Genomic DNA, 576,716 nt, shown 5'->3' on the forward strand with positions numbered 1-576,716 from the left:
ATCAGATCACCATGGACTAAGGCTGGTAGCCCATATACACATGAAAGCTGAACAGTGCTTTACTCAACAATAGCATGGTCAAAGAAGAAATAAAGAAAAAATTAAGGATTTTCTAGAATATAATAAACAGGCACAACATACCAAAACATATGGGATGCAATGAAAGCAGTACTAAGAGAAAAACTTATAGCTCTGAGTGCCTCCAAAAAGAAACTGGAGAGGGCATACACTAGCAACTTGACAGCACAGTGAAATTTCTACAACAAAAAGAAGCAGATACACCCAAGAAGAGTAGATGGCAAGATATAATCAAACTCAGAGCAGAAATTAATCAAATAGAAACAAAAAGAACCATTCAAAGAATCAACAAAACCAAGAGCTGGTTCTTTGAGAAAATTAACAAGATTGATAAGCCCTTAGCCAGAATAATTAGAGGGCAAAGAAGAAAGAGTATGCAAATTAACAAAATCAGAAAGGAAAGTGGAGACATAACAACTGAAACTGAGGAAATTCAATAAATCATCAGATCCTACTACAAAAGCCTATACTCAACAAAACTGGAAAATCTGGAGGAAATGGATAAATTCCTAGACAGATACCAGATACCAAAGTTAAACCAGCACCAAATAAACTATCTAAATAATACCATAACACCTAAAGAAATATAAGCAGTCATCAAAAGCTTCCCAACCAAAAAAAAAAAAAAAGGCCAGAACCAGATGGGTTCTGTGTAGAATTTTATCAGGCATTTATTGATGATCTAATACCAATACTCTCCAAACTATTCCACAAAATAGAGTCAGATGGAACACTACCTAACTCATTCTTTGAAACCATAATAACCCTCATTCCTAAACCATACAAAGAGCCTACAATGAAAGAGAACTTCAGACCAATCTCACTTATGAACATTGATGCAAAAATACTCAAAAAATTCTTACAAACCTAATCCAAGAACATATTAAAATGATCATTCACCATGATCAAGTAAGCTTTATCCCTGGAATGCTGGGATGGTTTAATATACAGAAATCCATCAACATAATCCACCATATAAACAAACTCAAAGAAAAAAACCACATGGTCATCTCACTAGATGCTGCGAAAGCATTTGACAAAATTCAACACCCCTTCATGTTAAATGTCTTGCAAAGAATAGGAATCCAAGGACCATACATAAACATAATAAAAGCAATATACAGCAAACCAATAGCCAACATCAAATTTAAGGGTGAGAAACTTGAAACAATCCCACTAAAATCAGGAACTAGACACGGCTGCCCACTCTCTCCCTATCTATTCAACATAGTACTGGAAGTCCTGGCTGGAGCAATTAGACAGCAAAAGGAAATCAAAGGGATACAAATCAGAAATAAAGAAGTAAAAATATCACTATTTGCAGATGACATGATAGTATATGTAAGTGACCCCAAGAATTCCACCAGAGAACTTTTACAGCTGATAAACAAGTTCAGCAATGTGGTTGGATATGAAATTAACTGAAACAAATCAGTAGCCTTCCTCTACTCAAAGGATAAACATGAGGAGAAAAAATTCAGGGAAAAGACCTTCACAATAGTCACAAACAATATGAAATACCTTGGTGTGACTCTAACTAAGCAAGTGAAGTACCTGTATGACAAGAACTTCAAATCTCTGAAGAAAGAAATTTAAGAAGATCTCAGAAGATGGAAAGATCTCCCATGCTCATGGATGGGAAGAATCAACATTGTAAAAATGTCCATCTTACCAAAAACAATCTACAGATTCAGTACAATCACCATCAAAATTCCAACTCAATTCTTCATAGAGCTGGAAAGAGCAATTTGAAAACTCATCAGGAATAACAAAAAACCTAGAATATCAAAATCCATCTTCAACAATAAGAGAACATCTGCGGGAATCACCATCCCTGACCTCAAGCTATATTACAAGACATATGTGTTAAAAACCACATGGTACTGGTACAGAGGTAGGCATGTTGATCAACGGAACAGAATAGAAGATCCAGAAATGAACCTTCACACATATGGTCACTTGATTTTTGACAAAGAAACTGTAAACATTCAATGGAAAAAGAACAGCCTCTTGAACAAATGGTGTTGGTTCAACTGGCACTTAGTATGCAGAAGAATGAAACTAGACCCTCTCTTATCTCCTTGTATAAAGCTCAAGTGCAAGTTGTTCAAAGATCTTCACATTAACCCAGGTACACTGAAACTATTAGAAGAGAAAGTAGGGAAAACCTTAGAACACAGGGGGAAATTTCCTGAACAGAACACCAATGACTTGTGCTTAAGACCAAGGATCGAAAAATGGAACTCAAGGAGATTGCAAAGTTTCTGTAAGGCTAAGGACACCATCAAAAAAAAAAAAAAAAAAAAAAAAAAAAAAAAAAAAAAAAAACCAAAAACAAAATGGCAGCCAACAGATTGGAAAAAGATCGTTACAATCCCCACTTCTGGTTGAGGTCTATTATCCAATAGATACAAAGAACTCAAGAAGTTAGATGCCAGAGAATCAAACAATCCTATTAAAAAATGGGGTACAGAGCTAAACAAATAAACAAACAAAAACTCCATTAAAGAATATCGAATGGCTAAGAAGTATCTAAGGAAGTGCTCAATGTCTCTAGTCATCAGGGAAATGCAAATCAAAAGAACCCTGAGATTCCACCTCACACCAGTCAGAATGGCTAAGATCAAAAACTCAGATGACAGCACATGCTGCCTAGGATGCAGAGAAAGAGGAACACTCCTCCACTGTTGGTGGCGTTGTTAGCTGGTACAACCACTCTGGAAATCAGTCTGGCAGTTCCTCAAAAAATTGAACATAGTCCTACATGAAGACCCAGTTATTCCACTTCTGGGCATATACCCCAGAGATGCTCCAACGTACAATAAGGGCACATGTACCACAATGTTCATAGCAGCCCTATTTATAATAGCCAGAAGCTGGAAAGAACCCAGATGTCCTTCAGTAGATGAATGGATACAAAAATTGTGGTATATTTACCCAATGGAGTACTACTCAGCTATTAGAAACACTGACTTTATGTAATTCCCAGGAAAATGGATGCATCTATAGAATATCATCCTGAGTGAAGTAACCCAGTCATGAAAGAACAGACATAATATGTAGTCACTGATAATTGGATAGTAGCTCTAGAAATCTCTGAGTACCCCAGAAACAACTCACAGGCCATATGAACCTCAAGAAAAACAAATGCCAAAAAGTGAAAGCCTCAGTTCTCCTTAGGGGGAAAAAAGTGTATAGCACCCTCTCAGAGTGTGGTACACCTGGACCTTAAATCATTAATAATTCAAGAGCTAGGAATGTAGCCTTGTGGCAATTTTTGGTATTAAAAAATCATTATGTTTAATCTACATCACCAAGAAAACACTGACAGTTTCCATGTTACATTCTGTTCTACATGTACTTTATGCTTATGGTAATTAGTAAGATTTCAATGCATACTATCAAACCTCTAAAAGAATTTTTTGCTGACAAAAATATATTCATATATTATTATGCCAAATGCTTTTAAAAATCTGTACATGTATCTCTCTTTTTAAAATAAAGTTGTATGGGAAAAAACCAGGGGGTACCTAAGTTTTCAAAACCTTAAGATCCTGCATAATTTACCAAAAAAAAAAAAAAAAAAAATACTAAAAAGGGGGGGAATGGCTTATTCTTAAAATTGGTAGTCCAATTGTTAGCTGTGTGTGGCCCAAATATAAAGAAGTCTAAAGAAAAAAAAATCTCAGATTCACAGCTTCCATTGTACATGATTTATTTTTTTAGCTTTTATATTTTAGAACATTTCTTCATAACTTTTATGAAGTTTTTTTTATTTTGTAAGTTAAGTCTTAAGTACTTTTGTAAAGAATAGATTAAACAGAGAAAAATAGAATTTGGAAAAGTAAGATTATATAAGTTTATCAACAGCTTTACAAGTCAGAAAGCATTAAATGTTTAAATGGAGAACTTAATGAATCTATTATAGAAGTTTTAATTCATGGATTTTTGCTTATAAGGGGCTCAATAGCTGAAAATATGATTTTAGCTCTTCTAGTAATACAAATAATAATTTATCAATTTGTAGCTAATTTGTAATAGATTTGCTGAATATATCTTAGGTATAAATTTATAATTTCTTATACATAGGTTAAGATATAATCCTTTTACAGAGTTTCTGTATTAGAATGGGGAAGAATGAGACAAACATGACTTTAAAAAAGACGTTTACAAAATAAAGATATTCACAATAATGTATCCAAGAGAATACAGAATGTAGAAATCCAGAAGAGGCAGTTTATTAAATACATTCAGAGCCTCTTGGCCATTAGGAGTTCCTTCTGTTGGTGCTAAAAATGGTGTAAGTCCTGAACAGGAGAAAAAGCATCATGACTATTGTCCTGAGGAATGACCAAAAGAGAGACTTCATGACTTACAAATATTAGTGCCACTGCGTAGAGGCTGCAGGACCACAGGCTACTGACTAAATCTGTATGTGCAACTTTTTCCTTATTTAACTGTCTCAGATTAGTGAGCAAATAAAGAGAAGGTGCTCAGGACAATATCTAATAACTAAAAATACTCAAAAGGTGGATGCTGTTTTATAAATAGAAGCAAGTTGGGCTGAAGCCCTGCAGATCAGAGGAAATGACTCATGGCTGAGCTTTGACCAGAGGGAGAATGTTGACAACTGGCTTTCATGTGGTAGTCCTAGTAAGGCACACAGACGGGAACTCTACAACCTGGAACCCCCCCACTTCCCCAACTCAGACTCTCCTGTCTGAAAGTGTAGCCATTAGTTACATGTGACTAAGAACTCCAAGAAAACTCTAAATGGCAGAGGACCGTGTAACCGTGTGACTGTGTAAGACCACTTATGATTTATGAAGTAACCCAAACTTAAAAATTTAATCGCACAGTTTGTGCTACCACATCTCAACTGCTCAATAGCTGCCAGTGGTTGATGCCCACTATGCTGGACAGCACGAATGTAAAATCATTCTACAAAGTTGTCTTCAAAGGCCATTGTCTTACAAGGCAAACTCCTAACTTAAATCTAAAAAGATTCTCATTCGAATTAATTTTCCTCTAGTCTTTTTTAAAATTCATTTTACTGAGATCAAGACTGAAACTATTAGCCAAAATTCCAAACAACTATAAGGTGTTTATTGTATTATCTGTCACCATTCATAGCAGAGCGTGTGAGTGCATTTGGAGAATTTCAGTGAAGGAGGTTGTCTGTCCTTGCTTTCCTTGATAGACTTCTGAATTCTATCAGCAGCTTCAACGTCTCGGTATTTTTTTTCTGATCTGGTTATTAACGTGTAATTTATATTCTCCTCTCCCTCCTTCTTCTCCTCCCCATCACCTCTTTCTCTGAAATGGAGACTGGGAGAAGTGTGACATCCCTAAAGTGATCATTATTGTGGCAGCAGCTGGCTCTTAACAGGCTTGGTTTTGTGACAGGGGGGACAGGATCTGTGTCTGTGGTTGCAGTCTCCTCATTTTATTTCTAATAGATCACAGGTCTGAGGAGAAAGCGGGGTAACGTGCTGTCAGGCCTGCAGGACAGGGTATTAGGATATGCTGAGAAACATCTCACAGTAGCATGTGCAGCCAGTGCTTTTCCCATCAGTAGTTAACCACTCAGCCCACGTGCCTCCTTCTGTTCCATGACCCACATTTCATCCATGGTCTGCTGTTTTTCTCCTGCAGTGTCATTTCCTGAGCAGAACTTGGAGCTTACAAGTCCCCCAGCAGCAGGCTCTCTGTTCTGACCTCCCTGAACAGACAGTTTCACCTGCTGTGCTAGTTTTTTCTGCTACCTGGTCAATCTGGTAAGGTTTTAGCAGGAGATACCTGGGTACCCTTAAAGAAAACATATGGGGGTGTGTGATGACTTTGGCCTGCTGCGGCTTTAGAATTGAGATTGTAAGGGAGAGGTGCAAATCTTCTGTTCATAAATAACCAAATCCGTGGGCATTTTACAAAGCACTCTGTGTAGTGCAAAGAGAATTTATGGGCCACATTTCACCCTTGGCACGCTTTCCGAATGAATTGTTCAAAGCAAAGTTATATTAGGACAAATAGAAATGACGACTCACACCAGATGTGGATTTTTAGTTAATATTTATGCAACACCCAAAGGGAAGATGGGATTGCACAATAAACTAAAAATGTCTTAGGAAAATAAGGAAATCTTTACCCCGAGGAACTGGCACCACAAAGGTATGAATTATACAACAAAGGCCTGGGAATGCAGAACAAATGTAGGCTAGGTCTGGTTGACTATAAAATGGAATTCATTGAGGAAGTGGTAAGGTAGCAGATGTATGCGACCTACTCAGGAAAATAAGGGCTTAGCACTTAAGGTTTTTTCTTTCTTTCTTTCTTTCTTTCTTTCTTTCTTTCTTTCTTTCTTTTTTTTTTTTTTTTTTTTTTTTTTTGCCAAACTTGTGTCTAAGGTAGAAAGCTTAAGCTAACCAGCCTAATTTCCTTCAACTGTGGATGGCTGCAGTAGCTTTAAATAAACGATGTATAAATTCAGAGCTGAGGCGGCAGCAGCCTCCCTCACATCGGACAAATGCACCTCAATAAGCTAAAAGGAGTTCTGTGGTCATACATGATCTCTAGGAGTAGTGGTGACATATTTATTCTGAGTTTCTCTCTGTAATTGTTTAAAAAGGTTAAAAAAAAAATACAAGCACTGATTGTTTCTCGGGCCTTGGAGAGCCATCCACAAAAGCCCATGGCTTCATTCACAGGAAGAATATAGACCCATGTTAAGGTATAATGGAATTTTTGTTAAAACCAATTGATTTTTTTTTCAAACACCGCAGGATGTCCAGTCTGCTGTCTATTAAGAATCTCAAGATGTAGCATTTTATGGCATGTCTCCGTTCCTGAGGCAATTCAAAGGGGCTGTGTGGTGGGAGAGGAAGCCACACTTAGGTTTTTAAAACTACTGGAGCTTTGGAATGGAGAAATGTTCACAAGATTTTAGCACTCTGAACCCAAAGTTCTCTAGCACTTTTATGCCAATAAGTCTTAGGAAAGAAGCTGTCCTTGTGTGACTTCCTACATGGGTCCTTCTGAGGAAGTGACGCACTCAAGAAATGTCACCCACCTTCCCTCCTGCTCGGGCATCTTTAATGTAGACAACAATTTAGTTTCTTCTTCCTGATGACTATTTTTGGGTTTTCAAATGTTCTATAAATTCACTTAAATACTCTTATTATTCATTTGTTTAACCCTTTTAAAAAGTTTCTTTTCCATGTTCAGATGCTATAGGCTCTGGGCACTATGTAGATAAGGTTACAAGTTTCATGAAGCTTCCGTTCAACAGGTAAGTTAATAGACTGATGTGTGCTTATGTCCAGGCAGTGGTGGTACAGACCTTTACTACCAATGCTCTGAAGGCCGAGTCAGGTGGATTTCTGAGTCTGAGGTCAGCCTAATCTACAGAGTGAATTCACTGAGAGTCCGAGCTTACACAGAGAAACCCTGCCTCCAAAAAAAAAAAAAAAAAAAAAAAAAAAAAAACCCTGAAACCTCACAAACAAACAAAGATACTGATGTGTACTAAGGAAGGAAGCAATAAAGAATGATGGGAAAGAGATGTGAGGTGTGTGTGTGTGTGTGTGTGTGTGTGTGTGTGTGTGTACTTTATAAAGCACATGAAGGAACTTTTGAAGCAATACCATTTGAAAGATACTTGATAGTGGAAAGTAACCAAAAAGTGAGTGCCTGGGGGGAGAGAAAAGTTCTAGGAAGAGAGAAAAGAAGGTTCCAAAGAAGGCATACATGGATGAACACATTACAAGGAGGGGGAGGGCCAAATGAGTCAGAATAAGAGAGTTTTATTCTATGTGCACTCCACATGCTTAGGCGTAATGGTTGTACTTAAGTGGCTTGTCTGGTGCCTCAAATAAGTGCTTGGAGCTGGGGCTGTAGGTGTAGAAGCAAGACCATTTACAAGGCTGGTAGACTAGTTTGTGCAGGAGATAATGACTTCCATGGGATTCAAGCACTGTGGATGTGATGGGTGTACTTCGGTGATCGCTTGGGCTAAGAATGGAACAGTGTGGGTGTGATGGTATGTATTTTAGAAGGGGATGACTAGGTCTTAGTTAAAAAGTAAAAGATGACGTCAGAAACCATAGCAGCTAACTTGCTGAACTTACCAGCTCTGTAAATGCTTGATTTACATGGTAAGTCATCTAACCCAAGTAGTATTTATAAAAATGAGGCATAAAGAATGTGATTGGCTCTAGCTTAGGCAAATAACAAACAGCTGAGTTGATACTGGAACTTAGGAATATAACTTAAGTATGTATTCCTCCCTCGGGGTCCCAGGGTCCAATATCAATATATAAGCCCAGGAGAGGGTCAGAAAAAATCCAGAGGGATCAACTGATATGATTTTTTAAAGCTTAAAAAATACATATATAGGGGGACATGCAAAAACAGGAATCACAGACTTTAACATATTATTTGCGAACTTCCTACATCCACATACTGTTCTGATCAAATCAAAATTTGCCTGTTGGAGGTAGAATACACATTTGTCAGTGTCTAAAGGATTTTTTTTTGTAGAGTCAGACATCATCTTTTTACTGCAGGCACTCAAACTTTTCAGATCGCTGCCACATACCCAGGGAGTCCACTTTCTTTAATATCTTTGAAGAGCTTGCTGGTTTAGGTGCTGCTCTTCCAATGAGGGACAAGTCAGACCTGCAAGGATGTGTTTTCTATGCCCTGTATCTTCCCCACAGCAGGGGGCGCTGCAGTAGTGTTCATCATAGTCCAAGTGAGCGACCAGTCCCCCCCAGAAAGGGACCAGGCAGGAAGGGGGTGTGGCAGACGGCTCTTGGATCTCTTTGGTCATGCAACTTTAGTACCCAGCGCTCCTTTTGCCCAGACCATTCTTCCGCACTGTATTTCATCATGTTGGATGCCTTCCATCCAGTCCTGCATCCGGGCGGAAAGGAAAGGGAATTAGCCTTCCGCTTTGCTGGGTTTAAGGATGCCTCTGTAGAGGGTTTCCAGAGCGTGGTCTCTTCTATGTTCTCAGAATCAGCTTGACGGTCGGTCCTGAACCACGAAAGACACATCTCCGAGGAGCACGCGTGTGTTTCTTACTTTCTTAGCCTCGCCTCTTTCATTTCCTGGATCCTTTTTCATAACCTCACTGCGGGACACGCGTCTTTCTCTGACTTAATGTCGATGGTGACGGTGTGGCCTCGGAGTAGAACTCTATCCTCCTAAACGCTGCTCCTCCCCCCCCCAGCCCTCCTCCCCCGCGCTCTTCAACAGGCCCTTCCATCCCAATTCAGCTCACGCACGGAGCGCGCGCGGGGCAATAGATCCTTATTGTCAGTCGAGCCTGCCAACGCTCTGCAAACCTGTTCTACCTCTCCGTGTCCCCAGAAGTCTCTTCAGCTGACCAGACCTTTGCCTGACAGCTCTTGGCACCAGCCGCTTGGCTTGCCATCTAGAGCGTGCAGGGCGCCTCCAGGCACCACTGGACGAGCCATCGACTCCTCTGGTTTGCCCTTCTCCTCCATCTCCCAGAGCCCAGAGCGCACTCGAGCTATCGTTTATGGGCAATCTTCCAAAAGTCATCTTTGTCCTGGGGGGCTTTCCGGAGTAAGAAACGAAGGCGGAGGAAGAGGAGGAAGGGAATTGGGCTGGAGGACGAGGCTGGAGCAGCTAGGAGAATGGGTGGGGCCTCCAGCCAGTGGGGGTAGACAGGGAGGAGTCTGAGGGGAGGATCTGGGTGGAGAAAGGGGCCGGGCTAGCTTGGGATGGTGGGCTGGCCACGCAGGCGCGTGGGGCCGTGGCGAGAACCCCACGCGGGAGCTTTTGGAGTCCCCCAGTCGCCGCTTCTCACTTCACTGGAGAGGGGTCCGGGAGGGAACCAATAAAGAGTGAATGTGCCGCAGCCGCGGTGGCAGCCGAGTTGCTGCGAACGATCCGGGAGTCGAGAGCCCGGGAGGCGGCAAGGGGAGGCGGTTCGCCTGGTCCCTCCCACCCGCCCCTTTCTCTCTGTCTCTCTGTCTCTCTCTCCTTTCCTCCCGCTGGTCCCAGATCCTCGCTCTGTCCGGCCCCTTCGTCCCCTGTCTCGCACTCTTCTGTCTCCCGCAGTCCTTTACCTAGGGCGTCCCAAAGTGCCATGGGTTAGGGTGGGGACCGCGAGCCGCGGGAAAGGACTGAGCCCCGATTCTCCGCCGGGGGGCGTGAAGCCGATCGCCGCTTGCCTGTCGCGGTTGTCGGGCATGGGGAGAGCGGTGTGAGCCCCGCAATCCCGGGAGCACGCAGGAACAGCGGAGCCCGGCGCCCCGAGGAGCGGGGGATCGGAAGAAGGAGCGAGCGGAGGGAGGACGAGGAGGCGGGCGGGGGAAAAGTGCAGCCAGGAGGAGAAGGCGGCGGAAGGTGGGGATTGATGCTTCTGTTTTTTGTTGCCGCTGCTGCGCTCGCGCTGAGAGCCAAGCCGGAGGGAAGGCGGTGGAGAGATGATTGCAGAGTTGGTCAGCAGCGCTCTGGGGCTCGCCTTGTATCTCAACACCCTGAGTGCGGATTTCTGCTACGATGACAGGTAAGTGGGTGAGAGAAAGGGGCGATGGCTGCGGAGCGACGGCGGTGGGGTGGGGGCTCCTCGGTGGCTCTGGCGCTGCTCGCTGTCAGGTTGAAGTGCGTCTTGGGGGGCGGGAGGGTGGCATAGGTTTGTGCACCTGAAGGTTTAGGCGACGCGGAAACCGAAACACCTAAAGCAAACATCCCGGACGTAGGCGCGCTGGGCGGGCCGAATGAGTTTCCGCTCCTACTTTGCAGCAGGTTCTTGCTTGCTTCTTGCTGGTTGGCAGGCGCTTAAGTTTCTTAGCGGAAATCCAGGCAATTTGGGAAACTGTTTAATGAACCCACGTTAAACAAATATCCACCCCCCACCCAATCCAATAACTATCCCAGGTATACCTTGGTGCAAAAAGCATATTAAGCGATTTTACATGTGGGCTGGAAGGAAGTCACTCTCCACCCCTTAGAAGATCTTCCCTGTGTTGTTTCCTTTTATTGATAGGGCACTGATTTCTCGGAGTTAATTGCACGTAGGAGAGTTGCCGAAATAGAGGAAAGAGCGTGCGTACTCTGTATCAACTTTCTCTTTGACATGTATGATAGTAAACTTTGAGCTGCATCTTGCTCTTGGTTTTATATTTCTCTCTCTCCTAACCTCGCTCACTCATCCTGGGGAAGTCCTTTATAAAAAACGTGTGCTTTCAGTTCTCTTTGGGAGAAGCACAACTAATTGCAGAAGATGCCCCTGGAGACTGAAGTTGTCTTCTGTATTTGGGTTAGTTTGTGTGGCTAATGAGACCCGGATTGTGTTGTCAAAGAAACTGCATTGATTCTTGGAAACTACCACCCTTGTGCTGATGTCTCTACCTATTTTTAAAATGTTGTTAGTGTTTAGAAACTGGCGAAAAGCTCCAATAGCCATTAGCGAAAATTCCAATTGGTGCCTTTCCGGTGACTTAATCTGATTACAATTAAAACAGATGCATAATTAAAATATATTAGGGAGAACAGCATGCCTGGCTAAACTTATTAACCGTCCTGGGGAGTTTCATGCTCCATTGAAATTAAACCATCCAAAAAGTGAACACAGATTTACTTTGACAGCCTTTCAGCAGCCTCTCTGGGCTTAGGGGAGTGGATGGATCCCCAGGGTTAGGGCTAGGCAGCTAGTGAATTCAGCAAAGTGGTTGACACCAGCAAGAGAAGTGAGGGTGTGCTCTTTGCTCATCAGCCATATTCTCTATACTCTGTTCCGTCCACTGTCATGCTATGAGTCAGTGTATGTCTTAAATCTGGGGGTCTTGGTCCCCACCCTAATGTTTGCTATGAGATTCCCTGGTAGTGCTTGCAAAACCACCCCCTATACACCCATGATGTGCTTCTGTGTTGTGCCCAGCGGAGGCTGGCTGGTAGTCTCTGGCAGACAAACTTTTATTCAACTTTTATACCGTGGACTGACTTCAGCTGCTCTAAGAAGTGGTCTGAGAGCGAGGCAGGCTGTGCTGCATGCTTTTTTTTCTCCAGATTTCTGTGATGTTGCACCTGCTATTTTAAGAGCCCCGGTGGAGAAAGCTTTGTTGAGCTTTCACTAAAACGAGTTCAGGGATGAGTCAGGGCAGTGGCTGGCTGACTCTTCTGGGGTGATCTGGAAGAGGGAGCGTATGAAGGACCAGTATGAGAATGCAGGCATCTCTTGACTGCTATTCATAACTGCTGTCCGGTTCTTTAAAAGAATATATACAAAGGGGACCTCTTCCTTTAAAAATGGGGATGAAAACTTTAGGAATGTGCATGTGCAGTTTCCTATAGGACTTCTGCTCACCCTGAAGTGTTTGGAATGTGAGCCTGGGAGATGTTTGAGCCCGTGATACATGAGCTGCCTGTGATGGCTGGAATTTGTTATAGGTTCCTCCCCTTGTAACAGGTCACACTGAGTACTAACAACCCCTGTCTTCGATTTTTTTGTCTGTATAGGTGAATTTCATATGATAATTTTCTTGTGTCATTGATAGCAGGTCCCGTATGATATCTAGACATGTATTGATAGATTGTTAAGGGCCTAAAGTATGAATTACACTTTACTATGCACTAAAAATTATTTTCTGTTGACTTCTGGCAAAACTTTATATGCAACCACATTGTCTGACAAACCCTAAGGATAGCAAACTTTGTTCCTGTGTTCCCTAGAAACCATAAGGTGCATATTTATGCTGCACTGAGCTTATTTGTCCTGTGCTCAGCCTGAGAATGTGAGCCATTGCTCTGTCACCGTGGTTCACTGCCAACTGTGGCTTTGCAAATGCACTTTCTACCTAAGTTCCGTAACTCGGTGGTGTGTGAAGAGGAAAGCAAGGAGGGCGAGCTAAGAGGAAACTCCAGCGTGATATGTTTGTTTCCACTACTCCATTTCAGATTGCAAAGGTTTACATGGAGAGTGTCGCTTAAATGACATCTGTGCCTAGTAATGACCCCCAGAAATTTCTGTGGCATACAGTTCTGGAACCAAAGCCACTGAAAGCAGAAAGAACCATACATAAGGGAGAGATGGCTCTTAATGCATGACTTGCTTAGCTAAATTAGAACCTTGCATTGTAGGCTGAAGAGTCTGGCCTTTACTTTAGGAGGCTTTCATTATTGTTGCAGTGTGAATGTCATTGCTTATGTACTTCTCAAAATTACCATTTCTTTTAAGCACGATGATCAGTTCCCTTATCAATTGATATATATATGTATATATATATATATATATATATATATATATATACACATATATATAAAATTCATTTTTATATTTTATATAGCTTGTTGGAAGTTAAGTGGTAGCATACAGCTTTCTTGAAGCAAAATCAGTTACTTGTGGTAAACACTTAATGTCTTGCAAGTGTTATGGTGTAAAACTAAGAATATGTATATGGTGTGTTGAAATGAATGACTCAACGTCAGAGCTCACAGCATCTGATGAAAGAGCATTCATGCCTTCAGCCTGTTCTCCTTCCTCTCACCCTTAGTGGAAGGTAATGACTACTTAATCTCAAGTTGTGGTACCAATATGAAACGCTTGACACATCTTAAGTTCTGAGCGATGTGATACCTTAAGTGATCCTCTTTACTATCTGCAGAAACTTGATGCTCATGAGCATGTAAAATGCAGACAAATACCTTTTGTGACCCCCGCCCCCTGTGCTCTCTTATGCACTTACTGAGGCTGACCTTGCATCAGCACACACTGTCCTCTAAATGTTGCCAAAAGTTTCTCAGAGCTGAGGGAAGTCAGCTTGGTGCAAAGATAAACTGTAAATGCCTTGGAGTCTCGTAGGATTGCATATGTATGGTTTAGTGGGTGATGTGCCCATTTATGAGATATAGACAGGGGAACAATGTGCAGACGTGCCACTAGTTTGCAGATTTATTTTGCTCTCCCTCTCCTCTCTCCCCCCTCCTCTTTCTCTCTCTCTCTCTCTCTCTCTCTCTCTCTCTCTCTCTCTCTCTCTCTGTGTGTGTGTGTGTGTGTGTGTGTGTGCGCGCGCGCACAAACAGGAGGGGAGCATACATGTGAAGACCTGACGTGACTTGAGGTATCTTCCCTGTTCTTTCTCTACACTTTATGTTGAGTCAGCGTCTCCCACTAAACTTGGGGATAACCAAGCCCCACCAGGCCAACTAGATAGCTTGGGGATATTCTGGCTTTACCTCTCCACTGATGTTACGAGTATGACCATACTGTTTGGCTTTTGCATGTGCTCTGGGGATAGGAACACTGGTCTTCATGTTTCTGTGGCAAGTGCTCCATCCACTGAGCCATTGCTACAGCCCTGCAATTTTCTATTCTCAAACCCAGAATGATCCTACACATTATTTGTGGATATCTCAGTGATTTTATTGAGAACTTTGAAAAGAAAGCCCTTTCTTCTCCTTCTTCTGTTCCTACCCTCTTCAGAGTCCACAGGCAGGGTCTACTTTGTAGTACCTCAGGCTGACCCTGAACTCCTGATCTTCTTGCCTCAGCCTTGTGAGTGCGCCTTGTTCACTACATCTGGCCATCCTCTCAGCAGAACTCTTAACACACTCCTCGTTCAGTTTTTCATGTGACTGTAACACAGCAGTAAAGATTTTGTTCGTAATGATTTTGATCGACAGTGTTCAAATGAAGGAAAAGATCTGTTGCCAACCAATCCACTAAAAGCCATCGCTCGGGATAAATGCCTGTGACCACGGAACAGCTGTTTATCATAGGCTAAGAGTACTTTAGCTCTCAACAGGCATCTTCCCCATGCTAGGAGAGGGCAGATTAATCATTTTTCAGAAGCCTGTCTTTATATCTGCTAGCATTTGGGTATTCTGTCTGTTTGGGTTTTAAGGCTGTTGCTAGTGTGGTGTTGGATATGAAATGACAAAATAATTATCTGGGACATGATTGACTATGATATTAACTTCTCTCTAAAGGATGATTTCAGTAGATTTTCTCTGGATCAATCCGAATGGATTATGTTTTAAATTCCACTGTATTTAACCTCTGAAACTATGTGTATGGTAGTTGATGCCTTTATTTGCAGAACTTAAGAGGCAAAGGCAGGAAGGTTTCTGTGAGCTCCAGGCCAGCCTAGTGTTCCAGATTAGCCAGGGCTACGTAGTGAGATACCTATGTCAAAACAGAGCATTATACTCTATGTTGAAAATACTATAATGAAGCCTATTTTTTATGTTAAACATCATTTTGCATATTAACTTAAAATAAAGGAATAAATGCATATGACAAACATAATAAGCACAGGAAAATTTTACTTTTTTATGAATCACGAGTTGTGTATAAATCTCAGGTCATTATTACCAGAAATTAGACACGAGTAGTGTTTTACCTTTTATTTCCATCCCCCCATGTAATTATAATAGCCTGATAAAATGCAATTGGAAACAATTTGTAGTTTATGAACTATTTTACGTAACATTTTATTATCTTGCTAAGCTTTGGTTGATCCATCAAACTTATTTGGAAATGGTTCATTTTGTTCTTTTGAACAAGTCCATTTCTTTCTGGCAAATTAAAATTACAACTAGGTAAAGCCAAAATGGATTGCTTTGCTGCACCTCCATTGAGCCTGTCATGTGGCGTTTATCCTAGCAGATGACCCCAGTACAAGGGCTCAGAGGACATACACAAATGCCGTAGGGGAAAATGCTTGCCAACCATCTGTCTCTTCGTTTTGATTTTTTGACACACACATACATACTCTGACACAGACACAATTATCAGTTTACATAGTCTTTCCAAGAGCTGTTGTTTTACATCTACTTAGGTTTTTAGAGTTAATGTGTCTCCGAGGTAACACTGAATTCTCTGCTGCTGTAATTCCAAAACAGACATACCCTTTGGATTCAAGCATACACTAGAAGCACACCTATTTTCCTAATGTCTGTTGCTGCTCGGTGAACCGAAAGCATTTGTTCAAGGTCCAGCTGTTTATACCACAGGCCAGGAGGGAATTATCTCCAAATCAGGCACCTTCATAATATTAGAAGAGGGCAGAGTTGACCCATAAGGCATTTAGAAAAATCCCTGGCTGACCTACTGATGTCTCTATAACCGTATCATTTTAATATGAGTTATCATTAGTGCTTAAAGCTTTCTGGGATTTTTTGAGGGGAGAAGGTAAGCAACTTTAATAAGTGATGTTACATATTCACTTGAATGGGGTTCTTAAAATGTGACAAGTGTTAAAGCTTTGACGAAAAGAATACGTGGGTAAATGAGTATAAAGACATCTCTTGTATAAATAGTTGTACCTATTCAGAAGTTTAGCTATAACGATAATAAATAAATAAGTAAACAAATAGAAAATTAAGGGATGACACCATCATGATTGATTGTCCAATAAAGACATGGTATTTGGGGGCCAGTACAGGTGTAGTTAGGCTTAGTAGTGGATGACTCCTTTGAAGATTTGTCTTGTATGTGCTTTTAGGCATAGACTGTGACATTCTGTGAGTCACTAGTTACGGATGTGTCTAGACAGCAGCTGCTTTTATTGGAGGTACATATACAAAGCATCCACAGCAGCTGCTCAACTTGGCAAGCATGCCAGCACTTGAGCAGGTAAAGATTTTGAATCTGTGAGGTCTTCTACGGAAATGTTGCTAGGTTGACCTAAAGTAGATAGACTTTAACTCCAGTTTGCTTTTTTGTAGACGTTTAATGCCATGTTCATAGTTAAAAATCTTTACTAGTATTGACTAGTTAATACTTGATTAAGAGACAGGGTCTAGCTTTGTAGCCTTGGATAGCCTCAAAATTGTGATCTTTCTCCCTTCTGGTTCTTGTATGCAGGCTGTACAGATCACTGTGCCCAGGAAACATTTTAGCATCCGTGTTGGTATAAAATCCAGGATGTTGTACCGAACTCTTCAGGTTAACTAGAGTTGCCTCATTTCACCACTGGGCTAAAAGACTGTTGTCTCAGAGATTTGGGATGTCTTTCCCAGGCTATTAATATAAGAAAGAGTGCTGTGACATTCAAGCCAAGCACTCTTCCTCCTTCCTGGCTTTCTAGTCACTTTCCTATTTCTGAGGTACACACCCCAAGTTTCTAGAAAAAAAAGCTTAAATACTTATTTTAGTCTTTTTTTTTTCCCTTGAAATTTTAGGATTACTTTTTAATGCTTACCACTATGATTTTTTAAAAAATTTACAAATAAATGGGAAACAAAGGAACCTGGCTATATAGGCCTAGTGTGAACAAGGCAGGAATGTGGAGAGGAACTGTGAAAATTAACAGTTAAGTTGCAGTCATGTTGTTTAGAGAAACTTGCTTTGTTTAAGGATATTTTCTAAATGTAGATTGTTTGTACAAGCAGAAATCATTACCTCAAAGACGACATGTCCAGAAAGTTTGCGTGGGACAGAGATGAGAGCTGAAACTTTTAATTTTGACTCTAGCTTCCATTTCATTGTGAGTTCCATCTGATTGGATTCATGTTTTGCTTCTTTGATGATGGAACAGGTACCACTTTGCTTGAGGATAGAATCTCAGTGCTGGGCAAAGGAAATGCTATTTGCTTATAATTTGCCATCAGCTTTTGTTTCTTGCCTCACCTGCTAGGCCACTTTGTGGTATCTGTGTGAGGTGGGGTAGGAGGCATAGACTGCTCTCAAGGCTAAATTCACCATTTGTCAAATGAAACACAGCCTTGCCTATATTCTGGTGCCTCTGTGCTACGTGGTGTGATCAGATCTCTGCTTTTGATTTTTGATGTCTAATCTCCCTTTCTGGGGAGATTATCACAATACATTTTCAACTATTCTTAGAGGCATCAAGTTTATAAAAATGGGATCAATGTAGGTCCATGTCCTAGTTCACTCTCATTTGCTAATGGTAAAACATCTGACCAAAAGCAACTTGGAGAGGAAAGGGTTTATTTGTCTTCTACTTGCATGTCACACTCCATGTCACACTGAAGGAAATCAGGACAGGAATTCAAGGCAGGAACCTGGAGACAGGAACTTCTGCAGAAGACATGGAAGAGCGCTGCTTACAGACAAGAAGCTCTTGATGGCTTGCTTAACCTACTCTTACAGGACCCAGGACCACCAGTCTATGGGTAACAGTACCTACAGTGGGCTGGATCCTCCCACATCGATTTTTAATCAAGAAAATTGCCTCCTACAGACTTACTTACAGGCCAGTCTGATGGAGGTATTGTCTCAATGGATGTTCTCTCTTCTCACATAATCCTAGCAAAAAGAATCAATATAATTTTCAATCTTGCTTTATGCCGGTAGAAAACATTAAAAATATTTCCTTGAAGTTGGGTAGAGGGCTGGTTCCATGGATAGAAGCACTTAGTACCCAAGCCTGAAGACCTAAATTTGCATCTTCCAGAATCATGGAAAAAACAGATGCATAAATGTCAGTAAATTTTCTTGAATTCTTAGTGAAGGACCACTTCCCTGAGGAAATGGGAGGCAGAAATAACAAAATCCCCAGGAGTTTGAAGGCCAGCAAATTTAACAGAACAACAAAGAGACCTTCAAGCAATGAGGGAAGATAAAGGCTGACCATCTAGAGAGGGAGAGTGGTTGTTTTGCAACTCCTATGGGTGTGCTAGGACATACATAGGTCACAGTCATACACATACAAATGTGCGATCTCTCTCTCTCTCTCTCTCTCTCTCTCTCTCTCTCTCTCTCTCTCACACACACACACACACACACACACACACACATACACACACACGTTCTTTGGATAAAGAAATGATGGCGGTTTGAAATGCCAAATTTTCAAAGTTGTATCGGTAAATGTACTTATTCTCTCCTAATTGTTACTCCAAGGTGATTTCTGGTTGATTTCCTTAGAGGTTTAGAAGTAGAGAAGTTTGACTGCTCAAGGTAGGATTTCTCTCCTGGTGTCATTTATGAGTCTTTTAACTTCAGAGGGTATGTTATTTGCTGAAGAGTGGCCACTGGGGCACAATATGACTCTTGACATTTTTAACAGTGTTACATGATGGGACTGTAGCCTTCTTTCAACATTGTTTAAAAATCCAGCCGGAAGAATAGCAGCCCATAGAACCCTGCATGCCTGAAATTCTTTAGGTATTCATTTTAAATGCAATTCACAACTTTATTTCTTACCTTTTTTTCCCTTTAAGGATGACTAAGTCAAGGGAGTCTTAAAGCTGTATCTTCAGAAATGTTTTCTTTTTGCCTTTGCTCCTAAGTATTTTATAAGGAAGCTTGAGTGGATTCAATCCACAGCTCCTGGCTTTTTTTGTTTTTGGTTTTTTGTTTGTTTTTTTGTTTTTTCCTCTATCATGACATGTTTCTGTAAAGGACATTGCCATAAGCATGTTGTTACCGTAATTATAAATGCAGTGCCAGAGAGAGGCAGATGCAGGAAGAGACTTTGAGTACGGTCAGAATGTTACCTTTGTTCATTTCCAGCTCCTTCCACAGTGAGACAAACCATGCCTATTCCTCTTTCTTAGCTGTCAGTGCAGGCTGCTTTAGGTAGGTTTCTCTGGAGGAAGTAAGGAAGTGAGGGCCCTTGCAGATTGTACCCTCTGCAAGGGGTGCCCTTGGTGGCAGCTCTGGAGATTCCTCTTGCAGGCTTGGTGGGTTCTGTCAACCTGGGGAGGTCACCGTCATTAGGGAACCATCTGGGAGAAAGGCTTGGCTGCTTCAGGTAGTACTGGCTACAGCTGCAAGAACCTGGATTGGCTCCTTTGGATTTTCTCATTGTTCTCTAAACTGCTCTTTGGCTACCCTGTCTTCAGGCTTCCGCACATATATACTGAGCCCACGGCTTGTGATTGTAAAAGGTATCTGAAGGCAAAAGACCTGGATCCAAATATCTTTTCTAAATTGTTTCTTTTGGGGCTTGCTAATTACCTACAGGACTGCCCCAAAGCCTCCGAAGAGAGCTCATTTTGACAAAGCAGGCTCCTAATGGCAACTTTTTCAACTACAAATTTGCAGAAGAAAATTTCTCAGATGATGAAGAAGTTTAATCGGGAAAAAAGACATTTTTATTTGCAGAAATGGGCCCTCTGAGGGAGGCGATTATTTATAGCTGATGTGAAAAGCGGGTATGCCTCGATTTATTTGGTAAATTGCATTTAAAATAGGAAGGTGTTCTTGCTACTCTGTTCGAAGAAAAACACTGGCACTGCATTATCACTGAATTTGTGTTAATGAAATAAAGTTTTATATACCTTTTAGGCTATTCTTTTTAGTGTGTATATGTGTGTGTGTGTGTGTATGTGTGTGTGTGTGTGTGTGTGTGTGTGTGTGTGTGTGTGTTTCCTGGAAGTACATGAATTTGAGGTTTGATACCATGTGCTAAAATTTACATTTTTACTCAAGACTCTTTTTCTCTTAAAAGTAATTTTAATTTTTGTCTTAAAAGTCTTTTTCTTTAATGGATTTTGCTTTATGTTGAAGTTGAAATGTCACTGTTTTACAGTGTCTTATGTGTCATCTATAAAAATAAGACTAGCGCCTTGTATCAACCAACTTTTGGGGGCTCTTTTTAAATGTGTTTGTAGTGTGATGTTGTGAAAGCCTGTGGTTTTTTAGGCCTGGTTTTCTTTTGCAGCTCTCTTCTCTGTATCTACGGTGACAGTTGCCTCTGTAGTAGTTGGTGCCTTTGTACTTGGTGCCTTTGAAATCCAACTTAAAATCCTCCTGTCTCAGCCTCTTTAGTGCTGCAAATAACAGGCATGAGCCATTATTATAATTAGATGAATCTCCCTGTGTCTGTCCTATGGAGACACTAGGGTGGCCACTTGTTGCATATCCTTCTACCTGTGTGTATTCTGGTCTTTGTACAGGTCAGTGATCAGAGATGGCGTCCAGGAGTTAGTACAGTATGAAATCTCTCTGGAGAGGACCCTCAGCTCTGATTTTCCTTGGTTTCAGCTGCAGTAGGTTCTCTAGGTTTTAGGATCACACTTTGGGTTCCCAAACCTTTGGCTTTTAGAAATATCATTTAGGTATGATTGCAGATGAGGTCAGTGTCTTTAAAAATGCTCGGGAAGGCTGCCCAAATTCCTGGGTCTCTCTTGTGTCTGTAAGAGATTAACCAATTTTTTTCACTTATGTTCTGCTTCCTTCCTGCTTGTACACTCAATCAAGACTAATTTGATCTCATGGTATGAGTTTAAGTTCCTCTTTGGAATTTGAAAAGACAAAGCCCGGCGAGGCTTAGAAGAAGATGGTCTCCACTGAAGCACCCATCACCATCCACACAGAAAACCACCTTTGTAACATGACTCTAGATTCAGATATCAAAATCTAAGTTTGAAAGATACACACTGCCTTGATGCAGTAGATCTGGTCCTGATGCGGCTCAGTGAGCCCAGGGACTCGAAGCATTTAGGAGGCCAGAGAGAGCTTTGCTGGCAATAATCTAGCATGTTAGAATTTTCCTTCTAGAAGCATCATTCTGTTAGAGTTGCAGATAACAGGCTTCTCTATAAATATGGAGAGAGCTGTTCTTAGTTTGGGACATGTGTGTGTGTGTGTGTGTGTGTGTGTGTAGACATCAGGATGGCCATACATTTCTCAGGAGGCTCATTTTCTGATGCACAGGCTACCCCTGTGTCTGAAATGCATCCAGTGCTCTCAGTGCTTTGCTGGAATGTCCCCCTCCCCCCCCAATGTCAAGAGGAACTGAACTTATACTATCCAGATGGAGAAAGAGGGCAAAGGTAACTTCCACCGAAGAATAGTCTTCACCACTCAAGAGTTTTAATCTGAGCCATCGTATACAGCAAAGCTAGTGAGAGAGTAACAACACTCACTATCCTTGTCTCCAGAATGAAGACATATTATAGGCACATGAAGCAAATGAGACCCCAAGGTTAATGTTGGTGTTCCCTCAGTTATACTGCGCTCATGGCTTGAGGAGGTCTTGATGCCCAAACTGGGTTTCTAGAGCCAAAATGCATTTTAACAAAATGTAGCTTTCACTGCATAGAAACTTTATAGACTTTACTAATGCAGCAGAGCATACAAAGAGCTGGGATTATGAGAAGTAGGAGGGTGGGAGGGGGTGAGGGTTCTTACAGTAAGATGAAATTTTCCATCTGGTGTAGAGACAGGGCTCAGTGGTGTGGTCCTTGTGTGCTATGCACCATTCAAATGAGAATAAGGTAATTTGGGACTTGGGTTTTAAATGACTATATTTAATTTAGTCCACTCTAGCTTTTGGGCATCTTAAAAGATTTCTGGAGTGGGTCAAATAGAATCTTTTAAAGGAAGCCATTCCAAAATGAGCTCCATTTTCCTTTTAGTTCCATGTCATTATTGAGTATTTTAGGGTATTGGCAACAAATATTGGATGAAGAAAAAAAGAGTCTTAGACTTTTGCTCTTATGAACTTGGTACTTTAATTGGCCAGGAAGTGAAAATTATAACTTCACATGCAGCAGGGATCAAATGAGGTAGAATGAGGAATGTTTTCTGTGGCTTTTGGAAAACTGCATCCTTATGGATTTAGATGGGGAGTGTGCTGAAGCAGGAGGTGGGATGATTCAAAGGACCACTTTCATTGTTTTCTCCTCTTCTCTACGGTTTTCTCTTGCATCTGATAGCTGCTGGCTTAGTTAGGGTTTTACTACTGTGAACAGACACCATGACCAAGACAACTCTTAGAAGGACATTTCATTGAGGCTGCCTTACAAGTTTAGAGATTCAGTCCATTATCGTCAAGGCTGGAAACATGGCAGCATCCAGGCAGGCATGGTGCAGGGGGAGCTGAGTTGTCTACTTCTTCATCTGAAGGCTGCTAGCATAATACTGGCTTCCAGGAAGCCAGGATAAGGGTCTTAAAGCCCACACCCACAGTGACTCACCTACTCCAGTAGGGTCACATCTTCTAATAGTGCGACTCCCTGGGCCAAGCATATACAAACCCTCACAGGTGCCCTCTTGCTGTTGAAGCTTTCATGGCAGATCCTCTGTGCCCCCGAATCCCACTGCTAGTCTGTCTACACTTGTGGTCTGAATCCCCAATATTTTCGCATCAACATTTATTGCAGCTTCTGTTTCTTTCCTCTGGCTTGTCCAGTGTTTCTGATCTCCGTGAAGCAAGAGACTCCTTTGTATAGATGCCTGCTGAGTCTATGGGGCTCCTTGCTTCTAGAGGGTAAACTAACTGAGTATAGTGACTTAGATATAAAGACCCATTTCAGTTCTTGGCATGGTTACTCTGCCTTGGCACTAATGGGCTTCTTTTGATTGGCATTCCTTTCACTTTTGGTGTACATATGTGTTTGTAGCAGTCCCAATGGACTGGTAAAGAGAAAAGACCTATGACTTGTATGACAGGAAGGTGGCATTTTCGGCACTGATGTGTTCGCGTTTGTTAATTACTAGAAAATTTCATGTGAATGTGTTGAAGGCATGTGCGGGGTGACACCACATCATAACCAAGCCAGGAAGCATGTGTTTATATCCATGAAGTACATCCCTCTGTCAGAGCTCCCAAAGTTCAAGACAGATGAATAAAAACTTTAAGATCTTATTTGTCAGGAAATCCAAAGATCTGATCCCAGAAGGACTGTTGTTTAGGGTTGAAATTTCAATTATGAAACAAAACTCTCAGTTCTGTACAACAGTAATAACTAACACGCAGAATTCCTGGGTGAATTCAATGAGATATATTATGCAAAGAGGCATGTAAAAAGCACGGTTTATGGGTTTATGAGATTATTTATCAAGTATTTCTGTCAGTCAAAAGTTTTCATTAATTACATTGCTAATAGCTTAAAATACTCGATAATATCCCAATGAACTGAGGAAGATTTAGAGGATCCTTTTTTTTTTTTTTAAAAAAAAAAATCAATGGGCTACTAGTTGCGGTGCACAGCTGTCATTCTAACATGTGGAAAGCTGGTGGGGGAAGACTGGGAATCCAAAGCCAGCCTGTGTTACACAGCAAGAAAACCTCACACTCCAATTTACTTCTAGTTGATATTCAACTTCATATTTCTAGTAGACACGTGATACTCGATGGAGTCCAGTGAAGCACATGAGTAATAATTTTATGTTATTTTATAAAAATATACTTTAAGGATTGGTTTAATTTGAATTACTTCTGTGCAGGTATGTGCATTTGAGTGTAGGTGCCCATGGAGGAGAAGGCAGAGGCAGGGGTCCCCCTGGAAGAGATACAGGCTGTTGAGATCTGTTGGAAGTACTTGCAGCAGCCACAAGCAATCTCTATGTGAGACCTTCATTTGCCCTAACCAGTGAGACATTGGCCTAAGCCCTTGAAGTTAAATTTTGCCATTGGCTTTTAAACTGGGAAAAGCGATGTAGAAACTAAACTATTAGAGACACAGGTAATCCTTTATGCCTGAAGATTTGACCAGTATGTGGCTTAATTAATCACATTAATTAAAAATCAGTGTGCAATCACTAGACATCTTTCATGTCCTTAAACATAATTGGCTTCCTCTTCAATTGGATAATATGGTTTGTAAGAAGTTATGGGACATCATGATTCCTTTAGCATCTTATGGGATGTTTATGCTCCATGATGTTTAGGTTCTACAATTACTCAAAACACAGGCTTATTTTCAGTTGTATTGGGAACGGTGATAAAGGAATGGCTGCCCTAGGTCCAGTGGTGATTTTCTGTTCCTTTTGGCTTTCAGTGAGGAGAACAAAATACAAAGCTGTTTGAAACTTTCTGACTTTTCTTTGTTTTTTGCTAGTTTCCACCCTCACTGAGAGGTATAGCAGTGAGAGTTCATCTGTTTGCAAGTAGTTTCTGTGTCTACGAATCTATCTCTGTAGCTGTCAAATCCCATGTGTACTTGTTTGCTTGCCACTGTTTACTAAGAGACCTTGTTCCTCCGAAACACAGACACTTCTTACTTTCTTCTCTCCTTCCTACTTACATGGTAGGCAGAAAAGATGCTCCTCCCAAGATCAGGCATGCTAGGTATGTTGAGAATGACAAGGTGCTGCTCTGCCAAATTGGAATAGCCTTTCTCTTTAAATTCTAGGTGTGGCTTTCATACACTGGCTTCAATCTGATCTTAAAATAAGCCACCTTTCAGCAAAATGGTGTTGAGCTCACTTGTCAAAGAAATGTTTGTTTATTGGCAATTGCATTGGGGCATTTAATATTTTGAGTTGAAAATGTCCTTATTACACACATATAATGCTAAATAAGGTACTTTATTTTAACTTTATTTTTCAATTAAAGTTCTCTCCCTCTCTTTGTGTGCTGTGTCTGCATGGGCACATCTGGTCTATGGTATGTGTGTGGGGGTTGGAGGACAGCTAGTGGGCATTGCTTCTCTCCACCATGTGGTTTTCAGGGAATGAATTGAAGGCGTCAGGCATGGCAGTAAGAGCCCCCACCCCCTGAGCAATCTTGCAAACTCTAAATAGACACTTTCAGACAACAGTCCACATCAACAGTGGATGCTTTGCTTGGGTCATAATCTCATTCACATTTAGGGTGTTATGTTACTCTCAGCTGGAATGTTTGCTTTGTTCCTGTTGATGCCTAAATTGTAACAGCAAGTGGCAAAGTTCTAGAAATGCCAGCAGTTTGGGTTCTTTTTGGCCAGAAGCCTAGTTCTCCATAGCGCACATCTGGTGTCTGAAACATTTTGAGAATGTTCAGGTGAAAACTTACCTGGTATTTCACTAAGTCAAAATACAATGGCTTAAAAGTTAGTCAGACTGTTAAGTTATTAAGGCCGGCCTTCAGTGGCTTGTAAAATGCCTCTCAGTTCTGTGGAATTAACTTGTTGCTTCGACCAACCAGCCGTTCAAGACCTTAGTAAACTTGCTCCTGCAGTCGATTTTGAGAACCAAGCAAAGAATGGTGGCATCTTTCTCCAGGGGTTCAGTGGGATGGGAATGTGTGGTTGCTTACAGAGGGTAGGTAGGTCAAAAATAGAATCCCCATGGATGAACTTCTGCAGAACGGAGTGTTGTTGGCATGTGGACCCTGTCACCAACTGCTCAGGATACCCTACTTAGCATTTATGAGACAGAGGAGGGACTTTTCCTTCATGGGATTCAAGATAGAGAGTGTAAAGGAAGATGGGGAGCTTGCATTGATGCCTTTGTGAATTGGAACCAGATGGTAAATCCGCAGCACCAAGTGAAATCAAGACTCTTTATTATCTTGGAAATTTCAGCTGTTTGTGGAATCACCTCTTTGCTGTGGTAGTAAAGAGTTGTGATGTGTTTTTTGAGCACCTGTTGGATTGTTGGATAGTGTCCTTAGAGAAATGATACTTTGTGTTTTCTGCTTTCCCTGTGTATATTATGTATACTGCAGACAAAGTAACAGGTTTCCTAATGGCATATTTATACCTGTTAACCTGGTTGATCCACCCTGCTTTCACCTGCCACTAGTCTCCCATGTTCTCTTCCCTGTTCCCTCACCTGGTCCTGCTGTGCTTTTCTTCATATTACATGTGTCTATAATCATACACCTTTCATATTACATGTTCTAGCATCATCTACCTTGACTCCCTTTTCAAGGAAAAAATTCAACTTTGTATGTGTGATTGCCTGCATATATGTATATGTGCCATGTGCACGCTTGGTGCCTAAGGGTCATATACCTAGAACTGGAGATACAGGTTGCTGTGAGCTTCCATATGGGGCTGGGAGCCAAAGCTGGATCCTTTGTAAGAATAGCGAATTCTATTTCCTATTCACTGGTCTCTAGGATCCAGACCTCATTTCTTTAAAGCCTTGGTTTTTCTCTCTCGTGGGAGCTTTTCTGGTCTCCAGATCTCTTACCATGCTCGAGGATTGGTGTAAAGGCTAGCCTTATAACTGTCCACTTCTTCCACCTTGTTTACTTGGAATTTGAGTTCTGAGAATGAATTAGTTAATTTCATGTGTAAGGGAGGAAAGTTTACTTATCAGTTAGTAAGTAGCCCACGACTAAATTGAATGTTAAATCAAATACACAGCACATTTAGGATGGTATTTAGAAAATAAAAGATTAAATAACATAATCTTAAGTCTACATTTTGATGTCTATTTTCCTGTTGTCATTTATAAAAACTGGTTGAAACACTTTGAAATTATATGTTAAAATAGAATAAATATTTTTCACACATCTTATTTGGAGATAAATTTTTTTGTGTGTATGCTTTTAAGTTATTTGCATGTGTGTGTGTGTGTGTGTGTGTGTGTGTATGTGTGTGTGTGTGTGTGTGTGTGTGTGTGTGTGTGTTCCTAAGGGATTTGTTCAGAAAGTGGTTGTGGTGGCAAACACCGGTATTCATAGCCTTCTGGTGTTAGAGGTTAGAGTTCATGGCCAGCTTTACCTTTATAGTGAGTTTCAAACTGGTTTGGACTATATAAGAATGTCCCAGAACTTAAAACAATATTTTTTTCTCGGAGTAGGGTGAAATTTGTAGAAACTAACAAGGCTATCTCTGTAATTTTTTAAAATATAAAACTATAGCTATTAAAATGATCGTTCATCAGATCTTTAGTGAGTGGAAATAAGTGTTTTTGTTGCTGTGTTTTGTTTCATTTGACTCTTTGCTTTTTTTGGTAAAGGATTATTGTACATAGCTCACTGTTACTTCTCAACCCATTTCTATCCTCTGGCAATACTGGTATCAGAAAAAGAGGAATGAAAAATAAGGGGGTAACAGAAATGATAAGGGGATAATCGCCTGTGTATTAATACTGATCATTGACTTACTGTTTCGGTGTCTCAGTGCTGTCTATAGAGTGGATACTTAAAGCAGGACCAAATGAAGCTGTTGTCATAGCAATTGGTGGGGCAGTAAGGATATGTTTATCATTTTAAGTAGTTTGATTTTGCAGGTGATAGTGGAAAATATGATAATCCTATTCAAAGTTTGGGAGAGATGTTTGATTTTCAGTTTATTTGTAATTCAAGAAATTGGAATAAATAGGCACTGGCCTCTGATTTCTCTGATAAATCATCCTTATCTAAAATTTCCCTGTCACCCAAGAAAACAGCAATGTGGGATGCTTTTCATTCCTGTCACTCCTTGTTCCTAGAACAAGGGACCATCTTATTTATGCTGAATAATCTGGTGGGAAGAAAACAAATTAGTAAGTCTAAGATGGTCATGCTTATGATTCTTAGTGAGCTCATGTTAGAGAATACTTGACCCTTCCTGGAGAAAGAGGACACTTGTGACAGGCTTCTGTTTAGACTGATTCTTGAACTTAAATAAACCTCATAAGGCTGAGAGTAGAGGAAGAATATTTGGAAGGTGGCATACATCTGCCAGAGAATATGACTCTGGGGATAGAGGGGTAGATGTGATCTCTAGGTGACTACATGTGAGCAAGGTCACCTGAGGTCTTGTACTGTGTGCTGAAATCTGAAGATTTCTCTGCAGTAAGATTAAATAAATCTGAAACATAAAATTATAACTATACCTATTGGAGAATTATATTGACTACATAGTATTCTATTGAAAGTTTTGTATTTCCCAATGGTGATGAACATTAAAACAAGGTCAGAACAGGGGTAGAAAGAAAGTTAGCTCCATTAGAGATGCACAGTTTGGAGAGAAAAAAAAAAACCACTCTCCTAGCTCTCCTTCTTGGGCAACTGGGTAGAACAGGAAACATTTGGGGAATGCTGCCTTTGGTGGGGGAGATGGAAACATTTGACTCCTCACTGAGGGGAAAGCTGAGATGGGAGACATAAGTATTCTGTAAGTGCTTTGGTGCTTTACATGTTTGTATTGCAATGATAGTTTGTCAGTACACCTTTATTTTGGCAAGCATGCTCGTTGAAGGCTGGGAAGTCCAAGAATGTTTTTCACTGTGTACTTATGTATCAGAAAGCACAAAGCAGCACGTAGAAGTGTTTGCTTTGTTTTAGATAAGGTCTTTGTGCATGGCACAGACTGGCATCAAACCCTCTGTGTAGTTCAGGCTGGTCTCAAACTTCTACCCAGTTCTCTTGCTTCTATCTTAGGGGTGCTGGGACTACAGCTTTTATCTATATCCTGCCAGTTTTTAACCCGTCCATGCCTCCTCTCGATCCCCTCAGCTGCTAAGGATTGGACTCTTGTTCTTGCGATGGCTAAGCAATGCTCTACCACTGAACTACCTTCTGAGACTTCTTACTAGGTCACTGATCTCATTAAGGAGGGATCTCTCTCCTGATCTATCACTCTCCCACAGCCCTTCTTCCAGCCAGCATTGTGGACATTAGGATTTAACATTAATTGGAGAGAGGATGTGACCATTTATTGTGCAGCAGGGCTATAAGCCCAGTTCAGAACACATGGTGTCGCCTGCATAGAAGCCTCTAAGCAGTCCCAAGCGCTGCACTCCTTTCTGTATCCTGATCTAGTGATTGTAGTCATTGTGGTGATAACTGAAACTTTATCACCAGTTCTCTCAGGACTATCCATCATCTAAGAAACACTGTTGTTTTCAAGGAGTGATGGGCATGGTCTTTCTAATCTTACGTTGTAGTGCCTCTGCCTACCTCTTTGTAGTCTGGCATAAGAATGGAGAGTTGGGGCAAGTTGCCTTATTTGAAAAGATACTGAGAAGGGTTGTCACAGGCAATAGTGGCTTTGACAGAGAGAAGGGCTAAGTGTTCTTGGGAGAAGACCACTCAGGCTCAGAAAAGCTCTAAAGCCCACCCCCTTCTATTCACACTATCCTTGACATTATTAAGAACACTTACAGGGGACAGCTAGGACACAGATGTTGCCTTCAGGCTCCTATAGTGGTGGTTAAACATATGAAACAGAGTATGTGTGCCACGCGCCCACGCTTCCCGCCGATAGGAACAGGCATGCAACAACCGGATTCTTCTGCGGACAACCTTTATTGTACAGCACTCTGAGCAGGGGACTTCTTGAGCAGGAAACTTCTCTCTGAGCCGGGGACTCCCTACCGGGGTCTACTGTATAGGCGACCTCTCATGTGCAGTCTCCCACGTGCAATCTCTCTGCCCAGTCTCTCTCCACGTGGGATCTCTCCGCAATCTCTCTTATCGGGTCTCTCTCCACGTGGGATCTCTCCGCAATCTCTCCTATCGGGTCTCTCTCCACGTGGGATCTCTCTGCCATCTCTCCACGTGGTGTCTCCCGCAATCTCACCACTATCTCCCTCTCCACGTGGGGGAGAAATGCACTGCTATATATACCTAGGAGACTCGTGTCTCTACCTGATTGGTGCGCCCTCCAGTAACTCAATAGTATGCCCCGAGAGCGGGCTATGACCTATGTGGCGCATGCGCATTAAGTCTCTTGGCTGGGCAACAGCTCTGTTTGCTGAGTTCTCGACGGGAAGCCGGCGCCATGTTTGGGTGTGGCACAAATGGCTCCCTACAGTATGTGTATTGGTATGTAGGTGTGTATCTTGGATTATAATCTAAATTGGGATGAACGCCCCATGAACCTACCTTGTCATTGCCCCTCAAAACAGCCTTTCTCATTCTCCCCTTATGTATTAGCTGTGTCTACCTTCTGTAATGGCAGAGTTTAGTGATTGCAACAGAAACTTTGGAACTTAGGAAATGTAAAATATTTACTATCTGCCGCTTGATGGGAGCAGTTTGCCAGTCCCTGCTTTTAATGGAAATAGTCTGAAAACTCTTCTGGCAGATGTTCTGATGGGAGCACATCTGGTCCCCTGTGCCTTTCCTGTCTAGCGGAGAAAACAGGTCAGTGGTAATTCTTAGGAACTGAAGATCAACGTCAGACATATATTTTACCAACTCCTCTTCCCCTCACTCTCTGAAAATTGTTACAGAATTTATTGACTATGGTGCCCAAGTGACCAGGATGGCAGTGGGCGATTGACTGTCTGCAAGTCTTCCATCCACATTTCTACAGTCTCTGTGGTTTTGACTCTGTGAAAGCTTTAATCTGGTATATTTGGGATTGTGGCTGTCATGCAATTGTAGGTCTCTGCATACTGGTTTCCTCAGCTTGTCAGTGGTCCCGGCCCTTAGTCTGGGCCTACAGGAAATGCCCCTTGTTGCCTCGAGCAGACCCCACAGCCTCTAGGATGCTTGCATGGCTGTTGGTTAAAGTGTCCCCTTTCCCCAGCAAGGCTGCCTTTCCAAACAGCGGCTTCCCAGCTGTCTGCTGCTTTGTTGAGTTGTTCTGGGCTGCTTTTCAGTGTCCTGCATGACCTCCCCGTGGGCATCTCCTTGTCTCGCTTTTGCTCCGCTCTGAGCAGCTCTTTTGTATTCTCCTGCCATCCGCTCTCTCCTGTGGTCAGTCTATCGGCCCGATTTTCTCTGATTGAGGTTTCGATACTTACAAAGTGACTCTAGGTCACTGCTTAGTTGACAGCCTCCTCTTGGTGTTTTTTGGTTACCTAAGAAGCACCCTTGAAAAAACTCAATACTGTACAATGAGAACCTCTCCCAAACCCTCGCATTGGACAGGGAATAGGCCGTGTTTTTTTGTTTCTTGTCGTTCTAATCTATACTGAACCTTCCATACTCTCATTTTTCACGTGGTTACAGTTTGCATATGATTGTCCTCAAGTAGAAAGTCAGCATCAGACAAGACTCATATCTGATTCTTGTGTTTTTCCAGGAGTGTTGTTAACTTTCGTAGCTAGAAAGAGAAGGTCTGAGAAACAGCAGCAGCTGGCCTTGTAAAATCCATAGCTCAAAGGTAGGTTTGCAGATAAAACATGGCTTAATGCTTACTGACTGGAAAATGCTTCCAGAGGTAGGATCTCCAATGTTGAGTTTTCAAAGTCAGTGATTCTTAAATATATAGGCTGAAATGCTAAGACCTGACGAGGAAATGCAATGCAGTTAGGTAATAAATAATGCTGAACAATAAAACTACCACAAAACCTCATTGGCTCAATTTTTTTTAATGGGAGTTCATTAAAAATCTTAATTTATAAGATGTAGTAAATGATTTCTATAAACGCATTATAGCTAAGCAGCGAGGTTTTGATGTAGAGGTAGTGAATTCAGTTTGAAACCTGAAGCTAGAGGAGACACTATGAACCAACATACATTGTGATACTTATTTAGAGGCTGTCATATTATTTTCAGTGTGTGACAGTCAACCCCGGCATTAAATTTCCTGGGCCGATACATAGTATTTTCATGCGTTTATAAGCAGTTCTGTGCTAACCACTGTCAAAGGAAAAAAAACTCAACGCATGAATCCCACAGAGGCTGTAAACTCAGTTCTGGTGTTTTGAGACCTCTGTATCTCTCTAGTTACTCAGTGTGCTGAGTGAGCTGTTGATGTTGCTGGAAGCCGGTGATGCGAATGTCTCCGGGAAGCATTTATATTATGGAGGGCTTGATATCAGCAAGCTGCTTTAAGGGAGCAGTAGGAAAGCGTGCCCTGTTGAGACTGTAGCCATAAACCCAGTGTTTATACTGCTGCCCATTCGTAGGTTTTGCTTGGTACTCTTGGTTTTATGTGAGAAGTGGGGAAAGCGTTTCCATCTTCAGGGGATTCAAGTCTGAACTCAGAACTGCTGTGGGCTTTTTGATCACAGTGACCCCTTTGAGCTCTCCTCAGAAAAACATGCCTTCCAGCACAGGTTCCGGACACCTGACCATCCCTCTGATAAGGACTCTGGCTTTGACCTTGAGGTCCTGCTACTTCTCTTCAGCTTAGGTGAGGATGAGTGGAGTACACAGGCGTAGACTTGGGTGGCTTCCTCTCTGACATGTTGGTTCCTCTTTTAGGTAGCCCAGGGGGTCTACTTGTAGTCATTTCTAGTTTTTAGTTCTTGCCTGAATCGGGATCTGAATGAATTATAATAACCATGAGCATGATACATTAAAAATGCACTAAAAAGTAGTAGGTTGTAATTTTTTAGAGCCAAAGAAAAATGAGAAAAATAAAAATGAAGAGAAAATTGACGGCTTTTGTCTCCTGGCCTCTGATATTTTGAGGGTTAGGAGTTTTGTGAGAATAAGTAGGGTCAGACATTGAGTATTACAGAAAGAACGAATTTAGACTTGTAAAAGTTTTAGAGGTTGATAAAGCTTTGTGGAAATACCACTTACAATACTGAACAGATCTATCAAAAAAATTACTTAAAAACTGGAGTCCTGTTATGTCTTACTGTTTACTGTGTAGAAAATACCATTTCAAGTCCTTTTCATGATTTACTTTCCCTAGTTCTCTTAACCAAGTAAGTTAATCTTAATTCCTCTTTATGACTAAGGAAACAGAATTCTGTGAGGTTATACGATTAACATCACTGAACCAAGAGTGAACCCAGGCTGGCCTGTTTCTGGAGCTAAGGCTTGGTATGGGACTGAGGAGCTTTTAGGATCTCTGGGTTGTAATGTTCCTTTCTTCCATGTAGTAACTATGTGAGGGTGTGCATTTATTCAGGCAAATATTCATTTACTATAGCCCAGCTCGTTTCTGCAGGGTGCGCAGAAATGAATCTGTGTGAGCTCTTGCTTTCAAAGCAGCTTTTTTTTTTTTTTTTTTTTTTTTTTTTGATGTGTGTGTCACAGATCCTTTTGGCCATCTGGTGAAATCTGATCTTCTACCGTAGGAAAACAATATTTTAAATACACAAAACAAAATGCAAAGAAATAAATATATTGAAATACATTTATCAAATGATTGAAATCAAAGACACTCTGTAGTACTCTGTTTTCATTAAGTATGTAAAAGCAGAATAAAGTATTGTTTATTAATATAGGATAAAGTATTAAAGTATTCAGTATTCATATTGAAGTATTCATAAGCATACATAATGTTTTCCCTAGCACCATAGCATCTGTCTTGTGATGGCAGTACCTCTATGTTTTGTTTTTGTTTTTAAGATGGTGGCAGAATCTTCCCTATGGTTTGTTACCTTCATTTGCAGTTGAAGAAAATGTTGACTGATAAAAAGAAGATACCCATATCCTTCCTATCCAAATACCTTGGATTCTAAATTCCTTGAATTCTAGTGGCAACCAGGATGAGGACCCCTGGGGAAACTGAGAATGCATTTATTAAAAAGCAGTGCAAAACATTATGATGTCTTGAACATACCAGTAGATTCCTTGGGCTATCACCACTGTAACTTTGAAAAGTTGGACTGAGGTCAGCAGATATCTGAGAAAGGTACAGAAAGTTCAGAAGCTACCAATTTTATTAGAGCCTCAAAGGTTAGAGGCACCAGTTCCAGGATTACCTAGGCTGGACGTTGGGATTCTGTTTGTTTTGTGTTGAGTTTGAGTAACTACTTGTATTAATTCAAGAGTCCTTGCCTTTGAGTATATCATACAGGTCAGAAAGTGACACCGGTAGACTTGATTTTTGTGAATATGAAGTTTGTGCAAGAAACTGTGTGAACGCCTGGTCTTGTTTGTCATGAGCAGGGAGTTTCGAGTAAATATCCCTGATGGGTTTGTAGAGAAAATGTCGGAAGCTGCTGATTTGGGGACTGGTAATTTCTCCTTCCACCTTAATTGTTTCTGTTAACTAGGCTTGACCTTTAAAGCACAATGAAATGGGTTTCCTTTCCCTGGTTTTGAATGAAGTGCAAGAACAATATGAAAACAGGTGGAAAACCTGAAAAGCAACACACGACTGATTGTTAGTAATCGTGGAAAGAGTTCTGAAGAGGAAATGCCACTTTGTCTCCAGCGAGGACAGTGTGAAGATCCCACTGCGGATCTAGAATCACTAGACCACTAGGGTTGTAGCTCAGTGACAGAGCACATAGCTTGTCCAGCACCTAGGTTTAATCCTTAGCGTTACAACACCAAACCAAAGAAATTCTACCCAGTGACTGTCACCCACGAAGGGAATAGAAGGGTTCACAGTTTTATTAAAACTGAATCCTAGAAGAAAGTTTTTTTGCACACACTTGAATCCCCATCCTTTGTGTCCCGTTATCCTTTGTCCTCTAACAGACCTCTGTCTGCTCCTCTTCCTTGTCATCTTTCATTTCTTTCTGCTCAACTCCTTCTCCCTCCTCTAATTTCTACACCATGCCTTTCTTCCCTTCATCACTCTCTACCACTGATAGCTGATGCTGAAGTTAGCTTCAGGGTAGGGACGGGGTCTAGGGGAGTTACATCACTGTTGATGGTACTTTGAGGCATGTTTTTGTACATTATCTCAGTCTGCCAAAATTGGGAAGAGATGCCTACCTTAAATGGTCCAGGACATTTCACGATCGGAGTGACACTTGTGCTAAGACCTGGAAAGGGTTAAGGCAGCCGTAGGAATACTGTGAGCTACCCAGCTTGGCAAGAAGATTTAGGAAATTGCAAGTTATTCAGGATGACCAGAGAGAAGGGTATGTTTTAGGCAGTAGACAGTGGTAGAAATATACCGAAGTAGGCATAAATCAGTTTGTGTTGGGCTCCTGATGAGCCAAGAAGCTGAACTGAATGTGACGAGGAACTCTTAAAGGAGAGGTGGATGAAGGGGCTGAAGCTTTTTGCTTTACCCTAATTTAAGTGTAAGATTGTTTTGCCTGCATGTGTGTATTCATGGCAGCCACGTGCACGCAGTGCCTGAGGAGGCCAGAAAAGGATATCAACTCCTTTGTTGTGTAGGTGCTGAGAACCGAACCCAGGTTTTAGCAAGTTTAGCTAGTACTCTAAAGCTCTTTATGGAAACATGTTAGGGGAGTAGTGTAGAGAGGACAGATATATAATTCATTTTGGGATGCGTCCTACTTGAAACTCTGTTGTCGCGAGACCATAGTAGAGTTACAACACACGGGCGGGCAGACACTCTGAGTGCCCGATGTTATCGGTGCATTTACACAGCATCTGCATGTGAGTCTGAGATAGCACCGTGTTGCCTTGCTTCTGACATACATCGCCTTTCTTGCAGTGCCTTGAGATGGACGGTTCTGTACTGGGAGGAGACAGAGGAGACTAGAGAGGAGGTAATACTCCCTAGTCTTACAGAATGGGAGTAAAATGACATTCACAGCATCCCAGGGGGCAGGAACGGATAGGATGATTGAGTCCCCTGGGATGTTTGCTGCATTGTGGAGTTTCTCACCTCTGCTCTGTGTGCCCACCCACTGAAACTCTTCCAGCTGCTCAGCGCTGAAATTCTTCATCATGGTGTGAACCTGCTTACCCGACAGATGTCTTCTATGTTTGCTGGTATTACCTGTGGGAATAACAGATGAGGGGTAATTTGTGAATCGTGTACACTGAGAGGCTTATCTTAGACGTCTAAATCGAACAACTAAAGAGGCTCTTTTAAGACACTGGTAACCATCAGAGAATGAGAAGCAGGAAATGAGCTGCACAGAATACTTGAAAAAAGTCTTCCAAGTACCCCAGTCAATTAGCTAGAGGGCATTCACCTAGGAGATCATTTAACTGTCAACATGTCAGCCATTCGATTGCCTTCTCAGTTTTTAACACATCCTAAATTGTCTATTATTAAGAGGGGGGAAAAAAACCAAACTAAACAAACAGGAAAAGAACAACAAAAAAAGGTAGCTGAACTCTTTAAAAAAGTTAAGACACTTTATTACCTGATTCATATTACCTGTTTACTTCCATTTTTTTCTTCCCTGCTGTGTGTGTATGTGTGTCTGTTCCTGCGTGGCACATGCACGTATGTGCACTTTTGTGAGAATGTATGAAACCACGCACCTGAGTATGGAGACCAGAGGTTGACTTCTTTCTCTGTTCCTCACCAGCCTGAACCTGGAGCGCTTGTTTTTTATCAGTCTGCCTGGAGGCAATCCAAGGTGCCCTCTGCTCCCCGTGGTTTTGGGGTTTTAGGCATGTGCGTCTATTTCTGGCCTCTACATGAGTGAGTGCCATGGATCCAAACTCAAGTACATAAGTGTGTATGGCAAACACATTATGCCCTGAGCCATCTCCCTGGGTCCTCCATTTTTCTTAATAATAATAAATAATAATGAAATAATAATAATAAATAATAAAAAGTTGTTTTATAGGATTTGGTAAAGTGGGCTCATAGTCCTTCCTGCATGGTTCCACTCAGCAGGAGCAAAAGTAGTTGTCCCTTCATTGCCAGTTTTATAGATGGGACAACTTAAGGAACACAGAAATTAGTTGGCATATGCCAAGGACGCATACAGCTCTTGTTGAGTGTGCTATCCTGTTTCATTTAATCCAGTTATGGAAAACTAAAGCACTGGCCTTCGTGTTCTGTGCTGCAGGACATTGTGCATTACAAAACTATGCAAGATGCAAACTGATGTGGCCTAGATGTGGAGGTACCTGAATTCTGTGCAACTCAAAGCAGGCTAATAAGAGCAAACAGCATCCTTGTAAGGCCAGGCCAGGGTTTTTATTCCCAGATTTTATGCAGGTTGCTAATGAAGCTTCGGGTTAGTTGACTGGTGGTCACATACCTATGAAATTATTTGATCTGATCCTGGTTGGGAAACTTTTATAATACAGGGAAAGTCAAGAGTTGAGTTCGTCTGTGGTCATCCGAATTCAGAAAGTGTGGGATTTCTATTTGTAAGAAGGATGGTAAGTGAGGACCTGCTTTGTGACGACTGGGCATAGAGCATCACGTAATCGAATTCATGGAATAGTTCTAAGGATGTCTGTCCCTTCTTGATCCATAACTCACCTCCTCTCTGCCTGCTTTACTTTCTAAAGGTTTGGATTTTCACAGGAAAATGTAAGCTTCAATTAACTTAAAGGATTTACTGAAGATGGGAGAAAGTTTATCATGATCATCACAGTAATGAAATACCCACATAAACAGAATAGGTATACAGTCTTAGGAAGTGTGTAGAGCTGTAAGCCCATGAGTGCTGTGGGTTCTGGAGTTCTGTCCTGTTGACTATACTTAGGGAGAAGAGCTTTCTCTTCTAGCAAGTGTATTCATGACCCTCATTGTAACTATTCTGAAAATGTAATCCATTTCTATAGACCTGAATTCATTATGTTTTCATAAGCCAGAGTCATAAAATGTAGAAATAGATAAATAAGGGAAGGGTAAAACATCTTGGCTTTATAGATGGTAAAGTCTTGGGACATAACCTGTCTAGTGAACAAGGGCAAAAACCACTTAATATAATCATCACTGCTTTGGGCAACTGCTTCTCCCTCTTCATGCCCAGATCACTCATGCGTTCTATCCCAGCCTGAGGATCCTTGGCTTTTCAAAAGAAAGGAATTTCAGGATCAATCAGTGTGAAACAGAGTTGGAGTTTATTAAAAGACATTTTTTTTTTTTTTTGTCATAGATTCTAAGCACGGGAACTGGTGGGACTGCTCCAGAGAAGATTAAGACATACCGATGTGCCACCATGAACTCCTCAAGGGAGTGCTCTCATTGTCTTTACAGTAGCCATATGTACAGTGTTTGTTGGTTTCTGAAGTGACATCTTAAATGGTTGCTAAGCAACTCTTTATTTTTCTGTAAATGAGATCATAGGGTGGTTCCTGGTGTGCTTTGAATGGAATTACAGTCGATAAAGTAAAAGTGTGGGTCACAAGGGTTGTTAAGATATTTTTATTAGAAACAGAAGCTTAGACTTGTTTCTTCTATTCCCTGATATTATTAAGGAATGACTTTAGGTCCTGTTTGAAGATAATATGTAAATAAAAATGAGGCCATGACTACTCCTAGGTATGCTTGAGAAGAAAGTTTTATGGTAGGTATGAGGGAGAGAACAGCCAGAGCTATCCAGAAGGTCCAGACTGAACTCTGATAAGAGAGGAGAGAGATAGAGAGAGGGAAGAAGGCGGTAAGGGAACCAAGAGACCAATAGTATTCAAGTTATATAGGGATCATAGGTTGAGAGGAAGGGAAGCCCCGCCCCTGGGTTTAGAGGTTTAGGGTGGGGCGGTTTAGGATAGGGTGTGGGAGGAGAAGTGCTGACTGGCACCAAGGTACAGAGTGCAACTTGTCCCCAGTTTCTTGGAGACCTAACTATATGATCAGGCCTTGATCACAGTTCATTACTCTTTTAATAGTCTTCTGTATATAGGAGTATTGTCTCTACGTCAGCAACTTTCATAGCTAATGTTAATTGTGATCATTCCATTAAAAAAAAAAAACATGTTATTGATTCTATGTGAGGGGATCTGCATGTAGGCATGTGCAATCGAGTGTAGGTACCTGTCACGTACATGCCCATTGAAGCCAGAGATATATGATCTTCCAATGTGCTAGAGTTAAAGGTGGTGGCGAACGGGTCAAAATGGGTGCTGGGAATTAAACTCAGGGTTTCTGAAAGATCTGCAAACGTCTTAGAACACTGAGCCCTTCCCGTTGGACCTGAGATGGCAGTTTGAGTCTCAGCTGGGTATTGGCTACATCTCGACCTCTTCCCGTCCTGTAGTCCTGAGCTCTTTCTTTTTCTTCATTCTGCTTCACTTGTGTATTCAAGTGGTACTGCAGACCCGTGGATAGACTTGTCTTTTGTGGACTGTTTAGGTAGAAATCTTTAATGGGTGGTCTTTCAAATTGGTCTCTTTCCCATAGGAAAAAATGTTAAGGTTTAATTGTACAGCTTGTATCCACACTTACATTTATCTTCGTGACCAAATACAATTCCTTTGCATAGGCTTTCCATAGTTTATCTGTTGTTCCTGGCAAGCATTTAGAGAGCGTTTTGTGGCTTAGGCACTTGTGGGAAATTCCTTCAGAGTAATGGTACAAAATATTGTTGAACTCTTTTCAACTTTTGGAGGGTGTATGCCCCGCAGTGGAATTTCTGATCTTTTGGTGACTTAATAGCCATTGGCACATGTTATCGAAATGGTCTTGTTACTGGGGTTCTAGGCCAGAGGACAGACTCTGGGGCATCCCATCAAATTAATTTCAGGGGAAACTCATCTCCAAAACCGAACAGAAAATGCAATGAATCAAAAGCATGAGGTTTTAAGTTTTGTTTTATGTGTCCGATCTAATACCCAGTGGCTAGACAGAAGGGGGGTGGGCACCAAGATTTATTTGGATATAGAAAACTCGTAACAAGATGATTTAATAAGTGTCTCACCTCTGCTGTGTTTTGGCTGAAAGTGTATCCGGAAAGGAAGCAAGAATAGAACTAATTGCTCATCAGGCGGGGAGGAACAAATATAAGTGGTTTGGATACACATTTAAATTAGATTACATTTACTGAGAGGTTTTCTAAATGCAGTTAATTTGAAAGGACACACAAGTCATTGGGTTTAATCTGCATCTTCTCAGTAGCTGTAATCCCTCTGCCTCCTGTTTCTGGTAAATAAAAGTCACTCTTCAGGAGAACATTTTACCTCCTTGTTCTCAGGCTGGTCTTTGGTGGTGGCTGTTAGGTGAGTTGAAAAGTACATGCTACCTGGTCACAAGTAAGAGAAGAAAAACCATATGTAAGAAACCTTTTCTCCCTTGAGATAGCTTAGTCCAGGCTGTCCTAGATCTGTATAACAGAGGATAACCTTGAACTTCTTATGATCCTGATTTCATTTTTCAAGAGCTTGGCTTATGTACCCTTTGCAGTTAAATCCAGGACTTCCTGCACATTGGGAAACTCTACCAACTGAGGTATATCTTTAGTCTGAGCAATTTTTTGATAGATCAGAAAACATGGGCATTTGTACTAGAAAGACTAAAAAGTTCAAAATGTGTATATTTTTCTCATACTTTCAAGAGAAGTTTTAAACATTTCTGTTGTTTCCTCTGGATTTATGAAACTATATTTTGATCGCTTTTTTAAAATTCTTTTTTTAATTGAACAACTTTTATTTTAAAAAACAAAGATAAATGTACAGGTTTTAAAAGCATTTTTTCATAAAAGTATATGAATACATTTTTGTCAATACTTGATTTTTTTAAAGGTTTGATAGTATGCATTAAAATCTTACTAGTTACAATGAGCATAAAGTACATGTAAAACAAGATGTAACCTGGAAATAGTCAAAGTTTCCTTGGTGTGTAAGGATTAAACATAATGATTTTTCATTTTTTTTTTTTTTTTGGACTTTGTTTTTCTTGAACTTCATATAGTCTGTGAGTTGTTTCTGGGGTGTTCTGAGCTTTCTAGGGTTAGTATCCAATTATCAGTGACTGCATGTTATGTCTGTTCTTTTGTGACTGGGTTACCTCACTCAGGATGATATTCTCTAGATGTATCCATTTTCTTAAGAATTTCATAAAGTCATTGTTTCTGATAGCTGAGTAGTAAGTACTCCAATGTGTAAATATACCACAAGTTTTGTATCCATTCATCTACTGAAGGACATCTGGGTTCTTTATAACTTCTACCTATTTTAAATAGAGCTGCTATAAACATTGTGGTGCATGTGTCTTTGTTGTATGTTGGAGCTTCTCTGGGGTTTATGCCCAGAAGTGGAATAACTGGGTCTTTGGGTAGTACTATGTCCAATTTTTTGAGGAATCACCAGACTGATTTCCAGAGTGGTTGTACCAGTTTACAACCTCACCAACAGTGGAGAAGTGTTCTTCTTTCTCTGCATCCTCACCAGCATCTACTGTCATCTGAATTTTTGATCTTAGCCATTCTGACTGGTGTGAGGTAGAATCTCAGGATTCTTTTGGTTTGCATTTCCCTGATGACCAAGGATGTCGAGCACTTCTTTAGATGCTTCTCAGCCATTCCATATTCCTCAATTGAGAACGTTTTGTTTAGCTCTGTACCCCATTTTTTAATGGGGTTGTTTGATTCTCTGGTGTCTAATTTCTTGAATTCTTTGTCTACCTTGGATATTAGGCCTCTATCAGATGTGGGGTTGGTAAAGATCTTTTCCCAATCTGTTAGCTGCTGTTTTGTTTTCTTGGCAGTGTCCTTAGCCTTACTGAAACTTTGCAATCTCATTAAGTCCCATTTGTTGATATTTGACCTTAGGCTACTCGCAGGGCAGTCTCACCAGGCCTGTGTCCCTGGATCTCCACTGTTCCTAGTGGGAAATGGCCTGAGCATTTGGTTCGCACACCCGGGCCCTCCAGGTAGAAACCGAGTCCCTATGGCAAAGTTCCTGCTTCCCTGAACCAATTGAAGGGGCTGTGCTTTCCATACCCAGACCTCTCAGCACCCTGGCTACTTGCAGGGCAGTCTCACCAGGCCCGTGTCCCTGGATCTCTGCTGTTTCCTGTGGTAAATGGCCTGAGCATTTGGTCTTGATCGCTTTCAATATTAAAATTTATGAGGACTTTTACTATAGCTTCCTGCTGAATACATTAAGTCTGGACGACCTGTCAATATTGGGGATGTAAGACTTAGAAAGAAGTCATGTTTGTTGAAGGGGCAGACCTTTAGAAGGTGGGGCTGAACCTGAAATCTTCTGTGAGGGGCAGAGAGGGCTTACTTGCAGCCTCCAGAGTGCTGGGATTCGTAAGGAAAGATTCTCCAGCCATTTTAAATGGGGCATTTCTTCAGAATTGAGAGCATTGGCTAAAGGGAGGGAGGGGACTGAAGACCTGTAGAAGGATGAGGAAGAGAAGAGCAGGAGGAGAAGGACAGGAAAGAACAGCTGCAAAGCAGTGGCCTGTGACAGGCATGGGTGATGCCTACATCATGACATGGGTCCCTAGTCAATAAACCATCCTTTATTGCAGTCCCCCACAGCGGTGGAGTCAGGGGAAAACTGGGTGATTTAACAAACTCCTTCAAAAAGCATTCCTAGTGGGCTGTACGGACCAAAGATACAAATAAGGAGTCAAGTAAGCACACGGTTGTAGCCTTTACGGAATAGCTCATGCTTTCTCTATCTCTGTCTAGGAGGCCAGCACTTGTCATTAGAATACAAGGAGCAGTAGGCCAGCCCACTACACTGGTGTGCGCCTGTCTTTATGAGATGTCATGTGTCTTCCCGAGTGCTTTTATTTCCAGGCATGGCCTTGCCTCATCACAACTATGCTGTAAAAATAAGGCAAGTGTGCCCTCCTAGAAATGAGGAGCTAGAAGTCTGGAGATGGTGATCCACCCAGATCTGCCTTTTGGTTATTTGAGAGATCAAGATGTGAATGTGGCTTCCTGATGTCCACCGTGCTTTTTCTCATATATTCTGGCTGTTAGTCTGCTGGGTTGCTGCTGGGATAACTGGGAGGCCCTTTCCTTTTGTGTGCTCTTCAAACTGTTCAGCAGCTACCCGACTCCTGCCATTATGACGACTCTTCTGATGAATTATGCAGTGGCTTTTGACTTAAGACAGGAAAATCAAAGGACTTGGACTTAAGCAGCATTCTCACATGGAAACATATTACTTCTTGTATGCTTTTCCCCTGAAATTGTTCTGTAAGACTGATTTGAATGCTGGTGTGGAAGCTCAAGTGATTCTGCTGCTTAAGGAATATATGATTTGCTAAGCCATGGAATAGACCAATAGTTTTAAAGAAAAAAAATTAGCTTCAAAGGGATCCAAAAATATGCCTGTTTCCTACCACATTTCTTTAGGAGTGTCAGCTAAATCCACTCTTTAAAAAACAAAACAAAACAAAACAAAACAAAACAGAAAAACCTCAGTGGATTTTGACCAGCAGCAGCCTGGGACATCCTGTGACTGCCATTGAATTTGTACTCCCTTAACTCATGTGTTCCACCTTAACTCATGTGTTCCACCTTAACTCCTATGTTCAGTTGTTCATGATCTGATTGATGTGAAGGAAGGAACAGACCTGCCAACAAAAAAAAATTAAGTGATAGTTATTATATATTGGTTCATATAATTTGGTGATGGAGAGGTTGGAGGCTAGACCATTTGTCATTTTTTCCTTGTTCTGCTTACCGGGGCTGTTCTAGCAACAGCTTGAAGAATAGCAAGTTTCTATTTATTTCAGTTTGGTACTCTACTGCTTTTTGAGGAGCCCTCCTAGTCTTGGCCGTGGAAAGAATTTTGACAATTAAAATGTAATGTGGCTGTTCCTGCATTACCAGACCAAAACACAGTCTAGAAGACCAGTTCTCGGTTTCTGAGAACTTACCTTGTCGGTGTTTTACTGTTGGACGGCTGGGATGTGTGCGTTTCTAGCTTAAGAACCCTATTAGGTCAGCTACATGCTTTTCTTTACAACTGAGTGGCCCTGGAAAAGTGACTTTATTTCTCTGCATTTTGGTTTTCTCACCATTAAAATGAGATAACAAAGAACATCCGCCTTTTCTGTAAAGATTAACAATGATATGTATAGAGACTGCTTTGGGTGTACAAAGTCTTCTTCGGGTCACGTTTGAGCACAGGGCACCGAGACCAAGCAAGCACACTGGGATTTCAGAAATGACTATTGGTTCATTTTGGATTCTTAGGTTTGGGTGTTCCAGCACGCATCAAGAAGCCATCACTGGGGTTGGAGAGATGGCTCTGTCCTTAGAGGTCTTTCTTGCTGCTTTGTGGAACCTGGCTCCTACCCCCAGCCCCACATGGTGGCTCACAACCTGTGTCATTTTCTTCCTCCTCCTTTTCCTCCTATCATGGGCTCTGACACATTCTTCTGTCTTCTGTGAACACATTCAGTTCTACATCCATGTGGACAAATACTCACATAACTTACCATAAAAATGAAATTAAAAAGAGTCCTCATACTCTTACGATTCTGTTGTGCCAAAGACCCATCTGAAAATTTCATCTAAAGTAGAAGCAAATTTAAAATAGGGCAGAACAATTATGCCACGTATTATAACCCAAGAAAATAAAGTTGTTGTGTGGGAAATTGGAAGAAGATGGATAATTAATTTTCAGGTTTCTATTCCTTCCATGATCCACCCTTGGCTATTTCACTTGTGGCAGTGGTAATGTGTGTCGATTGTTGAATGATATTATTTCAGATTTTGTTTCTTGCAGGAAGCAGAATCAATGCTTATTTCTCTTGGTAGAATAACGAGTGACATCGTGACCTTTTGACACTCTGAGTAGAGAGGGCACCTCTCTGCTGGTGTGTTGGAGATGAGCAGTGTAAACCAGAGACCATCAGGGACGTGGGTAGGGAGGTGATTGTTGGCTGACCGTCCAGTTTCTGAGAGCGCTTCCTATTCATAACTCAAAATTTAAGAGTGCTCTTTTCCACCTGCAAAAGAGCAAGGAGTTATAAACTTGATTTATAAGAAGAGGGTTTTCTTTTAGCAATGTTAGTAAAGTTCATACAAAAATTATTTACCCATCAGCAGAGAATAGTTTTGGATATTTTTCAGGTATCCAGGTTTGGACAAAGCATTAGTGGTTTGTGTCCAGGTTTTGGACAAAGTGTGTGTGTGTGTGTGTGTGTGTGTGTGTGTGTGTGTGTGTGTGTGTGTGTGTGTGCTTATCATCTATCATGTACCATCTATGTATCAGTCTATCTTTGTATCTATGTATCAAGAGGTATAGCTTTAGACATACATGTTTCCTTTTCTAAAGACTTGCTAATACATATAAACAAACCAGCCATTCTGTTTTCTAGAAAACAATAGTCTACTAGTAGACTTAGTTTACTGTTTTTTTGGTATAGTTTTTAATACCTCTATTAGTTTCTAGTTAACATGCACCTGTTTGCACCGAGCGTGCCTTTTCTGCATTTTCAATAGAGTCATTTACTTTAGAAAGCTAAAGATAGAATTTGTGGACCACATTTTGGAGATGAATGGTTCGAAAGCTTTTTCTTTCCATTAGTACTTACGTATGGTGAGAAAGAAGGATGTTCTGATTTTGCTGTTAGTTGCAGTTGGCTCCCAGTGTTGTATTGTGTGTTCCTTAGGTGTGAAAGCACAGAAGCACTGTGCATGGCCAATGGTGATAAGATAGATGGGAATACATTTGTGCCATGCTTTTCTAACAGAGGGCCATCCTCAATGTCTATGTATTTACCAGGCTTCGGCTGAGGGTATTTACATACACCTTCCTGTCATAGACTGCCTAGTGACCCTGGAAGGAAACTTCTTTTATTATCCCATTGATAGACAAGGAGGCTGGAAGTTGGACTTGTAAAGTAATTTGCCAAAACTTAAAAGGGTAGAAAGAGCTCTGGACAGAATTGGAGGCCGAGTTGTATACTCTTTACAAAATATTGCTGCATGTATGCATTTAGTGTGCAAGTGTGTGCTTGTGCATGGGCATGCATAAATGTATGTGCCTCTATCACAAATGAAGGAATGGGTTCTCCCCTTCCATCATGTGGGTTCTGGGCATGCAACTCAGGTAGTCAGTCTTAGTGGCAAGTGCCTTTACCTGTCATTTTATACACACACACACACACACACACACACACACCCTGCCCCAGAGGACACTTAATGACAAATTTTGTGGTGCCTTTGAAAAATCCCCTTTTCTTTCTCCCCAAGCTACAGTTGCTTGGCCGTTTAAATAAGGAAGACCAGACTTTTGTTCTCCTTCATTCTATAGCACAGATCTTCCCTACTGACGTTGGAAACACACTTTCAGAAATGAGGACGGACTTATGACATTGACCCTTCCCTCCACTGCAGTTATGAATATTAACCATAGGAAACAGAAGAATAAACAACAATTCTCATCATCAGCCATAACAGGATTCTGATGCAATCTTTTTCCTTTTCTTGGTTTTTGTTTTGTTTTGATGTATGTGTCTGTGTGCTGTGCACATGTGTTTGTAGACACACACCAGAGGCTTGTGTCTAGTGACTTTCTCAGTTCTGCTCTGCCTTGTATTTTGAGACACGATCTCTAATTAAACCTGGAGCCTGTCATTTGCCTAGACTGGCTGGCTAGCAAACCTCCTCAATCCTCCAGTCTCTGCCTCCTGGGTGCTGGGATTATAGGTGTGGCTTCTCCTGCAGGTCTAGGAGTCAGAAAGTCCCTGTACTTTCACAACAAGCATTTTCTGGTTGAGCCACCACCCAGCCCAGGACATGACATCACTCCTAACCACTTGCTTTCTTCTTGCTCTACTTTGGATTTTCTCTGAGATCTGTTATTAGTGTGCCCGAATCTTTACCAAATGTTTTTTTTTTTTTTTTGGGGGGGGGGGGAGCTGGGATCATTCTCAAGAACAGGGAACTCATAGCTTAAAACAAAAGAAAACCTTTTTGTGAGTCTTGTCTTTACTTGGTAACTTTAGGGGTGGAGGAAGAGATGCCGGAATGAGACAGCCCCACTTGCTATTGTGAGCTCCTGGAGAAAGTGGTGGGGTTTGAGAAACAGAGTACTTACTGGCTGGTTGAAGTTTAAAGCTAAGTTCGTTCATGTCCTGTCTGTTTTCATGCCCTTCCTTGTTGGTTTGTGTAGGGGACTGTTGGCAGTTGTATCTTTTTCACACTCTCAAGGAATAGTTTTGAGAAGTTAAATCATGGGTGTCAAGTTCCTCATGAATGGCGAATGGCGGCGGGATCACAGTCAAGGGCACTGCCTCTTTGTTCCCCCTGGGCTTCGATGAGGGCAAGAGTCTCCAGCATTTGCAGCACACCAGTAGTAGAATAGCTGGGAATGCCACATCCCGCCCCTGCTCCAATCTCTTTCCACACCTTTTCTGGCTACATGCCTAGCTCTCCTCTGACCCTCTGATTGTGAGAACTTTGCTCCTAGAGAAGAGCTTCTGCCAGCGGCAGAAGGCAGAGAAATACACCCTTGTGTGTCTCCTGTGGTGTGAGTTCTCATCAGAGACTCCCATTCACGTGAAACTGGAATCCTTGACTTCACCACAGAAAGGATTTCATGATGAGACCGTGTGGAGTTTACCGAAAAGAAACCTTAGTGTTGATTTAAGCATGAGATTAATAGAAAGTGAAAGTGAAGTCCTTAGGAAAAGGATTTTATGTACCCAAGCATGGGGCAGGGGCTTTTCAAAGCTTAGATCCATGTGAGCGTCTTTACCATCGCTATGTGTGTGTGGTTTTGGTGGCTTCTGAGGTTACACATCAAAGGGTTACTGGGGAACTTAAATAGGATCTTAGGGTAGTTCCCTAGGTTAGGATATTGGTTAGGGTTACAGCTGAAAGATAAAAAGACATGGCTCACAAGAATTGCAGGAGGAAGTCAAGACTTGTTTTTAATAGAAACAAAGTTTTTAGCCATATTTATGAGATTTCTAGGAAACTGCAGTTCACACCTAGGGAAAGAAGCCATTGTAGAATGTCACGTGCAGTCAGGCTGTAAGCAAGGTTTGCTGCCATTTTAGTAGCCTTACCTGAAAACACTTCGATATAAAAGCAATGCTGTCTCTATGTAAGCAAACTACACAGCAAGTGGTATTGGTCTTTGGCTTGAATTTCATTTTTAATGTTTATTTATTTTTGAGACAGTGTCTCATCTAGCCCAGGTTGGCCTCAAAATAAGTGTAGCAGAGGATAGCCATGAATTTCTGATCCCCCTGTTTCTGTCTCAAGTACTGGGGTTAAGGATACCAGGGACTAAACCCAGAGTCTCCGGAATACTAGACAGATCCTTTACCAACTGCATGATATGCTGGTGAGAAACCAGGTACATTTCACAGTGAGGGACTTCTTTTTCTTGTCATGTCTCCCTATTTTTTGCATTCTATCCAGCCTGCTTCAGCCTAGTTTTATTTAATTTTTTTTGTACCTCCAAAACCTGATGAACAATAGAAATCGTATTACTCCAGATCAGTTCTGTATTATTTTGAGTTTACTCTACTAAGCATTTTTAACGAGTTTTGTTTTTTTTATTTGCACTAGTCTTCCTAAAGAGAAATGTCAAAAGTATAGAGATGAAAGCCGGCGGACATTGGCTCAGTTAATCATCTCCCAGGGCTTTTCCTCTGCCGTGGATATTTTCTTGGCGTGAACAAGTATGGCCTTGGGAGTGCATAGCCTTGAGCCCCTGGTTGTGCCCCTATTTTCTTTGACTAGAACGGGAGGTGTGCACAAGTCTTCTGTTTGTGTCTGTACCGGAAAACACCGACTTCCATGGGAGCAGATTTGAGAGCTTTGTGAGCAGTGGTAGCCTTCTGTAAAGTGACAACCTGGCCATGTTTTGTGCAGTCACACAGTGGACGCACAGTCTTTAGTAAAGGCACCGGTTTGAGAGAAAAGTGGGGAAGTCATCTTAGCAGGACACAGAGTGACATGAGAAAAATAGGTTTGATGGAGCCATTTTGGAAAGAAAGTGGCTGCACATGGTACCTTTAGCCTGTTTTAAACCTTACCACTGAGGATTTTTAATTTTGCAGTTGTCAAGAGGCATCTAGTAAGAAAATCTGGGATGAAATGTTCTAGGGAGATAAAGTGAAAAATAGATATATATAGATATCTAAGAGATCTCTTCACGTCTATAAGTTGTTTTGATGAATACGTTTACACATGGAGAATGAATCCATTCAGAGTGGCTAGAAGCAGTTTCTGGTAGCTTCTGGAGAAGCAGACATCCTCAATAAGGTAATCACTTTAAGTGCATCTGTAGTTCTGTGACATGCACATGTGTTTGTAATTACAGTTGGAGAATTTAGAATCAAGCGCCAGACTCATGGGTGTTTATTCATTCAACAAATGAAAAGAAAAATCTAATATTGACTGCCGCCCTCACAAAGGTTCATTGTCCCGGTGTGTAGAACACGCTATTTGGTGATTGTCACAGCCTAACTTTGTTGTGTTGATGTGCACACAACCTTATGCAGGGCCACTTCGGAGGCTTATCACTGAACTGAGGGAATGTTGCCACGTAGGTTGCCTACTTGGGGCTCCAGAGTGTCTGGCTGGGTGGTGGTAGAATTTGGCATGTATGAGTTCAGGGTTTGTTCTCAACTTTTAAAGAAAGAAAATTATATGTTATTGAGTGCAGCAATATTTTCAGCGCACAGAAATAACATGCTGTCATGATATAATTTATGAGAAGTATTTAGTAGGCTATGTACAAATTTTAGAACAGTGGGATTTTTTTTTGGCTAGAATCTTAAAAAACAAAACTGAAGGTCTCAGATGCTCAAATTGAAGCATGTGCTTTTTTCTTAATTTCTTCACATATCAATTTATTCAAAGTTTTAGGTCTTTCACTAAAGCTTTATTGTTGTCAAAGAAAGTCAGCATTGTGTGTTTGTGTCTGTGTGTGTGCGCGTGCACACGCAACTTTTATATAACCAGAACTCTGCCTTAGATACTGTGCTTCCTCTGTGCACTGCAATTAAATGGCTGGAAATTATGAATTGGTAAACCAAGTCAGTGTGTAGCTGCCAGGGTTCTGTTTTACAAGGAAAGGTCTGGGTAATGAATGACTGCATAACTGGCCGTCTTTCTTGGATCATGCTGATATATGCAAAGCCAATATACAGGCAATTCTGATTACTAGGAGGTGTGTCCAATTTGTAAGTCCTGGGGGTGTTCTCTTCCCTTTATCGACTCATTCTCATGTTAAATGGGAGTGATGCTTAGCCTAAGTTGGAAGGTGCGAGAGAGATGGAAATTTTTTAGATTGATATTTTTGCAACCTAAACATCAAACATTCTACTGGTGTTAAATTTCAGAGTTAGGTATTTATATATTTAAAAATTATTCAGAATATTTTACTCAGAGTAATCTCAGGTTGTCTTTGTGTAAGTCGTGGGAGTTCTGCGATTCTGAGTTGTGTGTTACTGTCTGTTTTTATACAAATTCTTAGAATACATCTCTCAGTGGAGTTATTTCATCCTCTGGTTATTGTTTTATGGAAGGATAGGGTTAGTTCATGTCTTAGTTCTCGTTATCTTTAATGCTCAGTAAATAACTAGACACAGTAGCCATAGTCAGACCAATGAGAATTCATTTAGATTTTGATTGTGGTGTGGAATTATGCTTTGGCTGGTGACTTAGTCCACATGCTTAAGTCTTGCATAGTTGTAATTTGGAATATTCTAGCAGCTACCTTAAGCCCTTTGAGCCTGATCCCACACTATGATAGAACATGGTTTCTCTGGGCTGTCATCCAGATAGGGTTAATTGCTTTAAAAGGACCTTGTTTTAAAGTTCTTAAACATGAATATTAACATGGGACATTATTGTGGCTTCTTAGAGGGTTAAATTTACATAATTACAACAATTACAGGCCCTGACTAATATGTAAGATATCTTTGAAAAGGGTTTTGATTTTCATTGTTCTTCAAGAACATCTCTTCATTTTCTTCAGAATACATTTAATTTGGGCAGCACCTCCTCTATTCAGTGTGTATTTGTAAATACGGATGGGAAAACAGACTGAATAATAGGGACGGTGCAATTAGGAAAGGATGAATGTTGGACAAAATTCAGGGGATTTAAACCTGATGAACCATAAATAACAAACTCATTGTAGTGAGGTCAGGGTAGGTGATACGTTTAAAGAAAGGAAAATAGCTTTATATTTTACTGTATAACAACAGGCATTGACTCCCTAATAAAGAACCAAGGCGTGTCAGTGTCTTTGGTTCAAAGATTAAGAAAGTCATGTTAGTGCTTTTCACTCACAAAGTTGAGGGCTATAGGGGAAGCTGTCTCTCTGTCTCAGTCTCTCTCTCTCTCTCTCTCTCTCTCTCTCTCTCTCTCTCTCTCTTTCTGTGTGTGTGTATTCTTAACCACTGAGCCATTTCTGTAGCCTCTGTAATTTTTTTTTCTATATTCTGGTATGTATTTGAGGGAACATGATTAAAAGACCAGTTCCACACTAGGTAAATAAAATATTTATTTATTTTATGTATGTATGTGTATGTATGTATGAGTGTGTATGTGTGTATAAGACTGAACATACATGTGTGTCTGAGTGTCTGTGTGTACTCCAATTTGGTGGTGAAGGGTACCCTGATTCTCATTTGAGATAAATAGAAGCGCTGGGACTCTAAGGAATGGCAGGAGGTTCCTAGTCTCCCAGGAGATCATCCCCCTCCCCACTACAACTCCCCTGTAGCCCCCTGTAGCAGGGCTTGACTCAGTTAGGTCATGCCCCAAGCCCCTCCTCTATAGCTGACAATGTGACCACAGACTTGTAGGCTCAAGACAGAAGCAGAACCAAACCCCCAAATATGTAGATGAGCTACTCCCAAGGCCTCAGGCCAAGCCAATATGAAGCACCTGTTGTCAGACTCTGAACCATCTCAAATCTGCATATATAAGGCCTGTCCAAAATTAAAGGTGTGTAGAAATTATTCAGTCCTCTGAGAGCTTCTGTCATAAGCTGCAGTACCTCTGCTTGGAAAGAGATCTGCTCTCCTGAAATTGCTGCAGGGAGCTTTCCTGTACCCTTGCCACCTAGCTAGTCCCCCGCTGTCTTGGGCCAGCCAGGCATCTCACAGGCAGCAGAGGAAATAGAGACAGTACAGCACCAGCAGAGGAGGCTGCAGAAGGGGTGTTCTTTCCCCTCCCCTGCTAGAGTCCTTCTCCCCTTTGACTGAACCTATGAGGCAGAAGCCATTCGCCCTCTGACCAAAGAGCCCCATGTGGGGCTTCCAGCAGACAGCCCCACATCTGTGTGTGTGAAAGAGCCTGGGGTGTGTGTGTGTGGGAGAATGTGTGTGTGTGTCTGTGTGGTGGTGTGTGCGTGTGACTGACATCCCCCTAAAGTGAATGGGATGTTCTTGGAAGGTACATTGGTTTAGTTATTCAGATAGGTTCGCCCCATGTAGCCTTGGCTTGCCTTGGACTTGCAGTCTTGCCTCAGACTCTGGTATGTTCCTGCACATCAGCTTTACGTGGACATGGTGCATTTGTACTTTTTGAGGTTTTTGTTTGCATGTTTTATATTTTTATAATTTAAAAATCATGCTTTTAATTGTTGTACAGAAATGGGGATAATAGAAACTTGTTGATGTTGGAAATATTTTGTCTTTTTTTAAGATATGGTAGAACTATTCTGTACTTAACATGCTGTCATTCTTTTCAAAAATGAGATTATGTATGTGTGTGTTTACCTACTTTTCCTACTTACCTAGCAATTTATTTATTTAATTCAGCATTCATGCCTGCACGCCAGAGGAGGGCATCAGATCCCATTATAGATAATGGGTGGGTGCTGGAAATTTACCTTAGGACCCCTGAGAAAACTCTAGCCCTCCCCCCAAATTAAGTATATATGTTGGTAAATATTTTACATACCTAGAGTGGAACTAGTCTTTGAAAGATGTGCTTTCAAATGTGTACCAGAAGAAGAAGGAAGAAAAGGAGGAGGAGGAGAAGGAGGAGGAGGAGGAGGAGCTGCAGAGATGGCTCAGTGGTTAAAAGTGCTTATAGTTCTTCTAGAGAACCAGAGTTTGTTTTCCAGAACCTAAGTGAGGTGGCTTACAGCTGTCTTTTACATTTCTGTCAGATCTAATTCCCTCTTTTGGCATCTGAGAGCACCCCATATGTGTAACACACACAGCCGACATACATAAAGTGAATCTAAAGACATAAAAGCACCATGCAGGCCCACAGATATATACTGAGGCCCATGTTGGGTTCAAGTCATTTCCATTTCATCATTTCCGTCAGTAGCTTAAGGTTTTGCTCAAGAGCTGATGTCTGAATTCATTTAGAACAGGTTATGTGGGAAATCCCGAGGCTGTGGTGATGAGATAAAAATGAATAAGTATTTGTCATCTCATGACATAATGAACTTTCGCTCAGATGGTTGTAAGTCCTTTTGCTGCTGTTCTAAGGAGTCCTGTGTGTCAAATCATGGTTCTCCTTGGTTCTTTGCCAAGGTTCTGAGAAGGCCAGAGTAGAGGTATCTTGTAGATTCTTGATTTGACCAAATATTTTGTGGTTGTTGGTGAGATCCAGTTACTTGTGATTATAAGTCTGAGGTTCTGTTATGAAAGGGGACTGGACTCCTTTTGCTGAGGACCTTAGGTTAGTGTCAACTTGCTATGCTGTTAGAGACTTGGCTTCCTTAGTTATACAAGCGGTGAGACTTGGGGATGATAAGAATGAGAGATAGATAAAGATGGTCTCAGTACAGCTACCCAGAGATAACTTGTGGTATAAAGAGAGAAAATCTGACTTTCATTATAAAACGACTCTTACAGAAATATTGACAGCACTTAACATATACAACCTGTCTCTTCACCAGATAGCAACAGACATCTATTGAATCTTACCCGGCTGTGCTAGGGCTAAGGTGGGAGGAGGAAAAGGTTGTCTTAACTTTAGAAGTTTGAGGGATAAGGCTTGTAGTACATGCTATTATAATTTCAAAGGAAATTAGTGCAAAAACCTATAGCAACCGAAACTATCTAAGTACATCTGTAGTGCCTCCTACTGAGGCACGGTAGTCACTGGGCAAAGGTGGAAGTCAGTGCTCTTTGGTCAGTGTTTTGCCTTAATTTTGATATTTTTGAAGTATTGATTCATTATGCTGCTGTCTGACTTTTAAATTTTGCACTCAAAGTAACTGTCTCTCTGACCTTACCCCAATTTTGCCTTGACCTTCCTTTTCGTATGCAGGGCATCTCAGCATGGGAGCATACAGCTTAGGGAACTGTGTAGAGCATGCTCTCCAAGCTGGACCTCACTAGGCTGTTGTTTTGAATTAATCTAAACGTGGCTTTAGGTTCCTGGGATCCTTCTAGTTTTTAATTCCTTTGCTTATTAAAATGATTTTCAACAATTGTCTAGATGATTACTTTCTAAAGCCATCTTGTTTAAGCAATAAAATTCCTTTTTATTTTGAAGCTGCTTTCACAATGTTCCAGTCTTAATAAAATTCTGTTAAGAGTGTTCACATAATAGTCATTCCATAGGTTTGGTGTTTGGTTTAATTCCCTTTTGATTTTGGGGGCTTTATAATAATTTCTTTCCCTGGCTATTGCCTTCCATTATACAGGAGTTCTTGGTAAGTGGTTAGGGCAATTGCAACATAATATCAGAACGACTTCTTTTTTCACTTCAAATCTTTACTACATTATGTTTTGCTTCCACTGCCTTGTCAAAAAGAGCCAGAAATTTCTATGATCTGGGCAGTTTTCCTGTGATGGATATTTAGTGCCATGATTGCTATATTATTGCAGCATTTCTGAGAAGTACCAATCAAGACTGCAACTCACCACCTTGAATACATTCCAAACAATAGACGTGACCTAAGAATAGACAGTGAGAAAAGGAAAATACGGAGAAAGTCTTTCTCGTTAACCTGAAGTGAAAGGAAACTCCCAACTTTAAGAAGAGTCCCCTTTGTCAAGCATTTGGGACATAGTAAGAAGCTATTCTTTTGTTTTTCTTTATGAACTAATAAATGCTCCCCTCTATTTAAAAGCTTATATTCATATGATTTCTGATATTCTAAAGTCATATAAAATACCAACTAAAGTCTAGGTAGAATTTATAACTATTTAAAGTAAGACATCCACCAAGATGGTAGTATTAACTAACAGGAGGGAAAGGTAGTTCTATGTAGAAATTGTACCCAAGGAGCACAGGCGTTTAAATAACAAATGATGTTAGCTGTTTTCTCAATACAATTTTAGCCAGAATGATGAAATGATTCTTATTATCAGTTCCTCTGAGAAGCACACATCACAATGATGTTGTGATTTATTTAGACAATAGGTAAAGTCTGACAGTAAAATAGTGTCCAAATTTCTTCCCAAATTATGTTCAGATAGACATGCCTCTCCAACTCCTTTATGTCTGGTCCACAGTGACATTACCAGATGACTAAAGGTCACAATTAAAACTGTGATGTGCGGTTCTGAATAGAAATGACTTTGAGCCTAAACTCTAAGCTTTTTCACTGTGAGTACAAAACTCAGCAGTTTTGTTTACTGCTTTGAAGCAGCAGCCCTGTGGGAACTTTTAATAGCCACCCATTAGTAATGTATGTATTTGGAATAGCAAGCAGCTCTGTGTACCTCGGGAAATGAGCAGAAATTAGATGCCACTGAAAGCAACCCAATAGGCTTATAGCTGGGTTTGTTTATATACGTAATGCAAATAACTTAGGACATATGAATGGCCACATAGTTGGAAGTACTCTCTCCACAGGTTTGTCTGTTTACAGAGACATGTGAGCTCCAGTCAGGTCTGTGAAGCTAAAGTTTATGTATACTAAGCCACAAACACTCTACTGATATATGCTTTTTGAAGGGAGAATATTTTCTCCTTTTAGTGCCCAAATCCCAGTTCCCAAAGGGAGACGTTTCCTTGATGTTCCTCTAAGGACCACGTTGGAAAGAAAACATCTTGGGCACTAATATGTAAGAGTAAGAAGAGGAGTAGGCAGGAAACCCATTGCTATAGAAAACAAACTTTAGACTATCTTATTTCCCATTCTCTCGGTGACACTGGGTTGCTATGGCATTTTTATTTTTATCTTCCTTAGAAATTTCTAATTGTTCAAGCTGAGCAAATTGGTGCAAGTACGTTATTTCGTCTCGTATAATCCGCTAGGATATTGTTTTTATTCTGTTTATTTGCAAGTTTGGAGAGGACAAATTGCAGAGATTATTGGAAAACCAGCCCATATTATCTAATCTTTGAACAGAACAATTTATTTTCTGTTCAAGAAAGGGGTGTGTTTCCTATAGCCCAGGTTGGCCTTTAGCGTCTTGAACTTGTAGTGGAGAATCACCTGGAATTGCTAATCTTCCTGCTTCTATTTCTGAGCACTGTTTCACAGGCTTGCTGCTCTGTGCCAGGTCTTAAGTGCCATGCCTCCAAACCAAGGCTGTGTACACGCTTGGCAGGCACTCTGCTTACGGACCCATATCTGAAACCACAGCTGTAATTTCTCCCAAAGCTCTGTGTCATGGTTCACGTCTGTAAACCCAGCAAATCAGAGGCTGAGGCAGAAGAATCTGCTCCAGTTTCAGACTAGTCTCAGCAAAATATAGGCCATCATAAGTTGCAAAGTGAGAATCTTACAAAGGCAAACTCCCATCAACAATGCCCCCACCAAGGAAAAGCAACAACAACAACAACAACAACAACAGCAACAGCAACAATAACAAACATGGATCTCTTAGTGATGAGTTGTTAAAGTGAATTCACAGTTACTAATTTTTACTCTTTTTTGTTAGCTACTTGTTCGTACTTTACTTCCTTCAAGTTAGTTTGTTAGGGCCTTTCTTGGGCTTTGTATGCAAGAGGAATCACCTGGGCTGGTGAGATGGCTGAGTGGATAATGGCCATGCTGTCCCTGGGACCCATGTGGTGGGACAAGAGAACTGACCCCACCCCTGTCCCCAGCAATCCTCTCACATCCACATCCCTCTCTCTCTCTCTCTCTCTCTCTCTCTCTCTCTCTCTCTCTCTCTCTCTCTCTCACTCTCTCTCACACACACACACACACACACACACACACACACACACACACACACACACACCATACAGAACTAAATAATATATGGTTAAAAAAATATGTTGCCATTTAATTACTGTGATCTCTTCCTAAATGATGGACCCATTTGTACTATGTGGATGAATTAAATCTTAATTGGCCCTCAAGTCCCATGGGGCACAGGCTTGGTCCTGAACATGGCACTTTGGCTGGTGGTAGAACCTTGGAGAGGCAGGGCTTCTGTATGGGAGGGAACCTTCAGACACCTTCGTGCTTGAACTTGAAGGGAGAAGACCCTTTGTCTTTCTCTCTTTTGCTTCCTGTCCATCACACCCACTGTTTGGTTCTGGAGGCCCTTCCTGAAATAGATTGGCTTCCTTGCTGAAGGCTTCATAACTCTATAGCCATAAACTGGTGATTTTTAATCTTTCTAACACTGCAACCCTTTAATACAGTTCCTCATGTTGTAGGAACCCCTGACCGCAAAATTATTTTTGTCGGGATTTCATAACTGTAATTTTGTTTCCGTTATGAATAGTCAGTTTTCTGATGGTGTTAGGTGATTCCCACAAAAGAGCCCTTAAGGCCTGCAGAGAGTCGTGACCCACAGGTTGAGAAACACTGCTACAGACCATAGTGGATATTCCAAACTGTTAACATTTATTCCCTCCCTCCTCTTCTTTCCCTTACCCCTCTACTCTCTCCCACCTCTCCCTGTCTTTTCTTCTTTTCTTAATCTGGCTGGATGTATTCACCAATCTTCTTTCCTCAACCTTTGGGGTGAATACATTTCTTTCTTAAGAAGACACTGGCCAGGGCTGAGGAGATACCTTAGTCTTTAAGGTGCCTGAATCATAAGCGTGGAAACCCCACCACCCACTGCAAAACTGGACTCCTGTCTGCAACTCAAGCTGAGGAGGCAGAGACAGGTGCTTCTCGGATGCTCAGTGGCCATCTAGCCTAGCCAAACTGATGAACTCCAGGTTCATAGAGAAACCTGGTGTCACAAAAAACAGACATACAAACAAACACAAAACTTAAAAACAAACAAACAAACAAAAAGCAACCATGGAAAATTAGCTTCCACAAATCTCTGGCTCTCATTTTTAATGTAATGGGAATTCTAAATTTTTAGACGCATCATGTGTAGATTTTGAGGCTATTGTATCAAACCAGAGTCAACTCTGATTAGTTAATGTCACCATGGCTATTTTTGTTAGTGACTAAAAGTATCAAAGCAACAGAAGAACTGTTCTAATTAATTTTACAAAATGATGCAAATGCTGATGTTGGATTATCGGTTGCTGTTTGCATGAGCAACATGGAATGCCTAGTATTGTAAGCGGGCCTGAATGTCACATTGTCCAGGAAGTTGGGAAGGGCCCATTTGTCAGCTGGGTTTGTCAGCTGAGATTCTCAGGTTTCTCTGTGAGTCAGAGGCTAGATGATTTTGTTCTCAGAAATCGGATGCACATTGGAGAGGATGAGTAATTGACCAGTATGATGTCTCTCCTTGCTTTCTGATGGCTGCAAAACCAGGGGAAGGTCTGGAACAAGGTGGGCCCCGAGGGCAGATGTCCAGAGTTACACAGAGCTTATCTTTATCAGGATCTGAAGGAGGGCTTCTTATCAGGTCCTGCCTTTTTCAGCGCTAGGTCTGTGTTTAGGTAATGGGATGATTTTTCCCTCTTGTGTTAGTCACTGATAGTCTTAAAATTATTCCTTTATTTTTGTTGAACTTAATCCTGTTTTAAAAGATGGGGAGACAAGTTTTATCAAGGTTGGTCTGGAAGCCAGGAAGGTGAAATGACTGAATAAAACATGAAAGAGCTGTCTGTTAGGAGCTGCTGGGACATAATTAAGGCCAAGGTTATCCACCTTTATCTAAGTAGAAAATGCAGATAGGAATGCTGGAAGGCTGACTCAGAAAAAAAAAAAAAAAAAAAAAAACCTTCAAGGAAAACAAAGAGGTATATTCTAGCTTCCACTTTATAAAACCAGCAGAACCAGTATTGCTGTTTACTGCCTCAGGAGCCCTAGTTTCGTAGACTTGCACGAGTGTAATTGATTGTCATAAAAGAGTAATGCGGTGGTTTTGCAAGCTGTGTTCCAGGAAGCAACATACTCGAACACCGAGATTGTGGCTGAAATCACGGTACAAATTTATGCTGGCCTTCCCTCGGTTATGTATTCAGCAGGGCAAGTTTATGGTCTGTTCGTGAAGATTCTAGCAGTTTCTAAAACTTCTGACCCTAGAGAGGCACACAGTGTCACTCAGTTGAGTGTCTGCTATGGCGTAGCCAGGGATAGATGTCCACTTATTCCTGCTTGTTGCAGAGTGTTAGCGAATGATGGATGTTTTCTGTCTAATCACCATCCCCCCCCCCCCCAGTAGTTACTGACACAGACCAAAGAGACTTTGGGGGTTTCTGAAGGGGAAGAATATGTAAAAGGCTCACATGGAAGACCCTCTTGGCAGTGTTTTATATCATGACTATAATCTGGCTTTGCATACTTAGGACCTAGCAGATGTTTGGAGTGGATTCATTCTCTTACAGCTCTGCCCAATTTTATATGAACCTTCCCTTTGGGAAATCTCAAACTAGGTTTGTTTTTCCTCCTAACATTTTCTCCTCGTCTGTTTGTTGGGTTACCTGTGCAGTGGGCTTCTCCTGAAGAATCCAGACTGGGTCCACACATGCTTTTCCCAGACCAAGCTTGCTAATCACAATGACACAGTCCGAGTCCCGGCCCCATCTTGAGAGGAGACCAAAAGGTGTTTCTCAGAGAGCTAGTGTGTCTGTTGCCACAAATGTGCCTAGCATGCCTCAGATTAGAGACACTAGGAAGGTAACATTCAGGCTCCAGGACAACCTAAGATCTTTATCTGGCTCTAATAGGTGAGCTACTAATTCCCCGCTGGGGACCTGTTAGCTAACACTTGTCACATGCTTTTATAATGGTCTCTCTAATTTGCAATCAGTTACTATCTCCTCCCTGTGGCCATAGATCAGATAATGTCTAGTCAGTTACACATGTCTTAAATATAATAGTTGCCTATTCGTGTTTTCTCCTAAGAAGGCTGTCATAGGAGCAATGTTTTATGCTTTCTTTTTACCTTTTTAATTTGATGATTTGTCTAGATTACTCAGAGCTGCAGAGAAAGTCAGCAAACGATTGTTAGCTGCTCTAATCTTCCTTAACACTTACATAGTAGAGAACGAGACTTAGGACAGGCAAGGAGACTGTGTCCTTAAGTATAAAGTGGAGGCGACAGAGTTTGCTTCCTGTTGGCATTCTAATGTCATGTCACATGTGTTGGGAGACATAGGGAATAAGCCAGTCGTTGTCAACCTTTCTAATGCTGTGACCCTTTAATACAGCCCCTCATCTTGCAGCGACTCCCCCACCATAAAATTATTTTGTTGCTACTTCATAATGTTAATTTTGGTATTTATATGAATCATTAATGTAAACACCTGTTTAATCGACGGTCCTGGGTAACTCCCATGAAATGGACGTTTGACCCCCAAAGATATTGTGACTTGCCTGGTGAGAGTCTTCAGTGTAAGTGGAAGGTGGTCCTTTGGTTCCCATGGAAAGTATTCTACTTTTATTTGCCGCTACTGCTGTTAATGAGATTAGGTCAAGCAGTCACAGAGATAAGCTGGAACATCTCTTGTTGTCTGTTGCAGACATATGAGCAAAGCTGCATGTTTGGATCCCATAAACATGTTTTTTTTTTTTTCCCAATCTCAGACTCCTTCATGCAGGATAACAGGCATGTGACCTCGTGTCAGATGCTACTTTTAGCATAGCCCTACCAAGCATCTAAAAATGTCCAGGTCCACAGCATGCCATCCAGAGTGGTCTCATGAATCTACTGTGCCCAAGGATGTTTGTCAGTATCCCTCATTTGGGGGTCTGCTCTATAGGCAACCTTTTGCCATGTGTGCACAGCCTTGGGGACCCCTTGAACCTTAAAAGCTCTCTTGAACCCTGACCTTCATGAGTCTGTGTTCTGCATTCTGATCCAGAACTTTTACGGAAGACATAAGTTCCATGTACTTCTTGAGGCAACCCCTTGTAGAGCATGTATGCTCTCTTGTGTCTTCAGTGTAGATGGGGGTGCCAGATAACAGAGTAAAGGGGGCCTAAGTTGGAAAAATTCTAAGCATACTGTGTCTTATTACACACACATACATACACACTCACACACACACACACTTTATTATATGGTACCACTATATGGTAGTTAGCAACAAGAAATGTTCAACTAGGAAGGAATGAGAATTTAAAAGCAGTTGTAGAAAGTTGACATTCTAGCTTTTTTCTGTACATTCTTCATTCTCTGGGTCCATTCTGCTTTTATTGCTGCCCCTTTACCATCTCTTCTCTGGATCACATGACTACTGCTCAGCTTTTACCTGTGATAGTTGGTCACCATTGCTTCCGATGTAGGCAGTTAATTTTTTTCTTCTTTTGTTAAAGCTTTATTATTTTTTATGCATATGAGAACATTATCTGTATGTATACTTGCATACCAGAAGAGGGCATCAGATCCTATTCTAGATGTATGTGGTTGCTGGGAATTGAACTCAGGACCTCTGGAAGAGAAGCCAGTATTCTTAACCACTGAGTCGCCTCTCGAGCCCCAGCAGTTAGTTCTTTAATTCAAATCTTGTTTTATCCCTTTTGCCATTTTTATAATCAGATTCTTGCTTTTGTGGCTGTGTGGTTTTCGATGTGTCCTTTTCTCATTCTCAGATCCTTCTTGGCAACTCTCACAGTTATCTTGGGTATTAAATGAAAGAGCAGATTTATCACATTAATTGCCAGGCAGTTGATAACCGATAGGAAATGGCTGTAATTAAATTTTCTTTTATATGAGTCTCCTTGTCAATAGAGGAGATAATGTTATGTTCCTAAACATTTCATGGCTAATTTTGATTTTTTTTTCAAATTGGGCTTTTAGGCTTCATCTTTTGCTCTCTTCCCTTTTCTTTGTTAACATCTTTTATTTAAAAGAACTAAGTTAATTAATTAATCTTTATATTTGAAACAGGTCTTTCTCTGTAGCCCAACTGGGGCTCAGTGTTTATTCCTGGACGTCTTCAAATTCATGTCTGTTTTTCTGCTTCCGCCTTCATGTTCTCGGATTACTGGGGTGGACCAACATATCTAGCTCCCTTGCTAGAGTTTATACCTTAAGTATTGCTTAGAACCCAGCATGAACCCAGTCTACTTAACAAGTGCCTTCTAATAGCTTAATTTTTTGATACCCTAAACAGGACACATTGTGACTTCTGAACTTCAGGTATCTATGTACATCTTCCTGACAGTTTTTCTTCTTTTCTATTTTCTGTTCCCCCTTCTACCATGCACGAGGCTCACTGGACCAGTTGTCATTCAGATATGGAACACGACCGCTGTTGGCTTGTGACAGCTATACATACAGCACCATGACTTTCCAAAGGCAGTGGACACCAAATATGCCTAGTATTTCTATGCTTGACATGCTAGCATACATTATGGAAACCTTTTGGAATTTAAACCTCTAGTACTGTCCTTAAAAAGAAAATGCATGAGGTGTTGTTTGAGTCTGAAATATTTTAGCCAGTAAGTAACAGGAAACCCGACTCTGGAGACCTAACAAATAAGGACTTATTTTCCACACATAATGAGGAGTCTGGTGGCCAGCAGCCTGGCACTGTTCAGCCAGAACTAGAGAGCAGGGCCTCTTTCCTCCCACAGTGTCCTAAGGGTATGCTTGCTACCAGTAGCAACCCCCACAAATACCAAACACAGGTTAAGTTGCTGATTTTCTTATAGAATCCTCATTTTGAAAATGTCGTCTGCTATAAACCTGCCAGAAAAGCATCTGCTTAGGGTAATGGCGTTCCTAGCTTAACTTCTAGGAGAAGCTTCTAGTTTTTGAGGTTAATTCGAAAGCCTACTGGCTTTCCTTTGTGGTCAAGGGGTATGTAGAAAATTAAAGTTGGATCCAAGAACTGTTCAGAACTTAAACACTTGTTTCATTGCTGGAAGAAGTAAAAAAGAAAGAAAGAAAAAGAAAAAACTGGGTACTAGTTAGTATCTTGAGAGACACTCTAAGGATTTGTTTCGCCTTCTTTTACCTAGGTTCCCTTCAGCTTTTTGTTGGCTTTTCTTTTCTTTCCTTAAGTAGATTGCAGGCAACCCCAAATTAAAGCCCTTCATACTATGAGTCACATGGCTGGCGCATCGCTTTACATGGTTTGTTTGGAGATGGGTAGACAATATTTTACAGTCAACCTTTTGTAGTGACTGAAAAGGCACCTTGTCACATAGAAGTCTGAAGTTACAAGGACAAAGTCAAGTGAGAGCAGCTGAACCCCTCACAGGTACTGATCCTTTTAATGGTCTTTGAGTCATGTTGACTGAGAAGACATGGAACATCCTAAGTGAAGTTCCATTGTCTGAGGGAGTTGTAAAGACCATTGTTGTGACCTGTGTGCAGATAATTTCAAGCCCTCTTGAGGCTGCTCCTCAGACGCTTGAAATGCTTATTAGCAGTAAACACTTTGTGTTAGCATACAGGCCTAGAGAAAACATGACTTAACCCCTTGGTAATGGACAACAGGGTAATAGTGGAAGATGAGAATTAATTATCTTTATGCAAATTTAACATCACTGTGCAATAGAACTGGGTTATTTATGCTTTGGGAAAGATACCAATTTGGTTTTATGATGCCACAGAGCCGGTAAATAGCTGTTAAAGATTACGTTATTCGAATTGCTATTAATTTGGCGACTTGTTCAGAGTGCATTTGTAACATATTTCTACCCCTTTTTTGAATTAAAAAAAAAAAAAAAAACTACTGCAAAAATGCTTAAGCCTTCCGTGAAGTAGAGGGAACAGCTTCTTTTGTCATGTTCTTTACATCTGTGCACTTGATACTCTTAAAGGTACAGATCCTAAATCATAGTGCCTATTCATTGGCCCTGGCTGTAGAAAGCACTGTATTACTATATAAATGAAAGTGTTGTGTTTAAGAATTTCTATGTCTGAGCCTATGCTTACTTTAGATTGTGTGTTTGTGTATGTGTGCGTGGGAGGAGAAAGAGAGAGAGAGAGAGAGAGAGAGAGAGAGAGACAGAGAGAGAGACAGAGACAGAGAGACAGAGAGACAGAGACAGAGCGAGACAGAGAGAGAGAAGGAGGAGGAAGAAGAGGACACTAGGGAGCTTTGTATAGCTCTGAGAAAAAGTAATAACTGAGAACTGTATATAGATTTAGAAGTTCTTGCCAGGTGGTGCATACCTTAATCACAGCATTTGACACAGTATTGAGAAAAGAGGGTCTCTGGGCACCCGCCTGGTCAGCAGAGCTAGTTCTAGGACAGCCAGGGCTATACAAAGAAACCCCATGTAGAGAAACACACAGACAAAGAAAAATTCCTCCCCCTCCTTTGCTTACTTATTTATATTTTGATTTGTACTTTTTATGTGTAATTTAAAAATAGGTTTTGTATTTAAACTTGTCCATCAGCCTGATAAAGCACGTGCCTCCAGATGACTGCATTTTTTTACATCTCTCTTGAGTGTCAAGGCTCCAATAGTATGTGTTTAATTACACACACATTTGTGCATACATCCTACTTGATCACATGTGTGTATGATAAACTTACAAAATAAGTCTGCTTGTGAGTTTTGTGAGGGGGCACGTATCCACACACTCACATACAGATGTGCATTATTCAGAATACCAATAGTGCTTTCCTTCCGAAGGATCCTGGTGTCTGTTTTCACAGACGTGAGTCAAGTCCCAAGTCATTTGACTTCAAATTATGGACATTACCCAAATAGCCTTCACCTTAGTGGTGGGTGAGTCTTTTCAACCTTCCTTCACAGTGGAGGGAGAGGGAGTCAGTGTGGTTCAAAGCCCAAGAGACACTCTGCTCACCTCGATGTTGCTAGAGATAGAGGGGTTCAAGTGATGGGGAACGTATGGCTTCTCAAGCCTGAAACGAGATTCTTCTCATTGTCAGACTTAGAGGAGCAAGACAGTGAAACTTGTTCCGTAATGGGAATTAGCAGGGAGGTGATTCTCACCCTGAGCTGCCAGCAGGAGCTCAGTTCAGCCTTCAGTTTTATGAGCCCCTAATAGATAACCCAGTGCCTGTCTAACCCCAGGAGCTGTGAGCTAAGCACCCAGCTATTTGGTCTGTTTCCTCTGGAGCTATTTGCTACATCACAATAGGAAACAAACACACATATACAGAACAGCAGTTTCCTCTAGATCAGCTAATGGGGAATACATTAAAATGTACTGTTTGCACACTCAAAGAACATATTAGGTAAAAGCAACATAACTGTAGACGCGCTATAATGTTACCGTGTGCGAGAAGTCAAGAGAGGTTCAAATTGCACTGAAGATGTCGCATTGCAGTCTTGTCTCCTGATGTAAGGGTTAATGTTTTCTCAGTTGGGTCTCATTACATGAAGTGCATAATGAGTGTTAGTTTTATGTTGGGGAAATGCTAAACAATAGCAATGTTTGTGTCATAATGGCAACAAAGAAAGGAACAAGAAGATAAAAAGTGCCTTTACAAGAGTATTGGTTTTTACTTAAAAACTTTGAAGCATGGGATGTTTAGTGTGTGCTGCTGTGAGATGTTGGGCAGAATATAAAGCATTAATATATTCTGGAGCTGCCATTCATATTAAACCACTACCGAATTCTTCCGGTGATTCTACTGATATTTTTTTTCCACAATGGATTGAACACAATGAATTGCTAAGCATTGTACTAGTGAGCTACAGTCTCATGTGTGGCTAATATTTGTGATATCAGTAAGTAGCTCTCTCTCTCTCTCCCTGTGTGTGAGTGTGTGTGTGTGTGTGTGTGTGTGTGTGTGTGTATGTGTGTGTGTATGTGTGTGTGTGTGTGTGTGTGTGTGTTAAAGTTATGCATGTCTGTGGAGATCTAAAGTTGACATTGTTTTCCACTTTCTTCTTTTGATGTGATATCTATTAATGAACTCAGAACTCACCAATATGCAGGTCTGACTAGCCAGTTTGCACAGGAAATTCTGTTTCTGCTTTTTAGGCTGGGCTTATGGTGGGACACTCACTTAGAGTGTACATGGATTCTGGGACCCTGCTCCGTATGCTCTCTTGCTTGAATATCAAATACATTAGCTGCTATGCTATCTCACTAGCCCCCTCTATTATATTTTAATAAAGAATTTGACTGAATCTTACCAATTCAACAGACCATGTGGCCAGCACGCCCCAGAGATTCTCTCTCACCAGCCACCAGCACTGAGACTAGAGTACATATAGCACCAGCTTTTTATATAGATTCTGGACATCAAGTCCCTTATGGTGCCATCTCTACTGCCATTTAAGTGGCTTATTTAATATATATGCATACACACATACTCATACATCTATTTCTATCTATCTGTCTATCTATCTATCTATCTATCTATCTATCTATCTATCATCTATCCATCCATCCATCCATCCATCCATCCATCCATCCATCCATCCATCACTTTCTTCTTAATGTCGTTAGTATTAGCAAGCATTTGGCCCCTGAAGATGAGATTGCTACTGTTTGAAAGAAGCCTTTGTATAATGAATGGCAAATCAAATTTGGTGGTCTGTCTAAATAATACAGTAAAATTCATTTTGTGTTATATCCAAGAAAGTTGGTCTGCTTATAATAAAAAGAAAATACCATTATCAAATGTTACAAAATTCAATCTACTTTACCATAATTTTTTTTAAAAAAAGCTCAGAAGTCATTGAAAATAAAGTCATGGTTAGAGAGTTAGCAACATACAACATAAGCTCTTCTGCTGGGACATTTGAAGGGGACCAACATCAGACTTGACCGATTAGTTACCACTTACATTAAATAGAGCGACTAATACCATTCATTGCATTGATGTTACAAAGAATTTGAATAAATGAATATAGAGAATGAAAAAAAGTTAATACAAGTCTCCTGTTTTCTCGAGTCCAGTACAGTTTGTATAAACCATAGTTTCGATTGTTTTCGTTTTTCAGTCTGAGATGTTTTATTTAGACAGGTGGTGGTTGTATATAACTTTAATCCCAGCATTTGGGAGGTACAGGTAGGCAGGTCTCTTTGAGTTAGAGGCCAGCCTGGCCTACAGGGCTAGTTATAGGTCAGCTAGGGCTACACAGAGAAACCCTGTCTTAAAACAACCACAGTAAACAAACAAACAAACAAATCAGTTTTATTTTGTGTTTGCGTAATGTTATATTCAGATTTGATGAATAAGGACAGTTTCTTAATTTACGTGACCCCAGAATTCGAATTCCTCAATGGAAGTCACTAATTGCACAGTGAATCTGTTGAGCCCTGGCTGGCAGTCCAGGATGCTAACCACTGGAGGAGGCAGAGTGGGTGCTTCGCACTGATAGTAACCTCTTTTCCTCCCCTGGGGACATCTGTCACCACACCATCACTCCGGCTTCCCGTGGATGTTCCAGCCTCTTTTAATGTGGCCTGCTTCTGCTTTAGAAAGAAACATTGGGCATTTGCATTCACACGGCAAGAAGACGAAACCTGTGGCCTCCCAGACTTGCATTCTGCAAGGACACACGGGCAACTTCTTCCTTTTAGAATTATTCTAGTATAATCTATAAGCGTATGGCCACTCTTATGTCTAAACATTGGTCCGAGGTCCCCCTCACAGATTTCAGGTTTAGTTTAGTGTTGGGTAGAGCTTAACTCCTGACTGCCAGGTCCAGGCTTGGCTCAATGCTCCCATCTCTTTGTTCCTATTGTTCCTACTCGAAGCAGATAAAAGCCATAGCAAGCCTCGTATTTCCAGAAAGGGGTTCCCGGTTGTGCTCATAGATATAAACTTGATTTTGAGACCATTTTTTAAAAAGATAGGCACAGAAGCAGATCACAGAGGAGAACATGCAGGAGTCAGTTTCCCATTTGTGAGGTGGTTCGTTGTTCCTGACTGTCCAGTGCTTACCCACATGCAGTTTAACAAGTTATAATGTCTCTGTTTTTAAAAGAAGAAAACCGTGCAAGTTAAAAAACCATTGTTTCAAATAAGGAATGACTGACTTAAAATACTTTTTAATAGTGCTTCTAATGGCCTCTGACATCTTTTCTTTGTGCTCTTGAAAGGTGACCTGAAATAGAATAGGACTTGCCTTTTCTTTTTCAAAGGCAAATTCTTTCACTTTCTTCTTCCCACCCACCACCTGCAGCTAAAAGAGATTAGAGAAATAATCAGGATGTTAATTATATTTTAATAATAGCTAATAGATACGGGATTTTTTTTCTTTAACCTAAGGCTAAGTGCTTTGTGTGAACTAGCTTGTTGAATTTTAGAATTCCGAGAGATAATAATAGCTATCATCAGTCTTACGAGATAAAAATAACTTATCAATCCTGTGACTTTGTGGCTATTGTCTACGTTTGTTTCAAGCCTTACAAAAGTACTTTATATATGTGTGTGTTTTTTTTAACCTGTTTCTTACTCATTATCAAAATGATGCTTCAAATATAATTACTATGTGGACTGTGAATTTGATCTATTTCTTTGGGGTTCCAGCTTAGCACCGCAGATAATAAGGTGCTTTTGGGTCAGAGGAAATGGCTTGGGAGTTAAAAGCACCTCCTCCTTTGTATGACTCAGGAAAACCTGTTAAAAGCAGCTGCAGGGAATCTGGTACCCTCTTCTAGCCCCCATGGATGCCTGAACATACATAGGAACATGTACACAAATACACATACATTTAAAAAGTTGTAATGCTCGAGGATGGTAGATACTTAGGGAATCATTCAATGAAGAGATTCTTGTTCTTTTCTAAAAAAAAAAGAACTCTTTCTTTCTCTCTCTCTTTGCTAAACAGAGAGAAGGACACTACTTAGAAGGGATAGAAGCAGAATTTGCCACTGAGCAGATATGTCTTCAGAGCCTACAGTCTGTGTGCTCTGAGAGCCAATTTTCTAGAAGTTCATAAGACAGTGTTAACTTCTAAGGATAAGGCTAACTTCTTAGCTTTGGAGAACAATACCCACTTAAAGTTGTCTTAGAAAATTCAAAACTTTGCAACGTATGTACCTGTGTGTGTGTGTGTGTGTGTGTGTGTGCATGCACATGCACACTACTAGCACTCGTGTGCCTATGGGATATGTATTTTGTGTGCCTATGTGGTACGTATTTTGTCAGAGTACAATGTGAGGGAGTCAGTCATTCTTGCCTTTCCACTGTCTGGGTTCTTATCTTCCTCACCATCTTGCTGACCCATGGAAATTAATGTTAAACCTGGGATATAAACTTCATATCATCACAAAGCCATGTAGATACTGGAGAGTATCTTGTATCCAAAAGTCTGAATACAAATAATTAAGGTTCTGCTTTAAATCATAGCGATGAGCTTCCTAAATCATGGTATTTTGAAGTGGTTTCAACAATATCCCAAGGCTTCCCCATCTTTCTCTTGGTCCCTGCCTTCACTGAGCCTTGAGTTCTCACAGGAGGGGCTCACCTTCCAGATTGCATCAGGTGTTACTTAGGTCAGTTTGTCCTACTGTCCCGGAGGACCGCTGTAGCAGGGGCTTCTCTCTCGCTCTCTGGCTGCTTTTAAGTCATTTTGTGTGAGTGCTGCTTTCTTGAGCCACGTAGTTCTTACCTTGTGAGTCCTAAGGAACGTTGCTCTTGTTTGCAGTAAAGAAGCATTCAGGCAGATCTGTACGATGTGCAAATGGTTCTAGGCTGTTTCTCTTCTCTGTTTATCACTCTTGCCTTCTTAATCCCAGGAGCCTAATCATTCCGCAGAGATCAATGGCACAACATTTACTTTTATAGCAATGTACAGGAGCCAGTGACTTATTCCACAGTTTTTACATTGTTTTGGCAGCCAACTTGTAGAATGTAAAATGACACCATTTTAAATTTTATTTTAGGCATATGGGTGTTTTTCTTGAAGGCATAGCACATGCACCGCTAATGTGTACCCACAAAACCCAGAAAAATGTATTGGAACCCCTGGACATTGGGGTTCCACATATGAGTGATCCCTTAAGTGAGTGCTGAGAGGTAAAGCTGCCTTACAGAGCAGAGCAGTATTCTCTAGAGCTTAGCCATTTCTCCAGCCCCCAAATGGAGTTTAGAAAGAAAGAGACTGACTGTGTATAAACATTGTGTAAGCGGTGTGTTCATTGATGGTTTTACTGTGTGCAGGGCTGGAGTTCAAGAGCACACATGGTGTACTCGCAAGGTTATAGTAACGACTGTTTTAAGTTGTATTTCTAACATTTTACATATTAGATGATTTAGTAATTTTAACTGAGGAATATATAAGGGAAGTCACTTTCATTTGCTAAGTTGGGAAGAATCCATAAAAAAACAAAACAAAACCAACAAACCCCTCCAAATTATGCAAGCCTGTTTCTTTCAAGGAAGGTATAAAAACTTTATATGTGACTTGTGCATTTTATGTCTTTCACATAAGATAGCCACGGGCATCAAATCTCTGGGAAGCTCAATTGATGGATGCATAAAGCTCTTTAAATTTTCAGAGATCTGAGATGCTTTCTAGGTTTTTGATGGGAAAGCTAATTAATTTTAAATGCCAGCCTCTGTCTTAGGGTGATGAAAGTGGTTAACCCTCCTCAGGCTGTCTAGGTGAAAGGAACTGTACTCTCCTAATAGGAAATATTGATGGGTGAGGACACTGGATGCATTCTCTAGGGAGCATGGGTGGGTCATGTTTTGTCAGACCTTGGGACACTCTGGGATCTTACAGCAATAGGAAACAAATAAAGATGTCACCAGAACGGAGGGGCTGAGGGTTATGCCCACGTGTCCACCTGCTTCTCTGGGAGATGCTGCAAATGACTGGCCTCTGCTAACATTTCTATGACTCTGCCTTTTGTTTCTCAGAAATGTGTTGACAGATGAAGAAGTAAAGACATTCTTCTCCAACAGTGAGAGCAACGGCATTGTTTTAAGTTTGCTCCCTTCTTCATGGCTCCTAGACCAAATATTCCATTATTGATTTTTTTCTAGTAGTGTAATTCAGTGAGGGAAATAAAAGACACAAAAGCAGGGGTGGGGGAAGGACACGAAGAAAAACCTAAGGGTTATTATTTTTTCTTTTGCAGCTTAGACACTTGCGTTAATAAGCCCTTAGTTAAAATAATAGAGGTGCTATGCTAGTTTATGTGAAGGTGAGGATTCCACAAGTTAAACATTTTGATTATACTAGAGGCACTTGCTATGAAAAAGTACTCTCCAGTAAGTGTGACCAGGCCACTGCCGACATTTGGGTTATAAGGACTCCCTCCTTGACCTGGCTTGGTAATTGGCACTCTGGGTTTGAGTTTCTGAAAAAGCACACTGGAGCTGGGCTCATTTCCTTGTGAACAGCAGTGTTTGAGAGCAGCCGAACGAGGTGTGGAAAGCCATCTCAGCAAAAGGTATCATGCAAGGCATAATTATTTTCCAAATGTCTGTGAGCGGCACTCCCCAATCAGAGCTCCCCGGAGTAGAGATTACAATCAGAGTTCATCTGGACACCATTGTGTTTGCAGTGCCTGCCCATGTTCCAACTGGCAGTCAAGTGGCAGGAGAAAACCTTTCAAATTCATCGGTGTCTAAAGTCAGTGTAATCTGAGTTCTGGTTATTGAGAAAGTTACTCAACAGGAGGTGGGTAGGGGGCCTACAGCCTTTAGTATATGTTTTATTGCTTGATTGTTTGACTGTTGAATCTTTAAAAGTGTAGAGCAGCTGCAACTGGTTGTGATGGGCGTTTGTTACATGGGTCTCCCTCAGCAGCAGATCTCCAGATCCTTCTCCTTTTTCTTTTCCCTCTGGTATTTCTTTGCCCATTGTAAATGAGGCAGCCTGGGATTGACTGTGGCTGTCTTGTTCTGGTCTCTGGTAAGATGAAGTCCTGTGAGCCTTGCTGTACAGATATTTTTGCACATCAGATTAGGTGTGGGAGCCGTTGTGTTCTGTCTTATGTTTGAGTTGAGGTTCTGTCTCTTGTGACTGAAACAGGCTTCAGTGGCACCCCTAAACGGTTCATGTCCGATTTCCCTCTAGCTTAGAGCATCACTGCTTTCCAGTAAGGGGAACTGGACTAAAGACAGAAAGGCACTTGGCAGTCTGACTGCTGTGTATATTTTAGGAAAGGGCTGGAAGAGCCCAGGAGCAGTCAATGTGTCAGCTTGAGGGTCTCACCTTTCTGATTCGACCTTGCAGCTTTGGCAGGGAATCCTCCTTCCAGATTTGGACACAGCATGAGACACAGGAATACACAGACCTCCTGTCTGCATTTGAATAATGAGCATCAGCACAGGGTCCTGAACAGTGACAGGATATAAACAAAGCCAACAGCCAGAGACCCTGGAGGAGGCTTGGCTTTGAGGGAGATAATAGCGCTGATGAGGAATCTGTTGAATTTGGTAGCGTCTGTGCCCTTGGATAGCATTTCTTGTGGCCTAGCAGCATCCTCTTGCTCTGGTGGGTGCTTTCCACATAGCAGATGTAATAGCCCCACTGGCTATATGCACAGATGGGCAACGTACCCATCCCTACAGCGAAGCGGCTTCACCCAAATGGCTTTATCTGAACCTCGTTCCTTTAGGCCATTCCCTTTCTGCAGAAGGACTTCGGAACCAGTGTCCCAGGGGCAATAATAAAAAATACCACTGTTTCGGGAGGATTTTAAACTTTATTTGTGTTTTAGTTCAGGTTGCTGTCCTAGAAGAAAACTCCGATTTCCCCGGGATAAAAGGAAAATGTGAAGGACAAAAGAAAAACACCCAACCCAAATATTTTTTTTTTTCCCAGTTCTGACATGCTTTTCAGTGTGTGGCCAGCCCTAGCTTTCTTTACTGGATAGGCTCTTATGGAGATGTAAGTTGGTGTAGTTGTAGAACTTTGACAGGGAATGTACTGGGGACAAAAGAGAGCCTCCTGCAGCATCCTGGGGTCCAGGGCAGTAAAGCATTGCTCTGTCTGTCCTTGTCATGCTTTGTTAGGGAAGTTCAAAGCCAAAGTAAGCATTGCACGATGCATGCCCCTTTGTTTTCTTCTGTAATTTTCTTTGTAATAAAACTATTGTTAAGCATACAGACATTTCATTAAACACATTTGAATATCTACTGGACAGTTCCCTTCTCTCTCTCCTCCTTGCTTCCTTATTTCTTTTCACTTTTGTCTTCCCACACACTTACAGTGTAGCATGGGTGACCTCCAGTGTCCAGTGGCTCTCCTTCCTTTGCTTACTATGCGCTGGGAATGTAGACCTGAGCCACGTTTTCTGGCTGGTACTGTGTTTTTGTTTGTTTGTTTTTGTTTTTTTCTTGTAAACTCTTGCTCATTTCTGTAGCCACACTGAGCAGTATTGTTATGGTTTGTATTTGCTTGGCCCAGGGAGGGGCCTTATTGTAATGTGTGACCCTATTGGAGGAGGTGTGGCCTTGTTTGAATAGGTATGTCACTGCAGGTGTGGGCTTTAAGATAAGACCCTCATCCTTTCAGACCTGCCTGAAAGCCAGTATTCTGCTAGTAGCCTTCAGATGAAGATGTAGAACTCTCAGCTCCTCCTGTACTACGCCTACCCAGATGTTGCCCTGCTCCCTCCTTGATGATACTGGACTGAACCTCTGAACCTGTAATCCAGCCCCAATTACATGCTGTCCTTGTAAGACTTGCCTTGGTCATGGTGTCTGTTCACAGCAGTGAAACCCTAAGACAAGTATATATTCTTTCTTTGCTTGGACACTTCACTGAAGAGTGAACTAGGGCTCTATGTATGCTGTGAAATAGACAACAGACTTTAAGAATCAAGTTTGTGTAGCAATTACTGTAACCAAGCACCAGTTACAAGGTTTTTAATAATTTTATTTATTTATTTATTTATTTATGTTGTTGTTGTGTTTTGGTTTTTGAAAAAGGGGGCATATATCGTTGCCTTCGATTTCTTCTTCTCACTCCTCCTTTCTTTCTATTCCGTGGCACCAGTGACTTGACTCTGTGGCATCTAATGTTCCTAATTCCTTTGATATTTTCTCATGAACAATTGAAAGCCATATATGAACAGAAACCAGTGCGTGCACTTCACATCTCAGAGGAAACACCATGGAGCCCGTGAATGTGGCTCAAGAGAAGCATAGTCAGCATCAAAGCTGCCGACAAAGTGGTCTTGTGTGGCAAGATTCTTGGTACCACCATTGGGAACTCTAGGATTGTTCTGCATGTTGACAGGGTCCATCGGGCTGCCCATGACTTCTGAAACATGCTTGAGATGGGACAGGTTCTATGTTTTATTGTGGAGGCTGACATCAACAGCTGGTGCAGAGTGCTGGGGGAGCAGACTCTGAAGGGACATCCCCGGATGCAGAGTGAAGACTGAAGGAGCTACTCATGTACCTGAAGGAGGAGGTCATTACCCTCGGTGGGTGATCTGGTTACCATAGAGAGGGATTCTCTTCCTGGCATTGCTCTAGCCAAGATCCCCAAAGACATGGGATGCCAATGGGAGCCTATGGCAGAGAAGGACAGAAAGAATAACAGATTATTTCACCACATAGACCGGGTTGCTGAACGGAGAAAACCCTGACCATAGTGAATAGCTTCAGAAAAGCAGGTGGGAGGTCAGATTTACAATCAGTGCTCAAGGGTTTGAGCTCAAGCTGCAGTTGTAGCTCACACTGAAAGCTGCCCTGGAAGTCACAGTGACAGACACCAAGACACCCTATGGAGCCCAGCAGGTGCAGATGGAGTTTGGGATTGAGCACTACTGTGGCCCTGCTGACACAGTGGTGGGAACCAGGAAGGAGTACCAGCAACAGATTTTGGACACAGAGCTGGGGCTGGAGCACATTACCACCTACTGTTGGCTGATTGAAGTCCAGGTCTGGTACTACAACCATCTGCTTGTCCCCAAGGACCTCTGAGTCAGTGTCCTAGCTCTTGTCCTCCTACGTGTAACTCCCCAAAGAGTTGTAAGCCTCAGGAAAAGAACCTTGAGCCTGGCTCTTCCTCTGATCTGCCAATAAGGTGGAAAGTTACAAGTCTCATCTGGTATTCCAGGGCTGTAATTATAGATATTTGACAAACTGAAGCAGAGGGATGGAAGTCCAAGGCTTACCTATGTCATAGAGGGATTCAAGACTAGTCCTGACAACGTTATAAGCCTGTGTCAAAAACAGAAGAAAGAAAGAAACAAGAGAGAAAGAGAAGACAGAAAGGCACACAAACAGACAAAAACAAAGAAATAAAAAGAAAGAAAAGAAAGGGAACAAACAAAAAATCAAGAATATACAGCTTAAGGTATTTGGCTTAGTGGTAGAGGTCTTGCCCAGTGCACGTGTGGCCCTGGGTTGACTCCCTAGTACTGCTATGGGTGGTGGGGAAGGTAACACAAACAAAAACCCGGGGGGGGGGAGCTATTTAAGGGTATATGTAACATTAATATCCATTACATAAATCCTGCATTTCTGTGACAGCAATGAAGAACTTTCTGGACTTTTATGTTTATCTTTCTTGTCTTTTCAAAATGTGCCTTTTTAAAATCATAAGTGCATGCATATATTTAGATTTATGTAGTTTTAAGCTTTGTAGGAATAAAGTTGAGCTCTCTAAAATCTTCTGCCATTTACTTAAAGAAACTCAATATAATGTTTTAAATATTCATTCTGCCCATATTACATAGTTCTGTCTTGTTTACTCTGCTGTGCCATTTTCTGCAATAATACAATTCAGTGTTATGAGTTGACACAAAGCCTCAGGGAGTCCATTGTAAATGCTCATTGAGGTAAAATGTTAAAGACCAACCTGGCTTTAACCTGTAGCTATGTTTGTTGAGTGGATCTAGGATGAAAATATGAATTATGGCTGATGCAAAATTGGTCAAAAGAATGCACATTCCATAAATGTAAGATTTGTATAGATGGCTTCTTAGTCAGTTGTGGTGAAGAGCCATCAGGACCTTGGCAACATGTAGTAGATAACATTTAATTATGAAGCTTACAGCTGCAGAGAGTTAGTCATGGTGGAGAGTGGTAGATGGGAAGTTATGCTGAAAGAGTAGCTGTGAGCTCACATCTATCCATTAATTACATGTTATATGCAGATAGAAGTGTGGATAGATGGATGGCCTGCTAGATAGGTAGGCGCATAGATAGGCAGGCAGGCAGCCAGATAAATACTCTGACTTGGTTTGCCTGGGCCTTTGGAACCTCAAAGCCCACCCCTATTGACACCTATTCTAGCAGATCAACACCTCCTAATCCTTCTTGAACCATCTTCCAACTGGGAACCACATATTCTAATAGATGAGCCTGTTGGGAGGTGTGTTCTTATCCAAACCACCACAAATGGTCCATAACTGTCCTTTGCTGCTCTGCAGATGAAGCTGTGTAATGATTATTCTCTGTTCAAATGACAAGTGAAAAAAGCTTCTAGCAAGAAGCACAGTTAACTGCTGAGCTAACTCTCCAGCCCTCCTTTGATTCTTGATTGACATATTCCCAAGAATGATGATTATTTTGTGTGTGTGTGTGTGTGTGTGTGTGTGTGTGTGTGAAGAGGGCACACTGTAACAGAGAGATCTTGAGTTTTAATAGCTCTCCTGTTAGAACATCACAAAAGCAGCGAGTTACAGTTCTAGCCTTCCGTAAACCATTTGCATTTTCAACTTTCAGAAATAATTTAAAAGTTTCTAGTGCTAGTCCCTTCTTTATGAATATCTGGGAATGTGAGAAGTTAAAGATAATTGACATGTTGTTCTTATACTTTGGTTAAGAGTAGTATCCAGCACACCTCTATAGATGGCAGCCCAAAGGCTAGTCTGTAAATTGTAACTACATTACAAACACTCATCAAGTTGCAACTTGAATGAATTAGTGCCCCTGGCTTAGAAACTGAAGTTGAGATTTAAAATGATAAGGATCATGTTTGAAATTGAATTTTTGATTTTTGTAACTAATACTGTTGCTTTTACCTAAGTAGCTATAGGGTTAGAATGATGAAACATATAATTGGGGCATAAACAATTTACATATGGAAAATAGCCAGAACTGCTTTTGGTGTTTTCTTTTCAATGATATGGTCAGAATATTAAAGAATCTCTCCTTGTATCTAGGCATATCCTCATGCCCAACATCTTTCTAGCAAGACTAGTCAATTAGCCATGTGTTTTTAGATACAGTGTCCAAGCATCAAAAAAAAGGTGTACCTATTTTTAGTCTTTTATACCCCAATTGATTATCTTCTTACAATTATATATTTTTTCAATGGATTGTATTCAGTGGATTCTTAGCTTTGGAGAATATTCACTTGTCTTGTAAAATTTTGCTCTCCGGAACCTTTTCTTGTAGCAGAGTCTTCAGTTTCTTTTGAAAATAGTGTCCCATTGATACTAGAGGCTGAGAGCCTTCCTGATATGAAATGGGCACCTTAGATTGAGGGCATAGTAGGTGAGCCATGAGGAGTATACTGCTGATTGTTGTTTTGGTTCTTGCTCCTTACCAGCTGTGCCATCTCTGGCAAGTCTGGTAATGTTTGAGTCTGGCTTCTTTTACTTCTGGAAGAGTGAAAGACCTTTCGCCTTTTATTGCGTTACAATAAAGGTTATCGTTGATGCTGATGTCAGCTGCTTAAAGTTCTTATTGTCCCACCTGGTAGGTAAAGGTGCTAAGGAATTGTGATTCTGATGCTCACTTGTGGTCAGGTGGTGGAAGGTGAAGAGCTGGCAGGGTTGGGATAGAGATAGCTCATGGGGAGACACATGCCATCCAAAGCCATGGCTATCCAAGTGTTCAGACTCCATGCAACATTAGCTTGGATGCCTGTCCACCAAGCATGCCATTCTGTGAGCCTTTCCCATCCACATAGATTCACAGAAAGCTCACATTTTTCTTAGCCACTGCTGATGATGGATGATAAATTTCTGCCTCCTGCTCAGGTCTTGATCCCCATTACACATTGCTGGTTTCCTGCCTGTGATCTTTCTTTTTCTTTCCCTGGGACTCTGCTCAGCTGAACTGACCTCTTTATTGGGAAGAGTCCCATTGATGTTCCTGCTGTTTACCCAGACTTAATGAAGGTCTGGTGTAAGCTAGAGGTTTGCAGTGCAACTCAGTAACAGCTTAAAGCTGACCTTCAGCCAGCTCAGTGCTCAGCCGCGGTATCTATCACTACTCTGGGAAATGTTCATTGATTGCATCTGCTCTACTCTCAGGGTGCAGCCCTCTGCCACATGGTTGGCCATTCTATATCCCCAGCCTGACTCAAGCATCCATCCCCTTTTACTCCAGGGCTCTTTAAATGTTTATCACCAAGCCTTCTCGGCTCCTCATGCACAACACAGGTTTTTACCACCGAACTCTCTGCGAGGAATGCCATGGCCACTTAGACAATAACTTAAGGCATTATTTTCTTGGACGATGGTATACAAGATCATTCATTGCACAAATTGCGCACTCCTGTTTGCCCAACCATTTTCAAAATAGAGGCAAGAGGAGTAGTCAGGAAGAGGATTCCAAGTTCCAGGCCTGCTGAGCTGTTAGTGACTTCAAGGTCAGATTAGACAATTTCCCAGGATCTTTTAACCCTCTCCTCTCCCCCTCTCCCCAAAAGAAAAAACATCTGAAAATGTAGCTCTGTGATATTGTACTTTCTTAGGATATGCTAAGCCCTGGGTGTTTACCCTAGCCCTGGAAAAATCAATACATAAAATACAGAAAATGAACACATTCTAGAATTTCTACCTTGGGAAAACTAGAGTAATCTAGTTTACAGGGTGTGTGTGTGTGTGTAAATATTTTAATGTAATTATATCATTTTCTCCTGTCAGGGAAATTCACATGGTGATAAGGGGCCAAGGTGTATGTCTTCTGATACTCTGACCATTTTCCCCTTTTATTAGGCTAGACTTAGAATAGCCATCCTACCCACATGAGATATGGGCTGAAATGATGTAACCGTGGGAAGTTAGATATCTGCAACCTTGTTTGCTGTTGATCTTGTTTCCGCCAAGGAGCAGGAAATGAAGTGAATCACTGGGCAGATTCCCCTTCTTGGGTCCTGGAAGAGTCATCACAATGGGAAGATTTAGTCAACACCATCTTTTGTTGATGAAAAACAGGAAACTGGAAGAGGGTACATAACCTCACTGATTGGGTGTCTGTGGTCCCAGATAAGAGTCTGTATTGTGGCGTGTACCCTGAAGGGAGGAGCAGAGGGCCAGGGATTTTTTTACCGGTAATGCTGGAAGCGGGCGGGGCTTTAAGGATCAGCCTGGAAAACCTAGCTATAGAGGAAATGTCTATGCCGTTTCAGGCAGAGCAGAGATGGCATTAATTCTAAATTAATAATAAGATAGGCCAGCTGAGACAGGACAGGAACTGGAGTTTTTTTTTTTTTTTTTTCTGTTCTTTTTGTTTTGGGCTTAAGATTTTTGTAATATTTTCTAAACCACCCCATACAAACCGTATATGATGAGAGCTGAGTAATATTAAACTTGAACATTTATCATCATCATCATCATCATCATCATCATCATCATCATCATCATTATCATCATCATCTGTGTGTGTGGGTGTGTATGTGTGTGTGTGTGTGTGTGTGTGTGTGTGTGTGTATTTACACAAGTGCCACAGCATGTGGAGGTAAGAGGACAACTTTGTGGAGTCTGTTCATTCCCTTATCTTACATGGGCTTCAGCAATCAAACTCTGATTCCCAGACTTGCATAGCCAACACCTTTACCTGCTGAACCATCTTGCTATCCTTGAACACTTTTAGATATGTTACAGATCTTTATAACAAAACAAAAGTATAGGAAAGTGGGTAGTGATTTGGTGGGTGGATCAAGGATTAGTAGGGATAATGAGGAGTTTAGAGAGGGTGGACTGAATAAAGCAAGAATGTATTATATACACACATACAATTGCAAAAGAATAAGTTAATAAAAATAATTGGCTACCCCATTCTCCTGATACTTCTACCATAGAGGTAGTCCTCAAAGAAGTCAGCTCTGTGCTAGTGAACTACACTCTAAACCTTATTTCTTTGTCTAGTACTCCTTTTGGAGACAGTCTCATGCATTCCAGGCTGACCTGTTATTGGCTATATAGATGAGTTTGACCACGAACCTCTGATTCTCCATCCACCACTTGCTTCGTGGGCTTGTAGTTTTGTGCTACTAACATTCTGAATGCTAAGTAAACACTCTGCTAAGTGAATCACATCCTCAGCACCCCAATCTTTATCTCTCCTCTTTATAGCTCTCCCCTCCCCCTGCCCGGACTCCTAGGACAGGGTCTTTCTATGTAATAATCCGGGTTGAGAGATTCTTTAGCTTCTGCCTCTCATGTGCTAGGATTCAAGATTGGCATCCCCACAGAGGTGAGCACTCTCTTTTAGTAAGTAGATGATCTCTTTTCTGTTGTGCCATTTCCTTCGCTTCTTGGTGTGAATGTGTTTGTGGAGGAGGAGTCTTGGAGGAGAGGAAGGGGTATGGCAGGGACAATAAAACAGTGACTGACTCAGGGTTATGACAGTGTCTCTGTTGAAGGAATCAACAGCATATCTGGGGAAAAGAGAAACGACCAACAACCAACTTGCTGCGTAATTCGGACCAAACTTTTAAATATTTAAATTTAAATAAATACACATTTGTTGAATGATAGCAGTAGAAAGGTGCTCAATTGACCAGGCACAACAAGCACACAGTTTGTCCTTTGAACAGTTTAATTGCTTACTCTCCTTAAATAATAGTCCTTCCTTGGATGAGTTTTGTGGTATTCACCTATAATCCCAATACTTGGGAGGCAGAGGCGGGAGAAATGAGTTCAAAGCCAGCCTGAGTTACCACAGGAGGGGTGAATTCAGGTCAGCCTGGACTAAATATAAGTCCTTGACTAAACCTAAAACAGAACAAAACAAAATGAGCAAGCAAGAAACAAGCAAGCAAGCAAGCAAATACACAAAACAAACCCCCCTAATAGTTCGTCAAAATTTGTGGGAAAGTGAGATGAATTTGTGTGTTCAGTGTCCTGCTTTCTATCAGACAGTCTCTACTTCAAAGAAATGTAGGAATAGCTGGCTGGCTGCCTGTGTCCTCACGTTGGTGTAAAGAATGATGCTAATGATTTTCCTGTACCTAAATGGATTTTACACAAGCAAACAGAATGAACATAATACAGCATGATGTATTAATACCTTGTGGAATCTTTTTGTGAGATTTTGGGGGCTTTTGCAGCTGAATTCATGAATGAAATGAGGTTTTGGTTTTCTTTTCTCAGGCAATGTTTTCTGAATTATGTTAGCATCATAAAATGATTTGGGATGCTTTTATGTTCTCTGAAACATTTTATGTGACAGAATATCTGTCCCTTGGGATTTCATGAATTTATCTATGGAACCATGTTGGCCCACTTCTCTTCAGAAAGAATTTCATTGACAGCTCTTTATTGCTTTTGTGGTAGTTGGTCTGTTCAGTTTAGTTTTTTTCTCTAACTCATTCACTTCTTTTTATTTTCTTTTTTAAAAGACTCATTCATGTCATTGAATGTTGATTTATTAAGGTATACTTCCATCCCCTGTTCAGTGAATAATGTTTGATCACTTCAAAAATCTTTATTATTTTGTTTGTTTATGTCCTATTTTTCTTTGATATATCTGAGCTGAATATATTTTATCTAATTCCCAGAAGCTTTTTATTAGCGCAGGTACTAGAATCACTAGAGAGCTTGGCATAGTCCTTTGTCTCAAACAGTGACAGTTGAGTCACTATGCTCTTATTATCGTGTGTTTGTGTGTGTGTGTGTGTGTGTGTGTGTGTGTGTGTGTGAGCATGCACATGCATGTGCATGTGCAGGACTGTGTGTCATAATATTTGTGTGTGTTTGTGCCAGGATATATAATATATGTATGCAAAGTTTATGCACAAGAGGAGACTTCAGTCTTAGCCTTCTACTATGTTCTAGAAATAGGCCAATTTGTTGTCTGCTGATGTACCAGGCTAGCAGGTGACAAGCTTCCTGGATTCTGTCCTCAATCTCTCCCTAGGAGCACTGTGGTTTCTATAGGTTTGGGAGAGCTGAACAGAATGACATTAAAAAAAAAAAAAATAATTCCAGCACTTGGGAGGCACAGTCATTTGGTTCTTGAGTTGGAGACCAGCCTGTCTACAGAGTGAGTTTTAGGGTGGCCAGAACTACATAATGAGACCCTGTCTCAAACAAACAAACGAATGCACGAACAAACAAAAATAAGATTTCCCAAATAAAAACCAACCAGCCAAGCAAACAAAAATACATGGGTTTAGGGGATTTGAACTCAGATCCTCACACAGGGAAACTGCTTTATTCATGTAGCTATCTTCCCTACCTCCTGTTTCTCTTTTTGTCAATCATTGCCTCTATATGTGAATACATAAGAATAAATACTGCTTTACTGCTTTCATGTTTTTATTGTTGAGAATGTCACTTCTGTGCATGATGAAATACAGTCATATCAACCCTCCTCTTCAACTTCCCCCTTTCCCACCAACACTTTCTTCACCCCATGTCTCCTCTTATTCTTTTATTTATTTACGTTTCTGTACCTCAGTAGATCCATCTGGTGCTGCCAATATGTATGTCAGGGTGGGGCATGTAGGGTTGGCACCCTTCCCTGGAATGTGGGAAATCAAATGGTGGCCACACCCTTGAGAAAGAATGATATGTCTTTTTCCTTCACTACAGGTATCACTAAGGGGAGGGACCTGGAGAGCACCCCACTAATCTATGCTGGGAGTTTGCCTGGTTTGATTTTGCGCAGTTCCTGTGTGGATAAACACAGCTATTGTGACTTTATGGTTGTGATAGCAATGCCATCTTCAGAAGCCAGCACTCCTCCCCACCTGTAGGCTCTCACTGGGACTCATCTGTTCAGGTGATGGGTGGCAAGTCACAGTTGATAGAAATGTCTTTTTTTTTTTTTTTTTTTTTTTTTTTAGGGATGAGCAGTCTTATAGAACTACTGCTTTTCCATATGACTTTGAGAAAGCCTTTGCAAACCTGATGTTGTTAGGCTTAATTGTACAATGTATGTGGTTATGCTGTTCTTTCATTACAGTGTTGTTTCTTTGATTTCTGGCAAGTTTGAATCCAGATTAATATTTGTGAGCTCTGTAGCTTTCAAACAATGTTTCCCCCTTGATACTTTTAGCACTCTTAAAAATTCTTACACTGCAAAGCTGTTTTTGCCTGTCCCTGGGTGTGTCTTTCTACCCTCCGGTTAGCAGTAGGCAAGTAAGTCCAAGTAAGGGTTCTTCCATTCTATTTCTTCTGTGCTTGCCTAAGCCATCTGTAGCCTGGTTTCTACCTAACACTCCATCTCCTGTGTCTTCTCCCGTTTGTCTTGCCGTTCTTCCATAGAGAGATTAATTTCCTAGTGGTCTGTTCTGCTGTGTCTCCTTATGATTTTCAGGCTCAGCATCCTAAGTGAGCTGCACTCTGTGCTCACCAGTTCTTCAGACATCACCCTACAGCTGGTCCTCTCTCTCCGCATTTCTTTGAAAGACTTCATTTCTCCTGCTAGGCTTTCCTGAGATGTGCTGAAAATACAAGAGTGAGGTTAAGCTTTCTTTTTGATTTAATTTCCTCTTACCATTTACCCCCCTTTGTTACCTAAGCCTGTCAGGCAATACTTCTTAGGCTCTTAAGAAGCTGGGACTTGTGGAAAGTGCCCACATGCCCAAATCATTTTTTGTAAAAAAACAGATTGTTCTTTGCTGAGTGTCTTCATGTATATGTTTATATATGTATGTCTGTGTCTGTCTGTGTTTCTGTCTATGTATATATGTGTCTATGTCTATGTCTGTGTCTGTATCTGTGTGTGTCTATGTCTCTGTGTATGTCTGTGTATGCATTATGTATATGTGCATATGTTGTCTATGTCTGTGTGTATTTGTGAGTATGTGTGTGTGTCTGTATCTGTGTTTGTGTAAGTGTGCATTTGTGTCTATGACTAGGTGTATGTATGTAAGCATATGTATGTATGACATGTCTGTGTGTTTGTATGTGCATGTTTTTGTGTATGTATGTGTGTATATCCATGTCTGTGTGTATGTATGCATATGTCAGTGTTTCTGTATGTGTATGTTATAAAGGTTTTAACATATCTTTTTTCATTCATGCTGGCATGAGTAAAGATCTGAGATCTTCTGATTTAGAGTTTGCTGTCCTGAGAACGTCTATGGTTTCCCCAGTTCAGAGCTGGAGTTAGAGCACGGGTTGAGAATTATCAACATTTTAGGCTGAAAATTCCGAAAGTGTAAGAGGAGGCCGAATTGTGGAAGACTCACGTGTACAAAGTGTGGCAGAAGAACTCTAAGTCTGCTGTTCGCTCCTGGTGTCTGTGCTGCTGACTTCACACCCTGCGCTCTGTGGTTTCCCTCTGACCTGAACACCTGGTCTCTGCTGTTGCTGCATTAAACACAGGAAAAGGCCCTGCAACACTTTTGGTTTTCAGTGTGTGGACAGAGGTGTGTGATCATGAGCCTTTCAGCACAGCTGTTCCGAGTTAGGCTAAATCGTGTGTGTCTCATCTCCCCCGGCCTGTCCACACTTCCAGCTCTCAAGCCTGCAAAACCAAGCTACATTAGTGGAATTGTGCCAAGCCTTCTATATGTACTTCTCACAGTGCTGGATAGTTTTCTGAGGGTGTGCCGGCATCTTTGAGGACCTTAACGTCCTTTTTAATTAGGTTCCATATATAATATATCCATGAAAAAGTCCTCAGTCTGGGCATGTTGGTATGCATCTGTAGAACTTTCAGTGTTGGTAAAGACTATCCTATGCCTATATACATACTGGTCATTAAAGATAGCATTTGGAGAAACTGTTGTCAAGTGAGGTAGATATTTGAGGTGTGTGTGGGGGAATAAGAATGTAGGAAATCACACGTTGCTTTATGATAACACCATTTTGATCACAGCATACATCTGGTCCCTTGAGCATTCCAGAGGGCAAAAAGAACTTAGGTATCATGACCAAGTCATTTCCAGCTGACAGCTAGCAGGCTTCCCCTTTTCTACAAAGTTGCTTTCATAGCAACTTGTGATAGAGGATTATGTGCAGTCTGAACTGCTGTGCAATTATGATCATGACTTAGGGGTTGACTCTACTTAAGGCAGCATCTTCCCTACGTGTGTAGGGCATACAAATCAGAAGGCATATAGAAACTCTTACTATTTTTTTTCATGACTGAGGTTTTTGGTTGTTTTTATTTTTTGTTTTTGTTTTGCTTTTTTGTTTTGTTTATGTAGCATCTTTCAAAATCTGAAGAATCAGTGGATCTCTCTTTCTAAGGCACTACACATAGGGCTTAGTTTGTGTATGGATGTGAGTCACACTAGCATTTAAGTACCCTTGAGTAATTTATCATTATACCCTTAATAAAAGGCATAGCTGCAAGTTAAACTGAGACTTTTTCTTGCGTTTGCCTAGGAAATCATAAACCCTCCAGTCTGTGAAATTTAGTGTCCCATTTAATATTATTATGATGACAATAAATACTTTGGCAATTAAATTTCTTAAACATGAATCTGATGAATTGACTTTCTTCTGGTGGCTCCTGGCCTATTGTTTATAGGGATGTCTTGGAGGCCTTCGATTTTCAAATGTTTTAGTCTATTGTAGAAAATCATAAGTATGTATCTACTTCAGTAGGATTTTTTTCATTTGCACAGAGGGTTTGTAATTTTTTTTCCAGTAGGTTCTAGCTTTGTGTTAATCTGTATAAGCTTTGTGCTAATCTATAAAGTCTTTGTAGGCACAACCACTGACTTCACCGGTGCTCCCCTGAGGTAATTTTGTCTTTCTTTCTGAAAGAAAAGCCATCAGAAAGATTGACTTGCCTTTGCACTTAATGTACCTGAGTTCATTACTATACTGTTCTATCATAGTCCTATCCTTCTTGACTATATCCTGTTAACTGTTTGCTGAACAATTGCACCATTATTATAATTGTTATTATTATCATCATATTACTGTTCTGTATTAGAGAGATTACCAAATGTCTTGGTCATCAAATGTGACTAATTAGCTATTCTATATAGTCACCAAATAGATCCACTGGAGTAGATAGAGGTCAGAAGTGAATGGTTTGAGGTTGTGGAGCTGTCTCAGCAGTGAAGGGCACTTCCTGCCAAGTCTGCTGACCTGAGTTCTGTATACAGTAAGAGGATGACTGCTCCAAGGTATGATTGCATGTAAGGAGTTGTTGAAATTAAAGATCTCCTGTCTCGTTAGAGAGCCACAGACAACTAGGCTGGTGGCATTAACTCCTCAGCTGTGGGAAGTGGACTTACTTTATAGATCGACACGCTTGAGATCAGAGATTCCCTCAACTGTGCAGAGCTGTTTGATCTAGTATGTTAGCCTTGAGCCTGAAGAGTTAATCCAACTTAAAAATCAACAATCTAAGAAATACAGTCCTCGCAGTCAACAAATGTCAGGAGTTTGGTAGCTGTTCTAAGCTCTGGCAGAATCCAAAGCATTTCAGGAAAAAGTCCTCTTGACTGGAGTAGCTAGCATCATGGCAGGAGGTAAGACAATCCTGACATCTGGGAGGTGAGCATTGTGTACTTAGTTACCTCTGCATGCGTCTTCTCCCACTGAGAATAAGTGCAGTTCATATTCCTATTTGAACCCAAAGCTAAACAGAATGATGTGTTTTGTCAGGACAACTCTGGCATCTTACAAGTATTTCTAGTCTTTGCCAAGTGTTCATGAGCCCTCTACCTGTTGGTACAGACTGGGAAACAATGTTGAGAAAGGGGAGCTAGCTGAAGAGTGTAAAGAAAAACAAAACAAAACAAAACAAAACAGGTTTATTAGGAATTAGTTAAAAACTCTTTCCATGTTTGTTTACCTACCCACCCTCCCTTGTTTCCTCCTTCCTCTGTCCCTCCCTTCCTCCCTCACTCCCTCCCTTCTTTTCTCCTTTCTTCTGGCCCTCCCTCCTTCTACCCCTCCCTTCCTTCTTTGATTCTACCATCTCTCCTTCTATCCCACCTTCCTCCCGCCATCCCTTCCTCATCTCCCCTTCCCTCCCTTTCCCCTTCCCTTCCTCCTTCTTTCCTTCTCTCCCTCTTCTCTCCTTACCTTGTCCTCCTTTTCTCTTCCCTTTCTAGTCTTTTTTCCTTTCTTTCTTTGAGACGAGATCTCATATATACCAAGTGGCTTTAGTTCCCAATGCTCCTGTTTCCCCGTGTGCTCTTCTGCCCAGGTCTTTATGTGTGCTATACATACTCTCTTGCCATTTAGCTTTGAGTACCTTATAGTTTTTAATTTAAAAATCTGAAAGGCAGTGGTGTATATATGTGTAAGTATAGTTTTGTGTTTGAAAGTGTGTGTGCATAGTCTGTAGTTTTTCTCCTAATAATTTATGTACTGTGTTGTTGTTTCAGTGGGAAAATTGAGCTCAAGTGAAAATTTATAGTTTGCATGGCTGCCTCTGAACTTTCTCCTGCCTCTCTTCTCCTCACAGTTATTCCTGGGTTAGTTATATTGGTTGTCACCAGGGACAGCCAGCTTCTATGTCTTTCTGGCAGCTTTAGAGTCTTGTTTCAAATTATATATAGGCAGCAGCTTGGCAGTGATTTGTTACTGTTCAACCCAATGTTATTTTGATTGTGTTGTAGTTCGTGATAAAATATCTGTTGATTTGTGATAAATAATTAATATCTTTAGGACTGTTGGAGTTTTCTAGGTAGTGGCTTTATTTCTTGAGAATGAAAGTCCACTTGTCTAACCTGTAATTTATCCTCTGTAGAAAGAGCAAGGATAGTTTTTTTTTTTTTTTTTTTTTTTTTTTTTTTTTTTTTTTTTTTTTTTTCAGCTGGGATATTAATGCTTAAGCCCTAAAGTGGCCCCAAGAGAGCACCCCATTTTCTTAAAGCAGAGGTAATTTTTCTCCCCTGACAGAGATGAGAATTCTAGCAAAATATTTTCCAAGTCAGGATAAGAAGTATCCACCCCCCTTTTTTGGTATAGAATTTATAAATGGATGATTTCAAATGTCAGATACTAGTTAAAATTGCTGTCCCTCTGCCAATTGTTACGAATAGCCTTCTTGGCTAAGATTGTTTTCATGTCTCTTATTCTGAGGCATGAAGGACAATGAAGAGCTATGAAGAATGGTAAATGAAATTCTGTCAGTTTAGATATCAGTGGTTAAACAGAAAATCAACAAAACAAACAAACAAACAAAACAACCCAGGCATAAAGCAAAATGGCTCCAGTATGCTGTAAGTTAATTTTCCAGAAGTTCATTTCTTGTGGGTGAGTTCTGGTCTGGGCTTAGGAGACCCTAAAGGGCAGATGTTCATCTCATGCCTTAGATGGCTGTCCTGCCTTCCAGGATTTCAGCTGGAAGCATGACCAAGTGAGGGAGTGGTGACCCTAATTTTCCTTCCAAAGCAGGACCCTGAAAAGCATGTTTACAGCTTCCACAGCCTCTCACTGGCTAGATAGTGATCACGTGACCCTCAGAACTGCCTGGATCACTGAAAAACAGCCTTTGAAGGTTCATGCCTTCAGCCAGCACAGTGTTCTGAGGAATAAAGGGGAGGGCCTGCCAGGAGCAACTTTCTTTCCGCTGTGTCAAGTACTTGGTGTCCGTTCAATTCACAGCGCATTGTGAATCTTTCCACCGGTCACATTGGCACCAAAATGATACTAGAAAACCAGAATTTATTTCCCTATTAATAGAAATAAAAGCAAGCCATAAAGAAAAAATAATAATAAAGCCGGAGCTCCCTGTGTGAAATAAATGAAACAAGAATCCCATTGACAAGAACCTATAATGAAATCCAATGCGGAGGATGTTGTGTGAGGACCAGTACACGAAACAAGTGTTCAAAGATGTGTAAAGCAGTTTCAGCTGCTTTGAGGCCTCAGGAAGTACAGAGAGTTCTAAAGAACTAATCACGCTCACTGACATTTTTCATAATTTCAAAAAGAAGAAGATACTCTTCCTAGAGAGGAAAAATGCTCTGCTCAAGGCTAGCTTTAGTCTCCAGCATCAAGAAAAGCCAGTGATACATAAAGATGCTCACACTTCTTCCGCTCGCGCAGTAGCAGGGTGGATGAGAAGTAAACGTGCCAGCGAGGCTCTAATGAAAGGAGTCGGAATTCAGCCCTCAGCCCGTTTCCAGTTATTCCTGTTTTGATTTTTTCTCTGTCAGATTTTCTTTGCTCTCTAGTTGAGGGTTTGGCCGATTTTCTCCCCCCTCTCCTCCTCCTTTTGAGAGGAAATATAATTTAGGAAATAAAATTGGAGCTTGGTTGTCTGTGTGCGGACATAAAACCAGATTTCTGATTGGTAAAGAGCAGCTCTGAAACTGTAGGGCATCCATTGCGCCTAGTGCTGTGAAGATTAATGCAGGTACTGATGAGCGTATCTTGGCCTTTTCACGCTGGCTGTTGGTGTTTTAGTTCTTATTGTTGTTTTGTTATTTTCTTTGTTTTGGTTTGGGTTTTGTGTCTTTTGTTTGTTTGTTTGAGACAGGTTCTCAGCCTCTAGCTTGGAGCCTCCTGATAATTCTCCTGCTTCAGTTCCCAGAGGATTGGGGTTTCAGATGTGAACCAGTGCCAACCAGCTGGCTTATATACCTGTTTTTAGTTCAGGTTACTTTTGAAGCTGCAGAGAGAAAGGCCTTGCTGACTTGTAAAGCCTTCCTGGTGGGTCTTGGTTTTACCAGATAAGATACTGTGTTGTTACTTTTCTCCTGGGAATCGTAGCTAAGCATCTTGCCTCCTTTCTGGGTGTTGGACGGATTTTAAGCCACCCGGATCTCTTTCTGTTTTGCATGCTGCAGGAAATTGAGTTTGGAGAATAAAATTGGCTGATAAATATTTATTAAATTAAATAAGATTTCAAAAGTGTATTTTTAATTGTCAGAAGTGCCAGCAAATTTACTGTGAAATACGGATGCCTCATTCAGATTATATAACCCCAGGAGATGTCCCATTTATAGGTTTAATTGTGGTTGGTGCCAGTTGGGCTTGTACAGAATGGGGTCCCTGGTCACAGCTTTGAAATGTTATGGGAGTTGTATGATAGAGTTAGCATGACTTTATGGTTTGCACTTGAGAGTAGAAGAGGACATAATTTCTACACCAGAACCGCATGAATGGATCTGCCTGCCTTGGGAAAGTGGGCATGATGGTTCAATCCAATGAAATCAGTAGCCAACTGGTTGATTATTGGAATCAGTTTTATATATCTTCCTCTTTAGACACTCCTGCTGATATTTTCGGCAAGGCACTGAAATGAAGATGAAAATCACATATCCTGAGACCAAATGCTTTTTCCTATTGGGTGTGCTTACTAAAATAAATCTCTGGAGGATACATTTTTGTCTTGGTGAGCCATCTTTACAGAAGACTGAAAATGGCCCCCACTTGTTTTAATTTATTTTATTTTTGATGTAGAGTCTTGCTGTATAGCCCAGGCTGGCCTTGAACTGTTGAACACCTCTCACTTTATTTAGCCACTTGGGTGCAAAGATTTGTTCATTCATATGTTTCTAAGCCCTGAGACACCACATACTGCATTTGATCGAGTGTCACAATGACTTGTCCAAAATTGTATACAGAATGTGTATTGAAAATTCTTTTCATCTTTTTCTTGCCTTCTTTGCGGACTAATTATAGCAAACTTCATATTCTTTTACTTCGCATGCCTTGCTGTGGCTTGCTTCTCTGTGTTCAGTGGCGTTGTTTCCCAGCCCTGTGCTGACTTTCCCACGTCTGCGGGTCCCCACCTTCACTGGCTGCCATTTGCTTTTGCTGTCCTCTCAGCCTCACAGCCTGTTCTGCCCTGGCTGTTCTGATGCTCCCATTGCCTCCAAGTGTCTGCCCAAACTCCCTTTCCCTTTGTGCTCTGTGCATAGCAGTAAGCAGTCATGAGTTCTGATGATCATGCGTGGGACTGACCATTAGTGCTAGTTATATAAACATAGGATTGCAATTTAGTTTCAGCGAATAGGGCAGAAAAACCATTCCTCTTTCAGTATATGTGAATCACGATTGCTGGTGGGAGATTACCTCCTCATTGGAAAATTGTAAAAAAAAAGTATCTAGTTCTATCATCATATCACTTTTGGTGAAGTTTTTACTAGACTTTTCTGCTAATGTGAAGCAGTTGCATTCCTCCAGTCTTCCACAGAACTTAATGGCAGCTATCTTTTTGTACATCTTTAAGCACCAGCCTTGCAATGGTCTGCGATGTCTGCTTAAGTCAATCTAAATATCGAGCGCTTTGTTTCCCTCAGGATCTTTTCCCTTCTTCATCTTGCTGAAGGTCACTCTGGACGGTTTCTTTTATTGCGCTTGTCTGTCAATTAAGAATTCTGCACTGGCTGACACTCAACGGTTGAACTGTTTTCTGATCAAGCAGTGCAGCAGAGGCGGACATTCAAACCAGGGTCTCATATATGCAGAGCCAAACGAATCCTAATCTCCCAGCAGAATAGAAAGTGTAAATAGGTTGAAAATGGTGACCATGCTGGATGGTGATGGGAGGAATCAAGGCAGGAAAAGTCGAGGGCCAGATACCCATCCAATAGATGAAAGAGAAATGATGAAGTGTTTACGTAAGCGCTGGCAGTTTTTATGTAGGATAAATTAAATATTATATATTAAATAGATAGTTGTAATGCAGTTACTCATGTAAGATAGCAAAAAAAAGTTTCATATGAGAAGATTTTCAGTGTAACTAACTTACATTTAGTATGGAAACTTGGATATTCCAGGAACAGCTGTCCATTTTAAGACCTATCAGCATGCGTTTATAATTAGTATCTGTGCTTTTGGAATATCATAAACTAGCAAGAGCAGATCGACCCGAAAATGAGACGTTAGATGGGATCATCCCGCAATGTTATTCATGGTTGTTGTCTTCTTATATATCATAGTTGGGCACTGATGAGACTCCTTAGTGAAATGTTACTTTAAGACATGTGCGAAGTCTTTAAGGATGATTATTTTGTAGCTTCTTTTCAGGACCACTTATCTATAAATATTTAGATTACAGACACACTGTTTTACTTCTAATTATCTGTTCTTAATCTTTTCCCTGCCCTTTAGCCCTTCTTTACCTACTATATGACTGAGTTTAATCTAAGCTTCATTTGGGGATCTACTTGGGAAATATTTCTATTTAGCATTTAATACAAAACTGCTGCTTGATGGCTTCCCTGAAGTCTTAACTAGTCTCTTATTTCTTCTCATTATTAACTGGGTTTAATTCAATGCTGCAATATCTAACAATAAATAGTTTTTCTAGATTCACCATCTAAAAACGGTTTTTCCAGCTTCAAATGCACAATGATAATATATTTAATGCCCTTTCTTTCTTTTTCTTTCTTTCTTCTTTCTTTCTTTCTTTCTTTCTTTCTTTCTTTCTTTCTTTCTTTCTTCCTTCCTTTCTTCCTTCCTTCCTTCCTTTCTTCCTTTCTTTCTTTCTTTTCTTTTTCTTTTGCCTTTTCCTTTTCTGTGAGAAACATGGAGTACATAGCGTCGTGTTAATTTCTTTGGAATATTTGTCTACTATGTTGCCATGTTATAGAAGTAAGGACTCTTGTGTGCAGGTTACCCTGGGCAAAGATGGACTACTAACAGAAGTGGCATGTGTGCCTTGCGATATGATACACCCAAAGCTTAATATCAGAAAAGAGAAATTAGGAGTCAGCGTTTATACTTCATTCAGAGTAACAGAAAAAAAATAGGGAATGTTTAAGTTACTATTTGTTCTGAAATATGAATTAAAAAGATATTGTTTACCTCTGAGAAGTTTGAATTAACACTTTCACTTTTGTGGTAAAAATGAATTTGTATTCTCAGAGACAAGTTGTAAAGAAAATTTATATCATAAATTGGAACCTCATGTTTAAGTAATAATGTTCTGTCTTATTTTCCTTTTTTACTGTTTACCTCCCAACAGGCTGAATATTTTTAGATGTTGGAAGGTAGAGTTAGGATTCCCAGGTGCATACAGTGTTGGCTCAGGTTGCAGTCTACAGTGTGGAAAGTTTAATTGGCTTGTATCTTAGATTTTTACTACAAAGACACTTTCTATTTTAGAAGAGAAAACTAGGATAATGAAAGTTAGATTTTATTTTGGAGTACTTCAAACTGCCTTTTATTTTTGACTTTATCTCGGAAATATTGCCTTTGCAGTTTTATATATTTAGGGTTAAATAACTTGACTATAATAGAGTCCTTCAGAAAAGGTGAAAAATTTCCCAGTTTTGACATGAAGAAATGTGGTATTAAAAACAAACAAACAAACAAACAGCAAAAACAGGACACGCAGCTGGGTATTAAAATTCTGAAAATACTCTCTCAAATATTTTCCAAATCAATTTTGTTCAATTATCTTGCCCGGTGACGAAGGCAGGAATTTTACTGCTGGACGAAAGGAAAAGCTCACAGTCCCCACGCCTGATTTTGAGAAAAGAGCCCTTTGTCACATGTGAATAGAGTATGTGTGTGCAGTTCGCTCTTTTATTATTTTCTCAATGGAAAAAATGAACAAGTTGGCAGTTGGCTGTACAGATTTTTTTTTTGTCGGTGAGATCCTGGGATGTGGTGGGAGAAAGCTCCTGCCCATCCTGACACAGATGCTGATTGTACTCTCTCATTCCTTTTGGTTGCCACTGAGATGTTCTTACCCAGTTTTATTTGTTGCTTTTCTGGGACAAAAGTGATTACTAATTGCATATCTTGTTGCTCTGAAGAAGTGGGCTATTTGGTCTGTCTTTCTTTCATTCTGTCTGTCTGTCTGAGAGGAGAATGCAAGGGAGATTGAGGGGCTTAGCCCTGCAGCTCATCCCTCCAAGCTGAGAGACTGCTGCTCTAATTTGCATGGGTACCTTGGGCATTGTACTTCTGGGCTTTGGCAGCTTGACCCCCCTCCTCTGTGTAGTGATCCTCTGTCTTCTTGCTGTTCATTCCTGGGTCCTGTTTCATGCTAATTAGTCCTTCATCCAGTTGCTGTTTACAACTGTGTGCTTAAGGAAACGGGGCCTCTCTCCAAAGACCACATTGGTGGTCTAAAGCAGAACTGGTAAGATTGAAGACCTCCCAGGCCCCAGGGAAAGGCCTCTCAACGTTTCCTTTTCTATTTAGAAATATGTAACAATCACACCATTCGCATAAATAAATAAACATTGAAGAGCTGAGTTTTTGACCCGGATGCTGTTTGAGGATGGTTGGATGCTCTTTGGAATTACTTTAGCTCTTAACTTTGGAATCCAAAAGAAACAGCTCATCTCTGGCGTGCTTCTCTCTGTGAATAAAGATAGTGGATGCTAAAATAGGCAAGGCAGGTTAAATGGCTCCAAGTTTAGAAATAATTTATGTAGCCCTTATTTTCTGTTCGAATGAACACATTGAACAATAATAACAATAACATTCTGTGGACCTCATGCATAATAATAGTAGATTTTCTATTTTCTTTAATCTCCCTATAATTCTATCAACATTTTGGTTGAAAGCCTTGCTAGCCTTCCTGATTGAGGGGTGGGGGTGCGTAATGCTGGATCAGGAGTATTTTACTGATCTTCTTAACTCCCACCATTCTAATTTGATGTTAGCTAAAGCTAGTAGAGGGGCAAGAATTTATTTATGATCATTCCAGAGAACTGCTCATGAAGCTGCATTTTACAGTGACACCTTTAGGGGCTCAGTGCAGAACATAGTCCCTGCACCATAAAGTCTCCCAAAGGGGGGCCCTCAGAAGCTAGTTTCCCTTTGTTGATACCAGTCTTAAGTCTTCATAGACAAGTAGATAGTGGACCAGCTATTTGTCAAGTGAGCATCACACAGCTTTGGATCTTGAATGATTTCTAAGTAGCCTTATTTTAAATGTTGATGTGTGGAACATTTATTGTAGAGAAGTTAGCAGAAATGTTATGCATTCTTTTTACATAATGGCTCATGGAGTTTGTGCAAGGGAAATGCCTTCATTTTTTTTTTTTTCTTTCATGGGCATAATAAATCTTATGGTGATAGGCTATTTTGCTTGGTAAATTTGTTTATGGAATTTCTTTAACATGGACAATGGAGGACATTAGAATTTTTGATTACAAGCATTTCAATTAAGATCAAATGAGTTTTGGAACTGAATTCATTGCAACAACTTTCTGGTTTTGGGGATGGGACTTACAGATACCAGAAAGCAAGTGAGATCGGCTAGTTAATAAATGTCTGTAAAGCAATATACAGTATTAGATTAACTAGGTTTTGCTGTTTCTTTTGTAACTCTTTCCACAAGAAGTTGGTTATGTGGACACATGTAGGGACCTGTGCTTGTTGGCTATGTGCAGAGAGACAAAGGCAGATAAATGGAGTCAGATGCATAGATGGTTCTCAGTGGTTTGGAAAGTTCTTTGTCCCCACTTATTTTTCCCTACTTCTCATCTTTCTTTCAAACATGAACACAAAGGAGCTGGACGGAGGCAAACTTGTTACTGCTGATTAGAAACTAGCATGTTTAGAGCCCAGCTCTAGGGTTAAGCTCTTATTTCCATTGGTGGGTTAATAATTTTTCTTAATATCTGAATGCCTGTCCTTCGAAGGAGGGGTTTTAGGATCTCATCGAAGACTTTCGATATGTGAGAATAGTTAAGTAGAAATCTTAGAGGAAAGAGCTCACTACCAAATTGTCGTCAAGTGTAGAACTTACCTTTTTCCCCTACCCACCTGCAAGATTCTCAAGGTGATGACACTTGTTCCAGGGCCTCACTGATACTAAATTTGTACCATTTTAGTAGATGATGCTCAGAACACAAGGAGTAATTTTTGTTTTCAGGTTTAAGCTTATGCTGGAAAGGACATGGAGGGGAAATGGCACAGTTTAAGGCATCCTCCAGCCTCAGATGACCCTCTCCAATGCTGACTGCACTAAGCGGATACTATACCTCCATCCCTCTGCTGTGTCACCTGGCTGTGATAACTGAGATGTTGCTAATGGTGCTCTACAGTTTACAGAGCAGGCTGCCCAGGAATGATGTAAATTCCGGAGGATGCCAAACTGTAGTAGTAGCTTTTTCTTTAATACTACAAAAATGAAAACAAAAGCAATAATACATTAAACAACTCCACCTCAGTTGACTAGCTTGCATCACTCTTACTCTTTTAGGTGTGGAAACTCCCTGTAAAGACTGTAGGCTGGGATGAGTCACAGGAAGACCTCTGTTCTTTGAAAGTGGTAAAGGTACATGAAGTTGACAGTGTTTACAGTGGAGTACAGTGCTAGGTAGCATGCGCTCTCTCTTCCCAGGGTTTGCTAACATTGCTTTTTGACACTGTAGGAAGTTAACAGAGGGATGCCATTTGATTCTGCATCATAGCCTCATACTTTATTGCTAGAGTCTAAAGGAAGCAGGACTCTGTGCTTTCCTGTGGGCATTTAATACAAGGCCACCTCTAGCTGCAGGCCAGGGCTGAATTGTCTTAGCTTCCGACTAGAAGTCTGGAAGTGGATAGGAAATGTTCAGTTGTTAGTGTTTGATCAGAGTAATTCTTTGCTTCAGTTTTTGGTGCTTTGGTTTTTAGTTTTCCAGCCTCTATTCAGTGAGAGTTAACAACATATGAACTTCCTGGATGGAGAGAATCTGCCTTGTTCCTTGATTTTGCCTGGAGGCTTTCTGAGCATCATTGATTCTCTCTGTTGATTTTTATTTTTATATTCTCTTCCAGCTGTTTGGGGAGTGCATTCAGAAAATAACCTAGGTTGTAATTTTTCTGTCTTTTTCTCTTTTTATTTTCACCTTGAGCAAATAGTTGGGAATAATAAGAATGTATAACTGAGGGCTCTTACTTGGCACTGAGGGGAAGAAGTTTGTTCTATCTCTTTGTAGCTTTGTCTTCTTTTACGAAGCAGCAATTTGAGAGATTCTTAGGCTTTCATATCAATAAAGAGAACTGAGTTTTGTTTTTGAGGCTGTCTTTAGGGCCTGCAGAGGATTTTTTCCTGAGTATCAAAACATTAGTGGAGGCAGATTTTGAGGAGAGAATTCTAGTTTGTTTTGATTTCATCAGAGTTGCAGGATGCTCCACGAAGACTTTCTTAATCATCTATTTAGTCCTGAGCTTTCCCTTGGGACCAGTTACATTATTTAACCTGTTCTATTGGTTGCATTGGCCTCCATGTTTTGAAACAGGAATAGCTTAAGGAAACTCATTGTTTATATTGACTGATATCATTTCCTACATGGTTTTTGATTCGAAGGTATAATTGTCAACAGTCACAAGCAACAGAAAACTGTACTTATTTACTCTGGCAGGTAGAAGTTCATTCCCACATACATAAAAATTTTTATAAGGTAATACATGTGGTTTTGTATATAAGTGCATATGCATGTGCATATACACACATGTTATACGTATGTCTAGCCATTTCTGACTGTTGTACTGCATAAGTAAAGCAGAGTTTTCATAACATGTCAGTAGTACAGAAGTATAAGGCATTTAAGGCACTGACTCATCATTTGAGCCCAGAAAATGAGCTAAGCCAGGGATAAAAAGCCCTGGCTCTGCTACCTTCCTTCCTTGTCTGTTTCCTCTTGGATTATCCGTCTTTCTATATGCAGCAACATGCCAATTTGTGTGTAACTGTGTGATCCCTTTCACAAAGGCAAATTATTTTCCTAAATCTGTGCTCACCTTGGATTTTAGAAAGAGCGAACCTTTATATGACACGCCATTTCCCAGATGAGGGGAAGCTGCCTCTTAGCACAACATGGAATAATCCAGTTCATTATATTATAATAATCTTTTTATGCTCACATAGTAATCGGGTGCTGTATTCATTTTTTTCAGTTTCTACTTAGACCATTTCCTCTGGCTGATATTTCTTACAGAAAAATAGATCTGCTGGCTTTACTTTGTTTATGAAATAGTTGTGATGAATTAGTCTTAAATGTATAAGCAGACTTTCCTTTACTGGGAGATTTTAATTTGGTGCATTGTGTAGCACATCTCTTTGTTTCCATCAGTGTCTATGTCTGGAGTTATTGAGCAGAAAGTCTTAAGCCCCTGAAAACTGAGGTTTGGTTTTATTTATTTTTTTCTTTTCTTTTCTTTTTTTTTTCTTTCTTTCTTTCTCCCCCTCTATCTTTTCTTCTTTTCTTTCTTTCTGCTTTTATTATTTTTTTTAATTGGAGTCCCCCTAATGCCTTGTAATGGAAACAGCCCCAGCACCATTCTGTTAAAGAAGTTGTTTTATTTTCTTTGTGAGACCATTCTTACTCCCCATTTATGCTATAGTTGATTTATGTATAACACTTTGAAATGAATCTCTCTCATGCATGCCCTTTTCTTATTACAAGGTAGAGAAAATGGAAAGTGCCTAATGCACCATATTTGTCCTCATCAGACTGCAGGAGACAGGATAGCAATGCAGTTTGCTTTCTTTATTCACATTTTTGTGTGTGCTCAATGAGCTTGAGAAGGAAGTTTCTTTTAACAAACATCATGCTTAATTGAAGTGTTGTGCTGTACATTTTACTTATTCCTAGTAGCAACTGGTAAAAATGTTTCCTTAACTTTATATTTACTATGTTCTCAGGTGGTTCCTGTTAGTCTCTGTAGTTGGGTTTTGGTTTTTTCTCCTTGAGCTAGTTTTGGGTGTCTTGGGTAGGTTGCAATAAGTGAGGAATATTGTTTATAAACAGTCCTTATACATATTTTCTAAATTTGTATTTCATTTGATGTATTAGAACTTATTTGCTGTTTCAGCTGCTTCTGATTTGGAGAAGGGGGGAGTTTGGGAACTGTGGGTGATGATGTTTAGGCTACCTTCTTCCAGGGTTTGAATACCACAGAAACCATTTATATGTAAATGAACTTATAGGATCCCCTGTAGTGTTATGACTTGGGAAACATTCTTAGACTGTGGCTTCACTTAGATTTCTTAAAAATTATCCTTTACAATTATCTCTGACCGAATTTATGTGATCCTGTCAGCATAAATTTGTGTTTCTGTAATTCTTGTCCCTGCTTAGGAACATTTATCCAGCAGTTCAATAGCCGTAGCGTAACAGTAGGCTATGTATTATTTTTTGTCTCGTTTCCTTTGATAATGTTTTCCTATCTTAGGGATGATATGGTTTCCAAAACTGTACTTTGACAAAAGGTGGGGACAGACTTTTCACTTTTTAATCTTTGAAGTAATTTTTTATGAAAACTCTGTTCTGAATTTTCTTAAAGAAAGTTAGAGTTGCTATATCTTCAATGTGAACTGATATCTATATTCTTCAATGTAACATTTTGAGATACATCTGTTGAGTAAATGACTTTTATTGGTGGGGTACGGTTGGTGTTTATAGCAACATTCTTTGATTCCAAGAATTGCAAAACAGAACTTATGACACTATTACTACTACTACTACTACTACTACTACTACTACTACTACTACTACTACTACTACTGTTGTTGCTGTTAAATAAGAGAAATATTGTTATTTTTGTGAATTCAACGGGAATGCTAAAAAATCATATAAACACTTTTATCTATACATAATTGTAAGCAAAACTGATGTTAACCTTCCTTAATTTATTGAATATTTATTTATGCATGGCTTTCCATTTTTACTGCCATATTTGGTAGGCTAGGATCTCCAGTAAGAGCATAGTGGGGTGGTTTAGCAGGTGTATTGTCAGTTTGAGGATTGTAACCATGTTTCTCCCAAATGCCTTTCTTTTCTGAATTATTTTGCATATTTGCACTTTTAATCTGTTTGGCTGTGATCCACCATCTTTATAATCTCATTAGCTGCCATCCACCTTTCTTATAATCTGGGTAGTTGCATTCTTGCTAAGTTGAAGGAAAAAAATAATCACTGGATTACTTGCTTCCCTTTCTCTCCCTCATGGACTTCTTGAGCCCTTTTAATGTTCAAGAATTAGTATCTAGTCCTTTATGCTGGTGCTTCAGCATCACTGGAAACCATATAATTACATCCCCACCATCTTATTGGAGTTGCTAGAAACACTCCCCTGCTCCTCAGGTCTCATCCTTTTCTGCAACACTTTCCAAAGTACTGAAATTCTCAACTGCTTTTCTTCACTTTCGGAACCAAGAAGTTTCCAACTGACTTTAAGGAAAGTCTGTCCCAGATTTATGTCAGCAGCTGTTTCTAACTCATGTAAGTATGTTCTTTCGAGGTGTTAAAGCATCTCTCTCACCAAATGATTTACTTGAACCTCCAGAGTCATTCCTTCTGCTTTTGTTGAAACCACTGTGACTTGCTCACACTTATCTGTTCTTTTGTCTTTCTGACCACTGCCAGAATTCAGCAGAACCTGCATCTGTGTTCACAGGTTCTAATCCTTTTCTGGTGATGCACTTTGGGATGATCCCGATTGCTTGGCAGAGCATGTCACAGTGGTCAGGAAAATATATCAAATGGAAACTAAGTGCACACAGGACCAGAGAGGATTTAATGTGATGAATTAGGCACACGAACTCTGAGCAGATCCTTTCAGTAAAATTTCCTTTCCATGGAATATGAGAAACATTCACTTGAAATGCCATCCGTGATAGGTACAAGTACCAACTCTTTGATGGGATAAGTAACAACATGGATTTTTGATCATCTGGACATTGAAACCTGGTCTGTTTCTTAATAGTATCCACAGAATCCTGATGGAAGGGCATGTGATTCCTTATTCTGTTTGTCATGTAATTTTGAGTCTTTTATGAGATGTGATGGGAAGAGAGAGGATGAGTTTGTTAAGGCTAGAGAGATGGCTCAGCATTTAAGAATGCCTGTTACTCTTCCAGAGCACCCAAACCTAGTTTCTAGTAAGCATGTTGGATGGCTTAAAACAAGTTGTACCTCCAAGTTTAGGAGTTCAAAACTCTCCTGACTAGCTACAGCCTGAAAGTGTCTGTCTTCACGCTCTATATTTCCAGTTCCTGGGGTGTTATTTCACATTTCCAGGTATGTTTTGTTTACTTGTTTTGTTTACTTCTGGCCTGCACCCAGAGATTTTGCTGCCCTAGCCTCCAAAATGCTGAGGTTGCAGTTGCACAACACCATAGCCAACCAAAACATTCCCCTGAATAATTCTATTTCAAACTTCAGTATTTCATAATTTCTTTTTCATTTTCTTCATTTCCTTTTTGTTTTGTTTTTGCAACGGGGTGTCATGTAGCTCAGTCTGGCCTCATACTGACTACATGAATGAGGATAACCTTGAACTCTAAATCTTGCTACCTCTTGGTGTGGGGATTGTGTCAGGCGTTCATTATGCCTAGCTTCAGAAGTCACTGCATTACCACCATCATCATCACTGAATAACTGTTAGTAATGCAGATCCTCAGGTACTTCCTTAGACCACGAACATAAGCATTCTGTGTTGGATGAAGCCTGAAAACAACTGCTCTATGTAATGGAATGGATCTTGGACTCATAAGGCCTCAAAATAGTATTTAATGTCCATAAAATACTTTATATTTTAAAAAGTTTTATTTACAGCTCATTCACTGTTTATCCAGAATAAGAGAACAGTTGACTTAGATTTTTATTTTTTAATTAAAAAAATACATTGGTTGTACATTTTGGTACAGTTTTACTTTGAAACTAGCAAGTTTTTAGCAAGCGCTATTAAATTAATGTTGATTAAATTTTCCAATGACACAATATAAATGCAATTTATCCCTAATATTTTATGTGTGGAAGAATGTGCTTTTCGACTAAGTGACTCAATTAGTGTTGCTATGTCAGATGTCACTTGACTTAACATTAAAAGTATTAGTTGTAAGAAGGAATTAATGAGAGTATTTGAAGAATTTTCCAATGTCTTTTTCCTGTGGTGGTTAGAGAAGACTTAGGGGATAGTGATATGCTGGGGTGGGAGATCATGGGGGAGGGGCTCAAGTTGGAACACTGGAGCTCATTCCCATCTTTCAAACCCTAATGCTCTTTTGTTTAGAATAGATTTATTACACTGTCTTTCTCTACAATTCACTGCACTGTTTGACGGCACAGTCAGAACGAACAAAAGAGATATATGACCCTTGAACCAATTAGCATAGCTTACAATGTTCTTAATAGGTTTATCTACTGTATATGAGACTTGGGAAAACGACTTAACTTTTATACTCCTTCAATCCCTGGGGGAAGTCTTTCGATGTCAGATCCTTTGTTACCCACAAAGTAAACCTCACTTGTTTGATTTTCAGCTTTGAGCTAGAAAACGTTCTTTACTGTCCGATGGCTTCAGGGTTGGCTGTCATTCTTGAGACTGTTTGCATATGTGTATGGGTTTTGTGGATGTGTGTGAAGAGACACATGTGACTTGATCCCAGGGTCCTGCATTTCCTCAGCTGGTGTGTGGGACCAAACACAGGCTTACAATTCAGCTAGTGTGAATTCCTGGGGCGTGCTCCTTTTTTTCCTAGACTCCCTGTAGCCTTGATCTTTTTCATTTCCTTTTTTTAATGTGTCACTGAAATTTGGTTCCTTGTTTGTTCTTGAAATATATAAATGATGCATATTTCTCCCATAGTCCTCTCACATCATATAATAGAACAACAACAACAACAAGATGGTTTATGTTGGGGAAAATAAACTAAGATATACTGTTAGTAACATTTCAAACCACAGGCAAGCCCTTCTTTATATGTCTACAGAATGTTCATTTCACATTTAAGTGGAATGAACATCTTGATTCTTTTGTAGTTTTATATTATATGGTTTTATTTCATGTTTGGTCCAAAGAGTTTCTTATATTATGATGCTTTGAGGTTTGTGTGCATGCCCACGCATGTGCCTGTGTACCTTCTATTCACATGTTCAGTGATCTTCCTCCACTTGAGTTTATTTTTTTTAAACCAATATTTACTTATATGTTTTTACTCTAGTTTGTGACATTGGATTTAACCAAAAAAGAATGTAACCATTTTCTCCCGGATAGAATTTCAGAGATTAGCACATGAAGGAGTGCTATTCCCAGTGGTGACTGATTTTAGAAATACTATTTAATTGCCCTAAATCACAGTCTTTGCCACCTCTAGAAAAAAAGAGAAGAGTCATGTAATCCCTATGAATATCTACCTATTCAAAGCCTCTGGTAACACTTTCTGGATTATAGGAAGCATTCAAATAAAGGTTGGAGAGGTGCTACTAGAACATTCTGGGAATATACAAAAGATGCGCAGAATCCCAACGATCATGGGACAGTTTCTCAGGACTCACTTGAATCAGAGAGGCTACATGTATTTTATTGTGGGGCAGACTCTTTAATGCATGGTACCTACCATTGGTAGACAACTCTACCTCCTGATGGTTTGACCTTTATTTAGCCTAGTGGTTTTTTTTTTTTTTTTTTATGAGAGGTAGAGACCTGTTTGCTTTAAATGATGGTTTGATGGTTGCTGAGGGTGCTGAGATTTACCTGCATTGCCTCAAAACTCAGAATAATAATATTATATATAAAATGATGATATTATTATTATTATCAATACTAGAATGATGATATTAGGAGTAGAACCTTGAGACATCAGGCCAAGAGGGCTTCTGCATAAATGGATTTCTGCTCTTAGCTTGATGGCGTTACTTTGGATCCTTGACTTTGGAGTCTATAACAGAGATGAAATATTTTTATTTTCTTTATAAATCACAACACAGACAAAGATAACAGGCTTATTGCTAGAGATCTTGATACAGTTATTTTCCCTGCCTGTCTTTTTTCATGCTGTAGATTTATATATTATCAACAGTTTTGACCTTTAAGAGGCAGTATGTGACTGAAAACACAAGAATTGATTTGGGCAGTAGACACAGATTGGTGCAGACACATAGCAGGCAGAAGTGTGTACCAGGGATGGACACAAAAGGCTGGCTATGGCATCATGGCTAGGGATGGATTTTAATAACATGAAGTTCAGGGGTATTATTGGAAAGAGGCTGTGACTGTAGCCAAAGACCTGGCCAGATTAATTCAACCCTCTATTTCAGCAAAAGTGTTGAGAACTCCAGGGGGCTTGGGGTGGGGAGACAAAGCTGGTTACTAAGGTATCTGGAAACAAGTCTGAAGAATGATTTTATTTGCTGTAAGAAAGAAAAAGTTTTATAATAGAGCCCAGCACCAGCTGAAGGCTCTCATGGTAAAATTGTGCCCTTTTGCTTCTAGTTTTGGATGTGAAAAAAAGTTTCAGAAGAAACTAATGGCATTTCTCCAGTATATGTAGTAGTCAGTTATTTCTTGTCTCTTAATGTATATTTTAACCAATTCTATAGCTTTCCTTATTTGAGGGGAAAGAAAGCTAATATCATCCTATTCTACAGTTTAATTAAAAAGTTGCTCTAAAAACCACTTTGTTAGAGTGGTTAGTTTATGGGAAAGTCAAATTTCGATAAGTGTATTTAGTACCGATGCTCTCCATGAGTTACATGCTCAGTTCTGTGTGTTGTTCTGAATATAGAATTAGGAAGAATTCTGTTTCTCCTAAGAAAAATAATATTTCAAAGGAGCGATCTCTACAAGCATTGGAGAATGACTTTAGAAATGCATGGTGTAGGTTTTAGAAGCCACTTTAGTGCACAGTTAGCTGAGAGGGATTTTTTTTAAGTGACAAATAATAAATATTGTTTTCTTTTTCAGCATGTGGCTACTCTGTTTTAGCTTTGTTGCTTATCCTTCCCTTATTTTGATAGTGCAGCATAGTTTAATAAATCAGTACTTTAACAATGTGGCCTTTTCATGTGTTAGAGCCCCATTGATGGCGAGGAATTAGGTTGAGACCTCACAGTCCTCTGGAGCCATTTCACATCCTGGGTATTATTGTAGTCCCTTGACTGAACAGTGTTTTAAGAAAATCAGCTGGGGCTGTGTTCAGATCCTGCTGTGTTTACTAGGTGATTGATCTCAGAGAATTTAACGTTGCTGTTTGTTAAATGTTGAACACTACATGGAGCAAAGAACTCACTGGAAGAAAGTTCCCTTCTCTTGGATAGTGTGTTTTTAAAGTACCAAGTACAATGGCTGGTATTTACTACATATGTATGTATAAATGTAGTTGAATACATTTAATTTCATACCTGCATTAACATTTGCTATCCTTGGTATAGATAAATGCTTGTATTAACCAATATTTATTTTTCCAGGGATTTTTCTTTCTGCGAAATAAAACAAAAACAAAAACAAACAAAATGTCTGAGCATATATGTGGAAACATGTCCTGAAGTATTCTGCCTGTACTTGGGCTTCTCTGGCTCATTCCCAGGTGCTTTATCCTCCATGGATGCCTCAAAATCATTAGCACATGCCTAAGTGTGCAAAAGCACATTAAACCCGAAGGACTTGTCACAGGCAGTTACAGTTGAAGTGGGCATGGACAAGCTTTTAACCACTGGCACATGGTGCCATTTAGAAAATACCCAGTATGAGCAGACTCCACTTCATGTCATACCTGGGTTTTCCAGGACAAAAGTTTAACAAAATGAGGCAAGGAGTTCACTATCGTAAGGAAAGAAGCACATAAAATATGTGAAAACCACTGGGTTTGTTTGCTCAAGGGACTATTTCTGAGTCACCCTCCTGCATTCCTATGGAGAAGGCCCTGTCTGCAGGTGGTGTTTGGGACAACCAGTTCTTTTGGTATCCACTAAGAGTTTAGAGAGGCATTAAGGGGGTCATTCTGGTATATGATCTTCAGCCATTATAAACCTATGTTTAAGTCTTGATGGTCCAGGCTTCAGACCATGTTGTGAGAAGGTCTCCGTAAAGCAAGGCCAGACATTGAACATAAGGATTATCCTTCACAGCTAATATCCACTTATCAGTAAGTACATAACATGTTTGTCTCTCTATGTCTGGGCTGGAATCATAGACCTTGGGGAGGAAAAAGTGTAGGAGGCAAAGAGACCAAGGGCACTGAAAGAACACAAGACCTACAGAATCAACCAAGCACGGATTATTGAGGCTCACAGAGGCTGGGGTGACAATCCGGAGCCTGTATGGGTGTGGCCCAGCTGCTCTGCATATCTGGTTGTTTAGTTTGGCCATCTTATGGAACTCCTAATGGTAGGAGTGGGGGCTGTCGCTGATGCTTTTGCCTGTTCATGTGCCCCTTTTCTTCCTACTGGGTTGCTTCCCCCAATATGAGAGGGCATATGCCTAGTTTTTCAGGAAGAGAAGAGTGTAGGAGTGCAACTGGGAGCAAGAGGGAGGCTTGGGGGAGGAGTATAAGAGATTGGGTACAGAGGGGATCCTCAGACCTTCCATGATCAGGGTTAGTATTTCTGTCAGAAGACTTACTCTAGTAGTCTCTTAGAATCTTCGCTGAAACTTCTTGGTTCTGTGCAGATGTAGATTAGGAAGGGTCGGATGTATTCTCAGTTTGTCTAGTCAAGTGTTAAGGGCAAGTTACAACTTCTGAGCTGTAGATTATAGCCCTGGGCAAGTCATTTATTAGTAAGCCCTTGTGTCCTCAATTGTAAAATGAGGGTATGGAAGTTTCTATTTTATGATTAATGAAAGTCTACCAAAAGCATCTTGTGAATCGAGGTAATTAAATCAAAAGATAGCCTTTAAGGACATCACAGTGGCTAAGTTGGTTTTGCTGCAATAAGTTCAACAACTTGAGTTGTATCTCCAAACCCACTTAAAGGAGGAAGGAGAGAACCAACTTCCTAAAATTGTCTCCAAACTTCACACATATGCCTTGTCTCATGGATACCCCCCACAATCACATCTCACATGTATAGATAAATAAAACAACTTAAAGTATGAAGACAGGTCTGTCTATTTGAGGTAAGGTTGGATGGTGCTTCATGCTATCATTTATGCCAGGATGAGAAACAATTATCTTTAGTTTCTTTTTATTTAGTGCCAACTATACATTCATATATATCTAGTATTTATAACCCACTGTTGATATTGTTCACAGCATGATTTCTCCTGTTTTCCAAACGTTCTTCACTTTCAATAGCAATGCGGGCATTCTGTAAGTGATCAGGCTTTTTATTTATGCCACTGAAAAACATGTTGATGAAACATTTCCCACTCAGCCTAGACATTATTGTGGAGCTGTGTGCGGTTCCTAGGATTTTTATGATGCTTATTGTCAAGTGACTAGAACCAAATTTCTCATAAAAATGACTACGTGGAGCCTCCTTTGTGGTATCATGATATGATATGTGGATTTTTCAGAAGCGTCATTTTTCTTTAAGTATCATAATATATCTTGGTTTCTGTGTGAAACAAGTTCAAGGCCGACAAACAGAAACAAAGTCATTTAAGAAGCATCTATGACAATGTCCCTTAGTATCTCCATTTTCCATGTTATGTGTGTTCTACAGTAAATCAATTCATAAATAACACACTGTTCTTATCTGCCTTTGCATTAGCTTACACTGCTTACTGGCTCAATCATAATTGTTAATCAATATTTTTGAGATGGTTTATGTAGAAAGAACCATGCCAACATTATAGTGGAATTTTGGCAATTCGTATAAAATACTATTGAAATTGTAATTGTTAGGTATAATAGATTACTCTAAAACTTTATTCAAAGTGCCTTATGTTTCAGAGTCCTTGCTTTTAATACAAATAATTCAGTTTTTTTTTTTTAATGTGTAAACTCTCCCCACATCCCTGCATCCACCAAGTCTTGGTGGTGCTTGGCAAACACTGCTGTTGCTCACATCTAGAATCATTACCCTGATCCTGGTTTTTATTCTCAACAATTGTTCTGCTTGTTTTTCCCTGAGCATATTTGCTCTGTGATGCTATCAGCCATGCTGGACCTGGGCCCACATGCATGACCTCACTCGAACTTGATTACTCCTTTAAAAACACTCTAATCAATTAAGGACACATTTTCCGATACTATTGATGGTTTGATCTTTTTTTAAGGGGAAATCATTTGACTAATAACATGCATTATGAACCCTTTAGGGTGGCTTATTGTGGTATATTACCTGTACCACTGAGGCCTCTTGGGGAGACCTAACTCTCATCCAACTGCCACTAGTTATTCTTATTTATAGGGCAGGAGTCCCAAGTCACTACTCTGGCTTTTCTTGCCCCTATTAGAATAAGTCAGATAAGTAGTAATTAAGCATAATTTAATATAATACAGGCCTGCAGATACAAAGTGTACCATGTAGGGATTTGAACTCGGGAGTCTGGCTCAGTTTCCTTTCTTGTTTCTAGTAACCTCACGACCCTGGTCAAGGTACTCACATCTTATACATGTTCTCTGATTCATTGAACAGCCACAGTCCTGCTTTCTAGAGAGAGCTGCTTGTGAGATAAATAAGATAATACTCTCAAAGCCCTAAAGACAGCATCTGGCCTTTTTGTCTGAGTCACTAAACGAGTTAGCAAGACAGTAAAGAAAAAGATACGTGCCCCATGGCATGCTGATGCAAGCATCTCCAGAGTCATCTGGCTCCTTACCTTACAAAATATTTCTTTCATCCATGTCTACTACAGTTTTGGTTTTGCAACACTCACTACTCTGCTTTTTTCCTCTGTCTGAATAGTTGGTCTCAGTACTTGGCACCCAGCTGGACATCAGAGCCTTTCTTCTCATTCCAGCTGTCTCGGTGATTGTGCTTTCATTTTTATCATCAAAGTAGATTATTTGAGGAAAGGGGGTGGGTAAATATAAGAATCCTTTCAGGCTCCTAAAAATAATAAATGCAAGCTAACAACCCCCAATCAATGGAATTTGACCAGTTTTAGTATGCTCAAACGTGGGAACTTGGAAATGTATCATTTAATCTCATTGATGAAATAATAAAAATTTCCAAGCCATAACTTTCTTCTCTTCTCAGGGTGTAAGGAGAAAACAGGGGTTTCTAGGTTGGTTTTTTTTTTTTTAACTGGTAGAGCAGAATTCTGCTCAACCACATTTTTGTTAGCATTTATTTGGGAATGTGGTACATATTTATGCATGGCTTAGTACTTTTCCTGTTGGCTGTAGATCATCATTAAAAGACAGAAATGGTGATAAATCAAAAATATACACAGGTATCTTCAGAAGACATGTGAGTACATGTTTGGATACAAGTCTGTATTTCTGTAACTTTTATGGATTTGTTTATCAGCTATATTAAAGTTCTCCTAAAAGGGAAGCAATTGTTTAGACAACTTTAACATGTTAGTATCATAGTATTTTAAGGATCTGTAAGTGTGCTGTTATTAATTAGAATTTCCAGTGAAAGACTGAGGAAGCGTTTAGTGGCATGGGGTATGGGGCATGAATTAATAGGCTAAAGGCATGTGAAGCATAATTCATTTTTATATGTTCACATGTAATAATAATAATAATAATAATAATAACAACAATAATAACAACAACAATAACTGTCCTTCTTAATGGCTGAAGCTGATTGACAATAGTGCATAGGTCAGGACTCATCAGTGAAATCATGGCATATCCCACAATGAGTTGCCTGGTTTGATGAATAAGGTTTAGATACAATGTTGAAATGGCAGAGTGAGAACCAGTTATAGGAGATTGGGAATGGTAAGCCAAGGGGCTTTGTCTTGTCATAGAACACTAGGAACAACTGCCTCATGTTGTGTTTTAAGAGTAGTCTAGACGTGCAGGGTGCCTAGGGCAAGTGATCTGGGTACCTCGAGAGCCTTTAAGGAGCTTTCTGTCATTTCTCACCAGAGCCTGACTTGTTACTGAAGACTGGAGTGCAGAGATAATGGTAGGATGTTTGAGTCATCCTAACACAATGCACAGTAGCCTGTCAAAGGAAATCAAAGGTCACCATAGTGTCTCAACCCAGGATGTCTGCAAAGACTGGACACTTAAGCAATCCAAAAGTGTAGAAAGATGTTACAGTTCACATAGGTTGGCTTGGGATGGTGAGTGTGGCATTATGGTATCCATGGACACAGTGTGGCAACATGGTATCCATGGAAATGTGAGAGAGACTTGGTAAGAAAGATAAGCTCCTGTCCCTTGAACACTGACAGGATGAATGAGTTCTGTGGGGGAGGATGCTGTTGGATGCAAACAATACCTTGAGAAACTCGCTCTAAGAAGTGGAAACCAAAGAGAAACAAGTGGTAGAGGATATGCAACCTCACAGAACAGTGGTGGAGAGAGTACTAAGAACACACAGTGTGCACCACCTGGTCTCATAAGATGGAGGAAGGATATGATCACATTTAGAAGTGTTGTTCTAAAGCAATCTAGATCAAAAGCATTTTGTTGGCTTTTTTTTTTCTGCTGTATTTGAGCATTTTTTGGAATTTCTTAAAAGGAGTAACCAGGATATGCCCTTTTTGTTACTTGAACTATTTTGGAAAAATGACTCTATGTTTGTAATGAGAGGTTTGAACTGAAGCTTTCAGAGGTCAACAACAAAATGTCCACATCCTCCTCAAGCAAGCAAGCAAGCAAGCAAGCAAGCAAGCAAGCAAGCAAGCAAGCAAGCAAGCAAAGAAACAAACAAACAAGACAAAACAATAAAAGAAAAACCCAGTTGTAAGCTAAAGATAATCCCAGACAAAAGAAGTTAATTATCTTGGGCTAGCTCTGGACTGTTTGCTATTCTTTGCCTTTTCAATGTGCTAACAGAACACTAGCTTCTTCTAACCCAAGACTTCAGAATGAAATCCATTAACACCACAAACCTACAGTAGAATTTCCCAGCTTTTGCTCTCTAGCAATGCAGAGGAAAATGCCTTAATACCTGATGGGGGAGGGGGAGAGGTCTGTGATACCTGTTCCTTACTACCTGCCCCCATGTTCTGGGTTTCCAAGTGAAATACATACACACATGCACTCGTGCATACATAAAAGCATGCACCCTTATACTTTAATATGCTTAAACAACTCAATGGTTGGGCCACTTCTTAACCTCCTAAAACACGTTCCCCTCTAATATTTCCAACTCACCACTTACTAAAATCTGTATTTCATCTTCAGGATCCCCAACTCTTCTATGCTGCCTATGCTGGCTCTTCTGAACCTCCCAGGCCTGGCTGCTACTCTTTCTGTCATGGTGGCTCTATCTCACCCTTTCTCCCCAGGTCCCCTTCCCTTAAATTCCACCTTGTTCTCTTTGCCCAGCCATTGGCCACCCACAACTTTATTTACCAGTCAAAACCAACTGTGGACAGTAGAGCAGAGTAATGGGATATGGCTGTCTGTAAGCTCTCCTTCAGTACATGGATCATGGATATGTTGTATTTGTTCTTTAAAAACTCACATTTCATAGCTTCTCCTACAGAATCATGTTCAGCTCAGGAGGCCTCCTGGATATTGGCTTGCTCAATTTGTTAATTGTTAAGGAATTGTTAATGTAGCCCTTCCAATTCTAAATAACTAATGGAAAATTCAGAAATATTCTGGAAACAGATGTGCCACACCTCGCACATGTTTTCTTCTGGGGGGCTGGCATATAAGGAAGTTTGTGCTCACTGCCAGATGAATTTTCTCTTAATAAAAGGATTCACTCAGGGTTCCTTTAATTAGGTAGCTTACCCAGTGTGCTTAAGTGTTTGTTTCCAGACCATTAACTTCTTGACAGAAGACTGGAGAGGCATAGAGATTATTAGATCATGGTATTACAAACAATCCTCTGAATTTTATTGTTCATAATGGAGCGGAGGGGGGAAAGACTAATTTAGTTTTATTCACCATCAATTGTTGGGAAAAGGCCATGGGATATTCATATAAGGTGAGAATATTGCCACTATGGGAAAGCAAATTCACCATATTTCAGTTACATATAAGACAAGTAGATGCATACAATGGGGGGGGGGAATCCATTATTGATTGGCTGCTTTTATGGTTGACACAAAGCAGAGTTCCTGAATCTGTTCCTGAATCCTAGGAAATTCCATCTCCAAATGTGAAGCGAAATTAAGTGTGAGACAGAATTTACCATCACAGAGATTACTAGTAAGCATGACATTATTATTTTAAGACAATAAAAGTTAATGGTTCTCAACCTTTGGGTTGTGACTAGTTTTGGGTCATAATAGCAAATATCCTGTATATCAGATATTTACATTATAATTCATAACAGCAAAACTACAGTCACTGAATAGCAATGAGATAATTTCATGGTTGGGTGTCACCACATGTGGAATGGTGTTGAAGGGTTGCAGTGTTAGGGAGGTTGATGTCATATTCTTTAATATTCGTACAGTATAGTTGATGATTTCTCCTGGAAGACCAACTTCAGTTGGGATTTAAGATGGAAAACATAATACTACATGAAAGATTAATTACAAGTATGTGAAAATAAACTGAAACTTAATTAAAATGAATGGATAATTGAAAGAAGAATTATTCAGTTCATATTTATAGCTACCTGCAAATTATTTGGTCTTTTATAAAGTATCTTTTTAAAATCTTTAAGTCTTCTTTGAGACTGTTTACTACTGGCTTGTATAGACTTTAATTGGTTGCAGAAATTGGCATCTCTAGATTTATTTTTTTGAAAAAAAAACTGTTTATAGTTATATCTCCAGGGGGGATAAAAAGCAATAGAGAATACTAATAAAAGTTGAGCCAAAATTTCATTAAGATTCCAGATACTTCCCAGTAGAATTTATTAACTAGATTATCTAGAAACAACATGAAGTTCTTGGAAAAGTTTCAGAAGTGGAAAAAGCAGGGTGATATTGTTAGTTCACAGTACATCATTTTAAAAACTGTTTTCCAGAAAACTGTTTTTGTTTGCTTGAGAAATACTTGACAGTATAATTTTATTTCTCTATATAAGGAGATGATATGTTAACGGCAGATAACTTGCTTAATGCTTTGTAGTTTAAAACTACCCTTTTATGTTTGTAATCTTACTCAATCTTTAAAATAAGCATTTAGTAACAATAATTATTGCTGTCAGTTTGTAGACAGGGAAGTGAGGTAGAGCATTCAAAAAGTTAGTCAGTAGGCATAATAGACCTTTACTCCTTCATTTTGTTCATTCATTTTTCAGGGACTTATTGATTATCTTTAGATGCTGGAAGGTCCCCTATTAGGAACTCAACCCAAACCTGTACTTATATCATTTAATTTCTCTCAGCATGTTTCCCTTGGTGTTTGATTCTCTTAAGCGTAATGCAAAATTTTCCGATTCAGTACAACAAGCCCTTAAATAAACCTCAACTGAGTTTAACAACAGGATTTATTTATATAGTGAGTCCACTTTACTTCACATTCTTCTTATAACAGTTTTATACAGTGTGTATCTTCCTCACCTGCAGTTTCATTACTTGCTCCCGACCAGCTGTGTTCTGAATACTGCATGGAAAATCCCAGATGTAAATGATAAGCAATTTTATATTTAATATATTGTAAATTATATACCATTCTGAGTGGCATGATCAAAATGTTAAGCCATCCCAAATCTCTCAGCCCTTAGGTAAATCATTCATTTGTCTGTCTCATGTAGTCACACTGTGCGCTCCTCACTCTTAAATTATTATTAGTAGTTTTTCTTTCCTTCTTTTTTCTTTTCTTTCTTTTTCTTTTTCTGGTCAGATCCACTGTGGGAGTGTAGTACTACTTATAGCCATGGAAACCGATGTTACTGGATAGTCTCAGGGCACGAAAGTAGTGACCACAGGGATTGGAATAGATGAGAGTTATTTCAGCAGTGGTTATAACTTTCCTAATGCGGAGACTCTTTGATACAATTCCTTATGTCCTGGTGACCCCAGCCATGAACTTATTTTTGTTGCTACCTCCAAACTGCATTTTGCATCTGTTATGAATTGCAGTGTCTATATTTGTGTTTTAGTTTGAAAAGGGTTGTGACTCATGGGTTGAGAGCTGCTGTATCTGTTAGTATTTTGTCTGCCCCACAGTTACCTAGCAACAGCCAGGTATGCTCCGCCCACGATTATCTGGCACTATAAAAGGGGCTGCTTGCCCCTCCTCTCTCTCTTGCTCCTTTGCCTCTCTTGCCCTCATGTTCTCTCACCCCTTTGTCCCTTCTCTCCCCATTCCCTCTCCCCTTCCTCTCCAAGTGCTCATGCCAGCTTCTTCTCTACTCCCTTCTTCTTCTTCTTCTTCTTCTTCTTCTTCTTCTTCTTCTTCTTCTTCTCTCCCCTCCCCTTCCTCCCCCCTCTCTCTTTCTGCCCCTACTACCCTTTTAACTCCCCTCCCATGCCCTGAATAAACTATTCTATACTATACCATCATGTGACTGTTCTCTCAGGGGAAAGAGATGCCCAATATGGGTCCTCCAGAGGCACCCCCTTCTCCCACACCTCACCACACCTCCATAGAACGTATCCCAACTCTCCACTCACTATCTTTTTCATAACATCATTAAAGCAGCCCCTTTATTTAAAAGGATGACTTTATTATTGGTATGTATGTTTGTATGTATGTATGTATGTATGTATGTATGCATAGAGCAGAATGAATGCAGTCTGATGCATTCTGTGGTTTTGGGTGTCCCGTGAGGGTGTAGAATACATGTAGTGGATAACATAGGCTAACCTTAGGTCTTTTGTCATCAGCCTATTGTTTAAAGTGTAATTTTGAAGAAGCAATTTTTTTTCTTTGCTATATCAAGTTAAAATTAGGCAATTTAATGAGGCCTATGGAGTGAGGAGAAAGAAGCAACTCTTTACCTCCAGGTCCTGGGTGAAACAAAAAATTCAAAAATACTTTGTAAAATTTATTCTCATTGCTTTTATTTATGTGTATGTATGTGGGTATGTGCATGCCTTTTTTTTTTTTTTTTTTTTGGTCTGCAGAGGCCACAGGAAGAAGAGTTTTGGGTGGCAATGAACCATCTGATGTGCTTGCAGTGAAGAAGGATACATGCTCTACACCAATGAACCATCTCTCTAGCCCTCAAAAAATAATTTAAACATGCATGTGTTTAGTGACAATGATGCATACAATTCACATAGTATGGAAACAAAGACGTGACAGCTGGTCACATGTAATTTGTGTGGGAACAAGGTAGACATTTCAAACCTGGGCTCAGTGAATTTTTGTCTTTTGACTTAATGTTTTGCTTGGGATTTTAGGAACCTCAAGAAGACTGAGCAAAGCACAGACCCGACCTTCCCTGTGAAGTTTACCTGGTTGGGCAGAGATCAGAGGCATCTGCATTATGAGGGGGAGAAAGTGAGTGAGATTCAGGCTGTGTAGGGGAGGGGCTAAATAGTCCTCCATGTGCAGAATTGGCAAGTTAAAGGGAAGCTTCCCTCCATAGCAGTAGTTCTCCACCTTCCTAATGCTGAGAAGCTTTAATCCATTCCTGGAGGTGTGGTGACTCCTCAGTCATAAAACTATTTTCACTGTTACATTGTAACTGTAATTTTGCTATTGTGATGAATCTTAATGAGAGTGTGTGTTTTCTGATGGTTTTAGGAGACTCCTGTAAAGGGGCTTTTGAGCCTGCAAAGGGGTCCTCTCCCCACAGAATGAGAATTGCTCACAGAGCATCAGGAAGCTTCTGTGAAGAGATGGTCTTTCGATGCTGTGAAATATTTGAAAAAGTGTAGAAAAAATTCGGGCTTGTAAAAATAGTTTCTGTAGTTCTCAATAGATTAAGGGGTGCTCATACTGCTTGGAGACAGTCTACCAAACCCCAAATCAATAATTGCAGTTTGTTCTATTTTTGTGACAAGAAGTTGGCTTTGAGGTTCTTTGCCAAGTCTAGGCAGAAACTCCAGCCTGACAAGGTAGCAGCGTTAGTAGGATTGTAAAGTGCAGAGTTGCAAACACAGACTCTTTAAGTGCCTAGGTGTGCGGACCAGAGGATTCTGGATTCATGTTTGCTAAGTTAGAGAGTCTTATTGTCTTAAGTACTTAAGAGAGGCTTATTACCCTGAGCTTAGAGTGTTAATCCCCCCAAATCCCTAAACTTCCTGTGTCAGGACCTTCAGCTATTCTATACCCTACTCATATTGCTCTATTTGATTGTCTGAGACTGGGTTTTTGTGCAGCCTGGCTATCCTAGTCTTCATCTGTAGACCAGGCTTGCTTAGAACTCACAGACATCCTCCTGCCTCTGCCAACCATGCCCTTAGATCAAAGGCATGTACTACCATCTCCCGGTTTACCTTGAACTCTAGTAGTAACCACATCTGTGTTGTGTATGCACTTGGCTCCTCCCTTTGCTTCTTCTGAGCCTTATGTCTTCTCTACTCCCTCAGCATCCTTCATCCCTTATGTTCTCAATACTTCCCGCATCCTTCTCAGTCTTGGCTTCTTGCAGTTTCTGCTTTTGCTTTCTGAAGCTCTTCAGTCATGCTCCAGGGTTACACGTCAGAGCTCTGGGTATCTACCCGGTTTCCTCTTACAGTTCTGAATGTCTGGTGACCCTGGGAAATTCTTAACTGCTTTCCTGCCTCTGCTGCTACTTGATGCTGCTATGTCTGGAAGCTGAGACTCTACATGCAAGTACTGCAGCCCCCTTTCCCCATAATGAAGAGCAGAAGTAGGTAAAAGACAGTTTGGGAGACTCTTGATACTAATGTCCTGTACCTGGCATGAATTATGAAGCTTCACTTTTAGCCCAGAGAGTGTAGAAATAGCCAGATTTTGTTTTTAAACTGGAAGAGGGGTGTGTCTTGCCTGCAAATGGATTGTAATGTTTCATAACTCTTTTTTCATAATTTACCTTCACATGTGCACAGCTTCTGGTTCTACCTGCTACAGACCTTGCTTTTGCACTAGTCATGAGATTTATACCAGCACCAATCATGAAGTGTTGTTCAGTTAGCAAGGCACACGGGATAGCTTCAGAGTAGATAGGGTCTCCAGGGGTTTACTGAGCTCAACCTGAGGATGCAAACCTGTGATTCAACTATCAGAGGTGAACTCTGTGAAACACGATGGTGAAGCCTACCTCTGAGTACAGCATTAGGTCAGGACCAACCTGAGTAAGTTTTCTGAGACTGTTTTAGATATTGAGAAGAGATGCTGATGATTAAGGTCTCTAGGTAGTTAATGAGAAAGAAGACTGAAGTATGACCACTTAATTATGGATAACATTTTCATAAAAGTCAACACTTTTCCCTCTGCTGCAAAGAGGCTTATATGGATCACTGTCAAATGTTCGTTCCAGTTTTATTTTCTTTGTAGTGGGAGAGATTTCCATTTGACTTGTATGCAGAAATATTGGTCTTATGACTTCACATTGCAGCCTTTTTTTTGTAAACATGGAGACCAATTATAATTTACATGAATAAGATGATTACAAAAGAAAGCCAACATTTTACAAACAGGATATTGATTCCCCAGTTGACTTTGTAATATTCACTTTTGTAGCTTCTAACAGGATTTTTAATGAAATTGGAACTTACTGTTCTTCATTTATTTCACAGGATTTATTTATTGTCCACTTATTTTGTGTTAGGCCTTTTCTGACTATACTCATTGTTTGAGTTAATGTGATTTTTAGTATTATATTTTATATTTTGTAAGAATCCATTGGATTAATTGTTCCTTAGATAGAGTTCCTAATGTTTCATTTTGTATTTAACCCACGAGGTTACAAATATGTAGCTGTAAAAATCTATATTGTCATGAGGAATATTTTAAGGAAAGTACTTTAAGGTTTGTTATCTTTAATGAAATGACATATTAAGCTTTACATATTCTTCATTACTTTAGATAATCAACATATAGTTGTTTACAAGAACTTAGAGTAGCATGTGATAAGAACCTATGGATTATTGAATCTTTTATGATATAAAAGGAACACCAGATATAGGTGATTAGACTGTGCTTTTGAAACTCATTTGGTCCTTTCTGTGTCATGTTGTGCTTTCTACAACATCTTAACATGGAATTTTAGAAAAACAATGAAAATGCTAGTGTTTTGTTTTTTTTCTTTGTTGGTTTCTACTTCTTTATACTCATTGAAACACTGATAAAATTGTATCAGTCTAATGCTGTCAGTGAGTGTGATTTTAACTGCTTCTCTATGTAATAGTGATTATGTAGAGAGATTGATTCATGAATCATTAAGTTTCTTGGGAGTTAAAAAAGATCATAGAGTAAGTAAGGAACTTGTTTTAAAGCAACAGCTGAATTGGGAATTGGTACAGAGTACAACCTTTCCTTTTAACAGATGGCTTTGACAAAGAGCTGACTTCTGAACAGACAGGTATTTAAGGTGACATTGAATCAATCGAAATGTAGATTGAAGTTCAACCAAGTAGAGTTTTATTAACTCAGTCTATTGAACATTTTTCATCCCTGTGGAATAGTGATATCAGAGACTTATGACAGAATTATTTTGTTTTTTTACATATGATAAAAGGTTGGCTCCATAGGCTTATTGAAATCTGAGTGAGATGAGAGTAACTCTGACTGGATGGCTCTTTTCCTTAACTTCTTTTTTCTTGTCTTGCTTTCCTTTTATCTTCTGTATTTCTTTTGTGAAGTTCTTGAAACTCTAAAGAAAAATATTAAGAATTATCTTTTCTTGAGCAGGTAATGTGGCAGATCCAAAGCTTTATTTTAAAATATTAAAGTCAAATCTTCAAAATTTTGGTAAAATGACTTGTACCATCTATTTCTAGAATAGAGTGTTTGATTCTTTTTGGGTGTTTCTGTCTCTATGTCTCTGTCTCTGCCTGTGTCTCTGTCTCTCTATCTCTCCTTCTGCCTCTCTCTCTTTTGTTTTGATACAGGGTTCATCTGTGTAGCTCTGGCTGTCTGACTGTGTTGGAACTGACTCTGTAGACCAGGATGGCTTTGAACCCAGAGATCCTCCTGCCTCTGCTTCTGCCTCCTAAATTCTGGGATTTAAAGACATAAAGGGGTGTACCACCAGGACCAGCTGGCTTGATTTTGTTACTAGATTTTGTTAAGTTCAGATTTTAATCATTTTGTACTTAGATTAAAAGAAAAAAAATCAGGTTAATGTACTCACTTATTCCCCAATCTTGGCGTAATAGTACCACACCAAGTTGACTTTTTTTTCTATTTATATGTATAACCTCAGCCATATAATCCTTGTGACAGGATTTATATTTCAAGTTTCCCTTACCTCTCTGGAAGATGCAATCTAGTTTCTGCTTGAGTGCTTATGTTTGTGGGGACTCAGCACTGTGTAAAGGCAGCTTGTACTTGCAGCCCACTTTAGGGGCTCATTTTGTCATGTTGAGTCTCAGTGGCCTCTTCTTCAACCTTTCCTCCTGAACCCACAGAGAAGTCTGCTGCTCTCTCTCCAGAGTGGCAGGCCTCTCTGCTGGTCAAGGCAAAGGTCCTATTTCCATCAAAAAATTCCCTTTTGGGTAAATACTCTCTTGATTTTCTTTCTAAGTCTCAAGCCATTTAAGACACCTTCTGGAGGTGTGTCATTTAATTAATGTTGCATGTAGAATATGACTGAGAGCCACTGTGAGGCTCCTGCCTCCTTTTGATGTGTAAACTGAATTTCTATGATATCTCAAGGCACGCCGGTGGCCAATTTACACTGCTGGGCATGGGACATTTCTTTTAAGATTTTGTTGCTAGGATCTTTTATATATATAGTCATGTTTTACCATAGTTTTAAGATTTACTTTAATTTAAATCGGCCTGTGGATAGCCTGTCAATGGACAGATCAACTTACAGCTTCCTTAAAGATTTATTGAGTTCATGTTTGGCAGAACCTGCACCCTCATGGACAATGAGGATAGCACCCATTATTCATGTTTAGCACCAGAGCTTGTATTTCGTGTTGCCTCCATCATCATCAGAGAAGATAAGGAAGAAGATGAACATTGTGTCCCATTCTAGGGGATTGTGATGTACTGCTCTTGAGGCGCTCATGGTGATGGGTAAAGGGCTCTGTGTTTACAGAGACTGATTTATTCACTGTCAGGAGAGCTTAGTCTGTCATTGGAAGCTGGATGATGTATTTGCAAAGTCTGTTTTATTATGAACTCACTGAGGATATAACAAGACAAAAAGTTAAAGCACGGAAGAAGTTTGTTTTCAGCATAGAAGATATGGCTTTTGAAGAAGATCTTTCTAGAGGAGAAACCGTCACTGTGGAGCTGTTGCTGGAGGTAAATACATCCAGACTGAACACTGTTGTTTGTCTACAGAAGCCTGAGGAAGAGCAGATGCAGCCTGGAGCGCTTCGAAGTGAACGTGTCATCACAGAATGAGCATGTAGTATTGGCAGGCAGCATAAAAATCACGAGCAGCTTTGGAATAGACATCATCTGTATCAGTCTTATTTCTCAGGGTCATCTCGCAGTGATACTTAGGGAAGATCCTGAGAAAGGAAGGTAGGAATCAGGAGGGACACATATGGGGGATACTTCAACGATATCAATCTGAAAAGCACAAGAAGAAGAATTCCTGGGTATCAGAAATGAGGGTAAAGGACAGATACAAACCACAGTGCTTTGTGAATTACTTCACTCTTAAACTGGAGCGAATATTGGTGTAAGGAAGAGTTGTCACTGAACACGATCCTGCTTACAGAAATAGATGCCCCTTGTCTCTGAAAGATGGAGAGTTGGGCTTTCAGGATGTTGCATTCGAAATCCTGGAGCTCTGAAGAAAGTTGTGGGCAGAAGGCTTACATTTGAATATTAGTTACATAGATTAGAGGTCTGACGTACATACGGAAACAAGCAATCGTGGCTAGCGGAGAAGGGACAGAGTGAGGGCTCACAGGAGGAGGGACAGGTCACTGGTGTTGCAACTTTCAGGCTGAGTGATCTCTAGTGGCATTTTCTGAATGTGCTGTGTGATAGACTTTGGTGGACTATTCTCTGAAGAATGTTGGAAACAATTTTAATTGAAACTCTTTTGTCTTTCCTGACTTACTACCCTATATACTGTACCATGCCACACCACACACCAAACCACACCACACCACACCGCGCCGTACCGCACCACATCACACCACACCACACCACACCGCACCAGCCCCATGAGTTATTGTCAAACACTTGGTTATTCAGACCAGATTCTGACTTTATTATCGCTGCCCAAGTTTTAGGTTTACTTTAGACTGATCAGTCACACTTCTGACTTTTCTTTCAGATCCATGTAGCTTAAAATCATCACAGATCACGGCCAGTACTCTGACCACTCTACAGCTTAACTGTTTCCACTTCTCACTGAATGCTTTTAAAGGCCCTGTTTAGTTATTTTATTTTGTTTTACCCAGGTTTCCATATGCTTCACTAGCAGGTTCTGACTCTATAAAGTAGTTGAAAATTGTATTTAGTGGTAATTACAAAACATAGCTCAACTTACTGTACTTGGTGGTGATTTATTTGTGAGTCTTGTGTGGTCTTTACAGTCTTCAAAACCCATAGACTAAAATGATTTTGGCACCATATCAGGCTTATTAGCGTTTAAGTTATTAGTGGCTTATTACATTTGGAGGTATTCACAGACATTCTTCTGCTTTTAAATGCCACATTTTTAATTTAATTTAGAAAAATTTACAGAAACAAACAAGAATTCCCCTGGGGCTCGATCTGACCTTACATTTAACATTTACAGAATAAATACAGCTCTTCTGACATTTAGGGTCAAGGATTGAATTCTCTATTATCTTTGACTTTTAATGGGATCATGCCGTTCAGTCCCATTGTGGTTTATTCATGGAAATCTCCACCTCACAATTTATTGATGTTGGCATCTGCCCTGCTCAAGATAAATACATTTTTGCTTACTCTGTTCTTGGAAGAAGCAGAAGTGGACATTTGTAGGCCAAAACATTTAATTAACTGCACAGTGAAGGTGTGACCCAGCAAATCTGAAATGTCTACAATGCTTGAGATTGACATGTGGAATCAATTTGAAGGATAATACTGTCCATCCCCAAGAGAGAGTAGCAGCATTATTACCTTCTTTTATCCAGGCCGATTCTGAGCAGGTGCATGGGCTGAGGTTGTTGTAGCCAAAATTTAGTATCTTCTTCCTTTTTCCTCTGATGGAGAAACACAAATTTATTTAGCTTAACATTTTTGCATACATGAGCTGACCGAAGTTATGTATGTACTCACATAAGGAAGCAAAGGGCTGACAGAGGAAATATAATTCAGATGGCTTTATAGGAAACCATTTTATTTTCTAAATGGATGTCGTTTGCTTACACATTTTTGTTGAGTTAAACACGATATTTTTTCTCATTTTTTTTGGTCTATAAAGTGTATACGCTTCAGGTTGTCAGTCTAAATTTATTCAAAAGGACCAATATAGCAGGAGCTAAAGTGCATTTAACAAAGTTAACCTCCATCAGTACTGACTTCATTTCAAATTCAGAGGCACCCATTTAATATGCATTTGCATCTATGAGCTTTTCACTTGCATCAGGGGTTACTTTATATTTGTTCCAATTTTTTGAGTACCTCAAAGATTTTGGGTAACCACCCTCCAAAATACATAGATGGTGCCCTTGTGTCATTGACTTCACTGTCGTCCTCTTCCTCTTCTTTTTTCTTCCTCCTCCTCCTCCTCTTCATCTTTCTCTTTCTCTTCTTTCTCTTCCTCTTCTCTTTCTCCCTTCCCTGTTTATCTTCCTGTCCCTCTTTCTCAGTGTCTTTCTTCCTTCCTTCTTTCCTTTCTTCTTTCTTCTCTCCCCCCCCTCTCTCTAATGCTATGTCCCCTGAATCACTGAATGAATTTGCATTAACATACAGCATGTCTCTAGAATTTTCCTGAGTTTGTAAGGATCATTGCTTGGAACTTGCAACATTATGCTATTTTTATTTCGAGAGGAGGAAAGGACTTAGTTTGCGTGTACTGATGTTTAAAAATGGGAAGGGGAAAGGGCCATAGCTTTCTCACTGTTGTTTCCAATTGTAATATTTTGTATATATGGAGAGAATTTGAGTAGATGCTCCATTGGAAGGAAGGTGGAATTCATTGTGTCTAGGAAAGATCAGACTTTTCTTTTGCTTATTCCAACCCACAGTTTAAAAATCACTCAGGTTGACTGTTGAACTGGATACACCACTGCCAATAAACCCAAGAACAAAACTCAACACAATCCACATGCTTTTATTTTGATTTATTAAAATTAACAATTAAATGATGCTTATTATTGGAAACTGAGATTATGTATTGGGCCATAAAATGAATTCAGCAAGTGGATATCGCAGAGATTGTTTTCTGTCCACAAAACACTTACATTAGAAAACCATATGTATGTTTTACTATTATTCTTGTAATAATACTTTGTGGCTCTCAAGTTTTCCAAGAGAGGAAGGGTTAAGAGTCAACAATGCTGGTGAGTCTGCTAATAGATATCTGAAAGGATGGGGCCCCATTAGTAAAGAATCCTTAATTCATGTAACAGATAACACTCATTTGGTTTTGTAGTGTTCCAGTATTTGACATTCCAAATCTTTCCATTATGAAAGATTATATAGTTTTAGCATCTCTTTTTATAACCTAAATCTTCTGAAATATAAGTTAGTACCTTTTCTACAATGCATGAAAAAGTTGGCTCTTATTGTAGCCATTGAACCTCCTTATTTTTCTACAGTCACAGAATGGCTAAGGGAAAGGAAAAGAAATAAAATTGGTTAATTGGTATTTGATTATCTGATATGACGGTATCATAATTTGTGTCAGTTACCAGCATAATATGCCTGCATGAATCAACGGTTTTCTTGTGCTTTTAACCACTGAATTTCTATGTAATGGACCACCCTTTCAGGTCTTAGGCTTACAATCAGACCACATTTCTTTTTTTTTGGGGGGGGGGGGAGGGAGGTTGCAGCAAAACTTTATTGATGGTATTCAAGAGATTAGGGAGGGCTCTCTAAGTGGGTCTGGGATGGAAATTGTGAGGGAGATGCTCAGTGTTGGGGGCTGAGTTGGGACAGGCACTCCTCAGCAACTGAGGGACTCTGTCTTGCTCTCAGTGTCCTTGCTGGGTGGTGGGTGGTCCAGGGTTTCTTACATTTTGGAAGTCAGGTAGGCCATGAGGTCCACCATCCTATTGCTGGAGCCGTATTCACTGTCATGCCAGGAAATGAGCTTCACAAAGTTGTCATTGAGAACAATGCTAGTTTCAGCATCAAAGATGGACAAGTGGGAGTTGCTGTTGAATATGCAGAAGAAAACTTCCTCAGTGTAGCCCAGGATGCCCTTTAGTGGGCCCTCAGCTGACTGTTTCACCACCTTTTTGATGTCATCATACTTGGCAGTTTTCTTCAGGCAGCAAGTCAGATTCACAACAGATATATTGGGTGTAGGAACAAGGAAGGACATGCCAGTGAGCTTCCTGCTTAGCTCTAGGATGACCTTGCCCACAACCTTTGTAGTACCAGTAGATGCAGGGATGGTGTTCTGGGATGCCCCATGGCCATCATACCACAGCTTTCCAGAGAGGCCATCCCGTCTTCTGAATGGCAGTGATGGCATGAACTGTGGTCATGAGCCCTTCCATGATGCAAAAGTTTTCATAGATGACCTTAGCCAGGGGGGCTAAGCAGTTGGTGGTACAGGATGTATTGCTGACAATCTTGAGTGAGTTGTCAGATTTCTCGTGGTTAACACCCATCATAAACATGGGGGCATCAGCAGAAGGGGCGGAGATGATGACCCTTTTGGCCCCACCCTTCAAGTGGGCCCCAACCTTCTCTCTGGTGGTGAAGATGCCAGTAGACTCCCTGACATACTCAGCACCAGCATCACCCAATTTGATGTAAGCAGGATCTTGCTCCTGGAAGATGGTGATGGGCTTCCCATTAATGATAAGCTTCCCATTCTCAGCCTTGACTGTGCCATTGAATTTGTCATGGGTAGAGTCATACGGAAACATGTAGACCATGTTGTTGAGGCCAATGAAGGGGTCATTGATTGCAACAATCTCCACTTTGCCAGATACAGAGCTGAAGGCAGCCCTGGTAACCAGGTGCTCAGTACGGCCAAATCTGTTCACTCTGACCTTCACCATCTCCTCCATAGGACAAGGCTGGCACTGCATGAGAAGATGTGGTTGTCTCTGGAACAGGGAGGAGCATGAGAGCCAGAACACATTTCTGAAACTCTCTTGAAGTCAGGTTCAGCACCAGGATACTTAGCAGGAGACCATGGTCAGAAAAATATGGAGGACCTTCTTTAGTTTTGTTGTTCCATTGAGTTTTGAGACAGTATTTCACTATGTAGCCCAAGCTGACCTGGATTTTCTGACTCTCCCTTGCAGCCTTTCCAGGGTTGAGATTGTAGGTATGCACTACTTTTTGCCAAGGGGACTTTTGAACGAAAATTTCTTGTATTTCATTTATTTGTGTGTGTGTGTGTGTGTGTGTGTGTGTGTGTGTGTGTGTGTGCGCGTGTGTATGTGTTTATATGTATACATTTAAAAATTTTGCAGTGTAGTAGTCTTCATTCATTAATTTTAATTGACACATCATTGTTCATATTGATAGTATGTGATATTTCCATCCATGTGGTGTACATTATGTGATGTTCCAGTAGGGCACACCTGCATACTCAGGCACATCATTAATTTGATATGAAGCCATTAGAAATCTCTTTTTCTAATTGCTCAGTGGGAAAGGAGATTGCAGTCCAGCCGGATGCCCTGAGTTTAGTCATAGGAGTACATGGTGGAAGTCAGGAACTGACCCTGCCAAGGTGCCCTGTGGCCTTTATTTACCTTCTGTGCTGTGCTCTCTGTCTCTGTCTCTGTCTCTGTCTCTCTCTCTCTCTCCCTCTTTCTCTCTCCCTCTCTCTCTCTCTGTGTATGTGTGTATGTATGTATGTGTGTGTGTGTGTGTGTGTGTGTGTGTGTGTACAAGAGTGCATACACAAATAATTAAATGATACACAAGTATTTAAAAAATTTCTTCCCCTATATTAAGTACATGATACATTACAGTTATCATTGCTTTCCTACTTTTAGTTAGCATTCAAGACAGATCTTATTTCTTCTCCCTGACAGCCTTTTTTCAATAAAGAATTTTTTCTTTATTATCTGCAATACCACTTTCGACATGTTATTTTATTTAGTTGATCTTCTTGTTCTGTTTTCTTCAGGAGTCCAGACCCTAGTTCAGCAGTTCTGTTGGGTATAGTTGTGTGTCTGTCCCTCAGCTCAACAGTTGAGAATGGATTAGGGTATATCCTGTAATATGTGGAGCAACAGAAGACCATTTGTTGTCTTAAAAATCCATTGCTCTTGGCAAGGGATATCAGAGTCCTTCAGAGTGTATGTCCTCTGAATCCTGTTCTTCAGTGTTACTGAATAGGCCATTTGTGTCTATAGTCATTAAACTTTGTTCCTTTCCTCAGAGAGAGGGCACAGTGAGACCATAATAGAAGTCATCAGCTCTCCAGTTACACCAGACTGAAGACTTTTTTGCCCTTACTTCCGAGGGAATCAAATTGTTGATTAGATGATGCCAGTAACTTAGCCATTTTAACTGTGGGCAGTGTTCTTTGCCTGTGTTCATTGTCTCACTGGTATGCTCAAGCGTGATGGCTCACACCATTTGTTCTCGAATGTCTGTGTTGACCTTTCTGATAATGGGGAAAAAATTTAGGGCTCAGCTTTCTATTTACTCCACTGATGGTGGCATTTCTTGGAACCCATCAGACACCCAGTTTTTTTTGTTTGTTTGTTTGTTTGTTTTTTGTTTTTTTTTTCATTCCACGTTAAGAGAGAAAAGAATCTGGAGCTTTCTTTCATTTTTAAGATGGCGGCCAAGTATCTTATTTTCTCTGCACATCTTGCTGCATAAGCACAGTGCCATTGGAGCATGCGCCGAATTTTCTGAGGATCTCTTCATTCAGCATCTGCATCTCGTCTATTCTTTCATGAAAACACCGTCATACTTCTTAGAAATGTAATCTTAACCTTTCTACTTCTCAGCCCTGTAAACAATCTGTATGGCGTCACTGACTTTTAAAATACTTTCATGCCAGCAGGCACAAACACCGCTATCCAAAATACTTCCAGTTGATGTACCTTATATTTTTTCAAAAGCTTCTTTTTAGGATAGCATACTGATTGTTTTTCTCAAGGTAATTTTTCTTTCACATTAATTCTTTCCTGTGGATAACTCAACCGTAATGTAAAGTAATATTTTGCCTGACTGTCTCCATCTAATTGGCTGAGTGAGAGTGATTTAGATATTTATTGAATGAAAGAGGTTTATTACAGGGCTTTCTAGGTCACTGGGAGCAGTGAGAGTTATTTGGGTGAAGTGACTGTTAATTCCATGTGTAACTGTATTAGAGCAAAGACTTCTCCATGAATACTTCAAAATTTTTTTGAGTTTCTAGAAATGACATGTCTAGGAGTGCCAACCATTAGCTTCTTAGCGAGATATGAAATAAATACCTTACTGTTCCTTACTGTGAGATATTTATTAAACACATAGTATTTATTACTTTCTAGCATTCTCAATAACCATTGATTTACTGTTTCTGAGCCTTATAGAATTTTATGATAGTGTGACGTTTATTTTGAAAGAAATTCATTTGAATCTCCTTGATGCTAAGCTAATTATGAATTCTTTTAATGTTAAAATGTTAGGCTGTTCACTTGATGGGTAATTATGCAGCCTTAAGGCTCACCCAAAATCCAAAAATATGCAGTAGACAACTTTTAGCTCAGTAGTAAGGGAATAGGTTAGGTCTACAACACTGAACAGAAAAAAAAAAAAAAAAAAGAAACCCCCCCCCCCCAAAAAAAAACAGTTCTCTTGGATGTAATTTTGTAATTTAATAGAAGGTAAATGTTAAGTCCAACTATTTTTGAGGATTAGGATAATGAAAATTCTAGAGGGTTTAAGTAATATTTTACTTAGCCTTAGCCTTAAGAATATCATTTATAGGTGAAAAAAATTGAAAATTCAACAAATTGAGAAGTTTTAATTTTCTGTTTATTTGTTTGATAATGTATGAATTCAATAAGTTGTCTGCTGCACCCATACATTGCAGTAAGTATGTGGAAATTAAAAGTACAGATATAGGGACAAGGGGCATGGTTGTAGCTCAGTAGTTTATATGCTTGCTTGCAAAGTATGGCCAGAACTCCAGTTTTTCTCACTAAAACTGGGGCAGAAAAGGGAAGACAGGCAGCCAGGGTGGGGGTTTGCTTTGTGCCTGTCAAACTTCTGTAAAATTCCATCAACATATTCTCTAATACAGCGGGATATTCCTCAGTGCTACAAAGGGATGAGTCTTCAAGCCATGAAGAGCCATGGAGTTGCTATACGTGTGTGCAGCTGGATGGAACACTTCCAGTCTGACAGAGCTCCCAAATGGTTCCATCTACCTAATGGAATATAGAAGGCAAAGAATCAGAAGCAGCAAAAGACCATTCTTCATCAGTTTGCAGGACGAATATGGGAGGAAGTGAGAAAAAAAATAGATTTGAAGGGCAGAATAATTGCTTAATGTGTTAGTGTAATACAAGATTCATTAGACATTCCCCCAAACCCAAGGGTTGCACCCCCAAGAGTTCTCCAAGAGTAAACTCTAAGGTTAAACATGGACCTCAGGCTCATCAGTTGTACCAAGAGTGCCACCATGGTGCGGAACACTTCAGTGGCATGTAATATACATATGGGTGTGTGGGTGGCAGATGAGAACTCACAGTGCTTTCTAAGTTTATCTATGATCCCAAAGATGCTCTAAAAATGCTCTTTTATAAAAATCCACCTTTTCATTGTAGCCCAATTTTTTCCCTCTTTTGAAGGCAGGTTCTCTTCAAAGATCATGAAGACTTTATGAAACCAGAATGAAACTCAGCGGTGATTGTAATAATTACAGTAGGCAATAAGGTATTCCATTTGTATACACACTTAACCGTATGAATCTGATATGCTGAATGCCCTTTGGTCGACCTGATTTTCTTGGTGACATATATCTCCTTTTAAATATTCAGGAACAAATGGAGAATTTGACAGCCATACTAAAAGGAGGTGCCACATTTTTGAAATGTCTTTATGCAAATACTTTCCCATGTGCCATAATGGCCTTGTCCTTATAACATCTGGGCACATAGCAGTATATGACATTCATCTACCATGTGGTGATCTGGCCCTGGTCAAACACATTCCTTTTGTACAGCCTGGGTGACTTCACAGTCTTGAGGCAGGTGTTGAAGAGAATGCTGGAAAAGACAAAAAAATAAGAGTGTAGAAGACATTCGAAAATGTCTCTTTTAAAATGGTGTCTTAGAAAGGACATGGAGGCACAGCTGTCTAAGGGATTTCAGTGTTTCTTAGTGCCTTTTTTCTTAGTTCCTATATATTTAGTTTTTATTTATTTTATTTTACTTTTGAGACAGCATCATATTACATTCCAGTCCCTGGGCCCGAAGTCTCTAATATAGACAAGGCTAGCCTCTAACTCAGAGCTATCTGCCTACCTCTGCCTTTCAAGTGCTGGCATTAAAGGTGAGCCACCCCACAGTAGGTCTTCTTCAGTATTCTTTGTGGGATAGAAATTATCTTGTGGTGTTTCTAAGAGAAGATTAGAATATCAATTTTAAAAATTCACTTAATGATTGGGTTGTGCATGCAAGGGTGCTTGCACATGTGTGTGTGTGTGTGTGTGTGTGTGTGTGTGTGTGTGTGCGTGTATGTGTGTGTGTGTTTAAAATTAGGCTACCAGGTGTTACTTTTTGCTGCTCATATGAGTAGCATGAGTCTCTCATTTTCTGATTTACTAAGTATAATTTACTATGATATGAAAAACAAATCAAAGTTGGCAACCTTAAATTTTTTATAAGTGCGAACGGATAATTATTACCACAGCTACTTTCATTTAATAGACGGCAGGTACAAATCTATAGTGGGAAAATGTACAAATATCATGTGATTCTGATCCTTCGATGGTCCTTATTTTTGGTTGGGTGTATGATGGTTGTTACACACCTTTCATCTTGGCAGTCTGCCTGGTCTATCAATCGGGTTTCTGGGCAGCTAGGGCTACACAGAGAAACCCTGTTTCAGGAAAAATATCTAATGAATTGGCATCATTATCTTCAAAGGCAAACCCAGGTAGCTCTGTGGCTAATATTGGGATCGGTAGAGCTGGTCTTGTGCTCTGGCCCTAAATCTGTTGTTGTTGTTTCTTATTGCCTCATTGTCTTATTGTCTGTACTCTGCTCATGACTGCTCCTTCCTGCCAACAGAAACTTACATATGATTATGAAGAACTAGTCCTGCTGATGACTCTCTCTTAAAATTGGTACTTTGGCTAGGTCTTGTGGTTTATATTATATTACATGATCTTGAAATACAAGGAGAAGATAATGATAATTTATTTAACAGTGTCTAGAGTTGTCTTTGAATGTGAAGATGGTTTGTGGCCAGAGTGGAACAGAGTGGAATCCTGATGCACTGTGAAAAATTTGTGCTATTATTGATTTTACCAAGGTGCTTCAGGATCATCTTATTGTTTTGCTGATCAACATATCAAGCACGTATCAGACACTCAATGAAAAATGTATTAAATGAGTCAAATTGAATGCTATTCAGGCTAGTGGCATGAAAATTAAATTGTATCACACATATCCATGATTGCAAAATAAGGTATAACCTCAGAACTGTATCTAAGGAAGAGTGTAGAATCAATGACCCAGAACTTAGTAAGAATGCCTGCCTGTAAATATTTAGGAAAATTAAGTGACTGGGAAAAATGGCCGTATACTAGAAATAAATAAGTTAGAAATAAACATATATTATATATAAATTCTATATGTGACCTGATTTGTAATGACTTGAACTGGCCATTTGCTATTGTTCTTTTTTTTTTTTTTTTTTTCTTTTTTTCCCCCTGGAGCTTAGGACTTAACCTAGGATGCATTTAAGCTTTCTAGTTAAGTGAGGGAGAAACAAGTTATCTGTGGGATTATTTTTTAGGAAATTAATCTATTAAAAACAGATTTATGGGGCTGGGAAGATACCTCAGCAGGTTAGAATGTATGCTTTACTAACCAGAGAGCCAAGTTTGACTCTCTGGTACTCATGTAAACACCCAGGCATGGCTCCAGTCATGCAGCTGACCCATTCTCTTAAGGTAAGCTTTTTTTTTTTTTTTTTTTTTTTTGCTAGTCTTATAATTAATATTATAATACATTGGATTAATTTATATTATATTGTACTTTGAAGAGAAGTGTAGCCGCAGCACTGAGTCACTGTGGAGTTGGATGAGGCTTTCAGGAACTGACTTCCCAGGCTTCCCAGCCAAAGCAATGAGTTCCTGTTTGGTGAGACTGTGCCTAAGGTCCACCAGACAGAGCAACAGAGAAAGTTGCTTGGAATATTGTCTGGTCTGCTATGTCATCATTATTATGTCATGATTATGTCCCCTCAAAGTGAAAAGTGTAAAAAGAGGTTTAGAAACAAACAAGCAAATAAACCCCAGACATCTAGGCCGTCCAGAAGTGTGTGGACTTTGTGTTTTTGTGATTTAGCCTGCACTTTGACAGCATAGGCAGGAACCTGAGAGTGCTTCTTTAAATTAATTCCAAGTTGACATCAGAAGGAGTTTTATTTGAAAAAAGGAAATTGAGCTATAAATACCAGCAGATTCTGAAAAGATTTATATTGGGACAAAACCAGTTGGAAAAGTGAGAGGGGATGTTCACAGCTCTTCCCCCCTTGCTGAACCCAAACTCAAGGAGGGGGGCTGCTGGATGTAGTCAGCCATGGGGGGGGGGGGGGCTGCAGAGCCAAGACACAGGAGCGAACATTGAGGCCTTTTGTAAAGTAACTTTGATTTTCCATTCAACTGAGCCTTTCCCCTTTCAAGGCTGCTTTGCCTCATTCATGGGGCTTTCTTCTTTGCTACTTGTGGACTTTAGAGATAATTGCTTCCTTTCCTAATCCGTTCTCCTCAGGACAGTCAGTCTGCTATTTCCCCAGCATGGCAGGATAAAGGAAAAACTGAGGAATCATCCCGAATGTGTATATTTACACATATTGCACAGTATAATTATTCAAATAATCAGCAGGGCACTGTGGGGTACAACGTGGAGAGGCACAGGAGTTCACTTAAGAGGAAACATTTTTGTTATTGGAGGCTTCATAATTTATTTTATTTTTAATTTAATGTAACTTCTTGATCTGTATATTTACTAACAGTGACATACACACACAGATACAGGGAACATACACATATGCACACACACGATCTACATGCACACACACATACAGGACACGCTTATACATGTCATCCTTGTTTGCTGGAATTTTCCAGGTTTTTCCAGTTTTAGCACGCAGACGAGCAAAATGATAATGAATTGAAATTTTGATCATAGTTTCAAAACACTTGTTTTCCAGTGGCAACTATAGCCTGTTGAGGATCGAAGAAGGTCTCCCTGCACTGAGCAAAGCTTACTTGTTTCAGGCTCATTTTCATTTCAGCTTCAAAAGAAATGTTTAAATTTAGGGATGGTCTCCTAAATCTTCATTGATTCTATTCTCACCAAGCAGAAGAGGCTGGCCTATAAAGGCTTCCTCACTGTGGGTTGGGCTTTGACCTCAGTCCTGCAGGTCTCGCATTCATCCAGGTGAAGCCTTTATTCTTACAGAGATTTGGGATGAAAAGGAGGATTTGAATAGAAATGGCCGAGCAAGCCCAGTGCCACACTTTTTATACATCCGAACCCAAGGGGTGCTTTGCTCATGTGCCAGTAAAGGCGCCACTAGATATGTAGAGAGTCCTTTGCTTTCAGAGTTTCTGCTGTGTTTTCTTTTTATTCTGTACTTCTGAAGATTTTGCTTGTACTTTACAAACTTTTAGAGTCCAAAGCATGTGTTTTTTTTTTTTAATGGTGTGCTTAAAGAAAGATATTTTTAATTTTGCATTCCATTTCGAATCATTTACTCACATAAAAGGACTTGCAGAGATGGAGAGCTTCAATTATGTTCATATGTAATTATGCGGCAACATTTGCTTCAAATCATTGCACATCTTTGGTGGGGGTAGAAAGTATTTCTTAATTACTGACTGGACTGATTTCTCTTTCCCCTTTGGTTGAATGTACGTGGCCTTCCTGATGAGCTATTTGAAATTCTCTGACACATCCATGTAACATACACACTTGCTGACTGGCGATTGCAATGCTTCTGTGATGTCAGGATATTGAAAAGCTTTGAACCCTTTGTCTATGAATTGCGCTCCTTCCTATTTGTGAGGCATACATATCTGAATATTCGTCATATTTTTTTTCTAAAAGTTTAGCAATTTGTTCAGCACATTACACCTAAAATTTATGTGTCTGTTGTAAACCCGAGAACATTGTAGGAAACTCAAATTTCCTTTCACTGATGTGAAGGTTAGAGATGGGAGGTGCTTCTTGTTTTGCATATGGGAAGGCTAAATGTTACTGACATTACACTCGAATTCCGATCCCTGTGATCTGTGATCATACATAGTTAGAATAAAGCTTTAAGCCAGGATCTAAATATAAGTTAGAAGGGGAAAGGCAGTGGTAAGAGACATAAAAACACTCCAAGGCTTGAGAAATCACCGTGACCATTTGCAGTAGCTGCGGTAGTCTGGTTTTGCTTTGTGTAGAGTTAAAGCTTAACGGTGTAATCCTTCTTCCTTTCCTTTCTCACATTAACACAGTAAGAGGAAGGAAAGCCACATTAGCCAAGCACATACCTCCTATGAAACAGTTGGAATTATAGCCACAAAAAGGAAACGGACTGAGTTCATGCGGTAGTATGGAGCCAAGCTGGGCTAGCACATGGTCTTGTTAGCATTCAAGGCAGTTACTGTTCTTTGCACCTAGGACTGTTTTCTTTTGAGAGTGGGTGTAGTTTGACACTTTACAGTCTTGGCTCTTGGGAGGCAAAAGCCAGGTATTGAAGCAAAAGGATCACAGAGTTGGAGAAATTTGAGGCCAGCCTAGGCTTCACCTCAGGTTCCATGCTCACCTGGGGTACACAGTGAAAGTTGTGTTAAGTATATATCCCTTTCCTCTGTGCATACATGCCACACACACACACACACACACACACACACATACACACACACAATTATTATTGACTTTTAAATATAAGAAGGAAGCATCACTGTAATTTCTGTGAAATTCAAAGACTACAATTTAATTTCAGCATAAATGACATTTTATTTTAGATTCATATATTATGGCAAAATAGCTAGAATTTTGGGATAGATGGCAGTCCATCTTATGATCAGCATCAACCAGTAAACTGCTCAATACAGTGCAGGGACAGGCATCTCAAGCACTTACAGCTCTATGGCTTTGAACAGCTTAAGGGTGAAAGAGTTTTTACATATAGACAGATATTTAGCATTTACTATAAGGAATAGGCTTTGCTAGGCTGAAGAGAGGAAAATTAGTATTATTACAAAACATTTTTGTTCTTCAAATGCTTCTAGTCTTAAAATTCAATTGTTATTTTACACACACACACACACACACACACAAACACATTTTTGCTTGTGTGTCTGTGTACTACATGTGTAGTGTCCACGGATGTCATAAGAGAGAGACTATTGGGTCCCTTGGAGCTGGAGTTATTGAAGATTGTGAGCTGCCACCTATGTGCTATGTTCTGGACATTGGGCCAGTGTCTTCTCAAAGAATAGGCATTGCTCTTACTGGCTAAGTCAGCTATATAGTTCTAAGTGCCTGTGATTTAACTGCTATACAGTCTTACTACTCTTTTACTGCTTAGACCACATGCACCATTCCCAAATGGTTGTTAAATGAGTAAATGATGGGTAGGTAACAATGTAGATGTTAAGATGATATATTAAGCCACTATAAATAACTGAAGCCTCTTAGTTTCAGGATCAATATGTGCATAATATAGTGGTAGAATAAAAACAGAAATATTATGATTCATTGAAATAACCATAGTATTTGGAAAACTATTTAAAATTAAGAAACTATGCAGCATAATAAGACCATGTAATAATATAAATACTTTGAATAAAAGTACATTTAGTTCACATACACGAGTATCTACTTGTGTTTTTCTACATGGTGAATGTAAGAACGAGTGTGCTAAGTACACTTAATTAATACATTCGTTAATTAATTTCCCAATCACATTATGGTTGTACTAAGCATCTTCAGTTTGTGTGCTTTGTTAACCCACAAAGATCAGAAGGGTGGTTGAGAACAAAAGTTTTTCCAGGCTTTCCCTAATATTTACCATGAGATCCAACTTAGTTCTTGTGCATGAGTCATTTCCACACATCCCCTGGAAGTCACTTGTCCCGACCATTTCATGACAGATTTAAAGAAAGATATCTTTCTATTATAGTCTGCTAATAGCCAATCTGGGATTACCTGCTACTGTGTGGTGTGGATTTTGGCTTTAGAATACCTTTTTTTTGTTTTTATTTAAAAGCATATCCATGCCATGAAAAGTGTGTGTGTGTGTGTGTGTGTGTGTGTGTGTGTGTGTGTGTGTGTGTGATTATTTAATTGTATTTCACCAAGAAGCACAAAATTAATGCAAGTTCTTTGATAAAATGTTGTAGCAATGAATGTGTGATTAATTATCCTTGGCAAATGTTTTCCCTCCAACTAATTCAAAAGTAATATCCCAGCCATTTAAGACATATATATATATATATATATATATATATATATATATATATATATATATATATATATATATAATGATGTTCATATTCAATATTTGCTCTTCAGTTACTTAAATATGAAAATACTTCATATGTTCATATTTGCAAAGATTTAGGGTAGTGCCTGACAAATACAATGTTACAGTATAAATGTGTTTCAGTAGTGAATAAATATGAGACTTATACTAGATAATAATGAAGACTAAGCTCTTTTACTCCTCAGGGAAAGGAAATATGAGAAAAATTTAAACACTTTTCTTATATTGTGAATTATCAAAATGTCATTTGTACATTAAATCATTTATCTTTTAAGATGTAGATGCCTTGAGTTTTGGTCTTCCTAAGAGCAGATTAACTCAACTGCTGCCTTTTGGAAGATAGAACATACATAAAACTCGGGGCAAATGCGGGCTGTAAGCATCTCAGCACAAAGAGCTGCTCAGACTGAAGACTGCGTCAGGGCATTGATAAGTTTGCTTAACTGTGGCGATTGTCCTAATGTCATATTCATGTTCCTAGAGGTAGAAAAGTCCAAATGTGCTCTGTATTCTACTTCCTCGGTAGCGTTTCAAGCTTGTCATTAGTATTTCAAACCGTGTTCTGTGTGCTGATTGGTATTATCCGAAGTGTTCTCAGTTACTTGTATTTGAGAAGTATCTGCTCGGGAAGAACTTCTGTGAAATTTGCTTTGCGATCTTTTCATTATTTTTAGAGAGTTCTCTAAATATATGACATGTTCCAGGCTCTCTCCCAGGGTGCAGAAAAGGAGCAAAGAACTGACAGTATGATCTTACAGTGGCAAGGCAGGGGTGGTGCCATTAAGTGGTTAGAGCTGAGCAAGGCTCCACAGAAGTAAACTGGGGGCAGTTTATCTACTCAGAAATGGCCAGAGGGCTTCTGAAGCCAACTAGAAGGTGAACGTTGAAGAATGAGAGGGTGCCGGCATGGTAAGGGAGGATAGATTGAAATGGGAGGAATCACTTTATATAATTTTACAAAGAAATATACCAAGGGAGGTCAGGACAACCCAACCTTGAGGTCGAGGATCAAAGTTCTGCAAGTAGAGGTTTGGTACTAAAGGAGAAGTTGTTTTAGAAGTGGCCATCGAGATGAGCAGAGGCTGCATAATGCAGAATTGCATCGACAGTACTAAAGGTTTTTTTTTGTGTCCCAAGGGCAATGGCGTTGACTTAAAAACACTTAAAAGAATGGAGCTAGAAGGAGGGGCTTGCTCATGTGTGGAGAAAGCAAACTCTGAACAGTTTTATTTTATTATTTAATTTTTTTGCTTCAAAAGGTCTCATTTGATTCATAAATGATCATGACATACTTGAGAGATCAGAAATGATGTTTCCACGTGTTTATATTGTCTCAGGTTGAATTCTACTGTTTTGATACTTGCATCTTTGTGCCTCTGCCCAACAGCAGCCTTAACGTATTTATTGATCTAGTATCTCCTTGGCTTTCTGTGTAATATCTGCATTGTAAGTGTATTACCATAAGACTTACTGGCATACATAGCATTTTGTCCTTTACTCTAATAATAGTTTATTAGTGACAGTGACACTAAGACACAAATGACTGGATGTGATTTTATAAAAACTGAGTATTGTGGTTGCCTTGGTAAGCTTTCATCTTTCTGTGGCATCTGACCGTGCCACAAACGTCTCTGAGGCTATGTCGTTTAGTGACTCCTCCCTCAGCATTAGCTTTTATGCTAAAGGCAACTGGGAAGCATCTTGTAATTTTATGCGGTAGAATACCTGGAACACGGAGATCCTGGAAAAGGCTCAGCTCAGCATCCGTGTGTAGAGACATGGATCGGGGAATTTTCAGGTCTTGAACTCCCTGACGATGTCATTCGTGGAAAAGATGTTTGGATACGGATGAGTCTCGATGATTTTCAACAGTACAAACGACTGTGTCTTTTGTGATATGTTTCAGCAAGTTAGCATGCAGTTTATGTGGAAAAGATTTAACTAGTAGGCATGCGCATACATGGTATAGCAGAAATCATAACACTTTCACAATCATGGTACCTTCTTCAAGGAAGGCATGGTTAGGTGGCTTAGATAAAGCGTATTTACTATATCATTTATTTTTCAGATAATTTGAGACGAAAGCATATTGGGAATAAATAATGCCCAAGTGGAACACTTTGTCAGTCATAGATGGTGCCTATTCTAAGTGAAGACAAACAAATGTTTAAAAAGAATATGCATTGCTTGGGAACTTGATATAAAACCACAGCCAATTAAAAGTAGTTCTAATAAAGAAAAGTGAAGTGGATTTGTCTCTAATCCTAGCACTTGAGAGGCTAAGATACCATGAATTCACAGTAAAATGAAAAGGTGATGTATTTATTATGTATTATCAAGAAGGTTATAGGAAAGCATCCTCGGGTTGGGTTTACAATTTGAATCCACTGCCAGGGATTCACATGTCAATTCCTGTCCGTAAGCAGTTTCTCTCGTTTATAAACTTGTCATGTCAAATTCTTACTGTCCTGGCAAATTTTCGGTCAGCTTGGCAGAAGCTAGAGTCATCGGAAAGGAGGAAACCTCAATTAAGAAAATGACTCTAGCTGAGCCACCAACCAGAGTAGACACAGGGTGGTCCGATGCCTCCAGCATATATGGATCAGATGTGCTGCTCTCTCTCCATGGCTGCCTTGTCTGGCCTCAGTGGGAGAGAATGCTCCTAATCCTGCAGAGACTTGATGTGCCAGGGTTGTGAGATACAGGGGAGGAGCCCCACCCTTTCAGAGGGGAAGGGGAGGGAGGATGGGTAAGTACTCTGGAAAGGGAGGGACTGGGTGGGAGAGCAGCAATTGGGATGTAAATAAATATCTATATTTTTAAATGCCAGCAAAAACAAGAGGAAGAATATAAAAAGAAAAAGAAGGAAAGAGCAGCTGCAAGCATGCTGCTGAGGAGAGGACATGGGAATCCAGATTATCAGGCTCAGGAAGCACCTTGCCAGCAGACCAGGGTTAAAGCAGAACCTTCTGAAAAGGGGAATGCATAGACAAAATGGCCAGTCCAGCACATTGGTCGATTTGGTGTATATCATATTCCCCCAAAATTGTTTTTTCTATTTCTATAAGCAAAATTTTCAGAGGCTTTGTCATAAACTCTTGAAAAAAAAAAAGCTGATTCGTGGTTGATGAACGAGGGTCCAGCCCATTGTGAGTGGTGCTATCCCTGGGCTGGTGGTCTTGGGTTCTCTAAGAAAGGAGGCCGAGCAAGTCATGACAAGGAAGCCACTACACAGCACCTTCCATGGCCTGTGCATCAGCTGTTGCCTCCAGGTTCTTTCCCTGGTTGACTTCCTGTCCTGACTTCCTTCCATGATGAACAGTGATGTAGAACTGTAAGCCAAACAAACCCCTTCCTCCCCAAGTTGTTTGGTCACAGCATTTCATCACCACAAAGGAAACTATAAGAGGACAGTCACTAAAGGTGGCAATCAGGCTGGTGCTGTGCCTTATCAAGGAGAAGGTATTTTTTTTCACAGACTTGCATTGCATATCTTGGGCAAGTGATTACCCTCATTCTGTGCACTAAACATCACCTGGTAGATTGTAGTAGGTCATACACATTGTTGAAGGCCAGCCCTTACTAGCATGGTCTAATAGGCTTGTAATGGCTGAGATTTGAGCTTACTTTTAAATCTTATTTTAGTCCAGAACCCTTACAGATGCTGTTTATCTCGAAATGATAATTAATGGATAGTCAAATGTGCCTTCTCTCTCTCCTTTCTAGTGAAGATGTTTTCAAAGTGAGTTGCTTTGAAAGCAGATCTAATGGATCAATGGTCTCCGTTACATAGTTTAGATGGTAGATGCTCAAACAGGTTGTGACTTTGCTGTGGAAAATATCAGCTCTTTCTTTTTTTGCTTTGGTACCTGTTCTGTGTTCATGAGCATCTCTTTTCAATGATCATGAAATGCTATCACTAGCACTGTGGCTTATTTGAAAGGCCATACTATGGGTTATACTTGGAACACTGAAAGGTGAAACTGAAAGGTAAGCTAAGAGTTTGAAAGTACACATGTCATCGCTCTTGGCATCTTAGTATTATGTCTGCTTTATACTCACTGCAAGGTCCTTCGTTGTGCCCTGTTAGGATGTGCTTATATAGATTTTCTTAACTGCAGAAAAGCAAAATGCTGACACTTTGAAGTAACCTGAAGACCTGGGTGAAATTTTCTTGAATACTGGATGTGAATAACCATATTTTTAAATAGAATACCCTAGTATCTTTGATTACTTTCTTATGCCAGATCTTTTTTAAAGTTCCCAAATATGACAGGTCAAGCCAAGTGGTTATATGGTAAAAATTTTTTCCTTGCTTCAGAATCAACCCCTTTTACCCAACGTATACATCATGGACAGATACTTTGTACAATTCTGTTTTGTGTTTTAGATGTCATTGCTCTTTTTAATTATGTCTTCAGTTCTTTTATAAGAACTTATTCTATCAATTTTTAGGCTTAGTAAACAGTATCTACTTTGGACTATTTCATTATTTATATTGTAACTTATTTCCTTAGTGAAAAACTTTTAGTTTTATCTTATATAAGAATTCCTTTTTCATTATGGCCTGGGGTGTATGCCCTATAATCCCAACACAATTTCCTTTGAAAAAACAGCAGTGAAATTTTATTAAACTCTTAATAATTTATAATGCCTAGCCAAAGAAAATAAAAAATGATTACTGAAAGGCACAAGTCTTCACGACAAATAAATTGTGTGCCGGTGGCAGCCACTAATTCGAAGCAGCTTGTGAATTTGGGCAGAAAGTTTTTAAATTATCTGAATTATAGTTCTAACTTAATTTGTCATCCAAGGAAATAAAATGAGTTCTTTAAAAACAGCAAAATGGGCTGACAGAACATGGCACCAATCCTGGGAGCAGGCTTTAGTTCAGATGAGTTCCCACTTCTTCGTTGCTCCTGCCTGCCCGTCCCCCTTCCACCCCTCCATGCAAAATAATGTCTGGATTGTGCTTAAGGAAGATGCCAACCAAGACATGTAGTCCTATTTAGACATCATCCAAGATGGCTTCTTGTTCAGCCTGACTCTAGTTAGGCAAGAGTCTTTGTCTCAGTGGAGACATTCTCCCTATGCATTTTTCATCTTTTCCAAGATATCAATAAACTTTATGGAGTAGAACATATAAAGTTAACATATTTTCTGAAGTGTTTTAAAGGACAAAGTTGTTTATTTTTTTAAGGTAGCAAGATGGAAAAAGTTTAGTATGACCGCAGCATAATAAACCAATAAAGCCAGCTGGACAAACATTTACCCACTAAAGTAGGTGCTAAAGCCAGGCGAGAACCCATCTATGCATCTTGAACATGTGCTAAGAGCTTTGTTGCTGTTTCTGGAAGATTATTTGCAAGATTAGTACTGAGTTGACAAAGCAGTGTCAACTGGAGAGGGGCCAAGCAGAGCCTCCATGTTTTACATTTTCAGTAGTTGCGGCTCTTACCGATCTGTTTGTCGAGGCCTGTTTTTGAGGACACTGTAGAACAAAAACAACTAGTTACATCTCTTTTTTCCTCCCCTCTTAAAATGCTCCTTCATTCAATTCAGTTGAGGTCTTCAAACAAAATGTGTGGTGAATTATTGCCAAATAAATCTGTAAGGAGAATGAAAATCCCAAACAAATACGCCAGATATACAGCTGCTAATCTGTCAGCTAATTGGAATATTGACAAATTCAATAATGCATTCAAGATTTTTCTGCTCAACTTTTATGAAATCTTAATGTTGACCAGAGCTGTATCTTGACACTTAAGGCTGTTATCCATTAAATACATAATTGGTTTCCAAAACGTGAAGCCAGTATAACCAAGTAGGGAGCATGGGGAAGGGATTTTCACTGTCTGCTCTTACACAAAACAAACATAACAACAGCTCAGAGCTGTTCGAACAGAATAATCCACAGGGCCTTTTAAAAGCAGTGTCTCAAAGCTTATGAGATTCGGGAAAGATATTAACAAAAATTAAGTTCTACCTTTAAGCAGTGGTTAGATGTTGGTACTTTTAGTGGGCATACACACACACACACACACACACACACACACACACACACACACACCTTTTAGTGTTTTAAGGAATATTACAATCAGTATGTGCACTGGGTGCTTTTTCTCATTGTTGTGACCCCGAGTTTCTCTGAAGGAACTTAATGTCTTACTTAGGCTTGGAGTTGAAATATAATGCAGTCCTTGAAGGTTGGAAGGTATGTTGGGGGCAGGGTAAGATGCTAGGTCCCGCTGAGTCTGTAGTCAGGGCCAGAGACCTATGAACTCTGTGTCCATCTGCGATTTGGTCAAGGCCTCCTGCCAGTGGGATGGTGCTGCAGTGATTACAATGGGCCTTTCCTTTCACTTGTGGGAACTTCCACACAGACCAGACCTGCCTAGAGGCATCTCTTAGATGGTTTCCAATTAAATCAAGACAACAGTAAAGATTATTCATTACATTGTATCTGATTATCTATCTGTATTAATGCTGAGAACAAAGTAAAATATGTAAAAAGATCAAAATGAGAGAATTTAAAGTAGAATATTAAATAATATGTACTATAATTCTGCCAGTCTTTCTTTTGTTTCAGAATGGCTTGGCTCCAACTCCCAGAAATCTTCCTGCCTCTGCTTCCAGAGTGCTGAAATTAAAGGCATGTACCATCACACAGGGCATATAGCTCCACCTTGCACATAAGAGCAATACAAATCATAGTGGATATGTTGAGTGATTGGTGGTGGGTTGCTATCTGTCTTAGAAGTACTGTCCTTTAGAGACACAGAAAGGTTGCATCTGAAGATTTGGAGTGCCCCTAATATTTTCTTAGTGGATCTCTCTTAACTCTCACTCTCGGATTTTGAACTTCCCAGACACTGAGTTCAGAAATCCTGCTGTACCATTAGATAAAACTCTGTGTTCTTGTACCTGGTTCAGTATCTTTGAGTTATTTCAAGATTTCAGCCTTCCCAGCAACTGCAGAAAACATTGGAGTTTCCTTTGGTCTGGTGCATTTTCATTAATTTGAAGAAAACAACCTTTTCCTGAACTATTTCTTCCCGAGTAGATGAGTATTCTTAAGTATGCCTCAAACTGACTCATCAAGGTGTCTCTTATTTGGTAGCCTTTGAATATTTCTAGTTTCAAGGTTTTTAAAATAAGCACTTTTTAAAACTTATGGGACTGTGAATAATTAGTCATTTTGAAATTGAGGATGATGTTTTATTTCATAGAAATACCGTGGAGTGGATGAGGAATTTATATTTCTCTTTTACTCCGTCTGTTACATGATTTGTAAAGCATGCATTTGTACCATCATTTTCATAATATATAACAAGTCAGTAATAATATTGATATTGTTGACGACTACAGTAGATGCCTAGCAACGCTTAGAAAAAGTCTGGAGGTTAGTTATATCCTGATCACTGTAAGTTTCTGATCATTTGTTCCAAATGTTTTACTGGAGTCTGAGTTTGCACTTGACTGGTGGTGGAGTTGGCTGCGTTGCTGAATCATTGCTATTTCATTTCTCTTACTTTCTTCTAGTGGCTTTCAGTGGCTGTGATGCTACCAGATCTGTTCTCACTCTGTAACTGTTGAGTTTGGACCCAGTTTTATGATTGACTGTAGTTCTACAAACTCAACTTTCTTGTGTTTGTCACTTTTATTGTGTTATGATTTACTTAAACACTACAATTTGCTAACCTAGTCATGCCCACCCCCTTCTTTGGCACTCATCAATGTATACTTTTAAAAACTAGCCATCCTCTGCAAGTTCACCATCTCCTCCAAATACATAGGTGAATCATGCTCACCTTGGCAATGATTACTCATGGGTAGCAGTTCTGTTGTGGTACCAGGTATTTAGATTGCTCCACTAGTATGAGCAGTATAGTTGATAAACAGCTACCCATCTCTCCAGCTGACTTTTCTGAACCAAGCACAAGCCTATAAAACTCGGTTCCCATTCTCTGTATGTTTCAAATATCAGTGCTGGGTCTATCACTATGTGAGAAACGGGGTTTGTGTGTCTCACACTGCACATCATATTCGTTTGTTTTTGTTTGTTTTATTTTATTTGGTAATATAGGAGTTGAATTGTGGAAGAAAGATGGAGAATTTGATGTTATTTTAATGGGATGTTCTGAAAGTTGTTATTTAAAAAGCTGTATGGTTTTCGGTCAATAGTAAAGTCAATACATGCATAGTGCTCAGTGGCCAAAGTCCCTTCCGCCCCACAGCTTTCCGGCATGCTGAACTAATTTAACATCATTTAGATGTTTTAGTCAGTACCAATAGTTGCAAAAGAAATGGACCAAAGGGATTTGAGCGAAGCTTGAGTTCCTTTATTATGCAGTGTTTTACTTATAGATTAGCCTTAAGTCATCTTTTTTTAGGAATCATGAATTATGAATGAAAATGGTAAATGCCCTGTCCTATTTAGAGACACTGTTACCCCAGAAACAGCTCTGTGACAACCAGTCTAGTAATGGGATTTCCCCACCTCTGCTGTGTTCTCTGCAGTCTTGTCAGAGACTTCTCCCTTTTTGTCTGTGAAATTATGGCGGGAAATATTAGTGAGATCCCAGGATGTGTGTGTGTGTGTGTGTGTGTGTGTGTACACATGGTTATAGATATCTATATATCTATACATATATCTATGTATAAATAGATACATATGTGTATCCAGCATATGTATCTATATATCTATATATATGTATCTATATATAGATATATATGCATATATCTTCTAGGTGTACACACACACACACACACACACACATATACTGTAAAGACTAGAAAGGTCTACACCCCCACTAGTATATGCTTCTTCCTCAATTTTCTACCTATAATCTATTTTGGATACAGAAGTGATTTCAGTACCTAGTCTGGCTGGCTCAAACAGTGCAGACTTTATTGTGGTGACTGAATTGGTGTCATGTCATCACCAGCCCCATGACAACTGTGGCTTTGTTTGTCTGGTGCAGAATTACTCTCCCACAATCCTTTCCTTCCTCAAAATCATAATCAGTGTGAAAACAGCCTCTGTCCCCAAATAGTCATCTGCGGATTTAATGTTGATAATGAAACCCTTGTTTTGCTGGAAACTTAGGCTTTTGTTGAGTGTGCTTCCTACCAAGATGATCATTTTCAGCATGTGGAGCCCATTAGGCCATGCTGGAGCTGGCTTCACAGTTAAATTTGCTAGCACTGCATCTGTTCCTATCCTGATGCTAACACCTGGATCAGTTTAGAAGTTGTGTAGAAGTTTAAGAGACGGTGTAGTTAATTTCTAAAACAACTGTTGGTCTTTAGATGTGTGAACCCCATGGTCGTTCACATTCCAGATGAACTCAGTACCATTTATACCTGCGTGTGCTTTCTGGATGTGAAATAATAATAAAAAGAAAAAAAAAAAAAAAAAACCACGTGTCTCCTTCACGGTCTTTATTTTCACTTAAACTCTTCTGCAGGGTGACATTGTGGAGGTTGTTACTGTTACTTTTATTTCCCTTTTGGGTGACAAGGAAGATGCTTTTATATTCAACTTCTATAACCTTTAGCAAATATTCACTGAGATGCATAGCTGATGGATGACTTTTGGAAGTTTTTAAGTGGACAGTCATTAAAAATTAAATAAAGGCTATTCAGTTACTAAGATTACATGCCTTATCTCTGTGGCTAGCTAAAAGCCTGGTGCCAGTTTACTGGAGCTTTGAAACAAATGACCTTTACCAATGACCTTTTGCCTTTTAAAGACAGCAGAGTTTGGAGTTCCTGTTTATAGTGCTATGTACCCTTGGGGAGTTGTACAGTATTAGTCTCATTAGAAACATTGAATATCACCTCAGGATACCCTCAGAGATTAATATTAGTTTTTCCATGGTAAAAAATAAAATCACCATGGTAGAACCTATGCCATTGCCCTTTAGGACAAAGATCTTTTTTTTTTTTTTTAAGGTCTTAGTCCAACCCATCATGGGTATAGTTCAGATGTTTAGGTTTAGCTCACATGAAGAATGTAAAGAGATCCCTAACAAATATTATTTTGATCTGCAGCTTTTACAAATACAAATGCTGCAAATACAGCAGAGTTTTAATGTATATTGTCTTCCTTTCAAATGTACTGTCTCTGAAAGTAAGTGTCTTCTGTGATTTGAAATGCCTGAACTAATTATTTTTCTGTTTTATACAAAGAAATTACAAGGCTTGAATTTATGGCGAAGAAAACCAGAGTTTATAGAGCACAATATCATGTTTCACTGAAGATGATGATCTTAGTCTAAAAGATAGCACAGTAACTGCCATTCTTAAAGGCTCCCCAGAATATCCTAATTAGAATATGACATACAAATGCTGTGACTTTCTCTTTTTCTTTTGTGCCTTTTTGATCACCTCACTTAACTTTTTATTCCTCTATCCTGACAGAGGTAGACTACTGTAGATATTGTTTCTGGTCTCTTAGATTAGCTAATGGGTTCAAATTGTGATTAATCCAAAGGCAATTTGGCAAAGGTTCAGTAGGAGAAAAAATACCAACGGTGTCGGGTGAGTGTGCTAAGAGTTTTCTGTAAATGTTATCAGTGAACAAATGGAGTCTGTAGATGTACTGGCATTTCCGAGAAGTGGTACCCTTTTTGTTCAAGGCAGGATCCCACAATGAAGCAGAGTCTGGCCTTGAACTTGTAATCCTCATTTCTCAGCTGCTACACTATTGGAATATGTGGGCATGACACCATGTCCAGTTTAAAAACAAACAATAAAACCAAAAAAAGTATTCTTGTATGGCTGTGAAGAAGGTAAGGATAATATATATATATAGTGCAGGACGGTCATTTAGAAAATGTGTATGTTTGGGTGGTTTGCCTACATGCACGTCAGTGTACTAAATGTATCCTGGTCCCTGTGGAAGTCAGAAGAAGGCAGTAGATCCCCGGGAGCTGGTGTCACAGAAGGTTGTGAGCTGCCATGTGGGCAAAGGTCTTCTGGAAGAGCAGCCAAGCTTCTTTAACTGCTTATCCATCTCGCCAGCCCCAAGATGTCATTTATTAAGTGTCCACTGTGTATCAGACATCAGGCTTTGGAGCTCACCTGGTTATCTTATTTAACCTTCATCAGCAGTGGTTTCTAGATGAGAAAGAGGAATCACAGCGAGCAAGTCCAAGAGGAATGATTTCAATCAAGATTTGGCTAACTCTGCACGTCTAAGGATGTGCGTTTTTAACACGGTGCATGAATAATATTAGAAGTTGCATCAGATAAAAGATGAAGGTAGTTTCCTTTTTATGGATTGGAGTGAAAAATTAGATGCGTTAGGGTTAGGCTCCTTTGATTGAATACTATCTTTCATTCTTGTACTTAGTTTCTGCTTGTTCATTTCATGCCTTGTGCACTTATTTAATTAGCACGGTTACTTGTATGTTGAGAAAGTTTTATTGGCAGTGGTGGTGGTGGGGTGATAGAAATTGTGCTCACTGACTGCAATAGTGGTCAAGTTTGAGTAGGGATAATCTCCAGCCTAGCTTGGAGAGGCCATCTTGGTTATTGGCTTAGGGGTCAAAATGAAGGGTTAAAAAACATGGTTCTCCTTAATGCAGCTGTTCAATGGATGTTAACTAAAGCACACAGTGTACCATGTTTCTCACTCTGCTGTTCTTAAAGGTGCATGTTCATGATCCTGACTGTTAGTAACATGAGATCTCAAGGAGCTAGCTGATTATTTTTCCCACAGCGTTTAGCACATGTACATTGAGCGCCTACGATGTGATTTATTTAAAAGGCTACAAACAGAAAAAAAAGCATCAGAGCTTCTTGGAATTTAATTTATCCCTTGATTATTAAACTGTCACTGAGGACCGACATCCCAGATCAGAAAATACTACATATTGGAATGGCAGTAAATTTTAATGGTGAAGTTAATATCTCTTTCTGTCTTCATTTTTTTTTTTTTTTTTTTTTTTTTTTTGCATGAAATATCTCTTGCCTTGCATGACAAATTAGAGAGTTGCTGGCGGTTTGTGGACCAAATGTTTGGGTACTTTGTGTAGGCTCATCTCTGCTGGTTTAAAATGAGAGTGTTTTCCTCTCCGCCTGTTTCTCATCAGGGTTCATATAGTCTTGCGTCCAAAAAGACTCTCTGATTTAGCTGTGAGGCTGATTTTATTGTAGGCATGTCTGTGTATTCTGTCATCACAGGCAATCCTGGTGAAACTGCCCATGTTGTGCATGTGTGTTGTGGCAGTATGTTCAAGGCTGATCTTTCTCAGATGCACGTGTGAGTGTGCGCAACTCTTTTATAGCCGACAAGAGATACAGGCAGCCAGACTTTCGGCCAGAGTATGTTTTCTATTAGAGTCTGTAAGACGAAATTACGGGTTAGCTTGGCGCTCTCGTGAGGCTGCCTCTCGCACCCGTCACTGGAAGACAGCTAACACCTTCCTTTGACTCACGTTTTCCAAGATTCCTTAGTGTTAAAAGATGAATTTCTTTTTGAAATGCAGAAATTAAAAGAATATGGCACAAGGCATTTTTATAGCTTTATTGAGTCTTGAGGGCAGATATATGGATTCCAGACAGCACGCAATAATAGACCAGGGCTTTACTTTCAAATGGCCTTACCAACACTTCCTGCTGGGGATTTACATCCATGAGGAAGAATGGGCTGCTTTGAGAGTTGGATGGAGTGGGTTGGAGAGCTGAGCTCATGTTCTTTCTGTGACTCTTCTAATTAACCTACTCCTCCTGCTCAAGTCTCCTGTTTCGGAGCCTTATTGGGAGGATAATGGAATAATGCATGGATGCCCTCTGTGGATTTAGTTAATCTTAGGTGAATATGACACACCTTTGGCATTTTACTCTTTCTGTCTGGCTAGCATTTGGACCCTTGGGGTATTTTGGTCCCATCAGTAGGACTGAGATTCTCCTCTTCCTCCTTGGTAAGAACCTAGTCAGTTCCGACATAACTAAATATAAAATATTTCTTATATCCCTGTTTCTCTTCACAGAGAAGGTCAGCCTTTGAGGAAAGACAGGGTTGTAAGGACAGTATCCCGAGAAATAAAGCCTGACTGGAAACAAATGTAAAGACACTGAGCAGGCTGTTTGTCCCGTGGGCGACATGTCCTTCCACTACAAAATCACCCAGACCTTTAGCATACACAATAGAAACATATTTTCCTACAGCTTCCGATGCTAGAAACCAAGATGGAGGTGGCAGCAGCTTTGCCTTCTCTGGCAGTGTTTGTCTTTATCATTTACAAGGCTTATTTCTCAAAATGCTCTCCCACAGTTTTTCCTCTGGGCACTTCATGCATCCTGAGTGTCTCTGCAGGTGTCCAATGTTTTTTGTAATGTGGACACCAATCAGACTGTGTCAGAAACAACTTCTGAGGTCTCATTTTAACTTAATAACCATTTTTAAGGTCCTAATCTCCGATTGTGTCACTCCCTGAGGTATTGAGAGTCTCCTGTACTTAGGGGACATGGGGAAACCTCCCCATATTTGGCAGAGCAGTAGAAAAGCGGGGCCTCTCCTGGAATCCGGAGGCAGCTCTAGTCTTTGCAGAAAAAAGTCTCAGGCAAGCCTCTTCAGCCCTCACGTCCAAGGCTGTCTGTCTTCACTGACACAGAGCCACAGTGGGTGCTGCAGGCTTGAACATCAGCACGTTCTGTCAGGTGTAAAGTGATATGAACACAACAGGATGCCGTACGTGCAGTGCCTGGGAGACCACATTGGCCACATTTGGGAAACTTAAAATATAAGATGTGAAGGCTCATTGCAGACACTTGGCTGAATCGGCTTCTTGGCTGTTGCCGTGCTTTTGGCTGAAGAAGAAGTGAGGGTAAGCAGAGGTGACTGGGTTAAGACCCCCCCTCCCAGAAAAGACAGGAAGAAAGCATGAAGATAAGCAGTACATCTGGATAATTTAACACAAACAGCTTCCCGTAGGTGACAAGGCCTTTTAAAAGGCTGTTTTGTTTTTCCCTTTAGTAACTGTTCTTCGTTTTCATGATCTGGCTAGGTCTAGGGTGGGAGTCTCTTGATCCTGACCCTAGCCAGTAGGCATTTTTTCTTTTTACCTGGGCTGTGGGAAACAGAAACTCGTCTCAAGGATGTGACTTTTTAAGAGAAAACAATATTATCCTTGGCAGGTTGGGACATTCGCCATCATCTTCATGTATCTATTCTGAAAATGGTACTGTAATATGTACAAATTAAGGACTATAAGAGACATGGCTTGTTCTCCACTGTCCAAGCATGCTTTTTCAGAGCGTAGTTGGATGCCTAAAACCTTGTGTACAAAGACAGTCTTCTGGTCTTCTTCATGAGCTCATGGAACAAGACTGTGCTCATAAGAGAGACACTGGAATCTGTTGATTACACTTACATTCTCTCTTAGAGTCCAGTAACTATTAATTAGGTAGTTAAATAGGCCCCTACACTCCCCACAGCCCCACCATCCTCTTTTGGAGATAGAATATCATTTGTGGCCTCTCGCTTGTGCTATCTTTGCCTCCGCAGGCAGAACAGTGGAATTAAACTTGTGCTATCATGCACAGCTAGACAACTATTAAGTTTGAAAAATGACAAGTGTTGAGTCACACTCATTCCTTTTTAAATTTTCGCAGCGTATTACACATACTCCAAAGTCATTTGTAATAGAAACATGCTATGATTTGTAAAACCAGAGAAACAAACTCTAAAATATGTATCACTATTGCTGCCACGTCACCTATAAACCTAGCTACTTGGGAAGATGAAATGGGGTGGTAATGAGTTCAAGCCCAGCCTGGGCTGCAGAGGGGCAGTCCAGGTTGGACTTAAGACTTGTGATGTGTTTCCGGAAGCTTTTCACATGCTGAGCTTACAGGTGGGTACCACATGCTTGGCCTCTCCTACTTTATGCATATGAAACTGTACTGACGAATTCACAATGGCTATAAACTTGTATACTGAAATAATTCTTTTACTTGATTTAATGATGAGGGCATTCCAAAGTGCCTCCTTAAAGCAGTTAACAGGTTCAGGAAAATTACCAGGGTAGATTTTAAGCTTTTAGTTGTGGAGGAATCAGTTCAGAATACTGGAAAAAAGACACTGGTCTCTTGATAAGTTTGATACTGTCTCTTGATACATTAGGAAAGTGTAATGTGTATTTATAGTGACCAAGTAAATGAATAGGAAATATTTTTAATCATACAGGTTTCAAAGCAGTAGAAAAATTTCAAGATATTTAGGAGATAGCACTTGAGCTGAGGATTCTTTTAATCAGTGGAATTGAACTTCTCGAGTATAATATTCCTGATATCTTCCTGCTGCTAGCCTTTGCTTTAATCTTGCTAAATGGTTTCCATGTAAATATCAGTTAGAAACATCCTCAGGTAACTACAGTTTCAACTTCAATGATCAGCTTTCTGTTGCAGGAATTAATACTTTCCAGGGATAGTTAGAGCTAAAACCTTTTAGAGACCTATTGTGGAAAATTTGAGCTGGCCACATTATTTTATCTGGAGAACTCAGGATTCTTCAGCAGTGTTTAGGAGAGAGTCTTCTCCCTATGAGAAGACAGGGTGCAGATGAAGCAGTTTTGGGGTGAGGACAGAGCTGCCTTAGCTCTGGGAGGGTAATTTCCGATAATTTGGGTTTAGATTCAGTCACAGCCTGAACCATCTTTAAATGGATTTCCTTTTCTAGTTTGGGAGGATTGTGTGGTGGGGTAGGAGTGGATTGCTATTTGCTTTCAGCTCATGAATGCTCTTTAATTGCTTATGGGGAAAAGCTCTCAAAGGAATGGAGGAAGAATTTGCTAAAAACATGCTCCTTTGGTTGCAAGATCTACCTTTGTGGTCAACAAGCATGTGCTTTGAGCCTTTCCCACTCCAGCCTTTCACGTTTAACTGTGAAACAGGCGCTTTCTCACTTCATGTGACCTTTCTCCCAGACAGCGAGATGGTGAGAATTTATTAAGTGGTAGTCGCTTATGAAGTTATCATTTCTGACCTTGACAGGTTTACAGTCTAGTTGGGGGAGATCAAGAAGCAAAGCAGCAAGCAGTTCCCGGTCTAATGATAAAAGGCAGCTTGACTCCACTGCCTCTCATTGTCCCGGACCTTAAGACATCCCTGCCCCAGCAGTGAAGGTGCTTCTCCTAAAATGTCCTTTCTCTGTCTGACTCTGAAATACATCACTTATCCTCAAACTGAGACAAGATCAAGATGTTATAGTATTTTTCCTCATTCCCCTGCCCTATTAGCCAAGTATTTGCATATTAACTGGGGCTTTCTAACTATAATGGCTTATCCCTAAAGAGGGACTTTAATGAAGGGATTATAGGTTAAGTGGCAAATGAGTGTCAAAGACATTTAGGTAAGCCAATTAACCTGATGGTTTTTCACAGTTAATTATCATTGTGTGAGCGGGGGTTGGTGCTCAGAGTGAGTGAACTACTTTTAGATGAAAGTGATAATTCCCTACATACTTAAAACAATTTAGAAATTTTCTAAAGGGGTGAATGGAGCTTCCCATATTAGTCATCTCTAATTAGAATGTAGTTTGTCAGACGTGTCTTGGGTACCCACTGTGTGTTACCTCTCCAAAAGTGAATGCGTTGGTTTCTGTTTCTGAAGAGTTGGCAGTATGTTGGGGGAGCTAAGGATGTTTCAAGAGGGAGAGTTAAGCACAAGAGGGAGGGGTCACTGGGGAGGGTGTCACCCTGAGAGGTCATGGCAGTTCCTTCTGCCATCCAGCTCTTCCCTCTGACATGACTGTAGACTTGCATTCCCCTTGCGAGTTTCTGATCTTCTGAAATGCTATGTTTTTTTTTTATTTTTTTATTTTTTTATTTTTATGTTCTACCTTAGCTCGGAGTATTTTTATTAGAAGAGTATTTATAACGCTCTGCATTGAAATTCCTCATACATTTATGTGCTTCCTCTGTGAGGTTGAATATTACTCAAAGTGTGGGATTTTTGACTATTTTGCAGTGTTCTATCTGTTTTGCTCTTTGCAGTACCTACCTTGTAAACAAGTAGATGAATATCAAGCAGGTGAGTACTTTCAACAGAATCAGTCTTTTTTAATTGGTTGATGGTCTTATGGGGAATTGAAAAGGGAATATGAAACACACTCATGTGCCACTCTCAACACACACACACACACACACACACACACACACTCCTACTTGTGCCTTCTGAAACACATCTTCTATACCATTCCATTTGAGATCCTTGGTTCTTGTCCTAAGAAGTCACTATTCTTAATGGGAATGCATTAGTACCCAAAGCCAAATGCAAATGCAGTGAGCCCCAGTAACCAGGAAATCCTCTTCATGTACTTTCCAGATTAGCATGCTGTGGTGGAAAGATGAGATGATTGGAGGAAAATGGTCCATGTGGCTCAGGAAAGAAGAAATGGTTTGAGCCAAGAAAGGATGCTGGTATTGATTGACACTGGGATGTCTATGTAGACAGAGTAAGAGTTTGTCCTAGGAGGTTGTAAATGTAAACCTATTAGGGTGTTTTTTTTTTTTTTTTCTTTTTTATGAAAAGGAAAAGGGCATGATAAGGGATTTTTAGAGAGTGAAGGTAGAGTTCATGTTATATTTCTGGAACATTTTTAGCCTATAGCATACATAATGGATCAAAGTGAGATGGCAGACAGCAGGCATAGCTATTGAGTTCCCTTTAGCAATATTTATTGCATACCTAGGATATATTGGTCACTGAGAGAAAAGGTCATAATTTCTTTCCTGAGGGGACCTATTACCTAATGAAGGGAGGATCCAAATGGCTAAGCAATTCTAGTAAGTGTCTTGAACAGCACAAGCAAGAGATAGTGGCAGCCTGAATAAGGATTTTAGAAAAGGGAGAAAAGGGGGATTCAAGGGGTTTTTGGATGTGCTGGAAAGCCTCAAAATATCCCTAAACAATTTTAAGAAGGAGATGTAGAGGCAAAGAAGGAAGGTCCCTTATGTGCAAGCTCCAGTTAAGTGATGATGTGACACTAGCATTCAATATGGGGACTGTGTAGGTGGAGAGGGTTTGTCAGAAAAGCGTGTGTGTATGCAGTCTTAGCAAATATAAGGAACAGAAAGAGCAAGTGCACTGTTGTATGGGAGGTGTGTAATGAATGCTATGGAATGTAGCACTGCTGATTGCATGCGTTAAACTAACCTCTCTTAGAGGAAGCTGCATCTGTTGCTTTAGGCACAGCTGGATTCAACTATACCAAAAAGTGTCCCTTTTCCTGTTCGCTCTGGTGTCTGATAACATAAGCTGGCCTTATTCTCAGACAGATCCTATCTCTAAACAACGCCTGGATTTCATCTCATTCTCAAACTGTGATGGCCTTTCCTAGCAGATGATTGGCACTGTCTTGACTCTTGATTGCATGGCTTTTTGTTCATTCGGTTGTGTGGCTAGGGATGGAGATGAAGGGCTGTCGTACACCAGCAGACAGAATTCCAAGACTTTTCCTCTGGTTCTGAGGGCAGCCTTGTTCTGATCTGTAAGAACTGAGAGTAAGTAGGAGCTGCTTTCTAAAAGCAATTAACAAGGCACCTAGGTCTGCAAAACCAGCAAGTGTTGCTGTTATCCATTAAAGTGACATTGCTTGGTGTGCTCCTTGCCAGGGCCTTGCTGAAAGGATGGTTCTTCTTCGAAAAGTGCCCATCAGGAAGTAAAGGTACTTTGTATTAGTAGAGAAGTCAGGATTCCATTACTAATCCTTCCACGTAGGTGTGGGTAGGAAGCAGGAGAAGGGGCTTGGGGGGCAAACACCTGATGGTCGGGGTTTGATCCCTGAGACTACGGTAGCATGTATCTCTAATGCCAGTTTTCATCCGGGAAATGGGAGCAAAGACAGGAGACTCCCGTGGAAGCTTGCTGCCAACTGACTTGGCATATGCATAGGCAAAGCTCCCCCAACCAAGTAATAATAAGAGAGACCCTGTCTCAGAAACAAGGTACCTAGTGGAAGGCAACTTCCTAAAATTGCTCTCTGACCCCTATACTATTATTGTATTTGTGGCTACACAATCTACTCAGGACAATTTCATTAGAATGTTATGGTGTGTTTGCGTAGGCCAGAGTCTAACATTTGGGAGGCAGGTTCTTGTCTTCCACAATGGGATTCTGGGATCCCATTCTGGTAGTCAAGTTTATGCATCAAACACTTTTCTTTGTTTTTTACCTGCTGAGGCATCTCTTACCAACTTACAGCCTTAAAGGAGCTTAAATAATCACCACGTTGATCCTCACAGTCTGACAAGTATAAACTCTAGTAAGGGTTGAAAGACATATTATTTATTTGCAGAGATGCTAGTAACAACAGTTCAGGGTTAGTTTTAGGGTGGTCACCATGACAACAGCTTATACAGAGTACATATATATGCACCTGTGTCAAGAGGACATGCTTTTACACATACACTCTGGGGTACATGTACACTTGTCATTCACATGTATGTCATGTAGCATGCTGTGTTGTACACAGGAGTGTACTTTGGGTTTATTTCTCATGGGGATCTGACAAGGCAATTCACAGTTATCTTTAGCTTACCAAGGTATGGAGAGGCAAAGGTACATTCTGCTACTCTCTCAGTCAATGTGTGTCCTGTTGGATCCAGAATACGTTCCATCTCCCCATTCCTCTCCCTTCTCCCACTCTTGCCTGTCCATCCTGGGACCACGGGTGCTATGCATATGGTCTGTCACTAAGATGCATCCTGAGAAATCTTTTCTTAGGCCTTGTATCACATGGCCTTGTTTCAGCATAAGTTCGTATGTTCGCATATTGCTGGAACATGGTTAGTTAACAAAAGGCATTCTTTTTTTTTCTTCCTTCTCTTATACAACAGATTTTTAACCTATTGCAAAGTTGTTGTTTTTCCCCTCTCCCTGCTTTGAGGCTTAGCCTTTCCTTACATTTCACCGGGGCAGTGGCAGAGCATTCGACTTCTGTTAGGCTGTGGCATCATTCCGCTCCGGAGGACTAATGGGCATCACTTGTGAAGGCCCTTGCCACAGAAAAGGTCAGCAGCTGGGAGGTGTGAACCTGTACTCAGCAGCAGGGGAGGTGCCTGGGACACACCATCCGTCAACTTTACAGCACTGCTGGCCTTAGTCAACATTAAAAAAAAAAAATCCCAAGGCAGCAAAAAAGAGTTACAAATTAACAAATCCGGAAACAGATTGAGACCCCTGTGTGAACTGGAGAGATTGCATCTTTTTGCTTCAAAAGAATTCTGTCTGCAAGTGCTTCTCTTCCCTCTAGGTTAATCTGACGCCCCAGCGCCCCACCCTCTACTTTGCTCAGATAAAAAAATTTTCGTGTTCCTTAGTATCATTCTGGGTTTTCTGATACCAGCTCCTGCAGGCGACCTCAGGAATTAGACCAGCATGCAACTCTGCTTGGTGTTAAGGTGTTTCATTAGCTGTGAAACAGCAGACTTCGTTTTCACATTTTCTATTTTGGACTAGGAGGAGAAAATGCAAATGGATCAAACTCTATTTTGCTTAGTGTCAGATGGCTCCTTCTCCTCCTGAAGAGCATTCAGATTCTATTAGGGCCCCTTTGTTCTGTCTTCCCCAAGGCAGTGCAGTGCTCAGTGGGGTCATAATGTAGTCCTTATCATTGACTCTCGGGGGTGACATGACTTACATACTAAAGCCCAATGCACTTCTGTAATAGTCTGTGATCTTTTGTCGTACCTTTCATTGGGTAAAGAAAAGTCCTGCTTAGGATGATAGCACACAGTAAAGAACTTCATCATGCAGGTGTGTCTTTCAATCTAGTGTGTTCTACAGAGGAGAGGTATGTCCTGGTACCTCTGTTTTGCTTTACTAACATTGTTTCCCCTTTACTTTCTTCTCATTGAAGAGTATAGCGTTGTTGCTGTGGTTCAGCATCCTACCCCCGCCCCCCTCAGTGAAAGTCTAGGACTTCCTAATCTTTTTCCTCGTCCTGAAATCCTCCTTTTGTGAGGGGCAGATGCAGTTTATTCCTGCTTGCTGCAGGTTGCCAGGACCTTTATCAGGTTAAGAAATCCCAGATGCCTTGAGCAGATTTGTCAACTTCCTTCATTCTTCTTCTTTTTTTTCTCCTCAGAAAGCTTTTACAGAGTTGCTCAAACATCATAGAATAATTGGGTCAGGGAAGACCCTTTTTTCCATCCTTCTTGGACCATCCATTGCAAGGGTGAAGCATTATCTTAAATAATGTATTTCGTTACTTTTCTTGCTGTATTAATAACACCCCCCCCCCCGTCCCAAGAGGCTTTGTTCTGAGCTCAGAGGCTCTCAAAGGGACAAGCCAGTGGTCCTGCTCTGATTCTAGAGATGGACACGTCATTGTTGAAGTTAATGTCTAGCATAAGCAAGTCAAGCTTCATTCTGAATTACTTGAAATCTGCTCTCTCTGACAACACTGTTTGGCAGTATGTCAGTTTTTCATATTTCTTTTAAATTTTAATTATAACCCATCAAGTCTTAAGCAATTACTTCTGGGTTAGAGTCTTGATGAATGTCATAGCAGGGTGTTTTAATTTAATGGATCCAGAAAAAACATCTGTTTCTAATATTTTAAAAGCCAATTTATATGGAAATTCATTTAATATACAGTCGATACACGGAGACTTGAAAAATCAAAATGGAAAATCAAACAACTGTGATGTCGTCGGTCTTCCATTAACAAAGAGTTTCGCTGTGTCTGGGCTCAGTTGCTGCTACTAGTTAACACTCCCAGAATCATGGTTTAGGAGAACCAGCAACGTAGTCTTAAAGAAACAGGATAGTTAGCTTAGAACCAGAACCTACAAGGACAGCAGGCCATTGTCCTCTGACCATGCTCGCTGGTTGTATGTAACTTCTGTTCTGGACTGTGGTGTCCATTGTTACTCAGTGGTAGTTCATGTGTAAGGTGCCAGGAGACGGGAGGTTTAACTTCTGCCTTTAAGATGCTTTTTGGAAGGCAGCATCCATGGTCTGGTCAAGGCTCCAGCACATATATAACAGAGGTCTGCCTGGTCTGGCATCAATGGGAGAAGGTGTGCCTAATCCTCAAGAGTCTTGCGACCCTAGGGAGTGGGGAGGCCTGGTAGGGGTGGAGAATACCCTCTCAGAGGCAAAGGGGAGGAGTGGGATGAGAACTGTGAGGAACTGGGGGGGGGGCGGCGATGCTGGAATGTAAATGAATAAAATTTTTAAAAAAGATAAGTTCTGGAAGTGATTGATGAAAGTTCGTCACATGACCTTATTTAACATTAAAGGAAATATGAGAGAGAACCACATTCGAAGCTCAAAACATTCTATTAAGATGAATGAGAAAAGGCACATATATCGGGGGAACATGAATTTTTTCCTATTGTATACTATTAAGGCAAAATTTTAACAGATCAGGTTTTTAACAGATCAGCATGGTGATGTATATCTACTCTCCAGTAGATAATTACCAATAATTGATAGCGGCTGTCAATTCTAAAATTCACATGTACCTGATTAAGAATTCACTGGTTTACTAGTCTTTATGATGGAGTTTTGGTTGTTGTTGTTTTTGTTTTCTTAAAAACTTTACTTTGATTCTTCTAAAATGTCCAAATAATCACAGTACGGGACTAATTGAGAATTTTCCAGTTCTTTATAGTCCTCCTGTCCTTTAACTCAGGGGTCTCTAGTATCTGCTGAGAGGGTAGGTGCTTCAGGAGTACAAAATAATCTCGATGTTACCTTTTTGACCAGGAATTATAATAGCACAGAGGAAAAATTTTCTGAACAGAATCAATTACCTGCTATCTTCCCCATAGGAATTCTGTCCTTTTAGGGCTATTGGTTATTTAATACAATCTTCAAAAATTTAATCAATTAATATTTTTATCACATTCAGATTCTTTCCAATAACCACCCAACTTCATGTTTTTTCTCTCTTAGCATGAATAAAGCAAAGATGAAAATATAACAAAGACACACACACACACACACAGAGGAAGGGTGATGAGGTATCTTGTGTAACATACTTACATAGCTACTCCTGAGCACAAGGCCTGCCCTGGATTCTGGTTGACAGGAACAGTGCATATTCCTCTGAATAAAACTCAACTTTTCCTCTCCCAGCAGCAGAGTTGAAAATTACTTCTCGACTGTGTCTTTGTTTCTCTCGCTAGAATTCTGTCCAGCTTGACCTAGTCTAAGGTTATTGGGATCATTAACAGTGAGAATCAGGTGAGGGATGTATCTTTCGGATCAGGCCTTAAATCCATGGAAAATGTGGTCAGTTACTTCCAAAACTTTCTTCAGACACAGTACCAGTGGTGACATTGTAACTGGGTGACATTGATGGTGATTATGTTTCCCCTTCACTAACATGGGAAGTACATTCCAGCACTATGAATGCTGGTCAGTAGGGGCAAAGCTTCTAGTTGAGCACTGGTTCTTTTTCTTCATGTTTGAAGCTATTAAGTATGCAGTATCTTCAGCAACTGTGTTTGACCATCGGGTTGTAGAGGCTCAACAATAGGTTTGACCTTAACCTTCTCTGCCCTGACTCTCTATTCCTCTCTCCACTTATCCCTCCTATTCTCATTTCCTGATTTCCCTTTGTAACCTTATATTCTGTTTTTCCATTCTTAGAAGATGCCCTTCTCCTTCATGGTTCTTTATCATATACCTGCCACAGTCTAATATTTGTCGTGACAGTACATTAGAAGTTTCATCCCTGTCATTCTGAACAAGGATTGCTCAAGCCTTCCATTGATGAGATAATAACATGTTCTTTTAAGTAGCCGTTAAAGCAAAGATAATGACTAACAATTATATACATATATATATATATATATATATCTGCTTAAGTGACTGCTATATATATATATCTATATCTATATATCTATATATCTATATCTATATCTATATCTATATCTATATCTATATCTATATATAGATATATATATATATCTGCTTAAGTGTCCCCAGTGGTGTATGTATTTCATTTTGGGAAACTCAGAACTGTAAAAATAATACAAACTATGATACTCTTACTGTTATGTTACTATTCCAAGCATGCATGCCTTTGAACCGGTGGTCAGTTTATCTTTCTTCAACTGAGAGATGATGATAGATATCAGATAATCACAATGTTTGGTCAGTGTTGTTGCAAAGTTTAAGTAAGAATCTGTAGCCAAATGAACCAGCATTTATTATGACAGACAGCAAGTATTCAGTAAACTGTTGGTCCTTCTTTCTTGGCATTTACATGGAAGTATGAAACATACAGTCCTGGAAATAGGTTCGAGTCAGGTGACAGTGCAGTATCGTAAGGATTTTTACAGGCGACATCAGGGCCTGTGAAAGTGCAGAAACCGGAATGGCTGTACTGTAAACAATGGCGAGACTGGAGGAGGTGGAGAGCCAGCTCACCTCATCCTTCTGACTCTCTTTGCCATCCATCGACCAGCAGCATGGACACCCTTGGTGACCATTTTAGTGGATGGCATCTCTGCTTTATCCGTCCTCCTCCATCAGAGCCATCTTCCACCCTGATACTCAGGTGATGTGTGGCTATGAGGAGCACTCTCTAAGGGCCTGGTATTTATCTATTAGGAGGTGCTGATGTTGGACCTCTACGGATGCATCCATAGAGGAGCAGTACCCAGACCATCTTGGAAATGCAGTCTCATGAAGCTGCCAATCAGGAGCCTAAAGGCTTTTCCGCAGCTTTAGCAAGGATTAAGGGGATGTTCTGGGTTCAACCTCTGGGTACCGGGAATTCTACCATAAAGTGTATAATGGCGCATCTTGAGGAAAACAGTATCCCATCAACATCTGTTTCCTTTTGTCGTTGTTTTAGTTTTACTTCATTTTAAATTTATTTTGTTTTTCAGCCGTGCTATCAAGACTAATCAGGACCTGCTTCCCGAAACCCCCTGGACACACATTTTCTACAATGATTTCTGGGGGACTCTTCTAACCCACAGTGGTAGCCACAAGTCCTACCGGCCTCTCTGCACTCTTTCTTTTCGACTGAATCATGCCATCGGAGGGCTGAATCCCTGGAGCTATCACCTTGTCAATGTCCTGTTGCATGCGGCTGTCACCGGCCTCTTCACGCGCTTCTCCAAGGCCCTACTCGGGGACGGTTACTGGACTTTCATGGCCGGCTTGATGTTTGCTTCACACCCCATTCACACGGAGGCAGTGGCGGGCATCGTGGGACGGGCAGATGTGGGCGCCAGTGTCTTTTTCCTCCTGTCCCTGCTCTGCTACATTAAGCACTGTTCCACAAGAGGCTACTCAGCCAGAACTTGGGGCTGGTTCCTGGGGACTGGATTGTGCGCCGGATGCAGCATGCTGTGGAAGGAGCAAGGAGTGACTGTCCTCGCAGTGTCAGCCGTTTATGACGTCTTTGTCTTCCACAGGCTGAAAATGAAGCAGATCCTACCTACCCTTTACAAAGTAAGTGACGTTTACTTCTGTAGCCTTGTGTTATTGAACACTGTATTATTGAGTCCTCTATGTGCTTGATCCTTTGCTACCACAAAAAAAAAAAAAAAAAAAAAAAAAAAAAGATGATTTGTTCTTCAAGCAGAATTTAAAACGAGTGGTCCCTTTTTGTCTTCCCTTAAGTAGAGCACACATTTTGACCTTTTCTCTACCACACAGGCTTTCCATCGCTGCTTATTTCATTTCTGAACTTACATCTCCAATTCTTTAGCTGCTAGGAGACTAATTTTGCCTTGCAAAGTCGAACACATATTGATTGTATTCAGTTCTTTTTTTTTTTTCTTTTTTTTTTTTTTTACCTTTTTGCCAAATTCAGTATAATCCGGGATTTCACTGTGATGCTTATTTGTAAAATAACACAGCTGCTGATCATGGCTAGATGCTGGTGTCTGTGGAGGGGAAGCCCTGTGGTGTTTGTTAGTAAGACTGTTCCTGACTTTTGAAAACATCCCTCTCAGTGGTATTGGGAAGTCAGATGTTTAAACAGTAACTTCTGGCTACCTTTCCTTTGTTTTCCATGTATAAGAATAGAAGAGGCAAAACACAGAGTGGTTATTATAATTCTACCCTCAGGCCAATTAAGACCTTGACTTCCAGGTGGATTGTTTGTATTCTCTTAGTGATTTCAAATATAATATTGGTCCAGGTTTGTGGATTAATTTGGGGATCACCGTAGACTTTAAGAGACCAAGCATTTATTCCGTAGAGTGTGTGTAAAGAGGTACATAAATACGTGTATCTATCAAACATTCACTCATACTGAACTATAAATAAATGTATTTACTAACAGTTCTTCAGCATGAGGTAACTTGCCATTTATTCAAGCTAACAGAACATGCGGAGGAATGATGTCAATGTGCTAGTTTATTTTTGTACAAATGTTAAGCCTCGAATAAATATTAAGCACAATAGAACACAGAAAATCTTCAGTGTTTTTCAGGTTTGTTTGATAAGTTGAGTTCATTGTCAATGTTAAGAACTCTATAAAAATACCTAGCACAGAATGACAGAAATAGATTTAATGCCAGGCTACACATTGTTAGAAACTCTTGTAACACCATGCCAAAATTCTCACAACAGTTTGATAAAATAAAATTCCACTCAGCAATGTCAACAACAGTTTTTAAAGTCAAATATTGTATCTCAGTGCTGTTCAAGGGTTTACTGAGGTATCTGTGTGCTGAAGAATGTAGGAAAATTTTCATAGTTTTCTTTGTAATATTGCTGAATGAGTCATAAAGCTTTGTACATATAGTGAACATACCGGAGTTAAAACAGTAGTATCAGGTTTGACCTGACACATCTCAGGCATTATTTCTTTGGACGGGATGGAATGTGTGTGTTATATACTTAGAAAAGGTTCCAGTGAAATCATAAGGTCTAGTACAGGAGAGCTGTGTCAGAAGTACCTTTTTCTCCCTGTATAAATTGGAATTTTGATTACTGTGAATCCAGAGATTTTTCCCTCCTGCTAAGCCTGTAGCAACCCTCACACTGAGGGTCAGGAGCCACAGCCTAAGACACTATGTGCAGCCCATAAGGAACAGTTTTAGGGGCAGGGCACCTTGAGAAACCGCCTGCCTTTCTATCTCTTAACCCAGAACTGACCTTTGGTTTGGTTGTAGAGGAAAAGATTAAATATGTCCTGTTATGATGTAGAAATGTCATTGTTTTGGGTAGGCTCACACATGTTTTTTTTCTTTTGGATCTAAGAGAGGTCATTTATAAAATTGATTGCGTGGGGGCCTCTAGCTCTCTGCATATATGTAGCAGACATGCAGCTTGGTCTTCATGCAGGTTCCTCCGGCTCCTGGAGCTGTGTTTTATCCTGACTCTGTTGCCTGCCTATAGATCCTGTTCCCCTAACTGGGTTGTCTTGTCTGACCTCAGTTATACATAATATATATATATATATATATATATATATATATAGTAGCTATACATAGTCCTGTGGCGACTTGTGGTGCCAGAGTTGATATGAGGGGGTGGGGCTATGGGGCAGGTATTTGGAGGAGGGACCATGTGAGAAGGAATTGGGAGAATGGGCTGGAGATATAAAGTCAATAAATAAATCAATTAATGGGATAAGAGAGGAAGGAAGCAGAAGGAAAGAAGGAAGGAAGAAGGAAAGAGTTAGGATGGGAAAGGAAGGACAGAGGAAGGAAAAGCAAAAACAAAAAAAAAAAAAAGAAAATTGATTGTTTCAGCTAAGAGTCTTCCTGTGTTACCTAGTCAGGCCTTGAGTGAGCTCGGCTGAGCCTCCACCTTAGCCACTGGAGCAGCTGGGACTAGAAAACTGCTCAATCACACCCAGCAAACTGTGGGTTATGGTTGTGGAAGATCACAAAGAAGCTGACAGATTTTTGTTCTTTTGCCTAGTTTTATCCTCTCCCAAGTTCCCCATTGCTTAGAATTGAGTTGTAAGAAAAACATGAATGGGAATAAAATCTAAAACAATTATTTACCATCACTATTATTTAAGATTTTAATTTTACATATGTATCTGAATGGGCACCCATACTTTAAGGTTGCAGAAGCCAGTAGAGGGTATAGGAAACCCGAAAGTTGGTGTTACAGACCTAACTGGGGTGTGAGTTTGGCCCTCCTGATTTAGCAGCAAATGCCTTTAACCTCTGAGCCGTCTCCTCAGCCCTGTTCTGGCCTATTATCTGTTATCTAAAACATTACATTTGGTAAGCCGTGGGTGTGGTCACTGCTTCTGTGTGCCTAGAAGAGAAGATGATCTTCTCACTCAGAAGTAAAGAATTAAGGCTTAATGAAGTCCCTTTGTGATTTCATTTACAGGCTGTCACTTTAAAGAAAATTCTGCAGAGTTTAATGCTAGAAAACAACATATGGTTGACAATTTCAAATCCCTTTTAATTATTACAAATCTACCCATATGATGTCCTCAACAATAACAAACCTCATTCTGCCATTCCAAAAGAACAAGGTATTTCCTGATCCTTGTCCTTATGGGGACACAGGTTCTGCAGCTTTTGGACCTCCTGTTGATAGCCTCTGAGGCACTGAGGTTTTTTCTTATGCACGATTTCCATTTCTCTAGCTCATTATTTTAGTATTTTAATTCAGGACTCCCTTTTAAGATGCTTGAAGCTCTCTTCAGAGAAATTTTCAGTTTTCCTAGCATATTTTCAGGGGCAGGGTTATTTGCTGTTGAAGTACTTACTTTAAGAATATTCTAGACAATAATTGTGAAGTACATGGAAAATTATTTGTTTATGAATCATTAAAATTCACCCCCCCACACACACAAACACACAGGGGGGTTGCAGACAGACAGACAGACCTACACAGAGCTCCTACCTCAAAGGCACAGTAGAGAGTCTATTCTGAAGCCAACTCTGTGCCCTGTGAACACAGATTTTAAGTTACCTCGGATTCAGCTTTTTAATGTGAAAGCAGTTTCTTGAAGTGTAACCACTGACAAAATAAGGAAATCCACAAATCAACTTTAACACTTTGCTAATAGATTGATGGAGACACCAGAGGTGAGTTACAGCTTGAAAGGCTACTTCATCCTGTGGGCTTCAGATAGTGCTTGATGACATTCTTAGGCTTTGGGTAGGTGGGAATTAGTGGTCTTTTAAACAGATTCCAAACGATTTTCTTCTATTACACAGCCGATGTTAATTTCTATAGAAGGTGGTCGATTCAGGAGGCTAAAGCTAACCAGAGCTAAGGTAATCAGTGTCTAGACTCCCCATTGTCCAACACTCCACCTCACTGCAGTCTTGTGGTTGATCCCTGCTGGCAGACATGGTTTATTCCAGGACTCCTCCCTGATGATACTTCCCAGGACTGTTGGCAAGCATCTCTTCTAGGCCAGCCACCCGCAGTGGGAGTAGCAGAGGCAACTTGTCCCTTTATCTGCTCACACTATTTTATCTTAGTTCTCTCTGTTTAGACTCTTTCTGTCATTATTAGCTTTTCAGCCAGTGACCTTGGGATAATGGATTCTTTATGGTTACAAGGAAGAAGAAAAATAATTTTATCCTGCCCGAGTATTTTCAGCAGAGGTGAAGGTCACTGTTAATCTCAACGATGGCAGAAGCAATAACACAGGCCCAAATTATCATGGCCAAATTAATTAAAGCAAACAATTAATTAAAGCAAGCTTTTTGATTTGTGGGGGGTGGGAGGCTACCTCCCCTGAAGGTGAGGTTTGAGTGATCAGCGTTGGATGTGAGGAAGACAAGGTTTTTATAGTACAAGGTAAGGGGTTTGGTGGATAAAATAGGTGAGTTTACCGGAGCTGAGCATTACGATTTAGTCCTATCTGGTCTCTGGAAACAAAGGCATGGTGAGAGGTAGGCATACCAAGGCAGGCATAACAGGGTAGTCATAACCTGATAGTCATAGGAGGTTATAGAATGTTTTGAAACAGAGACACAGTTGCCATCCTAGAACAGGTAAATACAGAGTTCCAGGAGGAGTATAGCTCAGCCTTTGAGACACAGAGTGTTAATAGTGAGCTGGGATAGAAGTAGTTTCTCTTTACTACAGGATGGCTTTTAAGTGTAAAATGGAGGCAGGCTGGTTCTTCTGTCACCCAGAAAATGATTGGGCCACTGGGATCAGCATACAAAGCTTCAGGACTGTCCGGTGGTCTTTTCACTGTCGCAAAGGCAGAGGGTGAACAATGCCGTGCAAAGTCAGGCGATGGCACAGTAAAGGGGACACGATACAGAATCTTTGCTCACGGGGATGAGTGGCCTTGGGCTTGCTCCTGGTCAGCTTCTTTCTCCAGTTGGTGAAGCAGCTTCAGTTCCGCCGAGGAGTTGTGACAACCGTTGAGGTGTTCAGTGGAAGCTGGATGTGCATCTGATACCTCAGCTGCAGAGAAATGAGAAACATTGGTAGAGATTGTCAATGTCTATCTTATCCTTAAGGCTCCGGCTGTGGTGAGATGGTATGTGGCGTTAGCAGTCCTCCTGAGCTGGAGTATACAGATAAAAGTACGCACTTCCGGCTAGCGTCTTCTGAAGGAGCTTTGCAATAGATGTGAGCTATGCCCATAGACTGCCTAAGGCGGCTATGGAAAATTATATTCTTGAGACACATAGATTTCTACTTGACTGGGAAGAGCATCTTTTGAAGGAAGGGACTGAAAAAAGATGACAGGCCTGCTCATTCTCTGACATGGAGAGAGAGTGGTGCCCTCAACAGAAATCATGTTCTAGAACCATGCAATCAAGAGAGTAAAAGAAATCACCAAAAAAAATGTTGTTTTTTAATTTTATATTGAACACATACCTTAACTCTCCCAGAATGCATACAGCCCATGGGCCACACTATATGACTGTGAGATCCTTTTCATCCAGAAGAATAATCATTTTTAATATTATACCAATCAACTCTGCATCAAAGTCATGTACTTGGTCCCATGACATACACAACTGCACTGTTAAAGCATCAAACACAACTACACGGTCGATTCTGTACTACAAATTAGAGAAATAGCCAAATACCAAATCTGCAAAGGGCTGTCTTTTTTATCATTCACTTCCACATCCTTTTCTGTCCCCCAGACTCAAATGTCCTAGCAGGTAACTTCAATGTCACATTCTACAACTGTTATTTTTCCATACCTTTGTTATTTTGTTCTGGCAAAAAAACAAGAAACAATATCAGGGTTTCTGTTTGGTAGATCTTAACTGTATTTTATTTATTTATTTTTATTTATTTATAGAAGAAAGGAATCTTCAATCTTTTCTGTGCCATCTAATGTTACATTTAACACACACACACACACACACACACACACACACACACACACACACACAAATTTAAAAGCAAATGTTAGGCCTTGGAAAAGGCTCAGTTATTAATGTGCTGAGGGTGTGCATTCAACCTACAGAATACCTGCTTACGAAGCTGGGCATGGTAGCACCTACTTACAATCCTAGTGCAGGCTGGGAAGGATAAGTGGACTCTTGTGGTCACCCAGCCTCATTTACCTGGCAAGCTCTGGGATGGGGAGAGAACCTTTCTTAAGAGTTGCGTAGAGGATTCCTGAAGAATGCCACTTGAGGTTGTCTTTTGGCCTCAGTGTGCACATACGTGCAGACACAACCACCACATAACAATTCCTAGTGAGTAAGATAAGAATGCTGTTTGGGTCAATGAGAAATCTTTGAGCTAGCTGAGTTTGGTCAGTTTGACTTCAAAACAAGCAAGATTCTTGACCATATTGCATATGTGTGGTTTTGCAGTTTTGCAAAGCATATATCACATATACCTGTGCAAGTGCTTGGCATATAGTAGATATTTAGTGTTTTACAAATACCTAATATTTCCACCTGCCAGGCACTGTTCTTACTGCACTAAAAATGTTAACGCATTTAAATTATTTAACAAATGCTTACTGAAAGAGCTAATGGGATTTATGAAATAATATGGTTGAATACTGACAAACTATAATTTATTCAGTAGTTAGAAACAGTTGTCAGAAGTTATTAAATATAAAACCTCCAGAAATATATATGAACAAAAATCATTCTTATTTGTCAGCTGTGGGGTCCTAGTTTGCAAAGCTGCTATTTTATTTCTGTCTTCTTGTGCAATATCGGGCACATAGTAGATACTCAGATAATTATGGAATTCATATGCAAGCCTTACCTTTTAAAGCATTTGCTGAGATGGTAAGTTGAGTTTGAGTTATGCACACACTTTTACAAAGTGAGGATTCCGTGCCTATATTAGTAGGTCTGGAATAAGCCATGCATGCTGGGAAAAATTTTTTTTGACCTCTCACTATTTTGTGTTACTGTTACTTATTTAGAATTATGTGATCAAGAGTAAAGTGAAAGTGGCCTTGAAGTATGCTTAAACTAAGCATGCAAAGAAATACTAGATTTTTTATCTGTCCACTATTTTCTTTAAAGCTTCCCATAACTCTAAGAGGTTAATAAACACAACAAAAGCAACCTTTTCCTTATCTGTATCAATACTTACTTGCTCAGGGCTGATTTAGCATCTGTGAAGTGTTTTAATGTGGAAACATCTTTTGTGTCATCATTAGCTCCCTCCTCACTAAGTTACAGGTGGAAAACATAAAAAGCAAGACATAAAAGGGGGCATGGAATCAAGCCTTTATGTAGGAATTCTAATAATAGTCCAAGACAGATTGGGAATATGTAACCAATTCAGTTACTTTTCAAAGAATTTCTTAAAACCTGTTGGGCTGGCTAATTTTATGTCAGCTTGACACGTGCTAGCATCATCTGCATAAGACAGGGCTTTAGGCAAGCCTGCAGAGCATTAAGCATTTTAATTAGTCCTGGTTGAGTAAAGGCCCACTGTGGGTGAGGTCATTCCTAGGAAGATGGTCCTGGGAAAGTGGACTGAGCAAGCCCTGATGAGCAAGCCAGAAAGCAGCACTCCTTCAAGGCCTTTGCATCAGGTCATACCCTCCAGGTTACTGCTTTGAGTTCCTGTACTGGCTTCCTTCAGTGATGGACTGAAGTGTAGAAGTTTAAGTGGAATAAATTCTTTCTTCCACAACTTGCTTTATTTAGTATAGTGCTCCATCAAAGCAATCCGGAGACACATGGCTAGTTTTGTTTTGCCATAGTTGTTTCCAAAATGAGCATTATCTTTGAAATTAAATTTGTGTTTTCATTTCCCATAAATACGGGAACAAAAGCTAAGCTATTATGTGGGAAAACAGAAAGTACCGACATTTGAAAAGTGAGTCATTTTTAGATGTCTTTTGTATTAATGCCAGTGAGCATGCATATTACAGAGGTTGTCCGTGCTGTGTAAAGTTTACCTTTGTCTTAGTTATAGCCTAAGCTTCAGATCTATGTTGAGAGTAAATCTAATTAATGACCGTCCTTGCCAGGCTTTTCACATTTATCATGTGAAAGATCCCTAAAGGTGAGAGTTAACATTCCATCAAAGGATCTGGGTTCAGCACCCCCTGATTGCTACCTCCATTCTATGCTGTCCTGCACCGTGTCATTTTGTGTTTAGAAGAGTGCAAACCCAGAGGTGCAGAACCTGTAGGCATTTGCACGCTGGGTCTCTCTGTGCTTTTGTATCTACACTAGGTTGTGATTTTTGTTGGGACCCTCATCTCACTTGTACTGAATGAAATGGGATGTTGTGGTTGTGTTTGATTTTTTTTTTTTTTTTCAACCAACATCTGTGAACTCGAAGTACTACTCCAAATAGTACTTTCTTTCGCTTGGCTCTGTGAGAATCAAGATATAGCACAATACCTGAGTCTAGCCACAGTGCTTCATAGTCTTATTGAAGAGGTAGGGCTATTTGTCACATACTTACAGATGATTTTGGATTTGATCCCAGTATACTTGTTGTGTTTAATATTCATGACCCACGGTACTCTAAAATCCTAACAGCTGCCAGCATTGCTAACCAGATAATACTACAAATAAAGTCAAGGTTCAGAAACAGTTTACAATTCAGAAAGTCAAAGATTAAGAAGGCATTTCATTCCTGCAGAGGGAGGTGGGGTGGGGTTCCTTTGCTGACCTGACTTAAAATGATTTTGTATTCCAGATGCCACTTAGAGTAAGGTTGAGAGTCATTTCTATTCGGGAAGAGACTACTTTTGCAACCTTCTCTAATGCCTCCATTAAGTTTTAATTCTGGGGACAAGAATATGTGCAGAAATTACTTGCAAAGGAGAACTTCATCTGTGTGCCTGGCAGGATGGTTGATGATGTGGGAATACAAAGATGCCACTAGAGAGTCTGCATTCAAGGACTTGGAAGGGGAGGAATGTGTAGCAAGAAGCAGTGTATATAAATGTCAGCTGAAATTCAGGCTAAAAAGTGGTGGTGGTGTATATAAGACATTGGAAGTGCTCAGGGAAGACACCAGAGGCCATTGCTTGCTAACCAAAGACAAGGCAAACAAACAAATAAACCATAGCAACAACAAAACAACTCCCAGAAAAGAAATACTTGAACAGGCAAACATGGAGTAGTTAGAAGTAAGCTTTTCAGGTTGAAGAAGAGAGCCAGAGGGGAGGGCTCAGTGTACAGAGGGAAACTCACTAGGGGAGCAGTGAGCATTGATTTGGGACATAGAATCCATGGTATCTCCAAAGGAAGATGAGTGAGGAGAGTTTAATCCCTAGTGTGTGTGAAGGTATGAGGCATTTTAACACGTGCTGTGGTTCCCCAGCACTTCATGATTCCTGCATGAATGTGAACTTTGGTTCTCAACAGGGTTCTAGGATGAAAAACTTCCATTCTGCCTGTGGGCTGTGTTTTTTTTTTTTTTTTTTGTTTTTTGTTTTTTTTTTTTTTTTTTTTTTTTTTTTTTTTTTTCTAAACGCAAGGAAGGGTTTCTTTCCAATGAGGCTCAGAATTAGACTCAGGAGTTGAGGTTTCCATTTATTCCGAGAGTGTCCCACAATAGCATATACCTCATTCTTCAGCATTATAAAGGCATTTAATTTCTGACCACTACCATTAGTTTACTTTTCACTGAGCCGTATTTGGCATATTGTTCTATAGTCCTAATGAGAAAAACAGTGCATCTTTAAGGACTTTTTCCTAGGTCTGTTCTTCCAGCCTTCCCAAACATTTCAGATATGCTTATGAATGACCACGGGGCACAAATTCCCTCTTTGTTTTGGACTCTTTCAAACAGGAAGACAGAAAGAAAAAAAAGAAACATTAAAAGCATCCCTTTTACATTACAGAATAAATACTCTCAGCGCTGAATTTCAACCAGTTAAGTCTGCAGTGAAAATGACACCCAAATTGGATCTTGTGATGAATAAATAATGAACCTCATTGAAATCCTCTTAGCTGCTCTCCTAACACTGTCTGGGATGCATATTACATCATTCAGCTCAGTTTTCCATAACCTGCTGCCTCAGAGGGATCAAGCTGACTGACAGTGGTATCTTGGTGCTCAGGGTATTTCGTATGCAGGACTGTCACTTTCACAGAACAAAATGGGCTCCACCAAAACTTGAAATCCATTGTCCTAGTAAATGCCTGGAACAGTAAGAATGCTGATTTAATGTTGATTTCTCAAGTAACATTTGAGCTATGGAGAGCCGGAGTCATGCATATAATTATTAAAAACATATGATGGGAAGGAGCTGATAAAACTATTCTATCAAATGTATTAATAGGTGCACTCAGTGTGGAGTGTGAGAGAATGGAGAGAGTCACAGCTTTAATTTTTTTCTTTAGGCTTCTGGTTTTGTCCCTATTAATCAGAGTATCCTTTCCAAAGAAAGATACTGAGAAATCAAATGGGAACGACACCACCTTGTAGTGCCAACACATGTGACGGTACGGTGGCTGGAAGGTCAGTCTGCCCTTGCTCTCCATGTGTCTTTGCAATGTTGCAGTGCCCAGATGGCTCCCGTATGCTCTGCTGCTCAGATTATAACTCTTGCATCAAGTAAAATAGCATGAATTCAGAATTCAATTCGAGTTTCTCCAGTAATTATAGCCTTGATTAGTGAATTCGGGGCTTTCCTTCCAAAGGACATCTCCCCGCCCCTCCTCTGTGTGTTTATTCATTTCACATCAAGATGACTAGGTGCAGCTATTGTCATGATCATCTCTGATATAATAGAGAATCTTTGACACTTATGTTTTGTTACATGGTTTTCATTTTCATATAATTAATTCTCCCAAAAAAAAAATGGCAAAGAGAACATGAAGAAAACAAAGAACATTAAAAAAAAAAATGTTAACAATGAGTTGGTTTTCAGGAAAGAAACAGAAAAACATCCAACATGTTCTTTAATCTGTGGCTTCACAGAATGCACACACCAGGTAGAGATTTAGGGAGACCTGTGCTCCATGCAGTATCAATCCTAAAGGTTCTGTTTCTGCTTGGCTGCTGTAGTGCATGACTGTAATCCTAACTCTTGGAAGGATCACTGGAAATGTGAAGCCAGATTGGGCTCCATAGACAGACATTGTCTCAAAAAAGCCTCAAGGGAAAGAAAACACAATACGCCCCAAATAAACTTTTGTCTGCTTAAGAAGTTTCCTAAGTCTGAAATTGCTGATTTTGTTAGTTAGTATTAACACCCGAGCTGTTTGAGAGCTGTTTCTTGGTTTTTACTGTATAGCTACCTGGACATATGTCCATTGTATATGTGTTAGGATGGTATTTGTTGGGCCATATGTATGAATGCTTTGGGTTCACTTCCATAGGTCTGTGAAATGAGAAGTTCCAAATTATTAGGAACACTTACTTTTCTTATTCTGAAGAGACAGGCAAAAATCTCCCAGTTTATTTGTTCATCCTGTGCAATTTCTTTTCATGACAGAATATGGTAAGGGTCAACCTTTAGCTCTGTTTTGGAACGGTGTGTAAACTTTATGAGGTTGTGTCTGATTGTGGAAGGAGAGACAGTGGATAGCCAGGCTCCTGCTTCTGTTTAGAAGTTTGATTTGGTTTTCTGACACATGATCTCATGACCTTAGCACCTCCAATACCTTATGTCAGTGAAGCTGGCTCCTGATCTTCATGCCCCCGTCTACCTCCTGAGTTTGAGACTTGCACTGTCACTCGGAGCTCTGGCTACGATGCAGCTGTCCTTTCCTACAGAGCCAGCCTGCCATGCCTTTCCCCTGAGAGGCCTAGTTTCAGACGCTCAGTCTCTGTTCTAGTGCTGTGAAGAGAAAGCATTTAGTTGGTGGTCTGCTTATGGTTTTGGAAGGTTAGTCCATTATCATCTTGGTGGGGTGCAGGGCAGCATGCAGACAGGGTTGGCACTGAAGGAGTAGCTAAGAGCTATAGACAGCAGGCAGAGAGAAGGGGAGAGGTAGGGAGAGAAGGAGAGGGAGAGGAAGAAGAGGGAGAGGGAGAAAGACCCTAGGCTAGGTGTGAGCTTAGGAGAGCTCCCCTACTGACATACTTCCTCCAAGGAGGTCATACCTAATCTTTCTCAAATAATTTCACTTTCTGGTGAACATTTGAATATATGAGCCCAGGGGGGGCTGTTTTATTCAAACCACTATGTCCTCTGATATGGGAAGCAAAGCACTTGCATCTCTAGAGGTTCTTCTGTCAGTTACTGTCAGAAGTAAGGAAGAATAGGGATGGGAGGTAGCTCAGCACGGAAGTGTGCCCCACCCGAGGAGACAGGCCTGGATTTGAATCTCAGGCATCTATGTAAAAGGTGGGCAACTGCCAACCTACTGCTGGGGAGCAGAGAGGTCGTTTCAGGTGCTTGCTAGCCATCCAGTCTTGCTCAGTTCATTCCAGGCTCAGTAGAACATGCTTTCTCAGAATAAGGTGATGGTCAAGGATGAGCGATAGAGGAAGACATCCAGTGTTACCTTCTGTCTTCCCCAAGTCCACGTATAACTGAGGGAGCACACACTCACACAACATCAACAAGGTACACATGAGCACACTTGCACATCGGCAACGGATACAGCACATGCCATCCTTTCCCCCAGAATCTATGTGTTTGTGAGTATTTTGTCTGCTGTTTCCTGGAGCAGATAATCAGAAGGTTTGGGCCACTTTTTGAGGCACATTTGGATAGTTAATGGGATGAACAATGAACTCTCTGTAAACTAAAATGGAATGCATGCTGTCCTCTTTAATCACGGTTCATAACTGAATGGGAAAGAAAATCACCTTTCAAAGGTCATTCTGAACAACATAATCTGAATTTTTTTTTTTTTTTTTATTTGAACATAAGCACACTGGCCAGGTTGGGTGCTGAAATTCTCCCCATTGATGGCTTGTCCTTATCCACACTTTGGTAGCCTGATTTTTTCCCTTCAGGCTCAGGAGGGTGCTGTTGCTTATGTATCTGAAAAGGAGCCAGGCTTTCCTGCTCCTCACCCCCACCATCCTGTTTCCGCTATATTTCCTTTTACCAGGCTAACAGGAAGGAAGATTGGTTTGCTAGCTGCAGGAGCTTGTGGTCTTCACGTCTCGTTCTTTTGAGGGAAAGAGTTGGTGTTATCACCTCAAGGTGAATGCTAATCTCTTTTTCTGCTGTTATTCTTCCCCAACCTGCCTGGAAGCATGGTCGCAGCTGACTCCAGACGTCCTATTATAACAAACCTTTTCACGGAAGCTTTGAAGCTACATTTTTGGTGCTGTCCTGCTGGCCTTTATTGGATTTCCCTGCCTCACAAGGGAAGGCTTGGAAGGCAAAAACTTTCCTCTATAGGGCTTGGTATTTTCTACCTGGTCAGAAAATTCTCGAAATACGTAGAGAACCTTAAAATGTTATGCTATTCAGATGAAACTCCTTTGGCAAAAACTTAAATTTTAGTAACCTTGGCTTATCGCCACAAATCTGTTCACAAACCTAAAGGTTTCGGGAAATCCATTATTTAAAATTTGTATTTAATCAAGGTGACAGATGTAGGTGGTATAGGGATGACTGTGTTGGATGCAGGTGGTGTAGGGATGACTGTGTGTTGGATGCAGGTGGTGTAGGGATGAGTGTGTTGGATGCAGGTGGTGTAGGGATGACTGTGTGTTGGATGCAGGTGGTGTAGGAGTGACTTGTGTGTTGGATGCAGTTGGTGTAGGGATGACTATGTGTTGGATGCAGGTGGTGTAGGGATGACTGTGTATTTTAGAAAAGACTTCAATGTGCATCATGAGTTTCCTTTGGCTATATCAAACTTGAAATGTCACCAGCCATTTGAGGTAAACTGTTTTAAACTAAGGACTACAGCATAAAACTTTATGGTATTGAATAAGAAAACCTGATCTGTCTAATTTTCGTTTGTTTTTCAAAGGTTGGTAGGAGCCCAGGAGGGCTTGATGAAAACCTCAAACCTCTCAGGTATTTCAATGAGTGATTGTGTTCAGAACCACTATGGAATCCACTCAGTATTATTAAATTTAATGTCATTTGCATTAAATGCAATAGGAGGTTTGACAATAGGAGAGGATCATCAAAACTCATCCCTCTACCTATCACCCCCTCCATTGACAGACTTTGGTCCATGGTTTTGTGGCAGAAGAGTATCTTGGTGTATCAGGGCTAAAGAGTGCCTCACCCATCCTACCTACACCCAGGTGATCTCAAGCAAGAGGTTTATTTAGGAGTGGGAGGAAAAAGGCTGCCTCTGAGCAGGGGCAAGAAGGAGGGAAGAGGAGGGGAGGAAAGGAATGGGAGGGAGGGAGGGAGAGAGAGAGAGAGGTTGTGGTGTGTGTGTGTGTGTGTGTGTGTGTGAGAGAGAGAGAGAGAGAGAGAGAGAGAGAGAGAGAGAGAGAGAGAGAGAGAGAGAGAGAGAGAGAGAGAGAGAGTGCTTTATAATGGTATGGTGCAAGGGTCTGAAGATTGCTGAAGGAAGACCTCAGACCCAAATAGGATGCAAAGATAAGGGGTGTTCATTCTGCAGGAACAACCGGCATGCAGAAGTCAACCACTCTTCAAAATGGCGACCCCAGACAAAAGTGTGCAGGCCTTGCAGGGAACCAAGGGAACTCTCTAGGAGGATTAGGTAATCTAAAATTTCATTGGAGGGTGCTAGAGGGGCACAAGTGGTCAGTGGTTTGTATTCTTATATCACGAACATTTATAGGATGAGATAGGACAGCCCAACATAGCTAGCTCATTCTGAGATAAGATATTTCCCCATTTTTTGTGGTTATCCCTAGGCTGTTCTTTGGAAGGGATTGTTATGGCCTTGTTTATGTATTTTTTTGTGGTCTGTTCCTGGTTACAGCCTTCTTCTCAAAATCAGGCCTGGGAGATAAATGGCATTTATGTTGTCCTTCCAATGGGACTCCTGGGGACAGTGGAAATGTGTCCTCTTTGCCTGCTGGTGATGAAGTGGATGCTGTTGCTGAATTGTTGAAGGCACTGGAGCGGGGTTGGAAAATGGGTACCTGGTTCATGAATGTGGCTGGTTCCTAAAAGTTGGAACTTGGGTAGCTAAGTTTAGAGACAGCCAGTTGTTACCTTTCCCATTCAGGTCCAGTACTTTGGACACTATTTTCTGTTATTTTAATAAGAACCTATTTTTAAATATATTTCAAACCAACCAGCAGGGCCGTAGCTGGTCTGGAGATGAGTCAGCCAATCTTTGCTTAGCTACCACTTCAGTTCACCACCAGTTCTGCCATTAAGGTGAAAAAGAAAAACATAAAACAAAATAAAACAAAACTTTCTTGTAGGTTCCTTTGCAGTATTGGTAACTCTGGAACTCCATGGTTCCTTTTGAAGTTGAGGGGCTACTTATGACTCATCTTCCTTTGTTTCTTGTGATGGTTTGCATTTGCTCGGCCCAGGGAGTGGCACTATTATGAGATGTGGCCCTGTTGGTGTAGGTGTGTTCTTGTGGGTGTGGGCTTTAAGACCCTTTAAGATCCTGGTTGCCTGGAAGCTAATATTCTGCTAGCAGCCTTCAGATGAAGATGTAGAATTCTCAGCAAGTCTTGCCCCATATCTGCCCAGATGCTGCAATGTTTCTGCCTTGATGATAATGGACATCTGAACCTGTAACCCAGCCTCAATTAAATGTTCTTTATAAGAGTTGCATTGGTCTTGGTATCTGTTCACAACAGTAAAACCTTAACTAAGGCACTTCTTTTGGCATTCTCTTTATTCCTTCCCACACTAGCTGCTCAAGGAGGTTCAGATTCTTCTTCTTCACCCTGGTGTTTCAGCTTGATTGAACCCACTTGAAAATAGTGTATGTACTTAATAGCTGTCATGGGCTTAACACAAAGATTAAAATGAGCAGCATGCTTTTCATTCTAATTTGCTTTGCTTTGTCATTTGAATTGGTTTACCCCACAATATAGGTCCCTCCTTCATGATGAGACTGAGGTTCATACTGGTCTATAAATAACTGTTGGATAGCAGACTATCTCCTCTTTATCCTTTTCAGATCTCCGGGTCACCACTACACAAATTCACAAGAAAGATACGTAAAGTATGCTCAATATACAATATGAGTCTCTCAGATTGCATCTTGTAACTTATAACTGCAGGGCTATGGGGAGGGGGTGTTAAAATGCCACCTCTTGACTCTTAAAGGTATATAGTTTCTTTGATCATCTTATGTGACTTACACTCTTTATATCTGTAAATCAGAAGACTGGCCCCAAACAAATGTTTCTAGAGGTAAAATAGCAAGAAAGATGAATGTGTGGATGTTCCAACTGGAATATGGTCTTGGCTGAGGGGAGAAAGTGCTGAATTTAAGTTGTCAAAGCAGCAGTCTGAAGTTTCTGCATATTGGACAGGATAATTTGTAGTCTTCAGTTCCCTTGCGCTCTGCTGTATAATCTTCTCCACAGAGGCACTAACTTCTAGATTGTTTAGAAAGGAAGGGAAATAAGCCCTCTGAATTCATTAGGTTTCATTTGCACGTGCGCCAAGCCCAATGCAATATTGAAAATGCCATCAGGCTCCTTGTGTGCCAGGGAGGTGACTTCTGTGCCACATGGTATTAGAGTATAGATTAGTCACCAAATGCACAGAGAAGGCTACAGATATGAACCTTATTGATGCAAGTTTTTTTTTTCTCAAATTCACTTGCACAGTGAGGAGGAGTTCAATGAAAAATTTCACCCTCCACAAACCCACAGGCCCTATATTGCACTATTTTTGCATAATATCAGTGAAAATGGAGCATGGAAATGGGAGCCTGAAAAAATTATTAAGCAATGGAATCAATGTCATTTACCTATAGTTCCTTTAAATATGAATAACCAATTATTCAACATTAGTAACAGATAGTTTTATAGGTGCTAAACTGTAAGGTAGTTAGTATTTTATCCCAGGACTTAACTCAGTAGACAATAACTGTATGCATGGCTACAGTATTTTTTATTTAGTCTATACTAAGTGCTATCAGAATCTCATATAAAGTGCTGGAGAAACATATATAGTCTCATTAGAAAAGAGCCTTTATGGCATCAAAGCATGTGTGTATGTGTGTGTGTGTGTGTGTGTGTGTGTGTGTGTGTGTGTGTGTGTGTGTAGGAGTGGGTAGGAGTGGGCAGACATGTTTTTCTGTGTAACCCTAGCTCAACTTGAATTCACTATGTATCCCAGTCTGGCTTCAAATTCTCAATGACCCTTAGGATTTTCTTTACTTTCCAGTTGCTGGGGTTAAATCCTGTCATATCACTCCTGACTTTCTTTTTAAATTAAGACTTACTTGGTTTCAAGTCAGGTTCTATTTTTTTCTCCCCTGATATTTCATCTGACAGATTTATCACACACTTCTAAAGTGTGTGTGGTGTGTGCATATATGTGCACATATATGTGGGAATCCATGTACATGGGTGCGTGATCCCATGTGGAAACCAGAGATCAACTTCTAAATGATTGTTCCCATTCCCTCCACCTTATTTTATTGTTTTTTGAGACATGGTTTCTCACTGAATTTGGAGTTTGTAGTCTGGGCTAGACTGGGATAACCTACTCACCTCTGTGGGATGGCAATCTCTCATCCCTCACACAGAATTGTAGCAGAATTGAGAGGCAAAGAATGTGTATGCCCTGGACTGTCCTGTCTGGTGTGGCTCCTAAAGGACACTGTTTATAAAAAAGATTTACTTTAATTTTAAACTAATGTAATTTAGTTTAATTGTGTACACGGGTGCTTCTGTCTGAGTGGGTGTGTGAGTTATAGGCAGGTGTGATCTGTCTGAACCCAGCTTTTCTGCAGTAGCTGTTTGTGTTTTCTTCCTTCCCTCCTTCCTTCCTCCCTTCCTTTCTTCATTTCCTTTTTTCTTTTATTGAAAATGTATTTTTCTCACATAATATGTCATACTATATTGTAGTGTTATGGCTTCCTCTCCACCTACTCCTCCAAGCTCCTCCCACCTCCCCTCCCATCCAGATCCACCCCCATTCCCTGTCCCTCTCTTCTTAGAAAACAAGCATTTTTGTATGGGATAATAAAATGAAATAAAAGATAAGTCAGAACTAATACAATGGAATTGGACAAAACAAACTGAAGGAGGAGAGCCCAAGAGAAAGCACAAGAGTCAGAGTGCCATGTGATGTCACTCAGGAATCTTATCAAAACCATTAAACTGGAAGCCATCATGTATATTCAGAGCCCTGCAAAGGGGGTAGGGGACAGAAAGAATCAAAGAAACATAGATAGAAAATTAAATTAAAACAATATAAGGAAATGTACTGGTTGGTTTTGAGTCAACTTGACACAAGCTGGAGTTATCACAGAGAAAGGAGCCTTCCTTGAGGAAATGTCTCCATGAGATCCAGCTGTAAGACATTTTTCCAACTAGTGATCATGAGTGGAGAGGCCCAGCCCATTGTGGGTGGTGCCATCTATCTCTGGGCTGGTAGACCTGGGTTCTGTAAGAAAACAAGCTGAGTCAGTCAGGGGAGGCAAATCAGTAAGCAACATCCCTCCATGGGCTCTGCATCAGCTTCTGCTTCCTGACCTGCTTGAGTTCCAGTCCTGACTTCCTTTGGTGATGAACAGCAATGTGGAAGTGTAAGCTGAATAAAACTTTTCCTCCCCAACGTGCTTCTTGGTCATGATGTTTTCTCCAGGAATACAAACCCTGACTAAGACAGACCATTTTAAGAAATTGAAAAAGAGGAGCCCTCTTTGTAGAGCATTGTAGGACAAAGAGCCCACAGAGCTGCTACTAAGTTCTCCTGGCCATCTGCAACTGGGCATGACCCTTACCTTAGAATCAGTGTTTCCTAGTGACATCCCATGGAAAGAAACTCAAGTTTTATTCAAAGGAGTTGTCAACTGAAGATTCCTTCCATGTTAGGAATGAGGGCATTGGGAATAATCTTTCAGCTTTAGGATCCCAACACACCTAGTGTGTGCTACACCAGTGTCTTCATGTGTGTGTAGATCATATTAATCTAGAGGGTCTTGTTTTCTTCACATATGTGTAGATTGTATTGATTTAGAGGGTCTTGTTTTCTTCACATATGTGTAGATTGTATTGATTTAGAGGGTCTTGTTTTCTTCACATGTGTGTAGATTGTATTGATTTAGAGGGTCTTGTTTTCTTCACATGTGTGTAGATTGTATTGATTTAGAGGGTCTTGTTTTCTTCACATATGTGTAGATTGTATTGATTTAGAGGGTCTTGTTTTCTTGGTGTCTTCCATTCCCCGGCAGTATGTGTTCTTAACTGCCAGCCATGTCTCCTGCTTATGCAAAAATTACTTACATACCTAAGCTTTTCTGTATAACTATATTAATAGCACGTCATATTTCCTGATTTCACATATAAAACTCATGGGGCTAGGTATGACTTTCTTTTTTAAACTATTATTCACGTGCCATAATAAAGTGTATATAAACTCTGAGTTCTGCAACTTTATGGTAAGATACATTTAATTTTCCCATGCAAAAATATGCTGGTGTTTACAGTAAATGGAATTAAAACTACAAATTGTCTCATGTCAGGCCTTTTTGTTTGTTTTTGTTAGTTTTGTGGGAGTATAGTTCATAGTATCATCAAATTGGTTCAATTAGACAACCCAGTGACCTACTGGATTTGAGAGTATTTCTGAGGCTCTGAGCGATTGCCATGGCCTTAAACCTGAAGATGCAATTAAGGGTAGGAAATTTGGACTTGTAGTTATCATTGTTTCAAAGATGTAGGGTTTTGTGTTTGTTCTTGTTTGACTTTTAAAATCTAACAAGGCCTATTGGGAAAAGTCTTGACCTCAAACCGTGTGGGTCAGTAAACCTGGTTACAGTCTCAGTGAAATGCGGCTGTGCTCACTGATGCCTTTGATATGTTTGTGGGTCTTATGCACTGTTTAACAAATGGTAATGGAGTTTGGGTAATCAGCGGATCCTTTGGGGGCTTGTGTATGGGTCAGGATGCTTGGATCCTTAATTTGTTTTTACAAAACAATGATAAATTGTAGGCTCCCACATAAATACAATTTTCCCTGAGCAGGAGTCCTGTGTCGGTGTTGGATTGCTTTCCTGGCTGTGTGTTTGGTGCATGTGGCCCCCTTGGTTTTCCACAGAGTGTGAGCGGCTTACAGTGTAAACATGAAAAGAACAGCTCCTGCTTTTTCTTGTATATTTGGTATACATGTATTGGTGTGGTCGGCAGCCATTAGGCTGAACTTCAAACACCAAACTGGCTTTTTTTTAAAGTTGCGACTTGGTGTTGGGTTGTTAAGTTTAAAAAAAAAAAAGGTGTTGGAAATTCTGGGATAAAACTAATTTGTATTTTATCATCTGTTTGTCAAAAAAAAAAAGCGTATTTTAAATAAACTAAACTGAACACAATAGGTTAGAATGTAGACTCTTTCTTATGCCTCTAAAGAAATGGCCACCCTAAGATATGGCCAGGATAACTGCCTGGACATAAATGCACCTCTGAACAACTTTAAAGGAGCAATAACATCAAGTTAATTATGGGAGAATGATTCTATAAAACTTTAATATGCCATTAAGACATTAGCTGATTTACATCAGATTTGTATAAAGGTCATTGGAACCGGCACCTCTGCATCCAGCTGGTTTCTTTTTTCTTTTTCTTTTTTTTCTAGATTAATTATGATAAGGCCTCTGAAAAACGTTCGACACTTGAGAGAAGTTGTGATTTCAGAAATAAAAGGGCCATGCTGGGAAAAGTATGGCCATATGGCCTAATGATGTGAACCCCGCGGTTCTAACTGGAAGCCCTGCCTCTCATGCAGGCTTCGCCTTCGCCTAGCTGTGTAATTTTCGACAGGTCATTTAACCTCTCCAGGAGAGTATTTTCCTAATAGGAATATGCCTGAGGAGGCCTCAAAGACAAGTCATATCAGTCTGGCTTTTTTTTTTTTTAAGTCACAGTTTTAAATAATTTGAGCAGGTTTCTTTTGTATGATAGTAATCTTGTTTGTCTTTGAAATAAACAGACTGGAAAGATATATTTCTCATGCAGATATTACATTCCACTTCTCCAGGGATAAAAAGTTCAGATTCTAAAGTAGTCCAATTATGTTTCCTTGTTTGCCCATCCTGCAACTGCCTTAAGACAATCCCCTGCATCCTAGGTTAGCTTCAAGCTTGATGTGTCGACAGCGAAGGATGAGCATGAACTTCTCATCCTTCGGTCCTTTCTAGCACTGGGCATTGTTGGAGTATCCTCTCTAAGACAAGTAAGCCTGTACAAAGAAAACACAGCTCAATTAATATGAATACATGCTGCCTGCCTAGATCAGGCAGATCTACCGCTACACTACTCTGTTCCCCAGCTATGATATCTCTTATAAGTTGAGGTTTCTCCACGCCATTCCCTCCAGTTCCGTTTTCCTTCCATCTCTTCTTCCTCTGTCTCCTCTCTTCCTCTGATCTCTCCTCTTCTCCTGCCTTCTTTCTCAAAGTTTTCAGCTCCACCTTCCCCTCCTCTGCCCAATCACCGGGTTCTAGCCTTTATTTTACAAATTAAAATCGGGAGAAGGTTCCATAAGTCACCTGAGTATGTGATTCACTCCTCCTCCTAGGCAGCCCTTCTTGGGGAATGGGAATTAACATCAAAATACAAACAGCACCAGGGCAATCCTCAACAGGGCATGTGCCCCTGACTTGACTCATCCTGTGCCCAGGATCAAACCCAGGGCTTTGAGTGTATTAAGTACTTTACCAGTTCAGCAATATTTACAGCCCTATAATAAAGTTTTGTGAATGAATATGAAAAGAAGAGGTGGTGTGTTTCAGAGTAATACATTTGTGTTTACGAGGATATTCCCCTGAGTCCCTTTTATCATGTGAGGTTCCTTCCCACTGTCTTCAGTAGAGTTGACACTTGACTGGTTGTCTAAACTGTAGTCTCTTAGAAGATAATCTCCCTCTCTGATTCTTGATAAATCTACCATTTTTACATTAGGTGTGCTATTTTAACTCATGGAATCAGAAGTTGACTTAATTCTCCTCTTTTCAAGTAAAGCAATATGTCTCTCTTAAATAGTAAAATTAATTTGCCGTTTTCTGTTCAAATCTATTAAAAATACTCAAGGTAAAAATATTAGCAGCATCAGACTCACCATAAGTACTGGCGAGTCCCCGTTCTGTGCTCCGATAGCCGGGGCTGAGGCTGGTGGCGGTGCTTAGGAATGGGCATGGCCCTGTTCTAGGCTATAGTTCACAGACACCTGATCTTTCTAGCAAGTTATCTACAGAGCTGATAACTTGACATGTGGTTGTCATTAGAAAGTTTACTAGACACTGCACTCTGCCGAGGAATTCAGTTCTGTGATATGAATCATCCCATTCCGCACAAGCTGCGTGTGTGCCTCAAAGGATATTGACATTCTTTTTTTTTTTTTTTTAATTATATGTGGGTCTTTAATGCATTTGTGGAGAGGTGTTCTTAGTTTTACGTTTTAAGTAAATTGTTTTTAATTTTTTTTAAATTAAAATTCTAAAAGTTTCTCTTTTTTTGCTTTAACATTTTAGGAGACTGACATTTCAAACACTGTTATTAGAGAAGCTAACCCTAAGCCACAAAACCTTGATTTTCTTACTTCAGTTTTCGTGGAGTTCTTAGGGTATCATACTTTATAATTGCCATCTCCTGTATTTTTGAAAAGGAGTTAACTTTGAACTGATCACAGACTTCATCTGGAAGCTGTGAATTTTTTAACTATAATCATAGTAAACATCATTAACAATTTCCCATTTTAAGAAGCTCAAGTGAACAGAAGCTCCATTCCAGGTCTAGCTAGCTCCCTGGAAAAGTTCAAGGCAGCGGTGAAACTGAACTTAACGATGAAGCTTATCTTAATCTATAAAGTATGTATACTTTTATTTTTCCCATCTTTCTTATTTATTTTCACCTTAAATTACATATATATACACATATATCATATGTATGTTTATATATTATATATATTAAACATCCAAAGAAGAGAGCTTTATTCATACATTTGATGTAAATATTGTACACATTTGATACTATTTTTAAGTTCTTGACTAGTATTGTCTCTTTTAACACCACTTTCTCAGGTAGATATGACACGCTGATCCTTGATTTTCTCTTAAGTCTCAGCGACAGGCACATTGGCAGCTATGACTCATTTCAGCTCAGCCACAGCCGAACCTCTAATGGGTTTCATTCATTCTGTTATGATCTCTTTATGTACCTTGTCATTTCTCTTTGAAAATGGAGTGTATCTTGTCTTCTAAAACAAGTATTGGGGCAGCTGTCATTAGAGGTTTTGGAACTTTGATATTAAGCTTTGAATTGAAAATGAAAGAATCAAATCTACAAATCTCAACATGAAGTTGGCAGTGCCCGGATTTAGGTTTGGTTTTGAAGTGTGCCAACAGAAGGCTGGAGGCTTGTAGGCTTGGCTCCAAGCTATGGTGTATTAGTCAGGGTTCTAGAGTCACAGAACTTTTGGGTAGTTTCTTTATAGCAAGGAATTTGTTGGTGACTTACAGTCTGTAGTCAAATTCCCTAACAATGGTCGGCAGCAGCTCTGAAATCCAAGGATCTAGCAGATGCTCAGTCCCACAAGGCAAGCAGGCTAAGAGAGCTAGCCTTCCTTCTCCCAATGTCCTTACGTAGGTCTCCAACTGAAGGTGTGTTTCAGATTAAAGGTGTGTGCTACCACACCTGGATCTGGGACTTGCTTTATCCCAGATGACCTTGAGCTCAGCAATCTCAGTGTCCTGAGATTCATAGCCTCTATGCCTCAAGATCAGGATCATAGGTGAGCCTCCCAATTCTGGATTGTGGCTCATTCCAGATACAGTCAAGTTGACAACCAGAAATAGCCACTACATAGTGGTATGATGGTGGCTTAATTGAGTATGTCACCTTTAACTTCATCATGAGTCAGTGTAAACCCAAATGGACGATGACATGGAGCCATGCCACAGGAGGCAGGTTGCAGGGACGTGCCTTGGAGTGGGTACTTTGTTCAAACCTCTCCACTCTCCTGTTCGTCTGCTTCCTGGGTGTCATGCGATGGGCAGCTCTGCTCTGCACTATCCTCTCCATGCTGTTGACATCAGGCCTATGTTAGAGTGAAATGTAAATACTGAATATCTTAATTTGGAGCCTATCAAGTCACATTCAAATTCTTATTGTGCTGTCCTGATGAGAGTTGCTAAATTCATTCTTTATGCATGATTTTTCAGTTATCTCAAAATTTCGTTTCTGCTCTTATGAATTAAGATATATTTTTTTTCCTATTTGGTTCAGACAGCTAGCCAAGTAAGGCAACCAGACACCCATACATCTAATAAAAAGTACCTGGGAATCTGAGTTTCTCATCTTTGTATGTCAATGTCCTCATGGAATATGGAGTAATTGTACGATCAAATAAGTTAATATGTAGAAATCCTTGTGGTCCTGGTGCACAAGTGCCCCATACTGTGAGGCATTTTATTTTAATTTAAGATGACAACTCTGCACTTCAGCTCTATTTTAAATATACTGGCAGAAATGGTATAGATTTAGCTGAAAATCATGCTAATATTTTAGGGAATGTAAATTTTCTTAGGGAAAATGAAACAAATAGAAATATTGTGATTGCATTAGCAGCAAGGGTTCATAGACTATATATTCTTCAGTTATTGAGTGGACAGGGATGTTGCTCATTGCACATAGAATTGTTTAGCACATACAAAATCCCAACTGCAGAAAACAAAATAAATTAAGCACTAAAATACAAAATATATGTATTATTGCTTGCCAAATTTCAACAGTATATTCTTCTAATTGTTTTTCTTTGTCAAACTATAAAGCAAATAATTTTTTTTCAGCCAGATTCCTAGCTTGAATTTGCAACAAAAACATTTAGTTTTGTTATTTACTTCCTAAAGCAGTAAATAGGTTGGGGGTGGATTTTTAAACAGAGATCTGTATAAATGATGTTTAAAAAGTAAATGTTTTTTTCTTCTGAACATCCCCCTTGTCAAGTCCTGGAGATGTATTCTCAGATTGCAGAGTTGTGTTCAAGTTCAGTACTTGCTTCTTTTGAGCTGTAGTCCCATTTGATACTTCTGGGCTGAGTCAGACTTGCAATGTAACTCCAGCTAAGTTTGAACTTAAGATGCTCTTCTTGAGCCTTCCACATGCTTCAGTCACAGGTATATATTCCTGTGATGCCTCTCAGGGAGGGTCCTCTTATTTAGTGCTGCAGTCTTACCTGCCAGTCTGCCACAGACTGCAGCCTACCTCCTAAACAGTCCTGGGAGGGAAATGGGTACGTGGAGGTCATGTTATAGGAACAATAGGATTCTGATTCTAAGTTGGGGATTCTAAGGATTCAGTCTTGTTTTGCTATCTCATTTTTTTTCTTTCCATCTTTTCTTTCTTCTTTTCGAGTTTTTATCATTTGCATCCTTCAATCCTTAAGATATTTGCTATAGAGTTCTATCCTCCATAATGTTTATAGGCATTGTTACCATTATCAGAGCACCTGTGTCCTCTTGCAAGAGGCTCTCACAGTGGAACTATAGACTTTTCCTTTAAGAAAAAAGAAATGGTAGGTGAGGATTAATAAACCTTTACCTGAAAATCTAGCCATGTCTGCTTATGTAATTCTGCCCTATCTACATATACTCCTTTGTTCTTGAGGGATAAATCTATCTCTGCACCCATCAGGAAGTTGTTACCCATGCCAAGGTGAGACTTTTTAATTATGAACCTGAATGGGGTCTCACTCATGTTCCTGTAAGTACCCCTCTCCTAGTGCTTTGCTTAGAAGGTACAATAAATTTAATTGTTCCCCAAGTTGCACCTTTGGTAGAATCATTACCTTGGTCTGTTCTTGATCTGTCTTGAGGGAGCAGGTGTCTGTTTATGTCTCCCTGGGGAAATTAATAAAGCAAAAAGCAACACTGTTCTCTTCGTCTGTGATTAGACATAGCTCTTAGGTTTAGCAAGTTAGTATAGCATCAAAGTTTCTGTATATTTAAAAGGTATTAGAAATCATCCAAAGAGTACACATGGAGGGACCCATGTCTCCAGCCACACATGTATCAGATGATCACATTGTCTGGCATCAATAGGAGGAGCCCTTGGTCCTGTGAAGACTAGTTTCCCCAGTATAGGGGAATGCCATGGGAGGGAGACTGCAGGGAGTGGGTGGGTAGGTAGGGGAACACTTTCATAAAAACAGGGGGGAATAGGATAGGGGGGCTCTGGAGGGAAAACAGGGAAAAGGCAAAACATTTGAAATGTTAAAAAAAATCCAATAAAAGAAAAAAGAAATTTCATTTATGAGGGGTAAAATTTATCCAATGAAGGCACTTTTAATTTTTTTTTCTATTTTAAATCCCAAGTTAATACAGTATCCACTAAAGGGAAAGTAATAAACTGTTAAAGAAATTGGTGTAAAATATATGCTAAGGAAACAGAGCTGTAGACTCACACATCACTCATGGTCACTTTGAAAATCCTAGTGTGGAGAAGCCTGTTCCTACAAACACCCTTGGCAGCAGCAGATAAGTCACCTGGGGTTGGCTGTAATGCACAGTCGGTACTAAACCTCACGTGTACAGTTCCTCTACACACATCCTTAAATGCAACGCTCTTTCCACTTTCAGGAAGTTTTCCTTGTGTTGTTTTCCTGGCTTTCCATTGTGTCTTGTTGGTGACAGTAAATTTATTTAATTTCATTAATCCCCCACAATTTTCCATGTAAAAGATCCATGCTTATCGTTGATCTTAAATTGTAACACTTTGTTTTCTTACTAAGTCAAAAGCTTTTACCTCTTTGAAGCAATCCTTTTATTGTTTTTCTTTGGTGTGATAAAAAGAACAATAGGCATCACTACTGTTGGAATATATTAACTACAATGAAATTAACTTAAAACACAGATACAAATGTTAGGAAATATTCTTTTTTTAAATTAGCTATTTTATTTATTTATATTTTAAATGTTATCCCCTTTCCCAGTATCCCCTCTGCAAACCCCCTATCCCATCCCCCCTCCCCCGGCTTCTGTGAGGGTGCTCTACCGTTCACTCACCAACTCCTTTCTCACCTCCCTATCATTCCTCTACACTGGAGCATAAAGCCTTCACAGGACCAAGGACATGTATTGATGTCAGATAAGGCTCCTTCAGCTCCTTCAGTCGGTCCTTGAACTCCTCCTTGGTGTCCCTGTGATCAGACCGATGGTTGGCTTTGAGTATCCCCATCTCTATTAGTCAGACTTTGGCAGAGCCTCTCAGGAGACAGCCATATCAGGCACCTGGCAGCATGCACTTCTTGGCATCAGCAAAAGTTTCTGGGGCTGTTCTCTGCATGTGGGATGAATCACCAGAACTCCAGAGGCTATTCTCTAAGACCAAGAATAGACAAATGGGACCTCATAAAATTGAAAAGCTTCTGTAATGCAAAGGACAGTGTTATTAAGACAAAACTGCAACCAACAGATTGGGAAAAGATCTTTACCAATCCTACATCTGACAGTGGACTTTGTATATTGAAAATATACAAAGAGTTCAAGAAGTTAGACTCCAGAGAACCAAATAACCCTATTAAAATGGGGTACAGAGCTAAACAATGAATTCTAAGGAATATCAAATGGCTGAGAAGCACCAAAAAAAAAAAAAAAAAAAAAAAAAAAAAAAAAAAAAAAGCTCAACATCCTTAGTCATTAGGGAAATACAAATCAAAATCAAAACAACCCTAACATTCTACCTCATACCAGTCAGAATGGCTAAGATCAAAAAACTAAGGTGACAGCAGATGCTGGCATGGATGTGGAGAAAGAGGAACACTCCTCCACTATTGGTGGGGTTGTAAGCTGGTACAACCACTCTTAATATCAGTCTAGTGGTTCCTCAGAAATTTGGACATAGCACCAACTGAAGACCCAGCTATACCACTCCTGGGCATATATCTGAAAGTTGGTCTAATATTTAATAAGGACACATGCTCTACTATGTTAATATTTACAATATCCATAAATTAGAAACAATCCAGATGCCTCTCAACAGAGGAATGGATACAGGAAATATTCTAATAACCTTATTCAATAATGAATGACTGTGGGTTAGTAGTTACAACTTATACCATACAAATGTATTTGTTATGCTTTTAATTTAATTTTTTGGGGGGGGGGCAGTTGAGTCACAGCCATAGGAAAAAAATCTAGAATAATTACTCTATATTGTTTTGTGTAGATACATAGACCACAGAGGCTGAATCAGGATCTGTGAGCATCATCTTTGGATTCTGAAAGACCTAACATTGTTCTCAGTCCCTGTCTGAACCGTTTCCTTCACTGTTCTTATTCAGTTGTTAATTCAGGCATCTGTGTGTACTCATCTAATGTTAGGTGAATAAATCTATGGCATGGTTCTTGCCTAGCTACGACACACAGTATAAATCCATGATTGAAGCCAAGTTCTTACTTACAGCACTGTTATTCTTGTGGGTGCAGTGAGATTTGTTTCCCTGAGAAAGTGATAATAAGATTATATACTTAACGTCACTTTGGGCCTTATCACAACTTCAGGCTTAAACTTTACAGTATCTGGAATCCTGCACTTGAATGGTACAAGGCTATAATACCGGAGGGCTGGGACGAAGCAGGGATGAGTGTAGATCGGAGAAGCGAGGTTTGCTTTGGAGACAGCTATGAGTGGTAAGGAGGGTTGGCAGTTTTAGATCTAATTATGTGAATCAGGTTGTTACCTAGAATGGTGACACAGAACTACTAAAGATATTTTGAAGTTCTGAATAACTAAGAAAATAAGACTCGAAGGGACTCCAATATTATAGAGTCAACATGAACCTTTATGTCAGACAATACTCCCTTCAAGATGGAGAAGGAAAATGTGGTCTGAGGAGCTGGTGCTCGGAGAAAACAGAAGCAGTGAGGTTAATGAATGCACTTCATGTTTTGATGCTTAAAGCAGACACCCCTGGACTTAGAATGGAAGGGTATGGTTTTGAACTTAATGGTTGTATCATTACTTCTGTCGTTATGAATGTTTTATCTACATCATATATGGCTGTTCGCCTCCTGTGGGCCCGCTCCCTGTGGAGGTCAGAAGGCTGCATCAGAACTTACAGGTGTGAGCCGCTGGCGTGTGTGCTTGAGTCAAACTGGGCCCTCTGCAAGAGCAGCCACTGTTCTTAACCACTGAGCCATCTCTCCAGCTCTAGTTTTGAAGTCTTTATTTCATCCAATTAGCTGTGTGGTACAGCGTGTAACACACACTGAACGTAGAGAAACTTGAGTGTTTTTCTGCCTTTTTAATGAGAGAGTCATTCACAAAGTTGACAAATATAAGGATTTATAAGCAAAACAGAACGAACAAAGACCTGCTTAGATATTAGCTATATAAAGATATGGTGTAAAATATTTACTATTTTTTTTTCATAATTAGTGTTGCTATTACTAATAGGTAATTGCTGTGACATCCCACAGTGTGAAACAATTGCAGAATGGAATGTTTTCTCGGCATGCCTGTCCCCACTAGATGCCAGGACCTCATCTGGGAGGTGTAAAATGACTTAACAGGTGTTTGAATTCATTAGTCAATTATGTACAATTCTTCCTTTCTTCATAATATTTAGTCTCTCCCAGAACAATATAATAGAAGCTTAATTTGTATTCCCTTTACACTCCCAATTGGATGGCCTGCAGTTGGTCCCATTGCTGAAAGTGTAGGTTGATTTCAAACATGGTTTAAAAGAGAACAGAAAGAGTGGATTTTAAAATAGTGTAAAAATCCCGGCATGTTTAGTTACTACCTAATAGCCACCATGTGAACGGGTGCAAGAATTAAGTTCCCTGCTGATCCTGTTTGGGCTGAGAGCAGTCTATCTAGTTATTAATGATCCCGATTAGAGTTTAGAGCACAGTGTTAAGGTTTGTTCCTCTTCGACTTGATCTCCACATGCACGACTCGAATAAGAAAAACTTGTTTGTATTTCTGAATATTGTAGAACCGAAGTCACCGAACAAAGCACAGAACCTGGCAACAGAGGGTTTTCACCAAGAGTGTAGTTTAGTAAATAGGTTCCAGTAAGGTCTTAAAAAACGGGTTTCTTCCACACGCCTTCCTTTGCCTCAGTCCAGACTAACTATATGTCAGTCATGTACCTGGCAACACATCACGCTTGTCTCCCAGCAGGGTTCTAGGGGCTATGAGCCAGTCAAACAGTGATTGACAGTTCAGGCAGAGGGCGTCCACCAAACCACAACTGTTAAAGCACGCAGAATTCCCATTAGACGAATGTGTTCTGGACGTAGTCCAATGATAATAATCTATTAAAACAAGTTGTCCAATCGTATGAGCTAACTTGAAAGGAGAAGTGGATGCAGGGTGATTTGCAAAATGTTTGCATGTGTAAGTTCAGTGTATTTAATTTTAAATAATTAGGCCAGGGCAGTGATTAGTGCTAATTGGAGCAGTGTCAGGCTGAAAAAATTATCTAAATATGTTTTGAACATTAACCCGACTTAGTCAGTAAATCTCATTTACTTAGTCATTTAATTTGGGGGGGGTGCTTTTAATTTATAATATTAAAAAATGTAAAGGTATACATCTTAGGGAAGAAATACTAAGTTTTAACTCAGTCTGAAATCACTTGAAATCTAGTACTTTAATGATAGCTACGAAGACATGATTAAAAAGAAAGATTAATAGCTAGTGTTTTAATGGCCCTAAAAATAGGTATTTAATAAGTACATAATTCTTCTTTTAGTTAATCTGAAGGAATGAAGCTTCCGGATTGCACTGAAGTCTCAGTCCAATAGTGCTCAAAGCGCACCAACCATCATTGGCATTTCTCGGATTTCAAGTTTTCTGTCTCCAAATCTTCCTGGGAAGTTGCCTATGAACTTCCTGAACATTGAAATTTCCATTTTAGAACTTTTCAAATGAGTGTGTGATCAAAATAGAATCTCACGTAGGAAACAGCGAAGGGGAGGAATTGGGTGTCCAGCAGTACCAGGAAGAGGAGCAGGCTCCAAGGCTGCATTGCCAAGTTGCCTCTGGCCAAACAATAAAATACATTCTTGGAGATTCTATCAGAATGGAACGTGAATGCCAAATGTTTTGTGTTTTTTATTTGTTTCTAAACATCTGGCTCATTGCCACGTGGCAGCTCTAGTGATATTTCCTACCGTAGCCGTACAACGACTTTATAAACTGAGAGATTGTAATGTGTAGCTTACCTTCCAAGGTTGTTTGGCTAATGAGAGACGACATTGAAACCACTGTTTGTGCATTGTGGATTTGATCCAGTTTATTCATAATATATGTTTTATCATTTATGATATCTATCCTCGTCTTTGAAAGACTTATCTCCAGAATAACAAGATGCCTTGGCCTGGGAGATACTCGCCCTTTCGTGCAAATTATGCCTTAGTCTTTTTTCATATTATTCATGCCTTGACTTAGGTTTTGCTTTTCAGGCAAAGTGACCACCCAAGGGCCCAAGTCCACATATTAGTCATTGCTGCTTCGAATCCATTTTCAGTATCAGAGGGAACCAACCAAAGGGTCTGCCCCTCCTACACCTTTTAAAAACTAGATTCTTGTCACCAATAACTTCTCTGTTCTGCCAATGTACTTAAAGATTTGCATTTTTCCATTTGTGTTGTTCAGCTAGGGATGGGTGTAATAGACCCTCCTTGCTTGGTTTCCTGCATCACCTGTGACTTCCTGTTCTTCCCAAGTCTTCTGGGTACCACTGATGGTGATAGTGTTTCATCAAGTGTCACGGCGTTGGGCAGCAACCTCTCAGTAGCCGGAGTTGCTGTCTCCTGGGAGGATGATAAACAGATGCTTTCCCGTGTGAAACCCTTCTTTTGGAAACTCACATTGCCTCAGTTGCCCCATGCAGAATTCTCATGCTACTTTATAGACTTACACTTTGAGAATAAAGAAGGGATTTACATAAGATGCTTAAGATGCGTCCAAATGAAAGGCCTTCGCTCTTATTTGTAAGAGAGACCAAAGTCACTTGCCCATTAGATATTGAATTACTCTGTATTTAGCAGAAGACAAAATGTACTCACTGTATCATCAGGAGAACAAAGGAAACAGGGAGTATGCTCTTAAGAAGGCTGCTCAGGTAGATGGGCACATTGGGTAGTATTTGTATGTATAAAATCTCCCTTTGCATATGTTGTCTTTTGTGTTTTTATAGGAAAACTCCCACACTCATTAAGGAGCTGTCTATTCTGATATCTTTGAGAGAAGAGGGCTGTGTGGCAGCCTCCCCACTGAGTTAAGTCTCATTATAATTTGTCTCTTTATGTTTGCAAAATGCTAGGCTCCCATGCTTAGCTCATTAATGAGACTGGGACACATCTCATAATGGGGGTAGTTTGTGGCTCTAAAGCCACACAGAGTCTTAAAAAAATGTTGCAGTTTAATTTATTTGTGCAGGAAATGGATTTGCAAGGGATCCCCCCACCCCAGTTGAGAGGAGATAGAAGTTCCTTTCCCAAATTCAATTAATTGTGAGCTCTTTTGATTGTATTATTAATGCCTTAGTTATATGTTAAAGATATGGAAAGGAATTTAACACAAACCAAAATGTTTGCTACTTTTAAAATGTGTTTTTTTTTTTCTTTTAGTTTGAAACATCCTTTTCTGTTAACATTGTTTCTTAGGTGACAGAGGGTATTTTCTTCATATATTTTCTTCATAAAGGCTGGATTGTTTGGGAGCTAACCTGATTTGACCACAGCTCACTGCTTGGTGGGAAGTCTTAAATCTCTTATTTGAAGCTAAACAAGATTACTCAAGAGGCTGACATTCAGAAGCTTGCTATTCGTACAGTGGGTTAGGGGCCATGGCACACCCGCACAGTTCCACTAATTGAACTCTTTGGGTACTTCAGTTGCAAATAGTTAGCTGTTGAAGGGCCTTGCCATGGGCACGCAAGAAATTGCTAACCGCTTGATTTCCCCACGTTAGCCTAATGAGGAAGAATGGGTCACCATGCCAACGAAAACACCATAGCAATGGGGTTGGAAGCATCTTTCCCTTGATATGTGCCTCTGATTTAGGGTCCTGTAAATACAAATGAGGGTCCGAACAAGTTGAAATATGATTTAAAATCAGTGTCACCTTGTAGGATAAATATAAGCAGCCATGCTTAGTGAGATTGAATCCCACTTAGTCCATTTAGGAAGATGTAAAAATGTTAGTGCAATGTTAATTTATAACTACTTGTTTTCCTTTTCTGTCAGCTTTTAGATACTGCTTTAACAAAAGCCTACCTATGTAATTTTATCGGGTTTTGAGGAGTTTTAGCTTTTACAACATTTAAAAAACAAGCATTTTTACAGTAGGCACATGTTTATAAAAATATCTACAAGCTAATGCTCAGTACATTATTGTTTATTCTATTTTCACCACCTTGCATTCAGACATATATAACATAATACTAACAAGAGTCTATAATTTATATAAGTTCCATTCCTTCCCCTGCCCATTTTAAACTTAGCATCCCATGGCGGATGCCACATGTCACGCAACAGAAAACATTACATTTATTTGCTATAGCCTCTTGGTCTTGGTCATGACTATTTTTGAGCCTTTTGATAACTTTGCTTTAAGATTCCTGGTTAGTTCCTGTGTAGACTTCGCCTTCACTTTCACTTTGTCCTTTTAAAATCAAATCAGACTGCTTTGAATTTTGAGAGGGAAAAGACTGATTTATAAAATGACTGTCGTCACATGATATCAAGAATAAAGGCTTCCAGCATGACATCACCATTCAAGTTGACTTTGATCATCTGGGAGAGGCTGCTTTTTATGTTTCTCAACAGGCAAGCGCTATCTGTCCAATACTCCTACCTTCATACTGGTCTGGGAAGGAAGTCATAATACATAGGCCGAATTTAGGTTCTGGGTAAGAGTTATTCATCTCTTTGTAGGTATAATCTGCATATAAATTATTCAGCATTCTTTTACAAAAGCAGATTGATGATAAATGAATTATATAGACTGGTGATATTTTATACTTGGTATTAAGTTATAACCTGATACTATTTTGCTTTTAGCTGCTGTTGTTTCACATTGCTCCAGCTGGCTTCCTTCATACCTCTGACACCACTGTTACTCTATGTGAGTGTAGAACACAGATTGCTCCCAGCTTGTCTTGAATTTTTCCTTTCTAGCTCCAGACTCAGTCCACATTTCCAAAAAGCTCTGATTCCTTTTTTTTTATTAGAAATTTTTATTAGAAGGAAAGATCTGGTTTCAAGGTAAAAATTACTTAGCATGTGAATAAGCAAAGGTTTTTTAATGAGAATTCAAGTAAAAATATTAAACATGCATGATGCTCTGGGATCCTCTTTGGTTTCTTCTCTCCACAACTTTTTCATTCTAAATCAAATCATCACAGTCACACATGCAACTGGAGGCGTGGTGTCTCTCCACATGTGCTCAATGGCTCCAGTTGTCTATGTAGCAGAAGATAGCATTGTCTGGCATCGATGGAAAAAGAGGCCTTTGGACCAGTGAAGGTGCATTTTCCCAGTGTAGGGGAATGCCAAGGTGCTGAGGTGGAGATGGTGGTTGGAAGAAGGAACACCTTCATGGAGGCAGTGGGAGGGAGAGGGGGGAAGGAAGAGGGGAGAGGAAGGGAATAACATTTGTAATGTAAATACAGAGAATATTCAATAAAAATTAAGTTAAAAGAATGATCATAGTTACCATGAGTGTCACTTGTAGAAGTAGTGATTATAAGGATTCCGATAGGCTAATAGTTTGGTTATAATTGAAATAGGAAAAACGACTGGGGGGATGGCTCAGTGGGTAGAGTGCTTGGTATGAGAGCTCGAGAACTTGACCTTGAATTTCTAGTTCCAAAATCTGGGCATGGTGGCAAACACCTATAATCTTCAGAGAAGCAAGGAGGAGGATCCCAGAGACCTTACTAGCCAATCAGTAATTTCCAAGTTAGCAATCTACTGTCTCAAAATAAGTGTGGTACAAGGGAGTATGCCACAGGATATCCAACCTGGACCACGCTATGTATACATACTGGTATTTGTGGTCTTACACACACACACACACACACACACACACACACACACACCATTAACAATTAATTTTCCTAAGTCAAATATGTATAATATTAAACATTACTTAGAAAATGTTGTCCTGTTAAATCAGATACCTGATATATGCTTTTGATTCTAGACTCTTATGACCACTGTCTCCTTTTTGATAACTTTTGGTGAGCTACAATCTGTGAAAGTTGCCACTGGTGAATTTTATTCTCTAAATGATTTACCAGAAGCTCTTTGTTTATCCAGTGTACTAATGACTTGTGTTGGTTGTTGGATTTAATGGGAACCATTATTCATGTCATAGAACCAGAGTAAATAAATTGTACTTTAGTATAGAAAAGTTTTTATCACACCAATCTTCGAATTCTTTCATCACAAGGACTAGGACTTTTCTTTGAGTTTCTTTATATCTTTAAAAAAAAAAAAAAAAAAGACATAAAATTCTTTCATCTTATCTGTTATTCCGAGTGGAGGAAAAAGATTCCTAATCTTTCATCAAAGCTATTTACTAGGGAAACACATTTTTCTTTTAAAGTGCAACAGATCACCTTCACAGACTTGATCGTGTGTGTGTGTGTGTGTGTGTGTGTGTGTGTGTGTGTATTTACATTAACCACAAAAATATGTTCTAGATGGGAATAATTCCTGATTGAGTTGTGAGTTTATATTTATGTTGTAGGGTGGAGATCCAGTGAGGATCATCTGTGGCAGGAGGAGAGCTAAGAGAAATTCTGTATTATTGGCAAAAGAAAGCTTTGTCTTCAGTGATAAATGATGGATATGAAATCAATGGTTTGTTATGTCTGCAGATTCTCTCCTCTGTCAGAACTTTCAGGAACTGATTTTTATCTACTTTATCCTTAGAACCATTGTCATTGCCAAGGGCTTAATTTGGAATTAAATGAGCCTTATGCTTAAGTAATTTATTCTCATTAGTTTGCCAAAAATGAGTCTCAGGATGGGTGTAATGCTCCAAGGCAGAATGTTTACATTTTTGTTTCATTGAGATTTACATATTTCTTTTCATTTTCACTTAAGTCCCTGAAATTCTGAGATCAGACAACTAGATTGAGTGTGCATTCATCAAGAGAGGTTTCCAGTGAACTACAGAGAATTGTGTTTGATGGATTACTGTATATATGTTAGTCACGCTTTGCTTTTCTCTTGTTTGTTTGTTTTTGGTTTTCTTTTGCTTTTTTTTTTTTTTCTTTTCTTTTTTTTTTTTTGTCAAAGAGGATCATGGGGGTTAACAGGATACCACATGTCTCCAGAAAGGTACCAGCACCAATTACCATGCCAGGATCTCCTTGTTAGCTTTCCCTTGTGCTTCCAGAGATAGATGGTCATTTTGATGCTTTGAGATAAATTCCACATATTTATTTATTAAGGGATGGCTTTACTCTTTAATTCATTTAGTGTGTCCATAAAATGAAAAAAAGTTTGTCAATTATAAACTTCATATTCACGCTTTATTTCCACTGTGTGTCTTTTCTTTTTCTTTATTTTTGTAACTGAGTTGTTCTGAAAAATCCTTCTACAACATTCACGTTACAGGTATGGAAACTGGAGTGATTTTCCTTGTCAGTTTAAAGAAAGCGTTTTCCAAAGGATCAAGGGCTCTTTTGAACTTATTAAGAATTAGGCAGAGGGAGGGGAGGCTTCTGGGTGGGAGAGTGGAGTGGGAGGGATAACAGGGAGGGAGGATTGCCAGGTATAGGGAGAGTCTTAAAAGGAGTCTGGAGGATCAGGAATAGGGTAAGTAGCAGTAGGGGGTGGGAACATGGAGAACCAATAGAAAGTCCCAGAAACCAGGAATATAAGATGCTCCCAGGACCCTATGGGGATGACATTAGTGGAAATACCCAACAAAAAGGACATAAAACTTGAGGAGACCACCTCTAGTAGATAGACATGGCCCCTGGTGGAGGGATGGAGCCACACACCCATTTCAAAACTTAATCCAGAATTTTCTCTGTCTAAAGGAAGTGCAGGGACAAGAAAACAGAGCAGAAATGAAAGGTAAGGCCATCCAGAGACCCAAAGACCACCCTACCTTGGGATCCATCCCACTCACAGACACCAAACCCTGACACTATTCCTGATGCCCAGAGGTACTTACAGACAAGAGCCTGGTATGGCTGTCCTCTGAGAGGCTTTGCCCTCACCTGAATGCAGATACCCCCAGCCAACCATCACAGTGAGCCCAGGGACCCCAAATGGAACAGTTAGAGGAAGGGCTGAAACTGCTGAAGGAGATTGCAGCCCTATAAGAAGAAAGAATCAATTAACCAGACCCCTCAGATCTCCTAGAACTAAACTACCAACCATAGTGCACTCAGGGGCTACTCAGTGGCTCCCTCTATGTATGTAGCAGAGGATTGCCCCATCTGGCATCAATGGGAGGCTTGATGCCCCAGAGAAGGGGGATGCTAGAGGGGTGAGGTTGGAGTGGGTGGGTGAGGGAGCACCCTCTTAGAGTCAAAGGGGAGGGGGTTGTGTAGGGGAGGCTGGGAAGGGGGATAACATTTGAAATGTAAACAAATAAATTGATAATTAAAAAAAAAAGAACATAGTTTCCATGCTGTGGATCTATGTCGTTTTGTGAGCAAATGAAGTGAGTTAACTACCTGAAGAAAGCCTTAGGCGGCACAGGCTGTGTCTGATTCGGTTTCCTGTAAAAATGCATTGGTTTCCCGTGTTTACTTAGATCTTACAGTGCATTCGTATCAAGAAGAAATGTTGCTTGTAGAACTTAGGAATCTGATTTACATGGAGATGGGGGAAAGTGGGTGTAGAGGGCTGGAGATAGACACAGACAGACACACAGACAGGCACACAGACAGTAAGTATGGCTACCCAGAGCTGTAAAGCAACATTTCATTTTCTTTTTAAAACTTACATATTTTCATTTTTTAAATTAATTTTAAAATTTACATTCTATATGTTGCCTCCCCTCCTGGTCTCTCCTCCCACAGTTCTTCATCCCATTCCTCCTCCCCTTTGCCTCTCAGAGGGTACTCCTGCTCTGGGGCCTCAAATCTCTACAGGATTAGGTCCAACCCCTCCAACTGAGGCCAGGCAAGTCAGTTCTCTGGGGATGCAACATTTCTGTGTTTTTAGATAGTCAAGATTTTAGATATGGTGCCTTAATGTTATGTTGATATTGTCTTTTTTTTTTTTTTTATGAACCTTTCCCGGGGGAAGAGGAACATTGCTGGTGAGGATGCAGCTTAGAAAAATTTAAAATGTTCAAATAAAGACAAGTAAGGAATGAGTTTTAAAAGCTTGGGGGCCAATATTAATCATTCATCTCAATACCTACAAATCGCAGGCTCTGGTACTCGTAGGTATTTCAGTTTGAGTATACAGATGTAGTCTAGTGACAATTGTGTGTCCAAACCTTTGTGTCCGTTGTGTTTATTTAATGTTCCTGTCAACTAAAGGGAGTTTCTACCAAAAATCATGGTAACCATGACAACGTCATCATAGATACTAGGAGAACATGGAAAATTAGAGTAGGTCATGGTGGTCGTGTCTTTGATCCCTGCTAATGGGAGGCAGAAGGAGGCAGATCTATGCCAGGGTGAGGCTTACCTGGTCTAGTGCGAAGCCAATCGGGAGTACCTGATCCTGTGACCCCAAAATTAAAAAAAAGAAAATATCTTTAATGGAGAATGAGTGTAAATTATAAAATATACAGTAACTATACTAAATAAAGTACTAAAGTTTAGAACCTAGCACATAATACATCGGCTTCAAGAGTCAGAATGTAGATTGTTGTCATTGTTTGAATATTTCTCAAGAGGCAAGTTTTGAATCCAGTAAACATAAGCGCAGGCATCTGGTTCGCATGTCAAGACAACTCTCAGGTTTGGTTTTGTTTTCCCGCTCAAACTTGGTGTTACCACATCGGTTTCCATTGCAGAGCTCTTCTCTACAGCCCTGTTCCAGAGTCAGGCCAGGCGTCCATCAGCTGATGAGAAGTGTCAGGCGCATTCACTTAGAACTTTGACTCGGTCCTGAAGAGTAAGGAAAGCATACCATTGTCGGGGAAATGGGTGCAATTGGAGACAATCGATAATAAAATAATTTGGACTCAGGCAAATTTTTGGAAGTTCCTTTTTCTGTTTCCTGTGCTTACTTTATGCACTCTGCATATTTTGCTCCATGTATGTCACTAACTGTGCTGCTGAAAGCCGTCTTCTTTGTTTCATTACTGTGGAGTAATTTATATACCGATTATGTGTGCAAGTACGTTGCACATAATTTTTCCCTTATTTGCCACATGGCTTCCAGTCATAGGGGCCAACGAAACTTTATGGCTATGCTGGTCTGTTGCTTTATGAGTTTTTGCATTATGGCCTTTGTGATTAAGCCTGTGCATTGATAATTGGCTGTATATTAGCTGCATTGTAGTAAACACAGATGACCAACTATTCATGATTCAAGTGGTTAATTTTTCTATATGTTTTCAAACTTTCCACCAGTACAGTACCTCTTTACCCACCCTATTTGATTACTCTTCTAAAGTAATTTCAATGGCATTTTATCCAAATTTTTTGTTTTTAACTTTATAGGAAGTATACATTTTCTTTGTTATTTCTCCTTCTCCCTCTCCTTCTTCTCCTCCTTTTCTTCTTTATCTGTTGTTGTGTGAAAGCTTCTGTGAAGCCCTTGCTGGTAGTTTCTTAAGTAATGATTGATTATCTTTTAGTATTGTCTCACATCCTTTGTATCTTCTTTATTAAGAATTCAATTTATCTGAGAGCCTGGGTGCATGGCTTACATTTCTTTAGAATTAGAAAAATCTGGTGTAAATATTAGCATAGTAAAGGTCCAAATCTCAGCATTTTCGTTGTCCAGATAACACTGTGCAGTTATGTTATGGAAGGTGTGCAGTTTTGGATGGAGCAATGATCAGTTTAAGTTGCACTGTTATCACTGAGATATTCTACCTAGGTCAGAGCACTCATTCTTTTATTTCTGTCTTGAAAAAAAAAAAAACAATTGTTTTTTAGTTCTATATAGATTTTTTAATTATTTTATTGGATATTCTCTGTATTTACATTTCAAATGTTATACCCTTCCCCCCTCTCATCCTCCTCCCCTTCCACTTGCTTCCATGAAGGTGCTCCCTCTCCCAACCACCTTTTTTCCACCTTAGTGCCTTGGCATTCCACTACACTGGGAAAATGAGCCTTCCCTGGACCAAAGGCCTCTTTTTCCATTGATGCCAGACAATGCTATTCTCTGCTGCATGTGCAACTGGAGACATGGGTCTCTCTGTGTGTGCTCAATGGTTGGAGTTTTAGTTCCTGGGAGTTCTGGAAGGCTTGCTTGGTTGATAATGTTGTTCTTCCCATGGGGTTGCAGACCCTTTCAGCTCCTTCAGTCCTTTCTCTAGCTCTTTCACTGGGGTCCCCATGTTCAGTCTGATGGTTAGCTGCAAGCATCCTCAAAAGTATCTGTATGACTTTGGCAGAAATAAAAACAATCATTTATGGTTGTAGGTATGGGTGTTTAGCTTGCATGAAGCTTTGTACCATGTGCCTGCAGTACCCATGGCAGCCACAGGAGGACACTGGTTCCTTTGAAATTGGAGTTTCTGAAGATGGTTAGCTGCAGTGTGGGTGCTTGGGATCAAACCTGGGTCCTCTGGAAGGGTGGCCAGTGTTCTGCCCAGAGTCTCCTCTTTATTGCCAGGTCATTTGTGTTTTTAAAAGCCATAGTCCTCCCAAAGTTGTCTGCAGAAGTTGGTATTTGAAAGCCTGTCCTCCTTATGACCTTTGCATATAGCACACCCAGAATTGTACCTCCCCCCCCCCGCCCCCCGTTGGCAGGCTTGCTCATGTGTTGAATGAACTGGTTATGTTTCAGCTACTAAGGGCCTTCTTTTCTAATGGGCCTTCTTTTCTAATGTTCCCTTTTGGTCACTGAACTCTGACCATGTTTAAGGTTGTCATATGTGTAAATTCAGCTTCTCTGTGTGTGTGTTTGCTGGATCTGGCTTTCAAGTCTTGGATGTCACCTCACTGGAATGCTCATTCTCGTCCATCTCAGAAACAACAGTGCTGGGTAGTTTGGTGCACCAGACGAAGAGGCATGATAATAATAATAATAGTAATAAATAATAATAATAATAATAACAATAATAATAATAGTAATACTAATAATTATTAATAATAGTAATAATATAATAAAATACCCACGCAGCTGTTATGTAGCCTCTTAGCTGAGACTGGAGGGTTTTAAGTTGTTAGGGAACCTGAACAACACTGGGAGCATTGCCTATGGAGAAAAAACTATATCAGTACTTGATTTGAAGAAATTTTCTCAACTTGAATGTATACATGGATCAGATTATAGGTTTTAAGTTAGAAATTAAAAGTCTCAAAGACCTTAAAAGGAAAATGAAAAAAAAGATTCCAAGTACTGGGGACCGGCTTAGCAAGGAGCCTTGGTTTTATTAGTATCACCCTCTTTATCACTTTTTATAGCATTCATTGAGAGTGCATTCAGATGTGTGAACAGATCTAGACAATAGACTCAGTGTCCTTTTAATAATGCCACTTCCCATTGTGTTAGGGTGAATGTTTCGGGAACATGGGGCTCTGATATCTTAATCAAGCACACACATATACCTACATACATACACACATACACACACACACACACACACAAGTGCACACACACAGCCTCCTCTCTCTTTCTCTTTATCTCTCTCACATACACACAAACACACACACATACACACACACACACACATACACTGACTCTTTTGGAAATAGCTTGTTAGATGTCACTACATGCTTTGTGTTTATTTATCTATCTATTTATTTATTTATTTATTCATTTAAAATTTAAATCAAATTATTGTAAAATACGATGTATTAACATATTATAAATATATCATTTTAAAGATTTGTTTATTCATGGGTATATGGCTGTTTGTCTGTATGTACATCTGCTCGTTAGAAGAGGACATTGGATACCATGGGACTACAGTTATACACAGTCATGAACTGCCGTGTGGGTGCTGGGAATTGAACTCAGAACCTCTGAAAGAGCAGCTAGTGGCCCTAATCACTGAGCTCTAGCTGTGTTATATTTATTCTTAATTAATAATGATGATTTGACTTAAGGGCATGTGCTTGCTCAGCAAACAAGATTCTGCTCAGCTATATCCCCACCCTTGATGCATCACGAACAGAACCTGCTTCTGTCTGGCTGACCTTGAACTAATGACCTTCCAGTCCCAGCCTTCGTATTGCTGACACTGGAGTGTCAATTATCGTCCAGCTGTGTTTTACTCTAGTTAATGAAGTTAATCAAAAAATTCTTATGAACACAGATGTCTTATTTTTTTTTTTTTTTGTCTTCCCAATTCGTCTTTCTCTTAAGATAAGGAGATCCTTTATGTAATATTAATACATTTGGTTATTAGACATTGTGTGTTATTACTGTCAGTGAGCAAGGAGATTGGAGACAGAGTCACGGAAATGGTCATGGATGCGGCCAAAGTTCCCCACGCCTCAGACCTGAGCAGATATACAGTTCTCTGTTTCCTCTATGACATCTAAAGTTGTAATATAAAAGGAGACAGTCATCAGGTGACTGCTGTTTCCCATGCAGTGCCAAGTCCCATAGAACTTGTCTTTCCTTTTGACCTGACACTGGGAAGGAAATAATTGAATTTATTTCTTAATGGACAGAACTTGGATGCTTTGGTCACTGATGTTTAAGAAAGGATCTGGACAAGGGAGAGACGTTTATCGAAGGTTATATTCAAACAAGGACTCTAGTCACATTTTTTTTTTAAGATAAAAGTTTCCCTGAGCATATTTGAAAACAGATGCAAATGAAGTCGTGGTGTGAGTGCTCCTTTGAAAGTGTTTGGGTGAGAATGTGAAATGCTTTCCTGTTGCAGCGTTCACAATGACTCTGACTCTCCTCCCTCTCTTTTGCTTTCAGAGGAAGAACCTGTCTCTTTTTCTCAGCATTAGCTTGTTAACATTCTGGGGGACCAGCCTTTTGGGTGCCCGGCTATACTGGATGGGCAACAAACCACCAAGCTTTTCCAACTCCGACAACCCCGCGGCTGACTCGGACAGCCTTTTGGCTCGCACGCTTACCTTCTTCTATTTACCTACCAAGAACCTCTGGCTATTGCTCTGCCCGGACACCCTGAGCTTTGATTGGTCCATGGATGCCGTGCCTCTTCTCAAAACAGTTTGTGATTGGAGAAATCTACACACTGTGGCCTTCTATTCTGGACTTCTCCTCCTTGCCTACTGCGGTTTGAAGAACCCAAGTTTGGAAGGAGAGTGCAACGGGAAAGCTGTGTCAAATGGCAAGCAGAATGCAAATGGCCATAGCTGCCACTCAGACGGGGAGTACCGGAACTCAGAAATTAAGCCCAGCTTTGCATCCAAAGTAGAGAATGGAATTAAGAATTGTGTATCCCAGAGGACTCAGCTCCCGTCCACTGAGAACATTGTTATCCTTTCCTTATCTTTGTTGATAATACCTTTTATTCCTGCTACGAACCTATTTTTCTATGTCGGCTTTGTAATCGCAGAGCGAGTCTTATATATTCCCAGTATGGGTTTCTGCCTTCTGATCACAGTGGGCGCCAGAGCCCTTTATGTCAAAGTACAAAAGAGGTTTCTCAAGAGCTTGGTTTTTTACGCTACAGCAACATTAATTGTCTTCTACGGACTCAAGACTGTGATCAGGAACGGAGACTGGCAGGATGAGGAGATGCTGTATAGGTCAGGGATCAAAGTAAACCCAGCCAAAGGTAACGCATCATTTCATCGTTTTGCCGGGATGCTTTACACTTGCAGCCTTCTTTAGAGCATCGTTTCGTGCCTTAAAGCACAGCGTTACAGATGAGGTCCTTTTCCACGAGGCCACTATCTTCCATTCTTATTTTTGTAGAGACACATTCTGTAATCAGTTGAGATACATTCGGCGTTCCGTGATCGCAATAGGAAACTCCATTCCTTGTGCTCCCGATTATGTCTCCACAGAAGGGTTAGAACTTGTGTTGGCCGGAAATAATGACTGTCATGGGAATTTAGGAGGATGCTTCCTGTCTGCATTTTAAAAGAGGAATAATATTTATCTCCTCGGTTAGAGAATGAAAGTCAGTTTATCTCATTTAAATAATATACTCTAGGCATTGTTGGTCAAGCTTGGGCTGAGGAAATATCACAAGACTTGGAGGTGAGCTGCCTCCAAGTCTCACTATTTTGATTTAGGCATAGGTGTCATCAGTGGAAGTTGTGCAAAGGCTTAATGTGCTCATGAACACCATTAGTTAAAGTAGTTAGTGCATTCCTAATTTAAGGTAACTTAAGGAGAAAAAAACCCTTTTTATACTATTAAAAATGAACAGGTACTGTATCTTTTGCTTTGAGTGTGTTGCTTTGAGTGTAGAAAAAGATTGTTTTAACTAATCTGTAAATGGATAGACACAGTAAAATCTAGTTTTTGTTAAAACGCAAAATTATTAACCAAAAGACTGTTATCATAGTTTAGACAATTTAGATATTTGGTGGAAATGAGAAAATAAGGAAATAAGGTTTGTTTTTAGTGCGGATATACGTCACAGTACACTACCTCATAGTAAAGCCCCCTGGAGCTCTACACCAGTGAGATCTGTCTCATATGAGCTGAACCCCAATCCTCTGGAAGAGCAACAAGTGCTCTTAACTGCTTGGCTGTCTCTTCAGCCTGGATCGCAGGGGTTTTTAATGGGAATCAAAGGAAGAGTTGAGATTGTTCATCCTGTGAAATTCTTTAGTTCTTTTTGACCAAGAAAAGAAAAGAAAAGAAAAAAGAATCACTATCATGTAGCTGTTTTAAATAATGGATGTTACCCAACCCCAAGACTTGTTGAAATGGTTGCAGTCAAACCCAAGACTCATGAAGATGATTGCAGTTTTTAGCGAATGGTTTTTCAGATAGTTTTCCTTTGGTGGTCCATACAAATTTAGAACAAGTCTATGATGCCAGTCTGTTTTCTTGTCATTTCAAACTGAAGCATGTAAGGAATTAAAACTAAGTCTTCTGGTCTGCTATTTGAATCACCATATTGGTTGAGGGATTTATTAACATTTCTGGCTAAGTTTCCCACTAAGCTGTTGGTACAGAGGGCTCAGATAAGAGGTGCTCCGGGAAGATAGAAGCTGTTATTTTTTCATGTGGCAATCTCAATATGTGCAGCTTGGGGCTGATAAGGTGGCGCCATGACGTCATAGGATCCCTGCTTCTCGTTTGTTCCCTTGCCGTCCTGATGGGTCACCCTGGCCACATGGTCCATGATGGCTCATTATCACGTCAGCACTTTGGTTGACAGAACAGGAGAGAGGAGGGGTAGATGTGGGTGTACCCGTTGCTCTAAGTCATTGTGAAGAAATTATATATACTGTGTTTACCCAGAGATTGTTAGCTACATCTCTCTGTGAGGAAGACTGGGAAGTATTATCTTTGGAAGGCAAACCATCCAGCCAAATGTCATTACTCTGAAAGACACCGATGACCATATTCTGAGGCCAAGGTCAAAGTAGCCATCTCTGACACACATGAGGTAGAAGCATGTGTAACCACATAGGTTGTTTTCAGCAGTAACCATTTGATGGTTGACAGCTATGATGTTGAACCCAGTGCTTTGGTAGTATAGTTAAAAACGCACGGTCATTTCTCCAGCACTGGAATAAGCTACTTCATAAGCAGCTTGCCTGTGCTTTCTTCACAGCACTTGACATGTGCTCTAAGCATCTTAACGTAGGAGTAGGAGAATGATTGCCCAGCTAACCATAACTAGTGAGAATACATTGAGACGTGGTCTTTTGAGGTCCAGCCGGCAGCCTTATCCTCCAAGGCTCATCATTTTACTGGATGGCCATCCGTTTTCCCAGTTGCTGACTGTGAAGCCAAGCGTTGCCTGTGCCTCCGCTCTTCTGTTGTCAGCTCACGCCCATTCCTTCTGTGATTCCTTCATCCTGTGTCTTCTGTAGTCTCTCCAGCACCTAGCCATGTTGTACCGCCTCCACTGTTATGCCCATAAGCACAGTTGCCATGAGACTTCAGGAGACCAGTGGTTCTCAACCTCCCTAATGCTACAACTACTTAACGTAGGTCCTCATATTGTGGGGACCCGCCCAAACCTGTAGAATTATTTTTGTTGCTACTTCATAACAGGAATTTTAGTGCTGTTATGAGTTGTAATGTAAACATCTGATATGTGACCCCGTGTGGTTGAGGCCCACAAGTTAAGATCTATTGAGCTAGGGTATTATTAAAAGATTCCTACCTGACTCTTCCCCTTTGTTAATTTGCTTTTTCATCATGCCTTATTTTTTTTTTTTTTATTTTATGTTGGGCAACATGTATTTTATGACACAATTGGAGAGTTCTCTATGGTGCATTTTGTTCATTGAGATTGTAGTTTTATATCATTATCTATATCTACATCTATATCTATCTGTCTGTCTGTCTATAATGGTCTTAGACCCCCAGAGGTGTCAAATTTCTCTAGTGTCTTTGCATTTTGTCTCACTGTCTTTGGTCTCCCTAAAGACTCAGGCTCTATTTTGGTGTATATTAATATTTTACTATAATCTAATGCTATACTGGGTCCTTTTATACATGTTGGAAGGTTTTATGCTATCTTAGGATGGAGTCTCAGCTTTTATAACTACCATCACTTCTTTCTTCTCTTCTTTTGTTCCACTTCCTGTCGAGACAGGGACATTGGAAGTGACTCAAGCCAGATGTTCTGTAGCATCTTTCCTTTCTACTAGGAAGCAGACCTTTGTACAGAGGGTGCTGTGCATAAGTTCCTGATCTAGTCTTCTCCTTTGCTTTAGTTAGGGTTTCTATTGCGGTGATAAAGTCCATGACCAAAAGCAACCAGGAGATGAAAGAGTGTATTTCATCTCACAAATCCCTGTCACAGTCTATCACTGAGGGACTCCTGGCAGGAACTCAAGCAGGGCAGAGACCTGGAGGTAGGAGCTGATACAGAGGCCATGGAGAGATGCTGTTTACTGCCTCGCTCCCCAGTGGTTTCCTCAGCCAGCTTTCTTATCTACCCAGGACTCTGTGCCCAGGGCTGGTACTGCTCACAATGGGCCAGGACTACCTACATCAGTCTCTGATTAAGAAAATGAACCGAAGGCTTGCCACCGGGCATTTTCTCTACTGAGGTCCCTCTTCCCAAATGATTCCAGGTTGTGTCAGGTTAACACAGCACACCTTTCTATTATATTATCTGAGACAGGAGAGTGAGATCTAAGCCAACGGAGCAGAATTGCTAGGCACCTCCTTGATAGTTTTCTAACCCTCAAGACTTTCACTCCTGGGAAGCTCACCTCTGCTGCTCCCCCTGACTTTGCCTATTTCTGCAAATTACCTGGTAGTGGGAAGCTTTCTGTTGAGAGCTAACTGATGACTCTCAGTTTGCATCCGTTTTCCTGCTGTCAGGGCAAGGGAGACCATTTTGGTTTCTTTACTGTCTGAGCTGACATGCTGATTTGACTATTATAGCTTGCACTTAATCACCATCCCAAGTGACCCTATGGAAAAGTGTCAGAACACACTTGGCATTCCATACGCCACTGTTTTCTCTACTCATTTCTCATTTCTTTTCGAGCAAAACCACGGCATCCCGGAGAAGGTGCTTCTGTGTCTCAGCTTTGCCTTCCCATGCTCCTATCCAGCCCGGCAATCTAGTCGGATGTCTTCTGTTTGCCCGTAAACCCTGGCCACCGTGTCTCTGTCATTGCTTCTGTGTGGAATGTGTTTTCTTAGATAGTCTCAGCATGCTGCCCTGCATCTTCCTCCGGGTCTCAGATGAAGGTACCACTGTCAGTCAGATGCTCTATGTGGATGGATCAACCCTGCTGACGATGACATCCGAGCTTCTTCGTGCGGCATCCCCTGTCTTCCTTCTACTCTTCCTGTTTCTCTTCGCACTCATGATGATGTTGCTTACTGTCTGACTGTATGGTCTGCATACACTATAAGATGGGATGGAAGAAACTTGGGGCTTTTCCACGTAACAATTCAACATAGTAGGAGAAGAATGTCGAGTCAGTGAAGTGCTTGTTGCATATGTGTGAGGACATGAGTGTCATTCCCAGAACCCATGTCAAAGCAGCTAAGCATGGTAACTTATTACATGTGTAATCCCTGTAATACTCGGGACACAGACATGAAGATCCCTGGAACATGCTTGCCAAAGATTCTAGCCTAATCAGTAAGTTTCCTGTTAATGAGTGATTCTGTCCTGAAGAATGTAGCTAAGGCTCCTGAGGATGATATATGAACTTGAGCTCAATCTTCCAGAGCCTGTTTATACACATGAATGTACTCATTCCCACGTAGGCACGCACGCGCACACACACACACATACACACACACACATACACACACACACACACACACACACACACACACACGGCAAAAATACCATATATACAACTGACCATGACTACTAGTGAGAGCTTTTAGTAAGGATACTTGAACAGTAAACATAACAGTCATTTCCCATCTTGAGTTTTATATTCAGTCAAGAGGTAGCGTGCATAAGCAGGAGAGAGGGAAATGGATAAACCAGATACTGAGAGGGATACTTTATAAAATGATTGATCAGAAGGGGAATGTAGGTCATTTGTTTTGCAGGACTGTTGCCTGTGACATGGGCTCCCATTTTGAAACAGACAAAAGTCTTTCAATCCTGGTTTCTTGCTGATTTTTCCCCCTATTTGTAAAATGCCATAATTCTGACTCTGGTTACTTCCTCGGTAATTATGAGACAGAGACAAATCTTATGCAAAAAAAAAAAAAAAAGCCTCCTGACAATTTGTCACATTACTTAAGTCTAGCAAAAGATTAGAAACCCTTGAAAGCCAGCATTTCGGAATCATTTCTGAGACTCCACATGGAGACTGTTTCCCCGTCTTCCTTTGAAAGCTTTTGAAAATTTGCGAGTACTTCAGTCTGGCATGTATTCCTACAGAATTTGATTTGAAGCCTCGTGAACATTATGCATTAAAACGTCTGCCTTTATCATGGATCCTGCAGACAGCTGCCAGTCATTAGCTGACTGGATGCAAATGCTGAGGGGTGATACCTCTCACAGTGACTGTGTGGCTAATTTATGCTTAAAACTGCATGGCGTAGACAAGATGCTGATTGAGGGACTTAAAACTCCAAGTCCAGTCCCAGTCTGCGGTGGATAATATCAGGAAACTCACAGACACTGTCTATCAGCGATTTTACGATGATTTTGCATTCCTGTGCTAAGCAGGGCACTTCTCTATGACTGTCGCTGTAATGGACAAAACACGGTGGACATGAAAGATTTGTTTCTTACCTAATGCAGTACATTGGGTACCAGCTGATACATACTTGCTTGCAGAAAGCATTTTTTAATTCATCACGAAGCAGGTAAAGGCAGGATTTCTCCACCTCTAGCCTCCGGCTGTTTCTGATGCTCATTGTCCCCTCACCTGTGTGTCACTTGGCAAAATGGGCATCTGTCACCTTGGATTCCAGGGCTGTAGAGTGTCTCTCCTTTTGCCCAGGTCATGGTCATTCGCTCTTGTGGGTCTGGCCTCTGGAAGCCTGGCCTTTGTTTCCTCTCTAGCGTGTATAGTGTCACCTGCGTCATAAGTGAGCAGTGTGGCGGTAACTTAATTAATATGTCACTGACTTTTGAAATGATGTTTCTGTGACCTCCTGGCTCTAAGAGCTTTTCCTTCTGGGGAGACCATCCAGCATCTCATCTCATCACCTCTGTTCAAATCCCAACTATTTCCCAACTTCCCGTTCACCGGGCGATCATCACAGGTTAAGCATTATCCCAAGTGTGAATATTGAAAACCTTGAAATGAAGGAAAGCGTATTTGCAATCCCGTCTGATGGAACACCAAATGCGCACAAAAACACATGACGTTTTAAATTTCCCTATTAAACAGTTCTCTGCGATGGACAGTGTAACTTAGCTTGCAGAATGCTCGCTGGCATGCACAAAGACTCGCATCAGAAACCCAGCACCACAGAAACCGTGCCTTGTTTCTCAGGCCTGTGCTCACCACACTTGGGGTGGGGAAGCTGGAGTATCTAACTTCAGGGTCATAATTAGGACCAGAGCTTTAGGCTAACTTTAGTGAACTGGGATTTCTGACTGTTTCAATGAAGGTTCTTAAAACTATGAGCAATTATGCAGTTCATCGTAAGCTGAGGAAACTTTCACAAGCTGAAGCTGGTTCTTGGTTCCCTTTTGCTTATGTAAACATGTGAATCTAGCTATAAAGATAGCCAAACAGTGGATCTCATATTTATAACTCTGGTCATACAGGAATTCTGAATTTGTGCTTCCCAAAATAAATGACATCCCCCACCCCAGTACCTACTTAGAAAGCTATAGATAAGAAACCTGTTCTCAGTTCTGCATTGTTTTACAAGTTTTCTTCCTTCTTAGGTTACTGTAAAAGTGACTGGTTTCAACATCATAGGGTTTCAAATTACAAAACAAATATACACATTTCTTTCACATTCCTGTCTCAAAAGCTTTTGACATTTTATTATTAGCTACATGTCCTGTATTGGATTTCTGGATAGCTCCCTATCTGAACCAAGAGTCTTTGTGTAGTACAGGCTAGCCTGGGAAACATTTGTGTGTGTGTGTGTGTGTGTGTGTGTGTGTGTGTGTGTGTGTGTGTACTTGTACATATATACTAAGAATAATGTTTTGTTAAAATAATATCTGAAAGTTTACCTGAACTCTAAGTCTCTATGTGAAAGTTGACATTTATGAGATTTTCTTTTAAGTTCCAAGTGAGACTCCTCTGTAACTATGGCACAGCATAATTAAACAGCCAGATTTATAAACGTGGAAGAGAGTTCTATTTCTCCAGTAAGTTATCATGGCACGTCAAAGGAAAAGTGAAAAGTTTTCAAAAGAGGTTCGTATTATATAAAATATTAAACTTATCAATAATGTAAAGATGAAAAAGTACACTGTTGTATTTCAAGGCTGACTGGGGGAATAAAATTTTTATTATTTATTATTTATTTATTTTATGTATATGAGTACACTGTAGCTGTCTTCAGACACACCAGGACCCTTTACAGATGGTTGTAAGATACCATGTGGTTGCTGAGAATTGAACTCAGGACCTCTGGAAGAGCAGTCAGTGCTCTAAAATGCTTCTAAAACAGTGATGATGATGATGATGAGGATGACGATACAAATAAAGAATATCAGGAGTAAGAAGAAGAAATGAAATAGCACTGTCATCTAATTGACCGGAATAGGTCAGACTATTAGTAAAGGTCCTTTAAAAATACTTGATTCTTGAGAAAAGAGTAAGCATTTTTGTATTGAATTTAAGCACTCACAGAACATCAAAGGCTTATGCCTTTCATGCCTTTAAAAACGAAAAAGTACATAGACAGAGGCATGAAACTGTGAGTTAAAGACCAGCCTGATATATAAATAAATACACATTCTATGTGTGTCTATATAGTTAGGTTTATATATAAAATATAGTAATATGTGTATATGTATATATCCTGTGTATATATATGTGTATATATATATATATATATATATATATATATATATATATATATATATATGTATGTATGTATATATGGAGAGAGAATGTTTTAGGGAAACCAGTGCTGCAGAGTGAGACCCTGTTTTAATAAAATAAAACAAACAAGAGAAAAAGACCAGCGTTTTTGTTCCTCGCTTAGCTCTGTCAACTGTAGATACTGTTTTTTGGAAAACATAACGAGCTATAACAAGATGAGGTGCACATAACCCTAAGGTGTTTTATAGATCAACTTATTGCTTACAACTGGCTCTGTATTTCAGATTATTTACAACCAAATTTTAGTATGTTTCTGGACTTTTAAGTTCCTTCAGTCCTGAAGTTACCGTTACCTTAGGCTATAACCATTTATTTTCTGAAGAAACAGACCATTTAGCTTCTGGTTAGAATAACCCTGAAATATGTTCTTTAAAGATAATATTTGTAGGAAATAAACGTACGTGTGCTTTGTAGGTTAATGGATAGTACCAAGTGCCCATTTGAAAGCTGAGGAAAGGGTCATGCCCCAGTGCGTTTGGGGGTTGAGTCTCTCTGCACATGTCTGCTTCTCTTCTCTTCTCAATCTTCCTCTGTGCTAGAGCTTCAGATGAGTTGGAAGTAAAAGTTATGCATGAAGGCACTTTGCTTTCAGATTCCTGTCTCAAAGGCCTCCACACTTCACTGTTAGATATGTATATTTCATCGTTTTCTCCCTGGAATTGTTCCCCTTTTTGGAATGGAGAGTCTTTGTGTAGCACAGGCTAGCCTGAAACTTAGTATATAGCCTAGGCTTCTCACCTTTTTGTCCCTGTTTCCACCAAATGCTGGACATACATAGTGTGACCTATACTGCTAAACTTGTAGATGATTGTGTATGTGTGTGTGTGTATGTGTGTGTGTGTGCATGTGTGTTACTAAAAAGTGAACCTAGGGATTTCAGTTTGTGTTCAACAACAGAGAGAATAACCTATCCATCTTTCTTTCTGAGACAGTCTTAAATTCGGATGTAGGTGTTAAACTCTCCATCTTCCTGCCTCAGTTTCCCAGGTGGCTGGATTACAGGTACCCTGAGCACCTCTTATTTGCAAGTACATTGTCATTGTTTGAAGCCAGGGTTTCAGTCTGTAGTCTAGACTGGCCTGGAACTCTCTGTGTAGCCCAGGCTGCATAAACTCCAAATAGCAATCATCCCGCCTCAGTGTTCAAGCCCGATGGAGTGTTGGAACTGAACGTATGATGAGCCGCCACAATTGACTTTGTAGATCTCAGTCATCACTAGATTTTTTTTTATGTCTAGTTTTAAGATTTTTTTTTGTTTTCTAAAATAGTCTCCCCATCCAATCCCCTTACTTGATTGTCACTGAGAGATGCGTGCAGGTGAAGGACTTCTCACACCTCACCTCTCACACCTCACCTCTCACACCTCACCTCTCACACCTCACCTCTCACACCTCACCTCTCACACCTCACCTCTCACACCTCACCTCTCTTCCCCAGAGTTTTCCTGCCTTTCTGGATTGATTCCCAGTGTCCTGCAATGCGCAGACCTTATAATCGCCTCAAGCACTGACCGCTTACTAAGTGCAATAAGTTTCTTTAAAATTTTATTGGATATTCTATGTATTTACATTTCGAACGGTATCCTCTTTGCTGCCCCCCTCATTTCCCCTCCCCCTCCCAACCACCCCCTCCCACCTCACCACCCTGGCATTCTCTACACTGGGGCATTGAGCCTTCACAGGACCAAGGGCTTCTTCTTCTATTGGTGCCAGACAAGGCCGTCCTGTGCTACGGAATGCATCTGGAGCCAGTGTCCCTCCATGTGTGCTCTTTGGTTAGTGGTTTAGTCCCTGGGAGCTCTGGGAGTTCTGGTTGTTTGATATTGTTGTACTTCCCATGGGGTTGCAAAGCCTTTCAGCTTCTTCAGTCTTTTCTCTAACTCCTCCATTGGGGTCCTCTAGTTGGAGAGATGACTCAGCCGTTAAAGGCTAGTCTCACAACCAAAAATATGTGGCTTTTTTTTTTAACCATAATAGTGATTTAGGAATATTAGATTTTCAATCCAAAGTAAAGAAAGTTATTAAGTGGATAAGTTGTGGATTCTATTATGTGTTTATTTGTTATTTCTTCCTGCTCGCTGAGATAATATACCAGAGAAAAGCAACTAAAGAAAGGAAGGGTTGACTTTCACTCAGTGTGAGGCTGAATTCATCCATTCATTGCTGTGGGGAAGGCTTGAGGCCCTTGGCCACATCCTATCCACCGATGGAGAGAAAGGTGAACACCGACGCTCATTTTTTTTTTAATTCGTTCCAAAAACCAGTTTTATAACAAGGTATAGACTATGTTTAAGACAGAATTTCCCACCTTGCTTTACTTGGTGTACACACTTGCCCACAGAAATGCCCAGCATTTTGTTTCTAAGGTGATTCTAAATGCTGGCAATCGGTATGCGCCATCAACATGTGCAAAATTAAATTGCAAATATTCACCTCGTATAAAGTATGAGCAGGCAGATATTTTCCTGTTTTCCTATAAGCTTACAGATAATGTAACACACAAAACACATTTTCAGCAGGACAAATACCATCTGCTTTTGGAAACAACAGTTTTAGCCTTTTACATATATGGAAACCTCTTTTGATTACGGGTTTTAAAGAAAATACCACAAAGTCTAAAGAAATGATGGAAAACTATAAAATGCTCAAATTATATAATTATTTTAAAAGGTCAGATGTAGAGAAATATTTTGGTGTAATTCTATAAGAAGGTGGCAGAAGAAAATATGCAATTTTTTTGCTTATTTTGATAATGGGCAAGAAATTCTTTTTTATATGTATAAATCATTGTCAAATTCATTTGTAATTTTCAAAATAAGACCACTATCAAAGAGTATCTAGAATATAGACATAGACTATATACTTACAAACATAAAGTGTTTAACAAATTACAAATATTAAAAGTTTTACTTAGAGGTTTCTTAAAGAATAAAATTTATCAACTAGGAATCCATGTCCAGATTTATAAAGTAAGTGTTAATCACACATAGTCAAATGTGCATGCATATGAGCGTACACACACACACACACACACACACACACACACACACACACACACACACACTCACACACACACACACACACTTATTAACAGAAGAGACGGACAGGCACGTTTTTTGACAATAGTAGGACTTATGTAGGTTCTAATTTGTAGGTACATCTGCTGTCACTCCGATAATCCATTTGACTATCACAGATAACATAATTAATGCCAATAATACTAACCACTGTGGCCTGTAATTGCCTTCTTTACTGGCATTCGAGGTGTGCACTTTAGTTAGAAATCCTTCATCTAGCATTTTTAAAGTAGAGAGAAATAGCCGCTTCAGAGGTTCAGCATATCGGCCAAGTTACATTCTCTGGACACAGTAGTCACTTTCTAAAAGGGGACTATCAGTAAACCTCCAGCAAAGAGCATGCGGTCTAAAATAGATAAGCTTTGGTAATTTCCATGATTAAAAATACTGCCTGTGCTTTAGATTTATTTTTCTATTTTCCTATTTGTTCATTAATGGTTTGAATTATGTTCTTTCTTATTGGTAAGACTAAATGATATTGTCCTTAACATATTCATGTAAATATTGAAAATTTAGAACAGTACTTAATATACTTATATTCTCATTGCACAAGCCTATAATTACTTCTTTCACAGAAGCACATGTATTCTGCACTTTTCCCATTGCCAGTCACCGTGATATGTTGACATTTTCCTGTGATCTTGACATTCTGTTATTTCAAAAGAACATTATAGATGTCTAAAGTCTCTCTGTTTTTATTGTAGCATTGTGGTTCTCAGACACTTTAGGGGAAGCTGATACAACTATTCAGCCCTTACTGAACCAATTTAGTATAACATAAAGAGATTCCATACATGCCATTCTAATGTATGCTCCCCACGGGTTTTATTTTCTTCTTCTGACAGTATTATTGACAACAAGGGTTTACTTATATTGTTTGAGGAGAGAGTTAATGCTGACTGCTCCCAAATTCTTCCATGTCTTTCTATTAGAAAATTCAAATGTATTGTCCATTCTTTTTAATCTCCCATACCTGTTGCTGACTAATGAGAAACTCTTGGTAGCTCAGATCACAATTAGTGATTAGGCATACAAAAATGAATGAGGCATCACTGAGAAATTCCATGCAAATGAGAAATTAATGGGTGGGAGCAAATGCGGGAAAAACCATGTTTCACGTATCATGCCTCTTATTGACCAGTTCTCTTGGCTTCGGTTAAAAGGATGGCTCACAGTTAATGTTTAAAATATTGTAGAACTTGTTGATGATCTTAGATGGTACAATAATGTTAAAACAAAGGATGCTATATGTGAGTAGCAAAATGTATATTTGGATATTGGGGTATTGCAACATAAATAACACCTTTCCATTTTATTACTGTTTTAAATAAGCATATATTTAGTCTGAGTTCTGCGTGATCTGTTCACATTTAGAGTAGCAAGGGTAAAACTTACATTTACATAATAAAATTACTGTAAATAAATTTTATAATTCCATCCAGATATATGGACTATGTATTTTGGTATCAGTGAATCATAGTTAATTATGCGTATCTCATTCATTTCATATGTGAAGAGGACATTAGCTGCCAGTCATCTTTACATTGTCACTAATTAATTGTAGTTAACCAAGGCATAGTCAGTTTCAGAAAAATAAAGTCTTGGTGGATGAAAGGATTGCTTTTGTCCCCAGAGCCTTATGAAGCAATGATCAGATGACCGGTAAAAAGATCAGTTTACAAATGTTGACCTTCTTTGTTGTTTCTTCTGATAGCAGGAACAAAATTTACAAAACTACAGATCACGTTTTTCTTCATCTTCATGTTCATGCAGTTTCCTTGCTCTGGCTTTTTCCCATGTTCCACTGCAGTTGAGATTAGAAAGTTCAATACAGTTAACCATTATATTTGGCACTGATCTCTGTTCGGGTTACAATCTGGGCAACAGTGTTTGCAGAACGTGTCTGACCTGTAAACATTCTACGACATCTGTGTCCTTCCTAAGGCTTCCCAGTGTCTCCTCAAGAAAGTGTATGTTATTATTCTAAAGAAATATCAGATACATACAAAATTCTGCCTGAAAATGGTGTCTAATCTGAATAAAAGGAGTTCTTACCCATATACTTAGAGACGAGTCCATTCCTTATTTTATTTTGCACTGGATAATGTGCAACAAAATACTGGGACAATGTCAACTTACAGTCTCTCTTGGGAAGCAAAAAGGCTTTTTGATTCTACACAACTCATTCAAAACCGGAAAACAAACTTTAGGATTTTTTCTTTTAACAGACTTAAATATTTTAATTTTTGAAGATTCTTCTATATTAGATTTTTAGGTAGGATATAAAGATATAGTTTAAACTCATAAGATAAAAATAAACTTTAGCTCAGGGCAACATCCCTTACACAATTTAGCTCAGGCTATTGCTTTTTTTTTGGGGGGGGGGTGAAATGAAAATGCTGGTAAACCCAGAGGCTGCTCACTCTGTTATGGACAACCTACAGGTTAAATAGGTAAAGATCGAACATTAATGTTAAGAGACATTTATGGTTTTTGCACATTTTTAAAACTGCAGTGTATGTTAAATCATGAGATTTATGATAACAATTCAACACTAAATCAATATATAGAACACAAAAATCTTCAAATTTCAATACATAGCAATTACTTTTAATAGAAGATCATCTACTTGGGTGAGTTTTTTGAAACAGCAGAGATAGAAGACAGCAGTCGCTTCAGTTTGAGTTAACGCTGTAGACTTACAAATACTTGAAGACCTGAGTGCTAACTTTGGGATGTTGGAGGTATTTATGGCTGCAGTTGATCAGGGTTTCAAGAAGGACCTCACATTTGATTTTCTTAGCAGACTAATTGTTCCTCAGCTAATATATTCTTTCAGTGAACAGAAAATAAATTGTGACAGATTGTGGGCTGAGTACAAGAGGAGCTTTCATTGTGAATTAAGTTCAACTTTCTCTTCAGTGGATATATTTGACTGTCCTGTGAAGGGTCTTTGGGATGTGAGAACAAATCCTTCATTTCTTCAGTTTTAACTTTCTATTCATTTTGACTTTACTGATCTGTTCCTTTCTCTTTTTTACCTGAAGGTTTTCCAGCACTATGTAGAAGCACCTAGTAACCTTCGCTTAATATACTCAAGATGCCCTAATCCTTGAGTGTGCTTTAGAGTAATTAAACAGTATTTATTAAATTCCACCACATGTAAGGAATGTTCACATTGTCAGTGGGAGGACACATAGACAATGCTTTAAACAATAACTATTTGTTGACTTATATTAAATAAATTCTATTTTCAATACATGACCTAAAAAATAACTCATGTATATGTATCAGGATATCTTTGAATGGGCCCCAACACTGTAATCATAAACTTCTTTAAGACATAAACTTTTGAGAGATGACTTCGCTTTTTCTAACTCCATAAGGTGGATCTCCAGTATGGACGTTGTAGATGGCAGTGTTCTTTCATAACATCAAATGGTTGAGCATGCCTGAAAGTCAGTATTCTTTTGCTGTGTTTATATTTATAAACCTCTTTCTCTCTGTCCAACTTGTTACCTTCCCTTTGCAGTCTTGTAGGAGACTAGTTAATTTCTAAGAATGCCCTCTATAAATGGCTTAGAAGTTCTTCTATTGCATTTTATATGTTCTTTTTTTACTTTATATACTTTAATAAATAAATCCTCGTCATTTTGAGGATTTTGTATCCTCTTCATCTTCCTTCTCATCTTCTTCTTCTTGACCTTCCTCCAGTGCCTTTTGAGTTGGATTTGGGGAATTTTTGAGGGGAGTCCTATTTTATTGAATAGGCAGTATTTTTATTCTTCTGTTCATTTTACATCCTAAAATGGCATTGATTGATTTAGTGTTTTGATGCAGGGTATTGTGCAGCCCAGACTGACATTAAATTCAGGGCCGAGTAACCATGGACCTCCGATCCTCTTGTCTCTGTCTCGCAGCTGCTAGGCAGAGCCATGCCCATTATCATCCCCGGTGCCCTTTGAAACATAACTTTTGAAATTTCTTGGTATTTATCTTTCTATTTGGGAAATCTGATGGAACAATCTAGTTTCAACTTTCTCATCTCTGATTGTTAGAATAAGTTTTAAGAGTTGCTTAATGATAGATGCTAAAATATTAATTGGAAGCACATAGAATTCTTGCTTAACTTATAGAGAGAGAATTGTCAGTTCTGTGAGTAATGATGACTTATTTAATATGGTCCAATTTCTCAAGTAGTTGAAAGAACAGAATAAGCTCTATTGAGTAATTAATTCTCTGTCCTTCTCATACTGAAGTAAATCAGTGAGCATATAAATTTTAATTTTTAGTGCTTCATCTTAATGTATTTTACTTTTAACCATAATACATGTATTTGTGTACTTCTGCTGAAATGTAAATGGTTTTTCAATTCAAGTATGACTTTCTTCCACTTTTAGCTTTATCACTGAAACTTGAAAAATGTACGTTATCATGAAAATACCCATTACCTAGTTTAATAATTTTTAAGGACATATTTTCTGAGGTAATTTTATATTTTTGTAAGTTGCTTTTAAATTTGCTTACTATCATCTTTTGCTATCATCTATGGGAAAAGCTAATCACAGTTTTGTTTAAAGGGGTAGGAGCACTGAGAGCAGATTTCACACCCAAAATCCATGACAATTTTACTCTTATGTCTGGTATCTTCTCTTCATGAATGCATTTTGACTGACAGAGAGGAACAGAGATGTAGGGAGAAAGGATTCTGAGAGGGAATTGTGTGCAATTGAACACCATGATAACCTCTGTGCCATTAGTTCAGTTGGAGGCAAGGACAGCTGGAGTTAAGTTGGTCCTGTCCCTTCTCTTCTTGCACTTGGGGAGAACATTATGTTTTGCTGAGCCCAGGATCTTGGGCTCTGTGATACAAGAGGGTCTGTTACTTCAGAAGCTGGAATGGAAGGTCCTCTAAGAGAATGAGCTCCCCCAAGACTAAACACAAGGATCATTTTAACTTTTGTCCAATTCTTCCATTTAGCCAGGAAGGGGGCCGTTTGGCTTTTTGTGGATTTTACAGTGGTTCTTGGCTTTTGTTTGTTCTTTGCTTGGTCACATCTCTGGTGTGGTTCTTTGCTCTGTTGGAAGCACAGTCTTTGACAATCTGTCTGAGGCTGGGACTCTGTGGGGCTACATCTGGTATTACCCACTGGACTTCTCCTGGAGGTCAGAGGAGTTCTGGGTGTCCTGTGTTCTTTCCTTACCTCCTTTCGTTCCTTCTTTCTTTAGTGTGTGACATGGTTAAGAGAGTTTTATAATGTGTATTGAATCGGGCAGTTTTCTCTTTTGCTCTTTCCAGATACAGTAGGCAATGTCCTAATTGTGAGATTTACATTTCATCAAAAAGATAGAACTCTTCACATTGCAGCTTTTCCCTGTTACCTCCATGGCCATTTTAAAATTCCAGTTTCTTTTCCCCCTTTGAAACAACCATCTCTTCTGCCCCCATCTTGCTGGGGACCCTCCATGTTTTGTCATTGGGTTTCCAAAGTTGCTCTCCGTGTTGTCTCTTATTTATTTATTTATTTTTTTCTGTTTTGTTTTGAGATGGCATCTCACTGGCCCTGATCTCACTTTATAGCAGATGAAAACCCTGCTTCAATGGTGACAGCCTCTGCTTCTCCTTCATTCCTCTCTTCCCTACTGGGATTACAGATGCCTGATTTATGTGATGCTGAGAATCCACCCTAGGGCTTCCTGCTTGTGGGCAAGTCTACTAGTGAATGACCCATGACTCTGTAGGCCCGTCTTGCTCTTGTTCTGTTTCACTGAGAGTCTGACTGGGAGAGGACAGTGGTGTTCGTCTTACTGTATTAATTGTCACAAAACTGCCTCTCTGAAATCCTGCCCTGAAAATTTGAATGAAATATACTCCAGATTGCATGCCATAAATTAGTGACCCTGTACATGGAGTCCTGTTCATGTCTGTGACTTGATCTTGTTTTCTTTGCATCCATTCACCTAACTGCACTATTTGCAGTTGGAAAATATCAACTTGCTTATCATTCTGTTTTCTCTACTGGTATCTCTCCTCTTTCCAGTTCATGGCTCCTTATACAATAGCTGTTAGCATGCTCTGATTTCCCTATATTTTTATATTAGACTGACATAATTTCATTTATTCTGTTGTTATTTATGGTACTTACCACTATTTAAATAGGATGGATTACATATATTTGTTTGTCTGTCTACATAAATGTGTGCTTGTGATCACTGTTGGGGTCACACTCATGCCACTGATGCATGTGTGGAAGTCAGAGATTAACTTGAAGAAGTCAATTCTCTCTTGTCTTACCACATGGGTTCCAGGGATCAAACTTAGGTGATCAGATTTGGAAGCAAACACCTTTAGCCACTGAGCCTTTTGCTGGCCCTGCAATAGTTTGTTTATATCACTGTTCTATTTAAGACCTATCCTCCTTATATATTCTCTGTAGCTTAGCACCATTCGTGGGTAAGTAAGAGTTTGACATGTTTGGTTTTCTTTGTTGTAACAAACACTGGGCTAATTCTAAAGTTTAGATGTCTGACTTCCAGCATTAGAGATTTCCATCCAGGCATGACTGAAGCATGCTTCAAATCTGAGGCAGGACAGAAGGCCATGGGGGGAGCATGTGGCAGAATTATAGAGCCCACATTATGTTGGAAAGGAAACAGAGAGACAGTGGAAGGGACCAGAGTCTCACAATACTTAACTGACTCTTTCTGAAGAACTCAGTTTTCTAACAAGGTCCCTCCCTCCACATTTTGACCATCTCCCTACAGACTGTTCTGTTCAAAGTTTATGTCTTTCCTTAGGTCAGAGCACTCATCTCATTATCTCTGGAAACCTTGACAGACATAATCAGAAATGTGTCATAGTAACATCCTGGGCATGTTTCAATATAATCAGACTGACCGTCTGTATTAACTCTTATCTTGAACTATTGTTTTCCATGCCTTAGTAATGTTGTTGACAGAAAAGAGAATTTACCAGTATCCGATTGCGTTCACTGTTGAGTAAATGAACACACAACCAAATGTGTAAACATATGTTCTTGCTATTGTCCAGAGGGGACACATGTTAGCTATGGTTTAATTAAGACATAAAACTTAACAAAAGGACATTTATTTTTATGGACATATGTGTTAAAATATTTACTTTCAGTATGTCCTGGCTGTAGTTTTCTTTAGCATCTTGGAAGTGGAACGTGGTTGCTTTTTCATTGTGTAAGCTCATGTGTGCATGTATCCTGAAGAGCAAATTCAGTGTAAGTCTGTTTTACTAATTCTTTTTTTTTTTTTAGATGCATCCATTTTCTTAAGACTTTCTCTTCTTTTTGAACAACATTATTTTAAAAAACCAAGATAAATGAACAAATTTTAAGCATTTTTCTATAAAAGTATACGAATACATTTTCGTCAGTGCTTGATTTTTTTTAACTTTTTTTCTCTTTTTAACTATTTTAAAAACAAAGATAAAAGAAAAAATTTTAAACATTTTTGCATAAATGTATACAAATACATTTTTGTCACTGCTTGGCTTTTTTCTTTCTTTTTTTTAAGGTTTAATACTCTGCATTAAGGTTTTACTAGTTACAATGAGCAAAAAGTACATGTAAAACAGGATGTAACCCGGAATTAGTCAACGTTTTCTTGGTGTGGAAGGATTGAGCATAATGGGTTGTTTTTTTGTTTGTTTGTTTGTTTGTTTGTTTGTTTTCTTTTTTTCTTGAACTTCACACAGTCTGTGAGTTGTTTCTGGGGCAGTGCAAGCCTCTGGGGTTAGCATCCCACTATCAGTGACTGCATATTATGTCTGTTCTTTTGTGACTGGGTTATCTCACTCAGGATGATATTCTCTAGATGCAACCATTTTCTTAAGAATTTGGTTAAGTCATTGTTTCTGATAGCTGAGTAGTACTCCATTGTGTAAATATACCATAATTTTTGTATCCATTCATCTACTGAAGGACATCTGGGTTCTTTCCAGCTTCTGACTATTATAAATAGGGCTGCTATGAACATTGTGGTGCATGCTGTTTTGCTAATTCTTGATCGAGGCAGAACTTTGGCAGGGATTAAGTAAATTGGCTTGAAAACAAAACTGCTAGAAGTTCCACCGGGCCTTGCTGTATTAATGTGAGGATTAGGGACTTTAAGCAAAGAAGTTGTATTATCACTTATTAAATATGACTATGACTTACTGCTTTCCTGTTCTTAGTTCCTACTATCAAATGCATAGTTTACTTGAAAATACTTTTAGTGTTTTGATTTTTTAAATCGAATGTTAAAATTTTCTGTGAACTCACATGCCGTGGAGCAGTTCACACTGGATGGATGTTGTCTTGTAGCTAAAGGTGAACCTAGTAGGAGAACACTAATTAGAGGATAGGGCAGGCTTAGGTTAATCAGTGTGGGATGAGAATCTTTGCTTTAGTATTAACCTGGCACATCTTTAGTGCTTCCTCACCCACGGAATAGCTGTACACAAGAGGCCTGTGTTAAGAGAGTTTACGAGATGGCACATGTCAAGCATGAAGCCAGACATGTGGTGCTATTTGTTGGGAGATAATTATGAGTTCAGTGTCTTTGTTTTGCCATGGAAGCATTTGCAATATGACAGATCAGTTTTCTCTGTAGATAGTAAAAGAATACAAGGCACATTATGTTTATTAACTAAGGTTAGCTAAAGTGTATTAAGTTATAGAAACACAGGATTTTGGACAGTCAAAGATCTTCCATGTTTATTAATGCATAAAAATGGATAGTTAATTGATTCTTTGATTCTTTGGGTCTTCCAATATCATCACTACTCACCAGAGTTAATATTTCTCAGTGTATAGGCCTTCTCATCCTCACCTTTCTGCATATTGAAAAATTTACTTTCAGAATTAGTACCCTACATTTTTAACAGATCTTATGTAAATTAACTGTGTTCAGAAGCATATTCTACTCACTAGTTCTGACTCATATCAGGGCTCTTTGTAGCTTTGACCATGTTTACTTGTCTTCTGCTTTTTCTCCTCAAGTATTCCATGACATCCATCAGTCCTTCCATAGTTGGATGAGATCTTGGTTTATTTTAGATGATTTCTTACTGCTTCCAGTCCAGTATATATACAATGATTTCAGACTACAAAGACCCCTACGGAAACTTGAAAGACCATGTAGTCTTTGTAGGAGACCTTAAGATAACATTGTTCTTGGCATTGTGATAAAGTGTATGTGCGCATCAGCTTTGAGCTATAATGATGGCTTTAATTATTTTAGACTTTGAATGTATTTAATCTCTTGGCTTGATGAAATGTTAGAGTATAAAGGAAATAAATTTTGCCCATAAAATGTTTTATGAAGGTCTTTTTTTTTTTTTTTTTTTTTTTTTTTTTTTTTTTTTTTTTTTGCCCCATGGTATTTCCTGATAGATTATTATGTCATATGTAATTGAATTGACACTCAGCTTGAATACTTCTTTTTCTTCTTGCCAGCATGGGGTAACCTTGGAAATGTTCTGAAGAGTCAGAGTAAAATTTCTGAAGCTGAAAGCGCCTATAGAAATGCTCTGTACTACCGCAGCAACATGGCTGACATGCTGTATAATTTGTGAGTATGCTTTGCTTCCTCTGGTTAGATTCATGTTTGAAACCTGCTGTGAGAGAGACTATTGAGTTAGCTAATAAGAATGGAGATGCTGCCTATTTTCTTTTATACTTTTTTTCTTTCTTTCTTTCTTTCTTTCTTTTCTTTCTTTCTTTCTTTCTTTCTTTCTTTTCTTCTCCTCCTCCTTCTTCTTTTTCTTCCCCACCTCTTTGCTCAACCTCCTCCGCAGTCTCTCTCTCTACCTCCTCCCTCTCACCCCCCCCCCGTCTCTGTCTGTCTGTCTCTCTCTGCCCCCCTCTCAATTAGGCCTCTGAGATTAGTAGTTGAGTGGAATTTGTATTTTCTTTCCTTGAGGCTACATCATCTATATTCATGTGTATTGATATATGTTTAAATTATTTTGAAATAATATGCCATATAACAAAAAATTGGCAGAAGTGCTTTAACATAAAAATATGTAAACTTGGATATACTCAATATATTCAGACTTGGGTAAATTTAAAATTTTAAAAATAAGTCTTTAATGTGACATATAAACAACACATTGAATATTAAACAATGCAGTTTTCCTTCATTAAGACTTTGTGTCAAAGCATATGGAGAATATATACTCAGCCTGAGAGATACCAAAGAGATTGTCATTGTTAGGTAGAATTTTCCCTTGATGGTCTAGGTTGACCAGGTCTTCAAAGGTACTTGTGATTTCATCAAAGTTTCAATAATAGTGTAATTTAAAATATCCCTTAGCATTCAGTGTGGAAAAAAGAAACTCAAGATCTAAATTGAATGGAAGATTCCAGGAGACATTGTGGGTCTGAATTGGTAAATGAAAGCTAAACATGAATCTTTTCCTTTGCCTTTTACATTTAGGAATTTTCTTTTCTTACATGTAATAGCTAGCTAAAACACCAAAGAGTATCTGGTTTACTAAGTTCTTTAGTGGAATCTTTTAGGGTTGGTAGGATGCAGAGAAAGTTATAACCAGATACTTGGTGTATTTGAAGCTATTCTCTGTTCTCAGAGGGATGCTAAGGCATATAGAAGATAGATCTCAGGTTTAATGGATGTAATCTCTCAACTCCTCTCACTCTTGCTACAAAAGAATATCAATGTCACATCTGTTCTTTTTCTCTTTCCTGCCTCCCATAATTCTCTATTGTTGCTTTGTCTGCATTCATCCTCAAGAGTTTCTCTGAATTCACATAAAGCCATATGCTTTCATGGATCAAATTCTAGGCAGAGTGGGTAGGATTGAGTAACACCTATTAAGGCTCTTTCAGAGTTGCTGTAGATTCATAAGGGATCAGTTACTTTTAAGAAAGTGAGCACTCTTAGAATCTGATGCTTACTTCTTATGGTTTATGACTATTATATAATCAAAAACTCATAAGCTTGAATTTTTGTATATATTTATGTTCTTGTTATTGAAATCTTTTGAGTATATTCGTCCAAATATTTATATAAAATGTTATTAAAGATAAATACAAATAGAAAAGGTGGTAGGCATTTAAAGTATAACAGAAGCTCTGTAGAATGCTGTGTTTAGATGTTTAGGTTGTGCTCAACTTCCAAAATTCTAAAACCTTGACTTTAGTAGTGGAGTATAAATCTGTTGTCATCTGCCAAGAGAGTATCAGAGGAGAATTTTTGTATGGAATCCTATGAGGTGTGAAACTCTTTTTTTTTCTTTTTGCCAAGAATTTCTTCCCATACAATACAACTTTTATGATTCCTGCTTATCTTGGTCTTATGTTTTATGCATCCACAAATACTACTACTTTTTCTTCTTTCTTTTCTTCTTCTTCTTCTTCTTCTTCTTCTTCTTCTTCTTCTTCTTCTTCTTCTTCTTCTTCTTCTCCTCCTCCTCCTCCTCCTCCTCCTCCTCCTCCTCCTCCTCCTCCTCCTCCTCCTCCTTCTTCTTCTTCTTCTCCTCCTCCTCCTCCTCCTCCTCTTCCTCCTCCTCCTTCCTCCTCCTCCTCTTCCTCCTCCTCCTCCTCTTCCTTATTTAAATTAAACAGCTTTATTTTAAAAAAACAGAGATAAATGTGCAGATTGTAAAAGCATTTTTGCATAAACTATATGAATATATTTTTGTCAGTACTTGATTTTTTAAAAGTTTTGATAGTATGCATTGAAAACGTACTAGTTACAATGAGTATAAAGTACATATAAAACAAAACATAACTTGGAAATAGTTGAAGTTTTATTGGTGTGTAAAGATTAAATACCAAGGATTGCTACAAGGCTGCATTCTTGCTCTTGAATTATTAATTATTTAAGGTTTAGGTGTACCATACTCTGAGAGGGTGTTATGCCTCTCAGGCTTCCAGGACCCAGGCTTCCATATTTTGGCCTTCTTTTTGAGCTTCATATGGTCTGAGAGTTGTTTCTTGTGTATTCAGACTTTTCTGGGGCTAGTATCCAATTATCAGTGACTGCATGGTATATCTGTTCTCTTGTGACTGAGTTACCTCACTCAGGATGATAGTCTCTAGTTCCATCCATTTGCCAAGGAATTTCATAAAGTCATTGTTTCTAATAGTTGAGTAGTACACTATTATATAAATGTACCACAATTTCTTTTTATTCCTCTGTAGAAGGACATCTGAGTTCTTTCCAGCTTCTGGCTATTATAAATAAGACTGCTATGAATATGTTGGAGCATGTGTCCCATATATGCCCAGAAGTGGAAAAACTGGGTCTTCAGATAGTACTGTGTCAAATTTTCTGAAGAACTGCCAGACTGATTCCCAGAGTGGTTGTACCAGCTTACAACCCCACCAACAATGGAGGAGTGTTCCTCTTTCTCGGCATCTTTGCCATCATCTGCTGTCATCTGAGTTTTTGATCTTATCCATTCTGACTGGTATGAGGTGGAATCTCAGGGTTGTTTTGATTTGCATTTCCCTGATGACTACATATGTTGAACATTTCTTTTGGTGCTTCTTGGCCATTGGATATTCTTCAGTTGAGAATTCTTTGGTTAGCTCTGTTGCCCATTTTTAATACAGTTATTGATTCTCTGGAGTTTAACTTCTTGAGTACTTTGCATATATTGGATATTAGTCCTCTGTCTGATGTAGGATTGGCAAAAATCTTTTCCCATTCTGTTGGTTACTGTTTTGTCTTCACAACAGTGTCCTTTGATTTACAGAAACTTTGCAATTTTATGAGGTCTCATTTGTCTATTCTTGATAATCAATTGTCATAATCAATTGGTGTTATGTCAGAAAATTTCCCTAGTGCCCATGTGATGGAGGCTTTTCCTCACTTTCTCTTTTATCAGTGTATCTGGTTTTCAGTGAAGATCCTTGATCCACTTGGATTTGAGCTTTCTACAGGGTGATAAGAATGGACCAATTTGTTCTTTTACATGCTGATGTCCAATTAGACCAGCACCATTTATTGAAAATGCAGTCTTTTGTCCACTGCATGGTTTTAGCTCCTTTGTCAAATATCAAGTGACCATAGCTGAATGGGTTTATTTCTGTGTCTTCAGTTGTATTTTATTGATATACCTGCTTGTCTCTCCACCAGTACCATAAAGTTTTTATCACTACTGCTTTGTAATACAGCTTGAGGTTTAGGATATTGATTCATCAATAAGTTCTTTTTTTTGTTGAGAATTGTCTTTGATATTCTGGGCTTTTTGTTATTCCAACTGAATGTGCAAATTGCTCTTTCTAACTCTATGAAGAATCAAATTGGAATTTTGATGGGGATTGCATTGAACATGTAGACTGCTTTTGGCAAGTGGCCATTTTTACTATATTAATCCTGCCAATCCATGAACATGGGAGATCTTTCCATATTCTGAGATCTTCAATTTCTATCTTCAGAGACTTGAAGTTCTTGTCAACAGATTTTTCACTTGCTTGGTTAGGGTCACACCAAGGTATGTTACATTATTTGGGACTATAGTGAAGAATGTCATTTCCCTAATTTCTTTCTTATCCTGTTTATCTTTTGAGTAGAGGAAGGCTACTGATTTGTTTGAGTTAATTTTCTGCATAGCCACTTCCCTGAAGTTGCTTATCAGGTTTAGGAGTTCTCTGGTGGAATTTTTGAGGTCACGTAAGTACACTATCATGTCATCTGCAAATAGTGATATTTTGACTTCTTCCTTTCCAATATGTATCCCTTTGACTTCCTATTGTTGTCTAATTGCTCTGGCCAGGCCTTCCAGTACTATATTGAATAGGGAGGGGGAGAATAGGCAGCCTTGTTAAGTCTGTGATTTAAGTGGGATTGCTTCAATTTTTTCTCTGTTTAGTTTTATGTTGACTTCTAGTTTCCTCTATATTGCTTTTAATATGTTTTGGTATAGGCCTTAAATTCCTGATCTTTTCAAGACTTTCATCATGAAGGGGTGTTGAATTTTGTCAAATGCTTTCCCAGTATCTAATGAGATATTCATGTGGTTTTTATCTTTGAGTTTATTTACATGGTGGATCACATTGATGGATTCCTGGATGTTGAGCCATACTGCATTCCTGAGAGGAAGCCTACTTGATTGTGATGGATGATCCTTTTGATGTGTTATTGGATTATTTAGTATTTTTGCACAAATGTTCATAAGTGAAATTGACCTGAAGATTTCTTTTTTTGTGGTTTAGATAGATATAAGTTTAATTTTGGCTTCACAGAAGGAATTGGGTAGTATTGTTTATGTTTCTAATTTGTGGAATCGTTGGGAGAGTAATTGGTATTAGGTCTTCTATGCTGCTTAGTCTTATGAAGGGATTTTTCTCAATTGCCTCCTGATACCTTCTGTAGATGACTCTTGCCTTTGTTAAGTTGACATAAAACTAACCAGTACACTGAGTTGTGTATAATTTAGAGTGTACATCTAATACATGTAAATGCCTGTGTAAGAAGAGAAGTCAAATGGGTAGAGCTGTCAATGCTTTACTGAATTGTCTCCCTTGAAGAGTTAGATATTCTCTGTTTTTCTCCTACTTTAAAGAACTGAAATAATTTATGTGGATAAAATAATGTTGGGTTTTATTTTGGAAATGACATGTACCCATTAGAGTAAAAGAAGCAGGTTAGCATTGACTAGGAAATAATGAATTATATAAAGTAAATAGGAGTTAGGATTTCAATAACAAAATATTTATCTTTCAAAATAGTTATTTTGTTTTGTGTTTTACAATCAAGTGTAAACTAAATGTGCCAAGAAAATTTTTATAACCTATGAAATAAAATCATAGTGCATATGTTTCATAGCAAATATTTTTTTACTTTTCTTACTTGTTTATATTAGTAGAAAACAGTTTGCAAATCACTAGTCTAAAAACTTTTAAACTATTTACAAGAGAAAATGAATAAGTGTTTCTTTTGATTTTTATATATGTTATATTCATTACATAGTTTTCTCTAATGTCCAGGGATTGTTCCTTGTTCTAATTTAACTCTTTTATTTTTCTCTTTTGGTTTTTCAAGTTAGGCTTTCACTGTGTGGCCTTGACTTTCCTTGACCAGGCTGGCCTCAAGGCCATAGAGACTCTTCTGCCTCTGACTCTCAAGTGCCAGGATTAAAGGCATAAACAACCAACCATAGAGTACACATGGCTCCAGCAGCAAATGTAGCAGAGGATGGCCTTATCAGGCATCAATGAGAGGAGAGGTCCTTGCCTCTGTGAAGGTCTGGATGACCCAGGGTAGGGGAGTGCCAGAGCATGGAGGAGGGAGGGAGTAGATAGTTAGGGGAGCACTCTCATAGAGCAGGGGGAAGAAGGATGGGATAGAGGGATTCTAGAGGGGAAACTGGGAAAGGGAAACATTTGAAATGTAAGTAAATAAAATATCTAATAAAAATCTAAAAATAAATGGCATATGTCAACAATACCAGTTTCTAATTAACTCCTAACAGAAACAGTACATAACATGATTTTCTCAGTTAAGCTTAGCCTATAAATAGTACTCCTTTGTGGCACTAGAAACCCATTGAGTACTTTTTCTATCATCAGTCAGCAATCTTCTCAAGGGTGCTTTATCCTTTTCTCCAGAATGTGACACTCAGTGCTAAAGAGCTTGGCCACTACATATGACATCCACGGCTCAGCTCTGACCTCAAGGCTAGGATGTTTTGTGTTGAACAATTGAAATTGATGAATGTTTGTACACTGGAATTAAATACCTGCATTTCTTAATGAACATTAGAAGATTCAGGGAATCCTGAATTTCCGTTTTGTCTTTTTTCCCTTGCAGTGTGTATTATCAGAAATGTTTTGTAGCATTGCACTTTTTATTAATAACATAATCTGGAGGCATTCATAACTACCTTAAACTTTAAGTAGAAATTGCTAAAATTACCTCTTCCCCGCCACTGGCCAGATACAGTATGATTCCATGTGGTCAGAATTAATCTTGTCATTAATTCCTGTAATTTTTTTTTACTTACATTTAAAAATACTAGCCAATGACTTTAAGTAGCACATCCAAATACTGGTTCATGTAAGAATAGAGGGGAAGGTTGATTTGGAAAATATTAAGGATGAATAGTGGGAGTGATATGGAGCTATATAGCTAAAGTTGCGTGAACATTGCCTTAAGAGTTTGCAAAAGTGTGAGATTTTTTTTTTTTTTTTTTGGAGGTGGGAAGTTAGGGATAATATCAAATCACATCAAAGATTTATACACCCAAGGCGTATTCTGTTTATGATATGATGCTTGAAAATGTTCTCTTCCCTTTCCCCCCACCACAGAAGTTTTATGTGTGTAACAAACATTCTTTTTAATTCTTTCATACAATATACATTTTCCTCGCTCCACTCCATACAGTTTGGCTTTTTTATATCTCACCCCAGTGGTGTCTGAACAGAGTAGGGAATGAGAACAGTGAGACTCAGAGGTAACTTCTCTAGGGTCTTACACTCAATGAACTGTCTATGTATTACATCTACATTTGCATGAAATGAGGCCCCAACAGGAAACTCTCAATATGCATATTTCAAATTCCAAAAAAAAGAAAGAAACTAACCACCATTATGGATAGAAATAAAGTAGTTGTGATGAAATCAAAGAGAATGCGACAAGTTACTTTTGTCCCCATTACCTACATTATGACCTTTGTTACCACCATGTAGATCAACATGGCTGGACTCACAGTGGTACTGCATGCCTGTGCCAAGATGTGCTTTCAAGGAACATTGCAGAAAGCATGTTAGTTATTGTATCTGATACGGTTTCAGGCGATGGTTAAAGAAGACAGCCATGTATTGTGAGATTTAAGGCTATGTTTCATCCTATTCCTCATAAGAATGGCGTGCGGCAAAGCACATAGTCACTTCTTTTTATTTCTGTTCACAAATCACTAAAGTTGTATGTTTCTCACTAGAAATCATTTCAAACCATATTTAGCAGATCTATGTTTGTCAGTCGCCTTTTCTTTTATTAGCATATAACATATTTTGGAAACAAAGCCTTTGAGCTATTTTCCATGATTTACATAATCATATTTTATAAGTAGTTGACTTTCAAGCTTTTAAGTGTGATACTCTCTGATTTCTGAAATATCTTTTTCCTGAAATATAGTTGTGCTCTTTTCTTTGTTTCACGCAGCCTTTTCTTTAAAGGAACTAATTAAATAGAACACTGTGTTTCAGCTTCTGATTCCATAAAACATTGAATTTTCTCATTATTCATTCAGTTTCAGGAGGTAGATAATAAGTTTAATGTAGTATAATCAACTTTTGATTATCGTATTAGTAAAGAGATCATATTTGAATATAATTGAGATGTTACCGTTGTTCTGTGTTGTTAGAATACAAGTGTCCATTCTGTGAAGCTTGACACGGAGAATGAAAACAATGTTTAGATACAAGGAAAGAAAAAAGAAAACATCAAGGAACTAGAATTTGGAGAGGAGATGGGCAGGAGTAAGAAAAGATATGAAAATCTGGCAAGGGTGATATAGGAAAGAATAGAAAATCTCTAGTGCAGCCTGGGAAAGGAGAAAGGTATTATTAGAAACAGATATATGAACGCCTAAAATAACACAAATGATAAACATGTGAAAATTCTTCTTCCCTGGGAACCTACAGCTGCTAAGTTTGGGTCAATGAATAAAATGCAGTCTGAGGCAAACACCTTGGAAAAGTTAAAGAAACATTTAATTCTTCATGAGAAAAAAACAAAAACAAGTGAAGATTCTTTGTAAGTGGCTTCTGCTAGATCCTCAAAGAAGACATTATTTCTTCACTAGTGACTTTTGTTTCTCATTGTTAAGGAAGGTAGAGTATACTAAAGGCAAAACCTGGCAAAATTAATTATACACATCTTTAAAAAAATGCCAGTGTACCCCTCCTCAATCAAAATAAGACCCAAACAAGAAACAATTAAATCCAAAACCACGATGTACAAGTCATCCTAACGAATACAAATACAAGCATGTCTTGAAATTAATATAGAGGCTGTAGTAACATCTTAAAGATTAAGGCACTAAAGCCAGATGGGATTTAGTCTGGGATTAATGGACAGATGTTTAATATTGCAATTCAGTTATCACACTTAATTTAAAAAGTCAGCATATAAAACATAATCTCTAGATATGTTAAAATGGACTGGATCAATCACTATCCAACCTAAACTTTGTTTAGGTTCTTAGAAAGTAAGAACCTAAACAAAGAGTGGAATAATATCACACCTCATAATGAAGAATATCAACTCTGTATTTAGGGAAAAGTGTAGACATGGCTCTAGAATTCAGCAGTGACTGCACTATTGCAATCTCCCATAGGATTTCTAACTATATTTGCTGGTTTCAGAGAGAAGCATGAGATCTCTATCAAAGTAGAAAGAATACTCTATGACTCATGATATTTATAACCACATTCTCTGAAATATGTATTTTCATCAGATGCAAGACAATTCTGTCTTACAAACATCCTTCTTATTGAGATTGTTTATGACTTTAATCCTTGTTGCCAAGAAGTAGTAGAATCAGGAGGATTAGGAGTTCAATGTTCTCTTCTCCAACACAAAAAGTCTTACATGTATGTTACACGGGACCCTATTTCAAAACATCAAACTAACTAAAAGTACTTCTTGAGTCAGCTGTCTGCTGCTGAGATGTATTCATCTCTTTGCACATATATATTAATTAGTATTGGTTTTTGTTTTCTTATGGTATTTGTGGCTACAATGAACAAAATACTTAAACTGGATTAAAATAGAGGATTATGTCTCATAAACTTATATTAGTTAGGATGTGAACTTCCTGTTTCTTATTCCTATGAAAGCCTTATTGGAGACTTTCCTCCATCCCCCTTTTGTGTTAGGAGGAAGTCACTTCAGTAGAAGCAACCATGAAGGAAAAGGGATGTGGCTTTAGATTTATGTTATGCTAAAACCATCATGAAATCCTAAGGGTCTGGACAGATAAAAACTCGTCATTGCAGGGACTCGTGGTAGCAAGTGGCAGGCACATCTCAGTCACATCTTCAACTGCAAGCACAGGTAGAGAATGAACAGGAAACAGGGTGAGGCAAGTAACAGTTAAAGCCCTCCTCCAGTGACATACTTCCTGTAAAAGGTTCCACCTCTCAAAGTTCCACAGCCTCTGGCAAACAGTGGCAGTAACTGTAGACTAAAGCCTTCAGACCCTCCAATGAAGTCCCAAGTTGTCCCTCTTATACATCCAATAATAACAAGCATTTTAGAGGTTAAGTTTTAAGAAACTCTGAGAGTTCAGAAGACAAGAGATGATAAAGATACCTTGGCATAAATAAGGAAATAAATAAATCTTGGTAGCTCCAAAGTGCCAGTTGGTGATTATAAGAAGAAAAATAAACAGTAGCCACATATCTAAAGGTCAAAACAAGATTTACTACCAAGTCATTTTGGAGTGAGACAGGGCACTGTGATAGAAAGACATGGCCAGGGCATGTCTGATCAGGTGACTGGCCCTGAAGAATAGAGAATTCACCATTAGCAATCAGGGTTTTCCTGAATTGCTTTGCTTGTTTTACATAATGGGAATTGGGGGGAGATTGCAAGGCAGCATATTCTGCCCAGGTTGTAAATGAAGAACACAGCTGGAGCTTTTCAGCTTCCTAGAACAAGATGGGGAATGCAGAGAATTACTTCCTGTGGCAAAAACAAGCTCTAATAGTATCATATGCCTTTCATTTTGTTTTACTTGATGATTTTTCTCACACAGTTACTACACAAGTGCAACCTTGCAAAGCATGCCCTTGAAATAGAAATGGACTTTATTCAGTGACACACCAAAGGATCTAGTATGACATTCATGACACCTTTTTTTCTTCCTCCTGTTAAGATCTAGAGGTTGAGTTAACTATATTTACATCTAGTTTTATATATTTATTGTGTCTTCCTAGCCTTTAGATATTTTGTGATAGAATTTGCAGTTAATGTGATGATACTAACTGTCCTCACAGGAAAATAGATCTAATGAAAACGTATTTACTTAGAAATTTTTGACATTTAAATAAGAGATTTTTGAAATTGGGGCAGATTGACTGTGCTTAATGATAGTATCAACTAAAAATGCCCTTAAGTATATTTTGCCACTCAATCATTTATCTTTTTTCAGTCTTTGTAAAGATTTACAGTATTCAGATATTTAGGGAAGTCTATCTTCTCAAAGTGCCAGCCATGGACTCAGAAAAGAAAATTAATATATAATGATCCAGGTGTTTGCCCAGCTGCAAAGAATTCACAGGTGATTAACTAGAGAAAACAGGGTTAAATTCCATTCAGGTCAACAACCAAAACCACAACAACTACAGAAGGAAAAAGAAAAAGATGAAAGCACACTAAATTTTTTTTTCTATTTCAGTTTTCATGGTTTTATAAATCAAGTGGTCATGAGTAAAAATTGGAAATTGTGTTCATCCTGGAAGTACACTTTGGAGAGTTCAGTGGTATCCTGTGAATTTTTGTGGGTGTCTGAGGAAGGAAGCTGGATGTGTCTCAGAACATGGCGTGACATTGCCTTATGCATCGTCCCTCAATAGACTTACACACATACGAAATGATAAAAGACAAGGAAAGTCCTTCTGTACCTGTGTTCTCATGGGCATCTCTCATTGCGTTGTCCACAGTGCAGAGCGGAGGGGATGAGAGTGTAGCCAGCCTGCAAGGGAATTCCTCAGTTTTTTTTGTTTGTTTGTTTGTTTGTTGTTTTTGCTTTGTTTTATTTGTTCTTGATAATACATCTATGAGCACATGGAAAACTAAAGTTGAATCAACCTATGGATGGTAAGGACTTAGGTTAAGGAAGCCCTTGCCTGTAAAATTACTTTCCAGAAAGAACTGGAATTACACTTTGGGTATTCCCCTCTGCTTTTACAATCTCACAAGTTTCTCTTCCGTGTGCACTTTCACACTTCCCAGTGTTTGGTCAGCCGAGTTACTGTTCACACCTTTGCAGTTCAGACCTGTCTTATTTGCACATCTGTCCTGAGATTCATTGTGAGTTGATTTTTATGGTTTAACTGTTAAAGTGACAACTCTTTCTGTAATACTTAAAAATCCCTGATTCTTGTAACACCTATTACAAATATCACTGGTTTTCACAGTTTAGTTAGAAGAATGGCTCACTGTGAAGTTTTGTCATGTATTCATCAGTAGGATCATATCTGCAAGTTCATCTAGCAAATACTGAGTATCTTCAGAGTAACTGTTATTGAATTAGATAGTAAGAATTAGCCCACAGGGAAAGAATAGTTTATCTTCATCTAGCTAGAAGTCTAGATTTGAAATTATATGTTGGGCCTGGGAAGATGAGTCCCTTGCCAAACAATGAATTGGATCAGAGCTGAATCCTTAAAACCCTCATAAATGCTGGACAGATGTGGAAGGCCTTTGATAATTTCAATCATAGAAAGCGGAAGCATGGGATCCCTGAAGTGAGCAAGAAGGAAACCATCTTTATCAGGGAATATTTGATGGAAACCCTATCTCAAAGAATAATGTGGGAAAGCAATTGAGAAAGTTTCCTAACATCAGCTTCTACCCTTGTGTAGGTGCTTGGAACCACACACAGTGAAGATCCATACACATATATATTTATGAACACTATATTTAAAGTTCTAAGACCAGCATGGTTGTATATGCCTATAATCACATGTTGGATTTGAGCCCTCGATCCTCTTTGCCTCCATCTTTTGAGTGCTGGAATCCCAAGAATGCACCACATAATCCTACTCCAAGTGATACCCATGTATTATGTTACATGGCACACAATGTCTTAACTGAGCCCAGAAGGAAAAGAGGAAAAGAAGACAGTCACAACAGAAAGACAAGTGAAAATGGCAGCATAGAGGACAACAGTGAGATTGGCCTGTGTAATTTAGGTGTTTCCTGTCTATCCTGAAAACATCTGGAATCTGTGTTTACAGCTGTTATAAGGACCTTTGGAGTTAGTGTGTAGACTTTAGTATCACAATTTTAAAATTGTGTGAATGAAAACTGACTTGGAGTTGAATATATCTGTATAAAGTATATAAAGCTAAATACAAGGGCTGTTAATGGAGCCAGAGGTGAAACCCAGTATTTGAGCATCTTGATAAAGGAGGTATAACCATATTCCAGCCAAAGGAAAAAAAAATAAAAGCCCAGGATATGGGCTGCCAATACCTGGGTCTTTATTCTTCTGCATGACATGTTCCGAGAAAGCCATTTTGCACAATGAAGGCCATGGGGAATCTCAGAGAATGATATAAATCTTCAGAAATGTTCAGGCACAGTGTCCAAAGTACTTCTGTGCACACTGAACACTCCTTGGCAGCTAGAGGTGTAACTTATTTATATTATTATAAATATGAAGAAATGCTGAAGTCTTGGGCATTTCTTTGTTTCTCCACACATGCTTTCAGAGTCCAATGAAATGAAACACCGGGCTCCACACGCGTTCGTTTCACCTCTGTCACAATGACACATAGTGGTGTGTACTTCTAGACTGCTCTTGAACTGTCAACCTTGCCTTCTCCAGCAAGCGCAACATTGGAATCTCTTAATAACTATGAACCTGGAAAGAAAAAGACAGGGACTGGATCCTGCTTGGGCTTATATAGGTTGTGCAGATCCCATTTCAGATGTAGTTCCAAAATGGAACCGAGAGGGCCAGGCTGAGGAGAGAAGCGGTCTTCAAAGTCACTCTGTAGAAAAGAGATAGCCACGATTGTGTACTGGAACAAACTTAAGGAGGCATATTGATCTTCTGAAATTCTATTCAGAGATCTTTCATTTTGTAGTCATTTCCCTCCAGAACTATGGAAGTTCAACAGCGGCTATGTATTAGAAAACCCATGAAAGTTTAGGAAGCAGCTCACAGTCACATCCCGAGTCCTTGTTCATTTCGACTTTAACACTTGCCTGGAAGCTGCATAAACAGCCAGGAGCTTTTCTATTGTTTTTCTTCCTAAAATGACGTTCACATGGAGAGCACAGATGATGCAGAACAGAATTTTAAGTAAATTAATTTCAGTTTTCTCAGAAGGAGGTACTGAATTATGAAAAAATAAGTGTCTTTCTGTCTCTGCTCCTGAAGAAAAATGAACAGATGTAAATTTGTTATTTGCGTAGTTCCAATCATCCCGCCACAGATTTCCAATTACTGTGGCTTAAGAATTATTTTCTAGACACACCAGGAATTATCGTAACATTGCCTGACACTTAATTTATTCTCTTTGTTATGTGGAACCTAACTAAGGTTTTGCTTATGTGATAGTAAAGTTGCTTGAAGTATAACTGAAGTTTGAGGGCGTGCAGATACACTGATGACCGTGAGTTTAAAAACCAATACTGTGTCAGCTGCTACTCATTCTTTATATATTTTTATGAAATAGCACACTATTTATGTGCCCCACCACGCCTTTCCCTCTTGCTTTATGATTACTCTTACTGAGAAAAGCCTCAAGGATGACCTTATTACAGCAAAACACTTCTACCACCCTCACAACCAATCCCCTTTCCGAACACCCCATTTGTACATCGCATTGATCTCTGTGAACTGCATAAATCATAACATGTAACTATAATTATTTGTATTAAAATGGAATATAAATTCATAGTTAATTTTCTATAATTTTAAAAGATCCACTACGGATGCATTCTAATAGTATTATGTATGGCTAATATGTGAAAGATCTGATAGGTCTCCAGCATATCTTTCTCCCTCTCCCCGCCTCAATATCTCTCTCAATTTCTCTCTCAATATCTCTCTCTCTCTCCCTCCCTCCTTCCCTCCCTCCCTCCCTCCCTCCCTCTCTCTCTCTCTCTCTCTCTCTCTCTCTCTCTCTCTTTCACACACACACACACACACACACACACACACACACACACACACACACACACAAAACCTCAAACTAGGAAAATGTGAACCCCCAAAAGGCATCATTTTCATACATTTACAAAATTCCTAGAGCAATGCTTAGCCATAGCAAGTGCCTGATGAATTATTGTTGGAGGTGTTTATATTCAGTAATATTGTTGCCTTAGGTATATCAATTCTTCCCAAATACTCATGTGAAAAGGATAACCCATAAATTATTTTATAAAGTATTCTCTTGTCTATATCCCCCTTTCATTCTCCCTGATACATAAAGGATATCAGCAGCTACCCATGATTCACTTTTGACATCACACCTACATCAGTCACCTTTCATCATAGTTCCCCCATGCTCCACTTTATCCCTTAAGCTGGGATGTCATGTCATAAGGATTGGATGAAAGTGGCCCCTTTTCTGTCCTGCCAATAAGCAGTACAGTAGAAGAAAATGCCCATGCACCATCTGGAGGAGACTCAAGCCTTGTCTGTTTGTTATAAATTCGTAATGTCAAGGCAAGCTTTTAGTGGAAAGTCTTGGTTAAGGGACTAATCGAAACTTTTTTGAAGTCTGAAGGGACGCTGGAAGTTTTTGGTATTTGACAGTCTTTATGATTTCTTTTCTTAGTACTCACATGTCTCTTGGTCTTTTCCTTCTTGAAGTAAACAGCTTTAGCAAACTCTCTAGATCTTTAAAGATACATATAACCTTAGTGGTGGGTGCCAGTCTAGGGTGTAAGCTGTGCCCTAAAACTCAGAGAGTACAATTTTGATATAAATTATTAACTGACCTGGGCCCGTGAGGCTGGAGGATTACCCTAGATTTGAGACACATGCAGGCTCTGTAGTTGATGCCTTTCTCCCTAAAATAGAAATAAATATAAAATAACAAAGCAAAAATAATGATCAATATCAAATGATCAAAAAATCAATAAGATGAAAAAACTTCATACTGCTTTTTTTTGGGGGGGCGGGTCTTGTTTTTGTTGTCCTCTGTTTTTTTGTTTTGTTTTACTTTGTCAAATATGAATTAAATATGATAGTACTCACTGTTGGCAGAAGGATTACAAACTCGAAACCTGTCTGATAATATGGAGAGTTGGAAGAAAGCTTGAGAAACTTGGGAAAAATAAATGAAGTCGGATAGGGTAGGGTTAACTGTTAGAGGCGTAGCAAATGATGAACCATAGGTTCGAACCTCAGTAATCACACAGAGGGTAACTTCTCATGGCTAAAAAGTTTCTCTGTAGCAGGGCAATTCGCTTGTAAAGCATGAGTGTTGGATGGGTAATAAACACAAGGGGATTACAGTAAGTGCCAGTACTGAGCACCTTTTCCCTCAGTATCTTCCATTGTTAACCCCTCCCCTTTGGTCGTTTTTATTATGTCTCTTGGATCTCTCTCATTTCTGCATTCGGCCCCTCCTGTTGTAGACATAATGATTAGGACCCAAAACGCTGTCTTTCCTATATTTCTATCACCTTCCTCAGACCCAAATTAAACCCAAGGCAGTTCTAGGGAGACTGTGCCAATACATGAGTGTGCGCTTGCACATGAATGTGTACTCACACACATGTGCTCATGTGTTTCTCAAGCCAGCCATACATAAGAAAACCAAGGAAGAAATACAGTAAGAAGTGGTAGTGTGTTCCCTCTGTTCACTTCAGGAGAGTTCTGTGAGTAACTCTCCAGCTATCCAGGCAGAAAAAAGATGGATTTGGAGGTCATTTGGCCGGTGCTAAGGTTAGGGACTGCTCATTGTCCAAATGACCTAACACCTATTCCTACTACTCTCTGGGATACATGATGCTTTTTAGCCCTTTGGTAATTTGTTGTCATATATGAAATGTGTGTGTGTGTGTGTGTGTGTATGTGTGTGTGTGTTTAGTTTAGCACTGTTCTTAAGGAGCTAAGAAAATACCTTGTTTCTTGAACATTCTTGTTTAAAGTGAATACATGACCCAGAATCACTGTGTACTGACAGAGATTCCTCTGACCCAGATGACAACCATATCTCTGTGATGGAACCTTTTTTGCTCCCTGAAGTATTGAATTGCATATGCCAATTCCTAAAAGATTCCCTAATGCTAGAATTTTTTACTTTTACTCGGGATACTTGGACAAACAACAGTGAATCAGAATCAGAGTCCTTTCCTTACTTTTTTACTGTAGACATTTTTTTTCATCCTTCCTTCATCAGAGCATCCGTCACCATGGTTTGTGTAGGTTTTCAAATCATTTTGATTTTGTGATGACAATCAAATGCCCACAGTTACAGTTTCAAAATACAATTTGAATTAGCCAGTAAATAAAGCGATAATCTGGCTAAACTGGGGTGTCTGAAGAGACCAGTCTTTCTTTTGCCTGTGCCTCTTGGATTCTTGTGTGGCCATGGGATATACATTACTGTCAACTGTGCCTCTTACCTAATCACTTAACGTCCATGTTGGTTAACATCCATAAATAGCAAAGAATTACAAACAAATCTCTATATAGACTTAAGTTAAATCATCACTGCGCTGTGCCTTTAGATTGCACTAGATGCATCCCAGTTCTTAATTTTGTTTTTGATCATATAATTATCTTATAGGGTAGGAAAAATATTTGTAACAGATTTGAGTGTGATTCTGTATATATATATGCTTATAAGAATTCTATTCTATTTGTTTTTGTTGGAAAGGGGGAAAAAGAGAAAGAAAATCCTCTTTCATAAAAATTGAATCCTCTGTCACCCTTGTGCCTTGAAGGCAGCTTAGTGAAGTCCTCAGATGGTGGCCCCGGCAGTGTGCAGATTTAGGTTCAACACTTCCATTAAAGGTTCCCATGATCGGCCACGGGAAAATTGCTTAATCTGTCTTCTTCTTCTGTAAAATTAGATTATGTTAGTGTTATTTTGGAAGGATTAAATAAAATATGCTTAGAAACTTGATATAAGCATATAGTAATAAAAGCTGAAAAGTTTGTTAGATGTTAATTTTATGCTGTTTCCAGTTACTTCCTGGCTGTCTCTTTGTAAAACCATGCCATTAACTGGCAAGTTTTTCTCCACAAAAAAATTGATCTAATATGCAACAATGACCCATCTCTCCCTCCCAAAACCTTCAGTGGGTGTATTGGTTCGGTTTCAATTTTAGACCAATTAATGGTTTTTATTGAAGGGTGCAATTTACATGAGCATAATGCAAATCCAAAATGTTCTTCTCTTAAGAAAAATGTGTGGAAAGTAAGAGGAAAGAAAGAGAAAGAAAGAGTATGAGAAACAGAGAGAATTGATACCAATAACTAAGAGGCACAATACATATAAAGCCAAAAGAAGACTGAGAAGAGAGACTTCTTAACAGAGAGATGATGTAGGATAGAGAAGTAATAGTTGAATTTAAAGTGAGATCCCTTTTCTTTTTCATCTCATTTTGACTCTTATCATCTGAGTTAGGAAGCACATGTTAATTACTTTCCCCTATATATTTGTCTGTCTGTCTGTCTATAAAAAAGTTATGAAATATGTTTATGCTTCTAATTATAAAAATGGAAAGAAATAATATGGAAAACTTCTGGTCCATATAGCCACCCACATGAGTTCTATTTCTAGGTTACTATTAAGTGCTGTTATTTTATTATTTTAACCACATGGCTATATTTATATTATTCATATATATTATTATATTTGATAAATAGATGAAAATGTATCCTTAATATATTCAGAATACAGGTATAGATGATATTGGGCATATATATGTTAGCATACAATACCTGTCTGTGAGTCTTAGGTACAATCATAATTACAGCTATCTGAATTAGTTCCTCAACTACTCTGTTCTTAAGCTCCTCTTCCAAAGTGGTGAATATGTTTCCTGTGAGAATTAATTAAAATAGTAATCATAAATCATCTTGTGACAAAGGTGAGAAGTATCTACTAGGATAGAGAATTAAGATATTAGATTTCCTCATCTAAACTCTACCTCAGAAATACCTTTGTAACAAATACTATTTAAATGAGACCCCCCATATTTTTTTAAGACAGACTACAGTGAGAATAAGTTTCCGCTTTGTTCTGAATTTTCCTAATATTAATTGCTAAAGGTTTGCAGGTTATATTTAAGCAGCTACTTCCATATGACATAGTGTCCTAGCTGTATTGTACTCAGCTGTCAAAATCTAAGTGAAAGTCAATTAAGAAAAAATAAATGTGTCCATCTAAAATGAGGAAAGCAAAGAGGAATCTAAGCTGTATTTTCTGGAATCTACTTGGTATTTATGTGACACTTTAGAGGAAACACTTTAACAAAGGTTTCAACTTTGGAGAACTATGTAATGGAATCATATACCTTCATCTGTTTGTCCCTGCTACATTTGCCTGGTTGGTTTCCATCCAGGAGACTTGGCATTTGTTGCCATGCAACGAAAGTCCTTTAGAAGAGCAATTGGATCCTTTTCAGTACTAGAGAAATTTAACATTTTCTTTGTTTTTAATTGAACAACTTTATTTTAAAAAACAAAGATAAATGTACAGATTGTAAGCATTTTTTCATAAAAGTAAACGAATACGGTTTGGTTTTTTTAAAGGTTTGATAGTGTGCATTAAGATCTTACTAGTTACAATGAGCATAATGTACATGTAAAACAAGATGTAACCTGGAAATAATAGTCAAAGTTTTCTTGGTATGTAAAGAATAAGCATAATGGTTTTTCATTTTCTTTTTCTTTTCTTTTCTTTCTTTCTTTCTTTTTTTTTTTTTTTTTTTTTTTTTTTTTTTTTTTTTTTTTTTTTTTTGGTCTTTGTTTTGTCTTGAACTTCATATAGACTGTGAGTTGTTTCTAGGGTGTTCAGAGCTTTCTGGGGTTAGTATCCAATTATCAGTGACTGCATATTATGTCTGTTCTTTTGTGACTGAGTACCTCACTCAGGATGATATTCTCTAGGTGCATCCATTTTCTTAAGAATTTCATAAAGTCATTGTTTCTGATAGCTGAGTAGTACTCCATTGTGTAAATATACCACAATTTTTGTGTTCATTCATCTACTGAAGGACATCTGGGTTCTTTCCAGCTTCTGGCTATTATAAATAGGGCTGCTATGAACATTGTGGTGCATGTGTCTTTGTTGTATGTTGGAGCATCTCTGGGGTATATACCTAGAGGTGGAATAATTGAGTCTTCAGGTAGTACTATGTCCAATTTTCTGAGGAATCGCCATACTGATTTCCAGAGTGGTTGTACCAGTTTACAACCCCACCAACAGTGAAGAAGTGTTCCTCTTTCTCCGCATCCTTGCCAGCATCTGCTGTCATCTGAATTTTTAACATTTTCAAGCAAAATTTCTCTTTGTTCCTATGATGCTCTACAATCACTATTTGCAGCAACAATCATTTAACTGTCCAATCTCCTTTTTCATAACATCCACGTTAAACATTTTCTAATAAGTTAAAGGTACCTGATTCGTGCCGTGTTCTTTTGCAGGTACTTCTTCTTTTAGGACTTTCCTACACAAAGGTATCTTTGTAAAAAACTCCGTTTCTACCAGTCTTCAGAGTCATTTCATTAAAACAAAGGAAGGAAGATAGAGCATTGGATTTGGGGAAGAAGGGATGAGTCGAGAGAATACATTTGCTTACACATCAGGTAGAGCGTCTGTTGTCTAGAGTCTAGTGTTGTCTAGAGCCCACAGGGATGCACGGTACAGAAAGCATTGCTTTGTCTGTACTGACCTCAGTGCTCAGTTAATCATTGGAGGCTCACTGAATCTGTTTGTAAGTAGAAAATCCAGCCTGTTTCTCTTCCATCTGATAATTCCCAGGAGTGTCCTTTTTTTCCTAGAATTTGAGAGGGCATTAACATTGAACATACTGCAAATGGAATTTTTTTTTTCTTTCTGAGCAAAGAGCAACCATTCAGACCATGCTTGCCTGAAAGCTCTATTTAAGTGTTTCAATTTCTCACACCTATTTTATTCTTGAATTATATGATTTTAACGACATATTATGGTTTGGCTTATTATAGTAGGTCATTGCTTGATACGGTTATCACTTAGAACTAGACAACTCATACTTTGTATGCATTCAAATGTAATGAGGCATTTCATTTAAAATTCCCTCTACCAGCCATATTTTTTTACAATGCATGGCTTTATGTAATTTACAAAAAGGTAAAACTTAATGTATTTAGCTACTTGCCACTTGGAAAGAAGTTGGTGAGTGTTAAGCTGCAACTACAAATGACTTTCTCAGTCACGTCATCAAGAGGGCAGGCCCGCTGTCTTGATCTCCTATCTTACATCCTCCCCAGTGCTCAGCACAGGACATCTCCCTTATAGCCAGCGGGATAATGAGGGCTTACCACATCCTCCCTACATTACCCAGAATGCAGTTGTGTGGCTTCCTGGAAGATTTTGAGCTTTAGTCCTGCAGCTCATCCCTGGTGCACATTGATTTGATTCTCCTTCCCGTTGCCTGCTCACTGTGTAACACAATGGCTAAAACACAGGAAGTGCACACCTCAGCTCATAAAACTTACAAACTTAGGAAACACGTAACTCCAGGTCTTGAGTACCATATTACAACATATACTTAGAAAGCCTATGAATTGGATTCCATTTATAGTCATGTGGATATGTGATAATTTTGCCTGCTTTTTAGTTTTTCTTTAGAAGAATATGGGGACATCTGTGCTCTACTTCTTAGAGTTTTTATTGCTGTGAAGAGACACCTTGACCCAAGCAACTCTTATGAAGGAGAACATTTCATTGGGGCTGGCTTACAGTTTTGAGGTTCAGTCCATTATCATTATGGAGGGAAGCATGACAGCATCCAGGCAAACATGGTGCTGGAGGATCTGAGAGTTCTACAGGCAAGCAGGAGAAAACTGAATCTCTCAAGCGGCTAGAAGTGTCTAAAATCCCACCCTCACAGTGACAACTTCTTCAACAAGGCCACACCTACTGCAAGAAGGACACACCTCCTAATAGTGCCACTTCCTGGGCCAAATCTATTCAAACCATCACTAGGACTATGCGGCAAGTTGTTAATTATGACTTAATTTAATAACTGAGATTTAAGTATCCTATCATACTCATTGCTTAAAGTGAGCATACTTTTTTTTTAAAAAAAAGGGAAAATTCATCTCTAGTCTCATGTCACAGCTACATGATATAAAAATCTTACTATAGAGGCAGCTCAATTAGCAAATTTGATTCAGGTGTTTGAGTTAAGGCAAAGGTACAACATGATTCTTACTCATGTTAATTAATTACCATTAGGAAATTTCACACACGATCGCTTTCGGTAAAAAAGAAGTCACAGTTCTAAAATTTATTTTGTATCTTGGAAGGGGAGTAAATGGTTTGTTTTAAAGTCCCTCTGTATATTGAAGGATGATCAAATAAAATAAAACTCACAAGATGATTTCGGTTGCAGACGGAGACGTTATTTCTCTTCACAACTGAGCTTTGTGTTCCTAAATCACTCAGTGAGCCATTGTGAGTAAACACTGTTCTCTGACTGCCTGGGAGGAGTGTAGCTATTCACAATCAGCCTGTTCTTAGTTGTTCCGTCTTAATTGTCAGTTGTCTTGGCTTTCCACGTTCCCAAATGCTTCCTTCTACATAGATTATGTCAATTAATTTTCATGAATCCTGTTATTATTGCTATTGTTAGGTTTCAAACGCCACCCTTTGTGACTCTGGCATTTCATAGTCTGGAATGCTGTTCTCAGCACTCCGGGCTCTCTCCTTTGTCTCTTGTCTTCTCAGAGCTTCATCTGAGCTGCTGGTTTGGGGAAAGTGTTTCTTCATTGGGTTCCCAAGATTGTGCTTATGCGACAGTTTACATGCAGTTGTGATTGTTGACATGTCAGCTTCCACAGTGAAAGGATGAACTGAAAAATTATGTTCTTTGTTTGATCCTAGGCTGACCGGCATTATTTACCATGTTAATATAATATAGGAGTGGTATGGGATTTTTCTTTACCTAAGAAAACAAAAACCAAAATAACAAAAAGCAATTAAATGTGTGTACTATTTCTCCAGTTAGAATGCGCAAAGCTGTCTGTTAGTGGCAACCTGTTCTTGAGGTTAGTGTCGACATCAGTACAGAGTCTGAATTGCACATTACAGAATATTTGACTTTTCAGCTGCTCATGAACTTTATTTCCTAGCACTTTGAGATAGCTCATATTTCAAGTGTTTCTTAAGACCCTTTCTAGAACTCAAAGCCAAAGGTCATATTTGAAGATCTGGATTTTTTTTTTTTAAATGGCATTTTGTAATCTATTTGTGGAAGGTGATCCGCTTGGCACAGCACATCTGGAGAGAGCTGATGAAAACTAGAGGGAGTCAGTGATCTTCAGTGATCTCCTTCAACCATGTGTGTCCCAGGGAAGTCAAGTCCTTAAAGTTGCAATGAGTGCTTTCTCTGGGCCACCTCTCTCCACCAAAAACCCAGACTTTTAATTTGTTTTGTTTTGGAATTGATATCATAATTTTTGACTTAGTTTCCTTAATCAAGTTTCTAGAACACTTGTTTTACCTAATGATGTCAAAAAACTTCATTTTATAACAGAAAAATCAGCAGAACTGTGTATTTCTTAATATCCCTTCTATACATTCAGACTCTTACTCTTATCTTACTCTGGTAAGATAATTATTAGTGTCTTTTGTGGTAAATATATAAGGTCAGTGGGTTTCTACCTGACCTGTGATCATTTAGTTTCCAGATAAAAGAAACAAAATGTGTATGTTTATAATAAGCTTTAACAGCAGCACCAGAGCTGGACAGATATCATCCCTTTATTTTACATTGTCTACTTCTGCAAGATATGACTTGCGATGCTCTTCCTATACCACTCTTACTCCACTGGCCAGCCTGCATGACCAGTCCTCAGGATCTCTTCCCACGAGGCATCTTCTCCTTACTCCCCTTCCTCTTGTCTTTGTAGTTCTGTCCTCAGAACTCAAGGTACTAGAAGCAAAACTTTACCGACCTACCTTCTGCCCATGTACAGGCTATAGGCATCTTTATTCAACCAATAGTTTTAAATTAAGAAGTAAGATTACATAGTATTACTTGGTAGAGTTAAGGATTTCCTTGTCCCAAAAGCAACCAGAACTTGGGGGCCAGTATTTAGCATTACAATACACAGCAAAAGACCAAACCTCAACAAGCATCCCTGCCCTCTACCCAGCTAATGCCAGTGGCCAGCACTCCCCTCCCTAATCCAGTTGATACCAATAGCAGCACCCTACCCTTTACCAAGGCCAGGACTTATGCTGTGACAACCATTAATCTTAGTCTCTACCAAGTACTCTCTGGGGTGGAAAAGTCACCCCTGATTTAAACCACTTTGTTAAATAAATGTTTCCCTCTGTCTCTATCAGGGTTTAGGGCCAACTAGGGATTTGTGTTTCATTTATATTTAATTCTGCATTTACTTCTTCTCAATCTACTATACAAACTCTTTTGACTATTTTTCATCAATCAAGTTCTATTACTACAGGGATTATTTTTAAAGTAGTGTTTTAGAAGAAAGGTACTTAGGTACTTAGAGGAAGAGATGGATAAAAATTTCTCATGGAAGAAATTCTGCAGACAAATTGGTAATTCTTAAAATGGTCAGTAGCCAAAAAAAAAAAATAAAAATTAAAAATTAAAATAAAAAGCTGATGAAGCTATTCTATTATTGGTGCTTCTTCAGCTTCTGATGCTGCTGCTGGTGGTGGTGGTAGTGGTAGGGTGTGTGTTGCATATTTGTTGCTCATATACAGTATTTTAGTCTTGTGTTATTATATACCGAGAATCAGTACAGTTGCTTGTAAGACAGTTTTTCACAGTATCTATAAAACTATTTATGGCTATATTCTGGGAGTGTGGTCTGTTAAAAATATTCCTCTTTAATATATATAGAAGCCAGAAGAGTCTATTCACATGGCCTGTCTATAAACATGCTAAGTCATCAACTTGAACAGTCATGGAATAGTTTTTGGAGGAAATAATCAAGTATAGTCTTAATCTTCAATTATTTTCAGACTGTTAGGCTTATATTTTGATATACTTGTCAATAGTTGTAAAGTTCTTTGTATATTAATTAATAACTTCTTATCTAGCTTGGTGTGGTGTTGTATACCTTTATTGCCAGCACTCAGTAAGTGGATTCCTGCAGATCTTTGTGACTTCAAAGCAAGAATGAGCTACATAGTGAGTTATATGCCAATCTGAGCTACACAGAGAGAACCTGCTTCAGATAGATAGATGATAAATTGATATATAGATATATAAAGAGATAGATAGATAGATTGGCACATAGATAAATACATAGACACATAGATAGATACATAAGTACATAGATATATAGATGCATAGAAACAGAAATATAGAGACATAAAGACACAGCATTGTGATAGATCTTCTTGCCTAAGATTTATCTTGGATAAAACAGGGCCAGATGTACTAACGTGCATTGGGAGAATGTTGTTGATTACTATGTAATCTGCTTGGTATGCTATAAATGCTGAGTGAGTGTAGCTACTTGGATCATTGCAACCAATACACTGAAAGGGATTTCAGTCTATCTAGTACATATTTTTAGCAAAGCAAATTGTAGGTTTTGTAAATGTGGCCTGCTACTGACAATTTTTAGGATGGGTTCAAAGTCAATATGAATTTCAAGATGACAAATTCCAGCATATCAAGTCAAGCTGGAGTGCCACAGAATTTGAGTTTTAGAGCAAAATGATAGATATTCTATATGTATCTCGAATATTTTTGGTTTTTTTTTCTTCTTCTGTTAAGGCCATCCAAGTTTTTTTTTTTTTTTTTTAACTTTTTTAAAATCTCATTTCATTGTACATCTTTCTCTTCCAACTCTCATGTTTCTATTCCAACTCACTCTTAAATTCATGAGGTCTTCATTGATAGTTACTGTTAGACACACAAACATACTTTCATGTGTGTATCAGGATAACCCAAGGAGTTCATTAGTGTTGCTAGCATCACCACCTGGGATGAACAAGAAGACTGCATTTCCCTTTCTCAGCTGCAGCTAATCATAGCTATTTGTGAGGTTTTGTGGGTGTGGCTCTTGTGAGATTTCCCTTATCCATACTGGTATGTCAATTGGTGCGAGCATTGTACTGGTCTTGTTTAGGGGCTGGTTTGGTTTAAGTTTCCTGGGTGCAACTTCCCTGTAGACTCTACAAGTCACTGCCTTGTAGCAGACCCTTCTACCTCTGTTGCTTGTACTTCTTGTTTCTCTGTGTTCCTCCATGTCTTGTCTTGAAATCATTTGGGCCCGGGGAACCCTACGGTCACCTGTCTTTGACAAGGACCAGTTTTAGATTTATATCATGGTCTTTGTCTGCTGCCAAAAGATACTTCTTTGACAGAGCACAAGAGCTACACTTCTCTGTGGGTATAAAGATGAGCATTTGGAATGCATTTAGGCTCAGGTTAAGAACAGTGAAGGTGATGGTCTCCTCTGGGCTCCATGGCCTTAACCACCCATAGGAAATTAGCTACTTCTATAGTAGTAGTTATGCATTTCTTCCTTCTAAGAAGGCACTAAGTCCAAACAAATGACTGAGTGCTGGTATCCCCAAGATATAAGTGTCACTATTGCACTCTTGGGGCTATCTTAAGGCCATCATTGTATTTCTTAGGCCTAAAGCTTTGGAGGGCTATTGAATACATCTCTCTCTTGTCAACTTGTAGGTTTTGTATGTTCTATTTTGTTTCATGCAGCACAGACTCTCCTCATATTCAGTATATAGCCCAGGATGGCACTAATCTCTTAAACCTCCCTACTTCATTCTTCAAACTCCCTGATTAAATATGTGTCCCATTCTATCCAGCTTTGAGCATGGGATTCATTTTCAGAGAAACTATGCCTAACTCTAGCTTTTCTCCCTTTAACTAATACCACCACATAAATTCTTAGAATCCCCCTTTTTCCTATCTAACGTTAGGCTGATGACAGTATTGTTAATCTGTGTTTGTCTGTTCACTAGACTTTAACGATGTTTTTTGGGATATGTAACTTTTCTTTGCAGTTATACATCTGAATCTTGATTACTCCTTGAAACATACATAACAAGGTGACATTTCTTAGTGAAATTCTTACCCCCTTGGAAATCAGTCATGGAAGCCATGTGACCTGAACTCACTGGTTACCATGATTATGACTCGGGACATTGTAAAGGCTTCAGTGTCACACTGCATGCTATTCTCGGTTCTGTACATATTTTATGAATTGGAAAGTAACAGAATATAAGGTATCAGCATAGCAGCTCCCATGTGGCCAAGTACAACAGTCTTGAGGCAAAGAGGCTTTAGGCACAGAGTCAGATCTATGCATGTCCCAACATGTTCACTTCATTTATCCTAATAGCATATTTGCCCTTTAGAAATGTAATTAGGTAGAGACTAATTAGCAGGCTTTGCAGTTATTCAGGTGGTAGAAAAGATAAAAAGGCTTCTGACAGAGTTATAAAGATAACAAGGGAAGAGCCATGGCATATAGGTGTCAATGGCTCTGGAGACTTTACAAACCTTATAACTGAAAAGCAAGGAGGGAAGAGGAATGAAAATCAGATCTCAGATTTTTGGAGCTGGTCTGATGACGCTATAAATCTAAGGAGATGAAGGGTTTCTTTTTTCAATTTCATTCATTTATCAGATTTCTGATTTATTTTTTGAGCAGGAGATATTCTTTACATTTTAGATGTTTTGGCTTTGGGAATTCAACTGAGCTCCTAGATTGACTTGGCTCAGTCAGCTGACAGAAACATCTGGGTGTCAGGAGAGTGATCATTACTTCAGGGGTGAAGGGAATTGCTCTGGTACATTGATGCATCATGACAGGCAGACTTTATGAAGGATAAAAACTATTGTTGGACACCAACTCACCATAAATCAGTATATGAATAAAGAAGCAGTCAGGGGTTTCAGTCTGCATAGGATGGTTCCACACATGGAAGAAGCCTGACAGAAAGGGGATGCCAGAGCTAAGGGAAGATGGAATCGAGGAGAAAATGATAAAGAGGGCAATTTACATAACTGGGTAGTCCACATGGTGATACCTGAAGCCACACATGGTAATGGCAGACCTGTTTATTTATTTATTTTTTTGTTTTGTTTGATTGATTTTTACATAACTAATGTCTTCAAAACTTAATCTAGGAGATTGACGTTAGCAAATTGCAAGGCAGTGGAAAAGAATTAACCTCCGCCCACCGTACCCCATCATCACCTGCTGGCAAAGCTCCATTGAGGCTCCCAGATTCCTACTCATGAGCCCTTGGCAGGCACTCTGCCATTCCCAACCATAAATACTCGATGAAATCATGTATTTTGACAAACAGCCTTTTCTGTTCTCAGCCCTCCATTTTGCTTCTCTTTCAATAGCCAAGGAAGCTGCCAAGTTGAGCCTGCAATTGGCATCATAACAGCAGTTGCCAGCCCAATAGATGTGCCTTCTCTCTGTAAGAAACTGTTTACCAGCAAAGGCCTAAACCAAGGCCCTTGGGAGAGCTTTCTAATTAGTTCAGTTTCCTGACATCTTATTTTCATAGAAATGCTTATAGTTGATTTTCAGTTATGTCACAAGGGCAGAGTTTCAAATTGCTTCATTAATGCATGTGGGTACTATTTAAGGAGCCTCATGGAGAGGCCCCAAGAGTCTGAGGGTCTGGAGAAGGAGATGCATTTCTGCCCAGTAGAATAAAATTTGCACATTACTCTAAAATTCAAGTTTATTGGACCAAATCTTAAGCAGCATTGAAATAACTAGCCTTCCGTTTTTACCTCTTTATTTCTTTACTGTATTTGACTGTCTTTGCCATTTTGAGTCAGATTGCTTTTAGCCTTTTGCCTATTGGAGAGTCATGGGCAAATATTTCCCAAGCAACAGCTCTTGAGGGAGGCATCTCATGTTTCTATGTATATATCCCTGCCTTCCACACACTTCCTGTGGTGAAGTGATGGGAAAGTGTGTGCTCCTAATGGAGATCCAGGTGGTTAGCCATGAGTGGGAGGCGATTGAGTCTGCCGAGGGGAACGTTTACGGGCTCCAGAAGTCTGTTTGAAAATCCACCTTAATACTTTCTCATGGAACAAGGGTCCACTGATACCTGGGTAGGATTTTTGTCCCTCATGAAAGATCATTTCCTTCCATTTAGAATTTAGTTTTATGAAGCCAGGTCAGCATTTTTATTGGGCTGTTGACCATTTGTACCTTTGGAATATAAAATGGAAATGTGTGGTTTTTCTGTGTAGCAGTAAAGTGGCCCCTTTTCAGGATTTCTCTTTTCCTTATGCAGAGGGTTGCTGCTCCAAGAGAACAGCAGGTTTACAGAAGCGCTCCACTATTACAAACTGGCTGTCGGCAGCAGGCCTACCCTGGCTTGTAAGTAATATGGAGGTATTGGAATCTCTGCTACCTTTCCTTCTGTTTGTAAAAATTCTCTCTCTGTATTAAAGCCTTTCAGAGAAAGTCGGGTGTGTGGTAGTTTTATTTATAAATACTTGCCAATACTGACAAATCCCCCCCATCTCTGAATGTCATTCTTCACTGCCATTTTCATTTTATTTATTTATTTTGCCAAGTCCTCTAATATCTCATCCTTTTATTTAACTAGCTTTTAAGTTAACATAAAAATTTTTGTAGTTCAGTTGAATGATAAGACAAGTATGTTTTTAGTAATACTTGGGGTTATTGTTACTGTTAATCAGACTTTGCTTTTTCCATCCACAATGAATGAATTTTAAAAAGAAATGGATAAGAAATATCCTTTGGAACAGAAATGAAACCAATATACCTCCGGTGCACATTCGCTCCTCTGTTTTCCCTTCTCAGCTGCTTATTTAAACACCGGCATTATTCTCATGAACCAAGGGAAGACAGAAGAAGCCCGGCGGACATTCCTCAGGTGTTCTGAGATTCCAGATGAGAACCTGAAGGATCCTCACGCACATAAAAGCTCTGTCACCAGCTGTCTCTACAACCTCGGGAAACTCTATCATGAGCAAGGACATTATGAGGTTGGCCACACCTCCCTGCCCTCCATCCTGATATAGTCTCAGTGGTTTCTAACCTACAGGTTCCTTCCTGGGGCTTCTACAGTCTTTTGAGAAGCTAAGGTGTTCGTGTTTCAGTTTATGTTGATAGGTGTCTTGACTGTTGGACACAGGAAGGCTCATAGGGTGCTCCCCATTTCCTTGATCCAAGATACAGTTTCTAGAATCCTTCTCCTTTACTTGGTGTTTGATATTTTTCCTTAAAGAAGATTGTACTTGTATTCATTATATTAAGCATGTAACTTTACCTACATGCTACCCATTTTCCATAATTTAAAAAAACCATAAAAACAATGTATCTTTAATAGTGGAGGGAGTAGTAAGAAAGATACTGTCTAGGAAATTAGGTGACCTACCCTTATCCACTTTATTGATGAAACCCCGTGTCTTAGTTAGGCTTTCGTGCTATGAAGAGACATCATGACCAAAGCAACTCTTATATAGGAGCATAATTTATTTGGGCTGGGTTACAGTTTCAGAGGTTTAGTCCATTATCACCATGATGGGAAGCACAGTGGCATGCTGCAGACATGGGCTGGAGAAGGAGCTGCGAGTTCTTGCCCAGGCAGCAGAAGGGGACTCTCTTCCACAGTGGACAGCGCTTCAGCATAGGAGACCTCAGAGACCGCCCTTCTACCCCTAGTGAAACACTTTTTTCAGCAAGGCCACACCTACCCAACAAGACCACAGCTCTTAAACAGTGCCACTCCCACTGTCTGAGCATTCAAACACATGAGTCTATGGGCGCCATACCTATTCAAACCAACACACCATGCCTGCATGCCATTTTGTGCTCCCTTATTTAATCTGTGCTCTATCAAGACAGGACAACACACCCACCCCCCTGAAAGAACACTCACATGTTTTTAAGACTGAAACAGGAGGAAGAAGTTATGCCTTCTATCATAATTTCATCTAAGAGTTTCAGCGAATATCAGTTTGCTTGCTATCACTTTATTTCTACATTGAGTCCAAGCGGCCATAGATTTGGGATGACTAATGAGTAGCTTCCAAGTATGAAAGATTTTTAGCTCATCTTGTCCAGTAATCTGTATGAAGTGGGAAATTTTATGGTAAAAGAGCATCGCTAACATTCAGCTCCTTGCTAAACTAAATTTCCATGTGGCATTCCTCACAGGGCTATTTTTACCCGTGAAATTAAGGCAGTGTGATATCAAAGGACAGCTCGATTATTTTCCTCTAGTGGACCATACAGAAACAGAAGTGGGTAGTTTCAGCTTTGGATGAATGTTATTATGTTACTTTTGGTGACTATCCCTGTCATCTAATGATGATGTATCTTTCATTTTGTTCCTTAAATTAGGAAGCCCTGAGTGTATATAGAGAAGCAATTCAGAAGATGCCAAGACAGTTTGCACCTCAGAGCTTATACAACATGATGGGTAAGAACTCTCTATTGTTTCCATGGAGTTTTCTGGAATGTGCAGAGAAGGAAGCACCTGTGTTACTGTACAGTGGGTTTCTACTCACTGTAGTCACAGAGCAGTACCCCCACTGTGCATTATGGAGATTGTAGTGGAGCTCTCACAAAGAAATGGGCTAGTGGAGTGTGTCCATCATATTTGCCAAATTCCAGAGTTCTGGCAAAGGAAGCTCAATACCATTTAGCATCAAGGACTACTGAAACTCTAGGGAATGAGAAGGTAATATCTTATACTTACATTTAAATTTTGGTTATATGTAGACATATATAGAATATGTGTCTATTTTATGAGTTTATCAAAACTAATAATCTTAGCCTATTATTCAGTTAATCAGAAGATCCCCGGAACTTATCCTGTAGTGATGCAGAGTTTCATGGGCTTTGGTGCATGTAAAAGGTGAGAGATGTGCTAGGCAGCTTGCAATGTTTTCATGGATGAGTCCTTGTGTCTTTGTACCTTTTTCCTCCAGAGTAGCACTTGAGACTGTGAGGCTGGGATAAAGGTAAATATGATTCTGGGATTATTTACTTTCCTGTGCTGAGTAATCTGCCTAACTCTCTGCCAGTCAAAATGTAAATAAACTTAGGACAGGAATTGTTTTCCTGGATTCAAGAGATAAAGACCTGGAAATTCTAACCACGCTCTTATCACCTGCATATTTAATCTATTATTACTGTAGAAATTATTGCTACAGATGTTTGATTGTAGATACAATTAGAAACTACCTCTTCAGCATGAGACTCTTAGGGAAAATGATTGCATGTAGTCTAATTAGCCTTGTTGATAAGTTACCGTAACACTTTCCAGGAATGGTAGAAGGATTGCTTTTGTCCCCAAATTAAATTTATTTTTTACTAGAGCAGAATTTGCAGACTCATTTCCTCTATTTATTAAACATGATTAAGTCCTTTGATTTTTCTAGATGTCCTTCATATGTAAGAAATAAGTACAATCAGGCTGTAGAACCTATAGGCTTATTACCTTCATTGTAAATCATATGGTTTGAAAAAATGATACTTGGTGAGTGGTTATGTATTTGCACAAAGTCTCAAATGCCCTATGACTTCAAAATGTGTATCTAAAAAAAATCGTAGTCTTTCCTTAAATGGCAAGAAGTATAGACATATGTCAGAGACTGGTTGAGGCACAGTATAGGCTTTCTGTAAAGAAAATCTCACTTAGAGGAGGTTAATAAAGTTCCATGCCTCTGGACAACCCACCTCCAGCTGCCTATCATTAGAGTGATTGAATCCTCGAATCAAAAATGATATTGGGTATTTCTTTGTCAACTCTGAGATAATTTCACCATGCTAAAGTTTATCTTCATTAAATAAATTTTTGCCTTTAAGCTTTTATTGGATTAAAAATTAAAAACGGTGCCTTTGACTGTCAAGCATCTTGCCATCTATCTGTCCACATGAATGAAATGTACTCAGGAATACCGCCTAGACGGTGCCTAGACTGGGTGGGTTTCCTAGTTAGCCCTCTCCATTTTAATGTTTGGCATTCTCATAATGGAGCAAATACTGGGATTGTCTTCCCAGCATTATCTAAGGGGGCAGAGTGACTTTACTTTGATTTTATTCATAACTCTAGAGCCCAGTTTTTAATCAATTGTCAAATAAGTTATCTTTGCTGAAATTGGGTTTAGGTTTCACGTTCCTCGGTGACAAACGGCATGTGGTCTCTTTATGGCTAATGGGAAGTGCTAGTATTCTCAACAGTTCGTGATTTCGGAAAATTCATTCAATTATTTTATGTAAATAAATTGGATTGAGAATTGAGCTGGTACCTCGGGATCTGCCTCTCCTTTGGTTACACGAAGACTGAGCTTTCACAGGCAGAAGACAAGTGTGTCCCTGGAGCCACTGTCTGGCTCTTTGTGTTATTTTCCATTATGGAAGGAGGCAGTCTCTCTGCTCGGATTCTGAAAATACCCCTGACAATTTTCTACGGGAAGACCCTAATATAATTTCCAATACCAGATTCCGTCTGTAATTATGGCAGCTGCCTTCTGCTTGATTTCATGTGAAACCCTGTCAGCTGGTCAGGTTTTATAGTTTCCCTCGTCCGGGAAACTGTAATTTTCTCTGAGAGTGAATTCACCTCCTAATCAAATGGGTTAAATCTCCCGAGTGTTTGCTTTAACTCCTGATACATTTTGATTAGCCTCCGTTTGACAAGGGAAAAAAAAATGGCCTAGAAGATAAGCCGCCCTATCAGTTCATCAGTTTCATTATTCTGTCAGCATGTGCTGATTATCCTATCAAGTTTATCAACAGCCTTCACTGTGTTTTCTAATTCACACATTTACATATTATTAGTGCCCTTTAGGGATCAGTGATGGATTATAATGTCTGGCTAGATTCAGCCAGCAAGTATTCATTTTTTACATGTCTCATTCATTTACCCCTTCTGGGCCACCACCCCCGAGCACTTGTGTGCACAGGCATATGTGTGTGTGTGTGTGTGTGTTTGTGTGTTTTCTATTTTTTCTTTGCTTTAGAATATGGGAGAACTAATGGAATGCATATAAAAATAAAACTATATTGGAATGTTGTTTTAATAAACTCACTGAGGTTGCTTTAAAAAAAAAAACTATAGCTACTCCTTCAGATTTTCTTTTTTTTATCTGAACATTTTAGGACTTTGTGATGCATGCCTTTTCACTGACTCTGAATAACAGATGGACATATTTCCCGCTTTTGTTAAAATTCAAAGCAGGGTTGATTAATTTGTTCTTCAACTTCAGTTTTCAATATTTTACTCATATTTTTACTATTCTTTACTCAATCTTACCATGATTATTCATAAGCAAGCACAGGGTTAATCTAAAATATATTCTAATTGTTCATTTTGACTCCCTAGGACCAAGGTGTGGTTTTAACTAATGGGGGGGGGGGGCTATCTTCCCCGAAGAATTAGGTGAGCTGCAAACATTTAGAGGTACACTAAACAGATACTAAATATCATTTTGCAAACACAATATTAAAAGTAAAGGTTAAGTGGGTTTTAGAGTTGCTTCTAGACAGTTATGTGATTTTACCGAGATATGCGAGATTCAGTCTCTGGTGACAGTAAGCTGTACTAAATGGCAATTCACGCATAGGGTAGGGCAGTTTTTGAGATCAGAAAGCCTGACTCCAGATCATCTTTGACAGTTTCTGGGGTTTAACTGGATTGATTTTGTGTTTGTGTTCAGAAGCTAGCTGTGACCATAGCTCCCATTGAAAGCTGATTATAATAATGATATAAAAATGTTGTATCTCTGATTTGGGACATGGTTTATAAAGTGGCCTTCCATTACAATACCATTTGTATAGGTCTCTTACCTCCAAGAATAGATGGTTCTTTTTAGCATTAGATCTTTCCTTACATAGTGGAGGAAACATTGCTCAATAGATTCGATTATTTTCAGAGCTATCGGCTTGAATGTATCAAAGGTCTACTTCAAAGAAGAAAAAAACTCAAGTGATTGTTACATTTTCTTCACAGCCCATGTCCCCATTTTCTTACCTATTGTAATCAAAATCCTCCGTTTAATGTTGCCTATAGTAACTGAGTAATATTGTCTATAATACCTGAATAATATTGTGTATAAAACATGAAAGTGAATCAATACAAGTAATTACAGTTGCCCTAATCATATTCGCTGTCTCTGTCTTTCTCTCTCTCTTTCTTCCTCTCTCTCTCTTTTTCTCTTGTTATGATGTATTCTATTCTTAGTCAAACCTCTCATTCCAGCAGTCATTATAGGAATTTATTTGGCCTCAATGCTTTTTTCTTAATCTCTGAAATATGAGCTGAATAACCATATCATGGAATATCAGGGGTGAAACACTTGAGTCCTATACATCCTAGCAACATAATCAATTTTCTTTTCCAAGAGAGGAAAATTACATCTCAAAGAAGCAAGTTCAAAGGTTGGGATTGCAGCTTCTGTTAGAGTCAGAAACGTCTTGATTCTAAATTCAAAGCTTTCTGTGTACCCAATTGGTGTCACTGAAACTGGCTCACTTTTTCCTTTGAAGGATTCTCCAGCCCCTACTTCCCCATGTCTAGATGACAACAACGCTGTTAAATATAAGAAAAATTTAAAGCACTTAATTGTAAAGAATATGACACCTACGTATTTGTGATTAATAGCTCATACTTTAAATATTCAGCTCGAAAATATTTCAGCACAGAAGAGTTTGAAGCACCTCTTTTCCCTTCATTCTTAAAACATCCATATCTTAGATTCGATACTGCTGTTCAGTGATTCTCAATTAGCACAATTAGTTTGGTACTTCCTATTGTTTTCCTATCAGTTGGAGCTCTTTCCAATCCCAGAGGTCATTTTAAGCCTATTTACTACTGAAAATAAAATTACTGTGCATTCTCAATGCAAAGTAATTGTTTAGTTTAATTATACAAGTGATTTAGTCCATTTCATTTGGGCAATATGGTCTGCTGCTTGGAGTAAGAGAGAATGCAAGCTTATAGTCTAGTCAGTGAGGTCTATAATCACTGGCTGAATAATTAGGATTATTTAAAGGCTGTGCTGAGTGTAACAAGAAAACAAACAAGAGCAACACGGTCTTAGACTCTCCGCTGTGGTCCAGGGGCACCGTTCTCATAACTGTTCATGATATGCTCTTCTCCAAAACCAGGTATCTTATCTTAGTAATACGCCATGTGCATTTACCATCAGAAAGACATTGCATGCTTTTTTCCAATCAACTCGCTGATCAGGTTTTTCTCTCTACTGTCTCACTAGCCACTGGATTTGTCAATAGTGCCTGGACTAGATTCTGTTGATTACTGATTTTGTTTGCTTTATGTACACTTGTTTTTCTTCTAAGTTGCAGATACAAGAGACATTTGTTTTTTCTTCTAAAATCAGGCCCTGGTCACAAATCTCTAGTAGTTAGAAATGATTTGCTTTAATTTTTGCTCCTAAAAGTACCCATGTACCCATAAGACTTGCATCTCCATTGCATTAAAGTATTCTCAAGGTGTGAAAGGAACGGAGTGAATCAAAATACGGTTAATATATTAGAGACATTTTTAGTGCAGAACAATTATACAAATTTTAGAATTCTATTTCTGAGAAGGAACCTTTTGGTATGAAAGAGCTAACTGCCATAATAGCTCTCAGTGCCCTTTAAACTGTTAATTACATAAATTGACATAAAACAACCTCAAAAGGAGGATCCTGGTATAACTTCTCATGTCAAGAGCCAGACACTATCAATTATGAGTCATTCTAAGTTTTCCTAAAATATGAAAATTATATGCTGAGTTCATTTGGTAGAATATGGGGGGAAATATTCACACAGCCTCTTGTATCTTCTGTGTTTTAAGTTCATTTAAAAATTTTCATATTCATGGATTAATGCCTGGCTTCATTCTGTCCATTTCTTTCTCTTTGCTTATCATTTTCCTCTCTTCCCCTTCCCCCATCTCCTTGGTATCCAGTCTTGTTGTATCATATCTTCAGGAAATATTCAGATTATTGTTTTCTTACAATGTTTTCTATGGTTAATGACCTGTGACTAGGATTTTCTTAAGAGAATCCTTTTATTCAGGATGCTGAGCATGCTGAATGGGAAGGAGCTGGGTTTTAACTGAGGGAGATTTGAACTTTCCACCTTTCAAGTGGAAGCACTAACTCTCCAGTACTGTTCAGCTGACTTGACCACCAGCTGTCTTATTTGCAGTTCTGGAAATTTCCTTATGACTGAGTCCATTGGCACTGTTGAGAATCTATACGGCAGTCCTAATCAATTACAATTATATAATATATAATTGGATTAGGCATTAATCTCTATAAGCCCTTAAGGAATGCTCTAATTTCCTTAAGTAAAGGCAAATGGGACACATTAAAACATTCCCTCAGGAAGTTAAGTAGTCAACGAGATAGGAGAAGTGATACACTCTCGGCTGTGTATCCTTATGAGAAATGTGTAAAATTTATGAATAGGAAACTAGAAATGTCCCCTTTTCAGTTCACTGAAGGTTAACCTTTACTTCTTATGTTTGGCTTTGTGTGGCATCCGCAGTATGGACTGTGGTTTCAACCTTGAGTTTGCCAGACACTACTCCATACACTACAAAGGGCTGCGTCCAGTTCAGCTACATTAAATAGGTAATATATTTTGTTTAAAGTTTCAATTAAACATAGGACAGTGAGATATATAGTCCCCTCGGGGAGTGCAAACACTCGAATGTCAAAAGTGTGTCTGCTTAAGGGTCTTGCTTGCTTAGGTCTCCATATCACTTGCTTTTCTGGAAATATGATATGAGACAGTTGATTATATTTCATTGCTATGAAAACCACACAAGCCCACCTGTTACATTAATTCATACTTTTGCCAGTTTTGTGGTAAAGGAAAGGAATGAAGCTTGATTGTTTTTATTTGAAAATTAAGGTATGAGGAAATGAATATACTCATATTAATATGTATTTACATCCTTCATATTCTCTGATTTCCTGAAAGTTACCATGTATTGTATAGAAAAAAACATCCAAACAAAGATAAAGACATTTTTTTCTGATGTGTCAGTAGAACTAAATGAGAATAAAAGTGTATTTTAAAATCCTTTTCACAGTAATACATATAGAAAGCATTGTTTACCCATGTAAATTTTTACATTTAACTTAAATGTAGGTTGGGCTATATTTTATAAAATAAATAGCTATTTTAAGTGTAAAATTCATTATTACATTTTTAAGATAAGGCATGCTAAAATGTGCAGAGTCTGATGTAACTTTTCTAAATAGACAGAGTATGTGGAAGAAAAAAAAATCATGAAAGGATACCATCTTGAAAAGTCAGGTCATAGAAATCAGAAGTTAGTGTTGCATGTGTTTAGAAGAGACAACTCCAAAGACAGAAATATGGGCAACCTCTCTTCACCTGTAAGTCTGTTAAAAGTACAGCAAGCCAAAAGGGAACCATAGCATATTTTAAAAATTTTAATGTGGCTTTAAAGAGATATGTTGTGGGTACATACCCAAACAAGTACTATTTATGTTATAGAATATTTTATTAGCAATATAAATTACATTTGTATGAAGAACTACAACATAGAAGGAACTTAGCATTCATCCTATTGTAATTGACTACTTGAGGCTAAGCCTCTACAACAACCTTCAAATCTCTTTCATAATTAACATGCTGACAACAATGTCAGAATAAAATGCTGTGTGTTCTGTTTGCACATTCCTTTTCCTTTATTCATGTCAGTGGTCTCTATCCATTTATATAAAATCCCTGGGAAAGTTAAATGAGTTTTTTATGTGCAAAATAACAGTTTTCAACCCATTTTGAAAACCACACATAAATGCGCACACAACTGAGAATTGGTTGTATTTTAACCTTGATTTCTTTTACTACCATTGAGGCCCATGTGTCTTGAAGTTTCCACTGTAGAGGTTGAGTAGACCAGATGGATGGTCTTTCGGACTTTCTACTATCCATCTGTTCAGTCACATTTCTGTGTGGCTGTCCTGGCTTCACCAAACATAAGCATAACTTCCGTTAAGTCTCTGACTTTTCTCTCAGCGGCTTCCTAGTCACTCACAACTATTGCAACACGCTTGCTGGCGCAGTCTCTTGAAACTACTTTAGCCCTTAGTTGATATTACATGCACTATTTCTTCTTATGCTAGTACACACACCCTTTTTCTGATCTTGTTTTGTTTTAAAACACTAGTTAGCTCCTGTCTGTCTTTCTGCCTTCTTTCCTTCTTTCTCTTTTTCTTGTTCAGTATTTCAGCAGTACATAATGCTGAAGGGGACTTTATTATGAAGAGGATTTTCACCTTACTCAACACACAAGACAGATGCACAACACACACACACACACACACACACACACACACACACACACACACACACTTAATGGCATAATTTTTGTAGGTTCTGAGACTTGGCTATGATTGTTCACAATCCAATAGGATTGATTATTTTGGGGTTTTATTTCATTGAAAGTAGAAAGGAAATTGATTAACCTAAGGAACTTCAGAAGCTCTGGTTGTAAGTAGAAAAATATCGACACAGGCTCTTGGTTTCTTTCCAAGTTCAATTTTGATGGCACTTCACAGCTTTCTTGTATTTAATCTCACACCACAAATTAGAACCTTTTAAAGGTTTCTCTGAAGTTTAACTTATGTCTTGATGATTAGGTAAACCTAAGTAATACATACCCATTTCCACCCCTAATCTTCCACACACCTCTCTATATTTTCTTTGATGAAGATCTATATGTCAGGATTTAAGAATTCTCTTAAATGTAATATAGTCCCAACTATTAAATGTGTTTTCAGGGAGTAGGGAATCTCACTTGGAGTCACGTAAATTTTTGTTCTCTTCTTGTTCCAATAAATAATGAGTATTTCCAGTCAGTGGTATAGTATGTGGGGCAACTAGACTATGCATTTTTTGTTTGTTTCTTTTTTTGTTTGTTTTTGCTCTTATGTTTTTTTTTAAATAAAATTGGGAAAAGGTTCAGATGCTAATAGTCACAGACAAATAGTAAGAAAGAATAATTGTGGCATAAATACATTAAAAATAATAACCATAACTTCCATTCTATGCAAGCACACATGGAACACAGAGATGCATCTAGGTAAAAAATAAAAAAAAAAACCCACATATATAAAATAAAATGAAAAGTAAATCCATGCAAATTAAAATCACAAGTTAAGCTCATCAAGTAATTCATATTAATGATACAGAATTCTATTTTATCATGGATTCCTCAAAAAAAAGTTTGTGAACTTTTTTTCTGCTCTGAAACACTTACCAAAGAAATCCAAATTAATACATAGCATGGTCAGCAGAGCCTTATCGAGTAAGAGATACATTTGAGCATGCAGGGGTCAAGGACATCACAAGAAGACTCACAGAGTCAACTAACCTGGGAGCACAGGGGATCACAGAACCTGGGCCACCATTCAGGGAGCATGATGTAACAAATGTGCAGCTTGGTCTTCATGTGGCTCCCCTAATAAGTGGTGTCAGGATCTGTTCCCTGCATTGGATCCTCTTCCTCCAACTGGACTTCCTGGGTATTTACCCCAGAGAAGCTCCAACATACAACAAAGATACATGCACCACAATGTTCATAGCAGCCCTATTTATAATAGCCAGAAGCTGGAAAGAACCCAGATGTCCTTCAGTAGATGAATGGATACAAAAATTGTGGTACATTTACACAATAGAGTACTACTCAGCTATCAGAAACAATGACTTAACGAAATTCTTAAGAAAATGGATGCATCTAGAGACTATCATCCTGAGTGAGATAACCCAGTCACAAAAGAATAGACATAATATGCAGTCACTGATAATGGGATACTAACCCCAGAAAGCTCTGAACACCCCAGAAACAACTCACAGACTGTGTGAAGTTCAACAAAAAAAGAATATATTTTAATAAAAATGGAACTGTATCACATCCCCCTTTCCTCCCTATAGCCCCTCCTAGTATCTCTCCTATCCCCTCAAATTCATAACCTCTTTTCCTATATTATTGTTACATATATACATATTTATATGTATATGTACCCTCAAATACTTAATTACAACCTTAAAAATGTATTCTAAAAAAAATTACTATCTACTAATACAATGACTTCTGAATATCACCTCATCAGGGATCCCACATTATCTAAGTTCTGTTTTATATTATCTGCGTACAAAAAGGAAAATATAAAGCTTAATGGTGGGAATAAATCAGGTAATATTTATTGAAAAAAATTATTCAATTGGGGATGGCTTTCATTCAGAGATTTAGTCCATCATTGTCATCGTGGTAAGCATGGCAGCATGCAGGCAGCTGGAGAGGTGACAGTTCTACATCTGAATCCACAGGAAGTAGAAATAAGAGTGGCACTGGGCCTAGCTTGAGCATCTCTAACCTCAAAGCCCACCCCCAGTGACATACTTCTTCCACTGAGGCCACACCTCCTAAAAGTGCCACTTCCTACGGGCCTATTAGAGCCATTCTTATTCAAACCACAACAGCCACTAGCACCTGTAGAGTTATTGTGTCATGAAAGTAACTGATGTGGTTCATAGTCATCATTGCCGAGTAAGATTGTTGTTTGCCTCCCTCCTTTGGAAGTTTACATGGTGCCTTGTGGTACCATGAATGCTAGTCTCAAGGAGTGGCATTCAGATCATTTCTAGCTCAGGGGATTCTTGGCCCTGTCTCTAAAGTATGTGATGCCTTTAGCAAAAGAGACTTGCCTTCCACCTAAGCAGGGTAACCAAGGAAAACAGCAATAGGTTACATATTTTGAGTCATTATGTAGGAACTGTATTAACTAAAACCTATGATCTCTTTCTTTCTCTCTTTCTTCCTTTCTCTCTATATTTCTTTCTTACTTTCTTTTTTTTTCTATTTTTCAAAACATGGTTTCTTGATATAGCCCCTACTGTCCTAGAACTTGCTTTGGAATTAAAGACATGTGCCATCACTGCCACGCAAGATTTTTTTTCTTAATTAAATTGTTCAAAGAGGAAAGATATCTCTTTAATCCAGATCTTTTGAGGCAGGAAGATCCACCTCTAACCTGGACCACACCTCCTGCTGGAAGTCCATATAAAGGATACAGAAGAAGGATGCTTTTATTCTTTCCTGCTTGCTCTCCCTTTGCCAGCAAGTCTATTTCTCCACTGGCATTAGAGCCAACTTCAGGATCCCATTACTGAAGACCAGCTGAGTTATCCAGTCCAATGAACTGAAGAACTACTGGATTTTTGGACCTTCTGTTGGCAGACAGACAACACTGACCACAGCCTATAAGTCATTCTAGTAAATTCCTTCTGTATACAGAGAGAGATTCATTCTGTAAGCTCTGTTTCTTAGACAGCCCTGGCCAACAAGTCAAAGAATGGCTTCCCATGTCTGGTGTTTGGGTTTTTCTTAGGTGGTCTTTGGTTCTTGGAGGGAGGACTATAGGGATAACAAATGTAAATATAAGTACAAATGAAGAATAAATATGTTTATACACTGAAAAAAATAAAGACATTTTAAAAGATTTATAAAAAAGACTTCTAAAGCAAAACAAACAATAAATTAATAATTAATGATTACAAATGAAATTGTAAAAGCCACCAGTAGAACATTTTCGATAGTGAGAATATGGTAATTTTTCAAGCTTGACTGAAATGTTAAAAATATAAAAACTGCCAAAGACAATGAACAGAAGAATGTTCAGTGACTTCAATGAAGAAAAAAAAAATAGAGATAGATGGTTAGAAACAAGCCGGTTAAGTCATTTTACATTTATTCACAGACAAAACAGATTTGGATGTTCCGATTCAGGCTTCAGGCCTAGATAATTCAGTTTCAGGTGGAGACCAAATAATGCCACTACTCTTAACAAGCCCTGTATCCAAACAAACCAGGCAAAGGCTAAGTCAGTTGGGTTATCATTGGCTTCATAGTCTAGAACTCACTGACTCTTGTGTCTCAAACTATTTGGGACAGCCTGCTTGTAGATACAGATTAGAAGAACTCTGGACAGGTTCTTATTGGTCATCCTCAACAAAAGTGATTTCATTTTATTCAACACCAGCGTGACTCTGCCTGATGTTTGCTGTGGGTCTCTACATCTACCTCCATCAGCTGCTGGATAAATCCTCTCAGGATGCAGTTATGATTGGTTCCTGACTGCAAGCATAGACAAGTATCATTAATAGTGTCATGGATTGGCTCTCTCACATGGGATGGGCCTCATGTTGGGTTGTCATTGGTTGACTGCTCCACAGTTTCTGCCTTATTGTTATCCCTCCACATCGTGTAGGCAAGACAAATGTGGGGTTGAAGGTTTTGTAGGTAGATTGATGCCACCTTCCTCCTCTGGAAGTCCTGCCTGGCTACAGGAGGTAGCCACTTTCATTTCTATATCTTCCCCCAGTAAGAATCTTAGCTAGGATCATGCCCTAAGATTCCCTGTATTATTTTCCATGCTGTGTCTCAACCTTTTCACCAGAGATGCATCCTTCCACCCCCCATGTCTATTCTCACCCCCTCTCCTCCCTCCACTTTCCCCATACCTGATCACCATCCTGTTTTCCCCTCTTAGCTTCCTTCCCTACCCAGTTCTCTATCTCCATCCACCTCCGATTATTTAGATTCCCCTTCAGAGTAACACATCCTCCCTTGGGACCTCATTATTACTCAGTTTCTTTGGGTCTGTGAATTGTAGCATGATTGTCCTTCACTTTATGGCTAATGTCCACTCATATGTGATCTTATGCCACATGTGTCTTTTTGGCTCAGGGTTACCTCCCTCAGGATGATATTCTAAAGTTCCATTCATTTGCCTGCAAAATTCATGATGTCTTTGTTTTTAATAGCTGAATAGTATTCCATTATGTAGATGTTCCATATTTTCTTAATCCATCCTTCAGTTGAGGGACATTTAAGTTGTTTCCACTTTCTGGCTGTCATGGATAGAACTCCTATGAACATAATTAAGCTAGTGTCTTTGTGGGATGTTGGAGAATCTTTTGGGTATATGCCCAAGAGTAGTATAGCTATGTCTTGAAGCAGAACTATTCCATTTTTTTTTTTTTTTTGAGAAACCAGTAAATTAATGTCCACAGTGGTTGTACAAGTTTGCACACTTACAGCAATGGAGGAGTGTTTCTCTTGCTCCACATCCTTGCCAGCATGTGCTATTGCTTGAATTTTTGATCATAGCCATTCTGACAGGTGTAAGATGGGGAATGGGGCCACCCACTCATCTCCCGATTTTTAACCCAGAATGGCTCCTGTCTAAAGGAAATACAGGAATAAAGTGTGGAGCAGTGGCTGAAGTAAAGGTCATTCAGAGACTGCCCTACCTGGGGATCCATCCCATATACAAACAACAAACCAGATACGATTTTGAATGCCGAGAAGCACTTGCTTACAGGAGCCTGTTATACATGTCTTCGGAGAGGCTCTGCCAGAGCCTGACATATACAGAGGGGGATGCTCATAGCTAACCATTCGACTGAGCACTGGGAATTACAATGGAGGACTTAGAGAAAGAACTCAAGGAGTTGAAGGGGTTTGCAACCCGTAGGAAGAACAACAATATCAACTAACCAAACCCCCCTGAAGTCCCATGGTTTAAGCCACCAACGAAAGAGTACACATGGAGGGACCCATGGCTTCAGCCGCATATGAAGCACAGGATGTAATTGTCTGGCATCAAAGAGAGGAGAGGCTCTTGGGCCTGTGAAGGCTTGATATCCCAGTGTAGGGGAAACCAGGTCAGGGAAGTGGGAGTGAGGAAGTGGGTGGGTGGGTTGCAGAGAACTTGTGTAGAGGCAGGGGAGGTAGAATGTGATAGTGGAATTCCAGAGGGGAAACTGGAAAAGAAAATGACATTTGGAATGTAAATGCATAAAATATTCAATAATAAATAAATAAGAAATAAATAACTATATAAAATGGAATCTCAGGGTTATTTTGACTTGTGTTGCCCATATTACTAGAAAAATTGTACGTTTCTTTTAAAATGTGTCTTTGCCATGCAAAAGTCTTCTGTTGAGAATTCCCTGTTTAGCTCTGTACCTCATTTTTAATTGGGTTATTTGGATTGCTGACATCTAATTTCTTGAGTGCTTTATGAATTTTAGATATTAACCCTCTATAGGATATAATGTTGCTGAAGATCCTTTCCCAGTCTGGAAGTTTCTGTTTTGTCTTATTGACAATATTCTTGGTCTTCCAGAGCTTTTCAGTGTCATGAGGTCCCATTTATTAATGTTGATCATTGAACTTTAACTGAATTGGTGTTCTGTTGAGGAAGATGTTCCCTATACCAATGAGTTCAAGGCTATTTCTCATGGTTTTGTCCTATTATATTTAGTGTCTCTTGCTTTGCAATGGACTTTGATCCATTTGGACTTGAGTTTTGTGCAGGGTGGTAAATCTGGATCTATTTTCTTTCTTCTACATGCATATTTCCAGTTAGATCACCATCATTTGTTGAAGATGCTTCATTTTTTCCATTGTTTAAATTTGGCTTTTATTTTCAAAAATCAAGTATTCATAGGTGTGTGGGTTTCTTTTGGGGTCTTCAATTTGATTCTCTAGCTTGAGATCAGGGTTGGTGATACATCCACAAATTCTATTATTGTTAAAGATGGCTTTCCAATTTATGTCAAATGGAAAAACATTTCAATAGTTTTTTTTATGTCTGTTTGCATGTATGTGCTCATGTGCATGCCTGTGTGTGTGTGTGTGTGTGTGTGTGTGTGTGTGTGTGTGTGTGTGTGCATGCACACACACACACACACACACACACACACACACACATACACACTGACAGACACATATGTCAGGGCATACATATTCTACGGAGCCAGAGTTATAAGCAGTTGTGAGATACCCAACATGGCCACTGGGTACTGATATATGTTCCTATAGAAGAGCCATAAGAGCTATTAATTTATGAGTCTTTTCTCCAGCCCAAACCAGACAAAGTTCTTACTTTTCTTCTGAGTTTTGTACTATTTATGTGTTTTAACCTTGAACATATTGACTTAAGTCTGAGTCACAGTCACTTTTGTAAAACAAGATTAGTGTTACTTGAGGTAGAAGGTGGTGTTAAGGGTATAAAGATAAGATGCTAAAAGGAAGCCAGTAAATTATAAATGCTATATAACGGATACTTTATGAAATTAAAAACAATGGTCTCTGAGCTATTCCATCTTCAAATTAAAATTATTTTTAAATATTTATTTATTTCATCATTTTTGTGTATGAATGTTTAGCCTGCATGTATGTTTGTGTGACTTGTTCTTGCAGTAGACCCCCTGGGTGGTTGGACTTCAACCCAGGGCCTTTACAAGAGAAGCCAGTCCTCGTAAGTGGTGAGCCATCTTTCCCAACCGAAAGTATGATTATTTATTGTCTCTACATGTCTGTTATCACCCATGAGGCTTCCTATTCCCCATAAGAATCCATGTTCATTTGCAATGCGAACTGTAAGGCTCCAGTGTTACCTATTCCAACAACATAGCTTGTTGCATTTCTTTCAGGACTTGTTTGAAGATACCTCATTTATCCACCATCATTTTTCTACAATGCAAATTTTTGCTTTGATTGTTTTTTACTTGTTTTGCAGACGCTGTATGTATGAGCCTGTGTGTGTTTGTGTGTGTTTGTGTGTGTGTGTGTGTGTGTGTGTGTGTGTGTGAGTGTGTTTCGGTTTACTGTGGTAGACCAAGTGTGCCTAAGGTGCCAATATTTCTCTCTTAAGAATTAAATTAACTGCGTGTATGAGGAAGTATTTTTAAGGTCAGCCATAGTTTGTTATTCCTCAGTATTTTAATTCAGCAAATGAGCCTAAGGCAAGGAAATGAACCTGCTAGCCATTGTATCCCAGCTAGGAAATAATTTTCCATGAACAAGAACATAGGTTTTCTCCTGAGTTTGGTTATTCTATACTAGTTGTGGCAGTGTGTTGAGGGCAAGCAGTTCTGGGTTTAACTTGCAACTTCCCCAATTTTGCATTTAGTTTACTTAACCACTGTGCATTTCAGTCGTTTTCATTTGTAGTAGTGATATCCATGGAAAATATTTTCTAGCTGTGAGGCATTAGCAGGCACACCTACCATGAACAGTTGGTTATGTTACGAATCCATGATGAGGTCAAATGAGAGGGAAAACTATTCTGCATGCTCAGATGAATAGAATGAGAAGACTGGGTAACAAAAGTCATGCAATCGCCCACTTGCTGCTATAATATATAGTATAATGAGAATTGTCATCACATGACAAGGTTAAGTAGAATGGTAGTGTAAGATTTTCTGACTTATAAGGGACTGTAATATATACAGGACACTCAACCAGTTTTCTTATACTTAGCATGTTTATATTATACATCTTATTTATGTTTCTCTACCATTTGTCTATAGCTCAAGCCTTGTAAATTAATGTTACTCACAAATTCTTATTATAGAATGTAGTCATGTATTAACTGTTACTCCATACCAAATTAGTATTGTATTTCCAAATATGTTTTGCTAATATTTTTAGTAAGGAAATAACATGTAACATTTTTCTAATTTTTTTTATATGTGAACAAGTTCGACATAATTTATATGATTTAAATCTGAAACCACTCAGGAAAATGGGATTCTTGAACACTCTTCAATAAGACTTATTCTCCCTAAACTTAAGATTTTAATTAACAGAGACAGATGCCCTTACAACTGCGGTGGTTGCGCAGAGGATGAGACAGGCTGAGGTGGGATTTCAGCTTGACTGCAAATGTAACGTAAACCCATCTTCCTTCTGGTTTCATAGCCCATTTCTACAGATACATGTTCAGGCGTAATTTATCACTAATTACATTTAAATTTTCATTGCTTTAGGCTCTTTGTATTTTGCTGGCTAGGTAAATCGTGCCTAATATTTTTTATCACTAGAAGATGCTCATTACTCAAAGAAAAATGGTGATTTATTTTGAGAGTAAACATACAGGGTAAAGGAAAAGAAAAAAAACCAAATAACTAACAGAAACAAAATAAACCAAACCCTGTTTGAATGCGTCGATGCATATCTGTAGATATATTAGAATAAAGCCAAGTAAGTTATTACCAGGTTTGTTGACACGCACCTGTAATCCTTATCCCAGAGCTTGGGAGGACAGAGTGAGAGAATTTGGGTGTCAGTCTAGCCTAGGCTACATAGAGACAGCCTTTCTCAAACATAAAATAAAGGCAATTATTTCAGAAGCTCAAGAACCTGGAAAAAATGCCTCTATCCCTTGCCACTCCTGCTAACAGCACCCCTGTGTCTTCTAATCTGGGCTCCAGAGCTGTTGGCACTTTTTCTGGAGTCTTAGCCCTAACCATGTGACTTAACCTCGTCAATCTCAAATACCAGCATGTTAAAAACTTCATAATTCAAAAAAACCTCAAACATGTCCAAACTATCACTTTCAAGAAAGTTGAGTTTAAGGACTGTTGTTAAAACCAGAAGCAAATAGAGGTTTGGGTAAATACATATACAGTTTTCACATTTTGCATATTACTCAACACCAGTATTTTTCACTAACCAACCACCTAAAGGGCACTGGAAGTTCAAGTGCCAATTTAGTTTATGAGACCTATTTGTCTTGATAGCAGTGTGCAAAAAAAAAAAAAACAAAAAACTAACCAACCAAATATCCAAAAGGAAAGAATATGTTCATCTGGTTTTTAAAGGGAGAGAATCCATAAAGAATGTGGGTAACACGTTTAGGAGAACTACTGGCTGTGGAAGGGAGAGGCCTTCATGATTATGGCTAGTTGTAAAAGTCCGCCTAGCAAGAAAGTAAGTTAGGGGTCTCGCTCGTTCTCTCAAACTGCGCAGCATCTGCATTTGCTGTGACAAAGAAATTTAAATTATTTAACTTAAGTATGTGTAATTTTTCTATTAACTGGGCATTCTTCTATATGCTTTCGTGACAGAGATAACGATGACAATAAGAAAACTACTAATATACTTCTGTATTTATTTCCCACAGTTTTAATTCTTCTGTTTGATTGGTACTTAGCTGAAAGTTTTAGGAGCCAAAAAAAAAAAAAAAAAAAAAAAAAAAAAAAAAAAAAAAGCTAATGGCCGGAAGGCCCAGAATTGGTTTTACATGTTTAAAAACTCATATCACTTGCTAACTGCCATATTTTAATTGGTTTTTTTATAAATGGCACTGGAGAATTTTATTTATGTTATTAACATTGAGAATGCTGAAAACAATTAAAATGTACCTGCATAGGTTTTGTTGAAAGAAGTTCTTGCTATTGTTCAGGATGATGTAAGATTTGGAATCATCCTGTCTTGGCCTGCAGAGTGCTGAGACTGAAATGATATTCCACTATTCCCGACATAACAACAGTAGTAAGTCCAAAAATATTTTAACTCTTTCATTTACTCATTTGTTTCATTTATTTGAGTATACTGTTCCCGTCTTCAGACACACCAGAAGAGGGCACTGGAGACCATTACGGATGGTTGCGAGCCACCATGTGGTTGCTGGGAGCCGAGGAAGGCTGGAAGAGCAGTCAGTGCTCTCAACTACTGAGCCATCTCTTCAGCCCTTCCATTTATTCTTACTTTCTCTATATAGATACTAGATAGTGGTGTTGTCTTCCTTCCTTTGTCCCCACATGAGACTAGCCTCATAGTTATTCTCTAGATGTATTTCTTAAGAATAAATGGATCTAAATAAAAACCACAACTGGTTGAAATGAATTATAAAATAAGTTTCTTTTCCAAACTGAATGGTGACTGAATCAAATTTCACATTCAAAATTCAAATCTATACTACATGATATTCTCTCTCTCTTTCTCTCTTTTTCTTCTTTGGGATTATTTTAGTGTACAGAGGTCTGAGGACAACTTGTGGGAATCAGTTCTCCCCTCCCCCATATGGATCCAGGGATCCAACTCAGTCTGTCCATCTTTATAGCAAGTGTCTTTATCTTTTGAGTCAACTAAACACACCTCTACCCTTACTTTTTTGTATTTATTTACTCTTTTTTATTGGATAGTTTGGGTATTTACATTTCAAATCCTATTCCCTTTCCCAGTTCCCCTCTCTCCCATCCTCCTCTTTTTGCTTCTGTGAAGATGCTGCCCCTTGAACCCACCCACTCCCACCTCAACACTCTGGCATTCCCCTACCCTGGGGAATTGAGCCTTCACAGAACCAAGGGCTTTTCCTCCTCTTGATGCCAGACAGTGCCATCCATATGCGGCTGGAGCCATGGGTCCCTCCATGTGTTCTCTTTGGTTGTTTAGTTCCTGGGAACTCTAGCAGGTCTGGTTAGTTGACATTTTTCTTCCTGTGGGTTGCAAACCCCTTCAGCTCCTTCAGTCCTTTCTTTAACTCCTACATCAGGGACCCCATGCTCAGTCCAATGGTTGGTTTCGAGCATCCTTCTAAATATTCGTCAGGCTCTGGCAAATCCTCCCAGGAGGCAGCTATATCAGGTTCCTGTCAGCATGTACATCTTAGCATCAGCCATGTTGTCTGGGTTTGGTGTCTGTATGTGGGGGTAGATCCTCATGTGTGGCAGTCTCTGGGTGGACTTTCCTTCAGTCTCTGCTCCACTTTTTATCCTTGCTTTTCCTTTAGACAGGAATACTTCCTTTCATGGGTACCCTTTGGTTGGTGGTTTAGTCTCTGGGAGCCCAGGGCAGGGGTCTGGTTGTTTGATATCTTTGTTCTTCCTGTGGGGTTGCAGACCCTTTCAGCTCCTTCAGTTCTTTCTCTAACTCCTTCATTGCAGTCCCTGTGCTTTTTAACAACTGGGTTTCTACTGAAACTGAAGAGCCACAATTCACCAGGGCTGACTGTCCAATGAATTTCCAAGGCTCAGGGCTCACACAGCCGGATCTGGCTTTGTATACATGGGAGCTGGGGATTTGAACTCAGGTGTTCTTGATTGCCTAGCTGACACTGATCCATCTTCCTAGTGTAGCATGCGATGTCTTAGTCCACTGCATACTGCTGAAATCATGTCAGATGTACCTTCTTTATGATGTAACATTCTTCACTGATAGAATTCCAAGCTGGCTTTTTAGGATATTGCTTGTCATTGTCTTTCTCTGCAAGGGTACATGAGAAATTGCATGTCTCAATGTATTAATGATTCTCTCCCCAGGGGAAGCATACATGAGACTGAGTAAGCTTCCTGAAGCTGAGCACTGGTACATGGAATCACTGAAATCCAAGACAGACCACATTCCTGCTCATCTTACCTATGGGAAACTGCTCGCGTTGACAGTAAGTACTTGACTTTCTCATTCTTCAGGAATTAATTTTTTCCCCATTTGTCCTGGGGATAGCTGCAGTTTGAAGTATTGATCCATTCTGTACTAGTGAACCTCAGTTAATGAATGATAATTATGCTGTTAGAGACCTAAACAGACAATGTAGAAAAACCGAACTTTTGGGTCTGGCCTATAAGATTTGAGGTGTGATGATGTTGGAGGTGTCAGTGAGACAGCTATAAATGGAGAACCTCAACTTTGCCGTTACCTCTTCATACTGTCTTAATATCAACATTTATATAAATAATACGTTAGCATCAAATTGGCTGGATTAGAACTCATTTTATCAGGATTGGGAGGAGAGGTAAGTAGATATTTGAACTGACTTGGAGAAGAAATCAAGAGCAACTATAATTGATTTGTCAGGTACCACAGTCTAAGAAAGTCTGTCCCATGTAGATAACCATGAAAAATCAGTTCATCCCCAAGAACCCTGGAGAAGAGCATAAACCAGGGCATCTGGCCTAGTGAAGGGCTGAGTTAAAAGCTATGCCAAAGGGTAATAACTTTCACTGTATAACTGTAAACATTAGGTTTTGTTTCTATGTACCCAAATGCTAGAAACCAGGCTCCTTCCTCTAAGGCAAGAACAGAGACTTTCACTCCTGAGAAAAATGAGTAAGAAAGGTCCATGGCACAGGTGTGGCTCACAGAGCTGAAGATGAAATGATAGGAAACAAGTGCTTTGCTTCAAGTGTATGTTTAGTGGGTCTCCCAGAGGTATACATGCTTAAAGCTTGACTTTCATGTGCTCACAATAATAATTGATGACCGGTCAGAGAGGGACTGTTATGAATTTAGCCAGGGTACCATCGTCTTCATGGATGGTTTAATGCTAGTCTCTCTCTTATCACCTGCTATGGATGTTGTCATGTGATTTCTCCCTCTGGGTCATCATTGCCCTGTGATGCCATCTCTCCTGCTGTGCTGTACCCAGAAGAGCCTTACCTAGGCAGGGTAGGAACAGGCACCACGCTGGTAGAGAGAGAGAGAGAGAGAGAGAGAGAGAGAGAGAGAGAGAGAGAGAGAGAGAGAGAGAGAGAGAGAGAGAGAGAGAGAGAGAGAGACAGACAGAGAGACAGACAGAGAGATAGAGAGAGACAGACAGACAGAGAGACAGAGACAGAGAGAGAACCTAGCTTAGATGCTTTTAGGTTCTGCGGTTAGCACTTTCGGGGTATTAAGATGTTTAGTGTCTCTCTGCTAGTCTGCAGAATAATAGGCTTATGGCTTGACCTCCTCCTCATACAACTTTCTTTCCTCATCTCTTTCATTTGATGAATTCATTAGATTTTCATCCATTAAAAACATGTTTTTTAACTTGAAAATCAGCACTTTTAAAAAATATTTTTTTTATTCACTTTACATCTCATTATCAGCCCCACCTCTCTTCCCAGTACCCCTTCACACAGATCTTCCCTCCCTTTCTCGTCTGAGAAGTGAGAGTTCCCCTTTTAGCTATGACCCTCCACACTCCACACTATCCCCCAAACCCAGGCACATTAGATCAACTTAGGACTAGGCAAATCCTTTCCCACTGAGGCCAGACAAGCAAGCTCAGTTAGGGAATCGGATCCACAGACAGGCGGGTAGCATTAAAAGGTACTCTGTAAATGGCTATCAGTGAAACACACTTGAGGGATTATATCTCATAGTGAAAGCCTCTATTAACTAACTCACAACTGTGACATTGGACTGTCACTCAGTGAGAAACAAATCTGAAGAAAGTAATAAAAGGATTAAATTTGGCAGAGATTTAAAAGGATGGTATCATAAATAAAAAGTTAGAATTTCTGAAGGCTACATTAAGTTTTTACACAGAAAATCTGTAATAGTGTGTATACTTAGATTTTTTAAAGCCTACTTTAATAAGGGTTCTCAATTTTTTTACCTTTCTTCTAGCCCAAAGGTAGGGGAGAAAAGATGGGAAATAGGAGAAGGGGATGTGGACCTGTTTAGATGTAGTTTTTTGGGATGATTCCAATTTCTGTTTGTGAGGACAGCAGTAGCCCAGGTCAGGAATGTCCTAATGCCAACAGTTGAGTTCAGAAGTATTACAATCCAGCAGAAACTGCTGAGCCTCCACCAACATGCAATAAGTCAGCAGGGGAGACCTGGATCAGCAGAAGTTCTAGGAGTTCTCTTCTATGCCTCTCAATGAAGTGAAGACTCATGACCAATAAAGCATTGCAAGGCTAGTTATGCAAGTACCTGGTCACTGTCTGTCGAGTCCTATTTATACTCTCTCCAAGCATTACCTGTCTTTCCACTGGTCTTGCCTCAGCAAAACATCATATGGTTCTGCCTCAGCCAAATACCATGTGAGTCTACAACACATGACACAACCAGAAACTTGCACTTCAAAAGTGAAAAAAACAAAAAAAAAGAGTGAAAACTATTTCTATATGAAGGAAGAAAAGTCTTCTTGCATACACATAGAGAAATAAATTATGTAAGTGAAGAAATTTGGAACTTCTGAATATTCTTATGGAGTACATATAGACATTTGAGTTTAAGTCTTTACATTAAAAAAAGACTACAAAACTAATAGCTTCCTGAATCTGATCCTAACTACAAAGAATAAGCAGACAGAAATAGTCATATGTTCATATGTAATAATGATGTGTGTAGACCCAATACTGAGTATAAAGAACTTGTGTCCTGTTCTGTTAGATGTTCAATTCAGAATATGTTAAGCTTTCTTTTTAAAAATAGGGTTTTAAAGCTGCTTTAACAGATTTGCTTTACAGAAACACATTGAAAAGGAAGAAAAGGTTCGTATATTACAATCTAAATTTTAAATTTTCCTCCAGTAAGACTTTTATAGTTTCCTACTTAATGATTAGATGAAATGTAGACTTCTGTGAACTGGCTTAATCATAAAGCCAAATACCATAGCCACCTTTAAGACTCTCTTCTAAATTAAAAGTTTGGCAGATTCCAAGTCCAGTGAATTACATTTGAACAGTTATGGGTTTGTTGGTCTTCTAACATGCCACTGAATTGGCAAGGTAGAAAATGCTAGACATCTTGACTTCTGTGGTTTTACGTCTTATTAAACAGAACTGCTATTAGTCCCAAGAGAACTAGAAAAGGAGTGATACACATCCCCTTATGTAGAAACTCACCAAAGATCAACTGTGTTAAATGGTTGGCAGCTATATCAGCTACAGTAAGCTAGCATATCATATCAGAATTCTGGTTTTATAAAAAAATTAAGAAAATTTGATGATTACTACTTTGAGTATAGTTACTGGACCTATTCACTGAGAACCTTTTTTTCTTACATGCTATTCTTTTAAACAGTCCATGTAATATTTTCAGTAGGTGTAGAAGGAATCAAAGGGATTTAAGGATCCTCAGAATGTTTTTGCACATCCTATAAATCATATCCTTTATATTCATCTGCAAAGAAGTAAGAAATAAATCATTTCTCCACTCTCTTCCTATTGAAATTATATTTCCTTTATTTTTATTTATTTATTTATTTATTTATTGGATTTACTCTGTATTTACATTTCAAATGTTATTTGCTTTTCTCCCTCTCCCATTCCCCCTCCCCCTTCTCTTGCCTCCATAAAGATGCTCCCTCTCCCAACCACCCTCTCCAACCTTAGGGCCTTGGCCTTCCCCTATTCTGGGGAAAAAATGCCTTTACTGAACCAAAGGCCTCTCTCCCGTTGATGCCAGATAATGCCATCCTCTGCTACATATACAACTGGAGCCATGGGTCTCATTGGTTGGTGTTTTAGTTTCTGGGAGCTCTGCAGGGTTTGGCTGGTTGATATTGTTGTTCTTCCCATGGGGTTGCAAAGCCTTTCAGCTCCTTCAGTCTGTTCTCTACTTCCTTCATTGGGGTCCCCCTGTTCAGTTTGATGGTTAGCTACAAGCATCAACTGTATCTATATGAGTCTGGCAGAGCCTCTGAGGAGGCATCCATATCAGGCTCCTTCGAGTAAGCACTTCTTGGCATCAGCAGTAGTGCTTGAGTTTGGTGGCTGCATATGGGGTGGATTCCCAGGTGAGGCAGTCTCTGAGTGATCTTTTTCTCAATCCCTGCTCCTCTATTTGTCTCTGTATTACCTCCCATGAGTGTTTTATTCTTCCTTCTAAAAAGGACTGAGGCATCTCATTCTGGTCTTCCTTCTTTCTGAGCTTCATAAGGTCTGTGAATTGTTTCTTGGATATTCAGAGCTTTGGGGGGCTACTATCCACTTATCAGTGAGTGCATACCATAGGTGTTCTTTGGTGACTGGGTGACCTCACTCAGTATGATAGCTTCTAGTTCCATCCATTTGCCCAAGAATTCATAAAGTCATTGTTTCTAATAGCTGAGTAGTATTCCATTGTGTAAATGTATCACAATTTCTGCATCCATTCTTCTGTAGAAAGACATTTGAGTTCTTTCCAGCTTCTGACTATTATATATGAGGCTGCTATGAACATGGTAGAGCATATGTCTTTGTTATATGTTGGAACTTCTTTTGGGTATATGCCTAAGAGTGGTATGGCTGGGTCCTCGCATAGTACTATATCCAATTTTTCTGTGGGCTAATATCCATTATACACAAAGAACTCAAGAAGTTAGACTCCAGAGAATCAAATAATCCTATTAAAAATGAGGTACAGAGCTAAACAAAGAATTCTCAACTGAGGAATACTGAATAACTGAGAAGCACCTAAAGAAATGCTCAACATCCCAAGTCATCAGGGAAATGCAAATCAAAACAACCTTGAGATTCCACCTCACACTAGTCAGAATGGCTAAGATCAAAAACTCAGGTAACAGCAGATGCTGGCAAGTATGTGGAGAAAGAGGAACACTCCTCCACTGTTAGGTGGGATTGCAGGCTGGTACACCGACTTGTGAAGGTATTATTTTCTTTATGTTGTATGGCTTGATTTTCTCAAGCCATTATAATTTTCTGATCATTCTTACCCCTCATCTGTGTATCTCTGTGACATCATTTGTTAATTGAATGACATATAAAATTTGTGTCTTTTTTTTTTATATTAAACATACAACAAGGGCTGATTTTTTTTTCGCCATGGAATTTCAACCTTTATTTTCTTAGATTGACACTTACTGAATCTTAATCCCTTCATCCCGACTACACATGTACTTAGACTGGTTGATCTACAGTGAGCATTAGTTGTCAAGGATCTGTGCTGAAGAATTTGCTAAAACAGTTGTGATTATACAGTAGACACACTCATAATCTTCCAAAGCTTTAGAAAGAAAGACAGTGTTAGGGGAACACTCATCAGCTGATTTACGTGCTTGGAGTTATTTTCTTTTAAATTTTTACCTTAAAACACATATTTTCATAAAATAAAACTTCATCATATTTGCCCTCCCCCAACTCCTCTCAGATCTTCCATACTCATCCAACTTCTTTATCTGAGCTCTCTGTCTGTGTCTCCAAACAAAAGCAAAAGAGAAAATGCAACAACAAAAAAACGGAAGTCAAAGCACATAAGCAAATTAGAATCGAAAATCAATAAGATAGAAACAGAAAGAAGCAACCAAAAAGCACAATGAAAAACAAAATCTGAAAACAAAGTCTGTTTTCTGTAGCCCAACTCCTACTGGGCAAGCCTGGGGACTGCCTGCCCTCGCCTGTAGTTGATATGTCCATTAGCACTCGGTTGGAGAAAATTGATTATCCCTCTCCTGCAGGCATCAATTGCAAATAGCTTCTTGGATAGAAGTGGGACTTTGTGCTCACTTCCCCTTTCCTGTGCTGGGACTCGGTCTGGTTTGAATCTGTGCATGTGTTGTGCACGCTGCCCCAATCTCTGTGCTTAGGTCGTGTCAGCATCAGTCCTTTTGTGTTTTGGAGGACACTTTTCCCTTGGAGTCTTCCCCAACCTCTGCTTTCTCATCTACCTTAAATCCCTGAACCCAGAGGGGTATGAAAACAATATTCTGCTTAGGACTCAGTATGTCAAAGTCTCACTCTGTGCACACTGTACAGTCAGAGATCTCTTTATTCATTTAAATTTGTAGAATAAGCAACTTTTTTGGTAAGGGTTGTGAAATGCTCTGCTCTATAATTATAGCAATATGTCATTAGCCATCATTTTATTGTTATATTCCTTTATGATGTATTATTTCCTGACCATTCTTAGAAAATGCATTCCACTTTATGAATGAGGAACCTGAGCTTCCAAGGTTTAATTAATAGTTTCTTAAGGCTATTCAGTAATTAAATGCTATGATTAAACACAACTACAAAGTTTTGCATATTAATGGTTATAATTTTATTCTATATTAAATAAGTTAAGTCATTTTTTCCCATTGATATGCCTTCTTTAGATGATTAAAGACTCTCAAAAGTATGTCTCTAAGTCTTTCTAAATATTATTTAAAATTGTTTTCGATACTTGTTTTTTAGTATCTATTTATATTATTTGGTTAAACACATTTTTATTATCAGCTGTGATTGTTTTTGAATAGAGGACTTGAGGTTATTGGCAGTTCTTGATCCAACCTTATACCTGTAATATGAGCTTTCCAGGGTCCCCTAGAGGAAGTTCTCTCTTATGGTTACACTAGTAATCTCCATGTTCAAAAATAGTAGGGCCAGCTGACATCTCATTAGAAATATATGTAGTTTTCATACCAGTTTCATGTCCAAATAAAATACAAAACACAAGCTAAGTTTGAATATCTCTGCTCAAGATTGTGATTTATTCCTTGTTTGAACTTTGTTGCCTACGGTTAACTCAATGCATTTAAAATCAGTCATTCACTAAGAAGGACAACAAGAAATACCATTTTCCATTATTGTGTTTCAGGTGATACTTCTGCTTCTTTTTAAATCTGTGTAGGGCCTGAAGCCTTGTCTTTTCCTAAACAAAACAACACAAGAAAACAAACAAACAAAGAACAAAAGAGGAACAAAACACAAAAAAAATCCTTTATTCTGTTCCATTTGTCTAAGCCAACGACTTTATAGTTTTTTTAAGCCTCTGAAATTATTGTTGATTTAAATTGTAATAAAACCTTCTTGGCTGTTAGCTTATTTTCCAGAATTAGTTTAGTGGGAAAGAAGGAAAGATGCTGGAGACTCTGACAATAATTCTTGACATATAAAACCTTTATTTTGGCTACTGCATGGACATACTAAGCCAGACTTCTGTGTCTAGCCAAAGTTAATTGGGTTCCATAAAACACCAGTTGTGAAAGAACTTGATGTTCTGCTGAAAAGTTAGGCTTCCCCCACCCCACCCCCACCCCACTACATGGTGTCTGTGTCTAAGAGAACCTCAATGCTCTGTTCTATGTTTCTTTCATTAATTATTATTATTACTTAGAATTGAGAATTTCTTTTTTTTTTCCATTTGGCTTTATTCAGAGCAAAGCTCTTTCCTTTTGTGTGCTGAGCCACATCTGGCTTGCTGGATCTGTTTTGTTATGATTTCTGTATAGCCATGTTTAGATTGGAGGAGTCTTTGTATGAAGCAGTTCTTTCTGTAATTCTGATTTGGTAATTAATATGAATGCATTCAATTCCTATGTAAAATTTACTTCTGTGAAAAGGGAAAACATATCATACATATCTGTTAGCAAAATATTAACTGACATATGTGAAGGAAATTTGATTCAGTACAATTAATGTTCAGCTAAATGTTCACATAAAGTTACTTCATCTGCACTTTATGATTTCACATTCTAGAGACAAGTCATCATTTGACTGCTTCGTTTTAATTTTTTTTCTGAAAACCAGAATAACCATGATAGTGATTTTACTAGAGAGCCTTTCCATAATTCAAGATATGCTTTTTCAAATTAATATCAACCCTATAAGTATTGTGCTTATTATCTTTAGGTGACATTGGAATCTACACAAATACATTGATACCTTATTCTGCTTTTGTGGAGGAAAAGTCAGTGTGAAGCATGTATCTTGTTGGTAGATATGGCTAGCCTTGGGAGTTATACAAATCAAAATACTGAAAGGTTTTATTTTAGTTTTTTTAAACATTTTTATTGGATATTATTTGTATTTTCATTTTAAATGTTATCCCCCTTCCCCCATCCCATCCTTGTCCCCTCCCCTTGCTTCTATAAAGATGCTCCCACCCCCAAAAAACCACTCCCACCTCACTGCCTTGGCATTTTCCTACACTGGGAAAAAGAGTCATTGCTGGATCTAAGTCCTCTCTTCCCTGTGATGCCAGACAATGCTATTCTCTGCTAAATAGGCAACTGGAGCCATGGGTCTCTCCATGTGGGCTCATTGGTTGGTGTTTTAGTCCCTGGGAGCTCTACCAGGTTTGATTGGTTCACTGATAATTTTGTTCTTCCCATGGGGTTTCAAATCCTTTCAGCTCCTTCATTCCTTTCTCTGTCTTTTCCATTGGGGTCCCTGTGCTCAGTCTGATAGTTAGCTGCAAGCATTCTCATCTGTATCAGTATGGCTCTGGCAGAGCCTCTGAGGAGGCATCCATATCAGGTTCTGCCAGTAAGTACTACTTGGCATCAGCAATAGTGACCGGGTTTGGTGCTGAAATATTTTAATATTCAAAGCTGTGTGAGTGCGTGCATGTGTGTGTGTGTGTGTGTGTGTGTGTGTGTGTGTGTGTGTGTGTGTGTGTTTGTGTGTGGGGGAGGTGTGGTTGTAAAACAGCTAGTCTTCCACGAGTTCTGTTCATGGTAACTTGATTTGCCATTATGTAAAATTGTTCAAAAATGACCTGCACTTCATTATTTGGAGTCTTCTCCTTGCCTTTTCTATTGGTCTGTAGTTTTCCCTTCATGCAATTAGAATAGCCCATCAATTTGAGACCCCTCCCAAACCTTCAGGTACTCTGATATCTCATTCTTATTGGAGAGATGGAGATAAAGAGCCATGTTTGTGGCTCTAACATGCAATAAGGCATTCTTGAAGAACTTTATAAACGTTTATAAAAATCTGCAGCAGGCAAATGTTTGCTGCCTCAGCCTTCATCATGGTTCCCGCTGAACAGTAGTGATGTGAAGTTAAGGGTGGTTTCATGGCTTCAGAAAAGATGTGTCGCCTTTTATTCAGGAGACACTAATAGCAAAAGCCAGTCTCCTGTACTTGTGACTGTGGCAATGGCTTTTGTTCCAGAGAGGATAATTATGTACTTTTCCTAAATTGTATTCAGACTCTTTTGCTGTCATAGGCACAGGATTCCACACCATTTTGCAGGCATTTCCTTCTGATTTTATATTTCTTAAATGTGTTAATTAAGTCCTATTCATACACTAACATCCTTGCCTTGACCTCGTGTTGCTCTTTGCCAGTGCTTTCTTTTCAATCTTGACGTAGCCTGTCATGAAAACCTGTAAGGTCAACTGAACCTTGATTTTTACTGTATATTTCCATTCTAGCTGCATTCTGAGGCTGAAATAAACATGCTGACCAAATAAAACTTAGAGTAGAAAAAGATTCATTTGTATTATACTTCTTGGTCTCAGTTCAGTTCATCATTGAGAGAAGTTAGTTCAGGAACTCATTAAACATGAACCTGAAATAGAAATCATAGACAAATGCTGCTAACTGACCAACACATACACATACATACACACACACACACACACACACACACACACACACACACACACACACACCAAGCCCATGCACAACTAACTTTCTTAATAGCACAGAACCATGTGACCAGGGAATGGTGCTACTCAGAGTGGATAGGAACACCCCCTCCCCACACAATTATGTACAATTGAAACAATCTCCCAGAGGCATGACCTGAAGTGCCCTTATCAAGTGATTGTATCAAGTTGATAGGTAATGCTAACTAGGGATATTTCTTGTCTTGATAATTTTGTATTATAATTGTATAAACTAGAAGAAAACCTGAATATTATGTGTTGGTTCTAATACTAAAGGCATGCATTTAGTATTAGAAATGGTGCCACAGATAATATCCACTTTCAGAGTAAGTACCTTTTGTCTTAAGAGGTTGATGATTTCACTTTTCAAAAAGGAGATTCTATTATCATCTGGTAGAACTCAGATATGCTTGGTTGTATTGATCAAACTCAAATTATGGTGAGGTTTCTTGCTGATGACACCTTCACGAACTGAAAATACAATGAGGTGAGGTAGGCTCTCGGTTCTAGTTATTTGGAAAGTTAGGGCAGGAAGATTACAAGTTTGAGACTTGTGAGGCAATTTATTAAGAAACATTCTTAAAAACTTATAAATAACAGTTGCAGATACAGCACCGTGGTAGATACGGCACAGTGATAGTATATTCAAGACGCTAGTTTCCATCTCTAGTACTAGAAAAATGTAGGAGTTGAAAATACTTTTTTTTTTAAACGACTTTATTTTGCAAAACAAAGATAAATGTAAAGATTTTAAACATTTTTTGCTTAAAATTATACATTTTTGTCAGTACTGTTTTTTCAGACATTAAAATAAATTTTACATAAAACCATGTGAAGATGTTTTTTAGTCAGTACTTGATTTTTTTCAAGGGCTTGACAGTATGCATTGAAAACGTACTAGTTGCAATAAGCGTAAAGTACATGCAAAACAAAACGCAACATGGGAATAGTCAAAGTCTTCTTGTTTTGTGAATATATGTATATTTTTTGTTTTCTTTATTTCTTGGACTTCATACAGTCTGTGAGTTGTTTCTGGGGGAGTGCAAGCCTCTGGGGTTAGCATCCCACTATCAGTGACTGCATATTATGTCTGTTCTTTTGTGACTGGGTTATCTCACTCAGGATGATCTTCTCTAGATGCAGCCATTTTCTTAAGAATTTGGTTAAGTCATTGTTTCTGGTGGCTGAGTAGAAAATACTTTTTATATACCCAAACTATCAAGAATCAATGCTAACAAAGTAGATTGTGTACTATTTTGTAGAGTACTGTATTGTGTAGACAGAGTTATTTCTCCAAAATAGTGTAAGGGAATCTAATAGAAATTTTGAGTCCTATCTTAGTAAGTCAAGAACAATGTATATATGTTCTCTCTCTCTCTCTCTCTCTCTCTCTCTCTCTCTCTCTCTCTCTCTCTCTCTCTCTCTCTCTCTCTCTCTCTCTCTCTCTCTTATTCACTCTCCCCCATATATTAAAGATGCTACCTTAGTTTGCTTTCTATTGATGTCTGTGGTAACAACCAGGACCACAAAGAACTTGAAGAAGAACGAAGATGTTTGCATGTTAGCTTTATACTTCATAATCACAGTCCATCATTGAGGGAAACCAAGGCTGGAACTCAAATAGTGGAGGAACCTAGAAGGAACTCAAGTAGGGACTGTGGAGGAATGCTACTTACTAGCTTGCCCCTCTTGGCTCCCTAAGGTTGTGTTTTGATCAAACACAAGACCATTTGCTTAGGGTTGGTACCACCCACAGTGGGCCAGGATTTCCCACATCAATCACTTATAAAGAAAATTTTTCTGTAGGCAAATCTGTTAGAGGCAGCTTCTTCACCATGGTGTCCCGTTTTCAGATAACTTTAGCTTCTGTTGACAAAAACTAACTACAGATGCCATATCCGTTCCAAAGTTTAAAGCATTCATCACTACAGGCCTTTGTTATAATATTTTCCTCCCTTTGATTTCTATAAACTGTACCTAGCATTTTATATGTAATAGGCACATATCTACCTCTAAGCTGCCTTCTTCATCCTCATTTTTGCAGACTTTTAAATTGGTTCAAAACAAGCCCCGCTATGAACATGTTCATTAACACACAAGTCCTCCCCTCATTACTTTTGAGGTTGTTGGTCTAAGCAGCTTGTCAGAGTATAGTATTTGCTCCAACATAATTTATTCTGGGCTTGGCTTAATGCTTTCTCCCAAACCCTGAGTTTTTAGGACTGTATGCACTTATCATTAATTTCTTTTCTCACTTTATATAAAACTTGTTTGGTTGCCTTTCCAACATGTAAAGAAGCAAATATCAATTTTAATATAAATTCGTTCTTTCCCTTGCCTCTGTCCCTTCCAAACTCTTGTATGGCCCAGTCCCTTTAGTTTACTTTTTCCTCTTTAGCATGCAATGAACCATCATTCACTCTGCCATCAGCTCTTTCTATGAGCATGTTACCCAGATACCAAATTCATACACGAGGAAACGGGGATTCCCAAAGCACGAGTGTCTATAACCTACCAATAGAATAGGCACTGATAACGGGACTTGGGGGCCATGTATGTAGAATACAAATACGTCACAGTGATGTTTAAGACAGCCTTTAATGTATATGTGGCAGGAATCATTCCTCTTGAACTTGAGGACTTTAAAGAAGCACAGCAAACTCATAGGAGTAGGATGAGGAGCAAGAAGGCCAAAGAGAGGAGACCTTTGTCTGGCAAACATTTACCTGGCAGGAGACTGAGCCAAAGCCAGAGCGCACTTATGCGCATCTGGCCCTAGTCATTTGTTTCTTCTCCCAGCTGAAAGCACAATTCTTGTTAAAGGGCCTAAAAATTGCAGGCTGCTTTTTTGTGATGCGTAATGGATGCTCCTCATTAAGACTGGCAGGATGTTGCTACATGCTTGAACATAGTCTAGAGTCTAGCATTTCATAAATTTAGTGATAATAATGCTTTAGATTAAAAACAGCAGTGTGCAGGAATCGCATCTATGTAGGACCTTTAGGTGGGTTTGTTATTAGCCTCCGGTATAGTTACTGGTTGTCCTGTATAGTGCCATGCATTTTAATGCCCTATTGTGAAGAAATGGGTAGTGTAGATGGACCAATCAGGGTTAGAACTCTTTGCCCCCCTGAAAGTAAAATTGACAGTATTATCTCTACAAGTGTTTCTTACTTTAGGCTCATGCTGCTGTGGGTTGGATATAGTTTAACCGTTTAAGGAGATTGAGACATTCACTGTGTCAGACAGGGTTAGTAGACAGCAATTAGGTCAGTGCATTCAGTATTATCTTCAGAACAAATGGAGTTGTGGAACCGTGGTTTCGGGGTCAGGTTTGTTAAGAACAGTATGGGACCGTTCAGTTCTTTGGCTGTTTGTCCTGTCATAGGATATGCTACTCTTGCTCATATTCCTTGCTGATACCTATGATGTAATGCAGCCAAGTCAAGGATGCCTTTATTACTGGTAACCATCATGCTTTTTCTGCTTTTAGTCTCTAAAAATATGAAGGGCCCAACCCCAGGTACTGTTTTTTTTTGTGGGGGGGTTGTTTGTTTTTGTTTTAACCAGGGGAAATTGACTAACGTGGTGCATTTCATTTGGCTCTAAACAATACAAACAAGCAATTGCTTGTTGAGCAAACCCTAGCTCAACAAGTAATGCTACCTGTGTATCAGTCTCTTTGCATCACCATGATGAAGCCTTTACTCCCTCCAGTTTCTTCCCTATCATCTCCACCACTTATTGTTTTCAATTTCATGTGTTCTTTTTATTTTCTCATTAAGCCCACTGAGTCCCCTTAGCTCTATAGTACATACATGGGTGTAGTCCATGTATTGCAGCATGAGTAACTTCTCAAATTTCACATTGCTGAAGAAAAGTTACTCTCCTTCTCACAGCAGCTATCTCTGCCAATAGCTCCTCAGCTTGGTGTGTGACATCATGACTCCCTCCTCTCTCCAAGCTTGGACTTTGTCCCAGGTTTTTTTTTGTTTTTTGTTTGTTTTTTCCCATGCTGCTTGTTAAAGGGATAAAGAAGTGAGTCAAAGCAAAGGCTGACCCCATTCTTATGTCATCTTCCTTTTAAAATGCTGCACTAACACTTACACCCACTGAGCTAATTGCTCCCTAAACTGTACCTCCTGAAGGTAAGCTGTGTCATCTTTGGTTACTGTTAGCTACTTCAGAGACCATTGCTCCCATTAGGCAGGGATTTGAAGGATATTCTCCCTTTTAAATGCCAAGAGTGGGAGTTGTAGTTCAGCAATAGCTATCTATTGAATTCATATGTCATTTTGTTGTTGCATAGTGGAAGTAAAGCATGAACCATGTAAAACAAAAACTCGGCTTTAGAAGGGATAAATGGCAAAGATGAGGGGATATGTAAGTGATTGCGTAGTATGAGAGATAGTGGTGTTGAAGGTGAGATAAAACAACCGAAAACAAGGAGTGAGACTTTTCTTTCCTTCTGTCGGTGGAAACCATGAGCAGGAAGACAGGACTGAAGAGTTATCTTTCAAGGTAGACCACAGCACTTCCAGTTTTGAAATAATTTCAGCTTGTTCCTATGTTGTCTCAGTGATGTGATTTACTAGTATTTTGGATGTGGAGACTATGACCAGCACTGAGAAGGAGGAAACCCTAAATTGATATTTCTGTCTTAGTTAGGATTTACAGCTGTGTACAGACACCATGACCAAGGCAACATTATAAGGATAATGTTTAGTTGGGGCTTCCTTACAGGTTCAGAGGTTCAGTCCATTATCATCAAGGCAGGAGCATGGCAGCATCCAGGCAGGTATGGTGCAGGAGGAGCTGAGAGTTCTACATCTTCATATGAAGGTGGCTAGTGGAAGACTGACTTCCAAACAGCTAAGATTAGGGTACTAAAGCCCACTCCCACAGTGACACACTTACTCCAACAAGGCCACACCTACTCCAACAAGGCCACACCTCCAAATAGTGCTACTCCCTGGGCCAGGCATATGCAAACCATCACAATATACCTCATTACATTCTATTCAATAGAAATAGTTCACTATGATGTTTGGGGCCGACTCTTCTCCTCTGCTAGCCTTAGAGTGGAACATCAAAGACTTTAATATACACACTCCTTAGGGTTGAGGTTGTAGAACTGTATGAGTAGTAGTTATGATAATGAATGTATAACTTCTGATACATGTAGCAGAATGCAGATCATTCTCTTTCCTTTGATTTCTGTTAAACTGGAGGTGTGACAGGCAGAAGTAATATGATTTTATGCAAGATTTAAAAGTATTTTTCTATGTTAGAGAAAAGAGCTTGGCATATAAATTTGATGGAGTGAGAGTAGTAGAAGTATATGAAGTAATTTTGTGAATTGTAGTCAAAAGAAGTAATTAAGTTAGGTATGAATTTATAAAGACAATGGAAGAGAACTGTTGCACTTTGGAATGTGCTATTCTGTTAAAAGTTCATATGATCTTAACAAGTAACATCATATGGACTTAACAGGTTGTAATTAGGTAGATAAATAAAAACATATATATATATATATATATATATATATATATGATAACAATAAGCTAAAAAGAGACATGAATTTGAAGGGAAACACAGACAGGTATTCTGGAAGGAGGAATGGGAAGGGGAAAATGGTGGAATGCTATTGTAATTCGCAAAAATAATTTAAAAATTCCCAATAATAAAAAATAATAATTTCCAAGGCAATACCAAACTGTTTGCTGTTGCTCCATTCAATTATGACATAATTGCAGATCTTATTTTAAAAGATATGAACAGTTACTTTGTAAAGTGAGTTTCATAAATCTTTATTTTTTTAAAAAATCTCAAGGATATTTTCCATCATGTTGTACATCTCTAAACACTGTCAAGTGAAAGCATTTGGGAGGCATTTGGAGCCATGGTTTTCCAAAGAAAAATCAATCTGCTGAGTATTTATTGAGATTAATATGCTCCTCGAGTCAGTTAACTTACTCTTCCAATCATTTTCTCTTTTATTTCATTATTTGCCTATTAATCCACTAATACTGCCACCTAAAAATTCTCTTTCTTGCTTATCCTTCATTGTAAAATTTATATAATACCTTTGCTCAATATTTTCTGATGATAACCTACCCTTGATTGGCAACTAGGCTGTCTTAATTTATTATGATAGTTTTTTAAACTCTGTCATTAATAATACTCATACGTAGCTATTTGCTTTTGAGGGAAAGATCCTAATATGTTTTGTGGATAAAGTGTATTTTGCTTAACTAATATATTCTGTGAAACAGCAAGTAATTGTAATATCACAGACAATTCTCTTTCCCCTGAGTGTAAAATTGGTAGTACTTTACACTCTGCTCATGACTTCCGTGTGAGCTTGCCAAATGCTGTCAACATTTCCAGCAGAAAATAGACCTCTTAGAAAATGTTTTTAGGGGCTGGTAGGAGGTAGCTGAAAAATCCTTAGGCCATCACTAGTATTTATATGCATGTTCGAGGTTGATCAACAGCAAATCTTTAGTTCTTTTGACTCCAGATTCTATTTTGAGCTTAGGTAATCTTCCTGCTTCCTCTTGGCTTCAGTTTTCTAGGACCTTGCCATCAATTTTGCCTTCAGTAGGTGAAGGCATTCCAAGATTCCAACAAGAGACGATTTGGTACACAGAGGTATCTTTAATCACAAAGCTCTTCATGCAAGTTTGTTACGAAAAGGCTATTTCAAACATAGCAAAACTATGCCTGTATATTGCTGCTTTGCCTTTGGGTAAAGGGATTTGGTATAAATGATCAAATTAAGAAAACTGGCATAGTCTTTTGTTGAACGCACACAGAGAGGCTGTGCTGCACTTTTCAAATGCCCCTTACATCATCCAAACCTCTTTAAGCATCGCTGCAGCTTCTTAAATGAAGGTCTTAAAAGCCAGTGCTGGTTGAGCACTTACCATATACAATAGAACTTTCCAAGCATTTTCTGTGGAATTTCTCGGTTACAGAACTGATTAAGAGCTACTGCAGGAAAAAAAAAAAAAAAAAAAAAAAAAAAAAAGCTACTGCAGGGGTATAGCTCTCTGAAAGGGGATAAATTCCTGTAGATATCAAGTCTCCCTAGAATCACAGCTGACCAAGGATCCTTCTTGAGTAGATTCTGATCCCCAAGCTAGAATCTTTTCCTTTGAACTAATGCCTCTCCTTTTCTATTACATGTGCTCTTACTTGGAGACAAAAATGATGTTAATTGATTTAATTTCATGTCTTGGGATTTTCCACAACTCTTCAAAGCTCCACATCTGCCTGTGACATGACTTCTTGTAGCTGTTATACACAATATATACAGTCTTCCACTTGGAGAAGCAGAGCAAATCAACACGTGACCTCCCAAGCCTGCTCTTTATTGCCTCTGTGTAATGAGTGAGGTCATGTTTCTAAACTGTCACCTTGTATACCTGCACATTTCCTTTGCAGAAGTGCTCTGATGGTTAGGTATGTGGTTTCCATTCCTTTGTCATGACAAAGACAAACCTGCCAATTCAGGTGACAATTAAACTACACAATGAGATGAAGACCTTTGAGTAGGTTGACATTTAGTGAGTCCTCAGGCTGCCAAGGTCACACATTGCTAGTGTAGAACAAAGTCAAGAGGGTCTTAGAAGTTGACAGTGATAATTTATCCCTGATCCAATTTTCTATGCTGCTGCCTATCCAGAGGAACATTCTTTGAGGGCGTCTCATCTGCCTCACCCTGGTTCTTTCCTAGTGAGTATTTTCCCGTGAGTGGCCCCTGTTTTCTACTGAAATTACACATTACCATAAGAGAGAAAAGGGTTGATTTTGTAATAATTCCAAAGTGTGTGTGTGTGTGTGTGTGTGTGTGTGTGTGTGTGTACACTTCAACCAGAACACTGCTCTTCTCGAGCTTGGGAATGGTCCAGTCCGGTGATATGCTTGTCACATGTGTTTATATATACAGCCTCATGCTGCTGGCAAATTGCCAGTGTCTGGCCATTGGCACGTTTTCCCCCTTCCAGCCAGTTTAACGGTTCTTATAATCTTTTATGAACCATCTCTTGCCATACCAAGCTATAGAAGGAAACATAAATTATTATTGTTTCACCGATGGTATGTTTGATCCTCCTTTCTTTATAAATCACAGAGTGATTCGCAGAAGATGGCTCAAAAATTATTCCTAACAGAGTGGAAATTCAGTTAGATTTAGTTGTCAAATATACGTCTTTGTTTCAAATAAATCTTCTGAGATTATTTGTAGCCTCTCTCCACTCCACTGTTGAAAAAGCAAAAACAAAAAACAAACAAACAAAAAAACAAACAACAAAAAAAAGAGCTGTTATATACCCCAGGGTGACTTAACACTCACTTTGTAACTAAGTCTGTCCTGAACTCCTTACCCTTCTGTTTCTACTTCCTGTGTGCTGGGATTATAGAGAATGTTGCACCAGATTCATCTTCCTGGGTTGCCAGTCCCTTAGGATGTGCTAAACTAATAAAACTTCTAAATAGTTTTCTGATTTTCAATTTTGTAAAGAGAACTTAGTCACCCGATCCAACATTGACTTGAAATCCCATGTCTTTGAGGCCTGCCCAGCTCCCCCCACCCCCATCTTGGCTTCTTGTGCCACCTCCTACTGAAAACTCTGCTGACTCACTTGGGCAGAACTGATGTCCTAACATCTATTTCTGCTTTGACGACATACTCACTCTACATATGTCTTCTGAGAGCTCTTAGAGGTGGTGAGTCCCTGCCCTCAGAATTACCGTGATGTTATGTGATGTGCAAAAGCAAGCATAATCTAATTTTATCTATACTTATCTAGCTCACAGAATAGTACCAGGCCTACAGTGTCTATTTTCTGAAACATGAGGATTGATGTTTGGGTAAATCTGTGTGAACTTAGCTTTTTAAAGTATAATTGTGGTAGATTTGTGTGTGTGTGTTTCTGTACAGCTGTGAATCCATGTACCTCTGTGTATATCCAGGTGCATGTGTGTGTACCCACACATATGGAGGCAAGAGGTAAACTGTAGGTATTATTTCAAAGTACATGTTCACCTTGATTTTTGACACAGCCAATTGGGCTAGACTCACTGGTCAGTAAGCCCCAAGAGACCCACCTGCACCTGAGTCATGGGCTGGAATTACAAATGCTTGCTACTACTCCTGGGATTGAACTCAAGTCTTATGCTTGGAACATAATCACTTCACCAAGTGCTGGTCTCTCCATCCCATAAGTTATGTTTTAGTTAACTCCATGATTCCTAGTGGTGATGTCATAACACTAACTCTACAGCCATATTTACTCTGAACCCAGATTTGCAAGTCTATACTTTGGACAGGGTATGTAGTCACTTTGTGCCTCAGTTCATTCTTTTACAGAATGGGATTTAATATGATCTCAAGCATGTTATAAGGATATAATGTGACAGATGGTACTTGTAAAATGTTCAGAACTTTGTCTGGAAGACTAGAATTTCAGTGTATTATGACAATAGTCTAAAAACAAATATATTAGTTTTGGAAAGCAGAGGAGATAAAAGAAATCTTTATTCTTGACAAGTTCTTGGGTCTTGAGCTATGAAAGATGCCTTTGTTGGTGCCCTCTCTGTTAGGAAGGTCAGACCACAATAAGATCTCAGAAATGCTTCATGTTGCGGCACATGCTGCTCCTGCAAGAGCTAACATATTATCCCCCTGATTCAAGTGAATGTTTGTGAATATTAAGAATTAGGGCAAATGATAAGATTTCTCTAAACCAGAAAGTAGTTGTAGGTATAATTCCATTGGAAAATTGAACATAAACAGCATTTTTGGGAAAACTGGAAATTACTTTAAGATTTCAATATATACCTTCAAGACAAATGGGACATACTTTCTAAAAACGTTTGTAGAATATTCTCCATTTGAGGGGCAGCTTTACCTTGAAATTACTTCCAGAAGGAAACCGTAAGTAGTTCTATTTCCAAAGTATTCGTTTTATGCATTAGTTCATTAGTACAACAAATTACATTTTGTTGATTGTAGGTCTCAGTAAAGTTTCCTAACCTTAGCGTCAGCTGAGCAGACCTGAGTAAATGGATCGTTTTTCTCATTGATTATGGAATTTAAAACAAAATAAGGGAAAGAAGAAGAGAGGGATAATAATGAGGAGAAATAGAAGAAAGTCAGGGAGGAAGGAAAAGGAGGAGGAGGAGAAGGAAGAAAAGGAGAAGAAGAAGAAAGAAGCTGACAGCAACAAGAATAAAAAAGCTGGGGGTAGGGAGTGTGCTCTTGCAGACAACCCAAGGCAGCTCCGAACTATCAGAAATTCTAGGCCCAGGAACAGGACAGCCTTCTTACCCCCTTCTGGTCTCTATGGGCACCAGGCACAAACATGGCACATATACATGCTGGCAAAGCCCTCAAATACATAAAATTAAAATAAATATTAAAGAAAAACAAACCAAAAACATGATTTTCTTTTTAAAAAGTTATCTTGTCTTTAATCTGAATTTTTAACTGCTTCATTTGGGATAGATTCCATCTTTCCTGGATTAGACTTACAGAGTTCAATTAACTAGATCTTTGATTCACTCCCGAAGACTATGAAACTCATTCAAACCAGTGACTTCCTCTGGCTGTTTACCTTCGAGCTTCTCAGGTTTCTGTTTCTGAATCCAGTGCTTTCTTTTAGTGTCCCCGGTAAATCATCAAAGAATTTTATGTCCAAATAAATTAGGCGACTCCCTCATCCTTTCTTGCCGAGGCTTTTTACCAAAAGAAATGAAATGAATTGAAATTGGGGAATTATTTACATCTGGCTTTGTCCTCTTGGAGAACATTTGGATTTCAGAATAGGTGGCACCCTGCCAGTGACAAATGGAGGCACTGAGAGAGCCGCTTGCCATCACCGCTTACCTTTTATGGTGTCCATGGAGTTTCTGCTCTCTGTTGTGACCCAGCTGTAAAACAGCTGTTGCTTGGGCTCTTGCCTTTCTACTCTCACAACACAGCTTTGCTAACAGTCCCCAAGGGGCTTAAACTTCTGCACCAGTGTCAACCCTATGCTCCAATCTCTGTGAGATTAGGAGAGGCCTTCGGGGTCTGTGCAGCAGCAGATCCCCCTTACTTTTGTCAAACAGTGGGGCTGGAGTGAATGTTTATGGCTTTGCTCAAAAGACAGCACCACCAAACCCAGACACTGTTGCTGATGCCAAGAAGTGCTTGCTGACACCAGTCTGATATGGATGTCTCCTGAGAGGCTCTGCCGGAGCCTTACTGATACAGATGAGGATGCTTGCAGCCAACCATCAGACTGAACACGGGGACCTCAGTGAAGGAGTTAGAAAAAGGACTGAAGGAGCTGAAGGGGTTTGCAAGCCCATAGGAAGAACAACAGTATCAACCAACCAGACCACTCAGAGCTCCTAGAGACTAAGCCACACACACACACACAAAAAAAAAAAAAAAAAAAAAAAAAAAAAAGAAGGACCCATGGCTCCAGCCCCATATGTAGCAGAATGGCACTGTTTGGCATCAATAGGAGAAAGAACCCTTGGGCCTGTGACAGCTTGATTCCCCAGTGTAAGGGAATGCCAGGGCCATGAGGTGGGAGTGGGGACATCCTCATAGAAGTGGAGGGATGGGGGATACATAAAATATCGAGAGAGAGAGAGAGAGAGAGAGAGAGAGAGAGAGAGAGAGAGAGAGAGAGAGAGAGAGAGAGAGAGATTGCTGTGGGCTGAGACCTGAGGGATTTCCAGCTTCATTGAGTCCTTGTCCTTGGAGGCACTCCCAGCCTGAGAAAACAGTGACCTTCCTGCTCACTGTGCTTTTCGTACCATCCTGTAGATTACGGAATGCTGATTGAATTGGTAAATTTTTGCCTTTGTTTTGGGAAAAGAATTTTGTTTTTTGTTGCCACTGATGGATTTCAGCATGTCTTTTTGGATGTCATTCAGGTCTCTGCGCTTTCTCCCACCCATCTAATGCATCTCCTAATAAGAATATGCATTTATGTGGTATTTGGGGGACTTTCCAGCTACCAGAACTGTTAAGAAACCAATTTGTCCTATTTATTTTTAAATGACCTGTGCTCTGAACCCTTGCTTTGGCAAGATAGTTAGCATTCTTGGTGCATTTTGACCATTTGCCATGTATCTGGCCTTTGGCTTAATTGTTGATTAAACAATTCCTCTAAAGTGGTTTACAATTAGAGAGGGCTTGGGAAAAGCAGTTGGAGTATGAAAGTGTCACCACTAAAGTTGTCACAGCCAAAGTAGGAATCAAGTGTTAAGAGTACCCAGAAGGATAAGGCCCCGTTTGAAGAATCGAGGTACTTATAATTTGGCCAAGGTATCTATAGATGGAAATTTATCTAGACCAGCTCAGAATTTGGGTGGATCATTTACCTTTTTAATCTTCAGTTAGACTGGGAGATGATGGAGGCCAGATCTGCTTTGATATGTAAAATATGCATCTCAGAGACTTGAAATGCCAAGGTGCAGGGGATACATAGGGCTACCCCCACCTGCTCATAGAAGAAGGGGAAGGAGATGGGGGAAATATTGTGTGGGACTGGCTGACCAGGTGGGAACAGTGAATGAGATATAAAGTGAATGAGTAAAAAAGATAAAATTAATAAAAGCTAGTAAGTAATTTTTAAAACATAAAAGCTCACTCCACTCACCATTAAATTAAGTAACAAACATTTAAAATAAAATCATATTTGAATTATAAAAAAGTATGCATCTCAGTCCCTTATTCTGAGGGTGTGATACGAAACATTTACCTCAAGGTTTTCTTAAAATATATTTTACCATGCTGTTAGTCATTTGATTCAGAGTGATGGACACATTTTTTTTGACATTTCAAGTATCTTATAGATACATAGATAATCACTAAAAAATCATTATCAATCCTATAATTGATCTCCTAGTCTTGGGCTATAAACCTGACTTCTGTTCTTTAATACCTTCCTGCCACTATTACTGTCTGCCGTGTTTAAGGCCACATGCCATTCCTGTATACCATCCAAGAAGACAGTTCTGTTTTCTGTCATGCCACACATCCAGTCCTCACTTCTGTGTCACCCTACATGTCCCTTCTGCCCCCTAACCCCGACACACATCTTGTCCTCATTGTCTCTCTGGTGATGAGTGGACACAGCAGATGGCATGTGCCTGTGACTGTAGACGAGGTGCACTCTGCTCTGCTGTTCTCTCTCTCGGCCATTTTCACGATGACCTTTGTTATTCTCAAGGGTATTCCTTGGCTGTGCTCCTCCTTGGCATTCTTTTTGCCTTCTTCTCAAACAATCAGATACGACTTTTGATCCTTAAGTCAAATAATAGTTCCTCTGGAAACTTTTTCTGTGTGCTTTGACTAGGTCAAACCAGATGTTTATTGTTTAGGTTAGTCTATCCTAATACAGCTGCAATTTTATATTTGCCAGGACTGGTGCTATGGCTGTTATTAAAATCCCCTTTCACCTTAGTATTTAACAGTGCTGAGCCTTTGCTGGGTACCTGATATTTTGTAGAATTAAGGAAATCAATAAACATATATAATGATTTACTTAGCTCAGTTATTTTACTTAGAAGTAGATGAATACTTTTATTCTTTAACTGCAAGGATACATGTGATTACACAGCTTTAATGTAGACTCTTGGAGTACATTTACCTATGGTTTAATTATAAAGTTGATTAAAACAAAAGGTCTACTTTACTAGACCTTTGTCAAGCATTTCAATGGCATCTCTAAATACTGTTCTCACCAACTAAGATAATGGATGGATAAAAGTCAGCAATGGGATACTGCGTTTAATGTGACTGTGACTTTGGTTTAACAATGCAACAGGCAAAGTCATTTGCACAGATGCAGTTTAGGATACGGGGCTCAATCTTATCAAATTATTTATCCCCTGAAATGTTATTATAATATGTGTGCATGATGCATTCAACCTTTAGGGGGAGATATACAAATGAACTGATGTAGAGAGGCAATTCCAACTGTACTATGACAAGAATTCTGATTAGGTTAAGCACCTTGAATTATGCATCAATTGTAAGTGCTAGCCACTTCAGTTTTATGCCTTTACAATTTTACATCTTTACTTACGCATAGTTTAAAAGCCATGTAGAAAGCAACACATTTGGATATTTAATAATCTCAAACATTCTAAATACATGCTTTAAAAAGCTATGCATTTGTATATGTGTGTGTGTTTTCATATAGAGATGAAAAAAAAAATCTATTGATAACAGATAGAAACCTGACAGACTAAGGCACAGTTTTCCCCAAGTCAGCATGATGAAATAATGAATTTATTGACATTAGGTTGCTTCCAGGATTATGAGAGAAGCACAAGGAGCCAAGTCACTGGGAAGTCCCACCAGTAGCCACAGATGGTGCATCATAGCATCAGTACCTCATCCAGCCTCCCATCTCGTGTATACCCAACTCCACAGGATTGTTCACAGCTGTGGGTAATGTGATGGAGCATTTGGAATCTCAGAGATGGATGGAGGACTCTCACTTCCACAAGGGATTACTAATAGATTGGATCTTGTATGATTCTCCTGCACCTGCAGTTGGGTGGTTCTTCTCTGGGCGATCACAACTGTTTTGATTTCAAGAAGGTACTATAGCTTAGTCATACACAGAGGACATTTTAGAACGTTTCTTATAATTTGACATAGTCACTTAAAATGGTCCTGAATGTTTACATTTAATGCTGTTCCTATACGCTTTTAGTCTGGTATTAGAAACTTTGCAACTCTAAGTAGGTGATGTTCACACTTGATTTTACCTTTGCTTGGCCATTTTGCAAGTTTCCTTTCTTCTCATGTCAAGTATCAGAATATTTGGTCTTTTTATTTCCTGTCCACTCTTGGTGTGTGGCCCTTGCTACAGCCTGTCTTTATGACTTAGTCCTCCAGAGTCTGCGTTGCCTTGACATCTCAAACAAATAAAACTCTAATAGCCCTCTACACATGCTTGTTCCTACTGATGTGCTCACAAATCTTCCCTATGAGAATAAATACTTCCTTCATTTAATTCAAGTGATGCAATGTAAAATTGTGGAGTCATCCTTGAGTGTTTTTTAATGCTGCACCCACACCCAATCCATCAGCCACTTATTGTCGTAAGAAAAGATTCTTTCCTCCAATTACTTCACAGCTCTCCCACCATGACCACCCTCATGTAGACCACAAGGATAAACATCCTGGAATTGAATGAGTTCACCACTCCAAATATGTATCCTCTGTTTAGGTATAACTTAGATACTCTACTTACAATACTAATTTGTTTTTAGTTGCACTGATGGATTGACCAATCAGTGAATGCATGCATATGGGGTAAAGGACAACTCGAGGGAATCATTTCTCTCCTTCCACAGTGTGGATCCTGAGGGTTGATCTCTGATTATCAGGTTAGGTAGTCACTGTTTTTCTTCTCTGAGCCATATTATTGGAGTCTCTGTTGTTTCCTTATGTCATCAGAAGATTTTCCTGTGCTGACCAAAACTGAAATGACACAGAGTGGATGACTATGGCCCCTGTCCAAAGGATGTTACTGGAGCATTTCAGTGCAGTTCCCAGAGTCTACTCAACTCTTTGTTAGTTAGTATCAAGGGAATTGTAGATAACAAAAGATCATGTGATATCCAGTATTGAGTGTGGTTTTACACTGACAAAAAATGTATGTAATAAAAATACAAGCTCCCAAGTCAACATGTAAGGCAGTTAAGCCCTATACAACACATCCCTTTTCTAGACTCCCATATGACTCTTGAGGGATTTAATCTATTATTTCTTGGTGTTTTTCTTGATAGTTCCGAGCAGTCTATACCTGCTGACTCTTCCTGGCCTGCTTTCTCATTTTGCACTTTGATATCCTCTCATGTGTCACTAAGGGTCTTCACCACTGATGCTCCCAACTGGATATTGTTCAGCCCTGTCTTAGTTAAGGTTTTATTGCTGTGAACAGACACCATGACCGATGCAAGTTTTATAAAAGGCAACATTTAATTGGTGCAGGCTTACAGGTTCAGAGGTACAGTCCAGTCAGTATCAAGGCAGGAGCATGGCAGCTTCCAGGCAGGCATGGTGCAGGAGGAGCTGAGAGTTCTACATCTTCATAGAAAGGAAGCCAGGGACTGACTGAGCATCCTCAGGCAGCTAGGAGGAGTGTCTTCAAGCCCACCCCCCAGAGTGACACACTTCCTCCAACAATAGTGCCACTGCCTTGACCAAGCATATGCAAACCATCACAAGCCCATTAGCTTGCATTATTTTTTTTTCAACAACACACTTATACTGACTGTATTCTAGATTTTCTCTTGACTGTCTAGACTAGACTGAAAGCTAGCTAGAACCCAACTAGACTGTGAGCTGCTCAATGGTAAGATTTTAGTGTTGGTTACTAAGACAGTCATTACTGTAGAATCTATGAACTCTCTTTTCCCTCTCAGTAGCTTAAGACAGACTGTGTTTATGGCCACATAGCTTGACCACTAACAAAGCACTGATGTTTTTCAACACTGGGTAACTTCTTCATCATCCTTGAAATACGAATGGAATAAGCCTTGGATTCAACTTGCTGTTGAAATCTCAACTGAAAGTGACTCAGTGGTAGAGATAGCATAATTCAGACACTACAATAAAATCATACACTACACTTTATACCCCTGTCTGAAATATTAACGAAAAATCAACATGAAATTCTGTCTTAAAGATTTTTCCATTAAATCATTCTTATTGGGACACAGTATTCAAGTCCACCATGGTATGAGACATTGAGTTTATGTAAACAAGCTTCGAGGAAAACACCAAGCAACTTCTTGCATTGACGTCTGTTTCCTGAGAACAAATGTCTGTAAATATAACCGACCTGCTGGAAGAGAACTCTGGTTTAAAGCCTTGTGAGGTTCACGAGATTGCTTCCCAGGGAGATTTTATTACAGTTGACTATATTTCAGTGAAGTATTATACGGACGCCTATTTTGTTCCCCTAGGGCAGTGGTTCTTAAGCTTCCTAATACCAAGACCCTTTTGCAGTTCCTCCTGTTGTGGTGACCCCAACCACAAAAGTATTTTCATTGCTACTTTGTAACTGTAATTGTACTACTGTTATGAGTCATAATATAAATATCTGTGTTTTCCTATGGACTTATGTAACCCCTGTGGGAGGGTCATTGGGCCCAAAATGGGTTGCAGCTTTAGGGTCCAGAAACACTACCCTAGAGTTATGGGATTTTTGGTTCTTTTGTTTGTTTGTTTGTTTTTGCCTCTCCTTTCTGTCATATGTACATACATATACTGATGAATCATAGATACCATTATAAGGATTAGGAACCACTTAGCAGATTGACTAGATTTTCTTTAAAAAAAAAAATTAAATTGTTCAAACTAAAGCCAGATATGATGGTATAATTCTAACATTAAATACAGTTTTCCAAGTACTCAAGCAAAAGTTTCTAGAAGTATTATGCATGTATGTAAAAACATACGTCTCTACTGTTACTGCTGTATATTTTGTAGTTCGGATGGCATTGGTTAGCCTTTGAAAGAGATGCTACCAGCTTTTCACCCACCCAGCTGGCAGCTTGTTTCTAAGCTGCCGCAGCATCAGCACCAGTTTCATAAGCAAACAGGATAAAGCAGCTGGAAGCAGATGCTGTGCTGTGGAATATTCTGTATAAGCTTAACTCAGGACTATCTTACCTGGATGTGTTTCATTGCTCACAAACAGATGGGGGCTGATCAAGGAGGATAAGGCATGGGAGTGTGGGATGCTGGGCTTGCTGTTTGCTTGCTTCTCGTGAATTTAAACAGCCTTGTTTGGGTGTGTTTTTAATACTCAGCACAGTCCTGCTTTCTTGGTTTCTACATACTTCATTTCCTTCCTCTCTTCCCTCCCATCCTTCCTTCCATAGCACCCCTCCCCCTCCCCTTCCCCCCTCTCTCATCAGGCTCTTATGTATCCCAGGCTGGATTAAAACTTGCTATGTAGCCCAAGATGGCCTCATCTCATGATTGCTGGGATTACAGGCATGTACCACCACACCTGGTCTATATATAAGCATGATTAAACCCAGGGTCTCATTCATGACAGCACATTATCCAAAGAGCTATATCCCAAGCCTCTGAAATTTATTTTTCTCCATATTTTAAAACTCCCATTGCCCCAAACTAATAATAGTTGAAATAATAAATTTGATTATATGTAATATTACTTTGCAGTGACTGAAACTTCTTTCCTGGGGCTCAGTGGTGCATCTGCCTGGCAGTTAATCGATTCTTAAGTTTAGAATGAGGTGTTTCTTTTCATCGTTGTTTGGTGTCTCATTGGATAGTAACCAAAGCATTTTTTTTTTTTTTTTTTTTGGTCGAAATGCAGTATTTACTCCCTGAAAGAGAGATCTCCAGAATCCTCTTATATTGGGGATTATGGGTCTCGGTTTTCTTTAATAACTGAATCCCACCACAAACCACTGTCCCCTGAGTACTGATGTACACTTTTATAGCTTCCTTCTTCTGTGGTTTCACCAGGGAATGATACATGAGGATTTTACCACTCAGTTTACAGTGACATTGATACATGATCTCATTTCTTCCCGTCTGTTCTTAAAACCTTAAGTGGAGAAAAGTTCAAAGCCTCTTTTTAAAAAAAAAATATCGCATGTACCAATTTTGTGGGCACTTTACCACTGATCACTTTTATTAACCTCTTCCATAAATTTTTGGGATATTGCTTTCCTGGTGATCTGAAGAAGGAACATGTGCTTTGAAGCTGTGTATACAGTAAAACATTCTTTTATTCATAGCAGCACTCTTTGATATGTGTGTGGGTGCATATATTAATAACAGGCAACATTGGTTACAAGTTCCTAATGTACCTGGGAAATATTATCACTTTATGTGTATCATCATAGTGTAATGTTAAAATCCCATGAAATTGCTTTTACTTTGAAAAATAAAATAGTGACTTTTATTTTTAAAATAGATTTAAGTTTATATATATATATATATATATATATATATAAAGTGGAGGCACACTTCTTCTTGAAAATAATTCTTCCTTATAATTGTCTAGCTAGCATTGGCAACACACATTTGATATAAATAAATGAGGCAGTTAGTGGATAGCTCTCCCTTTATGAGTTTGGACGAATGGATATTGAATACAGTCATGATAACAGTATCATGCAGAATGGTTGCTCTGCCCTCCACCTTTCTGTAATAGGGCAAAGCTCTGCTAAAAGTCGGGACTGCTTCCCATGAGCGGTGTAGATAAAACAATGTGCAATTGCATTGCTTGCCTAGAATCTGTTCTGTTTCAGACACCAGGCCCCTGGATTCTTCGTAGCTAGTGAATTAGTGAAGGAACTCTAACATGGTAAAATTGCTGCTGTTACCTTATGAAAGGACACAGACACTTATATATGACATTGCCCATGCTCGTTTTTCTGTTTTAAAGCTCATACCTGAGAAGTTTCTTGAGGTACATTATGGTTGGAGTCACTGGGTTGGGATGGGCCTCGCTCTCAGAGAAGGGTTCTGGTGTGCAGTTCCATGGTCAGAGTGAAGGAACTTTGGAAGTCTGTTTTCTGAGTACCAGGTTAACCAGTGTTAGGAGTACAGGGGCTGAAGGCTAACCCATGGGATTATGGAGAGAAGGAAGGATGTGGTAACTGCGGCTTCTCTTCTTAAGGAGTGAATGAACAAAGCCACAGCAGCTGCAGAGAAGTTAATTCAAGTTTCATAGATTGAAAGCAATGGGCAAATTTTACACATTTCATTTGGACAGTGGTCTGCAGTGTAAAAGATGCATGGGAAGAAAGACTAATCACTGCGTGGTCCTGAATAAACTAGGAAGAACAGGCAGATATTTACTGTGGCCAATGGCGTGTGACCATAAACTGTCACGTAGATTCCTGCCACACCAAACCAGGAACAACTCTGGGAAATGTCTTCCTAGTCTTCTTCCCTGCACTGGCCCATCATTTGCTACTGTGGATTGTTGCGAGGAAGCAATAACCACAGAAAGAACGCCTCGCTCCGTAACCTGTCTGGATTATCTTATTCTAAGAAAACTACATTTATTTCATGAACACATTTCTTTGTGGGTTTTTTTTTTTCCTGTCATGTCCCTCACTGTTGGCTTAAAAGAAAGGCTATGAAGGGAAATTAGTTTCCGATTAAGTCCTAGTTTAGCAGTTCTTCTGTTCTCAATGGTAGCAGCAATGAGAAATAAACTATTGGAAAATTTCCAAGTCTTGACATTGCTTCCTCATTGGAAGTACGTACTAATTGCATCCACAAAGGAATATTTTTCAGTGGTAAGGGGGCGGTGGGGGGTCTGAGAGAACGGCTATTGCCTTCATCACTTGGGACTAATGCTTGTTTCCTCTGCACCCCAGGGTGAACATTTGAACATTTTACACCATTTCACTCGTTTTCTTAGTGTTCTCACATTTAAAATTTGCTCTGTTTAACATTCTGGATCACTGAGCTGTATGGACTGAACTTTCCATAGAGTTCAGAGTGTTTGATGGATCAGAGACCAGAATGGCCACGGGGAAGAGTACTTCCTCAGTACAGACCAGAACTCTGTTTCTCTACTTTTGTGTGAGCATGTGTGAGTGTGTGTGCATGTGTGTGTATGCACACCTGCACATGTGCATTTACTGCTGGTGAGTAAAATTGAATCTAGAGCCTTGCAGTGGACCGCTGATCTATATCTGTCTGCCTCCCTTTAGAAAATATTATTTTTGAGATAGAGGTTAGCCTTTCCAGGTTAGCCATTAGCTACCATGGTAGCTCAGGCTGGCATGTGGGACTTGGGGTCCTCCAGCTTCAGTCTTTTGGCAGGAGCTCCTTTTAGAATTACAGGTCTATGACCTCTGCTTCACCTTGCTGTTTTTCTAACATGGGTGTTTCCTTTGGACTCCAATGGTGTCCTGGATATTAATTTACAGACACGTTCATGCTCAACTCACTTTGCTCCGGTCTTAGAAAGGATGAGCAGATCCCTTTTGTGGATTTCTAATTTCTTTGTCAAACCCATTCCTAGCTCGTCTGCCTCTGAGTGAAACTACTATGAGACAAGCAGAGTGGGCCTGGAGGGTGGGGGCCATACTACCTTTGCAATCCCAGTGTATAACTCCTATTGGCAGTAATAGCCAGAATGTATGCTGAGGGAATACTTCATTAAGATAAAACAATAAAGAAAATAAAACACTAAATGGGAGAGCTTGGCAGTAGATCACTTGCTAAAGCCCTTGCTAGTTATGAAGCTCAACTCTCAGTGGGAAGGCTGGGGTCTGGAGAGGCAGATCAGCAGTTAAGGGCACTTGCTGCTCTTCCAGAGAACCGAGGTTCTGTTTCTAGAAGCCACATGGCTGCTAATATAAACTTTTGTTCTGGGGGATTCAACAGTCTCTGGTCTCTGTAGACACCAGGTATGTACATGATACACACATGGGCCAAACTCTCATTCACATGAAATGAGAATAAATAAATAACATCTGAGATGGCCTTCTGGCCTCCCCATGCATCTACATATATCCACACATATACATGTGCACACACTAAACACACTTAACATAAACAGAAAATAGCAGTGGTTTTTTTTTTTTTTCCACTAAAACCAGTTTACCCTTGTTATTTCTATGAAACTTTAAAAACTACTACAAGTTCTCCAGCCCCATCACTTGGATGGGCTCAGCATCATCTTCTTCTCTTCTTGATGTTCCCGGAATACTGATATCAGCATTTACTCTCAGCCAGTTCCCCCTGGTCATCTTCATTCAGATTAAAAATAGGTGCTTTCCCCCAGCAGTGTTTATCTGTAGACATTAGTATCTTTTATTTGTGCCCAACAGTTAAAATAACAATCCTTTGTGATTCCTTCCCTGAATCATCCGTTTTCTCTATTTTTCAAGGGTCGTCAGAGTGAGGCTGAAAAGTTCTTCTTGAAGGCTATTGAGCTGGATCCTACCAAAGGAAACTGTTACATGCACTATGGTGAGTGGCAGTAGCTTTTCTATGACATCCACTTTTGTTGTCATTGCTGATGTGAGATGTTAGTTCTTTGCTGGTCAAGGGCCTTTGAGAGGAGGTTGGCTTCATCTTTCAAGATTTAGCCTCGTCTGTCCCTTTCCATTTAAACCGTCACATCCAGGAAGGTTCTGCATTCTATTTTTCCTTCCGCTAATTTCGCTGGCCTTTAATGGAGAAGGCAGCTTTCCAGTTGTTTCCTTCAAGCTCAGCAGAGTTTACATGAGATCTCATCAGGAAAGCATCCAGCTCTTTGTCTTGATGCACAGTTTATAATAAAAATATTAGCTTTAAAAAAAATTCTCTACAGTAATGTATTGCTCATGAACCATGCCAACTTGATGTTTTAGGAGTTTACATTTTGGCCTCAACGGCCTGCTTTCTGGAAGATATGAACGTATACCAGGCTGTAAATGCCTCAGAGTGAGGCCAAGTATGAGCTGTAGCAAGTCTAAGGAATGCCTGTTTCATACCATTTAGCTTTGGCTGTAATCAGTCCAGAATGAGCATATACAACACTCTATCATTATAGTGACTTGTGTTTAGACAGAAAAAAAAAAGCATACAGTTGGTTGTTGTGGGATGTCTGTTTCTACCAGATTTACATATAGGTTTCCTCTCAAGGATTAGTGACAAGAGCAACAATAATAAGTGTATTCTTTTGCTCATCCCTTGTGACACAAATGCTGCTTTAAAAAAATAACTGCTGTTAACTTCAGTGCATTCCGTAATATCGAGTAGTAGATTTAACCGTGGACAGAAATGACATCCATGGGAAAATGTAGTTAATCTGCCTGTATAGTATTAATTCCTTCTTTCAGTTGTCAACTATTAACCAAACCAAACCAAGCCAACAACCAAACACACAACCAAACAACAAAAATCAGTGATGGCCAGGGACGTTAGAGAATGGAAATAATAAGTTGGTACAAACTGATGCAGTCAGGAGTGCATTTTTACATGTATGTTATAGTGTGTCTATGCTCGTGAACCTGTTTCTGCCATAATGCATGATGAAAAAACATGTAACATACTCAAAACTCCTGTGCCTTTGCTCTGTTACCACTGTGGGAGGGTAACAGTTGAGTAATTCAACTTCACCTCAGAATTTATTTTTATTTTCACAGGTTTCCTTACATGAAATATTTGAATATTAGGGTGTTCTCCTCCTGATAGTTCAGATTCCACTAGGAAATGTCAAGTTAGCTCCATGATTATTTCTGCTAGAGCACAAAAGGACTGCATCTTAAGAAATAGATGTTCTGTTCCATACCTTTCTGCTTACTTTTTTTTTCCTTCAAAATTGCCTACTTCCTGTAACTTCTGGGCTAATTTTCATTATCATTTATGTAGTAAATCCTGATGGTGAATTGCTTTACACCCCACTATTGATATATTTGCATGGCTATTATTAAAAATCACTACTATGGCCAGAGGTGTGGCTTAGTGGTACTGCACTTGGCCTGCAGAGGTGAGACCTGATGTTCAGTCACAAGTACTGGCAAAGGAAAAGAAAAGGAAACAATTTTGACTTCAGGTTCCTTGAGCAATTTTAAAAGAAAAAAATCACTGTTGTATTAAGAGTTGACCTCTGTCTTTTTTGGCTTGTTCTCCTTTTTACTCTACTCTTTTTAAAAATTGGAACTTTTGTGGCATGTTATGCTTCTGAGGTTTTGTTATTTCTCCCACAAGAACCTTGTTTTGAATTTAGGTCACTGGAAAATGCAAAAAAATGTCACTTGAAAAATAGTGACAGTCCATGTCTTTAAATGTTTGGGAAAAAATTATTTTTCTTAATCCTATTGGAATGTTTTTAATTTGAGGGTTAGGTAAATAATTAGAAATATATTTCCTACTTGTGAGAAGGAAGACTGAATGATTCAACGTAACTTTAAGAAACTTTATAATACTCAGTCTTTTTTTTTCCTATGTTTAAATATAATTTGGGAAGACTAAATGAGGAATTAAAAGATACACTAGTTTACACACATAATCCACAGAGCACCAGAATCCTGTAACAGAACTTGATACGATATTAATATTTGACTTTTAGAACTTACAAATTATTTTGAATTTAATTTTAAATCAGTCCTCTGTTTTGCAAACCGAGTTGAGCCTGGATTAGGATGATTCAACCAAGTTCAGTGTAGCTGAGCAATTTCTGCATCTCCATTTTATGACATATGCTTGCTTTTCTTTGATATCTTTAGGCATTATACCAGATAGGCAGACAAACAGACATTTTTATCAGTAGACCTTTATATACAGAATCTAAGAATGTTACAACTTAGCCTAAAATTTGTTTGTTTGAGACAGGGTTTCTCTACGTATGCCTGGCTTCCCCAAACCAACTCTGTAGACTAAACTAGCCTCAAACTCACAGAGGTCTACTTGTCTCTGCCTCCTGAGTACTAGGATTAAAGGATTGTGCCACCATGTCAGGCCTTTAACTTAAAATTCTTAGAGAAAGATTTACTTTATTTTTATAAGATATATTGTCTTGGTGCAAGATCTTGTTCCCCATTCTTTGAAGAGGTTAAGTTTATACTGCCATATTGAGAAGGTGAGGTGGTAGAAGGTAGAGGCTATGCTAGTGAAGTTAGGTATCTGTGAGCAGATGTTTGTGACCCCCAAGAGCATGCCAACTATTTAAAGAGCTAGATGTTAACAGGGCAGCTGGAAATTTCAAAGGTCCAAGTCAGAAACAAGGGTATAGCTAGAGCAGTAAAATGGAGATCCTGTAACTAGAACAGAAGAGTCCAGACGAGTAAGTGGAAGAAGGGACTGCAAGAATTAATTAGAGGCCCATGAAATCCAAGCTAAGGATTATATCTTCTTCGAGTGCTAGGATGGGGCAGACTGAGTAGATGGACAGAGATATTAAAGGACATAAAGGAAATGTCATTAGAGAGTAATGACTGTGTATTAGAGGAGAGATGATACTTTGGGATTGGGAGTTATTGAGAAAGCATATACATTAAGACCATTCATCTTTTAGATAATTCTGTATTAAGAGCAGGGAGGTTCCCATTTCTTCTTTTTAGTGACATCAATAGTTACTGTATTGTTAAATTTTGAGTAATGTTTCATGCTAGAACTGAATCTAGAACACAAAATTTATTGAAAAGATGTTCTGCTTGAATTTTCATTATTTTTATCCAAGAAAATTTATGTGTCTCATATCAGTTACTCGGCATCTGGCTGAAAAGAAATATTTTTTTTCATTCTCCCTTGGGGTGTTTATACACACAGATTGAAAGAATAAAAACAATCCCTTAACTTGAAAATAAATATTTAAATGAAATGTATGTGATCTGGGATTGGAGACTTTTTAAGATGCTTTCAGATGTCAGTGAGTGGATTGTTGTTTTATGAGAAATTCACTTTCTGGAGCAATTATGTGCTTTTAGATTGGTTGTTAATGATACGAGTGATTTGAACAATATTGTTCAGTTGTGACTGGGCTGACAGAATTGCAGGACTTTATATTGGCTTTATTTTGGTGATTATAAGATGACGTCTGAATATTCTGTCATTTCCCTCTAGGTTAGACCCACTAGTTTTGTGTCTGAAAAAAATTATAGTGAATATTTTTTTTTTACTACACTTTCACTAAAGTTTCATTTGAAAGTTTATAAAATTGGTTTAAAGGGAGTTAAACGTTAGTCTTCCTAGTCTATGGATGAGAATTAGAGACTTTGGGTTATAGTCCTGGACTGTAAATTTAAAAGTTGATGCTGACTCTTAGATGTTTTCCAGCATTTACATTTTCTATCACTTTAGTAACATATTAAATATTTGGCTTTTCCAAATTGCAGCTCAATGTTTTAGTTCTGATAAATGTACAGAAAATAGGTCTCAAATTATCATATCAACTATAATGTAATATTATATTCATATAAATTATATTAACAAAAACTTGAAGTATATGTCCATATTTGTGATGCAACTTGCTTAATCTTGGTGAAGTTTGGTTTATGAATCTCAGAGTGATGTCTGTTACAGATCAAGTATTCCCCATGGATCTGTTTGTCTCCAATTGGAAGTGTCTTCCAAAAGAATGAAAGTCAAGATTAGAATTTCTTCTTCAAAAGGAGGGCTAAAGGCTTGGCTCTTTATTAAGAAGTAGATGGAGGAAAAAGAAACCGTTAAACATCTTAATAATTATTCTCAATAGCAGTTTAGGTAGTATAGAAAACTATAGCAGAAAAAAAAATTTTTTTTTTTTCAAATCAGAATATCATGGCCTTTATTTAGCTTTGTATGTTCTACAACATTTTCTTTCTTTTTTTTTTTTAATTTTTTTAAATGACTTTATTTTACAAAACAAAGATAAATGTACAGATTTTAAACATTTTTTGCTTAAAATTATACATTTTTGTCAGTACTGTTTTTTCAGACATTGAAATAATTTTTACATAAAACCATGTGAATATATTTTTTTAGTCAGTACTTGATTTTTTTCAAGGGCTTGACAGTATGCATTGAAAACCTAATAGTTACAATAAGCGTAAAGTACATGCAAAACAAAACGCAACATGGAAATAGAAAAAAAATTTATACTCTCCAATATTTATCTGTCTGAGGGAAGTCAATGTATAAAGTTCATGATGTAAAATTTCGGCTGAGGAGATGGCACAGAAGCATGAAGACCCATGGTGATCCCAATAAACCATATTTAAGATAAAATTTAAATTTAAAAAATAAACAAACACAATCACAGGCTAGAGAGTTAGAGACACACAGACTCCTAGGAGGTGGCGGACCAGGCACACTATCTTACTTGGTGAGCTCCGGACCAATGAGAATACTTGTCTGAAACTTAAAAACAAACAAACAGACAAACAAACAAACAGAATCCCACATTTGCCTCACCCTTGACAGAAGGTAGGAGTTTGGCCCCTGCTTTTGTGGACATATATACACACATGAGGCATACAGTTATGTGCACAAACATATCCACATTCAAATTATAAACATTTATTAAGAGAGAAACAAAAATAAGTAGAGAAAGGCACTTTTGATGCATTTTCATTAAATAATAAGTTTCATGATGAATTAAATAAGTTCTTTAATTATTATATAATGTATTAGTTCATCAAAGTAAAGTAATTACATAGATCTTTCGGAGCACTTAGTCTTGAGAAAGTCTCATGTAGCATCTCATTTTATCCCTCAAAAGGCAGACAAGCCATTGAGCTGATTCTGTCCACTTAACAGACCGAGGAACTGAAGTCACAATGTCATTGTGGAAGTTCCCTAATTTCATTACCATCTCATACCAGTGACAAATCACAGTGCTACCTGTGCCAGCTGTGGGGTCATCACCCCCTATGTCAATACGGCCTACACCAATATGGAAAACTCTCATACAATCAAACTAAGAAGACAACATTTAAAGGTGACATCAGTCCCAACCCACCAAATCTTGATCTGGTTCTTTTGAAATCGGGTTGGGGATTTTTTATAGTGGGCACTAAAAGGTGCCTGGTCATGCTACACACAGAGAGAAGGCTGAGCTTGTAATGAAAGAGAAAACTATGAGGCTCTTATTACTGTGTAATCAAGAACACTAGAGTAGATATTGTATCTGTGGTCATTATGGGAGGGGGCGAACCTGAGCTCTGTGGAGTGGGAAGGGGACAAAGGACATTGAGAAGAACACAGACAGGCTCCAGACAGGTGCCCCACATAGATTCCTTTGTAATATCTCTTTCAATTTTTTTGAAAATAGGTATGTTACATTTGTGAAGGAACATGCAATGAATGAATTAAAGACATACAACTATCTTTCTCTCTCTCCTTTTTAGTATTATATAGAAAAGACAGCAGAAGAGTTACAGTAACCAAACAGTTATTAAGTGTTTAATAGAGATGAAATGTAAGCTACAGTATTAAAAGTATAGATAACAGAAAGGCTTTCAATTGAATTCCTTTTTGAATACTGTTTTTACGATGAGTGTTCAACTAACATTGTGTGTATCTTTTTTATTTATCAAATATAATAGTTGTATACATACCCACAATACATTACTTTCTGAGTATTTTAATTAGGCTTTTAAAAATCACATCATCAAAAGATAGACATTTGAGAAAAGAAATGTCACTTAAGAAAATGCCCTATCAGTGAGAGGAGAGGCCCTTGGCCCTATGAAGGCTTCATTCCCTGGTGTAGGGGAATGCCAGGGCGGGGAGGTAGAAGGGAATGGATAGGTGGGGGAACACTCTGATGGAGGCAAGGGAAGGGGATGTGTTAGGGGGATTCCAGAGGGGAAACCAGGAAAGGGGATAACATGTGAAAGGGGAAACATTTGAAATTTAAGTAACGAACATATCCAATACAAAGAAAAGAAGAAAATGCCACTATATGATTCATCTTGTAGGCAAGCTTGTGGGGCATTTTCTTGATTGGTGATTGACAGGAGATGGCAGTGAGATCTGTGGCATTGCCAAATGGTTTAGTGACTTAATTTCCTATCTGTAAACGAGACAGAACTAGCTCCCTGCTGTATCTGGCTTTTAAGGGACGAAAAGAGATCTTACTTGGGAATATCACAGGACAGACTACACCAACTATATTTATGTAATTACTGTATGATTTACTGAGGGCGATACCATCCCTGGGATGACGGCTCTGGTATGTGTAGGAAAGGAGGCTAAACAAGCCATAGAAAAATGACAGGTTCAGCATCATTTCTCCATGGTCTCTGCTTCAGTTCCTGCCTCCAGGTTCCAGCTTTGCTTCAGTTCCTGCCTTAACTGCCTGTGATAGAGTGTGAGGAGGGATAATAATAAGCTAAAGAAACCCTGTCCTCCCCAGGTTGCTTCTGGTCTTCACAACCATGGAAGAGCAAACTAGAACAGTGAGGAATTCATATTGAGCACCTCACAGAATATGCTAACACAGTAAGATGATCTTTTTGGAAAAGGATGACACTGTGTCTCATAACCAAAGAATCTTGACTATATCCATCTGTGTCCCTCCTGGAGATTTAAGCTCTATCCAGAGCAGCACAGGGAGGTCAGTCAACACTACCCAGCACTTGAATGAATGAGGAAGTTTAGACTGGCTTCAGTCAGTTTTGTGGTTCCTTTTAATCTTCCTTATTTACATTTCCCTCTTAGTGAGTGATCCATTGTGATGTTGAGTAACCTAAAGACTTTCTCTGGTCAATCTTTGCTAAGGGGCATAGTTAAGTACTATGTATGGGCATCCCTTTTAATCTGCCTTGGTTTTGGCAGAAAGTAGAAAAGCAAGGTAAGCTTTGGATTAGGAAGCAAGAATAGCAGTAGATTTGGAACAGTGTTTGGAGGATTTGGGTATAAGATTCTAAAGCAGTCTCAGGATGGTTTTCAGGAGACCCTGGACCGTGTTCTGGTCTCCTTGTCTGGATTGGTTTGGTTTATTTGTTTGTTTTTATCGGGTTTGTTGTTTGCTTTGATTTGGTTTTGGTTTGGTTTGGTTTCGGTTTTTGAGGCAAGGCTTCTCCATGTAGCAAGTACTCTCAGACCTGGAACTCTGTAGACCAGGCTGGCTTCTAACTCAGAGATCCCCCACCTGCCTCTGCCTCCTAAATTGAAGGTGTGCAGCGCCAGCACCCGGCTCGCTACGAAGACTCACTTATTCCTCTCTAAAGTGAGAAGCATGTAACCTGCTCAACAGGTTGTAAACATGAAACTGTCTTGCTAAAGTATAAAAGCTGTAATTTTCTGTAAATTGTCTGGTCACTTTCTTAGATCATATACTGTGTTAGTGCCTTTGGATCTCTTTGTCCTCGTCAATTTTTACCTTCCAACTCCCTGGCATAATGCATACAATATTATATACAAAATGAGGCTACTCATCTCTGGCATTCATTGCTTAAGCTAGGCCCTTCTCTAGTAATGCTTTTTTCTCCATCTTCTGAAGATAAAGCATAGCAGATTATCAAACAATGTTCTTCATGGACCTATTCTTTTTTTTTTCTTCTTTTTCCCTTTTTTTATGTCCTACTCAATCCCCATTGAATCCGTTTAAAGATATAGGAATCTCGTGTTCCCTTTCGTCCAGCTCGACATTTGTCATTCTCCTCAACTCTTCTCATCTTCCTGTGCCGCTCAAATCCCTACTTCCCACCAGACAGTTTTAACTACAACTAGTTTTTGGACATGCTTTAAACCTTTTGGAACGAGTCATGGGAGACATTAATCCAGGAACATCATTCACCTTCCTGACCCTCTTTCTACTTGAGTGCAGGGCCCTGGCCTGATGATTCTCTAATCTCTTTTGCACTGGACATTTTGCTTGTTACATGACCAATTAAGGACAGATTCCTGGCCTCATGCTCACCTAGGGACAAATCCAGAGCATCTTAACCCATGGTATGGTGTTCGGATTGTCCTCCCGGGTACCTTTTCCTTGTTACCTGGCGTACGTATTCTCTTGGCCAGTGACTATGGCACACTGATCACATTTCTTCTGTAAACAGAGCTTTTGTTAAGTCAGGCTGCACAGGCATACAAACCAAGCAGACAACTAGTAAAGGGACTGATAGTTCAGTTGGTTTTAAAGAGAGAAGGCATATCTTAAAGGAAAGGGCAACTGGCGGCTAAGAAAGATGCTCAGCAAGACTCTGAGAGGGAAAACTCTCCACAGTTTGGATTGGCTTGATGACTGTGCACTATTAACATCCCCTGCAGCCATTTTTCCTTCAGAGAGTTCATCTAAATCTGGAGCTCTATGGCAGCACCAACTGTCTCTCAGAAGATCTGAATGTCTTGCCTTTTCTAATAGAAAGACCACCATCAAAGTCTTCCTTGCCTCAGTTCCCTCTGCCTTGTTGGCTACCACTAGATGTCAGCAAAACCAGGGAGCCTCAATATTTCCACCTGTTCTCTCCCTTTTCCCAGTCATCTGAATCTTAAAAAAAAAAAAAAAACTTCCCAAGGTATATGTGGCCACCGGTGGAATGATGGCCCTGTTTGTCACAGTCTGGATACTGGTGATAACACTGTATTTTCTTGGTGAAATCAGTCGGTGTCATTACTTTTGCTCTTTCCTCTTTGTTTACCCTTTTAAGGTAATAGTTGCACAAAAGAAACACCCACATAATAGTCTCCAACCAAACATTATGCATCGAGCCTTTCCTGCTTTGCCTCACTCCTTCCAATTTACATGTTACACTGTCTGCTAGTTTTCTCCCTCCTCTAGCAGAGGTTTACCATTGCACAGGCCCTTCTCTCTGTGTATTGCTGTATACCTTATGGGCAGTAGGCCCACTGTAGATGTCTTGGATAAACTAACCTACCAAGAGAACCTCTTGTGTTCTCAGATTATTATTTTCTCTTCTCAGACTATTGTTTTTGTTTTTTTTTTTCTAATAAAGCACTAAATGTAAGATACATTGCATAGTTTAAACTGTTTTGGAGCTAAGATATCTTTCATGTCATAACCAAGTCTAGACTGCTTTGTTGTGATCTAGAAGAAGCTTCAGAGATCACAAACCAGTGACGATAGCTCATTGCCTAAGTTCAACACAGGGACCATGCCCATTAATGTGCTATGGCCAAACCTGTTGCCATTTACCATAAATATCCATTCAACACTATTACTGAAGATAAAGCTGTGGTCACAGAGGCCTGTCATTCTTCCACTTAGTCCTGTCACTGAACGTGCCTTTATTTAAATACCCCTCTTCTAGGAGAGAGACCGAGACAAGGGTTATAGATAGTATAATGGGATTCACCAGGAGGAAATAGTTCAGGAAAGATTCTGAAACATCGACCTTAATCCCGAGTTAAATGAATAATAAGGTAAAAGAGGGAAAGATAATACTAAAATATGCAGGCCAGTTTAAGGATTCTTTAATCAGCTGTGGAATGATACAACTGAATCTTCATTTCATCAATACCGGTTTCTGAAGTATCTTCTGTGGAGTCAGCAGCAGAAACACGGGCACCACATAAGTGGTTAGTTCCCTAATTCAGAATGAGATCATGCTTGGATACAGGGTGGTATCAGTAAAGATTCGACAAGTCCGTCTCTATGTTTCAAGGACCCTATGCCAGCTTCCATAATCAACCTTTTTAATGTAAATGTTGTGATTCAGTTTTGTCAATAAATTTTTTTCATTTTCTTCAGAACAAACCTTAAAGTGAAATTGTTCTTTTCTAAAACTATTTGTGCCTGAAAGTCGGATCACTCTTTCCTAAGCTAGTTGTGTCATGACACCCCGGCACATATTGTTTTAGGTCTTGTTTAGTTGGATTGGTCTTAAGAGTAAATTTTGTGTGGCAATTTAATAAGAAATGCCAGTTCCAATTAACTTAGAAACTCTGTATGTAGAATTTATACAAAGCAGAGTCTGATCATGAAATTACAGCCAGCTTTTATTTCCACTGATTTCTATTTCACGGGGGCTTTTGAAATCCAGGAATTAATGAAGGATTGATCTTCATAAGCTTGTCATATGAAAATTTGGTGAAAATCTACCAAGTAGTTTAAATGGTTCAGCACATGAGAGAAATATTTGAAGAGGAAATAGAACAATTCCTATACTAAAATCATGGAAACTTGGGCAGTCAGTGGATTTCTGTTCATCTTCTGTTTGTCTTTATCTTGGCATCTCCAGAGACTGCTTCCTCTCCAGGCATCCTCTCTTTTCTCTGTACACAATGACTTTTTCTCAAGTTGGTTATTCTTTTCCCTTTGTCTCCTTGTACTTTGATTTTAGACAGTGATGGAAAATGAGAATTGTTAACCTTGATAAGGCAACTTACAAGCCAAATAAGTGAAAATGTGGTAGCCAGAATACGCATAGGAGAATAACGTGCATTTTCTGTAAGAGTTTTACATGTCTCAGTGTGTGTGTGTACATTTTATTTGCATTTCTACTCAAGTATCAAGTACAAAGCATGTATATATATATATATATATACAGTATATATATATGTGTGTGTGTATATGTACAGTACATATTTATGTGTGTATATATGTGGTATACATACATATAAATATAATATGTATATAGATGTATGTTCATTTCCTGTGGTGTTCATACATATGTATCTTCCTATTTGTACTTGTATGTAAGAGCTGGCCATTTTGTCTCCATCATACAGGGATTATTGCCAAGCATAGATTACTTTCAGGCTAGTTCAAGCTAACTGCATGCTAATCCAATCTATATTTGGAATCGAGAATATGATGGTAAATACTGTTTTACTATAACATGCTGATTCTCAAGGTATGGACATGCCCTAGCAGTATCAGCATCCAGTTTCGGACCTATTGCCAATGGAGGTGTCCAGCTCTGTCTCAGACTCATGCATATGAAGCTGTTGAGGATGGGGTACAGAGGTGGGGATGGTTTTGATATTCAGTAGAGACCAGGTGGGAATGTATACTTTACAGGCTTTGGATGGTTTACCATGAGAGATAGACCTGTCGAATCATCCTCATTTTCATGACCTTCTTTAGCAGACTGGTCCTATCTCATAGTAGCTCTCAGTTTAAGTTCCCATAGCTATCTTGAGTAGGACTCAAGAGAAATTCTTCAGCAAAAGGACCTATGTCTCCCCCACCGCTACCTATGTCTCCTGTGCCAGGAGAATGATCCAAAACAGAGTTTTGCTAATGCTTCACTTCCCACTGGTGCTGAAGACAGGAGGGTTGGGATTTCCTCCTCTTGGAACAGAGGCAACCATGTGTTGACAATTCTAGTATTGACTCTTGTCCCAGGTCAATTAACATCAGTCCCTTATACTCTTTGAAATGCTTTGATTTTGAGGGAAAATTAGATTATAGTGAACATAAGAGATTCTGGTAACCATTGGAAACTTGTCATAGATTCTTCAGTGAGAAAAACATGAGGAGGTAAAAGTGGAAGAAATGTAAAGTACAGTAAGTAAGCAAGACAGAACTAGGATTGGTGTGTGAGATAGCCTTAGCAGTCAGGAAAGCTTAGAGGTGGGATGTTCTGGGTCAAAAAAGGAGATTAGAAGCAGTGGGTAACTGTACTGTGCTGAAGCAACTTCGAGTATTTGGTTCTTAGTTTGGTAGTAGCAATGAATGCTGCCTATATGAGTAGCAATTGGTGGTGAAGGATCCACAAGTGATACCAGGAAATTTTACTGTTCTGCCCTGAAACACATGTCATTTGAGATTGGGTGAATAATTATTTGAAGGATGCCTATTATACCTTTATTTCACTTTTGTGGATGTGTGTTTTGTGTGTGCGTGCGTGCACGCGTGCGTGTGTTTAAAATGTTTGCTGCCAGACTCTCCATCAATTTTGGGCATTATCCCAAAGAAGCGATCGATCTTTGTGTCATATAACAGACTCATCTCACTTCACAATTGAAACTTCAAATTACATTAGAAAGTATATGATTCTATATTAGCAGAATACTAATGATGGAGTTTTGGGATCTGTGGCTTATGAAGAAAAGAATGGGCAGAATTATAAAAATTCACAGCTAGTAGCTTGTGATCCTATTTTTGAATGTTAATGTAAATATATTCTAGCGGTGAAATGTTCAAATGGTAATTTTAAACCAACCATTTATACAGTTAAGATTATGCAGTTTAGCTAGTGTTGGAATTTTGTAAATCGTTTACAAAGCACAAATTGTATGACAAAATAATTTGAAGCTGAGTATTATTACATAACAGTAAGATGCATATTGGAGTTCACACAATAGTGTGTTGTTTTGATTTGTGGTTGGTGTGCATTAACAATGTGTGTTCATGAAGCTTGAAGGGCTTTGTCTACAGTATGGCTCCCTGAACTGAGTCTTTGTGTTATTAAACTTCAGTGTGTTTATCAAATCTTTCTGTTTCTCTCTTTCCTTTGTGTTTTTCAGCAGGGCTGATGTATTGTCTCCAATTTAGCGTAGTGAATTGTAAGAAAGTATCGTTCATTGTTCAATTAACAGCTGCGATTTCCTGTGTATTAATGCATGCTATAGATCAGAGTTGATTACCTGGAAGAATAACTTAGCAATTACCTACCTTGTACATAGTGTAAATATTACATAAATAATTGATATACCCATTATGCATTTATTTAATTAAATATTGGATTGAGGGCATACAGCAATTAATACTTTATCTTAATTTAAATACAAACTCCAATAGTCATATCTAAGTGCAAGTTATTTAGCCTGTCTTTTTTAATGACATACATAAGGAGACATTTTTCATTACCTGAAGATTATATAATTCTTGTTTTGTACCTTTTGATGCTCTTAAATCTCCTGTTCCTTCCCTCTGTGGAGTTAGTCCATAAAGGAGATTTTGAGTAATATGTATAATTTTTAGACCTCTCTTCTTAATGACCTTAAAGCACAGTCTTGCCACATAAGCTTAATTCAATAATCCTCCTACTGCAGCCTCCCAAATGCTGGGAAATCCAGGTGTCTGACCACTACAGAAGGCAACTAAATTTACCATTACAAATTACACCATTTACAAATGGTGTTTTATTTTTATAGTTGGAACTTCAAAACATACCTCAAGTAAGCAATGACCGTTATTCATAATGAAATACTAAAATGTATTCTTTTATTTTTATTTTCAGGAGAGATATTTTAAAGACAGTAATCATTATTTAACACTTGACCTGGGCTTTTCAACAGCCATTCGAGCATTTGCACTTTTAAACATTTCTGTTTTCATTTCCAGTTATTGACTTTCTAATCCTGTCTATAATTAGTCAACAGTATCCAAACTTTGATCTCTCCAGACACTGCAGAAAGCAAATACTATTGCATAAACTCACAAATCTTCAGATGCATATGGTGGGATGAACATCGCTTTACAAATAAAGTTATTCATGCACTTTACATCCTGATCACAGCTTCCCCTCCTTAATCTCCTCTCAGTCCCTCCCTCTCCTCTCCCCTTCCCCCATCCAGCCTTCCTCCCTTCCTCATTTTGCTTTATGCTTGAATAGCTTATAGAAGTTTCATATTTAAAAAAAATAATTTTAGCACATGGAAATTTAGACTCTTCACGATACCCTGTAATTATGGGAAAGGCACATAATAAAATGTGCCTAGATAAAACTTGCATTAAAACTTGGCTTTAGATCACTGTTTCTGCCATGGGTACTTATTACTGCAAACAGTTCTTACTTTTTTGAGTGACGCTCACTTACTTTACTTTGCAGGTCAGTTTCTCCTGGAAGAATCTCGACTCACAGAAGCAGCCGAGATGGCGAAAAAAGCAGCTGAGCTGGACAGCACAGAATTTGATGTTGTCTTCAATGCTGCCCACATGCTCAGGTTAGCTTTCATTCCTGTAGTTTCCACGAGTGATGCTCTGGCTTGAAGAAAGCAATTCATTACATTAATTTCCCCATTGCACCATCGTAGCCTGCATTTTAAAAACAAATCATACTATATGACCAGCTAAAAATTAATAAGAACTAGTTTATTTATTATAATCTATGTGCCCACTGTGCAGGGAAGACAAGCTCTCAGAGTCCACAAAATTACTGACATGTTCCTACCCACCTTTTCCCCTTCTTTCCAAAGGTTATTATGAAAGGAAAATTGTAAATGTAAATTTAATAGCTGTCTAATTAAATGGCTCCCAAATACAAACATTATATCAATTAATCAAATATGTCTCTGTACTTGGGGTATTATAATAAGCATTACTGAATGAGACATGGGGATATCTCTTAATGTGTTTGATAGTGGGAGCAATTATCAAATACAAATATACTTAAGATTCATGAAATAGTTAAAATGGCTCTGTAATCAGCACTATTGATGTCTTGAAGAGACACATTGCTAGGTCATTGAAGCTTGCATTTCAAAAGAGGTATTTCAAAAACTAATTACAACAGCAGCAGAAACTTGAATTAAAAAAAGAGGTCAATTATTTTTATTGCGAATATCAAGATTAAAAGGGGGTCTGTGACTCTAAAACGCTGTTTTAGATGAGAGGAAGAAACTCAGAGACTCAAACAATTTCAAGAATAGTATTTATTAAATAATATATGTGCTTTTGTCCATATGCTCACCAACTTTCCCCCCATTAAATCACCACCAACATGACTCATTAAATAATGTCCACAGGTAAGGTTTTCATGCACAATCTTCATCACAAATAAATATATACCATTAATCTGCTATTAAGTTCTTATTGAAAACCTCATAGATTGACTTGGAACAGCAAGAATGAATATAAGGAAATAACCTGTATCATTTATCCAGTTGCCCCAATAGCAATGCCTTCTAAAATTATCTTATCTATTCACAGTTAGTAGGTTAACATCATAGAGTACATAGTCATACAGTTGTACCTAACTCTCTCTCTCTCTCTCTCTCTCTCTCTCTCTCTCTCTCTGTGTGTGTGTGTATGTGTGTGTGTGTGTCTATAAATATATCATATGCAGATCCGTGTGCCCACCCATGTGTCTCATCATCCATATTTTCCTTTATGTGGTAATTTTATGACCACCTAATCTATTTATCACTGACCTCCAAGAAATAAATACTTAAAGCAAGCATTTAAAGTAATTTTTCATTATCAATTAAGATTGTCCTTGTGGTATATTAAAACTATGTCTTGGTATCCTCTTCCTTGGGTTTTTTATGGTTTTTAAGTACATTGGCTCAGGGTTTTGTAGACAGGATTGGATTTCTTTGCCTTAATGTTAGCAGTTCTAATGCACTTCTTATTTGGTGAACACAATAAACATGCTGTCTAGGTCTGGGAGATGTGGTTCAGTTGATAGTGTATTTGTCTCACATTCACAAAGACCTTGGTTCAATACCTAGCACCTCATAAAAGCAAGATGTTCTAGTGAGTGACTCTAATCTCAACATTCCGGAGGCAGAGACAGGGTGATCAGAAGTTGAAGGTCATCCTTGCCTTCAGTAAGATTTTGGGTCCAGCCAGGCCAGACAAGAACCTGTTTGGAAAAGAAACATGAAAAATTACATGTACAAATAAGAACTATGAGTCAACTTTGTTATCAGTACGCTTACAATAGAGAGGCTATTGAATGGGTAATGATGACTTTAAAAACCGTGTCTTAATTTGAGGATAAAGTGATGATGTGGTGAAGGGCACTTTGTGTTCTTCCTGAATAAAAGCTGGGCTCTTAGACACTCTAAGCAACTGTGAGCCTATGCATCTATAGGGTAATTCATCTTACTCATCGTAAATGCTTTCACGAACAAGACATTTTTCTACATAGAAAATCACTGTCAGAAATTCAAGATCTATCCATGGAAGCCCAGTATAAGACTGCTAGTACACACACACACACACACACACACACACACACACACACACACATACACACACACATACACACACACATACACACACACATACACACACACACACACACACACACACACACACACACACACACTGATTAGCACAACACATAACAAATACTTGTATCTCATCAAGTTGTAAAGCAGAAGGCTACATACAATATTCCTAGAAATTGCTATCAACTGAGAAGGTTGTGAGAAGGTTGTGAGAAGGTTGTGAGGAGGCTGCAATAGTCTTACTTGTAGTCAGTCCAAGAAGGTGATGAGAGCCTGTAACTTAATGAGGACTGCAGACTGTAGAAAACCAACAAGAGCACTCTGGAGACAAACCTCAAAATTTCCACAATGCTGATGTGTAAGGAAAACTTTCCACTGGTTCTAGCATTACAATAACAAAGAAAAGCCTCCAGGTTTTACATACACACACAAACACACACACACAACAAACAAACACACACACACACACACACACACACACACACACACACACACACACACACACACACACACACACACAAGTTCTGTTAGACTGGCTTAAAGGCTATGGTCCAGCTAGTCCAACAATGGCTGTCTACTGACAGAAAATCCAAGGATCTAGGATTTGTTCAGTGCATGTGACTGGATGTCCAAGCTGGTCTTCAGTACACAGCAGAATCTCAAAGAAAGGCTCTATGGCCAGGGAATGAGTGGACTTTCTAGTCTCCATAGCAAGCAAGCAAAAGGGGATCTGCTGTCCTCTTCCATGTCGTTTATATAGGCAGCCAACAGAAAGTGTGGCCCAGATTAAAGGTGGATCTTCCCACCTCAAAAGGTCTCAATTAAAGTGGGTTTTCCAATTGCAATGATTTAATTAGGAAATAATCCCTTACAGGTGTTCCCAGCCTCTTAGGCTTTAGTTAATTCCAGATGGAGTTGAGTTGACAACCAAGATAGCCATCACAAGTGGTTACTGTTCAAGCCAATTTCAAACCTCTCTTTTAGTATCCAAGGCCATTGAGAGACTTGTTAAAAGTACTCAGAAATGTTTTTAGTTTCCTCCTGAGTACAACTTGGTAAAAAAAAAATAAAGTGTCATAAGTGATCAATATTGTGGTTAATGTAATTTCATAGATGAAGTATTCTGAGGGAGGTCTGAGTTCCAAGCTGACTTTGACTTCAAACATTTAATCTGGGGCTTTGTGTTTGGTGAGCACTACTCTTTAGTAGCAGGAGTCATACTTGATGACCTTCTTGGCCCCAAGGCTCAGCAAAGTATATCAGGCTGGACCAGTACCACCATTGCGCAGAGCTGGAGGAGCATTCTCTGGGACACAGCTGCCTCCTGAGTTTAGAATTCCTTAAGACGACATCTCATGGGTGAAACCTGAGTGGACGAAAGTTAGAAGATGAAAGAATATGGCGGTCCTGCTTTGCCTGCGAATGTGAGATTCACATTCTGGCTAACCACCAAGTAAAGTTTACGGGGATGGTGCTCACAGATGCTAAGTCTCAGTTAATGTGCACTGAGGACACACGGTGACGCTTTTAGGACTTCAAATATAAAACTTTTGAAGTACTAGATGCTTCCAGATGAGACCGTTTCCTTTTGTTTTTAAGGCAGATTGATTATCATCAAAGGAAAATATCAAAGGAGCTTAAAATGTTTGAACTCACTAGAATCATGTCTACACGGTTCTGGGAGGAAACAATTGAATCAGCTATTGTGGTGAAAGCCTTCTCTAGGAAGGGATAGATTCAGTTCCCCCTCCGGACTGGAAGTTGGACTGAGAGTATGAATTGATTTGGTAACTGAGAAGTCTAGAGGCAAGACAAACACACTGTACCTGGTTCATAAACTTTGGTATGAGAACTTGGCTGTTGTTGTATTTCCCCTTTATTGAACTATCGGTGAGGGATGAAAGCAACATTTCTGCTGATGTCTTCTGCCCCTTTGGCACGTGTTTTGCATGCATACCTGACCCTCTCCTGTTTCTACCTACACATCTTCGAAGGGTACATTGATATTCTCATTTTATAGCTGCAGTTCCGGAGGGTCCCATCAATGCTTCCCAGAGCTGGCAGAGATGGAGTCTGAAGGCAGTGTATCTTGGCTACATATAAATGTCTTTTTCATTATCACAGGCTCCCTTCATCTTTATAGCTATGTGATTCTTACTGAAGGAAGGAGACTTACAGAAGGTCACAGCTTGTCACATATGTAAATCCTAAATGATAAGGCCTCCGTGGGTTCTTCAAATGAATTCTTTTATGGTAAATCTTAGAAAGTAGGCTTATGTGTTCACTGGAGTGTTTGCTCCAACCGTATATCATTGGGATACACAACTTACAGAACCATCATCATGGAGTCTATCTGTTTTCAGTCACACAGCTTGGATAAATGTGCTCTTATTAGTTTTTTCTTTAATTCAGGCACCGTTGTTCAGGCTCTCACCGCCTCCAGTGTAGTGAGGAATGTCCTACTGTGCCATACCACCTGGTTCCGATTGCCTTCCTAATTTCTAGGACAGAATGAGTGTATGAGCAAGAATCATTATATTGCAATTTCTCCACTCAAGCTGCACAGTATTAAATGATTATATGCTATACAAACATAGCATTTAAAAGTAATAACTTCTTTATTAGCTCTACTGGAGGTGACACAAAATTCAAATTCTTGATTAAAAAAAAAAGAAGTAGAATCAGAGTATTTTCTCTCCCCTCCCTCCCTCCCTTCGTCTCCCCCCCACCGTGTGTGTGTGTGTGTGTGTGTGTGTGTGTGTGTGTGTGTGTGTGTTTGTGGATGATTTGGTGTGTGGGTGTGTGCATGTGTGTTTAGAGTAAATGCAAAGTTAGCCTTTAATTTTTTTTTTTTTTTTTTTTTTTTTTGGTTTTGCATCTGTGAACTCTAGTAACTACAGAAAGAATACTTGAGGGGGAAACATGTTTTGTATGTACACTGGCTTGTTTAGAAAATAATGACCAAAAGATGTAGCAAAGCACCTTTGATTGAACTTAGGATGTATTATGTGTTAAAACTGATATGGGGCTTATTTAAAGTACATGCAAGATCTCTGCATAGGTTCTGCATATATGAAGAGATTTAATACCCAGAGATTTTGCTATTTGAAGGAGACAACTAATCAATCCTCAAGACAGGGCTCAATGTTGTCTCAGTGATGATGTTCCTCCTTTAAATTTTTGAGGAGACAAAAATAGTGGATAAGGTGTCATGACTCTTTCAGGTTTTAGATTCAGCATTGTATGGAGGTAGCTTCTTTGTCTTGTAGCTGCATGCAGTTTGAGTTCTGCCACCTGAATTCTCCAGGTAGCAGAAGTTAACTTTGAATTCTTATCCTCTTGCACTTGTCTCCCCTGTGATGAAATCAAGATGCACCACTGTACCACTGTGCTTTTCAGTAGACTCCTATTTAAGGCACATTGTTATGGGTTGTGACACATGAAGCTGATAGTGATGGGTACCTTCCAACTCAACACTTTTTTAATACCCAGTGACATGCTCTGCCCTAGTGGGTTTGGCTGCTACCTGGTTTTTGTACTTGTAGCATGTTCCACATGCTGCTGCTTACAAAGCTGATTCGTATATCATAACTACAGGCAGTCCGTCCTTCCCTCTCTTTCTCTCTCCTTTCACCAGTAATTTCTTTCCTGTCTGAAATCTACCTTGAACATAATTGATAATTGACTATGTATGAATATACTGATTCACATTACCAAGCGCACCTTCCCTTTTAATTTTTCAATATAAAGCATTGTTTAGTCTTTCTATATCCAGGCTTTATATCTATCTTTAGGAGCCCTTGAAAAGTTTGTGACCTTGAAAAACAATTGGATCCATATATTTATGGGGCATGATAACCTGTGACCCACAGGAACCAATTCTAAAATGACATCCTTAGGGTTAGTAGGAAGGCTCAGCAGGGAAAGGCTATTGCTGCACAAGGTGTTAACCTGAGTTCAATCCCTAGGACCTACATAACAGGAGAGAGGCATCCTCCCTCCCTATCTCTCTCCTCTCTCTTTTGCTCGTTCTCTGTCATATGCACACACACACACACACACACACACACACACACACAGAGAGAGAGAGAGAGAGAGAGAGAGAGAGAGAGAGAGAGAGAGAGAGCGAGACAGAGAGAGAAAGAGAGAGACAGAGAGAGACAGAGACACAGAGAGAGAGACAGAGAGAGAAAAGATCCAAAATACTTAAAATTACATCATTTTAAAAAGTACATATGGTCTTTTTTCTTGAGACATTTCCTCTTCATTGTTGCCTTCTTTAAAATGAAGACAAAGACAAATGGGCCTTAGAACTATTTTTAAAGTTCCCACAGAGTTTTTCTCTAAGGAGTTTATAAACAATTTATTTCAGATGTTCTATTACATGGATCATTCTTCTGTTGTTTTACATGTGTGAGACTCTATTTGCTATTTTAGGATTTACCGTACATAAAAGAAATGACCATAGCATGTAGGAAAGGTATGGAATTCCAGCTACTTTAAACAGGTGTACACCAGAAGTCTTGGGGAATCAAGTCTTGCACTTCATCTCTAACAATCTGACTTGGGGTGGGTGTTTGACAGTGTTTAATAGAATCCCAAAGCACAGAGCAGAATACTGCTTATTTCTTGGCTTTTCCAACAATGATTAATGAGTTAATCATTTTTGCAATTAAGACTTGATAAGTATTCCAAGAACTTCTCTTTCTGATCAGGAGTATAAAGTATAACTTACTCAATTAGATGAACTTTGAACACTTCCTCATGAGTGTTCTCTCTTGTCCACAGCATAAATCAATAATACAAATGATCAGTCTGTGTCTAGAAATGACATATACCTTCCCCTGGTTTTCTATGTGCTGTCAACAATACCTTCCTTAGTATTAGTAATGAAAAGACTTTAATAATAGAAACAAAATTCTGCAGTGGAAATTAATTTTACACATATATGACATACATAATAAATCCTGTTTTTTCATTTCCTTTAGAATGTTATCAGTTGTAATTCAAGCTTAAATTACCTCTTCTGAGCATTATTTCCTCTGAGCATTAAACCAGTGTCTTAGGTAATTTTTTTTTTCCTGTGATAAAATCCCCGACTAAAAGCAACTCAAAGGAGGCAAGGTTTATTTTGGCTTGCAATCTGAGGAGTTGCCATCCATCATGATGGGAAGGCATCTGCTGGTGGGAGTTCATTGTGATAGACACACTGCCTCTGCATTGGAGAGGCAAAGAGCAGTCAGGAAGCACTTAAGTAACAAGAAAGTTCAAGGTCTTACCCAGGACTTCCAACGTTGAGCCAAGCTAAAGGACCCTCAACCTCTGTACCACTGAAAGAACCAAATAACTACACACATAAGCCATCAAGAAAACATTTTACGATCACACGCAGTTACCATTTAAGAATTGAATGACTTAAAGATGCATAATTGCTTTTAAAATTCAGTTGATTAATATCTTCAAAACTTTTTGTCTAATGCAGACTCCGGTTTCTCTTTTGATCAGTATGTGCCTTATGAATTGGAGGCTGTAAAGAACTATCAGGAGCCACCATGCTTGCAATACTTGATGTTTATTATTTGATCTTATGTCAAGGCAACTTACTTTCGTCAAGTGTCAAGTTACTTTAATTTCCTACCTCCCTGCCCTTTATGGTCCTCTGGAGAAAACCCTTTCAGGGCATGACCTAATGAATGCTGCTTCAAATTTCCAGATTAATCTGAACCAAAGTGAAGCTGTAATTTGGTGGAGGGCACCTTCATTAAATACCCAAGCAAGGAAAGTTTTACTGTTTCTTGCCAAGCATGAGTACTTTTGTTGACATGTTGAGGTTGAATTTTGACATTTATGAGAATATAAACTGCAGTGACATATTGTAACGTACCGTGAATCTAGCAAAGCCTTGGCTCAAAGTTTGGTTTTATGTTTTGTGTCTTTCTTTCTTTACATTCTTTATAACTTCCATTGAAGATAGTAGTGTTTCTGATTACTTTTCCTTCGAACATTAGCAAGGTATGGCTCATTTTCCAGAGAGATGATATCTTTAGTCATTCCTATACTTATCTGTCTATACACAGTGTATAGCTTTATACTTTTCATTTCTCTTAATCAAAGTGCAGGTTCAATTTGCTAAGGAAGACTGACTTCATTTTTCTTTTAAAACCTGACTGTGGTTCTCTAATTGAGAAAATTAACTCATTCACTCTATTTTTTCTACTTTCTGTCATCTTGTTGACACCAAAGATTCCTAAATCCCAGCTTTAAGAGAACACCCTTCCACTGCTTTTTTTTTGCAATGAATCTGTATGCACAAACACATACACATGCATGTTGTATGTGTGGGGGCACATGTGTATATGGAGGTATACATGTGTGTATGTATATGTATATTGTATATATAATTTATATGTATATACATACATACATGAAGAACAGAGGCTAACATTGGGTTGACTTCCTCAAATGATTTCTCTATACTGAGGCAAGGTATGTCATTTGAACCCAGAGTTCACTAATTTGACTGTTGCAGTCAGCCAGAAGATTCTGGGGGAATCCCCTCTTTTTTTTTTTTTTTTTTTTTTTTTTTGGATGAAGTTCCAAGCAGGCTGCCATTTACACTTTGCATTCATGGGAATCCAGACCCAGACCCATAACCTTGTGCTCCTGCAGGTAACCCTTTATTTACTGAGCCTTCCCCTAAGAACTCTGTTCCCTATTAAAGCAGACCCTGTAGCCATTTAGTGTTCATTCATATCATGGTTAATACTGTGGATGTCATCTGAAATTAAACTTGACATTTCCCCATACCTTTTATACTTCATTGCTCATACATATTTACTAGACAGTAGTTCAACTGTGAGATCTTCTTATATCTTGCCATCTGGGAAGGTCTTGTGAAGCAGAACAATCAAAAAAAGAACATAGCTTGTTGATGACTTGCTGACATTTGGTGTCATCTAGTGACAGGTTGACTGAACCAAGGCTTTGGTGATGGGCAGTACAAGTTTATACATTAAATTCACTGTGATTTCTCCTTTTATAAGACACCTGGGCCATTCCCAGGCTGCACTACAAGCAAGAAAACTGTCTCTGCCTATACAGGAGACTGAAGAATCCACTACTAGGGTGAATAGAGTTTCTCCCTAGCATGGGGTAGGCTCTGGTTCCATACCAAATACCATCCTCCCACCAAATTAATAATGCATCCGTGGACTGGAAGGTTTGAATTAGGACAATACAGTCTAAACCTAGTAGCTTGGAACTGTGAAATGGCTATACTCTTGTTATTGTTTGCTGGAATAATCGGGTCTAGACATTGCCTCGATTCTTGCACCATTGTGAATTAATTCTGCCTGTCTCTTCATCTTTCTCTTTATTTTCATTGTTTCTTTATGTTTATAATTTCATCTGTGTGTGTGTGTGAGAGAGAAAGAGAGAGAGAGAGAGAGAGAGAGAGAGAGAGAGAGAGAGAGAATGTATGTGTATAAATGAATATATCATTTCTTAAATCTTCAAATTTTCATTATTTCTACCTTGAAAATGTACAACTAAGGGCTGAGGAGAGGGTTATTTTGGATGTTAGTGTTTTACAAAGGTCCCAAATTAAGGTTCCAATGCTAATGTCTCATAGCTCATTACTGCCTTAAGTCCAGTTCAAAGACATCCAACACCCGTTTTGGCCTTTGTTCAAACCTCTGCACATGGTACACATAAATTCATGTAGATACACATACATGGAAATAAACATTTTTAAAATCATAGCTAAATGTTTGGATGATTCATTTTAAATTCATTTACTGGGTTATCATTTTGAAACTGTAGAATCTATACATATTATTTGTGTTTCTTTGAAAAGAAAAATTCATTTTTGTATGGCAAACAGGTAAATGTAAGCTATCAATACCAACCCAAATGGGATTATAGTAGAATATTATTTGTAGTTCTTTAAATATAATAGCAAATGAAACTTAAATTTTCTTTATAGGAACATAATGTTTAGACACACAATTGTAGATTTTTTTAAGTAAATGTAATTCCTCTTCACTATGCATCAATTGGTATTTGTTTGGTTTTTTCCAAGACATGGTTTCTCAAGACAACAAGGTATCCCTAGCTGTCCTGGAACCTCTCTCTATAGACCAGGCCACCCTCAAATCCAATATTCTCCTGCCTCTGCCTCCTGAGTGCCGAGATTAAAGTTGTGCACCACCACCACTACCTGACCACAATGCTTCAATTTTAAAATACATGGCATAATTTTATTTTATTTTATTTTTGACAGACAAGCTAGCCTCAATGAAGCCGCGGAGAAGTATTATGACCTTGCAGCAAGACTGAGACCTAATGTAAGTACTTTCCCAATGAGCACCATTATTGAAGGCATACTTCTGAGGCATGCAGTGGTATTCTTCATGGACACAGCCTTGGTTTCCTCCCAGTTTCTCTGTCTGAACACCCACTGTACAAGTCTGCAGTCAGTAACCACCCATTCAAGTTTCTTCCTCTACCCCAGAAATTTCTCTTTCTCCCTGGGTAAATCACCATAGACTTTCTTTATCTGAATACAGGATTGATTATTACTAAATACCTCTTATTTGGGTGAATCTTCCAATTCTGTGAAAACATATTTTTTGTTTCTCTAGTGATAAATACTTCTTTGTCTTTGCTGCATTCAAGTCTTCAGCCTTGTACCCGTTTCACATCCCAAAAATCCTCATTTTTAATAAGTCGACTTTGCACGTTTATTGATAATGTTTTCATTACAAGTTTTCCCTGGGTAGTCTCACTTCCAGAAAGCACGATGGATATAAATTAGATCATTACTGTTGGAATAGAATTACTATTTATAAGAAGCCAAGAGCTGCTTTTATAGCAGCCTGACAAGTAGGTTTGTTTTTTTTTTTTTTTTTTTTTTTTTTTTTTTTGTTTTTTTACAACACCAAATTTCTTTCCTGAACATTTATTCTCATATGCACTCTGCACCACTGTATTAGAGTGAAACCTACTCTCGGGCTCTCCAAATGTAGACCATGCGTTTGAGAAATGCAATTTTCAAACAGTAATGAAAATGCATGTGTGGGCGTAGCACAAAGAATCAAATCAGTCTCGTTCTTTATAGTGTCACATCTATTGGGCAAATACATATACAGGAGCTGCGCTGAGAAAGAGGCAGATGGTGGATTATGCAGTGGGTTAGGGAAACAGTATAATCAAGTAATTGATAAAGCATAGTGATTCCTGTGAAGGTTTAGTGCAGAGGGAGTGGAGCCCCATGGGGAAGGTGTGTGTCTTGTTTTTCCTTTGTTTGTTTCATTCCCCTTTAGACTAAACCATGAATCTAAATCTCAAGTTTCATTTGTAGTAATAGGTTATGATATAAACACCTGAAATATGTCAAGGCCTCATAACAAAAGATGGATTAGTGTCACAGAACCATACACATTCCTTTATAATTTTAGGGCAAACGAGTCTTCAGACCCAAAGAAGGAAAGGGAAGAAAAAAAAAATTTTTTTGTTTTTGGTTGTGTTTGTTCGTTTTTGTTGTTGTTGGTTTATGGCCATTGGTATGCAGTGCAGTGACAAAGAATGGAAGAGATTCAGAAGTCACCTATGGAGGGGACCAGGCAGGTACAGCAGTGACAGATGGAGTGGACCAAGCAGGTAGAGATGGTACAGACAGAGGGGACCAGGCAAGCACAGATGGTGTGAACGACTACCTTAGTGCCTCCTTTACAGGAGAGAACACGGAAAGGTCTTGGGAGCACCTGCTTGTCTCGCCTACTCTGTTCCCTTTATCTCCATGACTTCAATTTTCCAGGATGCCATGTTCTGAAACAGCTGTCCTGAACCACTTGCCACAGTTAGCAGACTCCCGAGGAACTGACAAGCTTTTTGCAGTAGAAGAAAATAGTCCTGATGGCAGGCTCAGTGACAGCTGAATTGTATTGTATACTTACTTGTCACTCCCTTTGTCAGGTACTTCCTGAGACTTTTTTTACTGTGACTCGCGGCTGCGTTTGTGGCCTATAACGTGCTGAGGGGTCGGGAAGTTCGTGCCTCATCTGGCAGCACAGCTTTTAGAGTCTCTTTGTCATCTAAAAGAAAAACAAAAGATTGACCAAGTTTCAAGCAGGAGACTGAGCAGGACATACACGTTAACTGTGTGGTAAACCAACATAAGATCAGCAAACCTCAGTTTCTTTACTCATTCCGTGTGTTTAGTGAGCACAGGTCTTATGGTTGGCACTGGAGACAGAGCCTCTGTGTCAGAAACTTAAAACTGGGCTGAAATGAGGAGGCTACGAAATATCTCAGACACCGCTGCATGTTTTCAGGAAAATGAAGCAGTACTGAAGTTAGGAATGAAACAGAAAGCTTAAACCCTAAATTTTTCACTTTGACACCAGTGTGTAGTTTTTAAAGACATTAAATGACTCTTACACCTATAGTCACATTACAGGCAGGCCACGGAGCGGTCTGCTTTCCTTTCATGGATGTTGGTTGATGTGATATGTCCCAACATATGTAAACTGCATGATAATTAAGATGAGCTTGTATTCCTAGCAAATCAGGTCCTCTGGATGTCATGTTTCACGTTGCCGTGGGATTGGTTAAATGATGGTCTTCATCACAGTGTAACAGCAGAGGGAAAAACAAAAGTCCTAGCCGTTCATCCTCTGAAAAGCACAAAGATATTTAGGCACCATAGAGCGCAGGCCTGACTTATGGAGTTGCTTTAAAAAAAAAAAAAAAAAAAAGAACAGCCGAATCAGGAAACCAATATTTAATCTCCAGTGTGACGCCTTTTCTCAGGAGACCCCAAAATATTTCATCATCAACTAGCTTCTGAAAATGCATGTATTCAGCTCATCCTTTCAATCTCGGGCAAGATCGCTCTTTATTGGCTTTGTGATAAAGTTTGTATTTAATAAAAAGTAAATGGTGTTTTAGTTGATAGATCAACAGGTGTGTATTTTTCCCCGATTAATTTTTTATTTGCTTGGGTTTTCAGTTGATACCCTAGTGTATATAAAGTGTCACCGAGGCCAGAATGGTGGAATTACAAACCAGGTCACTAGTATGTTTTTGAAATCAAGGACCATATCAGTAACAGCTATAAGTTACTGCAGATACTGCATTTGATCTAAATAGAAGCACCTGTCCAACATGTATCTTGATGTTTGTTCCCTTTGTTCATAAAAGCATTTTTGTTCTTGCCATTAATTTAACAATTGCCATCATCATTATCAATTAACTGATTATATGAGAGAGGAGACCTAACATATCAATTTCCCTGGCCTGTTTAAATATATCCATTTCCCATATTTCTTTTTCTTTTTTTTCCCTTTTTTTTTTAACTTCTCTCATCTACACAATCAGCCAAACTTACTCTTGCTTCTCATAAAGTTTTTCTTCTGTTTGAGTAAATAAATACCACTTCCATGCGGTTATCAGGGTGCTGCTGTCTATGGGTAACTAAAAGTCTAATAGTGCTTACGTGGGGCTGTACTGTGAAATGTAAAGAGGGTGGCTTGTGAGAAACCTCTTGTTACCATCCTATTTAATAAGTTATTGATGGGATGGAGGGATGGCTCATTAGCTAAGGATGGGTTCGCTTTGCTTCCCAGCAGCCACTTCAGCACATCCACTTTTAGCTCTAGTGCCTGAGATGCCCTCACTGGACTCCAAGGCCACTGTGCTTGTGTGCTTGTGTGCACAACCTCCATTCTCAGGGATATACCCATGTACCCATGATTTAAAATCAAATCTCTTTCTAAAGGCTTTTTTTAAATTTCTGAGATATTCTAACTTCTTAACAAAGTACTGATTTCATTCATTCTTATCTGTCCTCCAATTTCTCTCTCCCAAAGCATATTGTTCTACAGAATTTATGTTGAAATGGATTGACCTTTTGTTGTGTAGCTCCTGTGATAAAATGTTGAAATAATGAAATCAGTCGAGATTATTAGGAACACGGTATGGCTTGGGATTTAGCTTTGCCTGCCTCTGCAGTGCCCAGTACTTAATGAAGTGCACAGCTGGAGAACGGTGATTGTTCACAGCAAACATCACTGGTATGTTTGCTATTAGCATGTCATATTCCATCTTAAATTCTTCCTTAGCAGATATTGTGTGAAAATTGTTCTAAAAGTGGATCTCTTGTTCCACTAAAGAATTTTTTGACATAAAAAAGGCTTTTGCAACATACAGTTGGTTACTTTTTCTTTTCATTAGTAAGTTGAGCTTTGTGCAGAACTAACTCTGTGACGATCCTGCTCTGTCTACCTCCCCCATCCACTTAAGCACATCAGAAACTGCTGACTCCTGAGAACTAGGGAACATTTAAAGGAAACTACTTTGTTCTTTGATTGGGAATGAAGCCAAAGTCTGCATTATCTTAGGGATAAACGATTTAATGTGAGGAATGGAGAAATTGCATGGTACAAAGTCACCTACATTTACTTAACTTCTCATTCACTCTAGAGTCCAGAGGGCAAAATTCCCAGTGCCTGGGCTTTTCAGGGCAGACTTGTTTATGGCATAAAGTCATCACCGGCATTTTTAATTCAAGTGTCAGCATTGTATATGACTAGGTCTAATGGAATAGAGTTTCACAGTTATGAAAATATAAATTTGACCTTGAGAATCATACAATATAATGTAAGAAAGGGGACAAGGACAGGAATGTCTCAGTCTTCAAATATCAGGGCAGTAAATAATGCTATCTAATAAAGGCTTGTGGGGATATAAATTAAGTGCAAAATAAGTGGATAGGAGAAATTAATTTTAATCTGGGTTGATCTTAAAAGGCTTCTAGTTGGAGTAAGAAAGCATAAAGGTCCTCGAAATGAGAGAATTGTATAGGAGATTTCAGCAAGAAAAGCAGAAGGAAGAGAATTTGAGCAGTGGGGTCACTTTATATAGAGAGGCAGGGAGTACAGTAGGAAAAATAGAATTGATAATTCCTCCAAAAAAACCGGGAAATTCATTGAGTATCAGGATTAAACATTAAGAGCTTGTATTCTGAAATTTTGACAATATGTATAAGAGTATAAAGTAATAATTTAGGATGACATAAAAATGTGTATTGTGTTCAGAGAGATAGGATCGAAGACTCAGCCTTGGTAGAAACAATAAAAGATTATTGTAAGGGTAAGGCAATCTAGAGAAAGAGTGGGAACAGAGTGAGACAGAAAAACTTATATATAAGCTAAGCAGCATGTGAGTAAAATATTGATTGTTTACAGTAAATCCTTCCATTTTTGAATTCAGGTAAGTTAGAAATGAAGGAATACCATAAACAGAAAAAAGACCATCAGAAATGTGTGTCTATTTTAAGAACACAATCTTAGGTCTAAACTTAGCACATTCTGAATGAATGTAAGAGTGTGTGGATGTGTGTACTATTGTGTGTGTTGAGTATACACATCTAGGTGTGTGTATGTTGATGAGAGGGATTGTGGAGGCCAGCAGTTGATTTTGTGTGTCTGCCTTGATCTACTGCCACTGTAGTTTCTGAGACACCTTCTCTGATTGTCTGTGAAACTCATCATTTTAGTTGGGCTGGCTGGCCTGGCTGACCAGCAAGCCCCAGAGATTCTTCTGTCTCCAGTTCTTTAGCTCTGGAATGACCGAGGACCACAGTCATGCTTAAATTCTTACATGAGTATTAAGGCTCAAAGCCAAGTCTTTATGACTGTTTAGTACACATGAAACTGGCTGAGCTGCATTCAAAGCCCTGTCTGTAAGTTCTTCCTCTTTTTTAATTAATCATTTTATTCATTTACAATTCAAATGATATACTTCTCAGTTTCCCCTCCACATGTACTAAGGGAAGAGGTGCAGAGTAAATTAATACACTTGTCATCTAGCTATCTTCTAATCCTAAGAAAGAAAGGGCTGAACTTGAGATTAAATACTCATAGGTTCCTTCGAGATTTGAAGTGCACAAGAAACCATATTTCTTAGAGGTCTCAAGTAGCCATGCAGAACAAATAGCTGCCTGTTGAGATGTGTTTTTAAGCACACCTCCCACATCTCTCCCAGTGTGATATGTCACAAATTCAAAATAAGATATATGGGAATTTGTTCTGTAACAAAATGAGTTTATTATGACAAACTGCATCAGGTTGAATAGTGTTCCTATTCTGTAATATATTACTTTAAATCTATAATACCTTTATGTAGTAAAAATGCTCATTGGAAGAGGTAGATTGGAAAGAATTAAGCACCCATACTGGCTGTCTAGGAAGAAGAATTTGGAATTATTTGGGTTGTTCTGACATAAGCATAAAATACCCTGAGCATCGAGTAGTTTTCTGGTGGAAATTATATTTCTAACCATAATTAAAACAAGAGACCATGAAATTTGGTTAAGCTAGACAGATTCAAATTTGACTATATAACGGATATCCTTTTGGAGAAAATTTTTGAGATCACCATGTTGTTAGGAGGAAAAATAACAGGGTTAATAATAATTTGCTTGGGAAAGAGTAAAACCACATCTATGCTCATAAGAAGGGGAGGAGCTCTGACTTCTCTAGAAACTTTCCAAAAGTTGCTGTGATGTGGAAAAATGTGTATCCTGCATCCCTGGACTTTTAGACATTGCCTAATATATAATATTTATTATATTACATATTGTATATAAGTTTGTGTATATGTCTTATAATTATAGTTGAGATTTTATACATTAGACGTGTGTAAACATCACCAATTTCATTGTATAAGTAAAAATCAATACTGCACAGATATGTCACCTTCACAATTTTTTCTATCAGTTTCAAACATATCTATACTTTATAGTTTGAATATGAATGATGCTTGAACTCACTGACAGTAAAAATGCAAATCATATTCAAAGAAGAAATTATTTGCTTGTCTCCATAGTTATATTAAGCTGATCAGAAGATATTATAAAATAATGTCTTTGATAGACTTATTTCATTTCTTAAATATAGTAACAAAATCTTTATTCTGTAGAGTTCATAAATAGCTTTCAGCTTACTTGTGTGATTATAAACCAAATAAGTAATTCTTATGTAAGTCCAGCAGGATCCGGATCAATGCTCTTTTCTCTGAGATCTGTAGCTATTCTGGAATCAATTTCAATTTCCCTCCACCCATATTTCCCTAGAGACATTTCTCTCTGGAAATCTCTTTTTCAAATTTTACTTTGCCATTGTTTTATTCAACAAGTTACAAAGTCTAGCTTCTGATGCATTCATTTCTCTCCGCTTACATTTTAGCTCCTTTTTGTTTTATGCCATTTTGCAAACATTAGATAAACCAGAACAAACTTGGACCTCTGAAGTGGCTACAGCTTTTTTTCTTGTTTATCTGATTTTCCAAGTCACATAATTAGAAGACACTGGGGGTAAGCGGAGTTCATTTGTTTGAGTTGGTGTGGGCAATTTGCAGACCTCTCTGGTGACCTAAGCTAACTTTACAGTTCAGGAGGTATTGTCGTTCACAATCCACATGCAATTTATCTCAAGCACAGTTTGAAATTGTGTATATGTGTGTGTGTGTGTGTGTGTGTGTGTGAGAGAGAGAGAGAGAGAGAGAGAGAGAGAGAGAGAGAGAGAGAGAGAGAGAGAGCAAGCATGTGTGTGTGTATGTGTATGTGCCTATTGTGAGATTCACAACAGAAAAGACTCTTCAGTGGAGGTAAGAGGTGGGTAGGAGCTTAAGTAGCTCTTGGGTATAAAGAAAATCAACTTGAGTATTCTAGTTCAAGGAACATCAAACCTTGGGGGGATTTCATTTAATTATATTCTCTAAGAATGTTTATGTTTAATGTCATTTCTCTGAGGTGGAACGCTGGGTAAGGAGTTGTTGCTGTAACTGTGTGAGTCATGAGACCACACACTAAAATTACATCCAGTCCCTTCTCCTCCGAGAAAGTCGACTCTTGGTTCCTCTGAAAATTCAGATATTCTAAGCACACTTTTCCCACCTAGGAGTATGAGGGTGGAGTATGGCTACCATCTGCAGAGGGTCTTCACATTCTCCACAATCCCCCTTGGTCTTCTCCACAGCTGCCTCCTCTCTTTGTGATGTCATCATACATATTTATAGTTTGGATCCTTGATGGAGCACAAAGAGCCTTTCCTCCAAAATGTACGTGAAAACAGGAAAAAAAAAATAGCTGCCAGTAAGTCTTTATTTCCCCTTTCAACTTTATAGTGACAGTTTCCTCTGTAGTTCTGGGTCTTCCATCACTCTCTCAGAGATATCAGCCCTAATCTAGAAAAATTATAGTTCCTCCAAAATTCAGCAGGTTTGGCAGAGTCAAGATAATTTGTAGATTAGTGATTTCTGTTTGTTCTTATGCCCTTGATATAGACAACAATACATGCATTACAAAATGCAAAGGAAGACTTCTGTTAGCATTTACTAATTGCAGGGAATAGTGGGTATCATTTGTATCTTCAGACGTGTACCCAGGATGCTTTGACCACAGTCACCCTATTGCACTCTTTTACCTCTGACCCCTCCTATAGTTAATCTTCTTTCTCTTTCCAAACAATCCCCCTTGTACTCTCATGTCTTCTGTCACCTAGTCTAGATTCTGCATAGGAGAGCAGCATGAGACACTATAGGATTGTCCTTAACGTAACATGATGATCCGTAGTTCTATCCAGTTTTTTTTGCTGTATAATCCATACTTTTGTCTTCTGTGACTCAGTAATATGCCATTGTGTATCTAGGCCATGTTTTTTTTTTTTTTTTTTTTTTTTTTGTTGTTGTTTTTTTTTAACCTAGGAATCCACTGGTGAACATTAAGGCTGAGATTTCATAGTTTAGCAAACTTTCTGAAAGTAGACATGGTTTCCACGTGGCATGAAAAAAAGTCTTTAAGACTGTTTTGATGGGTGTCAAGACTATTGTGATGTGACTGAGAGAGAGGGGACTCAACTGAAATTTTACCAAGACACTCAAGGATTTCTTACAGCTTGGTTCCAGATGTTATTTCTCAACATAAAGCAGTTTGCCATACCGAATACAATATACTGAAGGGACACGAGAAATGGGATGTATGGAAGGGGACTTCCTGACACCTTGATTTTATCAGATTTTCATACGAGAGGTACCTTTCCTATCAGAAGACAGTGAGTACCACGGTCTCCCAAAAGGAAGCCATATGGAGGATAGTGTGAACAAAGAGGCCTTGCGATGCTTCCCCCACCACTCACTCTTGTATTTGATGCAAATCCCCCTTTCCTGTCTTACTTTCCATTTTTCACTCTCCATCAAATCTACCATTAAAAAGACCAAAGTTATAATTGTCACATAAAGCTTGAACCAGATCAGTGTCCATGGATTTTTCTGGTTAATTTATCTTGTCTCACCTACTAGTTTCCTAGTGTCCTACTAGTATACTAGTATCACTGTATCCCTTGTGAGTGAAGATAGCTGAAAGGGAAAGATAGCCTTCTTCTCTTACAGTACCTGTGTGTGAGGTTGGGGAGGGGGTGGTCACTGGGAAACATCAAGGCCAGAGAATTCTGCAAGTGACTTGCATGGGATTTTTTGCTGAAAGCAGTTCAGATAATCAGGTACCTACCAGCAGGGCAAGAAATGTAATCAGATACCGAGGGTGGTCATATGTAAGGGCTATCATACTGTATGGACTCCTCCTATATGGATTTATCTATTAGAATGAGCAGACTAAACATAACAGGGAAGGATGAGACTTAATCCAAAGGGAGCTTAGAGGAGCCTGTCGACGTTTGGCCCAAGACTGTCTTCATGGTGCCAGATGACTGTTTTCCCAGACTGAGCAATTAACGTCCCTGCTACTTGGACAACCTCAGAGTTGAATATATGTCTTTTCTTACTTAAGTTGGGTAAGTGTCTGGCAATAACAGTTTTGATAAACCTAGAAATGAAAGAGTGGCTACTTTTTTTTAGGAAGGGTTAAAATTGTATGTGCTGTAAACCCTTTTTCCTTGACTTGTACACAAATGTTATTTCCTTTAACATCAATCCAGGAAGTGACTGCTGTGAAGAAAAGCTGTAATAAAGAGCTAGAGGGATGGCTCAGTTAAATTTCTTATACTGCTGGCACTAGGATCTGAGTTCAACTACCCAGGTCACAGTTGGCTTATAGTGGTATGTATCAGCAGCATTCTAGAGTTTGTGAAGTTAGCCACTCAAATCTAGCTGAACCCATGATATCTGGTTCAGGGAGAGATCCTGACTCAAAACATAAAGATGGGGGTCCATTGAGAAAAGATACTTAAACCTGTACACTGTCTTCCATATGCACATAAACATGCACCTACTCACACATTGCTACTTACAAGTACTTACACCAAACATCTCAACGCACACACACATATGTGCATATGCACACACAAAAAAGAAAAATACAGTCAAGAGCTTATAACCCAAAGTTAAAACTATACGGAATGCAGCTTCTTTGTTGTCAAATATCTGTGTTTGAACAGCTCCCATTATTCCTGTGGGGTTTCCATCTCTAGTTTTTGGTTTTGTCACTTTCTTGGGTGATCTTTACTAAAATCACTTCCAGGAATGCAGGCTAACCACATGTGTGCATTTTCGTTTTGATGTGTAAGTGGCAAGTTGAAAAGAGCAAATGCGGTGCCATTAACGATCCCATGACAAGAAAGAATTTGAAATGGTCTCCTGATCACTAAACTGCTTTCATTTGAAAATAATTTGCTGAGTTTAGTAGCATGGAATTTTAGAAGAGGCACAATTTTGAAAAGATGGCTTGCAGTGGTTTACCAGACAATAGGTATGAGCCACTCTCAGTAATTCATAACTGTAAACATTAATTGCTTAAATCCCATGGGGAGATGGTGAGCTGTGAGCTTCTCTTTTCCAATTGTGATGTAACAGACCGTAGCAAGTTCTAGGAGCCATAGATGTGAAACAGAATTCTTTTCCTTCTCATCAATTTAAGATACTCTGCCCTCAACACTGAAGGTGGTAGGTGTGTAAGAGATGGAGGGATTGTCTTTGTGAAATTCGTTTTTGTTCTACTTTGTTTTTCATTTCATTAATTTAATGTGAAACCCAGTAAGACATAGGAAAATGAGCATCTGAAATCCTTGCCAGACACTAATGTCATTCCTTCTGAGGGAAATTGCTTTATGTATTTAGTACCTTTAACACTGTGTATTCAATGAAAAGGCTTGTTTCTCTCTTGTGTCAATATTCAATTGTTTATGTTTAAGTTCCATCTATTAGAATTGCATGGATACCCAATTTTTTGCCCTTCTCTGTGATCTTTATTTTAACCACATGTATCAAACTGTTAACAAATCAAAATTAGAATAATATAGAGTCCCTAATAATCAGTAGCATTTCTTTATATTGATGAATATATTTTTATATGATACACAAAATAATAAAAATTATGTGAACGTTACTAATATATACATAGTAAAGGACCAAAGGATTTTTTAATTTTATATGGCTCAGTTTCCTTAGGCAACAAATTTGAGAATCAGGGCTATCTTATTTTATCAGCTTTCTGGGAAGGGAGATTTATACATAGAATTTCTAATTTCTCACCTGTATTGAGTTGTCCTTCCCTTGATGGCTCTCTCGTTTCTTTGTATAGTTTTCTTAAGCTAGCCTTGGGAATGCCAAATTCCTTGGGTCTTGAAGAAAGAATTATTTTGCTACCCAAACAGGACTGTACTCTTTAATCAGTCTAGGAAATCTTTACAAGAAACATATGTGTATGCTGAGTGCTTCCTTCATCGCATAATAGGACATTATCATTTTATTTTCCAGTATGCTAATTGGCACCATAACTCCCAAACATTTCCTATATCTAGGGAACGCTTATGAAGAACAGATGATGAATTATAACCCTGCACAGTGCAACACCATATCATTGCTTTAAATGTGTTATCATTACATCTGAGTTCCTCTAAACCATGAACACCGAATGATGAAAACGAGGGGAACCTTCACCTAAACAAGAAGAAGGGCATTGCAAGCTGAGCCTGGGGGGCGGGGGGATATAGGGCTAGTAGTATCCCCTCATACAGGAAGCTGAAGCAGGAAAATTGTGACTTCAAGGCCAGCTCCTCTTTATGACCTCACCCCGATTCAAAACCAGAAAAGGAAAAGTTGTTCAATCCCAGAATTATAGATCTCTATTCTTGTATACATGATGAATTATTACATAGGAGAAAATATGAGTGTGTTGAACAACAGAAAATTACCAGTATTTTTTTCATTAGTAAATTTCAAACCTGGTCTAATAGCACAAGCCCAATGCCTAGGGAGGCAGAGGCAGAGAAAGCTCTGATTTTTAGAGCAGTCAGAGATATTAGTGAGCATCTATATCAAACAAACAAATAAACAAAAACCTCTAACATTTGTACTGATCAAGGATTAAATTTAAGTTCTCAGTCGTATGATATAGTGTACATCTGGAGTTCCAGGCTGTTGGAGCTCTCTAATCATAGTGTCAGGCCAGAACAGACTACAAGCAGAATCTTATCTTTAAATGTGTATATGTGGGCCATTTTTGTGTATGGGGAAGATGGGGCAGACTAACTTGCCTGGGGGTCCTACAGGAAAATCCAGCCTGAAAATCTAGATGATGTAGCTTCCGCAAGTGTGCTCTAAAACTCTCAGTTCTTTTATAAGTATTCATGAAAAATTCAACAACTCTTACAAAACCCAAGGCAAGGAAATAGTGAACCAATACTTGTTCAAATATGATGATGCAAGTTTTGACAATAAGTGAGTACTAGTCATTTTCAGGAGGTGCACATGCGCAAAGGGGTGGATTCCTGAGGTTATCTTACAGTGTCTTTGGCATATTTCTGTAGCCAACTTAGTTAGACAGCTCGTGACAACTCCCTGAGAAAAGTAGTTTGAATGTAGCAATTTACTGTGATTCCCTGAAAGGGCTTATAGTGTGTAGTTGGCTGGCTCCACTGTGGCAGTTCTAGGGTAGTAAATGGAGTCATCATGGCTGCAAGATATGGAGAAGGAAAACCGCATATCTCACTGTAGCCAGGAAGAAGAGAAAGAGACAACAACAGTATCCCCCTAAGCAACTCGCTTCTTACCAGGACCAGTTCCTAGCCCATCGCACGTGGAGTCAGCAATGTTATGGCCCAAACGGTTTTCCATATTGGCCACAATTGGGGACAAAGGTCACAGCATGTGATCCTTCTGTAGGACATTTCAAGCTGAAACCTTAACTGCAACCCCATTGCACATGGTTCCTTGTTCCTGCTCAGGATAACACTGGAAAATGAAAAGGCACAGACTTTAAGGTAGAAAGTAGTGTCTATACCTGTGTCTTCTACATGTCAGTTTCTAAGATAGGGCTGGCCACTATAATGAGACAGTCGCACTCCTATATGTAAAAAGTATGTATCTGCCATTGTCAAAGGGCTTGGCATTTAATTGTGTTTTAATAACAATTATTTTTTCATATGTTTATGTGTGGAAACACCAAAATTTTTGGCAATGTGTATGCTACATAAAAAAGCAAGAACTCAATCTCCTTGCATTGCGTCTTTAAAGAGTGGGGTCATCAAGAAATCTAGCAGTCAAGTTGTTTTGAACTGCTTGAAACATATTGCTTATTTTCCCTTAGAATGACTGCAATCACAGGAAATATGCTTCTCACAAGGAGCCTTAAAAAGAATGTATTTCCTTTTCCTTATTAAACCTTCAGAAAAATCTGAAGTTCACTGAATGGTTTAATATAATTTTGGTATAGTGTTTGGAAGGGCGGGTACTTTGTAGAAGGAATTTTGTGTGTGTGTGTGTGTGTGTGTGTGTGTATGTGTGTGTGTGTGTGTACATTTTCTTTACTTATATTTCAAATGTTATCTCATTTCCAGGTTTCCCCTCTGGAATCCCCCTATCCAATTCCCTCCCCCCTTTGCCTCTATGAGGGTGTTTCCCCACCAACCCATTCCCTCCCATCCCCTGCCCCTGCTTTCCCCCATACTGGGGAATAGAGCTTTCACAGGGCCAAGGACATCACCTCTACTTGATGCCTGATAAAGCCATCCTCAGATACATATATTGCTGGAACCATGTGTCTCTCCGTGTGTATTCCTTTTTAGGTGATTTAGTCTCTGGGAACTCTGAGGGGTCTGGTTGCTTGATATTGTTGTTCTTCCTGTGGGGTTGCAAACCCCCTGAGCTCCTTCACTCCTTTTTCTAACTCCTCCATTGGGGACCCCATTCTCAGTCCAGTGGTTGGTTGAAAGCATCCAACTCTGTATTTCTCAGCCTCTGGCAGAGCTCTCAGAAGACAGCTGTATCAGGGACCTGTCTGTCAGCATGCACTTCTTGCCATCCACATTATTGACTGGGTTTGGTGAGAGTGTATAGCATGGATCTCCACAGTCTCTTGATGGCCCTTCCTTTAGTCTCTGTGCCTAATTTTGTCTCTGTATTTCCTCCTGTGGATATTTTGTTTCCCCTTTTAAGAAGGACTGAAGCTTCCCCTCTTTGGTCTTCCAGTGTCTTGAGCTTTGTGTGGCCTGTGAATTGATACCTTTGGGTAATCTAAGCTTTTGGGCTAATATCCACTTATCAGTGAGTGCATACCATGTATGTTCTTTTGTTATTGGGTTACCTCACTTTGGCTGATATTTTCTAGTTCCATTCATTTGTCTAAGAATTTCAGAAAGTCATTGTTTTTAGTAGCTGAGCAGTATTCCACTGTGTAAATGTACCACATTGTCTGAATCCATTCCCCTGTTGAAGGACATCTGGGTTCTTTCCAGCTTCTGGATATTACAAATAAGGCTGCTATGAACATGGTGGAGCATTTGCACTTCCTCTGAACACTCTGAAGTGTCCCAGGAGTAGTATAGCTGGACCCACTTTTCTGAGGAACCATTAGACTGATTTCCAGAGTAGTTGTACTAGCTTACAATCCCATCAATAATGGAGGAGTGTTTCTTTTCCTCAGCATCCTTGCCAGCATCTGCTGTCACCTGAGTTTTTCATCTTATCTTTCAGACTGGTATGAGGTAGAATCTCAGGGTTGTTTTCATTTGCATTTCCCTGATGACTAGGGATGTTGAAAATTTCTTTAGGTGCTTCTCAGTCATTTGATATTCTTCAGTTGAGAATTTTTTATCTAACTCTGTCCCCCATTTTTTAACAGGGTTATTTGATTCTCTTGGGTCTAACTTTTTGAGTTCTTTATTTATATTGGATATTAGCCCTCTATCCAATGTAGAGTTGATAAAAAATTTTTCTCAATCTGCTGGTTGTTGCTTTGTCCTATTGATAATTCGTAACTCGCTACTTCTTTGGAAAAATTGTTACTGAATTTATTTTGTGTTTTTATGTTTTGTTCTTTTTATTCATTTGCTTGTTATTTTGGTAGCGTGATGAAATGATTTGACTCTATGATATCACATTTCTGCCATATGGTTATTATGATAAAGCAAGAGATATATTTTAAAATAAGTTTATTTGTTAAACTTTTATGATTTCATATACAGAATAGAATATTTAAGTACACCATAATCCAAACATCCCTTAATTGCATATAGAGAAGTATGCATTTGCCTTTTTAAAGTTGGTTATAAAGGACAACATCAACCAATGTGCCCGGGTTATACCATTGCCTTGCCTTTTTTTAAAACAGTGTTGAAGATTGAAACCAGAACTTAGTATATTCTTGATAAATGCTCTACCCCTAGCATCATTCCATCATTAGAATGTGCTGAACCGGTTGTAAGTTTTGAAATCATTTTAATGAAGTTTAATTTGTCACAAGAGTCTAAAAATTCCACTGAGTCCGAATTGACACTGCATGCTTTCACTCAGATGAAAAGAATTAGGCTGTCTGACTTCTTCATGCTGTCTACCTCTCGTTCCTACTTTATAAACACCTCAACCAAATTCTGCAGCTTGAGCCTCACCATATGATAATTACTTAAGTACCCGGGAAGATGTCAGCCAACGTCATTCTTTTAAAACTTGGTCTGAATTTTCATCTCGGGTTTCAAAGGGAAATGTACTCCTTGAATATATGCTGATCACTTAAGATGTGCTAAAAAATGAGACAGTCAATAAAAGTTCCAAAGCTTTGCCAGAGGAGCATATGTGACTGATGGCTTCAGAACAAGCCAGGGTCAAGAGTGTAAGCCAAATAAATGCCAAGCATTGTAACACACTCCATCACTGAAGTTTGACCATCAAAGAGCAATTCATCACTTCAAGCTGTCAAAACCTATTTTGGTTTTCTCTTCCCCGCTCAGTGGGCCTGGCCAGGGATCAAATGCATCAGAGCTATTTTGAACTAAATATTTTGACACAGTAGTAGTACATAAAGGGATGTGAACCTTGACATCTGTACAGATTAACTTTTAGATACTTCTAGGAATAGGCATACTTCACTCTGGATATATTATTTGTCAAAAAGTCAGCCTTTGTGTTTTTCATATGCACAAATGACATCTAGTTTATGAAATACTTAAGACTGTATTGCATTGTTTATACATGATGTCACTGTGAAAGCAATCCACTTCTACCATGAGATCCCACATGGATTTTTTTCTGTCTAATGTACAGCATACAGTATTGTCTATCTAGAGAGTATTATCTATTATAGTTCTCTTATATATCTATTGAACTATAAAGTTAATAAGACCAGTAGAGAATAAGACCACTACCATAATTTAAACTGGAATTGGAAGTAAGCTTTAATTAAATACAGGCCAGGAGATGGACTCTGGCCACATTCACCCCAGAATTCCCAGGGAAATGGCCATGTGTCACACCTTGCAGAGGCTTTAAAAGGCAATTCCTCAAAGAGACCATATTCCTTGTCAGGTCCATTCCTGGGCAAGCATATATCTGGATTCACTTCCTGATTGTATACCTCTTACGTACAATCAAGGACCAGCATACATCCTGACATCTTTCTTGCCCATGTATGTACCTCCTGCCCACGTGTGATTAGGCACATCTGGTGCAGATGGGTCAAATAAACATAGGACAAACAGGAACTAATTATTAGCTGTAAACAGAACTCTTAAAGTACAAGGGTATACTTTCCTGTTTAGTTTCAAAATCACTTGCCTAAATTATATCACTTTCATTTGATCTTTTTTATCTGATATGTAACCCCTATACAAGAGGCTTTTCACCCACAAAGAGTCATGGCCAACCGGTTGAGAACAACTTCTCTGGATGTTGAAACTCACCCTTAGCATCAGTTGGCCTGCCCAGGCATCGACTCCAGTGTTTGTTCAAACAGTATCTCATATCAGTCAATCTTTGAATCTTTAGATCCCTTTTGTTTTCATGCTGCACATCATTACCATCTGAAATTCTCATTTCTTCGTAGGATGCACCTCTTCCCTCTCGGTCATGAGCTCATGATGGGAGAGACATGGTTTCCTCTGTTGAATTTCGCAGCACAGACCAGGGATTCTGTATAGCACTTGTTAACACTGCAGGACATTCATAGTATCTTAGTTAGGATTTTACTGCTGTAAATAGATACCATGACCAAGGCAACTCTTATAAGGACAACATTTAATTGGGGCTGGCTTATAGGTTCAGAGGATCAATTCAATATCATCAAGGCAGGAGAATGAGAGCATCCAGGCAGACATGGTGCTGGGGGAACTACAAGTTCTACATCAATGTCTGAAGGCTGCTAGGAGAAGACCGGCTTTCAAGCAGCTAGGGCAAGGGTCCTAAAGCCCACACCCACAGTGACAAACTTCCTCCAACAAAGTCACTTCTACTCCAATAAGGCCACACCTCCAAATAGTGCCACTCCATAGGCCAAGCATATTTAAACCACCACAATAGGAGATCGATCTCCACTGTGTCCTGTTTTCTGTTTCATAGTTTAGACATCTTATGCAGTGGAGTGCAGTTGTAATGTTTTTAGTTGTCCCTCAATAAAACCTGGCCTAGGAAGTAGAAGCAGACCACAGCCTGGGATGCTCAGCTTCAGCATGGCGATCGTTTACAGAGCTGGAAATTAAACCACAACATAGCAAAAGCGACTGCCAAGAGCACACTGAGATGAGGAACTTCACAGTGCACTCCAAGGGAAATTTAGGTGATTTATAAGAGGATCTCAAACATGAGAAGATCTTTAACTCTTGATGAATGTAGAAACTTGAGGTTCTCTCTCCTTATCCATGGTATGTTTCTCCTAAGTCTTTGGCCTTTCTCTGTCTTTCACCATCAGTAGCTGTCATGGTAAATTGGCTGTGGAATCATTGCTCATTGTTAAGTGTTCTCCCCCAAGGATCTCTCTGCACAGCCTTAAAGTATGATCCCCTTGCCTTGGCCTCTCAAGTGCTGGAATTAGGGGACCATGCCACCAAACCCAGATAATTTAAAATGAATCATCCTCATGAGACTAGCTTTGTTTATGTGCTTTGGTCTCCTGTTTGATGTTCAAAACTCCCATTTCTAAAACCCAGCCCACAGCAGAAGCCATAACAAATCTACCAGAAAGAGCAGAAGTCTTTAGGTGTGCTATGTAGGATTATGCATGCATAGCAGAATATACTTTTCGTATTATTACCTTGAAAAGTATGGTCTGAGGGGACACATGCTTTAGAGGCCTCATACCACTCTTGAAAAAAATAGTTTTTCACAACAAAGGTTGATTTTTTTTTTATTCTCATAGATGACTGTAAACTGGGCAGTGTTTTTTTTAAAAACCAATTAACCCCAAAAGAACAGTTTTGCAGTTCAGTAGACACTTTACCTTATAAAAGATTTATTATTTATTTCCTCTTAAAAAGTATAGAAATGCTCTAGAGCAGTATTTGTGTGTGTGTGTGTGTGTGTGTGTGTGTGTGAGTGTGTGTGTGCACACATGCTGGCACTTTATCTATATGATAATTGGGATAGGAAAATGAGCCAACTCTGTTAATACTTATTGGTCAGCTTTATGAGAGAGGGAAAATGTCTAGAAATTATAGTAATTTTGTAAATGTCAGTGCCTGACCTATTTTGAAATCTGTGGCCACAATAAGGGGAGAACTCCGGGTAAGGAGGAAATGACAAAAGTGAGAGGTGCCTTAAGACTGGGGCTGAGAAGGAAAGTGTGCCAGGGACCTAAATCCCAGCTGATAGCCCTGAAAATCAGTGTCTTCCTGACAGCTGGAGGAAGGAGAGAAAATCTTGTACTCTACAGGAGAAATAACTTGACTGTTAGGTATTAGAGGTGTTTGACACCTGTGTCTGAGCACCTGCTGGGGGCTGGGAGGGCTGAGACAAAAAGATCATGCACTATCTCACCTTGGCTTTTTGTGAGTTCAAGGCCAATCTGGGTTATAATTTAAGATTAAAGAAGGGACAGAGGAAGGGAGACGAGACTTATAGACATTAAAGTAGCAAGCTATCTAGTCATGCTTAGCTTCTATGAGAATGCTTGTTGTAAGTTAGCCTTAGCCCATTGTATGGCTGACCAGTTAGTGCATCTGTTAGGTAGGATGTTAGGGACCACTGTTATTTGCATCTCCTAGTCAGAGGGGGCTGATAGTGAGGTCTTGGTTTAATTTGTTCAGTCACTGTGAGTTTTGGAATTCACTGTGAAGACCAAGCTGATATCAAATCTGAAAAATAAAAATTCTTCCTCCTCTACTTCCAGAGAGCTGTGGCTACATGCCCACTCCAGTGCCTGATCATATGTGGTGTTGGGCACTGCAATAACAACCAGGGCCTGTACTGAGCTGTGGCTCTATCATTTTTTTCTTCCTTCCTCTTTCCTTTCTTCATCCTTCCTGCCCTCCCTCCCTCCTTCCCTCTCTCTCTTTCTCTCTCTCCTTCTTTCTTTTTTTGGGAGGGGGGACAGATGACCCAGGATGTGCTCATACTCTCTGTGGACCTAAGGAATGTCTAATCCTTTTGTGTCTGTCCCTAAATACTAGAATACACTCTGCCAAGTTTCTTAGGTACTGGGGACGAAACACGAGGGCTCCATACATGCTTCCTTCTTAATAGACCATTGAGTTGGCAATTCTTCTTTGAAAATGAGCTATGCTTTATACTAAGAGTTTTTCTATGAGTTGCTTTGGTGGAAGAAACTTGAAGAAAGATGCATGTGTATGTGTGACACACATGAAAGCCCGTGTACATGGGTACATACATAGTGTGAGGTGGAGAGCCAAGAGGGTAGTTTTTAACAATCAGTTCTTGCCTTCTACCATGTTGAGGACGATTCTCCCTTCTTGTTTCCTGCAGCTAGCTAGCCCACAAACACCAGAGTCAACCTTCCTGTCTCCAGGCCCACCTTGAAGTAAGAATACTGGGATTACAGATGTGAGCCACTCCATCTGCCTGTAGGGTTACCGGGTATGAGAGACAAGCACCATTTCACAGCCCCCTACTAGAATTGTAGCAGTAAACCATCTCTTCTGAGCTTCATCTTGCAAAATTCCTACAAGACTTCTCACAGAATTCTTCAATGACTTTTAGAAATGATACAGAAAATGTACTAACTGATTAAAATTGACAAAAAGATTGGACTTTGATGTTGATTAAATAAACTCAAGATGCTATATCCAAGCTGGGGCTATTTGCTTTAACTTACCTATAATTTCTTCCTCATAATCAATGCTGATAATTTTTTAACCAGAGGCAAAAATTGGCAACAGTAAAGTCCTGCTATTCATTGTTGATTTCCTAATCTAACCCGTTAGTAACCTTGAGAGCAAGTGCTATGTGTGAGGTATTAAGAACGTACTTTAGTTTTATGTGATATATTGTTCTCTAGCTAATGTACAGTAGAATGACCTGCCATATGCCAAGATTTAAGTTGTAACAAAACACTTGAGTTTAAATTTTCACACTCAAAAGACCAGAATTCAAGTTTTTTGGGAATTCTCTGGGTGATTTTAATGTATGGGTTTGAAGACATTGGATTTTTGCTTGACTCTGTGGCTAGCACCCAGTTCTGATTTAACTACTTGCTTTATGACTTTGGGACTCTTCTTTAAAGTCCCCTGTGATTTGGTTTGCTCATCAGTCAATTGACCATGAGTAGTACCCAAATCAAAGGATGATTCTGAAAATCCAAAGAAATAAAAGATGGATAGTAAAGATAGGATTTCTGAAAGACCATATAAGTAAGTGCTCACTTTCAACATTATTTTCTCAAAGGGACAATCTAAAGGTGAGAATGGGGGTGGGGTCTGTCTCAGAAGCAGCAAGACAGGTGTGGATCCACCTTTAGCCTACTTGTTTTCCTGGGTGGAGTGTCCCATGAGTAAGTATAGGGTGCCTGCAGGGTTTGGGGTCTGGGCCAAAGCAACAACTGTAAGGAGAAAAGTTAAAAGGCAGAGATCTGTGGAATCCTCCAGGAGATGGAAAAGTTGGGCTGAGCTGCCTGACATGGGTGTCCTGCTACAGAGCTGGGGATGAGAGTTAGGGTTTTGAGCTGGGGTCAGGGACAGACAGAGAGAAGGTTTGCAGGCAGCCTACCTAGTTCTCTGGTAGGCCTGGCTTGTGAGTTAACAAGGGGAGCCTGCTGGAGCTGGGGACTGAGAAAGAACAACCAAATCAGACTTTTATTTTATTTTAGGTGTGGGAGGTTGTCTATGATCTCTTCACACCCCACATTATCAAGATCCAATGCGCACACGCTAAGGTTGTAGCTAGCAGGGCCGCTAATTTGAATTGTGATAGAAATAGTGAGAAATAGCATCTTTCCTCTCTGCTTTTAGCATTTTTCCAGCCTTCATTTTCACAGCACATTATATTAATAATGAAGTCAGAAAGGCGCCGAACAATCTTAATATTCCAGAAGATTGTTACTGTGGCCCGCTTGTCTTAATTGTGACATCAGAGATGTAATATCCAGAAGCATTAGAAACATAACATTATATCTAGTCCTACTTTCCTAGATGTAGTCTGCATTACAGAGATATTACCTAAACCCATGTGCTGACTGAAGGAGATAACAAAGAAGCCAATTACACTTAGAGAAACTCATGGAACATTCTCATACAGGACCTTGTTTCTAACATCCTATCCTGGCTTAGATGTCACATTCATCCCCTTTAGAGGGAAAACCCATTGGCTGTGATTGAATATGGAAAGCACTGATTCTCCTGCTTTGCTTTTAAGGCCCTACAATTAACTAGGTGCACACCATTTCACAGAGCTAACCTCAAAGCTTGATTTTGTTTGTCAGATGGTCCTTACCGTAATCCAAATGGGCACTGAAACAAGAAGCAACCTTGTTTCCTTCACATCTTCGAAGCATCGTTTTGTCTCTGTGTCTTTGAGCTTTCCTCCCCTCTCCATCCCAGCTACCATGGCCTTTCCTGATCCTTAGAATGGTCCTGATGTCACACTGGTTGTCTCTTCCTTCTGAGGTCCGTTGTCTTGCATGCTACACAGAGATGTTTGAGGAGCTCTCAGCCACACTCAGTTTACCTAATATTCCAGCTATGACATCAAACACCTCAAACACAAAGCAGATACCCCAAGACTTCAACCAGACTACGACTGTCAGGTTCATCTTGCTTTTCCTATGTCATTGCCAGTGATTAAACTTGGTCATGTCCATAATATTAGGGAGGCCTCAGAGCAAACTTTCATGTTCAACTTAAGTACCTAGATTGTTTGCTAGTCACTAATACATACCAGTTCCCAACCTGACCTGTCCTAAAACCCAGGTGGCCTTATTTAACTTCCCCTATGCACAGATAACATTCACACAAGCCTTTTAAGATAATGGAGCACAACCGAATGCCGGCTCAGAGAACAGCGAGATTCTTGAGGTATTGCTATCACCTTGTCGATATTTTTCCTAGCGATGAACATTTATTTAACTTGTTTTTTGTTTCTTGACTGTTTGACACTGCTGCAAAAAGCTTCCGATACTATATTTTTCTTCTAAGATAAAGTATCAAATGTGTGACTGATAAGGCAAAGATGACTATTTTTCATCAGGATGGTTGCAAAGCTACCAATTTACTTCAAAAAATATTTAGAGCGATCCATAACCCCACCAGAATGATTACTGCATATGAATAATGTCCATCTTTTATTATCAATGTGAAGAACAAAAATGCCTGCTTCTTATTTCAGGTTGCATCTTTGGCTACTTCTGTGATAGCTTGACTGTTCATGTGTGTGTGTGTGTGTTCCTCATTTCTCTTCTGGGAGGCTGTTCTTTCCTGACCGTCACCACTTCTCTGTATCATTCTTTTATTTCCAAGATGTGTTTCCCTTTTCATTACAACATAAGAAGATATATCCAAATGATTTGATTTTTAATTATCAGTTCAAAGTCATAATTCCTATGACTTAAAAAAAAAATCTGTTTCCCTGTGAATTCCATTTAAGTTCTTGAGCAATTGTGTGAGAATCCTTCATATTATTTTTAAGCTTTCACTGAAAAATACATGTTATTTAGTTAACAAAAATGAATGTACATGGTGTGATGGCTTATTGGTACATTCAGATTGATGGGGTAACAGCTACAGGATAACTATGTGCCTGTCTATAGCATACAGACATGGAAATCCTTATGCTTCTTTTCAAATTAGAGGCATGTTTTTCCTCCTGGGATACCCCTAACTCACCAACTGTCTTACAGGTCTCTGGCTTACCCTTCTACAGTGTTTCCACCTGTACAGAGGTCAGACTCCAATACTTGCTATTATACTAACTGAAGATGATACTGGAGCCTAAGTGCTCTTTCCTCTATTGGGTATTTCTGTACTTGCTCACTAGTGTCTCCAACATGAACAGGGCCAACTCTAATCATGACTTATCCTATCATATAAAAGTTTCCTTTATGAAAGTTTGAAATGTCAGTTCATTATAAACACCCAATTCATGCTTTCTTGGTGGACTGTAATTTTAAAGTTGGTGAATGAAAATTGCCCCTATAGACTCATAGGGAATGACATTATTGAAGGTGTCACCTTGTTGGAGTAGGTGTGACCTTGTTAAAGGAACTGTGTTACTGAGGGTAGGGTGGCTTTGAAGTTTCAGAAGCTTAAGCCAGGTTTAGTGGCTCACTCTGTCTTCCTGCTGCTTCTGGATCCAGTTGTGTAACTCTTAGCTCCCATCATGCTTTCTGCCATGACAACAAGGGACTGAACCTCTGAACTTTAAGACAGTCCCAGTTAAATGATTTGCTTCATAAAAGTGGCCATACTCATGATGTCTCAGCACAGGAACAAGACAAAGACAGTGAACGCCATAGAACATAGCTGCTGTAGTTTGCATAAGTGTCCTCGACAGTCCACAGGTGAAAGCTGGGTTCCCCATATGTCATATTGGAAAAGATGAATTCCTAGAAGAATACTGATGCTAATAATGAAGGTACATGCCTGTAAGTATTCTCAGCACTCAGAAAAGCCATAGCTACATAGGAAGACTGCACTGTTAAAAATAAAGCACTCCCAAGAGCAGAGCTATTATGGAAGGTCCTTGGGTCACTCTGGTTGATAGTACTTTCACTGGCACCTGCTTCTGCCACACATTATTTTTTCGAGAAATGCAGGCCAATAGAGCCACCAGATCATGAACTTGTATCTCCTATACTGTGAGTCAAAGCCACCTATCCTCAGCATTAGAAGTAATCTGTGTCAGGTGTTTTGTTTCACTGCTATGAGGCCAAGCAAGACAATAGCCAAATGTAGCCATAATAGACACAAAGGAATATTGCATCTAAATGTTAGGCATGTGGCCAGGAAAAAAGGTAAAAATCATACTTGATTAGGGGATCAACAGCAATCCGTACCACATTCCTTTGTTTCCCTAGCTGACTGTATGCAGATTTCTGTCTATAACATTGTTTTGGATAGCCAACTAGACTTTACATTTATGTCTTTGCTGTAACCAGGATTAAAACTGTATATATTGTCATGCAGTCCTTATCAGCCATCCCTGTATCAAATAGCATCTAATTATGCTAATTGAAGATGATTAAATATGACATTGAAGGTTTCTTGTCTTGACAAATAAACACATAGCAATTTTTTTTTTAAGGCTACAGGCCAACCAGAGCTTCATAGCAACTTTAAGGCCAGCCTAAGCTACATGTGACTTCTTATTCCAAAACACAATAGCGTTATAGCTCAAGGGTATAATCCTGGGCTTGCATGTTTAATGTTTGCATTCTATTCCTATCAAGACAATAACAACAACAAAGTAATTAAAGCATTCTTTTCTCTGCGGTTATTTAAAACTAGTATAGACAATCTTGAGATACATATTCAGTCCTCAGGTATTTCAAAACTTTTTTTTGAAAGAGCTTGCACCCTCCCCTGGGAAACATACAAGTAAGTCCCCTGCCCATTCAGTACTCTAGGCCTATGCAGGGTTGTATTTACTCACACGTTCCAGTGTTGTTCTCTGGGGCTGTGTTCTGCCTTAAGTGCAAGCAGAGCAATTCAAGAAGGTAATGAACAATAAAGTACTAAAGAAGACAGTCTTTCCAAGCATAAGATACACATGTAAATTTCTCGGCATTAGTAACTTAATATCATAAAGTGGTATTTTAAAAATTGTAGTTTTACATTTTCTGTTCCTTTTTCTGAACTTGACCAAAGAACGAGGCAATAGGGGGATGTGGGGAGAGCAAAGGAAAACTAGAAGAAAGTAGAATGCAAACCTCAAGATGTTTCTAGAATTTTCAATTCTTTTGTGCCCTGGAGCTGTCAGGTTTAGTGAGCGAAATAGTATTTCCAATGAATCCACAAATGTATCAGACAACAGGGAAGAAAAGATATGAAGTAGTTTTATAACTCCAAACTTTGTCTGTATCAGATAACTTGTCAACTTCTTTCTGGGAGAGTCTATAAGGTAGCAAAGGATCATGATAGAAGAGTTTATGCCAAGCTCGTTCCTGCTGAGTCTCTATAACAAAAACTCTCATTGTATTCCTTTCAGCCAAAGAGAAGAGTGGGTAATTATGGTAGATGGGAGGAAGGGTAAGGTACTGAGAAGCTCCCTGAAACTAAAAGTTTGAGAGAGAAAAGATTTATGCCTTCTCAAACTTTTAAGACTGGTGGAAAGATTTCTTCCATCTAACCAATCAATACTTTTTGGGTATCAGTTTTATGGCATATTCTCTTCTAGTGGTTAGTCTTTATGGACAGAACAAGAAAGGCTTACTTGCCTTAGTAAACTTATGAGCCTAGTGCTGGAGAAAAAACAAGATGCATAATCCCAAGATATGAATGCTAAAAGCATGTTTGTGATACTATGAGAGCATTGAATGGATACATTTAAATGAGACTCTGTGTTATAATCAAGACTTCTCTGAAGCTACATTCTCTCTTGCCAAGAGGATGTGTGTGAATGCATTCAGTGTTTTGGGATGGGGAAGTCCATTTAATGTGGGCAGGGTCAATGGTTCTAAGGAAGAAGCTTCTGTTTCTGAGCTTATGTGGGAGTGTCGTCACTTGCCAAACATTTGTCAAAAATGATGCCATGGTCTGGGAGCTGTGGCATTTAGAGGGTGTGCAGTTTAGAAGAAGAAACCCTTTACTCCCTATGGCAGTCTAACACAGGATGTGTGATTCCATGCATACTAGTTCCCATATGCTGAGGAATCATTGGGTATAACTATGTCTACTTGGGTGTGAGGAGTTGAAGGTTTAGGGAAAATGTTCTTTGGGAAGAGGATGTATAAATATAACTTTATTCCTCTGATGTAATTGTTGTCTTAGAGGTTTACTGCTGAATGAGCTCACGTTTTTTAGCTCTTACTCAGCTCTGGCTGGCTGGCTCAACTCAGCAATTCTGGCTGAGACTCATCTGCATGCTGACTGATTCAATCTGGCTTCTCTCAGCTTCTCACCAAATGGCTCTTCTTGGCCCCAAACTAACTCCGGCAACTTGTCCTAATCTTCTGGCTCCTTTTTATTCTCTGGTTTCAACTGCCTCTGCTGACCTGCCCTGGACTTCATGAACTCAGGAATGAACTCAACTCCACTGTACTACACACATAGCACCTACTCCCAACTCACCGACTGAACTTACTGAGCTGCTTTATTCTCCCTGTACCACTCTAAATAGCTTTCTTCTGAGAGTTGGGCATATCCTGTCTCTGACTCATAAGGTTTTTCTCTCATTCATCACTTTATCTGCTCCAAACTCGAGGTCATTGTTTGGGATTAAAGGTGGACACTAAGGGTGTGTCTGCATTCCAGCCAGATCACATGGACCCAGAAGGTCTTTGGATGTGATTGGAGCAGCCATGTTGCTGGATTAAAATTCCTCTCCAATGATTTTCCTCCTTTCATTCTGAAGGAGTATTTTAGCAAAGGGGTTTTAGGGTTGCCAGAATTTTTGTATTTGTAAGATGTAGACAACAGAATTGTATATTTCAGAAGAACAGGAGCTCTTAGTTCAAGAACATAGAGTTGGGGGATTCAGAGATGTGCCTCACACAGGTTAACTGCAGTGCAGTGAAGTGGCACATTCACAATCACGAAGGGAGGACAGCAGTTTACAGAAGCTCTCTTCAGTTCCTTAGCGGAGATAATCTTTTCTGAAAGTTGAGCTGAGAGCAGAAAGTGCAGGACTGTTTTAGAAATCTATTTTTGAAATTATGAAGATCTCGTCTAGGGCAGAACTGAGTTTCAGAGAGACGAGGTATATCAGAAAAGAATTTAGAAGGTGAAATAGGCAGGTGTGGTCATTCCTTAACCGGGAAAATAAAATGAGGAAAAGAAAGTTTTGGCTTAAAAATGGATTCTGCTACTAGTTCAAGAACAGACAATGTCTCATGAGAGAGAGAATGCACAGAAATTGACTATTTGATATCCTAAGAGGCTGCTGGAAATGGAATGTGATGCTAAATATTAGAAGTAATGTCAGAATGGGAGAACAGGTTTGTAAGCCATAGGACAGAACTCAGAACTCTTAACACACTCCTGTTGAATACCATTCATTATGTGCTCTTCCCTGTGCAGTGTAAAGATGTTCTAAAACTGAGTTCTTCCTATTTACCAAAGGTGTTTTCTTCAGGAATTAAAAAAAGAAAACAATATATGATTGAATAGGGCATTCTGGAAGAAATATAAGATGTAAGCCAAAAGTAAAAAGATGTGGATCTGATGATGTAGATTATTTATCTCACAAGATACCTGCTTAGCATGCTAAAACTTCACAGTTCATTTCCAGAACCATGTAAAATTCAAACACAGTTACATACACCTAAAATTCCAGACCTCCGGAGGTATAAGTCAAAGGTTTAAAAGTTCAAAAGCATTGTTTGCTTCATAGAAGGTTCAGGGCCATCCAGGGATATAGGAGACTCTATTTCAAAATAAGCAAATTCACACACAAATTTCCACATATACATTGTAAACATACATCTATCAATATGTATGTATGTATGTATGTATGTATGTATGTACATACTATAAAGGAGGATGTGTAGTTTGGATAGAATAATCAATTTTGGACTCCGTTAAAGGTAAGCTTTAATCAGAATTAGAAAATACCAGGTTGAAGTCATATATAAGAGAGTTCTGAAAAATGATTAAAAGCAGTCTGGGCAGAAGGTAGCACCATGCAGGGAAAGTATACTAAAAACTGATTGATTGATTGATTGACTGACTGATTGTGGTGGTGGTGGTTGTAATGGTGATGATGATAATGGACTAGAATTGCTTTAGGTTTTATTGTGATTATGGAGAGAAACTTCTTGAATGATTTTAAGGGAAAATGCTTAATTTTCTAGAGATGTCTGGGGCTTCTCTGGAAAATGGAAAGAGGCGGTTGGCCTTACATGAGAAGTCATGGGTATATCCAGAATAAGAGAGTCCACGACATATTAAGAACGAGTGAATGCATCCCTCTGCCCCTGAGCATCTCTTCATTCGGATTCTGTACAGCAGGTATCCCAGGTGCTCTCACTCCAGTGGTCACTCCCTCCGCTTGCTCTGACCTGAGTTCCCTCCTTCTCCACTTCAGAAGCTGGTCAGATCCTATCTGGAAATTCAGGGAGCACCGTGTGCTGATATTTGCTGTAGTTTGTCCTTTTATCATCTTAGCTTAATGTGGCATAGCAATGGGTTAGAAAGCTTCTAAAATGTCTGTGTGAACTTTGTTCTCCTATCCTGCCATTAAAACTGCAAGTTTCTTAAACCAGTCAGTCTCTGTCACTGTTCCTCTGTCTGTATCTGTCTCCCTTACTAGCACCCCTACATCTGGCCTTCACCTTCCCAGCACTGTTTGCAGCCCCCACTGAGTACCTGATACTCTGGAATTTTGTGCACTCAGCTGCTATAGTCTGTTAATTCTTCCTCTGCCCATATTCCCATCCTTCACCTTGGCTTGATGATGTCATCCTGGAATCTCTTTGTCACTTGTCTTCCCTGGGAACATCAGCACTGCTGAGAAGCTCTTTAGTCTTTGAGGAGCCTCAGTTCCATAGCAAAAGGAAGAATACATTCCCATTACTGAGAAAAAGAAAGATGTTTTTCTATAACCATTGCATTTTCTTGCTGCCTATGTCCTCTTAAATAAAAGACTTCAGTTTTTCTAAGAGCTTTCTGCTTTGAAAAAAAAAAAAACAGCAAAAACAAAAACAAAATATTCCCCCTTCCCAGCTATTTCCGAGAGGTCCTCTAACTTTTGATTAAAAGCCCTATTCGTTTCTTTTCCTAACACAATAGATGTTATTCTTTAGCATTTATGGTAAAGATTTGTAACAAAAATGAATAATTTTAGACAATAGAAAACCAACCCCCACAGGCAAATAAGTAAATAAATAGGTTTTAATTCTTACATATCCTAAGAGTGCACTCTTTCCTTTGTACCTTATGTGTATCAAGGGAATTTGGATCTAAAGTAGAAACATATGCTGTTTTCAATACCCTTGTGCTATTATTGATATATTTTATTTTCTCCCAGATCCTAAATCTCTCTAGCATCAGGAAAGACATTTTAATATGCAAATCAAGATTTTGGATTTTATGCAGAGCTATATTTCTTCCCAGCTCTCTCTGTAGATGTGTTGGGAGAAGGAAGTTATAGGCAAAGTTGGTTATGACCGTTTTTATTTCTTTGGTAAAGAAGACTACTCAAAAGATTCCCCTAGTTGCAGTCTTGTTCTTTAATTTATTATATGTAAAATAAATTGAACAGAAAAATAAATGTTGGCCTTTTTCTAGTTTTCAAATTCTCTTGCTCTTATTAATATCCTTGATATTAGCACCTTCTGATTTTATTCCAATAAAGAAATATAATCCTGGAAGTTTATACATGTCAACTGAAGGGGTATACCTGCTGCCTTGATAATATGTGTTATAAAATAATTTCTCATATTTTGTGTAATCTTTAAGATTATTTATACATCCACACTATGACTCACTCATCAATTCCTATTAATGTCAAAGAAAACTGGGCAGGCAGTTTCACAGGCTGACTTTGTTCTTCTGTTTGGGAGCTGACTTGATAATATAATTACCAAGGTGATAGTGGGCAAAAAAACTGCAGGTTCTCCTGAATACAGTTCTTCCTTCTCAGTTTTTGACTGTGGATTCAAATGTGTGGTTGTGGTATTTCTTTGGAAACTTTTTTTAAAAACCTTCCAAATAAGTTTGTTAACATCCTGATACTCTGAGGCCTTTTTTCATTTTTCAACAAGAACAGTGTCTTAGAACAGTGGTAATGAGGAAGGAATCTTGCAGTATTACTAAACAGTGATGAACGTGAGGTCACTTTCTCTCTCTCTCCCTCCCTCCCTCTCTCTCTCTCTCTCTCTCTCTCTCTCTCTCTCTCTCTCTCTCTCTCTCTCTCATGAATCTGGGACTTTTTTTTCATTAAAATTATTAACACTAGCCTACAATTTAAAACTCATAATACTTAAGGAACATGGAAGTGGCTACAGAAATCCTCTGAAACCTTTTGGCAGCTTTACCTACTCTACCCTCACACTTTGGATGTGTCCAATTATTTAACAATGTTTTAATTGTATGATCGGAGTGTCTGAACCACGTTTCATCTTTCATAATCTTACTTTTCTTCTGATTTTGACACCAAACTATGATCAACATTGATTATACTTTCAAACCGTCTTTTCTCTGCTGAACTTGATGAATGAGAAATACATCTTTTTAAGAGAAGTGAAATACAGTACCAAGTGTTTAGCCTGGTGGTTTGTGATCCTATTTCACATTTAGAGAGAAAAGAATTGAATTGCATTTTTGGTATAATTAAATATACTTAGGCACTGCTCTTTTCTTTCTACACATCTAAGTGCTATTAGATTAAGGTTGTCATTGGTAAGCAGTGATCCAATTGTAAAATTCCTTTTGTGTTTTTTTTTTATATAGACAGTGACTCATTTTTGTATTTCGGTTTGCAACGCAAGCAATAGAGGATAAAATGGAAATAGTTTTCTGGAGATCAAATGCTGTTTAGTCCCTTAAAAACAAATCATGAAAACTTCGTATGGATACAAATTTTCACTGTCTCTCCATACTTATTCCTCATTGTTGAGATACAAATATAACATGCCTCTCATTGGCTCATGTGCTTAAAAGCTGGTCCCTAATAGAGTGCTGTCTGGGCTTACTGTAGAATCGCTAAAGGATCACAGTTTCCTAGACACAGTTGACCACTGGAATTGCATTTACAGTTTTATAGCTGAGCCCCAGTTCTTGCCCAGACTCTGCTTCCCGACTGGTGATGCAGTATGACCAGCTGAGGCTTCCCTCTGCTGTGACATTCCTACCACAGTGCAATGTATAGCCTTAAACTGGAAGACAAAACAACCCCTTCTTCTTTAAATTACTTCATGCCATGTACTTTGTCAAGGTCACAAGAAAACTTGCCAATACAGTCTTTCTGCTAGCCTCTGCCCCCAAATTATGCTTGTAGGGTTCAAACAGTCCAAAAATACTGTGGCAGATATTGTGAACTAGCACCCGTGCTTAAAAAGATGAAAGTCATGACTCTCTCAGCATCTTAAGTTAGACTACTTATCATAGAGAGGAGGAGCCGTGAGATACCTGGGAAGAGCTGAGGACCGCGCTTGACTTGCTTCTCATTAGTTAATCTTGGACAGTTTACTTACTCCCTCTCAGGGCCTGTATCACTGTGGATCAATCATGAGACTCAGTCATAAAAGCATAAAAGTAACACATAAAAGTAACATAAATATAAAAGTAACAAACAGTTACTGTTTAATTAGTAGAAAGTAACTTTGGGCCCCATTGAGGAGAGGATCTAAGAACTTGGAATTAATAATTGCCTGAGAACTAAAATGATTTGCCACGCTTTAGGCTAAAGTCCTCCTAATGATGCTCTCACTAGATAAATTGCATGCAGGAAGGACATAAGTAACACTGTAAAGATGCTCCAAGAATGTTGTCAGTGACAGGTATGGGTGTACATCACTTGCTTTCATGTTGGCCATAGCTCTTTGCTCTTGGGCAAATGTTTGCAGTTTCAGACCCTTGTGGCACAGATAACTGTGACATAGGAGGAAACATTTTCTTTTGGCCACATACCAAGGAACATTATCACATGAGTCCCTTATCCTTCCTGTAAACATCAATATTGGCAGCAGAGAAGGTAGGCTATTTTTACTCTTCTCATAAGTAAAATAAGACACAAATATATTTAGTCTGTTAACTATCAGGATTTGGCCTCAGTAGAACTTGCCCTATGATTTTGCTGCTAAATGATAAAGGAGGAAGCTAGATGAAGGAAGGCAAATCCCTTCTCATTTTGTGAAGATGAAATTAGACTTTGTCTTGGCAGGAAGTAGACTAGCTCTGCAAACATTATAGCCTCGAGTTGAAATTGCCCCTGCATTATCACAGAACAGTTTTTGTCAAAAATGCTAAACTTTTCTCTGTTGGGAGAAAATAATTTGCACTTGATACTTCTGACAAATGAACTGTGGGTTTATGATGCCTCTCAGTTGTAATCTAAACAAAAGAGCATCCTTCCAAAAGTGGGTTTTATTCCAGGAAAATGTCAAAGCATGTTATTTTCTGTCTGTGCCTTTTCATTAGTATGGTTTATCTGTATATCTAAAGTCTTCCTGTGAGTTAGAAAATGTTTTAAGACCAATTCCTTTTGAATCCCACCTTTGTTCAGACACAACTACTCATGGTTGTTGCCAAATTCTTCACTGTTGGACCAACCACCCTAAAGTTCTTCTAAAGCCAACTCTTTACTTGTGAAAATATTAAGATCCTTTCAAAAACTTTAGTCAGAAGAGCACAGATTCTAATTCCTGGGTAGATGACAGAATATCTGCATATCTTTTCCACTCAAAAGATGCAAAAGCAGAAATAAAATATTCACATTCCGAAGGACTACAGAAACAGAAATTAGGAACATACAGCTGTGTGGCTATGTTGAGAATATTGATTGTGAAAGGTGTGTTACTGTCTCGCAACTGGGAGCCAAAGAATACCACAAAATCTCACTTCACAATCAAACTTACACAAGAGAGTTATTGGGAAAGACACAAGTGGGTGGCTGTCTCTTCTCGGGGGAGGTGAACCGATAGGAGGTTTGTTGGGGGGTGGTGGTGGGGAGCTTTCCAGAGGTATCTAGGACTGGTGGAATTCTGTGCCTCAATCTTGATTTTTGGTTTTTTGTTTGTTTGTTTGTTCGTTGTGTTTTGTTTGGTTTTCTGAGTGTAGCTACCGGTATCTCGAGGAGCTGGAAATAGAAGAGGTAGTCTCAGCCTGGGTCCTGAAAAGCAATGATATCAAAACCCAATAGATAGCATTAAGACACTCCTGCTAACACCAGAAAATTTCCAGTTTACTATACCACAAAGAGAAATCAGCATATTTTAAGGGGAAAAGAGCTTGGAGACACAGTGACACAGAACTTGCGTGTGTAAGGCTCTGGGGTTGATTATGATCCCCAGCACCAAAAATATAAAGAGAAAACTAAAACAATAGAATATTGTCAGAATAATGTCTGTTGAGAGACCTAAAGTATATAATTTGATAGTAAACTATTTAGAATGATAAGGTAGATGGCATAATGTTCTGCAGAGTGAATAGATAGAAATCTACCTTCACTCACCATTATTGATTTTATATAATACCAAAGACAGAATTGGGAATCTAAAAGCATACAGAAGGAATGTATCATATCTGTAAAGCATGCTAATTTAACCAAACTCGGTAATCAATAGTAAGATCACTTTAACTTTCAGTAATACTCTTGTCAGTTGGAGTTATCTTTCAAAATAATGGTGAAATAAAGGCTTAAATAGTCAAGCACTGAATAGTCTTGCCACCAGTAGACCTTCAGTGAAGAGATGTTTAAAACACCCACCTTGGACAGAATGGAAATGAGTCCATAAGGATAATCAAAGATGGTGAGGGAACCAAACAGTAAGCATGACACAAGCACAGAAGAACATTGCAGCATACACTAAGCAGGGAGGTGTGCATGTGTTATCAAGCAGAAGACCTAGGGATGTGTCAACAATATGCAAGGGAACATTTTTTGTTAGCACAGAGGGGGCTACCTTTGGGCTGACAAGGAAGCCCTATGGATGTGCGATCCTAAAGCATAAATTTAAAAACAAATATTTATGTTATAAAAATGTAATGTATACCTCACAAAACATATTAATATGTACCTGCAAATATGCTTAATAAAAAGGGCATTGCCATGAATAGGCCCTCGAGCCCAAAGTAACCTTGTCCAGGTACTTTGTATTTGTGTCTTAGTTCATTATATTTCTTCCTTTCCTGTAGTTAGTAACTACTGTCTGAATCATTGCATTACACTAAATATTCTAACATCACTGGTTCCCAAGTTAACTGCTTTTACTTGATTTATAAATGTTTTTTTTTATTTATTATGTGCTATTGAGTGGACACAAAGTAAAAATGTAATCCATGTTGTTTTAAGCCAGCTGCTGTATTACAAAGAAAATTAGCAGTATAAAACAGGGACCATAAGTCTGCGAGAACTATCCAAAAATAACATTAGGAAGCACATGAATCTGCTGTCCTCATCAAATCGCAGCAGCTGTAGTTCCCTGTGTGTAACCTGCATGAGGTCATATCAGACAACATTCTAACATGGGAAGAAAGGGGTTCATCACCTTCCACTTCTAACTGAAGGGCAATAGACAGTTAGTGGATCTGTGAAAATGAAGAGTGAGTTTTCTGGTAGGTTGGCCATGATCCTCTGAGTGTCCTCTTACCTCAGAGTATATACAAAAGATAAATTGGTGTCAAAAATTTTTTAATGCAAAAATAGAGGACATGAAGTTGGGAGAGAGAAATAAAAGGATATGTCTGAGAGAGTTAGGGGAAGAAATGATGCCAAATGGGGTCAAATATATTAAATATAACATATATCTAAAACAAAGGTGCATCATCAGTATATAGAAGCATCTTAGAACATACTTTAAATATCACAGTATCCTTCTAGGTGAAGATTCTCAAGGCATCAAGTATCAGCTCTTTGGTGCTTAAAGTTGGGTATCAACAAGTGGCTATTACTCTTAAGAAGTTAGCATTATCAAAATGAATGAAGCTTATTTATTAAAGAAATTGATGCATACTTTCTTTCTCTGAATGACTAGGACTTGTCTTCCTCATCTTCTTCATCTTCCGTAGAGGAGTGACCCAAATGCCCCAGCGTTCTCAGATCATCCCTCATTTTATGTTGCCTGCGTGACTGTATTCCCTCTTCTGCCCGTATTTGTCTTCATTGCTCAACCCTGGAATACTTTCCAAGCTTTGTTCTCCTCAGTGGTCCATCTTTCTGTCACTATTCCCATTCTTACCTATCATCTTCACCTTGGGTACCACCTGACCCAACGTAGACACCCACAACCAACAGCACTAGGAAACTGCTAGGCTTCAGTGTGCTCCATCACAACATTCCTTCCTCTCTTCATGCTTACATGATGTTCTGTGCTCATTCACTTACAATGAGGCATTATTGTTCCCTCTCCTCGGCTGCCTCTCATATAATCATATGTGTTGTTCATGACATTACCATCTCTGCCTTGTCCATGCCTGCACTTTAAAGCCCAATATAAGTAAATCAAAATATATATGTCTTTAAAGCCAATATCAGTAACATCAGGTGTCTTCTATTCTAGGGAAATCATTCTAGAACAGTGGCTCTCCACCTGTGGTCTGGAACCCCTTGTGGGTGGGGTTAAAATAAACAACCCCTTCACAGCTGTCACCTAGGCCCATTGGAAACACAGAGATTTGCATTATTTGTAGCCGTAACAAAATTCAAGTTGCGAAGCATAATTTTATGGTGGTGGTCACCATCACCTGAGGAACTGCATTAACGGGTTGTGGCATTATAATTTTATGATGGTGGTCACCATCACCTGAGGAACTGCATTAAAGGGTTGTGGCATTAAGGAGGTTGAGAACAACTGTTCTAGAGTTAGCTCATATTTTCTCATAGTTTCTCAGCTAACTATTTACAACTTTTTTTTTCATGACTAAAATTCCCAGAGTTTTAACCCTGATTCCATCAGGGTCTTACTAGAGGCTACTGCTATATGTTCTCTGTGAGTATAAATGTAGAAGTCAATGGAGAGCCTCACGAAACTTCTTTTACCACGTTACATTTATTGTCATCTGTTCCCTTAATGCTGTTCCCCTACTACTATGGAGAAAATGCTCATGTTTTTCATTCAGTGAAAGTCTTCATTAATAGATACCTCTACTCTGGACAGTAGTAAACAACCCCCCCACCAAAGCCACTGCCTTCTCCCCACTCTTGTTCTCTCTGTCTCTCTTATTATAACAATTCCCCCATTGCCATTAAAGAATATTCTTCCTACAAATTTGTAAAAAGAGTAAGAAAAGCACTTAGCCCCATGCTTTTCCCTAATGGTGACAGCATTTCTCACCTCCACTTTGAAACAAAACTTTACATTTTCAGCTGAACCAACTCCATTACACATTTATGCCAATCGGCCATGCATTTGTCCTTGGTTCTGGATTCTTTGTTGTCCTATGAAAAAGCATTTGACAGATGGTCACTCCTTCCTTCTGGAAACCCATTCTTCCCATATTTCCAGTGGATTCCAGCTCAGGTGCCTCTTGCCTTCAGCGTGCTGGTGGTTCTTTCCAGTGTATGGATGTGTTATGTGCCTGTATGGACTCTTCTTTGGAGTCCTGGAGGGAAGATGGGGGGGGGGGGTCTAAAATTAATCAGACAAGATTTTCAGAGTAATTCACAGTCTTCCCTCTAATGATTTCCTTAAGCACATATCCCAATTCACTTAATTGTAGTATGTATTACATTACCGATGGAGACCACACATATTATTTGTATATTCAATAGACTATAAGCTCTATCAGACCTGATACTTGGACTGTTTTCTGTATTGTTTGGGCTGCATCATGTGGAAACATCTCAGTAATTAGGTAGGCCACACTGACCTGGAACTCACAGTGATCCACTTCTCTGACTCTTGGAGTTTAAAAGCATGCGGCACCACACCCAACAAGAGACTCATAATTTAAAAACTCATAATCAGACAACTGCAAGACACAGTTGATTTTAGCATTGTTTAGGCTGCAAATTTTTAGTACTTTTTTTCTTAAACAAAAAGTTTTTAAAGAGCTGACAATTTTATTTTCATATTTCACAATATAAGTGAAAAATGTACTTTTTTAAAAAAATCACCTCTCTCTCCAAAAGCATTCTGTTAGGAAGGAAGTTCCTTGTCATGCATCTAGTAAACAGTCATAGCACTGAGATCTCCTGGTGAAACAACAAAAAATACAAAACTATAAAGAGCCTTCTGCTCTTATCTGTCTGATGGGATCCTGCCAGGTCATGGGCACCATCATAGGAAAGGCAGGAGGTCTCATCATTGGAGACCAGGGAATCGTGGGCATGTGGTCTCCCATGGATGGTCTCATCCCACGAGCTGCATCCAGGAGGTGGAGAAGGGCCCATCACTGGCATCATGGGAGGTCCTCCCATGTGGGGTGCAGGCATCATACCAGACTGAGGAAGACCCAGAAGACTGGGAGGAGGTGGGATCATGGCCCCTGCAAGTGAAGGAGCAGAGAATGGAGCGGGGGGGGGGGGGAATCTTTCCTTGTTGAAACACAGTCATTGTTTGGTAAGTCAGACTCTGGGCCTGCTCTTCCATCCATTTCTGGTAATGTCTTTCACATTCACTTTGTTTCTGACTACTGCAGTGTGTCTTCCTCACAGTCGGAGAATCGGGGGTATTCGGATCACAGCAGTTGCAATAAAATTTAGGCATGTTACTCTGCAGGATACCTGTTGGCTACCCGGGTCTCTGCCACCAGGAACTAAAACACACAGGCTGCACCAACGTGGGCATAGGATGCAAAACCTAAAATTTTATCAGTATAATTTTTTTTTTCTTTCTAGTTCTTCTGTATGCAGTGAGAGATGCCAGAGTGCCTAGTTTCTCTGTGTCTTGAGATGCCCATGGTACCTGTTTCCTGTGAACATATTTTGGAGTTGAGTTGACCCATCCCCACCCACACCCTGACTCTCTGCTGGGAGCCTCTTATGTAATAGATGAGGCATACAATATTCATTTTCTAAGAATGTTTCTTTTATAATTATCATTTAATTCTTCTCTTGGATGAACTAAGACGTTAGCAAAGTTTTTAAACTTATATTTTTGACTACATTAAAGTATCAAATTTTAGGCATTAGAGCACAGCATAATTTCTCTGACTCACTTGAAGACACTGAAATTGGATTTAAGTATTATGTAGAATGGACATTAACCATGTATATGGCATATAGAGCTTACAATTTAATTACATAGTGGAGTATTCATAAGGTACTTCGTTTCAAGAATAACTAATATGTAGTAAGAAGAAAGGATCATGTCTCTTGTTTCTTACATAAAAGAGCTGGAAAGATATGCCTTCTTAGAATTCTAGAGAAGTGCATTTTGTCTTGGTTGTTAAGGCATGAATCATAGGTAGCAAGGAGAAGTTCCTTGTTTTTGCACAGTCAAATATCACATCGTTGCTATACTGTGCATACACAATTACTTCTTTCACAGGGTGGCCATGTATTGCATGCAATGTATTCAATACACACACTTTTATAACCCTTAAGGCTCCCTATCTTGGTACAGAATCTTAGGGAAGTCAGAGTTGCCATAGAAAAATTATTAATTGAGTCTTAATTGATTTACTTGTCTCAGCCTTTCTTTTCAACTTTCATTTTGGTTGTAATGTGAGAGACTGCTGAGAAAAGACCCAGTCGATGTGTTGGATACTAACAGTGTTAGGACTTAGGGTATGTGTGATTATTCCTAGCTTGCTTGTTTCCTTTCTTGTATTTGTATTCCACACCAAGGAAGGGAAGACCAAAGGAAAGAGTCATGGGTTTTTAAAAATAAGGAAGCGATGAGACATTGATAGGCTGACTATGTAAAGTATTGCAAGCTCTGTATTGTATAAGAACATAAAAGAAAAATATGTCATTAGGTCAGTTGTTAAAGTCTTATAGATGTAAAAGCAATACGGGCTGGACGTACCTTATTTACGAGATGATTGATCATGCATAGAGCTATTCTAGATACTAGCTTTGCAGAATATACACAAGCTGGAGAGCTCCTTAGGCAGCGCCTGAGAGGAATTTTATGACTCAGCACCCCTCGTTTTTCCGTGAGTGTCAACCCACAAGCTCTGGTGACTTATTTTATGTTTGCAACAGGTGTGGTACTTTGGCAAATGTGGTGGCTGAGAGAGTAGCTTGGCTTCACCTCAGTTGGTGTATCCTGGTGGAATATTTTCTAAAATGGTGTATAAAGACATTGCATCAACCCTCCCCCACCTAGCGGTGAGCAAAAAGAATGGCATGCATCAGGCATCTCCTGGAAGATTTATAGTTTTTGGAGGAACTGCATTACTTCTGTTTATTCGTGTTTTGGTCTGGTCATGTTTGCTTAGAGCATGAGAAATACTTTCTACTTGCTGTGTGCACAAAAGCTGTGGTTGGCTTGCTCAGGAAAGTGTGTGTGTGTGTGTGTGTGTGTGTGTGTGTATGTGTGTGTGTGTATGTGTGTCTGTGTGTGTCTCTGTATATGTTTATATTTCTTCTATAAGTAGACACTTGCTGCCTTCTCATGTCATGATGAAGTATAATTGTTCCAACTGAATATCATCCCTGATTAATCCTTTATGTTCACATCCTGTCTGCTCTATGACAAAGAACAAAGGTGATGTGGCCCTGCCTCTTATCAATTAAATACCTGATCATCTTCAGGATACATAGGCTGAAATCCTCCTCCTAAAGTAATGGAGAAGGAGCCTCTGAGAGGATCGATAGGGCTTGATTAATTAGGCCAAAAAGTATAACCCTTTTGATGGGACTGAAGTCCTTCTAAAACAGGAACGATGAGGACTGTCCCCATGTTGAGGAAGTCCATGGAATGGAACAGCCGGTCCAGAGGTGAGACCCTCGCTGATTGTCTGTTGTCACTTCTCTAGAGTCTGATCACTAATGGGAGACATCCACTGGGACATAATGTGCTATAATGGGGACTCCGTTACAGCAGTTTGGTGAGAGTTCGGAATGCATTAGGCTAATCATCTATTGCTTTAAAATCATGGAGTGCTCATTTCCATACTTGGGAGCAGGGGATATTTACAGTAAGTCTTATTCGGGAACATGTCTGTCTCTTCTGCATTCCATAAACCATCATCACTCAGCCAACTCCCACAGTATCAGTGAACTGGAAGCATAAAAGTGAACTAGAGAAGCAATCTACATGCGTTGAAATGACTTCTCATATTTGATTGTTTGGCATCTTTCGATTACTGCTCCTGCATATCTTTGACTATGTCGGTAACCAAATGATAAACATATACTCCCTGATTTCTTATATGTGTAAAGATGGTCAATTTTCATAGAAAAAAGGCCAAAAAAAAGTAAGATTCTACGCCTGCCATTCACAATAATTGCATTTCTAAATATTTTAGGTACAAATATTAATTTCCAACAAATATCTGATATATGATTTAATAACATGATGGTGACTCGTTCCAACTTCTCTGAATAAATAGCCCTTTATCACATATATTCAAATTCATGCTTGAACAACCCAAACAACTGGAATATATTCTCAAAACTGTGACTGGGATTGAGAATGTCTGCACATGCTCCTTCTTCATCTCCAGGCTAGAGCTAGTAAATACAGTGCAGGGCCAATTATATTGCTTGAATTCATAGGCAACGCACTTGTTTCAAAGATTTCATAGAATCTTGTGGTGCCTATCTAGGTAGATAAGGACAGACAGAGCTGGGTTTTCTGTTTGTGTTTGACACACAAACAATGCTTGTCTGCTCTGAATGTTTTCGGGGTGAAGACCAAAAAGTGTGATTGTTTTGCTTCATAGCATGAGTATCGTTTTAACTGCAAATCAAAATGAACAATGTACAAGTCACACTTTACAAATGCCACTTAGGGTGTCTGGGACCCAGGCTTTCCATTTGTGAGCCAGGAAAGACATCCCTCTGAAATAGAGAGCATTAAGAAATGCAATATTGAAGTAGCATCTTCTTCAGTGAAAAGTAACTTCTGAGGTCAGACTTTTAATTTAAGGGATGCCCTTAAAAGCCTGTGAGAGATAACTGTCACCTTGGAGATGGTCCCGTCACAATGGCTGTTTGCTCCCCTGCCAAGCTATAGCTGCTGACATGTTGACTGCCATGAAAATGAATAGGGCCCCACATTGTGGCAATCACTCCGGTCATAAAAGTTAAATGAACATTCATGGTATGCCCCGTGGGACCTGGCAGATGTAGGAAGCAAGGATTGAGTACATAGGATAAAATATGTCACTGACAGATTGAATCTACTCCCTTAATACAATGTTGTGTCTTCCTTGTTACCCGGCTACATTTTGTTTTATTCAAAAGCTATTTCACAAATACAAACACTACATTGACACTGAGAATCATTTATCTAATATGTCAGGATATGTCTTACCATTGCTGAATTTCACTGCTGTTTTACTTTTTGCTGTTGTTCCATTAATGATATCATAAATTTTTGTTTTTGTAGTGATGCTTTCGTCAAACTTTGACTTTAGAGAACTGTTCTCTTTGCATGGTTATGAGAAGGCACTATGTTGCTTATGAATTTTCATTTCTTCATATTCTTCTGTGAAGAGCCTTCAGTGCATTGCATTAATGGTATTTTGTTAAGTATGGATTTTACCCCTGGAGTTGGTTGGGTCACAGAAGGGTTAACACCATGGCTGTCACTATTGTAAGCTTAATCTTCAAAGTAATTGAAATTCAGGCCCTTATGTGTTAGGATTACTGTCCATTACCTTTAACTCTGCCCTTAGCAGTCTGCCAAAAATGCTTTTAAAATTTTTTTTAAAAAGGAATTTTGATGACACCTATTAATTACAAAAATTTATGTACATTCTCATTTTGGACATATAAATTCTTGCAGGAACCAGTTAGTGTATCTTGTCTCATAGCCTTCTAACCATATATAAAAGCTTTCACCCCTCTTTCCTCACAGCCCTTACTGTGTTCCACTCAGACACATCTTTCTTTACCTTCCAAGGAATGCATTTGTCATTATGAGTAGCCCTAAAACCTGAGGACACTGAGTCCTTCCCTTGTGGTCCCTGTTAGCACTTAGTTTAATGCATAGATGGCAGTTTTATCTATCTCCCAAGTCCAAAGTTTGAGGGATAACATTGAGATTTATAATTATATAATAAATTATACACACACATACACATACACACAAAGTAATTCTACATCTCTTTAAAATAAAAGATTTTTGCCTGTTACTTATCTAGTGTGTAACTTAGTACTTGACCTATAGGTTCACAATAAATGCATTTCAAATTAAACTGACACTGGTTTAGAATTGACCGTTGCTTGGCCAGTTTCCTCCGCTGGACCACACAGTTTCATCAAGCATTTGTTGAGTATTTCATTCTTATGCCAGTGTCTACCTCTAGCAGTGTAAAGACAATTGAGATAAACTCAATGAGGTTTTTCACCCTTCACTGAAGAAGACAGACGTGTATAACAAGCAGCTATGGTTCATTGTGGTAATTTAATGTATACATTGTTGCATTTAATGTATGCTGGCGGTGCCATGGGAACACTGGAAGTCAGCAGTGAATAGAGATTGCTGTCCACTCTAGCTTCTTATTGTTTGCTTTAAAATGAACAGTTTGAGAGAAAGGAAGAAGGCTATTGTTAGTAGAGTCCTCTATGGGAGGAATAGATACTCTAAGGAGCACATGACAGAAACAGATGTTGAAGCCCAGATAAAACAGGGAAGATTTGTGCTGAATGCATGATTTTAAAAGGCTAGTTAGAACTCAGGCCAGAGTTTCTGGATACTTCCTTATAGGCACAGCTTGAAATCTCTGAAACACCATTGCCTGCCCCTTTTATTAAAGGTGTGAATATTTAAGTGGGAGGCATGCAGGAGTAGAGAAGAAACTGGATGAGAGAAAAGCTTATGAAGCCTGGGTTTAGAAATTGGACAGGATGCCAGTAGAAATATAAGCATTCCAAATGGGGAAATAGCAAGATAATTTATCATCCTAAACATCAATTATTTTTTTCTTGCTATTTATGTAATGGATCTGAAAGAGAAGCCATCGAGCAAGGCATCTGGACGAAGGCTATAAGTAAAGTTTATTTTGTGTGCTGCCTGACTAGCAGATGCCATTACACTGCTACAGTGATCTTGGATTTCATCATTACATAATCATATGGCTCTTATCTCTCAACATAACATCCCCATACATGAAAGGCAAACCTGTTTCAAGGAGTCTCCAGTTTACCACACACACACACACACACACACACACACACACACACAGGGCTTTGATTTTTTGAGACAGGAACTCATTCTGTAGCTCAGGATAACTTCAAGTATAACTTCCAAAGGCTAGGTACATAGACTTTAGCCCCCACTCCTGGACACGTTTCTGTTGAGAAACACTGCTAGCAGTGTGCGACGGTGCACAGTTGAAATCTCAGCCTTTGGAGGTCAGAAGAGAGAGAAATGTGGTTTCAGCACCAGCCATGGCTACATAAGGAGTTCTAGAAGAGTCTGGAACCTGAGCAACACTCACTCATACACACACACACACACACACACACACACACACACACACACACATGCATGCACGCATAAACAAGAAAATAAAAAAATGAGAGTATCTTGGTTCCTATGTAACTTTTTGCAAAGGTATATAGTGTTATTCATCCCTCCCTGTAGCCCCTCCTCTACTTTCTTCTCCCACAGAACCCAACTTAACCCTTCCTAGTCTGTTATTCCAATTTAACCCCGTGTTTGCATTCTGTCTCCCTTCCCTTCCTCCTCACTCCACTCCACTTCATAGAACCTTACTACTTTCTCAGTCTCCATAGATATTCCAAATAAAAAACATATATATCTAAGATTTAAGGCTAATATCCTAAGAAAAGAGAAAACATGCAGTGTTTGTTTTATTGGGTCTAGGTTACCTTACCCAAAATGATGCATTCCAGCTTCATCCATTTTCCATGGAGTTTATATTTTCCTTTAAGAACTGGATAATAAAATTCAATTTTCAATAACATACTACATTTTCATTGTCTGCTGTTTGGTGGCGAGGTGGGCAGCTTTCATTTCACTGTGAAATTGTGAATAGAGCAGAAATGACCATGGATAACAAAGTATCATAGTAGCACATAGACTTCTTTGGGTATATTACCAAAGAAAGTATATTGCCAATGTTATTAGTTACCTTCCAAAACTAGACAGAAGAATCTACTGCTGAATATAATATATATTTTTGTTATAAACCATGGAGAAATCACACTGGTACTCACTTAAAAGCTCCATCCATACTGACTTGCTTTCATGGATCTGAAATGTGCTTGAATGCTATCAATTTTACTAGCCACAAGCTCTGAGAACTACAGTAACTGATTTCCAGACATATTGGTTGTTACTGTAGTTATGGTAGTTGCCTGAAACGACATGCCTACTTGTGCAATAGGGCATGAACAATATAGGGATAATCAACCACTTTCTGACTACATAAGATGTAATATATACCTAGCATCACTGTGTCATTGTAGTGTCATAAACTATAACTAGACAGGTCATAGGCCCTATGGTAGAATGTGCGGTTATTTTGTTAACTATACATATTAGTAAATCAACTCCTAATGACTTATTGTACCTACAAAGTAGCGTACATTTAACTTCTTCATAACAACAAAACAAAACAAAAATTGTGAAAATGAGTCAAGATGCAGAGAATAAGACAGTGGACTGCTTAGTGTTTAATGAAACATCTATGTTATACCTCATTCCAGGGCTCAAAAGTTATTACAGAACATGTGATAAAAAAAAAAATAAAGAGGTAGGTGACTACAATGAAATATTTGTTTTTAAACATATTAGTGCAGCTTCACATGTGGTTTCACACTCATAGAAGTTGTAATAACATGTATAATAAGACCTGTGCAGGTACACACCAGAAATAAATAATCAGAATAATTTGTACATAATTTTCAAAGAAACATTTTTTAAGATGAGACACAAATGATGACATGAGAGAAGGAAAACTAAGTGAAATGTACTTGAATGCTATCAATTTTAATTTCTTTTAATATATTGGATATTTTATGTATTTACATTTCAAATGTTATCCTCCTTTCTCCCTATCTAATCCCCCTCCCCCTTCCATGCTTCAATGAAGATGCTCTCATTCCCACTCACAGAAAAATGCAGAGAGGTCAATGGTTATGTGGTTTTCAGAGTTGCAACCCATCGAAGAACCCTTGAACCCTATGTATTCAAGCACATCAGATTCAATTGTTAGATTTTTGTAACTTGACCTTTAAAAATCTCTCTTAAATCTTTTCTGTTTTGGCTGAGTCTTGGAGTAGTGAGAGCCCATGTTCTTAACTTTTAGATATTTCCATGTAGCTGAGAATGCTCAACAAACTCACTTTGTCCACATATAGACAGGAACAGATATGTTACTAGAAAGAGCATAAATAAGTGTTACTTCTCTAGTAATCATTAAAATTAAGCACCAAGTAGTCTATAGCTTTCAGTTTATTATAGATAAGTTAGAAGGTAGTGACTGTTATTAAGGCTAATGGTATATGGACCAACTACAATATGTTGATGACATCCTAACATCTGGTAAACTCCTTCAGGTCCTTCAGTTTTTTTTCTCTAACTCCTCCATTGGGGTCCCCATGCTCAGTCCAGTGGTTAGCTGCAAGCATCCACATCTGTATCAGGAAGGCTCTAGAAAAGCCTCTTAGGAGACATCCTTATCAGGCTCCTGTCAGAAAGCACTTCTTGGCATCAGTAATAGTGACTGGGTTTGGTGGCTGTATATGGGATGAATCCCCAGGTGGGGCGATCATAGCTCCCAGGGACTAAACCTCCAACCAATGAGTAGGGAGGGACCCATGGCTCCAGCTGCATATGTAGCAGAGGATGGCATTGTCTGGTATCAATAGGAGGAGAAGCTCTTGGTCCTGTGAAGGCTCATTTCCCCAGTGTAGGTGAATGCCAGGGTATTGAGGTGGAAGAGTGTGAGTGGGAATGAGAGCATCTTCATTGAAGCATGGAAGGGGGAGGGGGATTAGATAGGGAGAAAGGAGGATAACATTTGAAATGTAAATACATAAAATATCCAATAAATTAAAAGAAATGTTAGTAAAAAAAGAGTTCTGATTCCCACCAGGAAGAGATGGAAGGCATAGAGTGCAGTACAACTGAGGGGACTAAGCCTTAAAGACGAATCAATCAAAAATATGTACAGATGAGCAAAAGTTACAAGTTGCAGGTACACACATGGCAGAAGGCATTCCATTTTGGATGATGAGTTGTTGGGCAACTTGCATAGGATTTGCATTTGTTGTAAGTGTGCACACACACAAATGGATATAACGTGCCCTTGTATGAGAACTGTCCATTTCAAAGTAGTGCTTCTGTTTATGAGGTGTTCGAGAATAAAGCACTGAGGCAGCCAGGGACTTCAGTTGTGCTAAGATGGTTCTGTTGGTTAGGTGTGGATTTATGGTATTTGTTATGGCCTTTGAAATTTTTGCATAGTTAAAATACTTTTGTTTAAACAAAAGGCATAGCACTTGACTCAACTTTATTTTACTGTGCCACTCATTATCTGGCAGAATAATCTTATTATGTAGAATTTTTGGTTTTTTGAAAGAATGAGGATTAAAACCAAGAAAAAGAAAAAAAAAGTTGGTATAAGGCTCTCCCCCCCCTTTTTTTTCTGGCTTTGTGTTTTGTTTCTTTTGTTTTGTTTTTGTTTTGTTTTTTTGTAGTGGTTGCTGGCATCAAATTCAAGACCTCACATAGGCTAAGAAACACTCTATTGTTGACTCTACTCATTAGTAATTATATATTAAATATTATATATATATATATGGAAAAAGTTCTTTTCATTATTGTTCCTAGACTGTTTATGTCACTAATTTTTAAATATTATGGTCATTTTTCTTGATAATTTTGTTGGGTGAGCAATTTCAGTCAAATACATTTGAATGGCACCATGTAGCCCTCATTCAGTTATTTGGTAACTATTATAAAAGGACAAAATATCCACTATTAATTTTTAACTATGTAAATTTATTTGAATATTACATTCAGAAGGAAAGTTAAAGGTATCTCGGAAACATTTCTCTGGTGCACAGAATATGACTTAGGAGACCATTCCTCTGGCAGACTTTCTCTTTCAAATGGTATCTGGTTCCCACAACAGAAAATATATACTTTTCCATAAATAGTTTCAGCAACATGAGCAGATATTTTTGGAAATGAATCAATAAAACATTGGAAATAAAGGCATTTATTAGGTAGACATATTGGATACTACATTCTATCTTCACCTTCTCGTAGTTGCTCCTGTTGAAAGAGGTGTAGCCGCAGGGTCTAATGGAATATCTACCACCTAGTTTTTTCTTCCTCTGGAACTTCCAAGGACTCTCCAAACTTCTATATTTTAGACCTTTCCCATGTGAATCCAGAATTCCCATGTATGAATCAATTCTCACCACTATTATTCTTCCTTTAGAGGTTTCTTTCCCACATAAGATATGACAGAAAGAAAGTCAACTAACTGCTTTCAAGTAATGTTTTTGAGGACTTCAAGTAGCTTGGACTGTAATCAGACCTCCACAGTCTTGCTCCCATTGCTCTACCTTACCCCAATAGATGTCCATCATTTTAATTTTCTCCTTCCAACATTAGAGAATCAAACCAAAGACCACAGTAAATAACAAGGCACGACTCTCTAGAGACTTGAGAAAGACGTCATATGAGCCTCCACATGGCTGCCAGTCATCCCAATTGATGTAACACATCTGTTGATTTCAAGGAAACAATCCATGTCTGGTTCTCTGTTCCTAGCTTGAAAAGGAGGTGGCCTCATTCTGTTGAATTAAACCAGGAGCCCTGTGTTACAGGGATGTAAGCTGCTGCCTGCCATGGTTAACACACTGAAAATTTCATAGGCTGTCTTCAATAAAGACCATGTGTGTGTGAGGGAAGACATTGGCACTTGTGTTTATGTGTCTTATCCCAACCCATGGGTTGCAGCTGGCAGAGAGCAAAGCCACCAGAATGTAACAGGATGAACTTCCACCCTAGATTCTTGCATTCACTTCCATAGCTAAAGAGGCTTACAAGCTGTTTAGAAACCGGCCACACATTGTCTCCACAACCTTTCTCTCTGTCTTCTAGCATTCAATCATTTACAGCTCTGTTAATAAAATTTCCTTTGGACATTTACTGTCTTAAATAGTTATATGAACAAAAGGAGACTTCTACTTTACAAGAGGATAGATAACATGCACTGACATACTGTATCCTACAGGTTCTACCAATTCTAAGCAATTTCTTTGTAAAAAGTAAGAGGATAACATCTTTCATCTAGAAATGACCTTGACACCAGCATGTCTAGCATTTTAAAGGGAAGAGAAAGAACTCAAGAATCTAATTAAAACTCACATTCTGACTCAAAGGCTGGGGCCTGAATCTCTCATACTCTGTCTTACATTGAGGTGTTGCCAGGACTATTCTGTGAACTCGGCCGACATTCTCTGGCCAGTAGGCATGCACGTATAAATCCTTAGCACTCACTGCTCGGACAGGTGTGGGGACCGTGTCTGTTAATATATGTTTTTTAGCAAAGTCTTAAATTTATTTATGTCCAGATCACTGCTGACAATTTCAAAGCTGTTACTTGAGGTGCCAATATTCATTACTTTGATTACTGTAGAATCAAAATTCTTTGTACATTTCCTTGTTTCCCATATGTCAGAGAAGCTATAGGGTGTTGTAAGCAGTATATTATACGGGTTTTTTTTTTTTTTTAATTTCTAAATAATGTTCCTAATAAAAGTGGTATTTATATTCATTAGAAAATGCTATAATGATAAATAAATGTGTAACCATTAAAATAATGATGTTCTTAAATGTGCATATACCTAGTTTACATGGTTTTATTCTTTATGAAAAGCTGTTAACAAGTAGGAATGAATTTCCTTGAAGTCTACATCCCTCACTAACTTCATAATATCAATTTATGGTTATTTTTATTTAAAGAGTAAAGTGCTCCAGTGTCACCAAATTAAATTTTCAACTAGCATCTACAAATCATTCCCCCCAAAGAAATGTAACTTCCTTAGTGTGTTTTCTTACATTAATACTAAATACTAATATTTTATTTAGCAACTGGTGGGAGAGAGATAATTCCTAAGGACAGAGGACTTGGGCTCTAGTTTAGAAAACTGGATAACACAGTAGAGTATGTAAGTTGGTTGATGTGCTTCCCCACCCCGTTTTTATTTCTGTCTCTTAGTCTCTTAGAGGAACAGTCTGAAAAACACTAGGAAGTTAATGTATGCACAAGCAATCCAGGAGACATGGTGCATGTTGTTCTGCATACTTGGAAGATATTGGTTTTTTTATTTGGAAGTGATAAGGCCAAGTAAGGAAAGAAAGAGAAAGGGCAACATTCTTTCATTCTCATATAATCTTTCTAGTAACTAGATGAAGCAAATACGTCTGTCATTAAACTTAGACAAGATTTGAGATTCCAAGATCACACCCAACTTGCCCAAATATACATTGCTCTGTGGTAGATATGTCAGGTGAACCTAGGCCATTTGAATGCATAATGCCTGGGTGTATAGATAATCTTTATGCATTGCAGTTTGGTGCCTTCACACTATAGGTTGAGACATATTGGTAACACAGTAATTGAGGAACTAAAGGCTGTCCCACAGAGCCATCTAGTTTCTCTCAGCCCAGTTCCTGGGCTTCTCCTACTTCTGGTTACCAAGGAATGACCACCAACAGCGATCTTCTTTCCTCTTTTCAAATCTGTAGTGACTGAGGCTGTGAGTGCATGCATGTCTGAGGACCTGTGTACTCATGCTAAGAACTGTGAAGAGATAATTCAGAAGTACATTCAGGCATTAGAGAGGCTTGAAGTGATAATGGTGGTGTGATAGCAGAATTCCTTTAGACCATGATGTGGGTAGTGTTAATTTGGTTTCTAGTATAGCTCTTCACGCTGCCATACAGGTTAGAGCTGGGCGTATTTGAATGGGTTGTTTAAAGTTAGAAACTAACCATCTGTTTTTTTCTTCATAAGTATTAAGTCATTTTAGCCGTGAGATTGGTGAAAGGCAGGCAAAGCTTATATTTGTGATAGTATCTTTGGACAGAAAAGAATGTAGAAAAGTTTGACAATAATGGCTAGCAGTTTAGAATTTAAGAGAATTCTGGTGTGTATACAGAGATGTTCTCTAGCCACTGAGCTCAAAAATATGAAAGTTACCAAGACATATTTAATAGACTAGAAAAAAAAAAGAAGATCACAACATTTGCTGAGTGTCTACTTTGTGGCAGTATTCTGACAGAAGTTTTTCTAGGAATATTTAGTAATTGGGGTACAGGGGTCTTAGGCCACTTCACCAAAGTCAGGATGGTTAAGTAAAAACTCAAGCCCAGATCTCTTTAAGACTGAAATCAGAACATGTTTTTCCTCTTTGTTTGTTCTGGGTGATTCTATGCTTTGCAGCATTGATTTGGATCAGAAATCGTTGTTTTTACAGTAAACAGTAGGGTCAATTGAATTCAGCTAAAAAAATGCACGCACTATAAAAATACTAAATCATAGAATGATTGGACATTATCTTTGGCTTCTGCTCAGAGTGAAGGACAATTAATGGTGCACTCTATGCAACAGGAAAGCACAGTCACCGCATGTAAACCTAGTTTATCTGATATGTCAGCTATGCATTTATGTGGCTGCCAAAAAGTTTGCTGCCTATTAATAAGAGCCTCCTAAGGACAGAACACAAATGGCAGCAGTCCCTCTATTTCCCACTACAATACACTTTTATTAACAGATATCTGAGAATTTGGAGACAAAAATCCTCATAGTAAACTATGGATAACATAATCCTATTTTTTAATTTTTTACATTATATATATAATTTTTATATATGAAATTTTATATATAATTTTTCATATTTTACTTGCCATGGTGACTGAAATGGTGTAAGCACTATTTAATTTTTTTGTCTTGTTTTTAATTCTTCCTGAGGATCTTCCGACAGTAAATCTCATAGCCTAATGTTCACACACAGAAAGCCTAGAATATGATTTCTCATATTTTTGAGGTATACTTTCATGTGGTTTGTTTTGCTCAGATAAACAGTGCTCACATGCTGTGACTGTGCTCTGTTTTGTGGTATTGGGACTTGAACCCAGAGTTTCAGACATACCAGGTAAACATTCTGTCTCTAAGCTATATTTGAGGATTTAAGGGAACAAAAGCAGTTCTATCTGAAATTATAATTATTTAAATCTGGGTTTTTTTGTTTTGTTTTGTTTTTGTTTTGTTTTGTTTTGTTTTGTTTTTTGTTTCGATTTAAACATGCTGCCTGCCCTATCTCTCTCACAGTCCATCCAAGGATGTCCTTCAACTCCAAATATGGCTAGAGGAGTAAACCACCATGACCTGATAAAGTTGAAAACTCTTTTTTCCCCCTAAAAAACAGTCTGTCTAGTCTGTCTAGGATTTTCTTATGGTGTCTATGATTTTTCATTAAAGAAATAAAAAAAGATGTGTTTCTGAGCTGCCTGTCCTAATTCTATTTTAAGCACGTAGCTCCTGTTTAAAGACATGCACACTTGCTGTCTCTATTCTATAAATTTGTAAATTTCATCTGTCAAATGCCTCTAAACATGGGAATCATGCATGAGAGGTGGAGGACTTTTGCTCTTGTAATGGCCTCTTTATCACTGACTTCTGCTCTCTCCTTACAGTACCCTGCTGCTCTCATGAACCTAGGGGCCATTCTACATCTCAATGGGAGACTCCAGAAGGCTGAGGCCAACTACCTGAGGGCGCTGCAGCTTAAACCAGATGATGTCATCACTCAATCCAATCTCCGAAAGCTGTGGAATATCATGGAGAAGCAAGGCTTGAAGACATCCAAGACCTGACACATGAGAACTAACTTCCTTTTCCTATGCTCCTCAAAGTTGGCTTCATTAACAAACAGAACTCCCCAGCAGTGATAAAAGCTCACTGGAGACAAGTATCCCAGGACAGAGGTCACCATGGTTACTGCCACTGCTGGGAGAATCCACTTTGCTATGGACACAGCCCTTAACACCACAAAGCAGAATATTGAGAACCTCTAGGAGGGTGTAATTGTTACCCACAGACTGTTAACCAGAGCACTTATCAGGATTTAGGCATGTTCTTAGAAGGTAGAAGGATCTCAGTTGCAGACTTTGTTCACTTTTGAGGGAGAACTTGAAATTATCTTGTTCCTTAAACACTGTGAGAGGAAGTCAGAGAGCCCATCCAGCCACAGTGAACTCCTATGGGGGTGATTAACACATCGTGTGAATTCCAGTGAGCCACCGGTTGTCCTTATGCTGCTGTCTTCCCTCTACGGGACAGCCTGCTGTTGATTGCTGAAGTTAACAAACTTTAGTTTGAACAGTGTGTCAGGATCTGTCATAATCTCCAATTGTTTCTTGACTCATGCACATAAATGTTTCATAGTTTGAATGTCCTAGGCTTCATAGCATTGAACATCATTTGTCTGTCGTGTCTCATAGCGAAAGTGCTGAGAAGATCTACCCACTCATACAATGGTATGAGAGGACCCAGGGTGGCCCTGGCTCTGTGTCACAAAGGCATGTTTCTCTTGATATTGTCAGTATTTTCTCCAACACTGTTTGGTAGATCTCATTGTATTAACTCATTTGAAATCATCTTTTATGATGTCTATTCCTGGTTGCTATATATGTTGCTCACTAAGGCTGATAAAATGGGGATGTTGTGAGTGTTCCAGTTCTGGTATCTAATCATGACTATATAAAGCAAAGTCCCTGGTGCTTCCTAGCCAACACTTGTTCTAATAAGCCGGTGAGTACATAAGGATTGTTGTCAATGACTTTGTGTTTTGGCAAGAGCTAGTATGAAATACCCATGGGTTCCTAACATACCTAAGCATCAATGCGATAAATCCTGGAGGATTGTCTTATATTGCTCTTCCTAAAAGATGTCAAAAATAAATTGTTGATGCCATAGAGTAAGTATCAGCTTGCATATATCATCTTCTGCCAAATCCTTTTCTCAGTTGAGAGATATTTTTCCAGTAAAATAAAAATTGAGTATTTTATTTCTTTACCTGCTATTAGGTATTTCACTGATCACTTTATAAGTTAAAAGCTATAAATGAAACAAAGGAAAACCATTTTCTTGAATAGTTTTGCCTTGCAGTCAAACATTGCTACTAAAAATTGAATTCCCAAAATACTAGCCTATTAGCAAGCCTTTTGTAGAGAAATTCACTATTCTGTACATGACATATTTATTTATTTATTATCCAACCATAGCAAAGTAACAAAACAAAAGAGATTTGTTAAAACCATTATTTGTAACTAAAAGGTAGCTTTCTCTTCTTCCCTTTTATACTCCATGTGTAGATATATTTATGACCAGCAATTCCATTAAAGGGAAGCTGGACATGGAAAAAGGTTTTCCCCCTTTATTAATCACCATGTCATGTATTGAATACAGTGGATAAAGAATTTGAAGTACTGTTCCAATGACATTAATATCTATGAGAGGACAAACCTAGTGAGAGTTTTGATGGGATTTATGAGAAAGCCCTCTTATAAAGTGTATATTACTCTGTATACATTTTACTCAAGGTCCAGAAGTTAAATTATAACTAAACCACTGTGTTGTCAGAATAATATTTATCATTAACAACAAACCCCCCGATCAAACCAAAAAGAGTGGGTTGAAGTATACGTTTCATTTTCTAATACAGTCGCAATTTCGATGACAAAGAAATTTAATATAAGGCTGTAAGATAAATTCAGTGTCTAACCTTTTTTTATTTATTTAAATAGTTGCTGTGGCATTTTAGTCTTTACATTTTCTGTCTGTCTTGTTACTCTTCCTTCTTTCCAACACTTTCTTCCTTTAGGTTCACTGAAGGCACAGTAGCCACATTTCACATGACTCAACTCCCAATTGGTATTAATCATTGGGCCTGTGTCATAACATGCATGGATCTTTAATACCTACATGTCCCTGACACTTTTCACTGCAGGGCTGGACTTAGTAACTGACCAACTCGGGGGGTGGGCTGGGGTATCACAACATGATCAAGATGTCTCTGCTCAGGGATTTATGGTGGATCATTGCAGACAGTGCTAAAAATGTAGAGCACAAGACAAGTTTACTAAATTAAAATTTTATTTTTTGAAGAACTGTTATTTGTATAAATTATCAAGATTTGTAGGCTTTCCTTTTGTAGAAATAATTGTTTTATGTGCCAGAGAATTTCAATTTTGTTTTGAACAATAAAGCATTGATAACAAATAAGTTGTGTGGGCCTTCTTTAGAACTTCTCTAGAGCAACAGCTCTTAAAGTCTGACAACATTTTGTGTTGTGTTGTGTTGTGTTGTGGGAGACAGAGTCTCACAGAGTTCAGCAGGTTAATCTGAAACTTGCAGCCCTTCTTTCCCCTAAACCTCTGTCTTATAGTATTATTGCCTCAAAGAGACACGATGACAATGGCAACTCTTAGAAAAGAAAATATTTAATTTAGTCTGTCTTACAGTTTTAGTTTATCCATTATCATAATGTCTGCGACCATGGGAGTTCTCAGGCAGACATGATGTTGGAGAAGTTCTACATCTTAATCCAAAGGAGCAGGAGACTGTGTCAGACTACGTATAGCTTGAGCATAGGAAACCTTAAAGCCTCCTTCCACAATGATACAAGACCTCACCTACTTCAACAAGGCCACATTTCCTAATAGTGCCACTTCCTTTCAGCTGAGCATTGAAACCTATGAGCCTATGAAGGCCGTACCCATTCCAAAATCTACAGTGTCCTAAGTGGCTTGAGCCACCATGCTTATCTTTTACAGGTTTATTTTTGTTATATTTTAATTATGTGCATGTATACCTATACACATGGGGCCATATATGTGAATGTGTATGCAGGTATCCCCAGAGTCTATAGGTATTCGATTGCCTGGGAATATATTTAAAGACATTAGCCACCTCATACTACTGCTGAGACCAAAACTCAGGCTCTTTGAAAGAGTAGTGTTATTACTTTTCTGTTGTTTTGATAAAACATTCTAACCAAGGCAACTTAAGGAAGGGAGTGCTTATTTTGACATCTGGTTCCATGGAGATAAAAGTCATTGTGCTGAAGTGAATGGCAACAGGCAGGAGGTATAATGGCAAGAAGAGGAAGTTTGAGAGCTCACCTTTTAAGCTATAAGCGAGAAAGAGGGAGAACACTAGAAATGACAAAGGGCTTTGACATTCCAAAGCCTTTCCCAAGTGATGTTCTTCTTCATCAAGGCTGTATCTCCTTGATGACCTCAGCCAGCACCATCATCTAGAAACATGGTAGGTAAATACATAAGCCAATTGGGGCATTCTCTTTTAAACCTTCAATGGTCAGATGCACTCATAATTGCTGAACAATCTCTCAAGCCCCTATCATACTTATAAAATTTGGGATTTTGATGGGTGAAAAGAAAGGTTGAAAAGACAGGAGTTTAAACATCAAAAATATATACAGCAACAATCAATACTTTTCAGTAATAATAATAATAATAATAATAACAACAACAACAACAACAACAACAAATTAAAGATTACCTGGGTTACCTAGCTTTCTATGTTCAAAATAAGATGACTACATTTTTGTTTTATTTACTTTTGTTATTGAGGTATGGAGAAAAAATCAAAGAACCATTCAAAACACCATGCATTCATGTCTCAGTTGATCATTGGGTAAAAAACGCCCTATTTAAAAGATTAGTTCTTCAGTTTTTGTCTTTTACAAAAGCACAACTCTATTCTCCTAAGAAATGTAGGCAATACACACTCGGGTATCAATGAGGAAGGGCTCTAAGGTCCTAGACCAAGTGTCAACATACAGAGAATTCTGGTCTTGTTGAATATGTTATTTCATCTACAGGGAAATTGTTATATATTACCTATTTCCTGCAAGAAAGGAAAAAAATTGGTTGGGAAGAGTTTATTGTCCACTAAGCATTCAACAGATATATGAAGAAGTGTATTTTTACATACCAGGAAACTGAAAAAAAGGTTCCACTAACCTTAAGCAACAAGACTGTCTCCAAGTAGTTCTTTTTTCAAGTCTGTATTTTCTGCACTCATGTACAATATGAAACTTAAGATTTTCAGCTGGCATTTTCCTAATTATTTCATCATCTTTCATAAGATTTCTACTCTTCTTCTCTCACTGCAGATGGCCATGAAGATTAAAAGATGTAATGCCAGGAAAACATCTTAGGGACAGCTTGTGAAAACTCAATGATCAGTAGCTTTTATTCCACCTGATGAATAGAAGGCTCAAGTGTTAAGAGGTTTGACTAAGATCTTAAAACTAGTTCATAGCTGCATCTAAATGGCAATAAAAACACTCAGTTACTAAGAGGTCTTGCCAAATGACATAACTGCACAGTTGATTGCAAATCAAGATATCAGTTTAGCTCAACTATAAAACTACTGAAGGCACAGACCATGGTTTTCCCTCCTGGCATTGTTTCTCCAGCCTAGCACATTGTTGCTTAGGAGAAGACCATAAAATATACCATAAATGAAAATTCCATCTAATTACTCATAAGCCACTTGATATTTTTAAAAGCTTGCCTTGTAAAGAGTTCCAACGAAGGCAATAAATGATTCTCCATTTGTATTTTACCAGCGTGATGACAGCTTTCACATAGTATATGTTTCCAGTGAAAAGAAAGGAAATACATTAAGTCTCGATTATTCTCCCTAACACAAGAGAAGAAACGATTTCTGTGGGCAGCTAATGTGTTAGAATAGTGGCGGCTCATTTATATGTACCTTTAGAATATGGTTTTTCACTTATGTATTCTAGTAGTATAGTAGTACGGAAGTATAGAATTTGCATCTTACCTTTTAAAACAATAAAGTAAGGAAAGTTCCTAGCAATAAAGGTTATGCATGCAAGGGTTATGATACATTAAGGAGGGAGAGCTGAATTACCATGCAGCTATGCTAACACATGCTTACTTTTGCAAGGTAAAGCACATGTACTGGAACTTTTTCTTGCTGTGTCATTTTGGGTGGTCTTCCTGCAGGATGCAGACAGCCTTTGAGCCAGTTTTGCCTCTGTCTGTCCTTTAATCCCATACTGGCTTTGGGTTATGTTCCTAGAGGCTTGAGCTTTATCCCATTCCGACCTCTATCTCACCCCTACCCTCCAGAGCATGAGTGTGATTTAAGTTTCACATGAACTTCCTTAAAATTCTTATGAAGCTGTCTTCTTTGTTTCTGAAATCTCCCACTTTCTACAGATGATTTCTGGGGTTGCATGTTATGGAATTTGTTTCTAGAAAAGGAAGGCAGGAAAATCTTAAATGGGAAAACTCTACACACACACAAAGTTCACATGGATGTTGTCTTAGTTAGGGTTCCTATTTCTGTGAAGAGATGCCATGATCAAGGCAACTCTTCTAAAGGAAAACATTTTATTGGGGTTTGAGATATGAGACAAAGTAATAAATTTGCTAGAACCTATTAGGGAATATTTAAAATGCAGTCTTTGCAAACATTCCTTGAGATTGTCAAGACTGAGGATGGCATTAGTCATGCTTCAATTTCTGACACAGAGCAGGAAGACTGCACTTGGAATGGTCTGGTCCTTCACTGCATCATGTCTACATTGTTCCTGATGGAGAGAGAATGCAGGGCAAATATGTGAGTGAACTACACAATGCCTCTGAGGCTAGAGCAATAAACGTGTTTAAGTCTAGACTGGAACTGGCTCTCTGTTCAGATTAGAAATCCATTTGTCTCCTACCTCCTTTGGATTTGACAGGCATATCACTTAGTCAAGACAAAGCTGTCGGCGCCAGTTACATGAAGAAAATAGAGGTCTGTATTTCACATAATAGTTTAAGGTTTCTCTAATAATTACCATGGTGTCCCTTTTCCATCCTAGAACTCCCAAATTAACTCCTCTGAGATGCATCTCTGAGCAGCTAGTACTTGTAATAAAACTTGTTAAACATTCACTGGGAAAGAAACCAAACAATTTCTCTCCAAAAGAAAAACCTCAAATTAGCATAAGAGAATTAAGATATCTTTTAGCAGCTAGACATACTTCTCATGTAATGTATCTGTGATACAGCAGAAAGCCAGAAATGGTACAGAAACAGGAATGTGTGTTGGGGGGAAGGGGATATCTAATAAGACTACTGTTGATTTAAACTTAGGCCCCATTTCTAGTCTTTCTTCACAATTAATGACAGCACTGACTTTAATCACAATTAAGGTTTTTGCTCTTTAACATCTGTGGTAGTTTGAGTTTGACCCCCACAGATTCATGTGTTTGAATGCTTGACTTTTACAGAGTGGCACTATTTTGAGGTGTGCCCTTGTTGGAGGTGTGCCCTTGTTACTTCACTGCAGGGTTACACTTAGAGATCGTCTATGTTCAAGCTATACCTAGTGTGGCACAGTCTCCTGCTACCTTCAGATCAAGATGCAGAACTCTTAACTCCTTCAGTACCATGTCTACATGCACACTGCCATGCTCCATCCCATGATGATAACAAAAATGTAAGCTAGTCCCAGTTAAATGTTTCCCTTTATAAGAACTGTATAGTGACTCTTCAAAGCACTAGAAACCCCAACTAAAACAACATTCATATTAATAAATTGAATAAAACCAGTTGAAGACCTTATTATGTTTTATTTATTATTTACTTTGATTTATTTCAAATGCTTAATCTCTACGGGGACATTTTATTTCCATTGCAATAGATCATATTCTACAATGGCTTATATTTTATAGTAATAGTAATTTAGGAACTTTCAATAAAATTCAGCTTCAAAGTCCTGTGGACAAGGGAGAGAGGCAGATGAGGCAAGCATTAAGCCCAGTTCTTCATCCCTAGCATCCAATGTGTCTTTAAAAAAAAACAAAAATGTGGGTAGATAGTGGAGGTTGTCCTCTGGCTTTTATTTGGGTGCACAGACACTTGCATATGCACATAGATGAACTTATACACTCACAGAACACATACACACCTATGATATCTGAAATTTTGATGCTACAAGCACTAATCTGATAATCATCCATTCCATGCTTTGTTAAGTTACATTACATTTTACTGTATTTCACCACACTAATCTCCTAATTATCATGATGATATTTATGAAATGCAATTTTACTAACAAAGTCCTTCACTTTTTATTACCTAGATCCAGGAAGTAATTGTTTATTTGTCTATTTCTTGCTACTATGTTCCAATTCCTTTTTAGTGAATGAATTATTACTTGAGCTTGTGTTTGTTACAATTTTCCCTCTTGGAGTTACAGTGAATGTGAGTCCATCTGAAATTTTCTTTCAAGCAGCACCCAACATGATCCTCTGAGACTTTAGGCATGTTTTCAGAGCAGGAGACCTAGGCAGCACACAATTTAAGACACTATTACTTAGAGATGTAAGCTGACTTGACTATCTGACACATCCACCCTAGGTCCAGGGCAGCATGTAAAGAATTGCAATATTAGTCATAATCCTGTGCAAACCAAGCCTAACAGAGTTGGTGGAAAAATTTGAACTAGAGTAGTCATTCTCAACCTTCCTAATGCTGTGACCCTTTAATACAGTTCCTCATGTGGTAGTGACCCCTTGACCATTAAATTATTTTTGTTGCTACTTCATTACTAACTTTGTTAATACTATAAATCATAATGTAAATATCTGTATTTTCCAATGGCATTAGGGGACTAATCAATGCCCCAAGGGATCAGAACCCACAGACTGAGAATTGATAAACTAAAGAATAATCAAGAGTTTTAACTAAAGTCAATTCTTGTGTCTGGTCAGAGACATAAACTGTTTATTTGTGAATTATATGTAACCAAACAGAGCTGGCTACAGTGAAACATAGTGCAGCAGCCTTGAGGTAGATCAACCATTTACTGATTACTTTAGCTCCATTCCTGTCCTGTGATGGGAGCAGTTGGCTGTCTCTTTGGCTCAGTCACTGACCCAAGGCCAGTGGCTGTCATAATCAGCATGTGAAATTCCAAGAGCACAATCAAAGTACACATGATTGATGACAAAGAAGCCACCTTTTGCCATATTTTAGGCTATTCTTTGTGATGTCAAAGATTTGGAGAGTATGCAGGTTAGTTAAAGCTCTCTATGCCACAGGTAAAAACACATGCAAGCAGCATATAATTTTTTTATACTGCAAAGTTAAGATGGAAGATACATTACTTTATGGTCACTAGCTCATTTCCATTCCTTCCACTGGCTCCCTCTCCCCATATCTCCCTGTTGTGCACACAACACTCATTAGGTATCTAGGAAGTCTACTGGTAAACTCAGTTCCAAACAGAAGTGCCAGCTTCTTTGATCCACCACCAGAGGAAACTGATAAAAAGGAAAACGTAATTTGAAATGCATTGATTAGCAGAGGCCATAAAGTAAGAAAAAAGCTTCTATCCTTAGGTGAGTTAAATGTAGACAAGCCAAAGGGAGATGAGGGTCTTTGGAGAATGCTCAGAACACCTTGATGCATCTGTCTAATGCTTTCTTGTGACTGACACACCACACCTCTGCAGTGAGTTGTTGTCTTCCTCCTTCTCACCACCCTCCTCCTCTTCATCCCTCTTTTCCCTCTCTTTGTTCTTCTGGGAAGAGGGGAGGGGGGAAGGAAATGAGATGAATGTAGATTTGTGACTCTTCTTTAATATAAAAGTAATTTCCAACTGTCTTGGTTTTAAATTCGTTTTGTCTTGGGAATATCAACCAAATGTTCAAACAATGCAAATTCTCTAGCACAGGAAGGAACACACAAAAGCACCAATGAAATTGAAACCACAGGGACCTTGCAGTATTACCTTCTTTCCCTTCTGAGCTTTAGGTCGTGGGTGGGAATTTATCCCACCCACCACAACTTGATTCAGTTTGCTTCCTGGGATTTTGGACACTGGGGCCTTCATGGGTAAAAATCCATTTGAGAAAGAGCAGCTAATTTCCTCCCTACACTAGTAGGAAAAATTTTATTTTACATTTCACATTTGAAGTGTTCTGCAGCTTTTGAAATGCTCTACATATTTATACTTACCTCTAAAGCAATGTGACTAGTTATATGGAGCCATGATTATCCTGACATTCTAGGAGAGGGTTCAGATGATCAGAATGGTTGCCTAGCTTGACCACTTCTGCATCCTATGAGAATCAGTAATTCTGGCTCTGGTAGTAATGGCTTCAGTACAAATCCAGGGCTGCTGGTGAGGGATGAAGTTGTGAAGGCTGCACTCCAGTGTCTCGCTCCATTTATTGTTTTCTCCCCATTTGAAGTAAGATTATGACTGAAAGGTTTTTGTATCTGAAAGTTTTCAACTATATTTCTATGTGAGGGAAAATAAAGATGAGAGTTATTTCAGTGTTTTATTTTTAAAATTGGGTACATAAAAATAACCATTTCCCAACTACTTGTTAATGTTTTCTTCCTTTCTTCCTTCATTTTTTCTTTCTTCTCTCTCTCTCTCTCTCTCTCTCTCTCTCTCTCTCTCTCTCTCTCTCTCTCTCTCTCTCTCTCTCCCCTCTCTCCTCTCTCTCTCTCTCTCTCTCTCTCTCTCTCTCTCTCTCTCTCTCTCTCTTTCACTCCTTCCCTCACTTTCCCTCTCTTTCTTTCCTTCCTTCCTTCTTTCTTTCTTTCCTTCTTTTTCTTTCTTTCTTTCTTTCTTACTTTCTTTTTTTCTTTCTTTCTTTCTTTCTTTTCTTTACATGTCCATCTTAGAATCCAGTTTCTTCTGCTTAAATGCTGCTCTTTCAGAAGCTCTTATTTTTCCACAATTATGAGTCAGCAGAACTTGGCCTGAATTTTTTAGCCATCTCATATTCAATAAGATGACTTAGCTGCTCAGTTTTGGTGACTTCCACATCCCTATATCCCATATTATGAGGATCAACTTCTATAACTCTCTTAAGATATTTTTTTTTCCTTGTCCATGGGCTACTTTCCTAGTATCCTTACTCAATAATTCACACAAGCTTTATTGTCTTTTTCATATCTCTGTGTGTGGTTTGTGTGTATTGTGAGCATGTATGTGCACTCATGTATGCTATATTGTGTATTGAGGCCAATAATTGATAGAGGAATGGCTTATTTTATAACCAACTACTTCATTGCTTGAGCCAGAGTCTCCTATGGAAACTGAAACTCACCAATTAGATAGATGTCCTGACCAAAGGGCTTTAAGGATCCATCTGAGTCTTCTCCAGTGCCAGGGCTCCAGATATATGCCATTAAGTTCAGTTGAGTATTCTCTCTTCAGCCCCAGTAAAGGGGCATGAATATGCATCTGAATTGAAATAATTTAGGTGACAATAGTATTACTCAAATATAAATAACATAAAGTATTGTTTGTTCTTCTTGCTCTTAAAATTCTCTTTGGTTGCTGATGTCAGGCAGATTTTGCCATTGATTATCTGTTTCCAGGAACACTAATCTTCTACTGAACAATAATCTTTTCCATTGCCTACCCCAGTCTCTCCATTGCTTCTACCAACAGCCTCCTCATTTCCCAGATGTTTTCTTAAACCTGGAAGCTTTGGGATCTAGCTTTATCCTTCAAGCCTATTTTAGAAAACATGAACAAATATGGCTTTTATTGAACTAGGAAATACCATAAAATGCCTGACAGGTGGGAGCGATCGCCTGTGCAGGGCAGTGGAGAGGAGAAACTAACAAGCTGCTCTACTGTCTCTGCAAGGCTGCATCCCTCCCTCAGCTCAGCTTCCAGAGACATCTGCAGGGATGCTTTCTGCTGTTCACAAAGATGTTGCCACTCCTAAGGACGACTCTGACATCATCTATAAAGGTATGGTTTTCTCTGAAAAATAGTCTTAGGTAAATGAACTAACTGGAAATGTTGAAGAACAATTGTTCCCTAGAATTTTTAAATATTTCAAAGTTACTTGAAGTCTAAACATTCTTTTTCCCCTTTCTTTTTATTATTCATTTCATTCATTTACATCTCAAATGATATCCCACTTCCAGGTTACCCTTCCATAAATTCCTCATCCCACATTCACCCTCTCGTCCCCTTACCTCTTTGTCTCCATGAAGGTGCTCCCCCACCCACCTCCTGCACCACCATTCCAGTGTCTCCCTATGCTGTGGCATCAAACCTTCACAGGACCAACAGCCTCCCCTCCTATTGCAGTCAGTCAAGGCCATCCTCTGCTGTACACACACACACACACACACACACACACACACACACACACACACAAACACACTTCTTGATTGATGTTCAAGTCCCAGTGAGCACTGGGTGGTCTGGCCAACTGATGGTGTTCTTCCTATGGACTTGCAATCCCCCCTCTGCTCCTCTAGTCTTTCCACAGCTCCCCTACGGGGTCTCTGAGCTCAGACTGATAGTTGACTCCAAGCACACACATCTGCATTGGTCAGTTGCTGGCCAGACCTCCCAAGCTACATCAGGTTTCTGTCAGCAAGCACCACTTGACCACAGCAATAGTGTAGGGTTTGGTGTCTGCAGACAGGATGGACTCCCAGGTGAGATAGTCCCCGAATGGCCCTTCCTGCAGTCTCTGGTCCATTTTTTCTCTCTTTCTTCCTTTGGACAGTAACATTTCTGGGTTACAAACTGTGAGATGGGTGAGTGCCTCATCCCTCAACCTGAAGCTCATGCCTAGCTGCTGGAGGTCTCTACAGGTCCTATTTCCCCTTCTCTGCTCATTTCAGCAAAAACCACCCCCTTTGGTTCCTGGGAATCTCTCTTTTCCCTGGTATTTAGGACCCTACAGAGGCTACCCCCTATTCCTAATCCCCCCTACATACTTTCATTTGAATTCCTGACCCTCTGTAACTCACTCCCATCCCCTCCAGTACCTGATACTGCCCCCTTATTTCTTCTCCCCTTCTCTCCCCCAGGTCCCCCTCTCCTTTCACCTCTCCCTATGATCGCATTCCTCACTCAAGGAAGGCCTGAAGTATCCATACGCTGGTCTCCTTCCTTATAAACTCTATAGGGTCTGTGGGTTGAATCTTGGGGATCTTGAGTTTTTGGGCTAATACCCCCTTATCAGTTAGTACATTCCATGTGTGTTCTGTGTGAATGGGTTACCTGGTTACTCAGGATATTTGCTAGATCCATCCATTTGCCTGTGTATTCTGTGAAGTCATTGTTTTTTATCTCTGAGTAGTAATTCACTGTGTAAATGTACCACATTTCCTGTATCCATTTTTCTCTTGAGAGACATTTGGGCTGTTTCCATTTTCTGGCTATTATAAACAAGGCTGCTCTAGACATGACAGAGCATTTGTCCTTCTTAGATGTTGAAACATTTTTGGACATATGCCCAGTAATGGTATAGCTGGGTCTTCAGGTAGAACTATTTCCAATTTTCTCAGAAACTACCAGACTGGTTTCCAAAGTGGTTGTACCAGCTTGCAATCCCACCAACAACGAAGGAGTGTTCCTCTTTCTCCACATCTTTGCCAACATCTGCTGTCACCTGCATTTTTTATCTTAGCCATTCTGATTGGTGTGAGGTGAAATCTCAGGATTGTTTTCATTTGCATTTTCTTGTTGACTCAGGGTATTGAAGTGCTTCTCAGACATTTAAGATTCCTTAGTTGAGAATTCTCTGGTTAGCTCTTTTTAATAAAGTTACACTTTTTAATAGGGCTATTTGGTTCTCTCCTGTCTAACTTCTTGAGTTCTCTGTATATTTTGTATATTAGCCCTCTGTTGAATGTAGGGTTGGTAAAGACCTTTTCTCAATCTGTGGGTTGCTGTTCTGTTCTTTGCTTTACAGAAGCATTTCAATTTTATAGGTCCTATTTGTTGATTGTTAATCTTAAAGCATAAGCCATTGATTGGTGTTTGGTTCAGAAAATTTTTTTCCTTGTGCCCAAGTATGTGTGGCTGTTACCTATTTTCTTTTCTATTAGATTCAGCATATCTGCTTTTTTTTTTTAATGGAAGGATTTTATTGTGTGATTCCATATAAGAAACCATATTTACATTTGCTAGTCACCCACAAAACATGAGTCAGTACAGCAGATTCACGTATTCATTTTGAACTGAAGAAAGATGGTTTTAACAGCATTTTCCAATATAATTTGCAATGATTAGAATAGTATGTTCTCTGAAACCCGTTCTGTACTGAACCACAAATAAGTAGGTATAGTTTGGTCACTGGAACTGGATCTGAAAAGACTTAAGAATATTCCTTTACCTCCCATCTTTGCTGTTCCATCTGCCTCCCTCCATCACTGTCCTGGATTCCTCTCAGCTCCCTCACCCTTTCCAGGGACAAATATGTCTGTTCTCGAGGCATGTTTCTTTGAGAGAATATGGACAAGTCCATTCCCCAACTCTATTCTGTCCTCTTAAAATGTGTTTGGTTTTGGCAGAATAAGTAAAAAGACTAATGGGATTCTAAGAACCTAAACTCTGGTTTCCTTGCATCATAAACTACAGCCCACTCCATCGCATGTTCTGTAGGCACCCATTTTAACTATAAGACTTTGTGCTTGCCTGGTCTTTTGTCACTTATCTTCACCGTTTTCCTGAAATTTACATAAGGCAGAGTTATAATTCTGTAGAAATTTAGTTTCAGAGAGGTCAAACAGTACAGTCAAGAACCCACAGGTATAACATGCTGGAATGAGCCAAACTCATATTACCTCATCTGAGATTCTATCACTGGAATGTATTATGCCCCAGAGTTTAAGTGAATGAATTGGTAACTTCCTAGGTCCCTTTGGGGATTTATTTTATACTTCTGTCTATTTTTTCTTCTAGAATGAAACAAGTTTGTTTGGTTATCAAATGGGATCCTATTATTTTTAGCTGTTCATTCATATTTCTATCATTTATAAATTAAAGGAAGTAATTTGCTCAAATACTTTTAAGTATTGCCTCTCATAAAACTTTTCAAGTTACCTATTTCTATTTGTCAAAAGAGAGACTGCTAGCATGTAACAGACAGCACTAATTCTTATAAAAAGTTATTTCATATTTAAAATCATTATAGAACATTAAAAAAACCCTAATGGATTTTTATTCTATAGAGTACTAATCTATATTTTTCATCCTTTGTACTCAGTTTTTTCTCTTTCTTCACTTGGGAAATATAGACGTATGTCTCACTGCTGATTATCTGTCTTAAAGGAGTCAAAGGGGCTCTTGCTTTCAGAAGGGCTCTTGCTTTGTCTCCTACAAAGAACCAACCATCCTAAACTGGAAAGTGAAAATCAATATTGAATCATTCAGGTCACATGATCAATACTGCTGACATATACCCATACATAAATTTTTAAGAAAATATATAAACAATCCAGAAGAGACCAAAGAGCTATCAAAGTTATGGCCCTCAACTCACAGTAACTTGTATAATTTAATACACAAAAACCAAGGACACAGAGCTTGGGAGGGCACCTAGGAGGTTGTTTTGTGATTTTTCTTCATTTTGATTTTATTGTTTTCCTGTCTTTAGGTGGAAAGATTTTTTACTTCAAAAGTAACAAAATATTTGAGAAGGGAATTTATATCCTTCAGTTCTAAATGGTATTTTTGGGTGATTTTCTCAGCAGTCTGTGTTTCTAGAGGGAGTTGAGAAGGGTTGGTGCTTCTACAACAGTAATCTTGCCTTTGGGAATGTCCATGATATTCTTGTCAAAGTGATCTCTTATCCGCAGTCTGAATTCCTTTGGTTTTTGCTGTGCTTCATCTTTTACTGGCAAGGAAGGCACCAGACCTTTGGAATTGACATATACATCTCTCAGTAATGACAGCAGCTTGTTATCTTTTATAGAAACTTCCTCAATTTCTGAATACTGACTCAGGTGCTCCTGCAAGAGGCTGTAGGTGGAAGGGTGCTTGAGTACCATGGAGGGCTTCCTCTTGCTGATCTACCGCTCCTGTCTTTTCTACATTGAATTTCCTGAAGGCACAGGTCACGTGAGCTCCCATCCCTACATGATCTACAGATCACCAGCATATCTAGCTTTATGTGTAAGTCCTTGATGCACTTAGTCTTGAGCTTTGCACAAGGAGATACGAAAGGATCATTGTGCATCCTACAAGCAGACTGCCAGCTGAACCAGCAGCATTTGTTGAATATACTGTCTTTTTTTTCCACTGGATGGTTTTAGCTTCTTTGTCAAAGATCAAGTGACCATAGATGTGTGGGTTTATAACTGGATTTTCAGTTCTATTGCATTGATCTAGCTGCCTGACTCTGTACCAATACCATGTAGTTTTTATAACTACTAGTCTATAGTATAGCTTGAAGTTGTGTCTTATATTAGAACTTTTAAAATTAATTAATTAATTACATCCCAAATGCTTCCTCTGATTTTTAGTCCTGCTTTACAGAATTTCTTCCTCATCCCTCTCCCCTTTGCCTCTGAGAAGGTACCCGCAGCAGCATCTCTCCACCATGGTGCATCCAGTCTGCCGGAGTAGATGCATCCTCTTTCACTGAGACCAGACAAGGCAACCCTCTGTTCCATATGTGACAGAGGCTTCTGACCAAGCTATTTATGCTCTTTGGTTGGTGGCTCAGTTCTCTGGGAGCTCCCAGGGTCCAGATTAGTTGATATATTTGGTCTTCTTGTGGGGTTGCCTTCTCCTTGAGGACCTACAATTCTTCCTGTAATTCTTCCACAGGTGTCCCTGACCTAAGTCCAGTGCTTGTATGTGGGTTTCTTCATCTGTCTCAGTCAGCTGCTAGGTAGTCTCTTAGAAGACAGCCATGCTAGGCTCTTGTTTTCAAGCATAACATGGCATCAGTAATAGTGTTGCGGTTTTGGTGCCTGCCCATGGTATGGCTCTTAAAATTGGCTGGTTACTAGAACTTTTATACTAATAACAATCCAACGTTTTCATGAATTAGATAATAAGATACAATGTTGTAAAATATTTCTCTTTTTTTCCCCTCTCATATCACTTCCATATACTGACGGACTGAGATAAGGCCTGGCTCATCAGACTTAACTATCCACTGAATTTGGCTAATGGATTTTTCTAATTCATCACGTTAGAAAGGAAGACTCCCATCTTATATCCTCCACTCTTGGAAAAAGATTATTTTTATAACCCTGATCAGCAAGGTTTATATAAATACCATTAAATACCGGCTGAGGCAGAATTTAATTCTAGTTGCTAGAGAAGAAGTCTCAAATCTACAAAAAAAAGATACGTTGTGATAACAAAAAAGTGTAAAAAGATAAAAATAAAAAAGGTAATTTGTTAAAGATTTCACATTGTATATGTAGCATCTTTAACTCAAGACAATAAGTGAACACCAATGAAATGGTTTATATGTCAAACTTGAAGTAGGTATGTGGGTAGGATTTTTCTTTTTATTAATATTAAATGCCTACATCTGATGTATAATATATATGCATATTTAATATATATCCCAGCTTTGCCTCTCCAGCATATATAATGTGTAACATGATTAAAGTCAGTTTACTTAAGTACTTTCTGAGAAGACAACTTTAGCAAATCCTATTTTAAGGTCCATTTCTTATCTGAAATGTCTATTTGCCCTCTATTTCCCTAAAGTTATCCTCAGGAGAGTAAACTTGATTAATGAGCTGTTTCATATCTTCAGATAAAGCTAACATTTTCTTTTTCCCAGAAACACTTGCAAATTGCTTGATTAATATCAAAAGGCTCTGATTCACACATAACTGTTGGATAAACAAGTTGTGATACAGTTGGCAACAGGCTAAGAGTTATTCCTGTAAGTAGGCTAGAATGGAAATTGCCTTTGTAATTAAATGTAGTTGGAGGGAGTCTTTTTCCCCCTGAAAATCTTTTCCCCTCCCTCTCTTGTAAAAGGATAGTGCATAATGAGATTGAGTCAGAACCAAAAACCAAGTGGTCAGGAGTCAGAAGACTTGAAATTTATGGAAGTGGAGTAGAGTTTAGTTCATAATTTTAAGGTCCTCCCCCCGTCAGTTTTCCTTTATACAATGTACTAATGAAAGTCATATTGATTGAAAATCTTTACCCTCTCAAAAGATGTTCCTATTAACCCATTGAGAAAAAACGAGTCTGGATCCCCACTGGCCTTATTAAAGCAGATATAACTTTGAGGAAGGAAGGTTTCTAAGCTAAAGTAGATAGAGGAGAATAGAATTAAATATTCTGCCTAGGTTGCCTACCAGGTGACCTACAAATGTTCTATTTAATGTGGAAAATAAACAGTGCCTCCTTTTACAGACTTGTTAGTTTCCTCTACATCACTGATTTCTTCATCACAGACAACTGTTAACACCAAGGATGTGGGAGGTGGTTCACCCCATCTTGTTATGAAGCCCATTGAGGGATAGCCACAACAGTAAGCCAACGACAGGTAAGCCAGTGAATGATGGGCTTGGAGTCAATTCAGGACCTCCATCCGTGATCTCAAATTGGTTGAAAAATGTTGAATATTTGAAAAAAAGATTTTTTTAAAAAGTCTTAACAATAAGTGGAAGTTATATAAAATTTCAGTGCCATAAAGTTTTATAAGAACACAGCCAGACATGGTCATGCTATAAAGGTGAGGAGACTGAGTGATTACAGCCAAGACTGACTTCAGGGCCTGCAGAGCTTACAATATTTATTGTCTGTCTGTCACAGAAAAGGTGTGGTGTGATACTCCTGTTCCCTGCTTTTCCAGGCTCTGTTCTAGCTGGAACTGCTCATATCGCAATAGAACACAAGCAGTGGTCCACCAGGAAGAATTCTAGAAAGGCTGGCCCCTCAGCTTACCCTCCAGCTTTGAATATGAAAATGAAATCTGGACAAGAGAGGAGCTGTCTTGTATGCAAAAGTAATAGCTAGCACCTTAGGGTCCCTGACAGAACTGTTCAAAGGATGAATCAAGGCCAACAATTGCTTACCACCAGATGTCATATCATATGAGAAAGCTTAGCCTCTATTTCTAAATTATTCTTCCCTGGCCAGGGGGAATGGAATGAGGAACTGTGGGAGAGTAGATGGGACTGGAGGGTGGTAATGACTAGACTGTAAAAACATAAAAGTACTAAAACAAACAAGCCGACAAGAAGCAATAGGTAGACATTGCCATGGTGATCCTGACTGCTTCCTGGCTACTCTCTGCAAGGCGAAATTGGAATAGTAAAGACAGCATCAGAACTCTATCAGAAACATGCACTTCCTCATGTAATTAATATCCTAAGAAATGCTCCAGGTCTTCCTAATGTAGTAGAAAAGAACTGTGATTTCAGCAAGTCCAAGAACCAGTTAAATTCCCAGGCGACAGTTGCAGGTATAAGCAGGTGCCTCAATGGGGAACAGCGGTTGGAATAGCTGATGAGTCTATACTTTTCTCCCTCTGCTAGCCAGGCTTAAAGAACTTTTCCCTTTGGAAAGCTAGCAGAGAGTCCATTTCAGCAAACCGTGGCTGCTCTTGTTCTCCACTGTGGCAGCTGTAGTCCTCAGGGTGGAGACACAGGCACTTAGCTGACCAGGCACAGGGAGAAAAGCACATCTGTATTTCCATGTCTGCATCTCCTGGGGGGGGGGGGAAACGGGGGTGGTAAGCAGTATGACAAAAGAATCTGAGTGGGGCACAGGGATAGCTGTGGAGAATACCTTCCCATGAGAAGGGATGGGCTACTGATTAAAATATAAACATGCCTTGCATACAAACATTATCCTTCTTGTGGGGCTCCTGCGCTAACATGGATACATGTATGTGTGTGTTTACATTGTCCTATTCATCACCATGACCATAATGTGTGATTGTCAAGCAAGTACTATATCACAGGCACATAAAAGATTAGCAAGTGGCAGAGAGAAAGGGAAACCCAGGATTTCTACCAGCTTTGAAGTCCAGTACCAGGACTGGCTAAAAGAAGGCTGTCTCTTTTTATAAAAATTTGCTATTTTCATGGGAGGATTGTAAAGCTTATTTTCTATTTGAATTTAAGACCCTTTGCTCTCTAAGAAGAAATCTTTTGTTTACAAGACATAGTGGCATGGTGGTGAGAATTCCTGACTAAATCAATCGCCCCTGCATACTCTCAAATACCCGCCACCCCCACACCCCTACTTGCTTCCTGCCTTATCCATAACAAAGTTCAACAGGAACAATAGGGAGTTGGAAGGGCATAGAAATTTGAAATTCCAAAAATGTTGCATCTCATATAAACATCCTTTTGAACAGAGACATCCTGGTTTCGAAAAGCTTCCTTTATGGGCACCTCCAAGCTATAGAGAAGTGATCCTGTTACTTAGAGACAGACCTGGAACTTTGACCCATCTCTCCAATTTTTAGTTTCTTGTCTTTTGAAAGGTGTTACCCTGAACAAAACCGTCAATGACAACTGAATAGCCATTGGAGATAAAGACTTCCCAGTAGACAGGAGAAGGAGCAAATGCTTGTGTAATTCTGTTTCTGTTTCTAACTGTTGATCTTATACCACTAATATCTTGCGTGCAGTGAAAGGTATTTGTAGTAGGTAGCACTCACACACACCAGTCCGGTGTGAAATATGATTTCTATCCACACTGTACTGCCTGACAATAGAAGATAAATAGTTTTGTGCAAATATAGGACAATCTCTTTGGGGAAATTTTCATAAATCTTGTAGCACAATATGGAGTTTGAATACAGTGATTTATTTGTATTGGATATGTATGTATTATACCTGTATACATTGAGTACAGTGATTTCTAACTTTTTTATATAAAAAACATCAAATACAAAAATTCTAGAAGGCTAACTCAGTTCATCCCCAATATCCAAAATCATAGAAGTAGGAAAAAGAAAACATTTATGTCCACGATTCTAAACTAAAAACTGAAATTGAAACATTACTTAATCTCAAGTTACTCCTTTGAAATCAACCTGGGAAATGACATAAGCGTGTGTAATTCCTCCGAGAAGAATTACACAGTTTCCAACCATCTGCCAAATTAAGAAGCAGTGATTATAGCAAGCATTTTTTTTTTTTACAACAGACCAGATACTAAGGGGGATAATAACTTTATGCACAAAATGAAATCCAGGGAGGCTGCTGCAAACTTGAAAATGAAGCTTGAAATTTGGAGACAGATCCTTTAGCATTCTCAGACAGTAGAAGTGGCAGAGGTCAACTCTCCTGTCCTCCACACCCATCCTTTCCTTGTTTCTTTTTAGGAGGACTTGCCAACAAATTCTATCACACTTCCAGTAACATGAAACCCTCAGTTCCACATCTCAACAGACATACCGTCTTTATCTTTCTCTTTTCCTGGAGGTCCTACAGATTATTTTTTTCAAATCTTTTGTTCTCCCTCTGTGTGTATAAGTATAAAATTCTTCAACAAAACCTCTGTTGGGAGCAAACCCAAGATGAGGATTGTCACTCTAAATACCACTAAGTAGCCTTGTGACATGATCCATTAAGTAGTCAGTGCTTCCCTTTAGTCCTTGAATAAGGAATGGATTAAGTATCTTTATAGCTCTCTGGCAAAACAATAACAAAGTTAAGAATAAATAGTGGCAGCCTTGTCCATTGTAGAATTAATTCTATGACTACTTTTTAACCACAGAACACATTTTCTCAACACAGCCTTTCTTGGCTAACTATTAGCAGACTCCTCATTTTAAAAAATGAAATCCGTGCTTATATAACAGCTCAGGACTAACAGAAAACAAAATGCCTTGGAAGCTCTTTAATTGTCAATGTCAGGCAAGCTAATAGAATGCTAACCCTAAAGCATCTAAAAAAAAATCAACTGAGAGCTGATGTTTTCCAAACCTCATTATACTGCTGCTCCACGGATGCTCCATCTACAGTCTGAAAGACTGGCAGCAGCGGGACCCCTCTTCCTGGTCTTCTGCAAATGTCCACCACTGTGAAAATGCTACTTCTGAGTCTTTGCAATGAACTCACCCTTGAAATGCCTATAATGTATGTTTACAATTTGTGACACAAAGACAGATATCAATGGGCCACAAGTGCTAATTATTATAATTGTATTTAGAGAAAATAGTATTGAGGAAAAACAATAGTGAAAACTCAATTGTGTTTTCTACTCCAGCAACATGTAGACTAAGTTAACAGAACTAAAGTGTAAGACTAAAAAAAATGTTTAAGGAACCCTGGTGTGCTCAATAAATACAGTACCTTCACCCCTTTATATCCTATACCACACCTTGTGGAGTCAAAGTGAACTTTTCATAGGAAGTTCTTTCTCTTCCTGGCACAGAATATATTCTTACATAATTTTGAAGAATAATGGATTCCTTTTTTGATTTAAGTAATATTTGATACCAAAAGATCCTGAAATTCATTCATCAAGATTTAGAGGTACTTTTATTTTTAGGTAGAGTCCTGTTCTGTAGTCAAGGCTGGCTCTTAATACTCTGCCAACCACTATCCTCAGTCTATTTGGTACTGGGACTATATGCATTGTGTAACTCTATTGGAGATCCAGTAGTTGATATTTATTTACTCAACAAATATTATTTCTTACGTCTTAAAATGACAGTGGAAAGAATCTGGGGCACTACACATGCTAGGCAAGTCCAGTTTCACTGACCTACATTCTCAGCACCTTAAGAATGTTTCACAAATTACTTTTATATGCCAGTACATGGTAAGCAGGATATGATTTCCTTCTTCACATGGCTTATAGTCAAATTGGACCAGACAATAGTGAAAGAACAATTTAGTAGGTACTTTTGACAGTGTGTTGTTGCTAAGTGACTTGACCAAGATTTCCTTTGTGAGACAGTGGTCTAGGTGTCTTGAAATCGTGGTAACACTTCCTTTACTGGAGGTTTACTCTTGGGTAAAAGTCTCCAGCCTGACTGCCTGGAATAATCTAGGGGCAATTTTTTTTTTTTTTTTTTTTTTTTTTTCCTCAGTAAACTGTGGAATAGGTGCCATCATTTAGATGTCGGGACAGCACTGTCAAAGACAGGGAAGTACTTGGTTAAAAAGTCTGGAAGTCTTCCAAATCCACACAGTAGATGTTATTTGTGCTGAAAGGTATGCTATTCTTCAGGTTACAAATGTTCCACTGAACTCCATTTGGCTTGTTTGAGTGACAGATGCTGTGGATATTAATTTCCCACTCAATATGGTATCCAGGAAGAAAAGGTGTATACACTTCAGCTAGAAAAGAAGACGTAGATCTGGTATTAAGCCTAGATATCCCTGTCATCCTTAGAAGAAACAGACTTGGAAGTTTTGCCTTTGTTGGGGGGATATTGCACAAATTACTTGAAATGTCAGAAGATTTTTATTTTGAAGTCATAGTATTCTCTGCCCTTTGTTCTGTCGTTGCAAAAAGGCATGCCTGAAAGACAGCAATAAATTTGCTAGCGACTGGGCATTTACACTGTACTTCAATGTTTAAACACGAAAACTCATCTTTCTGTATTTGCTATCCCAATAGTTTGTCCCCGCTAGACTAGCTTTTCCATTTGGAGGCACTGTCTTGAAGAAGAATCAGATTCATGGCTGAGCGGACTTTCTGGAAAGGGATGCCCTCAATGAATTATTTATTGAAACTCTTGGGAATATAACTGCTGACATGATAATAACTTTAGCTCTTGAGTGAATTATAGGGTCCAGAATGTTGGCCCCAAGGAAAGTCTGAAGAGGGCATGGAAAGTAATATGTTTTATAACAGCACTGGAGGTAGAGAAGTGAGCATTAGTGGGCTTGACAAGCTGCCTATGTTTTATTACCTATGGCAGCCTTGTAACCAAGAACGGTTTTCTGTCCATGATATAATTAACAGAAAAGTGAAAACAACTCTTTATAACATGTGAATTCAGTGTCTTTAGTGATTTGTTTTGCCAGAAAGACATAAGCAATTTTAGTGTGATCAGTTTCACAGGGAGCAGTGTCCCTAGATATGTTTGCTCAAATCTGTGTACAACCTGTGCACACCTACAGCATTAATGAGCATTTTCTAGGATGCAGATTACTTTCTAAGGTGCAGCCACAGAAACATATGCCTTTTACTAAAATCCATGAGTTCTGTGAAAAGCTTAATCTTTTCTCTTCCCAAACAGCCACCTGTATTTGAAGACCTAACACATTTTTCTATCTTAGATAAACTAATATTATTAATTTCTACCCTGTTACCTCATGAGGAATTGTGAGTGTATCTTGTTTTTTTTAATTTTTATTTTTGGGGTTGTTAACAAAACACTCAGATATTTATATAAGGCAGTGATATGACTATTACTCTTCATCTACACACTATGTGATATGCTCATACTTTAGCTCCACAGTCTAGAAACAGTAGTTCCCCAATTAGGAACTACAAGATAAGAACTCCTTGCATGAGAAGACCAACACAGGCTGAACACAGGTCTCCTCACATATATAGAGCACATTTTCAGCATAATCTTCATGTGTGTCCCAACTAAGTAGGGTTTATCCTGACTCTGTTGTCTTTCTATGGATCCTATTCCTTTAACTTGCCTGCTTTGTCTTGTCTGAGTGAGAGAGAATGTACCTAGTCCTGCAAGGACTTCAAGTGTCAGGGTGGGGTGATACCCATGGAAAGCCATGCCTTCTTAGAAATGAAAGAAAAGGAGTTAGGGGAGGTGCTGTGTGAGGCAGGGTACTTGGGTGATGGGAACCTGTGAACTGTATGTAAAGTGAATAAATAAACTAATGGAAGAAAATGAAGTTCCCCGACTATGGCTCAGCAATCTGTCATTCTGGTCTGTTCTTTGATTGGCAGCATTGAAATTTCTTCTCCTCGTACATTAGATTTATGATCTGATTTGTTCAGTTGTTGTTTGAATATATTACGTTCAGTCTATGATCATCCCATACGAACGATGACAACGAATGGCATTTTGAATTTGTACCCACCATGCAATTCCATGAGCTACAAGGCTTTGGTGTGTTATGCTCATAGATTCTTACAGATCTGAGTAATGTGATTCTTACTTTTACTGATTACAAAAGTCCATGCATCCCTCCTTAGCTCTCTTAGACTATTGGGACTTGAGGGCAGAACAAGAGGATGGGTCATATCTTAAGCAATATTCTCACATATGTTTTCTTTGGGCAACTATGAACCAAGCAAATTCTTAGTATAAAAAACAATCTGGACTGAACTTAAAATGTTTCTGTCCTTAGACAATCAAATTATAAGAGGATGATAAATCTAAATAACTGATCACATAATGATTATTTAAAGATACATTGCTGAATGAACAATTAAAAGTAAGGACTCTTAAAAGAAGGAGTTAACGACCACAAGCAGAAACACTGAATGGACCTTAAAAGATTTCTGAGAACATAGTATTTGAGATGATTTAAGAACTCTGAAAAGGAACCAAGTGGTATACAAACGGTATTACACTGAAGTGAAAACACAAATTAAACAAACAAACAAACAAAAACAAAAAAGCAGAACAACAATGCTCGAAGTATGTGGTAGGCTCTGGATTTCCTCTGGAATATGCAACCAGATCAAGAAAACCCTGGAATTCATGATAAGCAGCTTGATTCCACTTTTAGATAATAAGAAAGGATTGGAAAAACTTCTAAAATATTTTAAATTATCAACTCTTTTTTATAAGCACATAGTAATTATTTCATGCAGCTCTGTAGTGATTGTGGAGTGTCTTAAGGTACATTTGTTTCATTTTTTTCATGGAAATAATTGTTTATGTAAAATCTAAAGGCACATTGTCTTTCTTCCCATCTCCTTTCCTCCCTAGTTGCCCACATCCTACAGTTTATACTGTTTCTGAGCAATGATGCAGTAACATCTACTGGAACTCCCACTTTGTATGCTAGATATCTATCTTAAAGGAACTTCCCACATGTGCACAGGAAACTTGTAGGCACTGCCTACTCTGAAAAAGTGGAACTAAGGCAATAGCTCACAGAGGAGGGATGAATAAGGAAACCTCAGTTTAGTCATATAATGAAACACCATCCATTCCCTAAAAAATGTCCTGGAACATAAAAATTAATAAAGAAGGTACTGAAAAAATAAGATGCTTAGTTAAAAAAGCTCATTATAATGGAATCTTTAATACATATCTAACAAATTTAAAATGAATACTATCTATGATTTATGGGAGCAAATACAGGTCGTAACTGTAGAAAAGTTCTTAAAAATTTTTCTGAGCAAGGAAGTATTGTACTGGAAGTCTTCCTGTAAGGGCTTAGACTGGCTACAACATTGAGAGTATACTCATGAGGGTAGAGAGGAAGACAAGTCTTATACTATTGTAACTTGGATGAAAGACAATGTTCAGAACTCCCTATAAGGTAAAAAAAAATTAAGAATGTGGTATTTGGCTGTTAGGGAATTGGGGACATAAAGGAAACACATGACATAAGTGCCCAGCAAAGTTTAGTCACCTGGGGCCTATTTGTTGATGCTAACAAGGGTATGAGGTGGGTATGGTTTTGGGGTGAAAGAATGCAATAAATTTAATTTCTGAAAAAAAAAATAGACTAATGTGAATAGAATTCCAACTCAAGAATTTAGAAATGTAAGACAAAGGAGCCTATAATTTATAGAGCTTTCTGAACCTTGAACTTAAATTTTATCTTGAGAGCTGTAAGATTACATTACAGAAATCAGACAGAAAGGATTGGCTAAATTGATTAGATTGAATACACAGGGTGAGAAGAAAAGATGTGCCAAGACCAAGTTGTGAGTGAAATTGCCCAGTAGTTTGGGAAGAAATAGAACTAAATAGAGACTGGTAAACAAGAGCCTAACGTGGAAGGAATTGTTATTCTTTATATTTATGTTTTTAACAGGGAGCAGATTGAAAATCTTAAATCCCTATGGGAAGAGTTAAGTAAAGAAGGCAAAGATAAATATGAAATGGGGAAACAACCAATGGATGGGTTTCCTTCCCAAAAGATGAGATCATCCTTACATATTCAACAGTGAATAATTCCTGTAGTAATTCAAAAGTGAATGAGAGAAACAGGATAATTCTGAAACCCAAAAGGATGAAATGACGGTTGTGGGTAAAACGAAGCTTACTAAGTTGGGTGGTGAAAGAATAATGTTTTCATTTTCTCACAGAGATAGGAGGCGAAGCCATCTGAAGTTTAGCCTTAGAATAAGTTTTGGATAAGGAAATAGCAGGGCTGCTGTCTGCTGTAGTCACCTTACACGTCAAGGTTGGGAGCTTTCAATTTATGGTGGTATTAATCTCTTTGGACCACACATACACATCCCCACCCTATTCCCCTTAGAGAAATCCTTTCATAAGAGACTCATTCTATTTCCCTGCAGATAAGCTAGAATCCAGATGTCATATACACATGTGTAAATTTACAGTCACTATAACATGGAGGTTAGACTCAGAATCCCAATGTTGCTCTTTTAATAGACACCCAGCATAATTAGAAGAACGCTTTTGAGATGGCAATATTGTATATTGAAACATTTGTGAACATTGTCATTTGTTATGCTTTTCTAAGCACTAAAGGAGGAACTAAGTGTTTAAAACTAAATTACAACTCAAGACTAAACAAGTATTGTCTTTAAGAATATCATAGGGTATGGAGAGATGTCTAAGTGTATATGAATTCTGGCTGCTCTTCCAGAGGTCCAGAGTTTGGTTGCTAACATTCATGACAGGTAGCTCATAACCACCTATAACCTGAGCTGCAGCAGGATATGATATTCACTTTGGGCCTTCCATGTATGCATGCATGCACGCGCGCGCGCGCACACACACACACACACACACACACACACACACTCTTACACACACACACAAACATATGCACACATACATATGCACACATGCATACACATGCATTCATTAAGAAACCACACTAAAGTTAATATTCTCAATGGTATGGGTTTCATCAAACCTGTGCTTAAGTGAAAGGCACTGTGCCTTTTGAATGTGACAGTTTATGGTACATCAAGTTTCATTAGTCTTACTTAGGTATAGTCATAATTTGGGACACTATGTATTTAGAAGCCTGAGAACACCAAGAAATATTCTACTATGGTTACTGTGGTTCAGTTGACGCAGCGGCATATTGACACACATTTGCTTTTCCATGAATTCAAAAGAACCAATGTTTTCTTTTGCAAAATGACTTCATCCTCACCATAAATTCTTGTGCTCCAAGGCCTGGTGAGAGAATTTCTTAGAAACCAAAGTACATTTAGTAGTGTAGAGTGTATGTAGATTATTTTCTATTTAATTTATGAAGTCCTTTGAGTGAGTAAATTAAAAAGTAGTGTGTTAGTATTTCACATTTTGTTAATTTCAAAGAAAATTTATTTCATAAGCAAGTTTGTAATTTAGACAGTGTAAATGATTGTGTGTGTGTGTGTGTGTGTGTGTGTGTGTGTGAGTGTTTTAGTTACATCTATGCCAAGCAAATGGATTGAACAATTTTTATTTGATTTTGATCTGAAGAATATAGAGTAATAGAATGATCACTTAGTCATGCAATCAGACAACTCAGGGTCTAATCCAAGCCCTGACACAACTTTAGCCTAAATAACATTGTCTGGACCCTCGTTTGCTAACCAGTGAAAAGAGAGGTTTTATTAGGTGATTGTTAAAATGCTTTCCAGATCTTAATCTCAGTGTTTGTTGTTGACACAGCTGTTTGGCAACACGAAAGGGGCCTGCAGGTCATATAATTATTAATATCAAGGATATCCATGATATGATTATGTAGTATGACTAGAAGTGTAAAAGTTCAATCCTGGCATTTCATATCCCAGCACTGTGTAATGGGTACACATGTACTTGCCTTCAATGATTCGTATCAAAAGTGTGGGAAGCAGGCATGAACAGGATGATGTTTCAGGACTCAAGTGGTTGCACTGCTGTAGAGAAGAGATTAGGCATATCCACTAGTCAGAAGGGTTATTAAACAATGATCCTGCAGTAAGATGGGTGCCTCAAAACTCTCCCCTGAGAATAGCTTTCATCTGGCTGACCTGTGGTGCTTGCACCAGGAAGAGCTACTTAGGATGGGGGGTTGGTATGATTTTTCCAACACTGACCTACAGAACAGTAAGCATCATCCATCTCAGAAACAACAGATGATTCATTCCATCTCTTTCTTTTTGGAAACTATTCATCTTATGTTTGTATGTGACTTCGACTCTACCACTCACCTCCCTGTTGGAGTTAGACAGACCTGAGCCTGGCCTGTTTTTAGCGTCTTCCTCATCACTTGCACATGGTATCCACCAACAAACCCAAAGCAAATTAAAATAAAATTTTCTAAATGCTCCAGCTCTGATCACAGTATAAGGCACCAGTATCACTTTCTGGGATTCTTTACTTCTTTCTCCTCGACTCCTGTTACTCATTCCTATCTTTTCTCTCAGAGCATGTAAAATAATGAATTAATAAGGTCACTTCTACTGAGGGCTCCTGTGGCTGTGGCTTTTGTATCTCAAATAAAATTCTAGAGATCTGACCTTCTCCAAGACTCATATCTCATCATGGTCTTCTCTCTTTCTCTCTCTTCTCTCTCTCTCTCTCTCTCTCTCTCTCTCTCTCTCTCTCTCATTCTCTCTCTCTCAATCTCTCTCTCTCAATTTCTCTGTGTCTCTCTCTCCCTCCCTTCCTTTCTTACCCCCCTCTCTTACACTTATCTTTCTCCCTGTCTCCATCTCTCAGTCTCTCTCTGCCTCTTTCTCCGATCCCTTTCTGTCTCTTTGTCCCTTTGTCTCTCCCTCCCTTCCCTCAATTATGTGTCTCTGTGTCTCTGTCTCTCTCTCCTCCTCCCTTTCCCCCATTGCTATACAGCTTAGGCTACACTAAGCTCTTTCTACTTCAGGAATGGGTCCTCACCTACCATCTCCTGCTCCAGACACCTATCTCTCACTCAAATCTTGTCCTGGCTGGCTTCTTATCCTTCAGGTTATAGTTCAGATGTCTTCATCTTGGAGATAGATTCTCTTATCCTCCAAGTAGGTTCTTCTTATGCCTCTTTCCCATTTTATTTGCACCATCTTAGCATTTGCCACAATTTAGCCTCATCCTATTTTTATTCCCTCATGTACTGGCTTGTCTACAAGAATTTCACCAGCATTATTGCAGACCCTAAGAGAGCACAAGTGTCAGCCTAAGCTGCTATACCCAGAAAAACTCTCAATCACCATAGATGGAGAGACCAAGAGGTTCCAAGACAAAACTAAATTTACACAATATGTGACCACAAACCCAGCACTACAACGAATTATAGGTGGAAAACCCAATACAGCGAGGGGAACTACATCCTACTAAAAACAAGAAAATTCCTAAGCAAGAAAATCAAAAGAAGAAAGACACACAGACACAATTCTACCTCAGAAAGCAAAAATAGCAGGAAACAGCAACCACTATTAATATCTGTTAACATAAATGGACTCAATTCACCAATATGAAGATATAGGCTATTAGACTGAATACATAAACAAAATCAGCATTTTGCTGCATACAGGAAACTAATCTCAGAGACAAAGACAGACACTGTCTTGAAGTAAAAGGTTGGGAAAAAAACTTCCAAGCAAATGGCCCCAAGAAGCAAGCTGGAGTGACCATTCTAATATCGAATAAAGTAGATTTTCAACCAAAAGTTATCCAAAAAGATAAGGAAGGACACTTTTTACTCATTACAGGGGAAATCTGTATGGAGGAACTTGCAATCATTAACATATACATTCCAAATACAAAAGCACCCATATTCATAAAAGAAAACCTACTAAAGTTCAAAAAATACATATCATTTCACACAATAATAGTGGGAGACCTCAATACCCCACTCTCACCAATGGACAGATCATGGAAACAGAAACTGAATAAGGACACAGTAAAACTAACAGAGGTTATGAACCAACTGGAATTAATATATATCAATAAAGCATAACCTAAGACAAAAGAATACACCTTTTTCTCAGCACCTCACGGCACCTTCGCAAAAATTGACCACATAACTGGTCACAAAACGAGCCTCAATAGATATAAGAAGATTGATATACTCCCATGTATCCTTTCAGATCACCATGGTCTAAGGCTGGTGTTCAATAACAACAAAGACAACAAAAAGCCCATATACACATGGAAACAAAACAATGCTCTATTAAACTATAGCAGGGTCAAAGAAGAAATAAAAAAAGAAATTAAGGATTTTCTAAAATTCAATGAAAAAAAAAAACACAACATACTCAAGCTTATGGGATGCAATGAAAGCAGTACTGAGAGGAAATCTCATAGCTCTGAGTGCTTCTGAAAAGAAACTGGAGAGAGAATACACTAGCCACATGACAGCACAGTTGAAAGCTCTAGAACAAAAGGAAGAAGATACTCCCAAGAGGAGTAGAAGGCAAAAAATAATCAAACTTAGGGCAGAAATAGACCAAATAGAAACAAAAAGAACCATTCAAAGAATCAAAAAAATAAAAAATAAAAAGAGCTAGTTCTTTGAGAAAATTAACAAGATTGATAAACTGACTAACTAGAGGGCAAAGAGAGAGTATCCAAATTAACAAAATCATTAATAAAAGTGGAGACATAATAACTGAAACTGATTAAATTCAAGAAATCATCAGATCCTACTATAAAAGCCTATATTCAACAAAGCTGGAAAGTCGTGAAGAAATGGATGAGTTCCTAGACAGATACCAGACATTAAGTTAAACCAGGACCAGGTAAACTATATAAATAATCCCATAACACCTAAAGAAATAGAAGCAGTCATCAAAAGCCTCCCAACCAAAAAGAGCCCAGGTCCAGATGGGTTCAGTGCAGAATTTTATCAGACATTTATTGATGACCTAATACCAATACTCTCCAAACTATTCCATTAAATAGAATCAGATGGAACACTACCTAACTCATTTTTTGAGGTTAAAATAACCCTCGTTCCTAAACCACACAAAGACCCTACAAGGATAGAGAACTTCAAACCAATCTCACTTATGAACATTAATGCAAAAATACATAACAAAATCCTTGAAAACCTAATCCAAGAACACATCAAAATGATCATTCACCATGATCAAGTAGGCTTCATTCTTGGGATGCAGAGATGGTTTAATATAAGGAAATCCATTATGTAATCCACCATATAAACAAACTTAAAGAAAACCAAATGGTCATCTCACTAGATGCTGAGAAAGCATTTGACAAAATTCAACACCCCTTCATGATAAAAGTCTGTGAAGAACAGGAATCCAAGACCCATACCTAAACATAATAAAAGCAATACACAGCAAACCAACAGCCAACATCAAACTTAATGGTGGGCAACTTGAAGCAATTCCACTAAAATCAGAGACTCGACAAGGCTGCCCACTCTCCTCTTACCTATTTAGTACTACTGGAAGTCCTGGCTGGAGCAATTAGACAGCAAAAAAAAATCAAAGGGATAAAAATTGGGAAGGAATAAGCAAAGCATCATTATTAGCAGATGACATGATAGTGTACTTAAGGGACCCCAAAAACTCCACCAGAGAACTCCTACAGCTGATAAGCAACTTCAGCAAAGTGGCTGGATATAAAATTCACTCAAACAAATCAGTAGCCTTCCTCTACTCAAAGGACAAACATGTGGAGAAAGAACTTAGGGAAAAGATGCTCTTCACAATAGTCACAAACAATATGAAATACCTTGGTGTGACTCTAACTAAGCAACTGAAGGACGCGTATGACAAGAACTTCAAACCTCTAAAGAAGGAAACCGAGGAAGATCTCAGAAAAATGGAACGATCTCCCATGCTCATGGATTAGAAGGATCAGCATTGTAAAAATGGCTATATTACCAAAAGCAATCGACATATTCAATGCAATCCCCATCAAAATACCAACCCAGTTCTTCATAGAGTTGGAAAGAGCAATGTGCAATTTTATCTGGAATAACAAAATACCTAAAATAGTGAAATCCATCCTCAACAATCAGAAAATATCTGCGGGAATCACTACCCCTGCCTCAAGCTAAATTACAAGCCATTGTGCTAAAAACTGCATGGTACTGGTACAGACATAGGCACGTGGTTCAATAGATGATCCAGAAATGAGCCCTCACATATATCATCACCTGATTTTTGACAAAGGAACTGTAAACATTCAATGGAAAAAGGACAGCCACTTCAACAAATGGTGTTTTTTCAACTGGCACTCAGCATGCAGAAGAATGAAAATAGACCCTTTCTTATCTCCTTGGACAAAGCTCAAGTGCAAGTGGATCAAAGATCTCCACATTAAGCCAGATACACTGAAACTATTAGAATAGAAAATAGGGAAAACCTTAGAACACATAGGCACAGAAGAAAATTTTCTGAACAGAACACTAATGGCTCATGCTCTAAGGTCAAAGATTAACAAATGGGACTTAATGAGATTGCAAAGTTTCTGCAAGGCTAAGGACACTGTCAAGAAAACAAAATGGCAGCCAACAGAGTTGGAAAAGATCTTTACCAACCCCACATCAGATAGAGGCCTAATATCCAAGGTATACAATGAACTCGAAAAGCTAGACACAAGAGGACCAAACAACCCTATTAAAAAATCAGGTACAGAGCTAAACAAAAAGTTCTGAATTGAGGAATATCGAATGGCTGAGAAGCATCTAAGAAAGTGCTCCACATCCTTGGCCATCAGGGAAATGCAAATCAAAACAACCCTGAGATTCCACCTCACACCAGTCATATTGACCAAGATCAAAAATTCAGATAACAGCAGATGCTGGCCAGGATGTGGAGAAAGATAAACACTTCTCCACTGCTGGTGGGGTTGTAAACTCAACCCCTCTGGAAATCAGTCAGTAGATTCCTCAGAAAATTGGACATAATACTACCTGAAGACCCAGTTATTCCACTTCTGGGAGTACATCCCAGAGAATCTCCAGCATACAACAAAGACAAATGCACCACAATCTACATAGCAGCTCTATTTATAGTAGCCCGAAACTGGAAAGAACCCAGATGTCCTTCAGTAGATGAATGGATACAAAAATTTTGGTACATTTACACAATGGAATACTACTCAGCTATCAGAAACAATGACTTAACGAAATTCTTAAGAAAATGGTTGCATCTAGTGAATATCATCCTGAGTGAGATAACCCAGTCACATAAGAAAAGATATAATATGCTGTCACTGCTAATTGGATACTAACCCCAGAAATATCTGAAAACCCCAGAAACAACTCACAGACTATATGTAGTTCAAGAAAAGGAAAAAAAATGAGAAGAAAAGAAAAAAAACATTATGCTTAATCTTTACACAGCAAGAAAACTTTGACTAATTCCAGGTTACATCCTGTTTTACATGTACTTTATGCTCATTGTAACTAATAAGATCTTAATGCAGACTATCAAACCTTAAAAAAATCAAGCACTGATAAAAATGTATTCATATACCTTTATGTCAAAATGCTTAAAATTTGTACATTTATCTTATTTTTTTAAAATATAGTGGTTAAAAAAAAACAAAACTTGAAAAAAAATCAGTCACTTATCTTTATTTCTTTAACTGCATTTATATTATATATAAATAATTGTTTCTGTGCTATGTATACATATATATGTATACATATACACTAAGTCTCTATTGTATATGCACATATAGTATATAATATACACATATATGCTATATGCATATGTAATATATATTTGTAAATATATACTTTGTCCATGTACTATATGTACATATTCGTATATGCTATATACAGATACTATATGTATGCATATGCCTAAACATTTTGTATATAGTCAAACCACTATGTTTATGTTTTTGTATGTAAATATATATGTTATATATATAGGCTATGTGTTTATATGAACCATATGTTTATTCATATATGTCTAATGTATTATTATGTATAAATGTATAATGTATACTATTATATATGTAATATGTGTATATATTTATATATGTATTATAATTATGTATATATAATTAAATGGATATATACATACTTATTATCATATCTATATGGTACACACACACATACACACACACACATATATATAATACATAAAAGAGTACACAACAATGTATATGATATAGAATGTTCTCTGCACCTCAGCTGTAGAAACTGTGTTTTAGAAGGATCATGCGGACTGGGCAGCACACAGTTACTTGTTCTCTGCATTTTAAGCAGCGGATTTTTTACTCTAATCACCTCCATCTGTTGTAAAAGAAGTCTCTTTGTTGAGAAATGAGAGCTACATTTATTTGTGGGTCTAAGGGTAAATATTTAGAATGCAGTTAGGAGTTACGCTGGTTTAGTAAATTGTTAGTTGTACTTCTCACCCTCTACAGAAATTAATTCCAAATGGGCCGAGGATGTCAACTTGAAATTCTGAAACTTGTAGAAGATTAGGAAGTACAGTCTAGCACACAGGTTCAGGTAAGGACTTTATGGGAACCTGCTTATATAGGACCTAAGACATAACCAGTAAGTGGGTTTTCAGGAGATTAATATTTTAGATAAGCCTTCATATTACAAAGGGAACCCTAATGAACTTGAGAATCGGCATACAGAAATGGAAAAAAATTCTTCGCCAACTATACACTTGAAAGAGGATTAGTGTCTAGAGTAACCAAGGAACACATGAATTTAACACCAAGAAAAGAAACAGTATGTGTTCTAAGCTCTTCCCCCACTTTCTCTTCTATTAGTTTCAGTGTACCTGGATTTATGTGGAGATAAGTGGAGGTCTTTGATCCACTTAGACTTGAGCTTTGAACAAGGAGATAACAATGGGTCGATTTGAAATCTTCTGCATGCTGACTGCCAGTTGAACCAGCACCATTTATTGAAGAGGCTGATCCTTTTCTATAGAATGTTTTTAGCTCCCTTGTTGGAGGGGATTGCATTGAATGTGTAGATTACTTTCGGCAAAATGGAAGTTTTACTATGTTGATTCTTCAAATCCGTGAGGTTGGGAGATTTTTTTATCTTCTTCAATCTCCTTCATCATAGACGTGAAGTTCTTGTAATACAGATCTTTTACTTGCTTGGTTAGGGTCACACCAAGGTATTTTATATATTTGTGACTATTGTGAAGGGTGTTGATTCTCTCATTTTTTTTTCTCAGCCTTTCTATCCTTTGGGTAGAAGAAGGCTATTGATTTGTTTGAGTTAATTTTATATATAGCCACTTTGTTGAAGTTGTAGGAGTTATCAGCTATAGGAGGTTTCTGGTGGAGTTTTTGTGGTCACTTAAGTATACTCTCATATCATTTTCAAATAGTGATATTTTGACTTCTTCCTTCCAATTTGTATCCCTTTGACTTCCATTTGTTGTCTACTTGGTCTGACTAGAACTTCCAATATTATATTGAAGAGGTAGGGGGAGAGTTGGCAGCCTTGTCTAGTCTCTGATTTAAGTGTGATATCTTCAAGTTTTTCTCCGTTTAGTTTTATGTTGGCTGTTGGTCTGTCATATATTGCTTTTACAATGTTTAGGTATGAGCCTTGAATTCCTGATTTTTCCAAGACTTTTAACATAAAGGGGTGTTAAATTTTGTCATATGCTTTCTCAGAATCTAATGAGATGATCATTTTTTTTTTTTTTTACTTTGAATTTGTTTATATAGTAGATTATATTAATGGATTTTGGTATATTTAATCATGGTGCATGACTGTTTTAATGTGTTCTTGGATTCAGTTTGCAAGAATTTTATTGAGTATTTTTGCATTGATATTCATGAGGGAAATTCATCTAAAGTTCTCTTTTTTTGTAGGGTCTTTGCGTGGTTTAGGTTTGAGTGTAATTGTGGCTTCAAAGAATGTGTTGGGTAGTGTTCCTTTTGTATCTATTTTGTGGAACAGTTTTGGAGACTATTGGTATTAAGTCTTCTATGAAAGTCTGATAAATTCTGCACTCAACCTATTTGATCCTTGCCTTTTTGTTGTTCTTGCTTTGTTTTGTTTTTCTTGGGAGCTTTTTGATGAAGGCTTTTATTTCCTTCGAGGTTATGGAACAGTCTAGGTGGTTTATCTGATCCTTATTTAATTTTTGCACCTGGTATCTGTCTAGAAAATTGTCTATTTCCTCTATATTTTCCAATTTTGTTGAGTATAGGCTTTTGTATTAGGATCTGATGACTTCTTGAATTTCCTCAGTTTATGTTGTTATATCTCCCCCTTTCATTTCTGATGTTGTTAATTTGAATACTCTCTGTTTCCCTCTATTTAGTCTTGCTAAGGGTTTATCAATCTTGTTAATTTTCTCAAAGAACAAGTTCCTGTCTTTGTTGATTCTTTGTATGGTTCTTTTTGTTTCTACTTGGTTGATTTCAGCTCAGAGTTTATTTCCTGCCATCTGCTCCTCTTGGGTGTATCTGCTTCTTTTTGTTCTAGAGAATTCAGGTGTGCTGTCAAGCTGTTAGTGTATGCTCTCTCAATTTTAGTTTTTGAGGTGCTCAGAGCTATGAGCTTTGCTCATAGTACTGCTTTCATTGTATCCTATAACTTTGGATATGTTGTGACTTCATTTTCATTAAAATTTGAATAAAATCTTTCCATGTGTATGTGGTCTTTTTGTTATTTTTGTTGTTACTGAAGACCAGCCTTAGTCCATGGTGATCTGATATGATGCATTAGATCATTTTGATCTTCTTGAATCTGTTGAGACGTGTTTTGTGACCAACTATATGGTCAGTTTTGGAGAAGGTACCCTGAGGTACTGAGAAGGTATATTCCTTTGTTTTCAGATGAAATGTTCTATAGATATCTGTCAAATCCATTTGGTTCATAACTTCTGTTAGTTTCACTGTGTCTCTGATTAGTTTCTATTTCCATGATCATTGATAATAGTGGGTTGTTAAAGTCTCTCACTGTTATTATACATATGTTATTATGCTCAATATTAGGATGACTACTTCAGCTTGTTACTTAGGACCATTTGGTTGGAAAAGTTTTTCCAGCCTTTCACTCTGAGGTAGTGTCTGTCTCTGTCACTGAGATGAGTTTCATGTATGCAGCAAAATGCTGGGCCCTGTTTAGGTATTCAGTCTGTTAGACTATGTCCTTTTATTGGGGAATTGAGTTTATTGATGTTCAAAGATATTAAGGTATAGTGATTTTTGTTTCCTGTTACTTTTGTTGTTAGAGGTAGAATCCTGTTTGTATGTATATCTTCTTTCAGGTTTGTTGCAAGATTACTTTCTTGCTTTTCCTAGAGTACAATTTCCCTCCTTGTGTGGGGTTTTCCATTTATTAGCCTTTGTAGAGCTCGATTTGAAGAAAGACATTGTGTAAAAGTGTTTTTGTCTTGGAATATCTTGGTTTCTCCATCTCTGGTAACTGATAGTTTGACTTGATATAGTAACCTGGGCTGGCATTTGTGTTCTCTTAGGACTTGTATGACATCTAAAATCTTCTAGCTTTAATAGTCTCTATTGTGAAGTCTGGTATAATTCTCATGGTCTGCCTTTTTATGTTACTTGATGCTTTTCTCTTACTACTTTTAATATTCTTTATTTGTTTTATGAATTTGGTGTTTTGTCCATTATGTGATGGGAGGAATTTCTTTTCTCTTCCAATCTATTTGGAATTCTGTAGGCCTTTTGTGTGTTGATAAACATCCCTTCCTTTAGGTTAGAGAAGTTTTCTTCTACAATTTTGTTGATGATGTTTACTGGGACATTAATTTGGGTATCATTGCTCTCTTCTAGAACTATGATGCTTAGGTTTGGTCTTTTCATTGTGTCCTGATTTATTGTATGTTTTCAGTAGGAGGTTTTTGCATTGACTTCTCCAGATCTCTTTCCTAGGTATCCTATCTCCAGGGTTGTATCTTTTATGATTTCTTAATTGTTTCTATTTAATTTTTAGGTCTGGATAAATTTTAAATTCTTTCCCCTGTTTGTTTGTGTTTCCCTGTATCTTTTAACGTGATTTTTGTATTTCCTCTTTAATGGTTTCTACTTGTTTACCTGTGCTTTCCTATGTTTCTTTAAGGGAGTTAGTTATTCATGTCTTTCTTAAAGTCCTCTATAACCTAAATCTTGCTTTTCTGATGTATTGGGATCTCCACTACTTTCTGTGGTGGGAGAACCGTGTTCTGATGTTGCCCTGTTGTCTTGGTTTCTGTTGCTTAGGTTCTTGGTTTTGCCTCTTGTCATCTTCTTATCTGTGATGTTAGTTGATCTTGCTGCCTCTGACTGGAGCTTGTCCCTCCTGTGGGCCTCTGAGACTATGGGCTTAGGGGTGAGAGTGTTCCTGGATGATCAGCTGTCTGCAGGTAAATTTTGTGTCCTGGTGGCAGTGGGAATGCCCTAGCTCTCTGCACAGATGAAGACCTGAATGATCCAGTCCCAGGCAGCCCTGTGATTCCTATGTCCTGACTCCTCTGCCCTGAGAGCTCCTGGTGAGTCTCTCTTTGGACAGTCAGTGGAGAGAAATTGGGGTTTCACCTGTGGGCTTAGGAGTGAGTGAACACCTGGGACATCAGTTCTCTCTGTGGGCAGGTTTTCTGTCTAGATGGCTGTTGCTATACTTGTAAAAACCACACTGGACTTAAGTTTTTATTAGCATTGGTTGCACTGTATATCTTGGTAATGACAGAAACTATGTTGGTTTTCTGTAAAGCAGCCATCAAATGCTGAGCACCTCAAGAAGTTCACATCTAAGCACTTGTATTCTACATTCCTGTAAGTCATAAATCAGAAAAAATCTCAAAAATATTCAAATTCATATTATAGATTATAAAGAGAGTTGAAACTAGATTTTTTTCCTTTTTTTTTTTTTTTTTTGGACATACCTTTTCAGTTTAACTTCTATAAGGTGGCAAGCTATGAGAATTCTTTACAGTAGTATTTTGTCAGCTCTATATACCTTCATGTATTCAAGCATATTGATGTACTCAGTCACTAAATAATAACTACTCAATATGCTTAACTGATCAAAGCACTGAATCATTAAAAATTTATCAGTGATATATTGCTTGTATTTGAAGAGTTTGTATGTAAATGGTGGAATGGATAGAAACTATGATATCAACATTTTCTGGAAACTTTTACTATACATAAGAAATTTCTTTTAAAACTGAAACTTGGTATGTTACATGTAATTGTTTGCTTGTTTTTAAATGCATATAGAAAGAATGTGAAATAATAAGAAAATAAGTGCTTACTCTTGAATTAGGTATGAGTAAGCGACTATGGCCTAGATTCAGATAGTCCTGATAATATGAAGTGCAAACAGTTTCATGGAGTTCTTATAGAACAAAAGAGAGCCATATAAATGAACAGACTTAAAAGCATGTTAGTGGAACACCAAGGAAGTAGGATCCAGCAAAGTAGAGAAATTTTGGTGCATAGTTTAAATGATAACTAATAACTTTGGTGCTGTGGGAGATAACACTATGTTGACATAGTCTAAGTTTTACCCGAGAGTCACAAAGATGCTAAATCTGACTTAGAGGTGGGGAATACATGGCTGTTAAAGTCACTCAAGCAGCAGAAGCTAATTTGGCTCTATTCTGTAGCATTACAAGTCTTCCCCACTATAAGTTTTGAACAGGCAGCTTCTGGAATATTTAATGTAGGTTTGGCTTTTGTTTTGGAAACTTTAGTTCACATTTGTATTCCTTGACTAAATACCATGGAATTGAAAAGATTTTTTAAGAAACAGAAAAACATTACAATCATTTCTTCTAAGGAGAAAAGTTTTTAGTATCTTTGTGTGCCCTGTTTCCCTTTAGTTGTGTATTTAAGGAATATTTTATTTTATTAGATCATCCTATAGCAAATTCTTAGCATATGTGGTGGTTTGAATATACTTGTCCTATGGGAAACGACACTATAAGGGTCTGTCTGTGTCCTTGTGGGAAGAAGTGTGTCACTGAGTAGGTAGGCTTCAAGGTTTCCTAATTCTCAAGCTTTGCCCAGTGCAAAAGGACACTTCTGGTTACCTTCAGATCAAGATGTAGAAATCTCAGCTCTAGTTCTGCCTGCATGCTTCCATGCTTCACACCTTGAAGATAATGGACTCTCACATTGTTAGCTAGTCCCAATTAAATGTTTGCCTTTTTAAGAGTTGTCTTGGTCATGGTGCCTCTTTAAATTAATAAAACCCTAACTAAGACAGCATCTTTAGTTAAAAATTATTGTAATTATATTCATTAGGTTTCTTAATAGCTATAAAATATTCTACCTTTAATTCACAATCTAATTTATTCTATTTTAGATAATGGGTTATTTCTAATCTAATTAAAAATATAAACAGTGATCACTATCCTGCAGTATATATCTTTGCCTTTTGTTTTTGTTTTATTCGGTAAAATTATTCAGATCCATTATAGAAATATTTATGTGTATCATGAAATGTGTTCATCAGCCTTAAAATGAACAATTAAGTTCTGTATTGCATTTATGTATTGTATGCATGTGCAAATGAACTCAGATCTATGGAATTGTCGATAGGTACCCTTACTATCTCACCAGCCCATAAATTAAGATAATAATAATAATGATGATAGTAATAACAGAATATCCTACTCTTCCACACTCTAGGTTTTGTTCTTCCACACCAGAATTACTTCTTTATATTCTTCTTATTATTATATTTATTTTCCAAGATATTGGCTTTGGATAGCTCAAGTAGTATGTCAAAGGTCACAAAGCCACCCTCTTCTCTTTCTTTTACTAGTTTTTCTTCCTCTTTCCCTATTTCTAGTGGACCCTTGAATGTCCTTTGTCTTTTCAGCATATTTCTTTTGGAGTATCTCTAAATTGTACTCCTGTTGAAACATTAACCTGAGTAAAAAAGGTACTTGAATAGGAAGTGTTGAGAACTCTAGTTAACAAAGTGAAAATGTGGGTATTTCTCTGTTGATGGATCTAAAACTAATTAGCAAGGACAACGTTTAGTTGCAAAAAAAAATGGTTTTGTAAACCTTTTGATATAACCTGTGTGTATTCTGTTTAGCCTTAAACTCATTTAACATAGTATGGGACATATTTTTTAACACCTTTTCTTAAGAAGAAATCATCCCCTCTCTGTATTATCTATCCTGACAGAAGGTTCATCATTTGTATATTTTTAACAGAATCACATTACCTTATTTGTGTGTGGGTTGGGGGGGGGGAGGATATCCACGCCATATGTATATATACATGTATACCTGTAGAGATCATAGGACTACTTGAAGCAGTCAATTCTGTCCAACCACCATGTGGGTCTTAGGTATCACACTCAGATGGCCAAGCTTGGCATCGGCACTTTTACTCACCAAGGCTCTCAGGATCCCCAAGAGTGCAGTAAATATTTACTATTTTAGATCTAATAATACATCTTTGTTTCTAATAAGGTTCATATGATATTTCTCAGAATGAATTTAAGACAATGGCATCTAGAGAGTTTATTTTAAATTCCCAAAGGAAGGTCATGGAAGGCATAGGAGGAACCAAAGAAAAGAAGGAATCTCTGTATTTTAATTAAATATTTTACTATAAAAGAAAATATGATACATATATAGTTCATATAAACTTTCATTGCATTCATTTGTATGAAACCCATTATTCTTTCATAAATATATGCATCTGGCACATTGCACCTTCATATGTACAAAAGTGAATTGCTACAGACTTCTAGCATATCTCTGTTACTTATATAATGTGAGGCTTATTATACCAATACAATACTCTAAGACATGTTTAATTAAGTCTTAGTTGATAATAAACAACTACTTGTATACTCTTGGCATATGATAAAAATGTAGATTAGTTATATTTTAAAGTAAATCATTACCCAAGCTATAGTGTCTCCATTCAGGCTTTGTCTAAAATGTTGATGTCAATGATTGGCATTATTCTCCATAGTACAAGATTAAAGAAACTAGGCTAGACCCTAGTGGATTAGTGTTTCCAAAACATTTCTGATAACATACGCTTAGCCTTTTATATTGCTCTCATCAGTCGATGACTTTGGGCAGGTGAAATAGAAACAAGTATTTCACAGGTTTAGTCATTCATGTTTCATGTTCCATGTACTAGAGCCTACTTTGTCCAGCCACACTGGCAAATTGAGATTGTCCATTGTGCATGTTTTTACAGATACTGACAAATGTATGTTTAGAAAACAAACATTGCTATTGAACTGACAGCACTCATCTATTTATTCCTAATTATCCTTTCTTAAGAATATTATTTTATGTGCACAAAAAAACAGGTTAAGTTTCAACTTCAAGTTTATATTTTATTCCAGGGGAATCTCTTTGATTATTGGTTTAGAGTGAGCTTTTATAGGAATGAACCAATCTACCTTTTCAATAGAAAGGGCACAAAAAATGTAGCTATTGCTAAATTGTCCAAATAAAATAAGCCACTGTTAAGTACTTTCATATAGTACCATAAATTACTCATCTGACAGCAAATGAAAGTATGGTTGAGGATTCTAAAGTTGATGTAGTTCTTTATTAACCTCTTGATGCTCAGTATCAACCAACTTGCCTTTAGGATCCCTTGCAGGAGTACAATTTTATCTTACAGCCAGGGAGATAACTGGAGGTGAGTTGCAACTGAACCTGTACTTTAAGTAAATATTGTAGACTCCAAAGGTCAAATTTAATGTCACATTATCCACTTGGAAACTTCTGCTCTTCCCTTGGGCTACATTAAGTCCAATTTGCACATCCATAAAAATAAATGGCCACATTATAAATAAAGAAAACTTTGACAAAGATACATCTACTTTTTCTTTGCTTTCTTTCTCTTTCTTTTCATCTTTCTTTTTTCCTTCCTTCCTTCCTTCTTTCCTTCCTTACTTCCCTCTTTTCTTTTTTCCTTGCTTTTGAAAGCATGGGCAACTAATTTAGATAGTATTAAAAGTCCTGAGATTCTATCTGCAATTCCAAAAGGGAATTTGCCCTGCCCCTTTATTGCCAATGGCTGAAAATATTTTTCCTTGTCAGAACTAACGACGTGTTGCACCTCCCATTAATCTTGAATGGATAGGAATGACCAACAAATGACAGATATCAATGGCAGTCAGATTGAAAACCCTAGACTGGGTGGAAATGGGCTTTCATGACCCATAACCTTGCAAGACTTCTTTGAAGTCTATCCTAATGACTTCCCCTCATTGTCTTTGGCAGCTGTCACATCTGTTTCCTCAATTCTTATCTTAAGGCAGCCCTGCCCTTCCTCTCATGTGTTAAGCTTTGTTTTGGATAATTTAGCAATGGCTTATGTGTATACTTACCTTCTTAAGCACTGAAATTCTCCAAAACTCTTCTTGCTTGCCACTCTGCTCGACAGTGCAAGTGAATTATCTTAAAGCAGAGAGAAATATGGGGAAAAAATGAAGAAAGTCATTGTAAATCATGAACTTGGTTTTCTTCCTTATACATCATAGAGTTCATTTAATTTTAGAATGCATTAGTAACAGTTTTCTTAACTTTAAATTTTGCTTTTCTAGACAAGTATGTCATGCTTTCAATTAAAAGGTAGTAACTCAGCAGGTGGATTTTCCTCAGCTGTCAGAATTCTTGCTAAAATATCATTTGAAACTACTTGACTCCAAAGGGACCTGACAATTAAAGTGATGTGTGTGTGTGTGTGTGTGTGTGTGTGTGTGTGTGTGTGTGTGTGTGAGAGAGAAGAACTGTAGAATGAATATGCTTCTTTGGAAAGTTTATTTTCAAGCCATTACTATAGTTTGAAGAAGAATTACTCTTTGTTATTCAACTATATTTCATTACTGATAATCAACTTCCAGCATTTACACCCATTGCTTCAGAGGCTATGTGTGCCAGCCACTAAATCACTCTCTTGACAGAGAAGCTTCAGTTTGTTACCTGATTACATTGCTTTTGCTGTTCCATATTTAGCAAGGTGATTATATCCTTAAAGTTTTTTTACTTTGTGTTCTTAGGAGGAAGGATATGGTGTTGCCAATTTGAATGGTTTTTATTTTTTTAAAAAAATAGTCTTAAATCTCTCTTCCTTTGAAATAGCATTCTCATACTCTGTCAGTACAAGAGCATGCAGGCCAACATTTCTATGCAAAAAGCAAAGAAGGTTCTGTAAGCTTATCCATGTATGACTATGTGACAAGATTGAGAAACTCTTGGGAGGTGAACTTACATCCTCTTAGACAGCTTCTGTATGAAACTCACAGAAAGCAGATAAAGCTGTGCTTCTGCTCTTGCGTTCAACAAAAGTATTAACTTTAAGAACTTATATGGAATGGGACCAATAATATCTGCTACCCATCTCTACCAATGTCCTATCATCAAGGCAGGAAGTTAGGTATTAGCCTGATATATGTTTACACATAAACACACACACACACAAACACACACACACACACACACACAAACACACACACACACACACACACACACTGAGAGAGAGAGAGAGAGAGAGAGAGAGCATAAGGGAAGGAGAAGGGAGGGAAGAAGGGAAGGGGAGGGAGGGAGGAAGGAGAAAGGAAGTGAGGGAGGGAAGTAGGTAGGTTGTAGTGACTGAGAGATTCAGGGGCTTTGCTTCTAACTCACCATTACCACCCCTTCAAAGCATCTTCTATGGAACAGAAACATTTTCCATCCTGTTAAAAATCAAGAATGTCAGACCTGCTCTAGAGCTATACAATAGGACTCAAGATTCGGAGTTGACCATTGTACTTGCTCAAGTTTGCTGGACATTGGTTAACAGGTATTATGAAAAGCAATTCTGAAGTTAAAAAAGTACTGAGTGTTCATATTCACAAAAAGAAGACACCATTTAAAAAAAATCAGATAATTTCTTCAAAAGCTATTGGAAATGACCAATTATTATTGTTATTTATTTTTTGGGCATACTTATTTTTACAAAAGATTTTAAGTATAATGAGGAAACTATGAAATCTCACATGAAAGATGACAGAGGGAAGGTGACTGATGGTGACAATCAGTTCAGTCAGTGTAACCATGGGAACATCCTTAAGTCACTCTGTGGAAAGGGTCATCTCATCAGGCTTGCTTACTTTTCTAGAGTCACAATGGGGAGAAAGTTTATCTCTAAGAATCACAATGGGGAGAAAGTTTATCCTTCAGTTGGAGAAAATACAGCAAAGCCAAAGAAGAAAGCGTGAGGTGAAGAAGGAAATTACAGAGATAGCTTAAGAAAATAAAATGAGTTTGATAGAGAAAAAATAATATTAAAAGTATAGGCAGTATCTCCTATGGGTGCCCCAGACACCAAAAATAAGAAATACAGTGTGTTTCAGAGCTGGTTACCCACAAAGTCACTACAGCCACCAACTCCTGTCAGCAACTCAGCAGAAGAATGATGCCAAGGGCAGAATCCACATCCACAAACATCCACTCATCCAAATTGCAACCATTGCCTATGACAGGTCCTTCTTGGAATCCTGTTATCGTGGCAAACATCTTTACTAGCACAGAGGTCTCTACAGAGGAAGAAAACAAAAAACAAAAAACCAGAAAAGAGTGTTGAGCTTGAGGCATGGTTCTTCTGTGGCAACAAGAGAAACTGCTGGTTCTGCTGTTGTTCACGCACAAAGAAGGCTGTGAATTTTCAGGCAGGAACAAATAAAATGCACACCCCAAAATTCCTTTTTTAGAAGCAAAATAAGTAAATAGAGAAATCAATTTTTTTTTTTTTTTTTTTTTTTTTTTAATGGAGCAGACAGCTTAAGTTTAAGGACTGAGAAGATTCAGCAACAGACCATCTTAGTGATTTCAAGTTTTCTGGAATAGTCCAAGCATCAGGAGCACAGCCAAAAAAAAATGTGCCAACATGATAGGACTAAACAATTTCCTAATTCTATTTGAGCTACACACTGCTTAGGGATAGAGTACTTAAGAACACAAGAAAACTGAATCCAGTTCAACTCGACCTTGGAAGATATTTATGGCAGAGCCTATTCAAAGAATGTTAATTAGGCTCCTAAAATTTGCAAGTGTCTGTGAGGTGAGCTAAATCTTGAGTGAAATTCAAGTTCTAAGAAGCATAACAGCAACTGAATTATATCATCTTTCATATCAAGAAAAATCTAACCGAATTTTTTGTTTTGTTTTGTTTTGTCACATTCAGTATCAGGAAGATAATTGCCTTAAAGCTTCTGGGCATGGAATCAGTTAACCGTGTATCTCTCATCCATTAATTAGATGGTTCTATATAGAGCAAGGCCATGCAGGGAGGGAGGTGATAGCAGTCTCAGAATCACAGAAATTATTTAATGATGGTGACCTTTGAGCATTTGGAGACAAGGGTCATGATAATCAAAACTATAAACAACACAGTGATGTGTGTATATTATACCTCAGTGGCTCTCAACAAAAGTAGCAGACGCGAATGTCACCGTGCCCTGTGTTGTTACCTCCATCTTGCTGGCTATTAGTCTGTTCTAAGGAAACTTATTTATCTTCTCGGTGTGAGCTCTCAGAAACTAGGAATTGAATTTAACCCAGTCATCGCTGGGTTTGCAGCAAGTATCACAGGTTGATATTAATCCATGCTAATCCTTTATTGAGTGTATTATAGATATTTTCCTGGGTCACCAGAGAATGGAGCGGTTCAAAGTGAGTTAGAAAATTATCCTCCTTGTATTCTGGCTTTTACAAACTGGTTCAAATGATACTTCTATGTGGAAAGATTTTTACTTGAGGTGAGAATCCAAGACAATCGGGCTGTTGTAGTTTGGCTATGGACTTTAATGTGGTGTCAGAGGACTCTTTATTTGAGGCAGAGAACTCTTTATTTAAGAAGGCACCATTAAGTTTTGATGGAAGGAGCCAGAATGAGAGCTTTTAAACAAAACCCATTGACAGACTCTCAAAGTGGCTGGTACAAAGATCTCCACATATGAAACTAGACGAGTATATCCAGATGATGGTGGAAAAGCTAATAAAATATGCCTAGCACCAACTGAAGCAGCAACCGAACTTTGCTGTCAACTGGAATTTTGTTTTATACTTTCTTTATAAAATGGAGCATGTTGTGTGTGTGTGTGTGTGTGTGTGTGTGTGTGTGTGTGTGTGTATGATTCTGTTCAGATGAGTCCAGAACACAAAGAATCCCTCTTTCTGTCTTCGTCTCTCTTTCTGCCTCTCTCTGTATGTATATGTATAATTTAGAGCTTTGGAAACCTTAGCTTTTCTGTCAACTTTGTGAAAAGTATCTCCTGTGTTCCCTGGGTCGGGTTGGTGCTGTGTCGGAATGATCAGCTAAATTGGTCTCAAAGTCCTGTCTTTCAATTTGTACCGAGGTAACGCACCAAATTAAATATAAAAAGGTTTTTATACACATGGGTTTGATGACAGAAACTAATAATAAAATATTCCCGAAGTCATTAGGAATTACAACTACTGTAACATGTGTGCCTCAGTAGGTGGCGGAGAGGAGAGAAGAAACTACGGCTCTACGCTCAGTGTTCTGGCCTGTGAACATCTGAGTGATCGTAGCCCACCATTCTCTGAACATCAGTGTGCCTGATGGGAAGTGAGACAGAGATTAGAAGAACCCTGCCTGGGACTGCAGGCTTGGGCAAGAAGCAAACCAAAGATGGTGGCCAGACTGGTGCCGTGGGATCCTGGACAGGGATATAGCCTGCGATGACAACCAGTCCAGCACCAAGTGGGCCAGGAGTAGCATATCATGCTGGGGATGAACCTTGCCCAGTGCCACGACGTACAAATCGGTATAGTACTCCTGAGACCAACGCTGAGAAAACCGCAGGTGCTCAGAGACCATAACAACACTAAGCAAATGACAGAAATGGGAGAGAGAAAGAGAAGATGGGCTCAAGGAAGCGAGGCAGAGCTGGAAGATAGTGAGAAACAGCCTGATGGGCATAGCCAGTGATACCGCATGAGAACATGGTAGACTCCTGGCCTGTGATGCCAGCCGGGACCACAGTGCAGGTCTGTGGTCCTGTAGGAGCAGAGGTCTGTTTCTACCAAAGGCCAGGCAGATGTCTCTGGTCTGAATTGCGGCCCAGGGACAAGTTGATGTCTGAGGGTTGTGCTGAACCGGCCCCACCCTTTGTGTTGGCTTAGAGGAAGAGCTGGCTCTGGGCCACGAGAGCCCATCAGCATCTGCAGCACTCGGGAGATGGGCACTGCACCTCGCCTGGCCAGCACAATAAAGCTGACACTGATGGTGGGCGAATGCTGGCATCGAAGATATGAGCGTAGGAGAGCTGGCCCCACTCACTACGTGTCTGGCATGTGGTGATGTGAGTGGAGGAGATATGCCCTCCTACTGTCCCTTGCTACCCATGACATACAGGAGAGCCAGCCTGGATCATCGGAGCAGGAGAGCTGTCTCTGCTCCTTGCCTACTGCAGCACTCAGTTAAGGGGGCCTTGCACATTGTCTGGGGAGAATGGTAAAGATGGTTTTCGATGAGGAGATTGTGGGTAGGCTAGACAGAGAATGTGAACAGGGTGTAAGTGAAGGAGAGTCAGTTCTGCCTCTTGTCTGCTGTGCAGTGTTGGGGATGAGAAGGAGATGTTGTCCTCCTGTCCCTCACTACTTTTGGCAGGTGTAAGACCTACCCCTCACCCTGCACCTTGCCTTGAGTCAGTCCTGAGGTTGTGAGAGCAAGAGAACCTGCTGACTGACCAGATTAAATACTTCTCAGGCCCAGATCCAGGGCTTTGAATTGGTCCACCTCAATGTCTACTACATCAATGAACTGCTGGCATGCAGAAAAGGGCTGATCCTACAGATTTAAAATTACAGGGTCTCCATGACACAGGGCAACAGCAGGATATCCAAGAGGACTTTCAGTGAGGATCCAGCATTGATAGAATAGCAGAAGCCAGAGGTCTGGTATCAGACCAATGAGTCATTGCAATGAATATTTGCAAGCAAAAGACACGGTGACTCCCTACAGCTTCATGACTAGAATTGTTTTCCTCTATTTGGGTAGTAGGTAGGTACAAGAGTGGGAAGATGGATAGAATGAGGATGCATGCTCTAAAATTCACAAAGAACCAAATAAAGTAATATAAAAATTAATATCTTAAAAAGATATTATGTTAAGAATACACATATATATATCCTGTATCTCCTGTTAAATATAATCAATAATTTTCTTGTCTATTTTCTCTAGTAGCCCAAGCTGACCTCAGACTTGCTGTGTAGCCAAAACTGGACTGTACCTTCTCATTCCCCTACTTCTTTCTCCAAAGTGTTAGGATTCAAGGTACGTTGTCCCCATGCCTTACTTAGAATAATACTGAGTGTCATTGCTCCATTTAATTCACATGCTGTTGTTGCTTAGGACACAAAGAGAACTTCCCAGACCTATCTGTTCCAATGTTCCAAGTTGACAAGTCTGAATACGTATTAACACTAAGAAAAATATTTATTTTATTTACTTGCATGTCTGCAGGTGGGTGCAAGTGAGTTTACATGTGGATGTGCACATGCATATGCCTTTGCATGTGTGGAATTCAGAAGACATTTCCACTTCTGCAAAGCTGGAGTTACAGGTGTTTGTGGAATATGTGCTTTATTGTGCAAATGCTGGCATCTAAACTCTCTGGTCTGAGTGATTGTCCAGCAAATGTTTTTTCCTGGGCCGTCTAGCCAGCCCATGTTGTTTACTTCTATAAGTTTTTTACATTAGCATTCGAAGGTTTCATCATGACATTGTCATATTGCTGTGCCATCTTGAATTCTTAAAAGAAATCTGGCTTATGTTAGAAAAACAAAGCGAAGAAACACCGGTGGGCTACAGTATTTGGAAAAGGTAGTAAATTAGAGATCTGAAGATATCAGAGAACATTCACGCATGCTTGTAGTACAGAATGACAGTCTCCCATAAGTGAGAGTTTTGATGGAATGGAAGGACGTATATTAAAGAAAGAAATAGCTGGAATATTTTTAAAAAGTGATAAAAGTATCTAATCCTAGATTTACCATCTTCCATTCAATTACACATAAAATGAGTCAAAAGAAACTCTACTGAAGGCACTGAGAACTTAGATCACTGTTGACAAAGAGTGGAGTTTAATTTGCAGTGAAGGAGGGAAGAAACTTCCTGCAAAGAACGTGTGTTTGGAATTAGAGTTAATGGGTAATCCCTCAACAACATAATGGAGAAATCCAGACACATTATTTCCACTTGTTAGAGAAGATTGTGACTCTAGAATTCTATTTCTCAAGTTTTTCAAAAATGAAATATAATGTACCCACACATAAAATGAAAATCTTCATTCACAAAGGATTGGCTGAAGTTAGAAGACCAGAGCTAGATTTTAGTATCAAAATTTACTAACATGCTAGGAGATTAGCCAGGAAATGAAAAATCTCAGCCATCTACACAAAGCAATAATGGTAATGCGTCATACCTGAACTTCTTAACTAGAGGAATTCCAGACTGTATGCAAAAATATATCTGTGACATAATGTTCATATATATTTTGAATAACAACAAAAAGCTTATAAAAGTATTCATTAACAATAACTTTACAATTAGTTGCACAAAGAAATTCATACGTTAATTTGCAGCTATGGAAATGTATGATCCACAGCTATTTGTTTCCATTGGAATGATGCAAACCCAATCATTTCTTATACTAGAGGATTTTATTTTTACTTTTATTGTTCAAAAACCTGTGGTTTTGATAGAGTTGGGGAACAGAAGGAAATAGAAGACAATGTGTTTTTACTTGCCGCTTGATTGCAATGTCCGATTTTCAATATAATGTCATGAACTGAACTGTGTTTCTGTAATTTCATTAGCCAGCCTATCTCATAAAATCAGCCAAAGGCAGTCTGGATCAACATTTCTTCAATTTTCTAATTATGAGAATAGTGTGTCCATCTTTTCTTCCTACCATGTGAATGTTTTTATGAGATAAACTCTCACTTTAATATGTATTGTCGCCACTGACTGCGTGCACATGGACGATCAGTTAGAAAAAGTACATTTTGTAAATTACAACTTGTTCTCTTCCCTCTTTATTGTGACCCACAGTAAATAAGCTTTTCTCCACTATTATTTTACTATATAGAACATACAAAGCTGGACTAAAAGAAAATGAAACAATTACACCTTACACATTTTTACTGCAATTTTGACTTTAGAACAAAAGACAAGAGCTTTTCTATGACCAAGAAAAATTTTGAGTCACACTTTAACAAATATCATTTTAGTTTAATATTAAAGCAATTTCATGCACTTGAATATGTACACAGATTATTTTCTGAGTATCCAGTGTGAAGTGGATGTATATGTTGTATAGTTACCGAGGCTCAATTATACTTAAGTATAACTTTATTGAGAGTAATCAACCTGAAAACAAACAAACAAACAAAAACTATGTCTAAGGAGCAAGTACTTAAAACTCAACATCTTGGGGGGACTCAGCAAGTTGAGAAAGGATGCCAGTGCTCAAAGAAAGAAGAAAAGGAACAAGTAATCATGCTAATTGAAAAGAGCAAGGATAATCTTTAACACAATCATTTGTTTTGATAAAAACATTTAACCTTTTTTAATTTTATGTTTTTCCCTTTTATTAGATTTTTCTCAAAAAATATATCCCAACTGCAGTCTCTCCTTTCTCTACTCTTTCTACCTCCCATCCTATCCAGATCTACTTCCTTTCTGTCTCATTAGAAAACAAAGGAGGTTCTAAGGGATAATTACAATACAATGCAGTGCAATACAATCCAGTACAGTACAGTACAGTATAATACAATATAATATAAAGAATATTAGTCAAAAATAACACACTGGCATTGCATAAAACAAACAGAAGGAAAAGAACCCAAGAGAAGGCACAATAAACAGATACCCAAATTGTTTGCACACTCAGAACCATAAAAAACCCACTAATCTGGCAGCATAATATATATGCCAAGGACTTGGTGCAAACCCGTGCAGGTTTTGTCTATCCTGCCTCAATCTCTGAGTTCATATAAGCTTTGCTCATAAGGATTCCAAAGGGTCTTGTTCTTTTGATATCCTTTGTTCCCTCTAGCTCTTACATTCTTTGCTCCTTCTCCTTTTCCTGGTTTCCTATGGTCTCAGGGAAGTGATTTGATGGAGACACCTCCTTTAGGACTAGCTGTTCCAAGGTCTCTCATTATTCGCTTTATGTCTGAAAGAAACATCTTTGATGATTGCTGCACAAGACACTGAACTATAACAGAATATTGTTAGGAGTAATTTTGCTGCTTTTTTTTGTTCTTAATGTTCTTCAACAATAGTGTTTGGTTTTGCCCTAGCTATGTTTTGTGACGATAAATGGTCAGATGGGGTTCTAGCTGCCCCTATCATCCATAACTGTCAATTCTATTTTCTTTTCACAATGAGATCTATCTGTGACTCCAAGTTCCCTACTTTCTACCGAACCTCTGTGTTTCTACATACTGTAGCTTAGTTATTATTGACTTAATAAACCATAGAGAATCAAATAATCTTATTAAAAATAGGGTGCAGAGCTAAACACTAGTCCGCTGTTAGTAGGGTTGTAAGCTACTACAACCTTTCTGGAAATCAGTCTGGTGGCTCCTCAGAAATTTGGACATAGTACTACCTGAAAACCTAGCTATTCCACTCCTGGGCATATACCACAAAGATGCTCCAACATATAATAAGGAAACATGCTCCACCATGTTCATAGCAGCCTTATTTATAATAGCCATAAGCTGGAAAGAACCCAGATGTCCATCAACAGATGAATGGATACAGAAAATGTCATACATTTACACAATGGAGTACTTTACAGCTATTAGAAACAATGATTTCATGAAATTTATAGGCAAATGGACAGAACTAAAGACTATCATCCTGAGTGAGGTAACCCAGACACAAAAGAACACACATAATATGCACTCACTGATAAGTGGATACTAGCAACAGAAAACTCTGAATACCCAATAACTAAAAAACAATTTACAGACATTTTGAAGTTCAAAAAGAAGGAAGTCCAAATTGGTATGCCTTAGTCCTTCTTAGAAAAAGGAACAAAACTCCCATGGGAAGAAATGCAAGGTCTAATAGAGGAACGGGGATTGAAGAAAAGATCACTCAGAAGCCGCCTCACCTTGAGATCTACCACATATGCAGTCACAAATCCAAGCACTATAGCCAATCTCAAAAAATATTTACTGGCAGGAACCAGACAGAGATGCCCGCTCAGGGACTATGCTAGAGTCATATAGATATGGCTGAGCATGCTTGCAGCTAACTATCAGTCTGAACTCAGGGACCCCCAATGAGGTTGGTAAAGAAAGGACCTAAGGAGCTGAAAGTGGTTTAAACATCATGGGAAGAACAACATTATCAACCAAGCAAACCCTTCAAAACTCCCATGGAGTAAAACACCAACATATGTGTGCACTTTTAGAGACCTATTGATCCAGTTGCTCATACGTAGCTGAAGATAGCAGTGTCTGGAATCAGTGTGAGAAGAGGCTTTTGGTCCAGGGAGGACTTGTTTTCCCAATGTAGGGGAATGATAAGGTAATGGGGTGGAGAGGGTGATCAGGAGGGAGTGCACCTTTGTGAAGGCGAATAGAGGGAAAGCAGGAGGATGGAAGCAGGGCAGGGTAAAGGGATAACATCTCAAATGTAAATACAGACTATCCAAAAAAAAAAAGACAAAAAGCTAACATCCAAATAGTAGTAAATACATACATCATTTCACTTTCTGAACCTGGGATACATCATTTATTGGAGTCCATCTTACCTGTAATAAGAGATAATGGAGCTCAAGTTCTGATATATGGGGTATGATACTTTTTGTGTTTTATTAAATACTAGTCCTTAATCAAGTTTTAGCAAAATAGGTAGTTTTTTGTTTGGTTTGGTTTGGTTGTTAAATATCTAAATACCTTCCATATTTCTCTGATAATAACAGCATGCATTTCACATGGAAAGACCCTGAGAATGTAAACTGCATTAAAAATAAAAATGAAAACAAAACCCCTCCATTTTATTGTTGTTGACTTATGGCTGTGTTTGAGCATCTTATTATGAACGATTCTTTTCTTTCTTCTTTTTTTATTTGCTCCCACCTTCCTTCCCTCCCTTCTTCTCTCTTTCCCTCTTTCATCCTTTGCTACACCTCTTTCTTCTTTCTTCTCCTTCTTTTCTTCTTTCCTCCTCTTTCTTCCTTCCTTCCTTCCTTCCTTCCTTCCTTTCTTTCTTTCTTTCTTTCTTTCTTTCTTTCTTTCTTTCCATAATGATCATTACCACTATATAGAATTAGGAATACTGTTGAGGAAGCTTGTTGAGAGGATAAGAGAATGACTGTTATTTATGTTCAGAGCAATAGTGACTAATAATATAAGGGTTAATAGCTAAAGTTCACTCAGCACTCATGTGACAGATGCTATACTCAATTATATATACCTACTTATGTGGATATATTTATATATTCAAATAAATATCATTAAGTTAAGACATTTCAATATTCCACTTTTAAAAAATGAAAAGATACTGTAGGACAGTATATAACTTGCATATTAATAGAAGAATGTATACGTGGAGTTGAGACTTGGACCCTAGCAGTCTAGATGGATGCATATGTGTCATACAGCACTATATTCCAAATGAAACAGCCACCAAATATGACCATTTATAAGAGGGTCCCTACAGCAGGCTTGTTGACAAGTCATATTCTTGCATAAAGGGAGTAATACAGACAATCACTGAAATCCCTTCTAAATTCTGACTGCTCCCTCTTTCCCTACACAGCTCACACTGCCAAGCAATTCTGCCTTAATGGCACATGCTTTTGTGGTATTAGGAGATGCCAGAATGTATAAACTGTAGAAGGTTGTCTAGGAAAGGGCAGGGGTGATGGGATTCCATCTATACAGCTATGGAAAAGTCTTCATCCATGCTAGGACAGGAATCCCTGGTGGTGTGGTTGCCTCAGAGTAAATAATCCTTTACCCAGGCTCCATGAGTATGCCTAACAGCCTAACATGAGTTCCTCAAATTGCAGCTTCAGGATAAGAATTTGGAGTAGATATTTTTTACCCCAGGAGAAATATTATCCCAAGGTCATACTTCATTCTTGTGCCTTAATTTCTAACTTTTCAAGGCTTAAATTTGCTTTTTTACTCACAGAAAGCCACGGTAGGAGGTGAAGGAGGCAGAGAGGAGGGAGAGGACGAGAAGGGCTGCAGATTGGTTGGAGCTATTCATGTTTCTACAGCATGTCAACTTCTACATTTCTACCTTTGTCAGAAGCATACTGAAAAAAATTACATTTCAATATAACTAATGATTCCGTTACGCACTGCTTTTGTTTCAATAAGACAAATTATCCCTTACATGGAACTATATTTAGAACAGAAGCAATTAGTTATTTTAATTTTCAGCCTTATGAATGATAGCCAACAAGTATCCTGTCAGCATTTTTCAACTTGAGGAGATTGCACAGAGCATAGTTCCAGATTAAAATAGACTACAGCTTTATTTTGGAAACAATGCTTCTGCATGCGTTACCAGAGTTTTCTTCCATTTTAGGGACTCTGATTAATTAAACTGATGATGACATCTAGTTTGAGACTCACTATGTGTAGAGTGAGCTCACATCAGATAATATCTGGGGAAAAACATGACATTTGCCCTCAAAATGAACTTAGAAGCAATGCATGAAAATTGTAATTGTGGCTTATTAAACAACTATTAATTGCCAATTTCTCTACTGAATTCATAACCTAGTAATAAATACTAATCTTTCCTGAGTTAAATATTAACTAATTCTTTAATCTACTATGTTCCATGTCAAACCAAAGGTTTAAAGAACATCAAATAATACATTTAATTTATTAAGCAGCCATTTAATCATGGGTATCCATAATATATATATATATATATATATATATATATATATATATATATATATATATATACATATATACACACACACATATAGATACATATATACATACATACATACATATATATATACATATATATATGTATATATATATATATACACTAAACACTTTATATATTTTGTTTTGTCTGTATTTATGTACTAGGTCAACAAAAAATGTTCCAAATGCTGACAATAATTAGTAAGGCTGATATTTTCTGTAATATAAAATGCAGGTTTATTCAGTGGTCTTACTTTGCTTATGTAGTCATACCTATCCCAACTCCAAGACACTGGATAAATTAGTCAAGTTATTCTATCTCTTGAAACATATGGAGTAAGTACATTTTATAAAAAGAAAAGCTTAGTGAGGACTAATTCAGTAAAATTTAATGAGCCAAGTGAAATATAGAGTAGTTTACAGGAAGTTGTATCTGTGTGTAGGAATATATCATAATTATGCACAATGCTTGATTTTAAAATTGTTCACCCTGTAATGGGAGATTATTCCTGAGGGTAGAAGAATGTCCACATTGTTTTATTCATAGTATCAATTATTACCCCATGTCAAATACTTCATCTTTATAACAATAGTCAAATGTTTCTTTTCTTAGTGACTGAACAGTGTATTAGTCTGATGTTTTGTGGTCGATATTATTCTGTAGATTTATCAAGAAATCCTGGCCAATACTCATTTAGTAGTAAAGATAGAAAATGTTTTCTTTGATGTGGGCCCACATACTCAGCTAAAAGTTTAAATTTAACTACTTCCAACATCACCTCCTCTACCTCTCAATGTCCCTGTGTCTGAGTCTGTCACCAAAGTATGTATAATTATCTCAGTACTTAAAACAAAAAAGGGCAAATGGATATAAGATGTAGTTAAGTGGGGAATATACCTTCCTCTACCTGCCTCTCATATCTCATGTGCACATCCTTCTGGGCTAATTATCGTTATCCTTTGTGTCTCACTTTGAAACTACGTCCTTAAGAAATATTTGTTTGATTGTCTTCCATATTCTTCACATCTAGTCTATCCCAACATCTGGGTTCAGTAGGATGGTATTTTTTATTTCATTTTTAATTTTAATTATATGTGTGAGTGGGTGTACACATGAATGTTTTTCACTTAGAGTCCTGAAGAGGGCCTTAGATCCGCTGAAGCTGGTGTCACGGGTGTCTAATAGCTGCTGGTATGGGTGGTAGGTTCTGAAGGCGGTCCTCTGCAAGACTAGTTTGCATTCTCAACTACTCAGCTGTCTTTCTAGCTACCCACTAGTGTGTATGAGTAAGGAAATTTTTTAAAAAAAAGTATTTGTATAGTCACAGGAAAACTAATAAGAAAATACAGTTCTCTGGTCTGTGTTTCCTTTCTGCTTCCTTAAATACTCTGACACCTCTGACCAAACTGGCATATTTACTGGCATCCACTTTAATAAGTTCTTATGTCCAAAACTACATAGTTTACATCAGAGTTCATTTTTGCTTTTAAAACTGATGTGATGTATTCACCTTGATGACATACACAACAGTTTCACTGCTTTAATGGTTCTTTTGCTCCATTCTTTCCTCCTGCCCTCCCTTCCATTTCCTTTGGTGTGGGATCTCCCATAACTCAAGCTGGTCTCAGTTATTTACAGGATGCCTTGATCTTCTGGTCCTTCTGCTCTAACCTCCCAAATGGCTTATCAAGGGAACTGCACTGTCTTGTATAGTTTCAGGCAATATTAGGGCTTCATGTATGTTAGGCAAAAACTCAGTCAACCTAGTAAGTCCTTCCCAATTTTGTGTCTTCTTTCTTTTAACCACTTCACTAAAAAAGTTTTTCCTTTTATACGAAGTGATTTTAATCATGATATTCCTTAACGCAACAATCCATGGGCTTTTAGTTAGTATTAGGATTTAAGGTCACTTTATAATTTTTCATCTCTTATTTTCATCATTAAAAAAACTATTTATTTGTATTTACTTGCACAGATGTGACTGAATGTCTCCATGTTCACTCCATGTGTACAGCTGTTTCAGAGGTCAGCTAAGGGCATCAGATACCCTGAAACTTGAATGAATTATTGGCTGTGAGCTACCCAACATGGGAGTGCTAAATAAAACTGGGTTCTCTGCAAACTAATTCATAATTGATGAGCTGATTCTCCCGATCCATAGCTTCATTTTCTTTGTTACTGAATACTATTCAATTGTCTGGATGGATTGCATAATATTTAAGCACTGGTCTCCTGAAAGATACTTCAATTGCTCCCTTGTTTTGGCAGTTGTGAATAGGACTGTTACAAACTTATGTTTAGGCTTCTGTCTGTTCACACAAAGGGGCCAACTGGAGCTCTTACAGCAGGAGTTTGTTTTGTAAGAGTCTGCAAGCTGTCCTCCAGCATTTTGTCTTTGTTCATGCATTCCCACCAGAAAGAGAGGCGACACATCATTGTTCCACATGTCTCCCAGTTGTAAATGTCTTTGTTTTGTATTTGGGTCTTTTTTTCCCTCTGGTTATGCATTTATCTCACTGAAATTGTCAAAGATGTTGCCCGTTTTTTACATGCTTCTCGCTCATTCATATTCCTTCTTTGGTGAGTTATCTAGTCAGGTGTCTCGACCACTTTTAAATGAATTGGTTTATTAAAATGATTATTTTATATTGTTTAGTTTTTAATCTTCTTTTTATACTTTGGATGACAGGCTCTTATATCATATGGAATTTGCAAATATTTTTCCTTGCCTATGCTATGCTCTTTCAGTCTCTGAAAGCCTGTTAGAGAACAGTTTTTACTCTTAAGGGTGTTCAGCTTATCAGGAATTTTACAGATAACATTTCCCATTGCCTGCTTAGTATGCTGGGACTAGATACTATACCTCAGGATTCATATAAATAACTGTTCTATTTACTGTTGTGGAAGCCAATTAGCATATGATCAAGGTGTCAATAGACCCAGTGTTTGAGGAAAGCTGATATATGTTGATCCATGGCTTATTCTAACTGTGATGTATTCGAGGTCTTTCATTACTTCATATTATCTTTTAACTCAATTTCTCTACAGTCCCAGCATAATGTTCTAAAATTTGTCTTGGAGTTATGTTAAATTTATGAATAAAAGGAACTAACATGGAATTATTGAATATTCTTATCCATAAATGTGGATTTTGTCCCCACATATTTTTCTTTGTATTAAAAATGTATATCTTTGGCACTCAGATCATCCGTCACCAGGAACAGCAGAGATCCAGGGACACAGGCCTGGTGAGAAGGCTTTCCACTACCCGGAGTACACAGAGATCTCTGCAGAGAGATCTTGGCTGAGCATGCTAAAAGAGTGCGCCCCGCCCCAGCTTGGTTCAGGGAACCAGTAACTTGGCATTGGGCAATTCCCAGACCATCTGCCACAAGGAATAGCAGATATTCAGGGACACAGGATAGGTACAAGGGAGAGGCAAGAACCAATCACTGACAACAAGATGGCAAGAGGAAAGCAAAAGAACATACCCCAGGGAAACCAAGACAACCTGGGAACACCAGAATCCAGCTCTCCCATCACAGAAAACAGCGAAATGCCAAACATTCCAGCAAAAGAAGACACAGACCTGAAATCATACCTCAAGGTGATGATAGAGATTTTTAAACAAGAACGGGAGGAAAAGCAAAAAGAATCAGAAGCTTTTAAAGAGGAAACAAGAAAAACACTCAAAGAAATAAAAGAAATAGAGGAAAACAGAATCAAAGAGATGAAGGAATGGAAGAAGGAATTTAAAATGGAGAATTGACACAATAAAGAAAACACTAAAAGAGATAACCCTAGAAATAGAACACCTAAAAAAGAAATCAGGAGTCACAGAAGCAACCATTTCCAATAGACTACAAGAGATGGAAGAGAGAATCTCGGGGGCCGAAAAAAACATGGAAAACATATACAAAACAGTCAGAGAAGATGCAAAAACCAAAAAGCTCCTAACCCAAAATGTCCAGGATATCCAGGACACAATGAGAAGAGCAAACATAAGGATAATGAGAATAGAAGAGGGAGAAGAATATCAACTAAGAGGCACATTAATATCTTGAACCAAATCGTAGAAGAAAACTTCCCTACCCTGAAGAATGAGATGACCGTGAGCATAAACAAGCTTACCGAGCTCCAAATAGGTTGGATCAGAAAAGAAATTCCTCCCGACACATAATAGTCAAAATGCCAAGTGACCAAAGCAAAGAAAAAATATTAAAAGCAGTAAGGGAAAAAGACCATGTAACATATAAAGGCAGACTAATCAGAATCACACCTGATTTCTCAACAGAGTCTATGAAAGCTAGAAAAGCCTGGTCAGACATCATGCAAACCCTAAGAGAACACAGGTGCCAGCCAAAGCTACAATACCCAGCAAAACTCTCAATTACCATAGATGGAGAGACAAAGATATTCTAAGACAAAACTAAATTTACACAATATCTGACAACAAACTCAACACTACAATGAATTATAGGGGAAAATCCCAATACAACAAGGGGAATTACATCCTAATAAAAACAAGAAAACTCCTAAGCAAGAAAACCAAATGAAGAAAGACATACAGGCATAATTCAACCTCCAAAAGCAAAAATTGCAGGAAACAGCAACCACTATTCCTTGATATCTGTTATCATAATGGACTCATTTGATAAATGGAACTTAATGAGATTGCAAATTTTCTGTAAGGCTAAGGACACAGTCAAGAAAAGAAAATGGCAGCCAACAGAGTGGGCGAAGTTCTTTCCCAACCCCACATAGATAAAGACCTAATATCCAAGGTATGCAAAGAACTCCAGAAGCTAGACACCAGAGAACCAAACAACCTTTTTAAAAGTGAGATACAGAGCTAAACAAAAAGTTCTCAATTGAGGAATATCGAATGGCTGAGAAGCATCTAAGGAAGTGGTCGACATCATTAGCCATCAGGAAAATGGAAATCAAAACAACCCTGAGATTCCACCTCACACCAGTCAGATTGACCAAGTTCCAAAACTCAGATGACAGCAGATGCTGGTGGGGATGTGGAGAAAGAGGAACACTTCTCCACTGTTGGTGGGGTTGTAAACTGGTACAACCACTCTGGAAATCAGTCTGGCAATTCCTCAGAAAATTGGATATAGTACTACCTGAAGACCCAGTTATTCCACTTCTGGGCATTTACCCCAGAGACACTCCAACATTCAACAAACACACAGTTACTACAATGTTTATAGCAGCTCTATTTATAGTAGCCAGAAGCTGGAAAGAACTTAGATGTCCTTCAGTGGATGAATGGATACAAAAATTGTGGTACATTTAAACAATAGAGTACTACTCAGCGATCAGAGAAAATGATCTTATGAAATTCTTAAGAAAATGGATGCATATTGAGAATATCATCCTGAGTGAGATAACCCAGTCACAAAAGAACAGACATAATATGCAGTCACTGATAATTGGATACTAACCCCAGAAAGCTCTGAACACCCCAGAAATACATCACAGACTGTGTGAAGTTCAAGAATAGAAAAAGAAAAAACCATTATGTTTACTCATTCCACACCAAGCAAACCTTAACTAATTCTAGGTTACATCTTGTTTTACATGTCCTTTACGCTCATTGCAACTAGTAAGATTTTAATGCACACTATCAAATCTTACTTTAAAAAAAGCACTGACAAAAATGTTTTTGTATATTTTTATGCAAAAATGCTTAAAATTTGTACATTTATCTTTTTTAAATAAAGTCCTTCAATTAAAAAGTTAAAGAAAAGAAATTTCTAGAAAAAAGTATATCTTTTCTAGTATAGATATTACACATAGTCTGCTATATCTTTTTAAATTAACCACTAAGTTATTTAAATAAAATTTAAAATTTTCATCTTTACAGCTAGACTGTTTAGTTACATGACATCAAAATCTATAGCTGATTTATTCCCAACTGTACTTTTAGTACTATTGCATTAAATAAAGGAATTGGTGCATTAACTTAAAAGCATAGTGTGGCTAACAGATTTTTCACACAGTGCTCACTCTATGCGAAATAAATTGTCTAGCTGTGAGGTAATAAATTATGATTCATCACTGATTTGTTCTAAAACGGGTATGGTCATTCTTGCCCACACAATATTATGAAAATCAGCCAGGAAAGACATTTGTTAACTATTAACAAGTAGAGTGATGACTGTCTCTGTCTCTGTTCCCTGCTATTGGATCCCATTTCCCCTATCTGAACTCTGGTTGGTCCTCAGTGGGAAAGGATGTGCCCAGTTCTGCTGTGACTAGATGTGCTAGGGTGGAGTGGTACTCAAGGGGTCTTCCCCTCTCTGAAGAGAAGGGGAGCAACAGTGGAGTGAAGGATTTGTAAGGGTGGGACTGGATAGAAAGGAGGGAGATGTGACCAGGATGTAAACTGTAATAAAAAAATATTATTGGAAGAAACTAACAAACAAACGTCTTATCTGTAAAAGAAAGAAAGAATTGGTATTTTCTGTTCTTTCTCAACTCATGGCCAAAATTGTGTATGTAACATAGGCAGCCATCTTGCTGTTGGCCTTTGCAAGAAGATGAGGTCAAAGGTGAAATGTGAAAGAAGAAAACCTAGAGAGACTAAAAACTGATCATCAAATCAACCAGTCTTTAGTGTACATTTTCTGTGATATTAAATTACTCTGATTTTACATAATATAATAAATATATTTTTTATAGTTAAGTTTAAGGTGTTAACACCTTATGTGGAAATAAGGTTCAGTCTATTTACTGTTTCAGCATAGAAAATTCCTGTTTGAGTTTTACCTATACTGGAAAAAAATTACTTATTGAAGAGAAACATAAAGAATGTCCAAATTTGTTTTGAAATTATTTGATATGTCCACTTCTCTCACTGACTTCTAGAGTACACTTGGTGTAGATTGATTTCTGTATGCAGGTGAGTGCTGGCACAAGTTAGGTCCAGGTGATACATAGTTGGATGGTAGAGAATGGGGCAGGGACAAAGTCTTTGTAAGATGGGAGAGAAGGAGAAAGAATCAACATGGAGCTAAGGAAGGAAGTTCTAGACCCAAGTGGTCTTTCTTTTTTTAAGTGAAAAACTTCATTTTAAAAAACAAAGATAAATGTATGTATTTTAAAATCATTTTTTGCATAACAGTATATGAATACATTATTGTCAGTACTTTTTTTTTGAAAGGTTTGACAGTATGCCTTAAAAAATCTTACTAGTTACAATGAGAATAAAGTACGTTGTAAAACAAGATGTAACCTGGAAATAGTCAAAGTTTTCTTAGTGTGTAAAGATTAACCATGATGATTTTTCTTTTTTTGGGGGGGGGTTGTTTTGTTTGAAATTCATATAGTCTGTAAGTTGTTTCTGGGCTGTTCAGAGCTTTCTAGGGTTAGTATCCAATTATAGGTGACTGCATATTATGTCTGTTGTTTGGGAATGGGTTACCTCACTCAGGATGATATTGTCTAGATGCATCAATTTCCTTAAGAATTTCATAAAGTCATTGTTTCTGATAGCTGAGTAGTACTCAATTGTGTAAATATACCACAATTTTTGTATCCATTCATCTGCTGAAGGACATCTGGGTTCTTTACAGCTTCTGACTATTATAAATAGACCTGCTATGAACATTGTATGTTGTCTTTGTTGTATGTTGGAGTGTTTCTGGGGTATATGCCCAGAAGTGGAATAACTGGGTCTTCAGGTAGTACTATGTCCAATTTTTTGAGAAATCGCCAGACTGATTTCCAGAGTGGTTGTATTAATTTACAACCCAAAACAAAAGTGGAGAAGTGTTTCTCTTTCTCCACATCCTCGCCAGCATCTGCTGTCATCTGAGTTTTGGATCTTGGTCAATCTGACTGGTGTGAGTTGGAATCTCAGGGTTGTTTTGATTTGTATTTCCCTGATGGCTAAGGATGTTGAGCACTTCCTTAGATGTTGCTCAGCCATTCAATATTCCTCAATTGAGAACTTTTTGTTTAGCTCTGTATCCCATTTTTTAATAGGGTTGTTTAATTATCTGGTGTCTATTTTTTTGAGTTCTTTGTATACCTTGGATATTAGGCCTCTATCAGATGTGGAGTTGGTAAAGATATTTTACCAATCTGTTGGCTACTGTTTTGTTTTCTTGAGTGTGTCCTTAGCCTTACAGAAAATTTGCAATCTCATTAAGTCCCATTTGTCGATATTTGACCTTAGAGCATAAGCCATTACTGTTCTGTTCAGGAGATTTTCTCCTGTCCCTATGTGTTCTAAGGTTTTATCTACTTTCTCTTCTGATTGTTTCTGTGAATCCTGGTTTAATGTGGAGATCTTTGATCCACCTGCATTTGAGCTTTGTACAAGGATATAAGAAAGGGTTTATTTTCATTCTTCTGCATGCTGAGTGCCAGTTGGAACAACACCATTTGTTGAATAGTCTGTCCTTTTTCCATTGAATGTTTATAGCTCCTTTTTCAAAAATCAGGTGACCATATATGTGCGGGCTCATTTCTGGATCTTCTATTCTATTCCATTGATCCACATGTCTATCTCTGAACCGGTAACATGCAGTTTTTAACTCAATTGCCTTGTAATATAGCTTGAGATCAGGGATGGTGATTCCCGCAGGTGTTTTCTTGTTTTTGAGGATGGATTTCACTATTCTAAGTCTTTTGTTATTCCAGATGAAATTGCATATTGCTCTTTCCAAGTCAATGAAGAATTGGCTTGGTATTTTGATTGGGATTGCATTGAATCTGTAGATTGCTTTTGGTAATTTGGCCATTTTTACAATGTAGAACCTTCCAATCCATGAGCATGGGAGATTGTTCCATTTTCTGAGATCTTCCTTGAATTCTTTCTTCAGAGATTTGAAGTTCTTGTCATACAGGTCCTTCACTTGCTTAGTTAGAGTCACACCAAGGTATTTCATATTGTTTGTGACTATTGTGAAGGGTATCTTTTCCCTAACTTCTTTCTCCACATGTTTGTCTTTTGAGTAGAGGAAGGCTACTGATTTGTTTGAGTTTATATTGTGGATTATATTGATGGATTTTCATATATTAAAACATCCCTGCATCCCAGGGATGATGGCTACTTGATCATGGTGAATGATCATTTTTATGTGTTCTTGAATTCTGTTTACAAGGATTTTGTTAAGTATTTTTTCATTAATGTTCATTAGTGAATTTGGTCTGAAGTTTCCTTTCCTTGTGGGGTCTTTTTCTGGTTTAGGAACGATGCTTATTTTAGTCAGGAAAAATGAGTTAGGTAGTGTTCCTTCTGACTCTATTTTGTAGAATTGTTTGGAGAGTATTGGTATTAGGTTGTCAAGAAATGTCTGATAGAATTCTGCACTGAACACATCTAGACCTGGGCTTTTTTTGGTTGGGAGGCTTTTGATGACTGCTTCTAATTCTTTAGGTGTTATGGGATTATTTAGATTTTTTACATGGTCCTGGTTTAACTTTAGAATCTGGTATCTGTCTAGGAATACATCTATTTCCTCCAGATTTTTCCAGCTTTGTTGAGTATAGGCTTTTGTAGTAGGATCTGATTATTTTGAATTTACTTAGCTGTTATTTCTCCACTTTAACTTCTGATTTTGTTAATTTGGAAACTCTCTCTTTGCCATCTAATTAGTCTTGCTAAGGTTTATCAATCTTGTTAATTTTCCCAATGAACCAGCTCTTGCTTTTGTTGATTCTTTGAATGGTTCTTTTTGTTTCTATTTAGTCAATGTCTACTCTGAGTTTGATTATTTCCTGCCATCTACTCCTCTTGGGTATTTCTGCTTCCTTTTGTTCTAGAGCTTTAAACTGTGCTGTCCAGTTGCTAGTGTATGCTCTCTCCAGTTTCTTTTTGGAAGCACTCAGCGCTATGAGCTTTCCTCTCTATACTGCTTTCATTGCATCCAATAGGTTTGGTTATGTTGTATTTTTTTTTCATTATATTCTAGAAAATCCTTAATTTCTTTCTTCATTTCTTCTTTGACCATGCTATTGTTTAATAGAGCATTGTTTAGTTTCCATGTGAATATGGGCTTTTTTTTTCTTTCTTGTTATTAAAGGCCATCCTTAGACCATGATTCTCTGATAGGAAGCATGGGAATATTTAAATCTTCTTATATCTATTGAGGCTCATTTTGTGACTTATTATATGGTCAATTTTAGAGAAGGTGCTGTGAGCTGCTGAGATGAAGGTATATTCTTTTGTTTTAAGATGCAATGTTCTCTAGATGTCTATCAATTCCAATTGGTTCATAACTTCTGCTAGTTTCACTGTGTCCTTGTTCATTTTCTGTTTCTATGATCTGTCCATTGGTAAAAGTGGGGTATTGAGGTCTCCCCCTATTATTGTGTGGGATGCAATGTGTTTTTTGAGCTTTAGTAGGGTTTCTATTATGGGTATGAGCACTCTTGTGTTTAGAGCATATGTGAAGGATTGAGAGTTCCTCCTGAAAAATTTTCCCTGTAATGAGTAAAATGTGTCCTTCCTTTTCTTTTTTGATAACTCTTGTATGAAAATCTACTTTATTCGATATTAGAATGGCCCCTCCAGCTTGCTTCTTGGGGCTGTTTGCTTGGAAGGTTTTTTCCCAACCTTTTACTCTGAGTTAGTGTTTCTTTTTGTCTCTGAGTGAGTTTCCTGTATGCAGCGAAAGTGCTGGTATCTGTTTATGTATCCAGTCTGATAGCCTATATCTTTTTATTGGCAAATTGACTCCATTTATGTTAAAAAATATTAAGGAATTGTGGTTGCTGTTTCCTGCTATTTTTCTTTTAGAGGTAAAATTGTGCCTGTGTGTCTTTCCTCTTTTGGTTTTCTTGCTTAGGAATTTTCTTGTTTTTATTAGGATGTAGTTTTCCTCCTTGTATTTGGTTTTTCCCCTATATATCATTGTAGTGCTGGGTTTGTGGTCATATATTGTGTAAATTTAGTTTTGTCCTGGAATATCTTGGTCTCTCCATCTATGGTGATTGAGAGTTTTTCTGGGTATAACAGCTTGGGCTGACACTTGTGTCCTTTTAGGGTCTGCATGATGTCTCTCTAGGTTCTTCTAGCTTTCATAGTCTCAGTTGAGAAGTCAGGTATGATTCTGATTGGTCTGCCTTTGTGTGTTATGTGACCTTTTTCCCTTACTGCTTTTAGTATTCTTTCTTTGCTTTGGGCACTTGTCGTTTTGATAATTATGTGTCAGGAGGAATTTATTTTCTGGTCCACTCTATTTGGAGTTCTGTAGGCTTCTTTTATGCTCATGGTAATCTCATCCTTAAGGGTAGGGAAGTTTTCTTCTACAATTTTGTTGAAGATATTTACTGTGCCTCCTAGTTGATATTTTTCTCCCTCTTCTATTCCAATTTTCCTTAGTTTTGCTCTTCTCATTGTTTCCTGGATCTCCTAGAAATTTTGGGTTAGGACGTTTTTGCCTTTTGCATGTTCTCTGACTGTTTTGTCTATGTTTTCCATGTTGTCTTCAGCCCCTGAGATTCTATCTTTCATCTCTTGTAAACTGTTGGAGATGCTTGCATCTGTGACTCCTGATTTCTTTTTTAGGCTTTCTACCTCCAGGGTTGTCTCTTTTAGGGTTTTCTTTATTGTTTCCATTTCCATTTTATATTCCTTCTTCAATTCCTTCATCTCTTGTGTTCTGTTTTCCTCTATTTCTTTGATTTCTTTGAGTGTTTTTCTTGTTTCCTCTTTCAAAGCTTCTATTTCTTTATGCTTTTCCTCCTGTTCTTGTTTAAGGATCTCTATCATCATCTTGAGGTTTAATTTCGGGTCTGAGTTTTCTTTTTCTGGAGTGTTTGGCATTCCACTGTTTGCTATGATGGGAGAGCTGGGTTCTGGTGTTGTCAGGTTGTCTTGGTTTCCATTGGGTAAGTTCTTTTGCTTTCCTCTTGCCATCTTGTTGTCTGTGATTTTAAGTGGTCTTGTTGTCATCGTTTGGTTCTTGTCTCTCCCATGTGCCTTGCCTGTGTCCCTGGACCTCCACTGTTCCTGGTGGCTGATGGCCTGAGCGTTCTGTCAGCTGGCACAGGCCCTCCATGTAGAAACTGTGTTCCTATGGCAGAGTTCCTATTCCCCTGAACCATTGGGGGGGGGGTGCTTTCAGCACTTGGCCCAGACCTCTCTGTACCCAGCCTAGTCATAGTGCAGTCTCACCAGGCCGGTGTCCCTCAATCTCTGCTGTTCCTGTTGGCCAACCCAAGTGGTCTTAATTGGTAATAGGTAGATAAGATTATTTCTAAGGGTATTTATGGGTCAATTTCTTTTATTTAGGTGGGTGGTTTAAATCTTTGTCAAATGGTTATAAGCTTATTGTGTGTATTGAATTGTGGATTGAAATTTTAATATATAAATCTGTTTGATAAATTATTGATTGTTGAGTCATGATTTTACCGGGATGTGGAGAATGTGAGCAATGTCCCCGGCTGGCAGGGAGACAGCTGGGAGAGGGTGGCCCATGGACTGCCTGTGTCTGAGAACACTTGAAGGAAGCATGGAGCCACTGAGGTAAAGATACCCTGCAGTGTCATGTGGCCCTGACAGTGCTGGCACCATTAAAACATTAACATATTTATTTATCACAACAACTTAGTACTTTAGTTCTGCCTTAGTTTATATATCATAGCTAGATTATATGAGGTAATTAGGTTAGTAATTTTATTTATCCAAATATTATATATTTATATGTATGTATATGGTCCTAGATACACTACCTGTCACTGCTTTGAATCTCTGGCATATAACAATCATGACTTCAAGTCTAAAATTACCTTGAATTATTTTTACTCCTGAATAATTTGTCTTTTTCAATTTTAATTATTGTTTGCTCCTACACATACAAACACGTGTGTGCGTGCACACACACACAACCAACTATACACCATACTTTTTGACTCACAAACACTCTTTTAAATTTTCTTTATTATCTTCATCAGACTGCATGCATAACTTGGAAATGAGAGGAATTTGAATTGTTAAACAGATTAAAAGGTTAATTGCCTCATCTGAGTTCTTTTCCTGAAAAGACTATTTTGACCTATGCAAGTTTCCTGGCAGGAAGTGAGGTGTCTTTTGAAATAGAACTAAATGAATCAGTCTTATCTGTAAGGTCAGCTGCCTTAACAAAACAATGTCAATGTCTTAGCAACAGCTGCATTTACATACTTCTTTGAAGCAAAATTTAAAACCCCTCTTTTTTTATGCTATTGTATTTGGTTAATATTATCTGTAAACATTGTCACACCTAATAACAAATTATTTTGAGAAGATATTTTGGAAAATGTCACAAACATGAATAAATATTTTATTCTTTTTAAAAGACTTGGAGTCAGACTTAACATCTGAAAAATCACAAATGTTTCAGAAAATGTTCTATTTTTTATTTTATTGAATAGTAATGATGACAAAAATGGCTTTTTGAAGGCGTTAGAGAAATACCTCACCTGCAGTAACCACCATTACTAAAGTATTATATAGGTCCAGTCTAGTTCTCTAAGTGCCAGTGAAAATGGCAGTTAGTCCTCGTATTCTGATCATTTTTAATAGCCTTACTCTGAATGATGTGAATTTGAAATGTTTTATACATTTCCCCAGTGTGTTTTATTGCTTGAATTCTCTCATTTTACTTACATGATAATATGAAGCTACTGTTGGTTTCATTTGATCACATTTTTATTTCTACATACCTAATAACTTTGGTTTGGCTTCAATAATATTTAAAACACATCATTTCTTGGGGACGTGAAAGCACAGCCCTCAGGAAGTGGTACACTTTGCAATGTGACTCCTTCCACCCCTCAATTGCTCTCTACCATATTGTGAAACAGGGTCTTACTCCAAAGCCAGCACTATCCTAACTGGGATAAACTGGATAGTCAGCTACTCCTGGGGATCCACCAGTCTCCCTTCACCTGGGCTGGGTCCAAGTAGTACAGCCCCAAGTTCTGAATCATGTAAGAACTTAAAGATGTAGAAAACAAAATAAAACATCAACAAACAAAAAATATCTTTGGGAGCTGTCAGAGTTAACCTCAGTTACTGGATCTTTTTCTTTTTACCCATCAGAGAGATCTTCAGATGGGTTTGTTTTCCCTTCCTTCCTTCCTTCCTTCCTTCCTTCCTTCCTTCCTTCCTTTCTTCCCTCCCTCCTTCCTTCCTTTCTTTTTTCTTTTTAAGATTTATTTATTCTATATGAGTACACTGTCACTCTCTTCAGACACAATAGAAGAGGGAATCAGATCTTATTACAGATGATTGTAATCCACCATGTGGTTGCTGGGTATTGAACTCAGGACTACTAGAAGAACAGACAGTGCTCTTAACCACTGAGCCATTTCTCTAACCCCCCTTTCTTTCGTAAATAGTGCCCTTTATCTGAAGAAGGATTATCTCTGTGCTTAGATGCCTCCATGAAAGAAGGTAATGGAAAGAAAAGCAGAAAATGGGATTGTCTAGAAGGAAAGACCAGAAAGAACCATCGATGGAGCTGAAAACTTAAAGGCAAACAGAAAGAGGAAGAAATGAAATGTACAGTCAGAGAATTAATGCCTCTAAGAAAAAAAATGCTTAGAGGTTTCTGATGCAGGAAGGTTAGTAAGGCAAAGTGGAATTCATCTGCAGATGAGGTGGTGATTAAAGAGAAAAGGCAAATAGAGCTGACAGAGCTGGGTAGGGAATAGTCATTACCTCATGAGAACATTTAGTATGGCTGTCTCATAAGTCCCATAAAGCAATGCAGGGTCTACTGACAGGAAGTACCAAGGCAAAATGGGTTCATACATCAGAGTGAGACTAATAGAAAATAGGAATGGGAATCATTTCCTACATACTTGGCTTTTAAATTACATTTTTCCCCTATTTGAAAATATAGAAAGCTCACAAAGAAGTATATTGAGGGCACACAGCAATGCTTCTCCCATATACATATACATAGAAATGGTATGGATAACCAGTAAACTAGACATTGGTTTATTGTTTTAATTTTGTTCTTTAAGATTCTTACAGAAATTTTCACAGATGGGTATGAATGTAGTAATGTACTTGAATATTGGTGTGTCCATCTCAAGCCTAGGAAACAAATTATTCCTCGTCCTTTCAAACCCTTCATATCATTAAAATAATTATCTGTTATTTCTCACCCCATCTAACCTACATAAGGAATCCACAGCCTAGATTTTACAACCGCCATGTTTTTTTTTTTTTGTTTTTTTTTTTTTTTTTTGTTGTTTTTCTATTCTGTGTCTTCATTTTAATTATTTTTAGTGGATGCTTTGACTCTTCTATATAAACAGATGTGTTCACCCACATATTCATCTATTTGATACACATACTTTTTGAGCCATCATTTCCATTATTGTCTAGCATTCTGTAAAATGAATACTTACTGTTTGACTGAAGCGTTTTACAGAACCTTCCTTAAGTGTCCAGTTAATGGATCACAAAGAAGGTTCTATTCATGTTGGTATGAAAAATGGCTGAGGAGGCAGTGCAGCAGGGTGAGGTGCTGTGGCAGTTCTCATATGCTTGGAGGACCTACAAAGCCTAATGGGTTTTGCTTTCTCCTCAGTTGATGCTCTGCATAGTCAGACTATGACTTTGTTCATCAGTTAAGAGACTATTGATTTCCATCTCGAGGTCTCTGATGCTCAGTGGTCAGATTCTTGCTTTACCAAGCAGAAAGCAGAGGCAGCTCCTCCAGGAGAACAGTCTTCTGCAGAAGATGATAGATTTTGTTTCTGTTGCTTGTGGTTCTTCTAGTTGGTTTGGCCAAAGTTTCTGTTCAATGCTCTACTTGCTCCACATAGTTTAAGTATTATTGGATGTTCTGGGTCATAACATTCAATCAGAACAAATTTCTCTGTGGTCAGATCTGATGCAGAGCTTTTCTTTAAGGCTACAGTTCTCGGGTTTATAGATACTTGTTTAATGAGTTGGAACAGAGTGCTCAAATATGACTTTTGCCTAGAAACTCCAATGTCTACTAATAATTGTGACTCTTCTTTAGTTGTGGGTAGGGCTAATTATAAAGGCTTTTTTTTTTTGAGGGGAGATATCAGAACACTCTTTTCCTGGAACCTATAGACATTTCACGAGATTCCTGGCCCCAGAAATTTTATGGGGTGTATCTTATATACCTTATTGTGGTGTTACTGAGTTCCTTGCCCAGCAGATCTAACTGGCAATGTTAGTGACAATGTGATGAACCAGGACATGCTGCAAAGATAAACCAATGTTGTGTAGGATGATTATGGCAGAGTATTAGAACTGACAGAGCTTTGAAGCAATGCAGGAAAGAATATTAACAGGTTGTTACCTGAGGCAAATTCACACCTATGTTTCTGACCTCCAGTCTACACTGGGTAATCCAGGAATCTTGTTTACTTGATTGTCCATCCAAGTCTTTCTACTGAGAAAACAACACTGCATTCATAAAAAAAGGGTGAGAAGCTTAAAAGTTATTTGCCACAGCACATATATTGAAGGCTTCATTTGGCTGAGAAAAAAAAAAGAATGTGTAAAGAAACAAAATTGGCTCTCAGTAAGACAGGATTCCCTGAATGGTCCATGTCAACCACCATCTAACATCCTTCACTCTGATCCTGAGTGGAGCTGTAGTGATATGAGTGTGGAATTTGTGTGGATTCTCTTCACAGTGCTACTACTGATTTTTAATCTGCCAGATGAAGATGCTGCTGTTTCTCGTGATGCTTCTGTCTTTGGACGATACCAAATATAGCACTTACCCAGCCAGAATTTGAGTGTATTCTGTTCCTTACATCTCAGAAGTATTGACGCACAATGACAGGAATTGTCAAACATATACAATTGTCATACTTGCCTGCAGAGCTCTAGCCATCACTACTGTATTTGTAGCAGTTTAATTCACTGACAGGATATGTGATGTAACAGGCCCAGTTCCACAAGCTCCTTTAATGCAAAGGAGATGTAACTGTAAGCATGATCTCCTAGTGGCACTTGCAACCCACATCATAAAGCAAGAGGGGTAGACCTTAACAATGCAGCAGGTAAGGAGGCCACTGGGACCCTGTCATCAGAGGCCATCATACAAACTTTAGGCACAGTGAGAGTCAGTCATTAAAGGTTACTCCATCTCTGACAATTAGATTATAAGGAACCAGAATCCAACGATGCAGGCACGAACTCCATTTCTCAACACTCTTCCTGATCCATATGGAGATTTTGATTTCTCAATCAACCTACACTCTTGAGATACATATTTCCAAAGAAGAAAGGCTTCCAACAGGCACCACAGTATGATTGCTATGTGCATTTATATTGTGGTTTCTGCTTGAAACTTCTTTATTTGAGTCTTAATGATGGGGACTGACCAACAGTAAGAAGTTTTCATGCTGACAGGGATGGCTGACCCCATCGTCTGAAGGAAGGGTACTGAGGCACAGGGATGTGAGGCAAGACAGTTTGGAACCTAAAAGATCTAGACATGTATTCTTTCATTTCCTTGAACAAATTTTTTTGTGTATAGTTTGTGCAAAATATGTGTCCATGTTTGTATGTGGGTGTTCATACCAGTGTTCACCCTGCCGAGGCCAACTGAGGGTGTTTGGTGTACTGTTCTTTTACTCTGTGCTGTATTACCCTAGGAAACAAAAAGGGTACCCCACTGAACCTGGAGCTGGGCTTCCAGCCCACACGTCACATTGTTCCTCCTGTCTGCAAATGTTACCCCAACCACCACCATAGTGCTGTCTGACCATGCCTGGCGTTTATGTGCATTCCAAAAATTTGAACGTAGGTCCTTATATTTGAGCAGAAAGGGCCCTTACCCATTGATCCATATTCTCAGCTACTTCTATTTAACATTTATTATTATTATTATTATTATTATTATTATTATTATTATTATTAATCAATAAAGGAGGCTTCCAGGCTCTGAGGTAGTTATGGTAAGGAGACTCTGAAATGAGCGTAGGGACTCACCCTCACTGCTGAGGCCACCTGTGTGAGCAGAAGTGTTAGCCAAGGGTGACAGAAACGGTGACTAGCAGAGGGAGACAATGAACTTGTTATAACTCTTAGAACAGCTGCAGCAGCGAGGGCCGCAGTGTTTCCGTGAACTTTGTTCTTGTAAATTTATACAGGAAAGGAGATGGGCCAGACTCCTGGAGGAGTGGGTCCCAGCTGGGTGAACTTATTTTGAAAAGTGGCTCTGAGCACGCAGGTGTGAACTATAGTGGGGGCTGTGGTGAGACGCTCAGATGCCCACTTATTCCTAACATTCCCAGCTGTTAGGAATGCTGACTGCTGACAACTCACAGCTGAATCCCTGGAGTGGCAGGGCCTTCTGCCAAATAGAACTGCTTTGCCCAGGTTCTGTGCTTCCTCCCAGAGGCAAGTGGACTAACAACAGATCGTATAAAAGTGTCCAATTCTCTTGCTTTCTTTGAGACATCTCTGAAGGGCCTTTTGGCTTCCAGGATCCCTGCAGGGATCTTGTAGAACTCAGAGATCTCATTCCACTGTAGCTCAGCTCAGCTCCTCTTACATCCCAGTTGTACTTAACTCCCTAGCACACTTGCCTCTGGAGCTTTCTAAAATTACCAAAATCTCTTGTTTGATGACAGGAGTGTCATCATTAAGAATAGACCCGTAACACCCAGGTTGTGGAGAGCAACTGATAGCTTTGGAACTCTCCTGTGATGTTTGGGGGTTGTCATGGGATTCCTTTATCCAATGACGTAACAAGATGTAACCCATTCATGGTACTGGATGTTTTTCTTGATACCCTAAGGTTTCTAGACGGGGCATTGTCTTTCCAATCATATGGTGACTTCACTAAAATTTCTTCCATCTGTGTGCTTTACTTCTACTGACTAGTGTTCATGGAAAAGGAAGGTAGCCTACATGTTACTGAATAATAAAATTAGTCATCAGTATCATCAAACCCTGTAACCTACAAGAGTGACTTCTCTGCAAGATACACTGTTGTAATAATGGCATAAATGTTATAGGGGTAACCAAACACCTTTAGACTGGACTTAAGGGCTGCTTCATGAGATGAAACCCATACTTGACACTGCTACACTAGCCAAGAAAATAAGACTAGGTGGTCACTAGACAGCCTAGGGGGATATCTACTGCTATTATGATGCTAAAGGAAAATAGCAATAAAATGGCTCCTAATGACATATTGTTAGACTTATTGTATCATCCAAACCTTATCAGAGGAGCTTCTTCTTGCAGTCAACCAAAATTAAAACAGAGATCCACAACTGGACAATGTAGAGTGAATGAGGGACTTTGGAGCATATAAACAAGGGGAAGTCTTTGCTATAGTTTTTCCTTCAAAGTTCTGGGATCTATGTAAAAAAGGAAGCAGAATGGTAGTTAAGAACCATAGATGGTAGATGATCTAAAGGAAAACATATCCTTCCATACACTATAGGAACGATACATATATGAACTCACAAAGACTGAGATAGAATACACAGGACCTGTGTTGGTTCAAGCTAGCTAGACAGGGTCCGAGCACTGAAAGGACAAAGTAGACCAGGGTCCCACCTGAACTCCACACCTGGTGACACAAGGAAAATTGGTTTTCTCCAATGGAGAGTGACTGGGCATAGTAATCACACTTCAGAACAGGCTCTGGACCCAGAAGTAGCTGAACAACATAAAATAAATTCCATGTTTTTATGTTCTTGTTTATTTTGTTTGGTATGGGTTTTTTGTTTCATTGTTTTGTTTTGCTATATTTTTTTTAGTCTTATTGGTTTTGTTTGATTAATTGTTTTGATTTTTCTTTTTAGGGAGACTGAATGTAAAAGAACTGGGTAGATAGCGAAAGTGGGAGGGTCTGGGAGAATGAAAGACAATTTCAAAATATACTGTGTGGAAGACTTTTAATTAGAAAATAAGTTTTGACTATTTTCATGTTATGTTTTATTTTACATGTACTTTATGCTTATGGTAACTGGTAAGATTTCAATGCACACTATCAATCCTTTCAAAAAATCAAGTACTGACAAACATATATTTATATAGTTTTATTCCAAAATGCTCTTTAAAAAATAAGTTTTGTTTTTAAACTACTGTATGGAATACTAGGGCAAAGACAACCTTTTTTTTTAACCTCCATTCATGTTTATATATCTTATATTTTTCTTCATATTCTCGCACTGTTTTTTTAGCTGAGAGTCTGGTTTGCATGTGCGTTGTCTGATCTCAAAGTAATCCATCAGTTCCTCAGCTCCATATATTTTCCTTTGTATAGAGTACTCTCCGCTTCCTTTGACACCCTACAGTTCTCTCCAGCTATCTACCCTCTGGTCTATACTGTACTCCATTTCTCTATGGCCTTGCACTTATTATTCCGAAGTTTCTGAACCCCTTCTCTCCTTTGCTTATGAGTGGTAGTCATACTTTCTCATCTGCATTCTCAGTTGTTTTTAAAAGTAATGGTGGCCATCGAATGCAAGATACCAGTCATGTACGGTGACCAGAGAGGCTTTCAACCCACTAGTTTTCCTCTGCTGGCAATTTGAAAGAGGTGGATTCTCTCAGTCGTCTCAGGCATTCACGAGTTGGGGACTAGGTTTCTGCTTTAGACAGTCTGCTTTCACTTTGCCCTTTTATGGGTTTTTCAGTTTTCCTTATCCATGAAGAGCCATTTGCCTCTGAAGATGGTGAAATGCTGTTTTCTCATGATAGGAAGATTGCAGCCTGGCCCTTTTTATCTACATCCTATGCCTTAAAAATGAAGCAACTTGTTTAAAGCTAAGACTAGTGGTGTACTTGGCATTGGAGCACTTCCCTAATATTTCTGGGCATTTTGCATTGTTGGCACCTGCTCCACCCGTGTCCTGTAGGAAAAGCAATAGTGCTTTTGCAATTCTTCCTGGATCCAGTGTGATTCAAGCAGTCCTTTAGACTCACAAACCTTTTCCTGCTTCCAACCTTTTCCTGGCCTCCAGCCCCTTGCTAACTACTAGTCAAGCCTCAAACTCTACAAGCACGAAAAACTATCAATGCCTCAGGAATACAGAAAGATAAGCCATCTTGCTCACATAAAAGTGCCTTTTCTTCTTCCTGGAATTTTAGTTTGTACCCTGAAGTTTTCTGATCCTTCCAAAATATGACTTATATAATTTATTTGGTTTTGTCCACTTTTGCAGCAAAAAAAATGCCTATTAAATTTATTCTAAATTGCGAACTTTTTTCCCATTTGTGTTTAAGTCCGAACATATTCATGTATTGTTTGATAGTCAAAATTTCAATGATGTATTCATGTGTTTGCCATTTTCTACAGTCGGTACATTTTACATCTTAGCTTTTCTTCTTAGATCAGTTTTCTCAAAGGCCATTTGTTAGAAGTTTCCTTAATGAACATTTGTTGGTCATAGAACTCTCAGTAAATGTTTGCACGAAATGTCTTTAATTTATCCCAGTTCTCAAAATATGGTCTAAGTGGGTATATACTGAAAATTGTTTTTCCTGTCTGGGCTTTGAAGATTTAATCTAATTCTCTTCTTCCATTGTTAAGAAATACATGGTTAGTTAAATGTAAGCCCTTTGTAGCAGTTATGTTCTTTATGTTGGGTTTTTAATTATCTTCCTTTCGTATTTAGTGTTCTTCAGTTTCCTTGGAATGATTTTATAGTAGAATGGTTTTGTTGGTTTGCATATTCATTCGTTCATTCATTCATTCATTCATTCCTTCTATTATAATTTATGATTTTGTTTGAGATCTATTTGGATTTCTTAATCCAGAATTGTGTCTTATCATTTCTGGAAAACTCTCTAGTGAGATACCCTTATTTTTTTCACCCTCTTATTTTGGAGGTCAATTGAAAGTGAATTAGATGTTAATTAAAGGTCACTTTTGTTTTTTGTTTTATAGGTATGTATCACTTTGTTCTTTACGTTTGGGGGTGTTCATCGATAAAAAAAAACCTGCCTACTACCTTCAAGGCCCTGGTTTTGATTCCTCAGTACTATGAACACACCAACCACCTCTAAACAATAACACTTAAAAATGCTCATTATCCCCTCTGAATTTTGTTGTTTTGTCTGTTTTTCCTGATGTTCCATCTTTCCAACTCACTAGTTACCTGCCTACTTTATTCTACCATTAACTCTATTCGAAAAGAAAATTAAATTTGCACTGTGATGTGAATTCTAGACAGAATCCTATTTTTGGTTACTTTCAATCTTGTATAGTAACATGCCAAGGACCTCCCTGTGGTTGGCATTCCCTTCATGTTGGAGAATCACTTATATCCTGGTCCATGGTGTCTCACTCAAGTTTTACCTGAGGACTCTTTAGTCTCTGGGGCAACCAGTCTTAAGGGGCCCAAATTAGCCTTAGAATACAAGCAGCATTAGGCCAACCCACCACAACCTTACTTTTATAAAGCATCCATTTTCTTCCTACCTCCTGCAATGTCTTTTCCTGCTGAGGTCCAGATCATGCATGGCTCCTTGCCTTCTCCTTCACTGGCTCTCCCTAGTGAGTCAAACTCTTGTCTGATTTGGAGTTCTGAGATTCAACTCTGAGAGCTTTGTTCACGTGTGCCTATGTTTCTAAATTTCTGTGGGAAACTTGGAAACTCTTCTAATGCTCAATTATATTTTCAACTCAGTATCTTCTACAAGGAGCCATTCAAACTGTTTCAAACATACTGATTTTATGTTCTCACTATGGTAGAGTTGATTTCATTTCTCCATTGCTTTCAGTGGTTCGTATTGTTTTGTGGTTTTTATTTGTTATATCATACTTCTTGTAATCTTTTTTTTTCAAACATGTGAGCTCACATTTAATATTTGTTTTCTGATGGAGGATTTGAGTTTCATTCTGCAAGGTATTTGGGGAACTCTGACACTGTGAAGGCCCCTGTCATTTTTCTGCACGGACTATTGTTTTATATCCTATCTATCAACACTGTTCCCATAAGTTTGAGGGAAGGTACTTCTGTTATTTCTCTAAGTGGGACACTGTGTTTTTCTTGGTTCATTTATCGTAATGATCAAGAAAGACTAAATTCAGTTTAAAAATAAACTCCAAATCTTGTTAGGGGCTTAGGAAATAAAGTCTATCTGTCTATGCCAAGTCTGAGGTAGAGTTCTGCAGTCTTCTAGTACTATCTGGAACCCATTACCTACAAAGGGCCATGACAGGAAATGGAATACAGCATTTCTACCCACAGTCTGCTGGCCAGAGTACCCCTCACAGCTCCTACCAGACTTAATAGTAGAGACAAAAGCATAGCCTCTTCTGGTGCTGAGGAAGAGTAAATAGTGTCGGACAGGCCAAGCTGTCTTTCCCTTCTGTAGAGTAAAAGCCTTTCAAGTGTCCAACATTATTTCAGAATATATCTGTTCTAACTGCAACTTGAACAAAGCAGGCCTCCCTTTTGTCCTCTCTTTCTCTCTATTTCGTCTGTCTCTGTCTCTGCATATTTTTTCTTCCTCCCTTTCTTTCTCTTTGTTTCTTGTCTCTGTCTCTCTCCCTCTCTCTCTTTCCTCCTCTCTCCCTCCATCTCTCTTTCTTCTAAGGCTCATGGACTGTTTATATAAAACTCTGGGAAACATTGGTTTTAGTGCTTTGGGGCTTTATGGGTTTGTACTTTGCTGGCAATTTTGGCCTCTGAGAGTCTGCTTGATTTTCTGCCAACTCATTTGGTGCAATTTTTTTCTTTTTCGTTTACATTCACATTCTGTGTGCTGATTTTAGGTGTTCTTTACCCTCAGTGTGTGAAAAAAAACTAGCCTGTTGTATTGCATAAAGAGAAAATCAGTCTTGGTCTCTCTGTACTGCTACTCTTGGGCTCCTTAGACCATGATTTCTAATGTTGAAAAGGAAATGTCTTGATTTTCTCATATATAAAAGGGTCTGTACTATTTGTGATGTCAGAAAGTTATTTTTTCTGTCTAGTTGTGCATGTCTCCCTCAATTTTACCTTTTGTATGAGAATGGCATGTTATGCTCAGATTGAGATTCTTGAGTTCTGTTCTCAAAGAACTGCTGTTATCTAACATTTATTTAAAATATTATGTCAAAAAACACCTTATTATCTTTAGTATAAAATCAATATCTATGAAAGCTAGGACAGTATTTATCAAGTTCTGTACTCAAGAGTGGGCAGGGCCGAGGTTTTTGGATAAGGTGGAAGAGAAAGAGAAAGGGGAGATTCAAGATGGAATCAGCAGAGGAAGATGGTTCAGATCAAGGTAAACTAGATTGATTTTTATCTTGTCTAGTTGGGCAGTTTATATCTTTATTCATTATGAGTAAATTTATTATTTGGAAGTACTGTAGATTGAGAATTTAACATATTAACTGGTTTCAAAATTTATTGATTACTGAGTAGTGATTTTAGTGGGCTGAGGAAGACAGTGTGTGAAAGCAATGACTGGAGACAGCTGTAGCCAGCAGTTCCAGCTGTTTCCTGTGTGAGGTGAGGGTGCATGGGCCATTGGAACAAAATGTGTTGGTACCAGGCTCGTTAAGAGCTCTTGCAGAGAGAGATTCCACAGGACCAATAGCAAACCTCCCCCTTCTTTTAAAATTTTTTACTTCAACACAAAGTTCTGGGTATTCAAAGGCTCATGTGATGCTTGTATCAGCTCTTTCCTAGTAAGGACCTCGTGAGCTTGTGACACCATATCCCTATGAGTGAGGCTGTCAGTGTATCTCTGAAATCTGGAGCTTCAAAAACCTTCTGAGAACACATTCCACCACAATTTAGCAATCTATCATCCCCCAATGGCACACTGAGAATCAAATACTTAACACATCAGCTAACTCTCAATGAAGACACCACATCCATAAAAGAGCAACTGTTAAATATATTTCTGTATAAAGAATAGTCTAGAAAAGTGGAGGAAAGCATAGATCTGTCTGGAGTGTAGAAGATATGTTAGTGTGTCTACTGGTAGCCCCATATCCTGTGATCAAGGTCTTTGTTGGTTAGATTCATGCCAATTTTTCATAAGCTAGAGCCATTTGGGAAGAGTTACGCTCTACTAAGAAAATATATCTTGAAGATTAGCCTTTGGGCAAATTTAATGAATATCTTTTAAAAAATATATTATTATTAATGTGGAAGGGACCAGCACATTGTGAGTAGTTCTGACCCTGGGGAAGGAACCTAGACAGGTAGTCTCATATAGGAAAGAAAGCTGAGAAAGCCAGAAAGAGAAAAAGAGAAAACTAGCATTTATTAATATTTATGTTAACAAGAATCTTGTTTATGATCAAATGTTTTTTTAACTAAAAATGATTTTCTCTTAAAATAGCAGTCTTTTAATTATTTTTTGTTTTGTTTTTATAATTACACACATGAATACAATGTGTTATGATTATATTCATCTCTCATTGGCCTTTCTTTCTTTTCTCCTAGTTCTACCTCCGTTTATCTTCCTAAAGATCCTTCCAACTTCAGTGCTTGCCTGTGTGAGGTGGTGAGGTAGGGGTTGGGGGTGGGGTCTTGTGTATATACCCACAGTAAATGGGTGTTCATGATTAAGAAAGGTAACCATGATATCTCTAGAAGAAAATGTTTCATAGTTCTCCTTTCCGTCTTCCTGCTCTTAAATTCTTTCTACCCTCTGTTTTTGTGATGTTCCCTAGGTAACATAAAATTTTTTTCTTAAGGTTGACACTCAAAAGATGCTTATTCTCAGCACTTTGGCAAATTACATCTCTCAGGGTTAAACATTATGCTCTGTAAAAAGATGCTTCTATAACCCAGGCTGAGAGAATTACTATTCTGTAGATTTAAATGTAAATGCTGTGAAGGTATTTTGACTACATTCCTGTTTAAACAAAATGTGAGTAGTTAAATTTCCCCTGGAGCCTGTGATCTCTCTAACTGCTGGCTTTTGACATGGTTTATAGTATGAGGTATATATTCCCTCCTAAAGAATGGGCTTCAAATTTAAATTAGTAGTTGGCCCCTCCTCAAGGGTCATGGCACTATTGCCTCAGTGGGCATGTCTTGCTTGTCAGGTTGATGTGGTAGTCTGCAGTGTCTTTAGCTGGTTGAGACCATTGATCCTCAAGCACTGTATCTGCCAGCCAGTGGGGATGAGGCTACCAGCTCAGATCTCTCTTGGTTTCTTTCCGTCCTGTATCTGAAATGTGCGGTGACATCAGCAATAGGATTTTACAAAATAGTATTTATTTTATTTACAATTTCAAAGAGAATTCAGTTTCCCATTTTAGACAACTTCCATAGAGTTACTACAAATGAAAGATATGTTAATTTGCAAAACAGACAAAGTAGGTACAGATTTAAAACCAAGCAGATTGAACCATAGTTGTCCAGAAGCAAAAGGGCAATGCATCTCAATAGTGACATCAGGGAATATCCAAAAGGGAGGTGCAACTTGAAATGGTTTATTTTAGGCTTTCTTTCTGTGCCAAGTTCTAGATTTAAAAAAAAAAAAGTATGTTTGTATGTATTGATGTGTATCTGTTTTTATTAGTTGAGTTGGCAAAGCAGATTTGTATTCACACACAACACACCTGAAAAACAACACAACTCAAGTTGGTAGATTCTTATAACCTTTGGGAGATCTTGCAAGTGAATGCCATTGAGATTCTTTCTTAGAACTATTAACGTATCTATTAACTTGTGTTAAGAAGTAGTGCTTCTATTGCTGATGCCAAGAAGTGCTTACTAGCAGGAACCAGATATGGATGCTTCATTAGAGGTTGTACTAGAGTCATACAGATACAGCTGATCATGCACACAGCTATCCATTGGACTGAGAGCAGGAACCCCAATGAAGGTGCTAGAGAAAAGACTGAAGGAGTAAAAAAAGTTTGACTCCTCATGGGAAGAACAACATTATCAACCAACCAAACCCTCCACAACTCCCATGGACTAAAACATCAACTACTGAGTACACATGGAGAGACCCATGACTCCAGTTGCATATGCAGCAGAGGACAACATTGTCTGGCATCAATGTGAGAAGAGGCCTTTGGTCCAGTGAGGGTGAATTTTCCCAATGTAGGGGAATGCCAAGGCACTGAGGTAGAGTGGGTGATTGGAAGAGGGTGAACCTTTAGGGAGACAATTTGAGGGGGATGAGGGATAGGAGGGGAGACGGGGTTAACATTTGAAATGTAAATACAGAGATTATCCAATAAAATATCTTGAAAAAGAACAAAAAAGAAGTAGTGCTTATTGTATTACAATAATTAAAGAGCTGTTGCTTCATATTGAGTCTCAGAAAATACTGTACAAGTAAAACAAGTGCTTCTGCTCGGACAAGTACTTTGCATCACTCTTTCTGGGTTTTTCCTGTGCCTTTTACTTTTAATGGAAGAAAAAACCCTAGGCAGGAATGCAGTTTGGAGTCTCAGAGTGACTGACCTTTCCACAGTGTGTTTCCTAACAAAGCAGTTAGTCTTTATTCTCAGAAGCACCTTGTTCTACCTCTTCTGACAGAAAAAAAAAAAAAAAAAAAAAAGAAGAGTAGGTTAAAGATTGCAAGCTTTTATAAACAATACCTCTGGAATTTGAATAATGATCTCTATTCAAATGAGATCACAGACCGCTGACTGGTATATCAGATATTGATACTCCTAACCCAAATACTTAGAAAGGAGCTACTGGTTCTTAGAAGATGCGGTGGTGGCTATTCTAGCAGCAACTGTATGGAGTGCTTATTAAACACATGCACCATATAAAAGTATGCTGCAATAGTTTTCAATAAATATGTTTAGTATACTGAAGCTATGACCAGTATTGTGTCCTAAAATTTTCAATGTACTTCATTTGATTGACTTTTGTAGTTTGGTTCCACTGGGACAAAGAATGGGGTGAAGAGAAGGAGGGCAGGCCTCTGCAGTAGCTGTTATAGTGTGCATACATTTTAAAGGGTAATTTATGAGGATTTGGTGGAAAATTTTGAGGACGATAATGGATTTCTCACTGTGTGGAAAAGAATTCAATGAATGATTTAAAAAAAAAAAACAGTATTTCCTTTGAATTGGAAATATCTCTCTGAGTCAAAAAGGAAGCCTGCTGTATTGATTATCACACTGTGGGATGTCCAGGGGCAACAAAAAAAAATCAAGCAGCAGAAACAAGTTACTATTTGCAAGGTGCTAAAACAGCCAGATTGTTTCTTCTTCACTTACTGTTCACAGTGTGGGCTGGCACCACTATGGTCACTTAGAAATTTCCAACACCATCAGGAAAAACAAACCAAGCCCTCTAGACAGAAAAAAAGGGCAAGAAGACAGGCTAGGGAGCTGGACCAAGGATTTATCCCAGTTAACTAAAGAATGATATATTTGCTAACACCCTAGTGGAAACTGCTCTGTGAAGAGGGAAAGACCCCAGGAAATTCATTTCTTTTTTCCATTTCACTGTCTTTGTTTGGTGCTGCAGCAAACTGTGGTGATTTAATTAGCAGTAGGTTCTTTTTAGATGTAAAATCTCCTAAAGGAGACACAAAAGACTATACTGTTAGTTTGATGCTGCTACCCCTGGAAGATGTTTTATTATTTACAAGTTTTCTAAAGGAATATTTCTTCATTTTTTTCCTAGTAGTTTTTCAGTGAAATGAATATGGGAATAGAAGGAATAAGATGTTATCTTTTATGATGATGGTCCCAGCACACAATGGAGACCACAGAGCCTATGTTCCTGATCTACCACTGATACATCCAGCAGTGTGGTCCAGACTGAAGATTCTTGTGCTTGGTTCTTCCTGGACAGAGGATCAAAGACAATTTTCATAGACACTTTTAGTTTTTAGATTCTGACTAGAGATAGTTTAATATGAGAGAGAGACTGTGAAAGAAAAAGATGACAGGGCACCAATGAGAGGAAAAGTCACTGAAAGGTAAAGTCATGGGGCACCAATGTTGTGAAAAGATGACATCCCGGGTTTTGGCACCAATGTTAGGGGATGGATGAAGAGAGTGGGGGCATATGGCCCATGGAGGTGTGGCGAGGTCTGGGAGCAAGGGAGATGCCTCTGGGGGGCCCATGTTGGGAATCCCTTCCTCCTGAGGGACCAGCCACACAATGGTATATTACAGAATAGAGCTTATTCAGGGTATAAGTCGGGGTTTTAAGAGGGTAGTAGAGGCAGAGAGAGAGAAAGAGGAGAGAGGTGGGTAGAGGATTAGAGGCTGGCCATGAGCACATGGAGGGAGAGAGGGGAATGGAAGGGGAACATGAGGGGTAAGGGTGGGAGAGCAATGCTCCAAGAGGCCAAGAGGTCTCGAGAGGCAAAAGCAACAGAGAGAAGAGGGGTCAAGCAGCTCCTTTTATAGTGTTAGGTCACTGGGGCAGAGCTACTGCCAGGTAACTGAGGGGTGGGATTTACAGAATCCCAACAGAATGGGTTTCAGAAAAGCAGTCATCCACCTTGTCTGGGATGATTTGGAGAAAGAGAAGGAATCCTCTCTAGCTCCAATGCTTAGTTCTGGTTCTGGGTCTCTTAGGTAGGCTATCTGGGTCCTCTTGGCACATCTAGTTCTCTTTGCTCTCTGTCTATTGTCTGTCCTTGGCACAGCAATCTGTCCATGTCTGTCAGTTTATGTCTGTATTTTGTTGCGTGATTGTTGCTCCATATTTTATGTTCCAAAGAAAAAATGGCTAAAACTTTATCTGCTGGCTGCCGGATTTCTTGTTCTGGCAGATGGATGATGTGACTGGTAAAGCTCCTGATCCTGATGCAACCTCCAATGGTGATGGCTGAAGATTTGTGGCCCCTTGTGCCTGTTCCCCCAATTTTGCTATTTACCTTTTGGCAGAAGAGGTTGACACACCTGGGATGATGACAAAATTTGATTGTGACCTACACTATCACTCTTCTGACCCACGCCATCACTCCTCTGCCTTACCCCATTTTCAGTTAAATATAGTTTGTTAGAATGGCAGAGATTGGCTACTTTTGTTAAAGGATAATGAAATGATGAGCTTCTGAATTTGTCCCTGAAATTAACTCAGGACATTGCTAATCTTTCCTCCCTACATGTCAATGTTTTGGACTGGTATTTCTCCTTTGTAGGTAAAATTTGGAATAACATTAACAAGCTCTTTGATCCCCCTTGGATTGGTACTTATGTCCTAATAGGCAATGGGGAAGGGGAGGTTAGGTTTTTTCTCCTGTTCATAGAGTAGACAAGAGGTGTTTTATCAGAAGGCCAGTAATGTTATAATTACCCTCAGAGATCCATGTGTGAATATGGACCAAGAGCAGCTGAATGTGCGGTGTGCTCAGCTGAAGCATGAGACTCAATAATGCAAGGGAGGGTTAGCAGCTGATGACTGGATAGTCAATGATGGGTAAGAGCCCACAAATATGGGCCAACCTAAGACAGGCACAGTCACCATTATGCTGTCCTCTCCATAGATGGGATAAGGAAAACAGGTATAACCTGTGTGCCCATCCAAGTTGCTCTAAAGCCTGTTTTTTTTGAACAAAAAAATGGGGAAACAGTGGTGGTATATCCCTGACTTTCATAGCAGGAGTTGCTGCATTAGCTATTTTTGCTATTATAGCACTTGGTGGAATTTCCCAGCCCGAGTTGGGAGTTCTGCCTTGGGCCTGATAAGAGAGACTGCTGCTTTGCAATAAGTTGAGCCTTGTTCAGAATTTTGTCTTGGCTCCATTCTTCTCTTTTCCTTTAATTCCCAAACTCCCATTTGAGGTACCTATGTTGACTAGAAGTTGAATATAAGGAACAAAAATGGAGACTGAATAAATGGTTGACCAGTGACCATCCCAACTTGGGATCCATCCCAAGGGTGGGCACCAAATCCTGACACTATTGATGTTTGCAAACAGTATATATTGTGTTTGCAAACAGGAGCCTTACATGGGTGTCCTCTGAGAGGCTTTACCAGCAGCTGACTGAGACAGATGCAGATATTCACAGCAAAGCATTAGACTGAAGTCAGGGACTCCTATGGAAAAGTTAAAGGAAGGGTTGAAGGATCTGAAGGGGATGGTAAAGCCATAGGAAGACTAACAGTGACAACTAACCTGGATCTCTGGGTGCTCCCGAAAAGTGAGCCACGAACCAAAGAGCTTATACATGTTGGTCAGAGACCACAACATATGCACACACACACACACATACACACACACACACACACACACACACACACACACACACACACATCAGAGTGTTGTGTTAATCAATAAAAAATGTACCATCCACACTAACTCTGGCTACTTTCTGGCCCCAGTGGTCTGACTACTCCAGTCCCAAAGCACCCAAGCTATCACTTGGTGGGCCTGGCCTAGTCTCATCTCAGTAGACTTTCTGATCCAGTGCTCTGAAATCTCTCCACCCAACTTGCAGGAAAATACAACACAAACAGTTAACTCAAGGACTGCACATAGCAACTCTCACCCTCATTTGTAAGCTATTCTGAATTAAGTCGCCTGGTAGGGGATCATAATGGATCCCAACAGACTCACCACCTCAACTGGGCGTACTTTCCTACCTACATTTTGGACCACAAGCCATCTACTGTCCTAACACAAGTCCCCTTCTCTCTCCTCTCCTCACGAACCCCAAAGTCCTGCCTATTTCTTGCCCAGTGATTGGTTCCTAGAAGTCTATTCATTAGGGGAAGGTTCACAGAAAGTCACTGAGTAAGTGATTCACACCTGTCCCAGGTAGCCTCTTTTGGGATGCAGAATTAACATCAACATATAGACAAGGCAGAGGGCTGCCAAGTCTGGCTTCAGTATATGTTTCTAATTCTGTTGAGACTTGATGCCCCAGAGAAGTTGGGTCCAGGGGTTGGGTCACCCTCTCAGAGGTGGCTGAAAGGGGGCAGGGTGGAAGAACTCTGCAAGAAGGTATTGGGAGGGGGCAACATTTGAGATGAAAATAAATAAAATATTTAATTGATTATAATAATAACAAAGAATGTTAGGCCATGTTTGGTTATATGATTTCTTTTCTTTCACATTCATCATTTTATTATGTTTTTCAGGCATTTCCTTTTGTTACCTCCATCCATGCTTCATGAATTCATAAAATGCCACTGACTTTACAGGATGCTCCTGACATATTCTCTCCTTTTCTTTCTTTTTTCTTTTATTAGATACTCTGTATTTACATTTGAGATGTTATTCTCACTTCCCCCTCCTCTCCCCCTCCATTTGTCCTCACAAAGGTACACTCCCTTCTGATACCCGTCTCTACCCTATTGCCTTGTCATTCCCCTATATTGGGAAAACATGTCCTCTCTGAAACAAAAACTTCTTCTCATATTGGTGTCAACATTGCTATCTTCAGCTACATACACAACTGAATCAATAGGTCTCTCAATGTATGCACAAAGGTTGGTGTTGGAGTTTTGGAGGGTTTGGGTGTTTGATAATCTACTTACTGGCAGGAACCAGACAGGGGGCATCTCTGTCTGGTTCCTGCCAGTAAGTACTTTTCAGGATCAGCTATAGTGCTTGGATTTGGTGACTGCATATGTGGTAGATCCCCAGGTGAGACATTTTCTCTTCTTGACTCACTTACCTTAACCGTTGATGATACTCAGTCCTCGAAGTCCTTTCAAGAAAATGCTGCTCATTTTTCTGAACTCAGCAATTTTCTGTACTTATTTTTTATATTTTCACAATTTCTTATATTTTTCTTTACTTATATTTTTTATATTTTTCATATCTCTAGATTAATTATACACATACACACACACAAACACACATACACATTTCTTTAGACATTTCTTCCTATATAGACCAGGTTATCCTGAAACTTTGATCCTCCACCTCATCCTTCTCACTGGTTTTCAAAATATTTTTTGAGTGATTATAAAGAAATGACTATTCTCCAATCTTTTCTTTTAAAAATTTCTTACTATCCTAGGATAATGTAGTACAGGTAAACTCATCTATTTTATAAATGGCTCTCTTCAATCTTCATTCCTATAAAAATTATCAAAAGTTTTGATTGCTTGTCTAACACCTCCTCTCTACCTATTTTCTTTGTTAAACATTCATGTTGTTGGCCTATCTTAAGCTTTTAGTCTCAGACTTCATTAGTCCATCCAAACATACATGTTATGCTGAATGCATTCTTGTGCAGACAGGTAGTAGCACTTGTATTTTCTAAATATCACTGATTATAATCTTCATGAATATCTTTTAAGTTTGTGTTAGGAGCCAAACCATTATCTTGTTGAAAAAAACTTCAATTTAAATTATAATTATTCAGCTCCTACATTACTCCTACATTAAATCCTAATTTGCCAAAATTTTTCATAGAGTATTTATTAAACATTGTGTTACATATTGTATAACACATTTACATTTTACTTTCTATAATAGAGATTCTTGAAGAATATAAATTTTACGTTACTGACTTCCAAGTACCATGGTCTACAGCATCATACACTTCATAGAAGACTTCTTCCTATAACTGTTCAACTGATGACTGAACAAGTAATTCAACTGAATTGGGGTGGATTTTTCTATCAGAACATCTTTAAAAAATTGATTCTCAGAGTTACTTAATTTTCCTTCTTATCTATATCTGCTCTTCATGGATAAATTTGACTTTAGGCTCATTTTCCATGACAGAAGTGATTTTATCATGGGAGAAAAATCATATAATCATGCAGATTCTAGGAGGAATATTTCACTTAGACTATGCCTGTGATTGTGTGCCATGATAAATCAAGCAGTTTGTCATTTGTGATTGACATTTTTACAGGCCTGGCTACCAAGATTAGTATGACCAGGGAAGCTACAATCATTAAAGAGATGAAAGAACATTTTCTAATGCACTTAGCTGAAGTCACCAGAATAGATTACTTGATTTCCTTCACTTTTTAATCTGAGAATGTAATTCTACTTAGGAGAATGAATCATTTCATTGAGAAATAAGAAGCAATGATAGATGCTGGGAGACAGTGCTGTCATTATTTATTTAGAAAGTTTTGTATGGAGTGTAGTTGGGAAATCTGGGCCTTAGGCATAGCATCTTATTCATCTTCATGTCTGTCCAAGATCAAGATCAATGTCTTTAACATTTGACCAGTGGAAAGGATCAGATTTTCATTTTTGAGATCTGATAGTTAATAAATATTTCAATTTGTTTAATAAAATTTGCTTTTCTGTATTACCTGTTCTATGAAGAATTATTACAGTAAAATTAAAAACAGTTGTTAACTCTAAATCTCAGAGGAAAACCAGAATTATGTCACTGAGTTTGTGGTTTATTAGAGACTAATCAGTTAAAACACACACACACACACACACACACACACACACACACACATGCATATAGGCAGTCTCTCTTCCTCCCTCCTTCTATGAGTTATTTTAGAGGGAACATTTCTAATATTATTTCATATTATTTCCGAGAGAAAACAGTATCTGTTGTGTAATGTTCTCAATGCAGTGATTCAAAATCTTGAGAAGATATCTGTCTGTGTGTCTGTCTCTGTCTCACGTGTGTGTGTATGTGTGTGTTTGTGTGTAGGTACAGATGTTACATTGTGCATAAGATCAGAAGACAACCTCAGATGACCATCTGTCATAACTTCTTCCTCTTTATGTAAGGGAGTCCCTGCTCCAAACTGCCTGCCACATACTTTTGAGCCAGGCTAGCCCTAAGGCTTTCAGGAATTCTCCTGTCTTTGCTTCTCATTTCCCCCAATGTGACACTTAGATCATGCTGATATATTCAGATTTATGTAGACTCTAGCATTCATGGATTATGTAGAAATACCTTTCCTCTCTATTATCTCCTTAGACACTCAAACTTTGATGCCAAAAGCTATTTTATTAAGAACTTTGACGCTCTCAAAGTTTGTTTATTAGCAAACATGTGAAGTCCTATAACTTTTATGATAGGTATTTAAATAAATTATATAAAGGGTAAATAACATATTTAAAACAACATTTGTTGACAGTACAAGCATTTTCTGCTTTTACTAGCAATTATTAATTATTAGTATTAACAAAAGAATTATTAGTATTAACAATTTTTATGAATCAGAAGATGCACTCCTTCTCATTCTCTGTTGTTGTTGGAAATCTTGTTGTATGTGTCCGTGCCATAGTTACTTCAATAGACAAGCTCCATGTATTTTGATAATTGAACCTGCTGACTGTCGCAGCAGTAGGAGATTTAATTGGAAGATATATGTCTTTGGCTGCAGTTAATTCATTGCATCATTCTCTTTGAAATTTCAGTCACTAGTATGTAAAGATTTATGCATGCAATTAATTTTCTAAATTTCTGTTTCCCCAGGAGTCACAAACCTATTTCAGCAAGCTCAATTTGATATATTGAACTGTTATGAGTTTTTAGGTCATCAAAGTTGTGTGGTCATGCTCTTTATTTAACACACACAGACACACACATATACACACACAGAGAGAGAGAGAGACACACACACATTGAGAATTTTTTCATATGAGATTTTTTGATCATCTATGTTCCTCTTCCCAAATTCTTCCCAGAGCATTTCCTCAGTTCCTTATCCATCAAAGTTCCTCTTAAAAATGTAAAAACAAACAAACAAACAAAAAAAAAAAGCAGCACAGAAACCGTGGAGTTTAATTTGTTTATAAATTTTCCCACAACATATTGTTACACATCAATAACATACTTGAATTGATTTGATTTTAGTATGAACCACACACATAAAGGTAGATAATCTCTACATAGGCTGATAGTCTTTATGAGGAGCATTCACTTCACCACTATTAACTGTAATATATAAATTCACATTTGAATAGCCTAAGGGATAACTTCATCTTTGGCTGTGTGATAGTTTCCTTTGAAACTGAAACATTCCATACTCCAGGGAAGCATTTTATGCAGAAAGGTAAAGGACTCAACCCAGCTTTAGGAAGTTCCTGAAATTAACTGGACTCACTCCACCTATTCCTGTTAGAGTACATAAGTCAAGAGTCACTCTCAGACTATCCAGGCTGCACAAAAGATTCGTAGACAAGCCAACCTGCGAAGATTCTGATACAAAATCAGTTGCTTGGAAGAAGAAGACATCAACAGAGATGCCTGGACGAAGGTTAGACCAATTGAGAAAGAATAGCCTTCAACCTGTGGAACTTCCTGCAGCTATGCAGATGTTCCATGTTCTAAACTCTGTGAATTGTTACCATTGCTGGAATGGGATATGTCAATGTATCTATCTTTTCATCATTTCTGTTCCTGTGAGCATTCCCTCACTCATATTTCTTTAAGTAAACCCAATAAGTCAAGGTTCACTACATTGGTCTGTGGTGTATCTGTAATTTGGTTTGTCATGGGCTCTGACTTATCTGGGATGAGTAGATGTGTGTGTAATATCACGTAAGGAAATGTCTTGTCACATAACAGCTTCTTGGCATTACTTTTGTCAGAAGTCATCAGTCTATGTTTCTTTATCTTCAGTGTGAATAAAGAGACACCTTTTCTGAGATTAGGACAACCAGTCCTAAAATTCTCAGTTGTCAATTCCCTTTCCTTAGCTTGAGTCATTAAAAAAATGTGTTCTTTATCTGCCCATTAAATAAGTGTCAGCTCAGAACTTGGTAATATATTTCTTTAATTTATTTTGGGTTATACGTGTACTGTATTAGGAGACTCTTGAGTGTTAAGTGAAGAATGCAATAAATATTGCTAAATTCTCAATATTTGCTCTTTGGGATGACTTCACAACTAGACACAGAATTATTTGAGTACAGATTGAATTCAAGGATCAATTTCTAGAGATATTAATAATTAAATACCTGTAATCATGGATTTTTTTTTCTTTTTAACAGAAATGAGATTCTTAAATTTTACTTTTACCTGATAGATCACTTGCAAACATAAGCAAGCAATTGCACTTCTATTTGGAGTTGGATTTTTTTTTTTTTTTTTTTTTTTTTTTTTTTTTTTTGTATTGCTGCTTACTTGCCTAATCTTAAAACAAGAAACAGAACCTTGACAGTATCTGGCAAGACTTTCTGAAGTCATGTCCTATCTGTCTGGACAAAGAACCCGCTCTTGGATCAGGCTGGTATTATCTTTGAGAATTGCCTACATTTTGCTGATGCATAATGTGCCTTGTTTGATTTATCCTAGGCTATTATTTACTTTTACTGAGACTAAATTACTATTTACAAATTTTTGACATTTGTAATTGTTCAGATGTAAGTGTCTTTGATACTGATCCTATGCTTCACATGAAGTGGTCTGTCATTCTGTCATATTTTAGTCATGTTCAGTGGTGACTTTGTGAGTGCTTTATGAGTTGTTCTAGCTTTTGGAATTCCAAACATGTTTTCTTCATTCCACAGCAGATAGGTTGATAAACACAACAGTCCAGTGTAGCTACTCTTATCATTTAATAAGTGGCTACAAATACTCCTCATGAAACTGAAAGATCACATACTAAATGCAGATTTAACTTTTACGTTACATTTATGTATATTGTGTGTGCGTATCTATGACTGTATGTGTGTGTGTGTATGCACCATCATATACATGTGCTGTTCAGAAAACAATTTTCAGGAGTCAGTCCTCTCCCTGTCTTATGTGGGTCCTAGGGTGGGATTCAGGTTGTCAGCAAGTGCCCTTATAAATGGAGCTATTTGCAGATCCTTGAGTTAGAACATATTGTAAGTGTGAGTATATACAGATAATTTTTTAAAACAACTTTATTTTACAAAACAAAGATAAATGTACAGATTTTAAACACTTTTTTGCTAAAAATTATACATTTTTGTCAGTACTTTTTTTTCAGAGTTTAACATAATTTTTACATAAAACTATATAAATATATTTTTTAGTCAGTACTTGATTTTTTTCAAGGTTTGATAGTATGCCTTGAAAACTTAATAGTTACAATGAGCATAAAGTACATGTAAAAAAATGTAATATGGAAATAGTTAAAGTTTTCTTGTTTTGTAAATATTTTTTTTGTTTTGTTTTGTTTTCTTTATTTCTTGGACTTCATACAGTCTGTGAGTTGTTTCTGGGGGAGTGCAAGCCTCTGGGGTTAGCATCCCACTATCAGTGACTGTATATTATGTCTGTTCTTTTTTTTTTTTCTTTGTCCATTAATTTATTGACAGACATTTTCAGTGATAAGTATTGGTTTATCTTGCCTGATTGCACTGGCTAATACAATCTGTAAAATATTAATGATTCCATGAAATGTTGTATATCTTTTAATGTATCAGATAGTAGTGTGGTTGCTCCAGGTATCACATAATGTTACACTTTAAGAGAATATTCTATACATTTGAATGTTCTGATTTTGATTATCACAAAATGATACGGAAGTTTTCATTGATTTCGTATCTTCTCTGATATATGCATTTTCTTTTTTTTTTAAACGACTTTATTTTGCAAAACAAAGATAAATGTAAAGATTTTAAACATTTTTTTGCTTAAAATTATACATTTTTGTCAGTACTGTTTTTTCAGACATTAAAATAAATTTTACATAAAACCATGTGAATATGTTTTTTAGTCAGTACTTGATTTTTTTCAAGGCTTGACAGTATGCATTGAAAACGTACTAGTTGCAATAAGCGTAAAGTACATGCAAAACAAAACTCAACATGGAAATAGTCAAAGTCTCCTTGTTTTGTGAATATATGTATATTTTTTGTTTTCTTTATTTCTTGGACGTCATACAGTCTGTGAGTTGTTTCTGGGGGAGTGCAAGCCTCTGGGGTTAGCATCCCACTATCAGTGACTGCATATTATGTCTGTTCTTTTGTGACTGGGTTATCTCACTCAGGATGATCTTCTCTAGATGCAGCCATTTTCTTAAGAATTTGGTTAAGTCATTGTTTCTGGTGGCTGAGTAGTATTCCATTGTGTATATGTACCACAATTTTTGTATCCATTCGTCTTCTGAAGGACATCTGGGTTCCTTCCAGCTTCTGGCTATTATAAATAGAGCCGCTATGAACATTGTGGTGCATATATCTTTGTTGTGTATTAAAGTGTCTCTGGGGTATATGCACAGAAGTGGAATAGCTGGGTCTTCAGGTAGTACTATATCCAATTTTCTGAGGTATCGCCAGACAGATTTCCAGAGTGGTCGTATTAGCTTGCAACCCCACCAACAGTGGAGAAGTGTTCCTCTTTCTCCGCAGCCTCGCCAGCATCTGCTGTCATCTGAGTTTTGGATCTTGGCCAATCTGACTGGTGTGAGGTGGAATCTTAGGGTTGTTTTGATTTGCATTTCCCTGATAGCTAAGGATGTCGAGCACTTCCTCAGATGTTTTTTCGGCCATTCGGTGTTCCTCAACTGAAAATGATTTGTTTAGCTCTGTACCCCATTTTTTAATAGGGTTATTTGATTCTCTGGTGTCTAGCTTTTTGAGTTCCTTGTACACCTTGGATAATAGGCATCTATCTGATGTGGTGTTGGTAAAGATCTTTTCCCATTCTGTTGGTTGCCGTTTTGTTTTCTTGACGATGTCCTTAGCCTTACAGAAACTTTGCAATCTCATTAAGTCCCATTTGTTAATCTTTGACCTTAGAGCTTGAGCCATTGGTGTTTTGTTCAGGAAATTTTCTCCTGTGCCTATGTGTTCTAAGGTTTTCCCTACTTTCTCATCTAATAGTTCCAGTGTATCTGGTTTAATGTGGAGATCTTTAATCCACTTACACTTGAGCTTTGTACAAGGAGATAAGAAAGGGTCTATTTTCATTCTTTTGCATGTTGAGTGCCAGTTGGACCAGCACCATTTGTTGAATAGGCTGTCCTTTTTCCATTGAATGTTTACTGCTCCTTTGTCAAAAATCAGGTGACCATATATATGAGGGCTCATTTCTGGATCTTCTATTCTATTCCATTGATCCACTTGCCTATTTCTGTACCAGTACCATGCAGTTTTCAGCACAATTGCCTTGTAATATAGCTTGAGGTCAGGGATAGTGATTCCCGCAGATGTTTTTTTGTTGTTGAGAATGGATTTCGCTATTCTAGGTCTTTTGTTATTCCATATGAAATTGCACATTGATCTTTCCAATTCCATGAAGAACTGGGTTGGAATTTTGATGAGGATTGCATTGAATCTGTAGATTGCTTTTGGTAGGATGGCCATTTTTAAGATGTTGATCTTTCCAATCCATGAGCATGGGAGATCTTTCCATTTTCTGAGATCCTCCTCAATTTCTTTCTTTAGAGGTTTGAAGTTCTTGTCATACAGGTCCTTCATTTGCTTAGTTAGAGTCACACCAAGGTATTTCATAGTTTTGTGACGATTGTGAAGGGTACCTTTTCCCTAATTTCTTTCTCCACATGTTTGTCCTTTGAGTATAGAAAGGCTACTGATTTGTTTGAGTTAATTTTGTATTCAGCCACTATTCTGAACTTGTTTATCAGCTGTAGGAGTTCTCTGGTGGAATTTTTGGGGTCACAAAAGTACACTATCATGTCATCGGCAAAGAGTGATGTTTTTATCTCTTTCTTTCCGATTTGTATCCCCTTGATCTCCTTTTGCTGTCTAATTGCTCCAGCCAGGACTTCCAGTACTATGTTGAATAGGTAGGGGGAGAGTGAGCAGCCTTGTCGAGTCCCTGATTTTAGTGGGATTGCTTCAAGTTTCTCGCCATTAAGTTTGATGTTGGCTGTTGGTTTGCTGTGTATTGCTTTTATTATGTTTAAGTATAGACCTTGGATTCCTGTTCTTTCCAGGACTTTTAACATGAAGGGGTGTTGGATTTTGTCTAAAGCTTTCTCAGCGTCTAATCAGATGACCATATGATTTTGATCTTTGAGTTTGTTTATATGGTGGATTACGTTGATGGATTTCCTTATGTTAAACCATCCCTGCATCCAAGGGATGAAGCCTACTTGGTCATGATGAATGATCATTTTGATGTGTTCTTGGATTTGGTTTGCAAGGATTTTGTTAAGTATTTTTGCATCAATGTTCATAAGTGAGATTGGTCTGAAGTTCTCTTTCCTTGTAGGGTGTTTGTGTGGTTTAGGTACAAGTGTTATTGTAGCCTCAAAAAATGAGTTGGGTAATATTCCAACTGATTCCATCTTTTGGAATAGTTTGGAGAGTATTGGTGTTATATCCCCAATAAATGTCTGATAAAATTCTGCACTGAACCCATCTGGACCTGGGTTTTTTTTGGTTGGGAGGCTTTTGATGACATCTTCTATTTCTTTAGGTGTTATAGGGTTATTTAGATGGTTTACTTGGTCCTGGTTTAACTTTGGGATCTTGTATCTGTCTAGGTATTCGTCCATTTTCTCCAGATTTTCCAATTTTGTGGAGTATAAGTTTTTGTAGTAGGATCTGATGATTTCTTGAATTTCATAAGTTTCAGTTGTTATGTCGCCACTTTCTTTTCTGATTTTGTTAATTTAATACTCTCTCTTTGCCCTCTAGTTAGTCTGCCTAGGGGTTTATCAATCTTGTTGATTTTCTCAAAGAACCTACTCTTGGTTTTGTTGATTTTTTCAATGTTTTTTTTTGTTTCTATTTGGTCTATTTCTGCCCTAATTTTGATTATTTCTTGCTGTCTACTCTTTTTGGATATATCTGCTTCCTTTTGTTCTAGGGTTTTAGCTGTGCTGTCAGGTTGCTGATGTAAGCTCTCTAGAGTTTCTTTTTGGAAGCACTTAGGGCTATGAGTTTTCCTCTCAATACTGCTTTCATTGTATCCCATAGGTTTGGGTATGTTGTGTTTTACTTTTCGTTGAATTCTACAAAATCCTTAATTTCTTTATTTATTGCTTCTTTGACCCTACTATCATTTAACAGAGCGTTGTTTAGTTTCCATGTGTACGTGGGCTTTTTGTTGTCTTTGTTGTTGTTAAAGACCAGCCTTAGACCATGGTGATCTGAGAGAATGCATGGGAGTATTTCAATCTTCTTATGCCGATGGAGGCTCGTCTGTGTCCAATTATGTTGTCAATTTTCGAGGAGGTGCCATGGTGTGGTGAGAAGAAGGTGTATTCTTTTACTTTAGGATAATATGTTCTGTATATATCTATTAATTCTAGTTGGTTCAAAGTCTCTGCTAGTTTTGCAGTGTCCTTTTTCAGTTTCTGCTTCCATGATATGTCCATTGGTGAGAGTGGGGTATTAAAGTCTCCCACTATTGTTGTGTGGGGTGAAATGTATTTTTTGAGCTTTAGTAGGGTTTCTTTTATGAATGTGGGTGCTTTTTTATTTGAAGCATATATGTTAAGGATTGAGAGTTCCTCCTGACAGATTTCCCCGTTAATGAGTAAAAAGTGTCCTTCCTTATCTTTTTTGATAACTTTTGGTTTGAAATTTACTTTATTTGATATTAGAATAGCCACTCCAGCTTGCTTCTTGGAGCTGTTTGCTTGGAAGTTTTTTTTCCCACCCTTTTACTCTGAGATAGTGTCTGTCTCTATCTCTGAGATGAGTTTCCTGTATGCAGCAAAAGACTGAATTTTATTTATGTATCCAGTCTGATAGTCTATGTCTCTTTATTGGGGAGTTGAGTCCATTTACGTTAATAGATATCAAGGAATAGTTTTTTCTGTTTCCTGCCATTATTGCTTTTTGGTTTGAGTTGTGTCTGTGTTTTTTTCTTCTTTTAGTTTTCTTGTTTAGGAGTTTTCTTGTTTTTACTAGGCTGTATTTTCCCTCATTATATTGGGTTTTCCACCTATAATTCATTGTAGTGCTGGGTTTGTGGTCAGATATTTTGTAAATTTTGATTTGTCTTGCAATATCTTCATCTCTCCATCGATGGTGATTGATAGTTTTGCTGGGTATAGCAGCTTGGGCTGGCACTTGTGCTCTCTTAGGGTGTGCATGATGTCTGTCCAGGCTCTTCTAGCTTTCATAGTCTCTGTTGAGAAATCGGGTGTGAGTCTGATTGGCCTGCCTTTATATGTTTCCTGAACCTTTTCCCTTACTGCTTTTAGTATTCTTTCTTTGCTTTGGGCGCTTGATGTTTTTACTATTATGTGTCGGGAGGTATTTCTTTTCTGGTCCAACCTATTTGGAGTTCTGAAGGGTTCTTTTATGCTCGTGGTCATCTCATTCTTGAGGGTAGGAAAGTTTTCTTCTATGATTTTGTTGAAGATATTTACTGTGCCTCTTAGTTGATACTCTTCTTTCTCTTCTGTTCCTATTATCCTTAGGTTCGGTCTTCTCATTGTGTCTTGTATTTCCTGGACATTTTGGGTTAGGAACTTTTTGTTTTTTGCCTCTTCTCTGGCTGTTTTGTCTATGTTTGCAATGTTGTCTTCTGTCCCCGAGATTCTCTCTTCGATCTCTTGTAATCTATTGGAAATGCTTGCTTCTGTGACTCCTGATTTCTTTTTTTTGTGTTCTGCCTCTAGGGTTATCTATTTTAATGTTTTCGTTATTGTGTCAATTTCCGTTTTAATTACCCTCTTCCATTCCTTTATTTCTTTGGTTCTGTTTTCCTCTAGTTCTTTGAGTTCTTTGAGTGTTTTTCTTGTTTCTTCTTTAAAAGCTTCTGAATCTTTTTGCTTTTCCTCCCTTTCTTGTTTAAGTATCTCTATCAACATCTTGAGTTATGATTTCAGGTCTGTGTCTTCTTTTTCTGGAGTGTTTGGAATTCCGATGTTTGCTGTTATAGGAGAGCTGGGTTCTGGTGTTGCTAGATTGTCTTGGTTTCCTTGGGATATACTCTTTCACTTTCTTCTTGCTATTTTGTTGTCAGTGATATGTTCTTGCCTTTCTCTTGTATTTGGTCTGTGTCCCTGGATCTCCACTGATCCAGGTTTCAGATTGGCCGAGCCCTGTTCTATGCCTCAGAGTCGTCCGGTGGGAACAGAAGTTCTAAATTTCTGTTCCCTGTCGCTGGCTCAGGCAAGGCAGGGCAGGGCAAGGGAGGGAGTGCACTTTCCGTGTGTGCTCCGCAGACATCTCTCTGCTCCCAGGTAGCCCAGGTCTCCCACCCACCAGTTGCTCAGCCTCTACGAGCCACAGTTCCGGGTGGCAGATGGGCCAGTCTCTGCTCTGCGTCCTGAAGTCGCCTCCGGGTGGAAACAGAAGTTCTAATTTTCTGTTCCTGATCGCTGGATCAGGCATGGCAGGGCAGGGCAAGGCAGGGGGTGTACTTTCCCTGTGCACTCTGCAGATATCCCTCTGCTCCCCTGCAGCCTAGGTCTCCCACTCACCAGTTGTTCAGCCTTTATGAACTGCCGTTCCGGTATATTTTTATACAACCTAAGACCACATGTTCAGGCTGGCCCTATCTATAGTGGGTTGGAACCTCCCACTTCAGTAATAATAATAACGATGATGATTATGATGATCATGATCATGATGATAATGATGATGATAAATGTTCCACAGACTTGCCTACAGGCAAATCTGATGAAGGCATTTTCTCAATTGAGTTTTGCTCTTCCTAGATGACCCAAGATATATCAAGTTGATAGGGAACAAAAATCTAACCAGCCTGACAAAACACAAATTTAAGAAAATTAAAGATAGATCAATATTCACAGAAAGCCTTGTTTTATGAATAAAATATTGCTTTAGCTGAAATTTATGAATTTTATTCTATTAGACTCTATATGTTGCACCTTTTCAAATAATATTTTGTGAATACTTTGAGACTTTCATACGATATATATATTTTGATGATATTTGTCCTCCAACTTCTCTCACATCCACCTATACCTCCTTCCCACCCAACATCCTGGTTTTTTTTTTTTATTACTTTTATTTATTTAAAGTTCATTCCCTTTCCCAGCCCACCCTCCCAAATTTCTCCTCCCTCCTGTCTTCAAGAGAATGACCCCTTGCCAAACCTCCTGACTACCTGGGGCCTCAAGTCTATCATGGGTTAAGTGTATCTTTTTCCACTGAGGCCACACCAGGTAGTCATCTTCTGTATATGTGTGGGGGCCTTGGACCAGCTAGTGTATGCTTCCAGCTGGTGGCTTAGTGTCTGAGAGATCCCAGGGGTCCAGGTTAGTTGAAACTGCTGGTATTGCTATGGGGACTTTTTGCTCCCTAGCTTCTTCCAGCCTTTCCCTAATTCAACCACAGGGCTCCCTGACTTTAGTCCCATGAGTGGTGTAAGTATCTGCATCTGTCACAGTCAGCTGCTTGTTGGGCCTCTCAGAGAAGAGTCATGCTAGGCTCCTGTCTGTAAGCATGCAATGGAATTGGTAATATTATCAGGCCTTGGAGCCTCCCCCTGAGATGGATCCCACTTTAGGCTGATCACTTGACCTCCTTTCCCTCAATCTCATCTCCATTTTAGTCCCTGCAGTTCTGGGTAAGTTTTTGAATTTTGGATGGTAATCCGACCCCTCCACTGGTTGCTCTGTCTTTATTCTGGAGGTGAACTCTACAAGTTTCCTCTCCCCACTGCTGGGCATTTCATCACACTTTTAAGGCACATTAAATATTAGCTAGAACGTTGAGATATTTTTATGATTTTTCTATGTGAACTAAAAGAATTAAGGACTGGCAATAAAGATGTCCCCATACTAAATGGATTTTTCTCTGATAATTAGTATAAAAGTGTTATGGATTCAATTTCTTCCTCATGTTTTATTAGTAAGATAGTGGCTACTTGGTTAAAAATGGCAAAAGATTTCTCTGAGAAATTGAAGACTGGTAGTCGAGAAAGGAATGAACGAAAATAAGCAATCACAGAATGGAAGGAACATATAGCAGGATGGAAAGTGGAAACTATAGAGCAGATGTCCTTGAAGATAATACGTAAAGACCAAATGTATCTTTTACAAAGGTTGTTGGAATAGTAATACACAGAATATTTTGATCAGGTAGTAAGTATACTCTTTTGGTTTTGTTTTTTTTTTTGTTTTGTTTTTTTACTTAAACAGTTTCACACCTATGGTGTTTGTGTTCTGAAATACGAAAGCACAAATGGAACTCTGTCTTCTCTTTTATTAAAATACTATTAACAAGAAATATTACTCCATCTTTGTATTACTATATTAAAATGCTCAAGGCAGCTAACTCATAAAGAAAAGTATTTAATTGTCAGTTTTGTGGGTGGGTCAAAGCTCAGGATTGAGAAGAGTTGGTGACTGTAAGTCTGGCCTTGGTTATGAGTGACAGAGGCACATAGTGTCAGAGACTTGTTAGTGGGACAATGAAAGTGTTTCACAATATTTGTTTCTAGCATACTATATGCCCCTTCTCCAAAACTTCCAACAGCTCTCAGTGTTGCCATACTAAGGACCAGCAATTTAAATGTGGAAATCTTTGGGACATTTGATTGTCTGAACTACCCCACCTCAAAAGGCAAATTTCCATTTCTCTCTATTGTTTTGCTCCCTTCTTCTGTAGGCCTGACCACTGGCCCTGTGTGTTTCTGGGATGCTTCATGGATTTCTAGGTACTGCTTATTTCTATTCATCAGGTGGTACATTCTGTTAGTAACCCCTTGCCTTCCTATCTGTGCTCTCTAATACATAATAGCCCTCTAGAGAAAGTATCTTACATGGGTCCTGACACATTATATTTAGCTAGTTTATAAAATAATTTAAGCAGATTTATTCTCATGATCTCAAAAGACTTTCAAATTCATTTTACTATGTACTCAAAAAGCTACACTAAAATTAATTTCATATTATGTTCCTGATTGTTTTGTTGGAATATATATCTGTGTAGCCTGTGTGTGCTTGGTGCCTTCCGAAGCTAGAAGGTGTCATCCCTGGGAACTGAAGTTAGAGACAATTGGGAGCCACCACGTGGATACTGGAGTTTAATTGGGTTCTGTGGATGAGCAGCCAATGCTCTTATAACCAGGGCCTCAAAAATACTTTTATTTATTTTGTAACTATCATATTTATGCATTTCATGGGCACAACATTTTTAGGATCATCTAGAAGAACAGCATAGTCATTCAGTTGTACAAAGAGGCCACAGAAATTTACACGTGTAGAGAGAGAGGAAGAAAATGGACACAAGTTAAAAACACATATACAAAAACTCACATGCAGCTTAGAGATTTGTAAAGTATGATGCAGACAAGCAGCGTGGATAGCTAGCAAAGTCTTAGCAGGAATGGGACTTGGATAGGCCAGGAGACAGGGCAGCATGACACTCTATTGTGAAAAGAGTGTTAAGGTGCCTAGTGAGTTTGCTAAAATTGGGTCACCTGCTCTCTCCTGCTCAGTACCCATCTCCTGCCTGATAAATCCACTCAGGGGGAAAAGGAAAGAAACTTCCACTGCAGCCAGAGAAAGGCTTTTGTGTTGATCTAGGTTGCAATGGTTCTTGTAGTTCTATTTCTGGTCTCCCACTGTAGGAGGTTAGAAGAGAAGGCTAATCAAAACAGAGTACAAACGACTTTCCACTTGAGCACTAGCGGAAAGAAAGAGGAAAGTATGAGAGCAAGAAGGCTTTGTCAAGAAATTACTTTTCTTAATTTAAAACCGAGAAAATGCTCTCACGTCTGAAAGTCTGTAAAGATCTACGCAGTGGGTAAGAACCGAGCAGGGAGACCAGTAAGCAATTAAAATAAAAAGGAAGATGACAGGTCACAAGAGCTAATGCTTCAAGCTAGCGAAGGCTTCATGAGGGATTAGAAACGAACAGCTCACTCGGGAATTATTTTTTTTAAAGAACAGAACATTATTCTTTATATAAGATATATAAAATTAAACATTTCTTTTGTGACAGAAAGGTCCAGTGTCACTAATGCTCAGCTGGCTCAGGACGGATCACAGCCCCTGCTTTGTCTGCTCTCCCATGTCTATTGTATTTTGGAGGAAAAACAAAGGAACTACCGCTCCATTGCACTTCTTATTAATAGATTATTTCTCATTAACTACAATGATGAAAGACAATCGCTAGTCAGAGATCTTCATAAGCATGAAATAAGTGATAAACCACCCATTTATCAATTCCCTAACCCCAAAACAAAAGAACATTACAATTGCAGTCAGCTTGTGCACTTTGATTTTAGGAAAGCACGTGTCTCTTAAAAATTATGTTAATAATTTATTTTTAATTTATTTTTGTGTGTACACATGTATGCATAGTACATAAGAGAAAAAAAAGAAAGGGTCCTTTCTTTCCTTCTAGAGCTGCTAGGTAGCCACAGATGGAACTGAGCCATTCAGGCTTGGGAGGAAGCACTTTTATCACTTTTATTCATTGAGAGCCATCTCATCAGCTCGGGAAGTACACAGCTTAGTACTCTTGGAAAAGTCACTGAGAGCAGCTCACAATACTCAGTAGAACCGCCCCTGACTCCCCTCTGTCCATGACACCATAGGTATTGTTGTCAGATAATTCGTTGTTGTGTATTGAAAGATTTTTTGGCAGCATCCTGGGCCCTTGTATGCCACATGCTATTACTTCTTCCCTAAATATGATAATCAAAAAAATAATTTCACATATTAGTAAATAACCCCTGTGGAACCAAACAGAACCCAGTTGAAATATGACACCAAGAGGCGTGGAGCCTCTTTGACAGCCACTCACTTGAAGACACCCATTATACAGAGAAATGGCACATAGAATCAAACATGGGTTGAAGAGGAGAAACAAAGGAGAGAGAGGATTAGATGCAACTGCTTCCCAGGAAGCAGGTGTTGGCTGTGATTGTAAAGCAGGGTTGTTGTCTGCAGCTGTCTGGACAGGAGCTCATTGTAAAGAGCATTACATTTAAAGCTTAATTCTATACAGAGTAATGGCCATACTGCTTTGGAATCAGGCTAGCTTTACCAAATTCAGGGGAGGCAAGAAGCAATTAACAAAACAAAACAGCAGCAACAATAAGTAGATAGATAGATAGATAAGAAAGAAAAAAAAGACAGAAAGAAACAAACACAGGAAAAAAGAAAACAAAGAGGGTAGGAGCCATGCATTTTTCAATTCAGACTGTTTCTAATTTGGGTTAAAACGCTGCTTGTCACACTTTGGCCAAAGATTGGTCTTAACCTTACCAGTCTCTTCGGTTCCTCAGTGACAAACCTTAAATTACCCAACATGCTGTCCAGCTGTTAACAAAATGGCCTCTGCAATAGTGTGAGACTGAAATTGTCTTCCGTCTTATCTGTCACTCACTTCGGGAACTGGAATCTGACACAGCTTTCTCTTCCTGGGTAGCTACTGTTTAATGATTCCCATGGTGCCGCAGTGATTCAGGTGAGCTCGACATTAACAGCGGCCATCAGCGCTCAGGCTTGCTTATTTTACCTTTGGTCTCTAGAAATTGGAAAAGAGTTTCTTTAAGAAAAGTTATGAATTGATACCGAGCTTTGCTCATGGAGACTTTCAGATTAAAAACAAATCTCGGACAGTCGGTCCCTGCTGAGTTTGTACACAGACACCCCCAGTTTGTTACCAATGAGGACCTGAAGTCAGCAACGAGTTAGAGGGACAGACCAGCTGGACATGAACACAGAACACACAGCATCAGTGCTGGGTTTGAACGGCAGTGTGGCGATTAGGTAATAAGAGGAAGGAACTCAGACCTGACATCATAGTTTTATCAGAAGCAGGAATGAGGAAGAAGAGAAGTAAATGCTTAGGTTAATGATGTTATCAGCTAATGATAAAATTCTCTCACTCTCCTTTCCACCCTCCTCCACCCCTTCCATGGTGGTGAGAGTGGGGGCATATGTGCATATGTTTCTCTCTCTGTGTCTCTGTCTCTCTCTGTCTCTCTCTGTCTCTCTCTGTCTCTCTCTCCCTCCCTCCCTCCCTCCCTCTCTCTCTCTCTCTGTGTTCTTACCCAAACTGGCACTTCTAATTTGACTAGATTAACTCTCAGAGATTCTTCTTTTCCTCTGCCTAGAGCTGAAGTTTCTTCTAGATCTTGCATATAATTGAATTTTTCAGTTTTATTTTGGTTTGGGGGAGCAAATACCTGTTATCTATTTTTACGTTCCCCTTTTCCTGGGTTTAGATATTGATAATATTTCTCAGGTTAAGGTACTGCTAATATCTAAATAATTTGAAAGATTGGGTCTTTAATTATCTTCTGTTTTACTGTGGAAAAGATTAATTTAGAGTTGTAATATAAAATGACATGAACAGCTGGATGTAGTAGATGCCTATGATGCTAACACTTGGGAATCTGAGGCAGGAGAATCAATGGGAGCTTGATGCCAGTCTGGTCTTTACAGTGAGATTCACGATAGCCTGGGCTATAGAGACTAAACAACTGACCCTACCACAGAACTCCAAATAAAAGACTAGAAAGTCAATTAGTCTTAACCTCAGTAAGACAAAGTTTGCTTTTAAATATATTTTATGTAACTTTACTGTGATGAAAGAACATTTGCATTCTATAAATAAAAATAGAATTTTCCATTTTAATACTTATATCTCCTGTACATGAGAAACCATCTAAAATAATAAATCAGACTAGTACTTGATTTTAGTAAGATTAGGTAAGAATAAAGTCTGGAATAATTAATGGTTGGTTTTTTTTTTTTTTTCTGCTTTGGATATTTGTACACAATGATTTCCTGGCAAAAATGACTCCAGCAATAATTTGCATTTCTGAAAAAAAAAGTCTATGTATTTGTGTATTTACCTCTTACAATGGCCAGTCTTTCTAATTTTGATGTGTGAGTATGCTTGAACACACTTGTATTCATCTTACATATTTTTATCCATGATAATCATTAAAGAAAATAGCATAGGAAGATACCAAGGAAGGCCATGCTTGCAAGCAACATTTATTTAAGGACACCTAGGACAGTTTTCACACTTTTTGTTTGTCTGTAAGTTTGGTTCCTTTTCATTGCAAAGTTTGATTTTTAAGAACCCAGGGGCAAAGTTACCCATGGATTCTAAGAATATGGATTCTTTTATTTCCATATAAAAATTTTTAGATGGAGGAACTGAGAAATTTGGCTCAAAGTTTCAAAATATAAAGATGAGAGCATCAACTGTCTCTGGATTGAGACTCCTGGGCATGTCAGGGTTTATGTGTACCACTGTAGAGATGTAATTCTCCAGCTGAGATTTGAAGATGATAAATTGAAGCAGGCATTCAGCATCTTCAGAAGCATAAACACAGTTAAAAATAAAAAGAAGAAATAGCTAGAATCCCAAGGGAGGAGGGAAATCCAATAATTCTGTAGTTAATCCAAAAGCTGTTTTACCCCCCAAGTAATTTTCTAACATGTTTAATTGGTACAAAGTTTATACTTGCTTATGACATAAATGAACAAGATTTGAAATGAAGAAAACTGACATTAAATGCACAAACATTTAAAACACTCTCTAGAAATAGAAATTTACCTGAGAGAAACGTTCAGCTAGTGACTTTTGAATTTTCTCTGTGGTAATTTCAGGAATGTATACTGCATTTGCGCGAGTTGAGCTTGTCCGCATGCATGTGTTAGCTTGCTTTGTCAAACAGGAGTGCTGTCATGTGCTGTCTTTGTAGTTTCTATGTTTGGGGTGATGGTGATGTCCTATGTAACTAACTTAGGCTGGCATCACACCTACTACATATCAGGGAATGTCCTCAAATTTCTGATTCTTCTGTGTGTGCCTCCCAATTGTTAGGGCTACAAACCTGTGCCACTGTGTCCAGTCAGGCAGGGACTTTTCTACTGAGAAAGAAATGAACTATGTAACTGTTCTGTGTTGCATGGTCCTGAATACAGTACTCTAATCCTCCGTGACAGTATGACACCTGAATGAAGGGAGAGGATTTCACCCTAGTGTCAGGCCATCCTTGTCTTAGGGCTACATTGATTAGAAGATGTGTTACTTCAAGAAAGAAGCTACCTTTTTTTCCTTAAAAGAAAGATCCCTTGAACATTATTTAATCATCCGAAGTTATTAAAGTCTGTATTGAGTTGCCATCCAGGTTATAACACAAAGAATTCTTATTGAATTTCATTCTTGTTAAGCCACTTTCTTGTGGAAGGCAAAGGCGACATAGGTGTTGAAGTCATGCCTTAGAATCTCCTATTATCATGAAGCTTAGATCAGATGAACAGAGGTGAGTAATGGTTTAGACAATCCACGTGTGTTTTGGTCATCACGGTGAGGTGCTCAGACTGGAGGCAGAAGCCTAAGCTCAGACCTGCATTTCAGGAAATCACCAGGTGAAAGGAAGGAAGTACTTAGCACAAGGTCGTTCATCTTTTTTGAGAGATAAATATTATTTTACTAAGTAGGTGTTCTAGGTGTAATTACTTCCTTTTCAGAAAAACAAACTTGCCGATGTTAACACATACTCTAAATCTAGATGTAGTCCCATTTGTATGACTCTTATTTACTGTCCTTTCTTTTGTCTTCTTATTTAATTAGTTTTTCTGTTTCATTGACAAATGAACACTGTAGCAAGGACTTGGAAAAAAACTTAGGTATAGAAATGGCTATTTACAAGAGTGGCCACCATTTGATATTTATCAGTTGATTTACTATTAGTCACAGTGAGCAATGATTGATTCTACCTCTATCACCCTTTACTTGGAGAATCTGCTAATTTTACTAATACCTAGGCAAGATAGCTTTATTCTGTGCTATTAAAATTTCTCTAATATAAAGAGCAGTATAAACCATCTTGTTTCTATTGGCGCATATAGACTTAAGCAGCTGAAGAAGGATTCTACTTTCTATGTATATCCTCTTCAGAGAACCAACAAGGCAAATCCTGTGGTTTTGGTATAAAATGATCCTTATAGGCTCATATATTTGTATTGGGCCTACAGGAAGAGTGCCAAAGACCAGGATGTTGAGAAAAATGTGCTCAGAAGAAGCCAGGTTTCTGAGATCTAAGATGGAGGCAATGACCCCAGTTCTAAGCTGGGCTACAAGCAATTTATTTCTGTGTTCGGTCTGTGCCCTAATAACGTGCATGGGGCTGAATTAAATAGTAACAGGGCCGGAGTAGTTTGACTAAGGGAATTTCAAGACATGTAAGTTGTAAATGGTTATTTCTTATGGTGTTTAGTGAGATGTGTAGTGGGAAGTTTGAGAAAGATGAGAAAACAATGTGAAACTTAGTTCAAAAAGGTGTGAATGGGCTTCTAAGGTGTAGCCAAGGGAAGCAAGGCAGGTTGGCAAAGGTTAGCAACACTACTCTGCAAGCAGAGACTTTGCAGTGCGGTCCAATGGGAAATGTATTTGGAGATGGGACCCTGCCCCAGAAAGCTGCAGTGCATGCCAATGCAAATGTATTAGAAAACCTTTGTTTGCAAAGTGAGTGCCTGACATGGACACTCAAGGGCATCCTGCTTAGGCAGGGCCACCAAGATAATTGTTTTCTCTGGCTTAGGAACAATGGTATTAGGAGTCCATTACAGTGGTTGTAAAGGGACCACTGCTGCCTATATCTGAGGCTGGCAGCAAAACTTGACATTTTCCACATGGTGCTAGCAAGCAGAACACCAAAGTTATATTGTTACTGAAACTTGCTCTGGAATTCAGGAAGGTAGCTTAGGCCAACAGTGTTACAGTTAGACTACAAGCAGAGAGGCCAGAAGAGGTCAATGTGAGGTGTTTCAAAGCATGCCTAAGTAGCATTGTAGACTCCAGGTATGGTGGTTTGTATATGCTCAGCTGGAGATTGGTACTTTTAGAAAGTATCCTCTGTTGGAGTAGGGGTGGCCTTGTTGGAGTAGATGTGACACTGTGGGTGTGGTCTCAAAGACAGTTATCCTAGCTGTCTGGAAGTCAGTCTCTGCTAGCATCCTCCAGATGAGGTAGTAGAACTCTCAGCTCATCCTGCACCTTGCCTGCCTAGATGCTTCCATGTTCCCATGTTGATAATGGACTGAAACTCTGTACCTGTAAGACAGCCTAATTAAATGTCATCCTCATAAGAGTTGCACTGGTCATGGTGTCTGTTCACAACAGTAAAATGCTGACTATGACACCAGGTCAATGAAAATGCTAGACATGCAGGACATGTACCAGGGAAGCTATGGCACCAAATGGGTTTGACTGAAAAGGTCACAGTTTCTACCATCTTTGGAGCTAGAAAGGCAGCTCTACTCAAGCAGACAGTATCAGAGACAAGTCCGTCAATAGTCCTAGAGGCAGGTCATGGAGCTTCAGTGTTTGACATTGGTCTGACTGTGGTTCTCTCTTGCTTTGGTCTGGATATTCTCTGCTATATCCTCATATCTCCATTTTAAAATAGAGTTGATCATCCCATGAACCATCGAAAGCTGGAATGTAAGTTGCTTTTTATTTTACAGAGTCCTGAAAATGAAAGATTGTCCTGGATCACAGGAGGGACTTTGAACTTTGAAGACCATTGGAACTGTAAGTCTAGGGGGATTGTTGAATTGAGGTTCATAGACAAGATATGCATGTGTGGCCCTCTGCCTGCCTCCTGATCCTCTGAGGTTTGAGTATGTAGCCTTGTATTTCTGCTTCCACAGTGCGAGTCCTGTTTTGCTTCCTGGTAGGTTGCACCTTTGAATTGTGAGACAAAGCACACACTTGCTTATATCACTTCTTGTGAGAAATTCTGTTGCCCCAATAAGCTAAGTAATCAAAACAGCAGACAGATAGTAGATAGAATGAAAATGTATCTGAGAATCAAAGCTGACATTCAATGATAAACACATTTTAATTGATAGGTATTTGAATTTACTGTAGATGTCTCATCTAAAGAGCTTGTTTTCGGGTCTCTGGTTCCTGATTTTTTTTTTTTTTTTTCAAATTTGACAGGAACTCAGGCTAAATTTTTTTATAAAAGCCATCTCTGTAGGGAATGCAGTTGATTGTAAGTTATGGTTGGTCAATAATTCTAACAAAGAAATGTTAGGTCATTTTTCCTCTCACACCACAAGTGATAAAATCTCATTAGAGTGTCCCTTGTTCTACAAATGTTTCTAGAGAGGAACTAGTTTTGTTCAGTTACATTTTTTAATGCTTTATTTCTTAAAAGACAAAATGTGTGCAGTGGAGAGATGGTACAGCATTCATGAACACTTGATGCTCTTGCACAGGACCTGGGTTGGGTCCACAGCACCCACGTGGTATTCATACACATTCATGATTCCAACTCCAGGGAATTCAACACCAATTGTTTGACATTAGCAGGTACCAGGAAAAGACATTTTGTACATATGTATATGTAGGCGAAACACTCATACCCTTAAATTAAAACTATCCAAATAAACCTCCACAAAGTGTATAACCTAGAGCTTTCACATTCTTTATTCACAACTTGGTATTTCTGATGTTACATTCAGTTCAGTTAAGTCATATTCTATTTAGTAATAACACACATATGAATTTTCCCTTCAACATAGATGTGTTTTTAAGTGTGTGGTTTCTTTGGACGTATATGCTGTAGGCTGGATATTTTGCTTGGAGACCTGGTGCAAATACAGCTTTGGTAAATCAATGTCCTAGGCAAAATATGATGTTACTTGTTTTCATAGTAAAACCGTATGACACACCTGTTTGCCTGCCTTTGAGGTTGTTTTTACTCTAAAATTTAGAATAGTGAGACTGCATATTGCCTTCAAATTTAAATAGTAACTGGGAATTTAAGGTAAAAGTTAGCAAAGCAAAAATATATTTGACTGAATCTCTTATTATTTGATTACATTACAATAAGGTCTGTTGTAGATGGTAGTGATCATTGTAGTGGTGTGTGTATGTTTGTGTGTTCTTTAAATCACAATTGATTATGCTTACTTTCAATATATTAAAATTAAATTGAGTGCCATGTGCGTATTAAAATATACCTTTCATTGAATCAACTGGTACCTGGTTATGTTAGTCATGAGTCTCAGAAAAACAGAATTAATAAGGGTATATAGGTATACATAAAGGAGTTCAATTATGGACATTGGTTTGCTAAAGTATGGGCACTGAGAAGCCCCACAGTCAATAAACTGCAAACTAGGCAAACAGAAAAGGCAATGCTCTGATTTATGCCAAAGGATATAGAATTGGTGGGTGAGGGGAACAACTTTTCTTAGTCCTAGATTCAGAAAGCCAAGGGCGGATGCTGGATCTCCCAGCTCAAAGTTTGATTAATGTAGGTAAGGATGGAGGGAAGGAGAAGGCCTAGAAGGGAAAACTCACCTTTCTTATACCTCTGAATCAATTCTGAACTTCAAGGGTGGATCATATTTTCTCAGGGTTAAGTCTGTTCAGGTTCCCACTGTAGCACCATAAGCTGGGATGAAAAATATGAAAATTCCTCACATATAGTTGTAGAAGCTATCCTTCCTTAGAGTGATGAAAGCTGGGGTGTCTGATTAATAAATTTGGTGTTTGGTTATGGTGAATTTCCTGCTTTTTAAAGTGTTATTTTCTCATCTCAGATGGAAGAAGAAAGTTAATGCATTCCCTTGGGCTTTTTCCATGAGGGCAGTGTTCCACTCATGATGGCTTCATGACCTAGTCATCTTCCCGGAGGAGATGACTCCTATCTCCACTTCTTATGAGATTATAACTTCAGTGTGAATTCTGAATTCCATGTGCATGCTAAAAGGGAAAGGGACTGTAGGGCCTAACATGCTTATTCAAATAGCAATCATTTCTGAATATAATCTGCAACATCAACAAATGGTTTCTATCAATCATCTGGGCATCCCCCATCATAATCACTGGTACAAATAATACTCACCTTTCCATCAAAATTATCCAGCCATTAATGGGTGCATAGCAGCTCTAATTCTGTCTAAAATTGATCATTTTTAAATAAAACTTGTAATCCCCCAAACATGGCATTGGACTGAAGGTCCATTCCCAAGCTGTATGCAGTTCACATGTATTCTACTAGAATGTCTCTCTAGTTGAAAGTAAAGAGATTATAACAATTATAATTCACAATGGATTGATTTTTGGATGGTCTCCGGGGTGATTCTGGTAAACGGGAAAGGAAACCTCAATTGGTAAGACAGAACATGTCTGGACTGCTCTCTTCTCTCTGGTGTAGCCTCTTAGTGGGCATTGGATTTTTCCTGCTTTCATCTATCTGTATAATGCATGTAAGGAGGAGGAGGGATGGGAAGCTGCAAAATTCTACCTAACTGAGGTGCTAGAGGACAGAATCCTGCTTTCACTATCTCTCAGGTCTGATAGGTACCTGCACATTACAGTTCCCCTAGTCTACTCCAGAAATGAGACTTTATACAATTTCCACAATTGACTCGCTCCTCTGAGAGGATGATTAATGAGGATGACATTTAGCCTGATTGTTGTGCTCTTTAAGAAGCTATTCTAGTCGAAAGAACTCTCATTTCCAAGCTCCAGCTGGTGATGACATTGTATGAGAGAGATATACTGTTTGACTGTTTCACTCACCACATTCTTAAGTACAAGTTTCTATCCAGGTCCTTCCTGTCAGACTCACAAGAAGTGGTCTATTTGTTTTGAAGAAAATCATCTATCACTGTATGAAACATGATCTGCATGACTGACTATGTTTAAAGCTTTGCTGAAGACTCCAACACTCCATTTTAAATCACATTGATTGAAAATTTAAACCCGGATGCTTTTACTGTAGAATCTCATAGTCTTCAATTGTGACCTTACCTAGTAATTCAGGACACATATTTCTAAAATCAGTAAGGCTTACATACTAGGACATTTTTTTAGTTTGTCAGACCTGGAAAGGATTGACAAGCTGTTCTGACCCTGAACAGTTTAAAAATTGTTAGTATTTTATTTAGCTTTGGTTACATGATTCTATATAATGTGTGTGTGTGTGTGTGTGTGTGTGTGTGTGTGTGTGTGTATACACATTAGTCAGGCACACATGCCAGGGAATGAATGCAGATGTTAAAATTAATTCTGGATAATGTCCATTGATTTCCACCTTGCTTGAAACTGAGTTTCCGGTCATTTACTACTGTATATGTAAAGTTTTTTTTTTTTTTTTTTTTTTTTGTCTCTGCCTCCCATCTCACCATAGGATGGCTGGCAAGTGCTATTGTGCCAAACTTTATGTGCATTGTGGTGGTGAAACTCAGGTTCTTATGTTTGAATGGCAAGCACTTTACCCACTGAGCCATTTCTCCAGTTCCAGACATTTTAATCTCAGAGGAAGTCTCACGCATGGACCCTTGGGTATTACTTTCATTCATATTTTTCCCCCAATGTCATTAGTTTTCAAAAGCCTTATGTGTTTGAAACCTATTGGGTCCCAGGGTTTGTTGTTGCTTTAACTGCACTGTGATTTTATAGGGGAAAATGTCCTCACTGATCCTGTGTTGGTGGTAAGGTTCTCTGAAGGAAGCTTGGCTGAACACCTCCCACCTGCAAGCAGATTACCACATTTCCTGATTGCTTGGTCTGATGTGGACTGAGTTGTTAAATGTTAGATGTTTGTTCCCGTATGGGTTAAAATCCAACTGATCCCCAAAGGCATGGGTTCTACATGTGATCAAGGCAGGGAAGAATACAGAAGACAGATTTAAGAACTTGAGGTCATAACACAATGCTGAACTAAATTTGAGGAGTCAAGTCTGAAGATTAAATTTGGGACTGATAGTCCAAATGAAATATAAACACAAGGCCTAAGAGACTATTGTTCACCCTTCCAAACAAGAAAGCATTCAGATCTAAGGCAGTGTTTCTCGACCTGTAAGTCGTGAACCCAAACCCAGCAGTGTCCCAGATCAATACCCTTCATTCCAGATATTTATATTACAATTTATAGAAGTGGCAAAATTACTATTATGAAGAAGCAACAAATATGATTTTAAGATTTTGGGAGTCACCAAAACATAGGAACTGTATCAAAGGGTTGCAGGATTAAAAATGTTGAGAACCACTGGATTAAGGGGTAGAGGGAGTTAGAGGAAAGCCTAAGTGAGAGCCTCTCAAGTGCACTTTTGTGAAGGCAAATGAAAGGGGAGAGGTGATGGGAGCAGGGCTGAATGAAGGGATAACATCTCAAATGTAAACACACAGCATCTAATTTAAAAAAAAAACAAAACATAAACAAAACCAAAAAAAAAAAAAAAAAAAAAAACACTCAACTGTCCATGGAGAATCTCCCAAAGGAGCCACCTCTGAACTAATAATTTCAGCTCAGAAAACTTTAAGATTGTTGTAGTAGAAACATCTGAGTGCTGTTCTAAATCAAGAGAATGACAGCTGTATCCTTTCTAGCCTATACATTTTTATTACTTCTAGGACCATATTTATCAGAATAAACCGTGGCTCACTGAATTTACTATAAAAATAGATTTAGAAAGATCCTGTTATGAGTCTGCAGGTAAGACAAAGGGATTCAAGGAGATCTGTTTCTTTGAAGATAAATATATTTTCTCAAATGTATGTTTAAAATAATATTTTTAGAAACTGGTTGAATTTTGATAATAAATTTCACCAGTGTATTAGTTACTATTTTATTGTTGTGAAGAGACACCATGACCATGGAAACTCAGAGAAGAAAACATTTAATTAGGGGCTTGGTTACAGCTTCAGACAGTAGGTCCTTTCTCCATGTGTTTAAGAGCATGGTTGCAGTCTGGCAGATGAGCAGGCAGGTGAGCTCTGTACTGACGCCATATCTGAGAGCTTTAAATCCAGATTCCAGGCAAGGCAGGAAGTGACAGACTGGGCCCTCCTTGGGCTTTTGAATTCTCCAATCCAAAGTTTAGTTTCATAGCTCCTCCAACAAAGCCCAAAGAGTTCAGCAAGCAGGGATTAAGCATGTAAACATCTGAGTTTGTGGGAGCCATTCTCTTCCAAACTACCACAAGGAGATACATTAAAATTCTTGTAACAGGACCAAGGGCTTCTCCTCCTATTGATGCCCAATAAAACCATCCTCTTTTACATATGTGGGTGGATCCAACACTCTGGTTGGTGGCTTAGTCCCTTGGAGCTCTGAAAGGTCTGGTTACTCCAGTGTAGGGAATGCCAGGGTAGGGAGGCATGAGGGAGGTGGTGAAGAACCCTCATAGAAGTAGGGAGGGGGGTGGGATGGGGGTTTCCAGAGGGGAAAGCATTTGAAATTTAAATAAAGAAAATATCCAATAAAAAAACAAAATAATAAAAAAACCCATTTAATTACAAAAATATTCTTTTTGGCATTAAAGCCATTATCTCATCAAAAATCTATCATCAATGATCTATATACTTTGCATCTCAAGGCCTTGGAGAAAGAAGAAAATACTGATTTTAAGATTTGTTGACATTCACATATTTCAGTCATCTGCCATTTTATGTGCATTCAACTTCAACCAGAGTCTTAGATAAAGTTTTGCTTTTAATCCTAGTAGAGAAATCTGCTTCCTTATTTGCTCTTAAGAAACACTTGTGTTGGACAGCTTTATCCCACGCCATTCTCCTTTCTGATCTTGACAGATCAGACCTTTTCCATTTCTTTAAGGTTTTCCGCTCATCCTTGACTCTTTACTCTTAAGGGTATAACCTTCTCGTCTTGATTGAAACAAAATGGACTCGCTCAATTCTCCTAGACTCCACTACAGCAAGGTACACCTTTACCAATTTTGACTTCTATTATTTCTGTCTAAAAAAATGATTTTTCCTTCCACACTATCTCTTCTCTGGCTTTGCATCATTATTGATTCCTTCTTTCTGGAAGATTTTTTCATTTTCTCTATATTGATCCCGTATGCTCAGTTGTGAGCCATAATTGACTTTTATAGCACAAAATTGCACATAATTAATTTTAATAACACAAAAGTGCCCCTTCCTGAATTTGTTCACAAATTAGCTTTCCTCTGACTTATCTTCAAGCTTTTAAAAAGATAAACTAACAAGGTGTTCCTAACGACCCTTGTTCAGTACTGAAAGTATAGGAGTCAGAATTGATCTTTCTTTTTAAGTGTCTCTATTTTAGGTAATATTACCAGCAGTGCATAACCCAATGCAGTACATCACTAATAGGCATCTTAAGGTTTATTATTTTGTGTAACATGGGTAGGATTCCTCAGTCAACTTGTACATGTCTCTACACCGTAGTTTTCAAAGCAGCATCAATTGAAATCTTATCAAATCCTGATTTTCCTGTGAGGTTTCTAGGATTCTTCCTCCATTCTTCCTATTTCTTGAATAGCTCTTTAATGAAGAAAAGTTTGAAAAATTTTGTACTTTTGATCACTATTTTACCTGAAATGGTTAGTTTTCTTCTCAGCCATGGAAGAATTGAAAATAAATCTCCAAAAAATGAATTATATATAGATAATATTATATATATATATATATATATATATATATATATATATATATTCTTACTCCTTTTTTTTTTTTGCTCCAATAACGGTTTAATCTTTGCATCTTCATTTTTCAATTGTGGCTCTTTTGTTGGTAAGAAAGAGACGGCAGACCAATTTGTCTTGTTATCTCTTGATTACTAACAAATTAGACCCAAAAGTTTGTAGCTTAAATGAACCCATATTTATTAAGTCACAATTTCTATGTTTAAGGACCCTAGAAATAGCCTCGCTGTGTCTTCCACTTTGAGGTCTCATAGAAGGCTGAGATCAATTTCAGCTCAAGGCCTTACTGAGACTGGATTAATTGCCATGTTCAGTACTAAGCCCTGACTGCCATTGTTTGGAGGATCTTGCTGCCTGTTGGCTGGGCATACTGTCAATACCTTGTTCCACCAGTGTCTTTAAACATGACATATTGTTTCAGAAGAGAATTTAGTCATTCATATACTAATCATAGGTGTGCTATCTCATTGTTATTGTTAATCTAGAAGCACGCTGTTATGTTAAATTTATTGTCAAGTGGAAAAGATTGCACATGGGTCTGAATACAGGAGATAGAAAACATTTGGTAGCACTTCAGATTATGTGTTCTGTACCAGTTAATCTTCATATCATCTTATAGATGATGCTATCGTCATCTTCAGAGACCAAGATTAGCACTGAGAGGGTAAGGACAAGCCTAAGAAGTGAAAAAACTCTAACTTAAACTTAAGAAATCGGCCTCATGAGCCTTTGTATTTAAAAGCTCCATGACCTTCTAGGAAAGAAGGTAATCATTGTAACCATGGAAACAACAGCTGCTTCTATGGGAAAACAACAACAGTGATTATAGTTTTTCATTCTACCATTCACTAGTAAAATTTTTTCAACTGTCTAAATCTATGACACACAGATCCTATAGTTATAAAAAAAATCCTCCCCTTCCAGCCAATGGTTTAATTGCAACATTAATCTGAACCAATTAGCCAAGGAAGTAAACTCACATAGTATAGCATACCTCAAATGGGTTCCCCAAATACTGTTAGGGTTACTTCTGCTCTAGTACTCTAGAGTCCTGGGAGACCATATTACTCTGGAATATATTGTTCATCTATCACAACTCCTGGAGATAGCCTATTCTTCCATCTTCCATTCCTCCACACTTTCTTTTCTCCCATCTTTTTCTCCTCCTGACCCCATCACTTACCCCCATTTCCAGTAACTCAACTTCCACTTCTCTCTATTCTCCTAAAAAATTGGCTGTCACCAGTTTTAAATAATCGATACTGTTAAATTGGAGAGCAAGGTTTATACATCATTGTTTGATGTACATGAGGATCTGTTAATTGGGGACAACCAGATCTTGGAAGCCAATATTTGTCATTTTGATATAAGCATTATCAGACCAACTGCCTACATCAAAGGGCAGGGCTGAAAGGTGTCCACAGGCACAAAAGACCTGCAATTAGCTACCTCCTGCCAATCCTTTAAGCTCCAGACCCCAAAGCAAATACTTTCAGAAGACCACTCCCAGAAGAAGCAAGCAAGCTTCACTGCCCAGGCCTTATAGAAAGGAGGCACATGTTTGACTGGCTCCTCTTTATGATGCCTCCAATCTTGTTAAAAACTTAGGATCATCTAAAGAGAGCCCCACTTGCTAATTTGAAATACTCTTTATTTTTCAAAAAAAAAATTGCATGTGGCCTAAGTCTTGGAGGTTGCTCATGAGTTAGTAGTACATGCCACCATTCCGAAACTGTTTGCATGTAGTGCCAACTGTGCCTTGGCTATCTCTAGACTATCTAATATCTAACATAATTGAATCTTATTGACATATTCAGGAAAAGTTAATTTTATGTCCAGGTCCTTTTGATTTTCATAGTTCTGGCAATATTTATAAAGAGACATTATTCACAATAAGGGTTTAATATGAATATTAATTGGTGACTAGTATATGTCTCAGCCTCTTTCTCTTGTGGCGAATTATTTATAGAAAAAAATTCTCGTGGTATACTAGGTCCAAGCCACTTAGTTTCTGACTTACATCACTTTCTCATTGTTTCTGCACTCATTAAAAATGAGAGATCTCTGGGTCCAACTCAGTCCCAGTGAATTAGAATCTGCAGATTCTGAATTCCATCAGTGTCTTCAGATGCATCTACACTCATGAAATTTCATAAGCATGGAGAAGTATTTCAAGAGGCACAGTGCACCATAGCACAGAGTTTCACAAGGAACCAAAGAACTATCTGTATTAGAGATATTCTATTTGTGGTATGGTGATGATTGGTAGATAACTTAAAGTTAGTGTTTCCAAGGTCTACAAATTACCCATCAAGGATATCATAATGTGTCAGAATTTTACCAAGTTCTTGAGGTGATTCATGTTCTTATTTAGACTTGAGAAGATCTGGGTAAAGTGTCCAACATCTTGGAGCCAGACTCCCCATCTTTCTTTTTAACATAGGATAATGATAGCAACCATCCATTTGCCTTGTAAAGCTGCCATGAGAATCACATATGGTAATATATGCACAAGGTTTAGCACATTGCTTGGGGCCTAGAAATCATATGGTAATGTTAGCTATCAAAAGCTGCTACACATGCTTGGTGTTGAATATATGCATGTTTGCCTTATCAAATTGCTGGCAATGGTAGGTTCAAGTAAATATTATGTTCAGTTGTTTTATGTTCTTCTTGCTTATTCATTTTCTAGCTATATTTTGGAATGGATTTGCTTTCTTCTTCCATTTCTTCTTGATATTCTTTCATAGTGCTTATTATAGAAAAAATTAAGTAATTTTTCAAATGAACTATTTTGAGTGATAAGAGATATGAAGAAGAACCTGGGAAAATACGGACAATACCTTGACTCCAAATAAACTATTCAAAAGGAAGGCAATACATGAACAATAAAAGGGAATGGTTTTATAACTAGTATGAAGAAATAATCACAATTCAACAATCATTTAAAGTCAGCAATATAGAATTTATTCAGCATAATCTCAGCGGGACATGGCAGCTAGAATTCTGTACTGACTTTAATATTATCTGATTTCCATGTACTTCTAAACACATTTTTCCTGATTTCCAAATATTATTTTAAATGATCAGTTTTATTATTAAGTGGTTATCTATTATAGTACAGAAATGCTGACAAGTACTTGATTCAAGTTCACTGCATCGGTATGAGTGTTTCTTGGAGACAGCACTGAAGATAAAGGAAGGGTCAGAATGTCCAGCCTTACCATGCAAAGGTTATATTTATAGCGAGAATAAAAAAAGGAGCATGGAGAATCAGATATGCTATGGCTGACCTGTGCATTGTATAGGCATAGGTTAATCATCTGGCTGCTTGTAAGTGGCTGAACTTTGCTTGCTATGATTGTTGAGATTTAGTCATGTGGTTACAAGGGTAAAAATGCTTAAGGCTTGAAATTGTTTATATAGTAAGGTAGTACCCGGTTCACTGTGGAAGAAAACTACATTGAGCCAAATTCAAGAATAGAGAATCATTTCTATCAAATTCCTTTCAACTTAGCAATTACTAAGCACAGGGTTTTCAAACTGAAGGAAGTAAGTAAAGCTCTGGGAAATGTTTATTTTCTTAGTAGAGCTGACAAAGTTATTTAACTAGAACAGAAGGTTCAGATTTAAAATAGTTAATTGCTAAACATAATTTACTATATACCATTTCTTTATTTAAAATCCAGGGAAGAGTATAATCCACTTGATTATCCAAGGCCAAATAACCCTGAAAAAAATATAACAAACAACATTATACAGGCTGCATAGTATATGGTTGCATGGTGTATTTATATATTTAAGAATGTGTGTGTGTGCATATGTGCAAAAATTTAAAACGATATGAAAAGGTATACATCAGAGTTTTGGGGGGTAATTATTATAATCTCAAAAGCTAAAATAAAATTAAATAAGAAACTTTAAATACATTCGTTCTGTATTTATACGAAAATCTCTGATATGCTATATACAGACATGACCTTGAACTGGCTCTTGTCTGCATCTGTGACCTCAAGTCTTAATGCCAAGTCTTTAGCTCTGTACTTCAGACAAGTCTCTTCCCTACTTCCTGAAAATACAGTATCAAAGTAAATTACAAAATATTCTTTATAACCACAAAGTAAGTGGAAAAATGAGTATATGATAAATGGATGGTTCTATGATGTGTTAATGGATAAAGTGTGCCCTAAGTTTTCTCTGTCAAAATAAACAGAAGTGGATGTGGTAAGTGCAGAAGCCGGACAAATAAAGTCAGGCAGCCTTGTCTCTGTGATTTTCCCTCTACACTAAAGTAATTCTTCTGTGATCTTTTCAGTCAAAATTTTGTATTCTATATGGTAAATAGACTTTGGTCAGCTTTGTGCATCTTAGTGATTCCTTGCTGTTTGGATGTAAACTGAATCTTAGCTTTCCAGAGCAACCAGGCCTGCGCCTCAGTGAACATTATCAGTTCTATTCTGTTCTTTTGTCAATCTGAATGAAAGTGGGGAGATTAAAGAAATGAAGGAACATTTAACTTTTAAGTGAATTTATAGAATATTTTAGTTGTCAAGTGAAAGGCCTTTTCAGTATCCTCTAGTCAGGTTTTTTACATGAACCCTCTCAATATTGGCAGCACCAGACAGTGTAAAGATGGAGGGTTGGTTTGCATGTTTGTGAGTTTTCTCTGCGAGGCCAGGCCATATAGATGAAACTGCTCTACAATTCTCTGTGTTGTTCTGCCTGGCCTTGAACTCACAAAGCTTGTGTTGCTCCTTCCTATGTGCTTGAAAATGGACATTCAACTGGCAACTGGCAAAAGTTGAATGGGGTTAGCTGTGAATGAATCGAGAATTAATCAATGAAACACTACTTTATGGTCAGGCAGATACCTTATATTAGGTATTATATTGGCCTTTAAATCTTACATTATAATTAAATCTTCTAATAGGTGACTCACTTTACAAGCAAGGGAAGAAAAAGAAATTTGGAGCTACTAGGACTTTTCCTATGAAAAGTTGATGGTCACATAAGCATTAATATAGCATATTTTGTTGAAGGATAATGAACAGTGATTATGACCTAGAACTTAAGTTATAGTTATAAATTTATATTTATAGAAAGTGCTGATATGGCCAAAATCTCTGATCCTACTGCCTGAAATTGGACACCATAAATATTAGTCACGATGTCTTTGCAAACCAAGTGTTATTACTTTTGTGACATTTGTTGGTCTGTGGATGAATAGTTTAGGGTTTTGTCATCTTGTGAAATTATATACAAAACCGCTATGTACCAAGAATAGGAATTTTTTTAGAAGACAGTCTAAGTTTAGCATCCTTGGATCTGCAAAACCAATATATTGTATCTTCATCAAATGAGTATCTTACTTATCTATAATCTTCAGTAGACTCTAAGTACTATCAAATAAGACCCATCTTTGCTACTGAAGAAATTTTGGTACATATTTAACACAGTACTTAGTATCCAAGATAGACCACTTTATGCTGAATAAATGAATATATATTTAAATAAAATATAGAACAGGTCATTTACATACAAAATACTGGGAACTATCAACATGTATTAGTTGTATGTTCTCTGAATTTATAGAATAAATTTACTGAGTAGAGTCACACATGATAATTTTACCCTACATAGTTCACATACTGAACGCATTATGTTAAATCGATAGAATAAAACTCCCTGACCATCATAAGATACTGTCTACCTTTTTAAACTAGATGATTCCTGCTATCTTAAATAATTTCTATTTTTTTCATCATTATAGTCACAGTAATTTTTTCTGCCTTTGGGCATGATTTTATTAAGTGTTTTTGCAGAGCAACTTGTAGACCCTGGATACCAGCATCTGGGACCCTGTTAATAGTAATATTTCTAGAATGATAGTTTGGCAGCATCATGTCAGTTGTTATGGCTCTAGCCATGTATTAACCTAGGAATAATCACCATATGCCTTAAAAACCTCACAATGAATTTCTGCATAAAGCTCTTACATATAGTTCTTAATGGTCAGTGCATTATGGTGCTGCAGTTTTTAAACAATTAAGAGTCATCCTTGATGAATCCTCTTTTATTATCATTTTAGCATGTGCAGAATTTCTCCTGCTGGAGTAGCCATCATTAACTTCATCTGCCTGATAACCGCTTTATCGGATTCCAGGTTAGGTTTCAATTCTTTGGGTTCTCCTTATTCCCTTCAGCAACTGGTACTATTGCAACCTTGCAAGTGCAGTTTTCTTACTATTTCTCATTAGAATGTAATCATTAGAAAATAAAGACTAACTACTGATACTGAGCATAGTGCTTAACAGTGAATAGGAACTCAGTGTTGGTAAAGGAGTGAGCATGTGGGTATCTGATAGGAAAAATAGATAGACTTCATCCCTTTATTTTAGCATCTAGGCTTCTGTTACAATACTTTGGCCATTCCATTCAACTTCTTCCTTGTCATAGAAAAGGTATTTTGTTTTCTATAACTATTTCACATTAGACTTAGTTAATATATTTCATATATATATATATATATATATATATATATATATATATATATATATATATATATACTTTACAGCCATTATAATCCATATGAGGTAAAAAATTTAGCAAAATACATATGATTAGATTATTTTATCCATTTTTAATGAATGTATTAATCTCTAGAATTTCACACATGAATAGTTTATTATATCACTTTTCCACTTACTATTCTTCTAACTTCTATGCTCCCCATGTCTGTCTCACAGTAGGGTTCGATTCCTCTATATATGTCGTTGTTTCATGTATGTGTACAGTATGTTCGAATATCCCACTGAGCCCACCCGCCATTGCTTGTGTGTATTTGCCTTGAAAGCTGACGACTTTAGTTTGGGAATTCTGTTTGAGGAAATTTCACTGAAGAAAACTGATTTTCTCTTCTCCACAGCCAATTACTGCTTGTGGCTCTTCAGCTAAGAATGAGACCTTGTCATTTTTACCTCATTATGCTAATATTAGATTCTTCTTCTTTTCAGCAATGACAACTAGGATCGATTTTCTGAAAATCCCTGGCTAGTCTTTGTTTTCCCGTTGCACTCCATCTCTACTGTGTCAGTCTCATTTGCCATTCATCACATTGACTCAGGCATGTTGTGAAGTTGACCATTATTCAGACTTTCAGAGTCTGACCCTTTCCTCTGTAATGCATTTCTGAAGCTCACCGTGTAAATGTATGTATTGTTTATATCGAACAATATATCAAAGTAGTCACGACGTTCATTATTTTATGGTTCACCTGAAAATTGAATGAAAGCTCAATGAGGAGACAAGTGGGAACTAAGTTCACTCTTGTGTTTATCTTTATATTCTAGCTCAGCAAACATTTGTAAAATGATGTTTGGCCTCAAAGTGTTTAGTGAATTCAAAAGAGAGGTATATGTGCCTGATGAGAGAACTCTCTGTGTTTTCCATAGGAACTGTTCAGAGAGCAAGGCTCATATCTTGATAGAGGGGCCTTTTCATGGGAGGACAGTTAAAAATGATTTACTTATTTTATGTATATGAGTGCTTTACTTGCATGTATGTACACCTGTATGCCAGAAGAAGGCATCAGATCTCATTATAGATGGTTGTGAGTCACCATGTGGGTGCTGGGAATTGAATTCTGGACATCAGGAAGAGCAGCCATTGCCTTTAATTGCTGAGCCTTGTCTTCAGCACCAGGAGAGGCCCCTTTCTCCAGTGATGACATGGCTGTATCAGCTTGTGCCTTTCCCCAGTTCTGGCATCCATGACTGAATTTCAGCACCGCATTGTGATGATGTATATACAAATATTTCCTAAAGCTACAAACACACTTTTCTGAGTGCCTATTAGGAATTAGATATACAGAATTTCTTAGTCTAAGTATTTATTAAATTCATAAGTAAGCACGTACCTTAAAGGTAAGCCAGAGACCATGTACTTTGTGACTACTGTACTTAGAGCAGATATGTACCATTCACAGAAAAAAAGAAGGACAAAGGATTATTTTCTCAAAGATTATTATTACATTAGCCTAACAGGAGTTCTATTATAAATGTATCATTTTCTTAAAAAATATTGGAATCAAGCACTTTATTATAATAATTTTGTTTTATTTTCACTTATTTTCCAAACCATCTTTTTCATTTATATAATGAAATAAATGTATCTTATTTATCCCAGGCTTATGTATCCCAGGCTGTCCTTGAACTCCCAACCTCCTGAATCTAACTTCTTACATGCCTATGCCAACTGAGGGTTTTTTGTTTGTTTGTTTGGTTTTCCTCTAACTTTTTTATTCACTCTGGTTTTTTTTTTTTTTTTGTTGTTGTTGTTGTTGTTTTTGTTTTTGTTTTATTTTTTTCACTGCTGTGACTAATTGCCCAACACAGGGCAGGTAGGTAAAGTTAATTTTGGTTCAGAGTTTTTGGAGACAGTCTGAAACATGGGGAATAGTGTGACAGAGGAATATGGCACTGTATCAGGAAGGAGAGTGAGATATTGTACTTGCTTTGACTTTCTTCTCTGTATTTTCATTTTAGGACCTCAGACCATTTCGTACACAACCTGCATTCACTGAGGATCTTTCCTCATCATTTCCAGGCCTTGGCTAACTCCCTCAGAGACACATCCATTGTGTGTCTCACAGGTGACCTGAATCTAGTGAAGTGGGTCATGAAGATTAACCATTACACTTTAAACATAACTGAAAACATGTACCAAGCAAAGTTGCTAATGTGTGCTAAAGTGCTCTCTTCTTCATATTGCGTCTCTTTTAACAAGTGATGGAGTCAGAAATCAAACTCTTTGTTTTTAGACAAAACAAATGCTTTTTAAAAAGAAACAGCCTTACTCAAACTTGAATAGAGATGACAAGGTTTTTGCTTCATTTTATTTAAAAGGATGGCATTCTGGTTCTTTTCACTTGGCTACAAAGCTGAAACCTATGCAAAGAAGGAAAGTCAATGGCATACTACTGGAGTCCAGCAAGGGGTTTGAGACACAGTTCCTGCCCTTGGAGAATTGCTAGGCCATTGACTCACATGTGCTGATAGTGGCTGTTGGCCTGAAAGTGATCTACATGTTTTATATTCAGCATCTCATTCTGGGCAATATATCTTCCTCCTTACTCCGAGCTAACCACTCTATAATAAATGAAACAGGTGCCATTCTCAGAAATGAGGAATGAAGATGGTTATAAGGCTGTGGAGGACAAGGAACTGATCTTCCACATGGTCTGTAAGGCCTTGGGAATGGATCTTGGCAATGTAATAACAGAGGCAATAAAACCCTACATGGTCCTTAATAGCCAGAAGCTGGAAAGAACCCAGATGTTCTTCAATAGAAGAATGAATATCGAAAATATGGTACATTTACACAAGGGAACTACTCAGCTAATAAAAACAATGACTTCATGACATTCTTAGGCAAATGAATGGAATTATAAAATATCCTGAGTTTTGGAAGATAGTAATGTTCGTAGTGGATTTCAATCACTTCTCATTAATGTCTCTGAGCCTTTCCTGTGACCTTCATGATGACAGAATATGACAGCACTCAGGGCGTCCTTGTAATGGGCTCACCCTTTCCACTCCCATTTTTTGGTACATCTCAAGAGTAACTATTGAGTGTGCCGAGAAATCAGGATCTGGAGACATGGAAGAGTTTCTAAAGATAACACTAATTTTGCTCCCCCATGGGAATATGGTTTTTTCTTAGTCCTTTCTCCCAGTGAGTTAAATACCAGAGGTAGTAAACACAGGGCAATTTTTTTTTTTTTGAGCATTTCTACTATGGTACAAACATGGCTTGTAGATTTCATACTTCATCTGCATTCTTGTAGACTGGATAAAATCTTGTGGAAAACTCTAGTTTCTTTTGCCTGTTGCTGCCTATCTATAAACTTGTCCTGTGTAAGGATGTTTCATATTCTTTAACCCAGAGAAGTCAGTAATCAGTGCGTGGTGAAGCAGCTTCATGAACAGATGCTTAATTCGGCTTATAAACTCTGTCAACTCCTGTCCAACACTACTATCCCACTGCAAATTTATAGCTCAAAAACTTTAGGTGAAAAGCAGTAATAGGAACTAGTAATGTTTTATGAATAAATGATAGGCTTGTCCTCAGACAGCACTGCCTTTCCTTATAGACCCTGTATAGGGGTAGGAATGTGTGTAGACACCAAGGAGGTTCCAGGGGAAGGAGAGCTGGATCAATGGTTAGGAGTCCTTACTGCTCCTGTAGAAGACCAGAGCTCAGTTCCCAGCACCCACACTGCAGCTCGCCATAATTATTAATTTTAGTTCTAGGACGGTTGACTCTTATGGCCTCAGCAGGCACCAGTCATTCATAAAAGCAAATGTGGTAGTATTAATAAAAATGGCCTCTGCATTGGCTCACAAGGAGTGAAACTATTAGGAAATTTGGTCCCATATGAAGAAATATGCCACTGTTTGAGAAAATGTGTCACTGGGGATGTGCTTTGAAGTTTCAAATGCTCAAGCCGGGCCTATTGTCTCACTTTTTTTTGCTGCCTCCTGATCCCTTCTCCTTTTCCATCTCCATGTCTGACTGCTTGCTGCCATCTTTCACAACATAGAGAAACATGGTGATAATGGACTGAACCTCTGAACTTATAAGCCAGGCCCAATTGAATGTTTTTCCTTTCTGAACGTTGCTCTGGTCATGGTGTCTCACCACAACAAAAGAATGTTCACCAAGACAGCAAATGTTGCAGTAAATATTGATGAGTGGCTTAACCATTTATCCTGTGCTTTGCTGGCTCCCGCAAGGCCATCTGGCATGACTGGGATCTCTATCTTGGTGCTCTGCAGCCTTTAAGAACTCAGGCATGGTTTACTCCACTGCCCCTGCTGCTTCTGTTCCAGAGGGATAAGACCATCTCGGCATGTTCCTTTCCTCCAGTGCCTGGTACAAACATGACTCACATACATTAACTTATCAAAGATGTTTATATATTAAATTCTCAAGCCACAAGCCCTCCACACAGAAAGCTTACAACCATCAGACAAAGAAATAAACTGCTCATCCAGAAAAGATAAATTATGCCCATAGAAACCCTTAAAAATAGTCATAAGAATCTCATCAAGCTAGAGATGTTCCAAAAGAAACATACACATCTGCTCCCATCTCCTCCTCTGTCAATCCTGCTTCCTTCAATCTCTTCCATCCTCCAGACTGTTTCCCCGCCTACCTCTCCACTGTCCAATAATGTATCACCTTAGCATAAACCTGCAAGCAAACATTCACACACATAAAAAAAGCAATTTTTAAAAAACAAAGACAGTTTTATATCTGTTAGAGGTTTTGGTATTTTATTTCTTCACATACATGCATCCATATTAATTACTCCATGAGACACATATAACATACTGAACACTATTATAAGCCTGAAGCTTAGTCTTAATGAAGAAGAAGATGCTTTGAAGTAAACTGGACTATCATTTAAGGACGTAAACTCCAACCCATCTCTCTGTGCAGTGACATTTAAAGATTTCTGTGAGGTGTAGTCAGTGTGTTATGTTGTCCATAGTTAAAATGTGCCCTGATGTAAAAGACCTCATTTACTCAGTGGATTAAAGCTAATACTTGAAAAGACAATTAACTTTCAGTATATATTTTAAGTGTCATGTAAAACTGAAGGGCAGAGAGGTTAAAGAGGATGGAAATTTTCCACTAGAACTCACCAAGAAGACCTTTGAAAAGGGTATTTCATACCTTTTCTTTTCTATCTTCAAGGATGGCTGGGACTTAGAGGATGGCTAAGGAGATGGGGAAATTGAGGAATATATTTTTAAAACTTTATTTTCATTGTTTATGCTTATTTGTGGACAGGTATAAGCACTAGGTCCTTGTTTCTGAGGAGACATCATGTTCCCTGGTGCTGGAGACACTCAGTTGTGTGACTCCTGTGAAGTTTCAGCCAACAGAACATGGATCCTCTACAAGGGTAGTATTATGTTTACTTGCTGAGCCATATTTCTATCTCCATATTTTAAAGAAAAAAACCACATCATAGGCATCAAAGGAAATGACAAGAAAAGCTTAATTTAAGAGGAAATATGAAGAAGAAGAATGCTCAGAAAGACAGTAGCATGGAAGGCATTGTTTTCCATTGGTTCCCTTGGGAATCAAGAAACATGATGCTCAGGTATATATGTTTCCTTGAGAACTTTTACTTCTGATACTTGTCCAAGATGCATGAGATAACAGGCGAGTTCTTCAGGGATTTTCTGAAGAAATGCCTACAACAGTATAGTCAATTCTCCTGTGTGGCACTCCAAATCTATTTCTGTAAACGTAATGTTGTTTTTTTCCCTGTGTTCTCAGACTTGATCAATCTCAGTTATTCATGGAAGTAAATAAAATAAAATAAAATAATAAAATAAATTCAGATAGAGAAGGGAAATGGATGATTTACTGGGAGTGCTTTTTACATTTTGAAATATTTTGGACAGAGCACTAATTCCATTCATTATTTTTAGACCAGCAAAAATGTGCATAGAATTTCACAGACAGAACTGTGACCATCCATTCACCCGTTCAGTTGCATAGCTTTCTAGAGTTTGTTCAGCCCAGATAACTCATGCCTTTAGCTCCTCAAGGTTGAAGCACCGAGGAAATGGTATTTTGTTTCAGCAAAGTAGTTTGAGTTGAGGTTCCACAGTTGTTCTTTCCTTTAGTTTGAATCACTGCTTGAAAGTCCATCTCTTTAATGAGAATTTTGGAGGATGCTCTTCAGTTTGTGACAAATAGCTTTTACTAAATGACTTCTCAGGGTGCAACCTTAACACCATGATTTATCATTGCCCAGGGAAATAAAGATTAAGTAAGGCCCCAAGTGTTTCAGTTTTTGTTACACATTAATTGAGCTCTTATTTGGGGCCCAGGAACAAACAAGACCCTAAGCAGGCAAAGACAATTAGGTACACTTGTGTTCATTCCTTTCTCAGACCAAGGGAAGAAACAGGAGTATGAAAACATAACTGAGAAGTATAATGGCTAACTCCATAGACCCCCTTGACTGAGCTATGGTGCTCATATTGATCCTCAAACATGACTTCAGATGTCTCTGTGAGAATATTTCCTGGATGTGATTGCCATTTGAATTGGTTGACTATGATTCCAGAAGATTTCCCCTCATAATGTAGGTCATTTTTTCAGTTTAGGTTATAAGAGAGAAAGACCCACCTCCCTGAAAACAGGTGTTCTTCCAGCAGATGGCTTACACGTTTGCAGTGCAGTATCATCTTTCCCTATCGGTTTATCCAAAATATGAACCCGGAGTCTTTGTAATGGCAAAAGAAAACTCCCTAATAGATATCTTTCTTTCTTCTTTCCCCTGCCTTCCTCCATTCTCCTCTGCTCCTTCTTTATTTTCCTCCCTCCCTTTTTTCTTCTCTTCTTTCTTTCCTCTTTCCCTCCTTTTCTCTCTCCTGAGCAATAATATTGGTTTCAATTTTCAGGAGACCTCTGATTAATGCACAAGGCAAGTGTTAATAACAGAGCCAAGATACTCTATTTGTTTTGATTTGAATGGAAAATGTTCTGCAAAGATATGCTCATGCGTTCAAACACTTAGTCCTCAGCTGGTTCCATTGTTTGGTAAGAATGTGTGAGGCTTTGTAGCCACACATGCTTTTCTGCTTTATAACTGTGGACGAGAATGACTAGCCCATTGTCTACTGTTACCTGTTCCGTGGCCTCTCTACCCACAGGCATGATGGACTTTCCTACACTGGTGCACATCATCCATCCCTCTGCGAATGCAAGACTGAATGCATCATTTCTTCCTTAAGCTGCTTTTGTCAGGTCATTACATCCACGCAATGAGAGCAATGAGAAAGTAGCTCAGAGACTCTTTTTCTGTCCTTACCTCTGTCTCTCTCCTGCTTAGAACACAACTCCTTTGAGAAACAGAGGTATGCACAGAGCTAGATTGTAAGATTATGGATTTCTGTTGTTCAAATCCTTAGCCATTCACCCTGTTTTTCAAATGATATGATTGGATTTCATGACTCCAGTTTATAATGTTACTAAACTTAGTCAGCAGCCTGAATTAGGTTATAGTGTTATTTATGAGCAGAAAAAAGTTCCACATCCCCAGTGCACACTTCGGGTAACCCTTCTATGTTACACTCTTTCCTAGTGAGCCTTTTAACCTTGCCTGTGGGACACTTGTGATAAGCATTATTAACTCCTTAGTGACAATGAGGGACACTGAAATGTAAGGAGGGAGGTAGTCTGCCATGTGTCCTGCAGTAGCCTTGGAGAGGATTCCACTGCATAATGCAGTCATCAAGAGAGAAGCTGGGGTCTGAAAGTTCAGTTTTTTAGGAAATATTTTTTTATAAAAAATATTATTGCAATTCCTATTACATGTTTATAAAAGGGAAGGGAGAGATAATCTGATGGGTGTTCCAGTTTCTATTCCTGTAAAGACAAAGACAAATGGTGTAAGGATTTTCTGACTTGGAACAAAATGAAAGGGGATGCTTTCTCTGTCTACATCATTGGGAATTTAGCTCCTAGTCTCTAAAAAGATTTAAACTTAATGTTCGCTCTACACAGAAAGTATGGATAGGACATAAGATCTAGCAACCCAACTTTTACTCTTTTTATCTACTTTTACCCTTAACTGAAATATTTAATATCTACCAAAATGTTTTCTTTTATATTACTGGAAGCATGACTAACATATTTTAGTTTTTCCTACACCTTTGTCTGCATAAATGCCTCCAGGATAACTTGAGAACAGTTTTCTTTCTCTTCTGTTATTCTAGAGACTTTCCTGGCAAATGCAAATTTTGCTCATGGAGAGTGATTCACAGACATGGAGAGTGTCACTTTAGGACTTGACACTTACCATACAGCTGTTTCTCTCTCTCTCTCTCTCTCTCTCTCTCTCTCTCACTCTCTGGGTGTGTGTGTGTGTGTGTGTGTGTGTCTGTGTGTCTGTGTGTGTGTTTAGGATTAGGCCATCTTCATTTCCAGCATAGTAAAAATTTCAAACTCAAGCACAAGTTAATATTTCTGCCCCTTGTGCTACTTTCAGCCATGTTTAACTGCCACAACTCAAGTAAATTAGGTAAAAAGTCACTGGTGGAGCCTCTTGATGGAACTGGCTACTGTTCTAACTGAATGGATGGGTACCCTTGATACTAAGCCAACAGCAGGAATGAGTACTTGGGGATTTAAAAACCAGAGTGTGCTTTTCCTTTAATGGCGTTCTCTCTGTACAAAGGGCGTGAAATGACTCCCAAGCCTCCAGCCCGGCTTCTCAAAGTATTGTACAATGGACGAGGTGAAGATTTTGGTGTCAAGTAAGTGTAAGCTTCAGTTCTTACCCTTCTCTTTCATGTGACCTTGGGAAAGTGAATTAGCTTTAATAGAATAGTGATGATTTTATAGTATATTACGGAGGCGGATCATATTGTACTTGTAATATTTATACAGGTAGATATTATTCCTATTTGATTATTTGTTAGTATTATCATTACTGATTTTTCTACTTCTGTCTCAATAAATATAAGCATCAAATTTACACACAACTACAAAATACATATATGTACATATATTAACTCATTTAATTCTCCATATATACTAGGAAATTATTGTCATTATTTGATATGTTTAGAAAGATAATTAAGTTCAGGTATTTGGGTGACATACATTTTATGGGTTGTTATAACAGCTAACATTCTCTGACAGTGTCACAACATAAAGAAGCAAAACTCGTAGAAGGGCCAAGAGCCAAGAGTATAAGGCAGTGTCACTTAGACCTTGGAAGGTCTAATTTTTGATACAAAGTAGTATTAGCTACATATGAACTTAGTTGGTGTCCTCTGAACTCAGAGCCTTCCACTAGGCACACATTTTAAAGGCTCTCCTTCCAGATACTGCCACCCTGAGGGCCCATGAATGTAGGCAATGTGAATGGAGGACACCAAGCCTCAGGAGATGATTGTGTGAGGAAAATTAATACCTGACTGCAGGTCTAAACCCAGATGTGCCCAACTTTAGTGCTATACTATAAATGTTCTCAGTTGTTACCTTCTATTGGTCTAGACAAGAAGTACGAGTTTAAGATTTTATGAACTTTATGAGTCTTACTTAAGTTTATGTGGTCAGCTGTACATAGACCATGCATTTCTCTGAGTGTATGCTATGCAACTTTGCTCTGTTAAAATACTTGAGAAATCTTATAATCATTTAGAGGAAAAAATTAAAAATCAGTAATTTGTGGAAGGCCAAAGTAAAATAAGCCTTATTTTGACTTTAGGGGAGAAAGAAAGCATGTATTATCTTAGAGGAGGGAAGAATTTCTTCATTAAGAACTAGCCATAAAAAGGGCATATAATTTTTAACCACTAAAGTTGAAGTGCTAAGTTTATGAAAATATACTCTTAATAAAGGGAAGACAGAGATCCAGGAAGATTTTGAAGCTTTTAGCATATGTACACATTTGTATACACAGTAACCAGATACACATCCACAGTTGTGTGCAGAACATACAAAACTTTCTTGTAAGTAAGTAAGGGAGCTGAGAACAACCATAAAGAGCAAGAGGGTGTAACACATTCAAACAACCCACTGTTTAAAGCACTCACAATATCTTATGTTTTGACTCCATTGCAAATGTGAGAAAGAAACAATTTGGGGCATTTTTGTATTGTTTTGGTTTTTGTTTCATGTTTTAAGTTCAAGGTTGATTGACTGTGTTTGTTGATTTGTGGCTAAGAAGACATAGAATATCACAGTGTTGGAAGTTTGGGTCAGAGGCAATTATTATTCTTCCTTAAGAAGAACAATAGAAGAGGATGGATGGTAGAGAGAAAGTTGGGGTGGGGTGGGAACAGAAGGGGGATGGGAAGAAAGGGTTTAGGGAATTGGCACATCTTCTTAGGGCTCACCTTGGAGATATACCTCTTTGTATAGGTTCCACTATTTCTATTTCAGCACCACTCAATATTGTAATATTTAGAATCTATCAAGAGATTACGTTATTGATTAAGCCTAGACTTGTGGAATATTGTTGCTTCTCACTGTTTAAATAAACTGGTCAGTATAGAACCTTCAACACATGAGTATTTTGGCATACTTGACATAAAACATAACCTTGAAAGATCATACTTGACTGGTGTAATTGGTTGCAGTTAAAATACAGCTATATTAATATATTTTGTGAAATTACCTTCATGGTACATATATACGAGCTGTGTGAAGTATGTGAAATTTTATATTTTGAATTCCTTAGTTAGGATATTTCAAGTATATGCAAATAGCCAAAAATAATGAAATGCTTTTATCACTAGCATTTTAGGTAAAAATAAATGATGAAAATGACTTTTGGTCATAAATACCAAAACTATAAGCAAATAATTTAGATAATTTTTTTAACCAAAATGTGATAGGAGGCTCAGCCAAGAGAACCATGAGTTTTATTGAGTTTGATGTAAATCCAAGATGAAATTGAGGAAAAGGCAAATATTATTCTTTTCCTCCACAAGAGACAGATAATTGGTTCTACTTATCCTCAAAGAATTTATCAACAAAATTAAACTTAACAACAGCAAGATCATTTAGTAGCTTTTCCTAACCTACTGTGTTTCTTCAAAGTAATAATGGTGGTGGCTCTAAATGCATAACATTATTGTTTGGTTGTCATTCTTGAGGGCACCAGTCTCATAATATAGTAAGAGGAGCCAGGGACGCTGTATTGACTACAGCTCATTGTGGAATAACCTATGGAGAGCATCCTCAGTATGGTGGACGTGGGTATAATGGTAGATCTAATTTTGTTCTTATCCAAGAAGTGGGTGTGTCTGGGTGTGTGAATCACAGGAATTCTGTCACCAAGAATGATTTCCTGTCAGAAAGATAGATATGTAAAGGCACACTTGTAAATTTAAGGGAATGGCATTTTCTTTTACATGAAAAATATGTATAACTAAATTTTGTGTACTTGTTCAAAGAGGTTGTTCACCCCAACATCTCATTGTATCTTTCCCAATGTGCAGTTTCTCAGAAGCTAGTTTCCCTATACCCCCAATCCCAGCACTTGAGAGGCAAAGACAGTCAGCCTGGTCTATAAAGTGAGCTCCAGGACAGCCAGGATATACAGAGATTCTCCATCTCAAAAGGCCAAATAAATAAGCAATAACAATAACAAAATAAAAGATAGAAAATCATGTGGAAAAACTGAAAGTATAGATAAACTATAAATTTATTAAAATTAAGTAGACCTGATTTACAAAAATAAAACAACTGCTAATGACGCTTTGAACTTAGTACCATTTTAGTCTCCTATAAATAATGAACTTGTGATGTTAGTATCTTAACCAAACATTTCAAAGCCACTGTTTGGAAGGAGCAGTCAGTATTTGATTTGCAAACTTCAGCTGCTAAGAGTTTGCACGGGAGTGAGCTCTGAATTTTGTGAGAGTCTCTTATTGATGTCAGAGAACTTTACAACTGCAGCCTGAGCAATTTACATTCACTACAGCTGCTACTATAGAGGCCAGTTCTTAAATTATGTATGCAAAGAAACAAATTGTTCTGTTCCTTATCTGAAATTATGCCAATGCAGGCTTAACAAGGATAAACTCCTCACTGAAAATTCCGCTTCTTCTTCAGGCTCCTACGTTTTATCTTGTCACGCTGTTCGAACTGATGGAGATGAATCATGATCACAGAGCGCTGCTTTGCCCAGGCTCTTGAGAGGGTAATAACTGGAAACCATGATAGGAGCTTTCACAAGCAAAACGAACAAGGTTTTCAGTCTTGGGTTATTAATGTTTCCTGAAGTTATACTGCTGAATAAACAAGTTTGCAGCGCTATTATTTTTGATCAGTAGAATGCATTCTGATTTTTAAAATTGGGGGTTAAAAACTGTCACTCAAAATTTATTAGTTATAAAAATAATGAACTTCGCATGCCAAGGAAAACTCAGACATTTCAGAACTCTGCTCTGTTTTGCTAAAGAAGTTGAAAAGGACGTAGCCCAAAGTGGTTTATTAACAGACATAAAAAATTAGAAAATCAAAACCAGTTTTGACAGTAATGAGTAAATTTGCAGTCAATTGATAATATTGCATTTATATTTGCTTGGTATTTGTGCTCAGTTTTCTTTAAACAAGGAAGTCATAACTGGCAATTACTTGATCACAGAACACGGTGACTTCTGACATATCTTAATCCAGTGAGCGTCTGCCACACATCTCAAGCTTCTGTTTTGTTCAAGACTCTTCAGGAAAAGGACACAATTTATATTTTCTTTTGCATTTCTAAAAGTCATTGACACTACTTTGCCTTAATGGCTCTTTTTCTTTGCATGTCTGAGATTTTGCTATAAGTTGTACAAGTCTCAGCAAAACTTTGCCACCCCATCAAGCATGTTGTTTTGCAATGAAACAAACAAGAATTAGTTTTCTGGGATATGAACAGGTTTAATGTGTTTGTACACCACCGGTTTGTCTACTTTTCAGTTCCTACCAAAGCCAACTGTTCTCCATTCAGAGGCTTTAGAATGCACTGAAGCTAGATCTAGAAGTTAAACTGGCTGCTTTTCCATATTCCCACTATTACTATCCATGACCACTTTAATGACATTTGTTCTTCAGTAAGTTGTGTTTTTCTACTTCTCATTTCAAAACAAATATACATTTATATTAAACAGATATTAACTTAGGGGAGAAAGCCTTTTTTTTTTTTTTTGGCACAAAGACGGCCTCAAAGAAAATTGACTTATGCTGGCATAGTTCATCCCTGTAAAATTGTATAGACAGTACTATCAAATTAGAGCTACCTGTGATAATTTTCCTTTTACATACACTTTAGGTGATATAGTGATGAACACTTGAGATAGAGCATAGAAACAATTTTGTGTGTGTGTATATTGGAAGAATACAATTTTAGGGATAATGCCTTATCTTGTCCTACTGTATGCTGTAAATATTCATATATTCTTTTAATAAGATGTATTTATGTGTGTTTCTGTATGCACACATGAGTGTGTACATATAACTTAAGAACAAGCAGAGGCCAAAGAGGGGGTTAGATACCCAGAAGCTGTAGTTGCAGGCACTTTTTATATATATCGTATAGGTACTGGGAGCTGAACTCAGGTCCTCTGCAAAGACTAATTATTCTTAACTGCTGATCCATTTCTCTGCCTCTCATTTTCCTTTTGTTTTCTTTTAACATACTAGATGCAAGTAAAATTTTATTCTATAATCGACTTATTTTTATATTGAATCGTCATATAATTATATGGCTAGAAACCTTAGTGATTTTCTTGCTAACCATATTGTTTTTCATTGGTTAGAATACAGATGGACTGACTTATAAGTAATGGATTATTGCTTGTATTTGAGTAGAATCTAGAGGATTATTTTTTGGGGAAAGAGGGTTTAAGGAGCAATAGAATTAGGAAAGTTGTTGCATTTGGCTTTCCTGAGAAAAGAGCTAGCTAAGGGGGAAATGATTCACTTCAGATATATGTAAATGTGAATGTGAGACAAATGAGGACAAAATCAGGACAGACATGTCCATCTCTGGGTGTCTCAGAAGAAAAATGACTGAGAACATGTAAACTGGCATGCACAATGGCTGTTTAGGATTGCTTTCATTAAAAGCCCAGGATAGATTAAGGTTGTAAAGAAGAAATTTGGGGCCAAGTAGCCAGATGCGACTAGAAGTAATTAAAAAAAAAAACTAAAGACAATGTGGTTTGTACTTCTAGACCTGCATAGTGCATTATGTTTCCAAAGCCAGGCTACAGAACAACTGAAATGTTTAATCTTATAAAGGACTTAGGTGCCTTTGCTAATTCCCCTACTGGACTAATTGACTGAGGGATCTCATCTAGTCAGACACAAGTTTCTTTGTTTTCTAGTCTCTAACACTGAACACACACACACACACACACACACACACACACACACACACACACACACACAAATACATGCACACTTATGCACATAAACATGCACCTACATGTGTACACATGCACAAACACACATAAACAATACAGACACACTTATGTGTCCACACATTTACCCACATGTGCACATATGTGGTGCACACACATGTATAAACACACACACACACACACACACACACACACACACACACACACACTACTCAAGGCCTGTGGAAGGGTCAGTATGCCTTAATGTTTAAGGTGCTAATAACCTACTGAAACTGTTTAGAGCTACTTATATTTTAATCAGTTTTTGTAAATAAGCTTGGAGTTTATTGCTCTATTTTCACCAAAGACACAAAGGAAAGAAGAGCTAAAACAAACATGAAAAAATGATTTGAGGTTTTAATTTAAAAATTTTCTCATTTTAAGGTTGACTATGCATCAGAACAACAATGCAAAGGATATATCATAGGATGTGGACCAGCATCTCAAGAGTGTCTTAAGATCAGCATCAGATAAACCCCAGGTCTCTACCTCCTCTGTCTAACCATGAAAAGTACAAAGATTTTTTAAAAACAAATTTCAGTGAAATTCTAGACACTGCTTTTATTTACACATTTCCTAGAATATCTAAAATAATTCTACCTTAGTAATAGGAAAGGAAATGAGGCATTTTAGCTTGGCCTCACATCAGGAGGCTCATGGCCTCCTTCTTAGGAATCATTTTCTGTAGCTTGTTTCTTAGAACTCCTGCAGAACTGAAGGTTGAGTAGCTTTATGGTATTTGAGTCATTCTCCAATTCTTCTAATGATTCACTGACAAGTGTTGTGCTGGGACACTGATGCCAACTCACCCGATCTTGGTCTCTGTCTTCTCTGGCATAACAGTTTTAGTGCGAGTGATGCTCTTGTCTGATACTGTTGAGGATGCAGAGAAAGAGAAAACTTCTTCACTGTTGGGATTGCAAGCTGGTACAACCACTCTGGAAATAAGTCCGGAGGTTCCTCAAAACATTGGACATAGGACTACCTGAATGACCCAGCTATACCACTCCTAGGCATATACCCAAAAGATGTTCCAACATATATCAAGGACACATACTCCATTATGTTCATAGCAGCCTTATTTATAATAGCCAGAAGCTTGAAAGAATCTTCAACAGAAGAATGGATATAGAAAATGTAGTACATTTATACAATGGAGCTACTGAGCTATTAAAAACAATGACTTCGTGAAATTATTAGGCAAAGGGATGGAATTAGAAAATATCAACCTGAGTGAGGTAAGCCAGTCACAAAGAACACACATGGTATGAACTCACTGATAAGTGGATATTAGCCCAAAAACTTGAAATACCCAAGATACAATCCATAGACAACATGAAGATCAAGAAGAAGGAAGACGAATGTGTGAATGAAATACTCACAGGAGAAAATAGGGAGACACAGTGTGGAGCAGAGACTGAAGGAAAGGCCATCCAGCGACTGCCCTATCTAGGGATCCAGCCCGTATATAGTCACTAAACCCAGACACTATTGCTAATGCCAAGAAGTGCATTCTGAGAGGAGCCTGATATAGCTGTCTCCTGAGAGGCTCTGTGAGAGCCCGACAAATAGAGTCAGATGCTCTCAACCAACCATTGGACTGAGAATGGGATCCCCAATGAAGGAGTTAGAAAAAGGACTGAAGGAGCTGAAGGGGTTTTCAACCCCACAGGAAGAACAACACAGTCCCTCAAAAGCTCCCAGAGACTAAACCATCAACCAAAGAGTACACATGAAGAAACCCATGGCTCAATCTGCATATGTAGAAGAGGATGGCTGGCCTTATCAGGTACCAATGAGAGGAGAGGCCCTTGGTCTTATGAATGCTAGATGCCACAGTGTAGGGGAATGACTAGGTGGGAAGGTGAGACGGAGTGGGTGGGTACGTGGGGGAGCACTCTCATAGAGGCAGACAGGGATGAGATGGGGGATTCGAGAGGGGAAACTGGGAAAGGGAACAGCATTTGGAATGTAAGTAAAGAAAATATCCAATTAAAAATAAATAATAAAAATATTAAAAAGACAGTATCTTTTGATACAGAGGATACGAATTTTCTATGGTGTCAAGTATTGTCTCCCAGGAATTTTCCCCAGTGTTCATTCGGTACAGGGTGAAACCGGAATCTTAATTTCTTTTTACAAACTTTTTGAAGACCTAATACATCCTGAAAATATTGCCCTGCTAAAGAGCTTCATTCTTTGAAGATGGATATCTCATGCCGCCCCTCTAAGTGAAAGGAAGACAGATAGTATTCCCTTCCATTTTAATAAAGGAGTGAGCCAAACTTTAAAAACAAAACAAAACAAACCATGATGTGGCTTGACCAATAATAGAAAATTGACACATGTCATTTCTAGTTTGGTCTCCTGAAGGCTACTCTTTAGTTGTGCATAGTAAAACCCCTGACAACAGGAGAAAAACAGACTTTTGTATGATTTAGACAAGGTGATTTTATATTGCATGTCTCAATTTCATGGAACCACAATTTAAAGCCAATAGATACGTTTCATAGATTAACATTTATTTTTCAGTGGTAGCATTTTCCCCACCATAAGCAAAGGAGAATATGGGCAAAATCTTTTCTTGATCCTCATCTAGGAGTCAGCCTCATGTTGTGAATCATTTTATAAACTGATAATTATACATATTTCAGGAGAACCAAATCTTCAAATGTCCAGTTGCTGAGCTATGATTTCTATTAGTTGCTCTTGGTTTAGTATTGATTATTTCACTCACTTGTATTTTATGGTTCAGGTTGTCCATATAACTAGTATATAAATTTTGGAAGATGTATAGATAACAGTTTATAAATTTATGTTTCTCATTTGACAGGCTTTCAGTAAGAGGAAATAATAGGGTATTGATCATATTGATAAGATCAATTCTGTCTATTCATGTCACTATAAAACTAGAACTAGAATGCTACCCTATTTATATGAAATATTGATCTATATGAGTAAAAGTTTCCCAAGTATCCAATTCATAAATTTATAATATAAAATTTAAAGGACATTAATCCTTAAAAGAATTACATTTTATCATTTTTCATAACACTTCACTTTTTAGATGTTATGGATTTCAAGGACTTTTAGGAATTTTTGAAATTGTGTATGTTTTGCAGATATCAGATTTTGTGCATTTCAAGGATGTTTAGAAACATAAAGTTTTGTATGTGTTTGTTCCAGTGTTATAGACTAAGTAATAAGACAACTTATGTGTGTCTAGACAGGAATTTTTAGTCAAATGGTCAGTTTTAGTCAAATCTTGCAGTATTGGGGAGAATCTGGGAAAGGTTGGAAGAGGGGCTATAATATGATCCAAATATATTTATGATATTTTAAAAATGTTGGTAGATATGAGAAAATGTAAGTGATCATATATGTTATGTAAATATAGCTATAATGAATGCCATTTATTTTAGAACATTTCTATTTATATTTTATGTTTAAAATGGCCAACAAATTAGGAAATTTTTCTGTATACATGTACACATACATAACATATGTGTCAGAAAATACTACCTGAAATTTTAATAATCTGTCATTGAATGTTGTTTATCAATTCATGCAACAGTCCAAATACTGATTTAGTTATTTATTCAAATATATTTATTAGGTAGAAAGATGTTTGCTTAGCTTTTAAAGTTCACTCATTTTTATGGTTTTGAATATCTGAATTTTGAAAAATCTGTCACTATCTATTTGTGTCTGGATCATTTTCAATATCATTTAATATATGTAAATTCTAATCTCCAATGAATTTTAATTATGGTAACATATTGAGACTTGCCTGATATATCTTTTCCATCATTGGAGCCTAGAATATCAGAGTTTTTTCTTGGTAGTATGAGGAGGAAGATATGAATCAAAATCAATAAAAATTTTTATTTTTTTTCTGAGACAATAACAAATCTCAAAATCTGCGATATTTATCTGCTATGGTATTTACATTATCGCTTCCTAATGGATTATACTAAGAACTGATCTTTCACAAGTTAATGTAAATTTAATCTTTTCATGTAAAATACATACATTTAAAATTATGTGCATATATGTAATAGTTCCAGGAGGAGAGTTTATGTATATTTATGGTTTTTCCCTATGTCAGCTTTCAACTTTGGATTTGATTTTTGATGCTTAGGTTTCTGTAGGATTCTGGGAAGTTTTACTGATAAATTATTCTGCCATCAAGGTCATTTATTATAGGTTGACTCTCATACCCTCTCCCCTGTGCAAAGGCCTGCGATATATCACTCTGTTTGATTAATTCTTCTTAAATAGATTCTTCCGTCATTAAGCAGTAAATCCGAGACACACTGTAGCCCCGATAATAGCTGACAGGCTTGTTGAAATGACTGTGAAGATATCCATGAAAGATTCAGTCTTTTTATATGATCGTGTTGTCTTAACTTTTCCAGAAGACGGGGCTGTGGACACACTGAGAAGAGGATGGAATTTTACAGGTCTGATTAATTAAAATTCTAGTCAGAGTCAGCAGGGCTGAGTGTCACTCATCCATCTCATTCAATATAAGGGATGTGGGACTTCAAGGTTAGGCAAAGGTGAGGAAGGATTTCAAGGGAAGTCTGCTTTTCTTTGTTCTCTTCTGAATGGAGATTCTTAACCTACAACAGCCAGAAGAAGAGGGGAAAAAAAGAGAGAGAGAGAGAGAGAGAAGGCCTTAAAGGAACCATACTCTGTGATACTAAACCTTGCTTCTGAGTTAAGCTTTGAGTTTACTCTTTTTGTTTTAGAGAACGTTTTATGTTAGTTACTCTACGAAAAAGGACTAGACCAAAATAGCTTTAAAAAATCTTAAAGTCAGGGTTTTATAAGACAGAAAATATAGATGTTTGATAACCAGCTTGGTAGATTCATATAGCAAACTAGAAGTTAATGTTCATGCTGGTATTTTGGTACCTCAAAAAATAACGATTTTCTTTGTTAAGTATTTGTAAGGATTTGAGGCAAAAGTATAGGAATTTTCACATTTACTGGGACTAGAGATATAGCCCAATGGTGACAGACATATTTTCATCTTACAGGGAACACAGGTTCAGTTCCCAACACCCAAATTGTGGTTTGTAACTATCAATAACTCTAGTTCCAGGAGATTGGAACACCTTTTGGAACTGTATAGGTACCAGAAACTTACTGTATAATATATACATGAAAAGAAAAGACTCATATATAAAACAAATAAATAAAATAATTCCAAAACCACATTTAGAAATATTTGCCTTAATGCCCAGCAGACTGATGGTCATTATTCTATTTGTGAATTTAACCTTTGAATGCAGTCTTAGGTATTTCTGAATAGGTGCCAGCCTCCTTTGTATGATACTAGAAGTGTATCATTTGCTCTCAGGATGCAGTGAGATTAAGGTAAATGAGGGTGGGAATAGTTCAGTTGGAGAGTGAAGATACAAGTTCTTCTATGTCATGGTTTTATGTTGAAAGACATAAGAAATTGTTGGGGAGTTTTGGACAGCTAGTGTGATGACTCTGAGTTATAGTCTACCACCTGCTATGTGTGAAATGGATGATAGATCAGTAGAAATAGATGTTCTTTTAGGGTCAGATGCTTCCTGAAAGACTCAGCTCTGTAGATATGAAATGTGTGGTTGGCTCCCATTTTCAAACGTTGGTTGGTTCAGGGTTTCAGTTTTTAAGGTGAACTCAAACTTTCTTGGTATGTGTTTGTCTGTTCACCAAGAAAGGTAAAGGTATAGATAGGGAACAAACATTTTCTCTATACTTGGGCTTCTACTCAGCTTCAGAGCTTCATGTTGGCTGGGACAGGAGAGGGCTGAGTTAGCATCACGGTGTGGTGCTAACATATGTCCAATCCTCCTACTTTCTTTTGCTTTTCGCAGGCGACTTTTACTAATGAACCTTTGCATCCTGACCTCTGCTTCCTTGAGACCCCAAACTTGCAAAATGTGGAAGGGGTTGTGAGGGATGAAGTAAGGTGTTAATGCAAGCAAGAGATGTTGCTGGTTTTGACTAGGTGTTAGAGGAATGTTAGTGGAAATATTGGGTATTTGATATGTGATATTACAAAAATCACAGCCAAGGTGGATTTGAGATTTTTGTTTTGAATAATTGGAAGCATGTTGAGAATTTTAGAAGAGGAGGATGGGAAAAAAGGAGGAGGAGGAGGACAGAGGTATAGTAGTAGATGAAGCAGAAGTAATAGTCTGGAAGAATCCAAGAAAAACAAATAAAAGCTCAGTTGTGACATAGTAATTGCTGTGTTTAAAAATAATTAAATGTATTAAATTGAATTGACCAGTCTAAATTTCCAGCGATTATTCAGTGATGGCTATTTGCATTGGGAATTTGTGAGTCAGTGGTAGTATTTAAGCCATCAGCATGTGGAAAGCTTAACCAGGAAATAAAACTGTATGTTAGGGAAGAGTTTATATTTCACAGAATATAAATAAAGTCTGGAGGAGAAACAAGTATAGCAAAGGAGGAAACAGCAACTCAACCAAGGGCAAATTGAAAAAGATATTTTAAGATATAATTAAGATTGATTCTCTGACTCAAATGTGAATAATAAAACAAATTCTGAATGGAGTTCATGGACCTCGGACCCTGGGCTAACTGCTGGCTGTGATAGGAGCAGCTTCGCTGCGGCAGTGAAGACGGAGTTACATGAATTCAATAACTAATCCACATACATGGCACCATCTTGAAAGATTTGGTAAAAGGGAGAATGAAGTATACTGATAAAAGATGTATTAATTTAGATGGTAGCTATTATTTATCTAAACTATTTACCAGTTACAATATGATGCCAAACATTGTGATATCAATATTATTAATAAATATGTCAATATATATTATATATAAATAATATATTGTTTGTGATATAAATATAAAAATAAATACATATAATTATTTACATATGAAACTAACTAATTTAATATCTATAACTGTTTGCATCTGACTTTTTGTCACTGCAGAAAAACAGCTTGTGGGACAGATAGTTTTTGGTCCTAATTTCTAAGGTTTGGTCCTCAGATCTTTGGCCATGTTTGGGTAGGTAGTAATAGCTAAATTGGTATCTGTGGTCATGATACTAAGTGCGTTGGTCAACACATTTCTCATGGTTGTTTTCCTATAGACAATGCAGTGACGGGTGATACCATACCAGAACGCAGGTGCAGACATGTGGTTCACCAGGCTTAGGGATTCACTGGGTGGAAGGATGAGGGATAGAAGGATTTTCATGAAGGAGGTGTTGTACAATACGGTGCTTAAGTGAGGAAGTGAGAAGAATGAACCGACAGGCTGGTAAGTGTGGGTGCTTTTAGATCACAGGTTCAAAGCTGGCAAACAAGAGATTAAAGTTCAAGTATTAGAGTGAGTCAAATAGACTCAAAGGCTTAGACTATCCAAAGAACAGAAAGAAACCACTTATAAAGTCCCACTGCAAAATGTTTAATTTTTGAAAAATACCATTATTAAATATCAGTTCTGTTGAAGTCAGGTATATGTATCAAATTTGCTTATGCCATGAGATGCTTCTTTGTGGGTATAAACCACAGATTGAATATGCTATATGAGTGTTTATTATATTTAATAGTATTGATAATAAAATAGCATCTATTTGTCTATTCTAGTGCGTGAAATCTAACGTTTTCATTTTTATTTAATTAAGTTCAGTCTTTGACACTTTCATACATGTGTACAATGAGTTATGCTTGGTCTCTCCACCTATGATTCTTTCTCTCTTTCTCTCTCTCTCTCTCTCTCTCTCTCTCTCTCTCTCTCTCTCTCTCTCTCTCTCTCTTTCTCTCTCTCTCTCTCTCCCTCCCTCCTTCCCTTACAACCCCTCTCTCTCTCGTCCCTATTAATAAAGCTTCTTCCTATAAATTTATCTTTGCTTCCATTAATATTTACTGGGAAACCAGACTTTGCTGATTAAGGCTGAGAATAGCATTTGCTTTTGAGTATAAATATGAAGATTCAAGACAAAATTAGCTGAACAATAGCTATTATTATACAAAAATAAGTAGGCATTTAGCTGAAAAAAATGGGAACCTCCAACCTCCCTGGACGTGCATTTATGAAGAAACATACTACTTTTAAAGTATTAGACTTAGGTATTATATTATTATTAATGCAAACATTCTTGAGCATCTGGTATATAAAACTGTGGTCTGTTAATTCACTTATTTTTCTTGACACTATTGTTGTCATTACACATATTATACAGATAAAAAATCAAAACATCTACAAAAGTGAAGAATATTTATTGGTCAATATCCTGTTAGCACAAGAAAGTAGGCATACATTATTAGGAATGTAATAACTTGATAATGATGTCCAGCTCTTCTCAAGTTTGCCTGAGTTGCCAATACTTCAAAGAGGCATGATTCCCCGTAGTTTCTTGTCTTTGATTTCTTCAGTCAGCTCTATCATCAAAGGTCTTCTTCAACAGTTTCTCCTCCTGAATATTTTTCATATTCATTTCTAGAGCTTCAGACTTGCATCCTTTTTACTTGGGAACTCTATTAGAATATCTCATCTATCATAAAAAAATCACGATGTCTTAGGATGACCTGGGATAAATACTATCCCTAAATTGACTGTTGGAACCTGTAGGATGAAAATTTGCTGACTGGCTACGTCAGATAGGGAGTGAACACAGACTAAACGTCCTGAGAGGATGGCTTTTCAGCAGAGAAGTGAGAGACTCTTACAATAAAGTTAATAGTAAGATAAGTTAGCATAAAGTTTAAGATAAACAGAGAAATGTGTGCAAGAGAGGCCTGAATTAAAGCACACATACACACACACAAGAAACAAACAACTGGAGTTATTTTTATTTTCTAACTTCAGTAACGTCTTAAGGTCATTTTAAATTTTCGAAGGTCCTCTAAACCAGCATAATGGAAAAAAGAAGACATTGAGGGCTTTTCTGTAGTAAGACAGCCAGCGAAATATGTGTGTTTAAAGTTCATGTTGGGTGTGATTTAAGCAATAAGATCAGCATTTTGATTTGTAGTTAACCACTGCAGACGATCCAGGCTGAAGTTTTGCTCAATATGCTTCTGCAGATGTGTTATACTTTTATTTATTTAACTGTAACTTGTACTTAGAACGACACCAGTGGAGAGAGCATGCGCTGTGGTGTTCGCCACAGAGAGTGACTATAATTTCATGCATGAAGAGAAGGTTTTGGTGGTTAAATCGTTCCAAGACTCACATAGGTTGAGTTGGAAATAGTCATTTTAAACAGTACTTAGCATTTTCTTCCTCATTCTTATTTTCTTTTCAGTGATTAATTTCTCCTTAGGGAATAACAGAACTTTGACTTACCAGTATGAACCATCACAACACCACTAGAGGGTATAAGAATTCCATTTGTTTGATTCTAGGCCAGGCCTCTGATAATAACATATGTTTAAAAATCATTGAATTGTGGGGTTATTAATATCCTACTTTGGAGATATGCAAACTTTCTTGGAAATTGTGGAACATACAAATGCAGATTGTAGTGTAATGGGCTCTCATTTGAACACCACCTAGCTCCAGTATTTGTTAACTCATGGACATTTCTTTCTTTTATGTGGTGACCAAATTTGTACTTTCCAAAGCAATTGTTTTAGTATTGGTTACTTTTCTTCCTGTATGAAAATACCTGACCAAGCAACTAAAGGAAGCAAGGTTTTCCCTGGGCAGCAGACTGTGTGCTGTCCATCATGCTTGGAGGATATAGCGATGACTGATCACATGGTGTGGACGTCCTGAAAGCAGAGAGTGATGAATACTTGTGCTCAGCTCATTCTCTTTTCAATTAGTTGAGGGATTCAGCTGAGGTTATGATGTGACCCATACTTTTAATCAGTCTTCCTGCTTCCATTAACGTAATCTAGAGGATCCTTCACAGCAGAGTGAAAGCCTGTTACGTGATCCTAGACCATAAGTTTGCTAGAAATGATGATAAATAAATATACTGAAGTTGTAAAAATTTCTTCTATATGCTGGCCCATATAAGAGCCTGGGATTGAATAAGAGATCAAATTTAAAGAGCATACATACATACATATGTGTATATATGTTAAAAATAAACAGTCCACAGAATCTGTCTGACAGTTGAATAAGATAGGCTCTAAAATACTTTGGAAATTAAATGTCTGCTTTTTTATTCTTCTGTTTAAATGGTTTCTGTTAAATTCTTCTGTTTTTTTTATTCTCCTTCAATTCTATTAAAAAAACAAATAAAATTAGACATATGTCCTTTCTTAAAAATAATGGTGGAAAACTTGGAAGATTTTTATTATTAAAATTGTTGCCAATTTTGTTTACTGAAAAAATTTTAATTATTTCAGTTTTACAGTTTTGGAGAGAAATAGAATTTAGCCCAATGTAAACCTCACATAAAGTAGAAGCTTATTAACAGTATTCTTAGAAATAATTAGATACAGTTGCCTTCCATTCTCCCCAGAAAAGTGGTTCCATGGAAATCCATGACTATTTAAGCCTTTTACATAGCAGAGCATTTTAATGTCCACACTGTATGTACATTCTTCATATACTTTACCTTGTAAGAATTAATACAATGTAAATGTTATGAAAATGCTATGCTGTTTAGGGGATAATCATAAAATAATCTCTATATGATTGGTATAGTCAATTTTGGCCCAGTACATTTTTTTTTAACTGAAGTGGCTGGAATATAAATAACATGGGAGGTCTTAAGGACATGGAAGACTAACTGTATACTGTTCAAAATAAGCTTAAGAAATGACTAAACAGTTTTTGATAAAAAAATCACTTGTAGCGATCAGATGTGTTTCTAGTTAGACTATAGCAATATAACACTATGAACTACAGATTAAAGCAGACAGAAAAATAAAAGAGAGAGAAAGTATGAGATTCACAATGCCTACGTTGTTTTAGCTGTGCTTCTGTTTGAACTCAGGCCTTGGACTGGTTTTATCACCATGTGGCTTGATGACTGACAAAATCTGCTTTTATATTTTGGAATTTCATGACTCAGGAGTCTCACTGACACAGCCCTTGGCTTAACAGTGAGCTACCATAAAGAAAACTGGTTCTTTAAAGTTTGTATTGGAGTCCTATTGCCATTTCAAACACAATACCCAGGAAAAGGACTCTTCTCTGACCTGGACATCACAGCCTATAAGGACAACAGGGAGGAAGCATCATCAAAATGAGGGGACCACACTATCTGTGCTCTGACACAATGACATTATGGAAGGCAGTGCTTGCAAGAACATGGAGAAGGGTAAAACTGCCTCTTTTCTCTCTTTGCCTTGAAGATTTCAGAATGCCCAATAAAAGAATCCCATGACTCATCTGCTGCCATCCCTACCACTAATGTTGAAAAATATAAAACTTCCAGTGACTTGTTTGTTCTCCACTCTGCCAGAAATTAGAGTGCAGTGGTGTTTATATACAAATCTCATTAGTATTCTTTGGAGAGAGTCTACTTCATTGTTTCTGCTTTGTCTGAGAGCAGACAGAGCCAGCCCCAGTGAGGATGGTCTTATTTTTCAAAAATGTAACCTATTCAGGAAGTGTTCTCTTTTTTAATGAAATGAGCCATTAGGGTGGAGAAGAATCTCTTACTTGTCTTACGACTAATGTGCATGGATAATTGATAATCTACTTTGGAAATCATGTTTTTTTTCTTCAAGGCTGTGGGCAGAGATTGATTTTAAAATTTAAAATGTCATCTTCTATTGTCTCACTTGTAATGTAACTGAATTAAGATTTTATGAGTTCCTTCTTTCTGGACAGTTTGCTCCCTATTAGCTGATTGCTTTCTGAGAATCTTGGCATCCTAAGAAGAGGCAACTTGGGTACGTGTTGACCAGGACCATTTTGGATGAGTAGTCATACTCTATGCAAAGTTCCTTTCCAATACCAAGACATTAGCAAAATTTTCTCCATTCTTAAAACATTTTTAGAATTCATAAGCAACCCAGGAACAATGCAACACTTATTTTTATTTGAAAACATAAATAAAAATTGCCAAATACAATAACTTTTCAGTTTAAATAAGTATGCTACTATCATGACTAAGAAGTTAAACTTTTAGAGTTTAGAGGAGATGTGATATTTTTGTTAAGCTCTTCATTTTTTAATTTGATGAACATTAATTTTCACTAATGTATATATATATATATATATATATATATATATATATATATATATATATATATATACCCTATGTAAAGGAAGCTAAAGCATTCTGCATTCTTATATCATACCCATACTTACAGCATCCATTGACCATAATTAAATCTAAAATAAGACTGAGTATCTTAGCAACCAAAATTTTGTTGTATGCTTAAAATAGGATTTTTCTTCCGAAGAAGAGGCAAGCTGACTTCATGAAACACTCTGTCTGTAATAGCTCTATAAAAGTGGTAAGTGTTACAAGCATATTGGATTCAAAAAGAACTTGTGAAAATTCTAAGTATTGATGTCTAATCTTATTTCATTTCTGTATCCTTTTGTAACAGCACCATAGCCTACAACAGTGACTAACACCGTAAATATTTGCTCAGTGGTGAATGAAGCAAGAAGTTATCAGCGCACTATCCATGGAAACTCACTGAGAAATGTTTTCACTAGCATTTGTGGTTTGGATAGATGATTTTTCCTGCTTGAAATAAAATAAAACCAAGTTGGCAGGCAGCCAGTTAAACTCACACATGTAATTTTATACTTTCAATTTTAAAACTGAGGATGCAGTGTCAAGATTACATGTGATTTACAATATTAACTGATGTCAACTGAATTTTAATAAGCACGTGACCTTTTGCATACTTAATATGAATTGTTTGGGTTTTATAACTATAGAGCATTTCTACAGAGAATTTATGAATACCAATAGATATAAGATGTTATTATCCTTGAAGAAAAGACAAAGCTTACCTGTGAAAGCCAATGCAGATGGCAAAGTCCAAAATGTAACATGCACTGTGATTTCATGAATGGAAGGGCACAACATTTAGAGTTGTGAATGAGATGGAAAGAAAAATATCATCCTGAGTGAGGTAATTCAGACCCAAAAGAACATGCATTGTATGTCCTTACTAATAAGGATACTACCAGAGATCTCAAGGTTAACAAGTTGAAGGGCCCAAGTGAGGATGCCTCTATCCTACTCAGAAGGGAGAAGAAAGCAATCACTGGGACAGAGAGGGAGGGACCTGTGTAGGAGAGGGGACTGGGAGGGGAAAACATGATCAGACAATATGTGTATGTGTGTGCGCGTGTACGTGTGAAGCAAGACTGAAGCCTGAGGGCCATCAGAAAGAATGGAAATAGGCTACCTCGGGATGTAGGAGTGTAGGAGGTAGGGGGACCCTTTAGAATGTACTAGAGACCTGGGAGGTGAGAGACTCTCAAAAGGAGGGATCTTGGATAAAGTGGGGAGAGGGAACTTGTAGAGTCTATGTATAGTGGGCGAACAGGTCATCAAATAGAGGGGTGGAGTTGCCAAAACTATGACTCAAAATTGTCAAAAACTGTCAAAACACTGTGACTCAAAATTGTTCCTATTTGAAGGAACTGAAGGGACAAAAAAAAAGGAGAGGAGCCTGAGAGAAAAGAGGTCAATGAAAGTCCCAAATTGGGATCCAGTTCACAGGGAGGCCCTGGGGCCTGACATTGCTACTGATGCTGTGGTGTGCTCATAGACAGGAACCTAGCATGGCTGACCTCTGAGGATTCCAACAAGCAGCTGAAAGAGTCAGATGCAGATACTTAAACACAAGCAATCAACAGATGCTAGGGAAAAAGCTAGAAGAAGCTGAGGAGGAGGGCAGCCCCAACGGAAGACAAGCAGTCTTTTTTTTTCTTAAAACTTTATTTAAAAAAACCGAGATACATGTACAGATTTTTAAATGCATTTTGACATAAAACTAAATGAATATATTCTTGTCAGTACTTGATTTTTTAAATGTTTGATAGTATGCATTGAAATCTTACTAGTTACAATAAGCATAAAGTACATGTAAAACAAAAAGTAACATGGAAATAGTCAAAGTTTTCTTGGTATGTACAGATTAAACATAATGATTTTTAAATACCAAAAATTGCCACAAGGCTATCTTCTTAGCTCTTGAATTATAAATGATTTAAGGTCTAGGTGTACCCCACTGTGAGAGAACGATACATACTTATTGCTTTTTTTTTTCTAAGAAGGGCTGAGGCTTCCACTTTTTGGACTTTATTTATTTTTTTTTTTTTGAGCTTCATATGGTCTGTGAGTTGCTTCTTGGGTATTCAGATCTTTCTGGGGCTAGTATCCAGGTATCAGTGACTGCATATTATAAGACCAGCAGTCTTAACTCTCCTGGACCTCAGAAATCTCTCAGACACTGGAGCACCAACTAGGCAGCATACACCAGCTGATATGAGGCCCCCAACACATATACAGCAGAGGACTGCCCGGTCTGGGTTAAGTCAGAGAAGATGCACTGAACCCTTAAGAGACTGGAGGCCCCAGGAATTTTAGATGTCTAGTGGGGTGGGGATAGAGGGGTGGGGACATCTTGGAGACAGATGTTGGGGGGAGGGAGAAGGTATGGAATGGGAAGAGGGTTGGGGCAGATCAGGAGGAGGATGAAGACTGAACTGTAAAAAAAAAAAAAAGGATTAAAAAATAGAAAAAGAATACCATTTCTAGTAAGTATTCTTGCAATTATATCATGCAATGGTTAATTTTACTGTCAGATTCACTGAATTAATAGACAACAAGGGCATGTACCTATAATTATCTTCAAGTGAGGAGAACTCACATCACTGCTGGTGCTTTTACTTGGAAAATGTTCTCACAGGCTGCCTTGTCTGGCCTCAGTAGGAGCAGAAGTGCTTAGCCTCACAAAGACGTGAGGTTCCATGATGAGGGGTATATACAGGGGTTCACCACTTGGTCAGAGGAGAAAGGGAGGGGGGATTCCAGGAGTTCTGTGTTAAAGGGTAACCAGGAGGAGGGCAGTGAGCATGATAGAATAAATGAAAGGTAAATAAAATAAGGAAAGAAAGAAAGAAAGATAGAAAGAAAGAAGGAAGGAAGGAAGGAAGAAAGAAAGAAAGAAAGAAGGAAAGAAAGAAAGAAAGAAAGAAAAGTGGAAAGGAAAGGAATGCTTGTGTCTATGAAATATTTGCCTAAGAAATTTTTGTACATAGAATGGTGCTAGTGGACTTTAGAAACCACATGGATTTCACATTAATGATCTGTAATGATGGAGCCATTAGGTACCTCTCTAGATGATATAGCCCAAGTGCTCTTCACTGCTATGACATATTGGTCCCTGATATGTCAAGGTTGAGAATTAAGTATCTGTGTGATAAAGGGTAGATTTATAATGGGTGACTTTAAGTGTAAGTTGTTCTGGATTAACACGTATGTAAGACATTAGGTAAAATATTGGGTGTACCTATGTGGATGCTTCCATAACAAATGAAGAGGAAAGATTTACTCAAACATGGGTGAAACCATCTCATGGAGATTGGGATGCCAGGCTAAAAGGAAAGGAACAAGGATCTGAGCACCACTGTTCCTCTATCGGTATGCCTAGTGCAGATACTGTATGACCTGCTAGTTCATGTTCCTGCTATCATAGGATTTCACATGTAGAGTTCATAGTTCTCAACCTGTGGGTCATGACCCCATACCCTGCTAATCAAATATTGACATTAGAATTTATAACACTAGCAAAATTGCAGTTATAAAATAGCAATGAGGCCGAGAGCCAGAGCCAGCTTACCACCATCAGGACTTACAAACTGTACCCAGAGAGCTGAGCCTCCAGAGGTGCCTCAGGAACACTTTCCCTCCTGAGCCCACTGGTGAATCACCCCTTACTTTCCACTGACTATCTGGGGAGAGATTGCTGGGAACTCTCTGTTGTGGGTATTGCAGTAGTGCTTGGGTCTGGACCCTTCCTGACTCCATCTGTGCTCAGATCTAGAGCCATCTCATCACCATTGAAACTTACAACATGCCCACAGAGGGCTGAGCACCCGGGACCAAACTCCCTCCAAAGCTCATGGACCCATAGACCCAAAGGAGAGACAAGCTCCAGTTAGAGACAACAAGATCAACTAAAATCAAAGATAACAAAATGGCAAGAGGCAAGTATAAGAACCTAAACAACAAACATCAAGACAACCTGGCAATATCATAACCCAGATCTCCTGCCACAGCAAGAAGTGGATATCCCAACACACCAAAAAAAAAAACAAAAACAAGATTTGGACTTAAAAATCATACATCATGTTGATGATGGAGGGCCTTGAGAATTACATGAATGACTCCCTTACATAAATACAGGAGAACACAGGTAAACAAGTAGAAGCCCTTTAGAGAAACACAGGAAAATGCAAGCAAACAGGTGAAGGAATTTTTAAAGAACATCCAGAATCTAAAAATGAAAATAGAAACAATAAAGAAAACAAAAAGGGAGATAACCCTGGTTACAGATAATATAGGAAAAAGATCAGGAGTCATAGATGCAAGCATCACCAACAAAATACAAGAGATGGAATATAGAATCTCAGGGTCAGAAGATACTATAGAAAACATTGACACAACAGTCAGAGAAAATGCAAAAATCAAAAAGCTCCAAACCCAAAACATCCAAGAAATCCAGGACAAAATGAAAAGTCCAAACCTAAGGATAATAGGTATAGAAAACAATGAAAACTCCCAACTAAAAGGCCAAGTAAATATTTTCAACAATGTTATAGAAGAAAACCTCCCTAACCTAAAGAAAGAGATGACTGCAAACATTACAAGAAGCTGAGAGGAGTCCAATTAGATTGGACCAGAACAGAAATTTCTCCTGACACATAATAATCAAAACACCAAATGTTCAAAACAACGAGAGAATACTAAAAGCAGTAAGGGGGAAAAACAAAAAGTATCATATGAAGGAAAACCTATCAGAATTATACCAGACTTCTCAACAGAAGTTATGAAAGTTAGAAGATCCTGGACAGATGTCAAACAGACCGTAAGAGAACACAAATGCCAGCCCGGGTTACTATATCCATCAAAATTCTCAATTATTACAGATGGAAAAATCAAGATATTCCAGGAGAAAACCAAATTTATACTATTTATCCACAAATCCAGCCCTACAAAGGATAATAGATAGAAAAGTCCAATACAAGGAAAGAATCTACATCCCAGGAAAAGCAAGAAAATAATCTTACAACAAACCTAAAAGAAGATATACACACAAACATAATAATACTTCTAACAACAAAAATAACAGAAAACAACAACCACTATTCCTTAATATCTGTTAACATCAATGGACTCAATTCCCTAATAAAAAGACATAGACTGTCAGACTGGATACATAAACAAGATCCAGCATTTTGCTGCATACAGGAAACTCATCTCAGTGACAGTGACAGACACTATCTCAGAATAAAAGGCTGAAAAAAATTTTCCTAAAAAATAGTTCCCAATAAAACAAGTTGAAGTACCAATTTTAATATCAAGTATAATAGCTTTTCAACCAAAAGTTATCAATAAAGATAAGGAAAACACTTCATACTCATCAAAGGAAAACTCCATCAGATGAACTCTCAGTCCTGATGATATATGATCCAAATACAAGGGCACCCATATTCATAAAAGAAACTCTACTAAAGCTCAAAGCATATATTTCACCATAGATATTAATAGTGGGAGAATTTAACAACCCACTATCATCAATGGACAGATAGATCATGGAAGCTGAAATTAAACAGAAACACAGTGAAACTAACAGAAGTTATGAAACAAATGGATTTAACTGACATCTATATGACATTTCTTCCTCAAACAAAAGAATATACCTTCTTCTCAGCACCTCATGGTACCTTCTCCAAAATTGACCATATAGTCAGTCACAAAACAGGCTTCAACAGATACAAGAACATCAAAATAATCACATACACTCTATCAGATCACCATAGACTAAGGCTGATCTTCAATAACAACTAAAACAACAAAAAGCCCACATACACATGGAAGCTAAACAATGCTCTACTCAATGATAACTTGGTCAACAATATCCAGGGGAATCACAATCCCTGACTTCAAGCTGTATTAGAGATCAATCATGATAAAAACCTCTTTGTATTGGTACAGAGACATGAAATGAACCCACACACCTATGGTCACTTGATCTTTGACAAAGGAGATAAAAATATTCAATAGAAATAAAACATCATCTTCAGCAAATGGTGCTGGTTCAACTGGCAGTCATCATCTAGAAAAATGCAAATTGACCCATTCTTATCTCCTTGTACAAAGCTTAAGTCCAAGCGGGGCAAAGGCCTCCACATAAAACCAGGTACACTGATACTAATAGAAGAGAAAGTGGGAAGAGCTTAGAACACATAGGCACAGGGCAAAATTTCCACAACAGAATACCAACAGCTTACGGTCTAGGATCAAGAATTGACAAATGGAACCTCATAAAATTGCAAAGCTTCTGTAAGGCAAAGGATACTGTCAAAAGGACAAAATGGCAACCAAGAGAATGGGAAAAGATCTTTACCTCTCTATATCTGATAGAGGGCTAGTATCTAATATATACAAAGAAATCAAGAAGGTAGACTCTAGACATCAAATAATCTTATTAAAAATGAGGTATAGAGCTAAACAAAAATTCTCAACTGAGGAATATCAAATGGCTGAGAAGCACCTAAAGAAATGATCAACATCCCTAGTCATCAAGAAAATGCAAATCAAAACAACCTCACACCAGTCAGAATGGCTAAGATCAAAAACTCAGGTGACAGCAGATACTGGTCAGGATGTGGAGAAAGAGGAACACTCCTCCATTTTGTTGGGATTGAAAGTTGGGATTCAACCACTGTGGAAATCACTCTTCTGATTTCTTAGAAAATTGGACATAGTACTACCTGAGGACCCAGATATTCCACTCCTGGGCATATATACAAAAGATGTTCGAAAACATAACAAGGACACATTCTCTACTACTTTCATAGCAGCCTTATTTAGAATAGTCAGAAGCTGAAATGAACCCAGATGTTTTTCAACAGAGGAATGGATACAGAAATTGTGGTACATTTACACAATGGTGTACTACTGATCTGTTAAAAACAATGACTCCAATAAATTCCTAGGCAAGTGCATGGAACGAGAAGCTGATATCTTGATTGAGGTAACACAGTAACAGAAAAACACTTATGGCAAACACTCACAGATAAGGGATACTAGCTTGAAAAGCTTGGAATACCCATGAACCAATTCATAAACCTTATGAAGTTCAAAAAAAGGAAGGCCAGAACGTGAATACCTCAGTTTTTCTTAGAAGGTAGAACAAATCACTCATTGGAGGAAATACAGGGACATATAGTGGAGCAGGGGTAGAAGGAAAGATCAGAGACTATCTTACCTTGAGATCCAACTTATTCGTAGCCACCAAACTCAAGCATTCTTGCTGATGGCAAGAAGTGCTTACTGTCAGGAGCCTGATATAGATCTCTACTCAGAGTCATTGCCAGAGTCATACTGATACAGAGGAGGATGCTTGCTGCTAACCATCAGACTAAACATGGGGAGCCCAGTGAAGGAGCTAAAGAAAGGACTTAAGGAGTTGAAAGGGTTTACAACCCCATAGATACATTATCAACATTACCAACCAACCAAACCCTGCAGATCTTCCAGGGTCTAAAACACCAAACAATAAATACTAATGGAGAGACCCATGGGTCTAGTTGTATATGTAGCAGAGTATAGCATTCTCTGGCATCTTTGGGGGAAGAAACCATTGGAGCAGTGAAGACTCATTTTCCCTTTGCAGGAGAATGCCAAGGTGCTGCGGTGGGAGAGGGTGAATGGGAGAGGGAGCACCTTCATGGAAGCAATGGTGTGAGAGTGAGGACGGTAGTATGGCAAAGAGGATAGCATTTGAAATGTAAATACTGAGAATATCAAAAATAAATACAAAAGAACAATAGGAATGAAAATAATTCTATGGTTGTGGATCACCAGGATAAATATTTGGAAATGAAGAGGTAAAATATTTAAACAATAACAAAATAGAACTAGTTTTAAGACCAAAGTTCTCAAAAATAAAATATACAAGATCCTAGAAGATTTCTAAGTCTAAATATAAGTGTACTATAATTTTAGGCATTTATGTCTGGCAGAACACAGCAGAGCCTGGGACCAATAAATGAGATGTCTTTGTCCCTGAGGTCAGAGGAAGGAAAGAGAACATTTAATGTAAAGGTTCTCAACCTTCCTAAAGCTGTGACCCTTTAAATCATTTCCTTAACTGGTCACCTCGAATTGTAGCATCTGTTCAAACTCTGCTTTCAGTTTTGTCACATATGTTTTTCCTCATTTTTTAGTAGCTTGAAGTACTGAAATTTTTTCTTATTGAATTAATCACAAACATCAGAACACTTTCACAGGACATCTTCACAAAGGTTTGTTTATAAAGTAGTTGCATTTTTTTCACCTTCAAAACCGGAAGTCATTTGAAATTGCATAGTAATTAATCTCTAAGAATCTGGATTTTTTTCTGGAACTTTCCATTATTAGATTGGGTTACACATTTTATGAAGACTATAGTTTTCACTACATCTATCAGATGGTACCTGAGGCTGTTTTGTTTTGTGATTGGTACGTTCACTTTAGATCTTTTGCTAAGATGACATCTTTCTGTGTTTTTTGTCCTGCATAGCTATTCTCTTGTTTTAATAATTAGATATAATAAACACATGTGTGTGAGCAAAAAAAAAAGTCCACCTGTGCAGATATGCACACATACACACATACCATTCTTAAAGTTTTAGTATTTTTTTGGAATTATTTTTATAGTTATTATATCATTATCACCATTATTATTGCTTTTGCTGTTGCTTTGATTATTACATTTTGTTCTTGAGGGGTTGATCTCACTCTTTAGCCTAGGCTGGCCTGGGACTAACTGTAGCACAGGCTGCCTTCAGAGTGACAGCCAGTCTTCAATCAAAGCTTTCAGAATGAGGAAGTACAGGTGCATGCCACCATGCCTGGTTCTCAGTTATTATGATTTTGGTTAACAACTAGTACTTATTAAATTCTATAGTTGCTTCTTTGTCCATTAGATATCATTTTGATGCTTGGCAAGTTATCCTCCTCATTTCTTTTCCCCTCCTCCCTTCCTCATATCTTTTCCTTCCTCTTTTTTCTACTTTTCCTTCTCTCCTTCTTTACCTGCATGAACTTATGAGAGATAGATAGATAGATAGATAGATAGATAGATAGATAGATGATAGATGGATAGATAGATACATAGATAGATACATAGATACATAGGTAGATAGATAGATGATAGATAGATAGATAGATAGATAGATAGATAGATAGATAGATAGAGATTGACATGATTGTCTTACTTGATCCTTCAGTTAGCGATTGATACATGGAACTACTCTATGTTTTAGTGATGTATTCTCGCTATTGGAATGTTGTTATCCATGGATTTCTCAGTGCTTGGATTTAGATGTTCTATAGCTACATTTGTATCCCTGCTACACTTTATTTGCATTTATTTTCCTTGGTTATATAAGGTTTGTTTGGGTTTTGTTGTTGTTGTTAGCAGTGTTGTTATTGGTGTTGGTGTTGGGGTTGTTATTGGTGTTAGTGTTGCTATTGTTTTTGTGGTGGTGGTGGTGTTTGGTGGTGGTGTTTTGTTTTGATGTTTTCTTTCAGTGACAAGGCTTCATCACCCACTCAGAGTCCTGTCATACTTCAGCCCTGTGAGGCCTGTCTTTTCATGGAAGTGACTCTTTGGTGGCTTGCTTATTAAATTTAAGAAAGATTCAAGGAAAGAAGAAAGGAAGTGATTTATTTTGAGCAATAAAATAAATGTGAATGTATAGATTTAAAAAACTATGGTAAGCATAAAGAGAGGGCAGAAAGAATGTCAGCACAAGAGGAGACGGAAACACCAAGAAAACAAGACCCTCTAAATCACCATCAAGAAAGCTCACTGCATGCACAGGACCTGCACAGGTCTTCATCATTAGCATCATGGCTTCAATTTTAGGGTTTTTAAGGAATTTCTGCACAAGCAAATGTGCCAATCTCTGATTCTTGTGTCTTCTCTTGAGCTCTTTTTCTTTTGTTGGTTTGTCTTGTGTCCTCTTAGTGTGGTGTTTTTTGTGTTAGCTTATCACATATAGTTATAGTTAAAATAGATGGCTGACTGATGGACTGACAGGCTGACTGACTGACTGAATGAATGAAAACCTAGCTAGTAGTGTAAAAGTTAATAACGGAATTGTTACTTATAACTGCTAATAGAGGAAAAATCAGTTCTTGGTGCCTGGCTCTCTCAACTCTCCAGTGCAGGCTTCATGCTTAGAAATAGTTGATGAACATGTATAATAGACTTCAGAGTTTTGTTCGTTTATGGACATTTATTTGGTTACAATTTGTTAGTTTTTGTTTGTGTTTTCTTTTTGGGTGTTATCTTATTTTATTTTTTAAGGTTTGGGGAGTTTTGTTGTTGTATTAGGTTTTTGTTTTCAGGTTTTTGTGTTTGTTTGTTTGAGAAATATTTAAAGTTGGGCAGATAGAAAGAGGGATAGAATGTGGAAAGACTTAGATTAGGGGAAGAATATAAGGAAAATATATTCAAAATAGTATCAAAATTTTTAAAAAATTATAAATTGTTTTGAACTAATAAAAATATAATATGAAAAAAATCAAGGGTAAGTACATAAATTTAACATTTTTCAATAAGATATCATTATGCAAAATCAGTAAGAACATAACTTATTAATAAAATAAAAACAATTATATTTTTAGGCTCATATGTGTACCTTCATGTACTCTGCCCCCTGAAATTTTAACATTATTTCCATGTGTTTAGACCTTTTTTTTGCTTCTTATAAATTTCTCAGACTTCAAAGGGAAAGGAAATGAATACAGGGATTTCTTGATTTCATTTGGCTAACTGCTGACAGATATGTTGTCCAAATTTTTTAAATGACCATGTTTTAATTTAAAAAATGTGAGTAAATTAAAAATAAACTCCTCAAGGAAAAAAGAATCTCCAATCTACCAAAGTGCATTCAAGTCTTGAAGAAAGTTCAAAGCAAAAATGTTCTAGCATCCTTGTCTTAAAGGTTGTGCTCCAAAATAAGACTACTTGACAAACATGAAGCTTGATTTGATACTAAACCATAGCATCACACAAACAGACATCTAAAAACAAATATGTCAAGAGACAGCAAATGTCAAGGCGACAGAAATGTTCTCCCAAGAGACAATGGAGTAGAGGCTAAGTGTATTTTAGCAAGCATTGCTGATAGTGCATGAGGGGTAAACTGGCTTGTTTCATGAGGAGAGTGCCACAACTTGAAACACTTGTGTCTTTAATTTTCCTAGGAATTAGTCACTTGTGGGCTCTTCCCAGCACCTGGAAACACACTACTTTTGACTTACAGAAGCATTTCCTTTTCAGGCATTTTATCACCGATTCTAAGTCCTCAGTCTGGTTCTTATTTAAAAGAAGCTAAGTTTTTAATATATAATGAGTCCCTGTCTGTTCCCCAGGATTTCTGCTCTGGATTTCCACTCACCCATTATGAAGATGTATCGCAGACCTGTCCCTGTGCTGGCTGGGAGGTGGTGAGTTTTCTGATAGAGAACATTTTATATAGTCATTGAAGCTGTTCTCAAATTATCTACTACGTGAAAGGTATGATTGTCATTTTAAAATTCTCTTTTTGAGTGTGGCTATTTTACTAACATTCTTGTTTACAAGTTGAAGAAAATAATTCCATATAAGAAGTCAGAGTAATGTAAATATCCACTCCTTCATAAACACAAAAACATAACAAACGAAATCAGTAGGATATAAGGCTTGCTCGACTATTAAAAAAAACACTACATGAATTTAAATAGCATTATTAAACATAACAGGGGTGCTTATACCAAGAAGACTACATTAAGTCATTAGGACTGCTTAGGGATAGGATTTCTAAGCGTCTAGGCTGATCAAGAACCCTAGGTTTCCTGAGTCACTTATGGGTTTAGTACAGGGTGATATTCTGTCCCAGGAAACTGGTCTCAATCAAAGGATAATGGGTAGATGTCCTTGCAGTAACATTAGACTAAAGGTCAACCCTTTAGAAACCAAAACAAACAACAAACAAACAAACAGAAAACCTAAATATTTAAACATCTCAACTGAAAATGATAGGAAACTATGTTCAAAGTCAAAAAAGCCTGAATATATAGGGTTTTCAACTGATAGCATAGTTCAGTTATTATTGCTAGTCTTACCAGTCCTTTTGTTCAGGCACAATATTACTTAATTTATATAGGATTGCCCTCACATACTTTATGGCTTGAGGTAATCTATTCAGTTACAGTCGATTCATTCTTCACAGTTTGGTACTCTACTGGAACTGCAACTTGACTACAACATTTGAATTGTTAGCTCAGTATAAGGCTACTTCCCTGTGGCTTGCTGGTGGCTAGGGTCTTTGCCAAGTGGTTCGAAGAGTGTTCTATTAATATCACCTCATTGCATTCTTAAATCCCTTAAGTGGTACTCTACTATTAATCCTTTATGAATGAATCAACTGTGTCAGAGAGAACTGTGAATGTTTCTATAGGTAGTAGTAAGTAGTAGATCAAAAACTAAATACTCAACAACCTTTACCTTAAATCATTATCTGGCAGCTGTAGCGGTTCCTCAAGTAGGTAAAACACTTTCTCTACAAGTGTAAGGACCTGAGTTTGGATCCTCACAATTCATAGAAAGCAAGGGGATCTAGTCCACATCTGCTATCCTCAATTGTGAATGTTGAAATGGAAGCCTGAGACAGGCAAACCCTTGATAGCTTTCAGGCCAATCAGCACAATTGATACAATGATACAGTGGTGAACATGAGATCCCACCTTAAACAAAGATAAAGGTAGGAACCTTCACCCAAGGTTGTCCTAGGACTAGGTCTTATGTGCACCTTGGCATGCAAGTATTTGCACTCATGCCCATACGTGCACACAAGTAGTATGTGTGTGTGTGTGTGTGTGTGTGTATGTGTGTTTGTGTAGCCAGAGTTGAGAACTTAGTGATACAGTGAATTAGTTATGTCCATAATCATATAGCTATGTACAGCTAAAAAACAAAGTGATCAGATAATCCTAGGTAAATTGAAGGTTTGATTGACCAGATAGGCATGTCAACCAACTTGTGAAACTGTAAAGAAAACAGAATGAAACATGAATAGATAGATACCAGGACTTAGCTAGACCATAGCTCAAAGGTCAAACAGGCAAAGAAAAAAGTTTATCAAATGTCATACCTTGATAGATAAATTCAAAATTTTATCTCAAAAAGTGTCTTACTAAAAAACAAGAGTCAGCCAGTTGAATATTCTAGGTTCAAATTATAGTTGCAGTATGTAATAAGGATGTATCCAAAGACTTCACTCTACTAAATATACTTGATTCTGTCAAACTCTTATTTTCTGATTAATTATGATCTTTTTTTGTATTTACACTGAGAGTGTATGTGTTTCAGCTCTAGACACATTCTACCAAATCCACAGCAGTGGTCACCCACTCTTATCAAATGCCACTGGAATAAAGCCACTTGCTTGCAAAGCACAGAGCTGCTCCCTTAAATAACACATTGTTTCCAAGTCAATCACTATGTGACTCCAAGTGAATGAATGTAAAACACATCTACAATTTTAATTTCTAAGACTCTACTTCCATTTATGATCTCTCTTCAGGTAAAGGAAGGGACTTGTAAGGTATGGAACAAGGAGATTTAAAGTCTAGACAGCTAGGAACTGAAAGAAAAAAAAAATACCCCAAGCAGATATGTATGTGATATATAGGTACAAAAATAAAATAGAAGATAAATTGCCTGAGTGGTAGCCAAAATAACCTGGGGATTTTTATAACTGGTATCCTCAATCCTGGGGCAGGAACATTCTGGAATGCTGCTAAGGCTGGACCTGATTTGCAGCTTACTTTGGTTGTCAAGTTGAGTACTTAAGTGTTGTAAGCTGAGAGGCAGGAAAAGAAAAGTGATTTTTGACAGCATAATGGATGACCCCAAATCCTTTTTGATTGAATTATGTCATAGTTAAAGATAGGGCCATTATACTCTATTGAAACAATTAACCACCTTACACTAAATTATCTTCAGTATTATTGATGGATAACAGCTCTTAGTTTTGTCAGGGTGGGAGGAGGCACATAGAAATTTTGAATGTTTTTCCCCCTTTGGATTTGAAATAACTACATTGAATTCCAAGCTAAAGACACTTTTTTTTTTCTTTTTGCAAAGGTATATATGCTTTGGGAGAAAAAACACAAACTTAATATGAAAGCAGAAGATGTGGTACTTTATAATAACATCAATAGGGTCATATAGTTGGTAAATTGGTCTTGTGAACAAGCACATTTTAAAGGGAAAGGGTTGGCAGAGGACAGACTATCTCCTGGGAGTACAGGCTAGACCATCTGTCAAAGGAAGAATTGAAACCATAATTCCACTAGTGGTGGTCATTGATCATGTGCTGATGATTTCTGCAGACAAATTGGATAGATTATGTCATATTCTACTATCTTATCTTACATACTCAGGCCTCAGATGTTTGTTAGGAAAGGCATTTTTTTTTTTTTTTTTTGCTTAGGATTTGACCAGTGTTTTAAAATGTGATTCTGGGACAGGAACTCTGCAGACAGCAATTGGAAAATATGTAGTTTGAAGCAAAGGACAAATACTTCATTTTTAGATCAGTCTCAGTAAATCAGCTTAGTACTCTTTTCCTCCCTTTTTTATTTGATATTTTATGTATTTACATCTCAAATATTATTCCCCTTTGCCCACGCCCATCTCCCCTCACCCCCCTTGCCTCCATGAAGGTGCTCCCTCTGGCAACCACTCTCTCCCAACTCATAATGTTGTTCTTCCCATGGGGTTGCAAACCACTGTGGAAAGGCAACAGTACAAAAGACAACAACTGTCTCTCCCGCACTATATTAGTAGTGAGTAGTTGACTAAAATAGAACCCCTTTTCCCCCAAACCCTCTTCCTATCCATGAATGTCAGGAGATGTCTTTCATGGCTAGGTAATTCAATTTTTAGAAGCAGCATGATACTAAGAAAAACCCCAGTCTCAAGTATGGGATACTGCTGTAGGAGCTGTAGGTAAAAGAATTTCAACAGGTAGATCCATCAGGTTTCTATCTTTCTGCTTGATTGTCTACCAGAAATAGATTCTACACATGTAGTGCTGAAGATACTACGTCGGTCGATTGTAAAGCATGGAGAATTTGAACTGAAACTGAGCTGGAACTGTTTTGTACTAGCTAACATTTGATGTGCTAGTAGGTGCTATGGGCTTGTGAGGAACATCAGGGTCCTTAATTAGCTGTGAACTCCCTGAACTAAAATATCAACATGCCAAGGAAGTTGTATTTGGGCAATCATGGCATGATGGTTCAAGTGCTCTTGAACTGGATTTGAAGCCTGGTAGTATGAACTCAGTCATCATTATTAATACAGAATTATAATTTAATTTCTTCAATGTAGATATTGTTGACTGCAAGAAAAAGACAAATAACTCATTGAGAGTATAGGTCATTTTATCTATTTCCACATGTCTGCTACTGTGACATTTCCATTCTTTGCAGACATTTGCTGAACACTTATATATTGATAACATGTAATATCCATGTGGGTGTTATGTATGAAATAGCTTAAAGGAATTTTAAGTATTCAACAAATATAAATTATTAATGCCTACATTAGATAAAACCATCAATTTATTTCTTGTGCTGTAGGCAATATTTCCGAGCTATTCATAAACTAGAAAGAAGATGTGATTCTTCGGGAACAGTACATAAATGCTTTTTTTTTTTTCTCTATCACTATCAATGTTCAAAGATAATATATAGTGCTTAACAAATATTCACTTTTATTTAACCCTTATTAGTTTCCTAAAAATATTTATAAATCATTCAATGTGCTGGCCACACTGATTAAAAGGAGGAAAGGTATTTCTCCTGTACACTGTTATTACTAATTTTAGATATTTACTGAAGATAGGTTCTGTTGTAGGTATTCAACCTGAAAAAATGTATATTAAGTTATGTCTGGGAGTGTATCATAAATGGGCTGTGTATATTGAATAATGTAGGGGCTAGATGAGGTCAGGGGAGCATTGAAAATTACAGCATCTCTCATAATTTATGGCAAGATATTTGGCTATTCTGTCTGCCTCTATATGCTGGAATGGAATGGTTTAGTTCTCTTTTGTAATGAATGTTTCTAATCTTTACTTACTAGGATGGGGCTTAGAGATGTTTATTGATTGAATCACGTGAATGCTATTATTTATAGTTACCAAGCCTCTATGCAACTTAAATTACAGTGGGTGTGTGTGTTTCTGTGTTTATATTAAAATATAATTGTAATATACAAGCAGTAGATGGTTACTTTACCTGGTATGTCAATATATGGAGTTTCATATTCAAAACCATGTGATTGTTTTCATAAAAGTTATGGTATGGATGGACTGCTTTCCCATTACATACTATATGTGCATTAAAATCCATACTATGAAGAACTTTATCTTCCAAGTGGTCATGTTATTCAAATTATGGAAATTTGGACAGTCATATTGTCAGATTTCTCTTTTGGATATTTTATTTATTTACATTTCAAATGTTATCTCCCTTTCCCCTCTCCTATTCCCCCTCCCAACCCCCATGCTTCTATGAAAGTTCTCCCACTATGAACCACCCACTTGTACCTCAATGCCTTGGCACTCCCCTACACTGGGAAAAGAGCGTTCACAAGACCAAGGGCTTTTCTTCCTATTGAGCCAGACAATGCCATCCTCTGCTACTTAAGTGGCTGGAGCCATGGGTACCTCCATGTGTACTCACTGGTTGGTGGTTTAGTCTGTAGGAGCTTTGGGGGGGTCTGTTTGATTGATATTGTTGTTCTTCTTATAGATTGCCAACTCCTTCAGCTGCTTCAGTCCTTTCTTGAACTCTACTATTGGGGTCCCTGTGCTCAGTCCGATGGTTAGCTGCAAGCATCCTCATCTATATCAGTAAGGCTCTGGAAGAGCCTATCAGAAGACATCTGTATCAGGGTTCTTTCAGAAAACATTTCTTGGCATCAGCAATAGTGGCTGTGGTTGGTGACTGCATACAGGATGGGTTCCCAGGTGGGGCATTCTTGGATGGCCTTTTCTTCAGTCTCTGTTCCACTCTTTGTACCTGTATTTTCTCTGCTATTTTGTTCCTCCTTCTAAGAACTGATACATCCACATTTAGGTCTTCCTTCTTGATGTGCATATAGTCTTGAATTGTATCTTGAGTTTTCTGAGCTTTTGGGCTAATATCGACTCATCAGTGAGTACATAACATGTGTGTTCCTTTGTGACTTGGTTACCTCACTCAGGATGATATTTTGTAGCTCTATCCATTTGCCTAAGAATTTCATGAGGTCATTATTTTTAATATTTGAATAGTACTCCATTGTGTATATGTACCACATTTTGTGTATTTATTCCTCTATTGAAGGACATCTGGGTTCTTCCCATCTTCTGGCTATTATAAATAATGCTCCTATGAACATATTGTCAGAATTCTTGTCATTGGGTATTTTTTCAACTTTTTAAAATTGGATATTCTCTGTCCTTACATTTCAGATGTTATCCCTTTCCCCTAATCCCATCTCCAGCTCCCTCCCATTGCCTCCATGAAGGTGCTCTCTCTTTCAACCACCCTCTCCCACCTCAGTACCTTGGTGTTCCCCTACACTGGGTGTCATTGGGATTTTATATTTAATCTTTAGAAAGATGTATTTATTGTTTGTGTATGTGCTATGTATATGTATGTGCGTGCATGCGAGTGCATGTACACTCTGGGCCTGTGTGTGTGTGTGTGTGTGTGTGTGTGTGAATTCATGTGCATGTTCATGTAAGGATTAGAGTACAGATTCCCGAGGAAATCTTCTAGCTCTTGAGGTAAATGTCTCTCTGTACTCAGTATTTTGGAACTGTACTCCACAGGCAAGTCTCTGGCTGGTCGGTGCCTTCCCTTGAAGTTCTGTCTCACCACAGTAGTGCTGATGCAAACCACTGCTGCAGCAACTGACCTCTTGTAAACACTCAGCGACTGAACTCAGGTTGTAAAACTTTCACAACAAGGGTTTTTTTTTTTTTTAATCATTTTAACAATCTTCCTAGCTTCCCATTTACTTCAAATACATTTCTTTTCTTTCCTATCTAGACATTGTGCAACAGATCTAGATTTTAGAAAATCTCTAAGATGCTTTGAACTATATGTACATTTCTGTTTCCATTTGACAGAAACTTCCATAATCCTAAAAAGAAAAAGAAAACTCCCGATAACACACTTCTAGTGTCCCTAAATTTCCATAATTGACTATGAACTGCAGTGATAAGTTGAAATATTTTTGAAATTTGTTCTTTCTATAAGGTTACATACATTTCTTTGAAACAGAGGAATGCTTCAAACCTCTTGACAAAGCCCAGTTTCTTTCTATCTAATTACAAAAAGTAAATAAATAAAAAAATACATCTCATTGTTTTCAAATTAAGTTACATTTAAACTTTTTTTTAGCTCATAAACGTCTATTCTTCAGTGTTCCTACTGGCTGTCAGATAAAATCTTATTCCCTAATACATCTCTTTAACATCCAAAAATGCCAGAATAGTTTGCCTGATGTCTGATTTATGCTCAAGGATGCATTTTAAGATGGAAATGAATTTTTAAGTGCTTGTTGGGAATGACTTCCCTACAGTTTTAATCAAATCTGTCTCACAGCATAGCATCCCTGGTGATCAGCTAATAGGGTTAGGAGGAGCAGGAGGCCATCTGCAGGAAGAACAGTAGAAACTTCATTTACATTGTCATCAGGCTACTCAGGCCCACCATGCTACTCCAAACACATACAAAGAGCTAAGGATTTCAAAGTTTTTCACAATCAATCCGACCTGAGAAAGGCATTCATCGAGCCTTTTAAAAACAAAAATCTATCCACTTATGTGCTACTGTTCTAAACACGGTGACACCCGCAGAAATGAGACCCAAGAGAGCACTGTAATATTACCACCATTTCCATTATCAAAACACCAAATCTGAAGATATATGCACACAGTCTGTTCCAACAGCATTCAGCCCAACGAACAAAGACAAGCCTGTCACAGCACTTCTCCCTGGGAGAACCTGCCTCTGTTCCGGAGAAATGTACTGCCGTGAAAGGCTAGATCCTGTGGACAGAATAAAGCAATAAAACTTGACGAGGAAGAGCGTTCTCTCATACTGTTATTAGCATCCATCAAAACCAGAGTCCTTTAAAATAATGCTTTCAACTGACTCCTTCCCATCAGACAAGATTACTTATGACTTCATTCATGAAAGCAGGTTTTTGGTTTCCTTTCAATAAGTGGCAACATGTTTTTGCTAAGTTTACCATCAAATCAGTCTCCTTTATTTCTGATAGAAAAGGCAGTTTCTGTCAGTGACATCATTTAGAGGTCTAAGGCAAGGGAATGGATCTTAAAGCAGACAGGAACTAAACGTGTTTAATCCACTGTGTGTGTTTTCCCATCCCAAATGCAGTCAGATGTAAGTATTTCTCTCACTCCGTCTTCCCTCAGCGTCTTGAAAGGAGCGATGAAGTATGTTTATGCTGAACTTTTGAACTGTCTGAACTGATTCTATCTGATGAAATATTGCCTAGAAAATGCTTTTTTAAAAGCCAGTGACATGACAGCTAAAGCTGTTGGGCTCTGTATCATTCAGCTGGATGATATTACCCTGAGACGTAAGTTTGCTGAGCATTATTCTGACGTCTCTGAAAATGGATAAGCCGCCTGCTGCATAATTAATATTGTCAGAGTCACTCTAAGCCTCTGTGGAGAGTTTCTCTCGTGCAGCACTGGGTATATCCCTAGTACAAAGCAGCTTTGATTTAATCCATTGTCCATTCCAGATTTGTTTTTTCTTTTACTAGCCTTCCCTCGATGCAAGACATCGTATAAATAAAATTACTGTTTCTGGCTTGAATCAGTCCTAGACGTGAGTTAGTGGTTGTATGAAAAGCTAATTTAAACAACAGGCAGAGCCATGGCCTTGTACAGAAGACAGTAAGGAGCCCCATCTACAGCCATCCTTGGCAGGACTGTTCTGTGTAATTAGAAAGAATCATATGCACATCATATGTAAAATATATCATACTAAGGTAAACTAAGACTGTGCTCTTACAGACTCAAGAATGAGAGCACACTTCAGAGGTCATTAGCGATCGTCTCAGTTTCTGAGGACTACAATTAAAATGTCCTTGAGAACCATCTGCCAAGTCCTTAAACTTCTTCAGACAAGCAGGCACCTCAGTCCCCTTCTGTAAGTCATTACCAGGTTTGCCAGCCTTCCTGGACAGATCTGCTTGCTATTTAGCCCAGCCATGAAAATAGTCTCAGGCCCAAGTATAGTATTCCCAGAAATAGATAGGCAGGACATCTAATTTTAAAAATGGTATGACAATAAAGTAAGTTCATTTTTTCCCTCTGTCTAGTGTCAATAATTTTTCTTCTTGGTTTTCTTGGTAATCACTCTTTTGCTGAGAGTCCCAGGTTATTAAGCTGGTGAGACAGATGCTAATTACCACATGGTACTTTGTCTGGCCCTAAAACATGCCTCAAGTAAAAATATGTTCGCTGAAGGGAGTGCAATGAAAAGGAGCCAGCCTTTAACAGGGATCCACCTACTCTATGCGTCCAGACAAATGAAATAAGTGATATAAGAGCATGTCCTGGGATCCTCTATCTTATACAAATTTTATTATCCCAGTAGATTCAAAGAGGATAGTCACTTTTCTAATACCTGATAGGTGGCAGAACAGAGCTGAACACAGGTATTTGATGCCAGCGTCCACTTAACATTAACAGTCAAGATCATAAAGTAACTGCTGCTGCATGTTTTAACTACTTCCTGCAAGTACGCAATGTACTCACACTATGTTCACATGGAATTAATCTGTTTGTTTTTTTCCATTCTTGTCCTGCTAACTTTACATTCTTACACTGTCCTCTTAAAAGACATAGCATTTTGGTGATCTCAAATTTACACATTTTCCAAACTCTGGGAGCAAACCTCACAAGCAAGGGAACAAGCGAACAAAAAAAAAAAAAAAAAAAAAAAAAAAAAAAAAAAAAAAAAAAAACGTGAAGGACTTGAGGTAGACGGGACTATGGAAAGTGGGAAAAAAATATATGAAGAGAAGTTATTCTCTACAGATTTCTAGTGGTGAGTCTTTTAAGCAGCTGGAATTGCTTTTAAAAATTTTTTAAAAAAATTCAATGCATCCATTTAAAACAGCCATAAAGAATGCGACAGACCTGGGAGGAGGCTCAGTGACATGGGACAGGGATGCCCATCACACATGTCAATAAGAAGTGAGAGTGCTGTGTTGGTTTTGTGCTAGTCATACTAACAAAGACATTCTTCTGCTGTTTCTGTGACCACAACATCCTAATTGCTGAAATAAATCTATGAAACAGAATTATGAAAGTTTAAAAGATATAGGTTGGGAAAACTAATGGTCAGGTAGATATAGGGAGATTCTTAGGAGTATGTGTGGCAAATAGTAACTCCTCATTTACCTTACAGTGAAAACCGCACTTTATTTAAGGTAAGAGTTGAACAACAATAAGTCATGATTTGTTGTGGTTTCAAGGTGTGTGCCAACATGCAGTAACTCATTCTTTCCTAATCACCTACTCCTTAATTCTTGCAGGATGACCATATACTATCTCCAAGCATGCTTGTTTATTTTTCCCAAATCACCAGCCCTTTTAAAAAATGTCTACAGAGTTCCAGAACCTTCTCTATTGTCCTTAAGTCCATGACCCCGTTCAACTTCAGCAGATGGATGTATGTCATCTTTAAATGAGAATGCAATTGTCTTAGGGTTTCTATGGCTGTGACGAGACGCCATGAAAACCGCTATAAAAAACATTTAATTGGTCTGGCTTACAATTTCAGAGGTTTATTCTATTATCATCATGGTTGGAAAAAAGATATTATATGGGAGACATGGTGTTTGAGAAATAGCTGAGAGTTCTGCTTTATACAATATGAAAATTCAAAGTATTTATGTAATAGACTTTTTTTCAAAAATTTATTTAGATTTAAAAATATTATATTTTTACCCTCTTTCATTCCCTTGAACTAACCCCATGCAGCATATTCCCCTTGCTTTTTCTTTTCTTTCTTTCTAATTTTCTTATACTGGCAGCAGAAGTGGTACCACACTAGAGCATATAAGGCCTCACAACCCTCCCTATTAAGTACATGTGTGCTTTGTTAATTACGCACTTAAAGTTAGTAAAATAATGATTCATAATATGTGCAATTAATATTGTCATGATTCAGCATATGTGAGAGTGATTTTGACTGTAGCCTTTGAAAATATGTTCTCTCCATCTCTCTCATTCCCATGTCTCACCAATGTCAATCTGGGACTTTTCAGAAGTTGTAGGCTGTCTATGCAGTGTATCTGGGTCTCTGGGAGAAGAACATTCAGTTAGTTAGGCTGTTAGATATTTTTGTCTCACAGAGAAGAAAAAAGAGGCAGACAATTCGGTGTAATTAGTTTTTCAAACTTGTCTTTTAGATAAACAAACTAACAATACTTTCTAAGATAAAGAGAATCTATCTATCTATCTATCTATCTATCTATCTATCTATCTATCTATCTATCTATCTATCTATCTACCTACCTACCTACCTACCTATAAAATGTGTGATTTAGTAAAAACAGTACACACGGTTCCTGGAGAAAGCCAGGTGAGCTTGTGACTCTTTAGTATAATGGGAAAGTGATTAGGTCACTCTGGTACCGGATTTTCGTTCTGAGCTCAAAGGACACATTAGATGAAGAAAATAAATTTCTGGGGAACTATAGTTAATGTTTTAGACATACAACAACTGCTGTATTGCAGAGTAGTGGAGCACTAAGCCAGCAGGTACAAGACTCCAGGTTCAGGTTCTAGCCCTAAAAAATACAATCCTAGATCTTTGGGCCTTTTTAAAGTATGTCATCTTCATAGGTATGATTACTACTTCTTTCTACCTAATTCTAGGTGTAGCCGTGGGTTCAATGTTTTCATACTCCGACAGCAGAACACTTTAACTGCTTTGCTTTTCTCTTTTTATTACAAAGTCCATGGAAGGAAACTCAAACTTATCCTTACAACCCAGTTTCAAATCCAACAGTTCGTACATTTTAGGCAGATTTAATCTTCATGTGCCTTTTATTTTAGAAAGTATGTGAACATTTCAGAGAAGCATTCTAAGGACAAAAAGAATGGCATGTTTGCTGACCTTGGGATTACAGGGTACTAACTTAATAGCATTTTTATCAATGTCTTTGGATAAAAGCTATAGCGTAGGTTTTACTTGCCTTATAGTAAAAAAGGAGTAAGTATCTGTTTATTACAAAAGAACTTTGGTGGCATGAGCTGTGCTCATAGTTCCTGGAAATATGATTATCCTACCTACCTCTTACAGGGGACAATTGATATTTACTGCCTCTGTGGCTCTGATGAGGGGTTGGAGGGAGGGATGGTATGGGGAGCAGGAACAAGTTATGAGAACAAGATGTATTGCCATGTTTGTGGCAAAGGCTGATGAAGCACAAGAGTCTCAGAAGATAGCATATAAATCAGGGAACTCTGACATCATAACATAGGAGGTCTTTTAATGGAAGTGATTTCATAGTCTTAGTGAGTCATAAAAGGTCTATTTGCAAAATGGCAATAATAATTAAACATCTGCCAAGTTTGTGGGTTGGCACTGTGGGAGGACTTCAAACTTTTCAGAAATTGGTTTTTAGGGAGACATCTCTCAGTTAATTACAAAGGTCTTTAAAAAATCAAGAGACTTTATGCAAACCCCTTCTTTATTTCTTAATTAATCATCTTATTTGTTTACATTTCAAATGCCACCCCCCCCCTTTAAACACGACGTATGAACATGCTGAAAGAGAAGGCAGAATATGGCGTGATTCCATACAAACAATTGCAAAAAGGTTAGGAGAGGTTTCCATTTTTTTCTGAAATAAAAGTGGTATTTTAAACATGACTAGATTGTCCTGTGAGTACTTTCAAAGTCCTTGTGACAGCCTTTCTAACATTTCACTTTGTAAAATTCAAAGTAGAATTTGAGTATCATAGGAAGAGTCTCTAAGGAAGTATTAGTCCCGGAAAAGTATGTTCTGTTAATTCAGACATTACACTAAATGCAGTAAGTTTTGATCTAAAAATTCTGATTCTGCCCTATCAGCAGAATTGATTTCTCCATGGATTTTTGTAACTAAGAAATTATTTTTTAAACATATACTGACAAATGAACTCATGAATTTGAAAACCCGATTGGGTCCTTTATTTCTGCGGCTCACTCACAAGTAAATATCAGGTTATTTAGCACCATGTTTTGATTTGTTCCTATGTGTGAGCACAGCAAAACTGAAGCCAGTGACAAAAATGCTTTTGTCTTAGTTTCAAGAATATTATGTGAATTTAAAAGTATTATTGTCTCCCAAAATAGTGGAGAAGCAAGCATATAAAGAAACCATCTGAGTTTCCTTTAAGAATGAGCAAGATCGCACACACATTGCATAGATCTGCCTGGCCAGGTTTTAGTGGGAGAATGTGTGCTTAAACCTCCGGAAACTTGAGGCCCTAGGGAAGGGTGAGGTCTGGGGAGGGGGAGTACTCTTTTGAAGGCAAGGGGTAGGAGAAAGGAATGAATGGGATAAGGTAGGGTTGTGGGGACAAGGGAGGGGGGGCAATGACTGGAGTGTAAATAAATAATATACATAAATAAAAAAATTGAAAAAAATCTGTTCTCAATCATAGTTTTATGGGCTCAAAAGCATAATAACTTATACCTTTTCTACTTATAATATTTAAGAGTTCAGATGCATTATTTTTTATCCTATTTATTAATGAATCATTAATCTATACTTCATTTATGTGTGTGTGTTTGTTCATGTAGTAGTCATGTGTATTTATTTATATCCTAAATCTTTCTTTGGAAGTAGATATAAAAGGTATGATTGTTTCTATTAATATACCCCTGGCACATGGATAATTCATCAAAATCAAGACAGCTGAATAAGACCTAAATAGTTACTTTAAGAGTTGTTCATTTGTTATATGAAGTTAGGTTAGTTCTGCATCTTTTTTTAGAAGTAATTATATTTATTGCTAGGTCTTAAATTAGGTCTACATATTTTTAAGAAACTACTACTGTAAATGACTCTAGACAATATTAAATTGGAAAAAAGAATTTTTTCTTCAGGAGATTTTAGAAATTTTAGATTGAATTTATCTTAATCATATTTTCCTGTTTGAAGCTAATGATGAAATTTTTCTAAAGTCCCACAGAATATTCAGGATTCATATCTAAAACTACTAAAAAAATTACACAGCTCAGATTTGTTTCCAAACATATGCCTGAAGTTTCTCTCAAGTGTGTTCATGTCTGCAGATTGCCACTGTAGAGCTCCTTGTGGTTGTGACTTTTCATTGACTCCAGTAGGGACATTTTTCTCAACAATTCCGAGAAAATGCTTTCCCTAGCAGGACTGATCTAATAAAGTAAAATAGGGCTTTTTGGTCTAAAAGAAGCTTTATATCTTTTATCTGAGGCTTTTATCCTCCATCCTGAGTGAATAATGGATTAAAAGACAGAGTAGCTAGCTTCCTCCCTCACTACTTCCTTAATCTCCCCAGTAGAAAAATACACTTAGGGAAAAAGCTAGGGAGTCTTAAATTCAAATTACTTTTATAAGGCCTATGGGATTTATAGTCCCAGATTTCCAAATGGGGTAAATTTGAGTACTCATAGAAAATCAACGGCATGCATACCAATGAATTTATTCCAAATCATCTTGTATTGATACTAGTAAATACAAAGACCTTCTCTTCAAGAAATCAGCTGACAGTTATGAGTTCATCAGATTGTCTGTTACAGAGTCAGATGTTCAAGTTCATATCACAAGAAAAATATCGTTCTCTTGGTTCTATGTTCAATTCTGTGTTACTCTTGTATGTTCCATCGAGAGCCTAGCAGTATAGCAAATATGCATAATTACATGTGGACTAATAACTAACAGAAAGCATTCTCTGTTCAATCAGCTGAAAAGGACATCTCTGAGTTTAAAATATTTTATTATTGTCAGAAGGTAATAAAATATTGCATGCAATGGAAAAACTGGATTCGTGTATCCATCGATAATGCCTAGGGGTTAATTATTTGCTAACTAGGTGTTGGCTAATGAGATTCTTATTTGACTTTTCACTATATAGGTCCAATATTTTTACAAATAGGTCAACATAAGGTTTCCCTTTCCTAGTGGTATGTAAAGGAATTGAACTCTTTTTAATGATAAAATATTTATATTTTAATTGTTTATTTGTTTACTTTGAGGCAGAATTTCCTGTACTTTATTTCCTCTCAAGTTCACTATGTAACCAAATGTCTTAGTTAGGGCTTTACTGCTGTGAACAGACACCATGACTAAAACAACTCTTATAAGGACAACATTTAATTGGGGCTGACTTAAAGGTTCAGAACCTCAGTGCATTATCATCAAGGCAGAAACACGGCAACATCCAGGCAGGCCTTTTGCAGGAGGAACTGAGATTTCTACATCTTCACCTAAATGTTGTTGAAAGAATACTGACTTTGAGGGTCTTAAGGCACGCACCCATAGTCATACACCAACTCAAACAAGGCCATACCTACTCCACTAGGGCCACACCTTCTACTAGGCGAACCTATACTACAATGACACACTTCTTCCAAGAAGGCCATTTTTCTCCCACTACTTTTGTATGTAGTACAATAAATGTCTTGAACTTTAGTAGAGTTTCCACTATTTGCTGTGGTGGGAGAACATGGTTCTGATGTTTCCAGGTTGTCTTGGTTCCGTTTCTTAGATTCTTGTGCTCGCCTTTTGCCATCTTGTTATTGGTGATGTTAGGTGATCTTGTCTCTGACTGGAGCTTGTCTTCCTGTGGGTCTGTGGGCTGGTTTGCCGGTCGGTGGTCTTCGGAGGTAGATTGCTCCTGGGTGTTCAGTTCTCTGGGGAGGCTGTGAATTCTGAAGGCAGTTGGCCAGCTTTGGGTTTAGTCCCCAACAGTCAGTTCCCAAGCAGCAGTGTTCTGGGTGGTCTCTCCCAGGATAGTCAAGGGAAAGCTAGTTTGGATTTCCCTGTGGGCTCAGGATTGAGAGCATTCCGGCGGGTCGGTACTCTGGGTCCCAACAATCTGCAGGCCAGGCCGCCACTCTGAATGAAACTTGGGGAAATTATTTTTAATTCAAAGTCATGGAATATTCTTTCCCCTAATTTTGTTTTTAAAAGTAAAATAAAGGATATCTTACTGTTTAGGGATTAAAACAGCATTTTTTTTTTTCTTTTTGTAGAGCAACTTTAACAAACATGCATGGCTTAACTTCATTTGTTTCTTGATAATGAAATTTATCAAAGTAATTATCAAATATAATACAAAGTACTATTTTAATAATTTTTGAAGAAATGGTTTTATAGAGAAAAATTTAAGTGTAACATGCAATGGAATAATACACAGATTTGAAACCATGTTGATAGGAAATGATTATATAACAACTAGCAAGACATGACATAAAAATGCTTTTCCAAAATATTCCTCTAAAAATAGTTTAAACCAAAATCCATGAATCACAAATAATGAAAAAAGAAGGAAGATGAAAGGCTTAGCCATTTTGTATTTGAGACAGAGAAATTATATTGTAAGCATCAAAGAGAGTGAAGCACGCTTACAGGATGGGGGTTTTTCAGTTCACACTGCTTATTATATGTCCACATCCATCCACAAAGTTTTTTCTACAATTTCAGTCATAGTCACAATTACAAGCTACCTTCTTAAAGATTTTCTTTAAAGTTTGCTACAGGAATAAAAGAGAGAACTGGAGAATATTCATACATGAAGAGATAATTGTGCTATAAAATTTAACATGAAAATTTCCCAACACTCTTTACCTAAATTTTTTGTTGCTTCCATTAGAAAGCCAAGACGGTCCAGTGGATGCCCATCAAGATATGCATCTCTGTGTCTTCATAGGACAATTTGGATAAGATATGGATAGCAATATGACCTGAACTAAGAAAGCGTTGAGTGTAAACTGTGCGATGCTTAGTTGCTTCAGGCCTTCCTTTCCTTTCCTTTCCTTTCCTTTCCTTTCCTTTCCTTTCCTTTCCTTTCCTTTCCTTTCCTTTCCTTTCCTTTCCTCTCCTCTCCTCTCCTCTCCTCTCCTCTCCTCTCCTCTCCTCTCCTTCTCCATCCATTAATTTTCCCCTTTCCTATCCTATCCTATCCTATCCTATCCTATCCTATCCTATCCTATCCTATCCTATCCTATCCTATCCTATCCTTTACTGTTATTTCTTTCCTTTTTTCTTTTCTTCATCATAATTTCCTTTTTTCTTTCTTTCTTTCTTTCTTTCTTTCTTTCTTTCTTTCTTTCTTCCTTTGTTTCATTCTTTCTTTCTTTTCTTCCTTCCTTCCTTCCTTCTTTCTTTTCTTCATTCCTTCCTTTCTTCCTTCTTTTCTGCATTCATTTCTTTCTTCTTCCTTCCTTCATTACTTCCTTTCTTTTCGTATTTTTCCTTTTCTCCTCAAATTTTCCCTCTCCTATTTTATCTTTACTAGTGCCAATAGGTCTGTACCGCATGTAAAACAATAGCTACAGGCCAGAGATATATCCTCTATTAGGGTTAATCTTGAAGAATAATATTTAACTTTCAAATGGATCCCTATCCTATAATAAACAAACATACATTATGAGAGGATGAGAAAACATGGGACTGGATTGTCAGTGTGCATAACAGATAATGGTGTACTGGAAAATATTGAACACTTTGCTCTTTGAATGTCAAAATTCAGATCATAAGTGCTTGCTGATTTTTCTGGTATAAATTTACATACCACTGTCACTTTCATATATTACTTAATGCACAGCTGGGAAGATATATGCGATGATCTATCCATGTAGTATTTTCATTCTATAGATGAAATGAAGCTAAATGTAGTCACAGTTACAAAGAATGATAAAATGCATTCACGTATAAGCAAATGGCAATGTAGACATATGTAAATCATGCATATTGTTTACTTTTTTAATAAATTAAAATGTAAATTTGTATATTTTGGTTTTCAATAATCACTTTGATATTTCAAAACAATGTGATAGAATTCCTGAAAAATTTGCAGCTTGTTTCACAAGCTTGGGAAATTTGGCTTTAGCATGTTCTGGGAAAACTCGGGTACACTTAGTGTGTGCACTTAGTTCAGGGAAAATGTACTGAGAATTTGGGCCATAATGATAATAAGAGCTTGGAATAAATGATGACCCAGGGTAAACAGAGGACTGAGAAATACCGAAGAGTTACCTTTATAAAATACATGCATTATTTCTTAGCAAATTGTTAACTGAGTCAAATAAAAAGGTTAACTCTGGAACTTAGAGCAAATTTGGGAAGTCTCATTTCACCTGCTGTTAATGATGTAATGATGTATTCATGATGTAATACTGAAGAATTTTTTTTTCTGTTACTGACATTTTTGTCATTGAGAAAAATGCACTACTGAAAGACTGTCAGAGATGGCTTATCTGGACCTGTGGTTTCAAGAGGCTTTATCATATCATCAGATAGCTTTATGGCCATGAGCTTAATTGACAAGGCAGAAGATTATGGTACCACTTGATAGACCTAAGCTGTCCACATGGAAGGAGAGAAGGCATGTGTGTGGAGAGACACTCGAGGCTCAGAGAAAAGGTCCATTTCAAAGATCCCCTCCAGGTGACCTACTTCCTTCAAGCAGGCCCATCCAACTATGAGCCCAACAGTCAGGTGACCAAGTTAGAATTTTCTTGATCTAGTCACCGATTGCCACAAGCTGGGGAACAGCATCCAATACATGATCTTTTTTAGATGACAATTTATATCAAATCAACAGTAGATAATGGGAGGAAACAAAACTAATTCTTTTCACTAGATCGGGAGTGAAGGGTAGTTAGTTTATTACAGAATGTTGTTCAGTTTTTTGGAAGAATGCAAATATTATATGTGTACATTTTGCACCTTTAGCAATTTATACATCTATAAAATACATTTTGACTCTTTATCTCTAATACCCTTTCTTGGGTCTTCCCACTCTTTCCCATGAAACCATAAAGTTCCCTTCTCACTTTATAGATATGAATGAAAGAGAGATTTGTGCCGATTTTTAAAGAAATAAGCAAGTGTAAAAAACAAAGTTAAACTCTATTTTGAATTTTATTTTTTCTAGCAATATTAAAGATATTAGAAAAATGACTTCATCCCTGGAAAATTTACTTCTTTATAATATGATGTTCCTGCAACTGCTGGAGTTTGTTCTTCAAAACGGCCTGATTGATTCCTTGAGAAAAAGGAAGGCCTTGCTTCATGAGCACAAATTCAATCTCTTTTTTCCCCTTTATTATTTAAAATATCTAGTTCTGATCCCGAGATTAAAAATGAGCTTAATTAAATGTCCTAGCTGCTAATTTATAATCTGTTTGGCATCATATTCTCTTTCTTAGGAAAGTACTGATTTTCTTCCAGTTGGTTTTGAGATTTAAGAGGGTTTAGAAAGAACTCTGGATTACAAAGCTCTTTATTGGCTCACACTTCAAATACAAAACAAAAAATGTGATTTCTTTTAAGACCCTATTGTAGAAGAGCCCTGGGGGCTCTGAAGTAATCTGTCTTCTTTCAGGGAGATGTTCCACATCTTTCATGAGAGTGCAAAAGTGTGACGCCATGCATGTTGTCAATGCACAGGTCAAATAAGCCAGTAGCATAAATTTCAATACTTTGAAGTCTATCTCTCTTGCTGATCTCTTCAGAAATCTAATGTTACTCAATAAATCCTTTCTAACATACAAATTTACTTCCAAGGAGGATGGTGCATGGCTATAGAGAAAAGGAATGTCCCTAATAGATGTCATAGTCCATTTTGTACTGCTGTGACAGATTACTTAGAGCTGGGGAATTTATAAACAACTAACATTTATTCTTTGAGTTTGGAAGGCTGAGAAGTTTAAGACCAAGAACTGAGTGCCCACCCAGTGAGGTGTTTCTTGTTGCTTCATTTCCTAAGGGGCGAGAAATCTGAAGACAAGAATGAACAAGAGTGGAAGCTCAGAGCCTCAAATCATTTATCACTAGATTTATCTGTTCATTTGGGTACCACCCCCATGATCTATATATACTTCCCACTTGGCCCTACTTTCATTGCTAATGTATTGGCCCTGAAGTTTCTGATACATGCTTTTTTTGGGGGGGGGGGGGTGGACACATTTGACCTATCTTATAGACTATACCAAAGAACATCCATTTGGCTTTCTTCTATTCATGAGCATGAATTTCTGTCAGGTGTCAGCCAAGTGAGTTCAACATATTTGCATATTTGAACAGGACAATTAGTGGGGTTATAAAACAAAGAGGTGTTATACAATTATAACATATATAGAATTATATGAGCATTATGTTAAGAATAGCTCTAGTTATTTAGTGATTATCAGTGAGACATTAATGCCTGAGCTATTTGTAGACACCCAGAGCCCACTTTTCTCCTAAGGCTGCAGTTAGCAGTTAATCTTGCCATGGTATTCTTCTCATTGCATACATTTTCAATGAGGGTGAGGAAAAGGAAGGCTTTCAGTTATGTCCTGATTTTTTTTATCCCCCTTTAATTTAATTACATATTCATTTTACATCCTGATCATAGCCCCACATTCCTCATTTCTCCTTGTCCCACCTTTACACCCCATCTTTCCTTCCCCCTTCTCCTCCTCTTGTGAGAAGGTGAGTACCCCAATCCCCAGGACATCCAGTTATAGCATCCTCTCCCATTGAGGCCACTGACAAGGCAGCTGATTTTTTTTTTAATTCGAATAAGTGATGTATAAGGTTTTGTAGATTGACTTCATAGGAAGTTCTTTCATACTTTACACAAGGAATTTTAAACAGGGTAGACAATATGGTATGCACCCTCCAAGGCAGGCTTTAATGATGACTTCCTCTTGATCCCCATATTCATGTATAATATTCTTCCATTAATTATAGTCTAGACCTATCAACTTGCTTTGGCTGTATAGAGTATGAAAAAACTAATGCATTGTCACATTGGACACTCATCACTTTAGGTGATCCAATTTGTTTAATGGCCATGAGATACCTTAGTACTAATTATTCTACAGAAGCACATAGTAAGAAACAAGATAGCTTCTGAGTAACAACATTGAAGGATAAATTCTTATTAAGAAATATATGATTAATCTTAAAAAGATCTAGCCCTAGATAAAACTGTAGATGAGCATATCCTCAGCTGAGATTTAGATTACATCCCATAAATGAATCAAAAGAACCCACCACATATAGATATTTTACTCAAGGAAAACAAGAAATGCTCATTTTTAAGCCATTAAATTATAATGTAGGTGGTTACACAGAGACAGTTAAAAATATAGAGCAAATCCATTTTTTTCTTAAATACTACACTTGTATAAATATACATCCTATAAGCATACATTATCTTCAATCAATATCACAAAAATGATACTATCCACTAGAATCCAGGTGAGAAAGAGCTGATTCTTCAAAATATATAACTGAGGACAACTTAATAAAGAGCCTACTTAGATAGAGGTTGAAAGAGTTGTAATAATCAACAAAGAATGATTAAAGTCTCAGTACCTCACCGTAGTAGAAACTGACTATGACCTGGACTGCAGAAGATATTATTGGTGCCAAAAGAAATAGATGCTGAGGGAAGCAAGGGTCATTATTCCATTAGGATCTTCATGCTTAGCTGTCATTTCAGTTTCTGGGATGTTGTTGTAACCTCTTCAACTTGAATAAGCTTGTTAAATGAAAGCACAGCTCAGCAAACATGAATACAAGCTGCATGACTAGATTGGGCAGATATACCACTACACTACTCTATTCCCCAGCTATGAAATCCCATATAACTTGTAGTTTCTCCAGGCCATGTGTTTCAGCTCCATCTTGTTCCACCTTCTCTACTTCCATGCTTCAACCTTTACCTACCTATTTCTCTCTTCTTTAATCATGTATTGCCTTAACATCAACCCATATATCATCTTTTCTGTTTAACTTACAAAACTTTACCTTTAAATGTAAGCTGTGCACAACTATTACCACTTTAAAATATTCTAAATGACTATGTTCTCTCAAAGTTCATTACCTTGCGTAGGCTATAATACTGAATTAATCTTTAATTCCATCAGAAATCTGAGAATGGCCAAATATCTAAAAACATAGGAAACCTAACACAGTTTTCAGAGCAGAGAGAGGTTGTAGAGACAAATCTCCACTAGCAGTCTCCTGTAAGCAACATGTGAGAGTAAGCCTTTGGTCTTCTAGCCAAGGATCACTGACAGATCTTGAAATGCAGAAACCTTAAAGGCTGATAATTTTGGCTTGGCACAAATTATCAGTTGACTATTCTGCATAATATATCTCTTTCTGGACGGTATTAGTCTGTAAAGGAAATGAGAAGTTTCTTCCCAGGGGCTGCCTAACCACAAAGTATACCTCACCTGGAGGTTGAGATATTCAATTTCTCCTTTAAATTCACCAAAAAAAGAAAGAAAGAAAAAACTGTAAGAAGCAGATATGTGTCAACAAAAGATAAATAACATTATATGTCATAACTAATTATAAATAACATTTTTGAACTGTTAAACCTTGGATATGCTTGACCATTTTTGATCGAAATATCTTAAAAACACTCTTTTATTGACTCATGAATTTTTTATCTAACCCTTCAATCGTATTGTTTAATCAACTAAAAACAGTGTATAAACCTCAAATCTGTATCAAATAAATTTTACACGACCGTAAAGATTATAACTTCAACTTTGTATCAGTAAAATATATTCATATCTACCTAGTGCCAATTATGACTACTTGGATCTAGATCCTCCTTCTTGGGCTCCATCTTGATTCCTCTCAGAATCACCCCTCCACCTCCTTCCTCCATTTCCTCTCCTCGAACTCCCTGTCCCCACCCAAGAGTCTCATGTCCAATCATGTATTGTCTTAACATCAACCCACACTGGGAAACTAGAGAAGGATATCAATGCAGTTATTTCTTCCCTTCTTCCCTCATGTGTGTATATCAGTGCACATACCTGTGTACGCCCAGTTGGAGACCACAGTTTTATATCAATTTATCTTCTTTTGCTTTCCACCTTATTTTTTGAAATAGTTTCTTGTTGCTGTAAGGAAATGTTGGAATTCTGCTAGATGGTCTGGCCAACAAGCTTCTTATATTCAGCAGTCTCTTCCTCCAAATTATAGGATTATATGCCCAAGGCAATGCATGGCTCACACAGTTATGGGAGATCTGAATGTGAGTCTCCATGCTTGAAGAGCAAGCTCTTATTCACTTAGCAATCTCCTCATTCTCTAATCCTATCCTCAGATTTATTGTGCAAATTCAAATTTAGCAACACAAAGGCAACTAAGCCTGGGGTTTATGGTCCAGACAAGCAATTCAATTGTATTAAACATGAGAATTTTATATGTGAATATGAATAGATTATTGGTCTCAAAGAGAAGGCAGCAGGACATCTCCAAATGTATCTTTCTGTCACATGATCTTTCCCCATGACGTCTTCCAGGCACTTTCCACTGACAGGGACATGAACCTGATATCTCTCCTTCTTGCATTTGGATATATCTTTTAATAAAATGTCTTCTTAGGTGCATTAAAGAAAGCAAGAATAAAAAGTCTGGGATTGTGGCATTTGATTGATAAATCAAAAAAGCCTTACCAAGGGTCTGTACCTACAACCTGTGTTTCGTAGCTGATTTTGGCTCCAAAATTTTGTGTTACTTCCCATGTTGGAATTTTCCTAAATGAAATGTGAAAGTTTGCAGGGAAAAATAATTGAAAAAAAAAAGATTAAACTAGGATAATATGCTGCTACAGTGTTAGCTTGGGCTGCCTACTTTTGAATATCTGCTGAGCAAAATCAAGGAACATCCTAGGCTAGGCTGGTTATTTGCATCACGAAGTTTGCAAGGTTTGTTTTGTAGCTATTGTAAGATGATCATGCTGTTCTCATTCATAGTCTATTCTATAATGTCCTAACATTTGAATTGCTAAAAAGTGAGTAGCTTAGAAGTCAGTGACTTCAAAATTCTTTGGTTAATTATTTGATGTCAGTTTCTAATTCTGGGTTATTGGATGATTTGTTACTAAGATCACCATGCCAATTAGATGCTCTGTTTTATTGCTTCATTGACCACCTATTGTGGGTAACTATTTAGGGCTTTTTTCCCCTTATGGTTGGAGGGGCCATCACTCTGGTCATATAAAAAGGCTGGCTGAGCAACACTGAGGAGTTGTTAATCAGTAGCCCTTCTCCATGGCTCTGCTTCACATCCTGCCTCCAGATTCCTGCCTTGCTTGAGTTTATTGCCCCGGCATTCTTTCTTGAGGACTACAAGTTATAAGACCTTTTTCTTTTTTTATTCTCCAAGTTATTTGTGGTTGTGGTGGCTATTACAACAATAAAATTAAACTAAGACATTGCTAGATTGTGACACACATGCTTGCACTGAGATCCCAAGACGTACAATAGGAAAACACTACTTACATGCTTATTAAATTGTTGTATCAATTATATCCATGTATAATGTATATATTTAATATATTTTACTTATATACAATTCATATGTTATATAACACACAAGCATCATAGATAGATTTAGATATACATGGGATGGGCTGCTCTTGTACTGCTATGTATTCAAATGCTAAATATGATATCAAAAGAATTGGTTGCTCCAAGATGAGCAGATCTGTGTGTATACCACCTTTTGTTATGTAAACCTTACCTCCAAGTTACCCCGTAGTTGGTTTATAAAAATAGCTATAACATATAGCTGGGAAAGAGAGAAGTAGGTCAGGCTTGGGGTCGTGAGCTTGAGATCTCAGGCAGGGATCATGAGATGGAAGAGGAGAGAGGAAGAAAGAAGAAATTGACATGGGGTAGGCGGATCATGAGGGCATGGCCATCGGGGCTGGCCTATTGAAGAAAGAAAGGCCCAGGCAGAACATAGCAAGTGATATCTCAAGAGTTTTTGTGAGGAAAGTATACAAGATAGCTTAGAGGGTTGATATCTGCTTAGCTCTACTGCTTTAAGGATAATTATAAATATAAAGGTTTGTGTCTTTTGTTTGGGAGCTAAATGATATAAGGTGACAAAGAAACCCCCAACTAATATTTACCACAACATATGTATGTTATATATTATATAGTGGGAGGGAGGGAGGAAGCAGGGATGGTAAAGAGACAGAGGAAAGGAGAGTGTGAAAGAGAGAGGAGAAAAGAAAGAGGAGAGGAGAGATAGTCTACTAAGAACTGAAGAATGACTATTAGTGTGTGTGGGGGGGGGGGGAGGCAGAATAACCAAAAGATCTGCATAGAGGCTTTTAGCTATTTTGCTTGCTTAATGCATGATGTTAGATACTAATTGAAACTCTAAGCTTAAGTTGTCTTAGTAAAGTTATAAACTTTGTAAAGTTTAAAGCTTAAATAAATTATTATAGTAAATATTTCTTAAAATGTACCTAGTGACAAGACACCAGAAGAAGATACCTGACTTGTATCAAAAAACATTTTCTCCAAGCTCCCTGTGTTCATTGCTAAAACCTTGGAAATCAGTTTGTTATTTGTGCCTAAAGATTTTCAAGGGCAGACATGAATACCACAGGGGAGTGGAAGTATTTGGTAGAAGATAATATATTAATATATATTAATGATCTGTGTGTTGACTCTGGAAATGTAAAACATTCTCCCTAGAAACCTGAGGTTGACTCACAACAGGAAATCATTATAAGACAACACCATGTTCTGAGCCATATAAGATTTTCTACATGTTAAACATCATAGTAATAAGCCCAGCAAAGCTGATAAAAGTCAACAAACACCAAATAGAAACAAAAAGAAGCATTCAAAAAATCAACAAAACCAATAGCTGGTTCTTTGAGAAAATTAACAAGATTGATAAACCCTTAGCCAGACTAACTAGAGGGCAAAGAGAGAGTATACAAATTAACAAAATCAGAAAGGAAAGTGGAGACATAACAATTGAAACTGAGGAAATTCAAGAAATCATCAGATCTTACTACAAAACCTGTACTCAACAAAGCTGGAAAATCTGGAGAAAATGGATGAATTCTTGACAGATACCAGATACTAAAGTTAAACCAGGACCAGGCAAACCATGTAAATAATCCCATAACACCTGAAGAAATAGAAACAGTCGTCTAAAGCCTCCCAAACAAAAAAAGGCCAGGTCTAGATGAGTGCAGAATTCTATCAGACATTTATTGATGACCTAATACCAATACTCTCAAACTCTCCACAAAAGAGAGTCAGATGGAACACTACCTAACTCATTTTTCGAGGCCATAATAACCCTTGTTTGTAAACCACACAAAGAACCACAAGCAAAGAGAACTTCAGACGAATCTCACTTATGAACATTGATGCAAAAATACTCAACAAATTCCTTGCAAACTGAATCCAAGAACACATCAAAAATGATTATTCACCATGATTAAGTAGGCTTGATCTCAGGGAAAACATTAGAACACATAGGTACAGGGCAAATTTCCTTAACAGAACACCAATGGCTCGTGCTCTAAGGTCAAAAATCAACAAATGGAACTTAATGAGATTGCAAAGTTTCTGTGAGGCTAAGGATACTGTCAAGAAAACAAAACTGCAGCTAATAGATTTGGAAAATATCTTTACCAACCCCACATCTGATAGAGTCCTAATATCCAAAATATACAAAGAACTCAAGAAGTTAGACACCAGAGAATCAAACAATCCCTTTTATTTTTTTTAACCATGATATGATAACCTTTAATGAATAAATATTGCAAAGAAGAAGCAAATAATAATAGAAATGATATTATAACTAATGAATCAAAAATACACATTTCTACATATGACCAAATTTATTATAGGTTTACTAATTCAACTTTTTTTTTTGTTTTGTTTTGTTTTCTTTTTTTTCTTGAACTTCACACAGTCTGTGTGTTGTTTCTGGGGGAGTGCGAGCCTCTGGGGTTTAGCATCCCACTATCAGTGACTGCATATTATGTTTGTTCTTTTGTGACTGGGTTATCTCACTCAGGATGATATTCTCTAGATACAGCCATTTTCTTAAGAATTCGGTTAAGTCATTGTTTCTGGTGGCTGAGTAGTATTCCATTGTGTAAATGTACCACAATTTTTGTATCCATTCATCTACTGAAGGACATCTGGGTTCTTTCCAGCTTCTGGCTATTATAAATAGAGCTGCTATGAACATTGTGGTGCATGTATCTTTGTTGTGTATTAAAGTGTCTCTGGGGTATATGCCCAGAAGTGGAATAGCTGGGTCTTCAGGTAGTACTATATCCAATTTTCTGAGGTATCACCAGACTGATTTCCAGAGTGGTTGTATCAGTTTACAACCCCACCAACAGTGGAGAAGTGTTCCTCTTTCTCCGCAGCCTCGCCAGCATCTGCTGTCATCTGAGTTTTGGATCTTGGCTAATCTGACTGGTGTGAGGTGGAATCCCAGGGTAAACAATCCCTTTTAAAGAATGGGGTACAGAACTAAACAAAAAGTTCTCAATTAAGGAATATTGAATGGCTGAGAAGCATCTAAGGAAGTGCTTGCCATCCTTAGTCATCAGTGAAATGCAAATCAAAACAACCCTGAGATTCCACCTCACACCAGTCAGAATGGCTAAGTTCAAAAATTCAGATGATAGCAGATGCTCCTGAGGATGTGGAGAAAGAGGAACACTTCTCCACTGTTGGTGGGGTTGTAATCTGGTACAAACACTCTGGTAATCAGTCTGGCATTTCCTCAGAAAATTGGACATAGTACTACCTGAAGACCCAGTTATTACACTTCTGGGCATATATTCCAGAGATGCTCCAATGTACAATAAGGGCACATGCACCACAATGTTCATAGCAGCTCTATTTATAATAGCCAGAAGCTGGAAAGAACCCAGATGTCCTTCAGTAGATGAATGGATACAAAATTGTGGTCAATCTACACAGCGGAGTACTACTCAGCTATCAGAAACAATGACTTTATGAAATTCCTAAGAAAATGGATGTATCTAGAGAATATCACCCTGAGTGAGTTAACATAGTCACAAAAAACAGACATAATATGCAGTCACTGATAATTGGATACTAACCCCAGAAATCTCTGAACACCCCAGAAACAACTCACAGACTATATGAAAGTCAAGTAAAACAAAGGCTAACAAACAGTTTTTTTTAAAAAAAAAAGCCTAAGTCCTTACGGGGAAAAATGTATAGCACCCTCTCAGAGTGGTACACCTGGACCTCTAATCATTAATAATCCAAGAGCTAAGATTATAGCCTTGTGGCATTTTTTGGTATTCACAGATCATTATGCTTAATCTATACTCAACAAGAAATCTGTTTCCATGTTAAGCTCTGTCCTACAGGTACTTCATATTTATGGTAACTAGTGGGATTTCTATGCATGCTATCCAAGCTCTAAAAGAATTAAATACTGACAAAAAATATTCTTGTAATGTTATGCCAAAATTCATTTAAAAAATCTGTAAATGTATCCCTGTTTTTTATTTTTAAATAAAACAGTAAGGAATAAAAAAAAAGTCAACAAATACCAAGCTATATCCTATATGAGTCTGTTTTGATAGTATACACCCCCACCCCCCCACACACACGTGATATCATGCAGCAAGGGACAAATTCTACTTTGACAGTTGTTTAAATTAACTGTCTTAAAGTAAATAATGTTGCAAGTATTATAAAGATAATGATGCTAACATTTCATAGAGAGGTATTTACTATTATATTAAGGTTTTCCTGTGTTGTCAGCAATATTTTTGAGGCTCACCTTGTTTTTCCTGTGAACCTTCTCATACTATAGTAGAGATGTTCCTGGAAATAAGAATAACTTGTTATTTATTTTCTTTGTTATGAGCTCTGTGTACTTTAAGGAAACGGTATTACATTGGTGCAAAGACTAGTGTGATATTTTCTTACAGCAAGAGCTGAAGTTGCTGTTTCAAAACCTGTGGTTAAATTTGGATTGCTAATTGTTCTCTGGAACATTGCATAGATTTCAGAGTGTTCAAAGTAACAACAGATAACCAGAAATGCAAACCTCAGCTGGGTCTATCACTCCATTAGCTTCATTCCCACCCACTCCACATTCTAATCAATGTGCAATGTCTGAGCATAATAAGACATGCTTCATTTCATCTCTTTCTCTAGTGGGAGACTCTCTTTGAGTCAAAGCTAATTTAACTCATAATATTTAAAAGTTCTGTTGCAATTGAACAGGAGGGCTCTGTTTGTAAGAATGCTGAAAATAGTTTCCTAGCAAGACAGTTGTAAAGGACGTTATCTTGCTGGTGGATACAGAATGGAACCAATATTAGACATAGTGGTAGAAGTGAATCCTTTTCAAATATCAGAAACTCATTCCCAACTGGTTCCAACAAATAAGGCCTGAAAGGCCTAAAAGACTACAAAGACTAGGTAGTCCAATTTTCTGGTTCTAGGTCTGTATACAGCTGAATCTCAAAAATGTAATTAAAAGTATAGATGTATGTGTATATGTATGAGCATATGTGTGTGTGTGTGTGTGTGTGTGTGTGTAGACTTTTGTGTGCGCCAGCTGGTATGGGTATGTATGGAAGCTACAGGTTTATATAGAATGTCTTGTTCTCTTATCTCTCTCTCTCCCTCTCTCTCTCTCTCCCTCCCTCTCTCCCTCCCTCCCTCTCTCTCTCTCTCTCTCTCTCTCTCTCTCTCTCTCTCTCTCTTTCTGTTTTCTAATTTTTGAGACAGAGACAAAGGATTTTTTGAGATACCAGAGCTTTTCTTTTCTTTTTAATTAATTAATTAATCAATTAATTAAGTAATTACCATCTATTAACACTGCTCCCCATCCCAGTGTCTCCAATACAGCGTCCATTTCTCCCTTCCCCTTTTCTCTGAGAGATTGGTCCCCCCAAGTGTCTCCCTTCCAGCCACATGCAAGATTAGGTATGTCGTCTTTCACTAAAACTACCAACCCAACCACAAAACTTTTGACCCAATTTATCATGCCAAAAAGAAATACAGGGATGGATCCAAGTCTGAAGGCAAAGCCAGTCAACAACTGGCCCAACTCTAAACCCATCGTATGGGCAAGCAAAATCCATGACATTATTAGTGATACTCTGTTATGCCTTCAGACAGGAGTCTAGCATATCTTTCCTGTGAGGAGCTCTACCCAGAAATGGACTGAAACAGCAGACACAAGAGCTTTTCAATTGTCTCGATTGGCTAATCAGAGGCTCTGGGGATCATCCTGTGTCTGCTCCTTCAAGGTTAGTATTAGAGACATGATCCTCTACACCTGCCTTCCAACATTTTACTTGGACATTGTAAACACAAACTCAGGCCCTATGTCCTGTGAAGTAAGCACTGTACCCATTAAGCCATTTCCCCACTCCACCATTAACAAAAATTTTATTTCCACTCTGAAGTTCTAAGTGCTGAAGCCTTAATTCTGATAATGTCACACATGGTCTGTTTCTGATAAGAAAAACCAAACATACAAACAAACAAACAAAAAATCAAAAAAACACCGAAACACAATATATGTTGTATTCTTTACATTCCGTTCTTATCTTGATACAATGCTTTTCCTCATAAATCACCTAAATGAGCTTCCAAGCTTGCTTGTATTTGCCAAGGTGCTGCCTCATGCCTGTGCTTTTTGTACTTGGCCTTTTACTAACATCTCCATAGCTGATCACTGCCAACTTTTCAAAAGTATTCTTTTTGTCCCTTTTTCCTGGAGCCTCGTTCTCTTCTTTTATATTTTATGCTTCTTCTGGGCCTTGTTTCTACCTCTCCTTTCTTTGTGACACACATAGAGTTGAAGTGAATCAAGTGAGAACCCTGAATCATGTGGACTCATCAATCTCTCAAGGGATGGCCTGCCCATGATTCTATTCTAGGGTAACTGACATCCACATGGGATGTATTGTTGTTCACAGTTTCTCATTCTAAGTGAATCTAAGTATTTTTCTCAAAATTTAAGTATCAAGTTGCTGAAGATACATTCAATCCAATAACCTGTAAGTAACTTAATCTTACTAAAACTACTTGACTGATC

The 576,716-nt window shown here is 38.5% G+C and overlaps 1 protein-coding gene and 1 pseudogene across 2 annotated transcripts; one reads left to right on the forward strand and one right to left on the reverse strand.

Annotated features, from left to right (window-relative positions):
* Positions 1-10,466: 10,466 nt before the first annotated feature.
* Positions 10,467-384,599, forward strand: TMTC2 (transmembrane O-mannosyltransferase targeting cadherins 2). The gene is made up of 12 exons (XM_080935191.1): positions 10,467-10,615; positions 160,543-161,113; positions 204,067-204,895; positions 225,312-225,426; positions 254,025-254,110; positions 254,561-254,745; positions 256,106-256,184; positions 275,879-276,000; positions 307,576-307,657; positions 321,841-321,955; positions 332,247-332,310; positions 384,255-384,599. The coding sequence occupies exons 1-12, from the start codon at positions 10,533-10,535 to the stop codon at positions 384,432-384,434; spliced, it is 2,511 nt and encodes an 836-aa protein (XP_080791317.1). The 5' UTR covers positions 10,467-10,532; the 3' UTR covers positions 384,435-384,599.
* A 14,412-nt stretch (positions 384,600-399,011) lies between these two features.
* On the reverse strand, positions 399,012-399,519 carry LOC308435339 (NADH dehydrogenase [ubiquinone] 1 alpha subcomplex assembly factor 4-like; annotated as a pseudogene). The gene has a single exon. The product of its transcript is annotated as an NADH dehydrogenase [ubiquinone] 1 alpha subcomplex assembly factor 4-like (transcript).
* Between the last annotated feature and the right edge of the window lie 177,197 nt (positions 399,520-576,716).

This window comes from Micromys minutus (assembly GCF_963924665.1).
Source record: "Micromys minutus genome assembly, chromosome: 22".
NCBI lineage: Eukaryota > Metazoa > Chordata > Mammalia > Rodentia > Muridae > Micromys > Micromys minutus.

Excerpts from the sequence above, each read along its gene's own strand:
- TMTC2 (XM_080935191.1), top strand. The coding sequence starts at position 10,533 with ATGATTGCAGAGTTGGTCAGCAGCGCTCTGGGGCTCGCCTTGTATCTC. Across the intron at positions 161,114-204,066 it reads TCCTACCTACCCTTTACAAA|AGGAAGAACCTGTCTCTTTT; the intron begins GTAAGTGACGTT and ends TTTTGCTTTCAG. Across the intron at positions 254,111-254,560 it reads CAGCAGGCCTACCCTGGCTT|CTGCTTATTTAAACACCGGC; the intron begins GTAAGTAATATG and ends TTCCCTTCTCAG.